The sequence below is a fragment of the Brienomyrus brachyistius genome, chromosome 25 (genome assembly GCF_023856365.1).
Source record: "Brienomyrus brachyistius isolate T26 chromosome 25, BBRACH_0.4, whole genome shotgun sequence".
Lineage (NCBI taxonomy): Eukaryota > Metazoa > Chordata > Actinopteri > Osteoglossiformes > Mormyridae > Brienomyrus > Brienomyrus brachyistius.
In genome coordinates this window covers 9,689,469-10,239,708 of record NC_064557.1, presented here as the reverse complement: position 1 = coordinate 10,239,708, position 550,240 = coordinate 9,689,469, and the positions used below count along the sequence as shown (strand labels likewise).

Here is a 550,240-nt window from a genome sequence, read left to right as displayed (position 1 = left end):
GATCTCAATGGATGACCAACTCAGGAATGAGACTCATGGCCTGATTCAGGACTGTATCAATAAATTGGTAAGAGTACCGATTATTTTTATTAGAATTATTAGTGAATGCAGGGCTTTCTTGTGGCTGTCATCCAGTTTATGGTGGCCACCAGTTCTTCTGTTAAGGACAGTGGTTCCTCCTTGACAAACCAGTTGGCTGAAGGAACACTGGAAACATGATTGTGTTGTTGTACGCACCAGTCAGTAGAATAATGCAGCTGTAACTCCACTCAACTTTGGAGACAGTCGGCGTTCTGCTGACAAAATGACAGCTGTGAAAATGTCACTCCTTTGGGCCACATCGGTTTGATCTCTGCCCTTTATTTGTCTCCCCTCTGTCATTCAAACTCCAGCTCAACGTCATACTAACAGATCCATCAGCACCGCCTGCGGTCTTCCCTCCAGCAAACTTCACGTAAGTCATGAACCCATTATTGCTGCTTAAATCAAAGTGAGAAATGCTTCTTAAGGTAAATCATGAAACTAGCGTATGACAGTTTCCTTTGGAATATTTTGTATCCAATTATTTCAGCCATGTGTCATTAAAGTGCAAGTTGCTTATGGATTCTGCTGATTTCTTCACCTCCACAGGGATACAACCAATGAGACAATTGCTCGTGTTGACTACAAAGTGCAGGAGGGAAATATTGATAGGCCAAGCTCTTTCCTTTCTGACATCCTGAAACTCTGTGGTATGCATCACGTAGCATCGTCATCGCAAAACTCATAACCTGCCTAGTTTACTGTGCTACCCATACCTATTTACTAGGCATGTAGGCTTATTCATGATGAGCCAATAGTAACATGACATAGCTTTCAATTCAGCTTACCTCTTTTGCAGCTGTCACAGGTAACATTTTATACCTCTAGGTATTAGAACATGTTTGTGCTGAAAACTGACTGAAGTCCATTTTGTCATTAATGAATCATTGTTGCAATCCCTGGTCTAGTGCTTCCCACAACAGCCAGTACTACAATGACAAGAATGCCACCCAGCCTAACCACTGCAACGACCAGTGTCACCACAACTCTGACCACGTACGTTTGTGTTTTCAGAACTTTGAGAAATATTAGCCTCAAGTTGTCCCTTTCTTATTGTTTTTTTTCTTACAATACAACCTGAGTACCTTAGATGTCACAGTTTCTCTTCCTGTCATTCTTCCAGTGTGGGATCTGCACTGCTCTATATTCAGCTAGAACTGACAACTACAGGACTAGTCCCCAGTGCCCAAGACATTCTGAGCGCAATCAAAACTCTCCCAGATCCATTGCTACTATCCAATATGACCACATTGCCCCAGCCTGAGAAAATGCAGGAAATCAATGTAACAAGTGAGTTTTCCACTGACGCCATCTGAGTCTGAAATAACATCACTCACTCCACTTTCTTCCTTGTTTTTTCTACAGATCATGGAATGATTTATAACGTTTTTAGCATTTCTTCACTTGTGATGCTCTAGGCAGTAGATGGTTTGTCCCAGGTACTCTGTAATAGATTTACCAAGCTCAACAAATCCATTCACAGGAAATGAGAAGCTTTACATGTTTTTTTACCTTATTTCAGCAGACATATACTGATCAGTGGTGCATGCATGGCAAATCAAAACTATCATATGCCTGGATTGGCATTAGAAATGAGGTCAGAGGTATCTTAAGCAGAATTGCATTCGTTTTCTCTTATTTTATGTTTCTCTCATCACATTCAGATACATCCAGCAATTCCTTTGTCATCAACTTCGGATTCCAGATCCGCAACATAAAGATCTCAAAGGATGACCAACTCAGGAATGAGACTCATGGCCTGATTCAGGACTGTATCAATAAATTGGTAAGAGTAGCGATTATTTTTATTAGAATTATTAGTGAATGCAGGGCTTTCTTGTGGCTGTCATCCAGTTTATGGTGGCCACCAGTTCTTCTGTTAAGGACAGTGGTTCCTCCTTGACAAACCAGTTGGCTGAAGGAACACTGGAAACATGATTGTGTTGTTGTACGCACCAGTCAGTAGAATAATGCAGCTGTAACTCCACTCAACTTTGGAGACAGTCGGCATTCTGCTGACAAAATGACAGCTGTGAAAATGTCACTCCTTTGGGCCACATCGGTTTGATCTCTGCCCTTTATTTGTCTCCCCTCTGTCATTCAAACTCCAGCTCAACGCAATACTAACAGATCTATCAGTACCGCCTACGGTCTTCCCTCCAGCAAACTTCACGTAAGTCATGAACCCATTATTGCTGCTTAAATCAAAGTGAGAAATGCTTCTTAAGGTAAATCATGAAACTAGCGTATGACAGTTTCCTTTGGAATATTTTGTATCCAATTATTTCAGCCATGTGTCATTAAAGTGCAAGTTGCTTATGGATTCTGCTGATTTCTTCACCTCCACAGGGATACAACCAATGAGACAATTGCTCGTGTTGACTACAAAGTGCAGGAGGGAAATATTGATAGGCCAAGCTCTTTCCTTTCTGACATCCTGAAACTCTGTGGTATGCATCACGTAGCATCGTCATCGCAAAACTCATAACCTGCCTAGTTTACTGTGCTACCCATACCTATTTACTAGGCATGTAGGCTTATTCATGATGAGCCAATAGTGACATAGCATAGCTTTCAATTCAGCTTACCTCTTTTGCAGCTGTCACAGGTAACATTTTATACCTCTAGGTATCAGAACATGTTTTTGTTGAAAACTGAATGAAGTTCATTTTTTCATTAACGAATCATTGTTGCACCTCCGAACCAATAGGTCCTTCGATGACCATCAGCACGTTGACAACAACTCTATCCAGCCCAACCACCGCTACGACTATTGTTTCGAGACCTATCACCAATTTTACAACAGCTACGACCACGTATGTTCAGAATTTATATTCAGTATTTTCAAAATTAAAACATTTTAGCCTCAGGGCTTCCTCTCGTTGTGGTTGCTGTTAGACAAGTCAGTAGCATGTTGGATGTCATGGTTTCTCCTCCTCTCTTTCTTCCAGTTTGGGATCTGCACTGATCTTCATTCGGCTGGTTTTCATAACGCAATCTTTAGCCCCCAGTCAGAGCGCCATTCTCACTATAGTTGATAAATTTCTGTCGCCACGACTGAAATTTGCTTCTAAAAGTCCACGTGATCCCGTCAGCATCCAGAATGCAGTGTTTGAACGTGAGCTCCATGCTCTTTTTCTCTCTCTTTTTGGCCTATTACAGATCATTTGAATATAGTTTCATAGATTTATAGTTTTTGTCGTTTTATTCTATATATTTGTGAGTTACTTCATTAATAAATGCTAGATATGATCAGTTCTTTTCCTGGACTGAGATTTCATATGTATAAATATTAAGTATAATAGTTAAAATTATAAAGTTATAATAGTTAAACTGTTTTTACTGTCACACATAGAAACTATTTATAAAATATGTAACATAAGATATTATATCCTGAATAATGCGTGAGTGTGCCATGTGATTGGTTGATTATCTGTGTTAGGTTGTTCTCTGTCTTGCGCCCACAACTTAAAGGATATGCTATGGTCCCCTCGCGAGCCTAAATTTGTCAAGCGAGTTTAAAAAATGGGTGTTATAAAAAAAATGGATATTACATTCCTAAATTTTTTATTCAATACAATACAATTTGCCTTAATTAGATATTTATTCTGTTCATTTAAAATTTTCAGCTATATCCAGCAATTCCTTTGGCATTAATTTCGAATTCAAGATACCTCAGGTGAACATGTCAGAAAATTACACACTCAGGAATGACACTTATGATGAGATCCAGACGTCTCTTGATAACCTGGTGAGAATCCTGATCATTATTTAGGGGATTATGGGTATTCCAGTGTTTTCTTGTTTATGGGATATGGATGCTTGGCTTTCTCCTTTATAATGAGTGTATGACTTTGCTAAATACAGCTGGATGCTATAGATGCAATTACAGCAGCCAAATGCAGATACATCTGCTGTACATCTCCACTCAGCTTGGGGACCAGTCACTAATCAGATGCCAATAAATCATATGTAGCTCATTTTAGTCAAGTTTGGTTCATCTGTGTCTTTTCTTCATTCTCTCTTGGATGCTTAAATTCCAGTTGAACGCAATACTAAACAACCCAACAGCAAGCCACGTGAATTTCCCTAGAGCGTTATACACGTAAGTTGGTGAACCATAACTATCTGATAATTAAAAATGAAAAACAAAATTCCCAATCCAGTTATTTGTATTATTTGTATTATTACTTTTCTTGTTTGTGTTTCACAGGAGCTTGAATGAGAGTCTGATACGTGTTGACTTTAAGTATGTGTTCCGAGAGGGTGATATTAACAATCCCAGCTCTTTCCTTGCGGAGATCCTGAAAGCCTCTGGTATGTTTTACGCAGCAACATCCATCGCCACAGAGCCCCGCAGTGCGAACATTGCCAATTTCCTGGCCATTCGGGCTTGTTCTGTAAATGACACTTTCTAATTTAATGCAGTACAACCTGTTTTCCAACTCTTACAAATTTCTATCATTTCAAGCCATTGTTTAAATTTTGATACTTTGGTGAAGCTCATTTGTTTTATTGGAAAGATTGTTTCAAACACAACAACAGAGAGGCTTAATATTGCTGTCTGTCATCATCTGATTAAATAGCTTAAAATCCCAATTAATAATAAGTATTTCTTTCAGGTTTGTCTGAAAACAGTGCAGCAATAACAATATATCCACCCAGCCAAAGCCTTTTGCTCACCAGTCCTGGGGCTAACATCACTCCTGTGGGAGGTGGCTTCCCAGTATGGGCTTTGGCCATTATCATCCCATGTGCAATCTTTGTCCTGCTCTTTCCCTTCTGGATTCTCCTTTGTGTAAGTCTTACAAAGTCTTTATGTGCATTTAAACATATATCAATTTATTGATTTATTACCTGTATTGTTATAGACAATTAAAAAACACCCTTCTGATCAATCAGATATGAGAATTCAGAAGTGCCGCGGTGTAATATAACAACATTTATTTTATTTACGAAGAGCATCTCTAATTTTTCCATTTGTGAGTTCAATATTGTGATTACATTTCTATAATGATGGGTGTAATAAATGCCTGACATCGGTACCCTTCTATCCCTCGCAGTGCCTGTTCGGCGGCTGCTGTGCGGCCCTTCAGGGACACTGGAACAGAAGGCGTTTTTCCACTCTTCAGTACAGACTACACAACAAATACACGCAACGTGTATTATAACTCCTTGAAGTTTTTAAGTCCATTATGAAAAAAATGTTCAATGCATGTAACAGTTAGAATAATCTTTATGGTTCTTTTTGTCCTTAAATAATCATATATAAATTTGCTATATTTTTCAGTTTTATTCCTTTTTTAAAAAATAATTGCCGATCAGACTGATTCTGAAATGGAAAACGTAACTTTTTTGATTTAAATGGATTTGAAAAGATCACAGCAAATCATTTATGATGAATGAAATGAAATTGTGTAAAATTAATATGGAATTGTGTTGCTTATATTAATATTTAAGGAAGATGTGTGCTAAATTACGTTGGACTGTTTTTCTAAAATTTGAAACTGCACTTACTGCAGTAACCTTAATTATGTATTAGAAAAATATATGGCTTTCTGTATCATAAAATGTCGACAAACGATAATCAATCAATCTGTAACACCATAAATGTCCAGTTTATATAAATGCACCATATTAATAATTGTTGGTTACCTTTCGTGCTGGTTTTATTTTAAAAGTAGTCCCTGCATGTCTGGCTGATGCGAGCATTTCACCATGCCAGTGTATTGTCAGTAGAGACGCTCCTCTACTCACGAACCAGTTACGTTCTGAACGGCCGTTCGTAATTTGAAATGTTCGTAAGTCGTTATTCAACATCATTTTAAGGGTACTCAAATCTACATGCATAAGTAAGTATGATATAAAGTCAATACATATTTCCTTATCCTAAAACACATTACTAATGATACATAAAACAAAAATGGATAATGAATGCACAGAATATTTCGCAATAAAAACGAAGTAAACTTCGATCTCAAGAGAGCTCGTCTTACCGATACGCAAGTATAAAGAACTGAGATGCTAGGAGTATGCACGCTACGCTGCTGCGCGGCAGGAGTGGCGGCCAGAATTCTTACTAAGCGGAATTGGCACGCAGAACAAAATTTGATGTTGCGGACAGGAAACAGTAGCTTTACAGTCTTCTTCATTCGTATGTCTGAAAGTTTGTAAGATGAAAGTTCGTAAGTAGAAGAGCGTCTGTATATTACAATTGTTAGCTTTGCATTTGCATAATTGTGGCTCAGACTACTTCTACAATTATTTGCTAAAGAGTGGGTCGCTCTCAGGAGCTCAATGAATTCAAGCGTGGTACCATGATAGGATGTCACTTGTGCAATAAGTCCATTTCTGAAACTTCCTCAGTACTAAATATTTCACAGTCAACTGTTAGTGGTGTTATAACAAAGTGGAAACAATTCTGAAGAACATCAACTCAGCTACAAAGTGGTAGGCCACGTAAAATCACAGAGCGGGGACAACGCATGCTGAGGCGCACAGTGTGCAGAAGTCGCCAACCATTCGCTGAGTCAACAGCTACAGACCTTCAGATTTTATTTTGATAGATTTCTTCAGTGAAACCTCAGGTTCTTTTAGTTGAATGATGAGGCAGGTTCCTTAACCTTAAGCAGTTTATTAAGACAGAATGAAGATGTTACAGGAAGATGTTTCACACGGCCGGTTCACTGTCTGTCTATGTCTGTCTCTGCCCCCACTGAGGGAAGCAGGCCCTTTATCTATGGTTTTCGTACAGACTCCTGCAGCCAGGGGTCAGACGGCCTTGGGGAGAGTAAGTTGTATGAGAGGCAAAGAACATGATGAGTGAGTAGCAAGGACAGAAAGAAATATAAAAATAAGAAATATGAAAGCTATAAATGAGTGAGCTAAATGAACATAATTAAATAACTACAAAATAACTAGGGAAATCCCTCAGTGTGGCCTTTAGATTAGCCCAAGAACAGTGCGTGGAGAACTTCATAGAATGGGTTTCCATGGCCGAGCAGCTGCATCCAAGCCTTACATCACCAAATGCAATGCAAAGCGTTGGATACAGTGGTGTAAAGCACCCCGCCACTGGACTCCAGAGCAGTGGAGACAAGTTCTCTGGAGTGATGTGACATATAGGTGGTGGTGGAGTCGAGGACAATGACCTCAGTTTATTTAGGACCGCCATGTCATGAGAGGTGTACGGAATCCATGCTGCAGAAGTGTGGGGTATATAATGAGAAACCCAGCAGTCTGAAACATTCAGCTCAGCAGTCATTGCTCGGGCTAAAAGCTCCACAGCACTGGCATCCATCACTTCCCTTTTCCCTTTCGTTTGGCTACAGTGTACAGTGGGTGACACAGCTGGAAAAAGCAGTTCTCCATCACAATATAGCATCGATCCCACATACAACTGTCACAACAAAAATGGCTATCATGGAAAGGCAACATAGTTTTGACCCTTTCAGGGGCCAATCTCGAAAGAACCACAAGGGTTGGACACGCGTCTGCAGTGGACTTGATGGACCCAGGTGTCGATTCCCTCCACTTTCACTGCGTGAGGGGTCACTATCAAGACCTGGTGTGGTCCCCTCTATTTCGGCGTGTTCCATCTATTCATCCTCAGATCACGAACCAATACCCAGCTCCCTGGTTCGAGCGGTGTCACGGCTCGTGGCGGTTCTCCCTCTGGATTCCTCCAATTGGCACGGACCTGGGGTCTCATTTATCAAGCGTGCGTAAAACAAGCTCTAAACTAGTGCGTATACCAACAGCCGTAAGCACAAGAAAGTTGGGAGTTATCAAACGTGAGTACGCACAGCTGTACGAAATGACTGATGATGAATCGCACTCCTTCTAAATTGTTTGCGTGTGCATAGTAATTTAAATTTGCATACAGACACGCCCTCAAATAACCTTATTTGGCAAACAACCTTCCTTATAAAAACCCAATGCCGCCAGGGCACTATAGAACCGTTATCATGGATCCCGTGAAGAGAGGAAAGAAAAAAAACTTCACAGACAACGAAGTGGAAGTGCTGTTAAATGAGGTACAACGTAATAAGACGGTTTTGTTTGCTGCTTTTTCAGGCGGAATGTCAAAGAAAAAAAAAGACTTGGGGTGGGGACAGGTTACTAATGCGATAAATGCCGTCTCACCTGTATGTAGAGCTACTGCAGAAGTGAAGAAAAAGTGGTTTGATTTGAAAGTGTCCTCTAAAAAAAGAATTGCAGCCCACAAAAGAGACCTCGGTGCCACGGGAGGAGGCCAGAGTCTTATTTCAGTGTCACCATTGGATGACAAGATAGCGTCAATTATTGGTGAAACGTCAGTGAGCGGAGTAATCCCCGATGGTGACACTGAAAGTGCAATTCCATCAACTGCAGGAGACGCCGAGCCATCCGAAAATGGTTAGAAGGTTTTCAAATGTTTTGTGTTTTGATATATTATTCATAGATAAATAACACTCACAATGCAAATGATTTGGATTGTTCATGTAACATTTATTTTATAGATCTGCCAGTTTTGCCAGGTCCTGCTCCGCCTGCCACTTCAGCACGTCCGATGCGTCTCGAGGCACGAGTCCTGACTGATGCGGTTCTGAAAACACAGGAGGAATTAGTGAGAGGCATTGCAAGCATAAAAGAAGAACTGCACCAAATCAATGTGAACTTGAGGAACATTTGTGATGCACTAAATGCATCATGCAAGTTCAATAAAAGCTCCAATTGATCTCACCATTTTCTCACAATTACTCCTTATTGTGAAACAGATTTAGAACCGTTCGATTATCCCTGCTCTTAGTTGCACGGCCACAGCATTTGGCATGGGGTCAAAACCTTCTGCCATGTGGCGATCTTCTTGTATTGGCATCTCATCCAGTGGTATACCGTTTTTAATGGCAATATTGTGCAGCACACTGCATGCTTTAACGATATAGCACACCTAAAGCAAATTGATAAATATTGTAGTTATAAAATACAATTAAAACTTAATTTAAATATTTAAAAATTTAAAACCTTGTCGGGTTTGTATTGCAATATGCCTCCTCTGCCTGACAGACACAGCCATCGAGCCTTCAGCAAGCCTATTGCACGTTCTACTGTGCTTCTTGTGCGCTCATGTGCTCGGTTGTAATTCAGCTCCTTTTGGGATACAGGGTTTGCCACTGGGGTCATCAGCCAGGATTTAAGGGCATATCCTCGATCCCCTGCAATGATGTAGATTAACATAAAATACAGTACACTGGATGGTGTTGCGAAGTAATCTAATCGTTACACACTTACCAATAAGCCAGCCTTCTCCAGCAGCGCTTTGCTGAAGACGAAGTCCCACGATGCTGTTCTGCACAATGAAGGAATCATGTGTCCCTCCCGGCCTGTTCGCAACGACATTTAGCAGGATCAAGTGTGCATCACAGATTACCTGCACGTTAATGGAGTGATAACCTTTTCTATTTACAAATGCAAATTCATCAGCAGTAGGAGCTTTCAGGGCAACATGTGTGCAGTCAACTGCCCCTATTACACTTGGAAATCCTGCGATGTTGTAGAAATCGGTCATAATTTTTGTCCTTTCCGCTGCGGTATTTGGAAACGTAATGTACTGTGATGTAAGTGATATAATTGCATGTAAAACGTGTGGCATAATTCGGCTCACGGTGGGTTGAGAAATACCAGACCTGTCACCAATTTCCCTTTGAAATGTGCCTGTGGCTAAAAAGCCAATAGTAGAAAGAACCTGAGTGTGCACGGGGACTGCACTGGTGCGCTTTGTCGACCTCTCCAAAAGTTGCGAGAACTGCTGACACAAAGCAAGCAAAATTGCCCTTGGCAAACGAAAACGACTAATGAGCCACTCATCACTCTCAGCGAGTAAGTCTGTGCGGTCCCTGAAAACGCGATCTCTGCGCAAAAGTGCTTGTTGCAAATCTTCAAGAAGCGCAAGGTCTGCCATTGTAGTCAATGCATTTCCAAAAACAGTTCTTCAATTGTGTAGGCTATTTTATATTCTTGACTGTTCCAGATAACTCAGAATCACCTGTTGTACTCAAGTATTCAAGTAATCAATTTGTCAACACTGACATTTAATTGGAGAAGTATAAGGGCACTGGGTGTATATGTGATTACAGTTCTCTACCACTAGGGGATTCTGCTTACGCACAGTCAGGAGTTCTTCTAAATGTGCGCACATTTTCACGCACACGTACAAATGAATGAATCGCATTCTATTAGTAGAATTGTGCGTACGCATGATTTACACATAAAACCGTGCGTACGCACGCTTGATAAATGAGACCCCTGGTCCCAGGCTACACCTATCACTTGCCGCAAACCTGGAAGATAAGTAAACAAATCCCCATCCATGGCCTCCAGTGTGACGGATCATGAGGGAGAGAAAACACGCATCGGCCTTCCTGTCAACACTTCAAAATGAGCCAACCCTGTTTGGCAGTGTGTTCTCTACCTATTGGGTAGGAGGTATAGGCCACACGGGGCCTTGTGCACTCGGGCTGGGAGACTGGCTGGCGAGATGTCCCTGCTGTTTGCAAACATAACACATCACAGGCCCTGGTCTTACTTCTCCCCCTCCTCCAGCTTGATTCCCCTGCACAACCTGAGGCAGAGGGCAGTTCCTGTAGAAGTGATTGGGATTCCCGCAGTTCCAGCATTTTTTGTCCCCTCCTCTAGGTGGACCAGGTGGACCCTGTCTTCCCCCCCTTCCTCTGCCTCTGCCTTGGGGTTTCCCTGTAGCCAAATTAGCCACTGCCTGAAAGAGCATTTCATGTTCCTACTCCCCTTTTCCTTCCTTCTTCTCTTCATGGATGCTTTTCCTTTTCTCCGCGTCTTTCAGATTCCGCTCAATGTTCTGGGCAAAAGCTCTCACACCACCCATGTTTTTCTCCCTCCAGTCGGGGCAAACCTGCTTCAGGAGCTCTCGGATCTCAGGCCGCATCCCTTCCACATAGAGGGCAGTCATCATTTGTCCCTGCTGTTCTGCTCCTGCGCCCGAGTGCTGCTCCACCAGGCTCTGCAACCGGAGCTCCCAGTCATACACATCTTCTTTATCACCTTGCCGAGCTGCATACAGACAGGACCAGTCAACCACTGTGGAGAAACAAGACTTAAGGGCATTCTCCAGAGAGTTCATCTGCTGGGCCCACCTAACACCGTCTATCCTCTGGATCCCCGTTTCCCATGATACTCCCAAAGCAGCCCATGCAGGCACCAACTTCTTCTTTAACACCTGGCTCAGCTCCCAAGCGCTGGGCTGGTACACTCCATCCATGTCCTTCACTGCTGCGTAGAACTGAGCTCCCCCACACTTCTGTGGATTGGGCAGAGCCTCTGCCACCTCCTTGATGTCACCAGGGTCCCAGTTCCTTTGCCCCATCATGACAGGGCCTCCTTCAAGTCGAGGATTCGGGACTGATGTTTTCCCTCGTTCTGCCCTTTACTGTCCCGGCCTTTGGGTACGGGTACTTCTTCTTCATAATCATCCCCTTGGTCATCATCCTCATCTTCCTCATCGAAGACTCTTCCTGCTTTACTGAAGGCTGCGGCATGAGATTTTGTGCTATACTCATCCATGGGGCTATTCCATTATTCTATTTACTTTTGACACCTGCATGCAACACTGTGGAACAAAAACCATGTATCAATTCCATATGTATCAATTTATCTCAATAAGGATACTGCACTTGGGAGACCCCGCACCCTTTACCACATACACATTCTCCAAAAACCATACACCCTTTATACTCCCGTGGGACCGAGAGTGGACCAAACCCCAAACAGTCCCTCAGCCTGGTGTCAGGGGTCTGCGACAGCGCCTGTCTTAGGATGTCCCTGTCCACACACTGGAATCTTACCCGTCCTCAGCCTGTTACACAGTGCTGTGCTACTGCATGCAATGCATTCACTGTCCAGCCTCCACCATACAATGCCACGCCACGCAGTGCACACATCACCCTGCCCTCTGCCCCGGATGCACCAAGCATTCACCGTCGTGTCTGGCCCACCTGCGGGTGATGGCTTCCCTACCGCCTTGTGCCCCGTCACACAATATACAGTGGAGCCACCAAAATCACAGACTTTCCCAAGGTCTCATGCATCCACCTAACCCACGTAATAGGTCACTCAGGTCTCCACTCGGACCGCACCCTTTCCCTATCACAGGTGGATGAGCGCTCTCCCACCGGCCTTCCTATCCGCGTTCAGCGCTTCCCCGTGCTTGGATTCCCACAGTCACGGCGGACTCTCACACACTCAAACGCTACCAAAACATAACCTTCAGCAACAAGCAAAGCACCAGTAAAAATGAATAAACAGAGAAGCCTTTACCTCACCAACACAGGTCCGGCCAAATCAGTCTCAGGAATGTTCAGCTCTGGGACAGCATAGTATAAATTTACTATTAACACATCGAGCAGTAAAAATTGTGGATTATTTTAGTGTGATTTTAGATCATTATTTATATTAGGGCTTTTATCGGTGCATGAATAATATGGTATGCAATATAAATGTCTTTTTAAATAATACTTGCTTTTTTAATGAAAACTATTATGAGGTGACAGTAGGAGAACACTGTTGCTTCTCAGGCACTTGTATTCAGGGCACTTTGTTGGTCTGCTGTCTGTGTCCCTGTTTTTTTTTAAATGGTCTTTTATGTCTGTTTCTGGTGCTTTGTTGCAAAATAAATTGCCGTCTGGGGACAATAAAGTTTAATTTATATGCAAGGTGTGCTACCACTTAATTCAAAGGGGGCAAACACCACAAATTTAGCTAAACATTTGAAGAACCGGCATGCAATGCAATATGAAGAGTTTTAGAAGACAGGTAACTTATTTCTGAATTATTTAAATCTTAGCCTTACAGATGTTGACAATGACCAAGCTGGGAAACACTGTGACAGCAGGCACATATATATAGGGATCACCGATGGCAGACAGGTGCATGAAGTTAACACACTTGGGCAGAGAACAATCAAGAGAACATCAACAATGGGACACAACTGGGACAAATTAGCAGGGTTATGGAGTGCCAGTAGATAACCACCACTTTTAACAGGATACGCAAGGTTGTGTGTAACCATCTTACATCTTTCAATTGTTAAAACATCGTAAAGCTGTTTAGTGACTTCTCGTACAAGCTACATCCACAGCTCCCCATGGATTTCAGCTCCTTCTCTGTCTTCACTGACTTTTGTCTCAGAACTTCATCAGGGAGCAGAGGTGGTATTACTGCAAGAGATATACAATTATTGAAAAGTTTCCATTGTGGATTTTTTAAAATTTAACAAGAAACTTGATGCTAACTCATTCACTTTTGCAGTCCCACATTTTCCGACCAAGGGCAAGAACACACCTGTATTTGTAGATGAGTCCACTTGCACCGAGTGAGGCAATCAAGTTGAGCCTGTAACACAGCAACAGGTCAGGACATGTTCTATGGCTGTCCGTTTGTCTCCCCACTCCCACTCTTGGTTCCCAAGCTTTAGGGTGAGTCTTGTGTTTTTTTTGTGTGTGTGTGTGTGTGTGTGTGTTGGACCTCACATAAAGTTTGTCGTGTACAAGCTAGCAGTTCGTTTGATTTGTGGACAACTATCCATCTGCTTCACAGTAGTGTTATAAAAAAAAGATTTCATTTTATCGTAACCACTTGCCTAATATTTCTGTTTAATGAGAATGAGCAAAAGAAAGACATTCCATCACATTACAGTTATTTAGACTAGTTTTAATACTTCACTACTTTTGTTGTGAAAAAGACACGAGTTAGCAGTCAGATGCCCTGTGCTGTAAGTAAGGAGAAGCGCATGCTGATTACAGTGTGTTGCTGCACCCAGCACAGGACAAACCACCTCAGGCATGAGAACCTGAGCACAGCTGTGGGGCGGGTGATACCTCAGCACCACACTCATTTGAATGGAATGGAACAGAACAGTGCGAGTTTTTTCTTGGTGGCTGGACTGCCAATCCTGCCACCAATCCCCAAATTTTTCCCTGAAAGTTGGAGGAACTGCTTGTAGGGCTGGCTGTAGGTTAATGTCATACCCAGGACGAAGTGACTGCAGGTGACTGCACTGTCTCTCTGATGGTCTTTGTATGTACTGCAGGTGTTACCTGCCTGGAAACAAATATGGCTGATCGTGCGATGGATGGATGGATGGAAATGGTAATATACTTAATTTGAATGAGTTTAATAATTTATATTGCTCTGTTAAAAATTATATCATGAAGGTGACACAGAACTTTCCAGTACTTATTCACTAATTGTTAGTGAATGCACTAACAATTTAGATAACATGCCAACACCTACATTACAAAATTATACAGAGACTATGTTGGGTTTTTTTTTTTTTACAGAAAAGGTATAATAATACATTTTCAGCCAATATTTGTTAAAAATGAACCCTCTGGTAGAGAACATTTATTCTCAAACTATGGAAAATCTGAAATACTGATGAGAACAATTACCCTAAAAATAATGAAGTACATTTTAACCGTAAATGACATTTATACTTAATATTAATGTAGATTATTGCTATCTATGCATCACAAATGTAGAAACAGAGCATTCGTTTTATACTTGTGATATGATCCAAAACCTGTGTAAATGTCACTTTGCCAAATCCCCCCGCCCATTTTTGGTTTCCGTGAATTGTACAGCACCGAGTCTGTTATTGCATTATTATTTTTTTATCTGTTATTAATGAAGTTCCTTAAACAAAAAACTGCTGGAACTGCCGTGCGGGGTGATCTTCGATCCGGATAATTGTACTATACCTACATTACCCAGAAGGCATTGTATGTGCCGGGAAGTGACGAACACGTTCAGCATTAGCTTCGAGTAAATATCGTTATGCCGAGTGTATTAATGTCTCAGTTAAAAAAAACCCGTAAAACAGTACAGATATGAACACGTCTTCGCTTTAACATTTCGTTTCAGAATCAGACGTGTCACACAATAACAGGAAGTGACATAATAGAAACGCGCCAGTCATCTGTGCAACACTGATATCGTGGAAAATTGACGTCATGATAAAAACTAATTACTAATCTCCCAGATTTACCCTGTAGATGTAGCCAATGAATAAACTTCAGTCGACTGTTCAGGGAGAAGACTTATTTTAATCTGGTGTTCATTGTAGCACGATGCTTTACCATCCTGGTTTCCACGAGCAGTTAGGCTCTGTAATGGACAAGTTAGCCAAGGCAGCTATGACCGAAATTTGCAGGCTTGTCGATGACGGTTATGCAGTGTTACGGCTGGAGATATCTCAAAAGCAGAAAGAAAATGAAGACTTGAAGGGCAAATTAAAGATGTTAGAGCTGGTACTTGCACAAGAATATAGGGAGACAAGTGGGACAAGCCGGGTCGATGCAATAAACAGCTGTTCTAACTCTGATATCCAGGATCGCGACAAATTACAGGGTACGGAATCGATTGAGATGTTTTCGTTTTACATTTAATTGTTTTCGCTGATGGGAATATGTTTCCTTGCCTTTTATCTATCTAAAACTGTCTGATATTGAAATTCCCCAATTTCCTTGCGCTGTCCCAGGGGCTAATTTTCCCAGCAAAGCCAGAGATCTTGACATGCAGTTGGGAGTGGATGTGTGGAGAGATGGAGTGTGCGCCGCAACCGACACCTTGCAACCTGCACTAAGCGTGTCCCAGGTAACCTGCAGGCTGCTGTACGCAGGGCCGTAGCCAGCTATGAGGTCACCGAGGTCCAGACCTCGGTAATTTTTTGTGAGTTAAAAAATAAAATTTGAGGCTAAATATTCACCTGAATAAACATTATGCTGACTAACATTTAATTTTTTAACTAATTACTTTTTAAAAATAAACCGCTTATCAGGAGACGGTGACAATATGTGATTGACTAGACCCACCCTCGGTCGCGAACCTCACTATTTTTTCAAACTTTGATTGTACGCCGTCGTTTGTGACGATGATTGTTATGCGTGGTCCCGTGTGTAAGCTTGATGTAAAGATTATTATTTCTGGTTTGTTTGTAAATATATATATATATATATATATATATATATATATATATATATATATATATACACGTTGTTATGCTTTCATGTGTAGGGTTTTACTCTGTCTATGGCTGTATCATAAGTTTGTCATATTCCAGGTGTTATTTAATTATTAGATGGTATACATTTGGACTCGTATAGTTCCATGTTAATTGTTTACCACAAAACTCTCTTCCAGTGTGTAGCTGTAGATGAGAGAAAGCCAAAATCTCTGTTTATCAAGGAGGAAGATGCTGAAGAGGAATTTGGAAGCAGAGTTCAAGATGTGGATATCAACCTCAGCGACCAAAGTATGTGAATCGTGAAAAAACACTTGTAGCTTGAATAAATATTTGGGTATTGCTGAAATGGTGGTTGTTGGTTAGTATTAATGTGTTCAGATTAGTGTCAGTCCAGGGGTCTGTTTCACAAAACAGGATTTCTTCCTCAGCTGGATACATTTTCAGATTTAATGTAGTCTGGGTTAAATGTAAGTGAGCGAAGATAAAGTCCATTTAATCTGAGGCAAGTTATCCGGCTAAGCAAGAAATACTGCTTTGTTAAAAAGGCCCTTGGTTTAGATTGAGACAGCCCGATTTGATTGCTCAAGTACCTGGTCACATCCTTGCCAAATATGATTTATATTTCGCTGTTGCATTGCTAATCTTATATCAGACATTTGCAGATGCAGTATATTTGTTGTAATGTGTGTTGTATTTTTTAATCCCCCCTCTTCAGGACCAGAGCAGGTGCTTCTGGATTGTGAGAAAACTGCTCTTATTTTGGACAAGGAAAGTCTTTCTCTGCCCCAGGGGATCACTTATGATTTTTGGGAGAACAGTGCATTGGAATCTGATCTAAAAACAGAGAAAGAGAGTAGAAACCAAAGATCCCAGCATGCAATATCTGAACACAATCTACAAACAGTGAACAATATGAACTCTGAATACCTTATGTATGAGAATCCCAATCAGTCAAGGTCTTTTTGTCAAAATAAGGGAGAAATGGACACTGAACACACTACCTATAGTTGTAAAATAAAGAACTTGTCTGTTCAGCCAGAGCTACAGTCTACTCTGCCTTCAGAGAAAAGTTCTGATAATTGTTTCCCTCATTTTGGATCTTTAGATGAAAAGCACAAAGTTATTCAAACCAACTCATTGTCTTTCAGTGGGGACTATGAAGTGTGTTCAGCGTGGAAGAAAGACACAGAGGTGGGAGTGGTTCACGTGCAACACAAGCATGTTGGTGAAAATGGGCAAAGAAAGGGCACTGAGATAGGCAGTGTCACCAAGAGCTGTTTGATGGATACACAAATGACAGCTGTAGCATTTTCAACAGCACCTAGATCGTATGCCGCAGATGTCGACGTGTTTATACCTGGTTATAAATGTTTTACTACGTCAGAAAGTGTAAAGTCGAATGCCAGATTTGGAACGCGAAAGAAAAGATTTGTATGCAAATATTGTGGGAAGAGCTGTACGCGTTCAACTGGTCTTAAAATACATCAGAGAGTTCATACTGGAGAAAAACCATTTAGCTGTACATACTGTGACAAAAGGTTTTCGGATGCAAGTAATCTTAGGAAACATCAAAGATTTCACAGTGGAGAAAGACCATTTATTTGTGTCCATTGTGGTAAGAAATTCAATCAATCCTCCAATCTTAAAACACATTTGAAGGTTTATCATGATTCTTGATTAACTGTTTTGAAATCGTATATTGTTACATATAAATATTACAATTTACTAGCAAATGTACTTTACCAATATTCATCTGTGAACGTGCTCCCTGTTTTGTACTGTATAACCTCTATTTAATAAAATATTGTTAGATATTATACTTTATGTATAGTTTAATATACTGTATGAGAGACCTTTATTTTTTGCTTTGATAAATCTGAAAGTGACATTTTTAACAGAATGTGTAAAAAAAAAAACTTGTGGGATAATGTGAACTTTTCATTCAGGTATGTCCTGTAGCTTGCATGGCTGCAACCAAACATTCTGTTAAATATCACTAACCCTATCTGTTAATGTTTTTTCTTGGAGATTGTGTGAGTGTCTGTTTATTACATACCTGTGACAGCAATGAGTGTGGCTGAATTATGCAATTCCTCTGTTAGGGGTATCCTCCAGGGTTTTGAGCATTCCTGAACGAACTCACCATTTTCAATTCCAAAATTAAACGTTAAACACTTTTAGGAGTTCTCATTATAAGCGGACATATAATATTGCATCAGATCAACCTTGCCTGTTCAAATTTCACATTGCTAAAATTACACCTGCCAGGCTTAAATATGTTGCAACATTGAAAATGCATTCTGCAGGTGCAGAGGAGGCAGAAATGGTTAGGTATTTATATGCAAGTTTGGTCACGTAAAGGAAGCAGTTCTGGTCTTATAATTTCAACACATGCACAGTTGGCCTTTTTTAAGGAAAAGATCATGACCCATGACTACGTGGATTCTGGGTAATGCATTTTTAATCCAATTCAAAGCAACATAATTATTCTCAGCCATAATTGTGCAGCATTAATATACATTTTCACATTTTTATAACAAAAAAATTGAATAAGATCATAAATTGTCTTGCATAACTTGTAGCGCACAAGTTATGTTCAAATGTATTTGGAATATTTAACTTTTTGTGAAATACTTAATATTAAATGAATAAAATTAAGTTAACAAGACAACCTCCTGGAAGTGGAATTTAGTGGAATTCAGTTGTTTCTTGTAATTCCAGTTCAATTCCAATTCTGTGTCCTTGTAATAAGAAGCATTTCCAATTTTGATGCCAACTCCTGGAACTGAATTGGAATTTATTATGCATTCTCAATTCGCATCATGAATGGACCCAGACACTAATGTCCACATACTAATTTGGCTAAATAGATACTTATATTCTAAATCTTATTTTAACCATACTGGGTGCATTCATTTAACCCAAGATTTCTGGTTAAAACAGAAAAAAGATTTTAATCACCAGATAAGAATCAATAAGAATCAGAAAACTTTCTTGATCCAGGAGGAAATTGCTTATGCGATGACCATCATAACACACAACACAGAGACAAGAACAAAATAAAATAGTCTAGATAAAATCTAGAAAGATATCTGTATAAATAAAACAGCCACAATATGAACAGAAAAATAATATTAACCAGTAGTAATACTGCACTGAAATAAGAGTTTCAATACATTTGCAGGAAACTAGGTTTTTCATTATTGACAATGTTTTGCTACATATATCTTTTGTGCCTACTTGCAAATACATTACAATATATAAAGCAATCCATGACGAATCGACATACCATTATAGACATATAATTTCGAATAGGATAAGAGATGACAGTACAATGAAATTCTGTTGACATCTCTTCTGGTGCAGCAATTTTTAAACACTGGTTTATGGCAGAACAGTAAAATGGGTATTTCCAAAATAAAATGCAGACAAATAATCGTTTTTCCATTACGACAGCTACCCCTGAAACTTCTAGCATTTATTTATGATTATGAAAAGCAATACAGATAACATTTAAATTAACCCATTGAATAAGTAACATTTTTAGTACTGTTTGATAGCAGTGTGTGGCTCAGCTTGCTAGAATATGGTGCTGTGATGGAAGGTTGCCAGTTCAAATCCCAGGGTTAGCAGAGTGTTTCATGATTGTGCCCTTGAGTGAGGCCTTTAACCCCTAATTGCTGGGCCTGGAGCTGGCTGGGCCTGTTTCTCAAAAATGCATGTTGCTTTGGCTAATAATGGCTAGTAAGTTAAAGAGAGAAAAAAATAAAATATCTTTTGGGTAGTAATTATGATGTTGGATTTCATTTTAGAGTGCCACAAACTCTCTCTTTAGCCACTTTGATTTTATGGATGTAGAATGTGTCTAATAACAGAATTAAGTTGATTAAGTAAAATTGTTTGTTGTCTTCCTTGCGGTAATTGAAGTGGCTAAACGGCACATTTCCCCATTGTCACAGATATATATTATTACATACTACATATATACATATTAATGAATTTATAAAGCTTTCCCAAAGCATTACAGTGCACATGCACTGGCAGAATAGGACAATGCTCCGGAATACAGTCATGGATAAACCTTTTATATCAACATAGCAGCAGAGGTCAGACCACGTCGCTTTGTCGGACCGGAAGTTGATGTGTTATTATTGTAGTTTCCCAGGAAGTGACGAGAGGGCTCGCAGTTTTTTTGTTCCCCTCATGTCAGTAGGATATCGGTATCGGCATCACTGATTTCCGTCACTACTTTGTCCTAGTTTGTAGGATATCGTTGTCATGTATTACTCTTAGCTTTAACGATTTCCGTCATTAATTCATTTTAGCTAATAAACAAAGCGTGACCTTCAAAAGACACTAGATTAGTCTTTTGTGCAGCCAATGATGACGTCCAATCGTACAGCTTTTCAGGAAAAGCTTGCCCTCATCATGGAAGAATTAGCAAACTCGGCTGTAGCAGAAATATGCAAACTAGTAGATGACGGCTATGCGGTTTTATGCTTGGAAATCTCACAAAGGCAAAAGGAGAACGATGATCTGAAAATGAAAATAATGATGATGGAGCAGATGAGTGCAAAGGATCGTGCGGAAAGGGCATCTGGGAGGCGAGGGGACGCTCTTAATAACAGTACTAATGAAGTCAAGGTTTTTGGTAAAGTTCGGGGGTTAACAGGTACGATTCTCTCATTAGTCAATAAGTAATATTTGGTTAGCTGGAGGCTGTTGTCATGGCGTATTGCTTCACGCATCGCATCACGTATTTCTTGCTTATTTATTGTTCATTATTCTTAGATTGCGCTGTTCTGTCTCATTGTGCAGCATATGTTCCAACCATACACCTGTGCACTCATCTGCAGCTGTGGTATAAGAATTTCACTCTGCTTCTCCGAACACACGTGACAATAAAACTTGAGACCGCATCTTCCGATAATGTAAAATACTGCAATTGTATTTTTTGTAGATATTCACCGCCTAATAATCGCTTTTCTTGTTTGCAGCATATACTAATGATGGACGACTATCTCTGGGATTCTCTTTTTTTCCAGAACGTGGTTCTCCCAGTATAGCGATGAACTGCGTGCAGCAACTGACATTAGCTGCGCGTGGAGATGAAGGGACACCTGCGCCGCCTCCACTGGCCGCATCGACACGAGCTGCTGTAAGGGGGGACAAGGTTAGCGAACGCCTGCAATAGTCGCACACAAGCTGTTGTATAAAATATTAGCAACAATTATTTAGCTTAGGCTATGTAATATGTTTCTGTATATAGAATAGAATAGAATGTGTTATTGCAGTGTAAATGTGTCAAGAATTTGTCTTTGCCTTAATTACATAGAATTTTATAGACACGTGGACTTGTGTAGTAAGTGATGTCAGTCTTCGTTGTACTGTTGCAGCATGCTGATGTGAAGCAAACAAGGTCTGAATGCCTGCCTATCAAAGAGGAGAAACTTGAGGAAGTCTTAGATAGCAGTGGGCAGGATGACCTGCAGAATACTAGCCAGCAGAGTAAGTAAAAGTGCAATTACAGCATAGCATGTAGAGTTTGTGTCCACGGTATCTTTGAGGAATTTGCCCTAGGAAAACATAATAAATACATCATCATTTCTTTCTGTAGGAATCTATCAGTTTTAAGATTTACACTGCCTACTTCCTTGAAAGTAATATTCATAATTGATGAACAAACATGAGATCAGTTTTGTTTTTCATTACTAGTTCCTACAGTAGTTCCTTGAGGATTCCTACAGTAGTTCACAAAAGTTTACAGAATTAACAGATATAGTAAAAAATATAGTAACTGCTTGGGATAAAAGATGTGTCATTATTTATTAATGATGAACAAACATGAGATCAGTATTTCATGTGTTATTCATTACTTATTCATTCAGTAATTCGCAAAAGAGTACAAAGTTAATTGAAAGATTGCAGGTTCGAATCCCTGACCAGCAAGGCACCACTGAGGTAACCTGAGCAAGGTACTGCCCCCAAGCACTGCTCCCCGGGCGCTGAATTAGCTGCCCCCTGCTATGTCACGATGTTGTGCACTGTGTGCTGTGGTTTGTCAACAATAATCACTGATCACCTAATTCAAAATTCTAATAAAATGCATTACGACTTATTAATGATGAATGGACACGAGTTCAGTATGTAACTAAGACTTAGTTTGTGGTTAATTAATACATAATAGATATGCATAATACATTATTTGTGCCACTTCAAGTAAAGCGTTACCAAGTAAGTCCAATGAATTGAAGTGTACAGCATGTTTTTCCTGTATTTCCCTGTAGTGCTCGGAGAGGTGCTTGGGAGCCAGTTGATGGAAAACTTCAGAGGGGAGAACACGCCCACACAGGGGACAGAGAGCATCACTGAGTGGCAGCAGGGCGGGCAAATTGTTCCAAAGACCACTGCTTTGGAGATGGATGTGGTCCTCAAGTCAGAACCAGAGAAGGAGCTCCGTTGCCAAGGATTTGAGCACAGGGGGGACGCACTGGGTCCTCACTGCTTGGCTCATTTGATGCACAAGCTGCCCAGTCCAGTGACTGACGAAATGGAAGCAGAGGGCCGGCTATGTTTGGATGATACAGCTGCACAGATCTCCTCAGTCCCGCCGGAATTTCAGCCCGTTCTGTCCTCCATAGGGTCACTAAACACAAAACCTGATGCCGTTCCAATGAACTCTGCATCTCTTGAGTATGTGATGCACTCGACATGGAACAAAGAGACGGTTCACATGCAGCACAAGCAGTACAGCGAAAACAGGGAAGCAGACCTTCAGACAGGTAGTGTACCCAGCACAGGTCCTAAGGTGACGCCTGCCTTATCATCCTATGTCCCGGAAATTAATGGAATTTTAACCAGTTATAAACATTTCACTGTACCAGAGACTGTGAAGTCCAGCGCAAAAGTCGGAGCAAAGAATAAGCTGTTCATGTGTAAATATTGTGGGAAGTGTTGCACTCGATCAGGCAATCTTAAAAGACACCAGAGGGTCCATACAGGGGAAAAACCGTTTGGTTGCTCACAGTGTGGGAAGAAATTCACACAGTCATGTAGCCTTAAGAGGCATCAAAGTATTCACACAGCAGAAAAGCAGAAAAGCTTTTTAAATGCACACAGTATGGACAGAGGCTTTCTGATTTAAAGTCTTCGAAGTCCACCTGACAAGAAGTCTCCTTTGCAGAACCCCTGTGCTTTTGAGATGTTATTGACCATGTTATCACATACAGCTTTATTTGCAGCTAATTAGTTTTAATCAATTCAGTCAATGTAATATGGATAACACTATTTTGTAACTAAATTTAAAATGTATGGTTAAGATGTGTTTCTTCATTTTTCACGTTGCAAAAATTTTCTTTATGGCATCTGGATTTGTAATGAGAATTTCCAATGTGTTTTACAAAGGGCGCATATTTTTCGTGAGCAGCGGTCAAAGTAATGTACGAAGGGTCTTGGAGTAAGCAGTGAAGAATAAACTATTCTGGAAGATAGGGATAATATGCGGACAATATAATATAGGTATTGTACGTCATTCAAGTTGAACAGAACCATTATTTGTGTGAGAAAACATTGTGATAAACGATAGAAGACAAAATGAATTCACATGCTATGTTAAGCAATATTTCTGCCATCAGTTTAAGTGTTTCAAAATGACGTACTATTTTTGTAAAATGTGCGGTATGTTGATTTCTTGGAGGTTTTTCAACGAATGTGAAAAGATCTGATTAAATTATGGAGCACGGCCACTGATACGTCCCGCCGCACGGCGCCGCTGAACACGAGCACAGCAACGTGCGCGTGCACGTGCAACCGCGCGGCCCCGCGCCACTTTTCGTGTGATTACTACATTTGGGCCGAATGTAACTGTCGGCGCTCATCTTATTAGAAAACCTCTGTATGGGCGGACATGGTGAAAACAGCATCATTTAAAATACACTGATAAACCGTGACAAAAAGTAGGTGAAAAATGTCGGATATAGTGGGTTTTCACTCGCAGCTGGCCTCCATCATGGAGGTATTGGCTAACGCGGCCGTGGCGGAGATCTGCAAGCTAGTGGACGATGGATACGCACTGCTGCGCTGGGAAATGTCGCAAAGCCAGAAGGAGAACGAGCAGCTGAGGAGGAAATTACGGGTGATGGAGATGAAGATGGAGATGAAAATGTCGAAGGGATGCTCGGAGAGAGGGAGAGCCCCGTCCAGCCCAGGCAACAATGTTAGAGCCCTTCCATCTCCGCTATATCGTCTGCTTTCATACGGGCTAGAAGACCGACTCTTACTCTTAGACATGGACGTTCGTCCTTAAATAGGATTTATTTTTTTGGCACGCGTCAGTTTTTTTGACCCCGTTATTATTATCTGTGTAAAGTTAGTCTGCCACTGCTGGCGGAAATTAGACTTCGACTTAGTACTTGTTTGATCCGCAGCATTTGATTTCCGTAAATCTGGACATGGTTTCGTTAGACATTTTGTACGATCACAGTACTCATGAAAGCGAAAGCAGTTAATCTGCAGCGGCAGCAGCCATTTTACTCACTGCATGTTTCAGCGCTGCCAGCGACAGCCGTATGCGGCTTTGCTGTTCAGATTTATACAAATGTCAACTAAAGAAATGCATGTCAGTGCATCGTTGTCCAGTGCTGAGACTAACTACTAATTTCTCCTCGGCAGAAAGTAGAAAGCAATGGTACGGTTCTGGAAGCATCTCTTATTAGGAAGGAGCCGCGTAAAGAGGGAAGACAGCGGCCTCCACAGGAAAGTGAGTGAATAGAGTTTTCAGGTACTCTTCTGATTACCGTCTGTCACGTGGTGACAGGTTCAGTTCTTCCAATTCTGCTGGTGGGTTCTTTCTTATTGAATGAATTCTCAGTACAGTCTTAGTAAAATATCTAACTATGATTGCTCACAAACTAATTTGATATACCCTTCATATAGAGGCTGTGCAGTCCATTGCTGATGGTAATGAGAGGGCAGCCGCTTTGGACGAAGAGACTTCGCCCGGTAAAAGCACAGAGGAGCTTGCCGATGAGCACAGGAGCAGTCACGGTGCTTGGGAGGTCAGTGGATTGGAGACTGTCCTGAAGGCAGAGCCTGAGAAGGAGATTGTAAAGCAGAGGCCCCCGCTTACAGGAATCGAGTGCAGGGCGGAGGGTGTGAGCGGCCTGGCCTGCGAGTTCACGGTGTGTCAGAGAGCCGGGCACCTGGGGAGCTGCTTCACCCCCGGGAGCTCTGGCCCTGAGCCCGGCGACGGCTCTTATGCTGCAGACATGGACGCAGAGGGCCTGTCGACGCAGACTCTTCCTCCTGCAGAGACCAGTGGTGCCAGCAGCCTGTCCTCTCTAGGTGCTACTGATGTGAAGCCAGACATAATTGTTGATTCTTTAACGATTAAACTTGAGGGCGATATACAGTCAGCATGGAACAAGGAAGCTACACTTGGGAAAGCTCACACACAACCTCAATTCTATAGAGAAGATGGGGAGCAAGAAGGAATTCAGCCAGAAATTGTGGCCAGTATGTACCCAGCACATAATCAGACGGTAGAGAACACAATATCTGAATGTGATGAGCCAGACAGGAGTGAATATGCACCATTCGTGATGTCAGACACCCCTGAGAGCCAGCACAGTCTCAGTACAGCTGAGAGAGGGTTTATTTGCAGATTTTGCGGGATGAGTTTCTCTCGTCTAAAGAAGTTTGAAGAACACCAAAGAGGCCACACCGGTGAGAAGCCATTTAGCTGTGTGCACTGCGGCAAACAGTTCTCCCAGTCATGTAACCTTAAAATGCACCAAAGCATTCACACGGGCAAGAGACAGTTTCCATGTGTGCAGTGTGGGAAGAGTTTCATGTCTTCAAGGGACCTTAAAGTTCACCAGAACGTTCATACTGGGGAGCGGCCTTTCTGCTGTATGATGTGTGGCAGGAGTTTCTCTCACCCAAGTAATCTCAAAAGGCATCAGAGGCGATGTAGCCCCAGGAAGTGCTCACCATATCCACTGAGTAACAGGACTGCCTTAAAGCGCGATTTGGAAATCCCTCTGAAATAGCAACAAAGCACCAGGGACCATTTCCCTCGTTCTGCCTTATTCCTTTTTTTTTGTCTTTCCTTTAAAATTCAGCATGTATTGTTGTAAAACAATTGTTGATTTTATTTTACATTTTTAGTGTAGTGTGTATATATAGTAGATATATGGTGCAGCTGGCTGAATTGCCTGTAAGGGACAAGTTGTAATTATTATAAATTAGGTTTTAATCTTCAGTTCCACATGGTTGAAGAATGGTGGCAGTTGAAAGTGTTTTGAGCTGTAAAGGTGTAAAATACTTCAGGTTGCATTGTTGTGCTGAAGTCTGCACCGAATGAACTTTGTGAACTTTCTTCCAGCTGAGCGTGACTTGTGTGTTTTTCTTGAGAAGCGGTAAAAGGATAAGATGACAGGTGGTGTTTCTCATGAGCATGTTGGGTGTAACTCGACATTCAGGTACAGTGTTTATCTGACCGCAGTAGTTCACAGGCACTGATTCCCCAAATCTGCTGCATGAAACACGTATGTCACCCCTGTGTTAAGTTTTATTTTTCTTCAGGAAGGAAATACCTATCAGGTAAATTTAAATAATTTACATCTTCTTCTGTATTTCTCTTACAGATATACAAAACACACACTTGGCCCATGTTCATGCTTTTGAATCATATTTACTGTATGTAAATAATTTTTTTGCACCCTTAAATTAGGTAATGTACTCTTAAAGAGACTTCAGCAAAATCATATCTGTAAAATATGTAAGCACATTTGATTTCTTTCAATGTGGGCAGCTGCAAAACAAATGACTCAATGTATCTACATAAAAAAATAAAATGTTTCTTTAATCTGTCCTATTGAAATGTTCGTGGTTATTTCTAAAATGGATTCATAATTTTATGTATTTAAACATTTTGTTTTGGGTTCAAAGAGTTTAACTGAAATGAAATGTCTAATTGTATAAATACATATTGTAGTTAGCTATGATAATTAGATCATTTGAGGTACTTGGGACTGTTCGAGTCGTACCTATTAAAGCTTGATTAGCATTGGAGTGGTAGTGTCATATTTCCAGAACATGACTTTCAAACATCAGCGAGATGGCAGCTTTTCCTTTGTGATACTGTGCCCTTGACTGTTGAAAATATGGGCCATGTGCAAATCTCTTTACCTCATTCTTCTGTTACAGTTGGAAGACAACGAGGAAACGGAGCCCGAATCAACACGTGTCAAAAAGGAAAGGCTTGAGAAGGAAGTGTGGAACAACAGATCACCAAGAAGAATGAAGATGACCGAGGAGGGTGAGTGGAGAGGATGAAAACCCCAGGGGAGATGTTATCAATTGGCTTTGTGTTTTCTAAGGAATATTGTTTGATATTAGACATTAAGTCTGAAACGGTATACTTGTTGCAATGAAGACATTTCAATGCACTTGCACAAATATTCCAGCATGTTGGGGAGTTCCTCCAGACCACCCCATTCAATGCTCCTTGAAGATGTTAATTATTTTTTATTGGAATGCTCTGGATGACTGTCCTAATGTTGAAGTACACTGTACACAGAATTATTAGGCAATTACTAGCATGATTTCTAGCACCATTAGGCAATTGTTAGACTATTACCTGCACTTCACTGTTTTGTTGTTTTCCCTAACTGTCTGTAAGGTATTTTTTGACCCATTTTAAGAGTAATAATAATTTTCTAAATAATTCTGCACAGGGAAATAGCTACAGTAAATAGTGCATTCTTAACTGTAGATTAATCTGGACTGAAATTATTGGTCAAATGAGAAGATACAAAAAAATACACACTAGCCTAATAATTCTGTACAGGGTGTATGGTGAGGTGGCTGAATGTCTATTCCCAATGATGTTGGCGATCTTCTCTGAAGGAGCTGATTATGCAGCTGTCCTTGCTGTGGGTGACTCAGCTGTGCTGGATGTGGAGCCCAGGATTAAACACAGTGTTTGGGAACCCAGCGGACTGCAGACAGCCCTTAACAACCAAACAGAGAAAGGAAATAAAATCCCAAATTTTCAACGTAGCGAGTCTGTGCAGAAGGCACAGATTCTGAACACTTTTGGCTCCCAGTATGAAATGTATGAAAGAGATGGCCGGCGGAGAACTTACTTTACACAGGTGATTGATGACATGGAGACCGATAATACGTCTTATTTATATGCACCGGAGGTAAACTCTGACAGCCTCTCGCAGGACATTGGAAATCTTCAGCAAACTGCTGGAAGCTCTTTGTCCACTTTAGAACCTGATGCATGGAAGCCAGAGGTTGTACTGATTCACTCGACAGCAGTAAAGACTGAGGTAGGCATATGTTCTGCTTGGGACGAGGAAGACGCGCCGGGAACAGTGCACACGGGTTGCAGACAAGTAGAAGACAAAAACACTGCGCTTCAGTCCGAAAGTATCTTGTCCAGAGCAGATGCCCTACAAGAAAGAGAAAGTGAAGCAGGAGCAAAATGTGCCACAGGCACATCTGAATTTCTGTCGAATCAGAGAGGTTTTACCATCTCTGAAAGCACTGAATCTCACTCCAGAGAGGACACAAGAGATGAACCATTTTTTACTACCTTTTTCCGAAACAGCTTCTGTGTTGCGAAAGACACTGAAGTTCGGAGAAGTCGCACAGGAGAGAAGCCTTTTGTTTGTGCGCAGTGTGGGAAACGATTCACGCATTCTGCCCATCTTAAAAGACACCAGCGAGTGCACACCGGGGAAAAACCCTACAGCTGTACACAGTGTGATAAGCGTTTCTCTCACCAGCATCAGCTGAAAATGCACCAGCGGGTCCACACTGGAGAGAGACCCTTTAACTGTGTACATTGTGGAAAGCGCTTTACTCAGTCGAGTCATATTAAGAAACACATGAGTGTTCATATGGGGCAGAAACTTTAAAGCTATGTTACATGTGGAGAGCACTTGTAATTGGGAGTCTCAATAACCATCAGTATGTTCACACAGAAGGGTAACTTGTGTCAAAAATCCAAATGCAGTTTTTAGACAAGGCTTAGTTCAATATCAGCCATAAAAGCATTAGCAGGAAGCCTGCGCCCTGAGTTCCAGGGGGGAAAATGTTTTTATTAATAATAATTTTGATTTAACAGGAAGAGGAAGTTGACGATGTCACACCCTCACAAATGTGATGTCATCTTAAACCCCTACATATCCTCTTTAAGGAACAACAGGACTTCATAGAGTAGGCAGGACAATATGAGAGATGAGCAAAAACAGTCTGCTCTACAGAGGACAAATTAATGGCTGGATCTCAGGAAGATATGTTTTATATTATAATCTTATTTTCTATATGATTAGTCTGCCCAGGTGTCACCATGCTTGTTTCTTTGTATTACATTTTTTTCCCCCAATTGTTGGTAAAATCTTAGCTTTGAAATAAAATTTCTGAGATCTTTGTGTGGTTTTGCAATATATAGTTTGAGGAAATAAACCCCAATTGTGTCATCCATGGCCGCTTCTGTATTTTTTGTGTCTGGGAATGTTTGTGAAAGCACGGCAGAGGTAGGCATGACTTCTTATTTAAGAAGATGTTCATGTTAGAGGTCAACTTTTTGCAGAAATCACATGGCTGGTCCAATGTATGTAAACTTCACATTTGAATTACCAGCTGATTTACAATTGCTGAATCTTTGAATCGTCTTTGACATGCAGCATACAATGATGTGCAGATGGGAGCCTTGTTTCCTGATTGACTCTCTATCTTTCAGCCACTTAGCCCCATGTCCTTGACCAGGATAATTGACTAATTTATTAGGACTGACCTCGTTTAAAACTGGGTGCCGTTAAATGTAAAACAGACCAATAAGAGTATTGTGTGGTCTGAATTGAATGAATGGAGAGAGGTAAGGAGCATGCACTGAATACCTCTGGATGGATGGTTAAAACTGGATTTACACAACAAAAGGTACTGATAAATACCATAGGTCTGATACTGCAGATTTCTGCAGTGAGCGCTTTTCATGTACAGACCAGCACTGACAGATTGCATGCTGCTGCTCTCAGTCAAGGACTACCTTGTCAACCCTGTCCAGAACCAATGTAGCAGAACGCAATACTTTCCAGTGGAATCTTCTCGTTTTATATTTTGTAGAGTATGTCTCAAATTTTGCTTAGAAAAGAATAAGGATTTATAGCCTTTTTATTTTATTAAAGAATTTCGCTATACAGTATACACTGCACCATTTTATTTAAATTATTGTTAATGTAAACTTAGTAAATGGAAAAAGTAGAACTTCTATTTCCCTTGTTTCAATAAACAAGATATTTCGCGTCTATCTTGCGGTACCCGGTAGAAAAAGTTCTTCATGCGGAAGACCTCCGCGGCGACAGGTGGCGCTAGCACTCCGGTTTCGCTGTTTTAAGAGCAGGAAGAAGCGAACGCGAGTATGTGGGGGGTGCGATGACGGATAAGTGAATCGTGTTTGTTTTTGTCCATAATTTAATATCATATAACCATTTCTTCGTAACATTTTGGAAGCGACGCTGAGCTGCCCGTAAAGATGTCGAGCCGCAGCGCCTTTCACACGCAGCTTGCCTCCATCATGGAGGTGCTGGCAAACGCGGCCGTGGCGGAGATCTGCCGGCTAGTGGACGATGGTTACACGGAGTTACGCCTGGAGATGTGCCGGTGTAAGACGGAGAACCGGGAGCTGAGGAGGCGGCTGCAAATGGCTGGCTGCGGACCGGCAAGCGGAGTGGACCCGACGCCAGCAGGTTGGCTGCGCACAATAATGATAATATTATTAATAAATAGTACTATTCACACTAGGTGTATTTAAATAAATTCGTTACGTATTTGAACCCAGCGCTATGGTAGCTGACAGCTGATAATGAAATTACACTAATTGTCATTTCGGTTTTCTTCATTCGGACGTAGATGAAGACCAACTGGATTTTAGCTTCAGGGAAGATCCGCAGGCTGCCGACGCGGATGGGACGAGCCCTCTCCGGCCTATCCTCATCGTGGACCAGGTCAGAGCAGTTGCATTGACTGTGTATCACCATTCATAACTACGGTTGCAAAATTCCGGAAAGTTGGAAACTTTCCATGGGAATTAACGAGAATATATGGGAATTAACTGGAAATTATCAAAATTACATATTAGCCTATAACAGGGATCTTCAGTATAAATGAAAAAAAACATGTTGACTAATAAGGATATTATTGTGTAGCCATGTGCTTCTGAGAAATTTTGTGTGCAAAACCCCAAAATAAGTGTCTGCATCAAAACACACTGCTTTTAAGTCATATTCTATGTTGTATTATTCTGACAGTTCCAGAGTTAAATCTCTCCAAAATTCCCCAGCTTAACTTCCCGTGGAAAGTTTCTGGAAGGTTCCCAAAAATGTCTGCCCTTTTGCAACCATACTTCCCATGAGAACTTTCTGGAAATTTACTGGAAATTTTCTGCCCTTTTGTGACCCTATTCATTAGTAGTATTGCTACTCAGATATCTGTACATATATATTTTAAGTGTATTAAATGTAGAGCTAGGACTAACCCGTTACTATTTCTTGTCGTACAGGAAGACACATCAGACTTGTCCAAAATCAAAAAGGAGATGCTGGAAGAGGATTTGCCAAAATCCATAAATATTTGTGGCCTAAGTAAATTCTGTTAATGTTGTGTAGCTTACTGTGTATCATCCTGCCTTCCACCACATTCATTCAGAGCCCAGCTAAGAATTTATGCTGCCCTGCACACACCCCAATGCTTTTTGTATCCTTCGTCTAGTTGTCTGCCTGTTATATGTCTACATGTTATTTCTGTTTCTGTTTTACTGATGCACAGAAAACTCTGCTTGTGCAGCTGACAAAGGGCAAAAACATCCTGTTTCTTCTGAATATGTATTTATTTAATTGCCCCACCCCCAAATCTACTTGGCCCACCCTGTTAGAGAGACCTGGCACCAGGGCTGATTTTCGTCTTGGTTGCGTGATTAATTCTATGTTTAACTGTATATGGCTTCAGCTTGGATTCTATATATAAATACTCTATCTTATCACTTTAGTTTCCTTACTTGATAGTGTGTTGGTGAGACTCATGTTACAGTCCATATTTTATTTGTGTCTATCCCCTAGGCATGGAGGGGCCAGAAACTGATGTTGGTGAATCACTCACTGATTTTGACAGCTGTGCCTCCACCACACGGGGCACAGAAGTGTTCGGAGACCTGGATGGGACCAGAGCCATGGAGGTCAGTGGACTGGAGGCTGGCCTCATGGACCAGACACTCCAGCATTTGAGCTGGGGTGAGGGTGTGAGCGGCCTGGCCTGCGAGTTCACAGTGTGTCAGGAAGCTGGGCACCTGGGGAGCTACTTCACCCCCAGGAGCTCTGGCCCCGAGCCGGGCAACGGCTCTTATGGTGCAGACATGGACTCGGAGGGCCTGTCGACACAGACTGTTTCTCCTATAGAGACCAGCGGTGCCAGTAGCCTGTCCGCTCTAGGTGCTCCAGAGTTCACTCCAGAAGCTGTAAAGACTGACTTGGCACTTATTAAAATGGAAGATGAGAGTCTGGGCGATTCCCAATATGCCCCACAAAGGAGAGACGATGAAAGCAAGGATAGGAAGGGAGTCCTGCTGGGGGACCCCAGCCCAGACCAGGGACGCCTTCCCGTATTGCAACGATTTAACGGCCTCCACAAATTTAGCACAAGAAAGAAAAGACTCGGTAGCAAATTTTGTTGGAAGGATTTCAAATGTCAAGGACATCTTGAAAGAGGTGACAGAGTTCATACAGGAGAAAAGTCTTTTTCCAGCAGGAATTATGGGAAATTGTTCACTCATTGCTCTGCTTTAAACGCACAGGCGGGTGCGCACGCAAAAGAGGGACCATCCAGCTGTACCCAGTGTGGCAAGAGTTTCATGTCTTCGATGAAGCTTAAGAAACATCAGAGTATTCTTGAGAGAGAGAGACCCTTTGCGTGCTTGCTGTGTGGGAAGTGTTTTGTTTGTCCAAGTCAGCTTAAGGTTCACCAGTATGTCCATACAGGAGAGAAGCCATTTGGCTGCTTGCTCTGTGGGCGGAGCTTTTCTCACCCAAGCAACCTTAAGAGACACCAGAAGCATTACCACAGAGATTACACGCTTTAAAGTCATACGAATGTGTTGGTGCTTCAATTAGAATCTCAACTGTACTGTGTGACAGTTTTTGTCTCTCTAAATGTCTTGATTGTAAATGACATAATGTTAAAGTGTGTTTTTTCTATGCATAGTCTGCTTGCGTTTATCATGTGAATAGTTAAATAAATCTGTTTAAATGTGTCACTTGCCAGGATATTTGGTTTCATAAGAGTGTAGTTACCACAGCTCTCTGAGCGCTTAATGTAAACAAAATAGTGATAAGTCGTACATACATAACCAACCCAGCATTTTTGCTTTCTTTTTATAATATATACCGTCGTCTTACTGCCACGTTCTATACATTTGATTATTTTACGGTAAATTTATTGGAGATTTTCATGATTTTCTACAGAACTGCTACCTAATTCTGAATGATCAAGTTTAGTTTTGGTCCAGTAAAAGAAGATGTTTTCATACAGGAGCCTATGGATTCCACACTAAAGTCATTGTGATTAACATTATGCATTCTGTTAATGAGACATAATGTAGTATTTTTATCTTAGCGTGAATTTTAAGCTTCTTCTGATAAAGGCAATCTTTTTATATTTTTTTTCTACCCCCCCCCCCCCCCCAGTCGTGGTCCTTGTGACTGCCTGGATGACGCTGTGTCCATGATGGTTGGTATTTTTCTCGCTCTTTTTAGCTGACACACATGGAGCTGAGTGGCCCTGGGTTGCCGGTGATTAAGAAGGAGGCAGCTGCTGAAGCCATGGGGGACGCAGTGCTTGGTGAAGCAGGGCGGCTCGCTCAGGACAGTAAGTACAGGCGGACGCTCGCCGGCTTTCTGTGCCCTAACAGGCACCCGTACATAATGGTGCATTACGCGGCAACAAATGGGGAAAGCCTGTGAGAGCTAATGCTAACTATCCACATGGTGTAAATGTGTCACCGCGCGGCTTGTATCGTCACCACAATACTTACATAGTGTTTAACGCCCAGGAGACATGCAACTTGACGCTGAAAAGACGACAGCTACACTCCAACAGACTCATCCTGCACGTGCGGAAAATGCAGAAGATCGAGCTCAGCGCCAAAGAGCCGTGTGCAGCTTTAAGGACTACCTCAATGCTGAGGGTGTGCTCAGTGTTGCCCCCGTGAGGCAAGGAGAAGGACATACACCCTGGGGAGGAAGCACCCAAAGGGACCAGGAGGACTATCTGGATTGTACAAGAAACTGTGAAACAGCATCTGGCATCACCCAAGGTGGGACAGAGGAATCCAGCTCTGAGTTGCATGTGATTTCTGTTATCACAGAGCACACAAGCAGCCATTTGGAGGGGATTAAGGCGGACATGTCGTTCCCATCACATGCTGACTTTGCGATGAGGCCGAACACTGCCGATTCTTCAGAGTTATCCGATGGAAGCTTTAGCCTGCCCAGAAATGTTATGATTCTCCCCAGGTCTTGCACACAAAGGCCGTGCCTTCACACAAACTGTGAGAACGCTATCGGCTCTCCCGAAAGCTCTGAAGTACCCCGGAGTAGCACGGGAAGGAGACCGTTTTGCTGCGCCCAGTGTGGGAAGCGCTTCATGCAGTCATGCCACCTCAAGGCGCACGAGAGGGTGCACACAGGGGAGCGACCCTTCAGCTGCACACAGTGCGGGAAACAGTTCTCACAGTTGGGTCATATTAAACGGCATCAGAGAATTCACACAGGGGAGAAACCATTTCGGTGCTCACTGTGTGGGAAGCAGTTTACAAGAATGGCCAATCTTAAACTACACCAGAATGTTCACAGCAGAGAAGGACCAGATCCAAACAACATTTAGCTGAACATTATATAATTGGAATTCCATTGTAATAAATCCCACCCCTGGTTTCAATGAACAACTAGAAGATGGACGAGTGTGCATGTAAAATGCAAACATTTCTGATATTCACCATGTATGCAAAGACCATATTATCCTAAACAAATTCTGATATTACTGGAATTTCCACCCAGAATATTAATAAAAGATCATTTTAATGGTGATAACTCCTCCCTCATTACATATGTGTGTTCTACATACATAATTGGTGAAATAATGTAAGCAGTGTATTCCAACATGTTTTATGGGAAACTTATTGGGCGAAGTATAGTAAAAAAAAAAAGCCATTCTAATTGCTATTCGAAATGCATATAAGGGCCTTGTTAATGTAAAAATTGTGGACAGAAGTCCAAGTAATAACACTTGAATCTGATGACATTTTTTTTGACATTCTTTGAAACATTTCTTGATAGATTTGCTCTTAGTGTCCTTATAGGGAGTGATTATTGATGATGAATGCCTTTTAAATGGATGTGATTGAAATCTGCAATTCCAAATATTTATACAGCTACTTACATTCACCAGGTTTCAAACGGTTGGAAATGGAAGGCGACGAAAGGGATTGCGGTGCGAACAGACACTTTGGGAACAGGCTCAGTGACCGTGACGCTGTTGGGCTCAAAGCAGAGCCTGAGAGACAGGCTGCAAGTCACAATCTCCTATACAGAACATCCCGGCAAAGAGCAGAGGTTTTGAACAGAGGAGGCTCTGGCCGTCCACTGATTGGCAGGAGCCTTCATTCTGGACCCTTTGCTACGCAACAGGCCAGTGGTGCCATGACTGAGGGTGCAGGATGTGCAGTGGCTGGAGATTTGGCCTCTGGAAGCCCCCAGTTCATCAAGTGCTCACAAATGAAGGGATCCCACACTGCCAGTGAAAGTTTCACCCCATCAAGCATTGCTGGGAAATCCGGCAGAGGCAGTTTGAAAAAGAGGCACTTTCTGTGTATGTTTTGTGGAAAAGATTTTGCCTATAGAAATGTCCTTAAGACGCACCTGAGAATTCACACAGGTGAAAAACCATTTAGCTGTCTGCATTGTGGGAAGAAGTTTGCTGGTTCCAGCAATCTGAAAAAACACCAAAATGTTCATACTGGAGAAAAACCATTCAGCTGCCTGCAGTGTGGGAAAAGCTTTTCTGATTCAAGCACCTGTAAGAGGCACCAGAGTGTCCACACTGGAAACAAACCATTCAGCTGCCTGCAGTGTGGAAAGTGCTTCACTCGCTTATGCTACCTTAAAAAGCACCTGAAGCAAATCCATCTGATGCATGTGCCGTTCGTAATGGAGACAGGTTGAGATGCAGTGAAGCTCTGAAGGATGCAGATTCAGTTTTACTGCAGTATTTGTCAGTAAGTTACTGAAGTTAATTTGTTCTAATAAAATAGAGACGCAGAGTAGAATTTATTTATACTTTTGTTCCAATTGACATACCAAGTGAGCATCAGAGAATGGGCTCGGCCAGCGTCCCTGGAATGGCTGGTGGTGAGGGCCTTGCTCAAGTGCCAACAGTGACATCACTCTGAACACCATGGGATTTGAACCAGCAACCCTTTGAGTCCTAATCTACAGAGCCACACCCAACATTTGTAAAAGACTTGAATTACATTATTATTATTATTATTATTATTATTACAACACACTGTTATTAACCTGCCATTTGTAGTGTTGGTTATAGATCTCATAATTTCGAAAATGATTGAAATAGTAAACTTAAATTTTAATTTGACTCAGTTTATTTATTATATATTTATTATATATTATTATATAAAACACTTGTCGACATAGATCTACTCTAGTCCTTCCACAAATCTATCACGGGAGGAGGGGTTGCGTATAATGTAAAACCATGTATAATATCAAATTATCAAGCGTACAACGAAAAATACCTCCAGATAGTGATAAGTATCTTAATTTGACTCTGAGCCTTATACAGTAATACACCAAGTCCGATGCGCTTGGTTTTCGAGTATTTACGGTAGTTCGTGTAGGTCGATCAGTCCCAGGCTTCACGCCGGTATTGGTTGCATGTATCTGCACACAGACCTAATAAGAATACGGCCCAGCTCGGGCAGGAAAGCGCCGCTTTAAAGTGGTTTTATTCAAACTCCTGAGCCGAAGCGGCAGTATCGCGGGGATCACGGTGAGACGCGCTGCTCGGGTTCCCGCAGCCACCATGTCGGGCTGCGACCGTTTTTACGCGCAGCTCGGCTCCATCATGGAGGAGCTAGCCAACGCGGCCGTGGCGGAGATCTGCAAGCTGGTGGACGATGGATACACGGTGCTGCGCTTGGAAATATCACGCAGCCAGAAGGAGAATGAGGAGCTGAGGACGAAGCTGCGGCTGATGGAGATGCAGGCGTCACTGGAGCGCAGCAAGACGCCGGGAGCTCTGGAGGAAGCAGCTGAGGCAGCTCCGAAGGGCAGAGAGCCTGCAAACGGTCATAGAGGTAAGATCGGCGCTGTCGATTTTCAGCGAATCGGTAAAGCTCGTATCCATGCATTGCGCTGCCCCTGAATCATTCGCTAACCTGCTTTCAGAACAACAGTCATCATCAGAAGATGTCCCAGGTCTGGAGGTCAGTGGAGATCTCGTAATGACAGCGGAGGAGGATGTTCGAGTGCAGCCCCTTATACTGACGGAGGTTAGCTTACAAAACTTTGTCGGGACGCTACTATTTACACATGGTTGTTTTATGTTTTATGCTGCTAAATTATTTCCTTTTACGTACGTGCACACTGTGGTATGCATGTAAACCATTGTAATACTATTAGATCCATTTTAATAAGTATCTCTTCCACTTTTGTTAGATTTATACAGGACATGCGTGTGTGCAGTAATAATGGATAAAATTCTCTAAATGTTTTTTCTCCCCCATAATAAATGTGTATTTATTGGCTTAAGTCATGAATAGTTTGCCATCACCCCCCCCAGTAAAGATTCCACCCCCCCATCCATTCATCTCTAACTATGTCTTGTGTGACGAGTGACTTGTCAGTATACCAGTAGAGACTTTTTTGATGAGTTAACAAGAATGTGAACTACTGATTTGCCTTTCCCCGTAAAGACTGACTGTTGGTAGATAAGTTCTCTTTGGCTATAACTGGGTTAATTTACAACTCTTTCTTTGCAATATACAGTCTTGTGTCAACTTGCGTTCGTGTTTGGGACCAGGCCCACCGGACGCAAGTCAAATTGAGTGTATCTCGGCATCTTAGCTGTTCATTGCATATACATTACTGTAGCCATACTGTATTACAAGCTAGATATTGACAGTTGGCCATTACATGGCTGGCAGAGCGTCCCATTCTCCTGCACCTGTTACACTAAGCGATACATCCCCTACTATGTCCTACTATGTCCACTTTCAGGTGTCTCTCTATCAGTTTGTATTATTTACTGTGGGACAATCGTTTTGCTGCAATGAGTGATGCATTAAAGACATCACTACTCACCGTAACTGTCCTGTTCAGATGCTGTTAAAGGGTCATCCCATGTCAAATCATCACAGTTCTGGACCTCTTCGTCACAGATTTTAACGTGGCATGCTGATTTGGTCACATGAGTCACTCATGAAACTGAAAGTGGGCGAGTCTTGGATCAATATTGAGAGAGATTTAAGTGAATAAAATTTTTGGGTGGGGGGCTATGACTTTGACTGACTGTATTCACCTTAATGTAAGCTGCACAGAAGTGCTCCTCATATTGTTTCAAAGCTATTGTCCAGCTCTATAGATTTAATTAATAATATGCCATCCCCATATGAATAATAACTACGTAATAACTATTTAAAATATTAAAAATTCAATAACAAAAAAACCTATATTTCAAAATTGATCAATTTTTTACTAAAGCTAGATCATAATGTTATGAACATCTCTAGAAAATCTGGTCTTTGGTTTTTGATTTGTTGCTGAAATATCATTACTTACCTGAAGTGTGTATCAAAACCACAGTCCCTTACAATGCTGTTAGCAGTAGCAGAATAGCAGTTAGTGATGGATGCATGGTGCAGGGTTGTCCCTGGAATGACCCTAAATGCCGTTGTATGCTACTGAGCTTCAGCTATCTCTTTAATTTAATTACAGTTTCAATTTAATTCTACCTACTTTTTCATTTTATGTTATCCTTTTGCAGCACCATGTAATATCTTGTTTTGCATGGGGAAAAAAAATATTTTTTGATCCATACTTTGTACGTCTTTCTCTGTGACGGGGGCAGGGTTAATCAAATGCCAGCTTTTATTATTTTCTTGAATCTGATCAGCACTAGCTTCATTAAACACCAGTTGCTTTTTCTGCTAGTTCGAGAATTAATCAAGGCTTTCAGGCAGGTTGTCCACCTCTTTCTCTTTCACAGTCAGTAAACCTGGAAGTCGGGGAGCATAAGATACTTCAGATCAAGGAAGAGGGAGCTGAGGGGGACGAGGCCGACACTCAGACAGGGCTGAACAGCAGTAAGGAGGGTAGGCAGAGTGCATGTATCCAGAGTGCATTTACGTAGAATGCATGTGTGCAGAGCATGTATGTGTAGCATGTGTGTAGCGTGTGTGAGTGTAGAGTGCATGTGTGTAGCGTGCATGTTTGCACAGTTTGTGTATGTAGAGTGCATGTGTCTAGCATGCATGTGTGTAGAGTGCATGTGTGTTGTGTGTGTAGCATGCGCGTGTGAACAGTGTATGTGTGTAGAGTGCGTGTGTGTAGCATGCATGTGTGCACAGGGTATGTGTGTAGAGTGTGTGTGTATACTGTGCATGTGTGCATAGTATATCTGTAGATTGTGTGTGTCTAGCATGCATGTGTGTAGCATGCATGTGTGTAACATGTGGAGTACATGTATATGTAGTATGTGTATGTAACATATGTATATGTAGCGTGAATGTGTAGAGTATTTGTGTGTAGCATGCACGTGTATCATGCATGTATGTAGTGTGTTTAGTCATTCTGCCTGTGTGTCATGCAGCTACTTTCAATATTATCAAAGGTTCATAAATGTAAGTATGTTCTGCAGGCTGGGTACCTAATGATATTTGTTGATTTTTTTTCTTTCCTCCAGGTCATATAAAGTCAGGGACAGATTCTGGAGATGGGTTTACACTTTCAAAAGATAAACAGAACAGGAGCCAGCACACATTTCACGACTGCGACGGATCAGAGGTCATCCTTAAGGAAGATCCGGAAATGGATGCTTTGAACCAGGGGTTTGAACATCATGGATGTGATCATAGTGCAGGAGGCATAGACAGCTTTGACCCTGATTATTTGATGCATGAGAAATTACATCAGCGGAAGTTTGTGTTGCAAGAAAAACCTGATCTAGACGTCGCTGATCCATTTTGCTCATTTGTTACCGATGCTGGATCAGAGAAGCTGTCATTCCACTCAAAGCTGCTGCCAGTTTCCAGCACTCTGCAAGACGTAGGAGACGATATCTCTGCTTTCAAGTCATCCCAGGGGAGGCCAACCGTACTGAGTGACTCGGTACCAGTGAGGGACTGTGAGATGAGCTCTGAGGTGAACAGAAGGACCAGCAAAGGAAAAGTTACAAAACATAATGGACTGCAGACTGATGACAATGGCAGTGATGTTAATCCTTTCGATACACTGTCAGAAAACATGAAGCCCCATTATGGAGTTAGCTTGAGGGAGAAAAGGTTCTTCTGTAAATACTGTGGTATGGGATTCAGTTTTCACAATAAGCTGGAAATGCATGAGAGGCGTCACACCGGCGAGAAGCCCTTCAGCTGTCTGCTTTGTGATAAGCGCTTCCGGCAGCCAAGTTATCTGAAAGTGCACCAGAGGGTTCACACCGGCGAAAAGCCCTTCCGGTGCCAGCACTGTGGGAAGTGTTTCGGGCAGTCAGGTTACCTTAATGTACACCAGCGAATTCACACTGGTGAGAAGCCGTTCAGCTGCACACAGTGTGGCAAAAGCTTCACTCGCTCCAATCATCTTAAAAGACACCAGAGTGTTCATACTGGAGAAAAGTCACTTAAATTTGCATCATAGGGATGCATGGTTAGTTTCAAAAAACATATAGTGAATGTACTGCATAGGTTTCAATCAGCTATGTTTCTCCCATTAAACCCTCTGAGAGAGGAGAGCATGGGATATGTTCTGGTTTAATTTGCTCTTTTTAATCGCACTTGCTTAGTGTGGTGCGTAATTATAAAAATGTGTATGGAAAATTCTCTCTTTAGCATAACTATGAAAAGGGACTGATCAACAAAGGTGGTCTCAGAAATTATGGCAGCATAGTTATAGGGCAACGTCACTTAAGATCAGTGGTTCTCAAAGTCGGTCCTCGGGCCCCATTGCCCTGCTTGTTTTCTAGCTGTCCCTGTCCTACACACTGCTGATTACCTGGATCAGGTGTGTTCAGTCAGACAGCTGGGACTTGTGTGTGGGGCAGGGATAACTGGATAACAAGCAGGGCAGTGGGTCCCAAGGACCGACTTTGAGAACCACTGCTTAAGACAGAGCTCCGCCTTCCAGCCGGACCCACCGCCATGTATGCCAACCTTCCATCCATCCGTCCATCCACCTGTCTGTCTGTCTCCCAATCACAAGGAAGGTGGTGACCCTGGTTCCAAGTGAAATTTGAATTAATTATGCTGGATTAAACTCCTTTAAAAAACAGCAGCATGGTATTTTAGACATACTGCATTTTAGTTGTCATACCGATAAAACAAAAGAAAATTGTGAAATAAGTTCAACCACATTCTGTTTTGTTTATTTTATAAGTCACTGAATAAGTACTATTATTGCAAGTCCATGTTTTCCACAAGTTTAAACAGGTAGTGACGTAAGCAGTAAGTGAGAGCAACATTTTAGCTATTTGTACTGTTATTGTAAATTATGAGTCATAATCACCCGCCCATTTGTTAAAAGTTATTAAAATAATTTTGTATACCTGAGAGCATCATTAATAAATTAACGGATTTACAGGTTCCAGTCTAGAGTGACATATTTATTATAAAATATTGCGCTGTTGGCAAATGCTTTGTTATTAAATATATCCATGTAAAGTATGTCAAAATTAGTTCATATCAGTCTTTATGGCAAGGTCATTTATTTGATTGATTGATTGATTGAATGTAAGAAATCCTACTGAAGCGTTTGGAAGATGGATGGATGTGTGTGTGTGTGTGTGTGTGTGTGTTTTCTCACAGTGTTTTTGGTGTTACGTATGTGTTTTATTGACTACTTGTACACTTATATTTGTTTAAAAAAAGGTGTATACATACTAATGACTAATGAAAATATTGGGTGTTATTTAAAAATTAAAAGCATTTAAACCTGCAACATATATATGTGGTATAATTTAATGAGCAAATTGTTAGTGACTGTGGTAACGGCACCCATTTTATTTGCGCTTAATTCCCTGTATTTACGGTAGCATGTTAACCTCCCTGTCAGATGTCTGGCTGTAAGCCATAGTCGTATTTTAGTAGCTTGCTGGTCCCTTACGTTGTAGAGGCTAATGTAAACTCTTTTAGCTTGTTCCGGAGAAATCGTTTGCCCTGTAATTATAAATATTCTTCTTGGCGATTGGGCAGTCGTCGCGAACGGTCAGGTATGCTGTATGCCACGCCGAGCCCCGCCGCAATCCGAGCACAGCTGGCCTCCGTCATGGAGGCGTTGGCCAGCGCCGCCGTGGCTGACATCTACAAAGTGGTCGAGGAGAGCTGCGTTACCCTGCGGCTGGAAATAACACGAAGCCAGAAGGAGAACGCCGTCCTCAGGAGCAAAATGCAAACGCTGGAGCTGCACATCGCCCAGCTGACGGCGCAAAGGGCCGGTGAAGCGGACGGCGGTGCGGGAGCCCCCAGTATGCACGGCAGCCACAAAGGCAAGATGTACCGTTGCACTACATTCACCCCTGCAGGATGCAGTACCTTTACAGGCAGGTGTGCGTGCATTTACAGACGAGACCGAGTTATTTGCTAACAAACAGATGTTCCGTTTTTGTGTTTCGCATATAGACTGTTTTTCAAATGAAGCGCAAGTCACACACAGCAGTCTGCAATCGGACGGAAGGCTGGACGGGGAAGACGCTTCAATGCTGCCGGACACCATGCAGAACGAGGTCTGTTAGTCCGTCGATGCTTCATAGCAACCAGTTCATCAAACGCAGGATCGCCCTCAGTTTGCAGCCTTTCCCAGGCAGCACAACGGGACACGCGGAGGATGAAAACGAGCTGATAGTGTGGACACCATGAGCTGCTTCTGTGTATATGTAGTTAACATGTACTACTTAAAATATTGACATCAATGATATGAAAGTATAATTCGATTACCGTCAGGTGCCTGGGATTATGGAATTTTATTGGATGTTTAGGTGTTTACAAACAAAACAAAATTAGATACATTTTTTCACTGCTGTGTGCTTATGCATTGATTCAGGAGTGTTTTTTTTGTGTGGCACCATAGCAGCACTGGCCAACACCACAGGTAGTATAGTTACCTCGTGGTTCCAGGGTTGTAGGTTTAAATTCTACCTCCTGCGTGTGTGAAGTTGCATGCTCTCTCCGTGTCATGTGGGTTACCTCCCACCAGTGGCGGAACAACTGCACACAATGCCCTTGGACAAAACTCTGATCGGGCTCCCCCTTACCACGCACGCACGTGTGTATGTGGCGGCGCTGAAACGAGTTTTAAAGTGTAGGTGCAGGATCACAAAAAACTTAACGAGAGAATTCGGCTGTGCCTCACAAAAACTGGAACTAAATTGCGTTTTCTACGCCTTTTCAGACAGGAGGAGATTTGCGTGCATACCGAGAATTTTTTAATACAATTTAGACACCACAGAATCATTAACCTACTTTAACGCATTTATTTATACAACCACATATTTCCCACATTTTGACATCAGTGATGCAGTGAAGATACAGTCTCTTTATTTCTTGATGCCAACCCTCCCCATTTATCCGGGCTTGGGACCGGCACCTAGTTGAGCTGGCTTGCTCCCTTAAGTGGCTGAGTTAGGCTAAACTATATACATATTTACAAAGGCTACAATAAAACATTCCGAAATATGTAGTCTAACAAAACGCAGTTTAAAGAAGGTAGCCTACATGGGGTAACTGCAAACAAACAAATTAAAAGGCCCACGGCATATAATCGGGCTATATATCCAAGCAGTTTAAGAACGTAGCCTACATGGCGAAATTGAATTACTTTCTGGACCAACAAACGCAACCAGGCATGAATATTATGCACCTTCCTAGTCTTGATGTGTGTCGTCAGACGGATGAGGAGGTTTAGCGGCCTTTATATCCTACCCATCATGCACTGCAGTTTTATGCAAATTCCTCAAACAGAAAACCATTACATACAAAAGGAACAGCGTAGTTTGACTTCAAAACATTACTATGTATTATATTTTAAGTTTCTTGTAAGGATTTTAGTTTTTTCTTTCAAAAAATTAAAAATTACACCATACACCCACAATAATAAGAATGTACACAAAAAATAACAGATATATAAAATCGCAAATCATAGTGAATGTGTAAATATTATGTTCTAGCTGTCAAGAGTTTCAGAGAAATTATATCAGTATAACTTTATGTGTATTTAGTATATGGGAGGGTCCTCTTGCTGAGGAGAGGGCCCAGGGGTGGTGGCCCCACCCACCCTGCCTATAGCTCCGCCCCTGCCTCCCACAACACAAAATATGCATTCATGCCAATTCCTGACTCTAAATTGCCTATAGTGGTTTGGACTGTTGCCTCACACCCCTGGACCTAGATTCAAGACTCCTCCATGGCTGTGTGTGTGTGTGTGTGTGTGTGTGTGTGTGTGTGTGTGTGTGTGTGTGTGTGTGTGTGTGTGTTCTCGAGGGGATTCACCCCACAGTCCAAAAGTATGCTAAATTTAATCTGAGTTATTTTTTTGCCTGTAGGTGTGAATGGTGGTAGGGTTGCAAAGCGGTGGAAAATTTTCAGAATTTTGGAAAGTTTGGGAATTTTGGAAATATTCCAAGTTGGAAACTTTCCATGGTAATTAACAGGAATATATGTGAATTAATGGGACAATTCCAAGAATTCTGCAACCACAATGGTGTGTGGATGTGCTTTGAGATGGGTTGGTGTCCCATCCCGGTTTGTTCCCTGACGTGCGCCCGTAGCCTCCTGGGGAGGCTCCGAGCCCCCCACCACCCTAAACAGGACAAACAGATTCAGAAAGTAGGTGAATGGACAGGTGCACACGTGTGTGTCTATGCCCTGTGATGGACAGGCATCTTGTGCAGGGTCCTCTCTTGCCTGTCACTCTGTACTGATTGACTAGCTGGAAGATGTTTTTCCCTGGTCTTTAACACAGTTAAATTCATTTCACATTGACAGTGCTCACAGAACGTCTTGGGATGCTTGCTTAATTCATTAAAAACATTGCAAATTTATTGGTTTTATAACAAATTACTATTTGTGTATTTACAGTTTTTTTTTATCACATTAGAAACAACCATTAGTTTTAAGTAAAATATTAACATCAAGCATACTAATAAATGGAGACCCAAATTATGGTTCAAAATGAACTGTTCTGAGTGAAATTATTAATTGACAAGCAGTCTTATTGGGAGCTTTTTAATTAGTAACACATTTGTAGTAACATAAAGCACCAAACATTTGTGTGTAGTATCCCTGTGTGAGCAAATTACTAATTTAAAGTGATAGTTATATTCTTGCGACTTTGCTGAATGAGTCAGTAAAAAACAATATGGTATTTAAATATCTGTGTGGAAGATATGTGCAGATACAGCCGTGGAAAAAAGTGAGACCACAGCAAAAAATTTTGTTTCACTCTCTTCTCAATATATGGGTGTGCAACTGTGAATTTTATACACATTGCTCAAAAACATTAAAGGAATACTTTTTAATCAAAGCATAGCATCAAGTCTATTAAACGTCTGGGGTATTGATCTGGTCAGTTAAGTAGCGGAGGGGGTTGTTAATCAGTTTCAACTGTTTTGGTGTTAATGAAATTATCAACAGATGCACTAGAGAGACAACAATGAGACGACCCCCAAAACAGGAATGGTTTAACGGGTTGAGGCCACGGACATTTTTCCCTCCTCATCTTTTCTGACTCTTTTTTTCACTAGTTTTGCATTTGGTTACGATCATGTCACTGGTAGCATGAGGCAAAACCTGGACCATACAGAAGTTGCAGAGGTAGTTCAACTCCTCCAGGATGGTGTATCAATATGTGCCATTGCCAGAAGGTTTGCTGTCTCTCTCAGCACAGTCTCAAGGGCATGGAGGAGATTCCAGGAGACAGGCAGTTACTCAAGGAGAGCTTGGACAGGGCCATAGAAGGTCCTTAACCCATCAGCAGGAGTGGTATCTGCTCCTTTGTGCAAGGACGAACAGGATGAACACTGCTGGAGCCCTACAAAATGACCTCCAGCAGGCCATTGGTGTGAATGCCTCTGACCAAACAATCAGAATGGTTTTGAATCATGTTGAGTTATGAGGGTGGCCTGAAGGCCCGACATCCTTTAGTGGGCCCTGTGCTCATTGCCTGTCACTGTGGAGCATTGTGGCATTTGCCATAATACCAGGATTAGCAGATCTGCCACGGGTGCCCTGTGCTTTTCACAGATGAGAGCAGGTTCACCCTGAGCACAAGAGACAGACATAAAAGGCTCTGGAGAAGCCGTGGAGAACGTTATGCTGCCTGCAGCATTGTTCAGCATGACTGGTTTGGTGGTGGGTGAGTGATGGTCTGGGGAGGCATATCCATGGAGGGAGGCAGACTACTACAGGCTAGACAACGGCACCTTGACTGCCATTAGGTATTAGGATGAAATCCTTGGACCCACTGTCAGACCCTATGCTGGTGCAGTGGGTCCTGGGTTCCTCCTGGTGCACGACAGTGCCCGGCCTTGTGGCGAGAGTATGCAAGCAGTTCCTGGAGGACGAAGGAATTGATACCACACTTGTCTGACCTAAATCCAGTAGAACACCTCTGGGTCATTATGTTTTGGTTCATTCGACGCCACCAGGTTGCACCTCAGACTGTCCAAGAACTCAGTAATGCCCAGGTCCAGATCTGGAAGGAGATAACCCAGGACACCATCCGTCATCTCATTAGGAACATGCCCCGATATTGCACGTGGGGGCCGTACAAACCACTGAGTAGAATGGCAAAATGGACTACCCTTTGAATTCAGCTGTCTGATATATATATTTTTTTAATATGGAGTGGTCTCAATTTTTTTTGCGAAGTTGTATGTTAGACATTGGTTGTCAGTGGACTTTTGTTATGAAGCCAATAAATTTGCAACATTTTTACAGAATTAAGCAAGCATCAATTACACTTACAATTACAAAGTCTTTTATTTCCTATTTTCTTAGGGGGTGAATCTTTTAAATGTGTTTTATTGATGTTCCCATTTGAAGTGTCCAAATGAGGATAGAGAAGGTCCGACTCAAGTAAATATCAAAGAGGAGAGAACTGAAGAGGATTTTGGAAGCATTGATTCCCAAGGACTGGTGATCTCTGGTCAAAGTAAGTAGCAATAATACAAGCATTTGGTATTTTGTAGTGAATTTTTCTCACTGTATCTTTCTGCTTCCTTTTCATAGGACATGAGGAACTGATTAGTAACTGTGAAGGAGGATCTGTTGGGAAAAGAGATGTCATTTCTGATGAAGACATGGAGGATCCTCGTGAGCAGCAGCCCCTGCACGACGACTGGGAGCTCGGAGCACTGGAAGGTGGCAGTCAAAAAAATAACGATGGTATTAAGCATAGATTCCAACAACCAAGAACTGACGATGGAGTGGAAAGGTGCAGCACACTGGACTGCATACAAGACCGTGCGTATATGCTGGATAACACACACGGTCAGCCTGGGACTTTACACTCCCCAGAGGACGACGGGGCACAGGCTGAATCATCTTGCTCCTTCACTTCAGAAGGAGATTCCAAAACGTTCTCGGGTGCCACTGAACCACAGGCAGCTTATGGTTCTGTTGGCTTTGCAGATCCCACTTTGTCCTACTTGGGTCCATTTGACTGGAACTCTGGAATCACATCAGTCGACCCCGGACATGTCAAAATAGATTTTCAGATACATTCTCTGTGGAACGAAGAAACTGTCATAGGCAGAGTTCACCCACAACAATGTAATACGGAGAGACAGGACACTTCAGTAGAAAATGTAACCGGCATGTGTACCCCGCAAAACCAAATAGCAGTCAGTGAGAAAACGGCAGAGTTACAATCCAAACCGTCATGTATGAAAAAAAATGTCACTCCTAAACCCGGAAAGACAGACTGTAGGGTTGGCAGAAAAGAAAAGCGGTTTGCATGCGCATATTATGAGAATAGTTTCAGCCAATCAAAAGATTTAGAAACATACCAGTCACCTCACACAACAGAAAAACCATTTAGTTGTGTGCAGTGTGGAAAGCGCTTTCTTCATATACGAGATCTGAAAGGACATCAGCGAGTTCACACTGGTGAGAAGCCATTTAGCTGTACCCAGTGCGAGAAGCGATTTTCCTACCTTCACCAACTTAAAACACATCAGCGAGTCCATACAGGTGAAAAGCCGTTCAGCTGTGCTCAGTGCGGCAAAAGATTTTCCCAGTCGAGTCATATTAAACGGCATCAGAGTGTCCACACGGGGGAGAAGCGCTTCAGTTGTACGCTTTGTGGAAAAAGGTTTTCTCAGTCTTGTAGCCTCAAAGTACATCAAATTGTTCACACGGGTGAAAGGCCATTTAGTTGTACACGTTGTGGGAAAACATTTTCCATCTTGGGTAATCTTATAAGACACCAGAATGTTCATATTGGAAAGTAACAGATTTCTAAAAGTAAAGTGTACAAGTTGCAACAATAACAGTCACAAGATTTTTTTCCCCCATATATATATATATATATATATATATATATATATATATATATATATATATATATATACACACACACACACACACACACACGTGCTATTGGCAGAAGCTTTGGGGAATAGCCAATCCAAATGCTTAGTCTCCATCACTTTAATATGGTTTACACTTGTCGGCTACTGAATATCAAAACTACCTCGATTATTTTTTACTTTTTTAACAATTACATATTAAATGTGTATATACACTGAGCAATGTTACACAGTTAAAGTATTTTTCATTATTACTAGTAGACAGTACTATGACGTATTTACTTCACGGATAACCGGCTTAAAAAAGTACAATTTCCTGCACAGTGTAAAGTGTTATTTAAGGGCCTGATTAGTGGATATTTAGACTTCTCTAAAGTGTAACTGCGAATAGGAGCTGGGGGTATTGTATAATACTGTCGTCAAACAGGTGACCATATAACGTTAATTAGCATTACTGTGTAATGTTTATGACTGTGTATAATCATTATTATGAGTAATTACTTTTACAGGATATGTTCTCTGACAATAAAGGTTATGACTAAGAATACGGATAAAATTTTCATGTTTTTGCTATAAAAAGAAGTTGGCTCAGGTAACCTCGTTTTTGAAAGCTGACGGTATTCTCAGTATGACAAAGGCTTCATTTCTATCCATTTTCTAGTAATTACGTTTCATAGTTAGACGTTTCCTTTCCTCCAAAAGGGGGGGGGCAATGAAATGTGATTTGTATAAAGGATGCACTAATTACACAAGTTCATATTTATGCCATATGACCATAAGACCGGAACCCCGCGCGGCGCTGGCTACGCACTTCCGCCTGGCTTCGTGAACCCGGAAGTACAGGCCGGAAAGACACCGCTGCGTTTTACGATAGCTTGCAGATGTAGTAGGTAACAGCATTCGCAAATTATTTATTTATTTTATTTGATTAAATAAGCCGCTTGTCATTATAGGGAAACACAATTATAACGCACTTCTAACAGATCGTTATAAAGAGATTCATCGTCAGAGTAGTTAAAATGTCAAGTTGTGTTGCTTTCCACACACAAGTAGCCTCCATCATGGAGGTGTTAGCTAACGCAGCAGTGGCAGAGATCTGCAAGCTGGTGGACGACGGATACGCGCTATTACGCCTGGAAATGTCCCAAAGCCAAAAGGAGAACGAGCAGCTGAGGAGGAAGTTGGAGAATCTGGAGTTGCAAGTCGCGCGAGGTTGTGGTGCGCGGCGACCAGCCCAGCGAGGTGAGCCGGGGTCCCGTGCCGTGTCCGTGCGCAGATGGAGCGTTCAGGTCACTCTGCACGATTGCACAGGCAAAAAGAAACGTGCTTAGTAAAGCTGAATTTCTGTGTCAGATTAAGTGCTGGGAAGCATGATGCTCTGCCTTTCAATGTTAAAGAGAAAGTTTAAAGAGGTGAGAAACTTTTCGTCTGGTGTATGTGAAAGAGGGATATCACACTCTAACTTTTTTTTCAGAGAAGGGCAACTTTTTACCTGAAGAAAGTGTCTTCAGCAGTCACATGGACCTCTGTCGAGATACTTCAATGCAGTCAGCTGTAGGAAGGGATGTGGTCAGTTTGTGTCTTTCTGATTTTTGTTTCCACCAGTGAATTTTAAAATGGCTTAAGTCTGTCTAACATTTTAATAAATACCGTAACTGAATGATGCATTTTATTGGCATTATAGTATGAAGGAAGCACACAAGAATTTCATAGCATATATACATTACTAAAACTGAGAAACTCCAGTAAACATTTAAAGGCAACTGGAACTCATTACAAAAACTTTATCAGCCAGCAGACTCTGTTGAGGTTATTCCTGAGCCTGGCCTGATTAAAGAGGAGACCTCTGAAGAAGACTTTGGAAGCCACAGTCCAAAGGAGGACATGGCGATCACGGCAGAGCGTAAGTCTATTTGATCAAAGTATTTCATGTGGTATGTTACGTCATGTGTGCACATTAAGAATAATGAACTGTGTTATATCGGTGTGTGTGAAAATTGCTTAATATTAAATCACTGCAAATTAACTGCAAGCTTCCTCTCTTAAATGTTTTTTTTTGTCTTTTCTCAAGAATGCTTGGATTTGGGAGCTGATGCTGGAGAAAGGAGCGAAGAGACTTCGCCCAGTAAAAGCACAGAGGAGCTTGCCGATGAGCACAGGAGCAGTCACGGTGCTTGGGAGGTCAGTGGATTGGAGACTGTCCTGAAGGCAGAGCCTGAGAAGGAGATTGTAAAGCAGAGGCCCCCGCTTACAGGAACCGAGTGCATGGTGGAGGGTGTGAGCGGCCTGGCCTGCGAGTTCATGGTGTGTCAGAGAGCTGGGCACTTAAAGGCTTGTTTTGTCCACAGAGAAATCGAGGCAGGTCGTCCAGCTGATTTGTTTGTTACAGAAACTGATTTGAAAAGCCCGTCTGTTGAGTCCGAGCTGCAGCCTGCTGCTGTTACAGAGGCCAGTGTCAGTGAGCATCGACCATGTTTAAAATCTCCTGGATGGAAGTCAGGCAGTGCAGTTGATTCTTTGCCGATTAAAGAAGAACTTCACTTGCACTTATGGGACAGAGAGACAGTGGTACATCACAGGCAGCATAGAGATGACAGGGAGAGAATGGATGTATGGATGGAAAGTTGTAATATCTCACCACCAAATCCTCAAATGATATGTAAAGAGAGCTTAATGGTTTCAAAACACGTAGTGTCAGATCGATGTATTCCTGTGAGTTCTGCTACTTCAAGAAGTGAAAACCAGTGCAAAGCTGGTGCCAGAGAGAGACGCTTCTTATGCGCCTTTTGTGGGAAGGGTTTCAGTTGCCCCAAGAAGGTTGAGATTCACCAAAGGGTTCACACTGGTGAGAAACCTTTCAGCTGCACACAATGCCGAAAGCGATTTGCACAGTCAGGGAACCTGAAAAGACACCAGAGAGTTCATACGGGAGAGAAGCCGTTCAGCTGCTTGCAGTGTGACAAGCGCTTCTCTCATCTGCACCAGCTGAAAATGCACCAGCGGGTCCACACTGGAGAGAGACCCTTTATTTGTATGCAGTGTGGTAAAAGATTTGGAGAGAAAAGTTACCTTAAAGTGCACCAACAGAAAAACCACATGATGGTTTACAGTGTTAAATAAGAGGGGAGATTTCAGTTTTTCAGCTATTTTTGGAGAAACGAGCAACATGTTGAATTGGGAATTACATTTACTAATTTACAAGAGTGTAATATTAGACTCCTTTTCCTATCCTGATGCATAGAAGTGTTTCCCCTTCATCAACACTTCGGACTTGCAGTGATGCATATACTCAGTTTGCAAAGGAAAGTTTTTGGGGGCTGTGATATGATTGTGATATGATCCAGGTGGCTCTTACTAAGAGGTATTTTTCATATTTCCATTTTAATCGCGTTGACTGTTGACTTGTGTTGCAGCACATTGCATTGAATTAACTTGCACTTCAAGTTTCATCTGATGTATCGTATCGATGCTTTTGTAATATTATCAAGTCTCTAGTAACCTTAGGTATTTTTCTGTTTTAGGAAATCTTGCTGGTATGCTTAAATGTCATAAAAGCGCCAAGTCTTCACATTTTCCATGGTGGTCACTTGGTTCTTCCACAACCAAGTGATACTGATTTACAGATTTATTTAATCTAGTTGAAAAACTCTCAATTGAGCCAGTGTTTGAAGTAATCCCATGTAAATATGTAATCAAAGCCCATTGGTGCATGTCCTGGAAAAATAAATCCTATTAGTCTGATGTCCTTGTATTGCTAAAATAATTGTAATGTTACTAAAATGCTGTACTTACATTTGTTAATGTATAATAAAAATGATTTTCTTGTGCCTAACTGTTGTTTGATTTTAAATGTCTCACTGGTTAGTGTTACTGCTGGTGATCATCTGCTCGCTTGATACCTGCAACCTTTTATAGTAAAACTAGGACTCCACCAGTTCCCAGAATCCTTATCATGATTCTCTAACTTTGCGGATATAGTTAAACATTTGTATTGAACATTGTTATCTTTTGAAAAATGTTGCAATATTTATACAATTTCTCACCAAGAAATCAGGTAATTTTCATTTTTTTCTTCTGTGATGTTGCATAAATGTTTAGTTGATCCAACTTTCATACACATACTGTCACCCAAAATCAAATTAAATGGGTTTGCACACAGTGTAGCTGTGCATTTCAGTCAATATATATATTTAAAAAAAAAAACTGCAAAGTATCGCTGTCCATTAAAACTCCAGTGATTCCTGGTCGCTTTGACCCCCCTTGGCTGTTGAATTATGTTTTTTTGGGTTAATGTCATATTTATAAAGTTTTTTTCTTATTGATACTGAAGCAGTGTGCTTCCCTGATCATAACTTCCAAGTTTTTCTGTTCCAGCTGCCTAACATGGAGGAGAGAAGAGCAGCATCCACTCTTATCAAAGAGGAGAGGCTCGATGGGGCTCCTGGAGGAAGTTCTCCAGCAGAAATGCTGAGGATGGATGAAGGAAGTAGGTATAAAACTGCCAAAGACGTGCCTGCACATGCATGCTTACAGCAATACCATCTGCTCACGGCGAATGCAGGAATAACTGGGCCAAGATGTCAGAGCTGCTCTGTATAAGTGCATCACCTGTCTTTTTTGGTCAAATTGGGAATTCCGTTCCCAACCTTTTCCCCCAGGAGAAATGGATTTCACCATAAGCTGTGCTGAGAGATCAGCAGGGAAGCCGTCGGTAGTGCCTGGGAAGGGCCCGGCGGAAAGCAGTGAGCCAGAGGGGCCAGAATGCGATGCGTGGGACCCGCACACATGGGATGGTGCCCCACAGGCCCAGGCAGAGCGGGGGAGGCTGGCACAGGGCCGAGCCGTGATGCAGGGTCAACTGCTCCCTGATCACCACCTGTTCAACGTGTCTGGACATCAAAGACTTGATGATGCGGCGGAGCCAATGCAAGCAGGAAGCTCGGATCAGCAACTTGTTCCTGCCACTGAGGAGCTTGCTAGCCTGGGCCTATCCTCGAGGCCCTGCAGCTGGAGAGCAGACATGCTACTGCTGCATGCTGATCAGAGACCTCCCCGCATGCAGCATGCAGCTAAAGGCATTGCAGACGAGGCAGAGTCCAAAACCCCAAACTCTGACGAGTGTATGACTTCGGTGACAGACTGTCTCCCTCACCACAGGGATAAGACTCATTGCAGGGTGACGACAAAAGAGAAACGCTTCTTTTGTGCGTTTTGCGGGAAGGGATTCAATTTCCCAAAACAAGTTGAAATACACCAGAGAGTCCATACAGGTGAGAAACCGTTCAGCTGCACTCAGTGTCGAAAGCAGTTTTCTCATTCTGGTAACCTTAAACGCCATCAGCGAGTCCACACAGGGGAGAAGCCCTTCAGCTGCACGCAATGTGACAAGCGATTCTCGCACCTGCACCAGCTGAAGATGCACCAGCGGGTTCACAGTGGAGAGAGACCCTTTAGCTGTACGTACTGTGGCAAACGATACGCTGAGAGAAGTTACCTAAGAATCCACCAGCAGAGGAACCACATGGCCATATTTGGTACAAGGTGAACGCCATTCACATTAGATTGAATCTGTACCAGCAGATTAGGTCATTTTTTATATCTCCTGGTGTATTTATGTGGAAAAAAAATTATATGTGATAATGGTAAAGAACAGTTGTGTTGCAATATTATAAGTATACTAGTCGGTGTACTATTATACAACTATTTACGCCATTGGGAAATGTGCTTTAGTGTACCTGTCCTTGCATTACTGTGTTTCCTGGAGAGTAGATGTTACATCAAAAAGAGCGGACAGGTTAATGCAAGGAGCTCTTAATGTAACAAGGAAAATACCTGCACCAGAAAAGGTACTTATGTGAAATGGTACCTTGGGAATACATTCTTCAGTTTTTACATTGTTAATAAAATATAGATTATACAAAACATTTTGCTGTTGGTGGACCTGAAATACTTCAAATACAAACGATCAATCAAACTCAAACCACATTTTTTTTTTCTAATCACAAACTATTGATTTTATCCTCTACGTTTTTTTTTTCTAGCGTTTCTGGAACATTTGAAAATGTAGGTAAGTACGCTACTATACTACACGTTTGATCTGACATTTTAAAAGGGTGTCAATGAAAAATAACTGGCCGTTCAGTATCACCTGCAGCAGTAATATATGGGACAAACAAATTAGAGATTTTGGATTCCCAACCCAGACTAATTGAAATATGCAACCCACCTGGGAGACCCCGTAATCCATGTCTTCCCAGACACAATGAGCTAGAACAGGATTTGTAAACTATCATTCCAAATAAAAAGCTGGATTTCATTTAAGCATTGACTTAATTGGTCAGTCTCCTATAATGCATGCACGTGTCACTAATGTTAATGTAAAACAGCAGGATGAGTCTTTCAATTAAGGAAATAAACCAGTCAACGCACAAGAACTGAACTATTTAGAAAAGCAAAGGAGCATTTCTGTTTCAAAATGGTTTATAAAACCAGAAGAAGCTCATAGATAGCATGGATAAGGTGCTCATCCTACCTGCCCCTTGCCCCCCCCCACCACCACGACAGCCCCTGAGACAAGACTTGCATATATATCCTACGAAACCCACAGAACTCAGTACACTGCTGATTAAAAACTTGCTTTTAGGAAATTGTAAAAAGTTCATATGATGCACAACAGAAGAGACAGGAACAGCCACACACATTTCAGTGTGCCACTGAGGGATGTACTTAACTGCAAGGGAAAAATTCCAGGTGAACGCAATTTTAAGTGTTTTAAAGCAGGACATACCACGGCTGCAACTCTGCAAAGTGTATCAAGACATGTGACCATAAGGCTTCCTTGGTTTGAGTTTTTTTAAGTATTTTTGGTAATAGTTAACTGTGGTTTAAACTGAATTCCACCCATTTCCAGGAGGGGGCCGACTCCAAAATCTACTTAGAGTGTCCTCATCGCCCACCCCCCAGGCCGCTAAAGTTTACTGACATAAGGTGCCCCTTTTAGCAATGATTTACTATCACATCCCCTCCACAGGTCGGCACATTGTTCCGAACTCCACCCCTGCCATTATGTCTTGGAGAACCTGGAACCCCTTCCCAGAAATATAGGGCACATGGTTTTGTTATGTTCATGGACGTAACCACACATTTTACGGGGGTCGCGTCCCCCAAAGACTGAGAAAACATCAATATAGTACATAGTAGAAAATGATAAATATGTCTTCTTTTTATGAACCCTCTCAACCCTCTCAATTGTTATGGAAAATAGAAGTGTCACCCATCTCAATTATACGCTTGGTTGCGCCCAGCACGACTTTTTATGCCGTTCCATTTTCCCCCAGAGGTCGGAATTTGGAACTAGGAATGACGTCACACATGAGTTAAACGCTTTCCAGTACAAGTCGGAAAGTCATTTAGCAAAACCAGGAACTTTCAAAAAGCAAGATTTCCTGGATGTTCTGTAATTTTCATCCCTATCAGTCGTCATATTCTCGCTTAGAGTGCATGCGTAAAACAGAATTACGTAATGTTCGCAGCCAGCCCATAAATTCAGCATACAGCTGCAAAAATATCCGACGGAAGGTCAGGAATTGCACCGAATCTTGGACAGAAAGTAAATAATTATGCTTTTCTGTTGTCTTACGTGTAGTTATAGTTATGACTACCTGCAAGAAGCATAATTCATACTGCTTCTCGATCCGTTATCTGTAGTTGTAGTTCTAATTAGGCCTGTGTACAATTAGCATAATTTACACTGTTTCTCCAACGTGAGCAGGTACATAAATTAAACCCACCGTTGAAAAAAATATTCTAATGTGTCTTGTCAAACACATTGCTTTTAGGTTACTGCGTTGTCTGTTTCTGTTCATTTGCTGTCATAGTTTGTAATATTACGGATTACACTTGACGGGGTACAAATAATATATAATGTCACAACAACCCTGCAACACACACCTTCTGCTTTTTCTGCTACACCACAGTCTAGGGTGAGGCCCCCTCCCCTGCCTGCCTGCAAGTTGGTTCCTATTTTTTAGTGTGACAAAGTTTAGCACGAAGCTTGCCCCCCCCCCCTTCAAAGGTCAGGACAGTACAAGAATAAAGGCTGAGGAAAATATTACTCAGTCACAACAGTGAATGACGAAGCAACAGACATGTAGAGTTCAAAGAGGGAGGCAGATTACACTGAACCATAAGTTTTCAGGTACCTTCTGGGAAGACAGCAACATTAAAAACATTACAGGGTGACTGCTTAAAAATAAAGCACAACATCAGCAATTTGTTCTGATAGCTTACATTTCATTATCAGAACGTGATACTGCGATTCAAAACTATAGCTATTTTATTCTGATTGTGTAAATTTCATTATTAGGACACGTTACGTGCATTTGCAGACACCAGACCCGTTTATATAGGTTAATGCTTGGACTGGGGCTGGGAAATCTGATTGTGGATCAGCATAGGAGCTTGCTGGTTTTAGAATACTTTCATTTCCAACTCTGACTCGCGACCCTTTCAGAACTTGCTACAACCCAAATTTGTGGCGCTACCTATGGGTTAAGAATTAAAATAAATAAAACTAACAATACAAGCAGAATATCCATAGTATCAAATTAAAATGATTATCAAGGCCAGTCATTGTTCTTCTGCTTATGACGTTTGTCTTCTATCACATGTGTAACAGTTCACTGGAAAAATATCTTAATCTCATTATTATTAATAATATATTGTTATTGTTATTTAGTTTTCGTAAAAGCTATTTTCATTGGACGGTGAGGCTCTGCTTCCTCTGACTGCATATCCATTTGTGGGAAATGTGTTTAAATAACGCTAAGGCGTCTTTATTTGTGTTTTTACGTTAAAGTACAGTCAGGCAGCATTTTCGGGTATTTATGGTAGGGTGCCGTCCGCCAGCGCAAACTGGAAACTAACGCTGATATGATGAGAGCACGAGACAAAAGGCGCCGGCATTTTAATCCGTTGTAGCGCCTCCGTGATACTCTGACGGGGTGACACTTAGAAAAGGAGCGGTATCTCAGCAGCACAGTGTCAGTGGGTACAACCAGATTCGGGCAGCTGGGCACCATGGACCGTGCGGCGCTTCACTCGCAGCTGACCTCCGTCATGGAGGTGTTGGCTAACGCGGCCGTGGCGGAGATCTGCAAGCTGGTGGACGATGGATACGCGCTGCTGCGCCTCCAGGTGATCCAGGCGCAGAGGGAGAACCGGGCCCTCAAGCGCAGGATCCAGCTGCTGGAACCAGGACCGGCGAGGGAACCGGGTTCCACTGGCAGCTGCTCAGGAGACACGGCAGTCGGCAAGTTTGCTTCGTTAAAGGAGCCACTTATGTGGCGTTTAATTAGTCTAATAATCATGCGCACATATGCTCACGCGAGCAGAAAACCCATCCCCGTTTCGCGTTCTGCCCTGCCCTCGCTCCACAGGTTGAATTTTGAGACTATGGAGGCGGGAACAGTGGCTGATTTCTCCAGTTCGTTGATTGGTCACTTTGAATACTGTGATTGGCTATTTTGTTTGGAAGAAGAAGATGATGAGCACTGATCAGTAGATGAATTTAATGCTGTCATTTTTCCGATTATCAAATTGAATGTGTGCCTCCCCACTCAGAGAGTCGCAGCCGGCAGAAGCAGGGAAGAGAAGACGCAGAGGATGTAACGCCGCTGCCGTGCAGCATGAAGCAGGTTGGATGGCGTCCTGTTTTTCCTCCAGTGCAGTTCAGCGCAGATCACGCCCCCCAGCCGGCTAAACAGTAGCTGATCCAGACTGGCGGTCTCGGGAAATCTGGGATTTGGCCCTAACCTTAAGCTGTACGGCTATCCTCATCACACCCAGCGTCTCTTTCTGAAGGATGTTGTTTTTCCAATATATAAAGAAAACATCACGCTTAGAATTACTAATGAAACCTGTATATATTTATTTAACAAACCATGTATAATTTTGACATTGTAATGTCATTGATGGCTAATGTCAGTTTGCCTTGATTCTCAATGGTGTAGGGGGTAATTTAAATACAAAGGTCTGTTTATTGGGGAGATGAATGAATCCAAATTAAATACTGGGGGTTACATATCCTCCCCACTTTCTCTACCCCTGCTGATCATTTCTTGTTCTCCACATCGTGAAGAGCCTCATCTGTCTAAATCCCTGCCGCTAGCTTTACTTCCCACATAAGTACTACAGTTCACATCAGCACATGCCGTGTGTCAGAGCTGCATGGCGTAATTTGTCAGGGTTGCCAGATGTGGTTTATGCTTAAGTTAGGAGCGGGAGGTGGTGTACGGAAAACAAATATGCAATCAGATGGGGCCTCGGCTGGGGTTGTTTATTCGTTACTAGTGAATGTAACGGTGTGACTCCATGTGAAAATGATTTAGTCACTGCTAAAAGGGCACGTAGGGTGAGACTTAGTCTACCTGATGCTCCTTATTCCTAGATTTATTTGTTTAAATAGATGTTTCACTGTGTTTCTCAAAACAGTTCTCCGGGACCCCAGACAGTCCACGTTTTTGCTCCCTCCCAACTCTCAGGGAATTGGGAGAGCAAAAATGTGGACCTTCTGCGGGTCCCGGAGGACCGGTTTGAGAAACACTGCCATAGAGAAACTGATTGGAATGTTTGTCTGCATCCTGCTTTAATACCATCAGCTCTCCCTGTGTTCCTCTGGTTTTCTTCCACAGTCCAACGTGTGTGTGTGTGTGTGTGTGTGTGTGGGTTTGCATAGATCACAGTGCGGTAAAACCTGAAACTTCCTTACTCTTGGGGACACTTCTTCAGGTCCCCATTTGGATAACCTCAATTTAATAAAAAAAATCTGTGAATGCGATCAAAAAAGTAAAAGTGCCAAAAGTCTTGTATTTTAGTTGGTTACTTATGGTTAAGGTTAAGGCTGGGTAGGGGGTGTCATGATTGGGATTAGGGTTTTTCCCATAGAAATGAATGGGCATTCCCCATTTAGAGAGGAAGACCAACTTGTGGGTGGGTGTGGGTGTGTTTGCAGCTGAAACCCAATTCTGTATGTTCGTCAATGCTACATACTCGCTGTTGTATGCAGAAGAAATTTTCCCTGGGACTGATAAAGTTCATCTTCATCTTAATGTCTGGCACCTTATCTAGGCTGTTGCATGCCTAGCATAGGTCCACGCCCTGTCCTGAACAAGCACTTGGAATTTGGATCGATGCTTATACATAGTGGTAAAGATGGGGAGAGTGACGGGGTCAGTTTGGTCAGGGGTCTGACGAGTATTCCTCACTACAGTCAGCCCACATGGAGGTGGATGCTGGATCTGAATCGCTGCTCATCAAGGAGGAGAGACTTGAGGAGGATCTGGAGCGAGCCAGTCTGCAGGGAGACCTGAGCCTGAGAGCAGAAAGTAAGGGTACGCTGGGAGAACCCTCTGGGGTCTAGGGGTTGAACACACTTTCACTGACTGGGGCATGGTCACACATTTCTTTAAATATCGTAAACTTAATTCATGACTGTGATGCCCGGCTCGTACGCTCCTCGTGTGTGCCATGCCCCCTGATTATCCACGTGTGCTTCCCCGATCGTACCCAGCTGTGTCTTGTTATTTTGATTGATCCTGCCTTTTTAAGTCCAAGTCTTGCCTGTGTCCGTTGTCTGTCATTGATGTTAGTCAGTGTCTGATGTTTCCTGCCCTGAGTCCTGAGATTAAACCCCGTTTTCCCTTACTTTGCCCACTTGCTTGTTCCTGCTCGCTCGCCTGCCTGTACACTCACCCAGCGATCGCGAGCGTATCGTGACAATGACAAATAAATTATTTCTTATATATATATATATATATATATATGAGAGAGAGAGAGAGAGAGCCATCACACTCATCGTAATTTAAAAGTATATTGTAAATATGCTGCGATGGGCTGGCCCCCCATCCTGGGATGTTCCTTGCCTCATGTCCATTGCTTCCAGGATAGGCTCTGGACCCCCCGCGACCCAGTAGGATAAGCAGTTTGGAAAATGGATGGATGGATTGTAAATATGTCAGATTTACGTTAAGTTTGTAATTTGACATCAAAGTATAGACATTGCAAAATGCAGTTTGGAACACTTGCAGAAACATTATAAAAGTACATAGTAAGCAATGGTGGCAGTTTGTTTTGATCCCAAATATCTGATCACCAAAGTCTTGTTTACATGACGGTGACTAAATGGTGTAGCTGCAACATTCAGTTGGATAAATAAATAAGAAAAACCAAACTCATGTCACTATTTTTGGCTCCTTTCATTGAATATGCAGCAAGTTTCATGTGTATGAATGAGCCATTGACACCTGGCCACGTCCTCCCCCCCTTTTATGGCGCTGATGGGGATGTATCTGGGTCGCGTTTCACCGTTGAGTTGTTCATCAAATTACCATGCAAATGCGTTTTGAATACGTGGTAATGCGGCTATTTAGAATGCGAATAGCGATCTTCAAGGTGAGGCCGGTACTACACGCCCTCGATGCAGGTAAAATGAAGAAAAGTGACGTGGTTTAATTTTTTTACCAATTAAACCTAATTTTAAAAACTTTAATGCTTCCGACAATGGACGTTTTGAAAAGAAGACAGTTAACAGATTTAGTTAGCGTTTTTTTCATGATTCTACATAAAGATTTCAGCGAGATATCAACTGCAACAGATGCGGAAAATGCGCTACATTGCCAACGATGCACTCGACCCCAGGGGGTTAATGGAAAGATTGATGTGGTTAAGGAGGCGTGAAACAATATAATGTGGAATATATCTGTAAGAGGCAGTGATGTGGCTATTCTACTTCATCAATGATGCACAAAAGCATTGACATTTTGTCCCTAACTGCCCTAATGTTGTGGTTTCTTGACTGTTGACAATTTGCCACCAGCGTGAAGGTTGGACCTGCAGAGATTATATGCAGTGCTATTAATTCGGCTCTTGCATCATCTACAGAGGTCGCAGTTGGGGCGGCTGATCGCAACCTGGACCCGGTCATAAACACGGCTTCTCCAAAGGTTTCGAAAGGCCACGAGGAGTTTACTGAGCACCATGGGAGCCACCGCTGTCTTTCGGAGGTCAGTGGATTGGAGACTGTTCTTAAGGCAGAGCCAGAGAGAGCCAGTGGCAGAAAAGTGCTCCAGCATTCAGCCTCTGAACAGAGCACAGGAAGACTGGCCAGTCTCTACTGTGATTACACTGCATACAGCAGATGTGGCCACCTGAGGACATTCTTTGCACATGGGGTCGATGAGACAGATGCAGATGATCCTTCGTGCTCTTATGCCACAGAAATGGACTCTGAGGGCTTGTCGTTTCACTCAGAGATGCAGCATATTTCAGCAGCAGAAGACGCGGGTGACAGTGTCTCTGTCGGCTCTGCGGACATGAAGCCAGAGCTTGTGATGGTAGACTCAGTGCCCGAGGATGCAGATGCCGACATGTGCTCAGCATGGGACGGTGACACGCTCCCTGCAGCAGCGGTGTACGCAGCGCGTAGTCATGACAAAGGAGAGGGACGCGGGGACAGGAGGCAGAGAGAGAGCGCATTCAACGTTTGTCTCCCACAGGTCCCGATGACTTCTGTTGCTCCAGCCCCTCTTCCATATTCTACCCCCCCCTGCATCAGTACCACTTGCCTGCAAACATTGCAGGACAGGCAGTGGATAAAGGAGATCTGTAGTTCCATACACAGGCACTCCACATGCAGCATGTTCAAGGATATCTGTACCAAGGCAAATTAAACATCAGCCTACAGTTTCTGCCCTTCATCCAGTTTCTCTTACAACTCCCACTCCTGTCCAAGGCTCCATCTTCATGGTGGTAACACCCCAAATCCCTGCTGCTGTCCCTATTGCTCCTGTAGGCCCACCTGCCCCTACTGCACCTGCCAAGAGAGCCTACAGGCGAACAGTTGGGAGTAATCAGTGTAGTAAGTGCAGTGAGCCTCAGCACAAAGACAATGGCCACAGTCAATATTACGGATACATATACTGCCCTCATAATGCCAACATGCCACTTCAGCAGTGGAAGGAGGACATGAGTAGGAAGAGGGCAGAGAGAAAAAAGTTTGCCATTTGGTCATTCATTTTTCATGTAAAAAGTATTTAATTTATTACGCGTGTGTTTGAGTCTGTGTGTAAATGATTTTTGTAGTGGATGTGTGAAGCTTGAGGTGATTTAAACTGTGGGTGAAAATTGATTTTTATTAGAAATATTGTGTTTGCTTTTATAATTTTTCAAAAATAAAGTTTAACATCATGTCCGTCATCTCGTTCGCCTAATTTTAATCAAGCTATAAATTTATAACATGCAAAATATTGTTCTGTACTGTTATTTCTGCAACCAGTTATACAACATTACATCCATGTAAAGTGCTTTGTCTAAAATCTAAAAAAAAAAAATCAGTTCAGTAACATTGTTAAAATGTCTTATTTATTAAACTATAAAAGGTACAGTTAATCTCTTTTAGCTAAATTTAAGGTTTAGTTAAAAATGTTTCAAACGGGATTTGAACAAACGACCTTCGGATCCCTGCTTCCCCGTCAAAAACAAGCAAAGCGTAATTTTTCTGTTTCACGAAAAATGGCACCTTGTGTGGGATGACCCTGCAACGCTTTCTCATTTCTTTTTCTCATTCCCCAATCTTTTCCTTCCTTGTTTTCTTCCCATTATTTCCACATTCTTCCCTCCTTCAAACAGACTATTGTTCCTCCACATATCATGAAAAACTGAACTCTTCGGACATCTGGCCGGAACAGCCCGGCAAAAGCTTTTTGGTGGTGGAGACCACAAATAATGGTGTCTATATTCGGGTATTTACGTTAAAGTACAGTCAGCATTTTCGGGTATTTATGGTAGGGTGCCGTCCGCCAGCGCCGCCCTGCAGACCGGAAACTACCGCTGATGTGATGAGAGCGCGCGACAAAAGGCGCCGGCATTTTAATCCGCTGTAGCGCCTCCGTGATACTCTGACGGGGTGACACTTAGGGAAGAAGCGGTATCTCAGCAGCACAGTGTCGGTGGGTACAACCAGATTCGGCCAGCTGGGCACCATGGACCGTGCGGCGCTTCACTCGCAGCTGGCCTCCGTCATGGAGGTGTTGGCTAACGCGGCCGTGGCGGAGATCTGCAAGCTGGTGGACGATGGATACGCGCTGCTGCGCCTCCAGGTGACCCAGGCGCAGAGGGAGAACCGGGCCCTCAAGCGGAGGATCCAGCTGCTGGAACCTGGGCCGGCGAGGGAGCCGGGCTCCGCTGGTAGCTGCTCAGGAGACACGGTAGTCGGTAAGTTTACATCGGTGAAGGGGGCGCTTCCTGGGTGAGCTCCGGTCCGCAGCGGCCCGGTTGACAGACCGTTTTTCCGGTTATCAAGTTCAACTTGTGCCTTTCTACCCAGAGAGCCGCGAAGGGCGGTCCATCGGCCGGCAGAAGCGGGGAAGAGGAGATGCCGAGGACGGGGGCCTGCCGCCGTGCAACATGGAGCAGGTCGGATGGGGTCTCGGCTGAGGCTGTTTATTCCGTATTAGTGAAAGTAACGGTGTGACTCTATGTGAAAATGATTTAGTCACTGCTAAAAGGGCACGTAGGGTGAGACTTAGTCTGTCTGATGCTCCTTATTCCTAGATTTATTTGCGTTACCCTACAGCCGTGTTTCTCTAACAAGTCCTCGGGGACCCCAGGCGGTCTGCGTTTTTACTCCATCCCAACTCTCAGGGAATTGTGAAGGAACAAAAACGTGGACCGTCTGGGGGTCCCCGAAGATTCGTTCGAAAAACGCTGCTCTAGAGAAACTGTTTTAAATGTTTGTATGGCAAAGCAGGATGCAGACAAAGAGCATTGTCTCCTCCCACCGCAGGAGTTAGAATCCCACCTCTGCCCTGTGGCTGTGTGCAGTTTGCACGCTCTCTCTGTGGTCCTCTGGTTTTCTTCCACAGTCCAAAGACATGTAGTTAGCTGAATGTGTGTGTAATTGTTTGTGGGCGAAACCCAATTATCTATGTGTTCGCCAGTGCTCTACGTACTCGCTGTTGTACGCACAAGAATTTCACTTGATATTATTTATCGTTATCTTAATGTCTGGCACCTTGTCTACACTGTTCCGTGCCTAGTATAGGTCCACGCTCTGTCCTGAACAAGCACTTGGAATGTGGATTGATGCTTATACATAGCAGTAAAGATGGGGAGAGTCATGGGGTCAGTTTGGTCAGGGGTCTGACGAGTACTCCTCACTACAGTCAGCCGACATGGAGGAGGATGCAGCACCTGAATCGCTACTCATCAAGGAGGAGAGACTTGAGGAGGATCTGGAGCGAGCCAGTCTGCAGGGAGACCTGAGCCTGAGAGCAGAAAGTAAGGGTGCACTGGGGATTAATGGAAGGATTGATTTGGTTAGGGAGGCGTGAAACAATATAATGTCCAATCTGTAAGAGGCAGTGATGTGGCTATTGTACTTCATTAATGGTGCACAAAAGCATTGGCGTTTTGTTTCTAACTGCCCTAATGTTGTGGTTTCTTGACTTGACAATTTGTCACCAGTGTGAAGGTTGGACCTGCAGGGATTATATGCAGTGCTATTAATTGGGCTCTTGCATCATATACAGAGGTCACAGTGGGGGCGGCTGATCGCAACCTGGACCCGGTCATAAACACGGCTTCTCCAAAGGCTTCGAAAGGCCACGAGGAGTTTACTGAGCACCATGGGAGCCACCGCTGTCTTTCGGAGGTCAGTGGATTGGAGACTGTTCTTAAGGCAGAGCCAGAGAGAGCCAGTGGCAGAAAAGTGCTCCAGCATTCAGCCTCTGAACAGAGCACAGGAAGACTGGCCAGTCTCTACTGTGATTACACTGCATACAGCAGACGTGGCCACCTGAGGACATTCTTTGCACATGGGGTCGATGAGACAGATGCAGATGATCCTTCGTGCTCTTATGCCACAGAAATGGACTCTGAGGGCTTGTCGTTTCACTCAGAGCTGCAGCATATTTCAGCAGCAGAAGACGCGGGTGACAGTGTCTCTGTCGGCTCTGCGGACATGAAGCCGGAGCTTGTGATGGTAGACTCAGTGCCCGAGGATGCAGATGCCGACATGTGCTCAGCATGGGACGGTGACACGCTCCCTGCAGCAGCGGTGTACGCAGCGCGTAGTCATGACAAAGGAGAGGGACGCGGGGACAGGAGGCAGAGAGAGAGCGCGTTCGACGCGTGTCCACCACGGGTCCCAATGACTGGGAGCGAAAGCATGGGAGAGTCCAGATCAGATGCCATAGATATGAACGGCTTCCTTCCCTGTGAGGCCAGTCTAATCACACCCAAAGACATTAAAACCCAAAGCAGGATGGGTGCAAGAGAGAAACTGTTTGTTTGCACAATTTGTGGAAAAGCTTTTAATCGGCCAAAAAAGGTGGAGATCCACCTGAGAGTTCACACTGGGGAGAAGCCATTTAGATGCACGCTTTGTGGGAAATGGTTTGCCGAGTCGGGTAACCTGAAAAAACATCAGAGGGTTCACACAGGAGAGAAGCCGTTTAGCTGTGCACACTGTGGGAGAAGGTTTGCATGGATACGTAATCTCAAAACACACCAGCAAAGGAACCACATGTAGTCAAAGTCTGCTTTGTTAGATAAATATACAGTACCGGTCAAAAGTTTGGACACATCAGGCTGCCTACAAAGGAGAGTGATAGTGTCGCATCACATGACCTGGCCCCCTGACCTATACCCAGTAGAGATGGTTGTTGAGGAGTTTAACCAGATAGTGAAGGAAATGCAGCCAATGAGTGCTCAGCAAATAGGTGGGACCTTCAGGACAGCTGGAAAAGCATCCCAGGAGGCCACCTCATGAAACTGGCATAGAGGAGACAGTCGGGTCAGTCAGTCCCTGGGGCAATTGAGGTTAAGGGCCTTTCTTAGGGGGCAATGGTGGCATCACTCTGTGGACCACAGGATTTGAACCAGCAACCTGTGTTTTTTTTTTTTTTTTTGGTCAGTACATAATTCCATATATTATAGTTTTGATGTCTATACTTGCTGTATAGTGTAGAGAATAGTCTGAGAACATCTTTCTATGCGTTGGGTGTCCAAACTTTTGAACCAAATCTGTATCATGATTTAATATTGGAAGGAATCGTGCCAAATTACCTTTGGCTTAAATGGATATAGATGTCTATGGTCATACACATTTTGTCACATTCTTTTTCTTTTGTGACCTACACTATTGCAGGCCATTTTGAAAATTAAATGCATTTTTATTGTACATAAATTGATGGCATGGACCTCTGCCATGAACCTGTTCTCATAACATCTTAATCTTCAGCCTTTATGTACATGTTGCTGTTTGTGCACTGTAATTGAAGTTTGTTGAACTTTTTAATAAAAAAAAAAGAATGACTTGTGACAGATTGAATCGTTTAATTGTGACAAGCTTCTTTGGTCCATCTTCGCAGATTATACTCTTTCTTGTACCAGCTGAGGAATAGTAAAGCAAGGTCATACATTTCTATACCAAATTCTGCTTGAGGCCTCTGGTTGTATTGGTTTGGTCTAAATTTATAGAAATTCTCTTGACAGAAGATGGTTTTTCATGATTATGGCAATTTAAGATTTAAACATGTTCTACTTTTAAGTAGTTTCAAGTGTTACCAAGAAAAATGTTGATTTGACTGTGACAACATTTAGCAGAAATTGCTAGTGGAATCTTCAAAACTATTTCATTTTCAGTGTTTTTAATCAAATTATTTGTGTATTTATATTTAATTTTTTATTACACTTGTCTACTTCATAGCATTCTTTATAAATCCTGTGTTGGAAAAACAAGCAATGATTGCATACAAGGTGTAAGCAGTTAATTTTTTATTTTTTTTTGTCCCACAATACTTACAGAAAGGGTTATTGACATGTTAATGGTTTCAAGTTTTCAAGTGTTCAGTGTACTGGGTCATGTAAACTGTCCAAATTCCACGAGTAACGGAAGATCCGCACGTCCTAAAATGCAAGTGTCTATGTAGTAACTGAGATCCATCAAACATTTGAATGCTGTCGTCATGATTCATTGATCATTCATCTGCCACATATTGGTAACAAGGCTGTTTATGGTGCTTGTAATGTATTGAGACGTGAAAGACTGGGTAATTAAGATGTTTCCTTTTTTCTATCAACAGTCAGAAGACTTGAACATGACAGACTCTGAAGCACTACTCGTCAAAGAAGAGAGACTTCATCATGATGTCAGAGGTACTTGTCCATTTGGAGGGCAAATGGTCAAAAATGAAAGTAAGCCTGACATTAGGATCAATAAGACTCGTGTTAATGTTGGGTCATATTGGGTATTTGTAGCAAAAACTCTAGCACCAGTGCATTGAGCATGCACAAATTTGAACCCACAACCTATGTGAGTTGTGCCCACTATATTGGCATATTTAGTGGCAGTGTGATGTTATATAAACAAGGTATTGAGTGGTATGCAGCTAATGGTTACATGATTATTTTCTTACGAAGTGTTTGTTACTTCTAACCCTTCCCCTAGGACTTGAGGCAGAAGTTGCGAATTGTGGCAAGAGAACATCCAGTGAAGATGTGTGTGTGCTAGCAGAGGGTGTTCAACCGTCTGGGGATGAACAAAGAGCAATATATGACTGTCTAGAAATGAGGCTGAAACAAGAAGAGAAGTCACTGTCGTTCACTGGAAGAGGGGGCAGTGAAGCCTTAACAATGGCCATACCAGGCCCTCTCCATGAATACATCATCAGAAAAAAGCAAATATGTACTTTGTGTGGAAAAGGTTTCCAAAGTCCAAAAAATCTTGAAAGGCACTTCAGAATTCACACGGGAGAGAAGCCATTCAGTTGCACAATATGTGGGAAACGGTTCTCCCAGTGTAGTAACATGAAAAGGCACATGAATACGCACACAGGCGCGAGACCGTTTGGTTGTACGATTTGTGGAGCAAGATTTTCCTATGGAAGTAACCTTAATTATCACCGGAGACAAGTGCACAATCTGAAATGAGAACTGACTTCTGAGAAGCATGTGCATTGCAGTTTATGTGGCGATGTCTGTGTCCTCGTGTTACAGCCTGCAGACTAAGTGCTGGGTTTCCGTTGCTTTGTTTTCCGTAATTGTACATTACCCTAGTGGGCTAACGGTAGTCCCCAGCTGTGTCTGACGTTTTGCATGTTACCTCCTATTTGTGTCCTGCTTTCACACTCGGTGTCACCATCAGATAAATGACTGTGAAAATGCCGCCCGATTGCGGTGTTTATTTGACCTTTGTTCAGAGGTTCTTGTTCCAGTGAGAACTTGGTATTTTCACCAGCAGTATACAATCCACACTAATTTACGCAATGTGATTTTTGTGTTAGATGTTTACATGTGTTGCAGAATCCCCTTGCTACTATGTACATATGTACATGACTGACTAAAATGCAGTAGATCTGTTTTACAATGATAAAATTAGTTCGATATCATTGTTATGCAGTCATGGTACAGGAAAAATTTTAAATGAAAAGTGTTTGTCCTGTACTATATTTTCAGTGTGTCACACCCAAATAATGAGTTGTTTTAATGCACCGCCGTGAAATGTGTTACAGAGATTCTGTCCAATTTTTTTACAGTAGGTAATGTATTCTTGTTCATAAATAGCATTTATTAAGAAAGGAAAAACATAGCATTTCCCTGACCGGGAATCGAACCCGGGCCGCGGCGGTGAGAGCGCCGAATCCTAACCACTAGACCACCAGGGAATTCGTTTAGTCCGTTTGAATCAATACTCATTTATTGAGTATTTATGTAAATCTATGTAGAAAGCAGTGCATTGTATTTATTCATGGACTAAGAGTTTTCAGCTGATTATTATTTGGTTGTATAAGGTTTTGATGTATAATACGCACACATTAATGACAAGTGCTTCAATTTTCGTTCGTGAAGCGGGGGTGTCGACGATAACGTTTGCTGAGTCTGCGGGGAGGTTTTCTATTATCGCGTTATGTGGACGCTGAACCTTGGACATGATTTGTCTGCAAGTGACTCGATTGAGATAATAATTTGCATTATGCAGGAAGTATATCTAGTTCTGAAATAATCGGTAAGCGCGGGGAAATATCAGGCTTTTACTCTTGGCGCGAGGGGTTTCGTTCCCAGCAGGGTTGCACTTCACATCGTTAGAAATACTAGAGCCAACTCCTCGTATCCCCGACGATACGCTAGGGGCATTTAGTCAGCAATAGGTTAAACGTAAATAATACCTAAACCATTGTTTTCGGGACAGTCAAGTGTGTCGATGTACAGAGTCTGTATTTCCAGTTTTACTGAAAAGCGCATTGTGCATGTAGCCTTGTGCATGTTTTCTTTGGCAGAAAATGAATCAAGCAAATATTTAGTGACTAAAAGGAAATCGCCCAACGTGGGGCTCGAACCCACGACCCTGAGATTAAGAGTCTCATGCTCTACCGACTGAGCTAGCCGGGCGGTACCTTTGACAAAAAACAAGAAATTATTTGAAGTTATAAAAAACAAAAGTGAAGCGTTGTTGATTCAGTATATATTAGGGTTATGCTACTGAATTGGAGCAGTGATCCAATCAGACTTTTTGCATTTCAAAGTAATTTATAATGTATAACGGGTTGTATAATAATAATAATAATAATAATAATAATAAACACCAATATTTTTCATAGTATAAGTTTATAGCTTGATTGAAATAAGCCAAATGAGATAACGGACATGAAATTATCTTTTATATTTGAAAATTTATGCAAGCACAACCAATATTCATAAATAGTTAATTTCACCCACTCCACTTTAACCAATTCAGTCTTCACACATACACTACAAAAACATCTATAGACACACACAAAAGCATGAAATAACTTAAAAACAACTTCCAAGTACTCAAGAATTTGGAGCGAGCATTTTATAAAAGGTAAGATTAAATAATATAGTCGGGCGACCAATAGTCTGTTTGAAGGAGGGAAGAAGGCGGAAATAATAGGAAGAAAACAATGAAGGAAAAGACTGATGAATGAGAAAAAGAAACGAGAAAGCGTTGTTAGTTCATCCCACACAACAAGGTGCCATTTTTCGCGAAATTTTGTGAAATTTCGTGAAATTACGCTTTGCTTGTTTTTGACGGGGAAGCAGGGATCCGAAGGTCGTTTGTTCAAGTCCCGTTTGGAACATTCTTTACTAAACCTTAAATTTTGCTAAACGAGATTAACCAAAAAGTGTCGATAAATTGATAACCGCTAATCTGCTAACTCCAAAGTTTACTTAAGTAAACCTATAAACCACAAAAAAATTACCGCGCACTTTTATTATACGAATTTAGCATCGGTTTGCTTTCGGGCTCTGAAACCCAGTTGGGGATTGCTTTTTTTCAGTATTTTTTTCAGAGAAGCCTTATTATGTGACAAGCCAGATAGCTTGTTGGATTTAAGGTAGTCTGAGCTAAATGTAAGCGAATGAAAAAATCTATTTAAACTAACTAAGCAAGAAATCCTGGTTTGAGATACAGACCTCTGTTTTCCACTTGGTTCAGAGTACCCCAGTTTAAATGGACTTTGTTCACTTACATTTAGCCCAGACTACCTCAAATACAACTTATTGACCAATTACGTCTTGTGTTTACACATAGTCAGCCAACAGTGTGCCAGATAGACTGTTCCAGACATGCTCACAACAGACCGGAACAAATAAATTTTAGGCTTTACAAAGTTTTGGATGCTCAAACTTTATTTACCTTACCTACAAAAAAATGTAAGAGGAAGGTAATTTGTTCGGTAACAGTTTTCAAAAGTTAGAAGAACTGCTAATCGGCTAACAAAAAAAGTTATGTTGTATGTTTGCCCTAGATCTGACAAAGTGTCTCGCCAGCCTCCTCTGACTCTTACGCTCCTGCATGAGCTTCCATGCCCCGGTGTGACCTCCTCATCCTCCCTTCCCTTCACTCCTTCATCAGCTTCCACGCACCAGTATGACCTCCTCATCCTCCAGCCCCTTGACTCCTTCATCGGCTTCCATGTCCCGGTGTGACCTCCTCATCCTCCAGCCCCTTCACTCCTTCATCGGCTTCCACGCCCCGGTATGACCTCCTCATCCTCCGGCCCCTTCACTCCTTCATTGGCTTCCATGCCCCAGTGTGACCTCCTCATCCTCCGGCCCCTTCAGTCCTTCATCGGCTTCCATGTCCCGGTGTGACCTCCTCATCCTCTGCCTCAATGTGCAAGGCAGGCAGTTTAGCAGAAAAAGAAAAGCTGACAGGACAAACAGCAAGAGGACCACAGCAACTTCCACCTCAGACTCACTCTCTCCCGTTCCTGCCCCAGAGGAAGAGTAAACACCACTCTGCTCACCGTTTCCAGGTAAAACTGCTTGCTCCCTCTCAATTTTCAAGCTACCATTATAGCCATTATAATGCTGTGAAGAGTTGTCTCCCAAACCATTAGAAAAGTCCTTGTCAAATTCCAAAAGCACTTCAGACATTCCCACCATGGCTGAATCCGGGTCCTCACTCTCCATTGGTCGGAATCTGGAGTCCAAAGTCACCCTAAGCCAGGCAGAACCCGCAGCCAAGTTCCTCGTTGCAGTACCTTCCCTTAGGTCCAGCAACTGCCTCTCGGTTTCAGCGGATGTTAGCTGACAAGTCGAAACTAGGAGCTCTGCCTTTAAGAGTGGGCCTTCACCGTTGCCCCGAGCTACAACCTGCTGGGATGGAGCTGCTATCAGTGTGACCACAGATTCGGAGAGGGCAGACAGGCGCAGGGAGGAGGGTGCGTCGGCAAAGGCGGTGAGCGGTGCAGTGGTGTGGTCGCTGAAGTGAAGCCAAACACTGAGCGAAGCTTCCTGAGGGAGCAAAGAAGGACAGTTTGGGGAATGAGAGGAAATGACATGAAAACCGATTTAGTTTTAGTCCAAAGTGATTCATTTACAGCTTTGTGACGCTGGGATGAAATTGGTGATGGCTGCCATGCAGCTCACCTGGCCACGGCGGTACAGTGTACTATGTGCTGTCACCACTGCGCTTACTATGGAGACATGGCCAGGGTTCTCGTTCACAGACAGGCCAAGCCCCCCCACCACCTGCACAGAGAGGTCCCCAGGGATCACGCTGTCGTCCGTCACAGTGACATCGTAGCTGGCCAGCACACCATCCCACTGGCGTGAAATGACCTTCAGTCAAGAAACCATTTGAAGGTTAAGCAGTGAATGATAACTATATGAATCAGTATTTGGGTAGATTCTGTGATATTTGGTTATCAAGCTGTGAATAACGGAATATAAAAATACCGATAAAATGAAATGAGCAGTCTGGTTGACACTACTTAGAAGTGTTAGCATTAAGAAAGGCAACTACTGGTCTATGGGGGACCTTCCCAAAAAGCAGCATTATCAAAGCAGGAAAACCAGGGTCTGGGCTGTGCCTGTTCTGCCTCTGACTACAGCATCATCATGGCAGAGAATGAGAGGCCATTAAATGAGTAATGAAGAAATGGTCACTATTTGGGACTTTCAGATCATGTGACAAGGCTGATGTCATGCTGCGCAACTGGATTCATCTACACTAAATTGACAAAAGTATTGAGATACCTGCCTTTACACGCACATAAACTTTAATGACATCCCATTCTTAATACATAGGCTTTAATACGGAGTTGGCCCACCCTTTGCAGCTATAACAGCTTTAACTCTTCTGGGAAGGCTGTCCTCAAGGTTTAGGAGTGTGTTTATAGTAATTTTTCACCATTCTTCCAGGTGAGCATTTGTGAGGTCAGGCGCTGATGTGTAATATTTAATATTTGGTATATTTCATTAAATTGATGAAAGCTTTTAAAATGTATTTACAATATAGAAATATCATCTACTTTTATGCACTTTATAATAATTTGATATTTTACAACACTTAACCTGCAGTGATGTGACTCCAGGATGTAGACCAATCAGATTATGCTGTAGATCAAGACAAGCCACCTGTGGATCTCGCACCTTCAGCCAGTCACCAACCAGCTCAGTCACGTCTATAAACCAATCTGGCGACCCCAGCATGTAGGTCAGCTGACCCGTGTTAACCACAGCATTGGCAGCAAACTGAGCCAAAACCTGGACTGTGGACCTCTGGTAGATAGGAGCGCACCTACTGTATGCAGAGAAAACAATGTGGATTCATCACAGCATATTATAGACAGTGTGGATGCACTGCATGTTACATTACTGCATACAACAGACAGTCTGGGTGCACTGCATGTTACATTACAGCACATAGCAGACAGTGTGGATGCACTGCGTGTTAAATTACAGCGTACAGCAGACCATGGACAGCAGGAGGACACCCACCCCATAGCAGTATAGGAACTCCAGCCCTCGATGGCACTGAGTACTGGGTCCGACAGCGAGATGAGGAGTGGAATAACAGGAGCCCACACTGTCAGACAGAGAGCCCCACTCAAAGTGCCCAGGAAAAACTTGACCTCCACACAAACGTTTCCCACTCCAGATTCGCTTCCATCAACAAATATGGCTGAACAGTTAGCTGACACCTACAGAGTAGAGAGTACATGTTTATGGTTAATGGAACAGGTTTTGTAAAAGCAAGGAGAGCAAGACCTGAAAAATTATGTTGTAGTTGAATCATAATTATTACTGCTTTAGGGTCTACTGAGCTACAACCTACCAATCCAGTGGTTTCTTTGTTTTAATTCAAGCTTCCTCAATATATATTTTGCACACCTGCACACTTGCCTTAACGACTTTGTCATTAGTGGAATGACATGCTACAGCAGCGGTGATATCAGACACGTCTCCCTCTCGTGACACGGCCAGGACAGTGACAGGAAGTGAGACGGGTCGGCTGCTCAGAATTGCAGTATTAATGATTGTGTGGCTCTGCAAAAGAGGTGCACAACCAAACTGCTGAGTAAGAGTTAAGATGAGTTTTCATTTTTGACAGATTATCAGGCTAAAATGTCTAAATTACATTAACTTAGTAGATACTTTTATCCAAAGCAACATGCATTTTGAAAAAGCAGGGTCAGCCACTCCCTGGAGCAAACAGGCCCTTTATTGAGGACCCAGAATGACGTCTCAATCTACCAACCCCAGGATTTGTACCAGCAACCTTCTGATCACAAGCACAGCATCCTAATCTACTAAGCTACCCACTGCATCAGAGACAACTGTCAAGGTATACCTGGTGCAATTAAGACACACCAGAACATGATGCCAAGTAACATAAAAATGCCCAAAAATCTTGTTGTGATGCATATTAATACAGGAAAAAAATTAAGCCTATTACCTTAGTTGTAGGAGCAATGCCTACAATTTTCCAGTTACTGAAGAAGAATGTGCTCACCACTGCCCTATGTGGTGACAGGGGGTAACTGTGACCAGAATACTCCACCCACCAATGAGCAGTGACTGCCATGACAACACCAAAGTGCTTGCGTAAGCCCTCCACAGAAAGACAGGCCACTTGTTGGTGAACAGTAGGACTGCAAAAGCCAGATTTGACAAAATAATCATACACTATTTATTAGCAACCAGGTAAGTCAAATGCCTTTTGTGTTGTGGCAACACAAGCTCTGGTGTTTGAGTCACATGTTTTTGACACACCTGTAGCTGCCTCTGCGTCTGTTCAGTTTATGACAAATTATTGAGACAGTGTCATGTGAGGGAGCTGCATTCATCTCCAGCGTAATGGCCCAAAGGTCAGAGGTCAGAGTCTGATCTGCCCTCAGAGATAAAAGTCCTTTCTTCACTTTCATCCTGACAAAAGGTCAGAGTGCAGTATGAAGCAGATTCAAAGGCATATCTAAGCATATTTAGGAAATTTAATATATTACACTTACTGTACCTTATAACCACTAAATCTCCAGTGAAATTTGACATCAGGCTAATGGAGACTTGGACTTGCTGACCGCCATGTACCGGGCCTTTCTGGTAGCCAATCAGAACATTGGGATCCAGTCTTAGCTCCTCCTCTGCTCCATTTGAGCATCCTAAGTGCTCTCTTGTCAGGTTCCTCACCCAGGCCTTGCCTCCCACGGCCAGTGCGCCAAGGTAATACAGTCTTTTCTGAGACAGCTCCCATTTGTCCTTCAAGCATGCAGGGCTCTGCTTAGAGTTGGAAACTGACCCAGGGGAGGAGCAGTACAGCTGAATGTGAGGTACAGTGTGGCCGGCATGCTCCCGGAGCCGTTTACCGCGGTATCTTTGTCTGTGCTGTCGCTTTGATTTGTGGGACTGTCTCGGGTGTGATGAAGCACTCTGATCCATTTCAATCCAGCCCTGTGGCAGCTTCAGGGTCACCATGCAAAATCCCCGCAGAGGCTGTATAAGAAAGAGAAGTTTATTCAAAACAACACTGAGCTTTTTCAACAAGCTGAGCAAAGCCTCATCTACAGAGGCCCAGGCCCTACCTGAGTTACACATGTGGCTCTTTGTTCCTCGGTCTCTTTAAAAGCATGAAGTGTGACACAGTGCCCCCTACTGGTCTGCCCTTGCCAGTGAAAAAGTGCCCGCACCTTGAAGGTCACTCCCTTTTCACCATCCCAGTCCCTCTCCACAGTGTTAGAAAGAAGCGAGGCAGAGAAAGGCGGCATATCAGGAGAAGGTGAGGGACTGGAAATGAGCTGAGGGACGGAGAGCAAGACATGAGGCCAAAGGAGCAGGCTGAAAACTGCTGATTGACTGAATGCTACATTAACACTGCACTGACAGAGGGTTAACCCTCTGTAGTGTTCAAAATTGATGTTAATAACCCCCCCCCCCCCCAAAAAAAAAAAAAAAGAAGTGAACTGAACCATGGCTCAAGAATTGAGGTCTGAAATGAACCATGGATTTGGAGAAATCTTACACCTCTAGTAAACAGGCTAATATAGTATAGCCGCATTTAAAGAAAGACAAAAATTAGGATAAAATTAGACGCTGTGACAGGGGTGCTGTTCCACTGCATATTACTTCGGCGCCGGTGAGTAACTAAAGTGTGCATTTACCTTTGTGACAGAGTAAGAACCATATGAAGCCTGGACCTTAATTTGGGCGGGGACTTCTGTAGGCGGAGCCAGGAGAAATGACTGGCTGAAGGTGAAGGGACTCGAGTTGGAAAATATCAGTCCCAGATCAGCCTGTGAGAGAGGGAGAGCTTGCCAGGGAGGGAGGATGCGTATCTGGGCGGGCAGGAAAGGGGGCGGCAGAGCTTGGGCAAAGGCTGCGTTTGGGTTGGGGGGGGGGGGGCAGGCATACAGCCCCAGGGGCCAGAAAAATGAGGGAAATCACTTGTGAAAATGACACAGGTATTTCTAAAAAACTAAGTTATCATCTACATTTAAGTGCTACTTGAAAATATTATGTTAAAATGTCATCATACAGTCAGGTCCATAAATATTGGGACATCGACACAATTCTAATCTTTTTGGCTCTATACACCACCTCAATGGATTTGAAATGGAATGAACAAGATGTGCTTTAACTGCAGACTTTCAGCTTTAATTTGAGGGTATTTACATACAAATCAGGTGAACGGTGTAGGAATTACAGCAGTTCGTATATCTGCCACCCACTTTTTAAGGGACCAAAAGTAATGGGACAAATTAACAATCATAAATCAAACTTTCACTTTTTAATACTTGGTTGCAAATCCTTTGCAGTCAATTACAGCCTGAAGTCCGGAATGCACAGGCATCATCAAACGCTGGGTTACATCCATAGTGATGCTCTGCCAGGCCTCTACTGCAACTGTCTTCTGTTCCTGCTTGTTCTTGGGGCATTTCCCCTTCAGTTTTGTCTTTAGCAAGTGAAATACACACTCAATCGGATTCAGGTCAGGTGATTGACTTGGCCATTGCATAATATTCCACTTCTTTGCCTTAAAAAACTCTTTGGTTGCTTTCGCAGTATGCTTCAGGTCATTGTCCATCTGCACTATGAAGCACCGTCCAATGAGTTCTGAAGCATTTGGCTGAATATGAGCAGATAATATTGCCCGAAACACTTCAGAATTCATCCTGCTGCTTTTGTCAGCAGGCACATTATCAATAAATACAAGGGAACCAGTTCCAGTGGCAGCCATACATGCCCACGCCATGACACTACCACCACCATACTTCACTGATGATGTGGTATGTTTTGGATCGTGAGCAGTTCCTTTCCTTCTCCATACTCTTCTCTTCCCATCACTCTGGTACAAGTTGATCTTTGTCTCATCTGTCCATAGGATGTTGTTCCAGAACTGTAAAGGCTTTTTTAGATGTTGTTTGGCAAACTCTAATCTGGCCTTCCTGTTTTTGAGGCTCACCAATGGTTTACATCTTTAGTTGAACCCTCTGTATTCACTCTGGTGAAGTCTTCTCTTGATTGTTGACCTTGACACACATACACCTACTTCCTGGAGAGTGTTCTTGATCTGGCCAACTGTTCTGAAGGGGTTTTTCTTCACCAGGGAAAGATTTTTTCGGTCATCCACCACAGTTGTTTTCCGTGGTCTTGCAACTCTTTTGGTGTTGCTGAGCTCACCGGTGCAATCTTTCTTTTTAAGAATGTTCCAAACAGTTGATTTGGCTACACCTAATGTATTTGCTATCTCTCTGATGGGTTTGTTTTTATTTTTCAGCCTAATGACGGCTTGCTTCACTGATAGTGATAGGTCTTTGCATCTCATATTGAGAGTTGACAGCAACGGATTCCAAATGCAAATAGCACACTTGAAATGAACTCTAGACTTTTTATCTGCTCCTTGTAAATTAGATAATGAGGGAATGACACACACTTGGCCATGGAACAGCTGAGCAGCCAATTGTCCCATTACTTTTGGTCCCTTAAAAAGTGGGTGGCAGATATACAAACTGCTGTAATTCCTACACCGTTCACCTGATTTGTATGTAAATACCCTCAAATCAAAGCTGAAAGTCTGCAGTTAAAGTACATCTTGTTCATTCCATTTCAAATCCATTGAGGTGGTGTATAGAGCCAAAAAGATTAGAATTGTGTCGATGTCCCAATATTTATGGACCTGACTGTATATGATGAGCAGGCGCTACATATATAAACCAGTGTAGAAAAGAACCTTCTGGAGGCTTGATGCTCTTCTGAACTGCACACTCACCGGCTGAGAGGAAGGAAAGGACTGTCATTATCTTCACTGCTTTTCCAGTCGGGCTCATTGCGCCCTTAATGTGCTTTGATGCTGTCATACGGTCAAAGAACAGGACGTTTGAACTGGTCCTCAAATGCTATTGCAGCATTTAGCTTCAGACTGGTGTTAAGGGCGAAAGCATACTGGTGAAAAGCTGATGTACTTTTGACCAAAAGGTGTCCTACAGAGAATGGGTTCCAAACCCTCACTCTGTGAACCGGTACTGATCTGTGGCCAGTATCCACCAAGCTGTGGAATGCTGTGGATTTTGCAGAGGGGTTAGTTAATTTACAAAAAATAAACTGTATTTTTTTCTTTTAACAATCCATCGCATTTGCATAATAATAATAATAATAATAATAATAATAATAATAAATCACAGACACTTTAAAGGCAAAAGGCATCATTATATGTCTGATCACATTAACTTAAATTGCATTAATCCTGATATTGCAATGGGAAAATAATATGATTTTAAAAGAATTTAATTTCTATATTGAACAGACAGCTATGAAATCGTTTTGATGGTATTGTGGCATGACATTAATCGCAATTTAGAAATGTGATCATTTGACCGCCCTATTAACAATCTCTGCTCAACAGCATGGTACGATTATATTTCTAAATGGAATTGGCAGACAAAGATTTATGAAATGAGGAGCTACGCCTTTACTAGAATCAGAATCAGAAGGGTCTGATTTTAAAGAAAATAACTGAGAACACATGATTAAAATTCATTAGCGTGAAAGTGTTTTGGGGGGGGGGGGCACCTGTATCACTTATAGGATTTACCAATGTCCATAAAATTTTTTAAATTAATAATGATGGAGCTTCTTTTATACTCTGCTCCTGCATTTAAAAATAGATAGAGAACAGTGCCTCAGGATTCAAATACGTCAAATTGTCTTGGCCTAATGGAATTCAAATTATTTGTGGTAACTAACCCATCGCTTTTGTTCATATAAGAATATTAAATGAAAACGAAGAGAAAAAAAATGGAATCGATTAAATTTTTTTAAACTATTTTTTATAAAAACTGAAACGTACTGTGAAGACAAAACAAAAAAAAATGATTCAAAACAGTTTAAAACCAATAAATAGTTAATATGATATAAAATTATTACATTTAATGTTAACATGTGGTTCAAAGCTATGTACTAAGTGATGCAAATGTCACATCACAAATATACATGCTGTTCGAGGAGGCGAATAGGCATAAGTGCAGCTAGGCTGCGCTTCCAATGAATGTCCCAGTACAAGAGTAAGCAGTACTGGAACAGGAGCTACGCAAACATAAAGTATTAATATTACATACCAATAATTGCTGGTATTTAAAAAAAATATCACTTTTTAGCGTAATAACACAATATACTCACCTAGTGCCGAACCAACTTCCTTAAAAATATTCATCGGTTATTTATATATAATTGCCCCTCTCATCTTCCCTTCACCCGGACGTCCCGCTCTGCTTTCTCCGCTCTGAACACAGGGATTTCCTCATGCCACACAGAGAGTGATCCCGCCTCGAGCCCTCCTGCCCCATCCGAAATCTCTGTGTTTCTACAGCACGCCCATTAGTGACCGGCTGCTCTGTCAGATAATCAATATATTCTGTGGCCTCGATGTTTCTTCCCCCCTCCTCCACCCGCTGTTCATATTTTGTGAGGTTGACACAGAGATCTGGCAGTCGCCCTGCTAACACTTCATCCTCCTCCTTCACATTTTGTGAGGAATGTACTAAAATCGGGCACGTTTCCCTGCTGAAGTATTCATCGATGCCGGCTCTGACTTGGGAAGATACTGTAGGGGGTTCAGAGAGTTGTCACAATATGAACTGAAACCTCTGGTTTATCCCTGGCTCCATGACACAGCTCTGATACCCATAACAACCCACAGCTTAGGAACACTGTCCTCGAAACGGCAGCTTAGTGTCAATCTGGGGCATTACATTTCATAGCTGCGTGCCACTCTGCTCCTTTCTCGTCTTCCTCTCCCTCCTCTCATCACAGCTGGCAGCCCTGGCACTACCATGTGCGCTGCTGACACACACTATTCATACGCGCTTTTTCGTATTTTCCTGTTTTCGGATCCCCTGCTTTGTGTAGCCAGCTTCAGCTTCTCTGCTCAGCCTCTCAATTTATGTATTCCCTGCCATTGCTCTCGCAATGTTAGTTAATCCGCACTAGCAATGACCTGTCCCTGATGGTACACATTTCCTTGTGGGGATTTCATTTCTAAGCTTGACCTCATAAACAGCACGGGAACAAATGCACACAGACATAAACCTTAATGTCAATGTTTTGTGCGTCAGATACAGGCTCTTTATCAAAAAGTTTGGCTGCTCTTAAACTGCAAAACAATCAGACTTAGTGTATCAGCACAGCAAAGCAGCAACCCCTTCACTGCTGTTGTGTCATTTATCATGATCTATGTGTCTGTGTTTGTCACTGAGTTGTTTTTAATGCAGGCTGTTTGTTTCATTTGTACTGTTATTATGTACTATCACCTCTCCCCCCCAAAAAATGAAAGATGAGAAAAAAAGACTGTAATGGGATTGTGGGTAAATATGGGTAAAGCGATCAAAATAACAGGAAGTCAGCAGAATACAGTACAGGAATACAGTACAGGAAGCCACATGTAAGCACTACTCCTTCATGCCTCACTACTCATTCATGCACTACTCCTTCATGCCTCACTACTTCTTCATGCATTATTCCTTCATGCCTCACTACTCTTTAATATTGCACTACTCCTTCATGCCTCACTACTCATTCAGGCACCTCCCTCGGATTCACTGCTGTTTTTTTGAGGGAAATATCTGACAAATTTCTGAAAAATTCTATTCCAATCAAAGATTTATTGAAAGAGAAACAGCATTACAGAAAAATCACAGAACACAATACAAAGTATAATACACAATATGCCCTGAAGCATTAAATAACCATTAAGAATGACATGGATGTTGCACCAAAGAAGAAAGTGATAAAGACCAGGATTTAGTTGCATGAGGTACAGTTGCTATTTTGCTTTGAGGAAGGACTATTATTCATTTTCAAATGTTCAAATCCTGAAAATTAAAAAGGAAATCCAGACCCAACACAGAACAGAACACAAAACAGGGATTTCATCAGGGGATTGAAACAAGTGGTATCATACACAAGTCTTAACTTCTGTATATTTATGACAGAGCAACTGGTAATCAGCCAGGTTCAGAGGGTTGCACCATGGATGCCTGTAGCCACATTATGCGTTTTTGTAAGTCTCACCGAGGCATGAGTGCCGCTGCTGTGCATTGTCACTGGGATGCACTGCAGCCTGCGCTCTGTGAAAAGACACTGAGAAGGACAAAGAACGAGAGAGTGAGAGGTGTGGAAAGAATGACAAGAGATAGCATGAAAGACAGATGGAGAGACATGGGGTAACTATTCCATGGTGTCTGGAAAAAAAAAACTCCAAAATTAGTAGATAAACAGTGAGTCACTGGTTCCCCTCCAGCTTAGTGACACTGTGACTCACCGCTTTGACTCTGCATGGGTCCAATCCATCTGTCTTTCCTGCGGTCGGAGACTGTTGAGGAGGGGGGTGCTTAGGTATGCCACACAAAACAATGCCGCACATTTATAGTCAGGCACATTTTAGGCACCTACTTCTCTTCAGGACGGCCTTGTAGGCCCTGGGTCCAAAGGCCAGGAGCAGCAGGGCGCAGAGCAGCACTGTGAAGACCTTGAATACTGCCAGCTGTTTATGCTCAGGGCCAGCTGAAGACAGAGAGAACATAGGGCACCATCATAAAGGCTGAGATTTTAATAGAGAAACCTTATAAGGTTTCTCAACACAGTACTTTCAACTTCACAAGCAAACTTATATTGCAACAAACTGGTCCATTCCACAGACTTGCCTTGGCACTGCAGAACAGGGCAAGTAGTGTTGATCACAGGATGAGATGTAGGTGAGGAAGTGGAGGATAATGCTGCGTCTGTGGTCAGGTTTGAAGTCGTACTCATCACCGGAGAAACGTCTGTCCTTGTCACTGAAACATAGTGAGGGATGATGCAAGAGTAATGACATATTATAACATTAACAGTGAGCTTTACTTGCTGTTCTACATCATTTTCAATAAAATGTATGGTAACGCTTTACATTAAGTGTAACTTCATTATGTATTCATAGAACATTCAGTGCACCATCATAATGCATTCATAATGCATTCATAGAACATTCAGTGCACCATCATAATGCATTCATAACGCATTCATAGAACATTCAGTGCACCATCATAATGCATTCATAACGCATTCATAGAACATTCAGTGCACCATCATAATGCATTCATATCGCATTCATAGAACATAAGCAGCATGCAAGTACACATGACATCCTAACATTCCTTAACAGCTTTAATATACATTAATAAGAAACATTACATGATTATACAATTATAATGTTTGTTGTTATTATTATATAATGTTTGTTATTAATGTATATTACAGCTGTTAAGAGATGTTAGGATGTAAAGGTATATACATGCTTGATATTTATGAATGATTTCTGTATACTTAATGAATATATTATGAAGGTGTACTGAATGTTTTATGGATGCAGTATAAACGCATTGTGAAGGTGCAGTTAATGCAAAGCGTTACCAAATGTATTTTATAATAGCAGATTTTCACAGCAGAGAAACTTCAGTCAAGAAAAACATAGATAAAGAGTATGGCTACTCATATCAAAGCATCAGTAGCAAACGTTTGTTCCTTATACCTAAAAGGATCACAAAAGTAGCCTTGCACCAGCTGAACATTCAGGTTGTATCCTCCGATATGCTAAACTGCTAACGGGGCCGACTAACGTCATTACCTTCACTAATTATCAATTGTCAGTGAAAAACAAGTTAGCTTGCAGTGGTGAAGGTTGCACTTATTGTTAGCTGAACCAGATATATTCCTGGAGTAACAGTGTCCTCTGACATGAATAAAATAGTTTTTAATTTTTTCAAGAGAATTTCACTCACCGACAGCTATGAGGAACAGAGTCAGAAGAGAGACAGCCATTTTGTCCATTGCAGAAAAAGCTGAAAGATTTATTATTAATATTTAGTTCAGACTCTGCTTTGTATACATGAGTGTATGTGTGTGAGTGTGTGACTATGTTGACCATCAAGGTCGCAGTACTTTATCTATCTGTGTTTCTGACTTTTCGATAATTTTGACAGTCAACAGGGAGAGACCTGCAAGTTTCTGGTTAATTGATTAAAAAATTTGGTAAAGGAGAATAGTAAAAATTTACTGAGATGATAATTAAAATGAAAATTAAAACCCATTATCTGGTCTCATGATGATCATTACAAAAATTAGAAAGTCATGCTAAGCAAATAAAAGGATATGAGTGGAAAGCACTCCTTGTTACTGTCACTGCCATTACACCTTGGTCAGTATTACATCAACAGTCATTATGTAGAATACTACATACTCAACACACAAAAAGTAAGTCCAATCATTTCTTACCCTCCAAACAGAATCTCAGAAAGGGAAAAGGAGACGGTTTGGGAAACCATGTGAACAGAACTGAAGGTCCAGGAAACACAGAGACGTGTAAAACTTTCTCTTCCTCTCCCTCCCCCTTTCAGTGCCTACAGCAAAGCTTCCGTACATCAAAGTGTGTTGCAGAAACATTTTAAAATAGTAAGTAGAGAAATGAGTAAGTAGGTAGGAGTAAGGGAACCAATCAGAGGCTGGGATCTACTAATTCGTCAGATTGGTGTTTCTTAAACCAAGTCATAATACTGTATTGTAATAATACTGTAACCCTAACCCACCTGTGTCAGTACGCTCAGCCCCTGTATCTACACTGTACTTTAATGATACTGTAACCCTAACCTGTCTGTGTCAGTGCACTCAGCCCCTGTATCTACACTGTTGCGTAATAATACTGTAACCCTAACCTGTCTGTGTCAGTGCGCTCAGCCCCTGTATCTACACTGTTGTGTAATAATACTGTAACCCTAACCCGCCTGCGTCAGTGCGCTCAGCCCCTGTATCTACACTGTACTTTAATGATACTGTAACCCTAACCTGTCTGTGTCAGTGCGCTCAGCCCCTGTATCTACACTGTTGTGTAATAATACTGTAACCCTAACCTGTCTGTGTCAGTGCGCTCAGCCCCTGTATCTACACTGTTGTGTAATAATACTGTAACCCTAACCCACCTGTGTCAGTACGCTCAGCCCCTGTATCTACACTGTACTTTAATGATACTGTAACCCTAACCTGTCTGTGTCAGTGCGCTCAGCCCCTGTATCTACACTGTTGCGTAATAATACTGTAACCCTAACCTGTCTGTGTCAGTGCGCTTAGCCCCTGTATCTACACTGTACTTTTATGATACTGTAACCCTAACCTGTCTGTGTCAGTGCGCTCAGCCCCTGTATCTACACTGTTGTGTAATAATACTGTAACCCTAACCCGCCTGCGTCAGTGCGCTCAGCCCCTGTATCTACACTGTACTTTAATGATACTGTAACCCTAACCTGTCTGTGTCAGTGCGCTCAGCCCCTGTATCTACACTGTTGTGTAATAATACTGTAACCCTAACCTGTCTGTGTCAGTGCGCTTAGCCCCTGTATCTACACTGTACTTTTATGATACTGTAACCCTAACCTGTCTGTGTCAGTGCGCTCAGCCCCTGTATCTACACTGTTGTGTAATACTACTGTAACCCTAACCTGTCTGTGTCAGTGCGCTTAGCCCCTGTATCTACACTGTACTTTAATGATACTGTAACCCTAACCTGTCTGTGTCAGTGCGCTCAGCCCCTGTATCTACACTGTTGTGTAATAATACTGTAACCCTAACCTGTCTGTGTCAGTGCGCTCAGCCCCTGTATCTACACTGTTGTGTAATAATACTGTAACCCTAACCTGTCTGTGTCAGTGCGCTCAGCCCCTGTATCTACACTGTTGTGTAATAATACTGTAACCCTAACCCGCCTGCGTCAGTGCGCTCAGCCCCTGTATCTACACTGTACTTTAATGATACTGTAACCCTAACCTGTCTGTGTCAGTGCGCTCAGCCCCTGTATCTACACTGTACTTTAATGATACTGTAACCCTAACCTGTCTGTGTCAGTGCGCTCAGCCCCTGTATCTACACTGTTGTGTAATAATACTGTAACCCTAACCTGTCTGTGTCAGTGCGCTTAGCCCCTGTATCTACACTGTACTTTTATGATACTGTAACCCTAACCTGTCTGTGTCAGTGCGCTCAGCCCCTGTATCTACACTGTTGTGTAATACTACTGTAACCCTAACCTGTCTGTGTCAGTGCGCTTAGCCCCTGTATCTACACTGTACTTTAATGATACTGTAACCCTAACCTGTCTGTGTCAGTGCGCTCAGCCACTGTATCTACACTGTTGTGTAATAATACTGTAACCCTAACCCACCTGTGTCAGTACGCTCAGCCCCTGTATCTACACTGTTCTGTAATAATACTGTAACCCTAACCTGTCTGTGTCAGTGCGCTCAGCCCCTGTATCTACACTGTTCTGTAATAATACTGTAACCCCAACCTGTCTGTGTCAGTGCGCTCAGCCCCTGTATCTACACTGTTGTGTAATAATACTGTAACCCTAACCCACCTGTGTCAGTACGCTCAGCCCCTGTATCTACACTGTACTTTAATGATACTGTAACCCTAACCTGTCTGTGTCAGTGCACTCAGCCCCTGTATCTACACTGTTCTGTAATAATACTGTAACCCTAACCTGTCTGTGTCAGTGCACTCAGCCCCTGTATCTACACTGTTCTGTAATAATACTGTAACCCCATCCTGTCTGTGTCAGTGCGCTCAGCCCCTGTATCTACACTGTTCTGTAATAATACTGTAACACTAACCTGCCTGTGTCAGTGCGCTCTGCCCATGTATCTACACTATTCTGTAATAAGAACATAAGAACATAAGAACTATACAAACGAGAGGAGGCCATTCGGCCCATCAAGCTCGCTTGGGGAGAACTAAACTAATAGCTCAGAGTCGTTAAAATCTTATCTAGCTCTGATTTAAAGGAACCCAAGGATTCAGCTTGCACTACATTATCAGGAAGGCTATTCCATACTCTGACTACACGCTGTGTAAAGAAGTGCTTCCTTAAATCCAGCTTGAAATGTTCTCCCGCTAATTTCCACCTATGGCCACGAGTTCGTGTATTTAAACTAATGCTGAAGTAACTATTTGGTTGAACAGCATCCAAACCTGTTAGAATCTTATATACCTGGATCATGTCCCCCCTCAGTCTCCTTTGCTTGAGACTGAACAGATTTAGCTCAAGTAACCGTTCCTCGTATGACATTCCTCTAAGACCAGGAATCATTTTTGTGGCCCTACGCTGCACCTTTTCTAAGGCCACAATGTCCTTTTTAAGATATGGTGACCAAACCTGCACACAATATTCTAGGTGAGGTCTCACCAAGGAATTGTATAATCTTAGCATTACCTCCCTTGACTTAAACTCCACACACCTGGAGATATACCCCAACATCCTATTGGCCTTTTTTATTGCTTCCCCACACTGGCGAGAATGGGACATGGAAGCATCAACATACACACCAAGGTCTTTCTCATGATCAGCTACCTTTATTTCAGTGACACCCATGAAATACCTGTACTTTATATTTCTGCTCCCTAGATGGAGTACCTTACATTTATCGACATTAAATTTCATCTGCCAGGTATCGGCCCAGTCACTAATTAAATCAAGATCCCGCTGTAGCTGCTGAGCCACTAATTCAGTATCTGCTACATCACCCACCTTGGTGTCATCTGCAAATTTCACCAGTTTACTGTATATATTGGTATCCATATCATTTATGTAAATTAGGAACAATAGTGGTCCTAAAATCGAACCCTGCGGTACCCCACTATGAATGCAAGCCCACTGTGACATTGTGCCTCTCTGTGTAATAATACTGTAACACTAACCTGCCTGTGTCAGTGCGCTCTGCCCCTGTATCTACACTGTACTGTAATAATACTGCATGGCTAACCCACCTGTCTCAGTGCGCTCTGCCCTTTATCTACACTGTACTATAATAATACTGCCTACCTCTTATGATCACTGTCATTGTTCCATCACATCTTATTCCTTGTTCTCCACACAGATACCAAGCTCCTTCATTCTTGAACGTCTCCACACCTTTTCTTATTGCTTTTGTTCACATGAATTTTTTTTTTATTCTTCAGAATCACCTCTCACCCCCTCTTTCCATGTTTTGCTGCCGCCAGCTCTACATCTGATCCTAAATGCTCATCTGCAAACATCTATTAATGTGCTTACACAGTATTTCATTTGACAAAACTACTCCACATATCTGCAGTCATTCTTTAAACCAGCCACTGTGTAACAGTGAAGTACCTGTATGTGACACGATAACCTTGTGGTGGACTGGCATCCTGTCCAGGGTGTTCCCAGCCTCGTGATCTGTGCTACCTGGGATGGAGCCCAGGCTCAACTAGATCCTATACTGGATTGGAAGGATGGACACACTGCAAGCTGGAATTTCTGCAGGTTTTCTCAGAGTGATGCCAGTGTTTGATTTTAGTCATGATTTGGTTATTTGTTTTATTATCAATATCACCTACTATTTAAAATAATTGGTCTGTTGAATAATGTGCCATCACTTTAAGGCACAAACATATGGTATGATGGGAAAATGAATAGGAAAAGAGATACTTTGAGTGTACGCTGCCTTATTTATACGAGTCCGGTTGCTCCACAACAAAACAGTGAAAATAAGCAAATATATAACAAGCACCTAGTCAAAATAAATTTGGCAAACAAACAAGGAGCCATCCTGTTTTAAGAATGTGATAGGTGACTAAAACAGTCAGGCTGGCTGTATGTCATTTTCTGGGCTCAACATATGCTTCCAAAGGCAGGGAGCGCCCACTTCTGAATGGGGTCAGGGACGGTCTGAGAAGTTTGCCATGTTTCGACGGTGAAAACAGCGCGAAGATGATGTGAAAATACAGCCTGACGCAAACATTGGCCTATGTTTTAAAATACATCATCCAAAGCATATGGCGGAGGGAATGTCATGGATCCGCAGTGTCACCTTCATGCTAACTTCGCACTGCTAGGATGTACTAAAATCAGTGTGACAAGAAACGGGATTTTTTTATGTGAAGACAGACTGAGAGGATGTTTAAAAACCTCAAGTAGGGCCTGCATGATATTGAAAAAAAATAATGCAATATTTGAGATTCTGCAATTAACATTGTGATATTTATAAAACAAAAAAGGTGATGAAATTTATCCAAAATAAATTATGATTAGTAGTGCATGCAGAGCTCACGCAGAAGGAGCGGCAGTAAAGTTTAAACTGTTTTTTGAACATATGCTCCATTGCGTAAAAGAAATGATTGACATTGTAAGGTTTTGTTCCCTGAGACAGAGTGGAAATGATTTAGTATAACTTGTCTTAATCCAGCTGACTATCGTACTCTTTGCGATATGAGAACTGCATGTGTATAACATGCGATATCAATATTAATATTGCACATTGCGCAACTCTAAGAACGACTGCGATTGGTGATGTGCTGTGCTTGAAGAGCCTGCAAAGTCACTCACTAGAAACAAACTCCATGTAACTAAAAACCCTTAAATTGGAGTAAAACACATCATGCAAGTCATGGAAAATGAGAACCGTGTGAGTTTTCCATTTGTTTTAAGCAGCAAAAAAGTTATAGCATGACATGTTTAATTCGCCTTACTTCGCACATCCTGCAATTATTGTGCATGCGCACATCACAATGATGATACTGAAACAATATATATGGTGCAGCCCAAGTCAAAAGTGTACAGAATACATGCACTTTCAGATCTTTTTTGACATAAAGGCACAGGTGTCCTACTAACTATGACCACTGATCTCTATCGGGGATGTGTGTGTTCTTGCATACCAGCTTTGCACACCCCCAACTTTATGAGTATATTCACTTTCTGTGTGTATGTGAGGCACGATCACCAAGCACAGTAAGGCTGGTGGCTGGCAGGGATTGTGCACAAATAAAAGATTAACCTCAGCAAATATGTGAGAGAAAGCAGTGAGAACATGCAGGCTGACAGGTGACTGCTTCAGTGTTTAATATCCACACAAACTGAACAGGTTACAGTCAATAGCAGATCAAGATTCAACTTGTTTCTCATTAGGAAGTGTTAATGCCATCTAAACGTCAAACACCATCTTAGCACCCTGACACATAACAAATCAAATTCCTTCCACATGGATTCAAGATTAAACAACATCTGTAACATTTCCCTTCATTTAGATCATTTTCATACAAATTACTGATAGTCTCATATTTTATACAAAGTTCAATGGTGCTTTAATGAGGCTGTAATGTGAGGAGATGAAGCAAAAAATCCCAAGAAAACCAGCGAGGCTAGGAGGAGACAGACGGGGCGAGGGGTGGGAAAAAGGGCCAGGGCGGATGATAGGGGTAACAAACGGGGAGGGGGACGAGGGTAACGAGTGGCAGGGACAGCAGGGGTAACAGATGGGGCGGGGAGCGGGAAAAAGGGCTGGGGCAGACAGAGAGGGTAATAAAATCAGTGTGTCACACTGATCACAAGTTGACAGGGGGGCAGACGGCGAGGGCAACAGGCATACAGTGAGCTTAGGAAGGATTATCTTGGGAAACGTTCATTGGTAAAGTGCAGAGAGAGCTGACATGCTCCGACACGCCCCAATACACCCTGATACGCCCTGACACGCTCCGGCACGCAGTGGCACATTCTCCTCACTGTGCACCGGCCACTTCTATCACTGTCGAGCTGCAGTGTTTGAAAACGGGAGTTGGGGCGCACAAAGCCGGACCATTAGCGGGGGGAGGGGGTGCAGAAGATACGCTAACAAACCTACAGTGGACCTCAAAGGCGGCGGCACACAGCAGCGTCCCCTGGGTCACACTCAACAACCACGATGACTAACAGAACCTCCCCTACTGCCAAAAGCCCGGATCCAGACTGCGAGCCGAGCCGCGGAAAAAAACCCAGAGAGTGACGGATACGGGAGCAGGACTGTGTGCAGAGCAGCGGACTTATGAGTAGGGCTGGGGGACAAAGCCGGACCTGCCCATGGGGGGTTGGGGGGGAGGTAAACTCGGCCCGGCCGGGTAATCATACCTAGGAAACTGGTAGGGAGCAGGGTACTGGGGCTGGGGAGCACCATACTGGCCAAATTGGGGAGCTGGTGAGGCAGGGAATGCAGGATGCGTCGGGTAAGGGCAGGACGAGAGCCCGAAAGGGGGCAGAGCTGGGCCCTGGCCGGGGTAGGAGGGGAACTGTGCTGCTGGATTCGTTGGGCCTGCAGGTGCAACTGCGACCTGTGAGTTTGGAGGAGCAACGGGGTAGGGAGGGTAATGCAAGCCAGGGCCCGCCTGTGCCGGGGGCCCGCTGGTAAAGCTGCTGCCACTTCCATTTGAGGCAGCAACGTCACTGTGCTGCTGAAGCGGGGGCTGCCATGGTGACGGGACCCCAGGTGCCCCCTCCGGCTTGGCGCATGGCTGTGATGTCATCAGCCCGGGACCAGGGCCTGTCAGCTCACTGCTTCCCTCCCGCTTCGGCCGTAGGAGCTCCTGCAGCTTCTCCATTCGCACCCGACGCCTGTGGGCCAGTGAACGGAGCGAGAGGAAGCGATCCAGGAAGGACTCCAGGGGGAGAGAACCACTGAGGAAGTCATCGGCCAGAGCCTAGGGGAGGGGCCAGCACACACAATTAGCATATTAAAGGTGCTCTTAAAGAGACAGACCTACATCACCTAGAGATAGATGCACACCACTAGAATGTGATGCATTTCACATAACAGAGAGATGTGTGTGAATAGGAGCTTCCTCTTGCTTTCTTGCTGCTACGTACCACCCTTTGTTTATTATGCACAGTACAAGTAGACACTTGTCTGACTCACCTCAGATTCAGTCTCAGTGTTGGCGCCCTCTGTCTGCAACTGGAGGAAGAGTCCCTCGGGAGACACCTGTCCTGCTATTTGATCTGTGGGTGGGGGGCAGGGATTGTTTTAAAATAATACCACCACCTCCCTCTAGGATCCCAATAACATGCTAATTTTGCTACAATTTTCTAAGATGTTTTCAACCAAAAACACCAGAACAATTCTAATATTTTTAAGTGACTTGCCAAGTGTCCCAGTCGCCCACCCTCCCAGCCTCCCTTGGCAGTCGCACCTCTGTGACAGCAGTGCTGCTGGTATGCAGCCCTCACACGCTCCAGCTCCACGTAACGCTCCACCAGCCGCTGCCTGCCCTGCTGCAGCTGGGGCTTCAGCTCCAGGTTCTGCTCGGCCAGGCTGCGGTTTGAGGCAAGCGCCATCTCCCTCTCCAGCTGGGCATTTTGCACCTGGACAGGACAGAGGCACACATCCACACACAGACACACCCACACACAGACACACCCACACACAGACACAACCACACAGAGAGACACCCACACACAGAGACACCCACACACAGAGACACCCACACACACACAGGTTTGTAATTATATCTTTGTTGGGACTCTCCATTCATGTCTATGGTGAGAACTCACAAAATACGAGACGTTTGGCATTTTTGATTGCATTCAAAGATCTTTGTGGGGACCTGAAAAACAGTCCCCACAATGTCAAAATAAGTTTTTAATTAAACGTTCCCCACAATGTAAACATAATCTGCATGAACGGACCTGACCGTCCAGCGTCACACAACTCCTAAGCCTGACTAGCAAAATGTGGTCTGATCTTCACCTAAGTCACAATTATAGACAAACACTAACTAAAATCTCAAACAGATGAAATGTTATGTCTTTTGAGCACATTGAGTAAACATCAGCAGTGTAGGCTATAAAAACCAACTGAAACTTTGACTTTAACCACCTGCACTTTGACTGCAACCCCCTTTATCAGCACATACCTGCACCAAATATTTCCTGTAGTTATACATCTACACAAAAATGAGGATTAACTCGCACAGCCCTCTTCAGGTCACGTCAAAGCATCTGGATAGGGTTAAGGTCAGTGCCCGTATATATAAAGCTTCTCAGAATCACTCCCAGGAATTGCACTAAACATCTCACTATGATAAGAATTTATCCTACGTCAGAGCAGGACGTGAGAAGCAGCTATGAAGCGTCTTACAGCCACTGTCAGTGAGGAGTTTGAGAATGAATGGCTTTTCATGTTTAGAACACCCTTGGCCTCAAACTGATAATAAAAATGACATATTGTAGGTTTATCATATCACTGCTAAACTACTGGCATATAATAATAATAATAATAATAATAATAATAATAATAATAATAATAATAATAATGTCAATGTAGAGTATAAAGAAATCTGGAAAACAAAGAGTCATTGATTGCTTTTGCTGAATGATATTACAGCTGGAAATCTAAATTTAAAACTAACAGTGTAACAGATCTTGAGATGTGGCCAGAATGCAAATTAGCCTGCCGTCCAGGTAATTCCATCATTTTTATATATTAATTTTGTCCGCTCATCATTGAAAACAACATGATAAACATACCATCCATTGAAAAGAGAATCAGGACCCCAATAAACTGACACATGACTCTGTATATTAACATGACTTCCTGTTTTTACTGATGTCACTTCCTGTTTCCCTGCTAAGGCTGCTTTTGGGAATACCTCCCTGGTGCTCTCACTTGAAGATGTATTTAGAGATTATTGATTAATTATTACTGATTATTAATAATTTAATTGTTCCCAATCACTACCAGTGACGGTAAGTGAGCGACAGACAGTTTCACAGATATCCGTTTGGGCAAATTTTAATTAATATTTCAATGCTTGCAAGTGCACTTCACATTCAATAGCTATCTCACAGTCACTGATGGCGAATGTACAAAGTGTGATTAATAAATATTTAGAAATATATAAGTTATATAGATTATACAAGTTAAATGGTGTACATTGTCTCCCACAGTTTAATGCTTAAGCACACTTTACTGGTAATATCTGTGTTGTGTGTTTTATACTTACTAATCCATTAAATCTATCCTTTGTACTTTGAACTGAAACAGTGCAGTTATTAATAGTAGTGCTAAGGTATTGCGAGATCTCGCAAAAAGACTTATTCTTTTTCTTCCATTACTTTTTTTCTCCTCCCATGTTTTCCTAGTGACTCCATACAGTTGCACTGCATACAAGGATGGTAGCAAATACTCTACAATTCCTGTCGAGCCAACATCTCTTCTCCATTCTCAGATTGTGTGCTCCTGTCTATGTATCTTCTAGGATCTCCTAACGGGTCTGGACAGCTCTCAAGCTCTCCTAAATCCTGGCAGAGTTAGGAGTACTTTTCAACGATAGGAGCATTAATAAAATGCTCGACCCTAAAAGCAAGACCAAAATTGAGACTTTTGGGCCACTTATAACCATTTTCCTACTCTGAGATGCTTTATAAATATGGACACAGGACTCTGACATTTTTCTTATCTTTTTTTTAACCATTCTTCAGTTTGATTTAGTTGTGTGTTTAGGGTCCTTGTCTCTTTGGATCATCCAACGTTTCTTAGGCTTGAGGTCATGAACTGCTGCCCCTCCATTCTGCTGTAAAATATTTTGATACACTTTTGAATTCCTCGTTCCCTCAATGATCCCCCTCCACCATGTCACACTCTCAATGAGGCTTTGATGTTGGTGTGCAGTGTCGAGCATGCTTTTTTTCCCCTCCAAACATAGCGTTGCATGTTTGGCCTAAGAAGTTCCACATTTTCCTCATTGGTCCATAAAACATTTTCCCGGACATGTTGTGGAACATCTAAGTGTTCTTTGTCACTTGAGACAGGCTGCGATGCCAATATTCCACAGCAGGGTTTTCTTTTATGGTATCCTTCCATGAATACCATTCTCGTGCAGCGTTGTTCTAATAGTGGACACTGGAACAAAGGTGTTTGTAGAGTCTTCTGTACAGTTACCCTTGGGTTCTTCTCACTTTTGCGGTATTACCCATTGAAGTCTTGAAGTGATCTTAACAGACATAGCCCACTCCTAGTGAGACTAGCGACAGTCCTGATTTTCCTCCATTTATAGTGTATGCAGGTTTTCTCTGACACTCCCTAATTAGATTACTAATTACAGGACATATTGGCTGAAGAGTCCTCACACCCGGTTTTGAACAGCTGACCTAAAGGTTGCCACAAAAACCTGCACGTATTCCGGCCCTTTGCAGATAAGATTGCCCACCCCTGACTTAAAGGTTCACTTGTTTTCTTGCCTGCACTGAGGATATTTCCTCGATATGCTCAATAAAGTATAAAAAAAATTGTGTGTTATTGGTTTAATTAGATTGTGTTTGTCTATATTTGTGACTTAGATGAAGAAACCCCGTTATATTAATAATTAACGCACAAATCCAGGTAATTCCAAAGGGTTCACATACTTTTCTTGCAACTGCATACTGAAATTTGTACTGCGCTTCCTGAATTAAGATAAGCAAAGACGACCATAAAAAAAAAATCAGCCTCATCTTATACTCAAAATGAGATAAATCGAAACGTGAATTCAGGTATAATTTTTCAAGAGAAAAATTTACTAAAAACGACAGTGAAAGCAGCTCCCTCCCTGAAGACTGCTGATATTAGGGCAATAATTAAGGATTTTAAAATGGCTACAGCTGGGATGTTCCTACCCAGAAGCAGATGCCCCTCATGCACAGTGAACTGCACAATTTTAGACAGCTATGGATTGGCAGAAACTGACTACACCCTGGTTCACGAATCTGTAAAACTACCACTACCAACAGAATGCATCTGCCGACATCAACCCATACGCATCAGTCCGTACACATTAATAAAACTCACAACAAATCTTGACTGAGTCTGGGTTCTGTTGTCAGAAAAGTATGAAACAGCTTTCTGGCAACAAATGGCAGAAGTGCTTTGGAGCAAAACGTGTCACAATAGTGCAGAAAGGCAGCCGACATCACTGTGCTGTAGACCGGTAATGTTGTGGGGCTGTTTCTCTGCACTGGTAGCAAACACACCGGGCAAATAGCTGGAGATCTAAGTTCAGCATCTGGCTGACATAATGCTGACTATGAAAAACACTTTTCAAAAAAGAAAGTGAAATTGGTCCAGTATTTTTTTTTTTTATTTTACTGTAAATTTAAATCTGCGTGTGAGGACAGGTATCATGAAAATTAATGTAAGGTGACCCGAACAAATCAGGACCTGAGTCTTCACTGGGGTTTACAAAACCTGAAGCTCCAAACGACTGACAAGTGACCGTGGTTCTTTAAAATATTTGTGATATTCTCAGGAACTTTCTTAAATGCGTCTTGGGAATAAAGTTCTTTTTTTTAACTGAATAGAAATTCAGTCCATTTTAGTGTCACTGATTTTATATGCAATTTAAGCCATTTAAACAACTGAATCACATTAAAAGATTCCATACTGTCTGAAGATAAGAGTGCCCATTGCACACAACAAAGCCCCCTCTAAAGATTTTTTTTTACAGTGGGTACCTCATCGGACTCCAAAGCCAGTGACTGGACACGGTCTGCATCATCCAGTAAATCCTGCAGCTCTGCCTGGCTAAGGTGCTGAAGCTTTTCCATCAACCTGAATCAGGGACACATGAGCTGCGATGAGTACATTTACACAGACAGCTGATCTCTGTCCCAAAAAGTAAAAATTCAACCTCAGAATAAAACTCTCACACTAACAACAAATCGCTGATTAAACTACTATACTATTTATTATGGCCGTAATAGTGATGTAACAGAAAAATAAAATACAGGAGACAGAGTGCATTCAACAGAAATTAGGCATTTACAGCTAGTATCCATTATTAGGAACCGATGAAGCTACTTACCGGCGCTGGGAAAGACACAGCAGGCTGCGGCGGCCCCACTTTCACAGGGCGGAGTTTCTAAACTGCCTGTGCCGGGACAGAAATGGTCATAGTGCGGCTATGGTTAGGGCTCTGATTGTAGATTTGAGGTTATCATGATATATTTAGGGTTAAGATGATGGTGAAAGATCTGCGATTATAAAGATACATTTAGGATTATGATGATAGATTTGGGGTTAAGGTTGTGATGAAGATTAAGGGTTATGATAATTGATTTAAGATTGTGCTTGTAGATTCAGGGTTACGATGACAGATTTTTAATTATGATGACAGCGATAGTTTTATACAGCCGATCGGAAAGATTGGTACCGGAGCGAAACAATACTCACGTTGGGCTATCAAATCAGACGCACTGAATGTGGGTCCACGTTGACTGACATTCACGGGAATGACAGAGCGATCCTGCTGAGAGATGGAACCGAGCCGAAAACGGTCCAAACAAAGAGAAAGTATGCGTCCGAAATGCGGTGTTAGCCGAGCGGCTAGCGCTGTGCCGAGCTCCGACGGGCTTCACAAAGCGGGCGCCGGCTAACTTAACAGGGCTCACCGAGCGGATCAGCACCAGCTCTCCACGCTGCTACCCGTCGACGACTAAGTCATAACCAACCCGGGTAAACACAGCTTGGAGCCTCAATTGCGCTTTGGTTCCGTCAAGCTGTTCCTCGTTTTCCGAAAAGTTTCACTTGAGACTGACAGAAACCAGCGGCCATTTTGGGTGAACCAATTATCTAGACGTGCGGGGGTGTGCTTGCTCTTTATGAAACCGCGCCTATATTGATATTAAAACATATCTAAACTACATAAGTGCCGTGGAATTATTTAGTGTATATATAATATAATAAGCCATAAAATGTTGATTACACTGTAGTATAATCTGTTTCGAGTTAAAGCAATGGTACGGTCTGCAGCGCCACCGGTTTAAGGGGAAACTCCATGCACGTGACTGGTGCGTTACGCAAACACGGGTGTGATGGGGATTTGCCACATAAAGGTAAACAATAACCGGACAGAAAAAGACGTAGAATATATACATTGCAAAATGATTCAGTAAAAGTTGAAAGGATTGCAAAGATACAGTCACTTGCATGTATAATTCCACGCTAAAGGAATATCATGACATGGTATTAATTTTGAATTATAAGAAAACTTCTCGACAGTTTTTAGTAACATTTTCCAAGCATTTTCACTGACTGCCAGTTTTCAGAACAATATATTTATGTTTTAATCGTACACATGATATAACAAACATACAGCATAATAAATGAAAATATAGGTCAGAAGACATGATAAATTGTATAAAACGTTCTTTAAAAGTTTAAGATACAAGAAAAAAAACACAACGGGATACAGTTCACAGTTGAGATCCTATAAAGAGGATTATGGCAAATGTGAATCATATTACAGGGTACTAAATAAAACCATAACAAAATCATACAAGAGGAAATGTCTACAGGTTCTCACTCATTTTGGAACAGAAGATTATTCAGGTCTAGATCAAATACTAAATAGACTTAGAGGAGCATCTGCCAACTGACAGTGTTGATCTTTGACATTTGATAATAGTGTTGCTGATCTACATCTTTATGTACAAGTTCTGATTATACAGCTCTGGAAAAAAAATGTGACCATTCTAAATGTAAAAAAAATATCTGCATTTTTAAACCGTGGTTTGATCCTGGATCTGCTGGCAGAAGGTTACAGTATGCCTGACACTGAAAATATTACTATATTGTCTCTTCATTTTTTCCAGAGCTGTATATACACGTTTCTCAGACAGTGTTGTGCTAATGAATCCATTCTTTAATGGGACTGAGTATTTTTCAGGCCTTTCAGTGCAGAAAATGAAAGGAGAGTGTGAAGCACAAGAGCCACCAGATCGTAAAAAAAGAGCAGGCTTGCGATACCTGTAAAGAAATCCTGAAATGAGAGGGAGACAGCAGTTATAGTCTGGAATGGTGTAGTGCAGATGCTGACAGACACATTACAGGCGACAAATGCTCAGACTTTCAGGTGTTGGTCAGCTGCCCTTTAGACTGTAGGGCTCCGCCTGGGTTTGCTGTGGAAACCCCTGGTTTAGAGTCCTACAGCCACATGGCACTGCAGGAGTACTGCGGAACTGCAACGGTGTAAAGAGTGATCGGGAAGTATGCGGCGGAACGGCGGATACTCACAAGCAGTATCTCGTCTGCACAGTTTGTGAATCCATAATCATCAAATTCTGTGATATTGCAGTTCCTCTTGGGGGGCAGATATGCCAGGGATGGGCCGTAGACACAGATGGCACTCAAAGCCCCCATTACACCAGCCACATTAGTATATGCACAGCTCTTCAGCTGAGAGAGACAATGACATTGGGAGGGGGGGGGTGGTTGAGTGATGTAAACTAGGGAATTCTTGTAATAATTGTCATTATGATCATTTTTACTGTATAAATCTGACAGCAGAATAATTCAAGCTGGAATGTACTTACGAGTGATTTATTGGGGGATTTTTCGCAGGCAACTGTAAGAGACCCAGCTGTCACAAACTGAAAAGAAATACATGGTCTCTCTCTTAGGAAACTATATACATGCATCTACAATTCAAGTTAAGCATCTGGTTAAGCGTCAGCAGGAGTGTGAAACTTTGAAACTTATACCCTGACTATGGATATGAAGCAATAGTATCAGTCACTGATAGTATCGATTACTCATCAGAAATTATTTATTCAATAATGATAACATAGTTTTAAAATATTTTTGGTTACAGTACCATACAGCCAACACACAGGGGAAGGAGGTAGAGCATGGGCAGGCTGAGGTCTAAGTAATAGAGCGGCACAGCCAGAAGTAAATGGAACAGCCCCAGCAACACCGCCCCCACCTGGAGAAATGATGAAAACGCCGCGTCAAGGGCGCGAAGGCGAAGAACAAAATAACGCACAATATTCAGCCGTATTTTTTTCATTACACCTTTTGTTCACCGTTATCAACCTCTTTTTTCGCCAAAGCACCCATTCTTAATGTAGATTCTTAAATTAAAGCTTTGCGTTAATCTTTATTACTATTATAATTATATCTGAATGTCTTGTCATTCCCCTGTCAAATGAAGTTTGATTACTTATAAAAAACATACTCAAATATGGTAGTGGTAATAAAAACTTAAGTCTGCTACGAAAACTTTATTATTTTATGTGAGGGTTTTTTCACCCAAAAGAAGTATTTTATATTGGATAGGCATGAAAATTGATTGGTTATGTATAAAAACATGACGTAACTCGGGAGCACGCGGGTACGGTTCAGATGGCCGTGGCAATGACCGCTTACCGCTATGGCCTCCGTGTCCCAGAACAGAAAGGGCTGGTATAGCTTCGGAGACGCCGTCCGTATGTTCTCTAAATGGGGAGACACCATCCTGCAAGAAAAAGGCTTTCTTGACGTATATATAAACAGTTTCTTGACCTAATAGACGGTTCTGTCTTGGTTCACCCAAATAAACCAAACACCCTACAATATTAATAAACGTTCTCCCAACGACAGTGAGCGCAATAAAATGGCGTTTACTTTGTTGGATAACTGAAATAAAATCGATAATTTGTTATAGGTAACTGAAATTCAACATACCACCATTATTTTGTAAGCAAGGAGGCACCCTCGCCATTTTCTAATCTGATTAAAAGATTTGGTGACTTTAAACTGTAGAGTTTGTTTCGTATAAATATTTCCCACAACCATAATGTTGTTTTTTTTTTCCTGAGAAATATGTATTTTTCGTCATGTAACAGCATTTAGCAGAGGTGGGAGATGTATAGTCTGATGTTATTTTTATGTCATGTTACACTTCATGCATCTCATATGAACTCCTAAAATGAGTATAATATATACATATATAACATGACCAGCAATCTGGACTAAGCGGGATACTAACTTGCCTGAAGATGAGCTCGGGCACCCAGCCGGAGGGAGGAGAGCTTTATCCGGAGCGGGATTGGAGGTTTGCGGGACTTAGAGGAATGATCTAGTGGACAATTTGCGGCCAAAGAGGGCTGTGGAGAGACTTTACTGCTGTCAGTACAACGAAGCTTGGGGGAAAACGTGGAAAAGTGATTACTATCCAAACACAGCGCTATTAAGTGTGTCCCACCTCGGGACCTAAATGATGGCATGTTACACGAAAATAACAATTTTCGTCCACATTACATAACTCTGATAAATGGCAATCCTGTCTCCTGTCCAAAGTTTTGCGTAAAGCATAAAAAACTCGTTAACTTTCGTACCATTATGAATTCGTAGTAGTATTGGTGAAGTACTTTTACCTTTTCTAAAACTGACAAGATAACTAAATGATGTTTGTAGGAAATTAACAAATGAATGTTGCGTTGCATCACATTCTAACATAGTCCGATTTTAACCTATTTGATGATTTATCACAAGTGCATTCGAGGTACATACACACAACGGCTGACCAACCTTTATGAGCAGAAAGAGTCGGTCCCTTCGACTGCGGCGGATCATGAAAAAGGCAGACAGAGGGGAGCTGCTCGGTACAGTACGTGCCCCTTTTGTTGTGTTACCCCAGAGAAAGGGGAGGGGATGGATGGGGATGGGCCGCAAAACACTGGCCAGAGCAGAGTTGCGAAACTGATCACATTTCCTGCGAGCCTACATCAGTCCACTGGGTGTTTTTTGCGGGATCCGTAAGAAGAAGCTGAGCTTTTTTTGCGTTGTTGGGCCAGAAAGCTCCGGTACGCCTTTTTCTTTATTTCGCGTCTTTCGGCTTTATGTACGTCGTTTAAACCGAATCTGTTATTTGACTTTTTTCTTAGCATCATCTCGGCACCTTAGTTCCTCTTAGATCTCGCCAATTGCAACTTCTTTATAAAACGACTTTGCCGCTAGATTATTTATTTTACCGCATAGGTTGGTAAGTCTTGTAAGAAACATTTTTTAATGATATATGGCTGCGTAAACATCCACACTAAACCACACTCGTACCGTAAACAGTTACATGTTTACATTATGTAAGGAAATATTCATGCATAAATAAACCTCTAAATATAACTTCAGTAATAAGCTCGATCCCTTAACAGTCAGTGAGAGTCCCTGCTGTCTCCTCCGTCCTACATAAGAAGCGATGGATCTGACGGTGTCTAGGAACCTGTCGGTGACGGTGACAGACCACAGCGCGGACAAGCTGCGGGAGAGGCAGCAGAAGCTGAGAGACCGCCTGCAGAAAGTGGAATCCAAAGTCCTTGGGGTCAGATATCACTCCGGTCACCGTCTCTGGCCGATTTGTTACTTATTTGTATCCTGCCAGTCAGGGGTGTACTTAGAGATGAACGGATTAGGGGCTGAATCTTTGCTAGGGAAGCGATGGCAGACATGTTTAATATAAAAAGCTATTCATGTCTTAACCTAATAAATGCACATTTATTTGGGGAGGCAAAAGAAAAAAACATTTTGTTTGAACGAGTAAACATTCAGATTTTCTTGTTTCAGAAGGCTGTAGTAAGACCGCTTGGATCTGAAGTGATTACAGAAAATGCTGTTACTTTTTTGTATAACGGAAACCCAAAAGTGCAGACTGAAAATGTGAGTTGGGTAATGAGCGGTGTGACTGCATAGGCCTGCCTCTTGCTGCTCTGCTGTAGGTCTCCCAGGTGATGCTGGGCTTGATGGTCATCAGCTACTCCCTGCCTCTGCACCTCACTGAATACACAGAGGTCATGACCTTTGGTGTGCCTTGGTGGAGCGCCATTGTGGTAACAACTGACACGTCGCTTCTCGCTAACACCATCTTCTGGTCGCTGGTTGATTTCAGATAGGTGCAAATGTCCAATGCATCAAGATTTCAAGCAATTGGAGGTGTATTTTTTTTACTAATAACACCGCAGAAGGTCTTTCTGGCTGCTTTTCAAATCAAATTATTCAACCAATAATAATCCAGTCTGACCGCACCAGGAAAACAGAAGGATGGCTTCATTGTCTAGCACACTCTTGCATGTTAGTGTCCATGCACTTCTCAGACATTACTGAACAAAAACACAACAGATCCATCGTCTTAGGGTTCTTATATAATATAGCCGCAATGATTAATACAATTAGATTACAATTAGAACATAAGCATATTGTCATGTGATATTGGCCTAAACTACACTTTAAACTTAACAAACATTTGTGAGTCATTCAATATCAACACATATACAGACATTTATTTTGCTTATTCCTGTGCTGCAGTTCATAGTGGCTGGAGCAGTTGCCATAGAAACCGGAAAGCTGGGCAGTATGAACTCGGTGAGTTCAGTGATGTTTTTTGCTGAGGAAGCCGCGTGTTCTACCTCCGCTAAGCATGTTCTGATGTCTCTGGCTTCCCTTTTCATTTTCCTAGCTCCGAGTCTGCTTGCTAGTGTCCCTGGTGGCTGTACTGACATCCACCCTTGCCCTCATTTTCTACTCCATCGACCTCCATAACAACCAAGACACGGACTGTTCCATCAGCAGCTCAGCAGCCCCGTGTGGGGCGCAGCATTATGCCAAAGTGGGTTCATTTCCTGTGTCTGTGCTGTCACTGAATCATGTCTGCAACGTGTCTGCACCATGTCTGCACTGCATCTGCGCTATGTCTGCGCTTCATCTGCGCTGTGTTGTACCATGTAAACCTCCTCCTGCTCTTCCCTCTCTTTGGATAATATGTCTGTGCTGCTCTTTGTTGTGTCTGTGCTGTCTGCACTGTCTGCACCGTGTCTGTGCATGTCCGTCTCCTGCTTTGCTGTTTCTTTGGATTATGCATCTGTGCTGCACTGTGTTATATCTGTGCTGTCTGCCCTGTCTGCATGGTGTCTGCACATATTTTTTTTCCTACTTCTACTCTTCCCTCTCATTTGATAATGTGTTTACGTTGCTCTATGCTGTATCTGCGCTGTCTGCATGGTGCCTGCGCTATCTGCACTGTCTCCATGGTGTCTGGGCATATTCTCCTCCACCTCCTACTCCTATTGGATAATATGTCTGTTCTGCCCTGTGCTGTGTCTGTGCTGTCTGCACTGTGTCTGTGCATGTCTTTCTCCTGCTTTGCTGTTTCTTTGGATAATGCATCTGTGCTGCACTGTGTTGTGTCTGCGCTATCCGTGCTGCCTGCATGGTGTCTGTGCATGTCTATCTGGAAAATGTCAGCTCCTCTTCCTGGCAGGACCACACAGTGTGTTGCTTTCAGCTTGATGAACCTCTGTGTATCTTTTTTCTCCCCAGGCCTTCAGCAGAGGCGTGAAGTCCTGCCTTCTTGTTTTCACCGTCGTTCAGGCTGTTATTTCATCCACTCTTTCATTCTTTCTGTACAAGGAGAGATTCACTTCCACTGAGTATGCGGTGAGAGAACGTGACAGACAGGAATGCGGTCTGCTGTTTATTTCCCTGGACAACCCAAGAATTTATGAAACCCTTAGATCAAAACAGCTTGTATTTTTTAAAAGCCTAGCCTGTTTGCTCAACATTTTTCATAAGCATTTAGCAGGCAAATGCCCACTATTTACTATGAATTTGAGAATGCAGATGATCTGACATGCTCCTTTCCCTAAAATAACCTGTGGTTACCCATGTGTTCCTTTCTTGCAGTCTCTCATGGAGAATACTCCGTCCACCCTTATCAACAACGCACCTTCCGACATCAACTGAGGAAAGCCGTATGTGTGGACCGTATCCATGAAAATATCCAAACATCTTCAAATTCAGTATACTTAATGTAATACAACTTTACAATGTTTTCATTTATACCCGTACTTATTTTTTGTAAAAACATGCATATTTTTATCGTAATACAAGTCGTAAAAACTACACCAGTATTTCTATTCATATCTGTCCTGTTTTTTTCCATGACATGATTGATTGATTTTGTCAAAGCACAGATAAGTAGTGTTCAGTTCTTCTGTCTATCCGCCCATTTTGCCTCGTCTGTGTGACGGCGGCTCCACTGCAGAGTTACTATAATGGTACATTCCGGCCTCTGCAGCTGCCTTTGAACCCTTGCCCCTCCCCCGATTCCTCCACTGAGTTTTGCCTGTTTCCTGTTTCCTTACAATCATCTCATTCACAGGCAGTGATGATGAATTTTTTGCATGGATTCCAGAATTCTGCAGCTGACTCTCTTTCGGCTTCACCTCATCCTTTTTCATTTTCCGCCCCCAACACAGTCTCTGTTTCTCATTCATAGTCTAAGCCCTTTGTCCCTCAATCTTTTAAAACTGCTTGTATGGGTGTGTGTGTGTGTGTGGGGGGGGGGGGGGTTGCACCCTTTGCCAGGCAGCATAGTTTTGGCATAAACTGGCATTTTGCAGTTTTATGGCCTGCATACAGAAATGAACATGTCATCAGTTAAATACCTCTCTGTCCCAGTCTAAACCAACATTATGGACACAGATCTGGAGTTTTGCTGGTTGAAGAAATTAGGAAGGAAGCAGAGAGGTTTACATGCTGGATAAATATACTGTGCGTTCAACAAAATGGAATTAAATAGAATATATATATATATGAGATGTTCAGTGGTAATGGAATTACTATTACATACGGTTAGAAACACTGAAAGAAACACATGTGTGACACGCATAGTTTGTCAGAAAGTGCTGAGTAAGCAGATGTGGGAGCAGACCAGCAAGCCTCTGATACAGGTGCACTACAGTCCTGCTGCACTCATAATTGCGCGCTATACCGAAAGCGGAGTACAGGAAGAGTACTTAACAAAAGTCATCTGAAAAACAAATACTTCTAAAAATGTATTTACAAAAAATGTTGGTTAAATAATTAAGAAGTATAATGACAACTGAGAATAATGATAACTTTGTATATCTATGTAATTTTTACCAATGCCGATGGGTTTTGCTGAGAGATAGCTATTCTAGACAGCTAAGTTGTTTTTGATTGGCTGTGAGCTCGACATATCAGAAGTACGGTTTCAGTCCCAATGACATCATTAGCGCCTTTCACATTAAAAGGGCACTTGATGAATGAGGAAATGCTTATTCTTTTCTTATGTTTGACTCCCTGCTGTGGCTGATGTTCACCCAGTTAAATAAATAAGATAACAAAGCGCAGGAATAACTGCATACTTATTTACGAGGTTTATAAATAACCTTACGTGGAAGTTAGGGGGTAGATGTGGCTTCTTCTCCCACTATAATGCTTGGGTCAACAATGATCCAGTGGCAATGTGATGCTGTCTTTCAACATGACCCAGGCAAGCTTTTGTGTAAGTTATGCACATGCAGAAGAGGTTTCTATGGTGTAAGTGAGTGCCTGAACAACGCAAAGAGACGCCCACAAAATGTAAATCAAGCATAGTTAGACTGCAGTGCATGGCAGGATGTTTAAGGTCTGAACTGCAGCTGCTCCTCGATTTAGCTACTGTAGGCAAGTGATTGGTGGTGTCAATGACAATAACATGAGCCCAGAACTCTGTTAGTACCATGGAGAGCTGAACTGAATGAAGGGAATTACGGCTCACAGATCTTCTGCATTCCATTATCCCCAAGTTGCACAATTGCTGCACAGATGTTGCGTAACAACAAGTCCCTGAATTTTATCCTTACAAACAAACCAGGTCCAAAGTTCAAGTGTTCAAATGCAGAAGGCCACACTCTCTCATTCAAGTAGTGCTGGTTAGTAGGTGGACTTACTTACTTAGGTAGATTTTTATAAATGTTGACTGAGGTAGGAATACTAAAGGAAAAAGCCATTTATTAAGGGGCTCACAGACAGTCTTGGGCAACAGCAGCACAGTTTTAGCTGGACTCAGGGAGAGAGTCCAGAGCTCAGAGCAGATGACCAACCTACACGTTCATGTATCCGTGGTAACGCTGAAGCCAGACAGAGTGCCCCAAGTGGATTTATCTTGGTCAGTATGATGCATGAGTTCATTAAAAATATTCATTTTCAGATCTACCTGTATTCTAAATCAGCTAGCTTTAGTATAATCACGCACAAATCATAGCAAATGGTTTTCAGCTGGTGCAACAGGAAAACGCATTTTTGATGACAAAAACTGGACGTGGAAAATGTAATACCACGCATTGCCAGGAGATGGCAGTATCGTGAAAGCAGTTCTGGAATCTTTTTTACTCTTTCCACTGTCTATGGGTGGAAATGGTGCAAGCAGTTTTTTTTCTTCTGCACACTATGTCATACTCCATGTATTATTTTCTAAATAGCATTTTTCATTTATATTCATAGATCAATTCTACGCTTTTGACCGGCGTGGGCTTAGGTCAGGTGAGCACGCTATATTAAGAACATGCTCTGTCCCTGTGAGCCACTGGGAGCTGCGCAGCCTGTCACAGGCCTGCTGAGAGGCCGGAGGACGTTGATTGGTCTGTCATTTTGTTATAGATAGAATATATTCAGTTAGCAATTCAGACTAATGAAGTTCTTGGAAAACCCATGTTATATACCTTGTTCAAGGGGTAATATTTGTTTCCTGGAACTCAAATCTGAACATTTAAATCTTTCATTATCACAATCTCTGGTGAATACACTAAGCGGCAGCCTCTGTCATTGCAGTTATGGCAAGAAAACAATTCCTTCTGGAGCCAAGGACACAGATTCTCAGCTCATTAATGCTCGTTGATGGTGAGCTGTGCCTATTGTGATGACGTGGCTTCTGCACCCAGGTGGACATCTCACGGCCCCATCTGCCTGCAGGTTATTTCCGAGCCGAGTCACGTGACTCCCTGTCCTTTGTGTGCTGTTTGTAGGTCTCCGTGCAGGTTGCCATGGGAGCATTGCTTCACACTGAAGAGGTTGGCACATCCGGGTTCTCAGATGTTAGTTTTCAGAATATATCATTTAAATATATTGTTTTTGTTGGATAGATGTTTCACTCATGTTCTTCATCTCTATCTTTGTGCCATTGTCGTTCAAAGAAAGTTTGCTTGTTGACCAGCTTGTCAGTTTCTGAAGGTTACAATTAAGGACATGGATGAGCGGGATGTCCAAGAAAGGAGAGAAGAGGTATGTCAGGGAAAGAGTGACTGCAGAGTATATTCCAAGTTCCTCAATTTTCTCTGTAAAACCAAAACAAAATGAAAATACTAAAGAGAAACATCTGGCCTTTAACAGAAATGAGGACCATGAAGGTCCAGCTTTCACTGAACTTCTGGTTTTAGAACTTGATTTTTTTTTTGTGCCTGTTTTCCTCTTATTCTTGAAAACTTCAGTTAGTTCAAATAGGTGATGTTAGCTGTCCTATTACTGCCTCGAATCAGTTAGTGTCAAGGCTTAACACCTGAGGAGCAAACATAAACATCAGTTGGCCTCTGTGGCCATTCCTCAAACGCAGCCAGGTCAAAATAATGAACCTCAGATTCTGTTGCATTAACTGGCAGCTGGTGTTAAGGTGAAAATGTGAATTCACTTCAACGCAATTGAACAATTACAGTATAGTGCAGTGTTTGCGTTTATGCATGATTTCGTCTCACTGGGCGATGCCAGAAAATACCCAGCTAAACTGACCGATGTGTGCATTTAAGAAACAGATAAATGCATACTACACATTTCTTAATTACTACTTTATATGAACTATTTCATATTTTTCTATAAAATGTATCCACACTTCTTGTAATCAGACAACAGGGACACATGATTGAAACAACAAAAACGGTAGCGTGAGAAAAACCATTATAAATCCCAATGTGAGCAAGACAAACGTGAACTGAAACATTCTCTAGCACAAACGCTCCTACTTAGATCCAGACCCATGGGTTTGCTGTCAAAGCTGTGGATCCAAAATCTTCAACCATGAAATGACAAGCGATCTGGTAAAAATTTGTGTCAAAAAAATACAGATACTCGACGGGGCTTTATCTCAAAAAACCCACCGTAAATTGGAAACATCTGAATATGAATAGGACATGAGTCAGTTGAGCATTTAGTAGACGTAATGAGCTTGGGAAAAAATGGTTTAACAGAGACACAGTTCAATACATTGTATGTTTACGTGCATGTTTACGCTGGCAATTACCACAGCAACTGGAAGCATGGCAGTGTGGATGCAGCTATCGCCCGGCATCAGTACAAAGTGTCGTACAGCGTATCGTTAACCCAGAAACCGATCGCAATTCAACGGTGACTACTCATGGTGCTTCGCCATCACACCTGAGAGAATCTGTATTCAAAATGTGACTTTCAAATAAGTAGATGCAGTGAGCATGTGCCTGTAAACAAGTGCCCGCCTAAATTAATTTCCATAAAAGCCCACCAAAAAGTCAACATTTTTTTTATTTATTTATTTTGTTCTTTTCTTGGAAAAAAACAAAGAAAATTGAAAAATTTTTCAGAAAATAATTATTGTACTGCTACAAGTATTTTTGTCATATCGGTCAACAGGAACAAATGTACACAAAAGTATATATATTCCCCGTTAAGATTAAGAACAGAGCAAGAAGGAAACACGAAGAAAAAAAATGTAACAAGTCGGTAACTTATAGGGCTTGCATGAGAGATGGCGCCATGACGGAGGGAGAAGAGATTATTATAAAGGAAATCAAAGGATCTCTAAAAAGAAGCAGTTTCAGTTTGTGTACAAAAACCAGGAAGCTGAAGCGTACAGTTCAGCTGGGCCAGTGGAGCACTGCAGACTCCTGGCCAGGGCTTGGGCGGCACACCGCCCCCCCCCCACCCCCTTCTCACGGCCTGGTCTGTGTTTCAGCCGCGGTGCCCGCCCACGCCCCATCGCTAAACCTGTCCCATTCTGCTGCAAGCACCTACGTGCCTAGTGTCTGCTGATTCACTCCGACACCGACAGGCAAGCGAGCCACTGCCCACCCGTCTTCCCAAAATGGCCATCTCTCTAACTCCACTCACCCCCCCCACCCACTACCCCGGCGTATATGCAGCAGCGACTGACAGCATCCCTGCTCAGGTCCCTCAGACACTCCTCTGGATGAGTGCGGCCTGCCCGGAGGGCTCACTGAGTGCCCTAGGATATCCGCTGGATGAGCTTGTCCTCAGTCAGGCAGAAGAGCACATTGATAGAGAGCTCCGAGATAAAGGCTTCGCAGGCACGCCGCGTTACGCCCTTACAGCCACGCAGGTCGAGCAGCGTCAGCCCAGACACACGCTTCAGGTACAGCAGACAGGCGTCCGTCAGCTTATTGCAGCCTGGGTGGGAGGAGAAACAGGGTTAGGGTTTACAGGGTCAGTGTGGGAGCCCACGACAGGCAGAGGCAGGGCAACACACCAGCCAGGTTCATCTCGACGAGCGTGTTACGGGTGGACGAGCCCACCGCCGTCAGTAGGTTGACAGACTGGTCGGTGATGCAGTGGCAATGCGACAGATCAAGGCGCGCCAGCAAGGGCATGTGGCGAATGAGGAGGCGCAGTGTGGAGTCACTGATCTCCAATCCCGCCAGGCGAAACGTCAGCATGTTCCTCAGCTTGCTGCGGTTATCGCAGCCTGCAGGGGGAGCCACAGGACAGCAAAAACGGTCAATTTATTTTACTAAAATCACTGAATGTCAGACTTCTCTTCTCTACTCTGGAATACTTCAAATTTGAATTTAACATACAGCATTTGAATCCAGTGATTTTGACGCACTCAAAGCCTGCACAAACCTGGTGGAGTGACAAGGTCACGGATCTGTGAGTCCTTAACCCCCTGCGCCCAGCGCAAGTCCAGGGTACGGAGAAGGGGGCAGCTGGGGGAGCTCAGGGCAGAGATCGAGGACCAGGAGCAGCCCGACAGCAGCAGGTCCTTCAGGCCTGAGGAAGATCCACAGAGGAAATGCAGAGCTTCCTCCCTCCCCTGGGCTTGGGGCATGGCTTGCCCCTAGCCCCCCACCGCGTAGGGCCCCTAGCACCCTAATATTATATCCACAGCAATATTACTTTACGTGAATGTGGGAATGAAACAAACTGCAGCCAATGTGCTCACCTGGTAGGCGGTTGATGAGCCAAGTGAGTTGCTTCTTCGAGATGGAGGTCCAGGACAGGTCCAGCGAGACAGGCTGCCGCTTGATGATGCCTGACAGGGCCTGGGGGCTGATGGAGCGGCTGCGGCTCAGGTCAATGCGGGTCCACAGACGCTTGTCGCAGCTCCTGGGGACATAGCAAGACCAAATATTCAACATCAGGTGCACCTCCCATTCCTACAGCTTCATCTCCTCTGACAGCACAGTAAGTACATGTGAAATGGGACGAAAGGAAGCAGGACTGTTTCAAAATCTGGTAACTCCAAGCCTCATTCCTCCACATCACCTTCACCCTGATCACGCATCCACGTGGCATACAGCCTTCCACCAGGGTCCAGATGCCGGCTTTTCCGTACCATACAGACGTTTAACTATGCCCACAGTTTGGTAAGCAGTTCAGTAGTGTGCCTAAAATACTAATGAGACTCATATCGTGACACCCAAATGCTAGCGATCTGGATAAATTCGGCATACCCTTAAGTTTAATAAGCGTGTCAGATTTCAAACTGCAAAAAGTACCACGTCACCAACATCTTTTTACCTTATTTATTCACAATATCTCCTCTTTCAAAAGATGATGTAGCTGTTGAACTGTTTTATCTTCACTGCCACTTCAGTGCTTTGCCTTGCGCATCATTAACCGAATTGAATAAGCATAAGGGCACGCGGAATTTATAAAGACTCCTGACATCTGGGTGTCACAACATCCATCTCATTATCATCTTAGGCACACTACTAATCTTCTTACCAAATTGTGGGTGTAAGTAAAATATTCCTAAAGTGCTGAAAAGCTGGAATCCAGACAAATATTTCACTCATCTAAAACCCTGGTGGTTATTGCACATGCACCACATGGGCGAAGTGATCGCGACAGCCCTACATACACAACTTCCTCAACACACACCCATGTTGCATCCACCTTTCCTTAAAACGCATGCACACTGCTTGCCTTCCACCCTTTGAGCACCACCCTGGGAAGCTCTTGTGCCACTTACCACTTGTACCAGCTTTTGCAGACAGTCATGCAGACACACAGCTCTGCACGGGTCAGATAGCGGAAGACGGACACCCACACCTCCTTCTCACAGCCGGGCTCATTGCCCACGTCCTTAAAGGAGGGCAAGGACAGCAGGGAGGGTGGGGAACAGGAAGTGGTGGGGGGCGGAGGAGTAGGTGAGGCTGAGGATCGGGAAGAGGAGGAGGTGGAGGCCTCGTCCCCATCCAAGGCATGGGCCTCTGCGTGGTTGCGCCCTTGAGAGCGTGGGTGTCGCCCTCCACCAGGGGCCCCGCCCCCACGGCCCAGCATGAGCCCGTTGCCTGCGGTGCCGTTCTTCTGCCGCAGCCGCTGCAGCGACTTACGCTGCACGTAACCCTGGCTGCTGGGTGGGGCCCTGGGGGACACCGCCGCTTCCAGCTTGGGGACAATAGCGCCAGGGTCACGCTTGGCTTTGGGTGGCCGCTGTAGTGTCACTGTCAAGTAGGAGCCATTCAGCAGGTCGTCATTCAGGTCCGACACGAGCAGCACAGGGGGTTCGGGCTCTGAGTCTGACTGGTTTGCCTCATCTTCATCCACATCCTCATCCAATGCATCCTGCCCTCCCATGCCGTCCATGCCACAGTCCTCGCTGTCCCTGTCGTCGTCGTCCTCATCCTCCTCTGCCTGACTGCAGCGTCTGTGTGACCGCTTCCTCTTGTCTAAGGGCCCATCTTCGCTCTCCTCCTCCTCCTCCTCTTCCTCTGCATCATGGTCAGCGCTGTCACTCTCACTTTCCTCATCCTCTGTATCGCCACGCCGACGCTGGCCCCGTCCTGCTCCCCGTGGCCAAGGGCGTCCCCCTCGCTGCCTGCGCCCGTCACGCACCCCCATACCACGACGCATCCTAAGAGAAGCACCACTACTGTTGCGACCCACACGGGAGGCGGAGCCTCTCCACAGGCCCCGCCTACCCGCCCCAACACCCCGTAGAGTGTGGTGCAAACGCGATGTAGAGCCACCCCGGGCATGCAAGGCCAGCTTCCTGCTGCTGCCAAGCCCTCCACCACTATCATCATCATCATCATCATCATCGTCATCGTCATCATCTTCGTCGTCGTCATCATCATCATCGCTGGCTGAGTCCTCATCTTTGTGACTCCCACGGCGACAGAGGAGTTTAGATGAGCGGGAGTCGAGGGCAGAGGACTTGCGCTTCTGGGATAACAGCAAAGCCCAAGTTAGAGACTGAATGCGCCAGCCGGTGATCTCAACAGCAGGAGGCATAAGGGCACTCTTACCAGCTGCAGAACTTTATTTCTCTCCAACTTTATCTATGAACACAATAGGGGGAAAAGAAATTAACACCCCAAATCAGCCAGAAGTCTAAAACCAGTCAAGATAATCCTCTCAGCTGATTCAGGCGACCATAGAGGGCTGCATGTTACGGTCAGGTTTTGCGAGAGGGAGAGGCCTCACCCGCTTTCTGAGACGGAGCTCCAGGGCTCCAGCACGCTTCCTGCTTTGGTGGTGCAGAAGCAGCCTGTGGGAGGAAGACGACGCAATAGCGAGTGCAGAGAGGGGCCGCCCAGGGCGCCTGCCCCTTCCCCGGCCACCCCCACCCTCGTCAACGGCAGCACCCCCTATCCCCTTCTTGTTGGAGCGCTTCTCTGATGCAGGTGCAGCTGGGGAGAGAGAGCCTGCAGATGCAACGCTGTCATCGTCACTTCCGGAGGACTGGGGGGGTGTGAGTGAAGCGTGTTAGGAGAGTAGGATCATAGGCACATTCTCAAAGACACGTATACTGCTGAAACCACCTATGTATAAATGGATATAAGAGCATATATATGAATCACAGAGACTAAAAAGTGACAGGTCCCACCTCAGACTCTGAGTCTTTGCCCACAGCACACTTAGGACACTCCCAGCAACTGGGGAGATCCTTGTTGACGACACCCTCGCCAGGCACCTGTACACAGAGCACTTTTTACACCATCGTTCCTCTTAGAAAAGCATGATGGTACAAAAAGAGTGAAAGTGGGCTGTGGTGTGTCACCTTCAGGCACCCGGGGTGAGCGATCTGGGCACAGTTGGAGCACTCCATGAGTGTGAGGGAAAATGGCGTGTCTTCACCAGCCTCCTGACTGCCCTCCCCACACACCTCACACACTGCAGACAAGGGCAGGCCGGGCTGAGAGAGAGAAAAACCAAGTGACACTAATGTACATGGTTGCTGCGCACACGAGCAGACACACTCCGGCAGACGCACTCACATATGCGCACACACGCCGGCAGACGCAGTTAGACACACACACAAACACACTCACAGCTAGGCACTGGCGCAGCACGCAGGTTTGTTTCAGTTTGCCTGGTCCCCCAAACTTCTTCATGTCCCTGCAGAAGTTGCAGTCCCCGCACTCAGAGCGCAGGCATGCCTCGCAACGTTTGCAGCGCACACGGCGCCGGCGCAAAACCGACATGGAGGATGGAGGCTTGACGGGCCGTGGGGGGGCGAGCGTCGATGAAAGGCGAGGCCGGCCCACCACTGGAGGGGGTGGAGGGGGCTGGTACCAGGATGGCTGGGGGAGGAGATCACCACAAAAAGCCAATGAGCCCCTGTGTACCGCTTGTGGACTGAATGTCGTTTTGATGCGAGTGACCGCTCACCCTCTTGGGCCACCTGACGATGGGCTTGCCAGTGTAGGACAGTTTGGGGTTGTCGTTGGCATGCTCCTGGAGCAAAGTCTGAGGAAGACAGCATGGATGAGGAAGAGGAATAAAAGGGGAGCAGCTCGGGCTGCACCACAAGTGGTCTCTTGTCATACCCTGATGTCGTGCAGCAGTGCAGGGGCATTGTGGATTCCAGCCGGGACACACTTCTTATGGGAAGGGAGAGACTCCAGCTTCCCCAGAAGGCTCCAGAGCCCCTCAAGCTCAAAGGGAGCGAGGTGAACTTTGGTGCCAGGCTTGATGGGCGTGTGAAAAGACTCATCTTCCTCCTCCTCTTCCTCTTCATCTTTGATGTGACCGTTGAGAGTTTCGTCTTGGAATGATGGATCTTGCTTCAGGCCTGAGAATAAAATTGCAAGTTATACATAGAGGAGGATGCATTCTTCATCAAGTGGGAACAAAACGTACTGTAGTTGTGCAGAGAATGGGGAGAATGGGCCATTGATAAAGGAGAGGGGCTTTGAAAGGAAGGGGCGGGGACAGACCTATGCCCAGAGAGTGCTTCTGGAATTCAGGCGTGAGGTGCGACGTGTTGGTCAGACTGTACAGGTAGCGCTCCAGCACATACCAGCACATTTCATAGTAAAAGGGGTAGCGGAACTTGGTAGGAACCTGCAGGGCATGAGAGTTATGTCAGGTCTAGCACAAAACCCCACACAGAACCCAGCCAGACAGACTGAATCAGGTAACAACCCCAGGTTTTTCTCAGAGCTGCCAGTCACACACCCACCCGTGTGCGGTCCTCGATGCCGTAGATATGCAGCTGCATGGGGATGTTGAAACTATGCAAGAAGTTGCCCCCGAACACCAAGGTGTCGACTGGCGTATACACAGCATGGATCCAGCCTGGCACAGAGGAACAGCCATACACCCAAGCTTAGCATCACTGCAGGGCCACACACATTCAAACTAAGCTGTGCAGAGAAAGTAAAGAAAACTCCTTCTGTCGCTTGTAGTACATGCTGAAAAGATGTTTTTAACTGTGGCTTTGCAGGGTCATTTATGTCGCATGGCAGTCAGATCAAGAATGGCCACTTCCTAAGACATGCCTGTGGAGACAAGCATACCAGAGGGGATGAGGAAGGTATAGCCCTGTTTGAGCTCAATCCTCTGGCAGTCGGTTGCTTTGTCACCCAGGAAGATGTCACCTTGTTTCCCAGACAACACCCAGTTCTCATATAATTCCAGATTCTGGGGAGTAGGTGGGATCAGCCAGAACACCTGAGGGCGGCAAAAAAGGCATCCAAAATGAGCAGAGTTAGCTTCCTAAGCTTCCTGCACTTCCACCCTCCAACTCCAGGGGGCTGTCTGCGGCACCAAGGCCTGCTCTCACCTTGCCCCCATGCAGTATGTGGTACCATACGGAGGTGCCTCCAAAGTCGATGTGGAAGTCTGTGTAGCAGCCCTGCACACTCATGAGGCAGTACCTGAGGGGAAGACACAGCACTGATCACAGGTTAAGTGCCAGGGGAGCCGCAAGGTCACCAGACACACAGAGAGGAGAGCAGAGTAGGGGAAGAGCAGACCTGGGAAGGGTACTCACTTTTGCACTTTGGGGTACTGCATGTCAATGATAGCATTGGTGGAGTCTCTCTGACGCTCCTTCAGGTGACGAGGCCACATGTTGTCCACCCAGTCGATCATGTCCACCTGCAGAGGGTGGATATGCTGCAGTCATTCAACCAGCAGCAGCCTTTCCCTCTGGGGGAGGCAGTGTGGCCAATACTCACAGACGTGGGCCTCTTGACGAGGTTCTCCAGCTTCGTGTGGCTGAACTCCAGGCTGATGACGTTGTAGAGCTTCTCCCTATGAGCCGGCGGGGTCTCATAGTAGCGGCGCCACTGGGCCATGGACATCTCAATGCCCTTCTGTGTGGTCACGTCCATCACGTCGATCAATCGCCGACTGCCTGCAGAGGGAGCAAAGCGGCCACCGATCACTAGGGAGCAACGGAAATGTTCCAATAATAGCCAAGATGACAGGATAACAGCAGAAGCCAATCAGAAAGGCGCAAAGGAAATCCTCACGTAAGAGAAGACAAGACGAGGGCTCCTACCTACAAACACCTTGACGTCGTTGACACTGAAATCCGGATCTGGCATCCTGTAAGGGCCAGAAAAGGGATTAATGTTGCTTTGTTTGAATCCATTACCACAAAATAGCTACACAATAATGTTAATAAACAATTACTGTGACAAATGCTTTTGTTAAAATATACGAATATATACGACAGCATACTTTCTTTAAAAAGCCTGCAGAATAAATTTAAAGGTCATACTTGATTCCTAGTCCATCAGGCTTTTCAAAAATGATGGGTTCCCTCAGTCCCTCTCTCTGGATGTATTCGTACGTGAAGTCTGTGGGAATACACACATAAAATGACTTTCCATAGGTAAAGAAGGCAAAAATGGCCAAGCCCAAAACTGTATTAATGTCACTGTCCATGTTTAAAGAATGTCCTGGCTCACCATTCATTAATAATCATTTAGAGTGAATATTTTACTTCTAGAGAGGGGTAATAGAATAGGTGTTATAGTACCAGTAATCCTGATTTAATCTTTGAAGAAAATGTTGGTTTACGTGATCTATTCACATTAGAGCTATGTGTATCAAAGGCTATATAATTCAACAATCATTTCTACATTTCTATTTAGGTACACAGAATAATTAGGAATTTCAGTAAACCTTTCCCCTCCATTCTTTTGACCAAACTAGAGCTGAATCGATCGCTCTGCAATTTCTCTTCCAAATCAAAAGTCCTCTTCCCCTCGATCTCATCATCTGAGATGCCGTCATCTTGGTAACGCCGTCTTGTGCCTGACCGCTGAGAACAAAAACAGTAGCCTATGTGAACATGAAACAAATATAATAATTGGCTATAGCTCAAACCATTTATCGATAATCCCGTAGTTTAAAAATACCAGTACAGAATAAGCCAAGATGAAGGCTATGTTGTATCTGATATCACAATATACTGAAGCTGCACATTATAAACAAAAGGAAACCCCAGAAAATACTAAATCTTTAAAATCATTGAAGACAGTACAGTAAATTCAAGTTCTCTGATGAACTTGTTCAGAGAACAAGATGGGGTAACTTAGAATCATGACCAAAAGGCTACATAATGTATCTACGAGATGGGAGTCGCTTTGATAGCCAATAAAACTCTAAGAATCCAGCTGCTCATGTCATTAAAAGACGTTACAAGACGTTGCAGTGAGCATAACCCTGCCATCAGCTGAGCAGGAGAGAGTGAACCTAAGGAAATGGGAGCTCATGTTATGAGCCCAGGAGGACCATGACATACCTGATAATCAAACATTTAATTCTCTTCTACATGCACAAATTCAGATACTTTTTTCACAAAATACAACTCTCTCTGTCAGCAATGGACATGTTCAGACAGCGAGACTTACAGACAAAGGTTTTGGGTTTGCCTTATACCTGAGGGCAATAGATTCAGAACAATCCCCACACACCAGAACATAAAAGTATGCCTTCATAAGCATGGTCCCGCCCACTATTCAATTTCCTTCATATATTCATGTATCTCTGCTACATTTCATATTATGGCTCTTTACAAAAATATCATCTGCTGCTCTGGATGTGCAATGCACCAGCATAACAGCAGGCAAGCATAACATTTTATTTTTCATGCTCATTCTCAGCCGAGTTTCCCAATACTCTGAGAACAATGACACCGATTACAGGAAGAAATGACTCACCAACTGGCTACAGTGGTTCTCCTAAACCTTGCAAAACAGCGATTTTTGAGAGTGCTGCTAAATCAACACCTTTTTATCCATGAAACATTCTGCATTTTTGGTGATATGACAGCACTCTCTACTCCCATCCACAGCTGAACAAACCATGCTAGTGGATAGCATGTTAAAGTATCCAACCTGGCTACAACAATGACTACAAGAGTAAGGAAGAACCCTTCCTTGAATTAAAAAAAACTCATTTTAAATATCCCTAAACATGCGCATCAGTCCACCTCAGTATATAATGCAAGAAAAAGCGACAACACACCAGGAAGGACTAGCATGGGAAAGCCATCCCACACTGAAAGCCATTTGAAGGACAGTACATAGCATAGTGGACCTACAAAACAGAGCTAGACCAAAGATGCAGGATCCCAAAAGACACGGACAAACACGCCTTTTCCTTTTATCTGCATCTACTAATGACTGCAGTTGTATGCTGCATCTTTAGGAAGCTGTGATTCTAATAGTGCTCCAAGAACCGAAGGTCATTCCTTTTAAACAGTCACAATACTAAACCACAATTACAACAATAATAAAATGAAGACCCACACACTAACAAAGCAAATATCGGTGAAAACTGACATTGGCTGTGCTGTAATGTCAGCTATTTAAAGGTCAAACAGAGACACCAGCAGCAGCCTGTCCCTGCAGCCCTGCAGAGACACTACACACCTCGCACCTTCAGTGTCACCATTCCTTTTTTCCTCTTCAGCACTCTCTCACTGCCAACGGTTGTCACTTCTTCCCCATCCTCCATCATCGGCTTTCTGAGAAAAGCCTGTTGTCTCTCCTTGAGCATCCCTTTCCTCTGCAGTGTCCCCTCCCTGCCAGCTTGCTCACTCCTCACTCCCCCACACCCCCCCCCACTCTATTTCCGCACCTCCGCTCACATGGCTAGCATCTCGCACAGCCTCTCGGGTTACATGCCTGTCTGCCTTTGCTCCCCTTCACTGTACTTAAGTATCTGCAATCAGCCCCCTCTCCAGCACCGACAGGGTCTCTCTTTCTCTCTCTGAACCACCCCCACCCTGTGCATGTTATTATCTAAGTCAATTCCCTTCTCATCCAGTGGAGGAGGATGTTTACTCACCATCAACTTCAACTGAAACCACTATTTTTTACAATAAGAACATCATGTTGCATGTTCTCTTAACTGATACCTAATACTACTACTATTGCTAATAATAATAATAATAACAATAAAAATAAATAATAATTAATAATGTTTGGCGTTACTGGCATGCAAGGGCTAGAACTTCAGGACAGTGGAAACATTCCCTCTGGCATGTGCTCATCAATGCTCAGCACAACAAACACGAAGGGGAAACCACTGCAATTTTCTAAACTATTTGTATATTTTATACAGTAATTAAGAAAAGTAAAATCTTCAGCAACAATGGTATTCACAGCCACAATCACGCTAATGAATCCCGTGCCTTTCATCTCACTCACTGTGGCTGATTTAGCGCACAATGCTGGGAAGCTGCCTTGCAGACAAATCAGTAAAAACACAGATGTTTATATATAAAGAAGTTCAATACCTGCATTTTAACTGTGAAGTAAAACTACTTTTCCTCACCTTTTACTTGGAATACTAACCCAAACACCACCTAATGATTACTGGTGGACATTAATGAATCCTACAGTATTCAACCACAAAAATAACAGACAAGGATGTTGTCACACTAATGACATTACTACTATAACTGGGCGCCTTGAAAATTACAATTTTGTAAACACTGCCTGGAAATAATTTGTATGTGTGACAATTTACTAGATACGTAACACTTCCTATACAAACTTATTTTTGTATTAACTGTCCGTTTAATGACGTTTTGAGAATCTGGCACTGTGATCGCATTAAGAGTTGGGAACAGAAATAGTATCACGATGTATAAATTTAATGCAGCATTATATCAACGTTCACCCGCAAATAATAAAACAAAGATAAAGTTACACATTGCTAGATAACATCACATTTTTTAATAACCAACCCAATAAAGAATTCAGCTAGATCGACTTAAAACTTCAGTACAAAAACAAAGACTAGCACACAAACTGGATACAGGGCAGTAACGTGGGCCTAGCATCGCGAAACCCTGCTCCGTTTTGCTATAAATTCCTTCCGACTGCCACATGTCAATTCGGCATGGAAACACCGTTGCATTCTCCGATGCAACCACGGCCAACCACTGATGCAGGTAGCCACACGCATTTCTGCAGTACGTGTTGGCATGGCGGTAGACTCTCCGTAGCGTCTATCGCCATGCCAACACGTCCCGGAGAAACACGAAGTGATGCGGTCGCCTGGATGCCGGGCATGACATACTTTGACAGCTACCAGAAAGCAATGCCAACACCAGGTTCAACGGCGAATCTGTTCTGTACTCAGGACGAAACTGAAATAGAGTTAAATATTCATTCCAAGAGGCGTTAGGTGACTTACCAGGCGCTTGCTATAGCGGGGACGCGCGTCATCCATTATGAGACGATGAGTGCGAGCAGTAAGTCAGCTAAGTTATGCCCACGGTCAGGATCCAGTCTGCTTTTGTGGGAAGCTCCAAATGGCTAGCTACTTTCTGTCACAGTACGGACGCCTCCCGACAACTTCTGGTATATGCGTGTGAAGCGAGATAGATACCTTATAAGAAAGTAACTTAAAGACAGCGCGGTCGTCAGCCTGCTAACCGGCTAGCTGACTATTAACCGACGCTAACGCTCATACTCGAACTTCGCACCTGATGCCTGCAGGACAGCTCAAAATTCACTTTACAATATAAAGTTCGTAACAAAATAAAGGGATAACATGCAAATGTAGCTTATTTACACACAACGGTACCCTTGATAGCTAGTTAGCTATCCTAACCAGCTAGCAAGCTAGCTACCCCGCGCTAAAAGGAATCATTGCAAAAACCAAAACAAAACGGCACTGAGAAAAATAAAAGAGCTAGCTGACTCTAGTGGCCGTTAGCGCAGCCGGGCTCTGCTTATCGCTCAGTAGAAAATGTGTAAATTTCACAGCCCTCGGCCCTGACGAGCGTTGGGCCCTCGTTGTGCCGGTTCCCAGAGCGGGGGAGCTGTCCTTCCCCGCGCGCTCCTAATCACGAGCGACTGCTAGCTCCAGTCCGCGAGTCCAAGTTTAAAATTCAACGGCAAACACGGTATTCCGGAGCAACTTTCCGCCCTTTTAGTCGAATACTTCTGCCATCTGGGACCGTAACTGTCATGGGGATGACGCGTAAGACCGCGTTTTACGTAGACCCATGTAGCTTTCCCTCAGACTATGCAATCCCAGTGTTAAAAAGAGATGTTCTTGGTGTTATTATCCGATAAAGTTAATGTGCTCCTCTACTAGCCGCCATTTTCACACCGTCACAAATACGCCGCTGATCTCCATCAAAGACCCGCCCCTTATTGCAATATGCTCCAATTGCTAACGATAATAGATCCACCGGATATATTTTAATTGGTCAGTAGCAAACCCAGTCTAACAAAGAGAGGGCTGAGGGGCATTGGTAAAACGGGGTCAGTAGTGAAGCCAATCAAATGCCGTGTAGTAGTTTTGTGCATACCTTTTCCGGCTGGCTGAAATGTCTAGAACGTCATATTTGCCTAGTACGTATAAGAGCTTCGGCCGTTGAATATGATAAATGTTCATGAGCTCCTCACCAATCGCATTGTAGGTTTAAGGCCGCTTGGTGGTTTTCACGATTAGAAGCACGACGTGTTTTGAACAGCCAGTCCCTATGATCAAGCCATCTGGAGTTCTTAATTTAGGGTAATGGTGACAGTGTAGTGCTGAATGTCTGAACGCTAACAAGAGGGAAGAACTGGATGCGGGGCTGCCAGTTCGCTCGCATCTGGCGTGAAGCTTACCTAAGAAATCTTACGGCAAATCTATTATAAACCTAAAATTAGTTACATCAGAAGCGTTCGGGTAGTTTGCAAACCCTACGGACTACTTACAACTAAATTAAAGCTGTTAAATATATGTAAACGTGTGTGCAGACGTCTCTCGAACTGAAAATCTCAGCTAACCAAAGTTGGCAACCCTGTCCAGCATGTATGTTGTCATAGGTATGGGGGTTAGCGAGAGCTTTTTAAATACTTAATGGAAAACGTTACAGGCTGATACGCAATTGAATTGACACATATATTTCACTTTTTTTATTTGAAGTACAACAAAAACAAACTAAAGAAAGTGCCTGCTATTCGTTCTGTAGGATAAAGAAACAGTAATATATAGTTACTGCTCTTGGGACACCACTATAGGCAAAATGTCCGTGAAGCTTTAACACAAGAAAAATACTGAAATGTAGACTTGTTAAAGTGTCTTCATATTAATCAATGTATGGGTGGGTTCATAAGAACTAGGGGCGACTGCCTGCCCCCATGTATCCGTCCCTCATTAATAGATCACACACATTTCTTCGTAGTGGATATGGCAAAAATCATGTAAGTATGATTTATATCTGCATACTTTTATCGAACCTATTTCCTTGATGACGTTATTATATCCTGAGCTATTTTACTTGAAACAAAAACATTATATGTTGATTATAACTGCAGTAATCAAAACACTTTCCGGTTTTCAAAATTCAGTTTAACATTACACAAAACATTTATTCCTGCTCCAAGCACTGAACCACTTTGGAGGAAGGAGTCAAGGGTGACTAAGCAAAAGTGAGAGAGAGAGAGAGAGAGGAGACATAGGACATTGTGAACAGTAGATTTAAGAAATACTGATTGGCAGCCATCACAGAAGTCTCTCTCCAAGTGATTTTAGAGCTGTTTCTCAGTGATCTGTTAACTCTTTGAAGCCAGTTTGTTTTGGGGAGAGATCTATGAAGTACCTAAAAGAAAATAATTGAAAATTTTTTGCTTGAATATTTAACATTTCAAGATATAGTACAATGAAAAACATATAATGGTGCAGCAATTGCCAGCATTCCTTACCTACTGTTTTCTAAGTGATGAAACTGTACAGAACAGAACTGAGGACGATAACAAGAACCACACAGCACAACATGATCATCATCTTCTTCTGCAAATGGACAGGGAAGGATGGGAGATGCACAGAACACATACATGTTACTGATCCCTAGTGGGAAATTCTAAATAAATGAATAAACACATTCAATAACAAAATGGAAGGAAAGCATCCAGCAGGATGAAATCTGAAGACTGACAGAATAAAGGTTCCTGCACGGGTTCCTACCCTGCGGGCCTCAGCCTGGAACTTGGCTGCCTTTTTTGTGTCCGCCACCCCCCGCTCCACAAAGCCCACTGACTGGTCCATGTTGCTCTCGATCCTGTCGATCATGCCGCCCTTAGCAAGTGTGGATGAGAAAGTTGCAGAGAGAATTGGAGATGAAGAAAACAGAGATGTGGGGATGAAGATGGTGAGTTAGATAGATAGTAGGGGACTGCAAGAAAGTATGTACAGAAGAAGGAATATATAGTGATGGGTGAGCGTCAATCCAGACAGGTTGTGTCACCCCAGTCTGTAGAACAACACCATTCACAAGACAAGCACACTGCCCAGCCTATGCTGCCAAATATCAAGCACCAAGGATTAATACAGTACCTTTGAGCCTTCTCTCCAGAATACCCCATACCTGGCACACTGCTGATTTCATGCTCTTTGCTTTATCCACTCTGTGCATGGAGACTTGGCCTCATTTATTCACTAGTATACCCTGGAATAAACAGATCACTTAACGTGACACACTGACAACTTAATACTGTAACACTTACTGCTCTGATAAATAGGACAATAGTGCCACAAAACCACAACAGTTAATGAAGAAAGACTTACCACACAGCCACATTTACCTCCGGAAGCAGTGAGCAAAGGAAATCCCAGTGGTTACTCCTGTTCTTACCAGGGAAATGATGTTCTGAAGCTCAATGAAGAGCAAATACTGACAGTGCTAAACAAAGACTGCAAGGGCCCTAAGATGGCCCCATTGGGGCCCCAGCTTACACATTCCACCTGATGGCCTTTCCAGTTTCTATGAGGGAAACAGACATTTACCTGGTTCTCCACCAGCATGGCGATGTCCACAAACATGTCATGGAGCTCCTTGATGCTGCTCTCCAGTCGCACTATGTCCTTGTGTCGGGCTTCGATCTCACTCAGTGCTTGCTGTGATATCCCCGAGCTTACGATCTGCAGAGAGGCAGGCCCTGTCAATGAGTCATGTGAACTGACACACAAACGCACAGGCCTACACAGCGAAGGCAAATGACTGCTATGGTTCAAACACAGACTACTCCGTAAGAAAGAGTACTTCACCCCAGCTGTGAAAACAGCTGCATTTCCACCTTCTAGCATTTGCTCCAGCTCATCATCCGTTGTGGATTTGCCAGCTATGTCAGAACAGGAGAATGGATTCATGCAGACAGCACAGACATTCTTTCAGAGTAGAAACGACAAAGAGTTCATTCAGCTCTACATTCAGCCTGGAATGTGTTAATATAGGTCCGACATTTGAAGAGAGTATGCCTTCCTAAATTTATCGAATAATGATCTCAATTTCACATCACTGGTTGGCTTCTCCCCGTGACCCAGTAGGATAAGCGGTTTGGAAAATGGATGGATGGATGGTTGGCTTCTTGCTGTGAGTGTTTTGTCTTGGAGTTCTGGTAGAGATGCAGGGATGTGTATAATATTTTGTGTAAATTATATGCTTAAGCAAATATGTAATACTTCAGTGAACAAAACAAATCTTTGACCAACTATACACACTTGATTCACACATAAGCATTTACACATTTACATAAAGATACGTTTACATTTCTGTGCTTGCGGTGATACTTATTCTTATCCAATTCCTAATTTCTAAATATAAACCACTCAAAAAAAAAGTTGCTTAACTTGCTTTAATCTGGTTTCTCAACATATGTCCCCGCAAAGCAGACTCTGTACATATACATCCATACACACTATAACGCATAGATGACTCACTGATCTCCAGCTGCCTTTGGATCCGTCCTTTGCTCCTCTCCCGGAAGTCGACCTGCGCCTCATTGTACTTGGTCATCACCTCCACAAACTTCCTCGACAGAACTGCATGCTAAGGGAGTGGAAGCAGAAATCTTTATTCTACAGCAAATCCTGGGTGACACAGTCAGCTGAGGCATAAATGGTAATTTCGCGTTATACCTGAGACTTGCGTATCCGCAGGTCAGCTGACACTCGCTCCCCGGGGGATTCTAGATTTCGCTCAATACCTGTCACGTTATATCAACACACACCAGAGTCAATTAATACAACCAGACAGCCATTGCAGCAGTAACTGCAAGTCAACACATACTTAACACACATCATAGAGGAACACAAAGACTCATAACATATATGTACTGACTTTTCAGTTTGTTGCGAGCATTATTGGCCATTTTCTTGATGTCATTGGTGACTGCTTCCAAGTCATCTTGGGTTTCTGTAAAAAAAGACTGTACTCACATGAAAATCAAAAAGCAATGAGAAGGGAAGGCCAATGAGGAGGGCTTCAGAGAGTCATAGACAAGAGAAAAGTGAAGAGATTCCACAAACAGATATAGAGAAGAAAGTAAATAGAAGGAGGCGGCTGGATGTACTCTGATCTGATGTCGGTGCAGAAAGAATGATGGAGTAAAGTTTCTTGACTTCGGTCACATTCTCGTCTATCTTGTCAATATTGCTTCGGATCTCCTCAATCTCAGAGATGGAATGAGAAAATATGATCAGCAAGACTGGGCCCCATTGCAGGAGAAATGACTCACAGACACTGGCTCACGAGAACACCTGACATACTATAGCACAGACATAGTGGAGAGTACCAGTGCACTGCCCAGGAAGGCCTTCAGCACAGACGGTGAGTTACCTGAGAGAAGAACTCATCCATAAAGGCGGCATTGTCCACAGCCACCTCAGTCTCAACTGTATCATCGGCGTCGAGCGTCTGCGTGGGGATGCCCAACACAAAGGATCCGTGTCACACACAAGCGTGGAGAGTCCAGATTAGTCCTGTGAGCTTGGGCTTCACTTATACATACTTGTAGATGCTTTTATTTAATGTACATAAACTGGGTTTTATGTTCATGAGATCACTGGAGTCCCGTCCTGCAGCACTTATTGTACTCCAGCATCACAGCATCTCTGTCTCCCTTCATGTCCTGATAAATGTTAGCCTCTTAGCTGCACGTTTCTCCCTCAGGCTTTGAGCCCACAACAGAAAGTCCTTGCTTAACTTTATCCTTAACATCTTTATTCTTAATATCAGCAGGCTCACCAATGAGAAAAGACAGTGTGGCACCAAAGCAGTGATAAGGCCAAGAATTACACTGCATTTGATTTTAACCTTTTTTGCAGCAGCCACTGCACAATCAATTTGTACAGTACTGTCCAGAGTGTGTCTTTGAAGAGACTCCCTGCAGCCAACTGTATGTACGGAGGACCACTTTTCCAGTGGCCCCTTCAGGCTGGATAATAGTTAAATCTAAATCTCCCAATAATACCATGAGCAAGCCTCCCCACCCCCAGCTCTCAGGCTTAATACTCTTTTCTTGAGACGACAAAGAGGTGATTTAAACAGATGGCAATTTGGCCCGGATTGTGCTTACAAGTCTTTACCTAGTTGTCTGGTCATTTGGGTATAAACAGCTGGCACGGATATGATAATCAGCGCGATTATTTTTTTGTGTGCGCTGCATACGAGTAATTTCTATTCTTACGCGATGGGATTCGCCATTATGTTCCCACGGATGAATATGGATGTTGCCTACCTAGAGGACGGCAATAAAGCAGACTGTGATTACAGCACCAATGGAAGCACGCCTCACCATATTCTTGTAAAATCGAAAGACGGGGAGAAAAAAAATTCCTTTAGATGTGTCCACCGTGGAATTCACCCCAGCAGCGGGCGATATGAACTGTGGGGGCCACAGGAAGCGATGACACGGACAGCAGGTGACAACAGCAGTACGGCCCGGGTCGCTCTTTACACAGTGTGCTCTCCGACATTCTTCATATGAAAACCAGTTACGGCTTACAATACCTAGATTCCTGAATCCCGGCTTTTAAAAAGTTGGAAAAACTTTTTTAAACTTTCTGACGCAACATAAACGTATTTCCTTGGGAGTATTAGTTCGTTCGAAGAGAATATAATCTTGCTTTACAATGGTGGCTACTGTTATAAATATAATTTAAATAAATTACTACTTTGGTCAGAAGTATTACTGCCAGTTTATCCTGCCATTAGTATTTTTCTACTTCTTTCTGTATCTATTGATCTGAAGCGTTATTTGACGTCCAAAGGTATTTTAAGCATATAAACACTACACTTACCGCTTTCAGTTGTTCCAGTCGATCTTTCATTTTTAAAGCCAACTGTAACAATTTTCAACTTTATTAAAATACCACCGCAGTGAAAGAAAACACAAACCTCAATTTAAAACTTGGTAGTTGCTTAAGTCCCGAAACTGTTACCATTCGGTTTACAATAATACTGCCAAAAGTTAATTGCAATCAGTTGTCTTATCAATACATTCACTGCAGTTTTAACGCCGTTTAAAACGCATTGAAAACACACAATATGGCTGCTGCTTTCCGAACCCGTAGTTTTGCTAAATCTATCCTCTCAAGAGGGATTACAGCGACAGTTGTGGGCAGTGACGCTAATCTCTGGCCCTATGTAATCATATTGTAAAGCCCCAACCATGACATGCGCGCATGCTCGGCATCCCCCCCTTCAGCAGTAGCGTCAGTCTGGGCAGTGTGGGCTGTAAAGACCCCCTGGCCCAGAGGATAAGGTGCAGGGTGGCAGTGGTCACCCAAATGCCTGCACCTAATCTGCCTGCAAGCGATCTTAACAGCGGTGAGGCACCCAGCGTGTAGAGAGCCGAGTTAATATCTGGGCTTCTGCAGCCAGAACTGTGCATTTTTATTAGAAATTTTAGATGAATATTAAACGTTCAGGTGGTCATGTTAGGGGACATGCTCAGCGTGAAATAGGTGCTGCACAAATAACTAAAATAACACCTGAAATCCCATCTGTTCGATTAGCAGTTAAAACCAGTGGCATTAAAGCCATTGATGGCCCATTGATGGTACACTGTAAGCTGCTTGGCAGAGGGCATACGATTGTTTCCTCATGCGCTACATATTAGCAACATTTCTGTTCCAGCTAGTATTTTTTCAGCACATATATACCGTATGCCTGATTTAACAGAAACACGAGCGTCCCCAATGGCCCATAAGGAACCTGAGGGCAGTTTCCCAGGCGGCCAACTACTGGCACCGTAGATCTGTGCCTCGTGGCCCAGAGCAGCCTAAGATACCCAGAGTGTGTTCTGCAGCAGCTCCCCTGAGGTGCAGACTCGCCTCCGTCACACGCTTCCATAGTGAAAGGAAAGACCTGCAGGCGGCTGCCTGGCCCAGCCATTCCAGCTGGAGCCGTAATCTGCACATCAAAGTTATCACTTGTGTTGTAGAATTACACTGCACTTAATAAAATATGCAACAAAAACACTGGTATGAGAATAAATCCCATAAGATCACTGTGAGTCACTTAATGCAGCTTACAGTGCCAGACTAAAGCTGCATGTAATTTGTGCAAATACATCGAGCTACAAGAACCTGCTTAGGAATGTATTCTGTGAAAGGCATCACAGAAGTTCAACAAGCCCCATCAGCTGGCTGTTCGGACATAAGCTCAAAACCACAAACTGCATCTGGGCGTTTGTGCCAAAAAGTACAAACCTCTTAAAACATTCATTTTTTTTTAATGAAAGTCAAGACAAAAGACCATATTCAGACAGATTTAATTCAGACACTAAGTGTGTCCATTCAGCTTCTGTATTTCAGTAAACTGATACCGAGTCCTTTGTTGCAAATGTGTGTCCGTCTCACAATGCATCACACGTGCACATAGCATCTCTTCAACAGGACATCATACGTTCAAAAACAAATAATAAACAAAAAAACAATCGGCAATGGGGTTGTACAGTAAAAGGTTAAAGGTCAACCACAGAATCTGTGGTCACTCCTGCCACATACAGAGGTTGCGAGGTCACAGGTTAGAGGTCGTCATCTTCATCTGGGAGTGCCGTTTCAGATGCCACCTGTTGGGATTAGAGGAATTTAATTTGGGAGGTCTCAGTCTCATCGTGAGACACACCGTCTCTGGTACATTGAAGCCCTCTGCAGCCATGTCACCTGAAAACGGCTTACCTTGAGATCGTGCTCGTACTGTGCAGCGAGTGAGGGGTCCATGGCCACCTCAGGGGGGGCAAGCGCTGGCATGGCAACAAACTCGAGGTTGGGGTCACCAATCAACTTCCTTGCCAGCCACAGGAAGGGCTTCTCGAAGTTGTAGTTGCTCTTGGCGGAGATGTCATAGTACTAGGAAATTAAAGATGAATGTCAGGAAGTGATGCTGTGTTCAAGGACGCCAACGCTGAGCAACAAGGAGCTATACCAATGGGAAGGTAGAAAACTGGCTCTAAATAATGCCATAATGGTAGTGCTGGCCAAAACAACTAGATTGTGCTCTTGGCTTGCTTTGGGGAATGCCTTTTACCTTTATGAACAGATAGCACCATCTAGTGGGGTCAAAATGTACCACAAATGGTTCATAAAGTGTTTTTGCCATCACTGAAGAGGGACAACCATCACGAGAGATGGAGTTTGCTACCTGCAGGTTCTTTTTGCGGTGGAAGACGATGCTCTTGGCCTTGACCTTCCTGTCCTTGATGTCCACCTTGTTTCCGCAAAGTACGATGGGAATGTTCTCGCAGACACGCACCAGGTCACGGTGCCAGTTGGGCACATTCTTGTAGGTGACCCGTGAAGTCACATCGAACATGATGATGGCACACTGAGCTAAGGAGGGAGGGTATGGGGCAGGAGGTGTCAGCAAAACACCAGACAGACCCAAAGGAAGTGCAAAAACCGAACAGCCAAAGCAGAACCAACACATGGCAAATAAGAGGCTAGCACACCCTGTATATAGTAGCCATCTCTGAGGCCTCCAAACTTCTCCTGTCCAGCTGTGTCCCAAACGTTGAACTTGATAGCCCCTCGGTTGGTGTGGAAGACCAGGGGATGTACCTCCACACCCAAGGTGGCTGCAGAAAACAAAGGTTTGTTAGGGAGCCTGAAATGCCTTCTTGTCTTTAGCATTAAAATACTAGTATTATTAGATATCTAGTCTCATGTGTGGTTTTACTGTATCTCTAATTTCAGACTGGGCCCATTCGCAACCACCGAAAGCTTAGTTTGACTGGCAGCCATTTGGCAAACCTGCATCGCACCCAGCTGCTTATTTTCTCAACAACTGCACTCCATCTGACCAGACAATGGTAACTGTCCTTCTGTAACCCGCTCCTGATCATGCTCTCCCACACTGTTTTCACTAAGCATACATGGCAACACTGCTCACTACAGACCCACTCGACTATGTTAAAGAAACTCATTCAAAAGGAATAAAGGCAATTCAACACATCATAACAACTAGGCCTCCCAATCCGGTCCTTGGGGACCCCCAGGCAGTGCATGTTATTGCTCCCTCCCAGTCCACATTTTTTCCATAGCTGGGAGGAAGCAAAAACATGGACTGTCTGGGAGTCCCCAAAGACCAGTTTCAGAAACACTTAACTAGGAAAAGAGGGTGGGACTGGGCATAGAAGCGCCAGGGGGAACACATAAGTCAGAGCACTGGGGAGAACATAACAGCCTTCATTTCTCACCCACATATTTCTTCTCAAACTCTCCTGTTAAATGTCTTTTCACAAAGGTGGTCTTCCCTGTACCTCCATCACCTACCAGCACCAGCTAGGAAAGAGGAGAGGTTCACACACATAAGTTTTTTTACACACACACACACACACACACACACACACACACACACACAAGTTCCCATTCTTAAACTACTGATGAGGCATTAATGCATGGTATTTCCTTCAAAATTACAGAATTAGCTTGATTCCGCTCGCATTGCAATTAGAGCTAGTGAAACCAAACAGAGAAAACATTTATGTTATGTAAAGAGTGGATGAAACTCAACCACTGTCCTTAATTTTAGGTGAGGAGTTCATTTAGAAGGGAGTGATTGGCTTTATATTTCACAATTTAAATGTGAAATTTGTACCGGGAGATAATTACTACTGCGATATCTAACCCAAACAGGCCAGACATATTCCCGCATGCAAGGATACCATCGTCATGAAGATCACGGGTCCACCCTGGCCCATAAGAAACAGCTGTGACATTGGCTGAAACGCACCTTAAACTGGACCTGAGGTTCTCCTTCCGCCATATCTGACCTGTGGGTCTGGATCTGAGGATGTGCTGCTGATCGGAGGCAGAAGGACGGGGAGGGAAGGGTGGAGAGAGGGAGGGGAGTTAATCGGGAAGTGCATGGACGGGAGGCTCGCAGCGTACGATCGCCACAGACCGTGAGTGAGAGGGATGGAGAGGGCGGCATGGGCCGGCCTCGGACCCTGCTGCCAGCTGCTCTTTCTAGTAACTTCCACCTACACGTGCAGTAAATTTAGCCGCTCATAGCCCGCGTAGCCAGAACGCGGCACACAGGGTTCCAACCAAACAACGCCAGGCGCGGTTATCGGTAAAGCCTGGGAGACGGGGCGATTCATCCGGGAAGCGTTTCGTGTTTATAGGCGCAGATGCGCTTCGCTCGCCGCCGCCGCCGCTGTAACGCATCCTGCAGGCAGCGCTCCCCGGACGGCTCCCTGCAGGGCTAGGTGGGCAAGGAACGGCGCCCCGGGCTGCAGGGAGGAAGCCATGCGGACATGTTCGGGAGTACGCAGCCAGGGTCGGTTCTAGTGCGCAGGGCAGCTCGCTAACTCGGGACAAGCGCGAAACTTTTCACGGCCGTACATACGGATCTCAACGCGATTCGCTTTCCCGGTAGCAGAAGGCTGTAAACGCTGTAAACGGCACATATTGCTAATTAACTCCAGTGCGGTAAGTAAAATGTGTAAATAAGAGCGCTGCAGACATACCCGGTGCTGAGACGAATGGGGAAAAGAGTAAATGGCGCCGCCCAACGCAGCTTCACGGCGGCTTTGTGACGCAGCCCGCCCTCGTCACATGATCAGTGGACTAGCGCGCCGCGCTCCCCGCTCACAATTTGTATAGACGAGCCCATTCTGTTTGATGCTTTCAACTATGGTATAGTCTGGAAAACGTACCCCTGTTTGCACACGTTTTTACTCAGTCATTTATTAGGCTAACGACGGGGGGTTGTACAAATTGTACAGACCCGTACGCAGTTTGCCAAGTTGACAAAATGGAAACAAAAACAAACGATTTGATCGAATGAAAGTAGTTGTCTAAATTTGTGGTTTGTGGCCTCAACGACGCTGAACTGGAACTACGTGTCTGACGGCCTTAAATGGCGCTGATTCGTCTCGAGAACTAGTTCATACAGTAGGACTGGACTTTATGATACACTGGGACAGATAATTGACAAAGTAGTGAGATATACAGACAACGCTGAGATGTTATGGAGTCTGAAATTGCTTTGTTTTACATCGGTCTGCTTTTGTTGTACTGATTTTAGTTAACTGTACATCTACGTATATAAATTTATCAAAATCCATTATATATTGTCTGTATTTTTTATATATTGTCTGTTTGTCATTTGTTAAAACTTTAAAATGTATGAAAGGCAAAAACAGTGTTATTCATTGAATGTATTAAAACCTTTTACCTTTATATAGCATCACCCCTGGATTATGTTGTATTCATATACTTTGTTATTATGTTTATGTGTATGTATGAATGTGTGGACATTTGTGTATATGGATATACATCTACATTCTCCAGTGGTTGTAATAATTTTGTTTAAGCTGGTAAAAAATTGTACTGTTGCAGCCTCCGAACATGCAGGGATCACGAGATCTACGCTTGTCCGTTTGATCTCTTGTTATAGTAGAGTTAGGCATTGCCAATTCCTACGTTGTCTCGGAATTTCTTATCGCGGATACAGTTGCAAAAGGTCACAAGTTATCGTTATATCGCCCACCGCTATGCCCTTTTGTCGTAAGTGAAGGCATATCAGAAAGAAATGGAACCCTGCCATCTAATAACGATAAATAGCATAGATCCATAAGACATAGTAGCTCAAGACAGGATTACAGAACCCGATGCAGTACCTCCACTCACATACCGGGACATTGTAAATTATCTCGTGCATTCACTTTGCGTGAGTGTTTTTACAATAATTAAAAGTATATTTACATGTAGTTCTTAGGGTTAGTTTTAGGCTTGTGACCAAATAAAAGCTTCAGTTAAGGTTAATGTGCAAGTCGTGCGATCTCACGAAGGATACCTGTACTTAAAGAAACAAATGAAAGTCGTTTAAAGTCTATTATGCTCTTTATATATATATATATATATATATATATATATATATATATATATATATATATATATATATAAGTTGCTTCACAAATAACCAAGGTATGTAAAAGATGTAAACAAGAGCCAGCCAGTTAATTGAAAAGTTAAACGAATTTTTACTCATGTGCTGTACTCTGGATTTATGGAATTATTATCCTACTAGCCAAATTGCTTTTTAAAATTGGGGGATAGAAATTCCCAGGTAGATCCAATTACATGACATCCGTTTTGTTCAGCCTCTGCGATACGACTGATGGGTATGGTACTACTATCACGGAGAGAGTTGCACCAGCGCGTTTTTTCCAAGTGTTCATTTAGTGTCACCAGTTGGTCACAGTGTGCTGTGGGGGTAACGGATATTATTCCTGTGTAATTTCAAAATTGTCATTGCATTGAAAATACACTGTGAAATGTAAACATAAGCGTGTGTGTGTGTGTGTGTGTGTGTGTGTGTGTGTGGGGGGGGGGGGGGGGGTTACATATGGAAAACTGACCAATGTAAAGCTACAACACATGCAGGGCTGCAATGTACTTTTTATCATTCACTAGACACATTCGTCAAAGCACAGCCCATGTATTTTTTAGGTGTAAGACCTTACTGCAGCTTGGTGGGCTAAGCTTCTGTGCGAGTTAATTGGAAATTGCAGGTTCAAGCCCCAGCCTCTGCAGAATAATCACATCTACGAGCCCTTGAGCAAGGCCCTTAACCCCCCAGCTCCAGGAGTGCTGGACACTGATCGCACTGTGTCCCCCCCCCCCCCCCCCCCACCCCAGCCTGCTCTGACCTGTATGTGTGTCTCATAGAGATCAAGACAGGATAAGCAATGAGAAGCCTTCCAAAGTATTTGTGCAAACATTATCGTTTTAGTGATTCAATGCTTTTTCTACTACAACACCTTGATGACCGTAATACTGACTAATTCCAGCTGATCTGTGGAATGCCGATAAAATTCGAAACCTTAAGACTGTTACCCAGAAGGGGAAAGAGCTTCACAGCAGTGTCACACTGTGGAACACAAAACTTTAATTCCTTCTTCAGCAATTCCATGAACCTTCACAATTAATCTCTGTAGATGTCTCCGAATGCTGCGTTTCCAGAGCACTGGTGAGACGCATTGATGGCTACAGGTGTTATGACATCACAGACACTATTACAACTGTACAACACAAAGATAAGAACACTGCAGTATTAGCCTGCCAGGCTCAGCCATCAAATAATCTGTATATAATGTATGTCTCCATACTCAAGATATAAAACAGTTTAAGAATTTATTGATTTTTAATGGGTTGGTCTGCAACTCCGTGCTATCTGTTGGCCAGTGTGAAGGCATGGGCTGATGCATCTGTGGAAGTGCAACCACCATCAGCAAGCAGACTGCCCAGTTTGTCCACAGAGTCTCGGTTGCCTCTGGTGGGTGAAGCAGGCGCTTTATCTGTACAGGTAGTCAGCCTGTATGTTAGCCGCGATCTCCGCCTCCCACTTGTCTCCATTGTTGAGAAGCTTTTCCTTGTTGTACAGCAGCTCCTCATGGGTTTCTGTGGAGAACTCGAAGTTGGGGCCCTGGAAAAAGACATCGGATTAGCCAAGTGTTTTGGTCGCGAGCAAATCACAGAAAAGAGGATGAAATGAGCAGTAGTGCCCGCTGGCCCTTGCTTGTGACGACCGTAAACGTTGCCGGTTAGCACCTCCACGATGGCATCAACAGGACAGGCCTCCTGGCAGAAGCCGCAGTAAATGCACTTGGTCATGTCGATGTCATAACGGGTGGTCCGCCGACTGCCGTCGGCACGGGACTCTGCCTCAATGGTGATAGCCTGGAAGAGGGAGGACGCTGTAGCTCAATTATGGGTCAATGCCAAGCAGAAAGGGATCTCAGTTCTTTGTGGTCCAAAGAAAACAAGTTACATAAAGAGCAAAATCAAGAGACTGAAGAAAAAAAAAATCTACCACTGCAGAGCTATAGCATGACGGGCAACATTTTTTCGTATTTCAGAAAATGCTTGGGCAGGGTAGAGCTTGACGGCACGGATTCACCTGGGCAGGACAGATGGCCTCACAGAGCTTACAGGCAATGCAGCGCTCCTCCCCAGATGGGTACCTGCGCAGAGCATGTTCCCCGCGGAAACGTGGGGAGAGGGGACCCTTCTCAAATGGATAGTTGATGGTGGCTGGCTCCCTGAACAGGTAACTCATAGTCATCCCCAAACCTGAAGGAAAAGATGTTCTGGTACCTGTCACTGCAGAAACAGTGCTAAATCTAAAATAAATTATTTTTTATTTCATGTTCTTGTTGACCAATTCTCCATGAGCACTGTACAGTTACACATGTTCTGTTCCACTAATATATATATATATATATATATATATATATATATATATATATATATATAAAATATGAAATATTGAGCTGAATATTTTATAGCAAACATGGCTTTACACCTCCTGCCTCTGTGTGTGTATGCATATTTGCTTCACCGCATCCCACAGGCCAAAAACATGCAGACAGATGACTGATGTTTCAATGTACTGGCATCCTATCCAGGGGCTCCCCTGCCCTGGCATCCAGGTCACTGCAAAACTGATTATGGATGTATGGATGGATGGGCAGGCAATAGGACTCAATGTGGTTAATGTGAATGCGGCACAGAGTTAGCTCTGTCAAGCGTAGCAGTTTGCTAAAGCTCACCCCTGAAGAGTTCAGTCCACAGTAGGGTCTGCGCAGCCCGGTCAGTGATAGACTTCATATCTGTGGGCAGCTCCTGGGCATTCACATACTCTGTGTGTGTGGGTAGGGGGGGTGAGAATTAGTTATTGCACACCAGAGCACACTGTCAAAGACACCACAGTGTGGAGCTAGGCAACAAAGCATTTCATTGCAACTACTGTACTCAGCATTACTGTGCATGTTACAAATAAAACTTTGATACATCATTCTGGTGATGTAACACCAGATGGAACATACCAGCTAGTTTTGTGAACTCAATCTGGTATAGTTAATAAATGTATACATGTCATGCCATTTGAAGCTGAGAATCTGAGCCAGATTCATTCATATACAACCTTGACAGACCTCTCTGTGCTAGACACTCCCAGAATAATCTGAATATGACACTTACTGTATCCCCCTTTTGGGACGCTAACGCTGAACGGACGCACTACAGTGGAGCAGGCAGAGAAATTCCCTGGTAAGAATGAAGACGTGGTACACGTTAAGGCTGTAGCAGTGCTCTTTGTCACATGACTACAGTAAACACTGAAGCCCCATAGGAACACCCCCCCCACTAAGGCAAGAGACTGATGGGATACACAGGTTTATGCAGTTCCTACCTGGCCTGGAAATTGAGTACAGTAGGCGCAGCGCTGAAGACATCACGGCCTGGGTCTGCTAAAAAGACAGACGTCTGGGGGGATAGGTTGAGGTGACAGTCATCTCACCATTTCACTGACCACGATACACTATTATTCTGTTTCTCAGCAAGTACTTTAATCCAACCCAACTTTGGTCAGCGAGCTGGAGTGAGATATTCAATTTGAGATAAGTCTGCGCACTCATTTACATGCATGTAACGGTTTTACTACCTTTAAATGGTCCGTATAGTTTGCAAACAACCCCAACGCTTTTCACGTGGCTAATTTTAGGTTTATAATGGAATAATATAGATTTGCTGTAAGATTTCTTGCGTGCGCGTGAGAGTCTGAAAGCGTGAGTGTCACGCCAGATGCGTTAAAAGTTGGGAACCTTGGGTGACAGGTAAAGCTTTGTATTCACATCTGCAATTACTACGGTGAAGCCGCTTAATTAAAAAACTGCTATTGTCAGCGTCTCCTCAAAATACCATGCAAAATAATTCAGCCTTATTCAGAAAGTAAAGCATTTACAGATGTTTTCACATGAACATCCCTTTCTTTACTGCACTGGTCTGAAGCACGGCGACGCAGTGACTGTATGATTCCTCAAGGACTTTCAATGACAGCGTGCTGTACGACAAAAGTAAACCGCTCGGAAACTGTCAAACCAAAACTATGGAAGACAACAATAAATAATGTATCATTTAATAAACAACCTAAAGCTATGTATATTTCAAACTTACGATGTTCTCTCTACTCGCCCTTCTCAGTCTGGAAACCGACCGACACCGGAAACATTTGATCAGAGCGCCGGAAGTGTGGCATATGGGCAACAAGGAGGACCTCCGCGCCATTTTGAATGTGTCCGCTATGGAGGCACGCCCATTGAGGAGCCTGAAAATCTTGTTTAGGCCAGGGGTAGGCAAGTCTTGGGGAATATTCAAGAAAGCGGGTTTAGCTCGGAATGCAGAGTTAAAGTGTGAACCAGATCACTTTCCGTTTCATAAACCAAGATTGACTGAGTGTCAGGCAACCACTGTGGCAACGAAAGTTGGGAATTAAACCTACGCGACAGCAGAGTTCGTCAGTTTGGTTTGGCGTGCCACGGTCGAAATAGAAGCGGATTCTTCTCCGGCTCCATGATTTATCCAATAGTATAATGTTCCCCTGGGGCTAGTAAAGTTTAACTTCATTCTGTTAAAGTGTATCTTATTTATTTAAAGACCCGTTTTCAGCTTGTCATTTAAAACTGTGTCTATTTTCCTATAATATTGTAGATGCGAACACACCGGTAGAGCAACAGCATGTCGGGTTATCCACAAAGTATATATGTTTAGCACTCAAAATTTTACTGCATATTTTTCCATACATAAACCTCAGAGAATATTTCCAACAAGGTTTGTCATTTATTACAGATTGTGTCCTACTTAGTGTTTATCAGTGTCAGCTCTGGATGATTTATCACAATGATTAAATTGCCTAAATATTGCAGGACTTACCAATACCACTGATGCCCCCATCACTGTAATAAAGTAATACATAAAAGATATTATGTGAACAGGCAACCTTCACACAGCACTGATGTCCAGTTAGTGTAAGAACAATTTGTTCCAGTTCAAAGCTTTTTTTCCGACCAATGTGTTGTAACTTACTGGGGCCTACCTGTGTCCACTGTCAAGATCACACAAATAATATTGAATGTCCAAGTAAAAAAATGGCTGCGTATGGCTCGTGGATTTATAGGGAATGTATATTGTATGACAGATTTGCACAGGATACATAACTATTCATGGCTTAAACTGAGATTCCCATCCAGCTGTACCACACACTTAGCCAAAGGAAGAACAACCCACTCTCCACCTTGCAGGCCTCAGAGATGGCAGAGTTCTCAGGGACATCAGTGCAAATAACCATTTTTCTTAGTGATCACTTATGACCACCAAGAAAAGTGAAATAAAGACAAATGCACTGCAGTTTCACCCATGTGCTCTTTATTACCTGCACATAAAAATGACACACAAACTTCTTAGTTATTTTGCAGAATCATCCATCTTTTGACAACCACAAAATTCCCCTTTAGTTGCTATTGTAGCACTTCAATTACTCAATTAATAATAATGATAATAATAATGCTGTGATTATTCTGGGAAGGCTGTCCACAAGATTTAGGAGTGTGTTTATGGAAATTTTGACCATTCTTCCAGGAGAGCATTTGTGAGGTCAAGCACTGATGTTGGATGAGAAGGCCTGGCTCACAGTCTCCACTCTAATTCATCCCAAAGGTGTTCTGTTGGGTTGAGGTCAGGGCTCTGTGCAGGCCAGTCAAGTTCCTCCACACCAGACTCATTCATCCATGTCCTTATGGACCTTGCTTTGTGCACTGGTGCGCAGTCATGTTGGAACAGGAAGGGGCCATCCCCAGACTGTTCTCTACAAAGTTGAGAGCATGAAATTGTCCAAAAAAGCTTTGAATGCTGCAGTATTAAGAGTTTGTTTCACAGGAACTAAGGAGCCTATGCCAACCCCTGAAAAACAAACCCACACCATAATCCCCCCTCCACCAAACTTTATACTTGGCACAATGCAGTCAGGCAAGTACCGTTCTCCTGGCAACCACCAAACCCAGACTCGTCAATCGGATTGCCAGGCAGAGAAGCGTGATTCGTCATTCCAAAGAACACGTCTCCACTGTTCTAGACCCCAGTGGCGGTGTTCTTTACACCACTGCATCCGACATTTTGCATTGCATCTGGTGATGTAAGGATTGGATGCAGCTGCTCGGCCATGGAAACCCATTCCATGAAGTTCTCTACGCACTGTCCTTGAGCTAATCTGAAGGCCACATGAAGTGTGGAGGTCTGTAGCTATTGACTCTGCAGACAGTTGGCGACTTCTGCACACTGCGCCTCACCATGCGTTGTCCCCGCTCTGTGATTTTACGTTGCCTACCACTTCGTGGCTGTTGTTCCCAATTGCTTCCACTTTGTTATAATACCACTAACAGCTGACCGTGGAATATTTAGTAGTGAGGAAATTTCACGAATGGACATATTCCACAGTCCACAAGAGCAACCCATTCTTTTGCAAATGTTTGTAGAAGCAGCCTGCATGCCTAGGTGCTTGATTTTATACACCTGTAGCGATAGAAGTGATTGGAACACTTGAATACATATATATGTGGGTGTGTGTGTGTGTATATGTATAAAATATGTGCGCAAAATGCCAAAAGTGAGAGCACAACTCCTAAGGAGCCTGTGAAGCCCCCAAAAAATGGATAAGATGTACACCCTCACTGTTGCCATTTTAGACAGCCAATCATACCCTTGCCAATCATAGTAACCGTATCCATGATTAGGTGATTCTGAATGAGTCCTTCAGCCTTGGAAGTACAAGGAACACGTCTTGGTCAGGAACACTTTTATTCTGTAGCACAAGTTAGCATGGTGATGTATCCTGCTAAGAAGAAAATCAGCGTCATGATACGGAAAAGCCAGAGTTACTGCTACTTATTCTCAAAGTTCTGGCTTAGCAATGAATCCTCTTTCGTGATATAGGCCCCTGGTTTAGGCATTAAAGGGTATTTCGCATTTGCGCCGTGGCACCAGTCAGTAGTGACGTGTTTGATGTCTTGTTTGCATTTGCTGAGTAGGACACAATTAATTCATCTGTTCAAGTGTGTATAATCAGTTCCAACTTGCAATCCCCACAGGACAGAAACATACACAATTATTTTTCACATGTCCTTTAAAAATTCATTTCAAAAGTTATCTATTGTGTACCTGTCTTAGCAGTTTCCATTTGCTATAGCCCGTTTAAGCTCATTCATTCATTAATCATAACCATGCATAGATCAGTAGGATATGGTCTTAAACAAAACTAGAGAGTATTAATTAGGGAGGTCGATTGCGGTGACGTCAGTTGCTTTGATATTATAAGTAACCACGACATCTGCCTTCGTAATGTGTGGACAGAACAGCGATATTTCTGGCTGAAGACCCGTGGAGTGTTATGATTGTCGTGGTTTTTCTGCACAAAGGCGAATAAAGTGAGTTACATTGTTACATTCAGTGATAGTATAGCAATTAAGATGACATAGATATATATTGGAATTGTTTGTCCTTAAAGATTTTAAGGTATATATGCCATTGCACTTTTTAGCTTCATTATTGTTGATGTGCTTGATATATTTTAAAGGACGAATTATTTAATTGTTTGGGTTTTAAGAACATAAGAAATTTGAAAATGAGAGGAGGCCATTTGGGGAGAACTTAACTAATAGCTCTGATTTAAAGGAACCCAGGGTTTTAGCTTGGGCTACACTAGTAGGAAGACTATCCCATACTCTAACTACACGCTGTGTAAAGAAGTACTTCTTCAAATTCATTTTAAAATGTTCTCCCGCTAATTTCCACTTATGGCCATGAGTTCTAGTATTTAAACTAATATTGAAATAGCCGTTTGGCTGAACAGCATCCAGACCTGTTAGAATCTTATATACTTGGATCATGTCCCCCCTTAGTCTCCTTTTCTAGAGGCTAAACAGATTCAGCTCAGCTAACCTCTCCTCATAAGACATTCCTCTAAGAGCAGGAATCATTCTCATAGCCCTATGTTGCACCTTTTCAAGGCAACAATGTCCTTCTTAAGGTATGGTGACCAAACCTGCACACAATATTCTAGGTGGGGTCTTACCAAGGAATTATATAATTGTATCATCACCTCTCTTGACTTAAACTCCACACACCTAGAGATGTAACCCAACATCCTATTGGCCTTTTTTATGGCTTCCCCAAACTGGTGAGAGTGGGACGTAAGAAGCATCAACATACACACTGAGATCTTTCTCATAATCAGCTACCTTTATTTTAGTGGAACCCATAAAATATCTGTACTTTATATTTCTTCTCCCTGCATGGATAACCTTACATTTATCTATGTTAAATTTCATCTACCAGGTATCAGCCCAGTTGCTAATTAAATCAAGATCCTGTTGTAGCTTTTGTGCTGCTAGATCAGTATCTGCTACACCACCCTCCTTGGTGTCATCTGCAAATTTAACCAATTTACTGCATGTATTGCTGTCAATATCATTAATGTAAATTAGGAACAACAGTGGTCCTAAAATTGAACTCTATGGTACCCCACCATGAATGCAGGCCCACTGTGACATTGTGCCTCTAATAACTACCCGCTGCTTCCTGTCTGTTGGCCAGTTTTCGATCCAAGCTGCCACAGTTCCTAAAACCCCTGCAGCTTTGAGCTTAAGCAAGAGCTGTTTGTGGGGGACATCAAAAGCCACCAGGAAATCTAAGTAGATCACATCGTAGGCCTTTTTGTGATCAATTTCTTTTGTAGCTTCACCAAAGAACTAAAGTAAATTAGTTAAACAGGATCTGCTTCTCCTAAATCCATGTTGGCTATCCCTCAGAATGTTATTTGCATCCAGGTAATCGACCATTTTCACATGGATTATAGGTTCCATTACTTTTCCAGTTATGCAAGTTAAACTGATTGGCCTATAGTTTGCTGGATTACTTCTATCCCCTTTTTTGAATATGGGTGTTATATTAACATGCTTCCAATCAGAAGGTACCACACCAGCAGATAACGATTTCTGGAATAGTGAAGTTAAAGGTTGGCTAATAATATCCCCCATCTCTTTTGTGTTAATGATGGTAATTTGGAAAGTCTAATATACCTTTTTATATGAATAACGCATATACTTTGCTATAAGCTTTCCTTCTCTTTCAGTGAATTTGTCAGCAAATATTTCAGACCTGGAAGTGACATGGGGGTTCATTACAAAGAATTCCATACTAGCGGCAGTTCTTGGTGTGGAAATGATTCTTGGTATTGCAGGAAATACCCTGATCCTGTTCACCAAAATTAAGGTAGAGGTCGCTTCTTCATCATTGACTTTTTCCAAGTTTTATCCATGTACATTTAATTTAAGATTTAAGAGTATTGCATTATTTTAGCATATTTGTTCATGTATCAGAAGCTTGTGGTGTGTATGGAAAAGTGGATGCATTGAGCCAGATTATTTAATAATACATTTAGGACATTTGACACAAAAATCCACAAAGTAATTTTCAAGATAAAATATTCATAAATGGGAAGCTGATTTTCTAAATGCCATCAGTCCTGAATCCAAAACTGGGAAAGGCTGATTGGTCCAGAACACCTGTATAACATTTTAAGGAATGTGTCCCGATTAAATGGAAATCAGGAAAAGTGGCCTTTTCTAAGAAATGCAGCTTTGCAGATCTATAAGTAGATGCTCTGTGGATGGAGCTGCCCACCTGCCCCAAGGCACTCGTTTGAACCCTCTCAGGCAAAGCCATTTTTACCCATTAACGCCCCCACTACCAGCCATCGTAACTCCCTTTGAAAATATCCCCGTGAACTCTCTCACTCACTCCCTGCTAATACACCCCGCTAACCCCCTTACTCACTCCCCTGCTAACTCCCATTGCTAATGCCCCCCACTAACCCCCTTACTCACTCCCCTGCTAACTCCCATTGCTAATGCCCCCGCTAACCCCCTTACTCACTCCCCTGCTAAATCTCATTGCTAATGCCCCCCACTAACCCCCTTACTCACTCCCCTGCCAACTCCCATTGGTAATGCTCCCACTAACCCCCTTACTCACTCCCCTGCTAACTCCCATTGCTAATACCCCCACTAACCCCCTTACTCACTCCCCTGCTAACTCCCATTGCTAATACCCCCACTAACCCCCTTACTTACTCCCCTGCTAACTCCCATTGCTAATGCCCCCCTCTAACCCCCTTACTCACTCTCCTGCTAACCCTCAATACCAACATCCACTGCTAGTTCCTTTGCTAACTCCCTCTCTCTGTCATCCCTCTTTCACAGGGAAAGGGTCAGTTTAAGAGCCAGTACTGGGTCTCTGTGGTCAGTCTGTCACTCTCTGACCTCGGCTGCTCACTGTTCGTCATCTCCAGTTCCTTGCTGGCTGTGCTGACTAGTGGTCAGAGGTCACCATGGTGCGAAGTCATCTGTCTCCTTAAATTCGCTTTCATCACTTCCTCTCTTGGCAGCTTGGGTATACCGATTTGCACATAATTATTATTTTCTAGTGAAATACTAGTATAATTTTAAGTAACTCTAGTAGAAGGTCATTGCAATTTTTGACAGTACTTATGACAATCTTCTCCGTTACATCTCAGCGGTCTTGTGCATGCAGCAAGCACTGGACTTGGCTTGCAGAGGAAGACATCTGTCCAATACTGTAGGAGCAGGCTGCCTGATATCTTGGCTTACGGGGGTTCTATTTGGCACTGTACCCGTGGCATTTAAATGGATCAGGTAAAGTCAAGAGATGTCTATTGATGAGGTATCTGTTTCAGCTGAGTCTGTTTAGCAGGTACTCACTGAGAAAGATAAGAACCTTGGATGTAAAGTATGGATTTAAAAACATGTGGAGGATAACAGACTTTTAATTTATTTTACAGACTCTGTATTTTTAAAAAATTATACATACATTCAATTTTATATAGTTGTATAGTTCCCCGCAGCCCCGAATAGAATAAGTGGTTACAGAAAATGGGTGGATGCATGGATGGATGGATGGATAATTGCATAGTTTAAATAAAGATCATAAAAATGTAGTCGAGAGTAGGTGTAGCCATAGTAGAAATAATCAGTTATAATATTATATAATATAAAAATGCTATAGATTGCTAAAAACAGTCAACGGGGACGGAGGGGGTTGATTGCCGGCCAATTCCATAAGTTTAATGTCTCCAGAATTTCAGCTATCAATAGACCACATGGAAATCAGGGGTCATAAAAAAAAATATTTTCAGAAAATACCCAACCCCTCCGGAAATCCAGGGGTTGTGAATCCCTATCCGAAAGCACCAAGGATGTTTTAAAAGTCCCACAGTTTAGGGGAATAATGTGACATATGGGAATAATTAGTAGCCGTCTGTTTCCTCTCCACATCAGATATGACCCCGCAGAGATGCTCTGTGCTGTCTTCTGGGAGAACAATTACTCTATCATGCTGGTCTACATCCTGTGTGCATTCTGCATCTGCATCTTTCCCCCTTTCCTGCTGGTGGTGCTCTGCTCAGTCCTGACCTCTGCTGGCTGGATTAGGAATAGGAGCAGGTGCGTTTACCCAGTGCATTGTACAATAATTACTAGCAGTTCGTCAATTTTTATAATCTTCTGGGGATATAAAGGTAATTTGGACAAACATCCTTCTTCCCTCTCTCCTCATAGGGACCCAGATGATCTCTCCTCTGTTACTCCTCTGCTGGTGTCAATTTATCTGCTCTGCTACACACCCTTTGCAATTTCAGAGGTTAGAGATTGTTTTCTATTACACCGTTCACATTCCTTGCCACTATCTAAAATTAAGGACAGCGCTATAATTACTTGCATTAGAAACCGTATTAATAAACCGCATAATGTAAAGGACTGTAGTTAACAGGCATCAAGATAAAACTATGGCCAGTCGACTGCTTTGAAGCATTAATAAATAAGATAACTTTCAGTGTTGTGAATTAATAAAATGATTTCAATAGCTATTTTGCCTATATAATTTCAGCTGGTTCTGTTGGGAAGGTTGGACCAATCGCCAGCACCTGATTGGCTGCGCACGCTGTCATCTGTGACGGCTTACCTGGATTGCGGGATAAACCCTTTTATTTACTGCACCAATCAGGACTTTCGTGCGGCAGTGATGGGCCTCCTGTGGACCAACCGCAAGGCCCCATCCGAGCCTGTGCTGACGGCGATGGCAAAGCTAGACTTATGAGCACGGACTTGAAGTGAAAAATAGTCTAGTTACTGCTAAATAAATGCTACCAGATGCAAGGATGTGAGACTGTGTGATTTTTTTTTAAAACAGAAAACAGACAGTAAATTAACAAGGCATGTAGGTACACCAACATTTTATAGTAAAGTCATAAATGTAAAGAAAAAGAAAAAGAATTGCCAGAAACTCATTTGTACGGACGCCGTCAGGGAATTTTCAATCCCTTTGGTCGTTCGTTTTCTGTGCAATTCGCGTCAAGCGTGTGAGGAAACAGAAGCTGTAGTGGAACTGCAAAATGTCACACACCTTGGACCAGAAGTGTCCAGTAAAATACCGAAACACCAGAAAGCGCGAAAGGGGCAGATCCAAAAGTTTGAGCACAACGAAGCCGCAACAAGACAGCAGAGCCAGGATCAGGTACCGCAGGGACGCTGCGTCTCCGTGCATCCGCTGGAGCTCAAACCCTCGGATGGCGGCGAAAGCGACATGACAGGCCAGCGCTGCCTCGAAGCCATGATCGTGAAGCAGCGCCAGAGCATAACTGGTCAGAGAGCATAAGACCACAGTCAGCGTGTAGCGCCCATGCCATCCGTGCGTGATGAAGCGGCACCACACGGGAACCCAGGCGAAGATCGGCAGGGTGACCCACTGGTCCAGAACAGCGACCAGCCGATTCAGTGTCGCCAGGCGGACCCACTGCATGGGGCCGTACGCTATGGCCATTAGAGCGAACACGTCTTTAATGTAAGCGGATTTTCCGCTTTCTTCGCGAAGAAGCCAGTACATGCCCATAATTATATATCCAAGGTTGACCAGGGAGTTAAAAGGCATCGCCAAGAATACGGGCAGCCGCTCCACTCTCCTCTCTGCATAGTGATCGTACGTCACGTCCACCAAAACACTGTCGAAAATACCACATGCAGCTACAGCTACGCACAAGGAGAAGGAAATTACCACGTGTCTTAAAGCTGTCCTCATTGTCTCTCACGGTGGACAGGCATTAAACCAAAGGAGCGAACACACCTGATAAAGTGTTTTTGTTTAGGGAAGCCACCCATTTCCTGTAAAGGCGGTCATCTGTGTCATGACGTTTCAAATAGAAGCCATTTCATTGGATTGTCCCTAAGACGTCAACAGGTTTATTATGCAGCGGTTGCAGGCTTTGACGGCCCGGGGTCAGGGACAAAGAGGCATGTTTAGATTATTATGAAAGCCACCCCTGCATTTCTGCCAGGTGCCCTTCTGAACTGAGGACGATTATGAAACATAACTGGGACCTCTTATATAAAACGTTTATAGATTTCACATAAATGCTGCCTACACATCTCTTAATTAAAATGAATTTGCAAAATATATATAAAAAATGATTCATACTAATAATAATAATAACCAAACAATTATATATAATTGTAATTATAGATGCGAATGCTTTCAGTTATTTTCCGTAGACAGCCTCATGGATAGTGCAAAGCGCAATTAGTAAAATCATTATTTCAATCTTTCGGATAGTATCACAACTTTACCTCTTGATGTCGCCGGTTTCCAGAGCTGATGATCCATCCAAGTTTAGTCATTTAATATCAATTCATCATAACGTGCATGCAAGTACATACGACAGCGGGCAAAGCTGTGTGGAGTGATTTGTAGCTTCTCAGATGCTCTCCTCTACCTATCTTCAGGACCCCTTCACCTATTACTAGGAAAAGCAGAGGCTCATATCCCAATGGATAAAGTGTCAGGAACAGCCCCTGCCCTGCTCCCTTGTGTTATGTCAGTTCCCTGTTTGGCCAACAGGTGTCGCTGGCCATCCATTTTGGTGTTAGGTCCTTATGCTTCTCCTGTTACCCGGCCACTGCATGGCTTAATGGACTGAATGGGCGGTTACGTCATCCAGGCTTCGCCTTCTGTTATGTGTTTATGGCTGAACTAGTTATAATTTAACATTTGTATTTCTTTGCATTTTCTTGGTTTATTATGTATTCGTGTGTTTCTATTACAGTTCCTTGTCATTGCTTCCCGTTATTTCCTGTTTGTAATATTAGCCTGTTACTTTTGTTATTTTAGTCTCTCCTGGTGTTTGATCCTTTGCCTGGTGATTTCCCTGACCTGTGCTCCTTTGTTATTAGTCCTTGTTATTGCCCATACCTGTCTCTTGTTTTTCTTTGTTGTGTATATATTTAAGTGCTTGCCCCTGTTCCTCTTATTAGTTCCTGTGCTCCTCCCCGTTTTAGTTCCTGCGTTTCTTTCTATCATACCTGCCTGTGATCCCTTTGTTTCTTGTTTTGCTTTGCATAAAATAAAGTCCCTTGTTTCATCTGAGCCATAGTGTGGATTATCCCTTCTTCCTGCCCCATTCCCATCCTTAAGTATGGGACATACAACAACAACAACAACAAATTTATTTTTATATAGTGCATTATCACAACATTACATTGTCTCAAAGCGCTTTACAGCATCCCCACCCAAAGCCCCCAGTGAGTAAGCCATAGGCGACAGTGGCAAGGAAAAACTCCCTAGAAGGAAGAAACCTTGAGAGGGACCAGACTCAAAGGGGGAGCCCATCCTCCAGGGGCCGGCAGGGATAGTCAAATAGAGAGAAATACATACAATACTGATACTTCGGCGCTTGCCTCGTTAAAGCGAAGCCAAGCAACTCGAAGCTGGGAGTTAGAGCTTGCTTCGTTTATTTGTTTCACGTAGCCGATGACATCCATTTCCTCCTGAGGTGTCAGAAGTTTCAAATCCTGTTGGCTCTTCAAAACTTTATAAGAGATGAATCCTTTTATAAAAAGGGAGGCTGGATTTCCATTCCCTCATCGTAAATCGCTTTGGATAAAAGCATGCGCCAAATGAATTATATTCATATTATTTATCATTATTGTACTGGCCAGGTGTGCATTGCTCAAAACATCCGTCCTACAACAATAACACATTCTCAATCTGCTAAATATCGTCAGTGCCCCCATGAGATGCCAAGCTACACCCCAAGGCATTAACATTTCATTGTTTCTCTCCTCAGTCCCCCATCTTCCTACTTTTATAAATCCCAACAAGTGAAAACAGTGGCATGTATTGCAGCACTTAATTGGTAACAATTAAACAATTAATAAGTTCTTGCCAGATACATCACAATATTTAATTGTAAATACTGATTGTAAATACAATACAAACGCTCCTCTACCTACGAATGAGATACGTTCCGAACGGCCATTCATAACTTGAAATGTCCGTAAGTCATTATTCAACATCATTTTAAGGGTATACGCAAGTACTAAGAACTAGGATGCTGGGAGTACGCACGCTACGCTGCTGCACGGCAAGAGCAGCGGCCAGAAGTCGTACTAGATGGAATTGCCGTGCAGACAAAAACGATTGATGTCGCGGACAGGAAACGGGAGCCCAATGAACATAATTTGGACTTACAGTCCTCTTAGTTCGTATGTCTGAACATTCGTAAGTTGAAAGTTTGTAAGTAGAGGAGCATCTGTATTTTGTTGTGAATACTAATGACTGAAAATACATACAAGTAAACCGAAAGAAACATAGTATTTCAGAAGAATATATTTAGCATAACACAATGAGATCCTGCTGTCATACCAGCCACATTATTCATTCGATGAAAACGCATATAGAGCTTATTCTCAGATTGCTCGAAGCATTGCCAAAACCCACTAAGGTTATTAGGATATTCCCCACCTTTCGATGATCATGTCCAGATTTATGCTATGCAAAAATTTCAAGGACCGGTGAAGCTTGTCATATGGGGTGGGGGTGGGGGGTTGGTAATAGAACATGTCAATTGGGGGATGGGGGGGAATGTTCAGCAAGCAAGATTTAATTAGTTTCACCATTTCCATTTCTCAGTTGTGATAAGTAGGCACAACCAACAAGGGTCTTAAAAAAAAGGCGTTGCTTGAAAATATATAGTTACGTTTTGGAAATTAACCAACTGCTGCCCAAAATTCCCAGTGTTCCATGGCCTGGTGTGCGAGATGATAGGTGGAGAGAGAGGGATGAAAAGAGACCGGCTGCCCAGCTTGTCTATCCTGTTTGTCAGCTTTTCTCTGCCAGGCAGTGAGGTTTATCAGGCTAACAGCCATTTACTGAGGGCTGTCTTTCAGCTCGGAGAATCGCAAAGTGTGGCAGATTCCCAGAATAGAAGAAACACAGAATACATGAGGAAGAATAAACTCTACTAATGCTGAAAGGCGTCAAAAGGACCTACTGAGAGGCTCGTCGTATGTCCTTGGCTTCTGCATCTCTCCCCCATCTTTCTGCAGGTGTCTACGAGAGATTTCACCATGGAAGATGAGTCTCTCCTCAGGGATTTGCCCAATCACGGCAAAATTACAGGCCTCAGAGAGGAAACAGACATATCACTCTCTGATGCTCTTCAGCCTTTGGGCATTGGAGTCAATCAGAGCCATGGGGAGTTATTTTATGTGGACCCAGAAAAGGAGGAGCCCCAGAGGAGCAGTGATCCAGTGGAGTCTACTTCTGAAAAGGCAGCTTCAGGGAGCCCTGATGTCATTCTCGCATGGAGGAGACATAGTCTGCCACCTCCTATGATTTACCTCAAACATCTCAAAGACCCCTCGAATGCTCCGGGTCTTCGTGATTCACTGAATTTGACCCAGAATGTGCTGGATAGTGTGGAGGGAGGCCATGGTGCAGAAGATGATGGAACCCCTACTGGAGAAGGGACCAGCCGGGGTGCCATGACCCCTGAGGAGCCCCAGCAGGGGGCATCTTGCTCCTCGGTGATGGCTGCAGACTCGCATGATGCCATGAGTCACGATTTTCACGTTAAGTTGTTGGGCCGTGAGGAATCTGCACAAGCTGGCCTTGCAGCCAAGGCATCCATTTTCAGTGATTTGGGATCCACCTTGGAATCTGATACCCACCTCCCCGAAGAGATCTCCCATGAACCCATCTCCCCAGAAACAGCCTTCGAAGCTCCAAGCCTGTGTGACCAGCTGCTCTCTCATACTGCAGAAAACATCCTTGGAGGGTCTAGCCAGAGCCTGGAATTTGAGGGAAATTTGAGAAAGCCAGAAGAAATCCTGGCCATGAATATGTCTACATCAAGCTTGGCAGCCTCCAGACATTATAACTCCCCAAGAGCGCTGCAGGACAACGGAAGCTCTGAGTGCTATGCTGGGAACAGTTCCGGGGTCCAAGGTCCAAATGCTGTACCTTGTAGTGTCAATAGGGGTGAGGAAGAAGCTGATGGAAAAAAGACCAACAAGGGGAGAAGTAGTCAAATAAAGAAATTTTCAAAGAAAATCAAGCAAAAATTGAGAGAAAGTCGCATTGGCTCAAGAAGAAAGGAGAACAAGGAGGATCCGCTGGAGGTATGTGAGAAAAACGGGGAAACTGAGCTGGCTGCCCAGAGACGGGACCATGGCGTGAGTCATGCCGGTCTAGCTGATAACGTAACATGGTTTACTTCAGGCGACACAAATCATGTAGTATTGTACTATTACTTATGTACTAATAAACTACAAACTAAGTTTTAATTACATACTGATCTCAAGTTAATTCAGTATTAATAAATCGTGACAGATCTTTCATGTCAAGCAGTCACTATATTTTTTTTACTATATCTGTTAATTCTATAAAACTTTGTGAACTACTTAAGGAACAAGTCATGAATAACAAGTTAAATACTGAGATCATGTTTGTTCAACATTAATGAATCGTGACACACCTTTTCTCTCAAGTAGCTATTATATTTCTTCATGATTTGTAATTCAGTAGTAACTGACAGTAGTAACAGTATTTGTGGCCTGCCAAGTAGTGTTACCCATAACATATGCACACCTTTACCTTTAATGGGGACGCTATCATTCATTTGTTCTCATATGATTTTGTAAATTTTGAACTGTGTTTGGTAGAGCAGGAGATATTTTTAATGTGTGTGTGTTTTTTTTATTAGGTTCTCCAGCATCCAAATCAGCAGCCAGTTATGAAGGATGATTATAACAAAGGTGTAGCCACTGGAAATCAGATGGAGGAGACGGCTGACTGCCACTATCCAGTTAGCACATACTTAGGCCAGATCACGTCCATTCAGCCGATGCATCCTGGGGACTCGGAAGGGTAGGTATAATATGACAGTTTAGGATCTATAAGCTCAGAATATTGTTGTCTACCTGACCTGTGAAAGTCCAAGTTCCCACAGAGCCTCCCTGCTAGCCCCTCATACCCATGCACGGCTCTGCCCTCTCCGGCTAGTCCGCTGTGACATTCCTGGCATGGTTGCCATAGCGCCGTGGTTGTGTCACAGCACTTCACATGTTTCCTCATGGCTGTCATTCCTGAGGCATTTTCCGATGGAGCGGAGAGCCTGTATGTGGCTCCATTTCTGTTCGCTTAGATCCTTTGTATTCCTAGGCTCTTCACATTTCTGCTTTGAGGATTTCCCCCCTGTTAAGCAGAACTATGGCTTTACCCTGAATGTGCACAGGATAATATGCAGTTGTTGCGATGGGAGCCTTTGTTTCACTGAACAAAACATTGGTTACTAGCTCCCAATGGCCGCACACAGTCTTCATTTCACTGTCAAATGGACCTAATATAGAAGATAGGGTGGATAATTTGGTGCTATACATGTTCATGGTGAATCACAGAGCCTCTCAGAAGAGACTGGAATCTGATGACATCTACGACACCTTGGAGTCATATATGGTGCAGCAGGAGGTGGAACAAGAACAAGAGGAGATGACTGCTGACTTTTCATGTATAAAGGTACAAGCAGCTGCAGAGGTTTCTGTTTAATGCAGAATTGTCTATATATAGAGGCACCATGGCATGCAGGTTCCTTTCCTGTTTCCTCTTATCATATTTATGAAAATAATGCCTTTCCTTAATGGTGAGCGTGTCATCTTCTTCTGTTGTGTTCTTCCTAGTCAGAACAGGTTCTGGATCATTCCGCTGTGATAAGTCATCACCACCTGAACAGGCAGCTGAGTCTCGGGGCCCAAAATGAACATGAGAGGGATCAGGGGCAGGGGAAGGCATGCGATGAGGGCATCAGGATGCCTCACGATTCTGCAGGTACTGGACATAATTGCCTAAAATACATACGTGACATAACAGACCTCCCCATTATGCTCTGCTGTGTGTTGCAGTGAGTGTGGTAACAGACCTCCCCATTATGCTCTGCTGTGTGTTGTAGTGAGTGTGGTAACAGACCTCCCTATTATGCTCTGCTGTGTGTTATAGTGAGTGTGGTAACAGACCTCCCCACCCTGCTCTGCTGTGTGTTAGAGTGAGTGTGGTAACAGACCTCCCCATTATGCTCTGCTGTGTGTTATAGTGAGTGTGGTAACAGACCTCCCCATTATGCTCTGCTGTGTGTTAGAGTGAGTGTGGTAACAGACCTCCCCATTATGCTCTGCTGTGTGTTATAGTGAGTGTGGTAACAGACCTCCCCATTATGCTCTGCTGTGTGTTGTAGTGAGTGTGGTAACAGGCCTCCCCACCCTGTTCTGCTGTGTGTTATAGTGAGTGTGGTAACAGACCTCCCCATTATGCTCTGCTGTGTGTTAGAGTGAGTGTGGTAACAGACCTCCCCATTATGCTCTGCTGTGTGTTATAGTGAGTGTGGTAACAGACCTCCCCATTATGCTCTGCTGTGTGTTATAGTGAGTGTGGTAACAGACCTCCCCACCCTGCTCTGCTGTGTGTTAGAGTGAGTGTGGTAACAGACCTCCCCATTATGCTCTGCTGTGTGTTAGAGTGAGTGTGGTAACAGACCTCCCCATTATGCTCTGCTGTGTGTTATAGTGAGTGTGGTAACAGACCTCCCCATCCCGCTCTGCTGTGTGTTATAGTGCGTGTGGTAACAGGCCTCCACTGCGGTTTGTTACAGTTATCTCCTGTCCTCATATTACCCCCCCCCCCCTCCCAGATTCGCAGGCAGCCCCGGATCCAAGTTCTGTGGGACTGGGAGGAGCTGACTTTGGTCGTGTGTACCGGATCCCCCGCTTCGGCATCTTCAAATCACCCCCTCCCACCTCTGCCTGTCCAGTGCCCCCCAGCTCACACAGAGCTTAGTCCAGTCCCCCACAATGGTGCAGGTCCATCCATAGGCACGATACCTCCTGGAGGTGGGTGTCCTCTTATTGGTTAAGAGATCTGAATCCTCTTCTCAGTGTGAGTCTCAGCTTTATGGAGGACATCTTATGCTGAATAAATAAAGGCCTCATCTGGCCACCTCTAAAGAAGCAGGACTTATGAAGAAAATAGCAGAAATACAACAGGCCAATACAACAGAGTCTTCATTGTATCACGTGACGTAGCAGGACCTTGTGCCTCTTCAGTTTTTGCCGTACATGGTCATAGAATGACTGAAATCATTAAAGCAGATAGTAACAACTTTTGCACTTTACTGACATCCCTTCCCCTTGGCATAATGGAACAGGGTGATTGCCTGCGTCGTGTAGCTGTGTGTAGCCTTGCATGCCTCCTGTTGTCTGCGGAGTAGTTTGACTCTAACTTGGTAAACAGTAATTGAAAAAGGGTGTAAATGTTGGCTCCATCTTGTGGTGAAATAGTAATATAACACAACTCATTACAGTCTCCAAAAGCAGCGTCTGTTTTCACCAATTTTATAAAATATAACGGACTTCTTTGCTCTGCAGCATGAAGCTTATGACACATATCACATTCATTTAAATGCACAAATATTGAAAAACGTACATGCGTGCAAACACAGGCATCACTTACTGTCACACAATAACAGAAAGAAAATTTAAGTTATTGGTTATTATCAAGTTTAATTATTTTAACTTTCTCATAGCCTGAAATTTTACATTTTATTTTTGTCAGGCAAGTATAGAGCAGTTCTGCATGTCTCATAGGAAGAGCTCTGAACGGGAGGTGATGTTTGAGCACATTTCCTATCCATTATAATGTTAACGTCACTCTCCTCTTTATTTCCATCTCATTGTTGGTTATGCTGTTGCATGTTCACTGTATTGGTCGGATTTTTCAAAAAACAATGGAAATATTTCAAACAGGTCAGACTACACTTTATTCATATGAAGAATTTTGACCCTCAATACGGTCTTTAGTCTGTTAAAACTAATAACAGAGTAACATGCAACGTACAAGACGGAATGAGTTTTAGCAGGTAATGTCTGAATTTTACTTGTTGTTACATTCTTGTATCTGTTTATTTCCTCTAAGAGAAGTATATGAGAGATTAATTTTGTTTCAGCCAAAAAAAAATTAAACAGATTAAACAGGGCAAGGGAAAATGCTATTTTTCACTATATGTTTTTACAGGGCTCTGTGTTGCTACTCTGTATCCCTTTGGCTCCACAACTGTGTCGTTAGTCTCTACTGCCCAAAAGAGAAACCCCAGGACTCATTCGACCACTTCTCATCTTGTTTGACTGACAGCTGATCACAGCTGCTGCGGTGCAGCCCGTTACTCTGGGAGATGTTGGACATTATCTGGGTGTCTGACACCTGAACAGAACCACAGAGACATCGTGAGGAAAAGTGCAGCACCATCCAGCTGAATATATACAGACAAACAGACAACATAGTATCTCATTGGCTGAAAGTCCAGATAACGGAAAAAGATTGGCTGCTGCGTTACCTCTTCAAATTTCTTGGCCTTGTATTGCTCCGCCCCCTTCAGGAAGTTCAGAAGGATGATGTCGCAAAGAACTGTTCCCTGCAGCCAATTATGATGGAGGTGAAGACAGAAGAGTAATGTATGAAATATGTATTAGACAAAATTACTAGTACTGATCCAGTGTGTTCACTGTTATGTTATCATATGAAGGCCCTCTGTCTGCTTCAGTAACTGGCAAATCTCACCACTCCCACAGAGGTAAACGCTGCAACCATGTTGATGATAGTTGGGATCATGTTGAACTTCCCGGCCTATCAATAAAACAAAGGTGCACAGGTGTACAAAAATTCTCAACAAAATTCACAGCATCCTACATAAAACAATATTACTAGAGCAAGGGACCTCCTCCATCATGATACAAGACCGTTCTTAAACACTATCTGTAGTAGGTGCTCATGGGACATGTAGTCGCACAGAAACTCACGTTGCCATTGACCAGCACATCAAAGCGGATGGCGTAGGCCTTGAGCAGTGTGCGGTACTCAGTCCCATTGTCCATCTTGTAGTACTTAGCATACCTGATACCAAAAGAATTAGAAGAGGTTAATGGGGATTCTGTTGCTCTTCAGTAGCAGGGCTGATTGACCTTCAATAACCATCTCTGGAATTTTTTGATCCCATTAGACGGTGCGTTTAGATTACTTTGGAGCAGGCCTTGAGCCCTTTTTTTGTACAGAAAGCACCATCTGGTGGAATCAGAAAATACCGCAAATGGTTCATGAGACATTTTTGCCATCACTAACCTTCGGTAATGGTGCAGCTGCTTCTCCAGCGAGAATAGACCTTGTATTCAAAAAATAAGCTTAGCGTTCATTACCTAAAATTGTACCCAGGAGACACGCTGGTTTTCTCAGAAACGGCATCTAGTCGCGTGAAGGAGTAGGAGGGGTTGCAGTTGTCCTCTGACTTGTCCAGGTCACACAGCCATCCGATCTTTATCCCTATCACTCCTCCCTGTGCAGACCAGCAAAGAAAAAAGATTTTAGAATAAACATGAAAACAAAATGTATGGTCTTTTTAACAAAACAGGCTAGATACGAAGGCTACATATGTTAATACAGATGTAATGCAGAGCCAACGCTACCCTAAGCAGAGGACTCCTAAACAAGCCGAGGAACATGGTCTCACTTTATGGGCCAAAGTGGTGAAGTTCTGGTGAGCAAAGCGGATGACGTCTCCCACCCGGAAGATGGGGCAGTAGGTGTCGTTGACAGGGTGAAAGTTGCACTTTTTGATGTAGGTGTTGGTGATGTTGGGCAGGAAGTTACCCCTGGGGTTGGGGATGGAGGGGGGGGGAGAGAAGGGCTTTGTAACAGGGTGTGTTGCTGTGTCACTCCTTATCACTGTGCTTCTGTGATGTGTCACTCATGAAAAGCATGATAAGCATTAAAGAGCCTGAACACAGAACTCTGGGCTCATACTGACTTTGTGAAGTTAAAAAGTGGGAAGCGGATGCTGTTCTTGATGAAGATGGTGAAATCCTCCACTTCCATCATGGGTTGGCTGAGAGAGAACAGACAGTGTAGTTATAGCTAATACAGTACAGTGCAAATACAGTGACTGAACACTACATTAACACCGCACTGAAATAGGGTTAATACAGTACCTTATATATATAATGAGTGAACACTACTGTATATTAACACTGTACTGAGAGAGAGGGTTAATACAGTACAATGTAGATACAGTGACAAAGCACTTTGTTATATTAACATCACAATGAAAGAGAAGCTCACATTTTAACATAGTCAATCTCAGCTGGACACCATCCTCTTATCTCACAGGTGTCTAGGGAGCTGTTGAAACTGACACACCTGCCTGTCATCACACCTGCAAGAGATGTCACATTTAACTGTTTTCATCTGAGCAGTTGTGCTTCAATAAAATATGGTGGATCTTTTCCAAAGCAAAGGCAGAGGGGTGTAACGGACCGTTCCCTCCAGGCTTGTTGGTGAAGGCCTTGCAATCACTGTCATTTTTGCAGGTGTACTTAATCTCACTCTGGAAAAAAGAGGATGAAGTGAAGAAGCCATGACAGAACACAGAAAATGCTGTCGAATGGGTAAATATCGCTGTTCCTGCAGGCTAAGCAGCTACACAGTTCTGCACTGGGAAAACAATCTGTAGATGTGCTTCCTCCTACAGTGGCTCAGGTCATGATACCAGCGGCCGATGGAATAAAGCTAGAGTGACTAAAGATGAAGCAACAACAGTCATGCGAGTAATTCTGTCCGCAGTGCTGACCTCTGGACAGGAGCCCTGGACTTGATTCTCAGTGGTAATGAGCTTGGTGATGATACAGAAGACCGAGGCACCCTGACAGAAGCACAAAGACAAATGCCTGAGATAGTGAAGTACCAGCAATGAAGCCAGCTTCCCCAGTTGTGGATATGATATGAGCTGCTCATGCAGTGCAGAAGTAAAAGCCAGGGTCACTGACCTGAGTGGGGATGACGTAATCGGCCACGTCCATGACTCTGTTATTATACACACCGAAACCCTTGACTTTGGTCATGACGGAGGATTCTATGGCCGAGTCCCACACCTGGTATGCCTTCTCATGCAGGAACACCCAGCTGGGGGACGTTGAGAAAGCAAGAGAATCAGAGTGCATGTGTGCGGCTCCTTAGAAAAACCATCACTCTCGGTAATAGGGAAAAGACCAGCGCTACTTCTCAGGGGTAGAAATACTGAAACGATTTGTGGTTTTATATTGCTGGTATTAAGCCTTAATGCTGTTAATGTTACTGTTTAACGAGTTAAATCTGGAGCCGCTTGTAAACCTGTATTAGTGTTAATATTTAACAAGAAGACGCTTTAGATTCACTGAGATTTACAGTATAACCATTATCTGTACCAATGAGTTCTGTCTGGATCATGCATCACACCCTGGCCCTGCTGGTACCGATCCAGTAAAGTACAGAATGATTATCTGTGCCAATGAGTTCTGTCTGGAACATACATCACACCCTGGCCCTGCTGGTACCGATCCAGTAAAGTACAGAATGATTATCTGTACCAATGAGTTCTGTCTGGAACATGCATCACACCCTGGCCCTGCTGGTACCGATCCAGTAAAGTACAGAATGATTATCTGTACCAATGAGTTCTGTCTGGAACATGCATCACACCCTGGCCCTGCTGGTACCGATCCAGTAAAGTACAGAATGATTATCTGTACCAATGAGTTCTGTCTGGAACATGCATCACACCCTGGCCCTGCTGGTACCGATCCAGTAAAGTACAGAATGATTATCTGTACCAATGAGTTCTGTCTGGAACATGCATCACACCCTGGCCCTGCTGGTACCGATCCAGTAAAGTACAGAATGATTATCTGTACCAATGAGTTCTGTCTGGAACATGCATCACACCCTGGCCCTGCTGGTACCGATCCAGTAAAGTACAGAATGATTATCTGTACCAATGAGTTCTGTCTGGAACATGCATCACACCCTGGCCCTGCTGGTACCGATCCAGTAAAGTACAGAATGATTATCTGTACCAATGAGTTCTGTCTGGAACATGCATCACACCCTGTCCCTGCTGGTACCGATCCAGTAAAGTACAGAATGATTATCTGTGCCAATGAGTTCTGTCTGGAACATGCATCACACCCTGTCCCTGCTGGTACCAATCCAGTAAAGTACAGAATGATTATCTGTACCAATGAGTTCTGTCTGGAACATGCATCACACCCTGTCCCCGTGGTACTGACCCGATAAAATAAGTAATAATGAGAAGCTGGACGACCCGGTTAATGATGCCGATGGTCCAGCTCTTCACCACCACTGACTTTGTGGTCTCGTAGGTGAAGAAGTCTGTGATGCAGCCCATCATCTGGAATCTGTGCTGTGCTGCCCGACCCACGGAGATTCTGCAGCGGGATCCCGAGTCCCTGCACGTGAAGTTTCAGTCGACGTCTTCAGATTCAGCAGCTTTGTTTTAATGCCCCGTCTGAGTCTCTCTGCCTGCACTCTGTCATCTTCTGAAAAAAAAACTGATACTTTCCACGTATTTATTCTCTCAGTTCCTTTAGTTTATTTGATGTTTTCACAATCTTGCGTCTTAAGCCTGGTAATCCCCGCCTTTCTTTGTCCTAGACGTCGCTTTGCAGCTTTTAGTCTCATCATTCACCCTCTCTCTCCCCTGCTCTCATCCTCACACACTCCCTCCACACACATGCACACACACACACACACACACACACACAAATACACACAGACACAAACATGCAGAAACCCATTCCTGCTGTGCTTGAAATGCATACATCCCCCACCCATTTACCACAGTCATGATCCTGGGGGGTTGGAGGGGACACATTACAGGCAATTTAGGTACATCAGTCAGAGTAGCTACAGGACAGGCCCAAACACACAGGTCTCACCTTGTACATATTCTGTTTATGCACATTAATTTATTTATTTTTTTTAAATTGCAATGTTTACTTATTATGTCATCTATTTATGTTTACCTTGCTCTTCAATACATTTTAATGGTCAAATCCAGGCTGCTCTAGTGCTGTTACTGTATGTCAGTACGAAATAGCAATTTGAAGGTGCTTTATTTTTTAATTCTTCACTTTCCACATTCGCTGTCACTGTCCTGCCCTGCTCCTCCGCTCCTTCCATGTGCCACGCCCCCTCATTAACCCCGTGTGGATTCCACTTGTTCACCAGCTGTTTCTGATTGTTGTCATTAGTCCAAATGTATTTAAGTCTGCATTAGGTACGTTTGCCTCAGTCTGGTCGTTGAAGTCTTGCGTCAGTCTTGTGGTTTGCCTTGTTCCTTCAATAAATCCCTCATTTCCTGCAGCCTCACCTGCCTGCTCTTGCTTCTCCGGTTGACGTTCGTGACAGTAACAATGTTTCCACTATTTAGAGGCCAGTCAGTGGAGCGTCAATCCCTCTGTTTATCATCATACATCCCAGAGAAACAGAGAGGAGAGGAGTCTCTGTGATGCCGCTGCCCATGATGATGAGTATGATAACCAAGATAGCCTCGCGTTCCTGTACCTCTGTAATGAGATTTCTGTGAAACAGAAGTCCCAAAGCAAGGCACCATATAAGAACGCGGAAATGGACTTACACAAATGAAAATTCTTTACAGAGACAATCTGATTACATGAAAATTTAACTTAGTGATGAAAGGATCATGATCAGATTATTTTAAATGGATATGAGACAAAACCGGTGAGTATTGGAAGTGAAAGGGAACTGTTTCAAAAGTGTCCTTGAAAGGTAGCGGACTCCGTAAAGGAAAACAGAAAGCAAGCACCAGAACTACTCTAAGCTGGAGATTTGCAATGTTCCAGCCCATGAGAGATGGCTTTTCCACCCTGGTCGTGGAGATCTATCCATCCATTTTCTGTTCTGTGCAGGGTCACGGGGGTCTGGAGCCTATCCCAGAAGCTATGGGCGCAAAGCAAGGAATAACCCAAGATGGGGCACCAACCCATCGCAGGAAACACATACCATTCACGCCTATGGGCAATTTGGTAACTCCAATTCCAATTTTGGACTGTGGGGAGAAACCAGAATACCTGGAGAAAACCCCATGATGATGCGAAGAGAAATCTTAATAATAGTTTGTGTGGTAACATCTTTAAACCTGTGATTTTTTTATATAAACCATATGATCAAGGACTTCAAACACACAGAAGTCTCTAACACAAAACATGCAAGTGCTAAATGACAAAGCCGAAGCAGTAGCCAAGCCACAGAGAATAACCACTAATCCAACGTGAAAAGGAGGAAAAGGGGACAAAGTACAGTAGCATGGATATTAAATGTCATGGGTGATTGATAAAATGTAGAAAACAGCACTGAAAGCCAGCGTTAATGCATTCTGAGAGCACTATTGCAGATGACCGCCTGATGCTATTAGTGTAATTCAGTAAAAGGTGCTGGAAAGTGCCTTACACACATTCCCAGCCAACATGGCTAAACACTTTAAAACTTCCTTTTTAAAGACTCTTAAATTGGTTATGTCTTCTCTGGAGATATGAAGCAGTCTTAATATGTATGCTTTGCCCTTTTGTGTGTTCCAAGTTAGCCCTCTTCCTGTGCCTCCTTCACTTACAAACCACGAATAATACACCACACCACCCCAACTGGCCAATCAATGACTAGGAGCACAGCTCAAGCTCCCCTGGTGCCCAGAAATCAATGGCTTCTGCCAGCTGTGACAAGACAAGCATCCTGCCTCCAATTTTACAAGTATAATGCACTGAGGCACAGGAAGCCAGAGTGGATCACTATTAGAGTTTTTCTCGATTGCTTTGGAGCATTTCTCACATGACAATTTGTATGACATTTACAAAACAAGTGTAATCCCCACACCATGATGTCACTTAATTTCTAACTGCTTCATACAAATTTCCAAATGTTTTAGTACATATATGCAAATAGGTTAGTACATGATTGTCATGATTTGGCAGAATTTTCAGTTGCTTTAGTTTTCTTGGTCAAAATAGATTATGTAGTTTCCCCATTGTAATAATTTTTGATCCAAAATCTCATGTATGTGATACCTTTACCCGATTAATCAAAATGATTAAAAAATATATTCCGTAAATTACAGTGATATGGCATTGTTGTGTTTTTGGTTCCCACAGTACAAGATTATGTTGCCCTTGTATTGCCATTTTACTGTTTTTGTGTTATACAGTTAGGTTTGCTACTGTATTGTGTCTTGAGATCTGAAGGAGTTACATGTGTATGCGAGTGCTTTCTCTTGCAAGTGAACTTTACATAAAGACTGTCACGGCTTCGACCGGGGAAGCAGAAGCTGGGAGATGTAAGATCGGGGAAATGCGGGATTTACTGGAATGACAACGTGGAACAAGCAACAAATGCAGAGCAACAATAAAATGAGTAGACTGGGGAAACAAACTGAAATGTGGACTAAATACAGAGTGCTAATGACAACAACCAGAAACAGCTGATCACACAGATATTCCCCACAAGGTTAACGAGGGGGGTGTGGCACACGGAAGGGGTGGACAATCGGGGCAGGACAGGACCCCCACCCCCCCACCAAAGGCACGAACTCTGGGTGCACCTAAGAGGAGCGAAGTGACGGGGACTAGGAACAAAAGCGCCTGGGGAGACAAAAGCAACAACTTCAACCGGGCACAGGGAACAGCATGGACACACAGAACACACACAAGGAGACTAACTCAGACAACAGACGACAAACCACAGAGAACGCAGACACTCACAGGAGCACCAAAAAGGAAACAAGGGATCCAGGGAAACTAGTGGGGAAAACAGAGGGACCATACCGGCGGACACACCTATAGGAGGTACAAAGGGACCGGCAGGGGATGAAGACACAGAGGAACAGGAAGGAAACACAGGGGGCACAGAGGGACCAGCAGGGAATGAAGACACAGAGGAACAGGAAGGAAACACAGGGGGCACAGAGGGACCGGCAGGGAATGAAGACACAGAGGAACAGGAAGGAAACACAGGGGGCACATAGGGACCGGCAGGGAACAAAGACACAGAGGGACAGGAAGGAAACACAGGGGGCACAGAGGGACCGGCAGGGAATGAAGACACAGAGGAACAGGAAGGAAACACAGGGGGCACATAGGGACCGGCAGGGAACAAAGACACAGAGGGACAGGAAGGAAACACAGGGGGCACAGAGGGACCAGCAGGGAATGAAGACACAGAGGAACAGGAAGGAAACACAGGGGGCACAGAGGGACCGGCAGGGAATGAAGACACAGTGGAACAGGAAGGAAACACAGGGGGCACAGAGGGACCAGCAGGGAATGAAGACACAGAGGAACAGGAAGGAAACACAGGGGGCACAGAGGGACCGGCAGGGAATGAAGACACAGAGGAACAGGAAGGAAACAAAGGGGGAACATAGGGACCGGCAGGGAACAAAGACACAGAGGAACAGGAAGGAAACACAGGGGGCACAGAGGGACCGGCAGGGAATGAAGACACAGAGGGACAGGAAGGAAACACAGGGGGCACAGAGGGACCGGCAGGGAATGAAGACACACAGGAACAGGAAGGAAACACAGGGGGCACAGAGGGACCGGCAGGGAATGAAGACACAGAGGAACAGGAAGGAAACAAAGGGGGAACATAGGGACCGGCAGGGAACAAAGACACAGAGGAACAGGAAGGAAACACAGGGGGCACAGAGGGACCGGCAGGGAATGAAGACACAGAGGAACAGTAAGGAAACACAGGGGGCACAGAGGGACCGGCAGGGAATGAAGACACAGAGGGACAGGAAGGAAACACAGGGGGCACAGAGGGACCGGCAGGGAATGAAGACACAGAGGAACAGGAAGGAAACAAAGGGGGAACATAGGGACCGGCAGGGAACAAAGACACAGAGGAACAGGAAGGAAACACAGGGGGCACAGAGGGACCGGCAGGGAATGAAGACACAGAGGAACAGGAAGGAAACACAGGGGGCACAGAGGGACCGGCAGGGAATGAAGACACAGAGGAACAGTAAGGAAACACAGGGGGCACAAAGGAACCACAAGGCACTGAAGGATGAGGAGGAAACACAGGAGACACAAAGGGACCTGAAGGGAACAACAATGAAGCAGGTTGGAGAGTAAATTTAGGGGGCAAGAAAATGGGGAAGGGAAATGGGGAGCTGGATGGACCCTCAGCAGGCGTGAAGTGGAGGCCACCGGAGCAGCAGGCAAGCATGAGGCCAGAGCAGGGCCTGAAGGAAACGCTGAAGGTGGCGAGGAGGAAGGCAAAGAGGGAGGCGAAGGGGACTGTGGCAAAGAAGAGGAGGGAACCATAGCCACAGCAGGCGGAGGCGCAGCCATAGCCAGCCCAGGTACAGACGACTGACGAGGGGCCGGAGACCAGGCCGCAGGTGGCCTATGAGCTGCAGGTGGGGGACCCGCAGGCAATTTGGAGCTGAAACCTGGGGGAGTGAAGGTATGCCAGGGAGCCGATCCCGATGCCGGTGTCCTCTCCCTCTCTGGGAAACCAAGAGATGGGAACCTGGCTAGAATCTGCCGCGATGAGGGGACAGTGGCTGAGGTGACCCACTGGATGGGTCCACTGGGGCAGTCAGGGTAATTCCGTAGGGGTCCCACTCAAGCTCCTCCCCCAGCTCCATCAAGGAGAGAGGAGCAGTGGTCAGGTCATCAGGGACCTCCTCGGGGACAGGGAGTAGGGCTGTGAAAGCTGCAGGCATGGGAACGGGGTTTGGAGCAAGGGAGACAAGAACTGGGGAGACTGGAACTGGAGGGTCTGTAATGTGGGGGACAAGAACCAGGGGGACTGGAACCGGGGAAACTAAGACTGGAGAGTCAAGAGCCAGGAGGACTGAGGCCGTAGGGACAGTGACCAGGGGTATCGGGGGCCGAGGGATCAGGAACCAAGGGGACTGTAGGAACCACTGTGGCCGGGGCATCCGTTGCAGGAAACGCGGGGGGTGGCATATCAGCCGCGAGGACTGGAGCCACTGGGGTAGCAGAAACCCTGGGTGCTGGGCCATCAACCTTGGGCGAGGCCGCTGCAGGAATCACGGCACACGGACCTCCAGGGGCGCAGCCAAAGCCTCCGGGTCTGGAGCCACGGGGGGTAAAGTTGGGACTGGAACCACAGGGGGCGAAGCAGGAATCATCGGTGCAGGATCCTCCGGGGGCGCAGCAGGAACGGGTGGCACAGGAACCTCCAGGGACACAGCCAGAACAGGCAGGTATGGAATCACGGAGGGTGGTGCAGGGCCACCGGGTCTGGGATCACAGGCACTGGAACCACCGGGGGCGAAGCAGGGACAGGAACCACCGGGGGCAGAGACCGGAACAGGAACCACCGGGGGCAGGGACCGGAACAGATCCAGGGGCAGGGACCGGAACAGGAACCACCGGGGGCAGACCTAGCACCTCAGGGTGGGGTTGCCAGTACCACCAGCACAGGAACTATGGGGGGAGCTGCAGGCACCACCGGCACAGGAACCATGGGGTGGGCTGCAGGCACAGAAGGAGCGGACAAGTGGGGCAGAACAAAGATGGAGATAGTCTTTATTGTCATTGTCGCTTAGACAATGAAATTTAAAATGCCATTCGACTCAAAGTGAGGCATAAAAAGAGTAATCAAATATTAAAAATATACAAATTACACTGAATATTGCATTTACTATACAGATTGCACTGAATATACAGACTGCACTGATGAAAAATAAGAAATTAACCGTTATGTTTCGCATTTAAAGCCATGATTGCTTTGCGATAAAAACGTTTTTTTTAGCCGATTTGTCCTGGTTTTCATGGTTCTGTATCTCTTGTGTTATGACTGGTGTCAGTCTTGCGAGCTGCAAGCAGGGAATCACCAGTCAGGCAGGCAAGGGATACAAAAGGCTGGGTTTATTCCGGGTAGATGGGGGATCACACGGAGCAAACGCTAACACACATCAATGACCGATCTGGGAAACGGACGAAGACGTGGACTGATATACACAGAACAAGCTGGAAATAACATCAAACAGATGGGAACAATCAGGGTTTCACACGATGGTAATGAGGGGGCGTGGCGCACAGGAGGATCGCACGAGCAGGTCATGACATCTTGCCTGATGGCAAAAGCCGTAATACTGTAATGAATACTGTACATTACAAAATACTGTAATGTAGTGCATTGCAACGTTGAAACTGGTGTCTTTTATATGAATAATATGCACATGTAACTTCTTCAGATCTCAAGACACAGTGCAATAGCAACCGAAACACCACACTGCACTGTATAACACAACACCACTAAAATACAAGAACAAAAAAACGAAATGTGCTGTGGGAACCAAAAACACAACAATGCCGTATCACTGCAATTCATGGAATATATGTTTCAATCACCTGGTAACTGTTTTGAATGTGGTGGCTAACACAATCGTCACTTACATGACCTATTTTTACCAACAAGACTAAAGCAACTGAAAATTGTGCCAAATGATGATAATTTTACAATAATTTATTTACCATTGAAGTAAAACATTTGGAAATTTGATTGAAGCAATGAGAAACGATGTTCTGCTGCGCATAAGTGACATTAAGGTGTGGGGGGTACACTTGTTGTTTTGTTAATTGTCATTTGAGAAACGCTCCAAAGCAGCTGAGAAATAAAATGAAATAATTGTATTTTATCAGGGCCTTACAATGGCTGAAGCTGCCAGAAGGGTGTAGCTGAATGTTGGGAGGACAACTGACTGTGTCCTAAATCATTCAAACGTTCCATTGAGACAACAGGTGTATAATCCAACAATGTGCACTGTCCTGTAAGACTGTATACTCACTTCAATGCTTCATGTTACAGTATTCCACTTGCATTTTTAGTATACAGTAAATATACTTTATACAGTTACATACATGTATGCATACTTACAGTATGTGTATGTGTGTGTGTGTATATATATATATATATATATATATATATATGTGTGTGTGTGTGTGTGTGTGTGTGTGTGTGTGTGTGTGCACAGTATATATATATGTGTACAATGTGTGCGCTTGTGTGCCAGAGTATATGTACAATAATACAGAAAAAGTACAATCACTGTCATCAAAAACTTGACCATAGTTCTCCACGACCTGGATGGAAAAGCCATAGTTTATACCGGGAAAATACTTATATAGCATATTGACCATCTTGTTCATGAACTTGTCCTTCTGATGGCACTGACAAGTTCATTGACATAAATATTTATTTTTCAGGGATAAACTAAGGTTTGTGAGAAAGTTGCGGGCTTTTGCAGGCATGTGGTACTGTCTGTACGAATTGTTTTGATAAATTCACTTACTGTTTTATAAATGTTAAGGATGATTCGAGAAATGTGCCAAAGTGACTAAGGAAAAACTGTAACAGAAATAAACATTATTATTCTGTATAAACCGTTGAAAAATCATCATCAAGAGAACCTAATGTGCCTTTAAGAAGGGCGTGGACCGACAACGTCACGCCGTGGTCACTTCCGCGTGAAGTCGGTTCCGGTTCGTTTCGGTTCGTACAGAATCGCGGAGAGGCCCGAGCGACCCGAAGGTGCAGCGGAGCGCCGATTTTGTTTTCTGTTTTGTAACGCACACTTGCTGACGTGGCTGCAACCGATGTTACTGCAGTTGACTGTGAATTCGCATGTGCAGTTATTTGCTATTAAATTAAAAAAAAAAACCTGCAACGTAAAACCAAAACAAAACCGGAAAACAAATTGGGTCCCGCTTTGATTTACAAATAGCTCATAAAAAACAGATATAAAGGGCGACTGGAATGATTTATCGTGTTCTAGCAAACATTTCTTTGAGTTAATGTATATATTGTCTAGTTTAATATATGAATATTATTCCATCGGTGTCCGTGTTTTTGTCCACAGTCATGTCTCCAAAACGTAGACTGATTACCGACTCTTTCAAAGTGGTGAAGAGAGCGAGGACGTCCGATAATAGAGGAAAGACCCCCCCAGTCCCAGAGCACGGTTTGTACTGGTAGGGTGTCTGTGTGGGTTTGTGATCGGCGGATGGTTGCCCTGGGTGAGGATTTTATATGAAACTTGTCCTTGGACACTGAATTGTCTCACTCCTTCTGTGATTACACCGGAACATCCAGAGGCTGAGCCCGACCCCTTGACACCGCGAGAAAAGGACCTGCTCCAGCTAAGGAAGTTTGACCTGGACTGGCGCTATGGACCATGCACAGGTACTGTTGAACCATTAGATTTTTCATTCTAAACCCAACCTTCGTTTCATCTTCCCATTATCCGTGTTACTGGTTTAACCTCGTCTGCTGAAAACGCCAATTTGCTCCACAACGTGATTTGCATAGAGAGCAATTACAGTATACTGCATCAGTTAAGCGCGTGTGCTATCCTACAATTATTTTGTTGCTGTTCCGCTTTTTTAACGTTAATAATAAAAAAACCTAATATAATATAAAATGTTAAGTATTGATCAGATGGTTGAAATATTAAGCGTTTATTAAGCGCTTGAACGAATGACTGGACGTCATGTGACAGCTGCAGGAATAAAGTAATATATTTTAAGGTGCCATATGTATTGTAAGGGCATTTCTAGCTATTGAAAAGATCACGGACTAAGTCAAGTTTACCTGGGGGTTGACATTTGTCAACATGTGTTGTGGTGGCACGTGGAGGTAAGCATTACGGTGTTAACATCTGTGCTGATCTTTGAGCTGCGGCGTGGACAAGAGGCATCAGCTGACTGGCGTCTGTGTTTATTTCGGTTCGCCAGGTTGGGATGTATGACTTGGGGAGGAGGGAAATACTCAGGTTATAGCAGCAGTGTATACACCAAAAGCTGGGGGGAATAAAGGTTGGGCTAAGTCATGATTTAAGACATTAAATTTTGGGCCAAGTTAGAGGGGAGATAGAATAATTGGTGTCTGGGCTGTTACCGGAGGTTAAAGAAGTGTGGAGAAGGGAAAACTCCTGGTGCAGAGAGCGGTGCAGAGGGTTTGCAGAAAGAAGAGGCACTAAGTGGTAGCAGGTGCAGTATTGACCGATGTGACAGGGTAGGCTGACATAACAGCGGGGGTAGGTTGATGTGACTGAGGGTAGGCCGAAGTCTAAGCCTGTGTGACGGGGAGGGCAGGCCGATGTGTACGCTGTTGTGACGGCAAGGGTAGGCCGACGTGTAGGCCGATATGACGGCGAGGGTAGGCCAACGTGACGGCGAGGGTAAGCCTACGTGTAGGCTGATATGACGGCGAGGGTAGGCCGACGTGACGGCGAGGGTAGGCCAACGTGTAGGCTGACATGATGGCAAGGGTAAGCTGATGTGACAGCAAGCATGGGCCAACATTTAGGCCGATGGCGAGGGCAGGCATTTGCATATACTGAAGTGACAGTGAGGGTAGGCCGACGTCTAGGCCTACATGACGGTGAGGGCAGGCCAATGTGTACGCTGATGTGACAGCGAGGGTAGGCTGACGTGACATCAAGAGTAGGCCGACGTGACAGTGAGGGTAGGCTAACGTGTAGGCTGGTGTATTGAAAGTGGGCATGTAGAGAGGCACTGTCCTTCTGTAGGGGCCCAAACAGTGGCATATGTGGTTACTCGTGGCTAACAGGAAGGAACTGAACGATCGGTAAGACCTCGTCCAGTGGTAGCTTAGGAATGCGTGGTATTTGGTAATCTTTACACATGTTTTTGTGTCTGTTGTTCCTAAGCCCATTTTCCATAATCCTTCTTCTTTCTGTGGCACAAAATTGCTAAAGATGAGGTTTTACATGAATGCAATTATTGCATTATAGGAGAAATTTCTGTACACGTCACTGTGCTGTTTTCCTGTATGTTACTGCTTGTGTCGTTTCTTTAGTCATATGCTTGGATATATTGGTACAGTGCCATGTCAGAATTGAGGACAGAGATCCTTTCTTCTGCAAAAGAAACAAATACGCTTAGAGCTTGTTTTTTTTTTTTTTAAAAGAAAATGTGTTTTTTAGTCTATGAGTCTTAACAGGCAGAAGCATTGCTCAGGCCACTTGATGCCACTAGAGGGTGCTAAAATCCTTGCTCTGAGCACCAACTTAGCTGAATATGCGTCACTGCGTCCATTACAGTGCCTGATGGCAGCAGATAAGCAGGGTCCCCAGCAGCGCTTCTCAGCACACTGGGGAGGAATGAGCCAGTGAGCAAAGGTGCTCTTAGCCATACCATTCTTCAGTGGTTGCTTTGTTAGAAAATAGTGTTATAATAATATGAATGCAGTGAGCTAATAGACAAGCATCATGTAAAACACTGGATTCCAGCAAGTCAGATTCGGATTTTTGAGTCTGGTGTTTATAAGCACTAGTCTTGGGTGCAGTAATTCTCCTGTCATCCCCAGGGATCAGCCGTCTGCAGCGTTGGGAGAGGGCCCAGCTGAATGGTCTAAACCCCCCAGCGGACGTACGGGAGCTGCTACTGAAGGACGATGATGATCCAGAGTATTCCCACAGGTATGGAGTGTGGTGACACTGACAAACACACACTGCAGCCAGATCCTGTTAAAAACACCGAACCGCTAACTGCTACCGCCCACCTCCCAAGGCCTTCGAACACGCGCATGCCAGCAGGCTGGAATTGACGGGATCTGGCACATTCTGTTAAGACAAAACGCTGCTGAACTCTGGGGGATCCCACATGGGGTCACAACCTTGCCTTCAATAGCACCACACTGAGCTTAACTGCCCAAGCGCACCCTGCATATTGTATGCAAACTATATATATATATTTTTTTATATATTTTCTAATATTTTATTTGGTATCTGACACTGAAACGTTTACCTGTTAAAATTTTAAATTATTTTTGAGAAGCTGGGTTTAGAAATAAGTGTTAGCAAGTTATGCTTCTGTTGATAAGTAAGAGTATAATATAATCACTTGATACGATGATAAGCTATACGTTTTTAGATTAGAATGTTTTGGAAGCATGCTTTTTTTCCTTTATCTGACTTGTTCGCTTTATCTTGCAGTCTGTGGCGGGATTACCCACTCTGAAGAAAGGACAATGGGGCCGCCCCAGGGGGCTTTAAAATGTAACATTCAACCTGTAATGCTACTTTTTATAAAGTTTTTTATTATTGGGTATTTTCCCGTGTATCATTTATGCACTCATATATTATAGTGTGTCTTAAGTATACCTGTCAGTCAGAATGGCGTAATCGGTACCTGATAGATGCAAGGGATGAACATTACCTCTGTAATCAAAGAGAGCATTTTAGACTGAAAAAAATAGAGATTGATCTCTAGCCGTGATCTAGTTGCTTTATCTGGATGCTGAAGAGTTGCACAACTTCACCAGGGTTTGGATGGGGTGTGCATGAGGACAGAGCTGTTCATCCCATAATGTGGCTGTCAGGGATGATGCTTTAATGAGTCAATAGTGACAGGTAACAAGGCCAGTGGGATTAATCTTTATCTAGGAAGTAAAAGGAGCTCAATCTTAAAGCTATTTAGGGTGTATATGCATGCTGAAATGTATAACATAGCAGACATTAACGATGCAGGCTGTCAGCAAAATGACTGGCTGCTCTTTCTGCGTAATGTAGCTGTCATCACATCGCCCTGCACTCTCCAGTACACAGCTCAGATTCCCTCACTGACATCCAGCTTCTTTTAATTAATTAACCTATTTTACAAATTTAAAACCTAATTTTATGAATACCCGAGAGAGGCAGAAATACAGTGTGACTGAGGGAGTGTGTTGCAGATACATTACATGGCCATAAGGATTCTCAGGAAGGAGCTATGAGTTATATACCTGGAAACTGCAAAACGTTAGAGTGTAATACAGTACAGTTAGAAAGACTGAACACCATGATAACACTGATACAGGGTTAATACAGTATAGATAGTGACTGAACAATACTGGACATTAACACTGTACTGAGACGCATTACAGTACAGACAGTAACTGAACATGACTACTGACACATGGCTAATACATGGCAGATTTAGTGACTGAACACGTGTACATTAACGCTACTGAGGTGGTTAATAGAAAGTGTACATAAAGTGACTGAACATTACTGTACATTAAGACTACAGAGGTGGTTAATACAGAAGTGACTAAACACGATTTTTCATTAACACTGCACTGAGAGGATTAATATACAGTATATGTTTAGTCATTGAACACTGCATTAACACTACTGAGACAGGGTTAATATACAGTGACTGAAAACTGTATTGGGACAGAAGGTTAATAATGTACAATGCACATACAATGACTGAACACTACTGTACATTAACACTACTGAGAGGGTTAAAACAGTATAGATATAGTGACTTACTACATTGACACTACTGAGATGATGAATACAGTACAGTTAGTGACTGAGCACTGTATTGTACTGTAATGAGACAGGGTTAATATAAAGTACAGATGCAGTGACTGAGCACTACATTAACAGTACTGAGACAGGGTGGATACAGTGCAGTATAGTTCCAGTGACTGAGCACTAATGTAGTTTAACACTGTACTGAGAAAGATGGTTAATATAGTACAATATAAAGTAAGTGATTACATTGATTACACTGTACAGTAACAGTCAAAAGTTGCATGAAAGTTGAAAGTGCTTGAAAGTATAATTTTCTATGGTTTAAACTATAAATCTGTCAAAAGGTGTGATAGTCGATGTTATAGATTTCAGCCAGCATTACACCAAAGCGAGATAGGGACCCAAAGCAGAGTCACTCTCAGAAGAATGGAAGTGAACCAAAACTCAGAGGAATGGCCCAACTTGTGCCCCCCCCCCCCCCCCCCCCCCCCCCCCCCCCAGGCCATGACCCCACCGGGCTGAAGAGTCAAAGCCCACCAGCCTGCTCATCTCTGGAAAGTGTTGCAGAAGAACTAGGATGCCCTGATGGCTGCTTTCAATCTCAGCTCCTTGTGTCTTCTATACTGTAGTGTTTTTTTTTTATTTGAAGAATTTACAAGAAAACATATGATACACGATACAAGCCATTATGAGAAAACCTAGTTTCCAGCAAGCATGCATACACTACTGACTGGCTCTGTATGTGACATACGTATGGCAGACAGACAGTTAATAGCTGGGGGTGTACAATTTATATTAGACCCAGATTTAATGAGATAATTATGGATTTTTAAACTGGGTCGAATCTGGCAAATCAAGTCCCTTTGAAACTGGAGTGAAAAAAATTCACCAGCCCCCATCGCAGTCTTCAAGAGCACAGTAGGACATTTTGAGCTTGCCTGTCACATTCCACTTGTGAACATAATCTTTCCCACAGTTTTCCTGTGATGAAATTGTCGGCTGTCTGTCATGTGGTGTGTATCTTTTTAAAGGCTTGTTTTATTTATATGATATGTGTCATCGTGTTATAATATTGAGCCTAAATCTCCACCAGGGCAGGAGCTGTGTGTTGTGTGCCACAAATTGCATGCACAAAAACACTGTTCAGCGAGATGGAATTCTGCCACTAGCTACCACTGAATTTCTCTGCGCTCTTCAGCTCATTTAGCCTATCCTCCGGTTTTAGGTGACGCCTTCTTAAACATGAAAAAATCTCTGCATTTCGCTTGGCTCGCCATATATCGAGCTTTTGGACGTTTCTTCTACATTTGAATTGGTCAAATGAAATGTCAATCTATTGATATTTCACATGGTTTGCTGGAATCTATGTCTATCCGCTGAATAAAGAACGCCGCACAACCCGCCGATTGGCCAGCCGCAGACTCGAGTCGCCAACACAGATGGCTCATTTCTGCAGTAGGGGGCGGGACTCCTGTCAAATATGTCGTTTATTGGCAAATTCACTCGCTAAATAAAGGAACAGGCTTCTCATCCGCCCAATCGGGGCTCTGGCTTTCTGAGCCTGGAGTCCCACGTTAGAAATGTCATTCCGTTATCTGGCATTAAAAAAGCAACAGTAACGCAGATAGAATAGAGCTGGGGGAGAAGTGGAAGCGTATCGTGGCCGTAATAAACAACAGCGGTAGATAAAAGCCATTATCGGGCCTTCATTCCGTCTGAAGTTACCAAATGAAGCAATAACGGTGATTTTTTTACCTTCGTATATATCTTTCATATGACATGTAGCTTTTTGTGAGAAGTAGCTAATGGTTCACGTCAATTTATTTGCTATATATTTAATTATATATAAAATTTAGAGATTGATTGCTGTTTTATTTCTTATTGAAAAGTACAGTTGTACTTATTGATTAACGAATAAACGGGATACCTGCTGAAGTGGTAAGTACTGTATCATCATCATTATCATTTTTGTTTAGACTGAAAGCTCGTTGTCGCCCAAGTCTTTGGCAAAGTAATCGCACAATTCGCAGTCTTCGGATGCCCAAATAGTACTTTTTCCAGATTTAATGCTCAGTAATACTGTCAACCTGTGGCTAGATATTAATTCTGATTATGTTTTAAAATCATGCAGGTGAGTAATGGCATTTACGATCCTAATGCATATAAAATACTTATGAATAAAGTGGAGCTTAGGGTGATATAAATAAGCCGTAATTAACTTATTAGTTAGCCTAGTAATTTTATTACGACTAGCTAGGCAAAAGGCTTGGATACTGCGCTTTATGCGACTTCCATTAGCAATCGAGTTGAGTCGCAATTTCCCCCGCTTATATTCACGATGTTATGCAAACTGCACCATCATTATTGTGCGGGTGCAGGCGAATAATTCAGTTTGACCGCCCGTCTCTGCTAACCCTAACCCCGGCTCTACCTTTTTTTCCATCTTCCATTCACTGCGTTTCCCCTCGGCCCCGCCGCCCAGGGATGGACAATGCCCATACGAAGACGGTGGAGGAGGTACTGGGGTACTTCGGGGTGAACGAGTCCACTGGGCTGAGCAGCGAGCAGCTCCGGAAGGCCCGGGAGAGATGGGGACCCAATGGTAAGTCCCGCTCTTCACGGCCGGATCCTGACGATAATAGCGGCCAGGGACAGACTGGCATCTAGGTTAGTCAGGAATATGGAGCATAGTCTCATTAAACTGTTGACATTTTGTAGAATTGCTATCTGGTGTTTAACTTTTATCCTCTCGGTTATTGACTGGCCTAGAAAAGGGGGCTCAGCATTCTTATCGCCAGACCCCAGCATCGTTTAAAATCGCATCAGTTACAATTCCCCTGCTTCACCGGCGTGTTTAGGTGGCGCCCTTTCGCACTCGTTAACTTTCCATTAGTGACCTTGATTGTTTAAACCATGTTTCAAACCAAGATACAAAAATGTGAAATGTTCTGTGGTTCGTTGAATAAGACTGCCTGTATATATTTATATAATGTTATTGAGATTTTGATTATGATCAATTCACATTTTAGGAGCCGTTCATGAAGAAATCCAGATCCCTTTAAAGTATTCACAAAGTTTTTCTTTCATCCGTAAAACTAATCACAAAAGATGACATTGCAGCCTTAATCTTAACTCTGTGGCAATGAGTCATTTATAACAAAATTGAATGCGACATGATATAATGAAACAGCAGCTTGCTGACTTTACCACTTGCGTTTCTCTCTCTCTGCTAATCAAATGGCTTCTGATGGGAAGAGTTACCAGCTGAAGAAGGTGAGATGACGGCCTCCACCTCCTCTGTGTTCATGCTGTGTCACACAGTACATCAGCTACTGCTCCACATGCCATTCACAGAGCCGTCTTCCATAACCACTGCAGTACAGAGTCACAGTGTGCATGGAGCCTGTGCCAGAAAATGTAATAGAGCAGTGATAGATTAATCATCCTTGTGGAGAATTTGAGCAGGTTCCCTGTGTCCCTGAGACACACAGACACACGTACAGGTGTGCACATGTTTTGGGGTCACAGTGTCCTGCCGGCCAATGGGAGATGGTGGGATGCCATATGAGCACAGGGCAACCACTTAGCGGGCATGTCGCCCACACCGGAAAGCAATCTTTAAACACCATGATCCCCCTTGCCTGCTGCTTACAGGGAAGTCCCTGTGGGAACTAGTTCTGGAGCAGTTTGAGGACCTGCTGGTGCGGATTCTCCTCCTGGCGGCTTGCATTTCCTTCGTAAGAACCGTCTACACCGAGGGTGCAGACACATCTAGTCACAGAGAGGACACTGAGGATGCTGCTGTAATATGCACACTACCCAATACTTCACTAAGACATATGCCCATACCCTGTACCCCCATGCAGCGACCAGACAACTGCACAATACTCTCCTGTAGTAACATATACTCTATAATCTCTACTGCATTATCCTGGCGTTCCATACTAACAATCTTGGGAGCTTACAGTGTATTTCTACTTCCATGTTGTTCTCTTTTCCTCACTGTTTGTCTCCCAGACTCTGGCGTGGTTTGAGGAGGGAGAGGGCACCATCACAGCCTTTGTGGAGCCCTTCGTTATCCTTCTCATCCTCATCGCCAATGCCATTGTAGGAGTGTGGCAGGTATTATTTTTGGGTGTACAAAGTGTATATATGTTTGCTGTCAGGTGGCCACAGTGTGCTGGATTTTGCTATATTTTATGTATATTTGCATGCACTTGTGTGTGGCCTGTGGGGTGTTTAACTTGATGTTTGTGTTCATGGATATAGAGTAAAAGTTGTGGAATAACAGAATAACTGGCAGGTGTTCTATAACAGGTGTGTAATAACATATGCGCTGTTACAAGTTTCCAGTAACAGATGTGTAGAAACAGGTCTTCAGTAACAGCTCTGCAGTGACAGGTGTGTAGAGACAGGTGTTCAGTAATAGGTATCCAGTGAGAGGTGTGCATTTATATGTGTGTAGAAACAGGTGTACAGTAACAGGTGTCCTGTAACAGTTCTGCAGTGACAGGTGTACAGTAATAAGTCTATAGTGAATGGTGTACCTTAACATGATTGTAGAAACAAGTGTGCAGTGAGAGGTTTGTAGAAACAGGTGTGTAGCAATGGGTGTGCAGTGATAGGCATGCAGTGACAGGTGTGCATTATCAGGCATGCAACAACAGGTGCGCAGTGACTGATATCCTGTAGTAGCTCTGCAGTATCTGGTGTGCAGTGACAGGTGTGTAGAAACAAATATGCAGTAACAAGTCTGCAGTGAAAGGTGTGCATTAACATGATTGTAGACACAGGTGTGCATTAACAAGTGTGCAGTAAGAGGTGTACAGAGACAGGTGTCCTATAACAAATCAGCAGTGACAGGTGTGCAATAACGGGTGCAGTGATAGGTGTGCAGTGACAGGTGTGCATTAACAGGCATATAGTAACAAGTACAGTTAAAAGAGTGCTACGTCCTCAGGAGCGGAACGCCGAGAATGCAATTGAGGCTCTAAAGGAGTATGAGCCAGAAATGGGGAAGGTGTACCGTCAGGACAGGAAGAGCGTGCAGAGGGTTCGAGCGAGAGACATTGTGCCTGGGGACATCGTGGAGGTGGCAGGTAGGAAGCACGACTTGCCTATTCACAGCCTCACTGCTCATGCACTCCTCAAACTGATCACAAAAAATAGGTATGGTTAAGTGCTTTTCTGGGCATTTTATTTTAACGTAAGTAACCAATAGACAGCAACTATTCCCCTGCTCATAATGAATAGTTATTAGCAGACTTGTGTGCTGTGTTTTACAGACGTTGACTTTGGTAACTTAATTCATCAATTAAATTCCCCAAAGTTGGTGACAAGGTACCAGCTGACATCCGTCTGACCTCAATCCGCTCCACCACTCTCCGAGTGGACCAGTCCATTTTGACGGGGGAGTCCGTGTCGGTCCTCAAACACACCGATCCTGTGCCTGACCCTCGTGCCGTCAACCAGGACAAGAAGAACATGCTGTTCTCTGTGAGTTTGGCAGCACCGTCTTCTACTCTCAGGTGCTTCTCAGTGAGTCCCACACAGGCATGGAAAAGCGCTTCAGAATTGGTACAATGCAACCACTGGAGTTGGGTTTCAGTGCAGCTTAGAGGTGTCGCTCATTTACAGACACGTCGCTCCAGATTCTCCCCTTGTTTGTGTGGCTGAGCCAGGGAGGCAGAGAGGTTCAGTTACTCTGGGGGGGCAAAGGATCAGTTGTGCAGGGAGGAGAAGGGTCAGCTGTGCCAGGTAAGGTCAGCCATCCTGGGGGGTGTAGAGTCAGCCACACTGCGAGTGTGTCGGTTTAGCCATACTGGAAGGGGGGTGTTGTGTCAACCATGCTGACAGTGGGTTGAAGGGTCAGCCATGCTGGGGGTGTATGGTCAGCCACACTGGGGAGGTGAAGGGTCATCCGTGCCAGGGAGGGGGTAGGCTGTGTCATGCCGGACGGGGGTGACTATGTTCCTGCCTGTCCCTAGGGGACCAACATCGCGGCGGGGCGGGCCATGGGGGTGGTGGTGGCCACAGGGGCGCAGACGGAGATCGGAAAGATCCGGGACGAGATGGCGGCCACCGACCCCGAACGCACGCCCCTACAGCAGAAGCTGGACCAGTTTGGGGAGCAGCTGTCCAAGGTGGGTTGGGGAGCAGGGCACGAAGGCCTCCCGTTTCCAGTCTCCATGTGAGCTTGACGTGTCAGTGTGTCTCCTGGTCAGGTGATCATGCTGATCTGCGTCGCCGTCTGGGGAATCAACGTGGGCCACTTCAGTGACCCCGTTCATGGTGGCAGCTGGCTGCGGGGCGCCGTCTACTACTTCAAGATTGCAGTGGCACTGGCCGTGGCTGCCATCCCGGAGGGTAGGTGGGGCTGGAGGGCAGTTAGGGTAGGGGGGGCATGGGGAGCAATTTTGCCGCTATCCCTGAGGGTAGATGGGACGGTGGCGTGAGTAGATTGCCATCCTTGAGGACAGACAGGGTGTATGGGTGATTGGTCCCCATCCCTGAGGGTAGGTGGGGTGGGAAGGCAGCCATCCCTAAGGGTAAACAAGGTAGGGGGGCAGTTAGGCTGCCATTTCTGAGGGTGGGAAGGGTGGAAGAGCAGTTAGTCCACCATCTCTGAGGGTAGGCAAAGCAGGGGGGAAGTTAGGCCACCATCCCTGAGGATAGGCAGTTAGCTATGCTACTGTCAGCTACAGCTAATTGGCAGGTAAATTAAACGCACTGTCCCCCTGAAATACCTGCAGGCCTGCCCGCTGTCATCACCACCTGCCTGGCACTGGGCACCCGCCGCATGGCCCGTAAGAACGCCATCGTTCGCAGCCTGCCCTCCGTCGAAACTCTGGGCTGCACCTCCGTCATCTGCTCTGACAAGACGGGCACCCTCACCACCAATCAGATGTCCGTGTGCCGGGTGAGGCCCCACCCACCACAACCGCGCAGTGTGATGTGATGGGGTCCCATTGCAGATGCTTTCTTAACCCTACTAATGCAGGTCAGGAGATGTTTGGCGGTGGAGAAGGGCTGGATGGTATTGTAACCCCTTCTTCTGCTCAGTGACTATGGTGAGAGTGCTGCAATAGGAGTACGGGCTTTTGCAGCGCTCGGGTTGGGAACTAACGCCCCCTCCTGGCTGTGTTTGGTGCCCCTTTAACACCTGGCTGTCTCCTATGCATAGATGTTTGTGCTGGACAGTGTGTCGGAGGATCACTGCTCCCTCAACGAGTTCACGGTGACTGGATCTACTTATGCCCCGCTGGGGGAAGTGTGAGTGCCGTGTGACCCCCAACGAGCCACTGGAACCCCATTCACCTCTTTTCCCCATGCTGCGCGGCGCCCCCTGTTGGTCCGCTCTTCATCCTCCTCCCACCTACGTGCTCCTGACGCCCCTCTCCTCTACCGCAGGTATAAGGATGGTGTCCCCGTGCGATGCAGCCAGTACGAAGCACTGGTGGAGATGGCTACCATCTGCGCCCTGTGCAACGATTCCTCCCTGGACTACAACGAGGGGAGTGAAGCTGCACAGGGGCACAGGGTTAAAGGTTACTGTATTAGGGTCATGGGGTTAAAGGTCACTGTATTAGGTTCACCGTGTTAAAAGTCACTGATTGGCATCATGGGGTTAAAGGTCACTAATAGGGTCAATGGGGCTAACCCTCTAGAGTCATCGGCATTGTTGTCGATGCCGCGTATTTCAGTTCATAACTCGCTGAAATCTTATTGTAGAGACATGAAAAAAATGCTGACTGAATCCGTAGTCTGTCTTCCTTTCAAAGTGTCCATTGTTAGAAGTAATAAAGTTTTTTAAATTAGGTTAAATCGGTAAAGTAAACCATGTCACCTTTCTTTGTTTTACCTGTATTGGGGGCGTGTAGTGCCGCCCTCACCTGAAGATCGCTATTCACATTCTAAATAGCCGCATTTCCGCGTATTCAAATAGCATTTGCATGGTAATTTGATAAACAACTCAACGGTGACACACAATCCAGATACATCCCCATCAGCGCCATAAAAGGGGGGGGGGACGTGGCCAGGTGTGATTGGCTCATTTAAATACAGGCAAGTTGCTACATATTCAATGAAAGGAGATAGTGACATGAGTTAGGTTTCTCTTATTTATTTATCCAACTGAATGTTGCAACTACACCATTTAGTCATCTTCATGCAGCCAAGACTTTGGTGATCAGATATCTGGGATCAAAATAAACTGCCACCATTGCTTACTATGTACTTTTATAATGTTTCTGCATTTTGCAACGTCTATACTTTAATATCAAATTACAAACTTCACATAAATCTGACATATTCATCTGACAGTTTAATGCCAAAACAAATATATAAGAAATAATTTTGAATGAATTTTTATGATTTTGAATGAAATGTGTGACCATGCCCCAGTCAGTGAAAGTTTGTTCCCTACCCCTAGACCCCACAGGGTTAAAGGTTGCTGTTGAAAATTCACTGGGTTGACTGACGGTTGGTTGGTTGGACGGATCCCTTTCTAACTCCCATTTTACCTCTGGAGTCCTGTGGGTTGTAATATGTCTTTGTCCTGCTCTGCAGACGAAGGGTGTGTATGAGAAGGTGGGTGAGGCCACAGAGACGGCCCTCTGCTGCCTGGTGGAGAAGATGAACGTGTTTGACACAGAGCTACAGGGCCTTTCCCCCGCAGAGAGGGCCACAGCCTGCTGCTCTGTAAGGCTTCCCAGCCAGCCGCCCCCTCTTTTGTCGTAAAAGCAGTGATATTCAAACTGTTTTTAATATTTGTCCTAAACCCCTGTAACACACACATATACATTCCAGATATATGTCGTCATAAATTCTGTATCTACTTGTTTTAGGTGTTGCTTTTTGGCGCTGCCTGATCATTTTTCCTGGAACTGGAAATTTATTTCTTCTTACCTGTGCCCACCCTGCAATTCCTTCATGCTCCACAGTTTGAATACCTCTGTCTTACAGCCTCGGCTCATGCTAGATTGTCTGCACTGAGTGGAGCAGCCATAGACTGTTTCCTTACAGACCGCATGCTGCAAGTCTACAAACTGCATGGTTAAAAGCTACATATCCACAGACAGCACGCCTACAGGCCCAAAGCCTACAGATTGCATATTTACAGAATGCATCCCTAAAGGCTACATATCTATAGACTGCAAGCATGCAGACTACATGCCTATATACTACAAGCCTACAGACTGCATGTCTACAGGCTACATATCCACAGACGGCACGCCTACAGATTCCAAGCCTATACACTGTAAATCCACCGACTGCAAGCCTACCGACTGCTGTCTTCCGCATCGCCACTGACGGCATCTCTTCTCACCATCCATTAAGCTCCTCCTTCTCTTCCCCTGCCCTGCTGCAGATCATCAAGCAGCTGCTGAAGAAGGAGCTCACCCTCGAGTTCTCCAGGGACAGAAAATCCATGTCTGTTTTTTGTTCTCCCAACAAGCCCATCAGGTCCACCACCGGGGCCAAGATGTTTGTTAAGGTTAGCCATTAGCGCCACCATTTGCCTCACTCACCTTCCTGTGATTGCTTAGCTAACATACTGTAATGTTTACTTAAATTAAGATAAAACAATAAATGAGTTATGTGTCACTGTCTCTTTGTTGGTATTCAGTGACACCCTCGTTTGCGGCTCAGTCTGCTTCTCGCAATGTGATTCATTTCTGTTTATTCTTCCATGTGCCTAGGGGGCGCCAGAGAGCATATTGGAACGCTGCCGCTGGCTCCGGGTGGGTGGGGGCTCACGAGTCCCCATGTCCCCTTCCCAGAGGGAGCAGCTGCTGGGGAAGGTGCGCGAGTGGGGTTCTGGGCGTGATACCCTGCGCTGCTTGGCCATGGCAACCCGCGACTCGCCCCCAGATCTGCGGCTGCTCAGCTTAGAGAACACAGCAAGCTTCAATGATTACGAGGTAAACAGTTATTCTTCTGTTTGTGTATTATTGTTTGATGTAAGGATGACTCATAGTCGCTCCGTCATTGTATAACTGTGTGCGTTACGAGGTTGATGTCTTCTTGGAGCAGGAGGCATGCTCCCCCTACGATATAGAGACACCCTCCCAGACATTTCAATTTTCCCTTTCTTGCTGTCCCCAGAGAACTGCAGTGTCTTGCTGTCCCCAGAGACCTACAGTGTCTTGCTGCATACCTGCTTAATGGCCTATAATGTCAACTGTTGAGCCCACAGTGACCCAGCGACGACACTCTCTCTTTGCTCCAGTCCGACCTGACCTTTGTGGGCTGTGTGGGGATGCTCGACCCACCCAGGAAGGAGGTTCTGGGAGCAGTCCGAATGTGCAGGCAGGCTGGCATCCGAGTCATCATGATCACTGGTTGGTGTGGAGTCCCTGCTAAATATGGACTGTACTGTCTTGACCTTCGCTGTGTTCACTTGTGATCCGTCTGCATGTTCAGAAGGTTGTGAGTTTGAAACCCTTAGCCCTGGGTGCTTCATGTGTGCTGGATGCTTGCTGACCAAATTCCCTTCTTTTGATACCCGTACATCACTTCGGAGAAAAGCAACTGCTAAATAAGTGCAACTGTAATCTGGTGTCACTGTGCCAGTGTCCTAGGGGTTGATTCCATCCAGTGTTCAGTGTCCTAGGGGTTGATTCTGTCCAGTGTTCAGTGTCCTAGGGGTTGATTCTGTCCAGTGTTCAGTGTCCTAGGGGTTGATTCCATCCAGCGTTCAGTGTCCTAGGGGATGATTCTAACCAGTGTTCAGTGTCCTAGGGGTTGATTCCATCCAGTGTTCAGTGTCCTAGGGGTTGATTCTGTCCAGTGTTCAGTGTCCTAGGGGATGATTCTGACCAGTGTTCAGTGTCCTAGGGGATGATTCTAACCAGTGTTCAGTGTCCTAGGGGTTGAACCTATCCAGCGATCAGTGTCTTAGGCGTTGACTCCATGTAGTGTTCAGTGTCCTAGGGGTTGATTCTGTCCATGTGGTTGCAGGTGACAACAAGGGCACAGCCCTGTCCATCTGTCGGCGTGTGGGCATCATCACAGAACAGGAAGAGGAGGAGGGCCAGGGCGGGCAATTTGGGGGGGGGCTGACGGGCCGTGAGTTTGACGAGCTGCCCCCCCACCTGCAGAGGCAGGCGTGCCGCACGGCGCGATGCTTTGCCCGTGTGGAGCCTGCGCACAAGAGCCGCATTGTGGAGTACCTGCAGAGTCTGAGCGATATCACTGCCATGGTAAGGGCTGGGTTCACGACGCACATTAGTGGATATGCTTTGGTGGTGGAGTTTCCTGCATTTCTGCTGTTTCCTCTTTCCTTCTCTTGTCTCCTTCCACCCTGCTCTCGGTTACTCCCTTATATTTCTGTAACCTTCTTTTTGCCTCCCTGCCCTTTGTTTTTTCTCTCTCCATCTCTACCTTCTTCCCATCCATCCTCTTTTTCTCCACCCCTTCATCCCTTCTTTCCTTTGCTGCTCACTACCTCTCTCCCCTGCTTGCCCCTCCCCTCTCCGTTCCTCCTCTCTCCCCTGCTCCCCCATCTCCACTCCTCCTCTCTCCCTGCTCTTCCTTCCCCTGTCTCCATTCCTCCTCTCTTCCCTATCTCCGTTCCTCATCTCCCCTGCTCCTCCCTTCCCATCTCCATTCATCCTCTCACCCCTGCTCCTTCCTCCCCTATCTCTGTTCCTCCTCCCTCCCCTCTCCTTCCCTCTCTTGCTCTCAGACCGGAGATGGGGTGAATGATGCCCCCGCCCTGAAGAAGGCCGAAATCGGCATCGCCATGGGCTCAGGCACAGCTGTGGCCAAGTCCGCCTCTGAGATGATCTTGGCTGACGACAACTTCTCCACCATCGTGGCTGCCATCGAAGAGGGCCGAGCGATCTACAACAACATGAAGCAGTTCATCCGCTATCTCATCTCCTCCAACATCGGGGAGGTGGTCTGGTGAGGTGACAGCTGAAACCTCCAGGCTGCCTCCTGGGCCTGTCTCCAGCTGAAGAAGTCATTCCCAGGCACTGATTGGCCGGCCACGCTGGAGATATGCTAATGTTAAGATGGCGCTCTGCTCCTTATCACCCCCCTGCAGCATCTTTCTGACGGCTGCACTGGGAATGCCAGAGGCGCTGATCCCTGTGCAGCTGCTCTGGGTGAACCTGGTGACAGACGGCTTCCCTGCCACCGCTCTCGGCTTCAACCCCCCTGACCTGGACATCATGTCTCGCCCCCCTCGATCCCCGAAGGAGCCACTCATCTCTGGCTGGCTCTTCTGCAGATATCTCATCATCGGCTGTAAGTTTCCCTTAGGCGAAAGTGAATCATCCACCTTCGTCTTACTGCTTATGTGCAGGTTTGTGTTGAGGCTCAGTGCCATCAGGAGCTCTCCACCGAGCAAGGCCAGCCTGCCTTCTAATGCCTTCTCCGTTAGTGTCCTCGTCCTTCTTTGTCATGATAATATAAAGAGAAGCCCCGATCGACCTTTCTCTCTGTCCCTCCAGGTTACGTGGGGGCAGCCACAGTGGGGGCCGCAGCCTGGTGGTTTATGGCAGCTCACGATGGACCCAAGCTCACCTACTACCAGCTGGTACGTGCAGCGTGATCTGTGCCTCTGTGTGTCTGTGTCTCCATGTGTCTGTGCCTCCGTGTGTCTGTGCCTCCATGTGTCTATGCATTTGTGCCTCCATGGGTCTGTGCCTCCATGTATCTGTGCCTCCGTGTGTCTGTGCCTCCATGTGTCTATGCATTTGTGCCTCCATGGGTCTGTGCCTCCATGTATCTGTGCCTCCGTGTGTCTGTGCCTCCATGTGTCTATGCATTTGTGCCTCCATGGGTCTGTGCCTCCATGTATCTGTGCCTCCGTGTGTCTGTGCCTCCATGTGTCTATGCATTTGTGCCTCACTGCATCTGTGCTTCCATGGATCTGTGCCTTCATGCATCTGTGCCTCCATGTGTCTGCGCCTCCATGCGTCCATGCATTATGCCTCTGTGCGTTTGTGTTTCCGTCAGTTTGTGCCTCTGTGTGTCTGTGCCTCTGTGTGTCTGTGCCTCCATGTATCTGTACCTCTGTGCATCAGTGCTGTGTTACCCTGCAGCTCAGTGCTGTGTTACGCTGCAGCTCAGTGCTGTGTTACCCTGCAGCTCAGTGCTGTGTTACGCTGCAGCTCAGTGCTGTGTTACCCTGCAGCTCAGTGCAGCCTTGCCTTTTCTCTCGACAGTCCCACTTCCTGCAGTGCAGCGAGAATCGCAGCGAGTTTGAGGGGGTTCAGTGTTCAGTCTTCGAGTCTCCGTACCCCATGACCATGGCCCTGTCTGTGCTCGTCACCATAGAAATGTGTAACGCCCTTAACAGGTATGCCCTCTAGCACATGGGTGATGTAGCTGGGCACACAGGTCGCCACACAGCTGAGCTAACATCTTTCCCATCATGCCATTGGCCACAGCCTGTCTGAGAACCAGTCTTTGCTGAAGATGCCCCCTTGGTCCAACCCGTGGCTGGTGGGGGCGATCTGCCTCTCCATGGCTCTGCATTTCCTCATACTGTATGTGGACCCTCTTCCCGTGAGTATATATACCTGTCTGCATTGTATAATAAGTCGACAATGAGTAAAGGATCCATTCTCATTCTTGGGTGTGTGGGGGTTAGTTAGGCCTTTCCTCCTGAAAGTTTAAAGGCAGAGATAATGAAGCAGAGGCCTTCGCCCATCCAGGTGGTCTTCCAAATCCGCCCTCTATCCTGGTCCCAGTGGGTGACTGTGCTAAAGATGTCGCTGCCGGTCATCCTGATGGATGAGGCCCTCAAGTTTCTGGCCAGGAATTACGCTCAGTCGCCCGGTGACTTCCAGCTGGAGGAGGATGGCCAGGGGCCGCAGGGGCCCAGCCAGGAGGAGACACTCCAAGACCGCCTGGTCACGGCGCTCCGCCGGGCCTGCAAAGGCGTGTCCTGGCCCTTTGTCCTTGTCTCCACGCCTTTGCTGGTATGGATTTACAGCTTGGACTCTGACATCACCAACATCTTCTGGACATAGAAAGAAAAAGAGGGAAGGGTGAGTGAGGAAAGGTGAAAAGTGTAGGTACTGGAGCAAGGGGCAGAGAGCTGGGAGGAGTGCGCCCCCTGTATGTCTGTCATGGTGTTGTCAGTTGTTCATGAACATCAACAGATTTTCAGATGTTCTTTTCTTAGTCAAATATACAGAAAGATGCATTACGTATTGAGAAGACATTCACAGCGCTCATTTGTGAAGTAGAAGTAGCTTTTATGTTTTAAATTTTCGCTGAGTTGTGACCTGAGAAACAGGTGCTAAAAAACAAGCTTAATAGCATAGGAAAATTTACCAGGGAAATACCAGGCAGAAACTAACAAGGAGACACCTATTATTGCAGGGTCCACTCCACAGGTCAGGACAATCATAAAAATATTGTCCCATTATTTCATTGTTTTGTATTGCGAAAGCTTTGTTTGCTTCCCACATATGGCTTTGAAAGTGAATTTTCAGACTATCATTGATGCACTGCATTTGCCGTTATTGTTGGTGGGTTTTTTTATTTCATATTTTAGTCTTTTTTTCACCTTTTGCTGCAGCGAGGGAGTCTCTATTTTCTGTCCTGTTGAATGTTCTCCACTCTAAGCATATTACTGTAGGAAACCATCAGAGAGATAGTGAAGCATCAAACTTATAATTCCATTAGATACCAGCCCCTATTGTGATGCCACGTACATGATTCCATTAAAAACCCAGCCCCTATTGTGACATCACACGTATAATTTCTTTAGAAACCCTTGTACAATATTACAAAAAGCTTATTTCTTTGAATGACCCATCGCTGCACTTCCATCCTTGCAGTCTTCATGATATGGAACTTTATCTCAGCATGTCCATTTCCATGACCAAACAACTGAAATTGTTATCCAGCTGTGTGTGGGTCATTGACTTCTGGCAGTACTGTAGCTTTCAAACCCAACATGGTCCAGGAGACGTATCAGACCTCAGAACTGGAGAAGGCAATGATGTCAGTGGAGGCCGCTGTGAATGCAGGCTCTTCGTTCACCTCCATTTCACGAAACACTTTACCTTCATTATTGGAATTCATTTCCATTTTTTATTTTGAAACTGAACAAAGGAAATAATTTTTGTAGGTTTCTCTCACCATTCTTATCACAATTGTTCGAGTAAATATCAATAAAAACATTATGCCAGATGTTTCTTATGTCTTAATTTCGGTCCTTCATTTCTGATTTTAAACACATTAATGCAAGTTGATCCAAATATCTCTGCTACTTGTACCATGTGAAGTGAATGAATTGAACATTCATATGTTAGGTCAAAAGTTCATCACAAAGGCTCTTTACATTTCACAACAGCAGCTAAATTTTCTAACAATCAGGATGGACCAAAAGTGAGCTTGTAAAATTGTGAATAATATGCCATCAGTTTTAAGTCTTTTGAACATGTGAGTCGAACTTGTGAGAGTGGTGTAAAGGAATGGGGAAGGATAGGAGATGGGGGACAGTGTGACGGTACACAGAAGGGCAGGAGAAAGGACAGTGTAATGGTACACAGCATGGGAGAATGAAGGCAATGTAATGTACGGAGAAGTTCAAGGGACAGTGAACTGGAACAGAAGATGGGACAGGAGGGCAGGGACAGTGTACAGTACAGTGAAGGACGGGAGAAAGGGTGCAGTGTAATTGTACAGAAGATGGGAGAAAGTAGGCAGTGTTTTGGTACAGTAAAGGACATGGGGAAGAGGGCTGTGGAACAATAAGGAGTACTGGGAAACTGGACAGTGTAATGGTACTGAAAACAGGGGAAGTGGACAGCGCAGGGCTGCCGCCATTAGTCGACATGGTCAATGACGTCAACACTGAAAATGTCATCAAAATTTTAAATCGATGCATCGTTAAATAAAATTATTTTACTGAAATTACCATTATTATTTCTAAAATGCTTCAGTTAATTATAAAACTGTTTTCCTTTAATATCACTACGTGGTTTTCTGAGCAGTTCAAATTATCACAAAATAAAATGGTGGTTTTAAACTGCGCAATGTTAGATGAAATGCGATGTACTACAGGGGCACGAGTGCTACGCACGAACGCATGAAACAACATCGCACAGGCGCTATATTCTGAATGAAGAGCTGCCAGAATCGGCAAAAGCAACGTAAGTGTTGTCTGTTCGTGTTTGTCAAATTACCATTAGTGCGGAGAGCTTTCAATATCTTTTGTCCTTGTAGCTACAATATACACTCATTATTAAAGACATAAAGGTGTCTGCCTGCTGCCTTCGAATTTCCATTGAATAAGTGTTTGAGAAAATGTTTAGGGTAAAATCTGGGCTTTTTCTCTGTGGACTGATGGTGCCAGTGTGTGCGTTCGTGCGCATTTGACTTATGGTACAGACGACAAGAGAAAGTGGGCAGTGTAATTGTACAATGTAGGATAGGAGAAAGGGGACAGTGTAATGGTACAGAAGATGGGAGAAAGGGGACAATGTAATGGTACAGAAGACAGGAGAAAGGGGACAGTGTAATGGCACAGAAGACAGGAGAAAGGGGACAGTGTAATGGTACAGAAGATGGGAGAAAGGGGACAGTGTAATGGTACAGAAGATGGGAGAAAGGGGACAATGTAATGGTATAGAAGACAGAAGAACGGGGACAGTGTAATGGTACAGAAGATGGGAGAAAGGGGACAGTGTAATGGTACAGAAGATTGGGGACAGTGTAATGGTACAGAAGACAAGAATGGGGACAGTGTAATGGTACAGAAGACAAGAACGGGGACAGTGTAATGGTACAGAAGACAGGAGAAAGGGGACAGTGTAATGGTACAGAAGACGGGACAGTGTAATGGTACAGAAGACAGGACAGTGTAATGGTACAGAGATGGATATGAGGAAGGGAACAAAGTTATAAGAAATATTTTGGATGGTACTGTATAAAATGTTTTATTCAATTAAATTCTACATAATTTTGAACACAAAAGCAGTTATGTAAAAACATTTTTAAAATGTATAAAGATATTTTACAGTATTTTGCTGCGTCATGTGTGCACGCGTGTCTTCCTCTTCTTGTGGGGATATTTTCGGGTGAATCACAGACATCCAGCTGAACGTGTGCAGGAGTTCCACACTTCACTGGCCACAGGTGGGGAGGACCTGGAGCTCCAGGATCCAGGAGTGTAACAGATAGGACATCAGCTGCTGGCGATGCCACAGAGTGGCGCCAGGGCTGAGCAGGATTTCTGGCCGACAGCTGCATTTGTACTTAGATGAGCTTCCCTGTCGGCGCACCACCTGAGGAAGAGGGTGGCACAGTTAGAGCACACCCATGAGCACAGCACTGGGAGCATCTGGGAGGCTGCACCCCACCTGTTTCCAGAGGTGCTCAGTGAGGGACTCTGCGGACAGGAGGACATCAGTGGACACATGCTCCTTCATGCACTCTGGGATCTCACAAATCTTCATGAGGACGTCCTGCAGATACAAAGTAACAGCAGACGAGCATGAACATAGTGCCTGAACACTACTGTACATTAACACTGCACTGAGAGTTAGGGTTAATGCAGTACAATACAGATACAGTAACTGAACACTAGTGTACATTGACACCATACTGAGTGATTGGCAGTACAATAGATTTATCCTGCCCTTGAGTGTTAACGATGCTCTAATAACAGAGGAATTGTGCTGAACTTACAAGATGTCTTCTATCATGTATCGGTGGCGTGGAATCAACCTGAAGAGGAAAGACACACAAAGGGAATTCATTAACAATGCAAAGAAATACATACAGTATATATGCTTTGCTGATGTTTTTTGTATTAATTAATAGGGCCCAAAAGCTCTTTAAACCTAGTAGTTCAATATATACTGTGCTTATGCATCATAACCCCAAGCAACCACACCTGGACAGCCAGCTTGCTCCTCTCCTCCAACAGCTTTGTCTGCAGTATCTCCTTCAGCCTCAGGGTGTCGCTGTCCCTCTCAGCACAGGGGGGTGGCATGCAGCCTATCGCTGTCAGCCACAGCATCCACAAAAGAGTAGCTCTTTGCCAATAATGCACTGCAAAAACATGAGTTTTTTTTGTGTGTGCTAAGGTTCAGCAAAGGGGACAGATTCCAGCAAAAGTCAGACGGAGAGTATATATAAGGAGGAGTCCTTCTATCATTGTCAGAAGGATCGGAAATCATCTCACACATAGCCTGCAAAGACAGGACTGAGAGCAAAATGTCACCTGAGGCTCATGGTTCTTACTTGTTCCAGTGACCGCACTTTCTGAGTCTTCCTCTGACTCTTGCTTGGATTCGTTGGTTCGTCGTTTGGACTTCTTGCGACTCCTCTTAGACTCTGGGAAACCCAACGCTCTTTGACTCCTGGTTCGGACTCCTTGGATGGACGCAGGGAATCAGCTACGGTGTGCCAGTCCCGAGTTCGAGTTCCTGTGCTCCCTCTTGCTGTGCCCTTCACAAGGACCATGTTGAGTCGAGCCCTACCTTCTGTATATATAGTTACCTTGAGGTCCCTGTGGGTGAAAGGGCTCTTTCCCTCCTCTCCATGACTGTATTCTCAGAAAGCCTTCGGTGACTACCCAACATTCTGTAGAACTCATGATGGAAGACGGGAAAAGAAACAAAAGTAATATGACCACCCCCGTTTTCTTCTGGAATTCCCTCCACGCTCTGTCCTTTGGATCATTGAGTCATTTTATGGTCTCAATGGGCCAACTTTGACATTGTTGGGGACACAGTGAAGAACCTTCTGGGTGTTTATCGGCAGGGCTGCTAACTTTGGTCAGCTGGCTGGCGTGAGATTTTGAATTCGAGAAAAGTTTGCCCGCTCATGTACACGCATTTACATGTAACCATATTATTACCTTGTAAATTGCCTGTAGGGTTTGCAAGCTTCTGCCAATGCTTGTGATGCAATCTTTGGTTTATAACGGAATAATATAGATTTGCTGTAATATTTCTTGCATGAGCGTGAAAGTCTAAAAGTGTCACACCAAATGAGTTGGCCATTTCGTTTATCAGTGCTTCAGTATCTCATATAAATCTGGTAGGAGAACACCCTACACTAATTAAAGGCATCATCAAGTAATGAAAACAATATCAATGATTCCTCACAGCACGAAGGGGCTAAGAAGCCAGAAACAACATTAAAACACTCTCTTTACAGAAACACACTCATTACAGCAACAAAACACCATTGCCTGCAGAGCACATTCATTATCTCCTTTAAAATTGATAGCTGTGGTTCTGGATGTTGGCTGGCATGTTCAAAGCCGCGCTTTATCGCCTGGTAAAATAACACTCGTGAAAAGTGGCCTTTCGTACTGCAAACGTCCATGCCCAGACTAAAGAGGCAAAGCTACCGTGGCTGCTGACCTCATGCTGATTGCTGGTGCTTCTGTAACTGTTCCAGCCAGGGTAATGGTCACTTATTGCTCCTTTGTTTTATAAATCAACTGGCCAGCTTTTCATTACTGACTGGAAATGCAATTTCTTCATAATTTAATAATGACAAACACAACAATCATCTTCATGTTAAAGTTATTGAATGAACAGCATTATGAAGTTTAATCCCCTGTCAATCTCTGACTGGAAGAAGACGGACTTATGTGGAAACACGGATGTAAACGTGGGGGCCAACATGTATAGCGGTAAATGTGAATGCGTTGAGAGGAATGTGGCAAAGCCGAGATCTGCTCTGGAGACATCGTAACTGCAGAATCTGTTACTGTAGTGTAGCCCACAGCATTCTCCCATGCTGACTCCACCTCCCAGAAACCTGGCCCAGACCTCGTGCAATCAGAGAGCTCCCCGTAAATCAGGTTCCAGCATGTTCCATACGCCGGGGCCAGGGAGCTCTTAGGAGGCAGTTGGATTTCATTCCTCTGGTGATTCAGTTCCGTGTTTCACTCGTGTGTCAGCTTTTTGTTAAACTCCTGAGGCTGAGAGGTGGCGCTTTCATGCACGGTTCTGCCATACATGGCTTCATCCACAGTATCACTGGACATATTTACAGAAACTTGTGAAAGCAGAAGCAGGAGCCCTCTTGGTAATGGACGTTTGATCTTTTACTAGTACTAACACCTGCAATCCGAAAAGTAGAAAAACAAAAAGTGAGTATGAATAAAAATTGAATACATTAATTAAAATAATTTAAAATTAAATTTAAGTGATTATGAAAGTGTGGATACCTGATCCCATATGAATACTGAAATAGCATGAATCACAAATCACATATTATGGTAAAGAGAATACAGTTAGGAAATGTGCCCTGAAAAGTACAGATAGCCTATAAGAAGATTCACAAGGCTGAAAACAACATGGGCACAGGAGAGACCTTGATATTGAGATGAGGTATATTATTAGCCAACCTTTAACTCAGAAATTTAGAAATCCTTATCTACTGCTGTGGTACCTTCTGATTGGAAGCATGCTAATATAACACCCATATTCAAAAAGGGGGATAGAAGTAATCCAGCAAACTATAGGCCAATCAGTTTAACTTGCATAACTGGAAAAGGAATGGAAGCTATAATCCATGTGAAAATGGTACATTACCTGGAGTGTGGGTTACACACTCTGACGTGGACTTAAATGCACAAGACAAGCCAAAATAACAGGAAACAGGTGACCACCATCGGGAATTCACATGAGGTAACGAGGGGTGTGTGGCACCTAGGAGGATCATACGTGCAGGTCATGACAGGTAGATTCTGTTTAATTAATCTACTTGAGTTCTGTGAGGAAGCTAGAAAATTGTTCACAAAAAGGCCTATGACGATGTCCCCCACAAATGGCTCTTGCTTAAGCTCAAAGCTGCAGGGATTTTAGGAACTGTAGCAACTTGGATCGAAAACTTGTTAACTGACAGGAAGCAACGAATTAGAGGCACAATGTCACAGTGGCCCTGCGTTCATAGTGGGCTACCGTAGACATCAATTTTAGGACCACTATCATTCCTAATTTACATTAATGATATTGACACCGTTTGCATGTTCTCCCCATGTCGTCGTAGGGTTTCCTCCGGGTACTCCGGTTTCCCCCCACAGTCCAAAAACATGCTGAGGCTAATTGGAGTAGCTAAATTACCCGTAGGTGTGGATGTGTGTGTGAATGGTGTGTGAGTGTGCCCTGCGATGGGCTGGCCCCCCATCCTGGGTTGTTCCCTGCCTCGTGCCCATTGCTTCCGGGATAGGCTCCGGACCCAGTAGGATAAGCGGTTTGGAAAATGGATGGATGGATGGATATTGACACCAATACATACAGTAAAGTGGTTAAATTTGCAGATGACACCATGGTGGGTGGTGTAGCAGATACTGAATTAGCAGCACAGAGGCTACAACGGGATTTTGATTTAATTAGCAACTGGGCTTATACCTGGCAGATGAAATTTAACTTAGATAAATGTAAGGTAATCCATACAGGGAACAAAAATATAAAGTATAGATATTTTATGGGTTCCACTGAAATAAAGGTAGCTGATTATGAGAAAGATCTCAGTGTGTATGCTGATGCTTCCATGTCCCACTCTCGCCAGTTTAGGGAAGCCATAAAAAAGGCTGATAGAATGTTGGGTTACATCTTTAGGTGTGTGGAGTTTAAGTCAAGAGAGGTGATGCTACGATTATAGAATTCCTTAGTAAGATCCCACCTAGAATATTGTATGCAGGTTTGGTCACCATACCTTAAAAAAGACTTGAAAAAGGTTCAACGTAGGGCTACAAGAATGACTCCTGGTCTTAGAGGAATGTCTTATGAGGAGAGGTTAGCTGAGCTGAATCTGTTCAGCCTTGCGCAAAGGAGACTAAGGGGGACATGACCCAGGTTTACAAGATTCTACAGGTCTGGATGCTGTTCAGCCAAATGGCTATTTCAATATTAGTTTAAATACTAGCACTCGGGGGCGCCATGGTGGTGCAGTGCTTAGCAGTGTTGCCTCACACCTCTGGGACCCGGGTTTGAGTCTCCGCCTGGGTCACATGTGTGTGGAGTTTGCATGTTCTCCCCATGTCATAGTGGGGTTTCCTCCGGGTACTCCGGGTTCCCCCCACAGTCCAAAAACATGCTGAGGCTAATTGGAGTAGCTAAATTACCCGTAGGTGTGGATGTGTGTGTGAATGGTGTGTGAGTGTGCCCTGCGATGGGCTGGCCCCCCATCCTGGGTTGTTCCCTGCCTCATGGCCATTGCTTCCGGGATAGGCTCCGGACCCCCCACGACCCAGTAGGATAAGCAGTTTGGAAAATGGATGGATGGATACTAGCACTCATGGCCATAGGTGGAAATTAGCAGGAGAATATTTTAAACTGAATTTGAGAAAAGTGTAGTTAGAGTATGGAATAGTCTTCCTGTTAGGGTAGCACAAGCTAAAACCCTGGGTTCCTTTAAATCAGAGCTAGACAAGATTTTAACAACTCTGAGCTATTAGTTAAGTTCTCCCCAAATTAGCTTGATGGGCCGAATGGCCTCCTCTCATTTGCAAATTTCTTACATTCTTATGTTCTTATTGGAGGGTGTATTAGGATGAATTTGCAGACGATTACGTCACCCATGTGGCATGCAATTAATCCTTTTACTATAATATTCTGCAAAGTTGTAATTGTGGATTAATTCTGATGATGTGGGGACTGATCATCCTGAAAACCCGATCAATCTTCCATGATTCACCCTGACTGTTACTGGACTGCACGAAGATGTTATTCTTTACCGATCCCCCGTAAAGCCTCTTTTGCCATAAATAACCTGGGCGCATAAAAGAAGCCAGGATGCTTATCTTGGTTTCTGGGAGACAGGCGGGGGGGGTTGGTATACGGCACCTTAAATTGCCTCCGGGGGGGGGGGGGGGGGATAGGAAGGCATGGCTCCAGGACGTCTATCTTACTAAATTATCGCAAGCGGCACCACTCGGACAAAAGGGGGAATTGGATAACGCATTGCCTGGGGGGAAGGGGTGAGCCTGGCCAGCTCGCCCCCTGCCCACACGCAGCACCCAATTTAATATATAAAGGACGGGGGAAACTCAGTACTGACCGGAGCTCAGCCGTGGGATAGAGCGCGCATCGCCCGGCATTTCTCGGGACTCACGTGTTGGTCTCCTGCCAGCACTGAAAAGGGCTCCCCAGTCCGTGTGTGAAGGTGGGTGATGATGGCACGCCCGAGTGTAAATAGTTTTGCAGCTGCTTATGCGTTTTATTGATTATGGGGATTAATTATCACTGCTCGTGATAATAATTTGTATTTTCTTTATTTTATTGTTTCTTTCCTATATACATTAGTTCATATGATATGCTATTCTATATCTCTTGTGTGCCATGGGCTGACCCCCCATCCAGGGTTGTTCCCTGCCTCGTGCCCATTGCTCCCGGGATAGGCTCCGGACCACCCGCGACCCAGTAGGATAAGCGGTTTGGAAAATGGATGGATGGATGGATGATTTTTTATGTGAGGTTATCTTGTATTACTTGTATTAAAGTGTTTTTGAGTGAAGCTAAGCGTGCCTGTTTGTTCCTTCGAGAGCCCTATATCCCTCTATCATCCATTGTAATACAGAGGGCTGGACACAACTTAAAGGGTTTTTTTTTGGGGGGGAGGGGGGGGGGGAATGAGGCCAACCCTGCAGGTGCAGCAGTGCTTTGAGTTTGGGATCTTTGGTGGAGTTAGGATGGAGAGGTGACTTTTGGACCTCTGATGGCATGAGTATGGAGAGGCAAGTGTGGGACCCCAGAAGGAGATAGGATAGACAAGCGAGTTTGGGACCTCAGATGGTGTCAGGATGGAGAGGCAAGGCGAGTCTCCCCCTTCCTGCTCACATCGGTGTCCAACATGAGCACACTGCACCAGGGAAGTCTGTCCCAAGTCATCGTCAACGCATTCAAAGCAGTTCTGGAATTCCAGCAACTGTCATAGTTGTTCCTGCTGCTGCTCATCCAGGTCGCTGGCACTCCTGTTCCGGATCTCCTGCAGAGCCGCCATTTTCCTACCCTCTCTGCCCAGCAAAGCGTCAGGTCTGCCCTGACCACCCAGTACCCAGTTTGAAATGCACACTTGGGTAGCAGGAGTCTCAGTAGCAGATATGGGCCCCTTTATGTGGCTATGCAGGGTCCCCTCTGGGTTCCCAGCCTCCTGACAACAGGTGGGTTGTGTGGGACATGCCAGGGGCTCATGCTGAGGTGTACCATGTGGGCTGGTTTGGCATGATTCCTTATATGCCCTCGGGCTGCCTGCCTGGGGTCCCCCTGACACTCCACCGGCTCGCTGGCCACCTGGTGGCCTCATCTTCACTACATGGCCACTGTTAAAACTCAGTGTGGCATTCACCAGGTCCAACAGACAGCCCTGATCCTTCAAAAAGTCTAGACCCAGAATGCATGTGTCCTGCACATCAGATACCCAAACTAGGTGCTGCATGTTCTTGCCTCCAATCGCTAACCTCAGCAGGCCCTGCCCCCTCATCGGTGCTAGCTCACCAGATACTGTGCGGAGCTGGACTGCTGTGCCCTTCTGGTGCCACCTCTGGCCGGACCACCATATAGGATGGGATAGAGAAGAGAGTTTGGGACCTCAGGTGGTGTCAGGATGGAGAGGCAAGTTTGGGATCTTTGGTGGAGTCAGGATAAAGAGGTGAGTTTGGGGCCTCTGATGGAGTCAGAATGAAGGATGAATTTGGGACCTTTGCTAGAGGCAGGATGGAAAGGTGAGTTTGGGACCTCTGATTGGGACAGGATGGAGAGGTGTGGCTCATATTTGGGGTAATGATGAATCTTTGGAGAAAGATGATGCTATAGTCATCATAGCGGCTGCTCAGAATAACATTCAGCTCCCTGCAGAGTGAGACCTTTCATGAGTTGTACTGATGTTGAAGGTCAACTGTCTGGCTGAGATGTGTTTGGTTTGTCATCAAACAGTTTCTGTCCCTCCATCCATCCATCCATCCATCCATCCATCCATCCATCCATCCATCCATCCATCCATCCCTCTATCCATCTATCTATCTGTCAGTCTGTCTGTCTGTCTAGTACTGAGTGTTATGGACAATTTTATGCCATCTCAGCATAATGATCACCCAAATATCCCACCATGTAAACTGTCATTTCTATGTCTTTACATCAAAATATTGCATAAATCTATGAATTGCTGGCTTGTAAGCAGGGCAGCTCGCTCTAGCATAGGCAGCTGCCTAGGGCGCCATCTTATGAGTTATGCTAATTTAGCAGATCATGAATTGGCATTGCCAAATTGCCCATAGGTGAATGTCCAGAAACATCCTCTACGGGGTTATTCCCTGTCCTGATTCTGGGGTAGGCTCTGGACCCCTCCGATCCTGCATTTGGAAAAACAGGTATGGATAGAAAGATCTTTGCTGATACTGTTCTCCACTTAGGGTATCAACACTGACATAATTAAAAGTATTGTAAAGTTCCTCGTTATGGGAATGAGGAGGCAAGTGGCTGAAAATGAACTTTATTTGGCTGTTATGGACTACAGCCGCGCCGTAAACAGTTTTGTATCCCAACAATTAGTCGTAGAACAGTTCTGACACGGTAACCCTTATTCCTGGCATCCTTCACTTCCCCTTCCCACCTCCTCTCACTCCTCCCACACCCTCTCACCCAGATGGGTGCACGCTACACTACCCCCCTTTTACTTAAGTCTTTGACCTTGGGACAAAGTCCCTGAACCCTCCTTGGACATCCTCTAGAAGGCATGCCCCCTTGAGGAACACCGGGTGTCGCAGGGGCGGGCTGGTCACCTCTGGCTGCTAGGTCGAAACCGACTAGCATACGCAGCCTAGCTGGAGATGGTGTAACAGGGGGCTTCCCCCTTCTGCCCTGTTCCCCTGAGGTGTCGCAGTTCCCCTGTAAGGCACCAGCTGGTCACGGTGGAGCACAACTTTGCGGCCCCATGAAGGCAGCTGCACTCTATACACAACCTCTCCAGGACTAGACATGGCCCCAGCCAGTGGGTGTCCAGCTTCAGGCACCTGCCCTTCTTCCTGGTCGGGCTGTAGACCCGGACCAGCTCCCCTGCTGTGAAGTGACGCCCACAGGCATGGAGGTCGTAATTCAGTTTTTGCCTCAGTCCAGCACTCAGCAGCTGTCCCCTGGCATACTCATGAGCTATATCTAAGCGATCCTGGAGCCATCTGGCATACTCAGGCCCATCAGGGGCAGATGAGCTGTCTGAGAGGACTGTCTGAAGGCCACAGTAACCCCCACCCCCTGCAGTTCTCTGTATGCCTGTGTGGGCACCCCACACACCATCTCATCCGTCCCCGAGCTAAATTCACCTCCTTTAGCGTCCCCCTGCTCACAATACTTGCACTCTTGCGACAGTGTGTCAGCGTTCCCATGTTGTTCCCCTGCATGGTGGACCACTGTAAACCCGAAGCTCTGTAGTTTCTCCAGCCAACGAGCCACCTGCCCTTCTGGCTCTTTGAAGGACATCAGCCATTGCAGGGAGGCATGATCAGAGCGCAGGGTGAAGTGCCGACCACTCTGGTAATACCTGAAATGCCTGATGGCAGATAGTGCAGCCAACAGTTCTCAGCGGGTAACATAATACCTCCGCTCTGCTTTGCTCAGTGCCTTGCTATAAAAGGCCAACACCCGCTCCCCATCTGGCCACCTCTGGGACAGAACCGCCCCCACCCCCTTCCTGCTCACGTCGGTGTCCAGCATGAAAGGCAAGTCAGGGTCAGGGGGCGCCAGGATGGGTGAGCTTCCTGTAGCGATTGAAAAGCTGCCTGGGAATTCTCTGTCCAGACAAAGTGATGGTCTTTTTGCAGCAGCTTGTACAAGGGGGCTGCAATGCAGGAAACCCCTCATACAAACTTCCTATAGTAGGAAGTTAAGACTAAAAATCTTTTTAGCCCTCTCTGATCTACATGGGTGGGCCACTAATGTATGATGTGCACCTTGTCATCTACAGTGCCCACCCCCTCACAGCCTATCCTATGCCCCAGGAAGATCAGTACCCTGCTCAGGAGCCTGCACTTGTCAGGGTGTAGCTGCAGCCCTTCTGCCCTGATCCACTCCAGCACCTGCCACAAAGCGACGACTGCTGAGGAGAAGGAGGACCCATGCACCAGTATGTCATCCAGGAAGACGAGACATGCCTGGCGTGGGGCCCCATCCAACGCTCGTTCCATTAAAATGCTCAGAGGTGGCCGGCGCATTACATAGGCCAAAGCAAAAAACCCCAAACTACTACAACCCCTTGCCAGTGTAGAACGCAGTCTTAGGTCTAGCTTCAGGGGACAGAGGGAACTGCCAGTAGCCGCTCTTCAGGTCCAGGGATGAAAACCAAGGCATTCATCCACATGTGGAAGGGAGTAAGAGTCTTTCTTTGTTACTCCAATGAGCTTCCTGTAATCAACACAGAAGCGCCACTCACCCCCCTTCTTAGGGACCATGACCACTGGAGATGCCCAGGGGCTCTCGGAAGGCTCTATTATGCCAGAATGTAACATCTTCACTAGAGCCTGCTCTGCAGTTTCCTGATAGCCCTGCGGGAGGCGGCGTGGACGCTGCCGTATGGGAGCAGCATCCCCCATGTCAATACTGTGTTGTACCAGGGAAGTCTGCCCCAAGTCATCGTCATCACTGTAGGAATTATTAGCTCAGGTAAATTTTAATATCTCCACCAATATGTTTTGAAATTAATTAATTTTAATTAATTATTATTTAATGCTGATTATTAACCAATTGTTATGCTGAATGGTCGGCTCCTCCAAACTCAATTGCGAATCCCCGTGAGTCTGTTAATGTGAGACTTAAATGGGATTCATTAATAACCAATATCGCTTAATAACCTGGGTTAGAAGGCTCGTCCAGCGAGCTGCGTCACCAGGTAATGTAAACGATCGGTAGCGAAGCTCCACTCACGGCCGATGAGAGAGAGTCTCGCGATATTTCAGGCGAGTTTGAGGCTTCAGAGCGTAGTAGCCAGATCGCACAGAGGCAGGGACTATTGTGAGCACTCAATGACGGAGGCTAAAGTTGTGTAAAAGACATGCATTTATTCCTACAACTAACATAAGACAGACATTACACCTAACAAACAATAAACATGAAATAACGGAATAGACACAAACAATGTAATCATGAAAATGCAATAACCAGATTTAAAAGGAGTAACCTAAAAGGGAAAAACTGTTCTACAAAGCAAGCAGTTTGTGGAAAAATGACCCTAAAGTAATATAGCAGGTTACTAGGACAGTTTAGGTTGTTAGAAAGGAAAGGAAGTTGGTTTACTTGGCTGCAGGAAAAGGGGGGGGGGGTCTTGGCAGTTGGTTGCAGTGGCTGATGAGCTGAAGGGTGATGGCTCTCAGGGAGGCGCGGTGTTTGCAGCGGTTGTTGGAGTGGAGTCCCTCTGATTCTTTCTTCTGGTGAAGCTTGGGCTGAGTTGCAGTTCTTTGGGTCTTCACTGACGGGCTTCAAGAAGGCTGCTTGTTTCTCCTTTTCTCCGCAGGCTTTGTTCTGAGGTGCCAGGTTTTATAGCATAAGGTTCGTGATTAGGAGTGACCAGGAATTCGAGTCCTGGACCAATGGCTGACCATCCATTTGGCGGGCTTTCGGAAGGGGGTCGGTATCAGTCCTTTTGGGATTTATGACCAGACTGACTTCTCTGGTAATGGTGATTTTCATTAGGCTGGTGTAACTTTTGATATATCCACTTTTGTGGTAACCACTGACCAGATTTGGAAACTGGAGTGATTTCCCGTCGGTTTGATACCAAACATGCCATACCAGCTTAGCGGTTCAAACCAAATACCATCTGTGATGATTAATTAATGATTACTTATATTATGTCATTATGTTATGTTCTATTACTCACACCAGTATGTGGTATATATGGTATACAGTATAGGTTACACCTCAACAGATGTATACCCTTTATACAGACATTATATGACATATTCTTTTGTCATCAGCACATCTTACCCTTAGATAGGCATGATGAAATACAAAGATTAGATAAGGGTTGCTGAGGAATGTGGCAAAGCAAAAAGGGGGGGGGGGGGGAAGGTTGGTCAGACAAAGAAAAAGAATCTTTGAAAGTTAGGGCACACTAAGATTCCTGGTTAGACTATTCAATTTCCAAGATTATTCTGGTATAACATATATGCAGTGGTAGTTATACTTATTTATTTATTCAAATTTATAGAAGTGTTTAGGTGTGAGGGGTAAAATAACTGATACTCTGTGAACATGGTTATAAGGGTGGCACACAAAACTGAGACTGTCTAAGGACACATACATAAACATGACTTGCATATTGAGACTGGCGATCATAAGCAACGTACTACACAGGGTATATAGAAACCAAACTTAAAAAAAACTTTCTGTGGGGTGCTGGGTGAGTGGTATGTAAGGCAGGATGTCGGGGGATGGGGTCGTGGGCCAAGTCGAGGGGCACCTGTCCCTGGGGATCCACTCTGCTATCTGTAGGTCGTTAAAACTTTGAGCAATAAAAGTTGGAGTGCTGGCCTCCCTTGTTATCTGTGTGTGTGGGGTCACGAACCCCCCTTTGAGGCCTAGGCCGATGTGTGCCTTCTCGTACCAGGGTAGGCCTTGTCTCAGGCCACCTGGAATTTAAGCTTTGTGAAATGTGCATGTGTGATCCTACATCACATTCAAAGCAGTTCTGGAATTCCAGCAACAACTGCCACAGTTGTTCCTGCTGCTGCTCATCCAGGTCGCTGGCACTCCTGTGCCGGATCTCCTGCAGAGCTGCCATTTTCCTACCCTCTCTGTCCAGCAAAGCATCAGGTCTGCCCTGTTCCCCCAGTACCCGGCTTGGAATGCACACTTGGGTAGCAAGAGCCTCATTAGCAGGTATGGGCCCCTTTATGTGGCTATGCCGGGTCCCCTCTAGGTTACTCACCACTCACTGTGCGGAGCTGGACTGCTGCGTCCTCTAACTGTATCCCTACTGGTACCACCACTGGCCGGACCACCGTGACTGTAGACCCCGTGTCTGTCAAAGCAGTGCACAGAATCATGCAGACTGGGATGTGGCAGAAGTCTGACACCAAGGTCCGCCCCCCCATAAGCACTCCATGCTCGCCTCCTCTTTTACTCCTACTGGGCAGGACAGCCCGGGTAGCTGACGAGTGAGACATGGGTGTGGGGGGCTGCAGCATCCTGTCTACTGCGACCCTGTGTCGTTTCCCACTGGTTTAACTTGTGCTGGACAAGATCTGACCAATTGGCCTGGCTGGCCACACCCCGGGCAAAGACGGACCGGTGCCTGCTGTTGCCTGGCTGGAGGCAGGGTTAACCCCCATATTATCTCCGTGATCTCCTCCACCCAGGCAGGCTTCTCCCCCCCCCCCACTCCGCACTCCCTGGCTGCCCTAACTGCAGGTGGAGAATCATTACCCTGCAGTGCCGCCCCCACTGCCATCTCCCTCTCCATTGCTAATGCCAGGGCATCAAACAGAGTCTGCTGGCGAGCCAGCTGCGCACGGACATGCAGATCTGCCAGAGAGAGCGGCGTGACGATCTGGCAGCATGTGTGCGAAAGCTCGCCTGGCTAAGCTTTCGACATCATTAGCTGGGGATCGCTGAGATTCCCCTGCGAGTCTCTGACAGCTAAGGAGTTCAGGCCGAAGGAGCTCCGATCGGTAGCACTGCCCAAAATGTCACCTCAGCACATCAACCAAGCACCATAATTATCCCTCTCGCTTGGGTTCAGCAACGGCAAGCAGGACAGCGCATCGTCGCTTAAACAAAGGGTGAGCTGGAGAGCTTTCTGTTCCAGTGACCAGTCGCTCGCCTGGGCTAACAGTTCATACTGTGACTGGAAATCTTCCCAGTCTGATTTCCCAGGAATACTTTGGCGTTTTGACTCCAACTACCTTATGCACTCCACGGATGCAGCCATCATTATATACATCCTCACCAGCGCGTTGAACCTCCCCTCCGGCTGGCGACATACCCCTCGGACGAGGCATGAAATGGTGGCTAACTTCAGGGCCAGTGTCAGTGCACAAACACGGCTCCCTCTTCACTGCAGCGGATGGGTGCGCTGCGACAGTGTAGGCATACCTGCGGTCGTCCTCCTTGACCATACAGCACCAAAACCCGGCAAGCTCACAATGGAAGTTTTACTTCTGACACCACTGGAAAGTTCCCCGTTTTGGGTATAAGGAGACAAGTGGCGGAAAACTAACTTTATTTGGCTGTTGTGGGCCACAGCCACACCGTAAACACTTTTATCCCAACAACTAGTCATAGAACAGTTCTGACACTGTACCCCTTTTCCTGGGTTCCTTCATGTCCCCTTCCTGCCTCCTCTCGCTCCTCCCACACACTCGCATCCCCAACAGAAAATACCTCCCCCCCCAGCAACATCTGTAACACAATTCCTAAACATGCTACAATATTATTATACATACACAGTGAACAATCTTTCTTTCTTTACTCCTATTGTTTTTGCCTTTATTCTGGCATTGGTGGCAGTCCACCTTGCAGTGTCAGCCATAAAGCTCACCTAGAACATCATACCGGTCTCGACCAGCCCTGCTTCTAATTTACATCCCCTCATGAATTCTTTATGCCATCAACTGGCAGTAGATACCTTAAGTATCTGGCAGATGCATCGGTGTATCGACGTAGCACGGAACTCTACTAGATATTTACGGAACTCGCGTAAGTGGAAAACAGTTCAATGAAAGTGAAAACGCCGCGTTATGCCACCAGAGGGAGCATCGCGCCAGGCTTTCCGGGTGGGTGCTGACCAATGTGCGCGCAGTGCTGGCGTGGTATCAGTGAATGAAAGCATTCAACTGTTAGAAATGAAACCGCAGACAGAAAGTTTTGGACTTATTCCCGGGGCGTTTCTAGTTATTGAAAAAATCTGGGGTTAAATCAGGCTTTTTCCGGTGCTTGCCTTTTTTTTGAAGGAATACTAGCATCGGGGGTAAAATACTCGGGGCTATAGCCCTGAGTGATCGGACCTAATGACGCCCTTGACTGACTGTTTAAAAAGTGTTGATTTACGATAACCTAATTAGCGGGGATACAGTTCTGCAGATCAATCTGTGCTTGTTTGGACAAGGGGCGTGTGCCCCCCCCCGCGAATATTTAATTTGGCTTCATTCATCCCGTCATTAAACAGACCTTTATACTTAAATTAATAAATTATTAAGATCCCCCCACCCTCCAATATCAAACTCTTTCTGGTCTTCCAAGTTTGTCCTTATAGTGATTATGCGCACATGGCACATGGTCTCCTGCTCGAAGCTGGTTTACTGAGCAGATTGGGTTTCGGCGGAATCGCGTTTAAAAGGCCTGGTCAGCTTGGACAGTTCGGGTCTCACCTTCTTAGAAGTAATAAAAGTTCCCTTTGGTGCGGGAGGCAGTGGGGCGATGGGGGCGCTGTAGACGGACACAGTGCGCCTTTTTGACAGCTGCGGGGGAAAAGTACGATCTCTAAAGTTATGGGTGAGGGTGCAGAAAAACGGCGAGCCATTTATAGACAAGAGCGCAGAAGAGGGAGGGAGGGTAGGAGGGAGGTCTAGAGGGAAATATATACTGGGGTGGATACGGGATAGTACGCGCCTTCAGTGCAAGTCGCACTGGTTTTACACTAAATTCATTGCGAAAAGTTGCTCAGAGCAGAGTCGAGGTTTATTTCATTCATGCATAAACTAAAAAGGAAAGCCGAAAACATTTATGAACAAAAGGAATCAAAATAATTTTTGAACTTGAGGGAAAGAGAGGAAGAAAAGTTCCACCATACCACACGGTTTTATTTTTGAGCACATTACGTTTGAAGTAAGTTTTCGCCAGCCTTGATCGGAAAAGTATTTGGAAAGACGCTATTTGGTTAATATGCAGAAAAGAAACGGTGCCAGGCGCCGCTTCACACGTGGCGTCGGACCTCTGTCCAGCTCAGGGTTTTCTGGCAAAGGTCTCTTTATTCTGTATGTCTGTTTACTTGGAAAAATGATATTTTTATGCTGTGAAAGTTCGGGTTTGATCTGTCACTTTGTCGCGCGAGAAATACTTTTGTGACGGACGGGTGGCATGCATGACAGTGGGGACATGGGCCTGTGATGGTCATGTACTAATATAATACATCTGCCTTAATATTTCCTGTAGGTTTCTTATATTTACAGCCTTTTTGTATCTACACTGTACAGTACTGTAGTATGGTACTGTAGTGTTCAGTTACTGTATCTATACTGTTCGTTATTAACCCCCCTCTCAGTACAGTGTTAAGGTACCGTAGTGTTCAGTTACTGTATCAATACCGTTCATTATTAACCCCCCTCTCAGTACAGTGTTAAGGTACCGTAGTGTTCAGTTACTGTATCTATACTGTTCTGTATTAACCCCCTCTCTCAGTACAGTGTTAAGGTACCGTAGTGTTCAGTTACTGTATCTATACTGTTCTGTATTAACCCTCTCTCTCAGTACAGTGTTACGGTACAGTAGTGTTCGGTTACAGTATCTTTACTGTGTTGTATTAACCCTCTTGCTTAGTATGGTGTTCATGTGACACTTCTCTTTCTCTCTGTCAGTGCTATGGCACCCTCTTTGTCCCAGGCCTACAGTAGGCGCTGCTGGATGGCGGTGACAGCGGTGCTGGAGAACCTGCTCTTCTCTGCAGTGCTGCTTGGCTGGGGCTCCCTGCTCATCATGCTTAAAAATGAGGGATTCTACTCCCACCTATGTTTGAGTATGTTCTTTCACCTTGCTGACACACGTGAGAGAAGGTGTTCGGTGACAGTCAACAAATGGCAAATGGTCCCAGAGCCATCTTAGCATATCTGCTTTATAATACCTTTACAATGGCTTCTATAATGAAGAAATGGGTCTCTATGGACAGATTGCTGAACTCTTGCAGTGCCAGGTACCCAGGGTAATGTCCAGGTACCCAGGATAATTTCCAGGTACCCAGGATAATGTCCAAGTCCCAGTGCCAGGTTCTAGTGTTACGTTCCAGCATAATATGCAGGTTCCAGCACAATGTCCAGGTACCAGCATGATGTCCATGTCCCAGTGTCTGACTCCAGCATAATATCCTGGTTCCAGCATAATGTCCCAGTTCCAACAGAAGGTCCAGGTCTCCATGCCATGCTCCAGCATAATCTCCAGATGCCAGTGTTTGATTCCAGCAAAATGTCCTTGTCTCAGTGCTAGGTACCAGCATAATGTTCAGGTCCCAGTGTCAGGTTCCAGCATAATGTTCAGGTACCAGTGTGTGACTCCAGCATAAAGTCCAGGTGCCAGTGTGTGACTTCAGCATAGTATCCAGGTGCAGTATAATGTCCAGGTGCCAGCGTCCAGTTCCAGCTCCATAGCGTAACTTTTGTTCTCCTGCTTTCAGCACTACAGTAAATGCCTGTTTTCTGACTACTTTGATGACTGTAGTTTTTGCAAGGAGGGGGACATTTCAGATACCTTTTCTTCCCTGTCTCGTTCCAAACACCAGCCTCTGCTGTAGTTCACACCTGTGCCCTGAGCTCCTTTAGGAGGTGGAGGTTAGTCTTAGGCCTCATTCCTCCCTCACACGCACGGCTCAACTTTGCATCTCCACCGCACATAGAGAATGGCACGCTGAGTGCCAACGGCACTGCTAGTGAAGAAGAGCAGCACTCGGTGTGGCTCAGCTGTGTGGAGCAGGAGGAGATGCTGAACCTGGGCTTTACCATTGGCTCCTTCCTGCTAAGTGCTGCCACGCTACCATTGGGCGTACTGATGGACCGCTTCGGGCCGCGTCCCCTGCGGCTGCTGGGCAGGTGAGGTACGCCCGCAAATGTCCGCCAGTGGGACCCGGCGGACCCTGGCTGTGAATCCTCCCCACTCCTTCTTGTCCTCTTCACGATTCCTTCTGGCTTGTTGTTATAGGTGTGGCTGGCTAACTGGTCACCAGTAGGATTATTAGACTGATTTTGCTGAGGTTCACTGAGCCCTGTTCCTCCGTCCCACAGCTCCTGCTTTGCCTTCTCCTGTGCCATGATTGCTGTGGCGGCATATAATCCTCCGGGTGAGTGATTCCAGTTTGCCTTCCCTTCACTGTGTCTATGTGACCCCATCTGTGGCTGATCTTCACTGTGTCTATGTGACCCCATCTGTGGCTGATCTTCACTGTGTCTATGTGACCCCATCTGTGGCTGATCTTCACTGTGTCTATGTGACCCCATCTGTGGCTGATCTTCACTGTGTCTATGTGACCCCATCTGTGGCTGATCTTCACTATGTCTATGTGACCCCATCTGTGGATGATCTTCACAGTCCTGTGTCTGTACTTAGCATGCCCCCGTCACTCAGTCTGTAGTTCACTGTCCTGGTCAGTTAAGCGGCATTATTCTCTTTACAGTGCTATCAGCTCTGATCTTCATTGCTGTTTCCTTTAATGGCTTTGGAGGAATCTGCCTCACCTTTACATCCCTCACGGTGAGACATGCCTACGTTCTTCCTTTCTGGGGTGAGTGGGCCAAGTCCCTGGGAAGTAGGAGGATACGGACGCAAACTGTGGGGAAGTGTGAGGACAGGGATTTGGGCCCCTGGGAAGGGTGAGGATGAGGTTGCTGGCCCTTGGGGAGTGTGGTTCCTGGGGAGTGTGTGGATGGGGATGTGGGCCTGTGTGTCATGAGAGGCTCTGTGCAGCAGGTTGTGCTTGGGGTCACTGCCTCGGCAACAGCTGTGAGTGTGAACGTCATTGTGTTACGGCCCCTTAACAGCACGTGGCTCTGCATCAATCACAGGCCATGTCCTTGGCACACACCCTCCATTGGACTAACTCCTGCCCAATCACAGGCCGTGTCCTTGGCACACACCCCACACTTTTGCCCAATCACAAGGACACACCCGTACTGAAAACAGGCAGGCACTCAGCTGACAGCCAGAATGTTCTGCTCATTTTTTTGCTCACTGTTTATTGTCCTCCCTTGACCTCCAGAAGGGGTTCTCCACAGGCAGGTGGGGGGGGCTATATTTATGGGTATCAGGAGGGAGGGTGAGCGATGGCAGGCAGCTGAGAGGTTAGATCTGGACGGCGTGTCACAGTGGATCATTGCCATGGTCCTTCCATGTGTGACTGAGCACCGCTGTCTGGTATGAACCTTCCACAGACCCCAAAGTGAAGAAATTTTGCAGTTTCACACATGACCCAACGTGCAAAACTAACCTGACAGGAGGACCAGGAAGGCATGGGGTCACTGTGTTCAGTAGCGATGTTCGTTGATGTTCACTGGTTATTGTACAGTCATGACGAAAAGTTTTGAGAATGACACAAGTATTGGTTTTCACAAAGTTTGCTGCTTCAGAGTTTGTAGATCTTTTTGTCAGATGTTTCTATGGTACAGTGAAGTATAATTACAAGCATTTCATAAGTGTCAAAGGGTTTTATTGGCAATTTCATTGCCAAATTTATGCAAAGAGTCAGTATTTGCAGTGTTGGCCTGTCTTTTTCAAGACCTGCAATTCGCCCCGGTCTGCTGTCAATCAACTTCTGCGCCAAATCCTGACTAATGGCAGCCCATTCTTGCATAATTCAAAACTTGGAATTTGTGAGTTTTTGTTTGTTCTCCCGCCTCTTGAGGATTGAGCACAAGTTCTCAATGAAATTAAGTTCTGGGGAGTTTCCTGGCTATTGATCCAAAATGTCGATGTTCTCTTCCCCAAGCCACTTAGTTATCACTTTTGCCTTATGGCATGGTGCTCCATCATGCTGGAATAGGCATCGTTCATCAAACTGTTCTTGGATGGTTGGGAGAAGTTGCTTTCGGAGGATGTTTTGGTACCATTCTTTATTCATGGCTGTGTTCTTAGGCAAAATTGTGAGTGAGCCCACTCCCTTGGCTGAGAAGCAACCTCACACATGAATGGTCTCAGCATGCTTTACTGTTGGTATGACTCAGAACTGATGGTAGTATTCACCTTTTCTTCTCCGGACAATCTTTTTTCCAGATGCCCCATGCATCAGAGAACATGACTCCGGGATCAGAGAAGTGTCAGACTAGAAAATGACTTCACCCCAGTCCTCAGCAATCTGTCTGTCCCTGTTGTTTTTCTTGGAGAGAAGTGACATTTTCATGCCCTTCTTGACACCAGATCATCCTTAAGGTCTTCAACGTACTTTGCATGCAGATGCGCTCACACCTGCTTGATGCCATTCCTGAGCGAGCTCTGCACTGGTGGTGCCCCGATCCCACAGCCGAATCAACTTTAGGAGACAGTCCTGCTTGGACTTGCTGGACTTTCTTGGGCGCCATGAAGCCTTCTTCACAACAATTGAACCTCTCTCATTGAAGATCTCAATGATTTGATAAATGGTTGATTGGGGTGGACTCTTACTAGCAGCAATATCATTGCCTGTGAAGCCCTTTTTGTGCAAAGCAATGATGACATGTTTCCTTGCTGTTAACCATGGTTAACAGAGGAAGAACACTGATTACAAGCGCCACCCTCATTTTAAAGCATACAGTCTGTTCTTCTGACTCAGTCAGCACGACAGAGTGATCTCCAGCCTTGTCCTTGTCAACACTCTCACCTTTGTTAAGGAGAGAATCACTGAAATGATGTCAGCAGTCCTTTTGTGGCAGGGCTGAAATGCAGTGAAAATGGGTCTTTCGCAAACCATGTTCAACAGTGACACCAGACTCTGTTCAGGGGTGATTCCAAGCTGGATTCTGTTGTGACGCCAGATTCAGTGCTCAATTCTGTGAGTGCACAGAACTTCATACCACTGAAGCATCTGTTTTTTTTCTGATAACCAGGATGAACTTGTTAGTGTTTTGCTGGTTGTGGAACTGGGAAGTATGGACCAGAACTTGTTACCTAGAGATTGTAAAATACTGTTTGTCCCTGGCAGGCCGGCAGCTGACCCTGGGGAATGTTTACATTTCCACCTTATGCTGCACTGCAGGCTGAGCACACTCTCTTTCCTCCTCCTTCTGTCTGTTTATAAAAGCCGCTGGAAACATTACATGCCATCTCCTTTCACATTTACTCAGTCAAATCCTTAGACTTTCAAATGCTGAGCATAAACCAAGGTGACACTCCACGGTGACACTCCATGTCATTGTGAAATAATCATAAGTTGTATTATTTTCTTGAGTTTTGCAATCAGCATGCTCACTTGAGAGGCAAGATTTCGGGAGACAGTTGTATTGTGTTCTGAGGTAGGAAGGTCCCTGTGCTTTCTGGTGATTGGCTGCAGAGCCCTGATGAAACGGGGCCTTGTGGTGATGCAAGCTGCACAGTGGTATGAGTGTCCCCTGCTGCCCTCTGCTGGTCATTGTTTGTCAGTTTAAATAGATTGAATGACCAGTCGGTACAGTATGTCTGTTTTCTGGTGTGACTTGTTCACTCGTGAGAGTTATGAAAGGTTTGGTTTCTGCATATTTGTATGTAATTTGTTACTTTTTCACATTAATATGGGGCGGCACACTGGCTGGCATGGTGACCTCACATGTGTAGGGCTTTACGTTGGACTAGCGCATCCTTGTTCCAGGTATGGTGGTCCTGGTGTTTCCTAATCTCCAGGAGAGGGTACATGTGTCTGTGTGAGAGCCTTTGCCCTGTGACTGACGGGCACCAAATATCCCTGCTGTCTTCTGAGACCCCCCCCCCCCCCCGCTGATGTCCCTGAGACCTCCCCCTATTGGTGTCCCTGAGGTCCCTCCCTCTACTGCTGTCCTAAGGATCCCCCTCCACTTATGTTCTTGAGACCCCCCCCCCATGTCCCTGAGACCCCCTGCCGCCAGTCCCTGACCCCCTTCCTTTATTGCTTCACCTCCCTTATCTGATCACATGTTTCCATTATTTAGTCGTTACCTGTACATACAGACTGTATATAAAACGATGTAAAATAATGATTTCTATTCCATTGCGGGTCTGTATTACAAAGCTGGATTTCTTGCTGAACTGCATAAGTTGTTTGCTTTAAGGTACCCCAGTGTAAATGGCCTATCCTGCTTTGTGACAGAAGCCCATTGCCTCTCCTTCTCTTTTAGTTACCAAACATGTTTGGGAACATTCGTTCCACCATCTTGTCCCTCATGATTGGCTCCTACGCTTCGTCTGCTGTCACCTTCCCAGGCATCAAGGTAGCTGACCTCTCACACCACCACCGCTGATTCCCTGCTCATAACCTTTCACCAGGCTAAGCCCCGCCCCTTATCAGGCAGAATGACATCCGTGTGGTGATGCTGCCTTTCCGGTGACCGCTGCACTGAGCAGCTTCAGCATGATAAAAAGTCACATGCTTTGTTATTCGTCATAAGCAAGATGGTACAAAGCACCATTAACAAGCAGAAAAACTCCTTAGCTGATATTGGCGAAACTAAAGATGAGTCAGTATCCTCTAAAGTGGTGCCGATGATGATGATGAAGGCATATCAATGGCTTTCCAGCACTGCAGCAGCACTGCTCACATCCTCAGCTAACTACGGAGTCCAACTCTCTCTCTCTCTCTCTCTCTGTGCCACACTGTCCAAGCTGATCTATGATGTGGGTGTGCCCTTCCGGGTAATCATGTGGACTTGGGCAGGGTTGGCTTGCCTCGTTTTCCTCAACTGCTTCCTGAACTGGCCTGTGGAGTCATTCCCGGACCCGGAGGAAGCCACGTACACGTCAGTCAAACCCGCTGTGATGTTTCCTTAAGCTGCCATCACGACGCACCAACAGACATGATAATGGCAGTGTGTGCCTCCGCAAAGTGAATGCTGCAGTGGCATATCCGCTAGACCACCCATAACACACAGTTACTGCCTCTGCACATGTAGGACAAGGTCCCCCAAATTCCAGTCCTGGAGGTTCGGAATCCAGCACAGCTTTGCGAATGTCCCTGCTCAAACACACCCACTAACCCCAGTATTTAGTTGAATGAGATATGTCTGAGCAGGGAAGTCTGCAAACTGTGTTGGATTCTGGCCCTCCAGAACTGGAATTGGGGAACATTGCTGTAGTGTCACAGGTTTGCTGTTTGCAGAGTCGATGAGCTGAAGCGCAGTGCTCTGTCTCCGTCTCTGACACGCTGTCCCCCCATGTGCTCCCCCTGGCAGGAAGCACATCAAGCTGAAGGGCCTGGCTCTGGACCACAGAGTGACCGGTGAGCGCTTCCACAGCCACGTGATGGTGGTGGGCCAGCGGCTCAGCCAGAAACACCGGGAGCTGGACCACTCCAGCGAGAGGCTGCAGGGCGCCGGCGGGCCCGGTGAGAGCATGGAAGCACAGACGCCAGCAGGGACACGAAGGGAAGGGAAGCATTCTAACCCTAAAGTGAGCCATGCCTCCCCCCAAACAGTGCAAAGCACTGTCCCATTCCGCAGGTCGGTCTGCTCCCCCATCTTCCTGTGGAGCCTCATCACCATGGCGATGACCCAACTACGCGTCATCTTTTTTATGGGGGCCATGAACAAGATGCTGGAGTTCCTGGTGACCCACGGCAGCAGTGAGTGTGTCCCCCGTCATACTGTCCCCCTGTCACATAGCCCCCCCGTTAAACTGTCCCACTCGATACTGGCCCCCAGTCATACTGTCCTCCGTCATACTGCCCCCTTGTGATGCCCTTGTCTCGAGTTGTGTTGCTGTCTATGCCTGACTCATGACTCCTGTGTTCCAGCCTCCGAGGACCTGTTGCAGGAAGCTGAAAACCAAGGTGAGGTCTCCTTCCCCATGGGAACGGCCCTCGCCCTCCTCTCTTTGCTGCGCTAATCCGCCGTGCTTCGGCCGTTCTGTGCAATTCTGTGTGGCTGGATGTGCAGGTCGGTGACAGCATGGTGATCATTTCCGGTTTGTCCTTTCGTGTGTCCGCATGTGTGTGTCTGTCTGCTCTAGGGGCGGAAGCGGCTGCATTTTAGGCCGTGACCTTGAACTCCAGGCGTCTTTAAGGTATCGCTGTGCCGGCTTTGGCTGTGATGACCCGCATTCTACCTAACGTGTTTACAGGCCCCTCTGTTCAGGCTGAGGGGCCCGCAGTGGGTATGGTGTATACTGGCATACAAGCACCATCAGGGTGTGATACCCTTGCCTCATGCCCCCTGTCTCCCCCTCCCCCAACAGTGAGCTTCTACTCCTCCCTGTTCGGCACCCTGCAGCTGCTCTGCCTGCTCACATGTCCGCTTATCGGTTACATCATGGACTGGAGGATGAAGGAGTGTGACAGCCAGGCGACTCTGAGTGATTCTGATGGAGGGAAGCAGTGAGTCACATCTGGGATCTGGGCATGTGGAGGGGGGAGTCCAGGCGTGCGGAAAGGGGGAGGTCTGGCTGTGTGTGTGGGGGTGTAATTTGTGGTTTTACTCCACCTTTCAGCCTCCCAGCTCCTCCTAAAAGGGACAGAAAGATCCAGAAACTGACCAATGCCATCAGAGCCTTTATTTTTACCAACGTGCTGCTGGTAACCTTTGGGGTCGTCTCTCTCGTGGATAACCTGCCCTTACAGGTGAGCATGTATTATCCATCCATCCATTTTCCAAACCGCTTATCCTACTGGGTCGCGGGGGGTCCGGAGCCTATCCCGGAAGCAATGGGCACGAGGCAGGGAACAACCCAGGATGGGGGGCCAGCCCATCACAGGGCACACTCACACACCATTCACACGCACATGCACTTCTACGGGCAATTTAGCAAGTCCAATTAGCCTCAGCATGTTTTTGGACTGTGGGGGGAAACCGGAGTACCCGGAGGAAACCCCACGACGACACGGGGAGAACATGCAAACTCCGCACACATGTGACCCAGGCGGAGACTCGAACCCGGGTCCCGGGGGTGTGAGGCAACAGTGCTAACCACTGCACCACCATGTCACTCCCTATTATTATTATTATTATTATTATTATTATTATTATTGTTATTGTTATTATTATTATACTTTCCAAGTCTGTGTCTTTTGCCACTGTGATGGACTGAGACAGATGCCTCCCCCCCTTCCTCTCTTCCCTTCTCTCTTCCTTCTCCCCCTCCTCACTCCCCATCCCCTCTTTTTTCCCGTCCACAATCCGCTAATCCCCTGCTTCTAGGTCGTTGCCTTTGTCCTCCACACCATGGTCAGGGGCTTCATTCACTCCTGCTGTGGCGGTCTGTATGCAGCTGTGTAAGTGCAGCCGTAAGGTTGGGCCGTATGGGGAGGCCGTGTGAGAGTCGGGTCATACACATGAGGCCGTGTGAGAGTCACATAAGGGGCGGGGCTTCTGGGGGAGGGCATGAGGGGTGGGGCATATGGGGGGCCACATGAGGCATGAGCTGTATGGGGTGGAGGTATGGGGGGGGTGTTAGTGTCCAGGCACTACCTGCACTGTATAAGTCTGTCTTCAATTCTCAGGTATCCATCGAACCACTTCGGCACCCTGACAGGGCTGCAGTCCATGATCAGCGCTGTCTTCGCCCTTACCCAGCAACCCCTGTTCATCGTCATGGTGGGGCCTCTGCAGGGCGACCCCTACTGGGTGAGAACAGAAGAGGAACTGAGGGTCACTGTCTGCAGAAATGTTCATGGCCATGGTCACTGTCATAGTTCTGTGATCTTGGTCATAATCATGATTACTGCCAATAATTCTGTGATCTTGGTCATAGTCATGATCACTGTCATGGTTCTTTGATCTTGGTCATAATCATGGTGATTGTGATGGTTCTGTGATCTTAGTCATAATCATGGTGACTGTGATGGTTCTGTGATCTTGGTCATAATCATGGTGACTGCGATGGTTCTGTGACCTTGTTTATAGTCGTGCATTTGCTTATCATTCTTTTCATTAGTGGATGGTCCTGAAATCAACTGGCTTTGGACATGACTATGAACACGCATTGTTCTCACATGTTGTTGACAGATCAACCTATTAACCAGCAGCATCATCACATTTTCTGTCCTCCTACCTCCAGATCAACATGGCTCTGCTGATCTTCTCACTGACTGGCTTCTTGCTGCCTGCATATCTGTTCTACCACTGCAGACATCTTGTCCTGGAGAATAAGCAGCGAGAAGCAGTGAACCAATCTATGGCAGCGGACAAAGAGGCCAATGGTCACCTCGTTCAGCAGTCTTAGGACCTGAGGGGCACGTTTAGTGACTTCATCTAAAGTAACAACAGTCTTTTATTACAAAAATAATGTTTTGATTGTTGTATATGTTGGTAACTGCACCAGTACTAATGCAATAGTCTAAAAAGCCAAACCAGAGGAATCTCAGGAACTGTTACCCTTGGGCTTTTATGTAAGTTTTACAAAACATGAGTCCTGGCTGAATGGGGATTAGCATAAGTGTGTTGCATGTTGCCTACATGTATCAATTTTGCTTTACTTGTGAGGACCAAGGGACTTCACGAGGCAGCAAATCCTGACATGACACACTTTGTGAGGACAGGAGGCCGGTCCTCACAAGACAAAACTAAAAATGCAAAAAGTCTTGTATTTTGATTGGTTACTTATGGTCAAGGTTAGGTTTCTATAGGGGTTAAGGTCGTCATTGATGGGATTAGGGTTATGCCCATAAAAATGAATGGATGGATGGTCCCTACAAAGATATGAATACAAACGTGTGTGTCTGTGTGTGTGTGTGTGTCTGTGTGTGCGTACTCGCTTAAAAATGCATGTTTTCTTAGCTTCAGTATTTACTGTGTGAAGAATGTACACAAAAATTCATTATAGGCTACAAAGAAGATCCGTTCCCTAAATCTGTCTTTAAGTCAAATTTGTTGGTAAGTTGGAAAAATAATGATATAGTATATATTTATACAGGAAAACTATAAGTAACTACTCGCAGTACTGTACTGTACCTCGAGCCGACAAACCACTGAAGCCTCACAATGTTTTCGTGTGCGTCACAAAGATGTATTATGCGTTTGTTATTATGAACCATTCTATTTAAACCAATTTAGTAAGATTTTAGACTTTATGACAGTCCGTTCATAAGTACAAGTTGTCCATAAGTTGGACATTCTTAACTGCCTGTACTGTGACGTCTGATAAAGAGCCAAAGTGTGTCAGGGACCCCTGACAGTCACACACTGATCAAGCGATGGAGCTCTATGCAGCCGCTTTAGCCTGTGTGAAACACTTTCACCACCGCAGGCTGTCAGCCTGCAAGAGTGCTGCCACCTTTGGATCAACATGGTTTAAATGACATTCCAGCCCATAACTGTGGTAAACGAAAGGCTAAATTCAAGATGAGAATGACGTTTGGGAGATCAGTCTATCATTAAATCATGTTAATTTCTGTTTCTTGATTATTGGTTCAGAAGTAGATCTGTGTGCTTGGTGCTTTCATTACGCAGCAGTCCAACTCAAACACGCTCAGATTAGCCTTAGTGCTTAAAGTATTTATAAACGGTGTTCTTTGTTCAGGCCAAATTCGTTTTGTACCTGTTTATAAAAAAGAAAAGCAGTACCTCACAAATTCCAGAAGACGCAGGTTAGATTAGTGGCTAATTACAAACACTTGGCATGTGTAAGATGCAATGAACATCAGGGTCAGTGTGCCTCTCCTACACTGACAGTTCTCTGGGACAAAGGCTGCTGGTAATTTGTGACTGCAATCCCAAAGTGCACTGGGCCAACAGGTGCTGGCAAATTGTGTACCTTTTGGTATAATGTGCATTTGTACATAAGTGCTTTTCATAGTTTAACACTAATTACAAACTGATGTGAGGAAACCTAAACGTTATGGTGAGGTAAGATGCTCACCTGTTTCAGGTTGATGCTCATATTCTGGATTAATCAGAGTAATATCAGGATTTATGGGATGACTTGCTCACTCGCTCTGCTCTGTCACGGGTTCGCTCACAAGTTCAAGCAGATCGAGAGACACTGCTGATTTAATGTGTGTTTTGCTGTGCAAGCCTATGAACAGTTTCAGAGTGCTGCAAGATACAATAAAATAAATGCAATGTTATGATCTTGGATCTGTGCCAGTCATGCAACTTCTACGATTTATGTCCTCCTCCCTTAGGACAGGAAAGCCTCAGGATGTACATGCACTGATCCAGCTTCTGACCTGGTGTTAGATAAGAATCCATGCTACAGTTTGAGATTCGGCACCTGACAGAATGTGAAGCAGTAAGAGCACAGGCCTACGTACAACAAAGAGGACACGGCACATTCAAATAGAAAAGAGCACAGGCGTTTAATTACCAAAATTTATTAAAGTAAAGCTGTGTGTAGAGGCTCGGGGTCTCTGTCACACCCAGTCCGAAAATGACTTTAACTTGAAGTCCTTCCTGCTTCGGTGCATCAGCACAGTTATTCGGTGTCTCCAACAGTTCCTTCTGCCTCACACAGTTAAAACAAAAAGAAAAGGGAACTGCCAGGGCAAAAGACAGATGCAGACGTGTGTGTGTGTGAAGACGGACATCCCGTCTGCAGCCAGGCTTGAGTTTGGAAGGGCAAGGCTGAAGGGCCAGGGGCTCCCATAGGCCCCCACCTTGCCACCGGTCCCAGGGATGGAGAGCTGGCTTGATGCACCGCCAACCCCCCTCCTTCCTCCAATTCTACCTCAAGCTGCTACTGCTGCTGGGCTGGGAGCTGGCCAGGCCGGGGTGGTCTGGGCTGTGCCGGTTCTGGGAGGAGCAGAGGAGGTGGGAGTTGTTAAACTGGCTTAATCAAAACACACACATATACAGGGTACTCATCACGCGTGTGTCACAAACCCCATAAACGCACGTGTACAACTGAATAGGCACACAGGATCAGCATCTACTGGTAAAATGTATCCTGTATAGTTATCGATTAAATGCTTAAATTAACGTCATGCCCCCTACTGTTCACCCTCCTTCTTGCATGCCGCCTACCTTCTTTTTCTTTTTATCTTTCTTCTTCTTTTTGCGATCGGGATCATCATCTCTCTTCTTCTTCTTCTTCTTATGGTCCGAGTCCGAAGGTGTCTCTGTTCGAAATCGAGGTGCAGAGGTTAGGCTGGCTGAAAGCTCACTATCCTGCCTAACAATCCCGTGAGACACGCCGGCATGCGACACAGCCGTGCTAGCAACATACCTGGGGGCAGCGGGTCCTGGGGCCGGTGGTGCCGGTGCTTGTGCTTGCTCTTCTTCTTGGGGGGTTGGATGTGCATCAGTCTGTACTGCTCCGGCAGCTATGGACACAGAGCAACACCGTCATACAGGCCTTGTCCCCCGCACCCGAGTGTCACACATGCAGAGCCGTGAGAGGGGTAGGACAGGACGGGGACACAGTACCGGCCCAGTGTGCAGCCGAAAGCCTGTCAGCATGGCCCCCGTCAGGGGGTTGAAAGAGTTTCCACAGACAGGGGGCTTCTCTATCAGCGAGCGGAGAGAGCTGCCGTCCTGAGTGCCTAGGGTATCAATCATGCCTGGGGGGAGCACAGGTCACATAACCCGGAGGTTAGCAAGCCTTCCTCTCGCGTTCGGTTAACCTTTGAGCACCTTGTACATCTCAGCAGGAAGCATCACCTGGCAGCTCAGGGAGGAAGTTGCTCAGCTTCTCCTTGACCTTCTTGCCACAGAACTTGTTGTAGGCATGTTCTAGGCTGTAGTGTGTGATCAGGTTGGTGTTGCCCGTCAGCTCGTTGCCCACTGGAGCACAAGGCAGAGCACAGGGGATTCCATCACGACTATCCACCCTTATGCGGGTACCTTAGGGCAGCCCAGTTCAACACCGCGGTAACACCCATCATATGAAAGCCGTATCTGTACAGCTCAGTGTGTGTGTGTGTAATATATATATTTAATATAATATATATATATATATATATATATATATATATATATATATATATTTTTTTTTTTTTTTTTTTTACATGTTACACTACACTACACACACACATATACACAGCCCAATAGGTTTGATACATAAACTGAGGATTAAAGTGTACTGAAAGGACATAGCTCACAGACCGAGAAAGATGGGTGAAAAGCAGAGCATGCGCATCGCCGGAGTAATTAGCGTCTTAGCCCGACAACCACAGCTGTAAATGGCCGTGTAACCCTCAGCTTGCGATATTTAAAACCACACCTTGCATTTTTTAGACCGGCACAACCGCTATTCTTGAATTACCGGGTAGTTCTCTGAGTAAATAGAACGGCTCGTTCATCGCCCCGAGCTTCCGCAGAGTAGGCCCGTCATCCCCGAGCTGGTGTGGAAGCTGTACGGCCATCGGGACCTGGCTTTGAGATGGTGGCGGAGGAGGCTTTCCCGGAGCGAAGCCCAGCGTCGACGAGCCAGTGGGAACCTGCGCGTCATTTTGGGCGTACAGGGACGAAAATATTTCCGTCATATCTGTCTGAAGTAACTGCGTATATAAATAATAAATAACACTTCTACGACCAATAAACAACGCCAAGCTTCTGTTTTTGTTGCCCGTAGCCTTACGACTCACGTACCATCAGTTCTCCTTTGAATACCGTAATAAACCTATTTAACAGGGTTAGAAAGCGTTCTGAAAGCAATCTCTTTATTTGAAGAACCGAAACAACTATTTTTATCAATAGACCTCCTCAAAAATGCGGTTAAACACACTTTGCGATTACGAGTAATCGCACAAAAAAAGCGACTTTATTGTGACAGTGTTAATGTATTCTAAAACTATTTTCGCCATTTAGACCAACTCTATAACGTCAATTACGGTAAATAAACCCCCGTTACCTTCCCAACTTACATGACTCTTCCCACAAAACCAATCATGGCTCACAATATGACCAAAACCCTCCTCTCGACCAATCATATTTTAGGTAGGAGGTTCGTCCCTGCTGCGCTATTACTTTCCGACTTAAAATGACTTGGGATCAGTCCCAGTTATAACCATTGTAAGAATTACGGATAAACTGATACAAACTTAGTGGCCTCCGTACTCAAAAAATCCCTTTAAAAAGAGTACGGGCATTTCCTCGCATAGAAGAACGGGACGCAGCGCAGGCTTCAGCATTGCAGCCCGTTGTCTCTGCATAGCTGAGGCGGTTTTATAGAAGATGGCGCTGCTGACCCCTCTGTTCGCCTTTCTCTACCACCTGCCGCAGGTGTATAAATGGCTGCTGAAGCCCTATTATGTGGCTTCGCTCTTAATGGCGGTCGCCTTCCTTCTGGTCCGCAAAAGCCCCGGCATTTGCGAGCATCTCCCCACACAACGGGAGGACGGCAACTCCTGCGACTTCGACTGGGTGTGTATCGCGCGTGGAAAAGGCTAGAAGACGGCGAGATGATGCAGGGTCACGGGCTAAGCGTGGATGGCGTCTTAATGGGTTTGCGACTTCTGTCGCCAGTCAGACAAAAGCGCTTGCGAAATTAATACAAAGTAAATGCAGTGTGAGAAATGAGGCTGCGTATATGGGCCTTGCGATGACACCCAGCGTCTGCAGCTCCTGCTGCTCGCATGTGTCACGCTAACCTGTTGCGTGTGCTGCCCCGCAGAGGGAGGTGGAGATCCTGATGTTTCTCAGTGCCATCGTCATGATGAAGAACAGGAGAGCCAGTGAGTGTTTACCGGCCTCTGCTGCTTCTGTGTAACGCCATCCAGCGTACGGAGACATTGTATGCTCGTTGGACACGTTTTCCTTTGCTGGGTTATTAAAGGATTTGCCTGAGCCTGTAAGCTTCCACACAAAGCACCAGTAGTATTATGCTGACATGGGCCACACACAGCAGTGCTTGTAGCTGGCAGCAGTTCTGCATTTTTGTTAGTTTATCTTGTCTCTTTCTTTCCCAAACGTTTCATGACATGACAGATTAGAACATTAGAATCTTGAACTCAAAAACCAAATTTGTGTCTGTGAGACTGACCCTGGTTTATTTGCGTACATGGCTCATGTCATACTTGGTGACTTAATGGTTAGGGAAGTGCACTTGTAATTGAAAGATTGCAGGTTCGAATCCCTGACCAGTAAGGCACCACTGAGGTATCCTGAGCAAGGTACCGCCCCCAAGCACTGCTCCCCGGGCGCTGAATTAGCTGCCCCCTGCTATGTCGCATTGTCACATATGGGTTAAATGCAGAGGACACATTTCGTTGTTCTTCACTGTGTGCTGCGTGTGTCAGCAATGACCACTGATCACTAAATTCTAAATTTTAATGTCAGAGAAATAATTTATTCTGTACAACATTATAGTGGTGTTATTCTAGTTTTTGTCTGTGTGGTAGCAGTTGGCACCTACAGTGGGGACCACATTGGTGATTGTGCCTTGCCACGGCCAGGCTATGTATACACACAGAGTCGTGCTTATTTACTGTCAGCAGTAACTATCAGCTTGTCTTATCTGCTAAAGAGAGTTTCAGCAGTTTGGTCTTGGCTGGCTTTTGTAACACTTGTTCACAGTTACAGTTTACCTTGCCCCCCGCCCCCTCCATATTTCAGTAACTGTGGAGCAGCACGTGGGGAACATCATCCTCTTCTCCAAGGTGGCCAATGTGATCCTCTTCTTCCGGCTGGACATTCGAATGGGCCTCCTCTACCTCACGCTCTGCATCGGTAGGAAGGGCGGGTCCTGACCCTAACCCTACCTCACGCTCTGCATCGGTAGGAAGGGCGGGTCCTGAACCTAACCCTACCTCACACTCTGCATCGGTAGGAAGGGCAGGTCCTGAACCTAACCCTACCTCACGTGCTGCATCCGTAGGAAGGGCGGGTCCTGAACCTAACCCTACCTCACGCTCTGCATCGGTAGAAAGGGTAGGTCCTGAACCTAACCCTATACCCCATACTCTGCAGCAGTAAGAAGGATGGGCCTTGCGGTGTGATGTCATTCAGCGGTGGTATCAATTTTTATGGCAGCGGAAAACAAGCACCATACTTTTGGTACTTTTCGTAAGCACAGTACCTGGTGCAGTGGAAAAGTGGAAGGCCAGTGCCCCCACCCCCCAACACACACACACACACACACCGTGACTGCTCTGCTCTCCATCGCAGTGTTCCTGATGACCTGCAAACCGCCAATCTACATGGGCCCAGAATACATCAAGTACTTCAGTGACAAGACCATAGACGTAAGTGTCCCAGCGGTACAGATCCACACGGGAGCCTCAGCCCCGAAGTTCTGACACGATAGCAGAGCATGCAAAGGGTATTCCACAGCAGTGTACCCTGTGTTCGTCGTAGGAGGAGCTTGACAGGGACACTCGTGTCACATGGATTGTGGAGTTCTTTGCCAACTGGTCTCCTGAATGCCAGTCCTTCGCCTCTGTCTACGCTGACCTCTCTCTCAAGTAAAGTTAATCGCCACACATGCATGTGAATGCACACGCACGCATGTCCATGGGGTCACAGGAGATCACACGCATGGAACCTTCTGCTTCACAGGTACAACTGCGCTGGCCTGAAGTTTGGGAAGGTGGACGTGGGGAGATATGGAGAGGTCTCTAAGAAGTAGGTCTCCTCTCTCTTTCTCCATCGGTTCAGTTTGTTTTTCAGATCGCCATTCTGCTGAAGTTATGTATCAACCATCACCACTCTGTATCATTGTCTTTGTCTGTATGCTATAACCATTCCTTTGGCCCCTCCAGGTACAAAGTGAGCACCTCCCCCCTGTCTAAGCAGCTTCCCTCACTGCTGCTGTTCCAGGGAGGCAAAGAGCTGATGCGGCGTCCTCAGGTGGACAAGAAGGGTCGTGCAGTTTCCTGGAGTTTTACAGAGGTGAGGACTGTGTGCTGATCCCGGGTCTCAGAACATGCAGTCTGAAGATGTAAATCACACACGATATGATGAAGCTGTGCTGCGTTTTAAGGGTCTTGAAGGTTAGGTGCCGTCATGTCTGGACGCAAGGCTCATGCCAATGACTCCTCTGCATTATGTTCAGGAGAACATCATTCGCGAGTTCAACCTGAATGAGCTGTACCAGAAGTCCAAGAAGCTGTCCAAGGGGAAAGCGGAGAAGGTGGCTGAGCCGAAGTTCCCCGCCGTGCCTGAGGAGGGCGAGCTGGAGGCAGGGCCAAATGGACAGGATGTGGTGCCAGAGACCAAGAAGGACAAGTAGAACAATGTCAGACGCCACATTTCATTACGCATCAGTCCTGTTGCAACAAACTATTGACTCAGATGGAGGGAAGATGGACCTCAGGAGAGATGGTGGGAAGTGGAGATGGAGATTTTTTTTAAATTGTACGTCTTTATATCAGTCCTTTAAATAGCAGATCATTTGACAGCATATGTCTGTATAATGATCTCCAGCATGCTAGCTGCTCAAGTGATTTTACTACTGATATTTAAATGTTTCCCTTTCTCAGCCAACCCAAATCGCTGATTGTGGTTTTTTTTTTTTGGAATTTGTTACTGTAGCCAAAAGTGACACTGAGGTAACAAACCCAAAGCAGCATGGATATGGGGCACTAGCAGGTGCCAGTCCCCTGTGACAATGTAATGCCGATCAGGGTCTAAGTTTCAGAGGACCCCTCTGATGCGAGGCACCGCCGGTCGGGGTCCGGAGGACCCCTCTGATCCGAGGCACTATTTAGTCCAAATAAGCTGCTTGAGCACATCATACTGCTGTGGGTTTCCCGCTATCAGGTTCACAGCCCATGGCTGACCATCACTTTGTCCCTCCCTTCCCTCAGCCCGTGGCCCCATCTTGCAATGCTATGGAAACACCATACTCTTGTTGGGCAAGTTGTTTTACCATTAAAATTGCTTCAAGTCTTAATCCAATGTCATGCTGTGTGTACAGACTGCTCGATTTATTCTGGGGGGGGGTGGGGGATTGGGATCGGGATCCACGAGCATCTGTCATGTTGGTTATCGGTGTTAAATGCTGTATCGTTGGTTGGTTTGGAGTGTGCTAACCTGAAGCAGGCTCGGTTCTGGCAGAGGAAGGCAATACACAGAGCAACTGCACATTCACAGCGAGCATGACAAAGCTGAGCGTGAGGCCCATTTCTGTCAGATATGCTGCTGTACATCAGGGGAAGGGGGGGGGGTCCTGTGCCTCACGTTACTCCCCATACCTCCATATTGGGTTTTATAATGAAAGAAAAGTCAGTCAGAGCTCGGGGGCGGGGGTCAGGCTGCTGCTTAGAATCTCATGATGATGAATCAGCACCTGCATTTCAGATCCGGCAAATTTAAAACAATTTTGAAACCAAGGGCTTTCAAAATGTTTTACAAACAAGTTTATTATCATTGGTCAGCCATACTGACAGACATACACACAGCCAATCACGCTCACATATGCACAATGCACACAAGCCCCGCCTTTCCTGTTATTTCTGCATAGGCATTGGCTGGTCACAACTGCTGTCACATTCTAGCCTTCTGACATCACAATGTCACACAGTGCAATTTTAAAAGTTTAAACAATTTCCTCTGACTGGATTGATGAGACAAGAAATTTCATAACATTCCAATATAAACCCAATCATTTCGAAAGACGCAAATCTTCCTTCTGGGTCCCAGTCCAACAATGTTTGGATTGGTTCTCATATACAATGCCACAGTCACATAATTGGCCAGCCTTCGTGGGGAAGGTGACCTAATGACTTAACTGACAAACTGACATTATAAACATCCAGAAATATACAGCAATTCGAAACAAGGTCTGTCATTCCTCGGTGACTATATCCGAAAACCCTCAGGAAGCAACTGCACGCTAGTATTTTGAAGGGAGAATCAGCCATCCATGCTCTGCCAGGGCCCATTAAAGTGGCAGGCCATGCAGGGCCTCAGTCTTCGCTTTCGGTGAGGGTCGCGACAGGCAGGAGGTCCAGCCGGCTGCACGAAGACCGTCCCGTCCAGATAGCCACCCTTCAGACTCCTGTTTTTATTAAACCCACTATATAAATTGATAAAAATGTAAAAATAAATAATTCAAATAAAAACTAACGCCGGCGCCCGACGGCTGCACGGGCAAGCGGGAGCTGCCTGTCAATCAGCAAACGCAGCCCTGCAGACAGGAGGGAGCGAGCGCCTAGTCGGGCTGGGCTGCGGCGGCTAGCGGTCAAAATCCAAATGGGTAGAAACGATGCATCACTCTGTGGGCTTCACCTTCCATTCCTGGGTGTTTCAATACAGTTCCTGCTGTCATAGCAAGAGCAAGCCAGCAGAGGCCAGTGTGACGAGTGACACGGCACCCCAGGCTTCAGTCACGGCTGCAGAACACGTCCGTGCGCCTGCCCGGACCCAGTTGAGTGGCATACTGGCCCACAGCAGACCGCGATCCCTTATCAAACCAGCCCCCGTCAAACCGAGATCTCATAGGTGGTCCCACCGACGCCTGTGACTTTCTTCACGCCGCCTCCCTGCTTGTGGGTGGGGCTGTGCAAAGAGGATGTGCTGTGATTGGCTGGGCCTGGCCTTGTGGTAAGAGGGGTCGGGCTCCCCATGTGCGAGGGAGAGGATGGGGAGGATGCCGAATGATGTGGTGAGGGTGGAGGGCCTGTTTTTGGCTGCCCGTTTGAGCGGCTGTAGGACTTCATCTGAATCTCATCCCTGAAAGGGAAGGGAGAGAATGTGGGGTTACAGAGAGAGAGAGCTGGCGAAGCGACCCAGGCACCAGCTACGAATGAGGGAAGGAAAATGCGAGCCAGCAACTAAGAACCAGGAACAGGAGAACATTGCCGACTGCACAGCAAGCCCACAAACCCTGCGCTGGGCCTGGCACTACATGCTGCTCTCATTATCTTGCATTAGTCCATCTGTCCATTTGACCGTCCACCTCCCGGCCTTAACCAGTACCACACCGTGTGGGCATATCTAGCGTTTCCCAGCATTCAAGTGCATTTTATTCATTCTCTGTGTACTTAACGATCAGTTTGGCCACCATGCATAGTCATGGAAACCCCCAGTCACATGATGCTAAGTAAGCTCCACCTTACACGCACATAAAGCGAGGAAATGCTAACAGGAGGGGGCAGTAGAAAGCTGCAGGGCCGTACTCACTTTGGGGCCTGGATGCCTGCCCCCGCCGAGGCCTTCCTCACCAGCCGGCTCTGCATCTCCGCTGCCGCCGCGCTCGAGTACGACAGAGACTTGCCCAGTGGGGGCCGGTGCGGAAAGGGGCCTGGAGACACGGTCCCCTGAGGGGAATCCGGCGAACCCAGAGAGCGCGCCCAGGCTACTGGGTGCGAGTCTGCTAGCACCGGCGCCCGTGAGAAGCGCAGGGGCCGCGCATGGTGCTGGGGGTGCCGCTGGGGGTCCCTGTCCATCGGGGTGGGGGGTGGGCTCACACCGTGCAAGTAGGCCTTGCGGGGGGAGGACAGCAAGGCAGCTGAGGCCTGGTGCAGCCCGGGGTCACGCTGCTGGGCCAGCTGTGCAGACAAGAAGGGTGAGCTGTAGCCCAGTACAGGAGGGTGGTGCGCGTGTGGGAGGGGGCGGATGTGCATGGGGGCACGGAGCCGGCCCGGGGACAGCGTGGGGCCTGCCGCTTCAAAGTCGGGGCTTCCCGAGGGCGTCAGCAGGCTGTCATAGGAAAGGCTGCCACTGCGTGGAGTCTGATTGGCCAAGCTCTGGTAGCTGGTAGAAGAGGCGCCCTCTGGTGGCGGCGGGCCGAGGACACCGTGGCCAGCGTGAGCAGAACGCACGCTGGAGGAGCGCGATCCCGCCACCGACAGCACCGTGGGGTCCGAGAAGGACGGGAAGGAGCGGCCACCCAGGGAGTAACCAAGGATGCCCCCCCCAGGAGCGGTGGGCCCCGGGGCCTCGGCATTCGGCTCCCTGGGACCTAGCTCCCCGTGGCAGCCATCCAAGCTGGGCTCCGAGCGGTAGGCAGCCTGCTGGCTGGACTCCAGCAGGGACGACGACTCCTTCAGGCTGTCGCCCCGACTCATCTAGCAGGGGTGTGACAGAAGAGTCAATCAGCTGGGAGGCAGGGGGGAGTGTTGTCAAATAAAATAACTAAAGCAGAAGCAGTGAGTGAACACAAGCAGTCAGTCATGGCGATGAGAAAGGTGAGCATAGCCCAGGATCAGGAGGCCACCAGGGGGTGCTCTCTGACACACAGCAAGGCTCAGTGTGTGTTACTGGATGGAGCTGGGCCACCTGGGGGCGGAGCTGGACCACAGAAGGCAAGCTCGTCAAAGAATCCTTCAAGGGCCCCAACGGACCCTAACACTCACAGACAATCACAGCGAGCAGCCTGACCTCCTCAGAAAATGATGCTACAACAGGGGGAGCTGTGTGGCCTGTTCTCTCTCCCTCTCTTTCTTTCTCTCTCTCTCTCACACACACACACACACACACACAGCTACATACAGAAGCAAAGCGGGTCACAGCACTACAGCACACAGAGCAAACAGAGGCCAACTTACTCATATGGACGGACTGACAGCAACTGAGCCAATGGGTGAAAAAGAAAATATGATGAGTCATGCAATTAAATCACAACACAGAGGATGCACGGTGAGGTGGGGATGCCACTCAGCTGGTCTCAGGCGGCAGGGTGTCCACCTCTGGGGGTGCTCACCTTGCTGGAGTAGGACTGGCTGAGGGGGGTGTGGCTTTTGCTGGGACTGTTGTATGCCGCCCGGTACTTGTACATGGTGGGCGTGGGCGGGGTCTTGTTCAGCAGAGAGCTCTCTGGGATCAGGCAGATGCAGCAGAGAGCAATCATTTGCCTGCCTGCCAATACTGGCACTCACAAGGAGGAGGGGGACAATACTAACCCTCAGAGGCAGCTAGAGAGAGCTGGCCCCGGGCCAGACCGGGGTATCTCAACTCTGGCTTGGGAGGGGGGGGCGGCTCGGCGTCGGCTGACTGGCTCTCCATCTCCAGGCTGCTCTTTGACTGGGGGGATATTGACAGACAGGAATAGTACAGTGTGGCACGATGTCTGGGGACACCAAAACTCATTACGGACAGAGTCAGTATGGCTCAGGACGGGGTCCAGGAACACGAGGCTCACTATGGACAGAACCAGTATGGCTCAGCCTGAGGGCCGGGAACACGAGGCTCGCTATGGACAGAACCAGTATGGCTCAGCCCGAGGGCCGGGAACACGAGGCTCGCTATGGACAGGACCGGTATGGCTCAGCCCGAGGGCCGGGAACACGAGGCTCGCTATGGACAGGACCAGTATGGCTCAGCATGAGGGCCGGGAACACGAGGCTCGCTATGGACAGAACCAGTATGGCTCAGCCTGAGGGCCGGGAACACGAGGCTCGCTATGGACAGAACCAGTATGGCTCAGCCTGAGGGCCGGGAACACGAGGCTCGCTATGGACAGGACCGGTATGGCTCAGCCTGAGGGCCGGGAACACGAGGCTCGCTATGGACAGGACCGGTACGGCTCAGCATGAGGGCCGGGAACACGAGGCTCGCTATGGACAGGACCGGTACGGCTCAGCATGAGGGCCGGGAACACGAGGCTCGCTATGGACAGGACCGGTACGGCTCAGCATGAGGGCCGGGAACACGAGGCTCGCTATGGACAGGACCGGTACGGCTCAGCATGAGGGCCGGGAACACGAGGCTCGCTATGGACAGGACCGGTACGGCTCAGCCTGAGGGCCGGGAACACGAGGCTCGCTATGGACAGGGCCGGTACGGCTCAGCCTGAGGGCCGGGAACACGAGGCTCACTATGGACAGGGCCGGTACGGCTCAGCCTGAGGGCCGGGAACACGAGGCTCGCTATGGACAGGGCCGGTATGGCTCAGCATGAGGTCGGAGGACGCCGAGGCTCGCTATGGACAGGGCCGGTATGGCTCAGCATGAGGTCGGAGGACGCCGAGGCTGACTATGGACAGGACCGGTATGGCTCAGCCTGAGGGCCGGGAACACGAGGCTCGCTATGGACAGGACCGGTATGGCTCAGCCTGAGGGCCGGGAACACGAGGCTCGCTATGGACAGGGCCGGTACGGCTCAGCCTGAGGGCCGGGAACACGAGGCTCGCTATGGACAGGGCCGGTACGGCTCAGCCTGAGGTCGGAGGACGCCGAGGCTGACTATGGACAGGGCCGGTACGGCTCAGCCTGAGGGCCGGGAACACGAGGCTCGCTATGGACAGGGCCGGTACGGCTCAGCCTGAGGGCCGGGAACACGAGGCTCGCTATGGACAGGGCCGGTACGGCTCAGCCTGAGGGCCGGGAACACGAGGCTCGCTATGGACAGGGCCGGTACGGCTCAGCCTGAGGGCCGGGAACACGAGGCTCGCTATGGACAGGGCCGGTACGGCTCAGCCTGAGGTCGGAGGACGCCGAGGCTGACTATGGACAGGGCCGGTACGGCTCAGCACGAGGGCCGGGAACACGGAAGCTCACTACAGCACAGAGCAGCCTACCCGGTGCAGATCTCCCTGGATGCCATTGTCCAAGACCTTGGCTACCAACTGGGCCTCTGACAGTGGGGGTCTGAGGAAGGGAGGCTGAACAGCCACAGTCTGAAACCTCTTCCTCCGGCCCATATACCTGGGAACAGGACCAGAACACACCTGTGAGGGAGCCACCTACTGCAGTAGCATTCAGTTATTATGCTGTGAGTAGCGGATAGCCAATGTACACATACACACACACACTAGGAATCTATATCCCCATTTTATTCTCTGGGCATAATCAGGGATGGACATAACTGGTATGCAAGTACGCATTCACCTTTAAAAACGATACATGTGACAATCGATTGTGGTAACAGTGTAAATGCGTACTTATTTTATGTGCATTTGCACTAATATTAAAAGAAAATAGCATATAAAGATTAAAATGCATATTTCATTTGCGGTATACAAATTACAATGCGAGGTATTCTCTTGTCATAGCAGCGCAAATGCACATAAAATAAGGGTGCATTTGCGCTTCCACAAACAATCGATTGTCGCACATATTGTATTAAAGGTGAATGCGTAGTTGCGTGCCAGTTTATGTCCATCTCTGGGCATAACCCTATTTCCGACATTAACCTCATCCCTAACCTAGCCCTTAACAACAAGTAAGCAAACGACGGCTTGCATTTTCACAGATTTTTATAAAAATCCCCATGTGGTGACTGAAAACGTCCCCACAACATCAAAATAAGTTTTTTTTTATGGTCTGCACAATGTAAACATATATGAGAGACAGGAAGACAGGCAGACAGGCAGGCAGACAGACAGACGTAAACCAGAAAGCATAAGAGGGCTGGACCTGGGTGCCTGTGAGCTGCATAACACGTGGGAGACGTTTCTCCAGCAGCCGTCCGTGAAAGGGTTCACGCCACCTCGAAATTTCCCTGTCACCTGTAAGAGAACACGGGCATGTCACTGCAGCACCGAGACACTCAACTGACAAAACGCAGCGACACTGACATCACCAGGAACAAACATTAAATTACACAAGTGTGTGTGAGATATTGGTCACGGGGAGGTAATTCTGAAAGAATGCAGCTGATTTGTAAGCATCTGCCAACACAATCACTGAGGCAGCGAGAATGTTGTTCTGCATGGCAGAAAGCAAATACCTAGCAGAAAGATGCCCAGGGCCTATCAGAGGTGCTCTCTAATCACCATGAATCATAACCATCACATATCGCAGCTGGAATCAGCACTGGGATCCTCACACTGATAAAGTGCCAAAGCTGCACCGGCAGACTTACCTGCTCATTGGTGGTTCTCCCTCGGGCTACCAGCACAATATGGAAACCAGTGAGACCTGCTACTGGGATGAAGAAGAGACCAGCCACACACATAACAGCCATACTGAGAGGGGAAAGTCAAGGAGTAAAAAACAATTTATGTGGAGACACATGACACAGGGATAACCCAACGCACATACAAGGAGACAGACAGACAGAGACAGAGAGCAGCAGAGAGAGGCAGACAGAAGCAAAGAGAAGCAGTGGCAGAGAGAGAGAGAGGCAGACCGAGGAAAACAGACAGAGAGGAGCAGACAGATGGTAGACAGAGAGAGAGAAGCAGACTGGTAGAGAGAGGTAGATGGAGAGAGAGAGAGAGAGAGATAGAAGCAGACAGGTAGAGAAAGGTAGATGGGGAGAGAGAGAGACAGAAGCAGACAGGTAGAGAGGGGTAGATGGAGAGAGACAGACAGGAAGGAAGAAAGAAAGTGAAGCAGACAGAGGAGCGTAGCAAGACAGAGATAGGAGCAGACAGACAGAGGGAAGCAGACTGAGGCAGACAGATAGGGATAGAGAGAGGCAGGATACGTGACAGCAGCATGCAGGCGGTCCAACTGCTGCGTGTGGTGCAGGATGAAGAGCAGTCCGAAACCGAAGACGCCCATGATGTGGGCTGTCAGCGACAGCAGGAACAGGAAGAAGTAGCGGTAGTTGCGCCTGCCTATGCAGTTGTTAACCCAGGGGCAGTGGTGGTCGAAGTCCTAGGGGGGGGGCAGAGGGGATGAGGTCAGACCGGCTGCAGTGCATACGCATGCACAGATAGACCCCGCCTCCCACAGGGACCTCGCCCTGCTCACCTCCACGCAGTTGTCGCACACAGAGCAGTGGGAGCAGCGGGGTGGCCGGTAGAACCGGCAGGTGGAGCACCACTTCATGCGCACCTGGATGCCCCGGATCTCCACCGTCTTGTACAGCGGAGCGCGGAAGTCGTCCTCTTTGTCCTCGTCTTCCTCAGCTGGAAGGAGGACACGTGTGTTCATCGCAGACATGGCCAGAAAACAAAAAACCAAATACGGAACTATGGACATGAACTAAAGGTTCCACTGCTGGGCAACTTCCTGGAGAAACTTGGGATGGGCACCTGAACCCCCTTCAAAAAGGAAGAGAGCCGCTGTGCTTTTCCATAGATACCTCTGGGAAAGATGCCTGGATCCATGAAGGTGGCCATGCAGAAGTTTGCCAAGACGAAGAGGAAGATGACTCCATTGTAGACCGGCACGGCCATGGAGATGTACTCTGCCAGCCAAGGGCACCTGGGGAGGGACAATGGGGGCCATGAATGGGCGGACAGGTGGAGGAGCTCCACCCCTGAGCTGTCCCTCTGCACAGTGACCCATTTCCATGTCGTACTCACGTGAAGCAGAAGAAGAGCGTGGTGGAGCCCACCAGGAAGGCGGTGGCGGCAGCGACGGGCACATAGCGGCTGGGCCGGAGAGGGCGGCCCGGGGAGGAGGATGCGGGCGAAGAAGAGGGGCCAGCGGCACCCCCACCCTTGCTGACTGCGGGCATCACACACTTTGATTCAGGTGAAGGGTTAGAGGGAGTTAAACAGGCTCAGGGGCAGGAACAAGGAACAAGGCCAGCAAGTGGCTGATAGAGTGGAGGAAAGCTTCAGGGAAGAGCTTCACCCTCCGGGCCACATGCACTCTGTCTGGACATCGAAATATTTAACCAACCTCAGGTCCATCCTTAATCGTAATGAATAAAAACAACCAGAGAGCTGGACGGTGCAACTGTGCACTCATGCGAACCAGACAGAAGCTCCTGAACACCTTATCTGTAGCCAACCAAAGTAAACAGAAGGGAACGGGCACACTAGCAGAGGCTCCCTGAGAATGTCACCCTCTGGGGCTCGTTAGGGGCACAGTTAGGGGTGCTGTCCACACCATCCCGTCAAGCAGACAGCTCAGCCTCACCTATACAGAGCTGCCTAATGCCCCAGAAGAGGCCCACGCGGAGAGGTACTGGAGAAGCCTCATAGCCATCACTCAGAACCATTAAGGAACCAAAGCCAGAATCATGAGGTCATAGGGTCCAGGCCCACAGGGACACTTACACTGGTGCCCTTAAACCACCTTCTTGGCCAGGGAGCAGCACAGCTGTGTATGTGGGTACAATAACATTTAAAAATAATAAACTACCAAAAGCACTTTGATGATTCATTGAAAAGTTGTAACAAGATTATCATTTATTGGTTGCTTGGATGGTTATAAGGTCTAAGCCTGGAATAAGTACAGCACCTTAAAAGGCATCAGATTACACCCTGGACCTGAGGCTGAACACAGGCAGATTAACATAAGCCATGAAGAAGAGCAAGGTGGAGGGGGTAGGACCCCAGAGAGGGAACGGGGTAAGATGAACTGTAATCCTGGAGGAGATGGGCACTCGGTGTGGTGCGCGATTTCAGTCAAACACCAAAGTACCACTGCAGGCACGTATCCGGGTCGGGGGGAGGGGGGGTCAAGCCTCTCGTTACTGATCCAGCCTTCAGCTTCCAGACAAAGCTCACAGGCCCAGTCTCTCTAAAGAGAAGTGACCAGGAGCTGGGCAGCAGCGCGCTGGGGACACGGCACACTCCATGCTTTCCCAAAGAGATGGACTGCCCCTTCCACGGCAGCGACACAGGCCTCCCTCCAATCGGCAGTGGAGGACAGGAGGACGGCGGAGCCCGGGCAGGAGCTGCTGGTCAGGTAATACGCAGGAATGCGGGCATCCCTCCCTGCACAGCCAGAGGCTTCTGCTGGGGCTTCAGGGCAGCAGCAGCTCCTAAAACGAGAGAGGGAGTGCTTTGCTTATCTAAAGCCAAGAAGAAAAACAGATGAACAATACCGTCCTATTCCAGTGAATAAGAATATTTATGCTCTGTCAATGTTCTGCGTGAGCGTTAGGTAGAATTTAAGTATAGTCCACCTTCTATTACCATTCTGAAACACAAGAAGAGCAGGCCAAATATGCCCATTCTCAGACGTTCCGAACACCACCCCCGCCACTGCACTTAAATACATTTTACTTAATGCCTGACATTTACTTAAGTGTTTCTGCTCCACAGAACAACTGCCCACATGCGCAGGAAGTGGCACCTGCAGCTCATAAAGTAACAGGAAACGGAACCTGTCCCGCTTTTCCCTCCAGCTCCGAGCAAAACGGATCCGTGCACGCAACACTCTGCCCCCTGCTGCTTGCACGGGGCTGTTCATCACCACATCAGGGCTGCCAACTCTGGTCAGCTGGCTGGACTGAGATCTTTAATCTGAGGCAAATCTGCACACACATGTGTACGCATTAACATGTAGGTAAGAGTTTTATTACTTTGTAAATAGACTGTAGGGTTTGCAAACTACCCCAATGCATTTGATGCATCTAATTTTAGGTTTATCATGGAATAATACATATTTGACGTGATTTCTTGTGAGCATGAGGGTCTGAAAGCGTGACCGTCACACCAGGTGCATGCGAGTTGGCAGCCCTGCATGTCCGTTACTGCCGTTACTTTTCATCTGCAGACAGGAAGAACCCTACAGGAATGTAAACTACAACCTTTGAAGTACTCACTAAAATATGGACATCTCTTCACAAAAAGTATAGAGGCAAAGCCTCAAGATGATTTCAAGTAAACAGCAGATAAAATTTTAAATGAAGTTAAAATATTCAGGCAAAAACAACCAAGCGAGACATGCTGACCACCAAAGGAAACGGCATGTCAGAGAGGCCAGCTGGCTGGTCAGCAAGACCAGCTTCCTGGCACCCAGCGTGTTCTGTACACCAGCAGGCTGTGATGATCACCCAGAGCTCAGAGATCGCTGCAGTACCTCTGTCTGTAGCCACAGTCCTCAGTCTGAATTCACCAGACCGGCACACATTTCACTCAGAAAACCACCGTTTGTTTCCTACATCTGCGTCACTCATTTGCTGGTTTGCCGGATGTTAGTGAGCAGCAGACTAAATGAAATCAAATCAAAGTTTATTTATCAAAAAGCACAGCAAACAGAGGCAGATGCAGGCAACGTTGTGCATTTCATTAATAAACTGATCTGATCTGCCTCTTGCTTGCATCCAACACACGAGGCAGACTACAGCCAACAACTGACTAAAACGTGGCCTTTCTGTGGGGCTGGGAACCTGAATTTTTTTCTCCAGGACAGCAGAACAGACTCAAAGTCTGAAGAGTAGCAGACAGGTGTGTGAGAGGAGGGCTAACATGCACGTTCACAGCAGCTGAATACTGTGTGGCAGCTATCTATAACACCATAACAGGCGATGATGGACCACATCACAGCTCCAATGATGTGCCCTCTGGTTGCAGTACTGGAGAAAGTCTCCCAGCTTTTCACCTTGTGTCTTGCCTTTAACACTGAGTTCTGCACATGCACATGAGGCAGAGTTGACGGCCACGATGCACCGGGCTGGCCATCAGAGAAGCAGGCCGCTTTTAGCAGGGGGTCCGAAGCACGAGGCTGCGCTAGCGGAACACCATGCGCGTACTGTGCATATCCCGCTTTCCCAGATTAAAGGAAAGGTTAACGCCGTCTTTCACTGAATGCATCAATGCAAACTTGCTTCAGACTGTCGGGTACAGCAGGCGGCAAAATTGCATGCCACGGCAGCCAAATGAAGCACCGGCACAGCGACCCTAAGCCAAGCCGCAGCTTCGCCATTAAAACGTGTAAAGCTGCCCACTCCGCCGATCTGCACACAGCACATACTGACAGCCGCATGTAAGCCCTGCAGCCCCGATCAACTCTGTATCCCTCATTAATTTCATAAAGCCCCGTGTCGCCCCCCGGTCCGCCGCTAAGCAGAGCCCGTCCCTGTCGCTATGTGTCCGGCTGACATATGCCTTAAGGACGGCCCGGTGCTCCGGCACTTTCCCCGGCGGCTCCGTGCCGCCGCGAACACCTCGCGACACGCATTTCGGATGGTTTAAACGCGAAGCCCCTCACCCGTTAAGCTTGACAGGGCCACACCCGGCGCAGGCCCCGGAAAATCCCCGGACTTTCCTGCTCACAAGCCAAGGCCAGGCCGCGACTGCGAAGGGCTGCGACGTGTCCAATGACCCTCGGGCGAAGACGGCAGGTCCGGAGCCCAGCCCTAATTCCCGGGCCTCCGGGAGAGCCGCAGACAGCCAGAAACGCCCCCCGCGTCCAGACAGGCGCCCTAGAGTCACTATCAGTCGGTATCGCGCTGGTCAGCGGAAGCCGAGCAGCAGCCTAGAGGAAGCGCTGGGCGCCGGTCTGACCGGAGTCGTCAGTGCAGCCCGGTAGCGCAGACGCATTAGCAAAGACGAGCATGATGAGGTAAAGGCGTGCAGCACACTGCCCCCGCATCGGACGCTGAAAACCAGCATGCACGGTAGCCCTACAGAGCACAGTAAACGCACAGTGACATGAACACTAACCTCTACAGGAACCGCACACAATAACCAGTACACTAACCTGCATACTGAATATGCACGGTAACCTCAACACTAACCTTGGTACTAAATGTGCACCGTAACCTTAACACTCCTCTGCATACTAACGGTGCACGGTAAGATAGACACGAAGCTGTATACTAACCCGCCTAGCCGCATATCCACCTGCATACACGCAGACAGTCCCCGCAGGGCGCTTCTCGCCGAAATGCACAAAAACACAAACCGAATGCGCCAGGTGCGTGGATAGCCGTTTCATTTCTACGTTATCGCCGCAAGAGACACGTGAGAGCGCTAAAGCGTATCGGCCTCGCCAGTAACCCTAAACAGTGAATGTCCCGGCCATAAAGTACCTCATCAAAGCCCAAGGGCCTCAAATCGTGAAAGCACCGATGTAAGCGAAAGCCGACACCCTCGTCAGGCATCCGACCCACCAAACCCTGGAAGTCGCGACCCCGCCCCTTTACGCTCATTGGGCAGCAAAACTGACATTCAAAAGAACAACGAGAAACGCGTGTCGATGGGCGGGACGTCATGGTACTGTTTGAAATACAAGACGTAGAATAATCAGTGAATGACGAGAAGTCGTACACGTGTGCGCAATCAAAATCAGCTAATAAAACCCCCTGCACCCCCTTAAAAGTTATGCCCTTGGTCGTACCTACTGCAGATTCATGGAAATTAACTCTGTAAACAGGTCTTAGCAAAGGCGAAATGGAAAGTATCAGCATTATATTCCGAGAGTTTCTTAAGCTTGAGGGAACGATGGACAGCAAGATTAGGTACCAGTGCGAGGGAGAGAAAGGGACCATTACAGTAATTTATCTGATTAATCAGCAACCCCCCATGAAAGCTGCAACAAATTAAACATGCTTCAAACAGATAAGAAAAATCAGTAATGGAAATGGTAAGATGTGTCTGTTTGAGAATGTGAGGAATTGTCATAATGCATGTCCCTCCAGTGGACAGAATGTGATGCAGTGCTATTTAGGGTGTCAGTCCATGTGTGAGAATGTGAGGAATTGTCCTAATGGATGCCTCTCCAGTGGACAGAATGTGATGCAGTGCTATTTAGGGTGTCAGTCCATGTGTGAGAATGTGAGGAATTGTCCTAATGGATGCCTCTCCAGTGGACAGAATGTGATACAGTGCTGTACAGGGTGCCTGTCCATGTGTGAGAATGTGAGGAATTGTCCTAATGGATGCCCCTTCAGTGGACAGAATGTGATACAGTGCTGTACAGGGTGCCTGTCCATGTGTGAGAATGTGAGGAATTGTCCAAATGGATGCCCCTTCAGTGGACAGAATGTGATACAGTGCTGTACAGGGTGCCTGTCCATGTGTGAGAATGTGAGGAATTGTCCAAATGGATGCCCCTCCAGTGGACAGAATGTGATGTAGTGCTGTATAGGGTGCCAGTCCATGTGTGAGAATGTGAAGGATTGTCCTAATAGATGCCCCTCCAGTGGACAGAATGTGATGCAGTGCTGTATAGGGTGCCTGTCCATGTGTGAGAATGTGAGGAATTCTCCTAATGGATGCCCCTCCAGTGGACAGAATATGATACAGTGCTGTACAGGGTGCCTGTCCATGTGTGAGAATGTGAGGAATTGTCCAAATGGATGCCCCTCCAGTGGACAGAATGTGATGCAGTGCTGTACAGGGTGCCTGTCCATGTGTGAGAATGTGAGGAATTGTCCAAATGGATGCCCCTCCAGTGGACAGAATGTGATGTAGTGCTGTATAGGGTGCCAGTCCATGTGTGAGAATGTGAGGAATTGTCCTAATGGATTCCCCTCCAGTGGCCAGAATGTGATGCAGTGCTGTATAGGGCGCCAGTTCATGTGTGATAATGTGAGGAACTGTTCTAATGCATGTGGATCCAATGGATGACACGGGGAGATCATGCGAACTCAACAGCCATGGCCAAAAGTTTTCAGAATGACACAATTAAGTTTCACAAAGTCTGCTGCCTCAGTTTTTATTAAGACAATTTGCATATACTCCAGAATGTTACTTAATCGCAAAAAAAAAAACATTGCCACTGCATTTGCCACAAAAGCACCTGCTGACATCAATTCAGTGATGCACTTGTTAACACAGATAACACAATGAAATCATTGTGAGGCGAAGACTTTTGGAGGATGGCCTGGTGTCAAGAAGGGTAGCAAAGAAGCCACTTCTTGAGAAGAAAAACATCAGGGACAGACTGATATTCTGCGGAAGGTAAAGGGATTGGACTGCTGAGGACTGGGGTAAAGTCACTTTCTCAGATGAATCCCCTTTCCGATTGTTTCAATCATCTGGAAAAAAAGATTGTCCAGAGAAGAAAAGGTGAATGCTACCGTCAGTTCTGAGTCATACCAACAGTAAAGCATCCTGAGACCATTCATGTGTGAGGTTACTTCTCAGCCAAGGGAGTGGGCTCACTCACAATTTTGCCTAAGAACACAGCCATGAATAAAGAATGGTACCAAAACATCCTCCGAAAGCAACTTCTCCCAACCATCCAAGAACAGTTTGATGAACGATGCCTATTTCAGCATGATGGAGCACCATGCCATAAGGCAAAAGTGATAACTAAGTGGCTTGGGGAAGAGAACATCGACATTTTGGATCAATAGACAGGAAACTTAATTTCATTGAGAACTTGTGCTCAATCCTCAAGAGGCGGGAGAACAAACAAAAACCCACAAATTCCAAGTTTTGAATTCTGCAAGAATTCCATTAGTCAGGATTTGGCCCAGAAGCTGATTGACAGCAGACCGGGGCGAATTGCAGAGGCCTTGAAAAACATGGGCCAACACTGCAAATATTGACTCTTTGCATAAACTTAATGTAGTAAAATGCTTGTAATTATACTTCAGTATATCACAGAAACATCTGACAAAAAGATCTACAAACACGGAAGCAGCAAATTTTGTGAAAACCAATACTTGTGTCATTCTCAGAACTTTTGGCTTTAGACTTGAACCCAGGTCCCAGTGGTGTGAGGCAATAGTGCTTGGGCCTGGTATTTTAAAGTTTAAAATACTTAAATAAACCCAGCTTCATGGGGGGCAGGGCGGCAAGCGTGCCAGGTCCACCCAAACAGGCTGGTCCGATCACCCAAGAGGGAGAGAAAAGTTTGTTATTGTCATAAGCGTGTGTGTCTGGGTGTGTGTTTGCATAGATCACATTTGGGGACCAAAATGTCCCCAAAGTGCGGTAAAACCTGAAACTTCCTTAATTTTGGGGACACTTCTTCAGGTGCCCATTTGGATAACCTCAATTTTATAAAAATCTGTGAAAGCGATCAAAAAAGTAAAAGTGCCAAAAGTCTTGTATTTTTGGTTGGTTACTTATGGTTAAGGTTAGGGCTGGGTAGGGGGTGCCGTGATTGGGATTAGGGTTTATCCCATAGAAATGAATGAACAATCCCCGTTTAGAGAGGAAGACCAAGCTCTCTCTTATGTCTTTGATGGGTGAAGAATTGTCAGCTCATTCCTCTGTTTATGGGAAAGTGAGTACGAATCTGTAATACAGTGTTGATGCTTTGCTATTATTTCTTTAAGCGAAAACATATTTTAAGGTGTAGGCCTATGAGCAAGCCCTTAGTACTAAGTAATATTCACCTCCAGACTGTCTTCACTATCACTCTTCTCTCCCATAATATTGCACTCCCCAATGGGTCAGAACACCTTAAGTCAGACTGTCACTGTGATTGCTGCTGCTGTGCCACACCTGGGTCAGCACCACCCTCACCACGCCACATCACATCACCAACATACCAAAGCACTGTGCAGAGTGCCCCAACAGGAGGGTCCTGGGCCAGGTCAGGCGTGCACATCCCTCATCACTTTTCATCACATCACCAACATACCAAAGCACTGTGCAGAGTGCCCCAACAGGAGGGTCCCGGGCCAGGTCAGGCGTGCACATCCCTCATCACTTTTCATCACATCACCAACATACTAAAGCACTGTGCAGAGTGCCCCAACAGGAGGGTCCCGGGGCCAGGTCAGGTGTGCACATCCCTCATCACTTTTCATCACATCACCAACATACCAAAGCACTGTGCAGAGTGCCCCAACAGGAGGGTCCCGGGCCAGGTCAGGCGTGCACATCCCTCATCACTTTTCATCACATCACCAACATACCAAAACACTGTGCAGAGTGCCCCAACAGGAGGGTCCCGGGGCCAGGTCAGGTGTGCACATCCCTCATCACTTTTCATCACATCACCAACATACATGCGAAGTGTCACAACAGGAGGGTCCCGGGCCTGACCTGCACCTCCCTCAGCACACCTCGTCATATCACCAATATACCGAAACACAGCGCAGAGTGCTAGTATGGGAGGGTCCCAGACCTGGTCTGGCTTGTACCTCTCACCATGTCACGTCACATCACCAGCATACCAAAACACAGTGACAAGTGCTACAACAAGAGGGTCCCAGGCCTGGGCTGCACCTCTTTCACCATGCCATGTGACATCACCAATGTACTGAAACAGCGCAGAGTGCCACAATGGGAGGGTCTCAGGCCTCACCTGCATCTCCCTCACCACACCATGTCACATCACCAACATACCAAAACAGCACAGAGTGCCACGACTGAAGGGTCCCAGGCATGACCTGCACCTCCCTCACCACACCATGTCACATCACCAACATATTGAAACACTGGAACTTGACATGGCAGATCTCACCTCACCATGGAGACGCAAGAGCTTCACTCAGGCCCCCAGACTTGATTCCTCGATCTCCATAGACTGGCCATCCTCTCTCGGAATAGGTGCAAGGCAGGATCAGCCATCAGGCTCAAGAGGAGATCAAGCAAGGCTGTCAGTTCCACCATCCGGACCTCCGGTGTCCATCGCAACGGAGTGACGACTGATTCCACAGAGCTGGTAAGCCTCCCGGGGGGCTCTTTGGACATGGGAGATTCCATCTAAGGGGAAGAGGGAGCCCTGAGGAAGGACCCGGTGTGAGAGCTGCAGAGTTGGGTGTGGAGTCCAGTTATTTTGTCACATCTCTAAGGAGGGAAGATTCAGATACACCCAGAGGTGGAACCGTTGGAGTTTTATTGTCAGTTAGGTTTCAAACAGATACCAAGAAACAGAAACTAAAGGACCTTGAGGGGTCAGACACAAGAGAGACCAGGGCTAGTAGGGATCGGGAACACAGCAACAAACAGGGGAGACACTAGCCCGGAGGATGAAATTGCGTCAGTGTTTGTATGACATAAATGAAACACAAATTACAAAATACAATTTGGAATTTCAAATTTTAAATACACATATCAGAAATACTGCCCATCCCTGGTAATAGTACCAACAAGATCGCAGGTAAAATGTTAACTTTCAAATATAATAGCGAAACATCCCCAGCTTGTGGCGTTGATAATGACAGTAAGTAATGATAAATGTCCACAAGAGGGCGATATCGTCATTTGCATTTGCGACAGACTTTATGCTAATTTAGAGTATTTATTATGCAGTTGCGTAAAACGCACTGAGGTTGTTACTGATTTAATATTTTTTGGACGTCCTGTTTGCTCCCAGGTGCTTAGCTCACGGTTTTATTTTCGTTAACACCTGTTGATACAGCCAGTCCTTATTTGTGCGGGGCGCATGGACTGATGTAATTATTTAAGCAAATTAAAACAGAACACATTTTACTTTAGATTACCGTTTTAGTTTAGAGGAAGAGGTGATTCATTGGGTGGGGCAAACCTACAGATTAATATTTAGGGACTTGGTTGATTGATAGTTTACTTTACAGGCTTTTTAAGTTCAGGTAGATGACTGGGACTGGTAATTCAAAGTTTGGTGCTGATGGACTGGCGGAGACACAAAGGCTTTTTATGGGCATGAGCTAAATTTAAAGTTTCACTCCCATTTTATGCCCTGCTCAGGGGGCGAAATGCAATTAAAATTAGAGTAAAAGTGGAACAGAAGTGAGTTGTTGAAGTTACAGAGATAAGCGCTCCGGCAGCAAGGATGAAAAAGCAGAAAAAGAGAATAAAACAAAGAACTATGATATAAGAAAGAAAGAAAGAAAGAAAGAAAGAAAAGGCTTTATAAACTGACCAGTGACATGCACAGACCTTTCGAGCTGCACGTGCAGGAAGCGGGGGGCATAGCGACTGGTATTTTTATATTTACATTACATATGTATAATTCGCGATAATTATTCGCGATCGGGTTGGTCGAAATCGTTCCTCGGGAGACTTTGTATGATCGTCGTTTATCGAAAATGGGAACTTGACACGTCGAAGAGGGGCACTTTTATTCGTTCATACGAAATCTACCCGCCGCACCTGCCCGAAACTGTGTGTATTTAAGAGAAAAATAATTTCTATTTTATTATTTTTTATCTCAGATGAATCCATATAAATGCCTATAGAGAGACCTGATGCACACACAGAAATAGAAAGGTATCTCACAGAAAGATACCCATACATGAACATAACACCATACCTTGAACACATTAAACCCATTAAACCAAGCACAGTAACATCAGCACGCGCACTGACACACGCAGACAGAGCAACTCTTCACGGCCCTCTGGCAGCTCGTCGGCCAGTATTAATAGCTCGCGCAGATCCGGTGAGGGGAGCAGAGACTCCCAGATGGAAGAGCGCCCCCACACCCGCGCGCTTACCTCATCAGCATGACGCGCTGGAACGCCAGGCTCATTTACGCACACACAGGTGGAACGGGCACCGAGATTATACACTCATATACGGGCACATAACCCACTACTCTATATGTACAGTGAGAGGTGAGGTGGGTATTTATTGATTTATTTATTTATTATAATTGATTTTAAAGTCTGGTTCAGTAAGCATGCAACTTTTTGCTTTCCCATATTTATTAGTTCCATGAAATTACCTTATTTATGGGAGTTGCAAGGCAAGTTTATGTATATAGCACAATTTACACAAGGAAATTCAAAGTGCTTTAGAGAGACATAGGAATACACAGGGACAGTAAAATAACAAAGCAGAAATTCATGGCTTTGAAAATGTACTGGACTCTGTGTGCTGACTGTGACATAATCATTAAGGAAAGAAAGGAGAGTGACCTGCCTGTCTCTGTTCTGTTGGGAATGGATTGTCTCACACACTGGGTGTGAGTGACTCTCCTGTCTCTGTTATGTTGGGAATAGAATGTCTCACACACTGGCTGTGAGAGATTCTCCTGTCTCTGTTCTGTTGGGAGTAGACTGTCTCACACACTGGCTGTGAGTGACCTGCCTGTCTCTGTTCTGTTGGGAATAAACTGTCTCACACACTGGCTGTGAGTGACCTGCCTGTCTCTGTTCTGTTGGGAATAAACTGTCTCACACACTGGCTGTGAGTGGCCTGTCTGTCTCTGTTCTGTTGGGAATAAACTGTCTCACACACTGGCTGTGAGTGACCTGTCTGTCTCTGTTCTGTTAGGAATAAACTGTCTCACACACTGGCTGTGAGAGATACTCCTGTCTCTGTTCTGTTGGGAGTAGACTGTCTCACACACTGGCTGTGAGTGACCTGCCTGTCTCTGTTCTGTTGGGAATAAACTGTCTCACACACTGGCTGTGAGAGATACTTCTGTCTCTGTTCTGTTGGGAGTAGACTGTCTCACATACTGGCTGTGAGTGACCTGCCTGTCTCTGTTCTGTTAGGAATAAACTGTCTCACGCACTGGCTGTGAGTGACCTGCCTGTCTCTGTTCTGTTGGGATTAGACTGTCTCACACACTGGCCTTACGTTGCCAGCATGGTGTAGGTGTTGGCTGGTTGCTTGTGAGTGTGACGTGTCCTCCATGCTGACCGGGGACAGCTTCTCAATGATGTCATGTCCTCATTTCTTCTATTTTTATTGATGAAAGCCAAGGATTTTCTTTGGTAGTTTCACTGCAATGTTTTGTGTATGATGTGAAAACTGACCCTATGCAGCCCAAGGAGCCCAAGAAAGTGAGTCATGTTAAATGCACACAAAGCGGCAGGACTGCAATACAGCATGCAGTCATGTACAGGAAGACCACAATCAGCTTGTAAATTAGGATACTTCACATCTCCTCTCCCTCTCTTCTCTTACTCCACATCTCCTCTCCCTCCCCTTTCTTACTGCACATCTCCGCTCTCTCTCCTCTCATACTTCGCCTCTCCTCTTATTTTACATCTCCTCTCACTCTCCTCTCTTACTCAATTTCTCCTCTCCTTCTGTTCTTTTACTCTGCCTCTCCACTCCTGGTCCTCTCTTACTCCACTTCTCTCTGTCTCCTCTCTTACTCTGTCTGTACTCTCCCACTCCCCTCTTACTCCCCATTTTCTCTCCATTTATCTCTCTGCATGTGCCTCCAAGGTGAAGAGGAGTCTTGCCCACCTTCTCATTCATGCTATATAGAAATTGCCTGTGTTTTTGGTGCGCATATGTATAGAGTGAATTTCAGTGTGAAAATGATTAGGAAAAATCCAGAACATCTCAGTTGATAGATGTTAATACCCCCTGTCGGTGGATACCTGCCCCTCTAAATATAAAGGTGGAACGAAACGTGTATGTGCCTGTCATGCTGATGTTCTTATTGCACGTGTCTTTTGAATATGTGCGTATGGATGTGCTCAGTATGTAAGTGTGAGGTTGCATCTGTGACAGTGCATAACCATGTAGGATCATGTGTGTCTCTGACTTTGTGTGACGGTGTGTGTGTGCTTGCACCTGTGAAAACATGCTGTTGTATGGGTTATTGCATGTGTATGCTTTTGTAAGTTTGAGGCTGAACTGTGCAGTGACGATAATGGATACAAAAATATGAATTTCCAACTCTCTCGGTTGTCATGCACACCCCCCTGTGGCTGCGCACCCCCCCTCCCATTTCCCCACTTTAGACAGATGGCCTGGGAAATGCATCTCTGGCCCCCCCAGTCTCACTTTCCATGCTTTCTTTTGCAAATAAAGGCTTCATTTGGATTCAGTGCGTCAGTTAAAGGACCAAACGTCATTCGCACGTACACGTACGTGCCCCTAAACAGAGACGCACATGCACATGCATGCACAACAAAAGCACCCGAACGGGGTCCGACAGACAATCGGCGTCACGCGGGACTGGGACAGGAAGCTGTGCTGAACTGAAAAAGAGAGACAAAGAGAGACGTGGAGGAATGAAAGAGGCACAATGAGGAGCTGACAGGACTCCGGGCGGAGTGGGTGTATCTGACGGAGCGTGTGTCCATCATGCCACTGGCGGCTGAGCGTGCTGGCTGAGGGAGTGGCTGGGACGCATGGAAGCACGTCAATAAGGAAGGAAGTGACAGCCAGCGCCGCCATATGTGGCAAAGGGAAATGAGGAAGGGGGGGGGGGGGCACGGGGGCTTACAAGCATGCAGGGAGAGAAAGGGAGGACATTGGGGGGTGGCATGGGGGCCGCGGGGGGGGAGGGGGTAGTTTGGAGGGGGGGGCTGGGGAAGTGGGACAGTTACACCTGAACAGCTGGGTGTGGCCAAGAGGCATGCCTGTCAGCCCCCTCTGCGTCCCCTGTGCCTGTCACCCCCATCTGCGTCCCCTGCGCGTGTCTTCTATCTGCATCCCCTGTGTGTGGGTCTCCCATCTGCTTCCCTTCTGCGTGTCTCCTGTCTGCATCCCTTGTGTGTGTCACCTGTTTGTGTTCCCTGTGTGTATCTCTCATCTGTGTCTCCTGTCTGTATTGCCTGTCTGCATCCTTTGTGTTTGTCCCCTGTTTGTATTGCCTATCTGTGCCCCCTATGTGTGTCTCCCATCTGCACCCCCTCTATGGGTCCCATGTCTGCATCCCTTCTGTGTGTCCCCTCTACTGTATGTGTCCCCTGTATGTGTCCCCTGTCTGCATTCCCTGTGTTTGTCCCCTATCTGTATTGCCTGTCTGTGCCCCCTATGTGTGTCTCCCATCTGCACCCCATCTATGGGTCCCCTGTCTGCGTCCCCCCTATGGGTCCCCTGTTTGCGTCCCTTGTGTGGGTCCCCTGTTTACATTCCCTGTCCATGTCTCCTTTCTACTTCCTCTGTGGGGAAGATTTTCTTAAACGACACATGACATATTCATGACTTCCAGCAGGACAGCTGTGACAGTCCCTCCCTCATATCCTCGGACGGAGTGACTCACATGCAGCTCCCACTCGTCTAATAGTGTTTTCTCATTGGTGCTCGTCCAGCCTCAATGTGCAGGCTGGGCTCTGAATGGCTGAGAACGCGCTTCACATCATCATGGAGGCAGTATCCAATTCCGGCTGCAATAGGCATGTGCTCCATTCAGCCATCCCGGCTTGTGTTTCACAGGTTTCTGGTCCCGAGGCTGCATTGTGTTTGAAGGAGGGCGGATGTAGATCTTTCTGTTGTACCCTTGGGTGATATCTTGTGTCTAATTTAAAAGCGTGTAACTCTGCTTTGGATACAAACATGAAGTATGTGTTTTGTGATGCACTGGCGTCCAAGCTAGGGAGTCCCCAGGCGCAGGTTGCTGATGGTCTGTCACTTACTTCCATAGACTCCAGGACTCCATGATGGGAGGGGGGGGATGCCAGCCAGCCAACCAATCACAGATAACTTAGAGACAGTGATGAGCCTCACTTCAGGTTACTGGGGTACAGGAGGGAATGGTTGGGCCCAGCCAATCATGAGCTTGGCCCATCCCTAGGGTAGGCAAATACCAGCCAATCAGATTTCCTTTTTATTACTGTAAATCGTAAGGAAGCTAAATATGGAATGGAGAGGAGCTGGTACTTCATGAGTAATTAGTTGTGTAAGTTGGCAGCATTTAATAGGGCAGATAAATGTCAGATGGGGAGATGTGCAATGAACGGGGGCAGCTCTCAAAGCCTCCTGTAGCTGTGAGGTGACTGAGTGCTGCTGAGCTAGCTCCTGTTCTGCCTTTCGGCCATATCCGAGTTTCTGAGTGGATTCTCTGGGACTTTTTAGTCACTGACAAGTAAGCAGGGCCAGTCCCACAATTCCACAGAAGAGCAGGTGGCTGCTTAGCGCGCCATCTTCTGGTGGGTGCTGGCTTAGCAAGCCTTAAATTCCACAGAGGCACCACCTCCTTGCACCCTCAGCTATGCCAGCAGACCTGGCAATTAATCACACATGCAATAAAAAAATTGTGGATTAATAAATAGTATTTATTTATTAGTCTGTGTGTTGAGGGGTTGGTGCCCTGTCCTGGGTTTTTCCCTGCCTTGAGGCCGTAGCCAACGGAATAGGCTCCAGACCCCCCGCAACCCTGAATAGGACAAACGGGCACAAAAAATAGACGGATAGATAGACTGTATGTTCAGGATAGAAATTTAATTCGGTTACTCTTACTGTTATCTCAACATGGCATCAAACTGAACTCAAAGTCATTATTTAAGAAATAGTAATGTTTTGACTTCAAGATTAACTGTAACATGGTAATTCATTAATGTTGAATGTCCTACTTATTTAATTTATTCTTATAGTTTGCTTATATTGTGGGAGAGATGCTCTTAATTGCGCGTTTCCTTTCCTTATTATTGTTGTTCATAATATTTAATTTATTATGTAATAATTATGCTTATTATGATGTTATTTATTGCTTTGTTCTATTAATCAAGTACAACCTTGCTCTTATCGTTTGTGTATGTGTCTTGGCATCGGTGGTAGAGGTTGGCACGGGGTGACCTGCCAAGGGGGCATTTGAGCTTTCACCGGCCCTCCCTGTAATAATGTAAATAAATTATACATCCATCCATCCATCCATTTTCCAAACCGCTTATCCTTCTGGGTTGCGGGGGGTCCGGAGCCTATCCCAGAAGCAATGGGCACGAGGCAGGGAACAACCCAGGATGGGGGGCCAACCCATCGCAGGGCTGAATTATACATATAGTTATTTATTTATAAACAAGATAAGATAAGATTTTGTTTTCTTTTGCTCTGTTGTCAAATGCTAGTGTTCATGAAAAATTCTCAGAGGGAAAGTCCTTTTGAGACCTGTGTGTTTTAAGTATCTACTTCAAGAAAAGGAAATGCAGGAAAATCTTGGCATGAGAAGTGGGGGAGGGAATGTTTCGTTTTCTTTTTCCTTAGGACACATTTCACAGGTTGAAAGGAACACCCACACAAGGCAGCTTTTGGAAATACAAAGGTGACATTTATTCTCTTTCTTGAAATCTTTAACAATCCTTTCAACAATAATATATCTCACAAAATTTAAAAAAAAAATCGTAAACATACACTTAGACCGATTCACGAGCATTAAATGTAGAGTTAAAGTCGTTCCAGCTGGCGCACACACTCACACAGACACACACACACACACACACACTCACACACACACACATTCACAGAGTAAAAAGCAGTCACACTGGCTTCTCCTCCATGCATGTTTCTCTGATCCTCACATCCTGCTTTGACTTCTTTCCCTCTCTCTCTCTGTCTCTCTCTTCCTCTCTCTCTCTGATGGATCATCTGGCCATCTGCTATGCTCTGGGGAGGGGTTGGTCCAGCTGGGTAACTTCAGGGCTACAACTGTCCCCAGCAGGGCTGCTGTACCTGTTGAGCTGTCCCCCGAAACTCCCCTGTCTTCACGGACTCAGCAGGAGGTGGCTCCCTGTGTCAGCGCCACTCAGCGGGCCGTCCGGCATGCCCACTGGTGTGATGGCAGTCATCTCACAGGGCACATCTCTGCCAAGCTCAGTGGCAGCACAAGCCAAGGCCCATGATGCTCTGCTCTTTGTCTGTCTGCCTTTCTGTCTTTATTTGCCTTATCTGTTTATCTCCCTGCCTGTCTGTCTCCCTGCCTCTTTGACTATCCATCTGTCCATTTCTCTGTCTGTCTGCTGCTTTGTCCATGGGTCTGTATGCCTGTATCTCCCTGTCTGTCTGTATACCTCTGTCTGTCTGTTCAGTCTGCTGGGCTTGAGCCCTGTCCCTCCTAATCCGGTCCAGTCTGGCTCCCCCAGTTGTAAGAGCTCCCTCTGCTGGAAGGTAAAGGTAAGCTGGGAGGGGATATGAGCCTGTTGGGAAGCCTTGTCACCCACAACAACAATCATTGCTGAAAAAGACACAGACAGGCTGTAGCAAAAGGCGCCACAGCTGTCATGACCCTGTGACCCTGCTGGTGTGTCCTCACGCTCTGAAGGCACTGGGGGTCCTGAGAGACAGGACCTGTCCGCTCACCACTCTGCCACGCCGGCCGCCGCACGCCTCCTGTTAGCCCCCATGTCCTGCCTGTGATCAGGGCTGACTGGTCCCAATCTCATCAGGCTCACGTTAGCTTGTTAAAAGAGAACGGAGCATCTGTCTGGCAACATCTTACCTCGCCGACTTTAAAACGGTTTACAGCCAAAACTGAGAGCGGCGGCGGTGGAAGGCGTCTGCTAATGGAGCAGGAGCTACAGTTTCTCACACTGATATCACCGTGCATGCCAGCAGCGACAGTGAGGACAACAGTGAGGCCATCGCTGCCCCCTGCTGCCAGCGAGAGGCATCTGCAGCCATATTTATGCATGCTGCACTAACTATTGTAAGTAAATAGTAAGAGTAGAAAAAAATCGTAGTGCTGTGGTAGTTTAAGTAGCAGCAGTAGGAATAAAAGTTGACCAAAGTAGAAGTAGCTGTAACAGTGTAAGCATTAGCTCAATAGTACCTACAGTACAATGACATCAGCACCACAGGTGCCATTACACTGGACTGTCAGTAGAAAACTGAAATATCAGAAACCGTAATTTTTTTTTACTTACAGCCCTGGCTGTTCTGATCAGCCATTCTGTTCCTGTTTTGTGCTTTAGCGAGAGCAGCAGCGGCTGAATTTATTTTCCCACTGTCCCTCCTGTATCCACAGAATCCCACAGTTCTTTCCAGTACGGCGCCTCCTAAAGGACTGGAGGTCCAGGAAAGTCAACTGAGAGGAATCAAGATACGGGTGTTTGGGGGCAGTGAAGGAAAAAGGGGGGTTTTCAAATCTGCAGGACGAAGGGGACCGGTGAGCAGTCAGCCAAAGAGCATGTGCATGAAGAGAGTGACGGCACAGAGGTGAAGGAAGGTAAGGAAAGGGGCGGCGGAGGAAGAGGAGGAGGGCAGGGAGGGTAAGTCAAAACTGGGGGGACATTCGAGCTCGAAGCAGCGCATGGAGGTGGCGGCTGCGTCTTCGTTGCCGTAATTGGCCCAGTACTCCTCGGGGCCCAGCTTGGGCAGTGCGGCCTCCTCCTCCCCGAACTCGTACTTGGCGGAGGAGACAGCACTGTTGGACCCGGGGAAGTCATGGGGTTTGCCCGCGTGGAAAGGGAACGCCTTGATGGTCTCGGAGCTCTTCTCGAACACACCCTTGGAGGACGCTGCAGGCTTGTGCTTGGAGAACCACCAGCGGGTCTTAGTGCTGAAAGTGGTGGTGGTGGTCCCGGCCAGGGAGCCTGGATCTGGCAGTGGGCAGAGGGCGAAGTCCATCTCACGCAGGAAGCGCAGGTCCAGGCCACGGCGGGGTGTTGGCGACGAACACATCAGCTCTGAGCTGGAGACCCGGGACCCGCGGAAGAACTCCCAGAGCTGCCGGGCTTCACAGCCACAGGACCACGGGTTCCCATTGAGCCGGAGGAACTGGACGGCACCGGCGTCCCGCAGGACTTGGCCTGGAAGCTCTGCCAGCGAGTTGTTGAAGAGGAAGAGCATAGTGAGGCGGCCCAGGTCGCGGAACGACCGGCGGTGTACCTGCTTGATACGGTTGTCGTGCAGCAGCAGCCGGTCCAGGTTGACCAGGCCACGGAAGGCGTGCTCCGAGACGGTGCGGATGCGGTTGCCGTGCAGGAACAGCTGGTTAAGGTTGACGAGGTCAGAGAAGAGGTCGTCCTGCAAGAAGTGCAGCTGGTTCTCCTGTAGGTAGAGGAACTGCAGGCTGTAGAGCTTGTGGAACAGGTCGTGGGGCAGGGCGGCCAGCCGGCAGCGGTGCATGTGCAGGCTCTGCAAGCGCTCAAGCCCCCGGAAGGCGCCACCCTCCAGACGGCGCAGGGTCGGGTTGTCCCCCAAGTCCAGCTCCTCCAGCTCGCGCAGGTCACTGAAGGCTCCAGCCTCGATCCAGGTGATGTTGTTGGAGAAGAGCCAGAGGACCTGGGGGAACAAGACCGTGGTTAGCGTGGAAACTCCCTCGGCATCTGTAAGCATTCTCACCTTAGGAATATGTGTGGGATCTTCACATTTTATTACAATAATTTCAATAAAAACCCAAACAAACATCCTCATTCACACTCGAGTTGTGAGCCAAAGAGTCTCCAATTGTAGCTCACACCCTCTCTCACACGCACACACACAAACATAAGACACGTGTCGCACGCACCTGCGTTCCAAAGCCGAAGGAGTCGACACGCAGCTCGGTGATCTGGTTGTTCTGCAGGAAAACGCGCTGGGAGCTGTATGGCATGCCGGACGGCACCGATGTGAAGTTCTGAGCCTGGCAGCTGACCGTCATGGGGGAGGGGTAGCAGACACAGAGGCGCGGGCATGCTGTGGCCGGGCTGGAGCTCAGCAGGAGCAGCCAAAGCACCAGGCACATTGCAGCGCCACCTGCAGGAGAAGGGACCGCATGGCGGCAGATGCTGTGTAAAACACCTACTTTGACAATTAATTTTTTATGAGTAAAAGTGCTGAGCATTACAGGCGTCGGTCACAGAACACCATCTTGGATTTAAGTACAGTGTCTTCAATGGGTGTTTCAGGGCCAGCTAGACAAGATTATTCCGAGCCCCCGATATCCAGCAGGAAGCAAATTTTGTCAGCTCATACATATTAAAACATTATAGTAGTACAGAGTATGTGGCTGCTAGTTCACGTCTGTTTCACAAATAATCAACATAATTAAACTAGTTTAAATAACTGTAACGTCACGAGACTGCATGCAACCAGAGGCATTTCTTCTATTTATTTTTTTTCACTTGCTTCTTGCGCTCCTTGCGTTTGTCCACCAGGAGCTGTCCGCCGCACTGGTGCTGAAATGCATCGCTGCAACGCAAAGTGATTTACGGGGAATGGCCATGCATTACAGCGGGCATTCTGTGAGAGCATGCCGTTGAAACGCGCTTCTACTTTACAGTGACCCCATGCATGACAAGCGGCTTCACAGCTCCAGCCGTTAAGAGCCGACAAAGTGGCACAGGCATCAGTGACATGTCCGCCTCCTGACTGCGGTGCCAAGCCAGCCCGACCCATGCACAGCTTTAAATGCCCTAGAGATGAAATACCCGCTACTCCACAATGTCAAAATGTTTGTTCGTAAAAGTGACTCAATTCAAATGTAGTACGAGTGACATTTTAACGGACGATCACGAGAATCTGCAGGTAGGCAACTTAGAAATTTCCAATGTATTTATGCAAAGCCTAAAATCCGTCATTTAAAAAAAAGAAACAAAAAGGAAAAAAATAAAGCAATACCAAGTATTTACAACTAATACAAGTAGTACAACTAATAACACTCTTAGTTCCAGATAAGAAACACTGAGACCGTTTTCATGCAGAGAACGCCGGGGCGTCCCGGGCAGACTCACCCCCGAAGCGGCCGCTGTAGCCCGTGCGGTAAAGGGAGGCCGAAAAGCTTTCCATCTCGAACCAAAGCCGGGAGCGAGTTAGCCTGTTCTGGCGAGTCACTGCCTGCTATCTCCGCCGGAGCTCTGGTTTGCGAGTCGGTACCGCTTGTGGCGAAGCGATGGAGAGAGTGCCGAGTTAGTGCTCCGCGACCGAATTTATAGGCAGCCGGGGGGCGCCTACGGCAGTGGGCAGCGCAGGGATCTCTCTGCGTAAGCAGCGGGGTCACGGAGCGGCGCGGGCGGGGGAGCGCCGAGGAAGCCGCTTCTCACATGGCCGTTTACGGTGACGAGCCGTAGATGGGCAATGATGCATGAAAGAGAGGATGGTGGGGGTCGGCACGGCGCCCGGCGGTGACGGAGCGCCGAGGAGGAGCAAAGCGAGGCGGCGGCATGTCCATGTCGGGTTTTGGCGTCGGAACAGAACCATCGGTGATGTAAGAAATTAGACATAAAGACGGTAAGTTAAAAGGTAATTAGGGACGAAAGAAAGGAAACTCCTCCAAGTACAAATTAGGAACTAAAATAAAACTTTTTCTATAGTATTAATATTTCGGTGTGATGATTTATATTTTGGTGTGATGATTTATATTTTGGTGTGATGATCTATCTAAAATGAGCCAATGAAGGTTACTGCATAAGAATGATTTTGTTTTTTGTCATTCAAGCAATAATGATACAGTCTTGAAGTAATACATAAACACAAACAAATATAACACAGTATGGGAAGTGGACAAATGATAATATTCAATAATATCTCAGGACCAATGTGCGAAATGGACATGAACAGAAGTGAGTTCCTGGGATGATGGGTCTGGCAGGGATGATATGATTCCAGAAGAAAGCATGGGAAGCCCAGCTGACACGTGAATTAGCCTTGAATGCTGGACGCATGGCATGGTCACGTGCTTGTGCAGTTTGTGTCTCCTAGAGGGAGCTTCCATGGAGGCGGCGGGGGTGCGGGCAGCTGAGACGTGTCCTGAAATGCGGGGGCTGGTGAGCTCACACCCTGGACTTGTGCCCTTCTCGGCTATCAGCTTCTTCTCAGAGCTGCCGTTGGACAGACATGTCACAATAAACATTTCTGCCATTTACACATGTTCTGTATGCAAGTGTGTCGGACTGAACTGGGAAATGTGTAAATCTGTACAAGGGTGTAACGTTGATTTGAACATTGGGGAGGGGGGGTTGAGGTCAACATCCCTTTAAAGGGATACATGGTCATTGAGGGGGTTGCATTAGCCTATTTTGATTACTGGGGAGGGGGGGGGCGGGGGATACCCCTCAACTGCCCCGAGCTGAGGGTGTATCACCCCTGAACTCCCTCATGCTTAGTGTGTATCACTCCATAACTGCCCCGAGCTGATTGTGTATCACCTCTGAACTGCCCCCGAGCTGAGGGTGTATCACTCCTGATTTGCCCCATGCTGAGGGTGCATCACCCCTGAACTCCCCCATGCTTAGGGTGTATCACTCCACAACTGCCCCGAGCTGAGTGTGTATCACCCCTGAAATGACCTATGTTGAGGGCGTATCACTCCGCAATTGCCCCGAGATGAGTGTCTATCACCCCCAAATTACAGCATGCTGAAGGTGTATCACCCCTGAACTGGCCCATGCTGAGGGTGTATCACTCCACAATTGCCCCGAGATGAGTGTGTATCACCCCTAAACTACAGCATGCTGAGGGTGTATCACCCCTGAACTTCCCCATGCTGAGGATTTATCACCCCTGAACTGCCCCGTGCTGAGGATTTATCACCCCTGAACTGCCCCATGCTGAGGATTTATCACCCCTGAACTGCCCCGTGCTGAGGATTTATCACCTCTGAACTGCCCCGTGCTGAGGATTTATCACCCCTGAAGTGTCCCATGCTGTGGGTGTATCATCCATGAACTGCCCCTAAGGGTAAATCATTCTTGAGGTGCCCAGTGCTGGAACTGTATCATCCCCAAACTTGGTCTCTCTCAGTTCCTCACTCTCCATGTGCAGTTAGTGCTTCTCTCTGAAACCTCACATTACATCATCTGCTATTGCACTCTGGAGGCATCGGCCCACTTCCCTCTCCATCATTTACTCTTTCTCTGTCTAACTCTCTCCATAAATTCATCCTTTGGTTGCACACTCCTTATTTCTCATGATAGAAGATTAACTTCATCCAAGATCCATTATTTTTGCTTGTTGTCAGAGTGGTTCTCCTGTGGTTAGGGCAGGGCTGAGCTGTAACAGTAAACCAGCCTCTTTACACATCAGAATAAACATTTCTGCCATTTACACATATTCTGTATGCAAGTGTGTTGGACTGAACTGGGAAAGTCATTGCCTGCTTTCAGCCAGAAGGAATCCAGAATAACTGATAAATAATTGAATCGACCATCAGTGAATCAGATCTTCAAAGGCTGGGAGCCTCAATTCTTCTATTGCTAGAAAAGGAATTCTGTTGTTTTGGAAAAAACTTTCATTATTTATTAAAAACCAACCAGCCAGTCGAGCTGTGTAAAATGCTTGGAATGAGCCAAGAATTACAGTTTGAAACACTAAAGAATGAAGTCATTGAATTCAAGCCACGCTCCTCTGCCCAGATACATGGTGAGAGTGTGGGAGGCAAGTTAACACTGCGCATGCAGCCAGATCACTAACATGCATATAATACATCAAACTGTAGGGAATGACGTGCAGTCTCCCTCAGTGCAATCTTAATGTACTGTAAGGTTCAGTCACTGTATCTGTACTATATTATATTAACACTTTATCTCAGTGCAGTGCTAATGTGCAGTAGTGTTCAGTCACTGAATCTGTACTATATTAACTCAGTCTCTATATATTGTTCATGTTCTGTAGTGTTTATTTTATCTATACTGTATTAACGCTCTCTCTCTGTAGAGTATTAATATAGAATAGTGTTCAGTCACTGTATTTATACTGTACTGTATTAACCCTCTCTCTCAATCTACAACAGTGTTCAGTCACTGTATCTATGCTATAATCCTTAATCCTACCTCACAGTACAGTGGTAATGTACAGTGGTGTTCAGTCACTATATCTGTACTGCAATAACACTTTCCGTAGAGGATTAATGTACAGTAGTGTTCAGTCACGGTATCTATACTATACTGTATAAATCCTGCCTCTGTAGTGTTCAAATACAGTACTGTTCAGTCACTAAATCTGCCCTGTAATAATACTTTCTGCCAGTACAGTAAATGAGCCTCTGTTCCTTCTTATGATGCCGCTCTCCTCCAGTCTGTAAGATAATGAGCATTACCTTCTCTTTATTTCTCCCAATACCTCCGTTTGGCTGCCCGGGAGACCGTGTGCGAGCTCCTCGCTCTGCTCTAACAGACACTACCTTCCCTTTCCTCGCTCCGGAATGGGTGTAAATGTTTGGTGCAAGTCCACTTCCTTCAAACCATCAGCCCTGACTTAGTTACTTTCTCCATCCTTTTATCTTTATTTTTGGAGCTCATTTGTTCAGTAAGGTCTTTATTTTTAAATAGTGAGATTCAAGCTTAGATCACGGATGACGCAGATGGGAGACACACCCCCCCTACCACCCCCCCCGGCTTTTCATGGAAGGCTGAGAGGGAGCTACAAAGAAATAGGCGTGTGTCTGCTTCTTAGGCGTGCTACTCGCTCTCTTTTTTCTCTCTTCCTTGTCGTCATTGTTCTGCTTATCTGTGTCTGTACTTTGATTTTTCATTTTCAAAATTGATTGGCAAACTAATCTCTTGCGGGAAATTAGCATAAAAATGAATTAAGCTTCACTTGCGACTGCAGGCGGAGCAGTTTCAGTCACGTTCGGCCACGTGAGCAGCCTCCTGGGGACAGGCTTAGAGTCATGCCCGACCCCCCCCCCCAGGATATACTCTCCCAAAAATAAATTAGCCTGGTCTCTCCCAGGGGTTTGGTCATGGATTGTCTGCTTAACCAATGCCCCCTCCAGCACTTTTACCATTGTCACCCCCCTACTTCAGATGTGTCCTGCCATGGGGGAGGAAAACTCGCTCTTCAGCTTTGGAGATACATTAACGTGCAAAAGCATCAGATGATGGTGTAAATGTAAGAGCCATAACTGCATGAGGGGCTTCATTACTCCCCCTAAAAGCATTACTGCTCACTGTAATAAACAACGTCACTGCCGGCAGTTACATGATCAGACCCCTGACCACCGGAGTGACTCATGCAGATCCTCGGGGTCTGGGGGCGTGGTGACCAGCCTTCATGACCGTGACATCAGAGCAAAGGCGCGATGGAGGGCTTTCCTTATTTGCTCCCTGACCACTCACATACCCACGCAGGGAGATACCATCTGAATATCACATCACCTGGATGTGACTACCACCCTCTGGAACGTGACCGTAGGCATATTACAGTTCCAGGATGTGACCATAATCGTCTCGGCCCCAGGATGCGATCACAATCGTCTCATGGTCCCAGGATGTGACCAAGGACAGTCTGGTTACACACTAAGGATATGCGAAAATGCCACCTGCCCCTAGAATATGACCACAACTATTACATTTACATCACGATGTGTCAATCTCCTTAGACTCTGTCAGCTTAGATCTCCAGATCATGCCTATGAACGTAACTGTCTCACAGCCTTCCTTTGAAAAAGGGACAGTACTGGTGAATTCATTGAACAGCACAGAAATCTGATAACAAAGCGCGTGTTTCTTGGCATGTGCGCCTGTGAGAGTGTGGGTGTGTGCATAAGTGCGAGTGTTACACTGGGTACACGTGCCGCTGTGTTCATGCGTGTGTCTTGGCGTGTAGGTGCCTGCGTGGGAGTGTGTGTCCATCCCTGCAGCTGTGGGGAGGTTGCGTAATGTGATGCCACTCTCTGAATTTATCAAGACGGGCGAGTGGGAGAGCAGAGGTGTGAGACAGGCAGGGGCTCCTGGCACCCGCCCATACATCCAGCATGTTATCAAGGGCCACAGCCAGTAATCGGCCGGGGGAGTTCCTTGTAACTCTGCTTGAGTGTAGTGATTTGAACGGTCAGTGAATTGTGCAGTTCAGGGCTCAGCAACACTGACTGAGTGTAAAAGGGCACAGTCTAGTTCAGCTGTAGATGGCTGTATGTGTGTGGTGTTTTGGGGTATTGCCTTTAAAGCAAATGAATATAACTTAGAGGCTTTTGGTGGCCTCTAGTGGCCCAGAGGTGGAAAAGCAAGCAAGAATCGGATTGGACTTGGAAAGCAGAGCTTACAAAGACGGTCGTCAACACATCAGTGCTTAGGATACAGGAGACGACGGTCAGCCTAAAGATCCTCCCACAAACAGCCTCTTTACCTTATAAGGAATCATTTGATGTATTTTGGCTCCACTCCAATACTCAAAGTCTCAAGCTGGTATTGAAGATGGCCATCTTCATCATCATCATTCTTTTTTTTTTTTTACAAACATGTCAGATAGCAGGTTAAATCACCAATTTTCTTTATTAAAGATGCCAGGGAATACAGCATAACTGTACAGGGATTGCTGGATATCTCTCCATCTGAGCTGGATATCAGGTAAAAGGAAGACAGGCAAATAACAGGGAAAATTCAGAAGCAGAGAACAGAGAAAAATTGATGTGGAGAAAGCAAGAGGGAGCTGGAGAAGGAGGATCTCCTGGCATCCATCTCCTGCCATCTGCCACCGTGGATGTGCCGACTGCAAATTCATCATGACCGCCCCCTTCTGGCAGCTGCACACAAATACTATATATGGTTGGATGACTTCCTCTTCGCTGCAGCCAGCCTCCCCAAGCACCTTTCACTCGCTCTACGTCTCATTTTCCGCTCCCTTTGTCCTGGGTTGGGAATAATACCCCATTGCCTTGTTGTCCGTCCAACAGATGGCGCTCATTTCTCTGCCATGATGTAGGCACCGAAGGGGTGGAACTGCATGTCACGAATGCGGCGGACCGACTGCATCCGGGGGTACCGGGCGCCAAACTCGTTGAAGTGCCTGAAGTCACCTTTCTCCAACAGGTACTGGCTGCCACGGTAACCTGGGAACTCATACCCGACCCAGCTGTGATCAGGGGAAGAAGAAGTAGGCTAAGAGGGGACCTGTGCCGTATGGCACTGGAGATTTAGACTAGAGGTTTCAGTTTGAACCCAATTGTGTTGTGCTTGTGAAGGACATTAGATGCGATTAGTAGGTGTATCTCGCTTGTTTCTAACTTGAAGTAGTTTATAGGAGAGAAATAATGTTCCCCTTGTGTTGTACTCCTGATTTTGCTGTTAAAGGGGGCATTAAAAGGAACATCGTATGCATCACAACCCAACACTCACGTTCCACAGCTCACAGAGATGCTGCCCACGCGGTCGGTGAAGCCATATGCGAACAGACTGGGCACGTCATCATCCAGGATCTCCATCTTACGGCCCTTGAAATGTCCCACCTCAAAAAGGCAGATCTTGTGCTTCTCTGTGTCCTGGAGAAGAATTACGGTTCAACAATTAGAGGAAACACACTTCACACAGGTATAATAAACTGTATAAATAAAGATTAATTTGTATAAGCTTCACATATTAATCCAGGAAGAAACAACAATATATGTAAAAAAAGTTGTGACAAAGTGAAGGAATTAATGAGTGAGTGAGTGAGTGAGAGAGAATGAGTGCATGAGGGAATGAATGGGTGAATGAATGTGGGAATGAGTGAGTGAGTGAGTTAGTGAGAGAAAGTTAGCTGGTACCATCCTGATGGGTCTGAAGGACATGAGAAACTCGTTCCTGTAGCTGTTGCTCCAGCAGTCCCAGCGAGGATACTCCCCTTTCTCCAGGATGTACATCTCCCCACAGAAGTTCATCTGTTCGTAGCCCACGAAGCTGTGGAGCAGTCAGTAAGCCGGTGAATCTCCTCACTCTGCTCCCTTGACACGGGCGGGCGGCAGCACCAGTGGCTTCACTTACGGGCCACAGTGGACGCGGAGGGAGCGCACGCGGTCAAAGCCGGCCTGGCACACGCTCATACACTCGCCCGTTATCTCCATACACCTGCCCTGGAAGTTCTCCTGGTCAAAAATGCACATCTACGGGCAAAGAGAAAACGAGCAGCTTTACTCACAAAAAGACAACACAGGATGCCTTTGAAGCAGATAAGCAAGCTCTCGAGCTCCACCTAGTGGTGCAATGCTGCATAAGTTTAGGACACGATGCCATTAATAAGGGTGACCATTTCATCCATGCTGGGGGTGGGGGGGACCATTTCAATTAAAAAGACCAGGATTCACTTTAGCACTGAGTTTTTGCCATGTCTGTTCAGTCTCCTACAATCATGCATGTTTTAATAGTTAATATATTTTTTCCATTCAACTTCAGAATCTGCTTACTCCCAACCGGGGTCACAGGAGGGACTGGAGCCTATCCCAGGTGGGAACCAATCCTGGGCAGTTACCGACACACCACAGGGCCCACATACTCACACAACTACAGGGCCAATTCAGACTCATCAATCAACCTATGCTGCATGCTTTTGAACTGTGCGAGGAAACCATCATTACCACCATCATTATAATTCATTATTATATAATTATTATACTACCCAAATACTAATCTACTTTTCTGTATATGCTTTTGCTAAACATTGAATCCTTTTTTATGTCTTATAAAAGCACCACCATGGCAAATTATTTGTATTGAAACATGCTTCACTAATAATACAATAAAAATGATTCTGTCAGTAATGTTACTACGAAACAGCTGGACAAGTCTTCCGATCAATGAAACAAACCAGTAAAAGCACAATTGAATTAGTTAGCTAAGCACCGGAGTCCTTCAGTTTTAAAGTAGTGTGTAAATCCTGAAGTAGCTCAAAGTATCTCCCCAGACATTAGGTGGTCACCCTACCATCAGCCTATGCAACTTTGCTCCAGCCATGGATGGAACAGTCACTTACTGCAAACAACCAGGTGAGGTTTCACTGAAGAAACCTATCACAGGGCTGGAAAACGTGTTCTCAGCTTCTGATTGTTCATACTGGACACCTTGAACACTTTCTGATCAAAATAGACTGTATTCACCATACAAAGAGATCTCAGGTATATATGCGTACTTGACCATACTTGTGTTCTCTTGCTCCCCCATTACGTCATCTTCCATCACCGAAGACTAGTTCCAATACTCAGGAACAGAGGATAGTAAAAATCCCTGGATGTTGGCCTTGCTCTGCCCCAAATATCAAGGATCCCTCAGTTGCATTCTTTCAGAATGAGACCTATCCCATGATTCATTGCGCCCCAAGTTTGTTTTTGGAAAGCAAGTTAGCAAGACCAATCTTGCCAAGACCACAAGTACAGTTTTTGTGTTCTTGGTATTGCGATTCACCCCTCATATATGCTTGAGAGTCTGTATCTGTGCCATCAAAATATGTGCTTAAGAGACTATATCTATCTCATGAAAAAGATCACATTCTCAGCCCCCAGCACTAAAAAGGCTACAGACTGGCTCCCGGGTTGGGCTAACCCGGCTTGCACTAACCAGGCCATACTTTGCAGTTGCTGTAGGTGCGAATCTGGTGAGCATGTGAGACAGCCGAGAGTCAAACTCACACCTTGTAGGGTATCGTCATGTCCATCTCAGAGTTCTGGGCAGGCTTCCCATCCGACTGGGAAGAGCCCTTGGAAGATTTCTCAGTGCTGGAAGACATGATGCCTGAGGGGAAAGATAGAGCGTAATCGATTACTTTACCCAGCTGAAAGCAAATGGTAGGAATCTTTAAGCCTGATGTTCTACGACGACTGAAGCTACTTCCATCACCTCCTGTGTTTTGCATGGCCGGTCTGGGTGTGTGTTAATTGTGTTATCTGCTTGCTCCGTCTCCACCTACCTCCTGTGTTTCTCTGTCAGGATGCGCTGTTCCCACCCTGGTGGCCCACTCTTTTATCCCCTGACGCACTGTGCGGGGATTATCAGCAGAGAAACAAACCTGCTGAGCTCACAGCAGATGAAGAATGAAATCCCTCCATCATCAAAGTGCAGGGAGAGGGAGGGCGGGGTAGAGCGCAACGGGAGTGAAGAAAGAAATGTACGTGTACATTTCCTGTGACTTTTTAGCTTTGATTTCTCACCATTAGCCATATCTCATGATTTGGACTGAGAGCATGCATGTGTGCATGGTGATAGAAAGCCGAGTAAACAAATGCTTTGGACACTTTCAAACCTACCAAAGTCTTCTGCTGCTTTGAGTGTCACTGTTCTGGGGAGCTTGGTGTCAGATCAGAGGTCTTTCATTGGGTCCCATGTATTAATCTACAGCCTTAAGTATGTGTGGTCCTGCCAAATGAGCAGAAATAAAGTAACATGGTTATGGGGGCTTTCTGTAATTTAAATTTAAATTAAATTTAAATTCTGAAATTTAAGGGCCAAACTGACAGCTAAACAGGCCAGTTTCTTGATTTTGCTAGTTAGGAAAATGTCTGCTAATTGTGTCTTATTAGATGACCTAATAGAGATGGTGTCCTCCTGTCTCTTGACCTCTGTATTTCGCAATCTTGCCAGGCCTCATTCCGAAGGGTATTTTCTCCTTTGTAAAGTTTCCAAATTGTACTCAAGAGCTGAATGGACCCATGTGCGTCTGTCGGCGCCTCGAGCTGCGTGCGCCTCACACCCACAGCCAACAGTAACACGCCATACGGCAGACAGTGCTGACGTCTATGGATGCACACAGCTCCGTTTCTGTGTCCATTCACGGCCCCCCCCCCCCCTCCCCCGCATGCGTGCATTTCACAGGGTGCTTGGTGCCTCTGAAACTCGTCGTCTGCTGACTCAGCGGAGCAGGCTGAAAGAGGCGAGTCACACGGTCACATGGTCACACGTCACGTCTTACAAACATTCTGGCCCTCGCTTGAGGCAGCAACAGTGCCGTGAAGCTGCCAAGCCCCTCAGAGCCGCATTCCAAAGCTGGGTGAACATCAGAGGAACCACAATCCATCGCTTCACTGATCCCGAGTGGGACTGGGATTTAATGAAGCAAAGAGTATCTGGAATCTAGTGTGATGCAATTGATAAATGACTATAATACCGTTAAAAAAAACACGAAAACATGTTTAACGTATGTCAGGAGACAAAACATGATACCGTGCCGCGAGACTCACCTTAGGGTGAATGACGTCATGCTCATTGTGAGTGCCACACCTGTTACATGTAAGTAAGGTGGAATATAAGTATATTATACAAAACAAAAAACTATGCAAATAAATAATTTTGAAACACAAAACCACATATGGTGGTCGATTTCCTTTACCGTAAATGCTCAAACGGGATAATATTCAAAAGTACGGCCTCCGACAAAACCGTACAGGTCAGACAACATATTGCGGTTGGCAGGTGTCATTCACTATACCACCATTAGGTGGCTCCTCACATCTCTCCATTAAAAAAAAAAAAAAAAAAAAAAACTGATTTATTTATATACGTCTTTAGACTTAGGTCTTCATCTGGTATAAAGACAGTTCACACCGAAACGTTTGTTATCATAACTTTATTAACTGCAAACAGAAAACCAAGGAACTTCATGTCCAGTAGAAAATTCAATAAGTGCAAAATAGAAGGTGGTCAATGACTACGTTAAACACCATAACAGAAATGCATCTCAGTTTACTCGTATAAATACAGACATATACACACCTCAACGAGTGACAGTCCCTTACTGCCAAAGTATGCCGCGTTCACAGACACCTCCCTGCTATACCGTCTAACAGCAATTCTCCAAAAAGCACTCCACGCTTCCCCGGTATTTTTATTTCCGGTATAGTACAAACAGCAGACCGGGTGGGAATTTCGAAAAAAAACTGAGAAATCAGTCTGGTCCCGAATAGGAATCCTTTGATCTCGGGCGCAGCCCGCAGCCGTCCGTCTCCTCAGGAGCTCATCTTCCTCAGCTCCTCGTCCTGCACCGATATGTCTGTCAGCTTGCGGCCCAGCCGCTCGTGCAGCACCAAGTACTTGGCCACGTAGCGATCCAGACACACGGCTTCACCCTTGGACAAATCAGCCTCCTTGTGGTGGGGCGGCACACACTTCTTATGGCAGGCACTGGTCATGCTGGTGTCGGGTAAGAGTAATGTTGATTAGAGGTGGTCTGTTGCTGAAATGCTGCTTCACATCCACATCAAACAGCCTGACGTGCGAGCAGTTTGCAGGATCTATACACCCTGAGCCACTTTCGTTATACTTTTTTTAAATTAAGATTTTTGCGTGTACTCTAAATTAACTGTCCCTGTTCAGTCATTTTCTGTAGTATTTTTAACATTAGTTATCGCGGAAAAATCTAAATGACTTTAGACCTCCATTAAAATTGACTGTAAACTGAAATTTAAATTGGTTTATGAGCATAATCCCCAACTACCACTACGCTTTACAACCGAATTAAAGATGATGAAGGAACATAGTACTTGTAGTTAGTAAAGAGGACGCCTTCAATGATCAGAAATCGTTTAAGTTACCGGTTAAACATATCGGCCATCATTTCCACCTCAAGCTTGGTCGCCAGCTGATACGCCTTCATGGGATCCATAACTGAGAACCCGAGTTACGCTTGAGAAAAACCACGAAGCTGAAGTAAGACAAATCTTCCGGTCATATTAAAGTTTCAAGCTACAAAAAAAACCCTCGTCTAAGCAATACGTGTAAATGGCGACACCTGGCGGTCATTCCTGTTTCTCCGTTTACAGCAAATGCAAAAGTTCCTTAAACTTTCTGTATACTTTCAAAATCAAACCCCGTGTCGGCTGACTGTAATTGTGGTTGTAATGGTGGATTATTCAAATTAACCTAATAAGCAAAAAATGTTTACACATATAATCCTGCACGAGGGACAACCTCAGCTGGTTGGTGGTTATTTCATCTTTCAAAGTAACACTTCATATACATGAAAGACGTTGGAACAAAGGGAGTAACTAATCATGTCATGCTGGGTTTTGGCTTATAGCAGGAGTCAGATGTAAGCCAGTCACTGACTACAGTCTGCAGTCTTACCATTGGTACTCGGTGTACAGTTTAGGTGATCACATCTATCTCCTGGTCCTCCTCCGATGACTCACTGGGACTGAGGTCCACCTGCAGGGTTCCCGGTAGCTGGTTCAGCAAAATGGCAGGGGGACTGGAAAAATCTATGATGTCGATTTCCTCATCTTCAAGCCCTATCGGGTTTGTGAATGTGCACAGACTCTGATCTTCCCTTGGATAAGCATCCACTCCTCCTGAATCAGAGCCGGTCTCCCCATCTCTCATTTCAATCACTTCTATATCAACCTCCTCTTGTGCTTCCTCTTTTTGCTTTCTTGCGTCCATCCCTTTTTCTGAGCTTTTTTCAGATCCACTCTCAATCACCTCCACACTGGATTCCTGATAAATCCTGAATGGCTTCTCTTCTCCCTCTTCTGTAGTTTCTAGTCTATACTTCACACTTCCCTTTTCTCCTGCTTCAGCCTTTTCTATTATCCCCTCACATCTTACTTCCTTTTCCTTTATTTTTATAATTTGACTGATTCCTTCCATTTCAGTTCTTTTTATTTCAGAAATTCTAGTTAGTCTGTTGTCAGTCATCCCAGCTTCCATAGCATCTACCTCTCCTGCTACATCTTTGGTGTCAAGGCCATTGCCTGTTCCTACAGATTGAAAAATATTATTGCGACAAGCTTTCATCAATCCTTTATTTTTATCAAGGCATTCTCTCTCACCTATCTTCAATGTCTCTGTCTTTGTCAAACATGTACCAACTTCCTTTAATACTCTCCTAGGCTGAATTCCATTTGTATTCTTAAGTTCAGTTTTTCTTTCTCCTTCCCATAAGGCTTTGTCATCATGTCCAACTTTGACTGTATTATCTCCTGACCTTATATCTCCCAGCTCTTCTCCTATAACCATGTTACTCTCCCCCAATCCTCCCTTCCTGCTCAGAGTATCACACCCCTCCTCCAGTTCAGTGTGCAGACCCAAGTTCTGGTCTTCTGCTAAAATTACTGCCGATTCCCTTTGGGTTCTTGATCCCGGACAATCAGATCTTCCACTTTTGCTGGAACATGTCACCTGTGAGCCTTGCATAGGAGTGAGTTTCTGTGATGGAAGGAGGCAGACATTTGACCTGCCCTTCCTCAAATGTCCCATCACAGCCCAATCTTGCGTTGCCTCTATCGAACTTTCCTTTACTCTTTTACAGTCCTTTTCAGATGGGTTGACTTTTTGTACTGTGTTACACTTGCATATGTCACCTGTTGTTTGGTATAATCTTCTTGAGTCCCCGGTGGCCTTATAGCAATCCCTTGACTTACTGTCTCTGTTTCCAAAATCCAAATACGCAAGATGTCTATTGGGACTCTGCTTGGGAAGTCTTCTGACTGCAGAAAGACCCCCGACAACTCCAGAGGATTTCACTGGCATCTTAATTTTAGTGATTGTCAGTTTCTCCATAATACTCATGGGCCTGAATATGTAATCATCTACTTTCTGTTTTTTGTGTCTCAAAACTTCACACTGCTTCTGTTTTTCCACCTTTCTCTTTACACGAGAATCTCTTCTCATCTCAGTATTTATTTCATCTTTTTCACTTTTTCCACATCTGTCCTTCGTTTCTCTGTGCGACATACTCAAGTTAGGCATGTCATTTGGTGCAGAAAGTTTAAAATCACTGGTCTGATGGAGGGATGCAAAAATCTGTGGAAGCAGTTTTGCCTGATGGGAGGCAAAAGCTGTCAAGCCTTGTAGTTCTTTTGGTCTGTGAAAGTCATTTACCATTAATAGAATTGCATTGTGAAGTTGACTAGATGGGCCTGTTGTCTGAGATCGCTCTGGGGTTTCATGGGAAAAGCGCAAGGAACTAGGGTCTTGAAGCATCTTGTAGTGTTCTTCAGCAATAAATACATTAAGGTTTAATGTACTTTCTAAAGGACTCACCCCTGAGACCGTTGACTCTTCAGGAACAGTGTTGTCCCCAGAAATTGCTCTTAAAGACAGGGAATGGGATGGAATCTGCATTGTATGGTCTTGCCTCAAACCCGTGGGTGCACAAGCCACTGCATTGCGGAGCAGTTTGTTAGTCTGCTTGACTGGCCCAGTGAAGTTGCAAATCTCGCTGCTTTGGCCTCTTGGGCTGCTGCAGTGCAGCCCTGTAGCAGGAGCAGGTGTTGGCATGGATTGGAGATTCCCATCCTGTACTCTGTCTACAGTTATTTGTGAGCAGGCAAGAGTCAGGGCAAGGGTGGGTTCAGAGGTCCGAGCCAGAGAGCTGCAGATCTGGGATGCAGTCATGTTGTCAGTATTGTGCATGCAACAGACAAAAGGGAGATTGTGTGGAGAGAGAATGTGAGGGGGGGTGTGAAGGGCATCAGCTTGAAGGAAAGGAACAGAGGAGCATTAATATATCAGTGCAACATGAGCTCCACAGATCAACATGAACACCTACACTTAAGATGGAAAACTTCATGCTCATGTACACCTGATTGTATTCCAGTTCAGCAAATTTACACCTCTTCTGTACTTTTGACTGTACACAGACTTATAAGGACCAAAACTGATCTATGACTCTGCACCAACTGGTCTATATAGAGTAAAAGTTCATGATTCTTAAATTTGCTGATGCAAGTGATTTACCCAGACATTGAATGTTTGCAATAATACACCTTGGGGGGGGGGGGGGGGGACGCTCACCTGTTCCCATGCTGTGCTGGGGCCTTGTGGCCATCACCACACCTGAAATGGTGCCACCAGCAGAAGAGACTCCCATGCTGACCTCTGGCAGACCTGCACTGTGAGGACTCCTGTTCGGTGGATGGTGAGGCTGACACCTGCACACATGTGCACCGTTAGGCTTTTCGGGGAGAGAGGAGAGCACATCGAGTCCCATAATGACATCCTCAGGGACAGAGAGTGTAGATGTCTGCAGGCGGGATGGACCGGAATGGGGACATTGTGCCTGCAGAGTGAGGAGATCAGGGGTGAAGAATGGGAGGAGAGCCGTGTCAGGGGCATTCTGTGGGGGAGGGGGACAATTAAAGAGATTCTAAATTTCGGCATTTTACAGGAACCCACATGCAGTGGTGGGCACAGATAACCGAAACATTAGCTTTTATAACCCCTAATACACTACCAAAGAAGTTTGTTATAGAAGAAAATAATACCTAAGAAAATAATATTTTAGCGAAACTTAAACCCCCTAATGTCCGTACAGAACTGAAAGTAAGAAAAAGCCTGATTTTAATATAACTGACTAGCGACGCATGAATTGCTTGTGCACAACATGCGATTTTGGTATCAGTATTGCATGTTGTCCAGCCCTATAATATACTACAGCCATTTTTCGAATTCAATACAAATGACCTCGCCTTGCATTGTGATGTCATTTGGTGCTGGTACCAGTTTTTATGCCAGTGGAAAACCAACACCTTGAAGTACCGTACTTTTGGTACCTTCTCTAAGTACCAAAAGTACGGTGGTGTGGTGGAAAAGCGCCCTAATGGATTTCACAGGTTTCCTGCTTGGGTCCTCTGGTTCCACCCACCATGTTGAGAGCACCGCTGTTCACCACAGCTTGACTTTCTTGTAGGTCTGACTGCCAACTCCAATGGCCTGATTTTACCATTGGACACCGCGCCCTGGGTTTGATGGTGACATCTTGCTCCCTCGTGCTCACAATCTCCCAGAACTCTGCTCTGGACTGACGCCGCAGTCTGATTTTAGAGATCCGTCTTTCTCTCACTCGTAGATTGTTTCTAGTCCCCACCAAATGTCCTCCTCTTCTTTGCCTCCCAACCATAGTCTTTTCATCTCCTACTTCACCTGCTCCTTCTCTCTGCTCTATTGTTTCCAGCTCTGCAATATCCCTGGCTTCCATCTTGTCCACTTTCCCATCTTTGTTCCTACTACATGTATCATTCCTTGTGATGGAGACTTCAGCCTGGGAAATGAACAAAGGAACAGCAGTGACATCTTCACTGAGGGTCATGGTGGAGGCTTCAGCCCGGGACAGAGCTAACGGGGCAGCAGTGACATCTTCATTGAGGGTCATGGTGGAGGCTTCAGCAGAGGTGATATCCTCCAGGATGTGCTCAGACAGTCCACCTTTCACCTCCCGATGTCTCCCTGTGACTTGTATTGCCCTGCCCAATGCCACTGTTCCTCCCATTCTGCTCGCATCTCCTGATCCTCTTCCCCAACCTCTCTCCTTCATGGTGTCCACATCTCCATTGGTTCTGCTTACAGGCTCTTCCTCTCTGCACATCTTCTTCCTATGCTGTACCCATCCGTCTCCTCCCACCTCCACACCTTCCTTGCTTGTTCCATTTGCCTCCACTAGGTTCTCAATACCCAGCCAACTGGCTACAGCCATCACCTCCTCCTGCTCCAGCTCCCCCTCACCCTGCAGCTCCCCGGAGTACAACAGACCCACCAGCTTCAGCAAGGTCTGGGCCCTTACGCTCTGAAGCTGAAGCAGGCGCCCCTGTCCGGATGTGAGGACTCGGGCAGCAGAGAGCGCCCTGGCAAGCTGGGGGCTGAAAGCAGCCAGGACACAGCTATGAACAGGTATGGAAACACCTAGAGAGGGTAGGAGAACAATTTAGGTGACCTATTTAAGCAGCAGCTGCACGGAACAGGCAGAAGCAGCCTTACCGTCAGCCTGCAGCATGGTGTCACAGAACAGGCTAGCATGCTCCTGCTGGCGCTGGAGCTCCTGCAGGAGCCGCTGCTCGAACCCGCACAACCATCGCCTCCACATTGGCCTTCTGCTGTGGGGGAGGCAGCAGCAACACTCTACCACCATCAGCCAGTATGGCTGAAGGCACTTTCTAAATGAATGCAAGTAAACATCTTTTGCAGCAAAACGCATCCATTAAATACACTGACGTGCTATAATATTCATTACAAAAACTGATGACAAAAATGATCCAGGCAGGTTAACTAAACACCGAAGATGCTATAAGTATTAGCAAGTTATCTGTCAGATATATATGTCTTCTGTTGTGATTTCAGTTAAGAACAAATATCTAGCAACAACAGGTCAAGGTAAACCCATGTCTATCCATGTGTCTGTCTGTCTTGTGTGTGTCTCCTTTGGTTTGTGTGTGTGTGTGTGTGTGTGTGTCTTTCTGAGGCCCTGTATTTACTCAGACAATCAGATCGCAAGAGGACAGCGCTAAATACAAGTGTAAACAACAATTAAGATGCATTGTGATCCGATCACTGAAACCCTTCGCAGAGCTGGTCTGGGATGCATCTGACCACATATCTTTTGTAGTGTAAACGATAATGCATCCTGATTTACCCTCGACAAGGACAAGGAAATATGTCATCAATACAGGACGTGCTGTTTGTTTTGTTGATAGTGTGCCAAAGCTCAAACAAATGGAGAGCAGCACTGATATTCGTAGTTGGAGTTCGAGTGAAACCAGACACCCAATAAAACTAGATGACTCCTATTGTAACTGGTCGTTTTTTGTTGTCTTAGCTGGCCCATGTTAAACAAATCTGGCGCTTGCCTGGTGACAGAGACTTATGTAATATCTGTGTGCAGGGCCATTTGACCATGTAGCAGAAGTGACGCGGGAAGTAATAAAATCTGCACACAAGTGGTCAGCTGATATGACGCATGACAGACACAGGTTTAAATGCTGATGTGTCTTGGCTGTTCATTTGTGATCCAATTGCCCAAAATGCATTTTAAAACCAAGTGTAACCAGGGCCCGCCCGCCTGCCGGGCCCGCCTGCCTGCCTGCTACCTTTCACTTTTGGTAAGGTAGCTGCCCCTAGCAGCAGGATCGACACTCACTTCTACTATTGGACGAGCCACTTTTTCCTTGCTTAAAAGTGGTATCTATTAGGGAAAAGAGGCTCTATTGTATTGCATTAATTATGACATAGCAGAAACATAACACATTTTTTTACAGATGTAAATTTTAATCTTTGAGTAACATTTCTCCTATCGCTGATTTTTTGGGCCTTTTTTATTGGTCTTTTAAAATCGCTATTCATGATTAACAGTCACTCTTCACCCACTTCATTTTGCTACATCATGAAATTACAAACATATATTACATCATATATTGCTTAAACCTGTAAGCAGAATGTAATAAAAATATGCATTAGCAATAAACATTTCTAAAACGCCAAGGTCGTGCAACATAATCATTTTTATCCTAGCTTTACAGAGCTTTGATAATACTGTTGGCAATAAATCACTTTTTCCAAAAACACAACACTGGATACCTGAAAGTAGTTACACATAGTTAATTAGTTCATAATACATCTAACATAAAAGCTTGTAACAGGAGTTAAATGGTGTCACGAATTACAAATTCAGATCAAATTTGACAGGCATTATCATGGATACCTATGTAACCACAAGGCCATGGTGTGAATGTTTCAAAACACAAGTAAGTAAATACTCATTTTCAGAATTATGATGAATTGCCCGTGTTTTCCTGGGGACACACCATTTCACATGCAAATGTAAGTATACCTAACCATACCCTAAAATGTCAAACTATCTGATATTTTAAAGAGTGTTATTAACCTTGACATACACCAATTAGGGCCAAATATTTTCTCAAAATTTATTAAAACTAGACATTTTTGAAAAACAATGCATGCAAGTAATTTATGTTCATTTTCAAATTTTAACAGCTTTAGATTGAACTAAATCTTATGGACACTGAAATTAGCGGCACGTCATTGACCCATATACCCACAAACATACTATAGTGGTGAGATTGCGGTTAGAAATTCTTTCTTAGTTGATTTTATTAAACGGTTTAGTGAAACTGCAAAGCAACAAAACGTATCAGTTAAACCAAAAGTTTACCTGAAATCGAAAACTAACTCTTATTTCATACCTTGTTTTCTTCCCGTCTTACACTGCCGTTCCGCCACTCGTAGTCCCGCGCAAGCCAGAGAGTGCGCGTGCTTGCGCCGTGCCCATATCGTGCCCGTGCTTGCGCCGCGCCCATATCGTGCCCGCGCCGTGCCCGTTGCGCAGGCAGATCCGCTCCCCAGGCCTGTACGATAGAGCCGGTTCCGTAATTTAAATGAGCATAAAATAAAAACAACCCGCGCGCCCTTCCTCGTTATTCCCGCCAGTTCTGCCTTGATGGTCTCGAAGACATCGCTCACAAGCGATCTTCTGATTTATGACATGGCAGGGGCATGGGCAGGGGCAACACCTTGGCAAGTTCCGACGTACATTTCTATCAAAATACAATATTTACCATGTACATGGTACTTAAAAACGTAGTCTACATAGTTTTTTCCTCATTCAAAACATTTTCTCCTCGAACACAGACGAGTCTTGCCACGCGCGAATGGGTTGACGATTCCTGTGTACGGACACTGGCTGTCGATCAGCTTAACACCTTCCAGACTGCAAAGGTTAGTTGTGGAAAAGCCATCAATAAATGTACACAATCAGTCATTGCTGTGCAGAGACTTTTCGGTCACAGGTTTGCGACCGGGAGGGGGCAATCATCGGTTTTCGAATGGACACTCGGAACCTCAAAAATGGGGTATTAGCAATGGGTCGAGCAAGAGGCAAGTGTTAAGGGACCCACAGCCCCCCACCGTGCACGTTCCCGTATTCGGTGACGTTTTTCTTCCTAATTTAATATGCAGGGATAATTTCACCCCTACTAGTCTAGATGAAAATGTAATTTGAACACATTGAGTTCATTAAAATTAAATGATATAGTAAAATCATATTTGATAATGTGGATCGTGTCAGTGATATCAATGTGTAATAATTTATTGTTTTTATATTATATATATATATATATATATATATATATATATATATACACACACACACATATACATACACACTGCGATGAGCTGGCACCCCCATCCAGGGTTGTTCCCTGCCTCATGCCCATTGCTTCCGGGATAGGCTCCGGACCCCCTGCGACCCAGTAGGATAAGCGATATGCTCCAGACCAACTAAAATGTTCAAATTTAAATGCAATTTTAATGCACGATAAAAAATACATTCGTAATATTCTAACTTGTAATTCAGTTTAATTTTTGTTACAGAAGGTAAAGAACATGCACTGATACAGTGCGTTTCCACAGCCACCACACAGCAAACCACTTCAGGGATGAGAACCAGAGTGCAGCCATGTGGCGGGTGAGCACCACACCAGTCCGAATGGACCAACGTGAGGTTTTTCCAGTGGGTGTAGTGCCAATCCTGCCATTAACCCCCAAGCTTTCCCCTGTAAATTGGAGGACCTCCTTATGGGGCTGGATGTAGATTAACACCATGCCCAGGATGAAGCAATTGCAGGCATTGCTCAAGGGCCCAATAGAGTAGAATCACTCTGGGCATTCATGGGATTTGAACCAGCAACCTTCCAGTAGTTGGCACAGATCCCTTGCCTCATAGCAACCACTCCACCTTTGTTACAGACTAATAATTAGAAAAGACACTATGAAATTAAGAATAAATTTAAAAAATAAATGTTTTATTCTTCCCGTTACAATTCCTCTTCTTCGGTGCTAAAACTGTAATTGAAGTGGCGGCTCTCGACAACCCCCTGTACCCAGTGCATGGCGTCACAGAACAGGCTGGGAATGTGAATTCCCAGTGCCAATGATTGCAAAGAACCAGTCACTGTTGTCTGAAAATATTTTATTTAAAAAAGTATTGCTAGTTACACTTTTCATTAAAAAAACAGAAATACATTTAATGTTCAAGCAAAGAGTCGATGATCCCAAGGTATAGTATTGAGAATTGACATTGACCAATGTTTTAAAAAAAGGAATTTATTTTTTTCTCATAGAAATTAATGCTAAATGTATTTTAAATGCATATCAGTTTACTTACCACTCCCAAAATGGTTCCAAAATCATAATCCCAAAACGTAATATAAAAACACAGTATGTTTAAATTGGAACAATGAAAAACACTTACTGTCTGTGTATGTGTTTAATACAGTGTTTCTCAACCCGGTCCTCAGGGACCCACAGATGGTCCACATTTTTGCTCCCTCCCACACAGTCCACATTTTTGCTCCCTCCCAGCTCCCTGCCACACAGTCCACATTTTTGCCAAGTCCGAGGACTGGAGTGGGAAACAGCTTTGGCTGCCATCATGCTGACATTTTTAACCAGCTACTTTGGCTACGATGTAGAGTTACAGTGAAACGCTCATTTCTATAAAGTGACTTTTAAACCACCAGACAAAGCAGCTATGGATAGCAGGAGAGTGTAGGCAGTATGCAAACACACTGCACAGCCGAGGCAACAGCCCAGCTGTTCGATATAACATGACCTGCAGGGGGTGCTATAGATCAACTCATTTATGTGATATTCTGTTGGAATTCCTCTGCGTAATGACAAAATATTTACTCGCCAATAATAAAGTTCTCATCTTATTTACACACATTTGTGAGAATTACCAAGGAAGCAGACTAATAAAAGCTTTTAATGGGTCTGCATGTAGGCGCCATGCGGTCCTACTATAAACAGCCAGCTGTCTGGCTGTGTCGCCCCTCACACGCCATGCTGCAGATACCGTACCACAGGGGATTCGTTCCCAGCCTGCAGGCCATCACACATTGACCGTCAAAGCGCAGAAATCTGACCAAGTACACCAGCCCTACATAAATAGATACATTAATAATCTAGTCTGTACAGTATAAACCATTAAGCATCATCTATTAAGCATGATCCAAACACATTTTCTTTCACTGAAAACTAATCCAATGTACATTTATAAATCAAGAGCTATTTTTCTTCTTTTGGAAAAAGCTGCTCGTTAAGACTAAAGGCGCGTCGGGATGTGAGTGGAAGGGAGGAATTTGGGGCTGGCGGGTGTGCATCCAAGAGGCTCAGCGCGTAGGGATGGGATGGTCCCTCCGGTTCGTGCAGAGGGTCAGTCTGTGTGTGTGTGCTGATTTAGGGCGCAAGCGAAAGAGACACCGAATGAGAACAGAAATTGAGGAACGGCTTGGAGAGTGCTGGCGCTCACGTCACGGGCACGGCACCCCATGCAGGAACACACGTACCATGCAGGGTCATGCATGAGGGGGGGCATGGTGGGGGCTAACCGTCATAGGAGTCAACCAGAGGCACGGGGCTTTTTGGGTCTTCTTGCAGCCCGCCCTGGGAATGGAGAGAGGGCGGGGAGGGGCGGGGCCAGGTGGAGGAAAAATTACAGGAGCAGGTTAGCAAGAACAACCAGTGGATACTTCAGGAGTGACCATTGATTCCTGAGCCAAGTCACCTGTCAGCACGCCTGAAGGACGTAACCTGTAACTGAGGAAACCAGTCTGATTCATGCAAATACTTGCCCTACTTCTCACTGCCGTGGCTTAGCCCAGTCCAGTAATTTAAAGTTTAGTAGGCAGTGAGACTGTGTACAAATGAGGGCAGCACAGGCATTACGTACCTGGACGCCATCTTTGTCTAAAGTGTCCATGGAGTCCATGGTGTTCCTCCGTGCCCTGTTGTCCAGGGTTGAATAACCCTCTGCAACAGAGAAAACAGCTGTGCATACAGACAGAAGGCCTGGAGCTATCCTGATATACACAAGAGCAGCTAGACATTTAACATCATGAGGGTACACATACTTTGGAGACAGGACAGGGCAGCAGGCCCCAGGACAGGGCAGCAGGCCCCACATACACAGACATGTCAAGGAGGACATGGAGTAGACTTACCAGGACCCAAGTCATCCAGCGGAATCATGTCTGCATCTCTCTCCTGCTGCTCACCTGAAAAGCACATGGTGGTGAGACATTAAAATCAGTAGCAGGAAATGAGCAGCACTTTTCTGGGGGAAGGTCAGGGGTTGCTCAGGGAACGGCACAGTGCTTTGTCTGCGATGTGAGCAGACTCTTTTTGGTAGCACTAATCCTAGTGGCTTAGAGTCCCCACAGGGCGCCCTGCATTGGCTACAGCTGCTGTCAGCAGCACCCTATCAGAATGCTCACCCCTGTTGATGAGAGGGAGGGTGCTGTCGTCGTGGCCCCCATTGCTGCGTTTAGTGCCTGAAGGGTTGGGGTTCACCATGAAGTCGGTCTTCTTCCAGCCGTCCTTCTCTAGAGGGCGCCGCAGCTCCTTAAATCCCCACACAATCTGAAGAACCTGGCCTGCTCCACGCACTTCCCGCTCTGAACGGTTCCTGCCACAGAAAGACAGATCAGCACTTAAACTCATGTAAGGCAGACAGGTGGACAGATAGACAAATGGGACAGACAGGTAGGCAGATATACATACAGGCAGACCAATACAAACAGACAGGCACAGGCAGGCAGAATGGAGACAAAGACAAACACAGAGAGACAGGCAGACAGATAGACCGATGGATATACACAGACAGGCAGAGGCAGTCAGACAGGCAGGCAGGCAGATACAGACAGGTAAGAGAGACAGACAGAGAGAGAGAGACAGAGACAGAGACAGAGAGAGTGCAAGATGAAGGAGAAGCAGCCGTGGTCTCACCCGTCCTTATTGATGAGCACGAGCCTCTCAATGCCTTGAGCATCATGCAGGCTCTTGGCCGCCTCCACACCAGAGCCCAGCACCTCAGCCAGCGTGCTAAGCACAGACACCACGGTGTCCTCTGACAGAGCCCGCACCGGCTGCTGCTGCCCTCCAGCCGGCAGGTTTGCCACCAGGTTGGGCACGGCGTGCTTCCCTGCGGCAGCGAGAAGCCTGTTCAGTCGCAGGCCAAGGTGCAAAATCCAGTGTGACTACTCTATACCTGCACTTCAACAACCACAGCATCTTGGATAGAGCGGCTGCAACTCTGCAGATGAACCAAGCCCTGGCCCTGCCACTTCCCCATCATGATCTCCACACACACACACACACACACACACACACACACACACGCACCTAACAGCTCCCTGTTCCTGGCATCCATGGAGAAGTTCCTCATGGCCCCAGACATGGCCCTCACCACGCGGTCACTGCCATGACTCAGCAGCTCTGTCATGATGGGCAGCCCCTTCTCTAGCCTCACCATGGCACGCATGTACCGCCCATACTGTAAGGAAGATACAGTGACTGAACACTACTGTGCGTTAACACCGTGCTCAGAGAGTGTTAATACAGCACAACATAGATACAGTGTCCGAGCAATACAATACACTGATCTGATAGACAGGTTTAAAACACCTCAGTATAGATAGAGTAACTGAACACTACTGAACATTAACACCGTGCTCAGAGAGTGTTAATACAGTACAGTACAGATAATGGCTGAACACTATGGCCCATTAACACTACTGAGAGCAACTACAGTATAGACACCGTGAGGGAGCACACTGAGCCATCGGCATAGCAGCCAGGGGGAAGCACTCACGGTCCAGCGGCCTGCACACAGGTTCTGCAGAGCCCCGGCCGCGGCCTCCAGAACGGCGGGATTTTTGCTCTCCTTCAACAGCGGGATATAGAGCCGCACGACCTCTGGCTGAAACAGAAGCTCATAGCCTGCGGAGTGGGGCACCTGGGGTCAATTTCCGAAGCCAGGAGACGGGATGATCAGCCAGAGACCAGCCACGGACCCATACCTTTGGCAGGAGTTGCTCTCTTGGGGAAGTCGATGACATCCTCAGCCGATTTCTCTGTATCCTTCCTGCCTGAGAGACGAGTCGTACACATTAATACAGTTTCACGCATACAATGTTCAGCTAGCCGGCATCGCACAAACCTCAGTTGCCTCATTTCCAGCAACACAGGCCCAGAGTCGGTGGAATTCTTAAACACTCTTATTGTATGATACTTAAAATGGCAACACAGCGAGTAAGAATAAACTCATTTATACACACAGATGGGGGAGAAATATAGCCTTTAACGAGACAAAGGTGGATACAGGCAATGGAGTGTAACGGGTCATACTCAGAAAACAAGACTATGGTCTCCTTAAAGGTTCATCTGGTTTAATCAAAATAAATTTAAAAAATGGAATTCATATGATCCTTTATGGCAAATAGGCAGGCAGACACTTTATTGATCCTGAAAGACATTTAGGAAATTACTCTCACTTCTGAAGTTACCAGCTGCATGTATATAGAAACAAGGGAAGCATAGAAATGATGTTTGGTTAGCCATGTCCAATGGTGTCCAGTAATTAGCCCAGATGTTAGCCAGTGTTTAGACAGCATGTCCCAAGCCACCCGGTCACAAAGGATGAGAAGAAAGGCTTACCTTTAGAAAACCACTCGTCTAACTTGGGAAAAGCGCAGTGGGGACAGTGCCGGATATTCCCCACAAAGAATTGGAAAGAAAGGAGACAGGAATTTAGCATAAGCAGTAGGCCCCGCAACCAACCACCAAAGCAGCAACTCAGCCGAAGAGTCCAAGTGAACAACACGCGCACACCAACCTCCAGCAGGGCCCGGAAGAATATCCAGGCAAACGGGCGCTTTAGGCCAGAGCAGTGAGACCAGGCGGCGAGTGCGATCCCAGACACCCAGGCCCCATATAGACCAAGCACTGACCTTTGCCCTTCCGGGAACCGAAACAGCTGGCCTTGTGGGAGGAGCCTGGTGCACTTCCCTGCTGCATCGGCGCCACCTCCTGGTAGCGCTCATGCCCAGGAATTTCACGGTGGACTTGGTAGGACAGATTCCTCAGCAGGCACACGCTGTTCTCTATGAGCTGGGGTGGCATGGGGTGGGGGGGGGCATGTTACATGCTGCTTGCACCCCCCATGCATATACACCAACTGAGACACGGAAGCTCGACCAAACAAGTCAATGAAGGGACAAGGATAAGAAAGGGGACGGAAACGGACGGATGGATGGACATAAGTATGACTACAGTGTAAGAACCTTGTTGTCCACATCTTTCCGGTCGATCTGGGATTGGACGATGTACATGAGCGCATCCACCAATCCTGTGCACTCTCTCAGCTTGCGTCTGGCCTCGCTGCGCTCTGAGCTCACATTCCTGAGAGAGAGGGTGCCGTTGGTCAGAGGCGCTCCAGTTCCTGCTACTCCCTGGCTGCTGCTCTCTACTCGTCTCCTCCCGACTCCTGCGGCGGCATTAATGCGTGTGTCCATACCTCAGGCAGCCCACGGTGTTGGTGAGCGCCATCTCCCACTCCAGATGCCGCGGCTTGCAGTTCTCCTCTCTGCCACTGGCAGCAGCCTCACCCCCCCTCTCCCAGCCAGAGTGGGGCACAAGCACCTCATCAGAGAGTGCGTGCAGGGCATGGTCCACAATCTCCATCTTCACAGAATCGTGGGAGGACAGGTTCCACAGGGTGCCTGAGTGGACACAGGTGACACCAGAGCTTGCCTTACGATGCGGAAGCAGTGAGCTACACCACTGTGCCTGAGGTCTAAACCCGTGAGGGTCTCAGTCGGGCCGTGGTCAGAAATGCCGGTTAGGCAGTGGTTACCAGCAGCGGAATCTGTTAGTCCGTGGTTACCGGTGGTGGAAGCGGTAAGGGCCGTAGCTAACGGTGTCGGTTAGGGCCATAGTCAGTGCCAACGGTTAAGTAGTGGTTAACATGGATGGTTGGTCCATGATTATTGGTGACGCTCTCAGTTACAGGGCCACGGTCACCGGTGACGCTCTCAGTTACAGGGCCACGGTCACCGGTGATGTTGTCTGTTAGGGCCGTACTCAATGTCAACAGTTAAGCATTGATTACCGGAGATGGTGACGGATAGGTAATGGTTACCATGACGGTGATGGTTAGGCCATGGTTACTGGTGATGGTGTGGCTGTGGCTATCAGTAACAGTCATGCGGTAGTTAACCTGTGATGATGTCAGTGAGCTCCTGGTCTCTGATCTTCCTGAGCAGCCGCACCAAAGCCGGAACACCGTCACAGTTCTTGATGGCGATCTTATTGTCAGACTCGCGGCCGTAAGATATATTCTTTAGAGCTCCAGCTGCAGAGTAGTGCACTTCCCTGTTAGGGCTGTCCAGCATGGAGACCAGGGGTGGAATCCCCTTCAGCCGCCGTGTGTCCGATTTCACCTGCAGGACAATCGCAGGTGCAGTATCGTGGTAAGCATCTCCGCCATCCTTTCGGCGGTTTCTGATTCACTACAGGGAGCTACGGTTCCCATATTTTCTGGCAAAGTGAAAATGCCTCCACTGGGATCGAAGGTCTGGGCTCCCCCAGCGGTGGCGGCCGTTACCTTGTCGTTCTTGAAGGTGAGGTGCTGCAGGTAGGCTGCGGCGTTGCTGCGCACTGGGTCCAGCCGGTAGTTGAGCATGGCAATGACTTCTGGCAGCTCTGGCTGCCTCCAGCTTGTGGGTGGAGCTTTGCGTAGGGTGCTGTCAAGAGACGCCATGCTGCCCCTCTCCCCCTGGGCCAGCGGTGCTCCTGCGCCCCAGTAGTACATGTCCCCATCTAGAACCTCATAGCTCCTGAGAACAAGCATGCATGAAAGTCACTCTCCACACCTTATGGCTCAGCCCAGCCAAGACAACTCTATCATAGTCCCCAAGCCTTCTACTCACCCAACCCTGCGGGGGACGCCCTTGCCCAGCCGGGGGGCGGTGCCGTAGTGGATGGGCGGCCCCATGCCATAATCAGGATCGTCGTAACCCAGGCTGCGCTGGTCATCCTCCAAGCCGTAGGGTTCGGCCACAAATCTCTGCATGCCCGACAGCTCCATAGCACTGCCAACTCGTACCTGGGGCTGCGCCGCGTATGGGTCCAGCTGCTGCCGGCTCGGAACACGATAGGCCGGGTCCAGCGTGCGGTACCCATCCATCGGCCTGGGCAAGGGGGGGGGCGAGGAGAATCGCAATTCTCAGCAATTTAACTCCCTGTCATTTTTTTGTATTTTCTCATTGATGAGCTTGGGCCTGTGGACCAGTGCCTCACCTGTGGCGGGGGTCCATGTGCGACCCACGACTCAGGCTGGAGTAGGCCTCGGAGGCCGGGGTGTACTGGTAGTTACGAGGCACGGTGGCGGTGGGGTATTCTCTGACCGGGCCGCCTGCAGACCTATATCCCCCGGGGTAGGGGCCCATCCCATCTAGGGACATGGCATCTGACAGTGACGGGATGACTGTACGCGTGGTGACTTTATTCACCACCCTGTTCACCTGGAAAAGATGGAGGAGCTCAGACCGGGAGGCGTATGGTCGGAAAAACACAGCGGGCCCATGAACAACTGTGCGTTACCGTGGTTTCAGTGCGGCGCGTGGTCCCATCCTCATCAGTCTCCACGGACACAATTGGGATGCTCTGCTGAGGCCCTTCTGTCACGATGACAGTGTCCTCGATGACGTGGCCAGGCTCAAACATCTTGTCCTACAAGGCAGCACACTTGCTCTTACAGGAAATTCCTAGTGTGCGTGCATACACACACACAAACACGAACACACACACCTGTACTCACATCTTAGGGACCATCCATTCATTTCTATGGGGAAAAATAATCCTACAATGACAACCTTAGTCAAGAATATTCCCACAATGTAATGTATGTCTGACCTACATAAACAAACTCACACACACACACACACGCGCGCGCGCGCACGCACGCACGCACACGCACGCACACACACACACACACACACACACACACACACACACACACACACACACACACACACACACACACACACACACACACACACACACACACACACACAGCCCACCTGTCCTGTTGGTGCTTCTCTTTCGGTTTCAGTCCCACTATCCCAGCATCACCAGGCACATGCTGTCAGACTAGCAGAGGAAAGACTGTGAGTTACACACTCAGAGAGCCCTTAATGCACCTGTCGACAGACAGACTGCATGCACATCACTGTTCAGGCGCAATAAAACATCTCGCCACATGGAGGCAGATGAATGGGGGCTACCAAAGCCTGGCTCACATGTCAGTTTATCACCAGCACGCTGGAAGCAGAACGATTAAGCTGGGAGGGACTTTCCTGACCACTGACAGCACCCACACACGCCTGTAAACAAGGCCGCACTGTACGCACTCAGCACCCGTCTCCTACACAGCTGAAGGACAAGCATGAGAGCACACAGCTTATCAGGTGACGTGTCAACAGCTTCCTCACTGCGTGTGTCAGGGCCGGGGGGGGCGGGACACATGAAAAAAGCAGTGACAGTAAGCTGTCCTTTCATCCAGACAAATGACACAATCTCCCCCCAAGGCCAGTGACAGTGACTCTGATCAACCCAAAAGATAAACTGTCTTCTCGCAAGGGAGGAATTCACAGCAGTCCGCCAGCAGATCGAGAACAAAAAAAAAGTCTGTGTGAATGTGTGAGCGTGGGAGAAAAATGCACGCCTCACACATGCTCTTACAGGACATTTGGCAGACTGGGACGCCTCAGCTTTTAACAGCAATATTTTACACACAGATTGTGCTTGGATTCCGAGGTCAGTACCGACGGTGGAGTAGAAGAGGGCACTGTGGCCACAGGATGGCGCTCTTCTCTGGACTCCCTCAATACACCTAAAAATAGCCAAGATCCAGTGAGACTGTTTCCACAGCAGCCAGCCTCATAAGCCTTAAAATGTGAAAATAGGACAAGCCCAAAAAGAAGCCTTTCTATTACCATTTTTGGCCTGTGCATGACTTCTACTGGATAGGAGGGGCTTCTAGCAGGAGTATTTTTCTTCCCTGCTGTCTCCCCACCACGAATCCCCGATTCCCCCCCAACACTTTTCCCCTCCCGCCTACATACCATCTACCTCAAAGCATGTCAGCTCTTGTCAGAAATACACAAAAGGTCTTCACTGCATTGCTGGGAATCTCCTGTTCCCCCCTGTCACAGAATCAGCCAAAAAACACAGCCATAAGCAAGAGAGATTTTCCCAGACAGACAGACAGCCAGCCAGACCAACCAGCAAGCAGGCAGGCAGTCAGCAGACAGACCGACAGACAGACAAGCAGACAGACCAGCAAGCAGATAAGCAGGCAGGCAACAGATAGACCGAAAGATAGACAGGCAGGCAGACAGACAGAACGACCAACATATGGAAAGACAAACCAGCAGGCAGGCGGCAGACGGACCAACAGACAAACAGACCAGCAGGCAGACAAGCAGCAGACAGACCGAAAGATATACAGGCAGATAGACAGACCGACAGACCAGCAGGCAGACCTGCAGCAAACAGACCGAAAGATAGACAGGCAGACAGACCAACCTACATATCGACAGACCAACAGGCAGGCAAACAGATAGGTAGAGAGATGGAGAAATGGACATCTTCGTAGCTAGCTCAACCTTGCAGGGCATTTCACTGGCTGCCACGAGCCCTTTGCCTCATTAATAACTTAAGGGACTGAAGATAGTAGAGTGCAGGCCAAAGAAACTAAACTGAATCTGTGCTGCTCATTGGCCCGCCCGACAGGCTGCACTGGCACGGGTACGCCAGCACTGCCTCAGCTTAAATGCCTGCTCCAGTGAGTGCTCTGACCTTCACTGACCCCATTCTATGAAACAGGGGGAGGAGAAAGGCTGCAGGTCACATGGTATGGGGACCGCAGCAGGGAGCAAAGGTACCCAGGCGCACGCGTGTAGAGCCATGCTAAAGAGTAACTGCGGGAGGAGCTCAGCCAGGGGACGGCTTATCGCCACTGCAGCTCGAGCGAAACGAGTAGCCACCCAAAGGTGACCACGCCTTCCCGAAAGACACGGGCCCACCAGCCAGGAGCAGGTAATGGTATGAACACACCCCGCGTATTTATCGGACTCTGATCTCACGCTCCGTATCTGTCGAACGCTCAAAGCACCCACATCCGCGTGACCAACCGTCAACTATGTGTGTGCGTGCTCAGGCATGCAGGGCCGGAGAGCGAGCTCCGAGGCAGGAGGGCTGAGAACGCACCCCCACCCACCCCACTCCCCACAGCCGGGCAGGAGCTCATCCCTCTCCCCTGAGAAATTACGGGGAAAATGGACAGAAGAGCTAAGGGGCTGTAACCACGCCCTGCCTTCCTGATGTTACAGAAAGAGGCCACCACAAACATTAAGGTGACGTGGTTTGACCGAGCCCCGTAATGGTGTGGCAGAACGTATAGCACATGCTGCAGAAACATGGAGGAAACCGCATACAGCAAAGCCAGAGTGGAGCGGTAAACAGGAGAGCCGTTGGTATGGCACTGAATGGCACGGGCTGCAGGCTGCGAGCGAATGATTAACCAGAGGCCAGCAGCCTGGGCACAGCGAACACAGCACTGGAGTTGTGCAGAGTCAGCCAGCTGAAGACACACAGACAAACACAGAAAGGCGCTCACAAAAAGGCCGGCTGAACCAGTAGCTGCATGCCTGAGAGCGCTGCCCTTTGCTCTGGGATCTCCCTGCATTTCCTGCCCTTGAATCTAGGCCATCAGCTCGCAGGGTGCTGCGCCGTGTGCCACGCTTGTAATGTAAAGGGAGAGCTACCTTTGTAAAACAACAGCTTTGGACTATGGACATTAGGAGGGGCTTTACGATAACACACAGCCAGACAGCATATCGCACTCAGAGAGCAGCCGGAAAGGCAGATTCCTTTCGATACATGCGATCAGGAATACGGAAACAAAGCTCAACTTTTCAACTTTCTGTCATTAAACCAGAGGCTTGAGTTAAAGCACATCACTAGGGGACGGCATTATGGAAACCCTCTTTCCAGTCCAGACGGGCGCCGGCGCCGCAGGTGAGAGACGCCAGCCAGTCGCGTAATGGCTGTGGAGCTCACTCACACAGACGAGCTGAACACAGGCCTTCAGTTCTGAAAGAAAAGCTACACGCCACACCTCAGGGAAACATGAAAACAGTGAGCGCAAGCTTTGTTATTAAAGAAGGGAGCAGTCACAGACCGAGTCCCCGGTCCTCCCCCCATCCACAACTATCCTACCCTGGGCCCTACAGCTCACAGGGTCATCCCCATAGACCCAACACCAGAACCAGCAGGGCAATGGTGAAAGTGAAATAAATCATGTCAGAAACTCCCAGACATACCATACAAGACAACCACAAAAACTCATATCAATACTTATATGCGACAAGCTACCAGGTTAGCGTTCAGCAAGAAATGAAGGACTTGTGCAGTTCTCTGAACGCTACTGTAAGCAGAGGGGACTCCCCAGTACAGGAAAAAGGAAGCGGACACAGGAGCGGAAATGGATGCCCACCAATGCAGGAGACAGAAAGTGGAGTGGACCCCACCCCAGTGTACGAAATAGGAAGCAAAGGGGATCTCTACATCCTTCCCCCCAGGGAAAGGAAAAGGAAGCAGAGCCCCCTCCCCAGTGCAAAAAGCAGGAAGCAGAAAAGACCCCCTAGTGCAGAAAACAGTAAGTGGAAAAGACCCCTCCCCCAGTACAAGGGACAGGAAGGGGGGTGGACCCAGTACAGAAGACAGGAAGGGGAAAGGACCCCCAGGGACAGGAAGTTTTGCGGGGGGGGGGGGGGGGCAGTACAAGGGAAAGGAAGTGGGGGGGGGATCCCCAGTGCAAGGGACAGGAAGTGGGGGGGGGGCACAGTGCAACAGGACAGGAAGTTGGGGGGGACCCCAGGGCAAGGGACAGGAAGCAGAGGGGACCCTCCTACAGGAGACAACCAGAGAAAAGCTGAGATTGACTGACATTACAGACCAAACAGGTATCTGTAGGTCAGCATGGCCTCAGAAGCACCCAGCGCCAAGCTAGCGGTATAAGGCAGCCTGTCCCTGCGTCTGCTGCTTATCAAGCTGTGTGAAGTTTGAAGCATAATCACAGCGGGCATGAAGCTCCTGATGGACGTATTAAAAATCTCAGAAAGGCCAGAGGCCTCCCAGCAGCATCTAACAGAAATAAGTACCTGTCCGAGGAAGCCTATGTAACAGAGGCGCCCAGCCAGCCGGGAGATCTGCGTACCAGGGACTCAAAGAGTCTCTGAAGTCTTTAAAAGACACGCCGTAACTTTCCTCGCGATAACGGTGCCAGTGAAGCCTAGCCACGCAGGCCTGTGTCAGAGGTGCGGCGCACAGCAGGGCGGAGGTCGGCCGTCCCGAGCAGAGGATCCGGACCCTCAACACCCTCTAAACCCGGTCACTACCCTTCAGTAACGCCACCGAGCACTCAGTCACGGCAGGTAAATGCCACACTATGTCCAGCAACTGTTTATTTCACTTGGATCAAATAAACAATTTCGCTCACCTTGATCCCTGCTGCCCTCCTTCTTCCTGCTTTTCCTGCTGTTTCCTCCTCTGGCCGCAGCAAACGGAGCGGGGAGCGCGCACCTACAGGGAGGTGGCATAGGGGGCGGGGCCGCCGTATTACCCAGTCAATACGCGCACTAACTGGGGCGGGGGGGGAGAGGGTGGCTAGGTTACCGTATTACGCTGTCAATACGCGCATCTCAGTGTCTACGCACTTGTAAGTTTTTGCTTGGAAACCCGTCGACACTTAATTATTTATATGTAAATATATAAATATATTTATTTATTTCAACGTTTTAATAATTTGCACACATTTATAACGTAATAGAACACGATGCAAACCACATACGTAAATTACGCGCTAACTAGACAAATATCGCTGAGGCGGGCCCTGTCACAAAATGTGGGATGAAGGACTCGAAGGTGGGCTTTGGGCAAGAAGGTGGCTTTGGGAGCAGGGGCACAAATGAGACCGAGAGGGGTCAGAACAAAAGGCTAGTATGGGGAAGAACACAGGCAGGCAGGAGGGAGGACGTGAATAACCGACCTGAGGGTGACGAGACAAACACATATACAAGGACTTACTAGGGACAACAAGCGTGGCTCATCAGGACAACGTTTGGGAGGAGGCAGGACGTAAGAAGCTCGTCCTAGGAATGGGAATTTCAGGCAGAATTACTAGTCGAATTTCACCGACCATTATTCGAATAATATTTGACTAACCCAGCCCCCACCACACACGGAGTAACGTGTATGGAATATGGATCAAAATATTTATTTAATTCCATACAAAATTAGGTATCCCTCATAGCTGCAAAAAGATAATTTGTTTTTGTATAAATATCCTCAAAATAATCAGTAGTTAAAGCTTGTCATTTTCACTTTCCTGTGTATGTTGATTGTTTTGTAGCTTACAGATTCTTCATGTTATAAACATTATGTTTGGTGACTATTTTCTGTCATAGAGTACTTACGGTAAACGTTTTGCTGTTTGCGCAGCCATGAAAACATGTTGAATTTTTTTGTGACAATGAAGAGATGAATGGTGATGTGATTATCTAGTAATTTTCTGACGTTTCTGTACAAGCCAAAAATCCAAGTTGTTCTGAACTAAAGATATTCGGATAGGTTTGGAATGTGATTTTGCTGAAGATACCTTGCTCTCCAGGGTTTAAGTCTCCACCCTAGCTCCATGTGTGTAGAGTTTGCATGTTCTCCACATGTGATTGTGGGGTTTCCTCTGGGTAATCTCGGTTTCCCCCTCACAGTGCAAAAACATGCTGAGGTTGATTGGCGTTACCAAATTTCCCATAGGTGTTCATGTGTGAGTGAATGATGTGTGAGTGTGCCCTACAATGGGTTGGTGTCCCATCCTGGGTTGCTCTCTGCCTTGCGCCTGTAGCCTCTGGACGCCCCACAATCCTGAACAGGATAAGAAGTTTCAGAAAATGGATGGATGGATGATGCCTTGTTCTCTCTTTCCATTACCTTCCATCACAGACGTGCTAGATGAGCAGCTGTGGTCGAAATAGTCAAATTCATTAACGATTATTATTATTTTACCTCCATAAAAGTCCTAAAGGCAAAATGAGAATAGAAAACCTCAAACACTAATGACCATGATGCAGAGTGAGAGCTGGACAGTGAGGGAACTTTCTGTATTTTGTAAGTTGGGAGTGATAAGCACTGCATCAAGGCTGTAGACTGAAACTGAAACCCACTGCTCAGGTGCAGAACAGAAACCTGCCGCTGGCACCAAAATGTTGTCTGAATAGTTGACTAAGATGATAGATATCAGATCAGAAAGGTAAGATCTGAAACACAATGATTCATTGCTATATAATGTTTGTTTCTATTGCCATACACGTGCTGTCTTCAGCTAACAGATGAAATACAGGTTTAGTTAGACTGCCTGGCAAAGAAACGTCACAGTTTGAATTTAAGTACTTAAGAGCCAATGATTGGGTCATTATTACATCTCAGCAACATTATGCAGCAATAAAGTGAAGTCAGCTGAGTACCTGAATCTACTGAATGGACAGGTTATCCCATCAATGGATTTTTCCTTTCCTAATGGCAGGGGCGTATTCCAGAATGATAATCCCAAGATTCATCGGACTCGAATTGTCAAAGAGTGGTTCAGGGAGTATGAGGAATCATTTTCACACATTAATTGGCCACCACATGGTCTTGACCGTAACCCCATTGAAAGTGTTTGAGATGTGCTGAAGTATAGTTTGCGGAGTGGTTCAGCTTACCTATCATAGTTCTTGGCAAGAAATAAATGCAAATCTGGATGAGAAAAAATGCTGGGATGTTGCACATTCATCAGTGCATTGTTTCAATGTGCTTATGTACTGTAATCAAAGCTAAAGGCGGTCCAGCGAAATATTTAATCAGTTTTATTTGGCCAGGCAGTGTAATTTGCACATAGTGTACAGTATAAAACAACTGACACATAATGTATGAGTGATGTCCAGTCACTTTTATCCATTATATAAAAAGTCACTGTGATGTGATTTTTGCAAGCCCCATGTGCAGTAGATACACTATTGATGGCATCCTGACTAATTGTATTGCAGTATGCTTTGGCAGCTGCTCCGTAACTGACAGGAAGGCTTTGCAACGGGTGGTGAAAACTGTCCGACACATCACCGGTGCGCCACTCCCAGCCATCGCTGACCTCTAAAGTGCGAGATGTCTGAGGTTGGCTTTCACACCCCAACCACGGACTGCTTGCTCTCCTCCCATCAGGTAGAAGGTACAGGAGCCTGAAGTCTCATACCAGCAGGCTCAGGAGCTGCTTATTCCACAATACCAGCACCACGCTTAACTCTCAAACCCTGCACTACCCCCCACCTCCCACGCCCCCACACCATGCACCTTACTTGGGGGCTCACTGTGACCCCCCATCTGTTCTGTTTTGTACATAGTAATCATTTGTAAATCTCTGTACGTACAATATATCACATATAAAATATTCTTTCATCCCACCTGCATTTTATTCATGCCTGTCTTAATCCTCTGCACCTTATTTGTACATACTGCAGAACAATACATAATTTTTATCAGTGCATACCTCATTTTGCAAAAAAAAAAACAAATATCATAGTATATGCTCCTTCAAGTAAATATTGCCTTCGCAACACATTTTTTCTACTTTACACTGTAATAATTTGTAAATGTTACCTTGCCAGCCATTTTCTTTCAGTCTTTATGCATTGTACGTTTACTTATATCCCCTCTTGTAAATATTACCACATAAGCACCATATATTACTATTAGCACCTCTGGTTAGATAGAAAAACTGCATTTCGTTGTACTTGAACTTGTGTCATGTGCAATAACAATTAAGGTGAATCTCAATCCCAATCCCAATGAACCGCGGTTGAACTCCAAGGTTTACGGTAAATTCCTTACATTTTTATGTCATTCCCTATATGTTTAAGAAACGAGATAAGCCCTGAACCCCCGCCTTCCCTAAACACACAAGGTACTACAATATTGGTAGGGACGTGTACAAATCTACGCCCTTGCTACTGTGTTCTTTTACAACAGTTGATATGATATAAATGGACAGTAGGAAAACAAATAATTTTATGTGTTAGATTGTTGTGTAAAATCATTGTATGACATAAACTCCCGGTCATGTGTATATCTAGCAGCGGTAGGTTATCATGTCCTATTTTATACAGTACGTGGCATACTTCCATCACGGCAGTTTTAGCTGTGGATAATGTTACAGAAATTAGTAATCTAGCACCTTGCGCTTTAATGTAGATCCGGGCTTTTCGTGAAAGTCCCAGGAGCACAACTGGGTCCGGCGTTGCACCCAGCGGACTCCAAATCAAATATTTGGTTATCGTTACCGGTTATTTGCGCGTTTGTATTTTAGCTTTAGAAAAATCAAGATATTTTCTCTATTCATGCGCTCATTTTATTGGGTCAGGCGGCAGCAATAAGGAACGCGATGCTTGCGGGGCAGAGACGCAGGCGCCGCAGTAGGCTTTGTGGGCAGCGCCGCCGCTTTTCAGCACTGGGAATATGCGACCTCGTTTGTCAGGTGCACTTTGCTTTCAGGTATTCGTTTTACGTGCGATAACTGCATGTTTCATCAACCATCAGCGTTATGTCCGTTTCAGATTTTACCGTGGTCTTTGGTGATTGATCTGGTTAATGGAGCATAAGACACCCCCTTTGGAGATGAAGTCTGGGATCAAGGGATAATCAGAGAATATGGATGGACAAACCAGGCTATAAATATATTTAAACCGTGATGTCCCAATAATCTTTTAAAAATTAGCATGTCAGTTTCTTCGTTTTTTTTCTCGTTTTTTTTTTTTTAAACCCAAGATACTGCATTTGTGTATTTCTTAATATATATATTTTCGATTACATAATTTTAATTCCCCGTTGACTTAATTAACAAGCATACAGGTTTGATTAACATTCCCAACATAGGTCTTACTTTTTTTTAATGTGTATTCTTGCAGTGAGTATCCTTAGCTCGTGAGTGCGGTTCGGGGATGGCAGCTGGCTAACTTTAATTCAATGGGAAAAATTTGCCTGAGTGTTGTACTTTATCAATTTAACAACAGAAGACCGTTGATTAAGTGTATCATGATAATATATTAGCATACTATTTATGTATTTTAATGTACTGAAGTACTCAAGCATAACTATTAAAAAAGCGCCATTTAAAAGAGTGTTTGGAACACATTTCTTAGAAGTAGATTTTGTTAGGTCAATAATATATTTCTGTCCCATTTATGTGATACATAAGTGTATTTTTAGAATTCGTTCAGTGACCTTTAAATTTAATATAGACACAATTAAGTTGTGTGTGTGTTTGTGTGTGTATATATATATAAACATGAAAAAAAGTGTTTTGAAAGAGTACTACAACTACACTTATTTAATATTCCTGAAGTACACACTGAATTGTATTTTAGTATGACGAATGTCCCAAAATGACACTAAATTAGCATTTAGTGTATTAAACATAAATAAAATGTAAATAAAATACAACTTAAATATATTTAAGTTTGAATAAGTTATTCCAAAATGGTGTATTTGGTACACAATAAAATGTAAATAAAATGTGGTATTGATAACACTTTTTTTTTTAAGTGCACTTTTCTAAGTGCACATCAGTACACTATTTTCCACAAGGGAATATAAATAGTTTATTCATGCCCGTTGGGAAAAAAGGATCTCAGCTGTCCTATGTTGTTCTCTGTGAGACACACAGAGGCACATACAGGTGTGAGCAGGTTGTGGGAGCAATGTGGACGGTCAGACTCACTGGGGCTAAGGGGCCTTGCTGAGGGACCAAACAGTAGCATTACAGTAGTTTGCCAGCCGTAGGATTTGAGACGCATCCTTTACACTTGACTTGATTTTCCACACTATTTATTATTACAATGATGTATATTACCATTTTTGTATACTTACACATCCAATGTACAGTGAGTTTTACTACCATGTATGATTACCTACATTTTAAAATGATTGTCATAATATAGTTTTCTCTTATTATTTAAATAAAGCAGTTCCTGATAGCTTGTTTGTACAGTACGTTGAAGGTTTATGAAGCTGAAGTCAGCGAGACTTGGAGGTAAAGCGTTGGGTTGTAGTAAACCACGCAGTCCACTAGATGGCGATGTTGCTTAAATGGTGAAGTCAACGTGTCAGCAATGGGTGTTTTTCAATACCAAAAATTGTGGGGCTGTTTCCGAATTCAGGGAACGCATCCGTTTAATAAGGCTGCTTTAAAAGACCGATTGTGTCACAGGGGTGCGACAAGGGTGTCCCATTTTGAAGGCTCCTTCAAATGCAGCCTAGAAATGTGTTGTTCTTTTGCCAAGGTTCATAGTGCAATCTTACACAGGCTACAAAGATCGTGCCTTTAGAAGGATGCAGTCCATGAATTTGGACACAGCCATGGTTTGATAACTTTCCTCCTAAGAGTGAAGTTGGGGCTCCGTTAATCAGGGGATTGGTCTCATTTGGTGAGGATGCAACCTTGATAACTGGGGTGGGGCAAGAGGGACATCCGGGGATTTTTACCATCCTCTGTGTTTCTGTTCTTGGTATTGGAACTGGTCCTCAGCAGTGCGTTCTCTGGTGCGGCCTGACGTGGGTCTTGTGTGCTTTCATGCCCGGAGAAATGAGGAAATGCTCAGCGCGCTGCAGGCAGGCGTGCGGACGCTCGCTGTGGTGCATGATCCCATGAGCCTACAGAGTGCCAGCCAGACGGAAGCGCTTATCGCACAAGCTCTCCCTCATGCGCATCCACTCGTGCGCTGCCGCTCCCTGCCACCGTGGTCAGCGCGGCTACACGTGTGTGCTCTCAGGGTGTGTTTGGTGCTCAGGCGTGTCCACACGTGGCTGCTGCTTAGAGCTGTGGCTGCAGCGAGTGCAGACGTGGGCCTCGATCCGACGCCACTGCTGGAGGATCCACTTCTTCTGGAAGCTCTCATCACACATGCCACTAATGTAGCTGGACAGACGTGGTAGCCTGGGCGGGAAGTCCAAGATCCCCCATATCTGTGGCAGTGACAGTAAAGTTTTCTTGTCTTGTAAATGTTAGGTAGTGTTTTTGGTCACTTTGGAATTGCATAACATAATGTGACAAACGGTGAGGGCAGAATTGACCAGTGAGCAGCCAAGAGGCTATTGCCAGACTATTGCAGGCTACATATACAGTTGGCTTCAAAACAACAATGACCAATCACAAGGCTAAAAGACCCCAGCAGAATCTGTTGTCTTTATTTAGTTAAAACCATTTTCAGAGCCAGTCTAACAGTTCTGCTCTTCTTTTGTGATGTTCCAGTGTCAACTAGGTGTCCAGCACACAGCCTCGTTTTGTTTGCTGGTTACATTGTCCTTATGACCCAAGAGGACACTGAACACTGTGGATCACCAGAGACTATCTCTGCCTGAGATACTTTTCTTAGGTTTCTCAGGTTTAAAATTGATTATTATTATTCAAAATGGTAAAAACTGCCATGAGCACAAGTGTTTGCTGTTGGAAAACCACACTGTGGTTAACATTTTCTAGAGACTTCTACTTGAGCCAAATGCTAAAAGAAAACATTATTTTACAGAGATACTTATGACAAAGACCATTAGTTGAGTGACAGCGAGCACCACAGTCTACCCTGTACATGGCCTTGTGCTGCTAGTCCTATGATAATTGTCTGTAATGCAAAATTATCTTCTTTGCTAATAAAGATCAGTATACCTGTCAATGACATTAATGTTATTCATTAATTCCATCTGAATGCAATTGTTAGTGATATAGGGCATACATTTTGCCGTTTAAAGTGCGTGCCAAGGCAGCCACTTTCTGCCTCAGAGTGGGAGTGGCCTGGTCTGCATTCATGTCAGCGTGACATCATTCGCACAAACTCTGTGGACAAAGAGAGAGAAGAAGCAGGAAGGAGGACAAAGCATCCAGCAGTGCGTCAAAGTCTCCTGACTACTTACTCACTCACTGCTTTCACTTACTCTAAATGTGACTGGCAGTATTTTTCTGAAGTCTGTCTAACCTCCCTCCTCGCTCCCTTTGCTAACCACTCTTACCTTCGAAGTCAACCAGGCCGTCCCCATTGAGGTCCACGTCCCTCAGGATCTCATCGATCTCTCTGTGGTTCAGATGCTCTCCCATCAGCTTCTTCATGGCTTCCCTCAGCTCGGTCAGGCTAATCTGTCCGTCACCGTTGGAGTCAAACTGAGAGCGGGGCAACCGTAGAAGGGGGAGGAATCAAGACGAGAGGGGCAGTGGCGGAAGGACAGACACACACTTAAAAGCATTAGTTTCAGATAAAAAAAAAACACTGATTGACACTTGTAGCAATGGGCCCCCAAACTGAGCCTTCTTTAGCCCGTACCTCCCTAAAGGCGTCCCTCAGCTCCTTCACCCCAATCATGTCTGCAGTCTCTGCCAGCATCTTGGGTCCCATCAATTCCACAAAGTCCTCAAAATCCACTCTGCCGCCACCTACAGGACAGGGGGTTTTCATACGATCTTCAACTCAGCACTAGGGACCTTCACCTAATGCTGACATCTATCTTGAATAAACTAGGTTTAAAGTCACCACTACCAAAGTGCCAGGCGAGGGACTCACAGATCTGCTGACTCAACTCGATGAGCTCCATCTCTGTTGGCATGTAGCCCATGGTCCTCATACACTCTCCCAGGTCTTTGCAGCTGATAAATCCATCCCTGTCCTTGTCAAACTCCCTAAAGGCCTCCTTCAGCTCTGTGTCAAGGCAGAGACGGTGTGTGGGTTTTCTGAGGGTGTGAGGAGGAACACTAGGGGGCACTGTCGTGCAGCATTTCTGACAGTCACTGAGCATGATGCTTGCAGTGCTTGCAGTACCTTCGATTTCCTCTGGGCGCAGATCTCTGTCCTTCAGTGATTGAGGTTGCAGTGGGAGAGCAAGAGATTCATGCACATACAGGGATTTAGGAAGTTAGGCAGCTTTATAAACAGAAACAGGGAGGATTAGCATGAATACAGACAGACTGAGGTCACATTGAGGCTCAGGATTGCTCAGGGCACAGCTTACTATGATGGCTACATTCTGACAGCAGGTGGTGTTGTGGTTAACGCACTGAGTATCTTACTCTACAACAAAAGCTTCATGTCCCTGCCACTCTACGATTAATCCTTGTGTACAGATGGGTGTGGTGTGAACCCATACAGTCAGGATAGGTGTCTATCTGCAGCAGCAGGTGCCGGGACGCATGTGACGCGGGGTAGAACTGCAGCAGCCTGGCTGTGCTGCCACACACAGACACATACACACACAGAAGCATGTGGTGTCCTCCTCATGGTCATATCGATGCTGGGAACGGGTGCATGGGGGTCATATGACTCTGGTCATGTGACAATAAGGGAGGTGTACGGTAGCGCTGTCAGGGCAATGGACAACACTCACATAGACCAACGTTCTCAGTCAAAACAAGATCTGCACTTCAACAGTCACATATTCAGTTTAAAAAGCGCAGTCAGTGTCTTTGAGAGTGCATACGTACGAGTTGAGCCTGGGCGAGTCCCTGTCTGAGGAAGATGCAGGCAGGACCCACTATGTGGTGCAGCATGGTGCAGTTGTGGACCAGTATGGTCAGTGGGTCGTCAAACTCCTGTTCACTCCTTGAATCTGCTAGGGTGAGGTCCTCCCCATTCAGATGGCCCCCTGTCCAGGCCTGGGGTCCTTCCCCACCCCGAAGGAAGGCTGCAGCCAGAGGGGCTCCTCTCCCATCCAGGACGGCAGCCCCCTTTGAGGCCAAAACTGGTAGGTTAATACATGCCTACCTAGAGAAGCGCATGAGTTGATATGCAAGCAGAGCAACTCATATTGCAGACCCCCTGCGTAAATAATGCTCATACTACAGACCCCCTGTGTAAATAACAGAGGTGGACATTTCAGGTCAGGTCAGGTTGGGGAGCATGCGCTGATGCAGCACGTTGCTGCACCTGCCACACAGCAAAACTCCTCAGGATCCCAGCCAGCGATCCCCCAGGCAGATACATGGTCCAGTCCCACCCACGGAAATGGCTCCTTAGTCTGATCCAGCCACTTGGGTCCTCAGCAGTGAGGATCCTGTGAGCCGGATCACCCTCAGGGAAACACGCCACATGGCTGTAGTGCCATAACTGACGCTCCCTCACAATGCAGGTAATGTGCTTCATTCGGGACTCCTCTATCAACCACTCATTCAACACAAAGTCAAACCAGCAGTACCCATGGATTCTCCGAAGAGACACAGTACTGAAGGAGTCTAGTCTTCATCTCAGCTCACTTCATAGCGTCCATGTCTCACAGCCATACAGCAAGACAGGGAGCACCAGAACTCTAAAGACTTGGACCTTCGTCCTCTTGCAAAGATATCGGGAGCCACACACCCCTTTCCAGTGACCTCATGACCCCCCATGCTCTTCCAATCTGTCTGCTGATTTCATAGCAAGAGTCACCAGAGACATAAATATCACTGCTGAGGTAGGTAAACCGCTCGACAAGGTCGATATTCTCCCCAGCAGACAGACACACTACTGATGGCTGAGCCTAAGAAGTCATTAAAGGCCTGGATCTTGGTATTTATCCAGGACACCCGCAATCCCAGACACTCAGACTCCTCGCTTAGTCTCTCAGGAGCCCCAGTCAGAGCCTTCATTGACTCCGCCAAGATCACGGCATCGTTGGCAAAGTCAAGATCAGTTCATCTTTCTTCACCAATGGACACCCCACAATAACATCCAGGGTGCCCTGCGAGATGAAACACCTCCTTCTGGGAACACTAGCAACACCAACACAGCCCTCGGCAACCTTCAGGGTCTTATCATGGAAGGTCTCCCACATCACATTAGAGTCAGCAGTCACACCCAAATCTGCAAGTTCCTCACACAAACTACATGCAAACTCATCAGAAACAGCCTGATCTTGGAGTCTGGCTAAGTCCAGCCTCATTCTATTAGTAGGTGGTTGCCTACTGAATCTAAGATGAATCTTCAGAGTAGCAACAACAAGTCTGTGATCAGAATTCACAAATTGGGCGTTTCTGTAGACCCTGCAGTTCTGCAGGAGCCTCCCGCATCTGCCCACAAGGATGTGATCGATCTCCTTCACCGCACCACCAGGATTGGAGTACAAAGTCCAACGATGTAGCTCAAGGTGTTGGAACCTGGATCCATCAACCCGCAGCCCCTGACGTTTCCCAAAGTCAAGGAACATGGAGTCACTTTCACCATGGTCTCCAGATCCATAGGGACCAACATAATCCTCATAGCGAGCCCTGTCAGTGCCAGTGGTCGCATTGAAGTCACCTTTCAACCACCGAGTGAAGTTGCAAGTAAAATGTCTCAACGGGACATCACTCACCATGGTCGGAGCATACACTGAGACAACAGACAAGACACCCAAGGATGGCCTTAGCCTGAGTCTCATGATACACACATTGAAAGGAGTGATATCAGACACCATTGGAAGGAGCCAATCCGCTACAGTAACAGCTACTCCCTGAGTGTGGCAGACATCAGACCGACCAAACCAAAAGTAGGTATATCCACCTGCAGAGATCTGGCCTCTCCCCGGGCGGCGTACCTCAGAGAGTGCTGCCACTGAAACACAGAATCTACGAAGCTCCCCCCACAGCAGAGGAAGACGTTCCACGCGCCTACCCGGATGGGTCGCCTCAAACTGGGACCAGAGTGCCGCCAAGCATCAGGTGACTCCTCAGCACCACACCAGCCTCGATCCCCAACAGGCCTGAGTTTCAACTCATCCGGGGATGGGGCTCCCGAAGGCTTTCCCCCATCCCCTTCATGGTGCATGCAGCTTTCCTGCGGGCGGCTACATCAGAGCTACTCCCGCGGAGAGCAGAAGAGTGTTTAAAGAGCTTGTTTAAATCGAGCAGTTGTGACTTGTTTTACAGTGGCTGGAGTGCCAATCGCGCCACCAACCCTCAAAAAAATTGTTTCCCTACAAGTTGGAGGACCGCTTGCAGGGCCGGATGCAGTTTAACGTCGTATGCAGGACAGTTGAATATTCTGTGATTGTGACTCTTTATGCTCAACTGGTTGGTTGAAACAAAATCCCGGTTTGGATTTTCACTTTCTGGACCTTAAATGTCCACCTCTGGTAAATAATACTCTTACTGCAGACTGTATAAATAACATTTATCCTGCAGACCCTCTATGTAAATACCCCGTATACTGCAGAACCCCCAATGTAAAGCTCTGGAGGCAGATTCACGGGCCGGCTCCTGTCAGATGTACCACGGCCAAAGCTCATTTCGGCAATGATAATAATCCAGACGGACAGGGATAAAGTTATTTGGCAGCAGTGCCCCGACAGTGTGAGGCCGGTGATGTGGCTTCATGCAGCTGACAACTCGCTCATGTCTGCCTGCCTCCCCGAGCGGCTGATTTGTAGTGCATAAAGCTTGCCTGCCATCATGTGGTTTGTGTCTGCAGGTCGTCTCTTTTCGATGTTTCTGATGCTAACTGCTCACCCAGTCTAATTATTCTCATTCTTTTGTTTTGCATGGACTGACCATAAATGCTCTCTAACAGGAGTTAATTCCCCTGACCTCATTAATTCAGATTTCTCTTATTTGTGTGAGAATCTCTTCTGTCAAGACTGGTTTGTATCGGGTTCTGGCTTAGGGTGAGATATAAGTTCATTATATCAAGATCAAGGTGTTTTTAAGTAAAGCGCCAAAGGAAGAACTGAACACAGTGACTTCAAAACTGTCCCGTACAGGCACATGGACACCAGAAATAGCGGTAGGCATCTGTTGTGCTCTATGGACAAGTGAACCTCTATACTCACACGATGAGGAACAGCAGCTGTGGGACCTGCTGCCTTCTTAGCTGCTGTCAGAATGTCAATCTTACCTTCTTCGTTTTGCTCCTATTTGTTGGCTTTGTTATATTTCCCATCCTCCTCTGCCTTCTGTCTTTATCTCCCCCTGTCTCCCTCACTCCCTTCCTCTTCCTGCTGTGCGGTCTTTCTGTCCACTTCTGTTACATAAACTTGGCGGTGTTAGAATTTGCTGTAAGTGTGACCATTTCTTCCCATCCAGGAAATGGCAGATGAGATGACAGGTGAGATATAGTAGATGATACTAATGGCTGCAGCGGATCTTCAGGTTTTCAACATGGCAGCATTGATGCCCAATATCATGTCTTCTGGATATCAAGTACAGCTGTAGAAAGTTTCTAAACTGGACTGTAATGGTAAATTTAATGATGCCCTGTGCATCTGTAGGCTCTGTAAATTCTTGTTTGGTCTCTTTCACGATCACTCCCTCCATCCCTCTATAATCCCTCCCTCACTTTTACAGTGCAAATGACCAGCAATAGAAGAGAGAGAGAGAAATAGAGTGACAGCGGATTTGGGAGGAGAAACACTAAAAAGCCCTTTAATCCATGGAATTTCAGATTAAAGAACAGGGAGAAAGTTGGACTGCAAGACTGTCACAGTGAGCTGTACATATCCTGTCTGTCAGCCTGTATCAGTGAGCTGTACATATCCTGTCTGTCAGCCTGTATCAGTGAGCTGTGCATATCCTGTCTGTCAGCCTGTCACAGAGAGCTGTACACATCCTGTCTGTCAGACTGTCACAGAGAGCTGTACACATCCTGTCTGTCAGACAGTCACAAAGAGCTGTACACATCCTGTCTGTCAGACTGTTAAAGTGAACCAGTCAGCCCTGTAATTAATTCAAACACAAATAATTCAAACACAAAGCTCTATTTTATAGGGGGGGGGGGGTGAATGAATCCAATATAAATATTGGGGGGTACACGTCCCACTCCCCTATGCCCCGTGGTTCCTACGTGCTTGCCCCTGCCCAACTTGCTGATTTCCCTTGTGTTGTCTTTCATAATGCTCCGCCAGCAGACGATAGCATAGTTATGCTATGGAACATTCCCTGTGGTTTGCTCCACTCATTAAAAGACAGCCACACTGTGTTACACTGGTTAGATTGCACTGGTAGTGGTGTGCGCTGCAGTACCTGCAAATGACCACAAGATGACAGCCTCATACAGTACAGCTGTACTGTAAATGCTTAATTCAGATATACAGATAGAAGCCATTCAAAAGTGCTCAGTTAGAGAAGAACACATCATAAAAGTAGCATAAAGACTGAAGCACACAAGCCTCTGCAGATTCAATATCAATTTCAATCAATATATTTTTACATAGTTACATTGTCTCAAAGCGCTCCACATTATCCCTGCTCAAAGCCCAAAGTACCCGGTGAGCTAGCCTGAGGCAACAGTGGCAGAAACCTTGGGAGGAACCTAGATGGAAGAAACCTTGGGAGGAACCAGACTCAAAGAGGGAGCCCAACCTCCAGGGGAAGGGGAATAGAGCAGTGTCACTCCAATACACCTGTCTGTGTCTCTCCCTCAGAGCCCTATCGGTGGGCCTGTCTATGTCTCTACCTCACAGCCCTATCGGTGGGCCTGTCTGTGTCTCTACCTCACAGCCCTATCGGTGGGCCTGTCTGTGTCTCTACCTCACAGCCCTATCGGTGGGCCTGTCTGTGTCTCTCCTTCAGAGCCCTATCAGCCGGCCTGTCTGTGTCTCTACCTCACAGCCCTATCGGTGGGCCTGTCTGTGTCTCTACCTCACAGCCCTATCGGTGGGCCTGTCTGTGTCTCTCCCTCACAGCCCTATTGGTGGGCCTGTCTGTGTCTCTCCTTCAGAGCCCTATCAGCCGGCCTGTCTGTGTCTCTACCTCACAGCCCTATCGGTGGGCCTGTCTGTGTCTCTCCTTCAGAGCCCTATCAGCCGGCCTGTCTGTGTCTCTACCGCACAGCCCTATCGGTGGGCCTGTCTGTGTCTCTACCTCACAGCCCTATCGGTGGGCCTGTCTGTGTCTCTCCTTCAGAGCCCTATCAGCCGGCCTGTCTGTGTCTCTACCTCACAGCCCTATCGGTGGGCCTGTCTGTGTCTCTCCTTCAGAGCCCTATCAGCCGGCCTGTCTGTGTCTCTACCTCACAGCCCTATCAGTGGGCCTGTCTGTGTCTCTCCTTCAGAGCCCTATCAGCCGGCCTGTCTGTGTCTCTACCTCACAGCCCTATCAGTGGGCCTGTCTGTGTCTCTCCTTCAGAGCCCTATCAGCCGGCCTGTCTCTGTCTCTACCGCACAGCCCTATCGGTGGGCCTGTCTGTGTCTCTCCATCAAAGCCCTATCAGTTGGTCTGTCTGTAATGGATTAACCAAGTCAGAGTATAGTGACTGCAGAATTGTCTGACAGACAGGACACTTAATACCCTTTTAATCGTCTTCATTAGGCCTCTCTGACTTGGTGAAAAGCCCGGAGCTGCAGTCCAGTGACATTTCTGCTGTCATCATTTAGTAAATGTGAGGTATTCAGTTCATGTAATTTATTTCATCCATTTTTTTTTGTTCTTTTTAGGAGAATGGAGGGTCAGATGACTCCATGAGTATTCACACACTCACCACTTTGCTGTTTCAGCCATTTCGGCCTCTGGGTCAGACTGCAGTGCTTTAAATACCACACCCCTGCTGGTTTCCTCATGACAGCATAGCACTCAGGTATAGCATGCAGTACACTAACCACCAAGCCACAACCTTACACACCTACCTGACCAAATACAGAGGCGATGATGTGCCTGAACCTCCTCTTCTCCTTGTCATCGCCTCCCTTAGGGGCGCAGGCCAGGCTCTGGGTTTTGCTGTGGGGACGTCTCTTGTTGCCTCCACCTCTGCCTTCGACACTCATGCTGGAACAGCTACTCCACCTTCGCTGCTGCTCATTGTTGCGCTTCATAAACGGCTGGGAAGTTAAGGGAGTGTCTCACTGACATGCCAACTGACATTCCATCACATGCTAACTTATATCTCATCACATGCTAACTGACATGCCACCACATGCTAATTTACATGCAATCACATGCTGACATGCCATCATATGCTAACTAATGTGCCATCATATGCTAATTTACATGCAATCACATACTAACTGACATGCCATCGCATGCTAACTGACATGCCATCACAGGCTAATTTACATGCCATCACATGCTAACTGACATGCCATCATATGCTAATTTACATGCATCACATGCTAACTGACATGCCATCATATGCTAATTTACATGCCATCACATGCTAACTGACATGCCATGATATGCTAATTTACATGCCATCACATGCTAACTGACATGCCATCATATGCTAACTGACATGCCATCGTATGCTAATTTACATGCCATCACATGCTAACTGACATGCCATCATATGCTAACTGACATGCCATCATATGCTAATTTACATGCCAACACATGCTAACTGACATGCCATCATATGCTAATTTACATGCAATCACATGCTAACTGACATGCCATCATATGCTAATTTACATGCCATCACATGCTAACTGACATGCCATCATATGCTAACTGACATGCCATCATATGCTAATTTACATGCCAACACATGCTAACAGACATGCCATCATATGCTAAGTTACATGCCATCACATGCTAACTGACATGCCATCATATGCTAACTGACATGCCATCATATGCTAATTTACATGCCATCACATACTAACTGGCTTACCTACCTTACTCAATGCCAAACTCACACATGGACCCCCGCACATCAGTCGGCGACAGACAAAAGCTCACTCACACTCACAGAAGTAAAGCTGAAGATTCTCACGTGCTGCTAACAAAGACCCAACCATCTCCTTTTCATTCACCATGAAGGCAGTGACATATGCAAAGGCTCACCCGTTATCTGCTGATCTGAACAGGCAGAGAGATACGGCTGGTTTACACACACCATCTCACCTGTTTAACTGCCTTGTTTGAATCCTGTGGTCTGTCCATCCCTTTCACAGCCAGTTCTGCTGGAGCATCTGTCCACGTCGGTCACATACACGCTGTCCTTTCCCTCTCCCTCTCCCCCCCCCCCCCCCCCCCCAGCTGCTCTCCCTCCCACGCTCAGTCTCTTCTTCCTCTCTGGCCAGTAAAAGATGCTAATTCCATACCCATGTAAAAGTGATGTCCTGAAAGAATGTTTACATATACAAAGAAACTTGAAGTGAAATGTTAAATGAGTGAAACCAGAAAACGGGACAGATGGATTAGCTGAGTATACTGTACGTGTGCTGCCTACATATAATAAGTCAACTATTAGTGACAAACACCGGCGAGAGGTGCCTGACAAAAGCTGTCCGCACACTAAGAGTGCTGGAATATTCTTCACCGCCTCCTTCTTAATAAGGAGGTAGTGGGCAGGGATCCTCTGACTGTGTTATTGGGATTTTGTTGGATCACAGTGAATTTCACCCAATGTATTATTCACTTCTTAGGCCCTCTGGGCTGCTCATCACTACCACACTACTCATCTCCGCTGCGCTCCTCATTGCACACCTGGCTCCTTATTGTCTGCCCACAATGCCCCTCATTGCCACCAGGCTTCTCATTTTCTACCCTCCAGGCTCCTCATCGCCACCAGGTTCTTCACTGTCTGTCCACCACACTCCTCATTGTCTGCCCACTGGTCTCCACATTATCTGCCCACTGCTCTCCTCATTGCCACCAGGCTCCTCATTGTCTGCCCACTGCACTCCTCATTGCCACCAGGCTCCTCATTGTCTGCCCACTGCACTCCTCATTGCCACCAGGCTCCTCATTGTCTGCCCACTGGACTCCTCATTGCCAGTGCTCTCTTCATTGCCAATGTACTCCTCATCACTACCGTGGTCCTCATCACCGACCCGACGTGCTTCTCATCACCACTGTAGCATGCCCCTAATTGCTGTCCCAGTACACTTGTCATCGCGACCTCCCCCCTCCATTAATCCCTTGCTTCCTGTTCTCTTTTGTCCGAAATCCTCTTAGCGACCCCCATTCCTATTGTTCCCTTATCATCTCTCATGGCCAGCATCCCCCCTTCGGTCCGCAGCCCCCCAGCAGGTTTTCAGGCTGTATGAGGGGTCAAAGCCTGCTTGGCACAGATTAAAGCAATCACAGGGATGAGCTCATCGCTCGTCGGATTACACTTTTATATGCACGGTCTCTAATAAATGAAAAAATAAGAGGAAAAGATTTAAAGAAATAATGCGGTGTGAGGCAGTGCCTTGGAGTTCTATTAAAATCCCCCCCCCTCTGATAAAACACAATGTGAGGGGAAAAAAAAGGTATAAATGAATGCAGTGAACAGTGAACAGTCAGTTCTTGAATCTGATGTGTTGGAAGCAAGAAAAATGGGAAAGTGTAATTATCAGAGTACCACTGACAAGGGCCAAATTTTGTGGAGTCCATGCCTTGACAGCTCAGAGCTGTTTTGGTGGCCTACACAATATTAGGCAGGTGGTTATAATGTAATGCCTGATAGGTATATCAATTTGTGGGGAAAGAAGATGGTGGCAAAATTGCACAGCATCAAGAACAGTTCTGCCTAACGCCACCAGGGGGCGCTCATGGAGCACCTTTAGTCGCTGGGTTATTTCACCACGGTGTGCTAGAAGGTGCTGCAGCAGATCCTTCCAGACGTGCCAATCCCCAGCCACTGCCACAACACTGGATTTGCTCACTGCAGCCCCCAAATAAAAGTTCCATGATGGAAATCAGCCTGCACATTTGCACAGTCTTTTTTGAACAAGTCACCTTCCCAATTTAAGATATCCAATTAAAAATGCAAATGCATGATAAATATATCTGCCAATATAAACCTGCCGAGATTTGGAAGTGTTCCCAATGAGGCCTTCCATAGGTATCTACCTCGAATTTGGAAGTTTATTCATTTTGGCTATGCGTAGGTAACTAGCTCGATTTGGGAAGTTTGTCTATTCTGGCTTACCGTAGGTAAATGTCGCCATTTGGGAAGTTTGTTCATATAGGCTTTCCGTAGGTAAATATCTCTATTTGGGAAGTTTGGCCAGTCTGGTTTTCCGTAGGTAGCTGCCGGGATGAATCGGGAAGTTTGAGGGTGGAACAACGAAATGTCTTTTCGGTGTAGTTAACTCGTTAGCAGAATAACTATAATATTGCTTTATTCGTCAGGGTCTACCCGGTTTGTTGTTATATGACAAATTTCAACGATTCGTGTTGTTTGTCAGCGTTGAACTGTTGTAATCGCCATCGTTTTCCATCAGATACGTAGCTAGTTAGCTGACGTTGTTTAATAAATGTTCTGACATCAATTGCACGAAGGTGATCGCTGACCATTAATAAGTTTTTCGGTGATGGAGGGGTTTTGCAGCAAAGAGGCAAAATGTCATAGTTAAATACAACAAAGCTCCACATGTAGATAGCTAAGTGGTGATTTCAAAATTCATGTACTGCACCCCTCACGCAGAGCATCTGTAAGGAGGGAACTCCGTATTAATAAGTAACACCGAGATGTCGGAGGCCATCCTGACGTTCCAGGCGCAGCTATCCGGCGTCATGGAGACGGTCTTCAAGGCAGCCATGTACGAGATCGTCAGGCTTGTGGAGGACAGCTTCCTGGAAGAGGTGTCCCGGAGCAGAGAGCAGGTGGAGACGTTGAAGAAGCGCCTGCAGTGGTCCGAAAGCAAGCGCAAGGAGCGCGAGACATCCGGCAGGGCGAGGTGTGCCGAGTGCGGACGAGCTGGGGCCGAAGCTGACGTGGGCCAGACGGAGGACAGATCGCCGGGACCCGCTCATGGTCAGCGCTGCATCACGCACCTATCTCAGTTAGAATTTTAATGCAGGTTGATGCTTTACGTGAGCAATTCAGCTTAAGTAATGTACTTAGGAGGCTACAGCAGTGCTCCAGCCATTGAACGTTGTGAGTCCATGTTGTGAAGCTGAGTCAGAGCAGCCTGCTGACTGTGTGTTATGACCTGGGCATTCCTGGTCAGGGGTGACAGAGAACCGCGGCCTAAAGCAGGAAGGAGCTCAGGAGATCAAGTGGGCCGGCTGTCCCAGGGAGGATGTGGAGCCTCTGACGAAGGTCCTGAACCAGGAGGCGGTGCTGAGCACTGACAAGTTATCAGAGGTGTGTAAATGTATTCAAATGACCAATTAATTCTGGCTTTTTTGCTTGTGTGATTAAATTGGAGATGTGCTAAGATAATGCTTTATTGATTCCAGGAGGAAGATCTTTCATTTTTATGTGTGATATTTTATTGTGTAAAACTTGTGAATTTACGTTCAGGAGATTACTTCATATCCCAACTTACAACAGGCTGTACATGTAGAAGGGGATAAGCTGAAAAAGGAGGGTTTCCAGCTGGCAGCAGGAAGCCCCGGGGGCCCAGAACGGTGGCCTGTTTCTTTGGAGGGTACGTACTAGGAAAGACTGTCATGTTTATTTCGAGCTCTCTGGTTACTGTTAACCTGGGCGTCTGGTTTTCTCCGCTGCACAGCAGAGGCAGGCAACCCTGGTCGCCTGCACGGGGATTTTGGCGAGCGGCAAGCGCAGTGCTCTGCTGAGGATTGGGCCCCCAGCTCGGGGCCGGCCAGCCAGCAGCCCCTGAAGGTGCACCTGCCCTACGGAGCCAGCTTCGACACGGAGGCGATCTGTGGATTAGAAGACGCCCTCAGGACAGAGGCCAAGGCACCGTGCTTCGCCCCGGTGTTCGATGTCAGAGAGCTGGGCAGCCAGGTTCTGCAAGACGCTTTCGGGGCTCCGGCTCGCATGCAGACAGAGCTGGAAGGTGTCAGGGTGGACGAGCGAGCCCCTGTTCTCCCCGGCCCGCTGCGGAGCAGGAGGGCGGCCTGCAGCAATCAGCAGGGCGCCCCTTCACTGTCTCCCCATGGCGATGTGGATGTTGGAGAACTGAACTACCTTCTGATCAATGAGGACGGCTACCTGCAAGATGCAGGGGATGGGTTCTGGGGGCAGGGCCAGTTGGGGCCAGTGGACGGAGGAGAACGCTCGCAGAAGCGTGACCAGGATCCGATGGCAGTTGACAGAAGCGGCGAGCTGAATTCAGAGAGGCTTCACGCAGCCCCGACAGGTGTCAGGGAGAGGCCTCGCAGCTGCGCCCAGTGTCGTGTCAGTTTCCCTGACTCGGCCTCCCTGAAGGCGCACATGAGCACTCACAAGGCGAGCACCGCCTACACCTGCACACAGTGTGGGAAGAGCTTCACGCAAGCCTGCAACTTGAAAGTGCATCAACGGATTCACTCGCGAGACGGCCTTCACCTCTGCAGTCACTGCGGGAAAGGCTTTGTGGCGTTTTCAGATCTCAAGAAGCACAAGTGCAGCCACGCGGGCGACAAGCCCTACTGCTGCATGCTCTGTGGGAATAAGTTCAGCCGACTGTGGAACCTCAAGCTGCACCGGCGGATTCATACGCAGGAGAAACCCCACCGATGCACTCAGTGCGAGAAGAGCTTCACCCGTGCCGACATCCTGAAAGTTCACCAGCGCACTCACACCGGAGAGCGCCCCTACTGCTGTACACTCTGTGGACTGAGCTTCAAGAGGCTGGACCACCTTAAATCGCACCAGCGGAAACACAAGCCGCAGCAGACTTGAAAATGTAGAAAATCCGCCCTTTCCAGTAGGGGTTTGTAGAGCATGTGCAGCCTTCAAAAAATGAAAACCAGCCAGGCTCCAGTATTTCGTCCCATCGTCGGTAATTATACAGTAATAGACGCAGATTCTTGGTTTTTCTTGGTGTCTTTTTTACATGTTGTTCTTTGGCATGGAATTGCAGTGTATAGCTTTTCATTTAAACTTACGCTTTTAGTTGTGCATTTTAAAAAAGCCACCAGAATGAACATCCGTCCACTATTAATGGTTAAGTTTTGGTGTGGACCCTGTCCGTTTATGCTTCATGCACTGGATATAGAGGTGTGACATTACAGCTGTACTGACATTTAACAGAAGAGAAACTGCAGAAGAAATGGGGAAATTCCCTAAACATGCTTGCATACTTCAGATTTTGTGAATGTTATTGTTTTATGCTTTTTACTTCTATATATATTTTGCTTTGAGACATTCTGAAAGGACCAAATATTCATCTAAAAATTAGAAACATTTATACAGAATAGTCTTTAATTCTCACTCCGTTTTTATGTATTTATGTTTGAAACCTGTATTATTCCAGTTGTTTACCTAAACATTCTACTACATTTTGGTTTGAATAAGCTATGTGTACAGCTCAAATAATGAAAATTTATGCAGAATACTTCAAGCCTCTGAGCCGATGAAACATATATGAATGCAGTCTTTTATGGCCAATTAAATGTGAAATTCTGAAAAGTTAAAAATGTGGCAGAAATTGGTGCAAATGTGTGCCTAAAGCCAAATTCAGACACCAAACGGTATTGGACCTTAAAAAGAAGTAAAATTACAGTCAAAAACTTATCAGTCTCGAGTAATACATCTCATTAATCAGCAGGAAAGCTGTTTGTTTTGCTCCAAGCTCTGGAGTGTGTTTAAATAGCTGTGTGCGATTGGGATTGAAGTGCCATGCTGTGCCTTAATAAAGGATTTATTTAAGGATTTCATGAATAACTCTGCTGTGTCTGTCATTCCCCATGAAGGGGTCATATTGTGAAAGGTCACCTTGCCTGCTGTGATTCACTTTGCTCTGCCCCTTCTCCTTCTATAAGTGCCCTCTGTGGTGGTGCTGAGCTTGCATCCTCTCTGCAGAACACAGGGCACAAGGCAAGGAGACCCTGCATAGGGTGCCGGAGCATTACAGGAAAAGCACAGAAACTTTATTTTAGCGAGTAGATTGCTTAATTTTTTTCAGCATTTTAAATCTAAAGCCATATGTACAAGTGGACATTGAATATGTGACTGCATGTTTTCCAGTGGTGTTCCTCCGATTAACCGACTAATTAACACAAAAAAACGTATTCTGGTTAGTGGGATTTTAAGTTTAATAATTCAAATGGTTTTCTCAATTAATATACTGACAATACTTCATAAATGATGAGTCTAGTTGGGCTGAAAGATATTGTTCCCAGAGTGCCACACAGAGCACCAGGGTTGGGGGTCGAGGCTGTCTATACCAGGAGGAATTTGTACGGCAAACGCCTTATTGAGATTGATCCAGCAGGGACACCGTAGGTGCGCTGTTTCCATGGGGACATTGTAGTGCGGTCACAAAGGCCCTGACCGGCAGTCCATAGCATCGGCTGGAAGAGAGTGCTTTTTTGAGCCTGATCCCTCGCTAACGACCTCGTTGTCTGCCACCTCGTACGGTGAGAAAGAAAAGCAGAAGCTCGCCGTGAGGATCGCGGCTTTCCGAGAGCTGCAAATCGCAGGTCCCAATTAATGCCGGTGCCAGCGGGTTAATGTCACCCGGCGCTCACCCCATGTGTCCACATTATCTTGTTTTTGCGGTGCTTATCTCCACGGCAAGATATTCCAAAAGGTCTGGACTGCTTCATTTAAAGGCACAAAAATCATGCCGGTTTGGAAAGCGAGTGGGAAACTGCGTGCGTCTTTCGACCCTTAAGGAATGACATGCTTTTGCACACTGGTTTTGGTTTATTTCTAATTTTCGCGTCAGAGTTTTTCCTACCAGAAGATTATATTTTGTGAGCGAAGGTCCGTCCCCCTGAAACACAGAAGCTGTGCAGAAGAATCGGAAAAGTAAAATAAGTACCGAGATGTCGGAGGCCATCCTGGCGTTCCAGGCGCAGCTATCCGGCGTCATGGAGACGGTCTTCAAGGCAGCCATGTACGAGATCGTCAGGCTTGTGGAGGACAGCTTCCTGGAAGAGGTGTCCCGGAGCAGGGAGCAGGTGGAGACCCTGAAGAAGCGCCTGCAGTGGTCCGAGAGCAAGCGCAAGGAGCGCGAGATATTCGGCAGGGCGAGGTGTGCCGAGTGCGGACGAGCTGGGGCCGAAGCTGACGTGGGCCAGACGGAGGACAGATCGCCGGGACCCGCTCATGGTCAGCGCTGCATCACGCACTTCTTTGTTCATGCTTTTGTAGAGACAATTCCCTTTGGAGGCATGCTGTTTTGTGCTGACTTTTTTAGACAAAGCGTCCTGCATAGTGACTCGATTAGAATTTTAATGCAGTTTGATACTTTACGTGAGCAGTTCCGCTTAAGTAATGTACTTAGGAGGCTACAGCAGTGCTCCAGCCATTGAACATTGTGAGTCCATGTTGTGAAGCTGAGTCAGAGCAGCCTGCTGACTGTGTGTTATGACCTGGGCATTCCTGGTCAGGGGTGACAGAGAACCGCGGCCTAAAGCAGGAAGGAGCTCAGGAGATCAAGTGGGCCGGCTGTCCCAGGGAGGATGTGGAGCCTCTGACGAAGGTCCTCGATGAGGAGGTGGCGCCGGGCACTGACAAGTCACCGGAGGTGTGTTCTATATAATGCATAGTTGTAACAGTTGCTGTGCAATTAGTGGTGAGTGTCATCTGTCATAAAAGAAATGTCCTGAAAATGGGTAATGTTTAGGCAGGGCTGTCTGGTGAGATCCTGCTTCCCAGTTCTGGTTCCCTCTTGTTTTGCTGAACATTATGTTGTATTTGCAAATTGTTGCTCTTTTCTACCCTTTTTCCAATCTTCCAAGAAACTTTCAACAGGAGCCTATCATGCTTGAGCAGACCACTCCCCCCTTTCTGCAGAGCACACACCTCTGCCCCTGGTCTGCAGACCACTCTCCTTTTCTGCACTATGCAGTGTGGATTTACAGACCTCTCCCCTTTTCTGCAGACCACTCACCATTTCTGCAAACCACTCCCTCATTCTGCACTATGCAGCATGGATCTGCAACTCTCCCCCCCACTACAAACCTCTCCCTTTTTCTGCATCAGCTCTGTCTAAATTCAGATGCTGCATCCTTCCAAGATTGCATTCAAAGACCGAACGCGTCACAGGGGTGCGACAAGGCCGACCCATTGCGAAGGCTTCTTCAGATGCAGCCTAGAAATGTGTTATTCTTTTGCTGAGATTCATCACAAGAACCTTTTGAAGGATCCAGGCTAATGTGGTGTGGATCTGCAGACCACTCCCCCTTTCTGCAGACCACTCCCCCTTTCTGCAGACCACTCCCCCTTTCTGCAAACCACTCCCCCTTTCTGCAAACCACTCCCCCTTCATTCATCATGTGGTTTGGAACTGCAAACCATTCCCCCTTTCTCCATCATGTGGTTTGGATGCACAGACCTCTCCCCCTTTCAACAGACCACTCCCCCCTTTCTGTGTCATGGAGACTGCTGTTTTTCACCTCGACAGGCGGCAGCATTGCTGAGCAGCAGGAGAGACCCAGCCCTTAAAGAGGAGCTGCCTGACAAGACCCTGTGCCTAAGGACGGCGTCATGCGGTGAGGCCCTCCAATGAGCACTTATGTTCACTTTTCATGGATTTCTGATTTGTGGACTTTACTGTTGCCAGGAAGACCATATATGGTTGTACCTCTCTGTATTGGTGTGCAGGCCTGATATTAGTTTTGACTGTGCACGGAGAACATGTGGACGATCCAGGAACATGCAGACTTTTCCGTGGTTTGTAGCAGGTGTTTATTTCAGGGATTGCCAGCTCCCTTTGTTTTACAGGATAATCAAAATAATAATTCTAATCGTTATGTGGAGTCCGGTGTCACGAAAGCCAGCAGCTGGCCAACATTGTTTTGTGATTGAATAAATTCTAGATTGAATTTGTTTTGGAATTAAAGGCTGTGAGTCTAGTGGCTAATAAATAAAGCAGACTATCCTTTCAAGGTGTGGAAGAAAAACTTAAATACGACTTGGATCAAAGACATGATTTAACAGCAGGGCATGTGACTGAGGCCCAGCTGAGGGTGAGATGGGGTTAAAGCCACCTGGAGCATTTAGAAAACGCAAGTGAGGTTGAGAATGGTTGGATCGCCTTCAAGAAGCATAGACTTTATTCTGCTTCCACAAAGCTAACTGACTTTTGTCTGTATTTGTACCTCAGGATTCCATGATGACAGCATTCATGGGGGATGCTGTGAGCAGGAATGGATGTCGAGCGAGGGTGGGGGTACCCAGCCATCGGCAGCAGAGCAGCAAGGGAACGTACAGGCACCACTTGAGGGCGTCAGCGTGAAATTTGGGCAGGCGGCGGCGACTCTGCACTGTGCCAGGGGGTCTCACCACGGCGATCAAATGCTCAGCGGCGTCTCAGAGGGCGGCGGCCTGCAGGCTGAGCCCCAGCTGCATGCAGAAAGTCTGCCTCCCCTGAGGGCAGTCAAAATGCAGAACGAGCTCAAGGGCCACGTCCCAATTAAACATGAAGAGCAGACGCAGTGCGACTGCACCACAGAACCTCGGCCATGCGTGCTGCACGCATTGGAGGAGCAGCAGCACAAAGAGGGCAGGGCAGAAGAAAATATGCACACAGTTCTGGCTCCCCATGGGCCTTTAGTGCAGCATGGGCACCCCGGCGACTCCTCTGCTGCGGAGGAGCCACCTGGACAAGTCAGGAAGCAACTGCAGGGCAGTGCTGTGTTCCTAGTGTCAGGGAACGTGGAGGCCCGTCGTCAGGCTAACACAGTACAGGGGCAGCTGGGATCCACTCCCCCGGAGAAATGCTTCACCCCAATGATTAATAAGGCTCAGCTGAAAGCACAGTCAGGGAGGAGTCCCCACAGCTGTATACAGTGTGGGAAGAGCTTTTCGCACACCTGCCACCTGAGGGCGCACATGCAGACTCATACCGGGGAAAGACCCTTCATCTGCTCCATGTGTGGAAGGAGCTTTACCAAGCTAAGCAACCTGAAGGCGCACCGCAGGGTTCACACGGGTGAGAGGCCCTACGTCTGCGTCGACTGCGGCAAGCGCTTCACGCAGAAATGCAACCTGAAAAGGCACCAGCGCATCCATACGGACAGACTCTTTAGCTGTAAGTAGCAGCAGCAGTTTTTTGAAGATATGAAGATATTCAGCTGCTGCCGCCTACCTTAGAGAGGATAGGTCAGTGAAGCCCTAGATGCCATAACAGCACTGCTGGGCTTGTAGGTATTTCAGAAGAACCTTCAGTGCTTTTGCCAGTTCTTTTAAAAAATATACTTAGTGAAAAAATAAAGTTAAGCACCCAGATGGAGCGGTGGAAATGAAATGAATCTGCAGGTGGTTAAAGGTCATGTGAATGTATCGCTATGAGTATAATATCTGATCAGATGGACAGTATGAGCATACTTCTGGTCCCATGTCAGTTGGGTGTGGCATCCCCCCCCCACCCCGCGCACGCCCGGGCCTGGATACATGCGGCGATACGGTGTGGAGTCATACAGCTGTTGTATCCTCTCCTGCAGCAAGTCAGGCCACAGCTGTTGTAACTGGCCCTCAAAATCCTGCAGATTGGCACTGGGTCTGAGTTGAAGTCCGAGCTGATCCCATACATGGTAGATTGGGGAAAGATCGGGGGACCTGGCTGGCCACCAGAGGACCTCAACATGATGCAGGCAGTCCATACACCATGATGCCAGGAGTATTGCCGGTGAGTCTCTACACAACATTGGCAGGATCGGTCCGCTCCCTTTGGCGCTGCCGTACGTGCATACCGCTGTCACCTGTACTCATGGAGAACCAAGATTCATTGCCGAACATGGTACAACACCACTCGTCATCAGTCCATGCCTCCCGATTACGGCACCACTCCAAATGCAACCATCTTGGCACTGGTGTTAACGGCAACCTGTGCATGGGATGAACCGTCGTCCGGCTGATGCCTGTCGCCAACACACGGTGCGGGATGACACAGGGTGTTGTATCGAGTCCAATACCTGTGTCCAGATTGCAGTACTGGTAATGTCTAATGCATCTACGAGGCATCCTCTGTGTCTGGTGACTAGACGTGCCAGCTCCTTGCAAATCGAATCATTTACATACCCTTCGCTGGTCTGTATGTCTATCAAATTACATCCAAATCGGACCATTGCTTCTGGGTGCTTAACTTTTTTGTCACAAGAGTGTACATTTGTTCCAATGACACCAGAGACTTTGTGTGGCGCTAATGAGTCAGACATGGAAAACCATGTTGAAATGTTTTGTTTCATGATTAAAACACTAATTGCTAAACTGTCCCACGGTATCCATGTCATTGGTGGAATTACACGCCTCTGCATGACATTTTATTAAAGTAGCATGCACCTTCTCAAAGTTTTTATAGAATCTGCTGTATTTGCAATAGAAATATTTACGGTGTAAGGAAGAATTAATTTTTTAAAAAAGCAAAAAACGGAAATGCATTTTTACTCATATAGACGTTGTAAATGAGATGACCCTGGAAGTTGAAGAGGAAATGTATAAAAATATAAATGCACTTAGTTGCCCAGTTGAAATGATTAGAAACCGTTTTCAGGTGTGAGTAAAATAAATTCATTATCGTTGAACGGCTTCTGTCTGAAGTCTAAACAATAACATTTTAAACGTCGGAACTGTACGTTCAAGATATTGAAACGTATAAACGATTGGGCAACCGAAATACACCTTACAAGAGTTCTTTCTAGTATACTTGGGTGAATTAAATGTTGTTTTGGCTAAATAATGAAACAATCTGCCAAATATATAACATAATTAAAAATGCATAAATCGGTAAAAGGTCGGTTTGTTTTCTTTATATACAATCTAGTATTGTATTGTTTCAGCCATTATAACGGGTCTGTAACGGGAGCTGTCGGAGCTGTTTGTCGTTACACCGCCGGGGCTGTAGGAGGCGCACTGGTTGACAGAAGCTCGTCTGCCGACCATAGGCGTTTCGGCCAGTCGCCGGGTGTCTCTAAGCGGGGGAAAAGCTGATTAAATACCGTATATTTGCGGGTGTGTGGGAGCTGTGTCCTGGCATTTGGTGAGTGTTTATGCTGAAATCGGACTCTGTGTTAGACACTGAGCTTAAAGGTATATATTTCGTATTGTTTATTTTGAAGGCGCATATGCGCAAATACAGTGATACAGTTTATAACGAGGTGGAAGTAAATTCGCTTAGTCTAAGGCTCGTTGAATATCAGTCAGGTCGGCTGCTATCCTTAATCGCCTTTTGTTTAACCTTAATCTCGTGTGGCATGAATTAACTGCACGGGAGACTTTTCCCGGTGATGCCAAAAACGAGGCTGCGTATTTGTGGAAATAATCGGCTTGGAAAGAGCCGCTGGAAAGTTAAGCCACAGTGACACCTGCTGGTAAAATGATGCTCAATTATACATCGCTAATTAAACTAAAAGCATGAACCATATAGGAATTTTAATACGCTAATTGTGTAATACTAATTCCTTCGTGCACTCATGTTGTACGTAGAAGGTATGCGGACATGGTTTGGCGGAAAATGCCCATAAGCTTACATTTTCAACCCCCTTATTTGGCTCTATAGTAAACATGCCATTTTCACCTTTCTTGGTTTGGCTCATGAATATGGTAAAATGTTCTGTTACATGTATATGGTCATTTGGTTGACCAGAGCACCCAATCGTGCTTTGCTGGCACTCTGAGAGTCAGGATGTTTTGACCTGGGGTGCATCCACATTGTCACTGTGTTTTTCTGTCATTCAGTGCCCTTGCACAACATACTCAGGTGACTGAGGGAGGACTTGCACATGTTTTATATAACTGTAAAGTGAATTCAGGGAAGACTCCAGTAAATGTAACACCATGATTGTGGGATGTATGGCAGTGGATAGCCTCGGTGTCTGAGACCCAGGTGGGGGTTATGTAGGTTTAATGCTTTTGTGATCAGTCTCCTTTGTTCTTGTTTGTTGTTGTTGTTATTGAATAAATAAGTGTCCCCCACAGGGATCAATATACTTCCTGCCTTATTCGGAGTAACCAAATGAGCCCAGAACTGGATCATCTACGTACCAAAAAGAAATAGCAGCTGGATCAGGACTGACGATAGGCAGCTCGCAGACTTACTTCTTTCATTCTGCCAGCACATCATGCACAGTCACATGATGTCTAACTACTCGTGTATTTTTTTTTTCAGGTCTTGTCATGTGGATGCTGCTCGGTAAATACTTTCATTTGGCTCTGAGCCCACTGGAAGGAGGTCATCGCACTCTCCATCCGCTTGTCTGAGGGCAGCCCTTCACTTCCCATCTGATTGTAATAAACTGGCTGCGAGAGAGAGACACTGTGGACCGGTTCATACAGCATTGTGTGCGTTTGCTTGTCCGTTAGTGTTGTCTGTGTGTGTGGTTTTTTTTTTTTTTAAAGTCGCGTATGCCTGCTCTGAAGTCTGTGGTCTTGAATTATTCAGTCATAACTGGAAATATAACTGGATATTTGTTCCCATTACATTTAATAATGTAACCCTGATAGTATGATTCTTTTATTATTCTCATATACTGAAAAGCCTGTCTGTGGCAGATTGTTATATCAGTGTCTTTCCTAAGATAAATTGACTTCTTCATGTTCTAGAAAGCAGGACCTTACTCAGGCCTCAGGGAGCCAGTGGACTGTATTTTCTTAGGAGCTGAATGAAACTGAGCAGGATGGATGCAGTTCTGGCATTTCAGTCCCAGCTCTGTGGGGTGATGGAGACTGTGCTGAAAGCGGCCGTGTGCGAGATCACCAGGCTGGTGGAGGACAGCTTCCTGGCAGAAGTGGCACAGAGCCGCCAGGAAGCGGAGACTCTGCGGCAGAGGCTGAGGTGGTGTGAGAGCAAACGCAGGGAGCGGGCGGCGGACGGGAAGACGCGGTGTGTGGAATGTGGCAGGGCTGGAGGAGGCGGAGCCCCGGCAGAGTACAGGCCAGCTGTAGCTGTCCATGGTGAGTGACATGCTGGATTCCTCTTTTAATAGCCTATCATGTAGTGAAATCGGTAAATATTGGTCTTTCAGATTTAGTTTGTATTGCAGGAGCTGAAGAGGCCAGCCTTCTTCATGCTGACATGAGGCTCCATGTTGAGGACTCGAGTTCCAGTGAGAGGATGAACACACACACACCATCTGGCAGCGTGACAGATCAGCAGAGGGGCAAGCAGTATGCGGGAGAGAGTGGGGAGCAGGATGACGCACAGGCAGGCCATGAGGGCGTCAGCATGAGGCTTGGCCAGCCGGGGGCGCTGCACTGTGCTGGGGCATCACATGATCTGGACTCCAAGGATGTCTCCTGGACTTCTTTTAAGCTAGGAGACAGCGACTCGGATGCTGATGGACTAGAGTCGTCTCATGCAGAGAGTCCAGGAGATCATACCAAAGAGCCTTGGTCAGCTCCTTCAGAAGGTTCCAGTAAGATGGGGTCCTCACAACGCCGCGTAAGTGTGAAAGCAGAGACAGAGCTGTCCAGCATAGTGCCTGTTAAAGAAGAAGTAGACATGGCGCCTCTATGGAGGGATCAGATCCAGTCAGAGGTAACACACAGGCAGATCAGGCCGCTGTGTCACAGGGCAGACATTCAGATAGACAGGGTTATTAGCCTGGCTTCTTCACAAAATGTGATAAAATCTCAAAAGTTAGACACAAATTTGGCAGCCAGGCAGCATGGACAAAGAACAGCAAATACACAGTCAGGAGTTAGCAGTGCTGAAAATACTAACGGTTCAAATTCTGAACTATTAGCGAAAGATGGTGGCTGCACAAGCGCTCCAAGCTTCAGGGCATCAAGAAGCATTATTAGCGCGCCGTCTGTTTGCTGGAGGGAGAAGCCATTTGTCTGCAGACAGTGTGGGAAGACTTTTACTCGGCTCAAAAACCTGCAGGCTCACGTGAAGCAGCACAGTGGCGTGAGGCCGCACAGCTGCACGCACTGTGGGCGGAGCTTCCTGTATCTGAGCCGGCTTAAGGTCCACCTGCGTAGCCACACTGGGGAGAGACCGTTTCCCTGCTCGCAGTGTGGGAAGAGCTTCCTTTCTTCTTATGATCTGAAAGTACACCAGCGCAACCATACGGGAGAGAAACCGTATAGCTGTGCGCAGTGCGGGAAAGGCTTCACGCGGCTGAGCATCCTTAAGGAACATCGCAGCATTCACACCAAGGAGAGATTCAGCTGCACACAGTGTGGGAAGAGATTCACTCGCTTAAGCAACATGAAGACCCACCTAAGGCATCACAGTACGAGGAATCCGTACAGTTGCACGCAGTGTGGGAAAACATTCCTTTTTTTCTGTCGTCTTCAGAAACACCAGAAAAAAATACATGGCCAGCAACAGTGAGTGGTTTCTTTGTGCATATTTACGAAAAGACTTTTTCCTCTGCATCTGGAAAAATTGATCCGGATTAACTTTGGAGCCCAGTTATTCATCAAAATGATGACAGAATGTGTGATTGTCTTGTTGGCTCCTGTCGTCATGGAAACAAGCTCACTGGGTCTTTTGAACTGTACCAAGTTCACTAGCATTTCAATGTTCTGAAGGCCCTGGATGGGAACTAGGTTTGCACGTGCAAGTCATTTAAACGTGGGTCTCGTTTTTATATGCCGAGGCAGAGGTGCGTTCGCTGTCCGATGTAACTTAGAAATCTTGCATCTTTACTGTGTCGCTACTCAGCCACAGTCTGGAGGAAGGTCCGTGAGCTTTAACAGCACAAACACTGCAGCACCAGCTTGGTGTCTGAACAGCTTTGCTGGTATTTGAAAGCCTTTGACAGCATAGGTGTCTCTAGGCCCCATTTGGGGGGGGGGGCTTTTGGCCACCGGAAAAAATATTTTTAGAAAACCATTTAGCGATTTGTCCCACATTTTCCCCTACGTTTTGTACCACCGACTCAGCAATCTTTATCGTGGAATGCCCTCCTCTCGCAGCAGGTCTAATTGTCTAATTTCACCCCTTAAGGGTGAAATCCTAGAATTGCCCCCGTTTGAAAGTCTGCCTGTCTGTTTGTCTTATTTAATTTATGTAATCAACATGTTAACTTCCATCCAATGCATTTGATCATAAAATAAAAAAATACAATACGCAAAGTCTCCACGGGCGACTGAAATGATCTCGTTCCTTTGCCATTCATTGAAAAAAAAAAAAGTATGAGTTGATGGTCAAAGCTGGTAGATGGGAAGGTGAGTCTCAGTGATTCTGCGTCTTGCCACATCTACCTGTTTAATATTATAGTTGTTAACTTTTCACATGGATGCATTTTCTTTTAAAGCCACTTTGCCTGGGAAACAGACCGGATGTAGCTGCACGGGGGGGGGGGGGGATAAGACCTTTGTTTTAAGGAAGTTCTGGGGCTCATATTGTACAAACTAGCAGGGTGTGAGATGGCAGTGATGTCCCAAGTGGAGGTGGTCAAACTCAATCCATGAAGCACATTGAGAGGACTGACAGAAACTTGGAGCAATGCGGCCTAAGGCCAAACACTGGGTTGCTAATGCTAGAATAAGCTCTGCTGTTGTGCTGTACAAAAAGGGCCTTCATTACTTACGTCAGAGTCAAGTATATATCGACAGAAGCCAAGCGGAGAAGATACACTCAACGAACACAAAAAAATACTAGAAGAGCAGGAAAGGAGGCCAAACCAAACAGGATCTTCCCTCAGTACACTACTGCCTATATAGTGTAAGTAAACCCATCCAGGGGCGCTGCTAAGGATCTTGGGCCCCATGAAAAGAATCTTGACAGGGCCCCCAACACAGTTTATTGGGGGCTTCTCTGGGCCCCCTCTCAGTCATGGGCCCCGAGAATCGTCATCGTTTACCCCCCCTTTACAGCGCCCCTGAATCCATCCATCCATTTTCCAAACCGCTTATCCTATTGGGTCGCGGGGGGTCCGGAGCCTATCCCGGAATCAATGGGCACGAGGCAGGGAACAACCCAGGATGGGGGGCCAGCCCATCGCAGGGCACACTCACACACCATTCACTCACACATGCACACCTACGGGCAATTCAGCAACTCCAATTAGCCTCAGCATGTTTTTGGACTGTGGGGGGAAACCGGAGTACCCGGAGGAAACCCCACGACGACACGGGGAGAACATGCAAACTCCGCACACATGTGACCCAGGCGGAGACTCGAACCCGGGTCCCAGAGGTGTGAGGCGACAGTGCTAACCACTGCACCACCATGCCGCCCCGCCCCTGAATCCATCCATCCATTTTCCAAACCGCTTATCCTACTGGGTCACGGGGGGTCCGGAGCCTATCCCGGAAGCAATGGGCACGAGGCAGGGAACAACCCAGGATGGGGGGCCAGCCCATCGCAGGTGTAAGTAAATATATATATATATTTGCACACATGCTAGGGCTGTCGGTCGATTATTCTAATTGCAATTAATTGTATAGTCAATCATGTTGTTATTTGTTGAAAATACATTGAGATTATGTTCACCTACAGGAAAAAAAATATTGTTGGTCAGATACATTAATTAATACATTATCAAACAAGCAAAGCAGCAGCTTGCTATGTTAAAATAAGTGTTCAGGTACAAAATACATGAAAGAGGATAATGAATAACAGGCTTGACTTTGTAGAAGCCTCCTATTGACAGTATGGAAGCATGATGTGAGGGACGGATCAGTAGCTGCACAGGGTTGTGTTCTGGGCCGTCTGATGATCTCCCTGTACACTCATGACTGTACGGCTATGTACAGCTCCAACACCATTGAGAAATTTGCAAAATACATGGTGGTAGGTCTGATGGAACTGCAAACCTGGATGAGGTGGAGAAGCTGTGTCTGTGGAGCAAAGCTAACAATCTGGACCCAGGCCTGGAGTGGCCAATCGGGAGAGTAAAGCCCGGAGTGGCCAATAGGGAGACTCAGGAGAATTCCAAAACAAAATTATTTTTACATCTTCAAAACTATATAACGATGCTTCAGAATGTTAACCAGCAAATTTTCTCATGCATTCACACCCACACACACACAGAGAAATATACGGTATTCATGTCTGTGTGACCGCTTCTCGTTTAGAACTGAGCGAGCGCAGTGCGTGGTTTGAGGTGCCACAACTGATCACTGGACGTTTCTCAAACAATGGATGTTTAGAAAGAGACCAGGAGGGACTGAAAAAGTCAGACTGCTTGAGCAGTTCAGTATGCTGTTTATTGTTTATTTTCTTCTTGAAATGTCAGTAATAAATTTATTGGGAGAATAAGACTTGAACTGTGGCATCATTTATGAAAGTTCCCCCAAAACAAAGAAAAATGGGCTGGTCTTGGACATAAGACTCATTAAACTCTGCCAGGACCTGAGGGCCATGGACTTCATGAAGAAGCAGCAGCAGAAGTACACACCCCTCAAGATTTTCACTGGGATTCCAGTGAAAAGGGTCAGCAGCTACAGGGAGATCAGAGCATACAACTCTGAGGACCTGCCCTGGGCAACCCACACATCCACCCTGGTGCAGAGAGCTAGACAGCGACTGTATCACCGGAGGCAGCTAAGGAAATTCACAGTCTCCTCTGTGCTGCAGAGAACCTCTTAAGGCACTGCTGTGGGATTTCCAGGAACCTTCCAGGAGCATCACTGCCTGGTGGGGTATCTGCAGCTCAGAGGACCGCAGAGCCCTGCAGAGCGCAATACAGAGCGCTGAGCGAATGACCAGGACAGAACTACCCGCCCTGCAGGACATCTACATCCAACGACATGGATCCAGGGCATTAAATATTATCAGAGACACTTATAATTACCACCTGTACCATGACCCATTCCAGTGGCTGCGCACAGGCAGGCCTCTGTGGTGCCTTATGGCCCAGACTGAGAGGGAAGCTGGTACACTCAGGCCATCAGAATCATTAACACCACTGACAAAAAAAAACAAGATAATATATAACTGCAACCTACACGTAAAATTTTATAGCGTATTTTCTTTTAATTTATATATTCTTTTTAGATGTTTATTTTTAGTACTTATTGTGTCAAACTTACTTTATGTTTATTTTTTTAACCTTCTACCTTTGTAGCAGCAATTTCATTTCACTACTGATATCCACTACATTCATGTATGGAACCTCTAGTGTTGTAACTTAATTTTCAAATTAAATACCGCAATTAAAAGTTGCACTTGCGTGAAAACATTAATGGATAAATGCAGTAATTGAGAGCTTTTGGTTTGCCACGGCTCCCACTAAATGAAAATATTTTAACAGTTATGAGGATACATTTAAATTGCTCCGATTGTCTTGATCTTTATAGTTATGACTAACATTTTCCTTCAGTTTTTAAATATTGTTTCGTGTGAAACACTTTCACTGGTATTTTCCAACGCGTTTTGAGTGATTTGGTCCTGCGCGGCCACCGTAAAACAACAATTATAGCAGCTGCTGATGAAATGGCAGGTATGCTTCGTTTATTATTTAACGTAATTTCGAATACGATTTGATTTGGAGTTCCTGATTGACCTCCCTGTTTTTTTCTGACTAAGATGCAGTAACTCCACAGCTGCAGATTATCTGTACAGAAACCGATGTCGGTGCAGCTGCTATAATTTTGATCCAGGCCGACTGCTTGCAGGCCGCTTTATCTAAGGGGGCGGATACATGCTTTGAAGGGCTTTTTTCCTCATGCGAGTCGCTCGGAACGCGATTGATTGCGGAAACACGGGATATATCCACGGAGAGCCGTTTTCCTTACTGACTACAACAAATCACGGTAAACATGAATGAAAATTAGAAAGCAACTCCTCAGCTTCCAAACACAGCATCTTCAAATAGTAACTGTTTGTAAACTTTGAAAACTACATGCAATAATTTTGTCAAGGCAAATGATTTTTCTCTTCTGTCACGTCCATCCAATGCATTGTTACTGTCATTCGAGCATTTTGCAAATTGGCAAACATCTCACAGGTCTGGTTTCCCAGATGTTTAGCTGTTCCCTGTGAGTCTGTCTGGCGTTAGGGTGCTGGTGTCCTCGCGTGAGCAGCCAGAAAGCAGCCAGATCCTCCAAGAAATCACAGTGGAGAGGGTTCCAGTTTAAAGAGCAGTGGAAGAAGGAACTAACATGTCAGACACAATCATAGCATTTCAGTCCCAGCTCTGTGGGGTGATGGAGACTGTACTGAAAGCGGCCGTGTGCGAGATCACCAGGCTGGTGGAGGACAGCTTCCTGGCAGAAGTGGCACAGAGCCGCCAGGAAGCGGAGACTCTGCGGCAGAGGCTGAGGTGGTATGAGGGCAAACGCAGGGAGCGGGCGGCGGACGGGAAGACGCGGTGTGTGGAATGTGGCAGGGCTGGAGGAGGCGGAGCCCCGGCAGAGTACAGGCCAGCTGTAGCTGTCCATGGTGAGTGACATGCTGGATTCCTCTTTTAATAGCCTATCGTGTAGTGAAATCGGTAAATATTGGTCTTTCAGATTTAGTTTGTATTGCAGGAGCTGAAGAGGCCAGCCTTCTTCATGCTGACATGAGGCTCCATGTTGAGGATTCGAGTTCCAGTGAGAGGATGAACACACACACACCATCTGGCAGCGTGACAGATCAGCAGAGGGGCAAGCAGTATGCGGGAGAGAGTGGGGAGCAGGATGGCGCACAGGCAGGCCATGAGGGCGTCAGCATGAGGCTTGGCCAGCCGGGGGCGCTGCACTGTGCTGGGGCATCACATGATCTGGACTCCAAGGATGTCTCCTGGACTGCTTTTAAGCTAGGAGACAGTGACTCGGATGCTGATGGACTAGAGTCGTCTCATGTGGCGAGACAAGATGCAGAGAGTCCAGGAGATCATACCAAAGAGCCTTGGTCAGCTCCTTCAGAAGGTTCCAGTAAGATGGGGTCCTCACAACGCCGCGTAAGTGTGAAAGCAGAGACAGAGCTGTCCAGCATAGTGCCTGTTAAAGAAGAAGTAGACATGGCGCCTCTATGGAGGGATCAGATCCAGTCAGAGACTGTGTGCAGGCAGATCTCTAGCTTAGCGCTTCCGCAAGATACCATGCAGCTAATCAGCTCAAGTGCTGACAAAATGGGAAATGAGAGATTTCGATTGAGGCAGCCGCATGGAGCATCGAATAGTCCAGAAAAGGATGGATGTCCCCCCCATAAAAACGGGCAGACGCTGACAAGCTCAGAGACCCGTACGGCTTGCACAGTCGAAAAGCCATTTAGTTGTATCTGTTGTGGGAAGAGCTTTTCCCGTTTACCGTATCTTAAGGAACACCAGAGGACTCACACCGGTGAAAGACCCTTCAGCTGCGCCCAGTGTGGGAGGTGCTTCTCCAAGTTAAGCAATCTGAAAGCGCACCGTAGGGTCCACACGGGTGAAAGGCCGTACAGCTGCCCCAGCTGCGGCAAAAGGTTTACCCTGAAGAGCAATCTGAAGAGGCATCAGAGAATTCATGCTGCTGACAGACTGTTTTATATCTGAAATGCAGCTGCCCATTGCAGGCTAACTCACTGTGTAATATAGCATGTAAATATGAAATCATTATCAATAAATAACTTTTTTTTCAAATGGTTTTCCTAGCTTAAACCTGAGGAGATAATTCTAGTGTGACGCTGAGGTCCACATTGTTTACGTATGGTTTAGATAACTGAATGCCTCAACCTGGACCTGCTTACCTTGCCATTTCTGCGTTATCATTGGCTGTCTTTACTGCTGGCCCCTGAGGGCCCCGTTTGACCAGGTAAGGCAGATTTCCCTGGAGTGTCTTTGATCTCCTTCTGTGAGCAAATGCATCACTGTGAAACAGAAGCTCTTTACTCTTGGGGCCGTTAAGCAGTGGTGAGCAGTGCATCGTGGGGAAAAAAATCCACATGGTGAGTGAGACTGTCCTCCATAAGCCTTTTCAAAGCTGCCTGCACACTGCTGGAGACAGTTTTGCATTCTGCCTGAATCCAGGGCGTCACTAAAGGTTAAATTAACTTTGGATTCTGTGTCTCTTTTCTTGTGGGTAAATCCCAGTGTTTCACTCGATGGTCTTTCAGTGGGGCTCCTAGTGGGATATCAACCTGCAGCTTTTTACGTTCTACTCCTTACCGCTAGTGAGAGGAAGGTGAAGTAACCGCTTACGACGGCCACTAACTGTTCACTATGATAGTGCGCCTGTGTACACCAACACAGATGAGTTTCAGTGAAGGGTCCTCTGTAAAACTGACTGTCTGCACAGGCAACTTGTAAGGAGTCATTCTTTCTTATGTAAAGTGAGAAGCAGCATATATGGAGAACAGCTTCATAACAGGACAGGCAAAAAGCTGCCGGTGAGCTGGGCGAGCAGGTCCACAAGCACCAGCTACTGTTGGCTCGGCATTATGGGAATAGCGACACTGTCGCTGGGCAGCATGAGGTCAGAGGAATATCAGAGTGCGGCAGCTTTACTGACTTGCAGTCCAATAGCAGGGTCAGTGGTCCTTGGCTTTGTGTTGCTGATATAATCTGGCCCTCAGGGAAAAATAACTGGGGATGCCTGAGCCCAGACACACAGTACATACAGTGCGCACAGAATGCTGGGGCATGCTTAATACAGCAAAAAATGTGCATGTTTATTGGGTGTTATAATAAAAATCATGACTTCATTTGGTTACCAAAAAAAATCACAGAAATAATCAGTAATTTTAAGTAAAACATTAATTTCAAGTACATTCAGATTATAGTTCTAAAAGGCTGTTTTGAATTAAAAAGTAGCTTGACAAGCCTCGGTTATAATAATTGGGGAGCCTGGATATATCTCTGTTGGGGGGGGGGGGATTGTCTCAGTGATGGTAATTGGGAATCTGTGTGTCTGTTGTGTCTCGCTCATGGTGAGTCATCACCCTGCAGATGTGAGCAGATGTTCACCCCAGTGGTCGGTCACGTACCGGATCCCCTTCTTTACAAAACTCTCTCGTCTGTCAGAGCGGCATGTTTGCTGTGTGCCTGTGTTCCTCTTCCCCATCATCCTCTCTAGATTAATGGCCATGAGACCAAGACATAGTTTTCCCTAGATTGACACGGACACTGATTTCAAATGACCACAGGATAGAGATTAATTCTAGACATTCTTCAGCTTTTCATTTGAGTAAATGCGTAAAGGTAGAAGACAGTTATTTAAAAGATATATGCTGTATATATAGTAAGGTATACGTAAGCTAAAGAGCAGTAATGTAACCAGGGTGACACTGCATGAAGAAGAGTAAAAGATGGTGGCGGTGCTCTCATTGGTTGAATTGCATCTCCCAATGAGGTCTGTGGATTGCTGTTGTCACATGACTATGAATGCCTTCAAGATGATCAGCAGGCTTGCCCACACTGAGAGATGTGGTGCCATAGAAGCGGCCCCTTTGCTGGGGGTCACAGGGACAGTGGGCAGAACCGAGGTGCTGGGAGCCGATCCGGTGCTTGGAGCCGCTCCGGTGCTGGGAGCCCTAACAGAATATATACATCTGCCCACATTACCCACAGCATCCACCACTACAAGCTCTAGATCAGGGGCACAGCAAGAGGCACTATAGAACACCTGTGTGACATTGATGCCCCCCTCCCCCACAAAGGTGGTGCTATTGAGGGTGCCGTTTCCCCCGCGGGCAGACACACTAGTGACACCCGTGCCGTTGACGTCGGTCACATTAGCTGAGAGTTCCCAGCTGGACAGGCTGCAGGTCCCCGAACAGTTACCCATCATGTTGCCCTGGCACACTGGGGGGTTGATGTCTGTAACCTGGCCAGAGATGAAAGGTCATTTCTCAAAACAAGGCTCATGTCTGGAGTGAAGTTTAGCTCAATTTTTTCCAGCGGCCCAGTGCAAGTGTTGTCCTTGCATTCGACACAACACCCTTTAGGGGACCCTGGTTACCTTAGAGATGACAGAGAGTCGTACTACTGCATAGTTGGAATCACTGTTGTCACTAGAATGGGCTGTGATGGTCACAGTGACATCAGTGCCAGACGGTGTGTCCCCTGGAGCGATGAGATTCACTGAGCCCTCGGCACTGCCATTCACCAGCTTCAGACTGAAGGGGGAACAAGACAGCCAGGTGTCATAATACACTAGAACCAATAAAAAGTGAAAGCAAGCGAACAATCATAATTAACAAAACTTCATTCTTACGTTCCGGTGAATGTCTGAAGAAAGTTTTTATCATCACGGACACTGATCAGGTATAATGGGCTTGACCCAGGGGATCGTACAGTGAAAGGAATGGTGATGGGCACCCCGGGCTCCAGGTTCGATGTGCCCTGGACCTGAAATGAAATGACGAGTAGATTCAATGCGATTCCTCCAAGGTATGTTTCTTACACTAACCTTTGACCACACAATGAATGCACTCACAGAGACAATCAGATTCGAGGCCTTGATTTGAATGTTTGACTGCCGCTGGAAGAGCGTGCCAGAAGAGCGTGAGGAGCTGGCCAACATCCCTGTCACTCGCACGTTAAAGACACCCTCTGGCATCGTGTCCACTGTCATTAGATAGCTCCCGAGGCCCAGGTCCTGTAAGGTGCCGTTCGTCTGGCCGGCCCCTGATGCCTCCACCAATAACACTTCTGTGACACTTACTGGAGTGTTACTGGTTACTGTGAGGAACAAGGTGGCGTTTTTGCCTAAGAAGAAAAGAGGACAAATGTGACACTTATTTGGTGGCGGACGCTCTTTCACACTACATGGTCTTAAAATGTGACGTTTAAGTGCCGTTTGCCAGTAATTTGCGATGAATCATGCTTTAAACTAGTTTTTGTAGCCATTCTTGCAGATTCTTTAGCAGGTTTCTCACCTACTTGGGGACGACCTTCATTTAATTCCATTCCTTTTAGGGGATCCATTAATATATTAAAAAATGTGAATATGAAGTCAATTGTGCTTCGACCTGCAAAATCCAAATGCACACAGAGTGAAGCATGTATACCTTAAAAGGAGAGATTTACTTGTGGCTTTCTAATGATAAGGCTTATCTATGACTTTCTGACAATAAGACTTACCTGTGACTGACGATAAGGCTTATTTGTGACTTTCTGACGATAAGGCTTATCTGTGACTTTCTGACGATAAGGCTTATCTGTGACTTTCTGACGATAAGGCTTACCTGTGACTTTCTCACGATAAGGTTTATCTGTGAGTTTCCGACGATAAGGCTTATCTGTGACTTTCTGATGATAAGGCTTATCTGTGACTTTCTGACGATAAGGCCTATCTGTGACTTTCTGACGATAAGGCTTATCTGTGAGTTTCTGACGATAAGGCTTATCGGTGACTTTCTGATGATAAGGCTTATCTGTGACTTTCTCACGATAAGGCTTATCTGTGAGTTTCTGACGATAAGGCTTATCTGTGACTTTCTGACGATAAGGCTTATCTGTGACTTTCTGACGATAAGGCTTATCTGTGACTTTCTGACGATAAGGCCTATCTGTGACTTTCTGACGATAAGGCCTATCTGTGACTTTCTGACGATAAGGCTTATCTGTGAGTTTCTGACGATAAGGCTTATCGGTGACTTTCTGACAATAAGGCTTATCTGTGACTTTCTCACGATAAGGCTTATCTGAGTTTCTGACGATAAGGCTTATCTGTGACTTTCTGACAATAAGGCTTATCTGTGACTTTCTGACGATAAGGCTTATCTGTGACTTTCTGACGATAAGGCTTATCGGTGACTTTCTGATGATAAGGCTTATCTGTGACTTTCTCACGATAAGGCTTATCTGTGAGTTTCCGACGATAAGGCTTATCTGTGACTTTCTGATGATAAGGCTTATCTGTGACTTTCTGACGATAAGGCTTATCTGTGACTTTCTGACGATAAGGCCTATCTGTGACTTTCTGACGATAAGGCTTATCTGTGAGTTTCTGACGATAAGGCTTATCGGTGACTTTCTCACGATAAGGCTTATCTGTGAGTTTCTGACGATAAGGCTTATCTGTGACTTTCTGACGATAAGGCTTATCTGTGACTTTCTGACAAAAAGGTATACCAGTCATTTCCCTTGAAAACAGCTGAGAGTTGGTCTTACCTGTGACTTTCAGTTGATAGGGCTGCGTAGAACTGATGTGGATTTTCCATAATCCCTCCTGCTGGTTGAGCTGAATCCTGTTGAGGTTCCCCACTGCCTGTATAGACCCCAGGGGGCCATTTGGTTCTGCACTGCTCTGCAGGACACCTGGAGGAAACAGCAGTGACATACACTCTCCCCATCTGATACATACAATAAATTGCAATACCCATAAACATATCTACACTTAACTTAGGTATGGCCCTGAATGTAATTATCTTCAAAGTTTGTAATCTACATTTACTATTTAAAAACACACAGGCTGATTTAGATATGAACCCCATCCCTTTATATGGTCTGTCATCTATCCTTCCCCCAACTGCTTATCCAGTTATATTAAACTGGTTTAAAATTGACCACTCTGTATTATTCTTGTTTCCGACGATTTGGGTAAATAACATAAGTAACCTTACCTGTAATAAATAACAGTACAGAGAAACAGGCTAATGTGGCTAAATTGCTTAAATATCATTATAAATATATTGTCCAGGGTTGTTAGCTCACCTAAAGGATTCTGGATACTGTATGTGACACTGTTGCCTGTGATGTAAGCTGTCATGTTTCTGATAGATGGATCTACCATGAAGATTAATTCTTCATCCTTCCCTGGGTCCCTCACAGCCTGGAAAAGGGTGACCTGGGGGAAGGGGCAGCTACAGAGCAGTGCTTTGGAAAATGACGATGGAAACTAACATAGCAAGTTGTGATTCACAAAGGACAGACGGCCAATGGAGTACTAATACAGCAAGTCATGTGATTCAAAAAGTAAGAATGTTACTGGGCAAAATACAAATGACAAACTTGAAACCTGAAGCCATGTGATTCAAATGAGAGAGAACCAGTAAATAGGCAAATCCTGCAAACAGAAATCTGGGAAGGCTGCTTAATAACAATAGTGTGGCTCAGTGGGCTAAGCCTCTGTGGTTTTAGTTGGAAGGTTGACAGGTCAAGCCCCAGCCTTGGCAGAATAGTCACATGTGTCTGAGCCTGTGAGCAAAGCCCTTAACCCCAAGCCCCATAGGTGCTGCATACTGAACCTGTGCTGTGACCCTAAAGCCTGCTGTCACCTGTCTGTGTGTCTCATGCAGAGTAAGACGCGGCATGCAAAAAAAGGAATTTCCCCCGAGGAATCAATATCTGTATCACTGATCTGTTCTATATAAGATCAGAAATGAGGCTGAATAAATAATGTGAGGTGTTTATGAGAGGAGACATGAAACTAGAAGGGAGATGTACCAGAGCAGAGGTGGTGGAGTCCAGAATAATGCTGGTGGCCTGGGGCAAGTTGGCCTTGCTGGCCTGTATAGCCAGCCCCCCCGATGCCTGTGCCAATTGCTGGTATTCCTGGCTGGCAGACGACGATACTCGACTGGAAAATTGCTGCTGTTGCCCTTGATTGTTGTCGTTGCTTCTTCGACGTCGGGCACCGAAGACTTTCGTTAACATGAAGGTTACCTGGACAGAGAGACAGGATTTAAAACTGCTTTTGCTAATAAGGAACATTTCATTTGTGTTAAAGGAAAACAGGGAACAGGTACGGATACTTAAGTGGATCTTGCATCTTTTTGATAATTTGAAGACTAATCAGTTACGATTTGGGGTTTAATTAATGACCAGACTTCCTTTGAGAGTAACCACTGTTCAGGCTAGAGGGGCTTAAATCACAGATGTGTAAAGGGTGATTTCAGGCTTTTCTTCCCCTGTCTTGTGCTGTTTAGCCTAGTTTATAGTTCTGCGACTGTGAGTGCGACAGATTTAGACCACATGGAGTCACTAGATCTGAGTGTGTTGATGTGATAGATTGAAAATTCTGTAGAATGCAATGGATATGATGTAGCAGGACTCCTGGAATACCAGGGAAACTTTGTCACTGAGCTCGGTGGCTACTTGTGAGTAAATTCATCCACACTCACCACTGACTTTGTGCTCTCCATCAGTGACAGCACTGTGCTCTTCAGGTAGATATCTTTGGCGGAAGCATCCGTGAAGACAAAAATCTCTGAGGAGGGAGGAGCACCTGTAAGGGCCAGCTAGACAGAGGTGGGCAGGCAAGTGGGGGAAGGAGAAGAGGAGCAAATGACTGTGAGATAAACTGAAAAAGCGTAAAGCATATACAAAATGCTTTACATGGTATATAAGGTTAATATCTTTCTTTGTTTATTGTTAATATTGTTCTTGTATGATCCAATCTGTCTGTCAGTTAGACCAAGTTGTATGCTGGGTTGCTGACTGTCTGATTTAATGAACCATACAACTAATTGACAGGACAGATATGCTGTACGGCAGATCAGGTCACATGGCCGCCTGACAGGACAAATATGCTGTACAGCTGAATGAGTCACATGCAAGGAGATTGTTCCACTTTATCTACAGAGGTAGTGCCATTAATTACTACATCAGAACAGTTCAGAAACACTCACCCCTGAGTGGTATATAAGCAGGGGTCGACATAACTGTTACACAAGTACGCATTCACCTTTAAAAGCGATACGTGCGGCAGTCGATTGTTGTAACGGCGCAAATGCGTACGTATTTTATGTGCGTTTGCACTGATACGACAAGAAATTACCGTGCATTCTAACCTTTATACTGCAAATGAAGTATGAATTAGCATATAATGGTAAAAAAAACCTGATAATCTCCTGTCATATCAGTGTAGACACACATAAAATACGTATGCATTTGCGCCCTTAAAACAATTGATTGTCGCACGTATCAATGTTTAAAGGTGAATGAGTACTTGCCTACCAGTTTTGCCAATCGGTGCATATAAGCCATTCAGGAGAGGCTGTGGGGAAGAGCAGACACAGGTTTGTTACACCCTAACCCTAACTGAGGCTCCCAGCTAGCTCTTCAGCTCTCCACTACCGCTGTTTGTGTACATTGTACTTTAGTTTCTTTTCCCTCTCCTTTTTCTCTATCGCTCTCTCTGGGGACACCTGATCTCCATAAACTGAAACAAACTTTTTGTTTGACCACTGCAATGCCCCCGTTCTTGGATCCTATTCGCTTTCAGACACTAAAGATACCTGGAGTCCTGACAGACACATCTCTGGTTCATCACCTCCACCACTTGCCCCAAGCGCTGTAATTCTTTGCTTAAAAAGATCCGCATCTGTTGTCCTTGTTAATGGCCCAAATTCTGCAAAGACAATGGATGGTGATGGGATGATTGTATGATTTTGTCAAATGCTCATGTCTGCATTAGTGTGACCAGGGGAAGGAGCGGCTCAGATCCAGTACAGGTGACACTGACCCTAAATGAACAGTATCCATATACTCCTGTTTCAGGACATAAATTTTTTAGCTAATTTGTCATAAAACAATACAAAAACTGGAATAACACTACACAATCTATTATTATTATTATAACTACAGCTTTTTCAGAAGAAAAACTAAATATAGAAAGATTTGAAGTAAATTGTTTGCAGTCCATATTCTGGGGTCTTAGGGGTAAAACCAGTTTATACGCTGGACAGGAAGAGACCACACACCAGGGTCATTAAAGGGCACAAGGATGTACGCGGAGGCCTGCTTGCTGTCGATGATGGAGAACGCCACACGCTTGGCCTCCTCAATGTCATCGAACATGCTGCCAGTGGTGTCAATCACAAAAGCCAGCACTGAGGAGTGTGTGATGCCCATCAACCTGAGGGAGAAAGTGAAAGAGCATGAAAATCAGCCAGTGTCATCAATGAAGAGCAAGTGGATCAGCCAGTGGCGTCACTGAAGAGCATGTGGATCAGCCAGTGGCGTCACTGAAGAGCATGTGGATCAGCCAGTGGCGTCATTGAAGAGCATGTGGATCAGCCAGTGGCGTCACTGAAGAGTGCGCAAAAATCAGTCTATGGAGTTACTAAAGAGTGGCTGAATCAGCCTTTGGTATCACTGAAGAGCATGTGAATCGGCCTATACTGTCACTGAAGATTGTGTGAATCAGCATGTACTGTCACTGAAGATTGCATGAACCAGCCGTGCCATCACTGAAGAGCAAGTGAATCAGTCCGTGCTGTTACTGAAGAGCGTGTGAATCAGCAGGTGTCATTTTTGAAGAGCAGGTGAATCAGCCTGTGCCGTCACAAAAGAGCGTGTGGATTAGCCTGCATCACTACTGAAGAGGGTGTGAATCAGTCTGTGCTGTCACTGAAGAGCAGATGAATCAGCCCGTGCCATTATTGCAGGGTGTGTGAATCAGCCTGTGTCGTCACTGAAGAGCAGGTGAATCAGCCTGTGTCATCACTGAAGAGCAGGTGAATTACCCTGTGCTGTCACTAAAGAGGGTGTGAATTAGCCTGTGTCATCACTGAGAAGTGGGTCGCTTCGCCTTGCTCTGGTTCTGACACATTTGTACCGTAGGAAGTTGATATCTCCAATGGCTCCCCGGATGTCTTCCAGAAGCTCCATGGTGGCGTTAATTGCAACATTGGCAGCATCCACATGTCGATTGCCATGGTCTGAGTCTGTAGTATCTTTGCTGATCCCACCTAAGGGTTTCTGTTTGCTGGTTCGGTCAAAAAACCCACCATGACTGCACTTTCCTACAGACAGAATATAAGAAGGGAAACAGTGCAAGTCGAAGGTGAGTAAAGCAAGGTTGTGGGATTGACAGCATGTTTGGGTTTCTGTCTTGCATGATGCCCCTCGGACACTGCTGTGGTGCAGCCTGTGTCTGTTACTATGGCAATATTCACTGCCATCACATGTATGCACATGCAGTAAGTGACAGAGGTCAGGAGTGGCACAACCTATCAGACAACACATTAACATCTGCACACAAAAATGTTCCAACGAAAGAGGTACATTCTGGGAAATACAGCAAGACTATTACTATAAAAACACTAAATGTTCCATAATTTAATTTATGGTACGGTGTATGTGTGTGCCTGGCTTTTTTTTTGTAGTGCCTATGGAACTGAGCTGTTTACTGGTAACCAGTAAGACAGCCCACAGCCCTGGAAAAGCCCCCACTCTGCTGCTGTCTGCTGTGCCAGCTTCACATACAAATGAGGATGGTGCAGTTTGATTGGGAGACATTTGGAGAAGCTTCCAAAGTTATGCTGCTCCAGGTTTTTTAGGCAAATAGATCTTTCTGTTGTGGCTGAGAATTAATGGCAAGTTTATGTTCCAGGGAATCATAAGAAATCTCATATAAAATATCCTGTAATGGATGCAGAAAACTGGGATCCACTGTGATCCAAATCCTGGTCATTGTCTGTTGTATGGGGAGTGTTTTCACTTTGTTTTCACGTTTTCATTTATATTTGGGTTTTTTTGTACTTTTAGATACTTTCATTTTTTATAGATGTGTTTGATATTTTGAGAAACTTGCCTGGTGGTTTCTTGCCGCTAAACACATCAAAGTACCCAGAAGTTAACGTCTTTGCACTCAGAATCTCTGGGAGGATGTTGTTCTCGCAGTTGCCACCTATACAGTCCGTGCATGTCGCCGTGTTCTTGTCTGCAAACGAAATAGCAGAGCACTCGATAAGCGGACAGTCATAATGCCTCTAGAGCAGCTATGGAACACCCTCTGCATACATTTTCAAAGTATATTTAAAAAAACAAACTAAATAAAAATACTTTTAAAGTTATACGAGAACATCATCATGCCTGACTGATAGGAGCAGTTTGGGACCCCAAATTCTTGCAGTGACAGCAGATAATCGTGAGCTGGAATAAAACGTTAGGCTAGCATTAACAAAATGGCAAAGTGAAAGGTTGACACTTAAGATGGAATTTATGTTTTCGTTAAATGCAGAGTTATGCCACGGTGTTTGGCCTGCTCACAGCTCATCTCTGTCATGAAAAAGTACAGTCTTCAGCGTCACTATGCTCAACGTCAAGATAAATATGTGCGGCACATTACTGATGTTAGAGCTGCCAAAGGCAACGTAGTTTGTTCACAAGAGCAGCAACTACACGAGAATCCAGTGTATGTGCATCGTACTGTACATGACCGCCCTTAAACTGGAAAAAGCTAAGAAACCACTATATTGGCAGTGGGCCAACATGACAATCACATGCATGTTGGGCACGAGTATACCTTGTCCCCTGGAGGATGTTGAACACACCTTATGTGAAACCACCAATCACAACTGTCGAAATAAACCAGTAACTGCTATTTGTACTGATATATGGATGCTTCAGGAATTATTTTGAGTTGGACCATAAGGAGAAAGTGGAGTCAAAAAGCGACATGTTCACGTGAAATGGATTTAGCAAGTTTATGGATTACGTTATGTCTATCTGTAGATCGCATTACATTTGCGCATGTGTGGATCACGTCACATTCGTGACTTGGCGCCAATTTATTTGAGGATTTTGTGTCCACCGGCTGAAAAATCTATAAATGTGAAGTTAATTGCTGTACCAGCAGGTGGCGCCTGGAAGAAAGTTAACTCATCATCTATGCTCACGCGACTGGAGACAACGAGGAGGACGAAATTAAACAATATTATAACTATAAATATGACGCGAAATCAGAAAGCGGTTAAGACCTATAGTATCTTTAATCTGTACAATATTCTCGATTAGCATCAACAGGTAATTTCTATACTTCTTATTTTGTATAATTGGTCTGTGCATTAGTCTATGTATTTAGATTGTTCTGATTCCTTAGATTTATTTCCAAACCCTGGCTCAGTGTTCCCTCTTTCATGTGAACTTGTCCATATGTTAAAAAATAAATACAATGAGAAGGACAATGTCCAGTATGGGGGGTATTTCCTGCAAAAAAAAAAAGAAAATGAAAATGGTAATAATAAATTGAAAATACAAACTCCACTGAGATGGAGGGAAGTCTCTGGCCAAAAATGAGTAAATGAGATAATACCATTTGCAGTTTAACTTTCTACTCATGCACATTCTCTGAAAAAAGCTATAAATTTGTACATTTCCTTGTCACTGGGGCTGCCAATTTTGCCCTTAGCTGTAGGTAATTGTCAATTTTAAGGTACAGAAATGGACCCTGAAGAATATCTCCAAGGTGTACGATTCCCGAGGCTGATCTTCTGATCAGCTGTGAACCACCCAAGCTCACTGAGATTGCACAGGTGGTGAATCAGATAGGGGTAGGGAAGGCCACAAGGATCTGCGGTATCAAGGGGTGAATGTCTCTAGGCTGGTGGCAATGCTGACCTCCTGCCATTGCAGGCAATCTTTGCTAACATTTGGGAACCAGATGTCATGCAAACTAGGCTCCGGACCCCCCCCCCGACCCAGTAGGATAAGCGGTTTGGAAAATGGATGGATGGATGGATGTCATGTAAACTGACTGGAAAATGGGACTTGTAGTCCCTATCTGGAAAGGGATGGGTGATCACCTGGATTGCGGCAACTAAAGGGAGATAACACTGCTCTCAGTGTCATGACCCACTCGTCTGATCCTCCTGTGTGCCACGCCCCCTCATTAACCCCATGCGGATTCCCCGTGTTCACCAGCTGCTTACTGTTGCTGTCATTAGTTCAATGTATTTGGTCCACGTTACACATGGTTTCCCCAGTCCGGTCATTGAAGTCTGTTTGTCTTTCATGCTCCGTTTAATCATTAAATGCTTTTATTTACCCTTATCCTGCTCTCCTTGCCTGCTTCCCTGGTCCGTTCCGCATCAGTCACGACAGAATGACTGGACTCTGAGAGAAGAAGCCTTGCCTGACTGAGGCAGAATACCTCAGTCTGAGTGACGAGGTGATTTATTGGCTCAAGCAACCGGAGGTAAGGGGAGATCCCGTGCTGTAGGCCATCGCGCTTTGGACGAGGGACACCCTTGAAGAGATGTCCCTGCCCGGAGACGCGCACCTGTCGGGGGAGGTGCGCGAAAACATTCGGCACCTGAGAAATGGAGTGGCGGTGGCTAATATGAAGTAGGTGGCTGATGACAGTGGCTGGCTATATGGTTTGTTCACTGAGCTACCAGAAGTGCCCCAGACTCTGTCACCAGCAGCAGTGAGCAGGAGGATAAAGAGGCGGAAGAGCCGAAAACGGGAGGATGCTCTGGAGGTCTTCTTAGGGGCATCTCAATCTCCGCTGCCTGCCCTGCTGCGTGCCAGGAAGACTCCCTCCTGGTGCTTAATCTGGTGGTGTTTGCTTCAGACGTTACTGTTGCTGCTTCACAGCAGCTGCCTGCCGCTTTGCTGCCAGGATCAGCAGCTTGCCCCTTTCCCAGAACGCGCCTGGCCCTTAAAGGGGCCAGGTCCATTTTGGACTCTATCACATGGGTTCCCCAGTCCCTGGACTGGGCAGAGCTCACTGTCAATGCTCAAGCCTCTGCAGCTTTGCCCAGCATGGTTCCTGTGCTTCCTGCAACTTCGTCCCCTGTGGTTCCTGTGCCTGCAGCTTCGCCCTCCGTGGTTCCTGTGCCTGACCTGCCTGTGCTGCCCGGAGTGCCTGACCCTCCTTTCCTGCCAACGCCTGACCTGTCTGTGCTGCCCAGACTGCCTGACCTGCCAGTCCTGAAGGTCCTTACTGGTGCAGACCCCTGCAGCACCCCCTGAGGTCACGCCTCTGCCTCCTGCACCGCCCGTGGTCCCGGCTCCACCCGCACCTCACGCTTCAACCCAGGCTCCACCCACGCCTGAGGTCCTGGCCCAGGGTCTGCCCATCCTATTTCCTTACCCTGCTCCCTTGGCCTCTGTCCCCGCGGAGGTCCTTGACTGCTGGACCATCGCTCCTCCTCCCTTAGTGGAGAAGGAGGAGGAGCTCGAATAGGACCCATGAGGGATCTCCCTGACATCCCCAATGACTTCCCATGTGACTCCTTTTCCCAACCAGGCCCTCGCCTTTCAGTCTCCCGAAAGGGGAGAGGGCACTGATGCTGAGGTCATGTCCTGCCTGCCCTGCCCCTGGCTCGCCCTTGCTTGCCTTGGCTGGGGCTCGGGGGGGCGCCTGTGGGTCCGTTGGCTCCTGCTCGGCAGTCACCTCCAGGTACCCCTGCGACGCCTCATCGGCCATCCTCGGTCCCACCTCCGGTGCCTGGTCAGTCGCCTGCGTGCTCCCCGGCTTCGACTCCTCGGTCACCTGCGGGTCCCCCTTCTCCGACTCGTTGGTTGGCTGTGCCTTCGCCAGCTGCGCCATTGCCTGCCGCGGGTCGGCCTCCCTCCTCGCCTGCATCGGACTCCCCTCCGACTTCCTCCTCGCCTCCCCTGGTGCCCCCACCGACTTCCTTCTCGACTCCTCCACCTGTCTCCTTGCCCCCTTTGTGGTCCCCTCCTGCTCCTGCCTCCCTGTCTCCTGCGGCCTCTCCGGGTGCCGCCCGTCGCCTGCTGTGGCTCTCTCGGGTTCCCCTTTGCCCCTTGACCTTTCCTGTCTGGCCTCCCATGTTCACTCCTGGTCCTTTTGTTCCTCCATTCCCTCCTGGTCCTTTTGTCCCGTCGTCATCTTCCTCCTTGGGTTCTGTGTTCCCATTTTTGATCCCCCTGTGTCTGTCTGCGTTCTCTGTGGTTTGTCGTTTTCTGTCTGAGTTGGTGTCTTTGTGCCTGTTTTGTGTGTCGGTCTTGTTCCCTGTGTCCGGTTACTGTTCTTGGTTTTGTTTTCCCCAGGTCCTGTCCCGGTCCCGTCTCGTTTTTCGCTTCCCTGGGTGTGTCCGGTGTGTGCGCCTTGGGGGGGGGGGTTCTGTCATGACCCGCTCATCTGATCCTCCTGTGTGCACGCCCCCTCATTAATCCCATGTGGATTCCCCGCGTTCACCCACTATTTCCTGTTACTGTCATTAGTTCAATGTATTTGGTCTGTGTTAGGTATGTTTTCCCCAGTCCGGTCATTGTTTTTCGCGCTCTGTTGAACCACTAAACCTTTTTATTTACCCCTATCGTGCTCTCCTTGCCTGCTTCCCCGGTCCGTTTCGCGTCAGTCACGACACTCAATGCCAGGTAAGGTCCTTGCTAGGAAAGTTAAAATGCAAATGGAAAGGCAAGTTTATTTATGTGGCACATTTCAGATGCAAGGCAAAAGGCAGAAGAATATATATAAAAAATGTTAAAATCACATTTAAAAAACAAAACAAAGAAACAAATAGTTAACTGAAAAGAAGTTCCATTGCAGGGTTACTTCATTTTGACTGGATTTTTGCACATAGAATTTAAAAACTAAATGACAAAGTGGAGATTGTATTTTCATCATTTTCTTTTTTGCCGGAAATACTTCTCATGCTGGATGATGTCCTAATTCTGATAATAATCACTCCATAATTATTAGGGGTCCATGCAGCTGCAGGACCCCTATTGTTTTTTTTCTTACTAGAATTGTTTTATTTTTATTATTATGTTTGACTGTTCTCTGTCATGTACCTGTTCGTACATGGGACTTTCCGGAAACGCGTTTCTAAGGGTAAAAAAGCAAACCAGCGCTTAAAATGCATACGTAGAAATACAATCACTTTACCGCATTTGGGTCGCTAGCCCTGGCACTAAACAACACTAAACATAACCATAAAATATCTATTTTCTTCTATTTTGTTTTGTAGTTATTGTAGTAAATTGTTGCGGATGAAGAGTATGTGGAATAATCTGGGAACAGCGTCCAAACCGAATCACATGTAAAACGTGCAGTTTCATTAGAAACTGTTCTTAATGTTCAGGAATGAGGTATTCAATAAAAGTTTGCACAGATACGGTAACCTATGGCTTGATATCTAAATATGTATATACTGGATCACTGAGGACCTGAGGTATATACACAAGGGTTATAAAAGGTAATAAATATATATTGGAAGCGATTCAAATGTTGAAGTTCTCATTCTTACTGTCATGACCTGCTCGTACGATCCTCTTGTGTGCCACTCCCCCTCATTAACCACGTGCTCTACCCCGATTGTGACCAGCTGTTTTCTGTTAGTTTTGAATAGTCCTGTCTATTTAGTCTGTGTTTAAGGCTTGTTTTACCATGTAGTTGTGTTCTGCTTTTAGTAAACCCCGTTTTTGGATCTCCGTGTGCCCGATCCTGATTTCCCCTCTCCCTGCTCGCTTGCCCTGCACACGGTCACAACACATACACTAGAAAATATTACAGTTAATATTTTGATAGTATCTAATGCAGTAATGCTGTGTCATATGATTGAGATATATCACACACTGAATATTAAACTGAAGTTTGAAAATATTGCCAATCAAATTGCAATATCTGTCAGAAAAATCGCGATTATATATTTTCCCGAAAATTGTCGAGCCCAGCAACTACCAAAACGAGTAAGTATGTTCCACTACTAAGAATCAGCTGTGTTGGTGCACTATGGTGCACTAGTTACATGTTCACAGCTTTCATAGGGGGACAAAAAAATTCACCGGAAATATTGAGCCCTTTCTTTGATTGGGAATGGGGGAGGGGATTGGAAGAGGATGGCATGTATACTTGTCTTCGAATGCCTAGCAGCAGGCCAATATTAGCTCAACACAAGTAATCTTTGTCCACTGGAGGATATTGAACACAGCTAACATGAAACCACTGCTCACAACTGTCGCAGCAAATAAATAAACAAATTATTTGTAGTGTTTTTCTGACAAGTTTTGAAATCTCTGTCTTCCGTTGCTACACCACAATTGTTGTTTACACCAAAACTGATTTTTAAAGAATGTATTGTATGAGAATACCCTGATTTAGCAAAAGTGTTAATACACATTTAATTTACATTTCCTTATGGCCTGCCTCAAATTAATTTCTGCAGTATAAATAAGGGACAAATATCAGTAACAGATATAAGTTTTGTGACTGTAGGATTTTCCCAATCAAAGTTAAACCGGTGGGTTAATCTGTGACAGAGTGGCCCACAATAAAATGCCCCCCTGCCTAGAAATTTCCCTTTATGGCCCAGCTCAAATAATGTCAGCTACAGAAATATGGAGCACTCACTCTGTCTCATTCTGAGATCTTTGAGCTACTGCAGACCTACAAAAACTTAGACCTAGGAGACTTCTGGATGATCGACTAGGCTGGGCTGCAGTCGTGGCGCCCTCTAGTGGAAAGGCCAGGGCCAGCTGTCTTCCCCAATAAGTCTCAGGTCCATTGGAGAATATGCAATGCTAGGGATTTTCTCTGGGTGAATGGTGGCAGCAGCCATCCTGGGCAGCGGCAAGAAGCCAGGAGACATCAATGAACTGAAGAGGCTCCTCAGGAAGGCAGCCTCAGTGCTGGGAACCAGCTCTGACCTCATGGAGGAGGCAGCAGGAGGCTTTGGACTACTCAAATCTGAGCTGCTGTTCTGGACATCACTAAAATAACATCCATCTATGTGCTACTTTAAAGTTATCAGGACATTTTATACCAGACCCAGCCAGCATCCCAAGTATTGCCCCCCCCCCACCCCCATGCAGAATACACCCTGGTAAATAAATGACCAAACCTGTTGCCACCCCACATTAAAATAACAAAAGAAATTGTTTTATTTTCTAAGTGGAACCATAGAAGAGATAGGGTGTGGTGTGGCCACATCCATAAATATGATTGGTCCCTGGGGACCACATCCATAAATATGATTGGTCCCTGGGGACCACATCCATAAATATGATTGCCCCCTGAGGGCCACGCCCATAAACATGATTGCCCCCTGAGGGCCACGCCCATAAACATGATTGCCCCCTGAGAGCCACGCCCATAAACATAAGTGGCCTCTCGAGGCAATCCCAATCAAAATTTTTTTGATGTTTGTGGTTCTCCCTTAATAAACCCTGTGTTTTGGAATTCTGCCCACTCCTGATTCCCCGCTCCCTGCTCGCTCACCCGACACGCGATCATTACACCAGTCACCTGCAAGGTTTATGAAGTTGACGTCCGGCTTGATCAGGGTGCTGAATGGGACTTGATTTTTCAGTTCTATCCAGTTACTGTGACTGTAGAAATCCTGAAAAGAGCAAATAAGGATGCTGGAACTGTGCCCTTACCTACAGGCACCAAGAACTATACGGTGTGGATGTCAATGATTTTGTTCATGTCTCACGAATACAATGGACATGAAAATCAAAGGCTACAATTCAAAAATACGTACTGAAATCTGTAATCTTATACAATGCACATACAAACTGAAAGACAGAATAATAATCATTTATGGTACCGTTTTACTTTACTACGCCTATGGAAAATGGTACCTTATTTTACATACATCATTTTTTAAATCTGTTTTTTGTCATTGAAGCTTACTTTATATATGGTATTTTAAGCTTTACTGTTTTAATCTTGTTCTTTGAGACCCACGTCTTGCTCAATAATTCCCCCAAAGACAAACAAAGTTTTATCTAATCTAATCTTATCGATAAGCTATAGTAGTATAAACAGGAAACATTGTGGCTCACCTGCAAGGTGTGACATATTTTTCCCAGTGTTACTCTTGCTGATAAAAAGCTCTCCTCTTTCACACTATTTTTAACGATACTCCTGCCCTGGGTGATAAGATTCCGACCTTCTACAAATTTTTCATTGTCAAAATGATACTCTGCATCAAAGAAATGTAAACTGAGGTCCACACTCCAGTTGTTCACATACACCTCCATGATAGCAGCTTTAAACTTAATGCTTGACAGCAGGGAGGGGTCACTGTCTGGGGAACAGGCTGCCTGAACCGCAGATGCTGACAATCTGTTGTCAATCTGCAACACAAAGTGTAGAAAATCACATGCCATTCAATGCAATATAAATCTACCTTTATATCCCTTTATGTAAGGGTTGACAAGCTATGCATTTAACATTTTGAAACAACAGGATCGGAGTGCATTATCACACAAATACTATGGTCACTACACATTTAGATTACACATTTGTACCCAAAGACCCTATTTCCACATTAAGTAGAACTTAGTAGAACTACTTTCTTCCACCAATGATTAAACATCTTGGTTAGATATAAGCCAAACCATCGTTATGCATTTGAAAACTGCCCATTGCCAAGATCATTTCATTCACAGTAAATGACAGTAAAGAAAAGTTTGGGATAAAGTATCCATGCAAACTTATCACAAACTTATTTGTGGATGATCTCATACATTTTTGTTTCGCGAAAGATGAAAATGTTGTCTTCAGATACAAATGTGCAAACCAAATGTGTAGCTAAAAGTATTGGGTGGTTCTTGGCATGAATTAACCCTTACATAGTTAGAGTAAAGATTTAAATTGCACATTGACTTACTACTGTAATTCACCTGACTGGCACTGTGCGTGTGCGAAAGAAAATTAATCATCATGCTTTTGATTAATCAGATTTAAGAATTCAGTGGTGCTGTGGTATGAATAGCAAATAATCCCTGGTCTTGCTGAGATTTTTAGTTACTGAGTAACCAAGACCAAAGACAGCATTTACTAATTATATGTGCCAGTGATGGTCTCAGAAAACGAAACCAAAATTGTATGGCAACAGTGGAAACAGGTTATTCTTGTTTGCCAGGGCTATGTAGATTTTTTTCCATAATACTGTGTGAATACTTGATTTTGTAGTCGCTTCATACTTATCGTCACTCTGTTCATTATTGTCAGTATTTAACTCTGGGGTGTGCTGAATATTCAACACTAACCAAAACTAGTACTATTTCAGAGCCCTTCGGCCACAGTCCCTTGTAACTACTGCAGTTTTTGTATGGCAAACTCACCGTCAGGCTGAAGGGTCTCCCCTCCTTCTGCGCCAGGTCACGGCACACCTCTGCGGTCTTACGCAGGATGGCCGTCTCAGTGATATCCCCATGAGAGATTTGCCTTTGGTCGAATGTGAATGGCTTGAATGTGTGGACCCCACCACACAGTATGACAGAGAGAGCGGCGATGGGCAGCCATCGAGAGCCGGCCATTTTCGGCATAACTCTTCCAAATGAAAAGACTAACAGTATCTCTGTTAAAATGTTCACAAACTCAGGGTTAACAGGAAGCATTTGTTGAGATGTTTCAAACTGATGAATGATTAAAGCCAAAATATTTTCTTTACATAGGTCTATTACATAGGTATAGATAGATGGGGTGAGGTATATTTAGGTATATGACTGGCACTTTCTGCTGGGATTAGTTAATGTTGTTCTGCAGTTACTCAGGCACCTGTTATTATATTTCATACATTGTAGCTGTAAATGTTACCTTTATATTCATTAACTTTAGACTAAAAGGCAAAATTTTTGACTGTACTACTGTACATAACTGCTGCACTAATAGCTTCTTCTGTCTTTAGTATGCTGCTGACACACTTTAAATGCTTAAATGAATGGAGAACCAATGACAGATTTTTGTTTTTACACAAAAGTATAGGCATAAAAAGGTCTCGTTTGGTCCTTACAAGCCTTGTTTGTATGAATGTCATGTCAAATATAGATGTAATTTATAGTTATTAGTTATAGGTATAATACTTATGTTATCTTCTCCTTTGTCTCTCTCTTTTGTAAAAATAACTCTGGGAGATACGCACAAGAATTTAGAGTTCGGTGGTCAATGTAATATTGAATTCCACATGAATTGCACATTTGAACATGGAACAGAATTGTATAGATCCATATTCTACATACTGAAAACTGAAATACTCTTTTGTTAAACCATTCTGATAAATTCCGTTTCACTATTTCAAGCAACACTGTTATCTATTAAAGAAACACTCACCTGTGGGCGGAGATCGAGTTCTGAGAATGAGAATCAGACGAAGCTTCGATGTGTCTCTAGGCAAACATCTGCACTTACAGGAATATGTGTCCTTATAAATAGTTGGTTTCTTTTTTAACACCAGCTTATGGGGGTTGTTTAAGGAAGTTAGAAGTGGCTATGGGAGTGGTCTGGTCCATGTATCTACCTGTATATGAGAGTCCCTATGTGTGTGTGTGTGCGTGTATGAGCAGGTATACCTTACCTTATGGGGACACAATGTTCCCACAACGTGATGAATACCGGTTTCCTGGTCCCCATATGGGAAAATTGAATTTAATAAAAATCTGTCACTGCAATGAAAAAACTAAAAAGGCAAAAACTCTTGTATTTTGCTTGGTTACTTATGGTTATGGTTAGGGCTGGGTGGGAGTTAAGGTTGTCATAGTTAGCGTTAACATTTTTCCCATAGAAACGAATGAGCGGTCCCCATAAAGATATGTTTACCCCTATGTGTGTGTGTGTGTGTGTGTGTGTGTGCTTGCAAAGGAGAACAAATAATGATGTCTAACCACTGAGAACATGAGTTTAACTATCAGGCAACGGGCAAAATAAAGTCACTTGTTTGCCGGTATCACTCGTTATTTTGTAGCTAAGGAATTGGTATACTCTAAGTGTGCTAGCAAAGTTTGGAACTGATCAGATGATGCCCTCACAATCTGACACTTGGAGAGCTTGCATGGAAGAGTGGGCAAATATTGCCCAGTGAAGATGTGTCATGCTGATAGACTCCTATCCAAAAAGACAAGAAGCTGTAATAGTGCTTCAACAAAATATTATTTTAACTGGGTGAATATTTATCCATTCTGCTTATTCTATGTTTTTTATCTTTATTTTTCCCCCCAACAGATTTGTTTGATTTTCTATTGAATTATACAGGTTACCGGTCACATTAAATTTGGAAAAAGTTTTAAAATGATTTAACATGGTCTCATCTTTTTACATCACGAAAACCTAATGTATCAATAGGGGGAGGGTCTAAGACACAATATCTCAAAAATTCCTTTCATTTCAAAGACCCTGGAAAAGTTATTGTTCGTCAGCTGTCTTCTTTCCTCCAGAAAGATAATCCTAATGAATTACACCAATCTGGCTTTAGACCAAACCATAGCACAGAAACAGCTTTAATCAAAGTAATGAATGATTTCCTTATGGCCAGTGTGTGGGAGTAGCTAACTAAAATCAGCAACGTTACTGTTTTATGTACTTTTTTTCAGTAGCTTATGAGTAGCGCAGCTACTTTTAAAACGCTGTAGCTATTAAAGTAACTTGTAACGGGTTCTTAGTTGCTCAGAATTCCAAGGGCAGATGTGCTCTTATTTTGAAGTTACGTTCTTCTTCCAGAGTTTTTTATGCTTTAGCGGCAACCGGATATTTTTTCCTTTTTTTTGTTATTAATAAAGTTTTCATTCTCTTTCATGAGAAGAAGCTGTCTCCTGTCTTTTCTCCCCTCGCCACATTGGTGCCCCCGACTTCTCTTCGTACGTTTTCGAGGAGATTTCTTTCAGCATGACGGCTAAGGCTGTGGTTTTAAAGCTCCCGGAGTTCTGGCATGAAAATGACATTGTGTGGTTCACGCAGGCACGCAGGCTGAAGCTCAGTTCGCCAGTCCGGAGCATCACGCAAGACGACACCGTCAGCTGTTTGAGTTTCCCAGGATGCCTTTTGGGCTAAAGAACACAGCTCAAACTTTCCAGCGTTTAACGGACAGCGTTGAGCGGGACGTGCCTTTTCTACTTGTTTATTTGGCTGACATCTTGGTTGCTAGCAACACTTCGGATGAGCATTTGAGGCAACTCCAGGCATTGTTTGCTTGTGCTTTTGAATTTTAGCAAGTGTCAGTTTGGTGTCTCTTCTGTTGAGTTCCTTGGTCACCGCTTTACCGTGGAGGGGGTCCGAGATTTCCAAAGACCAGTCACGGTCAAATCTTTGCAGGAGTTTCTTGGAACGGTTAAATTTTACCGCCGTTTCATCCCTGGGGCTGCCCGCATTATGTTTCCCCTGTACTCTGCACTCAGGGGCGTTCCATCTAAGGCAGTGGTTGACTGGACTGCAGAGCGGTGTCAGGCGTTCCGTACTGCTAAACAGGCCTTGGTGGATGCTACCTTGCTTGCCCACCATTTGCCGGATGCTCCCATTGCCGTCACTACAGATGCTTCAGATGTTACTGTTGGCGCAGTACACGAGCAGCTAGTTAATGGCGAATGGCAACGGCTGGCCTTTTTCAGTTGCTAGTTATGCTCCAATGAGCGCAAATACAGCACTTTTGACCGTGAGCTACTTGGTCTGTACTTAACTGTGTTCCATTTCCGCTTCCTGTTAGAAGTACGTCCGTTCACTGCTTTCGTAGATCACAAGCCATTGGTGGCTGCAATGAGCAAGATTTCAGACCCTTGGTCTGCCTGTCAGCAGCGTCAGCTGGTGTTTATTTATGAGTTCACCACAGACATCCATCATGTCGCTGGCAAACACAACATAGTGGCTGATTGTCTCTCGCGTTCGGTGGTTGGTTTTAACCACCTTGGTTTGGATTATGCCCTCATGGCAGCTGACCAGGCCTAACAATTGCGTAGGTGAACATTTTGTATGTACAGTTATTTATTATATTTATTGTACATTTTATCTTTTATTTTTTCGTCCAACAGATGTGTTTGTTTTCAGTTGAATTGTACAGCTTATCTCGGGGCCATGGTAGTGCAGTGGTTAGCACTGTTGCCTCACACTTCTGGGACCTGGGTTCTAGTCTCCGCCTGGGTCACATGTGTGTGGAGTTTGCATGTCCTCCCCATGTTGTCGTGGGGTTTCCTCCGGGTACCCCGGTTTCCTTCCAAAGACATGCTGAGGCTAATTGGTCTTGTTAAATTGCCCGTAGGTGTGCATGTGAGAGTGAATGGTGTGTGAGTGTGCCCTGCGATGGGCTGGCCCCCCATCCTAGGTTGTTCCCTGCCTCATGCCCGGAATAGGCTCCGGACCCCCCGCGACCCAGTAGGATAAGCGGTTTGGAAAATGGATGGAGGTTATAGCTCACATTAAAGGTGGTAAAAGTTTTGAAATGATTTGACGTGGTCTCAGTTTTTTTACACCACAAAAACCTGGTATTTCAACACAGGGTGAATACTTTTGCAAGACCCTGTAGTGTGCATGGCATTACACCAATACTAGTTTTACCAGAGCTACCAGAATCACCACACCCCTAATGATGGTAACTTTTCACCTCTTCCTTGTTGCATCCATCCCACAATGTCCCTTATGCCTGAGAGTAGATTTTTCTAGCTGTACCGTGTCAGGCGAAAAAAATCTGTTTTTTTCATAACCCTTCTAATTTTCATGCAGCAGTTGTTAAGTATCTTGCTTTACATCAAATACAGAACGTGTTTTGAGACCTTATTGTGATTTTAACATTGTTAAAGATATAGATTTTCATTTCAACTTCAACTTTTAACATCATGTTTCACATTTTCTTAATTTGCTTTAAGAATATCATACAGCACAAATATGAAGCATTACCAGATGAAATAGTTTTGAGGTAGTTTACTTTTTCTCTGTGACTTGTACTATAGCTAACTACTACTGTATATTAAAACAGTAGCTTGGCTGTAACTTCGCAATTTGTAATCATAAGTAGCTTGTAGCTTGAAAAGCTACCATTTATAAATAGCTTCCCCAACACTGTTTATGGCTTCTGACCATGGCATTTCTTGGTGTTACTAGATCTAATAGAACAGTGAATCTTCCACTCCCACTAAAGTCAAATATGGTGTCCCACAGGGATCAGTGCTGGGCCAACTACTGTTCATTTTATATATTCTACCACTTGGTATCGTTATTAGCCTGGGGTCCTAGAGGTCCTGGCCTTGGCTTGTGTGGGAGCGGCCATCCCCTCATGGCTCGGCTGCCTGTTGCCTTTGGTCCTCTGGGGCTCCTACCCTTTTGGCTGCGGGGGCTGCGTCTGGGATCTCCCTCCTTCTCCGGCTAGGGTGGGGGTGTGGCTGTCATTAGGATGTGGGGCCCTGGCTCTTCTGTGCTCTTGGGGGGGCTGCGGACGTCCCGGGTCTCCTGGGTCTGTCTCCGCCGGACTCTGGCTCTTGTGGGGTGGGGTTGTGGCCTCCCACCTTCACTATCAAGTACATTCCATGCCCGCAGCCCTCCAAGCACACACAGCAATTTTGCATGTTTGTATATCTGTTTTATTTTCTTTATTCTTTATTTTCGTTTGTGTTTATGTATTTATCCATTTTTGGTTTCTTTCAGATGCTGTTGATCTTTTGCCTTTTTTCTCTCCTACCTGATTTATTCCTGTCTTTCTTAGCTTATCTCTCTCTCACTTTCTCTTCCATTTTTTTTCTTTTCTTTTACTTTTTTTGTGTTTGCCCATCATGTACATTATTTGACCAAAGCAAGTGGCAAGCTAATTTTCCATCCCCGTCTACTAGCCCAGAACAAGCTGCCAACTTCCTCATTCTTGATCTCAATGAAACACACCTTAGCCTTACGAAAAATATCACTGCCAGCTGATTCATAAGAACATAAGAACATAAGAACTATACAAACGAGAGAGCCCTTTACGTGCCTCTGATCATGCAGTTCACTTTGTCCCCACCTGCATGTCCTGTGTTTCCTCCTCAAGTGCCCTTTTGTCATCACCTTCATTCCTTCTTCAGTTGCTTTTTGTCTCCTCTGCCCTTCCCTATCACTTAAAAAGTATTTTACTCACCCTACTAAACAGGTCATAGAAGAGGGGTTGCCATTTCTCGAAAAGTCACTTGTTTGCCGGTATCACTTGTTGTTTTGTAGCTAAAGAATTGGTATACTCTAAGTGTGCTAGCAAAGTTTGGAAATGATCAGATGATGCCCTCACAATCTGACACTGGGAGAGCTTGCATGGAAGAGTGGGCAAATATTGCCCAGTGAAGATGTGTCATGCTGATAGACTCCTATCCAAAAAGACTGAATGCTGTAATTAAATCAAAAAGTGCTTCAACAAAATATTATTTTAACTGGGTGAATATTTATCCACTCTGCTTATTCTGTTTTTTATCTTTATTTCTCCCCCCAACAGATTTGTTTGATTTTCTATTGAATTATACAGGTCACATTAAATTTGGAAAAAGTTTTAAAATGATTTAACATGGTCTCATCTTTTTACATCACGAAAACCTAGTGTATCAATAGGGGGAGGGTCTAAGACACAGTATCTCAAAAATTCCTTTCATTTCAAAGACCCTGGAAAAGTTATTGTTCGTCAGCTGTCTTCTTTCCTACAGAAAGATAATCCTAATGAATTACACCAATCTGGCTTTAGATCAAACCATAGCACAGAAACAGCTTTAATCAAAGTAATGAATGATTTCCTTATGGCCAGTGTGTGGGAGTAGCTAACTAAAATCAGCAACGTTACTGTTTTATGTACTTTTTTTCAGTAGCTTATGAGTAGCGCAGCTACTTTTAAAACGCTGTAGCTATTAAAGTAACTTGTAACGGGTTCTTAGTTGCTCAGGATTCCAAGGGCAGATGTGCTCTTATTTTGAAGTTACGTTCTTCTTCCAGAGTTTTTTACTCTTTAGCAGCAACCGGATATTTTTTCCTTTTTTTTGTTATTAATAAAGTTTTCATTCTCTTTCATGAGAAGAAGCTGTCTCCTGTCTTTTCTCCCCTTGCCACATTGGTGCCCCCGACTTCTCTTCGTACGTTTTCGAGGAGATTTCTTTCAGCATGACGGCTAAGGCTGTGGTTTTAAAGCTCCTGGAGTTCTGGCATGAAAATGACATTGTGTTGTTCACGCAGGCTGAAGCTCAGTTCGCCGTCCGGAGCATCACGCAAGACGACACCGTCAGCTGTTTGAGTTTCCCAGGATGCCTTTTGGGCTAAAGAACACAGCTCAAACTTTCCAGCGTTTAACGGACAGCGTTGAGCGGGACGTGCCTTTTCTACTTGTTTATTTGGCTGACATCTTGGTTGCTAGCAACACTTCGGATGAGCATTTGAGGCATCTCCAGGTATTGTTTGCTTGTCTCAGTGCTCGTGAATTTTAGCAAGTGTCAGTTTGGTGTCCCTTCTGTTGAGTTCCTTGGTCACCGCATTACCATGGAGGGGGTCCGGGATTTCCAAAGACCAGTCACGGTCAAATCTTTGCAGGAGTTTCTTGGAATGGTTAAATTTTACCGCCGTTTCATCCCTGGGGCTGCCCACATTATGTTTCTCCTGTACTCTGTACTCAGGGGCCTTCCATCTAAGTAGCTTGGCTGTAACTTCGCAATTTGTAATCATAAGTAGCTTGTAGCTTGAAAAGCTACCATTTATAAATAGCTTCCCCAACACTGCTTATGGCTTCTGACCATGGCATTTCTTGGTGTTACTAGATCTAATAGAACAGTGAATCTTCCACTCCCACTAAAGTCAAATATGGTGTCCCACAGGGATCAGTGCTGGGCCAACTACTGTTCATTTTATATATTCTACCACTTGGTATCGTTATTAGCCTGGGGTCCTAGAGGTCCTGGCCTTGGCTTGTGTGGGAGCGGCCATCCCCTCATGGCTCGGCTGCCTGTTGCCTTTGGTCCTCTGGGGCTCCTACCCTTTTGGCTGCGGGGGCTGCGTCTGGGACCTCCCTCCTCCTCCGGCTAGGGTGGGGGTGTGGCTGTCATTAGGATGTGGGGCCCTGGCTCTTCTGTGCTCTTGGGGGGGCTGCGGACGTCCCGGGTCTCCTGGGTCTGTCTCCGCCGGACTCTGGCTCTTGTGGGGTGGGGTTGTGGCCTCCCACCTTCACTATCAAGTACATTCCATGACCGCAGCCCTCCAAGCACACACAGCAATTTTGCATGTTTGTATATCTGTTTTATTTTCTTTATTCTTTATTTTCGTTTGTGTTTATGTATTTATCCATTTTTGGTTTCTTTCAGATGCTGTTGATCTTTTGCCTTTTTTCTCTCCTACCTGATTTATTCCTGTCTTTCTTAGCTTATCTCTCTCTCACTTTCTCTTCCATTTTTTTTCTTTTCTTTTACTTTTTTTGTGTTTGCCCATCATGTACATTATTTGACCAAAGCAAGTGGCAAGCTAATTTTCCATCCCCGTCTACTAGCCCAGAACAAGCTGCCAACTTCCTCATTCTTGATCTCAATGAAACACACCTTAGCCTTACGAAAAATATCACTGCCAGCTGATTCATAAGAACATAAGAACATAAGAACTATACAAACGAGAGAGCCCTTTACGTGCCTCTGATCATGCAGTTCACTTTGTCCCCACCTGCATGTCCTGTGTTTCCTCCTCAAGTGCCCTTTTGTCATCACCTTCATTCCTTCTTCAGTTGCTTTTTGTCTCCTCTGCCCTTCCCTATCACTTAAAAAGTATTTTACTCACCCTACTAAACAGGTCATAGAAGAGGGGTTGCCATTTCTTGAAAAGTCACTTGTTTGCCGGTATCACTTGTTGTTTTGTAGCTAAAGAATTGGTATACTCTAAGTGTGCTAGCAAAGTTTGGAAATAATCAGATGATGCCCTCACAATCTGACACTGGGAGAGCTTGCATGGAAGAGTGGGCAAATATTGCCCAGTGAAGATGTGTCATGCTGATAGACTCCTATCCAAAAAGACTGAATGCTGTAATTAAATCAAAAAGTGCTTCAACAAAATATTATTTTAACTGGGTGAATATTTATCCACTCTGCTTATTCTGTTTTTTATCTTTATTTCTCCCCCCAACAGATTTGTTTGATTTTCTATTGAATTATACAGGTCACATTAAATTTGGAAAAAGTTTTAAAATGATTTAACATGGTCTCATCTTTTTACATCACGAAAACCTAGTGTATCAATAGGGGGAGGGTCTAAGACACAGTATCTCAAAAATTCCTTTCATTTCAAAGACCCTGGAAAAGTTATTGTTCGTCAGCTGTCTTCTTTCCTACAGAAAGATAATCCTAATGAATTACACCAATCTGGCTTTAGATCAAACCATAGCACAGAAACAGCTTTAATCAAAGTAATGAATGATTTCCTTATGGCCAGTGTGTGGGAGTAGCTAACTAAAATCAGCAACGTTACTGTTTTATGTACTTTTTTTCAGTAGCTTATGAGTAGCGCAGCTACTTTTAAAACGCTGTAGCTATTAAAGTAACTTGTAACGGGTTCTTAGTTGCTCAGGATTCCAAGGGCAGATGTGCTCTTATTTTGAAGTTACGTTCTTCTTCCAGAGTTTTTTACTCTTTAGCAGCAACCGGATATTTTTTCCTTTTTTTTGTTATTAATAAAGTTTTCATTCTCTTTCATGAGAAGAAGCTGTCTCCTGTCTTTTCTCCCCTTGCCACATTGGTGCCCCCGACTTCTCTTCGTACGTTTTCGAGGAGATTTCTTTCAGCATGACGGCTAAGGCTGTGGTTTTAAAGCTCCTGGAGTTTTGGCATGAAAATGACATTGTGTTGTTCACGCAGGCTGAAGCTCAGTTCGCCGTCCGGAGCATCACGCAAGATGACACCGTCAGCTGTTTGAGTTTCCCAGGATGCCTTTTGGGCTAAAGAACACAGCTCAAACTTTCCAGCGTTTAACGGACAGCGTTGAGCGGGACGTGCCTTTTCTACTTGTTTATTTGGCTGACATCTTGGTTGCTAGCAACACTTCGGATGAGCATTTGAGGCATCTCCAGGTATTGTTTGCTTGTCTCAGTGCTCGTGAATTTTAGCAAGTGTCAGTTTGGTGTCCCTTCTGTTGAGTTCCTTGGTCACCGCATTACCGTGGAGGGGGTCCGGGATTTCCAAAGACCAGTCACGGTCAAATCTTTGCAGGAGTTTCTTGGAATGGTTAAATTTTACCGCCGTTTCATCCCTGGGGCTGCCCACATTATGTTTCTCCTGTACTCTGTACTCAGGGGCCTTCCATCTAAGTAGCTTGGCTGTAACTTCGCAATTTGTAATCATAAGTAGCTTGTAGCTTGAAAAGCTACCATTTATAAATAGCTTCCCCAACACTGCTTATGGCTTCTGACCATGGCATTTCTTGGTGTTACTAGATCTAATAGAACAGTGAATCTTCCACTCCCACTAAAGTCAAATATGGTGTCCCACAGGGATCAGTGCTGGGCCAACTACTGTTCATTTTATATATTCTACCACTTGGTATCGTTATTAGCCTGGGGTCCTAGAGGTCCTGGCCTTGGCTTGTGTGGGAGCGGCCATCCCCTCATGGCTCGGCTGCCTGTTGCCTTTGGTCCTCTGGGGCTCCTACCCTTTTGGCTGCGGGGGCTGCGTCTGGGATCTCCCTCCTTCTCCGGCTAGGGTGGGGGTGTGGCTGTCATTAGGATGTGGGGCCCTGGCTCTTCTGTGCTCTTGGGGGGGCTGCGGACGTCCCGGGTCTCCTGGGTCTGTCTCCGCCGGACTCTGGCTCTTGTGGGGTGGGGTTGTGGCCTCCCACCTTCACTATCAAGTACATTCCATGCCCGCACACCTCGCCCACACAGATGAACATGGAGGAACACGCTCTTACACGCAGCCCTCCAAGCACACACAGCAATTTTGCATGTTTGTATATCTGTTTTATTTTCTTTATTCTTTATTTTCGTTTGTGTTTATGTATTTATCCATTTTTGGTTTCTTTCAGATGCTGTTGATCTTTTGCCTTTTTTCTCTCCTACCTGATTTATTCCTGTCTTTCTTAGCTTATCTCTCTCTCACTTTCTCTTCCATTTTTTTTCTTTTCTTTTACTTTTTTTGTGTTTGCCCATCATGTACATTATTTGACCAAAGCAAGTGGCAAGCTAATTTTCCATCCCCGTCTACTAGCCCAGAACAAGCTGCCAACTTCCTCATTCTTGATCTCAATGAAACACACCTTAGCCTTACGAAAAATATCACTGCCAGCTGATTCATAAGAACATAAGAACATAAGAACTATACAAACGAGAGAGCCCTTTACGTGCCTCTGATCATGCAGTTCACTTTGTCCCCACCTGCATGTCCTGTGTTTCCTCCTCAAGTGCCCTTTTGTCATCACCTTCATTCCTTCTTCAGTTGCTTTTTGTCTCCTCTGCCCTTCCCTATCACTTAAAAAGTATTTTACTCACCCTACTAAACAGGTCATAGAAGAGGGGTTGCCATTTCTCGAAAAGTCACTTGTTTGCCGGTATCACTTGTTGTTTTGTAGCTAAAGAATTGGTATACTCTAAGTGTGCTAGCAAAGTTTGGAAATGATCAGATGATGCCCTCACAATCTGACACTGGGAGAGCTTGCATGGAAGAGTGGGCAAATATTGCCCAGTGAAGATGTGTCATGCTGATAGACTCCTATCCAAAAAGACTGAATGCTGTAATTAAATCAAAAAGTGCTTCAACAAAATATTATTTTAACTGGGTGAATATTTATCCACTCTGCTTATTTTGTTTTTTATCTTTATTTCTCCCCCCAACAGATTTGTTTGATTTTCTATTGAATTATACAGGTCACATTAAATTTGGAAAAAGTTTTAAAATGATTTAACATGGTCTCATCTTTTTACATCACGAAAACCTAGTGTATCAATAGGGGGAGGGTCTAAGACACAGTATCTCAAAAATTCCTTTCATTTCAAAGACCCTGGAAAAGTTATTGTTCGTCAGCTGTCTTCTTTCCTACAGAAAGATAATCCTAATGAATTACACCAATCTGGCTTTAGATCAAACCATAGCACAGAAACAGCTTTAATCAAAGTAATGAATGATTTCCTTATGGCCAGTGTGTGGGAGTAGCTAACTAAAATCAGCAACGTTACTGTTTTATGTACTTTTTTTCAGTAGCTTATGAGTAGCGCAGCTACTTTTAAAACGCTGTAGCTATTAAAGTAACTTGTAACGGGTTCTTAGTTGCTCAGGATTCCAAGGGCAGATGTGCTCTTATTTTGAAGTTACGTTCTTCTTCCAGAGTTTTTTACTCTTTAGCAGCAACCGGATATTTTTTCCTTTTTTTTGTTATTAATAAAGTTTTCATTCTCTTTCATGAGAAGAAGCTGTCTCCTGTCTTTTCTCCCCTTGCCACATTGGTGCCCCCGACTTCTCTTCGTACGTTTTCGAGGAGATTTCTTTCAGCATGACGGCTAAGGCTGTGGTTTTAAAGCTCCTGGAGTTCTGGCATGAAAATGACATTGTGTTGTTCACGCAGGCTGAAGCTCAGTTCGCCGTCCGGAGCATCACGCAAGACGACACCGTCAGCTGTTTGAGTTTCCCAGGATGCCTTTTGGGCTAAAGAACACAGCTCAAACTTTCCAGCGTTTAACGGACAGCGTTGAGCGGGACGTGCCTTTTCTACTTGTTTATTTGGCTGACATCTTGGTTGCTAGCAACACTTCGGATGAGCATTTGAGGCATCTCCAGGTATTGTTTGCTTGTCTCAGTGCTCGTGAATTTTAGCAAGTGTCAGTTTGGTGTCCCTTCTGTTGAGTTCCTTGGTCACCGCATTACCATGGAGGGGGTCCGGGATTTCCAAAGACCAGTCACGGTCAAATCTTTGCAGGAGTTTCTTGGAATGGTTAAATTTTACCGCCGTTTCATCCCTGGGGCTGCCCACATTATGTTTCTCCTGTACTCTGTACTCAGGGGCCTTCCATCTAAGTAGCTTGGCTGTAACTTCGCAATTTGTAATCATAAGTAGCTTGTAGCTTGAAAAGCTACCATTTATAAATAGCTTCCCCAACACTGCTTATGGCTTCTGACCATGGCATTTCTTGGTGTTACTAGATCTAATAGAACAGTGAATCTTCCACTCCCACTAAAGTCAAATATGGTGTCCCACAGGGATCAGTGCTGGGCCAACTACTGTTCATTTTATATATTCTACCACTTGGTATCGTTATTAGCCTGGGGTCCTAGAGGTCCTGGCCTTGGCTTGTGTGGGAGCGGCCATCCCCTCATGGCTCGGCTGCCTGTTGCCTTTGGTCCTCTGGGGCTCCTACCCTTTTGGCTGCGGGGGCTGCGTCTGGGACCTCCCTCCTCCTCCGACTAGGGTGGGGGTGTGGCTGTCATTAGGATGTGGGGCCCTGGCTCTTCTGTGCTCTTGGGGGGGCTGCGTCTGGGACCTCCCTCCTCCTCCGGCTAGGGTGGGGGTGTGGCTGTCATTAGGATGTGGGGCCCTGGCTCTTCTGTGCTCTTGGGGGGGCTGCGGACGTCCCGGGTCTCCTGGGTGTGTCTCCGCCGGACTCTGGCTCTTGTGGGGTGGGGTTGTGGCCTCCCACCTTCACTATCAAGTACATTCCATGCCCGCACACCTCGCCCACACAGATGAACATGCAGGAACACGCTCTTACACGCAGCCCTCCAAGCACACACAGCAATTTTGCATGTTTGTATATCTGTTTTATTTTCTTTATTCTTTATTTTCATTTGTGTTTATGTGTTTATCCATTTTTGGTTTCTTTCAGATGCTGTTGATCTTTTGCCTTTTTTCTCTCCTACCTGATTTATTCCTGTCTTTCTTAGCTTATCTCTCTCTCACTTTCTCTTCCATTTTTTTTCTTTTCTTTTACTTTTTTTGTGTTTGCCCATCATGTACATTATTTGACCAAAGCAAGTGGCAAGCTAATTTTCCATCCCCGTCTACTAGTCCAGAACAAGCTGCCAACTTCGTCATTCTTGATCTCAATGAAACACACCTTAGCCTTATGAAAAATATCACTGCCAGCTGATTCATAAGAACATAAGAACTATACAAACGAGAGAGCCCTTTACGTGCCTCTGATCATGCAGTTCACTTTGTCCCCACCTGCATGTCCTGTGTTTCCTCCTTCAGTGCCCTTTTGTCATCACCTTCATTCCTTTTTCATTTGCTTCTGTCTCCTCTGCCCTTCCCTATCACTTAAAAAGTATTTTACTCAGCCTACTAAACAGGTCATAGAAGAGGGGTTGCCATTTCTTGAAAAGTCACTTTTTTGCTGGTATCACTTGTTGTTTTGTAGCTAAGGAACTGGTATACTCTAAATGTGCTAGCAAAGTTTGGAAATGTTCAGATGGTTAAATTTTACCGCCATTTCATCCCTGGGGCTGCCCGCATTATGTTTCCCCTGTACTCTGCACTCAGGGGCGTTCCATCTAAGGCAGTGGTTGACTGGACTGCAGAGCGGTGTCAGGCGTTCCGTACTGCTAAACAGGCTTTGGTGTATGCTACGTTGCTTGCCCACCATTTGCCGGATGTCCTGTACCACCTGCATGTCCTGTGTTTCCTCCTCAAGTGCCCTTTTGTCATCACCTTCATTCCTTCTTCAGTTGCTTTTTGTCTCCTCTGCCCTTCCCTATCACTTAAAAAGTATTTTACTCAGCCTACTAAACAAGTCATAGAAGAGGAGTTGCCATTTCTCGAAAAGTTGCATTTGAATTGACTTCCGAAACAAGAGACAAAGAGAGGAGATATGTATTAATTTCAGGGAAAATTGAAGACGTCCAATTAACAATACTTGCACTTGCTATGCTCCTCCAGGCAGTAACTTTTCGTTCTATAGAAAATTGTTTGACTTAATGAGAGGTATTGTAATATTTGGAGGTGATTGGAACATACGGTTTAACCCCAGATGAGACACTTCCTTGGATAAGAATATTAAGGTTCTGATATTAGAATTGTGAGTGATAGATCTTTGGCAAGATTTTTATCCAACAAACCAAGATTATACCCATTACTCTAATCCACATGCTGTCTATTCGAGAATTGATTACTTTATCTTCAAGAAAGACAGATGCAGAATACAATACTGTAAAACTGGCAATTTAGTGATTTGTCTGACCATGCACTACTATTCTTATCACTGCAGATAAGTAATAACATGAAGAATACCTCATGGAAGTTAAATTCCAGCATCTTAAACAATGAAAATGAAAAAAATGAAAATATTCTTTAAAGAAAATGACTGTCACGCCCATGCAGGCGGAACCCACTAGGTGCGCCGCATCGCAAGTAATTGACGAGCAGTCAAAAGGCACCGAGAAACCTGGAAACAATGCGAAGTATTGAGCCAATGACTTTGTGCTATACTGAGCGTTCTTTTGTCTTTCGTCTGCCCTCTTTCCCATACCAGGTCTGTCTACCCTGTGTGTACACCTTACCCGTTCCCTCTCCTTTCCCCAGAACCGCTCCCGAACCTGACCAGCCTTCCCCGCTGAGACTGGCAAGTCCTGTTCCCGCTTCCCTTTGTACTCGTGTCCTGTGTCTACCCGTCGGACGGATCTCCTGGCTTCTGACCCCCAGCTTACGACTACCGACTACTCTTACTGCGACTACCTGTCAGTGCTTTTGCTCCAGTGCTCTCATTAAAGGCCGCTGTTGTCCGCATACCTGGAACCTTGGTTTCTTTACTGGGCCAGCACCACAAAGACAATGGGGAGGTGAGCTGGGAAACCGTTTGGGATACAATGAAAGCTGTAATTAGGGGGGAAATTATGTCTTGAAAGAAAGAAAGAAAGAAAGAAAGAAAGAAAGAAAGAAAGAAAGAAAGAAAGAAAACATTGATGATATTTTAATCTACCGAACGGAACTTTCAACTTCATTTCCAGAATTATTTAAGATGCTAATATGGTAAATATGTAGGATACAGAATAAATATTCAAAAAACACAAATACTTTTCCTTAAATTGTAATGTTTCAAAACAACTGCAAGAATTTTTTCATTTGAAATGGGATCAAACTACAGTAAAATACTTAGGAACTATATTACCTGGAGATATAGCAAAACTGACAGATGAATTACGATCCTTTAGTGAGCAAAATTAAAATGGATATACAAAGATGGAACGTAAACCCTTTTAAGAGTTTTATTCAAAGAATTGAAACTGTGAAAATGAACATTCTAAGCTTTTATTCCTATTGCTATCTCTTCCTGTAGAAATTTCTACAAAATAATTTTCGGAATGGGATAAAATTATTTCTAGGTTCATTTGGCAAGGGAAAAAAACCCAGAATAAGAAAAGAGAATGTTTTGCAGTCTGTCATATTTCTGCTCTAGGTACTAATAGATATCCTGCTCCTTAAGATTGAAGCAAGCAAGGAGGGTTGTTAGAAACCAGTACTGTAGGTATTCTGGTGTAAAGCCATTCAGTGCTCTATAAGTTAATAGCAGTATTTCGGAATCAATTAGCTAAACTAGAAGCCAGTGAAGGGAGCATAGAACAGAAATAATATGATAAATTTTTTTAGTGTTTGTAATACGCATATTTCTCTGCAGATCCACATACTAGACAGTTAGAAAAATGTCTGCCGTATTAGTTTAACGTTAGTGAAAACAACATAAGAAATGCATTTTGCAAATATTGCGCTGCTAAAATTTCACAAGGAGGATGTATTAATAAACATTAACAAAACACAACAAATTTGATTGCTCACCTTCAGCAAAGACGCCGAAAAGTATGAAGCTTTTGAAAAACAAATCCATTCCAGTAAAGAAGGCTGCAGTATTGACGAATAACACAAGTTGATCAGTAACTCGATTGATAGCGAAACTAAATTCAGTGCCAATAATGCAAATCTAAATATATTACTTGGAATATTATGGAGTTTATCTCACTTGATGATCTGCCCACCTCAGTGGAGTTCATGTGTGAGTGTGCCTTGTGATGGGCTGACCCCCCATCCTGGGCTGTTCCCTGCCTCGTGCCTATAGCTTCCCGGATAGGCTCTGGACCCCCAGAAGGATGTTCAGTTTAGAAAATGGATGGATATAAGATGCATACAGTCATAAAATATAGTGCTCTGGGACTGTTGTATACCAGAGTAGGTGTTTTCTAACTCAAATGGAATACTTTTTCATATTTTTGGAATGTAATTTATTTATTTATTAATTTATTTGGGTGGAATGTCCCTTAATTTTTAAGCAGAACCTTCCAGACAATCAGTATCGGTACTGGTGTCAGTTTTTGAAATAATTGGTACTGGCCAGGGATTTCCTTATCTGTGCATCACTAGATGTATTGCCTTCTCTCAGAGAATACAGGAATATGGCTTACAAAGGAGCAATTAAACATTGCATACAGTGGACCAGTCAGTATCCTTTAGAATTCTTTATAAAACCCTAACCCATTTTAGCCCTGGGATTTTGGACTGTAACTGATTAATAGCTCTTTTATAATAATCTCTTCTTTATCTACGGGGTGTTTTATGCATACCATTTTACAAATTTATGGGTACCACTTTACTTGAGGTTATAAATACTTAACAGTAACACAGTTATTACTGAAGTACAAACCATGAACATATATGGTAGGTACGAGATAAAAGATGCATCATGATTCATTAATGACGGACAAGCATGACATCAGTATATCACCTGTTATTCATTACTTGTTCCTTCAGTAGTTCCTTAGTAGTTCCTTAATTAATTTACAAAGGTTCAACAGAATTAACAAATATAGTACCAATATAGTACTGTAATTGTTTGATAAGAAAATGTCATGATTCATTAATAATGAATGAATGTGATATCAGTATGTAACTAACACTTACTTTGTAGTTAATTAAATAATAGTTTAATAAAACATTATTTGCACACCATAGTGTTACTGATTTGAAAAAGAGGTTTAGCTGGTCTTGGCTACCTAAACGTGACTTTGGTGCTTGATTGGGGAAGACTAGCCCACCACAGGTGAGACGTTAGAATCACGGGTCCCAAGGTCCGGTTTAATCTCTTTAATGAACAATTGTCACTTAAACAAGCAATAAGCAACAGAAACATGAATAAACTAAAGTAGTATGAGCACTTATACAAAGGAAACTATGCTATACTGAGATGATAATTCCAGAAAAGGTGGTTCTCTGACCTTATAATTCATGCAATACAGATGCTCCTCTACTTACGAACGAGACACATGCCAACCGGTCGTTCGTAACTTGAAATGTTCGTAAGTCGTTATTCAGCATCATTTTAAGGGTACTCAAATCTACATGAATAAGTACGTATGTGTCATGCCCTGCCGATCCTCCTGTGTGCCACACCCCCCTCACTACCTCGTGTGGAACCCCCGTGTCATCAGCTGTTTTCTAGTCGTGTTAATTAGTCTTGTGTATTTAAGTCCGTGTTAGAGTATGTTTCTCGAGTCTGGTCATTCGGCGCGGGGAAGCAGCACAGGAGAAATTACGTGAACACAGAGTTTATTTCGGGGAAACACTCTCAGGAACATGAAACCGATGTCAAGACGTTAATGACTGGACTAGGGAAACATACTGTAACGCGGACTTAAATACACAGCAACATGACTTGTGTGAGAGAAAACTGAACAGAGGGTATATTTTATTAACTAGGTTTTAGATAAAGTGCTTTTGGAATGTATTTTTATATTGTTGCAAGAATGCCTGGGTAACAGGCCATGCAAAGGCGTAGACGCCCATTCATGTGCTTCAGGCCTGCAGCATGCTGATCACGTGAAGTATACATGCTTGAAAGATTCAAACTGGTTCAGAGGAGGGGGCACGAACTATCTGTGTACCCCTATATGTTATGTTGACCAGAAAGTTCTTTGAACATGACATTCTCAAAGTGGTTGCTCCCTGAGCTCAGCAATAAAACCTTTCCAACACATTAATAATGATACATAAAACAAAAATGGATAATGAATGCACAGAATATTTCACAATAAAAACGAAGTAAACTTTGATCTCGAGAGAGCACATCTTAACGAAACGAAAGTACAAAGAACTGGGATACTGGGAGTATGCACGCTACAATGCTGCGCGACAGGAGTAGCGGCCAGAAGTCGTACTAGACAGAATTGGTGCGCAGAACAGACTTTGATGTTCCAGACAGGAAACAGGAGCCTAACGAATTCAATTTGCACTTACAGTCCTCTTCGCTTGCAAGTCTGAAAGTTTGTAAGTTGAAGGTTCGTAAGTACAGGAGCATCTGTACAGTATATCATAACACAAGTGACAAACAGGTGCCTGTCATTTTACATACTTCATCATACTCGATAAACCTCTGCATTTAGCATTGAACACCTTTACAGCTATATTTAGGTTCTTGTATTTGGATTTGTATTCTTGTTCCATTCTCCCTAGCCTAGATTCAAATATTCTGCTCTGCCCTGCATTCTTTTCTTTATTATTAGAAAGGTATGAGATTGTTATGTGTCAGGGTCAGCACCTGTCTGTCCCAGTCTTTTGTGTCTCCACGTTTGGCCAGCAGGTGTCGCTGGCCATTCTGTGCTCCCTGTTGTTAAAGTTTTAATGTGTTTCCTCTGCTCCCCAGACTGGCACATCGCTCAATGTGCTTAGTGTGCAGTTACCTGTAAACCTCTCAGTTCTGTGTTTAAATCATGCCTCTTCTATATTTGTATTTTGTTCCATAGTGTTTCATTTGAATCAGTTTTTCTAGTTCCTGTGATTTTGGTGACTTTTTCTGTCTTGGTTCTTTGCTTTGTGCCTTGGTTTTGTTTTACCTGTCTTTGTTATTTTCCCAGTGTTTAGATTTTGTTTCATTGTTTCTCTGTCAGTTTCTTAGTTTCTCTGTTGATCTCACAGTTCCTTGATTCAATTATTAGTTTCACCTGTTACCTGTTTTCTTGCACCAGTCCTTGTGTTCTACCTGATTGCTCGTTGTCCTACACCCTCCCTGATTGGTTAATTGCCTCATGTCTCGCTCCTCCTGCATTGTTACCCAGTGCTTTTCAGAATGCTAGAAGTTACCCAGTGTCGTTTATTTTTTGTACTTTGTTCCCTGCCTGCTTGCTCCTTATGTGACCTTGTTCCCTTGACATTTTTAATAGTTGGTCTTTGTTTTCCCTATTTTGCTTTTTGTGACCTCTCATGGTTCCTTTGTTTTATAGTATTCCAAGTGTTTTCAGTTTCTGTTAATAAACCAGTGTGTTCCTGTGAGCCACAATCGGATCATCTTCTTCTTTCCTGCCTGCATCATGCCTCCCCCCCGTGTCAGAAACTCCCAAGTCCATGACAATTATGCCTCTTGCAAATGCTTTAGTAGGCTCCTTCAAGAAATATGGGTTGTTAATGGATGGAGAGTTGATTTCAAGAAAGGTATATAATTCACGACACAGGAGAACATGCAAACTCCACACACATAGAACCCTGACAGAACCCTGAACCCAGGTCCCAGAGGTGTGACACAACAGTGCTAACCACTGCACCAACATGCTGCCCCTCACTTCAGGTCAAAATAATAAAAACAGATAATTACCATAACTGGGCTGAGGCACAAATAACAAACCATTGAACACTTAGCAAAGGGGTTTCTCCAGAAAACCACAAGGAGATAAATATAAAAAATAAGGCCACCTACTCATCTAAATAATGAGCAGGCTGATCTAAACCTAACACCGCATTAGAAAGTCAACACCATTCCTTAGATAAACACGCAGTTAACTAACAACATAGAAAGGAAAAAGGAACCAAACCAAGTGGCTCTGTATTCAGTCCCATGCAGGACAGAAACATTGATTTCTGGCCCTCCAGTGTGGCGAGACAAGCCATGGCTTTCACTGGGGTCTCACCTTGTAGTTTTCTCATTGAGGGTAATCCTCAGAGCTGCTGGCTACAACACGGCACATGTGGTGCCCTCTATCTTCCTGTGATATGCCTTTACCTCATTGAAGGTCTTGCATCTCTTCACGGTTTACAGAGCCACATCTTTGCAGACGTAAATGGTTACGCTGTTGTACAGTAGGTGAGTTTTTCTACACCACCTGTCACGTGATTAAACCCAGGCTGTTCTTTATTTTATCATCATAAGGGTTACAGCAATAATAATAGTAATAAATAATAATAAGGTAAATTTCCCTGTGAAACACACTGTGGGAAAGTGATGCACCTGTGCGTAAAGTTCGGAAGCCTAAATGACAGTTTTCCACTGCCACCGGGAACCGAGCCGTAACTGCGCTGACATGGCTCTGCTTACAACTGCTTACTAGCAGGGGCAAAAGCTTGACCAGACCGAGGTAGTTGCATCACCACCACCTGATTAGTCGAAATGCAAGGAGAATCGGTGTTCTGCGCATGGATAATCAGAAACAAAAAAGAGCATATTGTATATATTATTAATTACTAGTAGCAGCGTAAATTGCGATGAATTGATGCATAACTATACGAAATTGAACATGTCCAACAGCTCAATAAAAAAGTATTATAGAACAGCTGAACAGAATGGATCTATAATGCAAATTTACGTAAGTGAATGCTAATTCTGATAGCGTTTGATGTTCACATAACACGCAGATTCTCACAGACATGCTAGCGGGAATTAGCACACAGTAAAACATGATGTACACCATGTGAACAGTAAATAAACATCGGTACGTCAATGGTATTCTTCAAACCCGGCGACACGTTTACCGAGCCGACCCTTCTGCAGTGGAAAACCGAAGCCAGCTGGAACCGCCCTGTAACTAGTCTCTCTTCTTGGTACGGCTTAGTTCCTGCATACCAGGGAAGAAACACCATAACAGAAGCAGTTGTGCCTCTGAACAGAAGGTTAGCCAAGGTCAAATCCCAGGTTTAGGAGATTGGTTTCACTACTGAGCCCCTGAGCAAGGCCCTTAACCCTACTTCTCTCTCTTAAATAACAATAAATGTGATGCTCCGCCTAGTGGGCAGATTGCAGGGGCTAGCTTGTGTGCCACAGAGGCCGAGTTGCAGTATGTCAGATCAAAAACACTTTTTAACAAAATTGTGTTGACAAAATGGAATCAAAAACATTTTAAAGCCACAGAATGCAGTGGGGATCCTGCCTGCTGCCACCAGGCACCACAACACCCCCCCCCTCCCCAGCCATAGCACTTTAACACTGTAAACATCCGGTGCTATCTGTTTTTAAATGCTCATGTATTACCCATTACTTATATTCATTCACTTATTTCAAACACTGTATTCTGTTTGCACTGTATGCCATGCCTGTGCACATGCCTTGTGTTTCACACTGTATTCCCCCTTAAATTAAACGACTCTCTGGCGACTCCTCTGCCGTTTTTCTCATTCTTATTTGGTCACACAGGCCTTTTCACTGCAGCTCTGCTGGTCTAGCCATTAATGGGCTGATGCTAGGGATAGATGGAGCTCTGCCTCTGCTCTGCCTTGCAGCACCAGGCACCGCAGTTATACCCAAGAGGTCTTTGAGGCAGAACCAAAACCAGAATCACGATGATGTATCTGAATTCTGCGGCTTGCAGAAGCTGCCTGTGAAATGCCAAAAGTCTTGTATTTTGTCTGGTTGCTTATGGTTAAGGTTAGGGCTGGGTAGGGCTTAAGGCCGTCATGTTGGGATTAGGGTTATGCCCTGGAAATGAATGTACGGTCCCCACAAAGATATGTATACAAATGTGTGTGAGCTTGTCTGTGAGTGTGTGTCTTGCTCTGTTTTTTAGTATGTGCTGTTGCATGTTTGTGTATCCCTGCGTCTAGTGTATCAATGTCTAGTGTATCTAGGGTATATGTGTTATGTGTATATGGCTGTGGTGTTTTTGTGCAATATGTCCATGTAGTACATTTGTGAAATGTTACAGTGCAGAGCGTCTTTACAGAATATTTGTGCATTTTCCATGCACTTACGTACGCATACACACAAACACGCGATCGCACATACGTGCGCATACACACACTCGCATGCAGGCACGCACACACATACGCACAGAAAGTTGTTTGGCACGCACACATTTGCATGTGTCACTTAAGCTCCACACAGGAAGTCTCTCAGACTGCCAATGCGGTTTCCTTCATTTGCACCGACGAGGGCAGAGTTCACACAGGCACACGCTCCTGACTCAGAACGAAAGCCTGGCCCCGATCCTCCGATCACGCAGGGCACAACACAGCCTCACACACAGGGGACTCCCTCCCCACATGTTCTGGGGGGGGTTTTACTGGCTCTATCGGAATTCAAAGCTCAGTTTAAACATGCTGGGGGGGCTGAATGGCGCCGTGTTTTCTGAGTGTCAGGGATGGCAGGAAGGGAAGGCATAGGTGATCAGCCTCACCCTGACGCTCAGTTAATCCTAACAAACCCTGTTAGAGCTTTTGGATCTAAGGTCTTTGCACCAGGAATCAAAGCTCTAAATGTTCAACAAAATTTCCATTATTTTCACACTTCCACATTTACTTATTTATTGGACACATGAGTGTCCTTGAAGCAAATGGGGTTAAGGGCTCCGCTTAAGGCCCTCTGATGGTATGACTACTATTCAGCCGCAGGAATTGAACCCATGACCTTCCAGAAATGGGCACTGAAAGATATATGCCCGCAAACCTGGGATTTTCTAAATTAAATTTCGAGTCTCTTGACCTTTTTCATTATTTGTTTGTGAGTCTGTGCTTTGCCTGTTGTTCTGCCCTGTAGATTTCAGTGTTCATCTTTAGACATTGATCTTCTGAACTGCTGCTTTATCAAGTGGTGTACAATCAATACTCAAATCATTCTAAATCATGGGGAACAGTAAACGACCAAAGGAGAGGCTATTTAGGGAATCTAGATGGAACTGGAAGGGGGAGTCACAGCCATGGAAGAGTCACAGTTGTAGAGGGGTCATGGTCCTGGAGGCATTACAGCTGTGGGGGAGTCACAGCCAGGCTTAGTGCCTGAATAGCTATGTGGTGAGTCACTGGATGAGGAGCTGCACTCTGAGGGTTTATCAGTTTATCCGTCTGTGAATAAAGAGCATCCGTACTTACAGTGGGGGAATATTTATTCTATCAGCTCTGTACATAAGAACAGGTTGCAAAATAGCCGTACTTCAGGTTATTTCAGGTCCCGTTTGACTTATTGAAAAAGAATGAAATAAGAAAATAAAATATTCACATTTGTCTTCTGCCTTTTCAAAATCTCCTATCTTTCTTCACTTTTCGTCCTCTCTCACTCCTCTCACCCTTTCTCACTCCTCTTTCACCCTGTCTCACCCTCTATCACTCCGCCCTTCCCAGGAGCTGGGGCTGGTATGGGAGCTAGCCCCTGACTGCCCCCCGACTCGGCTCCTGAGGCCAAGAAGGCGGGCAGCCGGATCCCAGCACAGTAGCGTATGGCTCACAGCCCCAAAAACCAGGGGGTTTACGCAGCTGTTCGCGAATGCCAGGGGGGCAGTCCACTCTATACCCTGCGCCGCCACCCATTGCAGCCAGCAGGAGGCATCACTCCCAGGGGTTAGACTGAGGCCCACAACCCTCAGCAAGCGGAAGGTGTTGAAAGGGAGCCAGGAGAGAATGAAGGCTGTGACTACCCAAAGCACGACCCGCATGGAGCGCCGTACAGAGCGGCCCGGTGGGGCGGGGCCAGGACCAGGGGCAGGATCATGGGTGAGGCCTTGAGAGTGCCGGGACAACACGCGGATCAGGGAGCCGTAGCAAAAAACAGTGACAGACAGTGGGAGGAAGAAGTTGAACAGGATCAGACAGAGGCGAAGCTCCGGCGAAATCTCCGTTTCCCGGCAGTAGGAGCTGCCGCTTTCCTCGTCATGCTCCAGCAGCCGTGAGCGCAAGACGGGCAGCGCTAACAGGGCAGATGTCAGCCAGGTCAGCGCACAACCCCACACAACCAGGGGGCGCCGCTTGATTTGACGGTAGAGACTTTGGCACACTACGGCCAGGTATCTGTAGCAGGGTGAGAGAGAGAAACCAACAGTATCAGACACATCGATGTCTCAGCTCAACTAAACACAGCATATAGACCAGCTGCTTTTATCGTATTTTACTTTAAAACAATAGTTCACTTTAAAGCTGAAAATACACTCGTACTCACAAATGTCCCCATTAGGTTAGAAAAACAGACACAAGTACCTGTCAATGCTCATGAAGGTCACGAGCCAAACAACCACGTACATGTTCAGGGCGGTGATGTAGGGAACTGCCTAAAGTAAACAGGAGAGGAGGTGTTCAGCTCCACGTTTGTCCTGGGGTCTGAGGAGTCTGGGGTCTCATTTATCAAAATTTAAGTTTCAATGTGAAACAATGCATACACACAAAATGGTCCACAAAAAAACATTGGGCCTGGCGTACACCGATATGTTTGCAATTTCCCCTTGATAAATGTGTATTTACAGAAGCTTGAGATCCATCCCAGTTGCCGTCTACAAATGGACATGAAAATTACCTCCATATTCATCTCTCCATTTTATGCACCCACTTGTTCTATGCAGGGGTCCAGAGCCTATCCCAGAAGCTACAGGCACAAGGCAGGGAATATCCCAGGACAGGATGCCAACCCATCACGGGGCATACACACTTACAACCAGTTTGGCAACTCCAATTCATATGCATATTTTTGGATGAAGCGAAGGGGAGATTTGAACCTCCAACCCTGAGAGTAGGACGCTACAGTGCTGTCCACCATTCCACTCACCTTACAGCTAGCTGCCCCTCCTCTCCACTCCATGCTGCTCAGATCAGTGTAGATCCAGATCGGCAGTGAACCCAGGAACAGCAGGTCAGAAACAGCCAAGTTTGCAGCCAGAATCTCGCTGTTTGTCCAGGAGCGGCGCTGCCCTGAAGAGCCCGGCTTGCCAGCTCCCCGGTGCCTGGCCCACAGTGCCAGCAGCAGAGCCATGTTTGCCGGCACTCCCACCACCATGACCAGGCAGTAGAAGGCCGAGCGCACAGGTGGCAGTGCCGCCCCTAGCTCCACCTGGCAGTTGTTGCCATCTGTCTCATCGTAGTAGTAAACATAGCTGTCGTTCTCCTGATCCATGCCTGGCTGGGCCTGAGCTAGCTGCTGTGCGCCTCTCCAGTCACGGGGCGGGGAAACACCTGAGACTTAGGACACACTGTCACTCACCCAGTGCCTCCCACGTACAGTGTGGCATGAATACAGTGACGCCAGTACAGTTATCAGTATTCTGATCTCAATATTGTTAAGTATATCTGTTGATATTTGTTATTATAGCATTCATTATGACATATTTAGAATTATAGGCTTATTTATTTATCTAATATCAATTGTAATATTAGGGTTATTATATGATCAGGGACATCTGAAGTAGTGGACAGACTCCCCCCCCTCCATGAATCAACAAATAAAGAAATAGAAAGATAGACAGACCGTCAGACAAACAGACAAAGGAGAGCGCGTGCCTTCTTTCATTATGAAACGGCAACTTACTATTGTGCTACGCATTCAGAACGCGAGTATATACCTAACGAAGATTGTTCTCTTGTATCAGACAAAATCATTTTATCACATAGAAACGGTACCGTAAACAACGTCAGTCTTATCTTAAATGATGAAATCGGGAATTGTTCAAAAATAATAAAAACTTTCTTACATGGCACCTTTCACGATATCACTATTGCAGGTGTGACCACTGAAATAATACATTACACCCCCCCCCCCCCGAGTGACAATCTCCTTCCGACCCCACTCTTATGAAAGAAAAAAAACAGTCAGCCTATTTTAAAAATGATTTTCCTTCGTTGTCCTCAAATAGGTTCCTGTTTACTTCTTGTACCTCCTGTGGTGCTAGGGTTGTTGCAGCTATTTCTCATTTTAGTGACACCTTTTATTGACGGCCACTTGATCTGTGTCCTAAGTCCCAAATGAAAGAAAAAGAAAATACTGCTTTATATTGGCTTTCATTTTTGCACATTAGCGATAGCAGAAATGTATGCTACTCTTGAGCTCTACGTAAGTTTACAAAAGATGTTTAACAGAGTGCAATACCTATTAAATTTAAGTACAATGGTAGATTTCCCTGTGTCATCCAACGAAACTTTCAGGTTTAGTAAGTGTATATATATATACAACTATAGTTAATTACCCGCGAGCACATTTCGTGTCCTACGACGGTACATTTAGTTTTTAACGGGGTGAGTCAAAACCCCTGATTACTCTTTTGGAAACAAGTGGCTCTTCACGAAGCTAGTAGCTACAGACTATCGAAAAGTCACGACCTCAAAAGTTTTCTCGAACAAAACCCCCACGGACATCATTTTGAATCGCGTGTGTGTGGTTTTTTTTTCCTAGATTCACAGAAGATACCACTGACGCCTGATAAAAAAAAGAAGCAGCGGCCAGTGTTAGTAGTTATGATTAACAGTTTAGGCTGACGGGTGAATCACCTTATGTATATATATGCATAAGATGATCCTTCTCATATTCTGCATGAGCTTTTATCTGATGTGGCGTTAGCACTCTATAAACGTGTAGTTCAAATGAACACTTTTTAACCTGTTGCCTACCGATACCACGACTGATGAAGATGGTGTATAGCGCTTAAGGTAAGACCCCGAACACTTAAAAAATTACATATCCGTTTAATTTTTCGCGATTAATTTAAAAAGGCAATAAAAAAGTATAATTGTCATCATAATGATCATCATTAAAACAACACGAAATGATTCCTTGTATAAAAAATAAAATCTTCTAACAAAAATTTATCTCGGCGTCGTAAATTAACGAATAAAGAAGCAAATAAAAGCAATTACATAGAATTGTATAACAAACATATGTCTTTCTATTTTTGTTTTAGATATGGCGAAATTAAAGCACAAAAATAAACTCGCTAAAACATTACTTTATAGATTATATAGGCCTATAACATTATTTAAAATGCAGATCGACTATACTACAAAGCATTTTAAGACACGATTTAACATGTAAATAAAAATGGCATTACTATCAGAACTAACTATTTGCCGTTTAAGCGTTATTTTGCATTTGTCTGCTTAATGCAGACATAATATTATAGATGCGAAGTACGGGTGCAGTACGCAGTGGTGCAATTTTCCTTGTGCATTTTTATTTTCCTTTCAAAAACATAATTATACTAACAGAAGCAGCATTAAACCACAGACTAAAATGAAGAGATTTAAAACTGTTGTGAGGATACCTACCCTTCGTCAGTCTTTTCTAGATTCTATAGAAGGAGCCAGCTGTGAAATTGCGCGTTAATTTATCGAACGCTGCTGCTCTGTACAGCAAAGTCAGCACCACTATAGTTAACATCACTGAATTGAGAAACTCACACACATCCTGTGTACTCACGCATCACACAGAGGGAAGTGCCTTTTTAAAACGATAAATAAGGGAATTTAATCCCATTAAATTTTGAGGAATTACATGTATATGCATCCCTCACTGCTAATGGATCAATAAAGACAATAACCGAAAAATGACGACATAGTTTTGTGCAAGTAATTGCCAGATATTCAAATAAGAATATGCTATTTCCATATCCTGTACATATGTTATTCATCTGCTTAGGGGGGTAGAATATAATTTATGTGTTTGATCTGCTAAATAAACAATAATACTTTTACATGCAAATATCTAAGGCATCTAAACAAATAAACATTTAAAAATCGATCTAAGCCATCTTAATTAGTGGGATCTGGAATATGACTAGGCTTATTACCGGACATTGCAATGTCTTTCTGTTTTTGGTTGCACGAGTGTGAGCGCGCATCAGGGCCGGTCAAAGCCCCGCCGACCCACTGTCACAGCTGCCAATATAAAGTCACAAACGATGGCAATAAAGAAATAGGTAGTCCATTGTTTAATACTGCTTAATTTTGTGTAGTAATGCAATAAATAGGCTAATGGGTCATGAAACAATTAAATAATTGCAAATTATTATAACAATATCTTATAGAACCAGCGGCGTTTATCCGCTCTCAACAGTTTGTCAAACCAAAAAGTGGAGGGCTTTCAGTGGCACGTGATTCTTTCTTTTTTTATTGATGTCGGGATTTCCCATTTCGGTCATGTTTTGAAATTGAACGGGCGTTTAATTTGTCTTTAATTAGGTATATTTCTTTTGTCTCCTTGACTGCTTGCTGGTGCTTTTAATAAAGACACATGGCTGGCTGGCATCATTACATCGTTGGTTTGTGCTCATCGTACGATGTAGAACTTGACCAGAGGTAGCTTTCCCGAAAGCGGCCGATTTTAGCGAATAACGAACAAGGTAACGAACCGATAACTTCGTTGGTTCCTCCCCAGCTAAAGAAAAGCACAGACAATCAATAAACAAGATAATCAATTCCATGTATTTCAGTGGTGAAATTTTACATGATTATCACACCAGACATATGCAAAGGCAAAAAATAAACGAATTAAGAAATCAATAAAAGCAAACCAAATCAACCACAATTAAAACCACAATAAATCAATATATTTGTTAAAAATATAAAAATGGGCTCAAAATTTCTTCCTGCAATGGCGAGTAGCAATAGGAAAAGGAAGTAACACTTCTCAAAAGAAGCTTTAACTTTTTGAGGTGGTCAAAATATATATTGATAAAATAATTATTGCATTGTTGTGCAGTATACTACACACGACAAGAACAGATTCAGCACTGGTATCTGTAGACATTCACTAAACTGTCTCCCAATAACCAGCCACGGGCAAACCCACCATCCATTTCCATCTGACACACTCCAAAGCTGGACCAGATATAACCATCATGTATACTACCACGCCACTTGTTAGCAATGTCTGCAAAATGTCCTGGCTGCTTGCATATCACCTGGATATTTAGACCTAGTGGCAAGAACGCTTTTTGACAGGTGCAGGTGGGATTCAAGGGTTGATGGGAGTTCCATTCACAAACACCTGCAATGCCAGGTATTCCTGCAATGGCACAAAAACCAATTTTAGTGTCATGCAAGGTTTCCCCTCCTGCTAGATAGTATATGTACACTCAAAAAACTGATTTTTGGCTCCATTCAATATTGCATGTTTAAAATATCCATCCATCCATCCATTTTCCAAACCGCTTATCCTACTGGGTCGCGGGGGGTCCGGAGCCTATCCCGGAAGCAATGGGCACGAGGCAGGGAACAACCCAGGATGGGGGGGGCAGCCCATCTGTTTAAATTATATTTAATTAAATTAATTATTTTAATTTAATTAGTAAACGAAATACAGTAATATCGTTTAATTTGAAATAGTTTCCAGTGCTATTTGAATAATCAAATTCAGCTTCGTTAAAATCAACTTGAAAGTGGAAAAAAAACCTGAGAATGAACGTTAGGACTGCGCACGTGCAACTCTATTGGCGCCATTTCTGCACCAAGGACTGTTCTAGCTGATGTTTCCAGAGTATTTGGTGACTGCTGATAACGTCGTTGTTTGAGTTTGTGAGTACTTTTTGTATTTTACTGTTTATTAGAATATTTTATTGTCTTTAGAAAGAGAAGATGAAAATGTGTTTATCCCACCGGCCAATGATTGTTACTAGCGCTAAATGTTGAACGTGACCGCCATCTTTTATGAAGAGACCTTTCTTCATGCCTTTTTGGTAATATTATGTTGTAGATGGAAAAACGCCACGGATGCCTTTGGTACGGTGTTTTAACAGTGGTTGAAATCATTGGTTGTCATTATTTACTGTCATTTAACTCCGTATACCCGGGTGTTCCAGCAAGAGGAGGACGTTCAGTGTCTTGGCCATTTTAGGACCCTTTTGGCGGGCTCAAGCTAGGCATACTGGCCTTGTTCTTTGTTGCTCGAATACTGTTGATCCCACTCCGCTTTCTCCAAAACGTGATCGTTAATTTGCTGCGATGTAAAACAAAAAAAGTCATTTTGAGTTCAGACGAGTGAACTGACTTATTCTAATTTATTGCGATTTTTGCGCGTTTTTCTTCTTATCGCCTCTCGCTGAAGCACCGTACACTTGCTAGCGTTCGAGTTACACGCTCGCGTCCGCCTCTATCAAGTGAGCCAAGAAGAACCGATCCCGCGCGCAGTGAACGTTACAGTATATGCAGGCGAACCGAACGGTGGGGTTTGTGCTCGATCTTGGTGCGAACAGCCTAGTCCGAGTACATCCTTAATTACTTAATGTATAATGTAAGCAGCAGGTTTCCCCAATAAGTTTTGGGTAACATTACAATAGATTAATATAGTCAACTGTTTGAGCTGAATAATATTAACATTCACGTCCTACAGGAGAACTGATACAAGAAAGCCCACTGATTAAAGACTTCAAAATGAGTAGTCTGCACTTTTAAAAATTCATGAGGTAAGAAAAAGTATCTGTTTTATTCACTGGGGTTTCCCTCATTTCTTAGTGTATGCGTGTTACAGATCAATGCTGAATTTCAGCTCATTACCACAATTCCGCTTGAAACTAACTTCATGGTACAGTTGCATAGGCATGTACCACAGCTGACGTCTGTGTTCCAAAAGAAGGGAGGTGTGTTAGAGCAGAAATTAGCTCAGTTTCTGGATGTCTTTACGCAGGTAAATATTTATAGGTAATGATGACAAATGTAAACAGCCACTTTATTACATAAGCCTGCAGTAGTTCTCCATGTCAGCCTAGCTTTATTCAGAAAGAGTACTATTCATGCAAACTGCCTGGTTCTCTGGTTCAGTGAAATCCTACACCATTACCATACTGGTTATTATTTGTTGATTGTGTCTACCAAGGCTGAATACATATTTATCCATTTTCCAAACCGCTTATCCTACTGGGTCGCGGGGGGTCCGGAGCCTATCCCGGAAGCAACGGGCACGAGGCAGGGAACAACCCAGGATGGGGGGCCAGCCCATCGCAGGGCACACTCACACACCATTCACTCACGCATGCACTCCTATGGGCAATTTAGCAACTCCAATTAGCCTCAGCATGTTTTTGGACTGTGGGGGGAAACCGGAGTACCTGGAGGAAACCCCACGATGACATGGGGGGAACATGCAAACTCCGCACACATGAGACCCAGGCGGAGACTCGAATCCGGGTCCCAGAGGTGTGAGGCAACAGTGCTAACCACTGCACCACCATGCCACCCCCTACATATTTATTTATTTATTTTTATTATAATTTGTTTTGGGGGAGGGGGAGTATTACCTAATGTAATTTCTGGTGTGTGTATGTATGCCATTACTATCTGTAATGATTAATTATCATAGGCTACCAGTGTTGACATTAACAGAACAACAATCCACAAGGCACGCTGCGTTTACCTGGGTGACGATCAACATCTCATCGGGGAGTGTATAGTAAGGAAACTAAAATAGTGTAATACTAAAATATTAGTTCAAATGGCAGTCTCTAATGACAAAAACAGAATTTAGCAATCAAACCAAACTAGTTAGCCTAACCCAGCAGGTTTTAAGACAGTACCTTGAGGCAAAAATTAAAGTTGTTTTGTGTATTTCTATTAAAATATACAGAATTGCCAGGGAGAAGATGTCCTGACAGAACTGCAGAAGACCTCCATGGGTGCGTATCTCAGTAACAGGGAGGAAGAAGTGACCAGAACTTCTACAGATATTGGAATATTTATTGAAGGAATAATCGTTCTGGAGGGCATTGGCTCTGTATCCAGGGCTTGTGCTTTGATGCTGGGAGTCATCTATGCACCCAAAACACCTACAACACTACTTTCAGTTTATTCAAAAGGTCCTCCTGCAATTGACAGGCGTCCACCCAAAGTCCTTGGGTTAAAGAACAAAATTACGTGACGGTAGGTTTGCTAAATAGTGGATTTTGATGGCGTGTGTTTTCTTAACTCAATAGTGGTGAAAGTATGGCGTTGATGCCACATTCCTGCATTGAAAACTGTAAATGTAAAGTGTTACAGTACTCTTAAGCTCTGTTTTTATAATCTTTTGTTAATGTAGGATGGAAACAGCTGTGTAATACCAGTCATTGTGCAGTGAGTTGCTTATTTTGCACTAATAAAGTAATTTTTATGTTCTGTATTTTGCCTGTTTACTGAAATTGCATTAATATCTTATGTTAATTCAGATAAACTCAACATATTAAAAATACATTTACGTCCGATGTATAATTTAATAATAACCCAAAATACATATAGCATTTAAGCAGACTGAACATGGATGTTGTTGAAGTGAAGTAAACTCACATTTATTTACTTTATGTAACATATTTTTTTAGTATAGAATACTTACATTTTTAACTTAAGTGAACTTAATATTTATATCTGTTCTTAGATGCTCAGCCTGCTGCTCTTTACCCTGCTGACACATGACTGCACACCGACCTACAGCTCCAACCACCTTGTGAAATTTGCAGACGACACAACGCTGGTGGGGCTCATCACCCAGGGCGAAGAGACCCACTACAGGAAAGAGGTTGAGCTCCTGACCACGTGGTGCAGAGACAACAACCTCCTGCTAAATGTTAGCAAGACCAAGGAGGTTATTGTCAACTTCCAGAGAGGCCACACCTGTTACCACCCATTGACCATCGACGGCGCCGCTGTCGAGAGGGTGAGCAGCACCAAGTTCCTGGGGGTGCACATCAGTGAGGACCTCTCCTGGACTACCAACACTGCATCACTGGCCAAGAAAGCACAACAGCGCCTCTACTTCCTGCGCAAACTCAAGCGGGCAAGTGCTCCACCACCCATCCTGACCACATTCTACAGAGGAACCATTGAAAGCATCCTTTCCAGCTGCATCACTGTGTGGGGTGGTAGCTGCACTGCATACAACAGGAAAGCTCTACAACGCATTGTGAGAACAGCTGAGAGGATAGTTGGTGGACCACACCCCTCCCTGCAAGACATCTACACCACCCGCCTCACCCGCAAAGCCATCACAATTGTCAACGATGCAACCCACCCCGCACACTGTCTCTTCAGCCTCCTGCCCTCTGGAAAGAGATACAGAAGTCTCCGCTCCCGCACTACCAGGCTCACCAACAGCTTCATCCACCAGGCGGTGAGACTGCTGAACTCTCTCCCCTCCCGGCTCCCAGCCAGCAGAATCACCAGACTGGCAGGAGTATAGGAAGACAGACTGGACTGTACCCCCCACCCACGCACACTCCCCAACAAGGAAACAAACACTCTGAACTAAGAACTAAAAAACAACACTCTTGACTGAAAATAACTACCTCTGCATTGCAAATTGCACACACCTGCTGCTATATATTTATATTGTATTATATTTATACCAGTATTTATATTACTGCTACTGCTGCTACAATCTTGTGCTGCACTAAAACAAAAAACCCTTACCAACCACAACCTGGGACTATCTCAAGTAGACTAGTATACTACTGTGCACACTGCTGGAACACTTTACTATATGTTATGTTTTTGTCTTGTTATATCCTGTATGTTACCTAAGTATAATGCCTTAAGCCTACTTGCACTTTTTAAAAAAAAAAATTTTAATATTACCTTATTGTTTAGAACGGTTTTTGTGTGCATCTGCACTTATTGTTGTCAATGTCTACGCATGGGACAGTGTGAAACGTAATTTCGCTTCCTTTGTATGTCAAGTACATTTGAAGGAATTGACAAATAAAACTGACTTTGACTTTGACTTTGAGGTCTGCAGGAATCCACCAGGGGGCGTAGAAGCAGAGAGCTGTCAGAAGCTGCATGGTGCACTGAGGGCAAAATTCTGGTGCATTCCTCTTTTCAATTTATCCTGTAAAGGAGGCTCATTATTTCACCCCAGGCCAGCCCATATTTCTCTGAATTGTTCATTACTTAGATAGCCCATGGGGTTCATGGCAAAATAGCATTTAGACAAGCAACTTGACTTCCTTCAGCTGACTTGCACAATTCTCTGTCATTGCTTGTGATGAGGGTTGATTCACCTTCCCAATTTAAAACATGTGACTGAACACATAGCAAGTTTGATTGCTTCACTTATGATGTAGCGTACAAGGGAGTTCAGAACGTATGAATTGTGCCCCATTCCATTCATCACGTGGATTTTGTATTGACATGGCCACGTCCTGTAAGATGCTGAACTGGAATGAGAGTAAGAAGAAATTAATTTGAATTCAATGCAATCATGCAATATATGAATGTCATTTAATCTAGCAAAACAAATTACGTAACATTTACTTCCAAGATTGGTAGAGGTATATTATTGACCTAAAATATGTACTAATGATTGAACTTTATATTTGCATGATTGTAAGATAATTGTGTAGCTGTATGTAGCTGTTTTATCTTGTTCTTACAATATGCATTTGGTTTATATCAGCCCTCTAAGTCCCTTTCCATGTGCATATATTTATTGTTTTCGCATATTAAACTGTTGATGTATGTTACCATTTGTGAGGAGTCTTTTCTTATGAGTTGTCATAAGGGTTGTCAGATGGACAGGGTTGTGATAGGCTTACTTGTATGACTGTATGAAGTGCTCTTTCACCATAATACACACAATGACAGTTAAATTATTTACTCTATAGGTAACTCTTCAAGTGTGATATTTATTATGAATAATAGTGACATACACAGACTTATGGAAGGGTGGTGTGGCCGACGGGTACTAATTGCCTCTGTAAATGTTTGTGATCGTGTGGGGGCCGGTAGGGGCGGCATGGTGGGATTCAGTATATGCTCTCTTTGGAGTAACTCATATTGAAATATTTATCTGTATTGTTAAACCTGCACTTCTGTTATGCGTATGAATTTATGTGAAATTAAGTCCATTTTAATTCTTCATTATATTTAAATTCGATTCAATTCTGCACCCTGTTTTCAGTCCATTTTATGAATTGAATTAACTTTTTAGGGTCATTCTCAAGTAAGGTCTGAATGGTACACATCCCCTTAAATTGCATACCGATGTTACAACAACGAGCCCCATTTGCAATATTTTATAGTTGACAGTATAGATTTATATTGTAATATTGACCTCTTATATCATCAGCTTTATTTCGTTGTCCAAAAATTACGGTCAATGTGCTTTTGTCATTTATTTTGATCTCCGTCTTTTTTTACAGGGCCGCAGGAAAACACTCGCTAATTAATGATCGATCTTAAGTGCTAGATAACGAGCTACATAGCGTTAGGAAGCCTTCGGGAAACCCACCCCAGTTCATGATGAATGTGACTGAAATTGTTGGGTAAGTTTCACTTTTACAGTGAACTTAACAAAAAAAAAAAAAAAACAGAAATTTTCCAGAGGTTGTTTCTCATTTAGCACCGACATAGACAAGGCACGGCCCGGCGATGTTTACGTGTTTCCCCAGTGTACAGAGAATTTTCACATTGCATAATAATTCAACCCGCTGTCAGCTCGTTACTGGAAAAGATATGGCAAAAACACCGCCAGCGTTTCACTCCCAAAAACACAGTACAAAATGCCATTATTCTACTTGTATTTCGATTTCGCAAACTGCAGTTCTGCTTCTCACAAAAACGAAAGACAGATGCGCAGTTGAAGACGCTTGTGTCTTGTAAGGTACCCAGTTTAAATCCAGTCTGAATAGCAAAGAAAAATATGAAAAAAGTCAAGGTGCGTTTGTTCCAGCAATTTATCATCAATATGCAAAAGTTAATGTATTGTTAAAACGCAAAACATGAATTTCTGGAACGTAACCTTAGAGAAATTGGTCAAGATGGGAACAAACAATGTAAAACAACTATCTGAATAGAGCCTGAGCGAGAACGCAACCAACACACAAGCAAACCAACTAGAGGGACCTGCAGCCCCTAGATTAAACAGAATGAGCTTGAAGGGGGGCGCGCAACGAGCGCCACCTGCTGGCTGTTCGCACTATAAAATGCTGTATGTGTTGTACATGTGTATCTCAGCATGCAATTCGACGGTCTTTGTATATAATGAACACAGTGTAGACTTAATGAGTGAGATCGTCAGCTGACCATCGGTTCAGGACTTAAAAACAACAAAAAAAGAACAATTATAATGAATTTGTCATAAATTGCCGTACCGGGCAGAGAACTACTTTGGATCTTATCCTGCTTCTAATTGGACAGCGGAATAATCAGAAATGCCACTTTTAATTGCTTTTACTGTGGTTTTGCTAGGTTTTACTACTTTTACTCTATTTTACTGTTTTTACCAGTTTCACCTGAAAAGAATTTTATTTACATTCTTAAAAATTGCTAAAGAAAAGCAAGGTTTTCTAATTAACAAGCACCATGATGCTATCTCTGACTGCCAAGAATGTCTGAAACATTCCGAGAGAGTTTTTGAACCGGACAGCAAGATTTCCACATTCTGCCATATCAGGGACACCAAACCACTTCTGGACACTTTTCACTAGTGGCAAAAATCTCCTGGCCATGCAGGTGGCTGACTCAGCTGCTACCGTCCCATGGAATGGACTGAGCACATGTACGGGGTGTTGGCTGTGTTGCACTGAGATACGCTGGGTGCTAATTAAGTTGTAGCTAATCTCAGCATCCACCCCTGGAGTGACCAAGCTGGAGGTTTGGATGGTCATTGAGGGAGATAAAAACAAGGAGCAGCTATGTAGTCTACCTGACTCACAAACCACTTGAGCTCAGTAACCAGGTACCAAATTCGTGAGCCCTCACCACTCCTTCAGTTTCCACACACTCAAATTTCATGGCCCCACCAGACCAAACATGGAGCTATGTCACAGCATCACCAGTGCCATCAGGATCCTAACAGCCCCCAGCTTTGCAGTGCAGTTTGGCTGCTCTACAAGTCAGCCAGACCACCATCTCATGGATACAAACACACAGAGAACCCTGCTCACTGGGGACTCAATAATCAGGGATGTGAGTAACAAATCTTTAAAAAAATTCTGATTCCCAGGTGCCCCAGTGAAGTAGTGGCTAGAGTCCCCTGTAAGGTAGGAGTTAGAGTCGGCTGTGAGATAGTGGCTAGAGTCCCCTGTGAGGTAGGAGTTAGAGTCGGCTAGTACTTTGTAAACCTTGTGGTTAAAAGAGTAGTACATCAATTGATTGATTCATTGATTGATTGATTGAAAAATATGCAATTAAATCTTATGTTATTTTAAATATTTAAAGTGTTTTAAAAAGTTTATTCACAATATAGTCATAAATATACTTAACACAATGTCTGAGTTATAATAGATCATTAGCCCCCATCTTACACATATCACTGCAGGGGGATATAACAGTGCGATCTTACAATGTAATATATGGCTTCATAGCAACATTAGGTGGTGTCCAATCCTTTCTCTGCTGATACTGGAATCCCTGAATATTTCCAGGTCTCAGATGATCAGGAGGAACCATCCTGCCACGATGACAGCAGTTAGATGACAAAGAATGATGGTTCACCTATAGAGTGGGAAGGCATATGGGCATGTGTGAAGGCATTTAAGGGTTATTGATAATGTTTTGTTGATGAAACGATTTTGCTTTACTAGCCAAAATGTTGCTGAGTGAAACATCTGCATTAGCATGCAGTTCCCGGTCTTGCCAAATGGAGCAGCAGCAGAGAAAGTAAAGAACATCACAGAAAGGCCGACAGAATACGAGGTTAAGGTCAAATTTGCCCTAAGCTGTCATAGATGACATCAGGAGCCACCAGGCCGAGGCTTGGTGGAGCAGCGCGTTTCATCACACGGCTGTACAGATGTGTAGGACTGTCCTCCTCAGCGTCCCTGCGTTCCCTGGCCACTGCACACCCCTCCAGCACCAAAGCTCCAGTTTGCTGGACCAAGTTCCTATCCACGTCTGAGTACACAGGTTCGGGCTGATTGCCGTGGCGGCAGGACACCGCAGTGGGCCGCAGAAGGTCAGCAGGGTCAGCATAAGGGCTCATCTGCTCCATCAAGGCCGAGCTCCTGGGTGTGGGGGGCAGGGGGGAGTGGGCTCGAGGGTGTCTCAGCACGCCCCCTTCCCCCTCACGTTGCCCTTCCAGAAGCTCGTCTCCATGGCATGCAGAGCTGCGGACTTGCTGACGGATCCTCTCCTCCATCAGGGCAAAGATAGCTGGACTCTGTCGTGTCTCGAAGCTGAAGCTACCAGGCCCAGAGGCACAGCGGCGCCCCGCTTCTATCGTAAAGGACTCCTGGGGGCAGAACCGCAACCAGACATACCTGTCACTTTGATGTCGGTCGGCTCAAACATACCACTCCAGTGATTATCATCATGATACTCAGGGCTGGTTTTAGCTCCACAGTGTGCCATGTGTATCTGTCCCTAAATGGACTTTCTATTACCTCACATTAAATCCACCCCCATTCGTGCTGACCTTGTCATTGCCGTAGCGACGGAGCAGCCTGTAAGGCCAGCATAGCAGCGTCTCCTTGGTCTCTGGCTCCAGCAAGACCAGTCCATCCCTGGTGACCCTCAGCCAGTACACCCCTCGCAGGCCACAACGGTCAGCTGCCTCGGAGGCTCGCACACTCACGCAGAACTCATGCACTGCAGGAGAGGCCAGGAAGCACAGGCTCAACAATAGAACCTGACCATGTCCTGGGATAGCAGGCTCATGACTAGAACCTGACCATGCCCAGTGGCAGCAGGCTCATGACTTGAACCTGACCATGTCCTGGGATAGCAGGCTCATGACTAGAACCTGACCATGTCCTGGGATAGCAGGCTCGTGACTAGAACCTGACCATGCCCAGTGGCAGCAGGCGCATGACTAGAACCTGACCATGTCCTGGGATAGCAGGCTCATGACTAGAACCTGACCATGCCCAGTGGCAGCAGGCTCATGACTAGAACCTGACCATGTCCTGGGATAGCAGGCTCATGACTAGAACCTGACCATGTCCTGGGATAGCAGGGCAGCTCATAGGTCTGCCTTTAACAATCAGACATTCAGCAATATCACAGGTTCTGCAAAGGTCTAACATAACTTGACAAACCAAACTCTTACCTTCCTCCAGGGAGTCATATATCGTGTTTTCTGCCATTTGTATGGGCTGCTGTACGCTGAAGTCTCGCCTACTATCAGCCTACAACACAGCAAAGAGGAGTGTTGTCAGTTTTTATTGTGATCCTGAGCCCAGGCAGGCTGGTCCCTAACTGCAGGGCCTTTTGGAGGCACATCTGTGATGTCATAAGATGGAAAACCAGTGTCTTTAGTTCCTCAGATGTATGAGCATGCCCCAGACATCTCCAGCAACCCTGACCAACATTCTCAGGTGCTCAGCTTGGGACCACAGCCCACAGAGGGCAACGAAGACCAATACCAGCTTCCCGGGACACTTCTGCCTTCACTTCAGGACGTTTATGCTGCTTTGTCATCCAGGGCCCCAGGGCCCCAGGTCCCCGGCACAGTCACTGTCCTCCCTCCTCCCTCCTGGCAGACGGTCTAATTTCTCCCACCATCAGCTATTAATAATGTGAATAATGTTAAAGTATGGGGGCAGCATGGTGGTGCAGTGGTTAGCACTGTTGCCTCACACCTCTGGGACCCGGGTTCAAGTCTCCGGATGTTAAAGTACTGTACATTAAACTGCTGTCTGTGTTACTGTTTCTGTTGTCTGTCGCTGCAGGACGAGCAAGCAGCCAGCCCCATCACTTGGACTGGAAATGCAACACTGAGGCTGTTTACAGGAATGAAAACATTGGACTCTATTTCTTGAGGAAGCTTAGGTGCTTCAACGTGTGCAACAATTCTACACACACACACACACTGAAAAATCACCTGAAAGGCAATTAGACGCAGTTTCTCCACCCAGTCTGTGCTAGTCAGCTGCTCGCTGGCAAAGGTGTAGCTCTTTTCCGTGGTCTCCACCACGAAGGCAGTCATGCCGTCCCCTGGACAGGGTTCTCCGGGTGCTTCCCGCACACTAACGCAGTCGGATAGGCGCAGCACTTTCTTGCCGGGCTTCCGGGAGACGGGCCCGTACTCGGTCCCGGCGCAGCGCAGGAACTCGAGTCGAGCCACGCCATGCTGGCTGGCCCCGTACAGCACTAACCACACCTTCCTCCACTTCAGCTTCTGAGGGGCAGGCAGAGATGCATTAAGACTTAACTGGCATATGGTATATGATATGGTAGCACACACTGTATGGTATATAAGTGCACTGAAATCAGCCGCCGGGCAAGGGCCAATCAAACTTTTTAAAAATGGAGTTCTCAGAGAGGGAGTAATTGAAAAAATAACCAAAATTACCAAATCATAATTAACTTAATTTCTAAATTTCCTTTCCATCCATACCGTGTTAAATAAAACTTCCAATTTGTACCTTTGAGGGTACAGTTACAGGGGCTGTATTCTCTCAAGAGAATGCCGGTTGTCCCCAAGCTAAATGTACCTTTTAATCTAAAGTACAGAAGTGGACTCTGAGGAACATTTTTGCACCATTGGTGGTACATTAACGTTGTTTTAACCTTAAACCTTAGACTTGTGTTTCAGCGAAAGTGGGGGTGCTGTTCCCCCCTTGCTCAGCCCATGCCGCCGGGGAGCGGGCTGTTAGTGCACAGCCCCGGCGAACCGCCGCCCTGCCGGATGATCAGGCGTGTTGCAGGAATGCGGGTGCCGAAAGGGAGCTTGTTCAAACCCGTCCCGCATACCAGCCTGACGCAGCGCTCATGTCCTACTGCATGCGGAAGTATTAAAGCTGAATGGCTTTTAATAGTATATAAAGCAGATATACTTTTAATTCTGTATTGCGTACGGATAAGGTGTGAGAAAGATAATATCCGTAGACCCTTCATCATTTCTATGTGAATGCATGAGCATTATAAAATATTCGCTTGATTTATTACAGAAACAATTTTCTATTTTCAGTAACTAAAATTGTTTAGCCGAAAAAAAAATACAATGCATTCTTCATTCAGGTGGTCTTTTAGTACTAATATGTCATGAAATCTTTGTCCTGATACCGTGAATCCAAGAGCCCTGTACTAAAACAGGATAGACATAGGCTAAAGAAAGTATAGATAACTGTTTACGTTTTTATGGATATTCGTGGTGGTTTGTAAACTACCATTTGTACGGTATAATCATTTTTAATGTCTTGATTATAACTTAGGAAAAGTTATGTAAGCCTGAAATGTCGACTTCAGTTAAACGTTGCACAACATCACTGTAAAATGAAAATTTCGTTATCTAGAGAAAAAATTATTTCTTACCTTTCCAAACTTGTGATGTTGCATGAAGAGTTTACCCTCTTTGACGTTTAAGTCCATCTCTTGGTTTTCCCGAACGAGATCAGTCTAAGGTAGGTTGATAGGAAACCTTGCTTTCTAGCAGACGAAGTGTACCTCACTGCAGGAATACCTGGAACCTGTTCTCCAATGTCAAAACACGCAAAAACACAAACCTCATAACATCTGCGACACGACTCGGGAAGATAGTGAAACTCTGTTTCAGAAGGATTTATGCTTGACCAGTCGTGCAAGACAATAAACGGACGTGTTATCTCAAGATTCTCCTTTACTTTCATTTACTGTTTTGTCTCAGATATTCGTCATCCTACACGCTGTACGGATTCATCATTCAGGCGTAGGTGATTGTAATGATTTACTGTGAGTTAAATTTTGTAGTTAAACTTTGTAGTTATTATGTGTTTAGTAATACTTTATTTTCCACTTCTATATAGTGTTCAAGGTACATTGCTGTATTTAGTATGGCATCAAGTACAAGACATTTGGATGATTCTGTGAATTTTCCCAGAAAGCAAATTTTCAAAAAGTGATGAAGCTTGCTTCTCTTCGCAATTATTTACATTTCAGCGTTTTTTTCCTTGAGTCATGTCACCAAGTACTATGCTGCATGCTATTTATGTAATGGGACGAGTTAGTGAACAGTATTTCTGCCCTTCGCAAAAACACACAAACAGCAAAAAAGATCACACGACACACATATACATCATTATTCAACCGCCCAGAACAACTGGGTATTGATTACCTCCTATTTCTCTTTAGCTTTATTATTTTCACTGTAACATCGCCGTTACCCAATCAGGTTCCGAGACCAAACCACTGCCTTCACAGCGAAGAAAAAAAAAAACCATCAGGCCACGCCCACATTTCCCCTGTGAGCCAATAAGAACGCGTATTCATTCTCCGGACTGGAAGGTTCTTCCACGAAGTGCATTGTGGGAGGGGAAGCCACAGTGTTACAACTATGATGGTGAGTAGGTTGATAGTTTCGTTGTTATGTGGTTTGTAAGCATAGGAATTTATTTTTGGTCTCCTTTCGTTATGGTATTATAATAATTCTGTAGTAGTGTCTGCTCCTTGAAGCATGTCATGAGTACGGATGTGCATGCAGAGTTCCCGTATCTCACTTTACGCTCTCGGTAACTATTAAGAAGGGGCTGAGCAGCTTTCCTTATGAGTCTCCAGTTTTTATGTGATGAGGTCCTGATTTGAGGACCTCTTGATTAACGTTGCCCAGAGCTTGTGCTTGGCCCCATATTAGACTGTAAAAGTTAATCTGCACGCACGGTTGCAAATTTGAAACCCGGGCGTTTATGTAAATCGTTTGTTTTTATTACACCTTATTACTGTGATTTTATAGTAGGCCTACCTGTACCTTTTTAGGTTGGATGTTGTACTATGTTTGGTCGTTGTCAGTCCCGTTCCTGGAGGATCCTCCACCGCCAGAAAGTCTTCATTCCAACCCGCACTGCTTTCAACCTGCCACATGCATTATTAGCCTATTAAGGATCTAAGCCTGATTTTACATAGGGTTGGAATGAAAAAATTCTTGCAGGGGATCCCAATAACAATAAACAATAAAATGGCTCTTGCTGCTTCGGTCACTAGAATATGCAGCCTACTTTGACCAATTCCCCTGTTATCTGTCCCCTCTGACTGTGTCCTGTCCAGCCTACACCTGTAATCCTGTTGAAGGAGGGGACTGACACCTCTCAGGGGGTACCCCAGCTGGTCAGCAACATTAATGCCTGCCAGGTGATCGCTGAGGCGGTGCGTACCACCCTTGGCCCCCGTGGTATGGACAAACTCATAGTGGACAGCAGAGGTATGATACTGGACGTACAGAAGTAGACCGTGATGGTTCACCCCATCACAAAAGGAATAATGAGGCATGCATGTTTAGGGTTGTAGCTTTTAGCTTACGTTTCTTTGTGTTTGTGGTGAAGGGGATGTAAGTGGTGGAGTACAGCTGTTTGCAGTGTTGTGGGGACCGTGCAAGTCCCGTGCAGCTATCTTTTAGCGCAGTGTTTGGTCTTCAGTCAGCCCAACTTCTGCTCTCTGTCAGCCCATAGTGATTGAGCCTCTTAACTGTCACTACTGTTCCATCCCTGCAGGCAAAGCCACCATCTCCAATGATGGGGCTACCATCCTGAAGCTCTTGGACGTAGTTCATCCTGCTGCCAAGACCTTGGTGGACATTGCGAAGTCCCAGGATGCGGAGGTGAGACACTGTAGTTGGGCATCAGTCTACGAGTATAGTATCAGAACATGCCACTGTCCTGTACACAAGTAGAAATCTAGGAGCTCCATGTGCCTCTGGCCTCTTCAGGTGGGTGACGGAACGACTTCTGTGACTCTGCTGGCTGCCGAGTTTCTGAAACAGGTCAAAGCGTACGTCGAGGAGGGCATGCACCCACAGATCATCATCCGTGCCTTCCGCACAGCAACACACCTGGTAGGGGTCGTAGGCCTGGCCTGTCATCTGCCTGTGACAGTGTTCCCATCGGTCCCTAAAGTCTCATCTAAAATGTCTTCACACGCATGCAGTGGGATCATTATATTCTTTTTTTGAAGTCTTTAAAAAGACCTCATTGAGTATGATTCTTTTAAATTGTATACCAACCCTGTTTAAAAATGGACTGCCATTTTCGTGTTTTTAAAGTTGCCATAGAATGAAAGTCTCACTGGAAATGACATGCAGTGAATCTCAGTTGTTTCCTCTCAATGGGCATTGCATATGCAGTTTCCAGACGTGCGCCTGGCGAGGAAAGGTATATACTGAAAGCCAGTGATGTAATGTTACCTATTACTAGTAAGCCAAGATGGTAAGTTCTATTCAGGGGTATGTTTCCCAAATGCTCCCATTCGTAGCTTATATAGTTGGATCCAGTCAGTTGTATTGTTCTGACTATGTAAATTGCTAACGTTGTTAGCAACTATGGTTTTACAAAACATACCCCAGGTTAGTAGCGGAGTAGTAAACAACTTTACGAATCTGTGATACTGACATCGAGAAAAATCTTCTGTGCTGCCTGTTGCCTACGTTTTGGTTAGCTAAACAAATATCTAAGTCTTACTGAAGTTTTAAAAAAAATAAAAATAATAAATTCATTGCAAACACCACATTTACAAGCGGCTCAGGAGTTGTTGATAAAAACTGCATGAGGAAGCTAGCAGTAAAACAATAAACGTTACAAAAAAAAGTACTGTAAGGAATTCATAAAAACCATTAACATGTTTGTCATTATCAAGCATTATGCACTGTACATAGTTATGTGCTATACTTTTACACAATTGGCAGCACAGTAGATTTGTTCAGACCAACATCAACACAAACGCATTGCTCTACGTCGCCACTAGGTGGTAGGAATTTTTCGGCTCCACCATAATCTTATGGGACCGCTGTCATAAATGTGGTCTGTCATTGATAAATAATAATAGGGTTTTAAATGGGCCTGTAAGACCACTTCTGGGCACTTTTATGCCAAACCAAGTTAATAAATCTTTGTAGACAACAGAGAACAATTTAAGATGGTGAAAAAAAAAGCCTTTTATGGCACCTTTTTAAAATTCCCATTTTTTTTTGGAAAGCAGTAAGAGAGACTTGTCGATCTCTGCGTCTGTAGCAAAACACATAAACAAGCTTCCATGTACTCCTACAGGCTGTGAAGAAGATCAAGGAAATATCTGTGGCAGTAAAGAAGGATGGAAAGCAGTGAGTGGGGGGTGGGGGGGGGGGGATCCTGGCATGCTTTAGTATGATATCGGTGAATGTTCCACTAATGATTAGAGTTGAAGGTTGCTCTGCGTGCTGCTTGGATGTGAATTTACTGCGTGACTCCTACACCTCCAGGGAGCTGATGGGGCTGTTGGAGAGGTGTGCTGCCACAGCCCTCAACTCTAAACTCATTGCTGGGCAGAAAGAGTTTTTCTCCAAGATGGTGGTGGATGCTGTCATGATGTTGGATGAGCTGCTGCCACTCAAAATGATTGGGTTGAAGAAGGTCCATGGGGGTGCCTTGGAGGTGAGTGCTGATTCCTGGTGCCAGGGCTGATCTGATGAGCATGTTCATGAAAGAAGTATGAGTGACCAAAGGACAAAGTGGTGCTGCTGTTTTAGAGCTATGTTGGAGTGTGTTTACTCGGTATTGCTTTTATCTTGGTGTATACATCCAGCTGCACTGTGACAGACCCGAGTGTGTGTGCCTGTCCGCAGGACTCTCAGTTGGTGGCAGGTGTGGCCTTCAAAAAGACCTTCTCCTATGCAGGCTTTGAGATGCAGCCAAAATGCTATCAGAACCCCAAAATTGCTCTGCTCAATGTGGAGCTGGAGCTGAAAGCTGAGAAGGACAATGCTGAAGTCCGTGTAAAGTCCGTGGAGGTTAGCAAGTTAGCCGAACTGTGAATATTGTCTACGTTCCCATACCATTATCTGTTGAATAAGGACTGCAGGTAATGTTTGCCTTTCCAATGCTGCTCTTCAGGACTACCAAGCCATTGTTGATGCTGAGTGGAGCATCTTGTATGACAAGCTGGAGAAGATCTATAAGTCTGGGGCCAAGGTGGTGCTGTCCAAACTCCCCATCGGGGATGTGGCCACACAGTACTTCGCGGACCGCGATCTCTTCTGTGCTGGCCGAGTGCAGGAAGAAGACCTCAAGAGGACTATGATGGTAGGAACTCCACACAAAGCCTTCTGATAACATTTTTTCCCCTTGTGTTGTAGTACAAATGTCCCTTTTGCCTGAAAATGACCACAGACAGATTGTGTGTGGATATTGCTTAAGCAGAGCAATCATGGTAGTGGGGTGACTGAGCAAACACCTGGCCTGTGTCTAATTCCTGGTTTTTGAAAGTGATTTCGACCTCTGGACAAGATAACACTTGCTGTCCTTGTAAAGCTGGTCACTGACACATCCTACATCCTGATCAAGGCTAAAACTCCACATCAGTTTCACTGTAAATATGGTTACATTTCCCACTCTAGGTCTTTGTGCTGCTATGTTCTACAGTCTTTAATTTGTCCTGTCCCTATAAGCTCATGGTCACCTGCCTCTTCAGTGGTCTGTACCCCTTTTCACACATGTGAGATGCATTATGAGACATTTGGTGCAATACATTCTCCAGGCCTGTGGGGGCTCCATCCAGACCAGTGTAGGCTCCATGACCGAGGATGTGCTGGGGGAATGTGCCCTCTTTGAGGAGGTCCAGGTTGGAGGTGAAAGGTATGTGTCTGAAGGGGATGGGAATGGTCCATACTGAAACAGCTCTGGTTTACATTGATTATCATACATAATATAATGTTACATGTATAGCAAGCGCTTTTGTCCAAAGCAACATACAAGTGATGCAAACGGCACATTGCAAACATCCATGGTGTCGGAGGCAACTAGGCATAAGTGCAGCTAGGCTGAGCTTCCAGTGAATGTCCAAGTACATGTGTAAATGGTACTGGAGCAGGAGCTACACAACACTGCCACCTACAGGTACAACTTCTTCAAGGGCTGCCCAAAAGCGAAGACGTGCACCATCATCCTGCGGGGCGGCGCGGAGCAGTTCTTGGAGGAGACGGAGCGCTCTCTGCATGACGCCATCATGATCGTGCGGCGTGCCATAAAGGTGGGGGGGTAACGGAGACCCTGTTGGTGGGGGTGCTTACCGAAGGCTGTGACCACCCTACCCTTTCCTCCCCAGAATGACTCGATTGTGGCGGGAGGTGGGGCCATAGAGATGGAGCTGTCTCGCTACCTGAGAGACTACTCCCGCAGCATCCCGGGCAAGCAGCAGCTGCTGATCGGTGCCTACGCCAAGGCCCTGGAGATCATCCCCCGCCAGCTCTGCGACAACGCTGGCTTCGACGCCACCAACATCCTCAACAAGCTGAGGGCCAAGCACGCACAGGTGTGACATGCACACATTCTTTGACTTAGTGCCAGGCCTGTTCATCTTTTTCCTAGTCACGGGCAAATGAAACTTCATGAACCATTTGCTGTATTTTTTTACCCCCAGTAGATGGTGCTCTTGGTTTGCGTTGAGGCATGCTTTCCGCCCTTTTTTTGAACAATTTAGTGGGGTGAGAAAATATAGCAAATGGTTCCAGAAGCTTTGTTTGGGCCATCACTACTGTGTCCCGTGCCAGCCTGAAAAAGTGTGCGTCAGACATGAACTGTCTCCCCCTGCAGGGTGGCATGTGGTATGGCGTGGACGTGAACAATGAGGACATTGCTGACAACTTCCAGGCGTGTGTGTGGGAGCCGTCAGTGGTGCGCATCAACGCCCTTACTGCAGCCTCTGAGGCCGCCTGCCTTATTCTGTCTGTGGATGAGACCATCAAGAACCCCCGAGCCTCTGTGGATGCTCTTCCTGCAGGGCGGGGGCGTGGTCGGGGGCGGCCTCATGCCCACTAAGGCTTGTTGACTAACAGGCTTGCCCTGCTGAATATCTGTCAGTGGATCTACCTGCTACAGGTTATAGTTCACCTCCATTCACTTCCACTCAGCAGAGGTGGTACATTTCATTGTTAGAAAAGTAAATTAAGGACTGATTCTGACATCTGATTCAGCTGCATTTAGATGCCTGCTTTCCTTTTCTTGTTAAATGTGATTGCATCAGGTCTGAGTTTGCACAACTCAGTTCTCCCTATGTCTCTATGCACTTTTTGGGTTCTGAAGCAGTCAGAACGAAACGCTGATGCTCCGTTCCGCATGAGCACAAGCTGTTACGTGTTTGTAAGAAAATGAAAATAAAAGTTTGCTGAACGCTTCTGCTATCCCGGTGTCCACGTGCCCTGCATCTCTCTCTCTTTTTTCAGTACAGAAACAGCTTGTTTTTGGACCATGTGCAGCATTTGAGACTAGGCACTGTATAACATGAAATTCAACTTCCACCTTAAAGAACATTCTTCCATATTAAAAATGTAATGCTACACTTCAATAAGACTTTATAGTACTGCCACAGCCCCTAAAGGCTTTTAACACAAGGGAACATGCAGGAATGCATGAGGAAAAACTGGAAGTGCGAACACTATACTGGTCTGACGGGTACTCTTTAAAGGATGTGGGAGGGGCCAACATCTCCTGTGGAAAAGGTCGACTATGCAGCCTCGCCCTCAGATAGTAAGTCAGCTTCCAAGACCGCCGTACACTGGTACCCTCTTCGGGACGTCATCTGGTATGGAGAAGCGAAACTCTGGTAAGAGGCTCTTGCTCAGTATGCATTCGATCCACTGTGAGTTTTGGGGATTGTGTGGTTCACTTTTATATATTTTCAGGACATTTCTTCGAAAACCTTTTTTTGTGGTCGGCGATAAACCCTATGGCAACATATAATCTTACACGTCCTCTCTGGATTTTTTTCTCAGCCATTTGTATAACTCTTGGTGCTTGGTCAGGTATTATTTAAATGTAAATGGAAGGCAGTCTGGTTCTGTATATGACTTGTGTCTCCGTGTACGTTGAATCCTTCCATCACATATACAGTACAGTGGAGGAAGTCACCTCGTCTCCCAGATTTCTCTGGGTAAACGTGTCTTTGCGGTTTCTTCTGCAAGGCCTGTTCCACCACACAGGCCTCTCCTTCTCTTTCATGGAATGTGGCATCACAGAAAAAGTTATGAAAGGAATCCTGATGTAGATGTGCACCTAGCAGTGCGAGCTGAGCGCAGTGTGTGTCTGAAAAGGCTCGCAGAACAATCCATTGTGATTTTACATTCATTTAGTCTAATGAGTCTTTGCACACCTTCCATTCAGTTCAGTACCTTTATGATATGTGATCCGGCAGCAATGCCCTAAGCTCTGGTACCATCCTGGACCAGTAATTTAATACTCAGAATACCATAGAACAGTCATAGACTGGGTGATGTAATGGTGCAAGTGCTGTATTCTCAAAAGTGTGATAATTATGGTTTTGTTTGACTGGGCAGCCTATTGAGAATGTAGAGAGTGAAGTCTCTATGCGTTTTAGGGGCCTAGTGTGTGGGTCAAGGGGTTAGGGCCCGAGATCAGAAGATTGCCTGTTCGAATCCCCAGGCTGGTAGACTGATACTGCCGTTGGACCCTTGAGGTCCTTCCTCATTCACATTCTCAAACCCTAAGAATCGTGAGAGTGTCAGATAACATGTTTGTCAGGAACTTGGATTAGTTAATGGTTCCAGTCATACAGTTGTTAGAAATGAAGTCGTTGTGAAATACGGAAGTACGTAATTAATCCATGAAATTTCCAGCTGTATAACCTATTCCATTGTCTCAAATGCACAATAATGCACAATGGCAGGTCCGCTCCTCAATCCCCACATGATAAGCAAACTTAACAGTTGTACTCTTGCTTTCTGATGGACAGCTGAAATCAGAAAGATCACTATTAGTCAAAGGTTAGTAGTCTGTTTTATAAAAGCTTTCATTCATTTAATTTATTACTGCTTATCCAAGAAAGTTTCATTTGTGATTCACATATATTTCCTAACTGGTAAAAATTTACACTGAGTAGCATGGAAGGTTGTTTGACCTCATTCCAGAGAAGCAAGACGTATATCAAGTGAAAATGTCTCTCCTTCTTTGTCATGGGCAAGCCTACATCACACTATCTGCAATGATTTCAGCTATATGCGTCCCGAATCTTATTAACCTAATTTATCCTCTAAAAATGCTGCCAGATTATCCCTAGTGTGAATGATGTGTGTGAATGGTATGTCCTCAGGTGGGTTGGCGCTATGTACTGGGTTCTTCCCTGCCTTGTGCCAGGTGTTTCACCACTGTTAGCCTGGTAGTGACACTGGCTCGCTTATGATCATCATGCTGTTAGCCTGGTAGTGTTACTTGCTCACTCATAGTCATTGCATGTTAGCCTTGTAGTGATACTCGCTTACTCATAGTCATTGCATGTTAGCCTGGTAGTGATACTCGCTTACTCATAGTCATTGCATGTTAGCCTGGTAGTGATACTCGCTCACTCATAGTCATTGCATGTTAGCCTGGTAGTGATACTCGCTCACTCATAGTCATTGCATGTTAGCCTGGTAGTGATACTCGCTCACTCATAGTCATTGCATGTTAGCCTGGTAGTGATACTCGCTCACTCATAGTCATTGCATGTTAGCCTGGTAGTGATACTCGCTTACTCATAGTCATTGCATGTTAGCCTGGTAGTGATACTCGCTTACTCATAGTCATTGCATGTTAGCCTGGTAGTGATACTCGCTTACTCATAGTCATTGCATGTTAGCCTGGTAGTGATACTCGCTTACTCATAGTCATTGCATGTTAGCCTGGTAGTGATACTCGCTTACTCATAGTCATTGCATGTTAGCCTGGTACCGATACTCGCTTACTCATAGTCATTGCATGTTAGCCTGGTACCGATACTCGTTCACTCACGTTAATCGCAGTTAGCCTGGTAATGATACTGGTGTCTCCTGTATTCCAGCCAGCATGTCCTCCTTCTTGTCAGAGGAGCAGTTCCTGTGCTCCATCTGCCTGGACGTCTTCACCACCCCTGTCTCCACCCCCTGTGGTCATAGCTTCTGCATGGCCTGCATCAGCAGTTACTGGGATAAAGAGAGGTTCTACCAGTGCCCTATATGCAAGGAGGCCTTCGGGCAAAGACCTGAGCTTCACGTCAACAGCACCCTGAGGGAGATCACTGAGCAATTCAAGCGCATGCTTGGGCCTGACATGGGCATGGTCGCAGGACAGCGTGGGGGTGTCCCCGAGAGGCGACCCCCCATGCAGGCAGAGCTGTCCAGTGACCTTCTTGCTGAAATGAAGGCTCGCTTTCAAAAGTTTTCGCAAACAGCTGGAGACGCCCACACCCAAGCGCCACCACCGGTCTCCAGGAGATTGTCTTTGGGCAGCCCAGCTGTCAGCACAGAGGTTTCCATTTGCTATAGGCACAACCAGCGTTTGGATGCCTTCTGCCGCACTGACCAGGTGTGCATCTGCGCAGTTTGTATGGAGAACGAGCACAGGATGCACAGCGTGGTGCCAGCTAAGAGGGAGTGTCTCATCAAGAAGGTGAGTCTGCAAGGGCTGTGATGCGCATACAATGCGCATGCGCATACAATCATCATCATCATCATCTATGCTTTCCTGATCATTTTCTTACCTGCCTGTAGTCTCAGCTTGGCATCCTGGACGTGGAATTAAGGGACATGATCCAGAGCAGGCTAAAGAAGGTGGAGAACTTCAGGATGTCTCTGGCTAGCCTCCAGGTGAGCCCCCCCCATCCCCCACTGTCAGCTGACTGTTACTGAGCCAAGCCCACCCTTCCCATCCAGAAGCAACAAGCAATATCAATGACAGCAAAGCTAGAGCTCTGTCATCAGAAGACCCCAATATACTTACAGTATTATATTGGTCACCATTAACAGATATAGTATCACAATTCTTCAGGGTGCAGCTTTCTCGTTAAATCAGTTGTGATTTAGATCCAAACACCATGACCACTTTTGGTCTCTGTAGCCACCGCAGCATTTGTGTCTCTTCCAGGCAACGGCAAAGCAGGAAACAGCGGGCAGCATGCATATGATCACAACCCTGATCAGCTCCTTAGAGAAAGCGCAGGCAACGCTGCTTGAGAACGTCGAGATGGAACGTCTCGCAGCTGAGCGGCATGCAGGAAGCCTCATCCATGACCTGGAGCTGGAAATTGCCGAGCTGAAGAAGAGGAGTATGAGCATCAAGGAAATCTCACAGTCTGAAGACGAAGTCCTCTTCCTTAAGGTCAGGAATCAAGAGCTGTACTTGAGGCAAAATATCTGAAATTATGGGAATAAGTGGCATTGATGTGCTGGTTACTAGTTGGTCACCCATATATCGGGGTGAGTTTCATACCTTTACTGAAATGTGCAGGGCCAAATGAGGCTTCATGAACCATTTGCTGCGTTTTCTGACTCCACTAGATGGCGCTCTCTGTTCATAAAAGGGCTCCAAAGCATGCCCCAAAGCAAACCAGGCGCACCATCCAGTGCGGTCAAAAAATACAGCAAATGGTTCATGAAAGCGTTCATTTGCTCACCACTATTGAAAGGAGCTTCTCTTCAAAGCAACGACAAAAACTGAAACCAAACCCACTTTCGCCACTGACTGCAGACTTTCCCAGCCCTGTGCACACCAGTGCAGACCAAAGAGTGGGGCTCTGCCACGGTGTCCTCTGACCTGCAGTCAGCGGCCGCGGTGCACCAGGTGTCCCAGCTGGTGGAGTGCTTCCAGCGGGAAATGACTAAGCTGATGAACACGAATGAGGCAACAGAAACAGGTACAAGGGGCTTATTTCCTAACAATGAACCAAGAGATGAGATGAGATAAATCTTTATTAATCCCACTATAGGTAAAGGAGGAATAAATGCGACATAACTATACAATCTTACGATTAAAAAAACTATACAATAAACAAAGAATAGAAAAATAAGTATTAAGGAAACATCACCTGAAAATAAGTTTCAGTGGGTGATCTTTAATATCCATCCATCCTGCTGTACCTTATAAATAAATACCCAGGAAGCTCATGGCACAGATCAGGGTTAGATCTGAGCAGGACTCCACTTCACCCGCGGTGTAACACTGAACACTACGCATAGTAAGAATCCCTGAAATCCTGTCACCCGCTGAAGCCTTTGGTAGAATCTTCACCGATGCTGGATCCACACGCCTTCACTCCTTTGTACCTGAACATTGCTGAAATTCAAACATACCCAACACACAGTCTATGTGCTACATACTCACGCACATATATATGAAGATACATACCTACCCATTCAAAATATGTTCATATATTTGTGGGGGCCATCCATTCATTTCTATAGGCAAAATCCTAATCCCAACAATGACAACCTTAACCCATACCAGCCCTAACCTTAATCATAAGTAACCAAACAAAATGCAAAAATTTGACATTTTTAATTTTTTGATATTTTTTTGCAGTCACAGATTTTTATAAAATTGAGGTTATCCAAATGGGGACCTGCAAAATGTCCTCAAAAGTAAGGAAGTTTCAGGTTTTACCGCACAAATTTTGGTCACTGAATGTGATCTATGCAAACCCACACACACACACACACACACACACACACACACACACAAAGTCCTCATATGGCAGCCTGGCAATCACAGCGGAATCCCGGTGTTTGTATGTGAGTAAAAATACAGCTTACTGTAGCTTCCAACCACCTCTGAACAGTAATACAAACCCTTTATTCTCCAACCTTAACAATTATATCCATCCATCCACCCATCTTTAATATCTTACTTTAATATCCAAATGTAATACCCTACTGGGTCGCGGGGGGTCCGGAGCCTATCCCGGAAGCAATGGGCACGAGGCAGGGAACAACCCAGGATGGGGGGCCAGCCCATCGCAGGGCACACTCACACACCATTCACTCACACATGCACACCTACGGGCAATTTAACAACTCCAATTAGCCTCAGCATGTTTTTGGACTGTGGGCGGAAACTGGAGTACCCGGAGGAAACCCTACGACGACATGGGTAGAACATGCAAACTCCACACACATGTAACCCAGGTGGAGACGTGAACCCGGGTCCCAGAGGTGTGAGGCAACAGTGCTAACCACTGTACCACCATGCCACCCCTAACAATTATATAAGTTGTTGTTAAATGGTAGTGAATCACTCTAAGCAAGATCCTCTTTCTTTCCACAGATTCTTCCAGTCCAGCAGGCCTTATGAGATACCAACCAAGTACGTCTCAGTGATACCATCTGTAGATATGTACTGTAGTGACAGTAACACCACTCATAGTATAGTAACAGTAACATTATTCTTATTGTAGTGATAGTAACACCATTCCTAGTGTAGTGACAGTAACACTATTCATAGATTAGTAACAGTAACATTCTTATTGTAGGGACAGTAACACCATTGCTAGTGTAGTGACAGTCACACAATTGATAGAGTAGTAACAGTAACATTATTCTTATTGTAGTGACAGTAACATTATTCTTATTATAGGGACAGTAACTCTGTTCTATTGCTTCTGTATTTCTTGCAGAGATGAAGAGGGTAGAAGAGTATGCCGGTATGTGTCCTTCTGTTTGACCAGGGCTTTTCAAATCATGGTCCTTAAGGGCCGAGCCCTGCTGATTTTCCAGCCTTCCTTTACCTGTGAGCCAGGTGTGAAGTCTCTGTGCCCAATCAGAATCAGTAATTATTAAACTAACTACCTGGGAGAATTGAAAACAGAGCCTAGATTTGGAATTGAGGTGCAGATTTGAAGAGCCCTGTGCTTGACCTTTATGCTAGTGATAGGCAAATGAAGTTTCTTGAACCATTTGCTGTACAGTAGAACCTTGGAACTTGAGCGCCTCTTAACTCGACTCAGATGTCGAATTAGTCTGTCAAATTTATTTTGACTTGTACCTCAACCAAAATCTTGGAACTCAGCCGTTACTGCTAAAACCTGTATGGGTCAAGATGCGTCCAACTCTACCAATTTGGACCTCAAACAGGTCAGTCAAGAAAAATCTAACCGCAACTCAATCGGAAACTCAGGACATGACACAACAAAACAGATGTGCTAAAACTTGTACAGATGAACATGCAAATGCAAACGGGCCTACTGGGATGCTGATGTCTATAAATCGCTTTTAGTGTCGCGGTACCTCCCGACCTGGTTCGACGTGAGAAAACTGTGTTCCTGTTTTCGGTGTGACGTTTTTTTGTTCTTTATCTACAGTACATTTAGTGATACAGTAATCTTTTAATTAGCTAAACATTTGGGGGTCTGGAACTGGTTAAATTCATTTACATTGCTACTTATGGGGAAATTCGACTTGAATCTCAACCAAATCGCAACTTGACCAACCGTCTTAAGTGAGTATTCCAAGGTACCACTGTATTTTCTGATCACACTAGGTAGTGTTTTCTGTTCACAAAAGAGCTCAAAGCATCCCCCAATGCAAACCAAGAGCACCATCTAGTGGGGTCAAAAAATATGACAAATGGTTCATGAAGCTTCATTTGCCCATCAGTACTTTATAATAATATTAAATTTTATTTGTATTGCACTTTATATTTTAGCAATCTCAAAGTGCTACAAGGTAAAAAATAGTGTGATAAAATACTATAAAATAAAAATACTAGATTATACTATAAAATACTTGACGTCTTTCTAAAAAGATAAGTTTTTAGATTTTGTTTAAAAGCATCAGACAACTGTGGGGCTCTCAGGTAGTCAGGGAGGACGTTCCACAGCCTTGGCGACACAGATGAAAAGGCCCTATCACCCATGCTATGGAGCTTGGTTTTGGGGACTTGGAGGGTGTTAGTGTGTACAGAGCAGAGGGTGCGTGAGGAGGTATGGGGGGTGAGGAATTCTTGTAAGTAAAGGGGGGCATGTCCATAGATGCACTGATGGGTGAGGATGGAGACCTTGTACTCTATCTTGAGTGGGACTTTATGCACATTATACTATAATCTTTGTGTTTTAGTTACTAAGAATGTTTTCAGAATAAGAACCTCTACTTTCTATGTTACCTGTCTGCTGTAAGATTTCCTTTCCTCCTATGGCATAACAGTTGGGCCCTTTGCTCTGACATCTTGTCCCTTCTCCCACCCCCCTCCACCCCCAGTTGATGTCACACTGGACCCCAACACCGCCCACCCTCGGCTCATCATCTCAGAAGACAGCAAGCGAGTGCGGTGTGGCGACCGACACCAGCTGGTGCCGGACACGCCACAGCGCTTCGACCGTGTGGTCTGTGTCCTGGCTCGCCAAGGCTTTACTGCCGGGCGCCACTACTGGGAGGTGGAGGTGGGTCTGAAGACAGACTGGGACGTGGGAGTGGCCAGCTGCTCCGGCAACCGCAAAGGCAAGATCACAGTGAGCCCCAGCCAGGGCTACTGGTTCCTCAGCCTGAGGGACAGGCAGGATTATTCCTTCCGGACGGACCCCCCCACCAATCTGGGCCTCAGCACTAAGCCTCACAAGATCGGTGTCTTTCTGGACTATGATGTGGGGCAGATCTCTTTCTACAACGCAGATATCAAGTCTCACATCTACACGTTCATTGACACTTTCTCTGACACCATCTACCCATTCTTCAGCCCCTGCACCAACAAGTCGAGCAAAAACGACGCACCGCTAACCCTAAGCCCAATCACACTGCTAGACTGACACAGCATGTTTATGATTAATAAATAAAAAAGGAATTATGCTGATATTATCACAGCCCACGCCTGCTGGTCAGTTCACAACGGATTTGTAGTGATGGCACACACAGCTAAGATATATTTATGGCAACTTAAGGATAGTCGAAAGGTAGAATAGCACTATGTACATGTCAAAGTGATACAATTTTAAACATATATTCAGTGGCTGCTTTATTAGTTATGCCCAGCTGGTACCTTTTGCCTTCCAAATTTCTTCTATGTGTTCAGAGAGGCACTTGTGGCCTGTTAGGTGTGATGTCTGACCTCACACAGTACCAAGGCTCTTTCTGCCCCGCCATATTGAAAATCCCTTAGATCAGGTGATTTAACTTTTCTGAGGCTTAGTCAAACCATGAATGAAACTGTTGACCCTGTTCGCTTTGTATGTATTCAGCTTCAGTCACACCATTTGCTGTTTCCAATAACCAGCAGGTGTCGCTAAAAACTGGCCACTGAATGTAAACAGCAGTTTAATATGTTATACTTTACTTACACTTCACTGTTTGGTAGCTTTATACACATAAGAAAGAGACAAAATGAAATCCCTGGAAAGCAGCCGACTTGTAAGATGCATACATGGTTTATGAAGAACTTTTCAGTAATACAATATTAATGTGATATACTGTGCATTTTATTATAAAACCGCCAAATATATCCGTGTGAATTAAAATTTAGAAAATCAAAATCAAATTGTCTTCAGACTATTTTGTTACACTGGTTACATTTTTGTTCACTGTCACATACATAAAAGTCACAGAAAAAAAACTTCTTGTAGTTATCAAAGTCAAAATGTGTTTATTTTCCTCTTCAGTCATATTATCCATGGGTCACGCAGATGAAATTTCAATCTCGCCGGTCATAGTGCAACAAATGGTAATTAACAGAATATCAATGCGTAAAACATTAAAACCTAACATATTGAAACGCGGATGTAAGACAGGAGCAGTTAAAATAACGTGGGCTCATTCTACGAAGAATAACAACAGTAAATGCAATAGCAATTTATGCAACAGCGGTGTCTCTCTGGATCTAAGGGACGAACTTCCATAGGTATGGAAGTATAATCCGACCATCACTCAACCGATGTGATGTGAAATCTGGATTAAAATGGCAGTTTAACAGTTCGATCACAATTCAATCAACATTTATACCAGCTGACAACCGCATCAGCAGACCCCGAGCCCCAGTTAGATATCCTGGCCGCTTTCTGTAACTTCTCCTGTATAAAGTACACCTGGAACTGTGACTCTTGCGCCGCAATTCCAGGGACCACGTGACACGAATATGGCGCTACGGTGTTTGGAGCGCGTCTTGGCCCGGTTGCTGAGAATCGCCGTGGCGGTTCTGACTGCTGTCCATGAGTCACTCACATCCCGAAGAAGCGGGACGTCGGTCAGATTGCCGCCGATCACGAACCCGCTGCTATTGCTGTCTGGGGTGCAGCTGGCGCGGAAGATCCGCCGCCGGGAGGTAAGTCAGTCAGTCCGCAGCCATCGGCCCCTTCCGCAATGTCATCTACGCCATCCATGCTACGGTAGCCGGGAAGCGCCAAAAATAGAGAAACATTAAACAATAATGCACAATTGTTTTCTCTAGGTTTTGCGTTTTCTAATAAGTAATGTTTTCTTAATTTTGCTATTTTAATTCGTGTCTTGTGTGTTTACTGACATTTTTGAGGTTTATTACCTGTTTTGCATTCGAGCATTTCCACAATGTTTGGCATTTTGGGACCAGTGTTCCGACGAGTTGAGCTACTTTGCTACTGCGATACTAATCGATAGCCCTAACCCAAACCCCGAAAAAACCCTCCTAGAACCCTAACCCTAACCCCAAAACCGTACCCCTGAACCCAAGACGGTGGAACTGCACATGCGCAGAAAACATCGATATCTTGATAAGTAGCGTTGATCGATAGAACACCTGGCTGTTTGTGTCCCTAAACGAATTTGCTCTACGCAACGAGGAGGCAGTATACGTTGGCTGATTTAGTTGCGCTGGTGCAGTGGTTGGTACTCTCGCCTCCCACCTCTGGGAGCAGAGGTTGAGTCCAAGTGTAGGGAGTTTGCATATGGTATATGGGCTTTTCACGGGGTATTCCAGTACCCCCCCCCCTCCCATTCTGGGTTGTTCCCCGTCTTTCGCCTGTAGTATCCGAACCCTGAAAAGGACATGTGATTTTAAACGGATGGATGGAGAGCTAGCATACATTATGCATTTGGAAGGAATTACAGCGTTAAATACAAGATCACATGCAGCCTAAATGTTGATAGGAAGTATGTCACTTATCTAGATAGCGATATGAAAGACAGACAAGAAAATAAGCTTCCTGCTGGTCTGTGGCTCATCTTGGTTAAAATGCTATGGGCACGAAATTCAACTACTTGACCGCAAAATTATTAGTTAAGCCACCCCACTGCACTTTTTAATGGTTTGGCGGACTCGTTGACAACATTAAATTAATAAGTCGCTAGTAGAAAAACATTTATTAAGCGTATGGGATTCGAACCAGCCCCAGACACTGTGACAATTAACCAGCTGAGCCACACATCGCCACCTAAAGGTCATAGTTGGGATGAAATGTAAACCATGCGCTGTCCCAATGAGCTACATCATCTGGGAAACAAGACTTTAGAAAAATTTGCAATATCCCTAAAGCTCACACTTCGAGCGTGAAACACGGGAGTAAAATGGATCTCTCTCCCAGCTAGCTCCGTGCTACTGCTGCTTCATGCCAGCTGAGTAAGCATTCTTCAAAACCACATCGAAACACTGCTTAACTGCGGATCAAAACGTATCTTTAAAATACATGTGCAATAGCTAGACTATAGATCTGCAGATATAACATTTTAAAGAGAATTTCGGTTGGATTTAAAAGCTGATTAAAAAAAAGTTTAACCACACCATGTCCTTCAAAAAAAATTATTACTGTGAATTTATATTTTGTAGGTAGGTAAAATTAGCATTATGAACACACCATTTTCCAAACAAACTTAACATAGGCATGTAATTTAGGAGGGGTGGCATTGCTACAGTGTTAAGGCAGGAAGCTTTGTGTAAAAATATGAAGATATTGCAGTTCACACTCGTCCTTAATAACTTGTTTTGCTTTTAACTCATGACATGACATGCAAATGACACGATGGAAACATCCACAGGTGACTAGTGTGGAGGTGGTGCAGGCCTACATTGACAGGATCCAGGAGGTCAACCCCATCATCAATGCAGTTGTCAAGCATAGGTGTGTATGTTATGGAGCCATGCCAGTGTGTTGCGTGCCTCATCTCTCCGGGAACTATGTGAGTTCTTGTTTCTCTCCTTCTGCTTATTCTTTCACATTTTCTCCTGTCCCCTCACTCTTCCTGCCTCACAGGTTCTCAGAAGCTCTTCAGGAGGCTGCCCAGGTAGATAAATTGCTGGATGATGAGAAAGCTGAGGAGCAGGAGCTAGAGGCTCGCCTTCCCTTCTTGGGCGTTCCTTTCACTGCCAAAGAGGCTTTTGCTCTCAGAGGTGCCAATCTGCCGTGCCTTACCATGACCGTTGCCCCTCTGTTCATTTCTGTCTGTCTTATGCTCTATGGATGTTGAGTGTGTCTCTCTTTTTCTGCTCACTGCTAGGGTTCTGCACCGAGGGGTTTCTCCTCTCTCTGTTACCTGTCTCTCCCTGCCTTTCCGCAAACCCCCTTCCCGTTTTGACCCTGTTCCCCCATTCCAGGTATGCCCAACTCCACGGGACTGGTCTCCCGCAGGGATGTAGTTTCCGAGCGTGACGCCTGCTCCGTGGCCCTGTTAAAGAGGGCTGGGGCCATTCCTCTGGCTGTGACCAACTGCAGTGAGCTCTGCTTGTGGTTAGAGTCCCACAATCGACTGTATGGTGTTACCAGCAACCCCTATGACACTAGCAGGATCCCTGGAGGAAGTTCTGGTGGGTCTCCCTGGTCAATGCACAGGAAACTGCAAGAGCACAATATATACATACACTGTACTATATACATGCATATATACATATACATACAATGCTACAGTATCTGGAAACTCCAGCTGAGTTTATGGCTGTAGTGAAACTGTCCTGGAAATCTTTCTGTAGGTGGAGAGGGCAGCATTCTGGCCAGTGGGGGCTCCATCATTGGCATAGGCTCTGACGTTGGTGGCAGCATCCGCCTTCCTGCCTTCTTTAATGGCATTTTTGGCCACAAGCCTACTTCAGGTGTGTGTGTGTGTGTGTGTGTGTGTGTGTGTGTGTGTGTGTGTGTGTGATTTAGGTCTGTATTGCATTGTGGGAACCAAGTGTTCCCCACAATGTAATAAAAACCTGTTATTGTGATATTGTGGGGACCATTTTTCTGATCCCCACCAAGATGCAATCAAAAACTGAAAATGCCAAAAGTTGGTTATTTATGGTTAAGGTTATGGCTGGGTAGGGGTTAAGGTTGTCGTGTTGGGATTAAAGTTTTCTCCAAAAAAATAAATGGAGAGTCCCCACAAACATATAATTACAAACCTGTGTGTGTGTGTGTGTGTGTGTGTTTGGGTATATTTACCCAGGAGTGGTGTCGAATGAGGGACAGCATCCCCCTTGCTCTGGCCTGCAGGAGGACTTCCTCGCTACGGGGCCCATGTGTCGTTACGCTATGGATCTGTTGCCTGTGCTACGCATCATGGCTGGAGCCAACGCTGACAAGTACAAATCACCAGCTCTGTTTATCTGTAATGAGTTTCCTTCCTCTTTTAGTGACTCTGTGATGAGTCTCCCTCCCCTCTCTCTGTGACTGTCAGTGCTGAGTACCTCCGTATATGTAAGGGCTGCATCTCCCTGTCTGTGAAGGCTGTCTTGTCCCATCTCCAGGCTGTCATTGACATCAGAGGTGGACCTCAAGAAACTACGCTACTTCTCTGTCCCTCACAGTGGAGGTTCCCCTATGGTGTCACCAGTCGACAAGCAGCTTATTCAAGCCCAGAGAAAGGTCAGAGGTCAGGTGGAAGAGGGGTTTAGATGGGTGTGTCGAGGGTTATTTTCCGAGTCTGCCAATTTTGTTGCTTAAGTTTAACTTGTGGTATAAAAAGTGCCTGTTTTCTGTCAGGTGGCAGAGACTCTGGAAACTGATCTGGGGGTTAGAGTTCAAGAGCTGCATATTCCTCAGTTCAAATGCTCAACCCAGATTTGGGGGGCCTTCATGGCTTCTCCGGGCAGAGATGGAAAGGTGTGTCCCAGTATGCACAGTCTGTCTTTCACAATGCAGTTCTGCATGGTATGTAGCAGTGAGGGATCTGCTCCATTACAGCCAGCCAGAAGCTTTGCAGAGCTGATGGGGACTGAGCAGCAGAAGGTGTGGCCTTTGTGGGAGATGGCCAAGTGGGTGGTGCGGCAATCATCTCACACCTTCCCGGCCATTGGTAGCGACAAGCCACAGACGCCAATAAACACACAAAACGCAGCTCTGGAAGAAATTAAGAGACTACAGCTAAATTTTCAGTTTCACTCATTTATCAATTTATGGGAACGCACCTGTGTAAAATAAATATTTTTGCAAAGTTCATTACTTCTCATTAATGAAGGGCTTCTTCCTTGCTTTATGGGACTTCAGTCCTGTTTCTAGGAGCCTGATACAAACTGTCCTAGCAGTGCACTTCACACCTGCACTTAATGTTTCCCATTCCTTTTGACAGTCACTTGAGGTTATCCTCCAATTTATGAGGCAATGTTGGATAAGACATCTGGCATTAGAAAGTCGCTTCTGCCCTCTAACTGGCTGGGTTTTGGTTACTGCCGATGTCTCCTTCTTCACCTTGTTCTTCTGTACTGCGGTCTTAGAAACGTTGAGCCTGGAAGCAGCCTGCCTCACAGTGTTGCCTTCTGCCAGCAGAACCAAGATTAAACCAGCATTTTAAAAATGCAGATTTACAAAAATATATAGACTGCTCTCAGTTTTTTCCAGAGCTGTAGAAGCTCACAGAGATCCAAATCCAAAACATATGTATTTGTGTATAAAAGTTATCCATCTCTCTGGTTCCAGGGCTGGCCATAGTGGAGATGGCTCAGAGTTCACCCCCTTCGCAGTTCATTGTGCAGCAGAAGGAGCAGCTTCAGAACCAGCTGGAAAATCTGCTGGGAACAGATGGGATCCTGCTGTATCCCTCTTACCCCCACGTCGCCCCCAAGAAAAACCTGCCCCTTCTAACTCCTTTCAATTTTTCCTATGCCGGTATGCCTGCCGCGCAAATGCACATCACAGGACCTTCATAGGTAGCGTCAGAGATGGCAATTTCAGGTCCAGAAAGTAAAAATCCAGACCACGATTTACTTTCAACCAACCAGTTGAGCATAAAGAGTCAGAGTATTCAACTGGTTGGTTGAAACAAAACCATGGTCTGGATTTTTACTTTCTGGACCTGAAATTGCCACCTCTGGGAGGCATACAAGTGAGGCTCAGAGAGCATGCTGCTCAGCCAGGGTCCTAGGAGCAATGAGGGTTAAGAGCTTTGCTCAAAGATCCAACAGTGACATCATCGTGCCGACAGCAAGATTTCAATCAGCCAGCCCTTTCAGTAGTATATGTAACGTACTGGTACAGGAGGACGTCAGGGTTGTTATTTGGTGGAAGCCCTGTGTGGGCCTAAGATGTCTCTCTATCCCCCCCCAGGGATCTTCAACATCCTGGGCCTGCCAGTGACACAGTGTCCTCTGGGCCTGAACCAGGAAGGTTTGCCTTTAGGCGTGCAGGTTGTTGCTGGAAGGTTTCAGGATCACCTGACCTTGGCTGTGGCACGGCACCTGGAGGAGGCCTTCGGGGGCTGGAAGGAACCAGGGGCTCCTTCCGCCCTTTTACTGGGCAGAACGTAATCTCACACTTACCTTCGACTCCATACAAATGCACACTAACTCTTTGCTGTGTCACAAGGCTGCAGCTTCTAAATCCAGCATCAGATATGTGTACGATATAGGAACCTGCAGACACACATTTCATTGTGGTCTGTATGTGTAATCTGACTGTAAATGTCATGGACATGCATAGACACATTCTTGCTATACCCATCCACCAACAGGAGGTGAGTAAAGGTGAGCGTGACCTGTTCTTATAACCACGCTCGCTTTTCTCATGCTGTTCACACTGCTAAGACATTTATAAATGGTCAGTTAGCCTTAAGTGCTGTAAAACAATAGCCATGAACTAGGTTCTTTGTTTTATCATGGAAACCTAAATAAAAAGTTGTCGACTGATTGTCAAACTGGCCTGGAGTGGTTAATCAGAAGAATTTCTGGAATTACCTTTCTGGAAGCCAGCATGTTCTCTGCGTTGAGTTGGGCATTTCACAGTTGCGTGGTCTGTACATACTTTACAGTACTGCTTTCATATTCAGTACTCAGCCATTTCGGAGAAGCCGTTTCACAGAATGTGGTGGAGTTGTGTCTAATTTGACATTTGCACTGGTGCCGCTCACACTTATTCGTTTCCTTTCATCTGCAGAATACACGCCAGAATGAAGTGAAAACTCACTTCTTTCTGTCTCACATTATGGGTATTAAACACCATAAACCCTGTATGGCAGGGGTGTCAAACTCCAGTCCTGGGGGGCCGGAGCCCTGCACATTTTTGGGATTCCCCTCATTGAACACATCTGATCTAACTCCTTGTGCTAATTACCACACAGCTCTTCAGCTGAATAATTTGTGGTGGAACAAGGAAAAAAATAAGCTACACAGGGCTCCACCCCCCCAGGACTGGAGTTTGACACCCCTGCTATTTGGGCATGAAATACTGCAAATAGATAAGCTATTGCACTGAAGATGCTACCTGATATTGATATTACCCAAATATTATGGTGCTGTAAATGCAATCACCAGTGCAGTTAATATAGATAATGTACAGTTAGATGTGAATATTTACAGTGTTGTTTGAAAGTGACTGCCGTGACAAAAATGGACCCATAGTTCTAAGGCTAGTGAGTGACAGCAGATAAAATTTGTATTAGCAGCTCGTTTCACATTATGAGACTGTGTTAAAGGCTGTGGTGGCATGTCCTGGTTGAGAAGTCTTATGGCCTAAGGATAGAAGCTCCTTCTGAGCCTCTCTTTTTTGCCCATCACACATACTTCTGGGGTTTTCGGCAGGCGAAACACAGTTACTGGGGTGAGACAAGTCCCTGACGATCCTTAGTTTTACTGACGTTTAGTTGGAGGCAGTATTCCTGGAACCACGATGTCAGGTTCGCCGCCTCCTTAGTGTTGGCTGTCTCATCGTTGTTGGAGATGAAACCCAGCAACACTGCGTCCTCAGCAAACTTTATGATGGAGTTGGAACTCCGCGTGACCACGCAATCATAGGTGTGGAGGGCATAGAACAAAGGGCTAAGTACACAACCTCCTGCATTGACTGTGATCATGTTGGAAATGCGTCTACTCACTCTCGCCGTCTGTGGCTGCTTGAGAGGAAGTCAAGCACCCACGTACACGGGTGACCAGTCAGTCCCAAGTCCCTTTGCTTGGTGACCAGTCTATGGAGGACTGTTGTCTTGAAAGCTGAACTATAGGCAATAAACAGCAATGTCACGTAGTTCCCATTGTTCAAGTCCAAGTGGCTGCGGGTGCTGTGCAGGACGTGGGAGATGACATCATCTGTTGACTAGTACATTAGTGCCAAACGGGGACAGTCCAGTATCTATTGTCACAGGACTCTCTGCATCAAAAGGATCAAAACGTGCGAGCTAACATGCTTTGACTCTTCTGGCCTTCAAAAAAACGCCCATCTTCAAGGACATCAGCCAATGATGTTCCTTAGGTTTGCAGAAGTTTGCATACTGTGATATAAGGCTTTATAAGAGCATGCAAGCAGCTCTGCACATTTCAAAGCATTTAACATGCAATATTAGTCTTGAGCGGATGATGCGTTCCTGACTAAACAACATGATGTCAGACTTATATCCCCACCACTCTATGATTTCATTTGACATATGAACTATGTCAGAATGTAGGCCTATGTCAGTGCAGAATGGGCCACTGCATAGTAAACTGCATTGTGAACAACAAGGTATCTTTCTCCCAACAACACCAAAATAACCACTGAATCCTGAGAGCAGCACTCATCTGAAATAAGTGTTAGAACAGCTGGGAAGCTGGTTTAACATTGGACTTCCAGTACATATTTACATGGAAATGCGCATCATTAATGTTCTGTGCAAATTTGGGAAAAATACGCATAATTAAAGCGTGTAGGTAATAATGTGCGTTTAATTACCCAGATAATGTATATGTTAAGAGAAACCAATAATAATAGTTTATTATAGTTTACTAACCCTTTTATACCAAGTACATTCTTACCACATTGACGCGGTATAGAAATGCACATGGGTTTTTAAACATGCATTTCTGCCGTGCCTAGAGAATAAGCTATATCGTGTGAAAACTTGTTCTGTCTCACGGTTCGTGCCCCGCCGACGTTCCATGCAGCGCAGCGAATGGATAGGCGATCTCTGCGAGACCAACCGGAACTCCGGCCCGCATGGCAGGCGGGGCCGGTGTGAGGCGCCCGCGTACCTGGCGGTGCCGGAGTTTCTCTTAGTTGGCGCCTGTACTGCGCATGGTAGATGACTGGAGTGTCCTTGTGCCTAGCTGTATTTTCTGTATTTTTCTGGACAAAATCAGGTAACGTGAAGTAGTGCGGTAACTTATGGTTGATAATTGTAACGTGAAACGTGGCCTTAATAATAATAATGCATTTGATTTGTAACGCATGCTTTTAATATGTACACCTAATGCACTTGACATTTTAAGTGGTATGCTGTGTGTGCCGTCGCTGTAGCGCCTGAATAAACACGGGATGCGTGCAGACGTTGCTTAATATCAATTTCGGGACCAAACAAAGGCAGCTCCCAGCGTGCAGGTTTGTAAGAAGACAAATTTGTCTACGGTTGATGAAAAAAGCGGATGTATGCCATATATGTGTGTGCCTTTGCAGTGATATTAACTGCATCTGTATGCAGTTCACGATAAGCAATTCCGTTCGATTGCGTAAACTGCAGACAGCAAAAAGAAAGCAGAAATAGAGAAGTAAGAGCAGAAATGCACCCTAGGACGTCCCGGCTGCATCGTCCAGCTTTGCCCGGGTTGTCTGCTCGTTGCACCAGGCAGCTGTCAGGTGTAACCTGGCCGTATTGGACTCAAAATGCATTTTATAACTTGAACGTATGAACGTGCCAGTGTTAAATGTCACTTCATTATTGTTTAGTGGACTGTAACGAAGAACCATGGTACAAGCTAAAACGTGGATCCTTCGCCATCAGTTTGTGGGCTTCCCCAAAGCTAGCGACTTCGAGATGAAGCTGGAGGAGCTCCCAGAGCCGAAAGACGGAGGTAAAGGAGAAAATTTGCAAATTTTCTGACAGCTACGCTACCCACGAGTACGGCGATCACAGAGAAATTCGCTTTCTGTAGGCCAGCGTTTCTCCACCCAGTGCATGGAGACCCGACATGGTCCACATTTATGCTATCTTCCAGCTTTCAGGGAATGGGTTTTTATAGGCGGACACGGTATGGTCTTGGGGTACCACCAAAACCAAAAGCTGTAATAGTTATAGTATGTAGACCAGTTGAAAACGGTCAATATAAGAGTTAGGTAATCACATACGGATATTCTTTGGCTCCTTATTTTACAGTTAAGATTACAAATTTTCTGATGTACATAGATCTGTGCAATACCTGTATAGTTAACATTTTCAATTCCACAATAATCCCGCTTTAATGTGTTATATATCTGTATATTAAGTTAGGCTGCATTTTTCAACTTTCTTTCATCCGAACTATTGTGAAAATATACATTATTGATTTAAATGAAGGATGTAAAATGTCTGATAGATGCATTATTATGCAGCATATGCAGGTTTCTTGGGGGTTCTGGGAAGACCAAGTCAAGTCATGTTATTTCTGTGGTTTAAAACGGCAGTGGTAGACAAAAGTGCGTGACACAGAATCAATAACACATACAACAGAATCTACCACACCCAGGGGTGTGTGTGTATATGAATAAAAGGTAAAAAATTGAAAAAAAATTAACTTTCAAATCACACGAACACAAATACAGACGACTTTAAAAACCTCTAAAAGCCTCAGCAATTAGGTGAGTGTTTAATCTAGATTTAAAATGTTTAACGGGAGGGTGCTGCCTGGATATGCAACGCCAGGCCGCTTCATAATTTTGGCGCTGCCACGAAGAGAGCGCGTTCCCGTTTTCGCTACAAGCGACATCTTGCGACCGAACGCAGAAGCTCTTCTTAGAATAGTCTTGACGCCATGAAATAAAAGCAAGCATGTATTATGGTCTCAAAATCTTTAAAGGAAAACTTTATTTAAGACTCTAAGTTGGTAAAAGGAGAACTTGATCACGGCATTTATCTGCTTATCAAACTTGAAGTTAGGGTCGAATGTAATGCCAAGATTCTTCATGTACGGTTTAGCATATCCAGAGAGTGGCTCAAGTGCACCACTTGCAGACTAAACACCGTCTGGAGGTAGACAATATATTGGGGTGACGATTTGGGTATGATGGCCCTTGGATAGCACCAACAAGCTTGTCCGTAACATGTCACATGGAACAAAATGTTGTTATTCCAGAAATGATCCTGGAAGCATTGTACCTGAGCGTGGACCCTTACATGAGGTATGTGTGGGTACAATGATTCTTATGGGTAAAAATACAATGAAATTACATACCTTTGTTATCTTTGTTTCATTACACTAGCATTTTCCAACTGTCTGGAGGGGAGGGAGCAAAAACCTGGACAGATGTAACCCCCAATATTTAATTTGCCTTTATCTCCCCCTAAATATAGGCCTTTGCAGGGCTAGGTGAGATATTGATAAACTATTATATCCATCCATTATCCAAACCGCTGATCCTACTGGGTCGTGGGGGGTCCGGAGCCTATCCCGGAAGCAATGGGCACGAAGCAGGGAACAACCCAGGATGGGGGGCCAGCCCATCGCAGGGCACACTCACACACCATTCACTCACACATGCACTCCTATGGACAATTTAGGAACTCCAATTAGCCTCAGCATGTTTTTGGACTGTGGGGGGAAGCCGGAGTACCCGGAGGAAACCCCACGACAACATGGGGAGAACATACAAACTCTGCACACATGTGACCCAGGCGGAGACTCGAACCCGTGTCCCAGAGGTGTGAGGCAACAGCGCTAACCACTGCATCACCATGCCGCCCCCTAAATTATTATATCATGATCATAATCATATTGCTATCAGTTTAAATATTGTGATACAGCCTAAACACTTTAATTGCATAATTTACTGTTATAATGCACACGTTTTGCACTAAGTCTGTCGGTGGTGTCTTTTTTCATTATATCAATCATTTTCTCCATGACTATTAGTAAAACAATGTGGTCATCATAATCAAAAAAACTCAAAACCACCTGTCATATTTTACTGTTTTCTACATATTCATTTTAGGATATTGTGATAATTATCAATATCCTGAAAATCTATGAAAGTATTGTGATTATAGTCAAACCCGTTTCCTAGAGTCAGTGAAAAATACCTGACGACAAAACGTAGAATTATGCCCTAGAATAAAAAATATATTTTTATATGATCAATTTATTAAAATTAGATTTCAGTCCATAGTCTATTCAGTTGAAAATATGTTTAAGGCAGATCCCCCAACCCAAGTCAAATCCATTCCCTGGAACAGAGAGGCAGTCAGAGAATCAAACCGAGTAAGTAAATGTATTGTCAGCGTTTTCTAATCTTACGGCCTGTGACAAAAAAGAAAAGTTTATTTTCATATGAGTTTTCACCTTTTGCCATGTTCTGAATCTGTATGAGATTATTTTACCTTCCCAGCCCTATTCCTTTACATTAAGCTTAAGGTGTCCCTCGAATATCAAACTCGCCACTATGCCTTTGCCACCAGTAGGGGGCTGCCCGCGTGTTTGTGTGCTTGTGTGTGCAATATGGAGTCCTGGTATGCAGACATATGCACAGACACGTACACATTATCCTGGAGACTTTTAAATGATCATATTAGCTGGTAAACATTTAGATTTGTGTTTATCCACAGGGCTTACAGCCGAGTGAGGATGAAGGAGGGCGATGTGATGATTGGAAGACAAGTAGCAAAGTAAGGAATACCAGCAAAATGACTTCCTTCGTGGCAGGGCCGTGTGCTTTCCACGTCCTTGACCGAAGCATGGCCACTAACTAAATGCGCCGTAAATGCTCCAAGCGTCTGCTGCCATGCAGAGCATTTTATTAGCTATGACCTTGTGACATTTCACCCCACAGGGTCGTCGTCAGCAAGAACTCCGCTTTCCCTGTGGGTTCTTACGTGGTAGCAAATTGTGGCTGGCGGTCATTTGTGCTCTCGGATGGGACGGAACTTACACCCATTATATCAGACTGGCCAAAAGACATCCCCTTGTCCTTCGCCCTGGGGGCCATTGGCATGCCCGGGTAAGGCCTCTCCTACCCCTCACGTTTCATTCCACGTGACTCTTATGGAGGTCTTAAGTTCAAAAGGGAGATACCAATGTGTCACATTATATTGGTTTGGTCTCTCCTGGGAGCCTTGGTCTATATATTGAAGTACTGCAGTTTTTGGCAGGGTTGGCGTGGTAGAGGAGGAGTGCCAGAAGTGCTGAATGATTCATTGTCCCCGTAGGCTGACGGCCCTCTATGGACTGGAGGAGATATGCCAGCTGAAGGCAGGAGAGACACTCCTGGTCAATGCCGCTGCTGGGGCTGTTGGCTCTGTGGTTGGCCAAATTGGCAAGATCAAAGTAGGAGCTCTGTGACACTTTCTACCATGCTCTCTCTGACTGGCATGAATCTGAAACGCATCCCAGCTCGTATTAACTGTAAAACATTTAGATTGAATTAAGCTTGTTCAAAATAAATATGAAGGTGACAGCCTGTCACGCCCACACCACCAGGTGCACAGCGTTAAGGGTGATGAACAGGAACATAAAGACAGCCAAGCCACACCAAATCCCTGCGAAGTATTGAGCCAATGTTTACAAGCCATACTGAGCGTTTTCTTGTCCGTCGTCTTCCCCTACTACCGAACCCTCTCTGTTTACCTGTTGTTCATTCCTTATCCTCCCTCCTTTTCCGTTCCAGGCCCGTTTCCGATCCTGTCCCGCCGAGCCCGGCACGTCTCGTCCCCACTCCCCTGTGTGGTCTCGTGTCGTGCTTCTGTGTAGGACTTACTACCCGGCTACTGACCTTCTCGCCCGTCCACCGACCTTCCATCTCGATTTTCCCTTCTTGTGCTTTCGCCCCACCAGAGCAAATAAACCAAGCGCTGGTTTGCATCCCTGGATCCTTGTCTTTCTGTCCTGGGCCGCCTGACACAGCCCTTCTGTCATCCACAGGGCTGCAGGGTCGTGGGCTGCGCTGGTTCAGATGCTAAGGTAGCATACCTGAAGGAGCTTGGGTTTGACCAGGCCTTCAACTACAAGACTGTTAGTTCACTGACGGAAGCTCTGAGGGAGGCGTCACCCGAAGGATACGACTGCTACTTTGAGAATGTGAGTGATAAGGCCTAGAATGCTACACTGGGAATGCGAGTGACGAGGCCTAGCGCGCTACACTGGGAATGCGAGTGACGAGGCCTAGCGCGCTGCACTGAGAATGCGAGTGACGAGGCCTAGCGCGCTGCACTGAGAATGCGAGTGACGAGGCCTAGCGCGCTGCACTGAGAATGCGAGTGACGAGGCCTAGCGCGCTGCACTGAGAATGCGAGTGACGAGGCCTAGCGCGCTGCACTGGGAATGCGAGTGACGAGGCCTAGCGCGCTGCACTGGGAATGCGAGTGACGAGGCCTAGCGCGCTGCACTGAGAATGCGAGTGACGAGGCCTAGCGCGCTGCACTGGGAATGCGAGTGACGAGGCCTAGCGCGCTGCACTGAGAATGCGAGTGACGAGGCCTAGTGCGCTGCACTGAGAGTGTAGACATTACTTAACCAAACTCCTTACTTTCAATACAGGCATTATTTTGTGGGGGAGCATGTGATATGAGAGGGATAATTTGCTGAAGTTGACAAATGTATGTACTCCTCAGGTAGGAGGGGAATTCTCAAGTGCTGTAATGCCCCAAATGAAGCCCTTTGGCAGAATTGCTGTGTGTGGCAGTATCTCCTTGTACAATGACACAGAACCCCAGACTGGTATGTAAGTTAGTAAGTGAACTATTGGGATTGACTCAAGATTTTTATTTAAACATTAACTGCTCATTTAAACATGATTCTTTGTTTAGCTTTAAACAGATTATTGTGACAAATAATTACCAGCTTGGGTAACTCGTTGGACTAAACTTATTTAAGCCAACCCCACAACTGATGGCTTGCTTTGATCTGACTAGGTTTTCAAAATAACATGAGGCAACTTAGGAGGACCCCAACTGCAGGTCTGAAGAGAAATATTTTAAAAACAACATGCAAAACAATCTGAATTGAATCAGTGGTTGCTAGTCGCAAATGGACACTTAACAGGATAGTTTCTCAACAAATACAGGCCAAGAATTTCCACAACTGATCCTCTGTGATCCAGACTTAAAAACTGTACGTTGTAAGCTGCATAAAGCCGGAGTACCAAACCTGGACCTCCTTATTGTGTACTTGACTGTTATTTTGTTTGCTGTTTTCATTGTCTTACTCCTGTATATTGCTGTGGTATAATGGTACATTTCACAGCAAACATGTACCTTTTAAAATGACCTTTTGTTGATGTTTTACAGCTTATGAATTGCCTATGTTTCTGTTCAAAAATAGATACTCTATAGACTAACTCTACGTAAATGTATCTGTTATCCTAGGGCCATACATTCATGCCCACATGATCTTCAAACAGCTGAAGATGGAAGGATTTCTCTGCCACAGATGGTCTTATAAGAATGAGGAATCCTTACGCAGGCTGTTGGCCTGGTTGACAGAGGCAAGCGCAGTACAGTTCACACACAGCACACTGTGCAGATGGACCACCAGCATCAGCACCATTCACATCACCAGCATTTCACATCACCAGCATCAGCACCATTCACATCACCAGCATCAGCACCATTCACATCACCAGCATCAGCACCATTCACATCACCAGCATTTCCCATGGCTGCATTAGCAGCTGCTCCATGCCATCCAATGCACATGTTGCTCTTTATCGCCACTTTGGAAAAAAACCTTCAGTTAAACAATCAAAAATTCATATAGGATAACATTCTTGTGCATAGCGACTTACCATTTTACACTTCAATACAGAAAGCTTTAATAACTTTAAAATATGACTCTGCCGCTAACAGGAATCGCTCCGGTTGCATTTCCGTTTTTCGTGTAGTTTTGCTGGAATGCGGTGCAGCTCTGTGTGCTGTCTTTGCTAACCTGGACGGTGTCCTTGCAGGGGAAGCTACGATGCCAGGAGCACATCACGCAGGGGTTTGAGAACATGCCAGCAGCCTTCATGGGGATGCTGCAAGGGGACAACATTGGGAAGGCCATCGTTCAGGTGTAAAGGTGATACATAATCCCCATGTGCAGTCTGGGATATTCTAGTATCTTCAGGGCAAACGACACTCTATGGCAGTGTTTCCAAGCCCAGTGCTCAGGGACCCTCAGACAGTCTGGTCCATAGCTGCCCCCTGCTATCTCACATTATCACATTTGGGTTAAATGCAGAAAACGCGTTTCGTCGTTGTGTACTGTGTGCTGTAGTGTGTCAAAAATGACAAATAATCACTACATTTTAATTCTAATAAAGCATATGTTCTGTCCCGAGTGTGAGAAGGATTTTTGTATGTATAAAATCTAGAATATTTCACCCGAATAAAATCCTCTGTTGGGGTTTGTCTCCGTACTGGCAGTAGCTTTGGTGGTGTGGTTCTGGTTTAAATGTAGCCCAGATTTTTTGAGGGATTTTAAACGAACTGGTGACTATCTGAAAAACCAAACAACATAACAAATGACGACTGACAGCAAATTCACACATGACTCCGGAAGAGGGAGAAAATGGCACTAGTGGTTAAGGCCAGTTGCATTTTAAGGAAAAATGGGAAACGGTTTTGTAGATTTTAAGGTAATTTTAATACATTAATGATGGTGGAAACAGTTATTCAACTACTTTCGCTACACAACAGAAATGTTTTACGAGCTTCCTCAGCTGACAGCATCCCGCTGGTGAAGCCCCCTGACTCTCTTTGTTGCCCGTTCCATTGAAATTGCCACTATTGGATGCTTTTTTTAATTTTGCGCTTTCAAATTTAATTGTCACGTTCAGAGAAACACTGAAACTTTTATGTCACAATTTGGGAGGGGGGGCATTAAGACAAGCAATGTAATATAACATAATTTAGGAATAAGTGAACAACAAATACAGTTGAGGACAAAAGTATTAGCCCCCCTATGAAAATCTCATTGTTTTAAAAGTATTTCCCAAGTGCTGTTAAATAGGGCAAATAATATTTAACATGGCTTTTTTTTAGACATCTCGGTTTTATTAATTAAAATATTCCACAGAAACCAAAAACTACCATGGTCAAAATTATTAGCTCTCTGGATATTAATAGTCAGTTGTGTATCCTTTATGTTGGATAACAACAGTCGTTTGTTGTAGTTTTCAATAAGTCTCTGACAGGTCATCTGAGAAATCCCAGCCCATTCTTCTTTGGCAAATCTCTCAAGCGCTTACATGTTTGATGGCCTTCTGGCGTGGAACTTCTTCATTAATTCACCCCGCAGATTTTCTATTGGATTTAAGTCAGGACTTTGTGCAGGTCACCGGGAGAGACATATGTTTTATCCCTGCCGGCCCCTGGAGGATGGGCTCCCCCTTTGAGTCTGGTCCCTCCCAAGGTTTCTTCCTTCTAGGGAGTTTTTCCTTGCCACTGTCGCCTATGGCTTACTCACTGGGGGCTTTGGGTGAGGATGCTGTAAAGTGCTTTGAGACAATGTAATGTTGTGACAATGCGCTGTATAAGAATAAATTTGTTTGTGTTTGTTTGTTGTACCTTCGTGTTGCACGACGAAGTGATGACCCAAACCCAGTTTTGCTGCTGCCTGCTTAAGGTTTTCTTTTAAGATCTCCACATATATTTCTTTCTTCATAATTCCTTCCACCTTGACAAGATTTCCATTTCCTGATGCACTGAAGCATCCCCACAGCATAATGCTCCCACCACCGTGTTTCACTGTAGGGACGGTGTTCTTTGGGTTATACGCCTCTCCTTTCCTTCTCCAAACATAAGCAGTGTCTCTATGGCCAAAGAGCTCCAGTTTAGTCTCATCTGACCATATGACATGCTTCCAGTATGCATCATCTTTCTCCAGGTTGTCCTGAGAATACTTTAGTCTGGTTTGAAGGTGTTTCTTCTGCAAAGTGGAGTCCTCTGGAGGTCTGCAACCTCGAAGTCCATTCCTGTGTGGAGCTCTAGTGATTGTCTTTTCTGAGACCACAATCCCCGACTTGGTCAAGTCATTCTTTAGTGTCTTGGCAGTTTGTTCTGGGGTCTTTAGACACATCTCTCACTAGTTTCCTTTCCAAGATCTTTGAAATCTTCCACTTCCTACCTCTGCCAGGCTTGTTTTGTACTGTGTGGCTCTGAATTTCTGGATTTTACTTCTCACTCCAGTTCTTGACACTTGGAAAAGCTGTGATAACTTTGTATATCCTTCTCTTGTTTTGTGTGTATCAACAATTCTTTTTCTTAAGTCCAAGCTGATGTCTTTTGTGTTTGGCTTGGTGCTTTCTCACATGACAGCTGAATGACTCTTCAGTTGAGGATTTTACACTCAGTTTTTTACCTTCAGTTTTAACTTAACAATTAAGTTAAAGTACATCATTATACATAAGTGGCTTGTACAATGGCTCAATAAATTATCATTTCTTAAAGGGGGCTAATAATATTCTCCTTGGTCATTTTTGTTTTTCTGAAATCTGCTGTTGTGTGCAAATATAAAGAATGTATTCCTTCTAAAAAAAACGAATATGTTCCGAAATGCTATGTTGAAAATCCCTTGCTCTGTTAAAAATGCACTTTGGAAAATCTTGAAGAAACTTCAAATTTTGTCCTGAACTGTAAGTAATAAACGGAATACAGTGCAGGTAAGAATGTGCAAATATTAAGTGCAGAGGTGGGATATTAAGTGAGCAATACTATGCAATTGGTGGACAGGTGCCAGTCTTACCAGCTGTTTAGTGACCTGATGGCTTTGGGGAGTAAACTGTCACTGGAACTGGTGGAGCAGATACATTCCAGAGAGTAACAGGAGCTGGGTGGCTGGCATTCCTGAAGATTGACTCGGCCGTCTTCTGGCAGCAGCAGAGGTAGATCTTCAGGTGAGGAAGATGCCAGTGATCATCAGATGGGCAGACTACTGAACAGGCTTACCTAGCTGCAGCCTCAAGTCAGCTATATTTATTACTATCTTTTTAAATGATCCTTTACGTGCTATTTGTTTGCGAGTTAAAACCAGTTATAAATGTGTCTCCTTTTTGGCAGCCTCTTTATACCATTTGGTCGCATATGCATAGTCTGGTTCCTATGCAAAATGGATTTTCTGAGCCTGATCAATGAGTTTTATGCCAGGAAAACGCGGAGAAAAATACTCAAATAGGAAGAACCTGTTTTATATTCTTTTGGAATTTGCCCCACTCTGTAAAGTTGCCTATAGTCTATGCTATCAATGATAAATGTGTCATTAGGGCCCATTGTGGATACAGTTGACACACACTAGGCCAGAGTGTAATGTTTTTAAGTTCCCACTGCGATGTTTATTCAGTGAGGCCTCTTGTGCCCTTTCTGGTTGTGGCATATGACTGATATGAAAGTGTAAGCTTCCCAGTTTGTTGGCGTTCTGATGTGATTGCTTTTATTTGATAGTGTCACACACTCTTTCACTTTGTAGAAAATTATAGTTTCTGATATTTAATAGTTAAATGTTGTATCGTTTTGGAGAGTGGGGGCCTACGAACAGTGTAGCCTGGGGACCCCTGAACTTGTTAATCTGTCCCTGATCATCATAGGTGTTCATACAGTCATTTGTAGCAGTTTGATGTCCTGGAGGCAGGATGCTCACAGTGGTATAGCACAAGTTCCACTGGTGGTATCTGGTTAACTTTTATGAGGTTTTAATGGTGTTTCGTTTGCAAACCCTACAGACTGTTTACAAGTTAATAACTTGTTACATACATGTAAGTGCGTGTGCATGTATGCGCAAACATCTGAAACTGAAAATCTTACTCCAGCCAGCTGACTAAAGTTGGCAATCCTGTCTTTAACAATAGTGGCAAACCAACGACAGATGCTTCTTTTAAACAGGAGTGGACGAAGTACACAGCTCCATTGCGTGAGTCAAAATATAAATATTACTGCAATAGAAGTGGAAGGTTGTTCAGTCAATATTTTATTTTACTACAATTAAAATGCTGGAGTAGTTGATTTTAAAAACAATTGACATTAAAAAGAAAACATTCTTTTTAATACTTAAGACATTGCTGTGTTGTTGCAATGCATTTACAATGCCTAATGACTCACCCTACTCTGAATGCACTGACTTGTAGAACCTATAGAATACAAAGCTTGTCCAATGTGATACAATGACTGTAGAAACACAATTGAATTGACATAAGGACAGCCATTGTTGTTTTATTGTGTTTTTTTAATTATTATTTATCACCCCTGCTACCCCATTCCCATAAAACGCCATAGTACTGTTCTGACACAGCTCTGATAGTGTGTGTGTTTTCATGAACATACTTGCATCAGTGTAATTGCTGCAGATTCAAATTCATGAAATTAAAAATTAATAACAGCAACTTGACTGATACCATAGGAGTACGTCACTGTGACTGGTGTTTCTCCTGTGAGCAACACAATATTGCCTATCACATTTTAGAAAAAGAAAATTTGTATACTAACTTAAAATATTGCTGCCTTCAATTCCTACTCGGAAGATCCGACCAGAGAGTTGGGACATCGTAACTTCGAGTTCAAGTGGTTAAGTTAGAGCAAAATGGGAGTCGATATAAATGCTGCTTTTTATTTTGCTATACTTTTCGTTCCTCGAAAAAGAAAATCTTTTGTAGTGGCTTTCATGTGCTATCATGTCATACTTACAATTTTAGGGCACTTTAAGGCAGGGTATGATTCAAAGTAATGAGTAACCGTACAATATTTGTCCTTCAAATGTAATGGAGAGAAAGTCATGTTTCCAAAAACATATATAATGAAGTCGAGATACTCTAAAATATACTTCGTTACTGTTCACCCCGGCTGTTTAATATAAATCTACTTATTTGAAGGGAATGAATTCATAAATGTTTTGTTGTAACAGGGTTATTTGCTAAATCTAAATCTGGTGATCTTTTATAGATAGAATCTCAAATGAAGTGCATTCCGACAGACGGAAAAGTGCGCGCCCTTCCCATTGGCTGCCTCAAGACAGGTCGTCATGGCGGCGTTTTGTCAAGTCATGGTCGCTTCCTTCACCACAAATGCTGTATTTCAATTAGAAGGCATTCCTCACATTTTATGAAGTTATGCATATGGACCTCTGTGGAGAAGATATGTGATATGAATCTTATTGTGATAATATAACAAAGATTTCTAAAGTTTCACGCTCATTTGGCTGCGGCTCAAATGTTTATGTGTGACCAGCTGCAAAATAGTATAATGTCCGTTTGTACAGTAAAGCCTTATTTGAATAAAGGCCGTCTGGCTGCGGTGCTGCCCTGGTAACCCCAACTCGTGTGTGAGGGGGCAGGGCTTCCCGTTCGTGTATAAAACTGAGTTGCCAGGGTGGAAGGACTGTAGTGCGGCTGTTGGAGACACACGCATAAGTGACGAGACGTATTTAACAAAAGGAAAATGGTCCGTACGATTAAGGATAAGGTAGGTGTCCGCTTTGCGCCTCCTGCACTGTGGCGCACATCCTTTAGTGAATTTTGCCGTTAACTTTACGGCGCGCGCTTTGGGTGATGCGGCCCGACAGAGACGCCGCGCGCATTCGGAGGTGCACGTACTTACAATTTATTCTATTACAATAAGCGTCACATATACAATAATTTATCTACCCGCTCCGTTGGGGCTGGACCGAAAATAAACATGCGTGAGGATGGTAATGTGTACGGGCCTCGCTCATACTGCAGAAGAGGAAACCCCCCGCATTACAGGGTGCGGTACATAATATTTACTGATTTACTTGCCTTCGTTGGTGCATTTTAATGTTACGTCTAAGATTTTGTTAATGTCCTATTAGTGTGACACTTTGATATAGATGACGGAGCGGAGAATTACTTGCGGATCTAACACGGTTCACGGTTTAAGATCGCAGGATGACGAGCTTCGGATTAGTATTATTTTTTCACTTTACGTAACTTATTAAGCCCATCTCATACACTACACAATGAACAAGCTATCGTGATTGAAAGTTCTTGTTTAATACAGAATGGGAGAACATTAGTGTCATACAATAGGACATCGACAAGTACAAGTAGCTAGAATATTAAGATGGCTGTATTTCACGCATGCGGAAAGCGCCTCCTGAAGTGGAAGTAAAAATTGATTGTTAAATTCACTAACCATCACTTTTCCGGTGCTGGGGAAAAAGCATAATCAAGGCTCTCAAGTTTCATCAACCGTTTGGCGTGAGATTATATTTAGGGCGAAACGTGTGACTAACGATCAAGACAGCCCTGCCCGGCGCATTCACCGGAATTTGCTCTTACGCCTTTTCTGCACTCCCATCCGTGTACGCATCGGGCAGCAGGATCACCCGTACTTTTAGAATTTGGTTTGGTGATTTACCCGGAAACAACAAGTGATATTTTCTCATTTTTCGCTGGTAGGTGGCTATTACCTCTGTCTGACTCGTTCGGGACAGTTACGTACTCGGCGGAAAACTCCACTCCGTATGCCTGCGCATCGTCCATTAATTCTATGTAACGGGACATCTTGGCGGGCGTTATATCATTTCGCAGCTTGAGAAAAACAAGGTGTGGCGTGTGAATGTGTGTACTGGTTGAAATGCGTGTCTCTCACGGTCAGTACGTGAGACTTGAGAACCCTGGGCATAATCGAAGTGCGCTGAGTCTCTTTTTCCCTTGTGCGGATCCTAGGCTGAGTTTGACCAGGCGCTCCAAGATGCCGGGATCAAACTGGTGGTGGTAGATTTTACTGCCACATGGTGTGGCCCCTGCAGGAAAATCGGACCCTATTTCACGGTGTGTATGTGCTGGCCTTTGTATGATAGGCATCTGTGACAGGAGCACCCCCAGCCGACAATTTTGATTATTTGGCTTGGGTGAGCTTGCTAATTAAGTATTGCATTGAGGCGTGCATATGATGTCCATGTTAAAACAAATTGTTCTCTCTTTCAGAAACTCTCTGAAATGCCAGAATTCCAGGATGTGATCTTTCTGAAGGTCGATGTGGATGATGCGCAGGTATGAAGCAGGACTTCACTGCAGACAGGTTCTTCTGCATATTTCTCGTGGTGGGTGTGGCCCTGGACCAGTGCTGATTCATTCTTATTCCAGTTATATTCTGTGAGGTGACTTGAGATGTGCACAGTAAATGGCAGATGTTGACGAGATCTGCTGTGGAGGTTAGGATTGTGTATAATCATTCAGAATAGCAAAGTCATATTTCAAGTTCTAAACACTCAAGGTTTTCATTTCTACTACAGCTGAATTACCTGGAGATGGGGCCTATACCATGAATCAGGATTTCTTGCTTAGCCGTAAAATTCAATTTTATTAGTATAGCGCATTTTCACAACATTACATTGTCTCAAAGAACTTTACATTATCCCTGCCCAAAGCCTCCAGTGAGCAAGCCAGAGGTAACAGTGGCAAGGAAAGAACTCCATAGAAGGGAGAAACCTTGGGAGGAACCGGACTCAAAAGGGGAAGCCCATCCTGCAGGGGCCGGCAGAGGAATCCAAATGAACAAAATAGCAAAGTCCCAATTCACACTGTCCGAATTTTTATTTTTTAACTTGTTGGATTTAAGGTAGTATGGGCTAAATGTTAATGAACGAAGATAAAACTCAGGTAGATGGTCTGTTTCAGTCTCCCACACCCACATGTGTAGCTTCAGCACACTCAGGCTTTCATTTATGACCTTTGCTTTGCAGGTTTGTCTGCAAAACTTTAGCAAAATCTTGAATGATCAATAATGAATATAGTGCAAGACTTTCCATTTTCTTTTAAAATACCAAATATTAAAGACAGCTCTGTTTTCACTTTAGCTCATGTTTATAAGAGCTGCAGACTTCCGTAGGTATTTACAGGTGGTTTGCCTCTCGTGTGCTTCTCCCTCCAGGAGGTGGCCACCTCCTGCGAAGTAAGATGCATGCCGACATTCCAGTACTACAAAAACAGAGCGAAGGTGAGAGTGAATGTAGTACTTGTCCCTGTAGCAGTCGGCAGCAGAAACTCTATCACACTAATTTTTCTCATTTCCTAATATCTAGTCTTGTTCCCATTAGGTTAATCCAGGCAGTAATTGTTTCTCACCCCTTTGTGTTGAGAAATGGTTTCTTCACTGAAAACGTGCCCCTTGACCAGTTATTTCAGTTAAAGTACAATCTCATGGTGTGCTTAGATTTGTCTTGCACACAGTTGGTAAACTTATTTTGGTACAGTGGTACCTCAGTACTCATTAGAACTTGAATTTCTTAAGTCGAACCAACCAGTTCGAAAAAAAGACCTAATACTCGATCTGAATCTCAGAAGTCGAAGCGTGAACGCCGACCTAAGATAACTTGTACGCGCGTGGAAATGAGTCACGCGGCACGTCTCTCAGCGGAAACAAAGGGTAACGCTTCAGTCTCAGCCTCACATTCTCTGTGATACCATCGTTCATGTTTATACTAGCCGAATACATATATGTATATATACATATAGACATTAAAAATACATTTAGACAATGAGACACTAACAGTAATTATATAAAATATATTTTAAATAAAGATTTATTATTAATTAATAAACCATTACTACATTTAATTATAATGATATTGTGCCGAGCGGGGACGGAACGGAGACAAAGGCCTGCGTCGGGGAATACGGGGTTTAATTACAGGTAAGGCAGGCAAAATGCAGACGGACAATACAATGACTGGACTGAGGAAACAAACTGAAACGCGGACTAAACATGTAGGACTAATGACAACCAGAAACAGCTAATCACACGGGGATTACACACGAGGTTAACAATGGGGCGTGGCACCCGGGAGGAGCGGACAATCGAGGCAGGACACTTTTTTCACTTTACACATTGTTTGGATACATTTTTTTTCTTACTTTACAAACTACTGTTTTGATAAATGTGCTTGGATGTGTTTAGTACAGTATATGCTCGTTTTATCCTGTTCATTTTGTGCTTAAATGCAAAAAAAAGTAAAAAAAATTTTTTGGGGCTGGGAACCAATTAATTGGTTTTCTATTATTTCTTAGGGGAAAAATTCGATCAGAACTCGAACTTTTTAGGATTCGAACCCAACTTCTGAATGGATTAAGTTCGAGTTCTGAGGTGCCACTGTACTTTTAAATGTGTTGTTGTAAACACAGGTCATCGTTTTACACCTTTTTCTTATCCTCTGTTGTAGGTACACGAATTTTCGGGGGCAGACGAACAACAGCTGCTGGCGAATCTGGAAAAATTTAAGTGAAGAGCCTTCATGATGGTCATGACACAGCCCTCATTTCTGCACCACACTAATTTGCCTTCAGAACTATATGGTGTAAGATGAGTGTAATAAACTGTTTTGTTAACTAAGTGTAGGCTCAATCCCTTCTTTCACACAAAAGTAACGTCAGACAGTTGCTGTTGTAGATTTTTGGTACCCCTGTGTAGCAGGAGGGCTAATTAAAACAAATTCTGAGAAATAATGTAGCATTTTAGTGCTCAGAAGTATTGCAAGCTTTGTATGTCCAAGGCTTTTAGACTGTAAATGTAAAAATGATGGACAAGTGGTGGCAAGTCTGGAACAGTTTTTTTTTTTTTTTTTAATCAAACATCACGACCACTAGTAACATCGTGAAAAACAAGAGAAGCACCTACAAAAAGAAGCACATGAGTCTCTTCAACTCCTTAACACGGGAAGATGATACAAAACAAAAGCGGCACTCGCTAGATTCGTATACAAACTAAAGAACACAAAAATAGCATCTAACTCAAAACGTTGTAGGAAGATATGCCACCAAAGACTATACAAATCGCCAATTCCATAAAGCGAAACCAAATGGGACAACCCAAGTTGTTCAGAATAATCATCAAATACTCCCCTGTTCTCTACTTCCGGATTTTCTTTGACACGGAGGAACATCCAATCATTTACGGGGGAGGGGCGGGACTTCCGTCAGCTAGGCAAATCAAGATTCTTCAAGTCATTACAAAGAGCTACTGCGTTATTCCAGGCCATGGAGGGAGGAGTCGTGTCAGTCGTGTTTGTGTATACTTCAGGCAGTTTCAGGACGTGCTTGGCAGGCAGTTTGAATGCATTAAATGCAGAGAGATGGCGGTTTTTATGTAGTTACATCAGTATGTTTACTGAAAGATAAAATTCGGTACTTTTAACAACTAGGGTTACTTGGTTTGTTGACGTTTGATGATTATATCTATATTACATTGTGCGCACATGTGGTCTCCAGGATGTGACTGCAATCAGAAAACTAAAAATGTCTAAAGTCATGTATTTTATTTGGTTACTTATCGTTAAGGTTGGGGCTGGATAGGGGTGAAGGTTGTCATTGACCTTTGCTGCCACACTGTGGGGCATATATGCAACTACAATTTGTTCACTCCGTGGTGGAGATAAAAACCTGAGGGCGTTGGCTGGCTGGCATCACCACATAAGAGTGTTCTCCAGAAGTGGAGAAGCGGGCATCATGATGTCAGGAAAATCGGATACAGCTGAACGCCAGCAAGACCAAGGAGCTGGTGGTGGATTTTAGCAGGAGACAGCAGCGACACCACAAGACCCTCATCATCAACGGGACTCCAGTGGAGAGGGTGAGGACCTTCACGTATCTGGGTGTCCACGTTGCAGAGGAACACATTCAAGCTCAGTCCAAAAGGACAAAGCAGCACCTGTGCCATCTCAGACAGCTGAGGAAATTTGAGGTCTCTCCAATGATCCTAAGGGCCAGCTGAGGAAATTTGAGGTCTCTCCAATGATCCTAAGGGCCAGCTGAGGAAATTTGAGGTCTCTCCAATGATCCTAAGGGCCAGCTGAGGAAGTTTGGGGTCTCTCCAATGATCCTAAGGACTTTCTACTCCAGCGCTGTGGAAAGCATCCTCATGCAGAACATTAGCAGCACCTGTGTTCAGGACTGCAAAGCCCTGCAGAGGGTGATTCATGCAGCAGAACATTGCTGTAGGTCAGCCCCCCCCATCTCTGAAGGACATTTACAACAAGAGATGCAGGAGGGGATCTATAAAGATCATCCTCAGGCCATAAGACTCCTTAACCAGGACATGCCGCCCCAACGTCAATACCTCTTTCATACACTCACTCAAGGACTGATCACTCAACACTGTCACTGCCGCTGCTGTTGTTGGGACTTGACACATTGTCTTGTTGCACAATCGTCACTCACTAGCACTTTCTGATAATAAAAATGTACACGTTCTTATGTCGTACATTGTAAAACTGTAAATCTAGGAATACCACTCTTTTTCTAATTAAGTACAACTTTATTCTTGTTTTATTTTTCTTACTAAAGAAAAATTAACTTTATTTATTTACCTACTTACCTTACTTAACTTTTAAATTTTTGCACAGTCTGAAAGGCCTTTAATGTTTAATGTTTTAAGTAATGTTTTTAGATGGTAAAATCACAATGCTTTCCCATATTTAACATCAGTCAAGAAATTGTCTTCTTCCCGTTCAGAATTCTTCAACACATCAGGGTTTATTGCTGCAGAAAAAACGCAATCGTTCTGTTTTGCACAGCAAGAAAATCTTTTACCTTTAATTACCATATTTTTTAGAGACAGTTGTACAAATGAATCCAATCCAATCCAATCATCTTCCATAAATGTTTATTGAGAACAGATTATTTTTTTCTTTACTCAACTATCATCATCTTACAAAACAGAAAATAAATACTCCTCTAGTATTTGCATTTAGCTGATTGTACTGGTGCAGTGAGCTAATTTTGCTAATGTAAAGTACATGGGAATTTTTATATAAATGTATCTAGACTATTATGCAAGTCAAACCCATGCGTAAATTATAACAGAAACTTACTTTGCCAGGATTCTCTCCATGACCCTTTTCACCCAGGGAGCATTGGGGTCCAGGCAGATCTCCTGTCCAGTCCCTTTCAGGGTTGCACTGTAGCAGAATCAAAGAAAGTTTGACTGGGTTACAAAAAGGAAGTGAGAGACAGAGAGTGAGGTCACTCCTGACCCACCATACCACCCAAAAGACATGTTCTTGGAGGAACTTACATGATCTCAGTGTCCTTGCAGTGCTGGCTGGGAGGGAAGATCTCCACGCTTTTGATGAGCCTGCCGATGCGCTGGCTTTCGGTTTGGATGCAGCGGCACTTCATTTCCTTTCCCAGGCCTCTCATGCTCATTGCTGCACAGGGTTTGAGGTCAGAGGTCAGAGTCACACGCAAACCGCTGTTGTCTTTTTACTTAACATAGCATTTTAGGAATGGATCTGAACTACTAAATACTATATACAGTGCTATTCATTCATTTTACAGTCTCTTCTTGCCGTATTTACGAAAAATGGTTTCAGTATAATTTACTGTCAGAATTAATCTAATCTATTTAATATCTGAAGACATTCTGCACTTTTAATAGGAAGGGAGCTAAAGTCAGCGATTGTCTTACCCTCCGTAATGGTCAGAGCAGCCAGAAGGACAGTGAAGATGGCAACCGCCAGTTTGCAGTTCATGGTGACTATCTGTGTTGATCGGAACGAGCGTCTGCTGAGCCTGTAGGAGTCAGGCCTGGATCTGCCACTGGAATTTTGTGCTCGAGCTGCAGTCCATGTCGCCTTTTAAAGCCTCAATTTTGGATGTCAGTCATCCTGTGATTATGCAACTGAGGAATTTCTCAACGTTTCACAGCCTGTATATGCAAGAAATATTGTTTGTAAATTCCTTAAGCCTAACCTTCAACATCTGTTTCTGTTTATACAGTATGTATGTATATGAAATTACTATGAAAACAGTTTAATTCTGGTATTTCTGTAAAACACAATACCTTCAGTACCTTGTGCGCGATGCTGACTGAGGAGGCTTACAGCTAGCTGTGATCTTATTGGGGATGGATGGATCAATGGATGGATGAGATCGCTAATGTTTTAACAGATAAGATCCATATGGCTAGAATGACTGGTCTGTAAGGGCAGTATGACGCTACATTAAGTCTCTCTGATCTAATTTTTCTTTTATCTATTACTGTTTAAGGCTACATACCATTAAGACATCCATCCATCCATCCATCCATTTTCCAAACCGCTTATCCTACTGGGTCGCGGGGGGTCCAGAGTCTATCCCGGAAGCAATGGGCACGAGGCAGGGAACAACCCAGGATGGGGGGCCAGCCCATCGCAGGGCACACTCACACACCATTCACTCACACATTCACACCTATGGGCAATTTAGCGACTCCAATTAGCCTCAGCATGTTTTTGGACTGTGGGAGGAAACCCCACGACGACATGGGGAGAACATGCAAACTCCACACACATGTAACCCAGGCGGAGACTCGAACTATATACCATTAAAAGGGATTTATTAAGTCTATATCACATTAAACCAGACCTATTAATGGTATACAGTGCCCCCAGAAAGCAGTCACACTCCTTCACTTTTTTCACATTTTGTTAAGGTACAGACTTACTCTGAAATAGATTTCAGTATACAGTAATTTTCTTTTACAAAATCTACACAAAAATGGTCCATAATGGAAAAGTGACAATGTGTTTTCTGACGTGTTATAAAATTGTTATAAAAAATGTAAACATTTAAACATAATAGGTACATAAGTGTTCACACCCTTTGCCATGACCCTCAAAATTGAGCTCAGCTGCGTCCAATTTCCACTGATCATCCTTGAGATGCTTCTACAACTTGATTGGAGTCCAGCTGTGGTAAATTCAGTTGGTTGAACATGATTTGGAATGGCACACTAAGGCAGCGCTCCAGTGTTCCCTTGTGGGGGTACAGTAGGAGAACCACCCAGAAGGTCAAGCAAAACCACCAGTCAGGCCTTTATGGCAGAGTGGCCAGACGGAATACAATCAAAAATCTCTGGAAAGACCTAAAAATGGCCGTCTACCGGTGCTGCCCAATCAACCTGACTTGGCTGGAGAGGATCTGCAGGAAAGAATGGGAGAAAATGCCCAGAAACAGGTGTGCCAAACTTGCAGAGGCAAACCCAAGAAGACTTGGGGCTGCGATTGCAGCCAAAGGTGCTTCAACAAAATATTAAGCCATGGGAGTGAATACTTATGAAACTCTGGATTTAACAAGCTTTTGACAATAAAATCATTCTAAAAAGTTGTTTTTGCCTTGTGGTACTGTGTGTAGATCTTTGAGGAACAACTGTACTCTATACTATACTAACTATACTAACAACTAATCTATTTCAGAATAAGTCTGTAACGTCACAAAATGTGGAAAAAGCGAAGGGGTGTGAATGCTTTCTGGTGGCACTGTATATCATTAAGACAGACCTTTTAAAGCTATATACCATTAAAACAGACTTATTCAGCTTACATACCAGTAAACTGCAGGCCAGTAAACCAGCATCATTAAACGGTCTTGGATTGATAGTTTGATAGCATGAAGTACAGAAAGCTTTTCAAATGTACAGTTAGCAATTAATGAAAAATATTCATATTAATCTATCAGTATAATATCTATAGTGCTGAAATGGAATAGAATGGAATTACTTTATTGTCTTTGCACATTTCTTGCACAGTGAAATTTGCAGTGCAATCCCTAGCATGTGCATAACTAATCATCACAATATAAGGGAAAAAAAGTCAAAAGTCAAAGTAATAAAAAAACACATAATTAAAAGAAAATGAAAACATCTTATATAAATAAAAAATAGCTGTGCATTATTTTGGCAAGTTATTGCGCAGCAATCACCGATTTTTTTTTCATGGGTTTTTTTTTTTTTAATTTACACATTCTTATGTTGTACATTGTAAAATTGTAAATCTTACCTTACTTAACTTTTAAATTTTTGCACAGTCTGAAAAGGTCAGTTCAGGATGCATTTCACTGTGTATGTGTATGACTATGCATGTCATGAATAAAGAATCTTGAATCTTGAAAATGTTAAGGGTATGTATTATGATTACAGTAGCATGATGACAACGATTCAGTGCATTGAAGTTGATGCCGATAGTGGATGTACAGGGCATGCAGAATTATTTTTGGTGGCAAGTTGTATAGATATCCACAGATGCTAGCTTTGAGATTAGACTGGTGCCTTGTTTGATTATATCAAATTTTATTTGTTTTAAGATTATTTGTAGGTACAGTTTCAAAGTTGATACATACAAAACAGTACAAAGCCATCATTAATTTAATTTATATTAATAAAAATAGGAAAAAAAAACATTCAAAGAAATGAAATTCAGTGCAATCTTCTGAATGCAAAATGAAGCTCAACAACCGGGCATGTCAATTTGACACATAACACCCTGAAATATAAATATGTCAATTTGACAAAACAGCTTGACAGATATTTATCTGTCAATGTGATAAATAATACATATATACGACCTGGCTCTATAATATTCCTGTAACCTGCCAAGTGTTATATTCATTTTACATTTAGTCATTTTGTGCTTTTATGCTCAAAATCGGGTCAGCTGATCATAGCCAAACGTCATTATGATCTTAACTGATCATGTACAGACCTAATGTTTAAGAGCTAACAGAAATAATTAATTCTAGCACTTTCCATAGATAAAATGCCAGGAAGAAGATGGGATGAAATACATGAAATGTCAATACATCAAAGCAAGTAATGTTTTTAGATGGTAAAATCTCAATGTTTTCCCATATTTAACATCAGTCAGGAAATTGTCTTCTTCCCATTCAGAATTCTTTTACACATCAGGGTTTTTTGCTGCAGAAATAAAGCAATCGTTCTGGTTTGCCTCAGCAAAAAAATCTTTTACCTTTAATTACCATACTTTATAGAGACAGTTGTACAAATGAAATAGTATATCCAATCATCTTCCATAAATGTTTATTGAGAACAGATTATTTTTTTCTTTACTCAACTATCATCATCTTACAAAACAGAAAATAAATACTCCTCTAGTATTTGCATTTAGCTGATTGTACTGGTGCAGTGAGCTAATTTTGCTAATGTAAAGTACATGGGAATTTTTATATAAATGTATCTAGACTATTATGCAAGTCAAACCCATGCGTAAATTATAACAGAAACTTACTTTGCCAGGATTCTCTCCATGACCCTTTTCACCCAGGGAGCATTGGGGTCCAGGCAGATCTCCTGTCCATTCTCTTTCAGGGTTGCACTGTAGCAGAATCAAAGAAAGTTTGACTGGGTTACAAAAAGGAAGTGAGAGACAGAGAGTGAGGTCACTCCTGACCCACCATACCACCCAAAAGACATGTTCTTTGAGAAACTTACATGATCTCAGTGTCCTTGCAGTGCTGGCTGGGAGGGAAGATCTCCACGCTTTCGATGAGCCTGCCGATGCGCTGGCTTTCGGTTTGGATGCAGCGGCACCTCAATTCCGTTCCCAGGCCTCTCATGCTCATTTCTGCGCAGAGTTAGAGGTCAGAGGTCAGAGTTACACGCAAACCGCTGTTGTCTTTTTACTTAATATAGCATTTTAGGAATGGATCTGAACTACTAAATACTATATACAGTGCTATTCATTCATTTTACAGTCTCTTCTTGCCGTATTTACGAAAAATGGTTTCAGTATAATTTACTGTCAGAATTAATCTAATTCCGTTCCCAGGCCTCTCATGCTCATTTCTGCGCAGAGTTAGAGGTCAGAGGTCAGAGTTACACGCAAACCGCTGTTGTCTTTTTACTTAATATAGCATTTTAGGAATGGATCTGAACTACTAAATACTATATACAGTGCTATTCATTCATTTTACAGTCTCTTCTTGCCGTATTTACGAAAAATGGTTTCAGTATAATTTACTGTCAGAATTAATCTAATCTATTTAATATCTGAAGACATTCTGCACTTTTGATAGGAAGGGAGCTAAAGTCAGCGATCGTCTTACCCTCCGTAATGGTCAGAGCAGCCAGAAGGACAGTGAAGACGGCAACCGCCAGTTTGCAGTTCATGGTGACTATCTGTGTTGATCGGAACGAGCGTCTGCTGAGCCTGTAGGAGTCAGGCCTGGATCTGCCACTGGAATTTTGTGCTCGAGCTGCAGTCCGTGTCGCCTTTTAAAGCCTCAATTTTGGACGTCAGTCTTCCTGTGATTATGCAACTGAGGAATTTCTCAATGTTCAATTTCACAGCCTGTATATGCAAGAAATATTGTTTGTAAATTCCTTAAGCCTAACCTTCAACATCTGTTTCTGTTTATACAGTACATATGTATATGAAATTACTATGAAAACAGTTTAATTCTGGTATTTCTGTAAAACACAATACCTTTAGTACCTTGTGCTCTATGCTAACTGAGGAGGCTTACAGCTAGCTGTGATCTTATTGGGGATGGATGGATCAATGGATGGATGAGATCGCTAATGTTTTAACAGATAAGATCCATATGGGTAGAATGACTGGTCTGTAAGGGCAGTATGACGCCCTGCTACATTAAGTCTCTCTGACTTTATTTTATCTATTACTGTTTAAGGCTACATACCATTAAGACATCCATCCATCCATTTTCCAAACCGCACGGGGTCCGGAGGGTCGCAGGGGGTCCGGAGCCTATCCCGGAAGCAATGGGCACGAGGCAGGGAACAACCCAGGATGGGGGGCCAGCCCATCGCAGGGCACACTCACACACCATTCACTCACACATGCATTCCTACGGGCAATTTAGCAACTCCAATTAGCCTCAGCATGTTTTTGGACTGTGGGGGAAAACCGGAGTACCCGGAGAAAACCCCACAATGACATGGGTAGAACATGCAAACTCCACACACATGTAACCCAGGCGGAGACTCGAACCTGGGTCCCAGAGGTGTGAGGCAACAGTGCTAACCATTGCACCACCATGCCACCCCTACCATTAAGACAGACCTATTAAATTATATACCATTAAAACGGACTTGTCTATATCGCATTAAACCAGACCTATTAATGGTATACAGTGCCCCCAGAAAGTATTCATACCCCTTCACTTTTTCCAGTGAAAAAGGTAAGGTAAGGTACAGACTTACTCTGAAATAGATTTCAGTATACAGTAGTTTTCTTTTACAAAATCTACACAAAAATGGTCCATAATGGAAAAGTGACAATGTGTTTTATGATGTGTTATAAAATTGTTATAAAAAATATAAACATTTAAACATAATAGGTACATAAGTGTTCACACCCTTTGCCATGACCCTCAAAATTGAGCTCAACTGCGTCCAATTTCCACTGATCATCCTTGAGATGCTTCTACAACTTGATTGGAGTCCAGCTGTGGTAAATTCAGTTGGTTGAACATGATTTGGAATGGCACACTAAGGCAGCGCTCCAGTGTTCCCTTGTGGGGGTACAGTAGGAGAACCACCCAGAAGGTCAAGCACCACCACCAGTCAGGCCTTTATGGCAGAGTGGCCAGACGGAATACAATCAAAAATCTCTGGAAAGACCTAAAAATGGCCGTCTACCGGTGCTGCCCATCCAACCTGACTTCGCTGGAGAGGATCTGCAGGAAAGAATGGGAGAAAATGCCCAGAAACAGGTGTGCCAAACTTGCAGAGGCAAACCCAAGAAGACTTGGGGCTGCGATTGCAGCCAAAGGTGCTTCAACAAAATATTAAGCCATGGGAGTGAATACTTATGAAACGCTGGATTAACAAGCTTTTGGCAATAAAATCATTCTAAAAAGTTGTTTTTGCCAAGGGGTGTGAATGCTTTCTGGTGGCACTGTATATCATTAAGACAGACTTTTTAAAGCTATATACCATTAAAACAGACTTATTCAGCTTACATACCAGTAAACTGCAGGCCAGTAAACCAACATCATTAAATGGTCTTGGATTGATAGTTTGATAGCATGAAGTACAGAAAGCTTTTCAAATGTGCAGTTAGCAATTAATGAAAAATATTCATATTAATCTATCAGTATAATATATGTGCTGAAATGGAATAGAATGGAATGACTTTATTGTCATTGCACATTTCTTGCACAGTGAAATTTGCAGCGCAATCCCTAGCATGTGCATATATCTAATCATCACAATATAAGGGAAAAAAAACACATAATTAAAAGAAAATGAAAACATCTTATATAAATAAAAAATAGCTGTGCATTATTTTGGCAAGTTATTGCACAGCAATCACCGATTTTTTTTTTCACAGGTTTTTTTTTATATCACAATTATTTTGTATTATTTCATTATGTTGTGCTTTTTTTAAAATGTGCGTTATAACTTAAGAAGCAGACCTGTTTGCGCTGCTTTGATGTGTCAGTCATTCGTGTCCTCATACGCAGGTGTGACTCAGTGCCCCACCAACAAAGAGCACTGTCTCCAAAGGGAGTTGTTCCCTAAGCCATACACTTCCCAGCATACTGTCACCAGGACCCTAATCACTAACCTGAAAATGGAGTAAGATCAAACGAGAACATTGGGAACATTTAACACTGGCACCAGCGTTTGTACTGATCCCTGACAGTTTGTCAAATTCACTTCTTCTTCATTTCTTCTGTGACTCATACGAATTGGCGGCACGTGAGTTTAATCACCTCGTCTTTGTGCTTCGCAGCTCTGCTGTAATATCCGGCTATACGAGCTCATGCCAGAAACACTGATTTTTCTCATATGGCTCACGGTTACAACAGCGTCGCACTGGCAGTGCCCCAAATCCACTCCTGGCCAGGTTGTGAAACTGTCAAGCCTCAGTATTTTGTCTATTATCTGCCCATATCTAACCTTTTTTTGCAAGTCCAACGACCATGATCCATTACAGGGCACAGCTAGGAAGGGCCAACACTTTAGATATCGGTATTTTAAAAAATCCTGGGTTGGACTATCAGTAGATAAAGCAAAGATAAATATCACTGGCAAAATGTGGTTTCTTGCCACCTGAAGAAATCATAACTAAAGTAGAAGTTTCAAGATAAGATAATGCGACAGCAGAGCGAACATAATGGTCTTGTCATGGAGCACCTGCTCCTTGCCACGACTTCCTGGAGGAGCAAACATATGACTGCAGCCTGGAGTTTCCTTCACATTTCATAGTGGTGATTTCCAGAGCTTTCTAAAGGTCCGCTGTGGTGGCCGAAGTGTCACAATAGGCAATATCACTTCCTCCATTGTTCACATTGCAACACGTCCACCGTGCAACAGCAGGCAAAGGCTCTGCAAGACTCCAAAGTCACGTATCAGTTGAAACACAAATCACAACAATTACCACAAGAATTACTGGCCTTATGTAAATGTGGAACCAGTTTATACTGTTTAAAACATGTCAAAATACTTTTCACTTTGTTGACCATCCAACATTCTTAAATGGAGTGAGATTCAGATCATCTGTTCTGCTGGAAGAAGAACAACGGGATGAAGTAATAAAGCCAAACGTGATGAATTATATTAGATCAGTTTTCAGGGTTAATTTAGGTTGCTTTAACTATAAAACAAAAATAATAATAACAATGAATGAAAACAGGACTGTTGACCCTCAAGTTTGAGTGTGGTGTTCATTGTCCATATTTATGCTTTTTCTGTTATTTAGTAATATATGTATATAAAGTAAGCTTCTTTGTTGCCATTATCAAAGAGCTTTCTAGCATTCCAAGAATTATTTGCAGAACAAAACTTTGCTTTGTGAAATGAAGAACGTTAACCACCACAAAGGAAACCACAACACTAAATGAACGCTCCAGCAACTTTCGCTTCTGCTACTTCAGAAAGCTTGTGAAAGAGCCGGTCTTACAGCCCCCTGAGGTACCCTCAGGAGATGGATTAGGAATTTATTTTTTACAACCAAGGGAACACCCCTCCCCCCACTCGGTGAACTACCTGGTGTGGCTGAAGGAATTTGGACCTTGCTGAGTCTAGAGCAAACTGACAAGCAAACAAATTAATAACATGCACACGACAGACCATCAAACCTTATTACCACAAACTATAAACACCACAGCCACCAACTGCCAAAAACACCAACTTATGTTCCTGTATCCTTGCATCTTCCATTACCCCCACTGAAGAAAAGTGATGTCATATTGACCACCCAGTGTGGTTAGAAGTGACTGTAAAATGTCCTGCAAAATATGCAAATAACAACTTTAATAATAATAATAATAAATAATAATAAAAATAGGGCGGCATGGTGGTGCAGTGGTTAGCGCTGTTGCCTCACACCTCTGGGACCCGGGTTGTGGAGTGTGTGTGCGTGTGAGAGTGAATGGTGTGTGAGTGTGCCCTGCGATGGGCTGGCCCCCCATCCTGGGTTGTTCCCTGCCTCGTGCCCATTGCTTCCGGGATAGGCTCCGGACCCCCCGCGACCCAGTAGGATAAGCGGTTTGGAAAATGGATGGATAATAATAATAGAAATAATAAAACAAATAAAAATTGGGATGGAATGGTGGTGCACTGGTTAGTGCTTTTCCATCACACTTCTGGGACCAAGTATAAAGTTTCTGCCCAGGATTTGTGTTTGGGGAGTTTGGATGTTTCCCCTGTGTCACTGTACAGTTTCCTGTTGGTTCTCTGGTTTCTCCCCACAGTCCAAAAGCTGGCAAACCCGAACAGGAGTGGCCTAATCATTCTTAGGTGTGAATGGTGTTTGTGCCCTGTGGTAGCTGGCTCCCCATCCTGGGATATTCCCATAACTTAACCCAGGATAAGAGGATAAGAGGATATTCCAAATCAACAGCCTAAGAGCCTAGACAGATAAAGCATTTTTCTTTGAAGACTTTCTATTGTTCTGCTTATTGGCTAATGGGAGAAATTCCAGTGGCGTAACTTCCCCAATGACTCACCGCTTCCTGCCTGTGGACTTTAAAAAGCAGCAGGCTCCAGTGGCAGATACAAACCTGCATCCTACAGGCTCAGCAGACGCACGCTCTGATCAACACAGAAAGTCACCATGAACTGCAAACTGGCGGTTGCCGTCTTCATTGTCCTCCTGGCTGCTCTGACCGTTACGGAGGGTAAGATTATCGCTGACTTAAGCTCCCTTTCCATCAACGGTGCAGAATGCCTTCAGATATTAAATAGATTACATTAATTCAGTTAAATTATACTGAAACTATATTTTGTAAACATAGTAAGAAAAGACTGTAAAATTAATAAATAACACTGTGTATAGCATTTAGACAGCAGCGGCTTGCGTGTGACTCTGACCTCTGACCTCTAACCCTGCGCAGGAATGAGCATGAGAGGCCTGGGAATGGAATTGAGGTGCCGCTGCATCCAAACCGAAAGCCAGCGCATCGGCAGGCTCATCGAAAGTGTGGAGATCTTCCCTCCCAGCCAGCACTGCAAGGACACTGAGATCATGTAAGTTCCTCCAAGAACATGTCTTTTGGGTGGTATGGTGGGTCAGGAGTGACCTCACTCTCTGTCTCTCACTTCCTTTTTGTAACCCAGTCAAACTTTCTTTGATTCTGCTACAGTGCAACCCTGAAAGGGACTGGACAGGAGATCTGCCTGGACCCCAATGCTCCCTGGGTCAAAAGGGTCATCGAGAGAATCCTGGCAAAGTAAGTCCCTGTAACACTCTCCTTCTCCCTGTCCAACTCGTGATACTACTCATTGTCTTCTGTGGTTTCAATTTAATTCTAATGCAGAATCATAGTTTTTTTTACTGGATAGAAAACAGCTCTTTATTATTTTTGCAGCAGAAAACCCTGAAGCTGAGAAGAGGAATGTGAAAAAATGAAGTTCATCCGAACCTCCAGTGTTTCCAGTGCATCCAAAATAGAAAGTGTTATTTATTTAAGTGTTAACGTGTTAATATAAATATAGTGTTAATATATTGTTAATATAAATGTTTTTGATTTTATATAAATTATTACTACAGTTGGTTATCATATTTAACAAAAAGGAGGCTAGCACAGTGGGTAAGATTGTTGCCTGTGGCAAAGTGGTGGTATACTCTAGACAGGGTGTGAAAAAGCAAGTTGATTCAAAGCAAGATACTTTGTACACAGTGTTTTACTGTGAGCCATCTAATACTTTTCAAGTGAATGTGTCATATTGACATCGCATATAAAAATTACTGACACCAAAAGAACATAATTTAAAGCATAATTGCCATTATTTTGTAATTTTTTTTTTGGCAGAAATTTGTCAAATTTTTATTATTTTTCTTATATATTTATTCACATTTTATGTACCGTGATATTCCTGAAAGTTTGTGATTAAATTATTTTTTCTGGTATGCACAGTGATTTATTTCACCATCATTGGAAATGTATTTTAAACCACACGCCTTGCACAGAGTACAGTGGATTTCTCTCCCATGCGACATTCCAGTTCTGCAATCCAGAGCGTGAGGACACAAACTCAAAGCTGAAATACAGCCTTCAAGACCAGTTATTTGAAGCTTGACCCACCCCAGTTCAGATACACTTCTGTGTATAACTTCTGTATCTTTGAAACACTGTTAAATTAGTTTTTTTACGTTGCCATTTGACATATAGAGTCCCACATTTACGTTAAGTTCTTTAACTTTCCTTATACGACATCAGATCTTGCTTTTCTTTAAGTGTGGTATCATCAGCATGCTGAGACATAACTTTTAAATCTGGAAGTTCCCTTCCATTAAGCTCTCTAATCTGTACTGAATCATCATTATTATCTCAATAGTAATGTAATTAAGTAAACTATACCATGTTTTGCACACTCAGTGCAGGTTAATTATTCTTCATGAAGAAAACCAGCAAACGAGCTGATCATTGAAACTTGTGCATTTAACATATTTTCATTTCCGTGAGCACACTGGACAGCTAGATCTCACCCGCCAAACACTGGACATCTTTGCTATTTTGAAAAACAATGTTGTTCGTTGTCTTGCCATAGGAAAAACCTGTTTTTTTTTGTTAGACTTTCTAATCGTGCAGTCACTGGTTGAGAAACTGTGGGTTTTTTAATGATGCCATACTAAGCAGGAACGCAGATATGCTAAGCTAATACACAGCAATCCTCGTCCTATATTTACTTTTTTTACCTGCACGTCACTCTGATTTCGATCGTATAAATTTCACAAGATATAACAATGATCATGTTTCTTTTATTTTTCTTAATCGTTATTCCAGTTAGTATGGATAGTGATCATATACTTTAGCGGTAAGCGCCATGGTGAAGAACCACTCCGAAGCACAAGGAGGCGCTGTCCCCAAACTGGAGAGGTATTTTATTCATTATTTATTTTGGGGGCGGGGGATCACAGTCGTCACTGTTCGGTTACACTCGTTGATCGGAATGGAGACCGAAGAAGGAGGCAAGATGGCGGGGCGCGGGAAAAGAAAACCTAAGTCAGCAGTGCAGGTACATCGAAGACAAGCGCAAATAGCCTGCCAAGGCTGAGTTTGCGTCGCGTGCATGTCTGTGCATGTTCAGCTACCTGTGCCGGAGCTCCCCGCCGATGCTGGACTGTGATGGGGGACTGGAGTGCACCGGGCAAGACAAAAAGAGTTAAACATTCGATTTGTGTTAATGGAGTTAAGGCATAAGAACCGAAGGTGCAGCATACATTATTTATTCATGGACACGCGCTTTTGAATTGTGGCGTTTCCGTGTTCTAAAATTTAACAAGTGCAGTTGTGCAAAAGAATATTTATCACACCCGTACTACAGATGAACTGCCCAAATGACGGAGGCTGCATAGCCGAACCGGCTAATTAAGAAGGCTGGAGCTGGACACAGCTGAGGAAGTTGTGGAGAGATGTCCAGACTGCTCTCCATAATGGTTAATAAAGACCATCCGTTCAAAAAGGATATCGTCATCACACTGTCACTAAATCATGTATTTTTACTGGGAAGGGCACCTCAGAGGGCACGTCTCAATTGTAAGGGTACCTTATATGCACTACATCACGTTTGATCCTCTGGAGGGGTACCTGATTGGGCACTTAATGTTTTCTCACCACTTAGGAGTACCCTTTACGGGTGGGGTTTTCCAACCCCAGGTATGTTGATTGGTACCGATTCCTGGTCAGTAGTCCACTGGGCCTCAAAATGTTTTTGTGAGCCTTCATGTTCATCCGTTCTGCAAAACTGCCGGCAAGTAGGCGTGACATTAGTGAGACAGTTCATAGCAGCACCCTTTTTCACTGGAAGGGTCCCCATAGGGTCGCTTAGATCAGTATAAGGGCACCTTATAGGGCACTGCATCACATTCTCTCCACTAGAAGGGTGCTTGTTAAGACACTTCATCACATTCTCTTGCTCTATAGGGCACATCATCATACTATTTCACATCAAGGGGGCAACGCAGACGGCACCAAATCATTTTTTTTCCATGTGAAGGCCAGCTAGTAGTAGCATTTTTACCCCTCTAGAGGGCGCTTTAGTAACCTTTTTCCAACGATGGAGGCACCAGTGCTTGTTTTGTGCAGTTCTCTTATTCTTTAAATGTATCTCTCATGTTAATTGTATTACTCATATTTCCTTAATGTATTTGTCTGTTTACTTATTTATTATCCTTTGTTTTTTTTTTCTTTCCGAACAAAGAAATATGCCCCCACAGGACTCAGAAGAGTTCTGTCTTATTGTTAAAAATCATTTTTACGAGTTGCAAAAAGGAGATTACTGACTAGTGCACTTTTAACCTTGTTGTGTGCTAAACATTAGATCACATTCGGCTTTTAGTGCATGTGAGGATTCCTTGCTGGTCATAATGATGGTTTAATGCTTGAACTGAATCCTTTTCTGCAGGAACCTGAACCAACAAACAGGGATATGAAGAGGCCCAGGTCCGACCTGGAAACCCGCGACCTGGCCCAGGAGGTCGAACGTCTCTACAAACTTAGGATGCCACCAGATTTCTACCATTTCTGGGCCTTGTGTCAGCGCCTGAGCCCAGAGTGTCCACAGGGTTAGTGACGCCCCCCCCACAGGCCACAGACATGAATGAGCCGGTATTGTGATGCGCAGCCTGTGATTAAAGGCCATATACCCTCACTTGTTTCCTGTAGATGCCTTGAAGCAGGTTCTTGGCCTGCACCTCGTTGGCCCTTATGACATCCTTGCTGGGAGGCATAAATCAGCCCTGAACTCGACGCCAAACTACTACTTACACTGGCGGTACTTCTACGACCCGCCAGAGCTCCAGACCATCCTGGTGGGAGACAGGGACAGCCAGCATCACATGGGCTACTACAGGTAACTATGGAAACCGTTCACGACTGTTGACAAGACTCAGTGTTATATGAAAATTAACTATCAAAATTTTAATACAATATAATATAGTAACCATGTGCAATTTCAGTCACTAAGGCTCCCCACTCAAATAATACTGGGGTGTTGTGTACTGTTCTGGCCATTCATTGTTCCGCCTGTTCATTGTAAATTGTTGTTCACTGTGATGTGATCACACCCTTTGCACTTTGTGTTGCCTGTTTGCAGCTTTTTGCCCTGTTGTATGTGATGTTCGGTGTTACTAGATGTTGCACTGGGGCCATGGGGAAACGCTGTCTCACACTTGTATGAACATGTATGAAGCCGTCGATGACAACAGAGTAACCTTAACCTTTAACAAAATAAACACTACTGAAACCGGAACTGCAATAACTAATTAGTAAGTCGAACAAAAAATAGTTGGCAAAGAATTTTGTCATTGATATGTTGCATTTTTTCTGTTTGCTGATCTAAATAAAGTATGCATGCACGGGCTCTTCTGTACATACTGCATTTGTCCATCGGTGCAGGAGAGGAGAGGTCAGATATGTTGCAGCAAGCGCAAATACGAGCAGTGTAATGAAACAGTTTTAAAGTTGGTTCTAGGCTTGGGCAATTTTATGGTAATATGGTCTATCGTGACATTTTGAAATTTTGGAAACGTGATAACCCTAATTAGAACACTCTGAATGTGTAGGTGTGGGTAGATTTGTAGACCATCAAGGAAGGTAAAGTGATTGTGCGTCTGTTTGGAAGGCTAGATGGTAATTAGGGTGCGTTTGCGTGCCTGTAGGGACAGTCCCGATGCCCTGCCTGTCTTCGTCGGGGAAAATGAGGCGACGAAGGGTTGTGCGATCAGCCAGATGGGGGACAACGTGTTTGCTGCTGTGCTGTAAGTGTCACTCGGAACCAGAGGACCAACTGAAGCCTGAGCGTTTGCGTGTGTCTTTGCCGTGAGGACTGCGTCCCTGAGATGCTCTGCGCGTATTTGGCATGTCCGGCGGCCGCGGGCTGGTGTCTCTGCCTCACAGGTTTTTTCCTGGCTGCTGCACACAGGATATTCTTGGAAAGGAGGAAGAAGGAACTCCCCAGCAAGAAGCAGTCATCCTTGCTGTTGTCCCTGGAGGCGGAGATCAGGGACACAGCTAAGACGCTGGGCTACTCTCTGGAGCAGAAGAGCAAGAGCATGAAGCAGCGGGCCAGGAAGGTAGCTGTGTACCTTTTTAACGCGAGTGAGATGGGCAGTTTATCGAAGTACAGAACGACGAATAAATCCCCGCCCCCTTATTTCCTTGACCAATGAGCTTGCTTGTGTGTTAGGTGGTGGCTCAGACATTTCACGGCGCAGGCATTGTGGTTCCCGTGGACAAGAATGACGTGGGATACCGGGAACTCCCAGAAACAGACGGTGAGAGTCAGTCAGCAGACACTTTGCTTCATGGTGTAGCGCAGTGTCTTATGAAGGCACTCCATGAAGATAAGCGAGTCCATCAGCAGGAGCTGGCGGGGTGCCAGCACACCGCTGTCGCGCTCAGTCACACAGATCAGATCCAGCATGGTCTGGAGGCTCCCTTAACGCAGGTGTATCTTGTCCTCTCAGTCTGTACGTCGTTATTTCCCTAACACTTTGACTGAAATATCATTTCTTCAAACACTGGGGGAAAAGAGCTGAAAATTAGTTACTTGAACAATCTGCAGAAATTCAATAGATATTCTTTGGTTACACCATGACAGACAGTGGAAGAAAATCCTCAGCTGCTGTTTGACTAACACAAACGTGCACACACAAACGTGCACACACAAACGTGCACACACAAACGTGCACACACAAACGTGCACACACAAACGTGCACACACAAACGTGCACACGCGCGCACGCAAACACGCGCACGTACAGAAACGCACACCATGCTTGCTTTTAGAGAGCTGTATCAATTCCGTTTTGCTGTCAAGAAAATGCCTCATCTTCCATTGGTCATTTCAATTAAAACTATCATCATAGTCTTCATACTCTCTTTACAATTAAGACTGACATCCTGAGTAATACTCTGACTGAAAGAATATTCTTCGTAAATGGTCGATAACCTCTTAAGGATGTTTGAACACTTTTCCTCATTCCTTCGGTGGTAGTTTTGTGCGCTTAGCCAGGATCATTTTCAGTAGACAACATCAGGAAGAGTTCTGTGACATTTTATCTGCAGCCGGTTTGAGGAAGATATGCAAAGCCATCGCAGATGCCAAAGACGACGAGGAGCGGATGAAGGCCTTCGCTCCCATCCAGGAGATGATCACATATGTGCAGTTTGCCAATGATGAGTGCGATTACGGCATGGGCTATGAACTAGGCATTGACCTCTTCTGCTACGGTTCCCATGTGAGTATGAACATAGCTGGGAAGGGAATGAGGGCCAGGCTGACTCTGCACTGGGCGCGGGGGACTCTGGCAGGGCGGGGGCCAGGCTGACTGGGTGCGGGGGATTCTGGCAGGGCGGGGGCCAGGCTGACTGCTGGGTGCGGGGGACTCTGGCAGGGCGGGGGCCTGGCCTACTCAGGTTACCTTTGTTTTCTTCCTGTCAGTATTTCTACAAAGTGATCCGGCAGCTTCTGCCCATGGCGTACACCCTGCTGAAGAGGGGCCTCTTTGGGGACATCCTGGAGGCACACCTTTCCAGCCGCAGTCTGGACAACCTGGACCAGCTCTCCGCTTGAAGGGGGGGGGGGGGGGGGTGTCGTTATAAGCTTGTAACTTCTCTGTGTAATAGGTGCTGCATGTTTTTTTTTTTGTCTGGAATTAAAGTTCTCTGTTTGGTACTGATCGTTCTTAAAGTGTAAAGGTAGATGTTTAATAAAAGCTATATTTTTAATAAAATGCGTCTCTTATTTCAGAAATCTGGAAAATCTTGCGTTTTGAATGCAGCTGCTTATACATTGCACTGCTTACACAGTGCCAGTGTTGACTGCAGTAAGATTGTGTGGCATGTCTGCACTGGCTGGGAGGTGGCTGTTTATGCCCGGTGCCCAACAGTCCAAGATGGAAGTGAGTCAGAAATACAGGATCTGTCCAGTTCAGTCTTGTCTCTCTGTGTGCTTCACATATTGCGTTATTATTGTAATGCATCTGTTTACGTGCCACAGCGTGAGCGTCAGGCTGCTGAGCGGCTCTCGGCAGCCGGCTGCCGCCCTGGAGCCTGACGCCGTTAAGCTCTTTGCTGACTCTGCTCCTAGCTGGTCCCCATAGTGCCATTAGATCAGCCTTGTCAGCTAAGCTAATGGAGCCCTGCATCTCACAGACTAACGTCTGGTACGGGTCCATTATGTGTTGCTCGATTTCCGGCATGCTGGACACTCAGAAGGCTGAGGTGCTGTTCTGTGTGTATGACTGTACGTAGACGCATTTTCTAGATGCCCGAGTGCATGTATGTTTGGTTAAATGTCATCTTATGTAGAGACCAACCCATGCCCTGATGATAATTAATATGGCATATTAACAAGTTTGGCTCATTCTGCATTTATTTGCAAAAAAGATGGCCAGATATGTCATATCGTGCTTTATAAAATACATTTAAACCCGATTAATAAACGTCCCCTTGTAGTTCACTTCAAAGCTTAATTGGATGCTTGTGTCCTTCAGATTGTGAAAAATATCCAGCAGCCCTTTCTGACGGAAGAACGTTAAAAGCGACACCTTGCAGCCTTTGTGGCCAGACAGAGAAGGAGGGAGGGAGAGAGGGAGGGAGGGGAAGTGAGCCGCGTTATCCGCCCCTCGCCGCTAAGATGAGCGATCACATCATCTCCAGCATCAGCCTCCGGAGCAGCACTGCGGTGTCCGGAGCTCTGCTTGGCTCTCTGCGGAGCTGTTGATTTCCTGGAGTAACTGCACTCGTACCGTGTATGGGCCTTCCTGCTGGACCGTTAAATCACCATCAATCGGCTTGTCAAAGGCATCTGGGCTGAATGTTAAAGAGCCGCGGTGCTGCACCGAGCCTGACCGAGACGGGAACATGGCATCCCCCAGCAGCTCGTCGCCTGAGCGGGGGTCCCCACCGAACCAACAGCGCATTCGCCAGGTTAGTGTCAGTTCTGCTATAACATGGTCACATTTAGCTGCTTGGTCATCTTCCAGCTTTTCAATCCGTAATGATGAAGTAACAGTGATTCGACTCCCTGTCCTAGGGGGCGCTAACGGGGGAGGGTAGTTAAGGCGTTGCCCTGGATACGACATCAAAATGAGCCCCGAAACGCTGCATTTTTAAAATCACGCAGTTGATTCATTCTTAAAATAGTAACGCCGATTGTAATTTTACTGTATGGGCTAATTTTCTACAAATTAACCCCCTTTTAAGTTGAGCTGAATTCGCGCTGCAAGGGCATGTGTGTGGGTCACCCTGGCAATACGGTTCCAGCATATTTAAGGTCTTTAAGCTAATAAATGTGAACATTTATATACAATGATGTGGTGAGGTTAAAACGCAAGATGAGAGCGAAATGTGCATGTGTCCCCACGACCCATGACCGTGATAAGCTGCGCTTTTGAAGCAGGTGCGTCTCTCTAGCCAGCGGCCATTTAAATGGGAAGTTAAACTGGTGTTTCCGAGCATCGGCTGTGTCATGGAAAACCGCGGCAGAAAGACAGTGGAGCACAAGCTCATTGCTGATCTGTTCATAACAGTTTAGGGAGTATGAAGAAAGTCTGTTGCCTCAGTGGTTCAGTGGTTCTAGATGCGTTTTCGTTTCCAGGCTTGTCAGCTTGAAATATATTGCCTTTTTATGTGCGTATATTAGTGCTGGAGTCTTAAAATGGTATATGGCTTTAAGTTTTGGTAGAAGTATTAGATTCAAATGATCGTGGAGTTTGTGTGGTGTGTTTTGTGGTTCTCCGGCTCTTCCTTACGGAAGTGAATTGATAATTGGTAACACTATATAGCAGTGTGTGACTGTTTGTCTGCGTGTCTGTCTGTGTCTGTGTAAGTATGTGTGTAACTGTATGTGTGTGTTGTCACAATGTATGTCTATGTGCATATCTGTGTGTGAGCTGTATGAGTATGTACATGTATGAGTGTGTGTGTATTTTGGCTGGATAGTTCAATATACTATAATATATCCTTTGACTGCCTAAGACTTTTGCACGATACTGAATACACACCTAAGATCAGAGACACTGAACTGAATCCTGAATGTGTTTTTAGTTTTTCTGTATTTCCACGTGTGGCTTGTAGACTTTGATTGCAGAGCAGAAAGGCGTGAGCAGCTGAGGCAGACGGAAGCTGATGGGATGGCAGGGTCCTAACGATGCTGTGGCGTCTCAGTAATTAACGTCACTCTAGACAGGCCGTTCTCACGCTTCTCGTAAAATGCTTTCCCGCCGCTTCCACAATATATCTAAGAAAATCTGTATCTGAGAGAACGCTTTCACACTGAGAAAACTGGGTCTCAATGGAACATTATTAAAGAAATAATTTTCCCTTAGTTATTATGACTGTTTGAAAAGTGTGCGATACCTGCCTTCCAAGTCTCGGAAAAACAGGAATTGTTCACTGCCCTCCCTTCATTGATTCTGAGTGAACTTATGTAGGTGACACAACTATGAGTTTAGTAGTTACCAGTAGTTGCCTGAATATAAACAAATTATGAACATAATTATTGTGTTCAAGAAATATATATATATATTAAAAAGTGTTTTAGTAGAAAGGAGTTGGTGATGCCTTCACACTTCCTGTCCAGAAGCCCCGCCCCTTCCTGTTTGTGTTGCCTGATTGCTGAGCCCCTTTCATCCGTGTGATTTGCTCTCCCTGTTTCGGGAAGCTGCCTGTTCAGACCAGGTTGCGTGTCCTATCTGCTCTTCCATACTGCAGAGTCATTCTGTGCTTGTATTGCTCCACCTGGATTGGCCGTGTGGAATCACGTGACCACGCGTCTGTGTCAGTAAGGAGGCTTTCTGGCCCCAGCCTTGATGTAGAGCTCACTCATGGTCTGCTCAGGATTTGCCGGCTGTTTGCTGTCTCTCACGCGCCATCTGGGGTCACCCCCTGTGGCTGGCCTGCAAGACCAATGCATGGCTTGAGACTGTTGGTCACTGAACGAATTCATAGGAAGGGGCAATTTATCTGCATGCTTGTATATAAAAATTCACTTAAAAGTAACGGATTATGGAAAGTTGAAGCGTTTACATGGGGAAGGTCTGGGTATTGGTACATGTAATAACATTGTTACATGTACATTGGTACATGTAATCTTCAGTTGGATTTTTCACTATTTAATAGAAAAAAATAAATTGTTTTCTTGTCCTGCTGCAGTTGATAATTATCAGGCAGTGGTTGTTTGAGCCAAGGTTCTCTTATAAATAAATGGATCACTTTTCTCTTTGTCTGACCTGTAAAAGCTTCTCTCCCTTCTTTTCTTCTCCTTCAGCCAAAAACATTTCCCAGATCAATGTTTATTGATCATTGTGTAAATGTATTTGTTTTAAAAAAGCAGATACCTGTGCCGCTTTATACACATCGCAGTGCAATCTCTGTGTTTCTGTGTGTGTGTGTGTGTGTGTTCATCAGCTCCTTTGTCTTCTATATTTTATAGCAGAGACTCCCCAGGGATTCTAGTGCGTCACATGACTTTGAGGAAGCTACAGCTAATGGCATCTCCGCTTCATTACATTAGTGTCCATCAGCAGTTACAGGGCACTTTATAGATAGGAGCTGCTGTATATCTTTACTTATCCCAAGGCCTGTGTCCTAAGTACACAGGCTTCCCACGTGTCTCTTCTCCAGTGTACTGATTTTTGCTTTAACATGACCTGTGATAAAGTTACACACATATTTGCAAGTTATTGTTTGACAGAACCACCTTTTGTTTGGATTTTTTTCTTGTCTCATCATTCAGCTGTGATCTTATTTTCTGCAGCAAGCAATGGGCCTACAGGCTATATAGCCATTAGCTATACTTTCATAACAGTAGGGTGAGTAGTGCTGAGCCCACTATGCTTCAGGGCTGCAGTGCTGAAATGACTTTACGTAGTGTTGTCATACATAACCATACACAACCCAACATTCAGAGTTGCCTGCTTGGTGATTTTGTTGAGCGAATGGGGCTTTAACCATGAATCTAATACCTACATAGTGTCATATGGACCTGGATGATTTCCTGAACACAGAACGCAGACTATGGATGCCGATGATTTAGTGGAATGTGCATATTAGTATTCTCTTGCTGAGAAAATTCGTTGCACTAAGTACAGTCATACAAATTTACCTGGTGTTTGCTCTCACATTGTGGTAATGTCCAGGTTGTATTTGTGTTTGGCCTGGTCTTTCCCTCATACTGTGGTCTTGTTGATGTTGTATTTGTGCCTGGTCTGTGGCCTGTACTACGAAGTGGGCTCATCGGGGTAACTTGTGGGATTTAAGGTACCACTGTTTAAATGGACTTCATATTCTTTCACTTACATTTTGCCCAGACTACCTTAAATCCGACAAGTTAGCCCAGTAAGCTAGTAACCCCGCTTCGTAGTACAGGCCACGGGTCTTGCCTTCACACTGTGATCTTGTTTGTTTTTGGCCTGGTCTTTCCCTCATACTGTGATCTTGTTGAGGCTGGGCCTGGTCTGGTCTTTCCCTCATACTGTGACCTTGTTCGTGTTTGGCCTGGTCTTGCCCTCATACTGTGATCTTATTGATGTTGTATTTGTGCCTTGTCTGGTCTTGCCTTCATACTGTGACCTTGTTTGTGTTTGGCCTGGTCTTTCCCTCATACTGTGATCTTGTTTGTTTTTGGCCTGGTCTTTCCCTCATACTGTGATCTTGTTGAGGCTGGGCCTGGTCTGTTTTTTTCCCTGATACTGTGGTCTTGTTCAGGTTGTATTTGTGCCTGGTCTGGTCTTGCTGTGGTGTTGTTGAGGTTAAATTTGTGCGTATGCTGGTCTTTCCGTCATACTGTGATATTGTTAAGGTTGTATTTGTGCCTGGCCTAGTCTTCTTGTGGTCCTGTTGAGATTATGTTTGTGACTATTTTAGACTCTCCACAATGGTGATCCCGGGGAGCTTGAAGCCGCTGAACTGATCCATAGAACCCCCTCTAGTGTAGGTGGAGCTGTGCACCGCTCCCTCCTTCCGGGCATCCATGATTTGCTTCTTCAATTTGCCAACATTGAGGGTGGAGCTGTCATCCTGGCATCACTCTACCAGGAGTCTGACTACCTCCCTGTAGACTGACTCATCACTGTTGCTGATCAGCCCAATGACGTTGGTGTCACCAGCAAACTGCAGGATGGAGTTGGAGCTGTGCTTGGTGGCACAGTCATAGGTGAAGAGGGAGTACAGCCATAGCCAAAAGTGAGAATGACACAAATATTAATTTTCACAATGTCTGCTGCCTCAGTTTTTATTATGGCAGTTTGTTGCAAGAATGTTATTAAGTATGTTCAGATGAATTGCAATTAATTGCAAAGTCCCTCTTTGCCATGAAAATGAACTTAATCCCAAAAAACCATTTCCACTGCATTTCAGCCCTGCCACAAAAGGACCTGCTGACATCATTTCAGTGATTCTCTCGTTAACACGAGTGAGAGTGTTTGAGGAGGACAAGGCTGGAGATCACTCTGTCATGCTGATTGAGTTAGAATAGCAGACTGGATGCTTAAGAGGAGGGTGGTGCTTGTAATCAGTGTTCTTCCACTGTTAACCATGGTTGCCTGCAAGGAAACACATGCAGTCATCATTGCTTTGCACAAATAGGGCTTCACAGGCAAGGATATTGCTGCTAGTATGACTGCACACCAAAGTCAACCATTTATCGGATCATCAAGAACTTCAATGAGAGAGGTTCAATTGTTATGAAAAAGGCTTCAGGGTGCCCAAGAAAGTCCAGCAAGCACCAGGACCGTCTCCTGAATTTGATTCAGCTATGGGATCGGGGCACCACCAGTGCAGAGCTTGCTAAGGAATAGCAGCAGGCAGGCGTGAGTGCATCTGCAGGCACAGTGAGGCCAAGCCTTTTGGAGGATGGCCTGATGTCAAGAAGGGCAGCAAAGAAGCCACTTCTGTCCAAGAAAAACGTCATGGACAGACTAATATTTTGCGGGAGGTAAAGGGATTGGACTGCTGAGGACTGGGGTAAAGTCACTTTCTCAGATGAATCCCTTTTCTGATTGTTTTGAGGCATCTGGAAAAAAGTTTGTCCGGAGAAGAAAAGGTGAATGCTACCATCAGTTCTGAGTCGTACGAACAGTAAAGCATCCTGAGACCGTTCATGTGTAGGGTTGCTTCTCAGCCAAAACATCCTCCGAAAGCAACTTCTCCCAACCATCCAAGAACAGTTTGATGAACGATGCCTTTTCCAGCATGATGGAGCACCATGCCATAAAGCAAAAGTGATAACTAAGTGGCTCGGGGAACAAAACACCAACATTTTAGGTCCATGGCCAGGAAACTTTGCAGATCTTAATCCCATTGAGAACTTGTGGTCAATCCTCAAGAGGCAGGAGGAGAAACAAAAACCCATAAATTCTGACAAACTCCAAGCATTGATTATGCACAAATGGGCTGCCATCAGTCAGGATTTGGCCCGGAAGTTGATTGACAGCAGACCGGGGCGAATTGCAGAGGTCTTGAAAAAGACGGGCCAACACTGCAAATACTGACTCTTTGCATAAACTTGGCAATGGAATTTTCAATAAACCCCTTTGACATTTATGAAATGCTTGTAAATATACTTCACTATACCATAGAAACATCTGACAAAAAGATCTACAAACACTGCTGCAGCAAAATTGTATCATTCTCAATAATGTACAGCCGGGGGCACACTGCTCTGCAGGGTGCCGGTGTTACTGGTAATGGAGGATGACCTATCGTCACCAGTTCACCCTTGCTGGGGTCTAGCAGTGAGCGAGGCCAAGATCCAGCTGCAGAGTGAGGAACTATGGCTAAAGTCTAGGAGCTCAGCAACACTATGGGATGGAATGTTGCTGCTGAAGACTGAGCATAACATAGTAGCTTTTATTTTACAGGTGAGATGGAGTGATGTAGACAGCAATGGAGATCTCTAGTGGATGATCTCTAGCGTCTTTAGCAGACCTGTTGCAGCAGTAGGCAAACTGTAGTGGGCCTGGTTAAATTGTACAGTATGGTGTCCTTACTGTGCCTTTGAAAGCACTTATTTTTGTGATGCGGGAGAGTGCCACTGAGCAGCAATCGTTAAGGCAGTCTGTTTTGGTTGTCTTTGGAACAGGGGTGACTGGGATAGTTGACTCTCTCAGAGAGGCATTAAAAATGACAGTAAACACAGCTGCTAGCTGGTCGCAGCAGGTTTTTAAAACGCGTGCAGAAACTCTATCCAGCCCGCCACCTTGCGGGGCTGTAGTCGGTTGGAAGACCTCCTCCTGTCGCTCATGGAGACTGTCATTGGGTTCTCCTTTGAGGGGTTGGTACTGTAGATACTGTATAGTACAATACACTGTTCCTATGTAATTGGTACCAAACTAATGACATAATTTTTAAATTTGGCAGGTTAATATCTCCTGTGATTCAGTGCTCACTGGATAGCTGGTCTGCTCAGACTTTTCTGTCTATAGATAATATGTGATGATGACCAAGGGCAGGTTTAATCATTCTTAAGTTCTAACGTTTTCTGTGTTATCTGTGTCAGCAGGACTTGTACGGTACCTGTGAATCTCTTAGCTGCTGCCCTCTGATGACTGTCTCAAAATAGGATGGCTGCATGATAGAAGGCACTTTATGCACTGCATTCCACATCATCACACCTGCATTAAAGGCTTTTTGTCCTTCTCCAAAAATGATCACAGCACTAATGCATTCATTTATACAGTGCATTAGCCTGCTCCTTTTGAGCTGCACACAATCCAAGCTGCTGTCATTAATAATGTATTGTTCTCAGACATTCTAATGAGTTTAAAACCATTTTCCCGGAATCCATTATGGGCCATTAGTGATACATACAAAACCTTAATACAGGCTATGATGGGTGTGCCTCACAGACTGATAGGCGCAATTTCATCACAGGCTGCAATGAACACTGTGCCTCGCAGGCCGATAGGCACAATTTCATCACAGGCTGCAATGAAAACTGTGCCTCACAGGCCAATAGGCACAATTTCATCACAGGCTGCAGTGAACCCTGTGCCTCACAGACTGATAGGCACAATTTCATCAGAGGCTGCAATGAACACTGTGCCTCACAGGCCAATAGGCACAATTTCATCACAGGCTGCAGTGAACCCTGTGCCTCACAGACTGATAGGCACAATTTCATCACAGGCTGCAATGAACACTGTGCCTCACAGGCCGATAGGCACAATTTCATCACAGGCTACAATAAACACTGTGCCTCTCAGGCCAATAGGTACAATTTCATCACAGGCTGCACAATTTCATGGCAGGCTGCAGTGAACCCTGTACCTCACAGGCCGATAGGCGCAATTTCATGGCAGGCTGCAGTGAACACTGTGCCTCACAGGCCAATAGGCACAATTTCATCACAAACTACAATAAACACTGTGCCTCACAGGCCGATAGGCACAATTTCATCACTGGCTACAATGAACACTGTGCCTCACAGGCCGATAGGCACAATTTCATCACAGGCTACAATAAACACTGTGCCTCTCAGGCCAATAGGCACAATTTTATCACAGGCTGCACAATTTCATGGCAGGCTGCAGGGAACCCTGTACCTCACAGGCCGATAGGCGCAATTTCATGGCAGGCTGCAGTGAACACTGTGCCTCACAGGCCAATAGGCACAATTTCATCACTGGCTACAATGAACACTGTGCCTCACAGGCCGATAGGTACAATTTCATCACTGGCTGCAGTTAACCATGTGCCTCTCAGACTAATGGACACGATCTTAACACAGGCTGTGATGAACCCTGTGCCTTGCAGACAGATGGACACAATCTCAACATAGACTTTGGTGAACCTTGTGCCTCACATTCAGATCAACATGATCCTCTTCTGTTTTATACCAATAAGCAACACTGTTGCTTGAGCTTTTGTTATGTACAGTAGTTTGGGGCAGCCATTTACAGAAAGCTACTAATTAAAAATGTTTCTTTATGACTGGAACACTGCTGCATCAACCCTAACCCTTACCATCACCACTCAACTGCTGGCATAATGATGCTGTTACACTAATGTCCACCTCTCCTGCTCTGTCCCACAGTCTGACAGCAACACAAGCTTCCTGCGAGCTGCTCGTGCAGGGAACCTGGACAAGGTGTTAGAATACCTGAAGGATGGTGTGGATATAAACACCTGTAACCAGGTAACTGTGTGACACCAGAAGGAAGGCATGGATATAAACACCTGTAACCAGGCAACCATATCACACATGAAGGAAGGGATGACTATAAACACCTGTAACCAGGAAAGCATATCACACATGAAGGAAGGGATGAATATAAACACCTGTAACCAGGTAACTGTGTGACTCTGGAAGGAAGGCATGGATATAAACGTCTGTAACCAGGTAACCATATCACACATGAAGGAAGGGATGACTATAAACACCTGTAACCAGGCAACCATGTCACACATGAAGGAAGGGATGACTATAAACACCTGTAACCAGGTAATTGTGTGACAGCAGTCTAAAGGAATGGCTATAAATACCTGCAACCAGGCAACCATATCACACATGAAGGAAGGGATGACTATATACACCTGTAACCGGGAAACTGTGTGACACCAGAAGGAAGGCATGAATATAAACACCTGTAACCAGGCAACCATATCACACATGAAGGAAGGGATGACTATAAACACCTGTAACCGGGAAACTGTGTGACACCAGAAGGAAGGCATGAATATAAACACCTGTAACCAGGCAACCATATCACACATGAAGGAAGGGATGACTATAAACACCTGTAACCAGGTAACTGTGTGACATCAGATGGAAGGTGTGGCGATAAAACCTGCAGCCAAGTTACCATGTCACACCCAAAGGAAAGCATGGCTGTAACACCTGCAGCCAGGTTACGGTATCACACCCGAAGGAAGGCATGGGTGTAACACCTGCAGCCAGGTTACGGTATCACACCCGAAGGAAAGCATGGCTGTAACACCTGCAGCCAGGTTACGGTATCACACCCGAAGGAAGGCATGGGTGTAACACCTGCAGCCAGGTTACGGTATCACACCCGAAGGAAAGCATGGCTGTAACACCTGCAGCCAGGTTACGGTATCACACCCGAAGGAAGGCATGGGTGTAACACCTGCAGCCAGGTTACGGTATCACACTTGTAACCAGGTTTGTGTTCATGCTCCATGTTATGATCCATGTTGATATACAATGATGTCATGGTGAATGGTAAGGCTAGCAAGGTAGACCAGAAGTTTTGAAAAGAATTGCAAGGGGAAGGGACAAAACCTTGAATTATGGAGCAATTGGAATATTTAACAATGCCAATGGTTTATCTACCAAGGGTGACTCCAGTGTTTTTTTCCCATTATGGTTTCAGAATGGACTCAATGCTCTGCATCTGGCAGCTAAGGAGGGTCACCTGGAGCTGGTGGAGGAGCTGCTGGACAGAGGGGCGTTTGTGGATTCAGCCACTAAGGTGGGGGCAGTGTGGGTGGGGATTGGGACAGTGGAGATTTAGCTGGCACCTAAAACATACAAGCATACCTAATACCACCAAAAAAATGCTTTTTCTGTGTTTGGCCCAGAAAGGGAACACTGCTCTCCATATTGCCTCGCTGGCTGGACAGCAGGAAGTGGCAAAGCTGCTGGTGAAGAAAGGCGCCAGTGTCAATGCCCAGTCCCAGGTTGGAGCCCTTAGTCTGAGAGCTGTCCTTGTTAGCTGTGGTTCTTGGCTGCCTTTCCTTAACTCTCCCATCCCCTCAGAACGGCTTCACCCCATTGTACATGGCGTCTCAGGAGAACCACCTCGACGTGGTGCATTACCTGCTGGAGAACGACGGGAACCAGAGTACTGCCACTCAGGTAAGTCATGTGACCAGCGGCTGTGAGGAGAGCCTGTGTATCCAGCTGAATCATCGTCTTCGCCCTCCTCTAGGACGGCTTTACCCCGCTGGCCATCGCGCTGCAGCAGGGCCACGACCAGGTGGTGGCGCTATTGCTGGAGAAAGACACCAAAGGCAAAGTGCGCCTACCTGCCCTGCACATCGCAGCCCGCAAAGACGACACCAAGGCTGCAGCCCTGCTGCTGCAGAACGACCATAATGCAGACGTGCAGTCTAAGGTGGGCGTGGCCTGTGCGGATAGAGGCATTGTGGGACAGGAAGAGCGGCTCAGTAATGACACACAAGGCAGTGGTCTTCATCCCATTGCAGGGCACACCCACACGCAAACGCAAGCACACCAACACAGTATGGGCCACTTAGAGGTAATACTTCACATACCTGCATGTCACTGAAAATAGGAGGAATCATGAACAACATGGGGAAACCACATAGACCAAAGGTGGGATTCGAACCCCCACAGGTGTGATGGGACCGCCCACAGCGCTTACATGCTTCCCAGAATGTGTGTGTGCATGTGTGTGCTGACTGAAGAGGATTATTAATGGAGATTTCAAAACTTAACTAACGTTTTATTCATTTTTGTAAGTTCTTGAATTTTTCTGGTTTGGGTCATAAATTGACAGTGAAATGGGATCTAGAGAGATTGATATGAAAAAAAAATTGTTTTTGTTTAGTGTACTGTACACGTGTGTTAGCGTGTAAGTGTGTGTGTGTGTGGTGTTCATGTGTGTTTTAGTGTGTGTAGTGTACATGTAGCTAGATGTATGTGTGTAGTGTACATACATATGTGTAGGTTATGTGTGGTAAGCGTACGTGTGCGTGTTTGAGGTGTGCGTGTGTAGTTTACATGTTTTTACTGGGTATGTATATGAAGTGAACATGCGTGTGTGTAGTGTACATGGATGTGTTTGTGTGTGCGGTGTATGTGTTTATAAATATGTGCGTATGTGTAGTGTATATGTGTACAGGTACAGGCATAGGTGTAGTATATGTGTGTATGTAGTGTATATGTGTACAGGTACGTGCATATGTGTAGTATATGTGTGTATGTAGTGTATATGTGTACAGGTACATGCATATGTGTAGTATATGTGTGTATGTAGTGTATATGTGTACAGGTACATGCATATGTGTTGTATATGTGTGTATGTAGTGTATATGTGTACAGGTACGTGCATATGTGTAGTATATGTGTGTATGTAGTTTATATGTGTACAGGTACATGCATATGTGTAGGGTACATGGGTGTGTTAGTGTGTATGTAGTGTATGTGTGTATATGTACGTGCATAAGTGTCGTGTACATGCTTGTGTTGTTAACGCATCTTTTTTCATCCCTGCCTGCTGCTGAACCAGATGATGGTGAACAGGACGACGGAGGTACAGCCAGTTACTGTGTGTTTGCACGCATGCCCACATCACCGTGCTGTACCCGCTGCCCTGCTGCCCCGGCGCTCTGCCACGCTCCCCATCACGCCTGCTGCTGCTGTGTTGCGCTGATGTTTTGCTGAGCATTTGGAAAGCGGTCTGTCAGCCCTGCATGGCACCTGCAATTAGCGACTAGAGCCCCCTGTTCCTTTTCATTTCTTTCTTTTCAGTTGATATCAACACTTTTTTGTCACTTCCTGGGTTGGAGTCCTAGCATCCACAAGATACATGGTACCATTATATCCCTATAAAAGTGTACATTTGACAGTAAAACACAATCTTTTTCAGTATTCTGTAGTTTCATTAGCTTTGCCGTAGAAATACATGAGTAGCTATACATTTTGTAAGATGATATTTAATAATTAATGATATTTAATTATTATTAGAAAAAAAGATTGAAAATATCTCCCTTTTCTAACAGTATTTTAAACCTAGCCATTGCACCGAAGTGTAATGCTTCATATCATTGCATGTTACACAGCGGTAATGCGTTCATATTTTGAATACTTTTGTAGTTACAGTATTTTTCATAATTTGCAAATATGTTTTTACATTAAATCGGACCATTTTTGTCAGAATGGAAAGGTAAGGCGATGCCTCCACTGAATTACAACGCATAAATAAGTCCATAAAACTGTAACATGGTTACTAATGTGATGTAGTCTCTAGAAACACATTTCTCTGGTTGTATTTTTCATATATTCTACATACATATAATCATAAACCCTTTTATTGTTATCATGTCTTTTCATTTTGATGTAACATTTATTATTTTGATCGTGAGGCTATCGTTTGCATGGTACTGTTAAATGATATTTAGTTATGGTTCTGTTTGAATGATCCTAATAAGTGTACATTTAGCCTTTATGTGGCAGCTGCATGTGGATCATGATAACTGTGGCTTTGCCGAGGCTTGTAACTCCAACATTCTCATCATTGCTTCTTCTTCTTCCAGAGCGGGTTCACTCCTCTGCACATCGCTGCTCACTATGGCAACGTGAATGTTTCCACGCTTCTCCTGAACCGTGGGGCAGCGGTGAACTTTACTGCGCGGGTATGAGTCTGCCTGTCTAACCCAGCAAATAGTCTGTCTAACTACAATGGGTGTTAGTGCCTGTTCTCAAGTCGTGAGCCTGGAAGGTCTCGTAAACACGCCTCTCAGTCAGTCACTGTAGGTCATAGCTTCAACATGGCCTGAAGGTATGTAGTCTGGTCCTCTCTCAATCTTGATGGAGGAGAGGAGGTGGTTTTGGAAGATGACAATGTGTTTCCCCCTCTCAGAATGGGATCACACCCCTCCATGTGGCCTCCAAGCGTGGAAACACCAACATGATCAGCTTACTGCTGGACCAGGGGGGTCAGATTGATGCCAAGACTCGTGTGAGTGCATCCTACGGCCACCTGAAGCTGCCTTGTGTGTGACCTATCCTGTCCTGTGTGAGTGCATCCTATGATCACCTGAAGCTGCCTTGTGTGTGACCTGTCCTGTCCTGTGTGAATGCATCCTATGATCACCTGAAGCTGCCTCGTGTGTGACCTGTCCTGTGTGAGTGCATCCTGCAGCCTCCTGAAGCTGCCTCTTGTGTGACCTGTCCTGTCCTATGTGAGTGCATCCTATAACCACCTGAAGCTGCCTTGTGTGTGACCTGTCCTGTCCTATGTGAATGCATCCTATAACCACCTGAAGCTGCCTCGTGTGTGACCTGTCCTGTCCTATGTGAGTGCATCCTATAACCACCTGAAGCTGCCTTGTGTGTGACCTGTCCTGTCCTATGTGAGTGCATCCTATAACCACCTGAAGCTGCCTTGTGTGTGACCTGTCCTGTCCTATGTGAATGCATCCTATAACCACCTGAAGCTGCCTCGTGTGTGACCTGTCCTGTCCTATGTGAGTGCATCCTATAACCACCTGAAGCTGCCTTGTGTGTGACCTGTCCTGTCCTATGTGAGTGCATCCTATAACCACCTGAAGCTGCCTTGTGTGTGACCTGTCCTGTCCTGTGTGAGTGCATCCTATGATCACCTGAAGCTGCCTCGTGTGTGACCTGTCCTGTCCTATGTGAGTGCATCCTATAACCACCTGAAGCTGCCTCGTGTGTGACCTGTCCTGTCCTATGTGAGTGCATCCTATAACCACCTGAAGCTGCCTCGTGTGTGACCTGTCCTGTCCTATGTGAGTGCATCCTATAACCACCTGAAGCTGCCTCGTGTGTGACCTGTCCTGTCCTATGTGAGTGCATCCTATAACCACCTGAAGCTGCCTCGTGTGTGACCTGTCCTGTCCTGTGTGAGTGCATCCTATAACCACCTGAAGCTGCCTTGTGTGTGACCTGTCCTGTGTGAATGCATCCTGCAGCCACCTGAAGCTGCCATGTGTGTGTGACCTGTCATGTGTGAATGTGTCCTGCGGCCACTGGAAGCTGCCTTGTGTGTGACCTGTCCAGTGTGAGTGCACCCTGCAGCCTCCTGAAGTGGTATCAAGGACGTGCATACATTTTGCTACAGTTTTTTGTAAATAAATAGAAAAAAATGAATGCAATTATTTGCATTCAGGGTATCTAGAGCAGATTGTGTGCAGCTCATGGCCTGTGGTCCTGCTCATTCACTCTGCTCCATTGCTACCCTCACTATGTGTCCTGCTTTAACTGCCCTGTCTGCCTGTCCCACATCAGGATGGCCTGACACCCCTGCACTGTGCAGCCAGAAGTGGACATGCACCAGCAGTTGAGATGCTGCTGGAGAGAGGAGCTCCTCTCCTGGCCAGGACAAAGGTACCACGGTGTGCACATATACAGACACTCACCGATATCCAGCATGTGCCTTGTGTATTATTTCACCACCACTATCATCTTGACCTCTGCTCCACAGAATGGGCTGTCCCCACTACACATGTCTGCCCAGGGTGACCACGTGGAGTGTGTCAAGCACCTGCTTCAGCACCAGGCACCTGTTGATGATGTCACACTGGACTACTTGACAGCACTGCATGTGGCAGCGCACTGTGGCCATTACCGAGTCACCAAGTTACTCCTGGACAAGAAGGCTAATCCCAATGCCCGTGCTCTGGTACCACTTTCCTGGTTCTGGTTTGGGTTGAGTGGTTTTGGTTTAGTTTGGGTTTAACCCGGGAACATTCGTAATGTACTTCTGAAGCTTCGGTGCTGACTGTCTCACTGTGTTTTCGAGCAGAACGGCTTCACTCCACTGCACATCGCGTGCAAGAAGAACAGGGTCAAGGTGATGGAGCTGCTGGTGAAGTACGGCGCTGCCATTCAGGCCATCACAGAGGTACGGCATCCACAGCGGCTGATCAGAGCGTCGTTGACGGTCTTCAGTGCAGCCGCTGACGCTTCTGCTCTCGCTTGCAGTCCGGCCTCACGCCCATCCACGTATCTGCCTTCATGGGGCACCTGAGCATCGTGCTTCTCCTGCTGCAGAACGGGGCATCGCCGGACATCTGCAACATTGTAAGTCACCTTCAGCTTAAGCACATCCCTACAGGTGTATCCTTCGACAGGTGCGTGTGCCTTTATTCCTGCCCTTGCTTGTTTCTGCAGCGCGGGGAGACGGCGCTGCACATGGCCGCTCGCGCGGGGCAGCTGGAGGTGGTGCGCTGTCTGCTGAGGAATGGAGCTCAGGTTGATGCCATAGCTCGGGTGAGACCCTTCACATGACACACGTGTACTCATGCATAACATTCTGTATGTGTGTGTGTGTTTGCATTCCTCGCTCAATGCTGCTCCTTTTCCGGCAGGAGGAGCAGACCCCTCTTCACATCGCAGCTCGCCTGGGGAAGACTGATATCGTCCAGCTGCTACTCCAGCACATGGCCCACCCAGACGCCTCCACGGCCAGCGGCTACACCCCTCTGCACATCTCCGCCCGTGAGAACCAGCTGGAGGCAGCCGCTGTTTTGCTGGAGGCTGGTGCCTCACACTCTCTGTTCTCCAAGGTGGGCATCACAGCCGTGGATAAGAATGAAACATGGCACCAATAAAAGAGAAAATGTGCGAGAGAGCACCCCCTGCTGGACAAAGGTGTAACATTTTCTATTCGTGGTCTATAGACCATGACTTCGGAGTAAGAGGTTAAGAAGTTAAAAACGTGGAGTTAAAAATATGATCGTCATTCACTTAAAGAGATATGAATGTGAGCATAATTTATAGCGCTATTTCTACTTTTCACTCGCCCCACAGAAAGGATTTACCCCCCTGCATGTCGCTGCTAAGTATGGAAGCCTGGAGGTGGCAAAACTTCTGCTGCAGAGGCGAGCGTCCCTTGACGCTGCCGGAAGTGTAAGCGCAGCTGCCTTCTTAGACATCATGCATTTCATAGAAAAAATGTTTAATTCGAGTCTAGCGTCATAATCTGATTTTTATCTACATGCATATGTTTCGATACAATTTCAATTAAATTAACTTAAAAATTACTGATGTACACTGCGAAGCCCTTTATAATATTATATAATTGATAACTGCGCCAGCTCACAGCCTCAAAGTCTTGTTCCTTCATTCATACAGAATGGGCTGACTCCTCTTCACGTTGCTGCCCACTATGACAACCAGGAGATGGTGCTGTTGCTATTGGACAAGGGTGCCTCACCTCACGCCACAGCCAAGGTAAGAGGATGCCCATGTCCGGCACATGAGAGAGGTCGGGTTTGTGCTCGCGGGATGTGCATATTTCATATATAACATATGTAACAGTTCATGTAACGTTTCACTATAGCCATGTTTTGCAACTTGTCAGCATCACGCTTTCAGTCACTTTACAAACATGCACTTGACTTATATACTTTGTACTCATTTTGTGGGCTGTATTCGGGTCTTATGTTTACATTCTACACACTTGCATTGTAGCAGAGCTACCGCGATTAGGCCAAGTAGTCGATGACGTTGACATCAATATTTTAGATCGACGCATTTTTTACCAATCCTGCCACCAACCCCCAAGTTTTTCGTTTTAGTTGGAGGACGTCCTTATAGGGCTGGATGTAGCTTAACGTCATACCCGGAACATAATTACGGGAGTGGTTCAAATTATCAGAAAACAAAAAAGGTTTTTTTACACTGTGCAAAGTGCGACGGCTTACCACAGCGGTACTAGCGCTATGCACGAGCACCTGAAGAAACACACAGGCGCTGCTCTAGACAGCTAGAATATGCAAAACCGCCTGTTGTCTATTCATGTTTCTTAAATTATCATTAGTACGGAGAGATTTTTAAAACCTTCTGTCCTTGTAGTTGCTAAATACACTCATTAAAGCCATAAATGTGTCTGTCTGCTACATTAGAATAGCCACTGAATAAGTGTTTGTGAAAATGTTTAGACTACAATCTGGGTTTATTCTACGTGGATTGACAGTATGAATGTGCGCGTTGAAATTGGGACCAGTGTCGTTATGGTAAACTAAAACTGAAACGAAAACGGACACTACATAAAAGAAAATAATTCTTGAACTGAAATAAAAATGAAAATCATATACAAAAAACGTGTCGGATTTTTTCAATGGCACATACAGTTTGTTGCTCTGGAAATGAAATTAACTTAAGCTGTCAAATGGGTCTTCTGGAGGAAAATTAATCGTTGACATTAATCGACCAATCGGTACAATTAATAGATTATAGATTAATCTATAGAAAATGGTCTTTAGTGGCACTTCTTGCTTACACCCTGCACCCATGGTACACAGTGTCCTCAAATGAGTGTTTTGGTACTCACAATTTACATCCTTGATTTATACCCATGTCACTTTGCTTATTTATTACATTTTTGGGTAATACTGATAACTCACAAACTGGTTCCTAATTAGCGACTTAGTAATAATACATCCATCCATTTTCCAAACTGCTTATCCTACTGGGCCGTAGGGAGTCCGGAGCCTATCCCGGAAGCAATGGGCACGAGGCAGGGAACAACCCAGGATGGGGGGCCAGCCCATCGCAGGGCACACTCACACACCATTCACTCACACATGCACTCTTATGAGTAATTTAACAAGTCCAATTAACCTCAGCATGTCTTTGGACTCTGGGGGCAAACCAGAGTCCCCAGAGGAAACCCCACAACGACATGGGGAGAACATGCAAACTCCACACACATGTGACCCAGGCGGAGACTCGAACCCGGGTCCCAGAGGTGTGAGGCAACAGTGCTAACCACTGCACCACCATGCCGTCCCAGTAGTACTTCAGTTACTATTGAAATACAAATACAGTAGCTACTTGAGATAAAAGATGCATTAGGTTCATTAGCAATGAACAAACATGAGATCATTATTTCACTTTTTGTGTTATTGATTATTTATGCCTTCAGCAGTTCACAAAGGTTTACAGAATTATAAGTTCATGATAAATTAAGAGCATTATAGCATGTTATTTCTGCCCTGCCATGTGCAGTGTTGCTCATTCTCTAACACTGCAGTCCACTTTCTGGGAAATTCTGACCCACCAACCCGTCTGTCTGTCTATTTGTCTGTATATCCATCCATCCCTCTGTCCATCTGTTGACTTTCCGTTTGTCTGTCCATCTGTCTCCCTCTGTGTCTGTCTGTCCACCATTTGCCCGTTTCTATCTGACTTCCGTTTGTCTGTCTGTCCGTCCGTCCGTCTCTCTTTCTGTCTCTCCAGAACGGCTACACTCCGCTGCACATCGCAGCTCGGAAGAACCAGATGGACGTAGCAGCGGCACTGATCCGGCACGGTGCCTCCACCAGCTCCGTCAGCAAGCAGGGGGTCAGCCCGCTGCACCTGGCCTCCCAGGAGGGCCACGCCACCATGGCCTCACTGCTGCTGCGCAACAACGCACATGTCAACGCGGCTGCCAGGGTAGGTCAGCTCGTCTGACCTGCTTCCCAGCAGTCTCTGCTCTTGGATTCCTCTCCTGACTGCTCACTGATTGCTTACTTACCATTTGGACAGTTTCTACTTGACTTTCAGTAGTACTGACATGCACTTCATCTAAGATTAGTAGCTGACTGGCTGTGGTTACTGATCAGCCATGATTCGTCCGTCCTGCTTTCACAGAATGGCCTGACCCCCCTGCATTTAGCTGCCCAGGAGGACAAAGTCAGCGTGGCAGAGATACTCACGAAAAACGGCGCAAACATCGAGCAGCAAACTAAGGTATCGTTTTTGTAGAACTGTATTCCGTAAAACAAGAAAACTTTGAGTTTTCTTTTAATTTGACAGTCTCCCTCTTGTACTCTGTGCACTAGATGGGCTACACACCCTTGATTGTAGCATGTCACTATGGAAATATGAAGATGGTGAATTTCCTGCTGCAGCATGATGTCAATGTGAATGTTAAAACCAAGGTAGGCTTCCTTCAGTGTTCCGTTCTGGAATGCAAGTCCAACAGGGATAGCAGAGCAGCTTGGAGGAATAATCTTCCTTCTATCATCCTTTAGAATGGATACACCCCCCTTCACCAAGCAGCACAGCAGGGAAACACACACATCATTAGCCTGCTTTTGGAGTGTGGGGCCAAACCCAATGTCATGACTGTGGTGAGTATGAACTCATACACATACACTCCCAAACCCCAACCCTAACTATAACCGTAGCCTAACCCTAACCCAATGCCATGACTGTGGTGAGTATGAACTCATACACATACACTCCCAAACCCCAACCCTAACTATAACCGTAGCCTAACCCTAACCCAATGCCATGACTGTGGTGAGTATGAACTCATACACATACACCCCTTAATCCAAACCATAACGATAACTATAACCATAATCCTAAATCGGGGACATGGGACAGTTTGAAATATGATATTAAATCGAGTGAACCTGTGGTTTCCTGTTACACAGGAGCCCTGAGTAATTATAGAAAGAGGTTTTGATGCTTGAAAAAGCTTAAACCTTTGTATCCCTAACCCTAGATATAGTTGGCTAACCCAAACCCTAACACATTGCTATGACTATAGTGAGTATGAACTGACATACTCACAGGTAACATAAGCAGATACACAGATGCAGCCCATATTTTTGTGCCTTCATAGAGTGGAAACACAGCCCTGTCCATCGCTAAGCGGTTGGGCTACATCTCAGTTGTGGACACCCTGAAGATGGTCACTGAGGAGGTCATCACCACGAGCACGGTGAGGGCCAGCTAAAACAAACAGTCTGCAGCTATTGCTGCTGATTTTAGGTTGCACCCAGCAGAGGCTGACTCTCTCGTCCTGTGTTTGTCTTTTCCTGCGCTCGCATGCCGCATGTTCCTCGTCAGACCGTGACAGAGAAACACAAGCTGAACGTCCCGGAGACCATGACTGAAGTGCTTGATGTGTCTGATGAGGAAGGTGAGTCAGCCGGGTCGCCACGTGCTGCCATGTCACTGCTTTCTGTGTAAGTGGTGCATCATGGGCAATGAAGTTTCAGCAAGGTACTCTCTTGGCACAACGATGGGCGTCAGGGTTATTGTCATTCTTAATTAGATGGTAAGATGAGAGTTCCGCCATGCTTCCCAGCATCACCCTATGCTTCCCAGGGGAAGACACAATGATGGGGGATGGGGGTGAGTACCTGCGAGTGGAGGACCTGAGGGACCTGGGGGATGACTCCTTGTCCGGACATTACCTGGAGGGCTTAGACTACCTTCGCTTCAGCCTGGAAGGAGGCCAGCAGGAGAGGTTTGCTGCTTTTCACATTTGAATGTTTTCTTGCTACCTGTATGTTGGATTAGCTGTCCATCTATCTGCAGGCTGGAGGCTCAGACTGCACACTCTCCTTTGGAGTACACACCTATAGCACATTACTCACAGTCTGCACTCTCTGAGTATATCAGCTATTTTCTAAGTGATATTCTGGGCTGCTGTACTTGGGTGATATTCCTCTAACCCCTGGAGATCCCATACATAACCCTAACCGTATAACCCCTGGAGATTACATCCACCTCCCTTGCTCAAATCCCTGCTACTCCTCCTCTTTTACCTCTGTTTGCCTCTGTCACCGGAGTAACGACCAGTGTTTCGTTAATCAGTTCCAACAGGTCTCAGCTCACTTCCAGACAACAGCAACGTAATCAGAAAGGTGGAGCACTGATGGAGGACATCATCAGCAGTCAAAAGGCGAGTCACCTATTTACTAATTGCCTGGTGGATGAACGTTATCTATGCTCGACTGATGTGAATGCCATCTTTGGCCACTAGGTGGCTATTTCTTTTGAGAACCAGAAAGATTCTTACCGCTTGAGCTGGGGCATTGAAAACCTGGACAATGTGGCCCTATCCTCTGGGGCATTGCAGTCTGGGTGAGTATAATGACATTCGCAGACATACACATTGCTTCGAAATACCCTAAATGATTATTGTCCCTGCGCTCTCCTTCTCTAATGATCACTGTCTGCTCTCTTCCCAGCCACATCTCTCCGTTTCACGAACTTGACAACAGCAGGTAAAGCTCCTACTCTGACTCCCTGTCACCTGGTCCGCCTGTATTTTCGGCCTTTTCTGAACTTCCTGTACGTTTCTGCACAGCTTCTTGGTCAGTTTCATGGTGGATGCACGTGGGGGGGCCATGCGGGGGTGCCGACACCATGGTCTGCGCATCATCGTCCCCCCGCGGAAGTGCTCCGCCCCCACGCGTGTTACCTGCCGCCTGGTGAAGAGGCAGCGCCTGGCATGCATGCCCCCCCTGGTGGAGGGTGAGGCGCTGGCTAACCGGCTGGTGGAGGTGGGACCCACCGGGACACAGTTTCTTGGGTACGGCCGCGGCAGTAAGGCCTGCGAGGGCCATCCTTCTGCTCTGCTTCCTGTTGTTTGCTCTGGTTTATTAGGGTAATGGTTTAAAACAGGTTTTTTTTTAGAAGTCGATGAGTAATCGTATTAAATAATCGTGATCTCAATGTTGACCAAATAAAAATCGTGATTCTGATTTCTGCCATAAACTAGCAGCCGTAGTTGAAGATTACTGTGATTTTCTGCCAGTTTCAGGCCTCCCCCGTGCAGGATGAGCAGCCTACACAGTCGTTCCTGTCACTGCAGTAAACTGACATGTAGCCCTGGGCTCCTGGTTCTTCTCTCCCCTCTCAGGAAGCTGCATCTTCCAGCTGCTCCCCCTCCTCTTAACGAAGGAGAGAGCTTGGTCAGCCGAATCCTACAACTGGGGCCTCCCGGGACCAAATTTCTTGGGTAGGAAGCTCACCAGCTCATACTGCTGGTCCCATGTCTCCCTTTACCTCAATGTCATAGGTCCCTTTTTCACTCTATTAGTGTTTATGTCTTTATCAGTGTGTCTTTGTTCTGTTTATTGCATATGTTTGTGTCTGTTTTCGACTGTTTGAATAGTGTTCCTGAAAACGAATCCCACAAAGGTATCGTAAGAAGTTTTCCAGAACTTGTTTTGTAAATGGCAGACAGTGTGCACTGTCACATGACTGCATGCAGTCGACCTGTGGCGCTAACACCAGGGCGCTAACACTGGGGAGCTAACACCGGTTGTGCTAACACCGTGGCGGTAACACTGGGGAGCTAACACCGTGGTGCTAACACTGGGGACCTAACACTGGGGACCTAACACTGCTGTCATGGCAGACCAGTGGTGCTGGAGATCCCACACTTTGCCGCATTGCGAGGGGCAGAGAGGGAGCTGGTGACTCTACGCAGTGAAACGGGGGAGAACTGGAGGGAGCATCACTGTGAACACACTGAAGAAGAGCTCAACCAGATCCTCAACGGCATGGATGAGGGTGAGGCCCTGCGCACGAGCAGTGAGTATGCAAGTGTCTTATTGAAGGCGGCCAGTGTATCCTTCACATATTCAAATGTCAACGTGCAGAGCTGGACCCCCCAGAGGAGCTGGAGCGGCGGCGCATCTGTCGGATCATCACGAGAGACTTCCCACAGTACTTTGCGGTTGTGTCCCGGATCAAGCAGGACAGCCACCTGATGGGGCCAGAGGGCGGGGTTCTGAGAAGCAGCGTGAACCCTGAGGTCCAAGCTGTGTTCCCAGAGGGCGCACTCACCAAAAGGATCCGGGTTGGCCTGCAGGTACAGCCGCTATCCAAATGGTCGCTAATATTAGCAGTACTACGAACACAGCAAACTTCATTTTCATTAAGAAAACTACCACATTTGGCACATTACTTATGCTGTTTGGTTTACCATGTTTCTCTCAGGTACAGCTGTCTGTCCTTTGTTTCCCAGGCCCAGATCATTCCCCCTGACCTTGTGAAGAGGATTCTGGGTAATAAAGCAAGATTCAGTCCTATCGTCACCATGGAGCCCCGGAGGAGGAAGTTCCACAAGCCCATTACTATGACCATTCCTGTGCCTAAGGCTTCTGCTAACGACGGGGCCGGTGGATATGGGGCCGACCTGCTTACACTGCGGCTGCTGTGTAGCATCACCGGTACATCATCTGCACTTCTTGCCGTCACACGTTGTGAATAAACAGCGCGTCGTGGCTCTTTGGCGAGCAGAATGTTGTACCTGTGGTTTAAGTTTTAGCGTAGCAGAGGCTAGTCGCGACTGCTAACTCATTTGTGTGCTTGCCATAATCTGCCAGGCGGCACCACTCCTGCACAGTGGGAGGACATCACGGGAAGCACGCCACTCTCATTCAACAACGAGTGTGTGTCCTTCACGACGAACGTGTCAGCGAGGTAATGCTGCGGTCATAAAATCCAGCTGCTTCACAAGAATATTCATTGCATCGTTGATCGAGTGCTGAATGATGCATGATCTTTACAGTATCTATGGGCTCATGAGTGTATTGATGTTTGCCTTGTTACTTTATTGATTATTAGCCAAAATGTCTGCCTGATCTATTAACAGATAATTTGATCCATTGACGTAGCATTTGTGCAATGTGTCCCCACAGGTTCTGGCTGATTGACTGTCGACAGGTGCAGGAATCCGTGAACTTCTGCACACAGGTGTACCGAGATGTGATCTGTGTTCCCTACATGGCGAAGTTTGTTATTTTTGCCAAGACACTGAACCCCATCGAGGCACGACTTCGCTGCTTCTGTATGACCGACGACAAGATGGACAAAACCCTGGAGCAGCAGGAGAACTTCACGGAGGTGGCACGTAGCCGAGACGTGGAGGTGAGAAGGAGCCAGAGAGCCGGAGAAGTGAACCCCACCCCTACAACTTCACTAACAGATTTCGTTTGCTGCAGGTGCTAGAGGGAAAACCCATTTACGCAGACTGTTTTGGCAACTTGGTACCGCTAACAAAGACAGGCCAGCATCACATTTTCAGCTTCTTTGCATTTAAGGAGAACCGCCTGGCTCTGCTCATTAAGGTACAACGTCCCAAGAACTCTTAATGTATTAATGACAGCATTTTAACTTCCAAACATGAAGCACGTTGGGGAGTTTTGTGTTTTGTGCATTATGAAGTTTCTACTCTTGCATGGCACCGGTCAGATACAGATCTTTGGCATCTTAAGTTAAAATGGAACCCTCCATTTGTAAAATGCCTGTCTGCTATGTCCTGTCCCCAGGGGTGGAGTAATGCAGCGGTCAGTCCCATATCAGGGAAGATCAAATGGTCAAACCTAAAAAGAATCAGGCTTCCTTTATAATTCTCTTTCATCTCTTTTTCGGACAAACAAAATCGCTCCCGTGACCTGCCTGTCACTGATAATGGAGCCTCTCTGCAGGTGCGGGACAGCACACAGGATCCATGCGGCCGCCTCTCATTCACCAAGGAGCCACGATCATACAGGAGCCTGAACATGAGCGCCATCTGCAACCTGAACATCACTCTGCCAGCCTACAGCAAGGTGAGTCCTCCTGCTAAGGGCTACTAACCACTAACCATAAGATATAGTAACCTCTAACGTTAACCATAAAATTTACTATCCTCTATCCCTAACCACAAGGGCTACAAACCCCTAGGCCTATCCATAAAGTCTAGCAACGTCTTACCCTAACCATGAGGACTACCATCCCCTAACTCTAACTCTAAGGGCTATTAACTCCAACCCGATATACACAGATGTCGCATTTGAGGCAAAAATGTGGTGAATGTTACCAAAGTCATCCATACTTTAAAATAAATCTTTGATATTTTTAAATGTAAAAATTAAATCATCTAATGTGTTCTTACAACAATAAGATATGTTCATTAAAACTGTATTTATTTGTTGACCTGATACTGTTAGCTTAGTTGCTTTACGTTGCTTGTTTTTTTTTCCTTTCTTGAAAAAGGATTCTGATTCGGACCCAGAGACAGATGAACAGGTAAACAGCTTCAGTTAGTCTGTATTTGAAGAAAAGAACCTGTCTTTATGTTTATGACAGGACAGAGTGGGAGCTCAGTGCCGGAAGTTCCATCTTTAGCCATAGCTAAACCCTCCATGCACCCAGAGGATGACATCATTGAGCTCACAACTGAATGGGGCAGAGTAGTGTGTGTGTGTGTGTGTGTTTATGTATGCCATTTAAATTATTATTATGTTGAATGACAATTGTTTTTCTATTCCCCTCTTATAGACTGATCAGACCCATGACAAATGTAAGTTGTGTTTTTATGATTGTTTAAATGAAAATTGAATGTTATCTGTGAAAACCTGTGCTTCTTGTGACTGCTTTACTTGTGTACTGAATCTTTCAGATATGCCTTCAGCTTGACAACAGATTCTGTGTATATTCATGTTCACTAGTACTGTAAGAACCTTAAACTTGTTATATGCATTAAATGGCATTAGCTCTAGCTTCGCTAAGGGTATCATGCTTTTCCAAATGCATTTAAGTGCTGTTTAAGGTTTGTGTTCAAAATCAAAGTTTTGCCATCACCTCAAAATTTCACTGAAGCTGATAGCACACTGTTCATGACTCACGTCTCCATTTCAATTACTTAAATATAGCACCAACTCTTGGGTCCTCTTCTTAAAATGAACGGTAAATTGCAATGTGGGTTATCTGGTTAAACAGATTAGTCTACATTATGTAATGTGACGTCAAAACCAACCCCGATTTGTACAACCATAAACACATTTTGGTGCTATGGTTTTGCATCCATGACGACAAAATAGAATGGAAGTGATATTTTTTATGATTTACATCTATCCATCTTTTTCCATAACTGCTTATTCAGTGCAGGGTTGTAGTTAACCTGGAGACTCCCCTAGGAATTCCAGGACTATATTAATTTTTTCTAAAATTGTATCCTGTTTGTTAGTGACATTCTTCCTAAAAATCCATCTATTCTTCTTGGATGATTGAAATAATGTTTTGAATAGAAACCACAATCCAACCAGGCCCATCTGCTTTTTTTATCTATGGCCTTGAATAATTTGTTTTGTGTCCTCATTGTTCCATTTGAAAATATTCTGTGTCGAGCGTGAACATTGGTTTTCCATTGTCATTGTTCATTGACGCAGTTTGCAACAATTTCTTAATTTCCCTATATCTTCTTTGTTCACATGTGTATATCTGTTATGCCTACTTGTTATGTATATGAGTAGCCGGTGCATGTATGCTAGAACCACCTGCTCACAGTATATGTAAATGTCCTGTATTTGTAATCGTAGTTTCTGTGCTTCTGCTGATGGCCCCATCCTGCTGACAGAACTCCATTTTGTGCTGACTATTCATTGAGCGCAAGGTTATACTCTCTTCATTGTGTGTCTTCTTCCATCTCTTTTGTTTTTTTTTTTATTCATTTCCATTTATATTTCTTTTTACTGGAATTGAAGATGATCAAGACTCAGAGTCTACAGAGACGTCGTTCCTGAAATCGCAAGTTCTATGCCACTCTGCTGCACTGGCCAGCCCAGACCTGTCAGACATGTCAGAGTTGAAGCAGGATGTCATTAAGTTACCTGCTCTTCTCACAGTGGACTTCACGGGCAAATCGATATTTACTGGAGTGGGGGATGACAGAGAGACAGAGGGGGAGCCGGGGAGACCTTTTGAAATAGTGGTGCAAGTCAGAGAAGACTTAGAGACGGTTGGTGAGATGCAGAAGAGCAGGGCGTCAATGATGGACACAGTGACAGAGACAGCACTGAATACCATGGAAGGAAGAGATAGTCAGGATATAGAAAAGGTGGAGGAAAATGTCGAGGAAGCTCCGTTTCATGAAATTCGAATCGGCATGGGATACTCAAAACCAAATACAACAAAAGATGTTTCAGGCATTATCGACATCCTCAGAGAGGATCTTAACACATGCCTGTCTGGGGTGGTTGTGAAACCGCTCCAGGAGGACATTGTCAAAGAAGAATTCACACAAGTGATTTTGAGTAAGGTCTCGCCACCTGAAATCAAAAAACCAGCTAGGAGGAAACTGAGAGAGAGGATGCATACCGAACAGGAGCAAGGAACCAGTTTTGGGGCCATTCTTCTCAGGGATAGCTCAGACGAGCTGCTTGATGATGATGTACTGGGCCGGGGCCCGGACTCCCCAGCAATTGTGGAGACCCCTATTGGTTCCATCAAAGACAAAGTACAAGCACTGCAAAAGAAAGTGGAGGAGGAGGAAAACCAAAGAAGGATCACAACATTCCAAGGAAGAGTATATTCCAAGAGCAGATCCTCTCCTAGTATCACTAAGAAAATATCTAATTTCATGGAAGCCCCCTCCGCATCTCAGAGTTCTGTATCAGACGAGCCAGAAGAGGCGATGTCTGTGCGAGAATTGATGAAGGTCTTTCAGTCAGGACAGGGAGAGTCAAACATTACATCTGGCCTCTTTCAACACAAAATTCCAACAAAAGAAACCCAACCATTTAGTGGGACAGTCTGTGGGTCCCAATCCAAAGAGGAAATAAAACCAACACCAGTGGATCTTCAAAGTGGAATAACGGATTCCAGTGTTACAGACATTGTACAGATTGACCAAGTATCCATGCACTCTGTGGATTTTAGTGAAACCTTCAAAGTGGAGCTGGAGGAAAATGCAGTGTCCTCAGGTGACAAGAATGAAGATATTTCAGTCTGTCAAACAAACTCTGGGCACTCTGAGAAACTTAACCAGACTGTCACGACTGTCCCAGATTTCACTGCAGAAGAAAACAACCTTGGTACTACAGACAATATGCAGACCAGAGCTCTAGATTGCAGCCCTCCAGACAAGGGCATAAAGTTACATGACTACAGTTTGCAGACAGATACTGGGGACGGCTTTGTGCACGAGGTCTTGGAAGAAACTCCAGAATTCAGCCGTGAGAGTCAGTATTATTTGGATAGAAAGTTGAGTCATCAACTTTTTGAAACCATTGAGTCAAAAGACCAAATGGTAGAGATTAATTGCTTTTCCTCTGATGAACCAGTAAAGATCAGTGGTGAGTCTGCTATGAAAGCGGTTCACTATAGGCAGAGAAACCATGCCCTCTCTCTAGAGGAAGAAGATGTTCCATCAGGACATAAGCCCTCTGAATCTTGGCAGCCCTCTAATGACACTGGAGACACCATTTTGAATTACACTCAGAGCCATGCCCTCTCTCTAGAAGAAGAAGATGTTCCATCGGGACATAAGCCCTCTGAATCTTGGCAGCCCTCTAATGACACTGGAGACACCATTTTGAATTACACTCAGAGCCATGCCCTCTCTCTAGAGGAAGAAGATGTTCCATCGGGACATAAGCCCTCTGAATCTTGGCAGCCCTCTAATGACACTGGAGACACCATTTTGAAAGACAGTCAGAACCATGCCCTCTCTCTAGAAGAAGAAGATGTTCCATCGGGACATAAGCCCTCTGAATCTTGGCAGCCCTCTAATGACACTGGAGACACCATTTTGAATGACAGTCAGAACCATGCCCTCTCTCTAGAAGAAGAAGATGTTCCATCAGGACATAAGCCCTCTGAATCTTGGCAGCCCACTAATGACACTGGAGACACCATTTTGAATTACACTCAGAGCCATGCCCTCTCTCTAGAAGAAGAAGATGTTCCATCAGGACATAAGCCCTCTGAATCTTGGCAGCCCACTAATGACACTGGAGACACCATTTTGAATTACACTCAGAGCCATGCCCTCTCTCTAGAGGAAGAAGATGTTCCATTGGGACATAAGCCCTCTGAATCTTGGCAGCCCTCTAATGACACTGGAGACACCATTTTGAATGACAGTCAGAACCATGCCCTCTCTCTAGAAGAAGAAGATGTTCCATCAGGACATAAGCCCTCTGAATCTTGGCAGCCCACTAATGACACTGGAGACACCATTTTGAATTACACTCAGAGCCATGCCCTCTCTCTAGAAGAAGAAGATGTCCCATCGGGACATAAGCCCTCTGAATCTTGGCAGCCCTCTAATGACACTGGAGACACCATTTTGAAAGACAGTCAGAACCATGCCCTCTCTCTAGAGGAAGAAGATGTCCCATCGGGACATAAGCCCTCTGAATCTTGGCAGCCCACTAATGACACTGGAGACACCATTTTGAATGACAGTCAGAACCATGCCCTCTCTCTAGAGGAAGAAGATGTTCCATTGGGACATAAGCCCTCTGAATCTTGGCAGCCCTCTAATGACACTGGAGACACCATTTTGAAAGACAGTCAGAACCATGCCCTCTCTCTAGAGGAAGAAGATGTTCCATCGGGACATAAGCCCTCTGAATCTTGGCAGCCCTCTAATGACACTGGAGACACCATTTTGAAAGACAGTCAGAACCATGCCCTCTCTCTAGAGGAAGAAGATGTCCCATCGGGACATAAGCCCTCTGAATCTTGGCAGCCCACTAATGACACTGGAGACACCATTTTGAATTACACTCAGAGCCATGCCCTCTCTCTAGAGGAAGAAGATGTTCCATCGGGACATAAGCCCTCTGAATCTTGGCAGCCCTCTAATGACAATGGAGACACCAGTCAAACTGAGGCAGACTACATGTATAATCCTACCAACCTTGATCTGCCCCTCAAACCACAGGACTTAGAGGGACTGAGCTCCTTGGCTGATGCATCCTTTAGTGTTAGTCACAAGGATTCCCTGGAGGCCAGTCCTATTACCATAGACAATTCCTCTCGTAAATCCCCTGATTCAATTGAATCAAGTCCAACTAAGGAATCGCCATGCCGTGATTCCCTAGAAACTAGTCCCATGCAGCAAAAATCAACAGCCATTAATGAGCTTTCAGTTGATCCTTTATTGTTTGAAGTACATCTTCTACCAGATAAAATTCAATATGAAGGTAGTGTTGTGAAGGACCATAGTTTTGAACAAACCACTCAAATGGAAGGAGAAAGTTCACATTGTCACAATGTTATAATCTGTGAGAAAGAAAGCTATGATATCATCCATAAACCATCTGATTTACAGTCCCAGTCAAGCCCAACAAACACAACTACAACATTAACAGCCTTGAAGCCTGAGAGTGATTCCGAATGTACTGAGCTTCAAAAGCAATTCACCCCGGAGGAAGAGATGTTTAAAATGGCCACAAAGGTTAAGACATTTAATGAAATGGAAAAGGACGCTAAATCCGAACAAGACGCTATTAAAGAAGATCTAACCCCTGTAACAACTGAAATTGTAGAAGACAGAAGTCATCACATAGGAGTAGTGTCACCAGATGAGAAGTTATTGGAGATGGAGAATAAAAATTTCATGGGTCCAGTTATGTCAGCAGAACATTTTGTTGAAGTAGAACCTCAGTCCCCTGTTTCACCACAAGAGCATGTTGATTCTTTTGAGACCAAAGAATTATACCCCATTGATATATCCAGTGAATCCAGAGAAGAAACAGAGGTTGAAGGCAGTGAAGCTGTAGAAACAGTTTCATCAAGCATTCCAAGCTTAGAAAACACTGGACATCAGTCAGGTACAGCAGAAAACAAACAAGACGAGAATTGCATTGAACATATTCGGACCACATCCACAGATGAGGGATTGCACAGGGAACTGAATTCATTTATGTTTCAGGAGGGCAAGCTCTTCGAGATGACCAGAGGTGGTGCTATAGATATGACACAAAGAAGTTTTGAAGAAGAAGTGTTTGGCATAGGCTTCTTACATATAGACAAGTACCCTGCTGAGGAGGGCCTTGTGGAGGAAAACAAAGAAGATACCGTTGAGTGGAACACCGTCAACGATCTGAGTGTTGTAGACGGAGCAGAGAAAAGCCATAAACCTGTGTCAGATTCACAAGGATGTGGACATGATCAGTTTGAGGAGAGTGGCATCAGCTCTTCAGAGAACATAGACTGGGATTCTGCTGCTGACACATTCCCTCACACACAAAGGCTTCTTTCCATAACCACCAAATCTGTCCATGCCAAACAGGATGCTGAGTCTCTTGACCCCTCCCCAAAGGAGCAACAGACTGTCATTGGACTCCCCTCCCTTGCCGATGAGACTGTAGTACCCCTCTGTAGCCAAGTGGCGGACACATCAGAGAACATGAACCAGTTCCTTTCACCCATGCATTCTCCACATCTGGTCTCACCTTGGTCTCTCGATTTGCAGGAGAAAGGGAGACCCAGTTCTGAAACACCAGTCAAAGTAGAACCACTAAAGTGCAAGTCCTGCTCTGATACAGAAGTACAGTATACAGAGTCACTCAAAGTCAGAAAGGAACATCTATCTGCTCTGCAGGGACACAGGAGCAAATCTGACTCAGATACAGTATCCTTCAAAGGGTTTTTCAAGACTCAAAATGAGTATGAAAAAGACTATTCTCAGGAAATTGGCACAGAAGATGGCCTGAGACAGTCAGAAGATTCATCTGATAAGTTAAATACTCTAGTTTCACAGCAGTCCATTAGAACTGAACCTGGACTAAAATTCAGCTTGTCCACCTCAGATGGTGAGCCAGCCTTTGAAAACACATCAAGTATAAAAGCCCGTCAGACCAGTACTCCCGAACAGGGGTCTGTTTCTGACGATGTCTTTCTTATGAGATCGCGGGAAAGTTCTGTACAGATTCGGACCATTTCTGGTGAAAATGCCACACGTCAACATGAAGGTATCTGCCTCTTAGATCTTTCTTTCTTGTTGTAGCAGTAAAGACTTGATCATTTCAAACTAGTGTTTTGCACACAGTCCTGTGGTGTTTCCAGGTTTGTCTTGTGTTGTGACACGTTGTGTTTGTCTCTTGTATCAGTGTGCAAAAAATCTTGGCTGACTATTAAAGGCAATATCATGTTATAGTCATAAATATAGCATAGTTGGAGTCTTAGTAATGCTAGACTTCTATGAATGTGAGCTATCAAACGTCAAATTTCTTTCAGTAAATGGGACAGGGAACTAAAACCAAGGTGGATAACATTCAAATTGAACTGGATAAGCAGTGACTACAAACTGAATGCAGTAAGCATCACGTACACAACACTCAGCTGAGAGCTCGTCCCTGTGGCTAAGAGTTTCCTGCTCTGCTTTGTTATGGCCATGCTTACAGTTGATGCACAGGGTGACCCAGAAAGGAATGAGGAAAGGTTAGCTGTCATTGCAGACCACCTGGGGTTCAGCTGGGCAGGTTGGTAGTATTGTCATTAAGTAGTACCTATTACTGTTTGATTGCACTTATCCATATATGTTAATATGCAATGGGTCTAATCCATCCTTTCACTCATTTTCTGATCTGCATATCCACTGGTTACAGTATAGACATGATAAGCTGAAATAATTAAAGAATAAGTATAAAAAATACAAATGTAACGAATCATTTAAATCTTTAGAGGACATGTGATGGAGATGTTGAAAATGCCAAATGAGGTATAATGATAAGACATGAAGTTCTTTCTAATGGAATTATGCCTGAAACATAAAAGCTGATGTTTTTGTGAAATGCTGAAAATGTCGCATCTAGAACTAGCACGGGAGCTGGAGTTTGATGAAGATCGGATTCAGCAGATTAGGGTGGAAAATCCCAATTCCTTGCAGGAGCAGAGCCATGCCCTGCTGAAGCACTGGGCGGAAAGGGAAGGCGACAATGCTACAGGTGTGTTGTTGGGACTGGCTCCTTTGCACAGTAGAGTAACAAACCTTAATGACAGTGAGCTCCTGTTTTGCAGACAGCAGGTGTAGAGATGAGAAGTTCCGGTGAGCTCTAACCGTTTCCTCTGACTCTCATTTACAGAAAGTAATCTGAATAGGAAGTTGACAAAAATTAACCGCATGGACATCGTGCATCTCATTGAAACCAATGTTTTCAAGTGCAACCAGACATCAAGGACCTATGCAGAGATCGAAAAGACACTTGATCAGAGTGAAGGTATGTGCACAAAAGCAGCCACTACATTTTTATGACTGGTAATTACTGCAGATTTCTCCTGATGGAGGTGATCCTTACTACTGAACAGAATATTTGGAAAGTCTTCACCTAATATACTAATGTAAGGCATCAACCAAAAATAAAGACAAATAACATTAGGTTTTCATCCATTTTTATAAATATTGCCATTCCAAACATGTACTCTTATATTTGAAAATGATTTTAAAATAGAGATTATAAAGACAAAGTTATTACTTAAAACAATATGATTATCTGTCAAGGAACAAAAATCGCAAAATGTTAAAGGATGTGTGCACTTACAGTGTACACTGTCTTTTGGTCTGTGTGTTTGGCTTAGACTTGGACAGTCCCAGACTGATACGAAGGACTGAAACCACGCCCAAACCCCCCCCTTCCGTCTCAGAAGAAGATCTGTCAGTCTCCTCTCTGCTGGACACACACTGCACAGAAGCTCTGAGACACACCCAGCGACAAACCCATCAACAGGACCAGCAGATGACAAGGTATGTCAGTCTAACCTGCCCGTCAGCAATACAGGCAGTGTTTAGCTTATCAATTAATTATCCATTAGTCCATTATTTAGGTGATACTTTGGTGAATCAAAAAGTATCAATATAAACAAAAATGTGGAAAATAAAACATTATATTATAGCCCATGGACACAGACTGAAGAAGTTAATTATACTGAAAGTTGGGTAATTCAGGTCCAGAGAGTAAAAGATCAGACCAAGATTTTGGTTCAACCAACCAGTTGAGTCTCTGTGACTGTGACTCTTTATGCTCAACTGGTTGGTTGAAACAAAATCTTGGTCTGATTTTTTACTCTCTGGACTTGAATTACCAAACTCTGACTATACCTGGTTTGAGCGTCCAGAATCAGGAATACATACGGTCACCATTGCCATTCAGCCGGACCATTTAACTTAATAGCTTATTTCTGTAGTAGGTGAAGGTTTTTGAGAGCAATTAGAATGTCGGCAGCATTTGTTTCAGGGTTATGGGTGTAATGGGTGGAGTTCCACTGACATTTGAAGAAAATGGGACTTCGGAAACTGGAGGCAGAAGCACCCCAGAGCAGGTAAGTCCTCAGTACTTAGCAGCGGGGGTGCAAAGGGGGCAGCGATTTAAGGTGAACGCTTAAGTCCCAGGTGTGTGGCCGGCCGTCTATTGTTACATACTCACAAATGTTGCTGGATTGTATTTTGTGTCATTCTCATTATGTTCATTCCATGTCCATCGTTTTTTATTCAGATTTCATCAGAGTTGTACATGGAAAAGACACTAATTTCCAGTGAATCAAAGGACTCTCTTGATAGGCTGGGTGAAGACTCTGATTTTGCTAAAACACCAGCACAGGCTTGTCAGGGTTCACCATGCATAAGCCAGACAGCCGAGAGGCAGTTTGTCTTATCGGGAAGTAGCCTGACCTCATTTGATCATATTGAAGAACTTGAAATGAATGATGATGCTTCAGAATATGCACCTGTAGATCTGAATCTAATGTCTTCTGTACCTGAGCCCAGTGTGAATCTCATTGGGGGACCTACTCAAATTAACCAAGGTTCATCTGAACTAGCTACTGAGAATACTGAGGCCTGCCCAGGAGCATGGATAATCTCCCGAGACTTTCGAGAAGAGTCGTCACATTTTGAGGAAACCTGCTATGAATTTAATCAAAATAAAATGTCCTGTAAACCTCTGTCTGAGGTAGAACCTGAGTTTCTGGTAGAATCTCTTCCTGAAGATACACTAGTAATGGAAGAGGCACTTGATTTGAAATCAACATCATCTGCATTTACTTCTTTTACAAATGGCGCAGAACTGCTGAACTCAGTAGAAACTCAGTCCAGATGTTCCTCACATAACCTGTTTGAAAAAGAAACCACTATTATCAAATCAGTTTCTGATGATGAAAAATATCCTACAACCTTTGAGTTTGAACAACCTTGTCCAGAAACAACAGTTGCAAATCAAATGTTTTTACCAGAATCAAGTGTTCTTGATGTGCTGAGTGAAATGACACATGACTCTGAAAGTGCTGATATTCCTCCATTACCCAGCCCAAGCAAGGACATAACTTCTGAGTCCATATCACGACCTCTAACCTGCAGTGAATCTTCCTCTGAACCCCTTCAGATAATCCCCGAGGTCCTGAGGGAAATTAATGAGGATGATGACAAGTTACAAAATTCCCCTGTCCAGGTATCACCAACAATAAACCAAAGCTCACTTGATTTTGAACAAATATCATGTAAGACACAAAGTGGATATAGTCCAGAATTGCTGGAATCAGAAGAAACTGAGGAAACTCAGTACGGACCCTCATCACCCCTCCAGGATATTAGAGTATCTGTTGATCTGAGTTCAGGGTCTCCATTTGCCAGAGAGGATCTTACAGACTCCAGCCAGGTGGCACCTGATATTCAGTCAACCCCTGAGATCAGCCCGGTTTCTCTGCAGATGACTGTCGATGAAAAACCCGACTTACAAGCATCACAGCAATGCTGCCTTGAGCAGAGTGAAGCGTCTAACTTTGTTGACTCAGCAGACGTATTTGTTTCTTCAACACCTATACAAATTGAATGTGACACTACTGAACTGGAAATTATACCTGTTTCAACTGAAGCCATTCCTGTATCTAATCAAATTGTGCAAAAATCACTCAGTGACACTGAGCTACATGATCCAGACTCTTTAGAATTAGCTGTTGAAGATTCTTTAGCTTCATCAAAAATTAACTTAAACCCTCCTGATTTTGAACGCCTGTTGTCTGAGGACAATGGCAATTTGCAAAATTCCTTTTTGTGTGTATCACCAAAAATCGATGAGAGCTCACCTGACTTTGAGCAAACATTTTCTGCTTTAGAGACACAAGCATTAAATGTAAAGGTGAAAGAACCAAATAAAACACATTCACAGTCAAGCTATTCACCTGTTATTGACATGAAGCCAGATTTTGATCTGAGTCCGGTGTCACCAGTCTTTACAGAATCTCCTTCAGAACCTAGTCAGGTTTCACTTAAACTCCTCAGTGACACTGACCAAAATGTTCATGAGATATCTGGTTCTGCTATGGATGCTCCAGGCACACCTCCAAATTCATCAGACTGTGAAGAAACGTTACCTGAATGGAATTATCTGCAAACTCAAATAAATTCAAATACTGATAAACCAAAGGAAATGAATTCTCAGTCCAGTTGTTCGTCACTAGACAGAGAACCTATTGATGTATGTCCCATGTCTAATGAATCTACCTCCCAAAGTAGACTTGTGACATCAGATGTCCTACATTCAGCCCATATGCAGTTTCAGAGTCCTCCTGGCATGGCACAAAGAAGACAATCTGAATCACAAAAATCAAGCGATATTCTTGTAAGCTTGAGAAGTCTGTCATATGATTTGGACCAGTCAACGAGAGTGCTGAACTCTGTATCACGTAGCCTGGCAGATGGTGAACTAAACATCAAATCAGATGATCACTGTGAATCTCTCATTGAACCTAGTCAAGTTCAACATGACGTTCTCATTGACGCTAATGCAGATGATCGGCAGCCCCCTGAATCTTTCATAGGCGATATATCAGTATCACCAAAAACTCGCATAACTTCTACTGATTTTAAATCACCTGGAGTGGAAACAACACCTACTAGATTTAGTCCAGAGCTGACTGAATTTAGGAAAAGTCCCTCTCAATCCAGTCCTTCAATATTTCTTGGAAAAGAACATCCCGCTAACCTGAGCACAGAACCTTCGCTCTTCAGTGAATGTCATGCTGACCAAAGCCAGGTGTTTAATTTCGATAAATGTTCTCCAATAGTAGATCAGCCAGCCCTGATGCTAGAATCAGGTCATATTTCTTGTGAGATCAGTGAAGCAACTTGTGGTTCTGCTGCAGATAGGTGTGATCCTTCATCACCTCTCCAAGTAGAAAATGTACTTATGGATGTTACTCCCATCTCACCTTCATCCAGTGAATCACCCTCTGAACCCAGCCAAGTGACATCAAAGCTCGTTAGAAAAAGTCTTAGTGGTCAAGGCTCCCCTGAAGATGTGTCTCAGGATATGTCAGGATCTCAGAAAATTCTTCCAACCTCATCTGAATTAGAAAAGACAGGTGATGTATTTAGTGAAGAATTTGAGGAATGCGAAGAAGATGCTGCTTTATTGCCTCTCCCAGACACTGGAACACCTACTGAGCTAAATCCAGTGTCTCCTGGTCTTAATGAATCTCTTTCTGAAGCCAGTCAGTCGGCGTATGACCTCTGTAGAGAAGAAAACCAGGATAGCGAGACAAGCATCGAATCTGTTAACAAGAATATCCCTAAATCACCCAAATGTCTTGCAGAAAAATATGCTGCATCAGAGGTAACACATACTGTATTTACTTCAGAATCCAGTTCTTCCTCATCTTTGGCAAATTTCACACTGTCTCCCACTGTCAGACCTGATTATGATATACTTCAGGATTTCACATATTCAGCTGAACCAACTGAACAGGTCACGGCAGAAGAATTCGAGGGAGAAGTTAACCTTGATGATGAATACATTGAACAAGCTGCACAGACTCTGGGAAAATCATACTTGTTCCAACTGGGGGGTTCTACAGCCTGCAGCCTTACAAGCCAGGTAACAAAAACCAACAATGCGAGTTCATGCAAAGCACCTGAGGTCCGCAGAGCTGTTCATAGTCTTTCAGCCAGTGCAGATTTCTCTCGTGCTTCTGGAGACTCAGATCCTGCATATACGGAGTGGTTTTCAGGGCACTGTGAAGTACAAACCAAAGGATTGAAATCAGGGAGGGCTCACTCAGCGGGTGACGGCATAGGCTGCTCATTCACTCCCAGCAGCCAAGATTCCCTGCACACTGAGCAGATCCAGATCTCCAGCACAGATGCTGCCCTGCTCACAGCGGGCACAGGAAAGGCCCACTCCTCAAGCAGTGAAGATTACTGGGACGCCCACGAGCCACACGAGGTTGGGCACCCTGTGATGGAGGAAGTGCCACCCCCCAGGGACAGTGGAGCATGTCAGCCGGGTATAGACCCGACCAGTCAGCTCTCTGCAGGAGAGCAGGCTGAGTGTGAGGATGATGCTGATTCTTTAGCGCGGGTAAGAGTCTGAGCATGCCCCTTTGCTCCCCCACCCAGCTTCTGCCCTCGCCTGCATTCGACCCAATGTGCTAATGCTCAGCTGCTCAATGTTCTACAAAAACACAAAGACTAAACCTTAACCGTGCCTATGATTTACGTATTGCAACCAAGCCCTGCAACTAACAAATAAAATCATAGCCCATCTAGCTATATTTCCTAAGTGAGGGATGTGTTAGTAAGACTATATTCAGTCATGTTTTTTTCATAGTATGTTTTAAACTGCATACGTTTGTACTTCTCCTTTAGAAATGCTGACAGCACTAGTGGACACAGGGAGGTTGAAAAGATGATTCTGAAGTGTCCCCTAGAGGGGTAAAAATGCTGCTATTAGCTGCCCTTCACATGGAAAAAAATGATTTGGTACCATCTGCGTTGCCCCCTTAATATGAAATAGTATGATGATGTGCCCTATAGAGCAAGAGAATGTGATGAAGTGTCTGAATGAGTGCCCTTCTAGTGGAGAGAATGTGATGCAGTGCCCTATAAGGTGCCCTTACACTGATCTAAGCGACCCTATGGGTACCCATCCAGTGGAAAAGGGTGCTGTTAGGAAGTACCATCTGTGTCACCCCTACTTGAAAGATGCAAAGCTTCTAGTGGTGAGAAAACATGATGTAGTTCCCGAATAGCTGTCCTTCTAGTGGACAGAATGTGATGCAGTGCTGTATAGGGTGCCAGTCCATGCGTGAGAATGTAAGGAATTGTACTAATGGATGCCCCTCCAGTGGACAGAATGTGATGCAGTGCTGTATAGGGTGCCAGTCCATGCGTGAGAATGTGAGGAATTGTACTAATGGATTCCCCTCCAGTGGACAGAATGTGATGCAGTGCTGTACAGGGTGCCTGTCCATGCGTGAGAATGTGAGGAATTGTCCTAATGGATGCCCCTCCAGTGGACAGACTGTGATGCAGTGCTGTACAGGGTGCCTGTCCATGCGTGAAAATGTGAGGAATTGTCCTAATGGATGCCCCTCCAGTGGACAGAATGTGATGCAGTGCTGTATAGGGTGCCAGTCCATGTGTGAGAATGTGAGGAATTGTCCTAATGGATTCCCCTCCAGTGGACAGAATGTGATGCAGTGCTGTACAGGGTGCCAGTCCATGCGTGAGAATGTGAGGAATTGTCCTAATGGATGCCCCTCCAGTGGACAGAATGTGATGCAGTACTGTATAGGGTGCCAGTCCATGTGTGAGAATGTGAAGGATTGTCCTAATGGATGCCCCTCCAGTGGACAGAATGTGATGCAGTGCTGTATAGGGTGCCCTTTCTATATTTCCCCTGCCCTTAAAATAGCCTGAGTCTGCCACTTACTGACAGTACAGAAATATGTGCAGGAGGTATGACGTAAGTGCAGGAAAACATTCAGACAGTCAAATTGACATTGTAGTTCTATTTCAGATCTATTATTTCAACAAATTAAGAACTTTATTTTTAAAAAGTCTGTTTTATGGGGACATTTCTTTGGCTAAGTTTATTCTTTGTTTACATTTCTGTTTCAAATGCAGCCACCAGTCAGTATACCTTGCTGGCTACAGGGCTTAGTAGCAGATGTGAAATCAACTGACTGCTCCGTCTGCCTTTCATGCTTTTCATCTTTTCTATCTGCTATTCTCAGGTGCACTAAGGTTCCATGGGAATGTTAATTTCTACAGGTTGTGCTGCCTTAACAAAATATCTTCATATACTTAAATTTAAAAAAGTGCTATCTCCCCTTCAGTTCTGTACAAAATCACTCTGTTAGCTAGTTTCAGATGAATGGTTAAGCGGTGTTTGCAAACACGATGCTGCGTGTTCATCAGCGTCGTTACCCATAGGAAATAGCGAAAGAGCTAAACGCCATTCAAATCAGCACCTGCATCATTACCTTAATTCCCATATTGACAATGTTGATTTCATTTGTATTCCATGTCCATGTGACTGGGTTTGGACGGAGGATCACTGGTTCAAATCCTATGCCACCAAAGTGATGTCACAGCTGGGACCTTGCCCCCTGTTTTGCATCCTTTAGGGACTGGCAGTTAAAAATATACATATACCATAATATAAAAATTAAGGATTTCTTTTCCGTTGACCCAAAATAATGGTTGCATTTGGTATGTGGTATTGTAATTGCACAAAATATCATTTTTTATGTTCAGGGTGTTCTTTTATAGTGTTCTTTTATGTGTTTTAGTGTTAATTTTATGGCTTAATGTACTGCATGTTAATCTGCTCTAGTGGGTTTCAACAAATGTGCGTGTTATAACTGTCTGATTTCTGTTTCAGGGTTTTGCATGATTTGCGATGCTTGTCCCTGTCTGCATGCTTCCACAAACATGTGCTGCAAGCTGAGACACACCTTTGATTGATCTAGGTGGACGCGATGCTGGACGTGTCCCCACTGACGGAGGCAGAGCAACAGGCCATGGAGCATTGCAGGACTTCAGGGGTAAGTGAGCCATTCGGTTACACTGATGAGGGAGATTAATTACACTGATCATTTGAATTTTGACATTTGCAAACTATTGTCTTAAGTTTGATATGTCTCTGGGTGAACAAGGGAGGGACTTGCGTTTCACTTCTTTAACCAATCACAGTCCTCATCACATGACATCACTGCATTAATTAAAATCAGTGTTTTCTGTTAAGCAGCATGGCGCACAGATTTTTAATGTACCTGTATCAACTGTCATTGATACAAAACATATAAATATACCTACCTGCAAAGGCTGTAAGGAGAAATTTAAGGGTGCATCTTTATTTCATGATGATGATAATAATGACAATAGCAACAAAAATAATAAGACCTGAACCAACAACCTTCCGATCACCAACACAGAGGCTTAGCCTGCTGAGCCACATGCTGCCCCTGGTCTGCTTGCTGCCTTGATGGCTAGAAGCCTTGAGTTTGAAAATGACAAAAAAAATAGCCCAATTTGGTGATGTCATACAACGGAGACTGTGATTGGTTAAAGAAGTGAAAGGCAAAGGCAAGCCCCTCCCATGTTTACCCAGGGACACATCGAACTCTGTAAAATCAGGATGTCCTTTATCTTGCCCAGGTAAGCAGGAAAATTATTCAAAAAGGACTGTCAGCTGATGGAGTGGAGTGGGAAGAGGAAGTGAAGAATGGGCAGGGTCTGAAGCCAGCCTGCATCAAGGATGGAGCCCAGTGCACCACAATGCGGAAGAGGGCTCTTAGGAGTGATGGGGATCAGACAGAGGTGCAGCATTCTCTCAGCGTCTCTGGAAAGGAGTACAGGAGTGTCATTCTCTACAGTGACTTGTCCTCCTGATTTTCAGGTGACCTTCTGTGAGTCTCTGCCTTTGTCCACTGAAGTAGCTATGGAGGCTGAACCTGAGCAAGAGCACAGTGTCAACAAGGTGAGCAGCATCTGAACACACAGTATCAGCAAAATGAGCAGCACTGTAACACACTGTCAGCAAGGTGAGCAGCATCTGAACACACAGTATCAGCAAAATGAGCAGCACTGTAACACACTGTCAGCAAGGTGAGCAGCATCTGAACACACAGTATCAGCAAAATGAGCAGCACTGCGACACACTATGTCAGCAAGGTGAGCAGCATCTGAACACACAGTATCAGCAAAATGAGCAGCACTGTAACACACTGTCAGCAAGGTGAGCAGCATCTGAACACACAGTATCAGCAAAATGAGCAGCACCGTAACACACTGTCAGCAAGGTGAGCAGCATCTGAACACACAGTATCAGCAAAATGAGCAGCAGTGTGACACACTGTCAGCAAGGTGAGCAGCATCTGAACACACAGTATCAGCAAAATGAGCAGCACTGTAACACACTGTCAGCAAGGTGAGCAGCATCTGAACACACAGTATCAGCAAAATGAGCAGCAGTGTGACACACTGTCAGCAAGGTGAGCAGCATCTGAACACACAGTATCAGCAAAATGAGCAGCACCGTAACACACTGTCAGCAAGGTGAGCAGCATCTGAACACACAGTATCAGCAAAATGAGCAGCACTGTAACACTGTCAGCAAGGTGAGCAGTATCTGAACACACAGTATCAGCAAAATGAGCAGCACTGTAACACTGTCAGCAAGGTGAGCAGCATCTGAACACACAGTATCAGCAAAATGAGCAGCACTGTAACACACTGTGTCAGCAAGGTGAGCAGCATCTGAACACACAGTATCAGCAAAATGAGCAGCACTGTAACACACTGTCAGCAAGGTGAGCAGCATCTGAACACACAGTATCAGCAAAATGAGCAGCACTGTAACACACTGTCAGCAAGGTGAGCAGCATCTGAACACACAGTATCAGCAAAATGAGCAGCAGTGTGACACACTGTCAGCAAGGTGAGCAGCATCTGAACACACAGTATCAGCAAAATGAGCAGCACCGTAACACACTGTCAGCAAGGTGAGCAGCATCTGAACACACAGTATCAGCAAAATGAGCAGCACTGTAACACTGTCAGCAAGGTGAGCAGTATCTGAACACACAGTATCAGCAAAATGAGCAGCACTGTAACACTGTCAGCAAGGTGAGCAGCATCTGAACACACAGTATCAGCAAAATGAGCAGCACTGTAACACACTGTGTCAGCAAGGTGAGCAGTATCTGTACACAAAGGGGCAGTAAGGTGAGAATCATCTAAACACACAGTGTAAGCAAGATGAGCAGCTCCTGAACACACAATATCAGCATGGTGAGCAGCTCCTGAACACACAGTAACTTTAAACTCCTTTTAAATAGTAAAGAGAAAGTAAGATGTACTACTTCAGTTTTTCTGGGAGCGGGAATTTCATTTAAATAATTTAAATCAGCCTCCTCTAGCTTTCCACCTTTTTACATGTATTGGTAATAAAAAAAGTTCACATTGAATTATCCTTTAGTGTAATTATAGTCTTCGTAATATGCTTTTTAAAAATAAATGTTCATCATGTTCAACTGAAACACACAATATATTATATGTTACATTAATTTAGCAGATGCTTTTACCATAGTAATGTACAAGTGAGAAGGCAGGGTTAGTCGGTCCCTGGAGCAGTCGGGGTTAAGGGGAGCTTAAGGTTAAACTGAACTCACTCTGCTGACCAAGAGCGACCTTCCGGTCACAGGTACACAGGTGTCTTAACCCACTTATATCATAGTCATATACTGTTCCCCATTTGCAGTGCTGATTTTGTGGGACTTTCAAATTTGCCCCATTAATTCTCATGCAGTGCTTCTTAATCGCAGACTCACATGTGCATCCATACAGGCTCTTCACTCTCGGCTTTTCCGACCATGAGAGCTTCTGGCTTTGCAGAAAGGCAGCTTCCCAGGGGACTGCCTTTGATGCTGTAGGGTTTCCCCGGTTCTGTGCGTGGCCCATGATTACTTTACGTAGCCCCAGGTGGTTCTAACCCTGCCTAATTCCCTTGCCACACGCAGGACACTGATGAGTAAGATGAGCGCGCACTTGGGGCAGGAGTCAAGCGGCTCCCAAGGGAGGCAGGTCTACCTGGAGAAGCTGAAGAAGTCCCAGTGACCAGACCATCTCCAACAGCATGTGTAGTGCCTGCTCCTCTGTTATATATATTTATTAGCCCCCCAAGAGCATTATTAACAGGCACCCACCCAACATTGGACCTCTCTATCATATTATGACCCAGATCCCAATATCTTGCACACTTACTCCCACTATTACAAACTGACCTGCCAATGTTTTCCTCTGAAAACTGTTGACCATTATCTGTCTGATATTCTGTCTGTATTTTATCCATTTTGACCAAAGATTGCTTTCTTTTGTGGTTTGTTTAAGGGTTATCTTCCCCTCCTTGGGTATTTGCTGCTGTAGAAATGTAGTCTCTTCTGGGGGAATTCTCACATTGACCCAAGACACACTTGCAAACTCTTGAGCTTTGATGCCAATAAGGAAAACAATCTGTTCAAAAGTGAAGGGTTAGGTCTTGCTTGACCGTGTGTTCTGTGTGTAGTCTTTCAGTTGCGAGAAACTGCAGTTAAACTATCTGCATATCGTCAAAGGATTTCCACTGGACCTTAACCGTCCTGGGCTGTGTGTCCGTCTGTGTTTCGTGTGCGGGGCAGTAGCACTGAGCGTGTGAGCATCCCTGCAGTGTCTGGCTGTGTGTCACCCTCCTCACTGTCTGATTCTGACAAGATTGTAAGAATATATTTATGAAATCTTTACAATGCTTACAATGTTTGTATTGCATGAATCCAGGCTTTATCTCACCCACTCCCTATGCAAAGAGAGCAGCCGAATGTAAAAGCTGACATTAGAGAAGGTTATGCTAATCATACTTACAATGAAGTCTAGTGAGTAATGGTGTACCTGTTGGCATTGTGTAAATGCATTTTAGAAATGAATGCGAGATTAGCATAAGCCACCTGTTTCAACCATACATGTAAAATGGTGTAAATGACACTTATTTACCATACTCTCTGAATCTGTGAATGTGTGCGTGTGTGTGTGGGGGGAGGGGTATTTGCAGTGCAGGCTATATCTACTGCTTTTACACTTCACTGTTTATGCTGTGTGTAGTCAAAAAAGACAAAACAGTACTCACTGTGACAGTTTACTATTCTATATAATTACTGATGTGTTCCCATGGTGATACCAGTTATGGAAAAATGTAATTATAGATTATATATCTTTGAAGGCATGTATCAGATATTAAATTCATTTTGAAGAAACACTAGCTAACTAAATAAAATCTACAAATGTGCTTGACTCATGTCCTGCGTATTCTTGCTCCACTCAGTGGGACACTTCTTCTATGACATTAGAAAATGCTTTTGTTGCCACAAGCATTTTGAATACTATTTTTCCACAGCGCTAAGCTTGCTTGGACCGTCCAGCTTCTATGACGTACCGACAGTAGATTGCTTGTATAACTTCAAGGGAAACTAAAGCACCCTCTTTAACATTTTTTTGCCGACTGCAGAAACAACAGGTTAATAACTTCTAAATATTAGGAGTCCTGCACAGCTCCATAAGCCTCCAGCAAATTCATTCAGCAGAAAAATCACACAGTTGTCACTAGTGGGGACAGAGATATGAGTGAGATGAGAAACCAATGAGAAGATTATAGGTGAGAACTAGTGGTCAGAATCGTGGATGTGGAATTACGCTTTAAGAATTACTACACAAATTTTGGCGGTAATGTTTACAAACATCATTAAATACAGTTACTACTGAAGCAACGTTGGAATAAAGTTCTGCGATCACAAAAAATTGGAAGCGTTTCCACAATTTTGGTCGCTAGTGCAGGTGTAATTAAGGTCAAAATTTTTACAGAGGAGCACGACTGAATTCCTAAGCTGTCTGGCTGTAACTAGTGTCAGGAATTTTCATTTAAGGAAAAATATGAAGGAAATATGACGGCTTTCATCATGTCAAATCTTTAATCCGTGTTTAACTGCATGTCTCCTCCTCCGTTGACTAGCATTTGTTAAATGAAGTGGGCGAAACCATGCAAAAGCATGAACGTAAGTCACACAGCATCTACTTGCTTATGCGCGCAGACAGGAACGGAGAAAAGAAAAAGTCAAAGGCAAACTTCATGGCCTGCATGGCCGTTCCCTGCCAGTCGGGCTCGATTTTGTACTGCTTTCCGGTAGGGACCAGCTCCGACTGGCAGTCCAGACAGTGAATGGATCGCATCTCAAATACGGGCAACTTGCTGCCCAGCCGGCCCTGGAGCACAGTGCTGAACTCCACCATGCTCCCCAGACCCATGTTAAGCAGCGCTGGCTTGAACTCGTGACTGGCCCGGAGAAGGATGTCCTCACTGGGGTCATCTCTCTGGGCTGCCCCATGATGCTTCTCTGGCAAAGCTATCGTCACTTCAAACTTGTAACTGTCAAAGCGCTTGACGTGGCACTCGTGCTTGGCCAGGGCCTTCAGGCGGCATAGTTCCTGCATCTCTGGCAGCTGCGGTCCCACGGCCGTGCCGCTCTGTCCATCACACTTGGGGTAGGGCTCTCCGTACAGACAGCGCATCCAGTTACCGACAAAGACGGGCAGAAGGTTGATGACCGACTGGGCGCCGTTCTCCGTTTCTACCACGCGCACGTGCCGGACCCGGCCAGTCCAGGTGACCCGATGTCCTTCCAGATGACTGCAAAGGATCTGAATGCGAGCGGCGCCAGTCTCCTGCCAAGCGCGTGGTCCGCACATGGCGCTGTACTGCTGCCACGTCAGCGTCGAGTTGTACACATTCATGCCCTTCGCACTGTACACGTATGCACAGGTGAAGAGTATAACCGCTGAGATCCACACTAGAATGAGCTTAACCATGCTGCTGTGAGTCACCGTGCTGGTCACGTCCCGCAGGGAGAGACTGAAACGCGTCCACAGCCGCAGAGTGACCGGTATCGCGCACACAGCTAGTGTTACCAGCATCTTGGTCAGCTCTAGCTCCAGAAACCACTTGATCGCCTGAACCACAAGCATGGCAACCAGGCCCAGGGTAAGTGCAGGCAAAGCGAAGAGAAACAGGAAGTAGGCCACACAGGTGCGTATGAGGCCTACAGCTGTGGAGCTCTGCAGGAGCACCACAGAGAACTCACACCACATAAAGCAAACCATGTAGGGCACCAGGAAGCAGTAAGTTCCTCGGAATCCCCTCAGCTGGGCCATTCGAAAAAACAAGTAAAATAGGTACATATAGAGGAGGCAAGGTATGCTAAGCTTCAGGACCACAAAGTCACTGAGCGGCACCGTCACAAAGGTCTTTCCCAGAAGCCGGAGAGCGCCCATGCGCTCTGGAAGCAGCGTGGTCATAGCGCACAAGGAGGACGCCACTTCAGTGAGCAGCGCCCGGCGCGTGTACAGCTCTGCCGACGGGCCGAGGCTGAAATAGCTGGCCCCCGTGAAGAAGATGGCCACGGTGGCCAGCTCAGAGCATGGGATCCAGGCATGGTCAGCTACAGGGAAAGAGAAGATTACAAAAAAGACAGATAGGATGAAATAGAGGTAGGGCTCCATGTTATTCCAACCAAAGTTGGTTTCGGCCTGCTCCACGTCCAGGCCGGGCTCGAAACGTGTCAGTAAGGCAGTAAGTGTGCGGAAGTTCTCCCAAGCCTTGCTGTTTTGGAAGACTCGCAGAGTGCAGATCACCATAGAGACGAAGGACAGGTAGAAGATGAGCAGCGGGATGACGAAGGCAAAGAAATCGATGGTGAGGTTGCTGAGGATGAAGAAGAAGATGAGGGCGTTGACGTGCTGCGTGGGGATGATGGTGCTGAGCCACTGGACCCCCGCACGTGATCCCCAGTCCACCAGGGTGTCTTTCATCTCAACCAGGTAGTGCAGCGGGAATTTCAGGATCTGTACCAGAAGAGAGAGAGAGAGAAATAGACAGGAGAGAATAGGTAATTTACAGAGAGCACATGGCTTCCCCAGCACTGGATGGATAAGAGTAGCGCACTGGGTTACCATAAAGCGGGCCTGTACGTCCATCGCCCTGGATGTAGCAGTGATGGTGCTGGGCTGGCCCAGTCCCCATCTGACCCCCAGCATCTGCCTGCAGGTGGATTTGGGTGATGCCACTGCAGCCCGGCCTCTGAGGTCGTCCTTTTGAAACCCACTCTGTTAGGACTATGCTGCAGGGCATAGAAGCACTGCATGTACTACGCTCCGGACAGCCACGTGGTTTGAAGTTCTTCATGCGGCTTCCACTACGACTCAAGCAGCTAATGCCGGTTGGTCCCAAAGGTCAGACAATTCGGCAAAATTGAAGCTGCATACAGTGGCTTCCCTGAAATGGCAACATTAGGCACCTATGGTAGGAAAATTGGAGGGGGAATTTCCTGTTTACACTGAGCTGTGACGATCTGAATGTACACGAGCCTGGTTCTGAGAGGGTCCAGGCTAAACACTGCGGGCTGGAAAGAGTCCGAGTGACATGGGCTCGTGAATCATTGAAAAGGTTCTGAGTCATGGTGGACTGAGACCTTCCTGAGTATAGCTTCAGGCAAAGACACTCTCAGTCCCTCTGCCCTTCAGTCTAGGTCCTAGGACCTAGATATCAAAAGTGGCGTCTCTGGCCCAGAGCACCTAGTGAGACACAATAAACACTAACATGCAAAGTACTTTTTCAGTGAATCCTAATACAAACGGACCTCACCAATTAAATCGCAAGCCTGCATTAACGTAACAGGCAGGAGAAAGTGAAAGCAGAGTCAGAGATATGAGTGGCATCATTAATAACAGCATTTGAGCACACAGAACTAGTTTATTGTCCTGTTATACCACATCAAATTACAAATCCAAACTGATTAAGCAGTAAATGATCACTGTTATAACACATCCAAAGCAACATTTCAGAGCAGGGAATCCCATTGCTTTATGATCCTTAACTTACAGTAAAAACAACTTTGCGATAATGCAAAACAAACGCACATAGAAACTGATCCGGGGTCAGATTCACCTGCATCTCCTTAAATCTGGGTGCCAGTGACATTCGGTCAGGAGAGTCTGCGCCAGAATCCGAGTTCTCTAAATGATTAAATTTGGTCTGTATACACTCTGGAGATCTGGCACGCGTTCGCCAGGCCATGTACGTGTGATCAGTCACTGATCAGATCCACAGCTGATGCGCTAAGGATCTGAAGGGCAGATCCTGAAGCAGAACTGATCAGCAATCAGTCTGGGCCACATTTAACAAACAAGCTTTACTTGCCCAATTACAGGTACATTGGAATGCTTCTCCTCTTACTCTCCATAGCTTGTGGGGGGGGGGGTCACAGTACTAGACCAGCTAATGTTAAGTGCCCTCTCCTGCGGCTGGGGCTAGAACTGATAACCTTCTGATCACAGGCACAGAGACACAATCTACCCCCATTTAGAATCCATACCAGAATATAACGTTTGACTCTTGTGGAAATATGGCCCAGATATAGCCCTGATCTGCTTCAAATCCAGACAGCAGATGCAGACCATTATTGGTTCTTTGTGCAAAAAGACACTGGGCCAGATTCGCTTTACGGATCTGTGGCAATTTCTGAACAGCACTCGGCTTGGATCCGGATCAGATTTGATCTTGCAGTGATGTCATTCCATTACCCTACCAGTGGTGGCTAACATAACAGCTAGCTTTTGTTTGAAAAGATCAATGACATCGTCTTGATGTACAATACTAGTCAAAAGTTTTCGCACATTCTGAGATTTTCTACATTTCCATATTACTCAACATTTACTAAAATTATACTCATTATTCTTTGCTTACAAATAAATTTGCAGTATGTTCACCATTTGAGTACCTTAGCAAGAAAACGTTATATTTTTGATTAATCAAAGTAACCTCCTCTAGCAGGTATAACTGCAGAGAAAATTTGAGCCATTCTTTCTACAAGGGACATTAAATACTGCTCTGTTTCATGGGATGAAATGGTTAACTAGCGCTATTAAAGTTAAAGAACAGCTCAGAATTTGACTCACCATGCAACCAGTTAATAAGATGTCAGACATGCACTGTTACATACTCTTTCCATGTTATGAAGGAAGCTTGTTTTATTTGACTTAGATTTTCATTTATAGTTGTTCACTCAACCTTCCAATGCGTAACAAGAATAAAAAATCTGAAGTTGGAAAAATGGAAAAGTGGTAAAAATCTGCGATGTGCAAAAACGTCTGACTGGTAGCGTATGCCAGATCGATCAGTGTTACAGTTTATCGGCTGCTGTCAGCACAGGCCATCCTGATTGTGTCCCCCAGCTTATCATAGAAAGCGCATTGAGCATGTGCCTAGAGGGATCAGCTGCTGGCTTGCTGATACAAGAGCCGAAGGGCGGAACCGAAAGAAAACCGCTAGGTACAGTCCTGATCATGCAACAGATATACAAAGATTTTGGATTGATGGTGTTACAATTGTCATATGTAATAAATGCACAACAACATTAGTAAGCACATTGTTAAGAACATAAGAAAAGCACATTGTTAGACTGAATTACTGATCATATCGTGCACTGCTCAACAGCGACATCTGGTGGGCCCTGGCCACACTGACACCTGTTGTAGAGACGCCACTGGATTTCAGCGATCCATATGTGATCGGCGGGAAACAATCACCGCTCTCATTCAATATTATTCTTCTGTATTTCTGCTCTTAAAACTTGCAGACATGATGTACATGGATGTTTTCCGCAAAGCCATCTAAAGTCTAGGCAGTATTATAAACCCAAAGGCAGAACAGCATCATTTCACACGTGGGTCTCGTGCATTCCAGTGTTGTTTTTTTTTTTTTTTTTTTTTTTTTTTTTTTTTTACAAAAAAATGCAGGAATTTTCTGGAGGGTTAGGGAATTTGTTGAAGGGTTAGGGTTAAGCGACGCAGGCCCGAGGGGTTGAACAGGTAGCATGAGCAGATTTAAACTCGCTGTTTGATGCTACTAGTTTTTGCCCTTATGTGTGAGTCGTAATTGCAGGACACACAGCACACAGCTTCTCAACAAGACTGAGGTTCCCACTAATGCTTCTGGCATTCAGCGTCAGGCACGTAAACCCATCACGCGAAGAAGCAGCCAGCAACCAGCCGAAACATGCCCCTGCCATCGGAAACTCAAGCTTCACCTCCTTATGCAGGGGCAAGACCTCCCCCACCACCTTCCCACCAGCCTCGGCGCTGCTCTCCGCCACGGACGAGGGGGTGATGCCTTGGGCAAAGTTTTTGGTGATTTCCACAAAATCATCCAAGCCCACATATTTACCCGCTGTTGAGGGAAACAGAGCGATTCCAGACGTTGCCTGCTTACTATTTACAGTCATACATACGAATCTGCAGCAGAAGGCATTGGGGGATGATGGGCACATGCACACATGCAATAGTGACATTGCGAAAGGATGTGATGTATGAATATTAGCTTTAAATACATTTTAAAGTAATAAAGATTTCAGTTTCACAACTAAACATCCATCCATACATACACCTTCAATAACTGCTTGTCCTATACAGGGTCATGGGGTGTCTATCCCAGAGGCTACAGGTGCAAGGCAGGGGATAACTAGCTAAACTAAAAAAATAAATAACTGACCTATATGATACTTCATCCCCCCCCCCCCCCCCCACGCATTTCTGACACTCCTTCAATTCTGAAAATTTGCTCTAATCCTAACCCTAACCCTAATCCTAATCCTAACCCTAATCCTAACCCACAGCACACAACTGCACACAAAAAGCATACAGTAACAATGTCAATCTTATCAGCATGTGCACATACGAAGGTGTTTTCTTACACTTCCTGGAGACCATGCTCTCCAGCACCCTTCGCTGTGTTTGGACGGAGCTGCAGCCAGCTGCAACGCCCCCCCCTAGAACACACCAGGATGGCAAGTTAGCATTCGCCGACGGCTTAGCCTCCACTCTTAGCATCACCTGTCCTGTGCTCGTCCACTTGTTTTACCTGTCTGAGCGCTGACTTGGCTCACGTTGTCCAGCAGCTCAGACACGGCCACCTCCTTCTTCTTGTCAGGGTTCAGCTTCCAGTACATGAGCAGAGCTGCCTTTCTCACTCCCTGCTCGAACCTGGTCTCTGCTGACAGTTTCCTCACCTCAGCCTCATTCTCTGCAGTGATGCCTGAAACCAGCCAACACAATGTCACCCTTCGACCCGATAGCCGCATTACGAGTCAGGATAACATTTTAAGGAAGGCTGCACTGAGACAAAGTCAGCAGTACGGAAGAACAAGGATAAGCAGGAGACACTGGCGATAACTAAAAACCAGGACAGAAGCGACTTTCTAATGCCAAAGATGACCATCAATTTATCCAGAAGCGTCTCATGAACTGAAGGCTGACCTCAAGTGGCCTTCAAAATGAATGGGGAAAAATTAAGTGGTGTGAAGTGCACTGCTAGGACAGTTCATAACAGGCTCCTAGAAGCAGGACTGAAGTCCCATAAGGCAAGGAAGAAGCCCTTCATTAATGAGAAATGGGGAAGATCCAGACTGCATATTTTACACAGACGTGCATACCCATAAACCGAGAAATTAATGAAAATTAAACTTAATGCGGTCTCTTAATTTTTTCCAGAGCTGTATCTCTCATGTCAAAGATAAAGACAGAAGAATATTGGCTCCAATTGTATATGGAAGCTGGTGATAAACTATTAATTCCTGGCAATCCACTAACAGCCAGTGCAAATAAAACTTTCTCTTATTGTTGATCAAATGCTCACAGATTAACTATCCTGTTCAAAGCCCCTCCTGCAGCTACCTTTCCTCTGGGCCAAGCAGCTCTGCAAAATCTTGGTGGCATCTCTGCGGCCCTGTTTGGCAGCCTGGACCAGCCAGCCCACCGCCCTCTCATTGTTCCTTGTGCTGTCCTCCCCTTCTGCCAGCTTTAGGTAGTATCTTCCCAGCTAATGGAACAGAAACATTCACACATGAGACGTGTGTCATTCTGTCATCAGGAAGCAACATGAGCTACAAAAATCCCAGGTGATTCTGCAAGTGCACGTCTGCAAAGACAAATACAGGTTATATAGAAACTGAACCATCTGTAACCTTTCACGGTGTGAAACAGAAAGGAGTTTGCAGCTTGACTGAGGGATTTTGGGTTGTTTTCCACACCTCAGCAATGAGTGAGAACTCTGTGGACGCGGTGACTGCGCTGAAGACTGGAAAATGCTTGAGGGTTAGGTTCAGGGTTTAGGGCGGGGCTTACACAAATCTGCGCCTGCGCATCCCCAGCCTTGGCCTTCTTCTGCAGCTCTTCATAGTCAAGCTCTGCCTCGAGCTCTGTGCCTGGAGAGCGAAAGACTGAAGAACATTCATATCCACAGAACTGATTGGCTCACGGTGGGGCTAGAAAATGGTGTATAGGCCAACGTTTTGTAATACGATCTGTGTGATGTGGAACCAGGGTTTAGCAAACTCTACAGCTCCGTGTGTAGGGATGAATTGCAATCGGATCTGTTCACACCCTTAAAGGTTTTCACTTACTCGTGTTTTGCAGAGAGCTGCCACTAGAGGGCACAGAGGACGTGTCTTCAGACATGTCAGTTACAATCACCTTCTCCTGTGTCAGCTGCTTGGCCAGAGCCTTGATGCCTCTGGAGCAACCCCACAACAAACTAGATTTAGCAGGGGTGGGGGGTGGATCCTTGAAGCCTGACGGGGAGACTACAGATGGCAGAGAGACTGAAGGGGGGTCAGAGGGGGACGGGCTAGGTTTAGAGGGGCGATCGGAAGCCATGTCGATCTCATCTGGAAATAGGAAAGAATGAAAAGATCAGATTCAGTTTCAGGTCGACGATCACTGAGCTGGCAACATGTCTGCCACTGCATAGTAAATGCAGCACTGGATAGCTGAGTGCATGAAGAGCGGAGCAGACAGGCGAATGCAGCAGTGTTCATGCAGGAAACACGTGTACTGTGGCAGAAGCAGGGTGTCTCCCAAAAGGAAACCTGGTCTTTGTTACAAGCAGCGTCTGTCCACATGCAAAACTGAGACCTAGTAGGTGCTTTGACATTGTGCTTTAGAAGATCTTATTTTTAAACATACTTCCTTAAGCCAGAAAAATAGCTGTTACATCGATGTGTCTGCTTTACACAACGGGTGGTTAAGGTTCTAGTTACAGTCCTTTGATTTTACTTAAAGAATCTAATCAGGACTTATATATGAAACATCCAAAAGAAGAAAATGGTATGAAATCCTCTTATTTCTTATTTATTGTATACAAAAAGGGAGCATTTTTAAATGAATAACCATTCAATAACATAACATAGCCATGCATCTGAGGAAAACACAGGCGAAAAGACGTGGATTATTTGAAAAAGACATCTCATTTAAGTATATATAAACTTTTGCCACTTTAATAATTATGCCACAGACATTAAAAATTATTATATGACTCCACGTAAGTTATGTCTGTAATAACTCTTAGTAGCATTTATTTAATTTTGTTTTGTTTTGGTAGTTTTATGACCTGAGAAACTTATGGCTAAAAATAGTTCATTTTAATAGCCAATGTTTTTTCAGAAAATTATTTAACCATTTTCCATGTATGTGTTTATTCGGCATAAATGTTACTTACAGGTAAAATCTGAGCTGCCTTTCAGATCTGCATTGAAGTTGCTTTCTTGATAAAGAAGTGCACGAAAACCTTCCTGTCACTGCATTTAAAATCGGACAGCTGGACATTCCACAAATCTGAGTAGTGACACTAAACCAGGAGGACTGGTAGTTATAAATAGGCAGACCACTGACCAATCCTTCAGTATGGAGCGTAAAGCCACAGTGTAATTAAATTCTTGTACTCAATCTCTATCCTGTTTTTTGGTAAAGAAAAATTTGTCTTGTTAAAGTCCATTCATCCATACAAGTAACATCTAACAAGAGAGGATGCAGTAGGCTGCTCTATGCTCTCTTGGTACTAGAGAGGCAATAGCACTGCCCTACGCTGCCCTGGTTCTAGAGAGTCAAAGATGCAGTACGATGCCCTACGTTTTCTTGGTCCTAGAGAGGCAATAGCACTGCTTTACTTTGCCCTGGTCCTAGAGAGTCACAGAGGCTAGTAGGCTGCTCAACGCTCTCTTCGTACTAGAGAGGCAATAGCACTGCACTACGCTGCCCTGGTTCTAGAGAGTCACAGATGCAGTAGGCTGCCCTACGCTCTCTTGGTCCTAGAGAGGCAATAGCACTGCCCTACGCTGCCCTGGTTCTAGAGAGTCAAAGATGCAGTACGATGCCCTACGTTTTCTTGGTCCTAGAGAGGCAATAGCACTGCTCTACGCTGCCCTGGTTCTAGAGAGTCACTAAGTCAGTAGTGCTCCACATTCTCCTGGTCTCAGAGTCAGTAGCTCTGCTCTATGCTGCCCTGGTCCTGGACAGACACAGAATGGCGGAGAATATATGGTGGATACTGGTAAGCTGGGACACTTTTTGAAATTTTACTTTCTCTCTCACTTTCAAAATATAATCCACATGATAAACAAGGCCCTCATCATCAAATTCATCCAGATTAATAAAAAGTCCTTGTGGGTGATTATCTTGCAAAATTACTTTATAACATATAGCTACCAAATCATTTGGTTTTTTATGAGACTCCAAGTCCAGTATTAGGGTTAAAAGTCATAAGAGAGGTAGGATCAGATACAGATATCAGATCCATAAAACTGCCAAATTGTAGGCCTTGAATTAATCACCTCCTGTAGTTTTCAGGTAATGAATATAACTATAGCAACATGCTGTACTTTCATGTTCATAAACACACCAAAGTTAAAAAGTAATTCAACGCTGAATGTAGCAGAATACTTGCTGTGGACAGGAACACAGAAGTGATCGAATACTGATTTTACTGATTAAAAGTCTTACCAATCCATTCAAAAACAAGCCATATGTTCTCTACAAAGAGTTATAATTACGAAGGTATAATTATTGATCCATTATTTTTCATGAAATGGCTACACCAGCGGGGTGGCATGGTGGTGCAGTGCTTAGCACTGTTGCCTCACACCTCTGGGACCCGGTTTCGAGTCTCCACCTGAGCTACATGCGTGTGGAGTTTGCATGTTCTCACCATGTCATCGTGGGGTTTCCTCCGGGTACTCTGGTTTGCCCTCACAGTCCAAAGACATGCTGAAGCTAATTGGAGTTACTAAATTGCCCGTGGAGTGCATGTGTGAGTCACTGGTGCGTGACTGTGCCCTGTGATCTGGGTTGTCCTCTGCCTCGTGCCGATCACTTCTGCGATAGGCTCCGGACTCCCCGTGACCCAGAAGGATAAGCGGTTTGGAAAATGGATGGATGGATGGATGGATGGATGGCTACAACAGCCATACAGACACTTCTAGAACCAACGGATACCTGCACCTTAACTAGGTTAAAAAAAAGTGCTTGCAGGACGTTAAACGGTGGCAAATATTTTTTTTTACAGTTAAATGAAGATAAAACACATAATTCTATTTGCATCCTCGCTTCACTGCTGTCACATGTTAGGCCCAATAGCATCGTATGTTAAACCATATGTCATGAACTTTTTGCTTTTTGATTCTGAGGTTTGATAAGAAAATTAACTCCGTGGTCAAAGGAACATTTTACTATCTTCTTCTGGTTTCAAAAATTAAACCTGTTCTTCCTTTTAACAATCTAGAGAAAGTCACCCATGCTTTTATATTATCTCAATTCAATTACTATAATTCCCTTTACTCAGGTTTAAGTCGTCGTTATGTCATTGATAGTACAAAATTAGCTGCTCGACTGCTAACTGGTAGCAAAAGGAGAGAACATATCACTCCAGTCCTAGCATTATTCTACTGACTTCCAGTTAGCTTCAGGATCCAGTTTAAAGTTTTATTGTTTGTATTCAAGGCCTTAAACGATCTGGCGCTATCATACGTATGTCAACTCCTTCACCGCAAATCAACCCCTCAAACATTGAGGTCATCACATGATCTTCTCCTGCTTGCCTCCTGGTCTCACTTAAAATGTAGAGGGGATTGTGCTCTGGCAGTTTACGGTCCTCGGCTGTGGAACAGTCTACCACCTCATGTTAGAGCTTCTCCGAATATCTCTTCTGTCAAATCCAGTCTTAAAACATCTCTCTATTCTAGGGCTCTATTCATGTCATTGAATGTATCACTTGGTATATGTATTATTTTAGCTGATTTATTCATATTTGTACAGCACTTTGGGTAAACAAAAGTGTTTACAAAAAATGTACTTTATAAATAAATTTTACTTACTTCTCATCCTGTGTTTAAGCATAAGTCCTAGATGACCTACAAAAGACTGTGCAACAGTATTGCATGGTCTAATGCATGAAAAGCTTCACTTAAGTCTAGTAACATAACTGCATTTGCTTGATCAGAAGACATTAGTGGTTTCTCCATTAGCAGCGTGATGGAAGCTAGACTGAACATTTTCTAGCCAATTCTGAGAATCATGGCGTGTGTTTTTATACTGGCCTGTCGTTGTAGCCACATGGAATCTGTTTTGTATTCCTGAATAACAGATTAAAATCGTGAAGTATGATAAAGACTTTCTTCTTGTTCCAACACTGATCACGGTATATTGCAGCCCATTCTTGCTTTATTACCCGTAGATACTACACTGGACCCAACAGACCAGTGAGATAGTAAATGCCTTGACTTGATAGTTTTGTCATGGATTCAATGGTACAACTACAAGGTGATTAACAGCGTTGAGATGAAAGATTAACCTAAGAGAGGAGGGTCTGCAGTTTCACATCAGGATTTTACAGTCATGGTATCATGTGCCTGAACGGAACAGCGTACAAGCACGGGAACCCCAGGTTACTACCCCAATCGTTTAACCAAACACACTCGCACAAAGTATTAAGGGGCGTGTGCACTTATGTAACCAACGCATTGAAGTTTTTTATTCTGATTATATTTCACAGAAATTAACATTATTTTATTTGAAATTATAACATAATTTTATATATTAAAGACAAAAGTACTCGTTTCAGGTTTTACATCAGACGTTGGGACGTCTGATGGGACGTTTCTCCCATAATTCACTGGGCCACTGAATAAGACAGACATTAGTCACAATTGTATGATTTTGAAGAAATCATACAATTCTGACTAAAATCTTAAAATTTGTACAGTGTAAATTAGGACTTTGCCATCCTGTTTGACTTCCTCTGCAGGATGGACTCCCCCTTTGAGTCTGGTTCCTCCCAAGGTTTCTTCCTTCTAGGGAGTTTTTCCTTGCCACTGTCACCTCTGGCTTTGCTCTCTGGTGTCTTTGGGCAGGGATAATGTAAAGCGCTTTGAAACAATGTAATTTTGTGAAAACTGCCCTATGCATCATAACACTGATTCATAACTTGGTCCATTTTATGTAAGGCATTAGATTCCAGTTATTTTCAATGCATCCAGGATCGCTACAAGTCACACAAATGAGTGTCACAGCTAAGCAGGTAAACGGCCAGCTTGCTGTGCGTGTGCCGTGGTGTCTTGTCCAGAGTCTTCCCTACTTGTGACCCGTGTTCCTTAGGACAGGCTCCATAACTCAGTGCAACCCTGTTTCGGATAAGGGCCCAGCATGAGTCAAAAGTCAATTTTGCAAACATAAGTTATGCCGAACCTAAGTATTATAAAACCACATTTGATAAACTCGCTATCTATCTGGAAGCAGGACAGATTCTCCTCAGAGGAGTCACAGGTTTCAGTCTTTCAACAGCTGTGGAGACAGCTACTTCAGTAATTGCATTATAACTGTGTTATAAATGAGTGCATTTGGCAGCAGCATGTTGCATAGTTCCTGGGTTAAGTTCCTGGGGCTGCACGGGGCTGCCTGCAGTCCCAGCTTTGTCCTCCTCCGGGGGCCTTCTGCAGCAGATGCAGCTACAGTGGGCCATCACCGCAGTAACCAGACGGTCCAGTGGCTGAAGTGAGTGCATCCAGTAGGGCAGGAAGTCCCACGTGCGCAGTACGCGGGGCAACCACCGGGGGCGCCGAGACTGTATGACATTGACGAGGGTGATAAAAAGCAACAGCACGATAAAAGGTACCCCGACACTGATCAGTGCCCACCAGCCAGCCAACGACAAGCCGAACACCACTAGTGGAAAGAGGACGAAGCAGACAAAGATGTAGAGCACCGCAAACCAGCGGTACTTGGCAGTGCAGCTCCCCAAAGCCTTGGCCAGCCGGATTGGAAAGCGCATAAAAGGTAGGGTGTACCAGAGCACGATGCCGCTGACATTGAAGAAAAGGTGCACCAGGGCGATCTGGGCAGGGAGACAGCAAGCAGACACATGTGGTAAGGGAACGCAGGGGCTAGAAGTTCATCTTATCTTACATGGGTGTGGTGTTTTCCAATCTAGAATTTTGTTTTTTAAAATTTTACTGCTTATGTTCTGCATACTTCATTGTGAAACCGAGAGATTTGGTCTTTCGAGAAATATACAGCTCCGGAAAAAATTAAGGGACCACTCAAAAAAAATCTGCATTTTTAAATTCTGCCTTAATCTTGGTTCTGCTGGCAGAAGACTCCAGGCTTCGAAGTTTCTAAGACAGCAGGACACAAGAATAAGGTGAAGCAGGAGACACTGGGAACAACCAGAAAGCAGCCAGGTGGAGGGAGGAAGCAGCTTCAAAATGCCGTCGATTTATCCGGCAGTACCTCATAAATTAGAGGATGACCTCAAGTGACCTTCAAAATGAGTGAGAAACATTAAGTGGTGTGAAGTGCACTGCTTGGACAGTTTGTATGAGGCTCCTTGATGCAGGACTGAAGTCCCATAAAGCAAGGAAGAATCAAGGAAAGAACCAGGCTGGAGTTTGCAAAACATACACAAACATACATTACACAGACTTTCATAACTTTATTCTTTCATAACTTTATTCTACCATTATCTGACAGATGAGTGAAACTGAAAAATTCTGCTGTGGTTTCTTAATTTGTTTCCAGTGCTGTATACTCTTACGCTGCCTGTGATAACGTGCGGTCTGAGAAGCTACTACCTGAAGAGAGTTGCTGAGCGTGCCTACGGGGCCAGCCAGGGCCGCGAGAATGGCAGTGGTGGTGGTCCCAATGTTGGCGCCCAGAGACAGAGGGTAAGCCCTTTCTATGCTGATCACGCCAATACCTGCAGGGATCGGACTGTGTGCGTCATAAAGCATCCTTGGGTGTGAGAAAAGCGTTACATAAATAAACGTTAATATTATTACTGAGACATGAAAACCCAAACCCTGACACTCAGAAACCAGCCAGTAAGATGTGAGCATCACTCACCAACCAGAGGTGTGATTGCAGAAGTAAAGACAGAGCTGCTCTGGACAACAAAGGTCATTCCTGCCCCGACGATGATGGCGAGGTAGCCTGTCACCCAACTGAAGGGGAAGGGAAAATCTGAAGGGCAGCAGGCAGAAGGAAGAAGGTGACTTCAGGGAATTGATGCGGATGATCCGTCTTTAAATACCACGTTCTCAGATGAACATACACCATTGGTTCATTGGCAATACGAACACAATTTAGCAATAATCAGGTCTGAACTCCGATGGTTCTAAATTCTTTTATGAATTAGTACATATACATGCACATTCAATCCTACATGTAAACACAACTTCTCATGCGTACATACAGTGAAAATTCTCTTATGTGGGCATCCACAGGCAATATTTTAGCACAATGTGTCCTTCTGAATGACCCCAGGGAAGAACCTGAACAGATACACACTCAATAACTGGCTTAAGATCAAACCGCTGCCTACACCCGTCGACGATTCACTGACCGAGTAGTTGTGCGGATGACTGAGCACCTGCCGCCGTGCACTTATGACTCCAGATCTGCTCACCTGTGTTAATAATCTTTTTGATAGCCAAAGCCACTTGGCCTTTCAGCACGGAGTTGAGAATCTTGACAATGAGAACGAGGCAGGTACAGAGAAGCAGCAGAGATAACGCCAGCAGAATGAAGCCCACTGCCAGGTCCGACAGGTTGGCACTGGCAAACATGTGAGCACCTGAAGCAGCCAAAAGTCAAGTTATTAGTTAATCATTCGTGTCAAAAAGCATCACCCCGATGAAAATTTACTGCAGAGGTTTGGCTCCTGATCACAGTAACCTTTGCCGCGATCGTCTTTGTACAGTCTGTCCCAGGAAACGTCCAGGGTTTATTAACAGCAAATTAAGCAGTTTCAAAGAGTTATTTAAAGGGCATGGCCCCGGAGAGAACTCTACTCACCCATAAACTTATGATTATATAACTGCAAACTATAAACCAGAGATTCAAAACCAGAGCCCTAATTTATTTATATACATATACACTAATATATATACACACTAATATATATACACACACTAATATATATATATATATATATATATATATATATATATATATATATATATATATATATATATATATATATATATATATAGAGCGAGAGAGAGAGAGAGAGAGAGAGAGAGCGAGAGAGAGAGACCATTCCGTTTCAGAGCATACATACATTTCTTGAGGTTCACCGTCTCCGAAACGTTCTTCAGGATCCAAGTTAAGTTTCCCTCTATGCTCACAGTCATATTTTGCAAGGTCTGAAAATTAGAGGTGAAAACAAGAACATATCAACAAAACCACGACACTGCATGTGAAGATAAAGGTGACATATGTGAAATACAGAATTGTAAGCCTTGCACTTTTCACCAAATTGAAGCAGTACAGTAAAAGTTTTGCTATTGTTATGGACTGTGATGCTCCGTTTAACGATACAGGTACCTTAGACCTGACCAGTGGTCACTCATTCCAAATGTCCTTTCAATGCTTTGCTGCGTTGTACTTATTATGGGAATCCTTATGTTTTTACCTATGCATTATCACTGTGGTATGTTTGCTGTGTGTGTCACATGACACTAATATGTTGATCTTTACTGTCATTGGTGACATTAGTAGATTCTGATTACTGTACTTTGTGACAGTATACCATGTTCATTTGTTGCACGTATGAGTGCTTATAATCCATTTTGCAATCTGATCTTTTGTACAGCAGATCTATTATATGGGAAAGTACTATCTGGTTCCAAATTAGTTTGCCTGAATGCTGTGCCAGTCTCTGTTGCGTTTACACTGCTCACTCAGATTACTGTGCGCAGTGTGTTTCTGAGAGATATTACCGTGTTGGTCTCCGTTTCACACCATATCTTGATAAGACTCTTGTTCCTGGCTGAAGAATCCCCAGTAGCAATGTCGTTTAAAACATCTTCATCCAACTAGGTACAAAAAAAAAATTAATTTTCATCTGATGTGGAGCAAATGTTTGAACTTAAAGTTTGGCTTCACATGTACTATGTCAGATTACTTGTGTCTCTATGCCCGCATGGTAACCAAACATATTTTTGAATGTCAAAGTCAATTAATAATGAGAAATAGCACCTTGCCATGTACACTGCCACATTAATAGCCACCATAAAAAAAAACTTGTTCATAAATCCATTTAACAAACACAGACCTTTCCACAAAGCACAGTGCCAGCAAAATCTTTCTGGGGGTTTCTCATTGTCAGACATCAGAACACTTTTAAAGATGGAAAGATAGCTAAAAATATAGCTATCTTGGTGTCCTTTGCCCAGAAAACTGAAATGCACTTATCGTTCAACACAGCACAAGGCTAGGACACCAGTGGAATGGCTATATAACAAGAGGGTAAGCAGAAGTGGCCCAGCAGTATCTTAACCCTAAGCCCTAAGCCCAATCGTATTATAAACCTGTGACATCAGGGGCTCTCGCCAATGTTCACCTTGAACTTTGACTGAGCTAAAATGGCTTAGCAAATATTCCCCAATCCTGGGAATATGCACATTTATTAAGCCTATATCTGCTTTTCGTCATTTACATAGAAAAGTATATGTCTTTATATTTTGTATGCTACAATACATCTCCCCTGGATCTCAAGAGGATATGTATGGATTCTCCATCCCTGGATGCTACAAGTTCTAACTACACGTCGGCGACGGTAACCTGGATGACGGCGTTGGTGAGCGGGTCGGTGATGACGCTGAGCAGCTGGGGGGCTTGCTCGCCACTCTGAATGTGCAGCGAGTTCACCAAGAGGCCGGTGAGCCTGTAGAGGTACCCAGAAGCAACCTCCAGGGGCAGCAGTACCAGCACTGACAGCCAGTTGAAGAAATCGTGCACAGTGGCCCCAGCAAATGCCCTACACAAAAGCATCATATTTGTTGGCATTAAAAAATGTTTCAGGGAAACCAGAGTTTTCCCGGTTTAAAAATGACTTAGTTCGTATACTCACCGGCGAAACACGTCGCGGTCTCCTGCTTGTGTCAAGGCTACGATAGTGTTGGTGACAGAAGTGCCAATGTTGGTTCCCATGATGATAGGGACGGCACTCTGGACCTGCAACACTGTGACGAAGCAGAACCATCCTTACCGCCATACTAAATTCACATGCTTGAATGAAATTAGGATGCGTCTTAGAACAGAGCCATCCTTAGCACCAGTTATTTATATATTTTCCCAAAGACTCTCATCTGAGCCACACGAGCGTATATGTGCACGCAAAGCAATACATGCGAGATCCGTATCGCCGTCGGTTCTGCATGCCAGTCTAACGAATACACTGCTGGTAACGTTCTATACTCACAGCCCGAGGATACCATGCTGACGATGATGGAGGAGGATGTACTGGAGCTCTGTACCAAGAGCGTCACTAGAACCCCAATAACCAAGCCTGCCAGGGGGTTGGAGAGCACGGAGTTCTCCTGGAAGATGTCCCCCGCAGCCTTACCTAAAAGGAACGTGAGCCATCCTTATTCACATCATTACCGGAACAGCATACACAGACACAGCCACACTGTCAGTTATATATGTAAATTGGATGACAGTGCCTCCATAAAGAGACATCTAACGGTATGAAAGAGAAGGTGATGAGGTGCGGGAGCCATGGCACAAGCCCCCAACTACCGCTGAGAAAATCATTTGGACATACTCATATTTGCCTGTCTGTGTCATTTTGCGACTCATACCTCCAACGAGCTGGAAAGCAGAGCTGAGAATGTCCAAGGAGCAGACAAACATGTAGAGGAAGCCGAGTAGCAGCACGAGTTTCCCGCCAGAGACCATCAACCTGGCAGCCTTTCCTTTTCTGTCTAGGTCTGCCTCAGACAAGAAACCAAGACTGCATCAGTGCGTCTGTTCTGCAGTTTTAGGCAATGTCGGCCCGTATAAAACATCCGAGACATAGACCTATCATATATTCAAGGAAAACGTAAACATTAAGAGTTAATTTTAATGTAAACCTGAAGAACATTTTTGGCAAAACCATAAACATATTTAAGTATAACGTCTCTTCTACTATCAATTTATTGACTTATTTTCAAATAAGAAAAATACAACGACAAATTCTGTTTGGGTTATTTCAAATGCTTACATTTCTTAAAAAGTGCCATAACCCCCTATCAACCTTAACCCCCTAAAACAGGAGTCACCAACATGGTGCCCGCGGGCACCAGGATGCCCCCAAGGACCACGAGTCGCCCGTGGAGCTGTTCTAAAAGTAGCACAACTCACCAGTGAGCAGTGCCTAAAATTTAATTTTATCCTGTCGCTATTCTTCTTTAATCACATTTGCATCTATATAGATTTGAAAATGACAATATCTAAAAAAAAAAGCATTAAAAACAGGTTTATGAAATTTGTAAGCAAATTTGTTATCAAACTGGTAGCCCTTCGTATGGCTCAGTACCCGTGAAGTAGCTCTCAGTTTCAAATAGGTTGGAGACCTCTGGTATAGAAGCTTTCCCCCATTTGTCTTCTGTTCTTTATTCATTGTTTATTTTCATCGCTGCTGTCTTAAAATGCTCTTTAACACTTTTTGGATTTCTTGTTAAGTGCATTGGGGACACTATATCAGGAAAGGCACCATAAAATGTAATTAAATGATCATGTAATTTTTTTGGGATAAATACTCCATAAAATTGTAATAATCGTGAAGCATTTGACATGTAATAATGTAAGGAAACTTGTGATTAGCTAACTATTTGGTCAAGAAGAGGTGTTTATTCGAACGAAGGGATTTTCACCCTCACCTGACCACGCAACTCCATTGTCCTGAAGTTCGGGAACATTCCACGGATCCCCTTGGTCTTTGAGACCAGCTTCCAGCTCCTTCTCAATCGGCACCACTTCTGAGTGGACCAGAAGGACGCTGGGACCATTAGGGGCCATTTTTGTGTCTGTAGGAATTGTAGTAGAAGGCAGAGCTTACATTACACACCCAGAAGCACCTACACACATTTAGCCACAAATAAAACACACAAGCACAGAAACAACGACCAACACAAGTCATAGAAATCCTAACCATACAATTATACATTTACACACAAACACAACAATACATACAAAGTATATGAGCAAGGAGAGCAAACACATACACAGCAAGGGAAAATGGACTGCACAGTAAGACCTGGTTAAATAGGTTTTTCGGGTGCAAACACATTTTCTGCCAGCAGAAACAGAAAATATTACTTTGTCTCAGAATTCTTCAGGTTCTTACTGGAACATAATCCTTTCATTTCTGCAGTTGTCATGTCCAGATGACAATGATTTATTTGAATATCTGAAATTGAATATTTGCCAGCATTGAGACATTCCAGGCCCTGATGTATATAGTCTTACTGTCAGCAGCTGAAATCTGAGCCGATTCACTACATTTTGTATTTAAAGCAGCAAAGTTACCAGCACAGACTTGGGATAACCCCCTACCCTGAAAGCAGTACAGACCTGGGGTGATTCCCGGTGGCTCCTCTTTCTCTGACCCTGTGCGAGAGGCTTTGATGTTCAGCTTTACCTGTGAGATTACCTGCCCACAGAACTACTTACTTACTGCTTTTATAGTGCTGCGGTAACGTGCACATGGCACTGTATCCGACACACCTGTGCTCAATATGCAGTCACAACAAACTCATTTATGCTTCTCCAATAGAATTTCTGCTTGTTTATGGAAGACCACCCAATCACAATCATTCCTGGCTGTCTGTAAGACTGTCCAATCACAATAATTCCTGGCACTGTCTGTAAGACTGTCCAATCACAATCATTCCTGGCTGTCTGTAAGACTGCCCAATCACAATCATTCCTGGCTGTCTGTAAGACTGCCCAATCACAATCATTCCTGGCTCGGTATGTAAAACGGCCCAATCGCAATAAGTTGTCCTATAGCCCTAACAATTTTTGATACACAGGCAGGAGTTCTATCGCTATCATACTGAAGGAAATATCAAACACAATGACTTACATCTATTACAAATTTCAAAGTGATTATTTCATACTAAAAAAACACATTGCTCTGCTATTACCCCATGCCCCCCAAGTTATTTGATAACATCACCCCCTGCTGGCTGAAAAAGATTATAGCAAAAGACACTTTACATCCATTTAATTAAACAATATGCTCCAGATTCTTGGTTCGCACGTTGTCCCCAGAAATGCCATTGCCTCCCAGCTATCAAAGCACGAGTTTCACCGATTTCTTTAGGTTCTTTCAGTTTTACGGTTTCGTTTCAAAGGGCATACTTCTAATTTTATTTTCTAAAAAGTTTCATGTTTTTTTTTCCATAACCATCTTAGTTATGGTGATAGTCTTGATAAAATGTGCAATATAACAATATTTAAGAAGTAGTTCAAAATGTCACATTTAAATTAAAATCATATGCTGCTAGTGAAATGTATCACTTCTCCGAAAGGGAATTCTGGCTAACCAGTAAACTGGATGCGGTTCTGACAGTTCCGTGGCGACCCAGCTCAGTCACAGCACCACCCTAAGACCTAGAACCTAGAACCAGACTATCGATCAATCAGGCCAGAATAAAAAATACCCCCCCCAAGAATTAATTAGGGATGGGTTGATTCACATTTTTACAGTCACAGTCCTATTCCGATACAACAGCTCTTTTTACTTCAATATTTTAATATAACATATTTATACTTTATATATTAATATTTTTAAACTAGTAAATACAGATGCAATAATGTATGCTAAAAGATCTTTAATTAAGCTACTAGAAACAGACCGTGTGTACATCTTGTCTTAAGCGTCTGAGGCATTTTACAGTCCTATTTGAATATCTTTCAAGTAAGGATACGCAAGTGTCAGATGCTTCAGTACCACATAATTTTCCTTCCACTGGCAACAGCGTCACTTACACTACACCTGTATCAAGTTGTAGCACGTGCGCGAAACAGCCCAAGCTAGCGACTTGCTTTTTTCATACTATTCGCATTGTCTTGCACAGTCACGTGCGATTTGTTTAATGCGATTGTCCACTAAACGCTAGTCCCACCTCTCAAAACTTTGCTTTTACGAAGATCGCAAATCGCTGTTACTAGTTGCTGGTAAAAGCACAAAATACTTCTAGGTTCGTCAACCTGTTTTCACGCTCCTCGCACTGTGAAGGATATGCGCATGACGTCACAGTAGGCGGAAGTCACTCCTCTAGTAGCAAAACAACGGAATGGCAGCATTAATGTTCAGCTTGAATGCCACAAACATCTAAAATTGGAAAGAGCGATTGATTGTACAGATTTAACACGAAACAGGAGCTCTTTTTTTAGAGATGGCCAAAAACTAAATAAGTAACGGACGTGGATCGGCCACATATGACTGATACCTGATCCGTCAAATAGGTCTGGATCAGTGCCGATACCAATCCAAATATCAGATTGGTTCATCTCCAGAACTAATGCCTGAATTCTGTTGACCTGCCTACTCAGGGCCATTGATGTCACCAGCGCAATGCTGTAGGTAAATGTGGGAAAATTACTGACACCGGTTAACCTGACAACTCGGCCTGGGACTATGGGAGGAATTGTGCAGAACATGAGGAGAACATACAACTGACACAGAGGTGGAATTCAAACCTCCAAAGCAGGAGACGCGAGGCAACATCGCAAAAGGACAAAATATTTAAAATATTTTTAAAATTTCAAATCGCAGCAATAATCAAAAACTCAAACTATGACCAACGGACCCTGGTAGGAGAAGAATCTTGTAATCCCATTTGAGGATGTGCAGCATTACTTGGGCATTGATTACACCCCTACTGCCAAAGTCAACCCTCTGCTTTGCACTCTGTTGGCATACGGCGACTGTCTCAGAGGATTAAAGCTAGAATTCCGCCTTGTCCTTGAATTGTGCTGAAGGTCATGAGAAGTTCATTTTAAACTTAAACTTATCCAGAGGCATTTCTGTATGTGTCACTCACCAAATAAAACAGAGCACAAAACAGGAAGGCTGCTAGGATCCCGACACTGAGCAAATGGCGAACGGACACACTGTAGCCAGATAAACAGACCCACGTTTATACACAGAAACATCTCAGAACAATTCAGAATTCAAATTCATTTATTAAATACTAAACACTGCTTCGGTTCAGTAATCCTGCCCTTCATGTTCTTGACTTTTGAATCCGTAAAATTAAACCCAACAGGATAAATGAGTTCTGTGCTATCAGCCATGCAGGCTGTGGATTGAGCATTACAATTGCTGAACCACCATGTAAAACACAACATTCCAGCCTCACCTGAGGGATACAAAAATATTCTTTCACGTTAAATAAAATAAAAAAAAACATTTTATAACTGGGCGAAGGAAGAAACCAATGCTGATACAGAATGAAAACGGCTGCTTTTGCCTACATACTTGCTCAAAAGGCAAATGTGCATATTCTTCTGATGATTTACAATCTTATTTCAGACAAACACAGAGTAAATGTCTTGGCCAAGACCAGGTTCAATGCAGTTACAGTCCAAACGGCCTCCGAAGCCCCTCTAGCTCAGATCAGAGATGATCAGCCTCTCAATGTCATGTTGATAGGTCAGGTGAATGGGGTCTCAAGGTCGGTAAAGCAAACAGCTGCCCTCAAGAGACTCGTGCCGGGAGGGGTGGAAATGTGTATAGCAGTGATTACCCCACACACAAACAGCAAACGGTTGCACTACTAACATCTACCACCCGTTCAACAGAAAAAAAATAAACATAGGGAAAAATAGGGGCTTCCAAAGAATCTGCTGATCCTGAGCCTCCAGGCTCCTGGTTCAGGTTCTTGGTGCTGGGAACAATACGGGCTCCTGGTTCAGGTTCTTGGTGCTGGGAACAATACAGGCTCCTGGTTCAGGTTCATGGTGCTGGGAACAATACGGGCTCCTGGTTCAGGTTCATGGTGCTAGGAACAATAGGGTCCAAATCGTCCAGGGTAGGTTTCCTCAATAATCAATAAAGTGGGTTCAAAGTACCCTGGTTCAGGTCCTAGTTACTAGGCAGAAGTCCAAACCACAACAAGTTTCCACTGCAGAGAATCCGAGCCTTTGTGTCCATAGCAACTCAGGTCAGACTCCAACCATCTGACTTTTAGGTCACTGAAGATACAAACCTTGTGTCTGAAGGTTTTATACAGAAAGCCATCGGCAGAAATGGCTCAGAAGATGAACATGAAGTTTCACAGTTCCTTCTGTTAGTTCCGAGGAGATGCCCCCCCCCCCCCCCCCCCAACCCTCCTGCACCACAGGCACACACACGACTTCAGCTCGGCGGGTAGAGCCAGAGGCAATAACACAGGATGGAGAGGTGTGACAGAAACATCACAAATAAGATTTCATAAAAAAGGAAAATCCAAAGTCCAGACTGATCCCGCGCAGTGATCCCAGAGCCACCAGGAGTACCACACAAGGCACCTATGAAAGAGGAGGCCAGTGCTCAGATGCATAGCTAGTCTGGCCGTAGGATGGGAGTCTTGGGTAGAAATTCTATGAGTATGACCTAGAAAGAGAGAAATGACATCATACTCAAACAGAACACTAGTCAGTGTAAACTAAACAATGCCATGCCTGTGCAAGATTATCATTACCAATTCCAAACACAGGTAATGTATTCAGCTTGTCCCTCCCACTAACTCTCAGGCTCCTGTGATGCAAGATCCATAAAAATTTTTTTTAATTAAACATACATTAAAAATGATTATAAAAATTTTACGCACATCCCTCCGTATTAACCTGAACTGGGGCAAACGCAGCCGGCCACCCAGACACCACCATCCCAAACAGGACATCAGCGAGAGAATTCATATGGCAACAGGAGAATGACCCCCCAACCACATCAGGTTACAAATATGCAAGTCGATATACTGCAAAATAATCAGCTAAAGCTTCTATTTAAACTGCCACTAACAATTCACACGACTGGAAAACTGCTATTCCCCTATATCCTGTCTAATAATGCAGAGCCCATTACCTGTATGAAGCAAAGCTCTCTCATACTGGAATTCAGATTTACGCGATAATCTACCAGCCAGCCAGATTCAAACAGTCTACATTTAAGCCAACGTTGAAGGTCGATCGCTTCACTGTCTTTACAGATTGGCGCCAAGTGAAGGACGGATCCTATATTTCAAAACAAGGCGATTTTGGGGGAGCAAAACTTACATATTCCATCATGTTGTTGGTTTCACATTTCCGCTGGCTGAGTTTCCAATGCAGACAGAGCTGTGGAGACATACTGGGAGGTTATGGCTCCTCTCTGCCTTCCATAGCAGAACTTAAGCATTCCCAACACCTTACAGCTCATTACACACTCACCCTTCCCTCCCTACCGTACTCACCTTGTGGTACAGTCTGCTGTTTTCCCATTCCAGCAACTTCTCTATGGACCGTCGGGTCTAAAAAAAGAAAAAAAAAACCTTTTAATACAAAGTGGGAGCCAAGAACTTGTAGACATCATGGTTGGTTATTGAGCCTGACATCTTAGAGGCTTTGTGGCATGGTTTGGTAGGTCAATCAGTCTAACAACACTGAAGTAGAACCAACAAACACGGCAGTGCAAACGAGCCACATCGGAGCTCACATGGTCCAGCTTACTAGCGGGCGCTGAAAGTGTGACAAACCGAGCAGGTCGCATCAACACCACCCGATTGGTCGAAAGGCTTCGCAAACTCACAGATCCGCGAAAATTACACGTTTACGTATTTTTGCGTATTTTACCGAATTGTACCTTGGTTAGACTTCTGTCAATAAGTTTACAGTCCCGTTCATTCACTCCTTTTCTTTTACCGTGACAGCAAAAGAAAACGGCAGCCAAAGCCGTGTTCTGTGAATTAGTAGGGGTAACATTAGTATACTGTAAATGTGCTAGTGTGACCAACATCCGTTAGACGATACTGTACTCTGTTTTTACATCAAACTTTTTTTTTTTTTACAGGTAATGTATTAAGCTAATTTTAAAATTAAATCAAAGTGTTTTGGGAGCATGACTGGGGTCATATTTAGGGTTTAAACTATAGAAATAAGGACACTACCATTTTTAGTGACTCTACCAAACATCCGCGAATCCTCCTCATTCGCGACGGGTTCTGGAACGTAACCTCGCGAATGTCCGAGGTCTGACTGTATTCTGTATATTATTCATTAATAGTAGGTCTGCACATCGCGCTCCAGTTACGCATTCCCAATAATGTTTCCAACCTCCTACTTAAAATAGTACTATAGAATGGCTAAACAGAATGGATCTGTAATGCAAATGTACGCAGGTGAATGCTAATTCCGCTAGAGTTAGATGCTAACATAAGATGGCAATTCACATAGAAAATGAGGAAACCAGCAGAGTGTAAATCATGATGTGTACACCGTTTGAACAGTACAAACCCGCTCTCCAAACCCGGCAGCACCTCTACCGAGCCGACCGTTCTGTGGTGGAAAACCGAAGAGAGCCGAGAACCAACGTGTAACCAGGCTCCTTGCGGTATGGTACGGCTCGGGTATGGGTCTGTTCCTGTACGTCAGTGGGTAAGCGGCATTCGACTATAAAGCAATATACTGTAGTGTGAATGTGACACAAAGCGTTATGGCTGGATGCTCACCCTCTTGCTGAGACAGATGACCGGCCACATACTGAGGCCCAGGGAGCAGCAGCAGCACAGACAGCCACAGATCAGCCAGCGAACGTTGACTGGCAGAGTCTTCCTCAAGCAACTGTTCACCCTGCTGATGCTAGCTTTAAACTCCTCTGGCGCCACCTGGGGACAAGAAACTCAGTAAGTTTTCCATCGGCATCAAAATGAAATATAAGCTGCAACCTTAGACTAAGAACAACACTCACTTTTCCAGTTAGTGATGATGGAAATTCTGACTCGAACTTGTTGCTGAGCCCAAACCTGTGGATGAGATACAGATCAGTGATTCTTCAGAAGAAATTTAAGAATGCAGTGGAGCTCCACTGGTTACACAAAACTGCTCTCATATACCGTTGTGTAGTTTTGGGGGTGGTGCGTGTCTGTGATCAGAAGGTTGCTGGTTCAAATCCTCAAACAAAGCTCTTAATGCCCAAACGCTCCTAGGACTCGCCGAACCTACTTTCTAAAACGCGTGTCACACAGGATACACTGTCGGCTAAATATATGTAATGCATACAGCAGGCGAGGATCCGAGCAGGAATGAGCACAGCTAAACTTCCAGTGGAGGACCAGGAACAGCAAACGCTACAAACAAAGCAAGAAACAAATAAGAAAGCAATTCAAAGACAAAGGCAGAAGGGGCCGTTTATGATGTACAGGAGACCAACTCAGGAAACACAGCTGAATCATCGAAGAATAGCTGTTGTTGTAGATATGATAACCAACAGTATGAGCAGGGACTGAGGGGACAGGCAAATTGAATATTTCATACTGTCCAGGCAGTATACCGAGGTACAAGGTAATTTTTAAAGGAAGCACTATTGCGACATTTTTAAATGTTGGCAATAACATTTACTGGAGGAGGGGATGCCAAATAACATTGTCATGAAGATTTCAAAATACCGTGGTATGCCATATTATCTTAATAGTGGCTAAGCCGAGACTAATAACCTTCAGACTGTTCTCTTATTCAAGTTTACCTGTTTCACTTCACTGCTTGCATTTGTGTTTGTTGCAATACCTCTGCCCTCTGCTGGTCTAGGGGAATATGACTGCTGTATGTACGCACCGACCACAACAATCCCCAGCAAACTGTAGTATAAAACACAAGTAGTCGTGCAGGCAACTGTTCCCAGACCAAAAGCGCACATGGATAAGTTTAGTATGATTGCAGACAATTAGACAATTATGCTTGATTAAGCTATAGACTGAACGAACATCCTGCACTGGGACAGCATGGTTGCTTAATGGATAGCATTGTCATTTTACACCTCTAGGGATGGAATCCCACCCCCACTGCGTTGGTGTGGGGTTTTTAAGTTTGTCAGATTCTAAGTCTGAAAACATGCCGTTAGGCAAACTGGCACAGTGTGGGCACATGTATTCCCGATGCTAGATTGGCAATCTGCCCAGGGAATTCCGTCCTTAGGATGATGGATATATTATGTATCACAGATACATTAAAGTTTATTTTACAACAACGTAACAACAAAGACCAATTTCTTTGAATAAGGCACCGTATCGGCCCAATGCTGCCCCCCAGCCCTAAATGACGACACTGCAGTGCAGAATGGTCAGCACTTCCTCAGCAGTTTCCTCAACTTTTAACAAATATCGTTTTCAAGTTAAGACACAAACGGCGGAGTCCAACATACAGTACGTCGTTTTCAGAACAAACGCGCATGCGCACAGCCAGGCAGCGAGTCGGTTGCCTTGCTGCATTATAAACACCAAATTACGTGAATGTATCACCGCGTTACAGACAACTAATAGCCCATCATATCTAGGCCCTTGGCACTGTTCGCCAGGTACCCATGTTAGTATCAGACTCTGTGAATCAGACATCGAGAGAACACAACAAACCTCCCCCAGACAAGGAAAATGCAAACTGGCCGCTGTTTCACCCAATTATCTTCCAAACAGCAGTGGCCATTTTCTCCAACGCCGTGAAACACGGAGCCGCAGACGGACAGGCGACCGCGCTGCGCTTACTGCCCCACACCCGTGCCGATCCTTACACAGTGACGTGGCCGGATCCGCGCACCACCACCGGGTCCGGCGAGTACTTCAGCAGCTGCTCCTCGGCGGCCCTGTCTTCGTCCTCCTCTTCCTCGTAGATCTCGTCAAAGTCTTCCATCCTCCCCGGCTTGTGAAATTCAATGCGAAAACAACTGTGAACAAAATACTATTCTGTCTCAGCGGAGACTACAGCCTACACAAAGCGAAAGCGGTAGCAGAAATATCAGCCCCGAGTTTCCCCGCAGCTCCTCGTCGAAACAACAACATCCGGACCACGGCAAGCAAAACTCAAGCAGTACAACGCGAACTCCGGCCGTAATCTCGCGAGAAGTCGCGACGTTTGAGCCCCTAATGACGTATACTTAAAGTATGCATGTAGTTTTTTTTTTTTTTTTTTTTTTTAAAATAAGCGTATGGAAATAATATAGCTACAAAACAAGATAATGGGTAGTAGAATTATATAAGGAAACAATTTCAGCTGTAATGGTGGATGATGCTTCTACACTCGAGTAATACCGCATTCTAAATGAACACCCTGTTGAAAAAACTGGTTAAAAGCTGGTTAGGCTAGTTAACCAACATATGATTGTTGACCAGCTTAAGGTATATTTTCGCACGATGGTTATACCATGATGGTCATTCTGGCTGGTTTAGCTGCTCATACCAGCATGACCAACTGGTGACCCACCCAGCTAAAACCATCAAAGAGCAGCAAGAGCTGAGACTTAACCATATACTGTAAACACATAAATTATAAGGTTCTTACTATCATATGTTTCACAGCCATTCAGCAAGACAGGGAGCACCAGGACTTTGAAGACTTGGACCTTCATGCTCTTGCAAAGATATCAGGAGCCACACAACCCTTTCTAGCGACCTCATGACCCCCCATGCTCTTGCAATCCGTCTGCTGACTTCATAGGAAGAGTCACCAGAGACATGAATGTCACTGCCGAGGTACAGTACACTGTAATCCCAAAAGTTATTTGCATTCAAATGGTTTAGCTATAATCACTGATGGTAATTAATTTTCTCTGTAAAACTAAAATCATATTACTGTGTCAGACAGAACTCATTGGTTGAAGCTTTTTGCACTTAACCTATATTGTTTTGCATGTGATGCACTAAAATGAATACATTTAACATGGTTCTTTCTATTTTAAGTTTATTCTAATAAATAGTTTAAGTTCAATTTTTATAAGAGAATAAGTTTTAAACTCAACAATCAAATAATAAAAGTAAATTTGATGTTTACTGATTATGTTTAGTTGAAAGTACTTTCACTATTTTTAAGTTTTTGTTGCCCCTCCCATATTTTTCCCGCTGGAACCGAAGAGACTTCTGGACTTGTTTGTCAGAAGAAATGAAGACAAGTCGTTTTTGGTGGTTTTGCCAGGGCTTGGACATGTTTGTTTCAGTCTTCAGTCGATAGGGAGTACTTTTCCTCAAACCTTCACGCAAACTGGTGAGTTAAATCTTTGTATTTCAACGTTAAGCAAAAATAGTTGCATGTTACATTACGCAAATGTGCACGCTAATTCAATCTACAGTGAACCCTCGTTTACCGCGTTACGTCCCAAAAACAACCCGCAATAAGTGAAATCCGCAAAGTAGTGAAAAGTATTTATTATGTAAGGAATAATTGACGACGGGCCGTTGATTATTAGAAAAATAATGCACACCCGAGGTGGTGATTCGCGTCGTGGCCGTTACACCTCGGGTGTGCATTATTTTTCTAATAATCAACGGCCCGGAGTCAATTATTCCGCTTATACTACGGTTGCCACACATCAAGACATCGATCAGATGATATATTTCAAGGGATTCGTCCGGTTTTTCTACTTAAATCGCTATTGTGAGTAGGATTATTTCTTCCGCATCTCATCCAACGACTCTTTTGCGAGTTCCAAAACGTCATTTTAAAGCTGGCGATGGAGGCTTGAGCCGTTGATAGCAGACTAATGCAGTTAATAATGAAGTTATTAGAAAGAGAGCGAGAGAGACAGAGACACGCAGAGAGAGAGAGAGAGAGCTGTGTGTGTGTCCCTCAACAGTGTTATGAAGCACCGTCTCTGTCCGTTGTCTGCTTTAAGATGCAGCGCTGTTAATAACGTTAACGTTACCTCGCTAGTGAGAAATGTCATGTGATGAAATGAAGAAAAAATCTCCGGATGTTTCCATCATAAAACATGCCATGAACACCACTTTTGCCTTAAGAAGAGCAGAAGTAGTGAAGGATAAGCCTGACATCAGGCAGATGGTTCAGCGGTGGCCAGCGCTTTTTACTGAAAGCCAGGTTTGTGATTTTATTTTATGTTTTTCATCTAGTTTTAGTATTTTTGAAAATAATAACTGGGCTTGTTTTAAAGGTCAACTTGGAATTCACCAGAATTACTGGAAAAAGCCTCATAGGAGAATTCTTTTCTGCTCTGGATGGTCTGTATCCTGGCTTAGAAGAGGTCTTCACGAGAAAGACAGGACGTGTGGGCCAAGAACTGGCAGACCTTCGGAAGCAAAAGCAGGTGAGTTGGCATCATATTTTATTCTTTTATTTGTACAGCATGTCTCATCTCATGAGTTAGAGTGGTAAATGTGTCTGTTTTAACATGTTGCAGAGCATGGAGCCCACTGTCAACAGATGTTACGCCTTGAGGGGACTTCCAATTATTCTTGGGGACAATGCCTCCAAGTTCTTAACGAGTCAAAAAGTAAGTATATAGGAATATTGTAATTTTACCTTTTCTTTTGATATACTGGTTTATTAATTTACCATATTCCAAAAACATACACACATGGGTCTAGATTTATTTATTTTATTATTTTTATTGTTGATTTACACAGGTATGTCTCTTGAGACTCTGAGTCGCATTTGCAAGAGAGACCTTTTAACAGTTTTTACAAATCCTGTAAAACATACAATGTAGTCAGAGTCCTTCACATGGTTTTTAAAATGTTGATGGGTAATAAAGCTGTCCACAGACTATAGATATTATTGTTCCCAAAATGAAATAATTTTTCATGTACACAGCGCATAAATAATAAAGAAACAGACAAAACAACAACAATCATACTGTAGACAGAGTACATTGGGATCTGCTGTTAAGAAAAATGAGCCTTCCTTCATTTTAGTACCATGTACAGTACCTCTATACTGAGTGTAGAGGGTTGAGCAGGGAAACCACCTCATATAGTAGTGATTTGGACATGGAGGGATAGAAATTGCAACTTAAATTACTTTAAGATCAGCTTTGAAGTGTTTGCTTTGCTTTTGGCCCAAATAGGTCACACAATATTTTAATCCAGAATGTTTGGACACAGTTTATATTTCATGCAAAATTTAGTTGTTGTTTTTTTGTCTGAAATTAAATGTAAATTAAATGTATGCATAATTTCTAGAAATGTTGAAACATTAGATTAAGCAGAGGAATAGAGCTAAATTTGGATATTCCACAAATTGGGCAAAATCATTGTCCAAAACAAAGTAAAAAATAGTGCTGAAAATGTCATCAAAACATGCAGTTAAATGTGAGAAAATATTACACAGGATGGTCCATTTGGTAAATGTAAAATTGTAAAGGTACCCACAGATAACAAAACATTTTGTTTCTGCACTCTGATAAAAGCCACCTTGGCTGAAATGCATTGGGTAATTTTTTTAATTGAAGGCCATGATAAAATAAAGGCTTGTAACTTTTTCATAACAGACAGAGTGCCTTGGTTTTTGTTTATTTGTCTGTGGGTACCTTTACAAGTGGACCAGAGTAGAAGAGTGAACCAATGGACGGTGTTAGATGAAGCTCATCATCTTTATTTCAAATGTAAAATGCAGAGGACAAACTTCATTATACAGTTGTATAATGACAATAAGCCTTACAGATTCCCCAGATTTTCCGTTTTTTTTTTTTTTTTTTTTTTTTTTTTTTTTTTTTTTTTACAATTAACTTGTACTTAAATAATAAACAGCATTTATAGAAATACAATACTTTGACCTTTTATACTTGTGTTACTCTCCACCAACAGGTTAACTCACTGTTTTTCCCCCCTCTGTAGAATGCTGCTGATGGTGACCTTGAAATCCCAATAGGAATCATCTTCAATGGTGAAAACGGAAGTCCAGAGCAAGAACTGAACCCCTCCCAACTGGGGATCCTTCTAGAGGGCAATGTGGTTATGGATTCCATCTGCAGTCTTCCTTTGGCAATGTGTCTCCTGTTCGGACTGACTTATGCACTCCACTTGGAGTACCCAAAGTGCATGAAGAATACCTTCCTGTTTATCCAGCAGATTATGCTGAATCTGGGACGAAACGATCCTCCTCCAAAACTCCAAAGGCTAAAAAATGAGCTTTCAATGTGAGATACTGAGATATGTTCTTACCTTAGCTTTGAAGAGTTGATGCATACCAGTAACCCTAGTGCACTCTGAAGCATAGACTGAGTTACTGGGGGGATGAAGAAGTGCTCCTACAGTGTTATTACACCTTGTAATATAGTACCCCTTCTTATCGGCTTAGAAAATCCACACATTAAATTTAGTTAAACTAAACTTGGAAGAGTGTCACTTTGAGGCTTTGCTCCATTTGCATGACTGAGGGCACGCACAAAGACAAAACTGGTACACATCAACTCGTCAAAGCTAAGGTAAGAACATATCTTATGTAAAATCAGTGACCTATTCCTTTAATTTCATTGTCTCGCTGGGGCCATTCCTTATTCCATAGTTTTTATTTTTCCAAGTTAAAATATTTGTGGAAATAAGTTTTACTGTTACAACTTGTTACCCAGAGTGTCACACCAAAGTTCTTTACTTGTGATACACAGTTTTATCTGTTTAAAAGGATTGTTTTAAAGAAAATGTTTTATATGAAGTTCAATTGTGCACTTGTTTCACTTACTGTGAAAAAAAAACTACCTCAGAGACCACAAATAAGTTCTTGTCAAAAAGTGTCTTGGAATAACTGAAATATTGAAATAATGTTTCTGAAAGAAATGTTTTCTTAGAAGCGCCATGTGTAAAAATTGTAATACTGTTCAAAGGAAAACAAAAGTCTTGTTTTGTTATAAATAAAGTAAAAAAAAAAAACACTTTAGTGTTCTTTGGTTTTGAGTGTGTTTGCCTTGACATATTAAGTTTTAGTAATAATAATACATTTAATTAAAAGACGCTTTTAATTAAACAATATGCAAAAAAATGAGTTTTGTAATATTAGCACCACTTAAACAATTGAGTTTTTTCTATTAGTATTAAGTTAACTGTACTTAAACAAATTATTTTTTAAATATTGAATACTTAAACAGTTTAGGTAGTGATGACTCAATATAGTACATTGTGACAATTTTACTTTTAAGTTTACTCTACTAAATCAGTTGATTTTTGGTTTTGGGTTGATTACTCAAATCATTTGAAGGGAATCGGTTTCCTCAAACGATTTAAGTGGATTGAACTTATCCGGGTTTACAGTGTAGGTAAAGCTCACAACAAGGTTGACATTCTCCCCGCAGACAGACACACTACTGATGGCAGGAGGACAGTCTTACCACCAGCCTGGGGAAGTTCACCCCGGATACCACAGATCCCTGTGTCCTTCCCTACCCCCAGCTGATTCACCACCCGAGCAATCTCAGTGAGATTAGAAGCTTCATAGCTGATCAGAGGATCAGCTTTGAGAACCGTGGAGCCAGAGATCCCCAACATCCTAGCTGGAGGGTCAAAGTAATCGGGCCAGCAGGGCACAACTGCAGTGTCATCCGTAAGGACCGTTCATCACCTGCCCTGACCGCAAGTCTCCTTGGAACAGATTCAGATGTGTATAATGCGTCAATTCCTCTGTAAACAGGACATGGGTCACTAGACCAGAGATGGTGTGTCACCTGCTCACAGATTCATCTAACAAACGTTTCCTTATCTGCCCTCAGAGCCATCCTCAGTTCCCGGTACTGACTGCACTCAGGGTCTCATCGTTGAGGTGGTTCGTCATGTGGTGGTACGGCAACGCGCTGTCGTCAGTGTCCTAGTTTTTCCAGAAATCAAACGTGGCCAGCGGTTAGTTACAGAGTGTCTATGAAAGCATAAAGTTCTTTTGATTTCTGTGCATGACAGAAAGTGATGTTTCCTTTTGTATGCAGAATTCGTGGAAGCACATTGCCTTTCGTGGACAGAAGGCTAATGTATCCACTTTCATGAATTAAAGGGTCATATCATTCACAAAATGCATTTTGCAGAGGAAAAAAATTTTGTGCACAAAATGTGTTCTGTGGAATCACAAAATGAATTCCGTGCCGTTTCTTGTTCAATTTCTAACTGAAAAAATCCATTTCCTGAAGTAAACTTTTTGCGCAGGCAATGCATTTGTGGAACCTCGAAATGCATTTCTTTTGCTGACTAACGAAAGGCACGTAGTGGGGGGGGGGGGGGAGAATAGTACCTTCCGATGACCAGAAGGTGGAGCACTGCCATTGATTTTGCAGACCCGTGTAATCCCAGTTTGCTAAAGTCCTCAGGACGCTCTTTGAACATTTGCCGGAATGTTACCTAAAAGTTTGTTTGTGGAGTCCTTTAAATGTCATACTTTGAAAAGAGTATTTTATTATTTTTTTAAAGGAAGTAAATTATGAAGAAAGTTTAAAAGAAATTTTCTGGTTCCAGAATGAAAGCAAAATTGTTACTTGATTCCTTTACGTGTGTGTCTGAAATCTGAAAAGTAACCATACAACATTATAGTAGAAATATGGCGCTTTCAGACAATTTATTCAAAAATGAGAAGAGGGAGCTGAAAATTGGAAGTTTTGGACTGGTAACCAAGTTGAAGCCGAGGAACAAGAAGCTGCTTTTTGCTGAATCCCTGGTACCTGAAATGGGCAAGAGTGCAGCATGTGTGTCATACAGTATGTGAAAAACCTCAAACACCTTTGCTGCCAGTCACAATACAGGTACAAGCTTCTGGTTGGTGAAATCCCTTTAATCAAGACCTACAGAACATTAAGAAAATAATCTAAAATCTTAAACAGGATCTACCTCTCTAAAATCCTATCCCTCAGAATGTTATTTGAGTCCAGGTAATCTACAATTTTCACTTGGATTATAGCTTCTATTACTTTTCCAGGTATGCAAGTTAAACTGATTGACCTATAGTTTGCTGAATTACTTCTATCCTCTTTTTTGAATATGGGTCTTATATTAGCATACTTCCAATGAGAAGGCACCACACCAGCAGATAATGATTTCTGAAATAGCAAATTTAAAAGTTGGGTAATAATTTCCCTAATCTTTTTTAAAACTATAGGTAAGATGCCATCAGGGGCCTGTGATTTATTTATTTTGGGCTTAGCTAGGCTTAGTACTACATCAGTTATACATATATTGGTCATAGAAGACGCTGTACTAGTAAGTTGTCCTCTACTGTGAACGCCCGAGTAAAATAATCATTAAAAACTCATTTACTATATCAATTTTATTTTCAATTATAAGGCCCTTACTATTCTGCAAGCCAGTGATTTCAGCTTTTAGAGCTCTTTTGGAAATACAATATTGAAAGAAACGTTTAATGTCATCCTTAGCCTCCAATGCAATCTTTCTTTCTACATTCCTCTTAGTGAGTCTAATGTTATTTAACTCAACCTGTAGAGTTAGATACTCCTGCTTTATTTTGAAATCATTAGTTATTTTTCCCATTGTTGGATTGATGGATGAATATAATTGGTTTGCTTAACTGAAATATATTAAACCCCCACCCAAGGGCATCACACCTAAGTGACTTCCATCTAGTAGCTGCGATGCTGTGCCACAGCTCAAAGCAGTGAAGAACCCAGTGGTGAAGTTCTTCAACCGATTGGCCCAGCACCTATTTCAAAAGGAAGAAATCAAGGGGTGAACTTCATCAGCATAAACCCTACCAGAAGATGCTCTCTCAGTTCCTCAGACTCAAATGCTTGACCTGGAAACTCCATGCTTTCTCACAGTTGAGCCTTCACAAGGGGGATGAGCAACATGGCAGCTTGATGTACAGCAGGGTTCGCCCAGCCTGCGGGGTCACTTGTTGTTGAGCAGGTCGAAAGCAGGTTGCTGACTAAGTTGAGCTGGTCACAGTGGTTGAGGTAAAGATGTGCTATTCACAACAGCAAATCCTTCTCCTGTTCTATTGCTGATACCATTCCGTCCTGCACTAGCACATGTTATAGCTTGTCTTGGTGTTTTGCATGGACAAAGCTATAATGTATTGAATGTTAGCATAGTCCTCTTTGGACTCTGGTGAATTCCATGCTTTTTTTAACTGGTACCTGTGTTTATTTACACAGTGACACGTAGAGCAGCTGTACCAAGCAAGTGCGATGATGACCGATCCCCGAGTGCCTCCCTCAGTTTCCCGTACACTCCATTATGAAAAAAAACTTTGTGTTTCAACCATTCAAACATGGGAGTCAGGTTTCTGGGGCAATCCTCCAACCCCTTTGAGCTTAAATTAAGCAATTTACTTTTAACTATAGGAGTTAAAAAATACAACACAAACTCCAAAAGGGTTTGATGTGGTGACGTAATCTAACACCAAGTTCAAATTGGCCTGCTACCTTGGCGATGTTAGAATGCCTGGTGATGTCAGTGATACTGCCACATCACTGAGAACTTTGGAAGCGGAAGCGCGGCTCATTACGCATTTCCTGCTTTCTACAGACCAGTCGCTGATCAGTGCTTCTCTTAAAGAAATCATGGCTGTCAGCGAGTCGCCCTGTGTTCAGACTAGACCCGAAGTGGCTGAGGTTGAAATTGATCTCAGCACGTCAAGGGGTTACAAGAGAGATTTTGGAACTTGCATGTGCTACAAAGTTTGCAGTTAGAATGCAGTTAATTTTTCTGAGGTGGAGCAGATACTTGAACAGGATCTACCAGAAAGAGTCACGGCAAAATATCTTTAACTCTTAACACTTTGACATGTTTTTTAGAGCACTTTTGGCAAGTCCTATAAAATGGCAGACCTTGTCAATGGTGACACCTTTGCAGTGATGGTCATACCTCTGTATTCCTGGGGAATGGATGAGGTGTGTTGTATAGATTGTGCTTAATGTCAGCCCTCTCTGCAGTTTATATGAATTTCATTTTTGCTTAATGAGATGGTGGTTTGTCAAGAAATTGAGATCTTAAGAAAACTCCAGCGCAGGAACATGGTGGGCAGTCCATGACTTTTGCAGACATTTCATTAAGGCTAAGATTCTGCGATGATTCAGGCTGCCCCCGTTTCTCCCAGCCCAGACACTTCATGACATCTTAAAGGCTTGAGGGACTACAACTGACCCCGAAGTTCGCTACTATATGCAGAAGCTTGTTTCGAGTATTAAATACATCAACCGCCAAGGCAATATCCATAGGGACAAATTATGGATGTATACGCTGTGCTTAATCCTCTGTATATTAATGCTGTTGTCTCATGTGGCATTGTTAGTGTACTTACTATGGATTTCTGTATAGTGTTAATTTTGCAATTCGGTTAAGTCTGCAGTTTGGTGAACCTTTTGAGTCTGTACTAGATGCAGATTTTTTTGCCTTTAAGACAATTTGTTCATAAATGATGAACTGGAACTGAAAATTGGGGATTTTGGACTGGCAACCAAGCCAAGATTGAAGTACGTACTTTTTGTACGATCTCTGGCAAAGCCTTCAAATTGCTTATACAGCAAGTGAAAGCACATGCGTGCTTAATGTTTTCCCATTTGTGTGTGTTGTAGAGAAGTTTGTGGAACACCCTGCTATATGGCTCCAGAAGTGTGGAAACGGAAGGGACATGGAGCAAAAGCAGATATTTGGGCACTGGGCTGTCATGTATGTGTACTTCCTGAACTCCCCTCCTGGCCAAAGATCACTATTGCTATCAAAATCTGTTTAGTGCTTGAAGAAGACACATTTGTAACTTGGATAAAATATGCTTTTTATCCGTGAAAGAGGAAAGAAAAAAAGAATATTCGCTCACAGTTGAAAGGAAAGGAATTTAGCTTTGCGTTTGTGAATCCCGTTATAATGGACTTTAAGGAATCTAACAAAATAGTCCGTTATATCCACAGTCCGTTATAGCCAGAATTAATGTATGCCCAGAACACAACTACAGGACACCATTTATTCATGTCACACCCCAGCAGACACACATATGGTATAGATCATTATATTATACATGTAGCAGTCCAACTTTACCTGACCGTTGGAAGTATATATGGCCTATAAGTGGTTATACATGTACGGTACAGTACTAACCTTGACCTCTTTTCTTCCTGCATTCCCCCAGCTGCGAGCGTCATCTGCTGATGCACAGCATGCCTGGTGATGGACAGCCACACGGACCAGTGTTGCCCTCTGTTACGCCATGCCTATTTATAGAGCGTGACTATTAATAATCCCAACTATGTATCTGCACTGGATATCACTGGCATGCCATGCGCCTTGTAGGCGGAGCCTATATTTCCATTATAGCCGAACAAAACTACAGCTAAAAGTGGCCCTGGAGACCAAATTGTTTGTCCGTTAAAAGCAAAATCCCATTATATGCGAGTCCACTATATCCGATTTGTAAAGGCGCATGGCCGGGACCAGCAGACCTCGTCCATTACAGACGATATTCCATTATAAGAAAGTGTACTACAACGGCATTATACTGTAGTAAGAGTAGGTTAGCGATTGTCTTTTGTTTTCACCTTTTTGTGTCAGGGAAGTTTTCGTTGATACACGATTAGGTATTTGTCGACGTTTTTGTCCAGCAGGTCGTACGGCGGGGGGGGTAGACCATAGGCCATGCTCTCCCCCCGCAACCCAGCTTCTTAGCTGGGTCAAGTTTCTCTGCACATCCTCCATGAGGTGCGGATCCTTGGAAGGGTCTCCCTCGACCATTTAAAGAGGGCTCTGGAAGCTGTGTCCTCCTTTGTTTCTAGCTGCCCATACCAGTAGATCACCTCGATTTTTGGTTGACGAGGTGTTCCTCCTCCATAAGGCGAGGCATCTTCTTTTGGAGTCCAATCATTCTACCATGGATTACAGGCAGAGACAGTGGAAGTAGAGGCAGGCCTGCGATTTAATTCCCGGGCAAACACAAACCAGGACCATGGAACAGGCAGACATGATATGACATTAATGACCAGATTAGGGAAAACATACCCAACACAGAGTTAAGTACATCAGACTAATTAACATCAAGCCGGTAACACAGGGATTCCACACGAGGTAGATGGGGGGGCGTGGCACACAGAAGGACAGGAGGAGCAGGTCATTACAGAATAGTCGAGCCAGGCAGAAATCAAGTGATATGACTTTATATACTGTCATCCTGAGGTGAGTTCAATGGCTCAAAGGGTTTAACCCCTTGAATGCCAGGGAATCATTACATGAAGACAACCAATGTGTATGTTAGCTGTGTTCCCAGCTGGATTTGAAGGTGCAAAACCCCTTTAGTTCCTGTCTAAAATTTGTCGAAAAATGTCATCAAATCTGAACATGAGAAAAGATTTAGAAGGTGAAAACAACTTTTGTCTGTTTAAAAGGAAAATTATTTTCAAACATCATACTTGTCGTGACTGGCGTGGCGTAGACCGGGGAAGCAGCCAAGGAGAACAGGACTGGGGTAAAATAAAGGGGTTTTAGTTGAAAAAGGAGCACAAAAGACATATAGACTTCAATGACCGGGCTGGAAAACATACCTAACGCAGACTAAATACATTGAACTAATGACAGCAACAGGAAACAGCTGGTGAACACGGGGAATCCACACGGGGTTAATGAGGGGGGCGTGGCACGCAGAAGGATCAGATGAGGATCAGGTCATAAAAATACTGAAGTTAAATTCCTCGGCTTCTATACTTGTAAATTATTAGATAATGTTAACCTTATAAGAAGTGATATTTTTGTTTAGATGTAATATTCTGTCATAAAAATTATAATGACAGAACACTCGGGAAAGGTCCAACGTTCCTTTATTGGGGCAAACCTGAGAGAAGACCGTAATCGTCGTCAGGTCGGGAGCCGTAAGGTCGAAGATCCGGGAGGTCTGTCCGCGGACGCAGACAGGGCACACAGGAGAGGGAAGGGTCCGAAGGCGCAGGAAGCGGGAGCAGGGAGAGTCGGGTGGATCGGAGCTGGAACAGAGGCTGGGTGTGATATATGCACTGAACCTCAGTTATCCTATGGTACTGAAAGTCATGTTTGAAGTACTTCAGAAGCTCTTCCTTCAACTGGATGCTAGCAGACTCTCAACCAAGGTATAGATGCTGAAGAACAAACTGAATGAATGAACCAAACAGAATGCTGCAACACGAGCTGACTTGTTTGTAAAAATGGTAATTTCTACGTTTTTTTCCTTCCATAGTACTAAATTAATACACGTTCTGCTGTCGACTTTTGTTATGGTTTGACTATTACAAAAAAAGAGAACTACAAGCCTGTTGTATTGTTTCACAATAACATTGACGAATAAAAATTGTTTATGCTGCATCAAGGTGGTTTATGATTGTTAATGTCGGGTAGCAAAGCAAACACAAGTTGACATTTGTTAATATAATTACATTCAAGTGGCAGATGTCACTCCTCCACCGCAGCATGCACTGTATCTGAACGGCACCTGCCACTATTAAACGCCGCTACCTGCCGTTTCCGGGTGTCGCTTCCGCCTGCCCGCTGCAGTTGCGGGGCTGAATCCTTGCTTGCGACCTTGGCAGCAGCGCCTCTAGGATCACAGACTGCAATGGTCACAGGATTTGGTATAACACATGTTTGTGAGCGGTTCAGACAATATTGTAATGCGTCTCATGAAGCATTTCCAGAATTTTTTTCTGACGAATTTCCTGAAACTACACATTCCATACATCTAATCGATTCGACAAAAAAAGTTCGTTTTTCCATGCTGTGATTCAGTTTCAAGAAACTGTAGAAATGCAGACCCTACGCTATTTATTGTAAAAGCCTACAGTTCTACACAGATTGCCGATGTTAGAATGCCTGGTGATGTCAGTGATACTGCCACATCACTGAGAACTTTGGAAGCGGAAGCGCGGCTCATTACGCATTTCCTGCTTTCTACAGACCAGTCGCTGATCAGTGCTTCTCTTAAAGAAATCATGGCTGTCAGCGAGTCAGTGAGCAGAGTGGAAATTGCTCTCCTGGCCTACTTTATATTGTCAGCATTTATAGTTCAGATATGCTTCTTTCAACTGTTTAAGTTTCATTCCCATCACTAAGTATCTATACAGTCAACCACGCCCCCGAAGTAGGGGGTCCTGTGGGGGATTTCTCACCTGTGACCATTTTCAGATGGCAATATATCAAAGAATAAATGGTTTAGAATGAATTTGCATCTGCTTACAGTATCTTCCTCAAATAAAAATATAGAATAATATTGGATGTAGGTGTGGTGGTGACCCCACAGCTTGGGGTCAAAATCCGAAAAAAAGTGTTTGAGGTTGAACCAAAAACTGATTTTTGCAGGTCCATAACTTTGAAGTGCTTCCCCTGGGCTTAATTAATGCCAGATTCTAAAAGAGCAGGGAAAATGCTAGAAGAGCAATTTTCAGCTCTCTAGCATGCTTAGAAACGAAGATATGGTCTCCTGAAAACCCTTACAAATTATATGCATGATTCGCGAGTGCAAAAAAGGGCGTGGTACCCAAATTTGAAAGGGCCATAACTTTGGACTGCATCAGAATTTTTCAATTTGGCAGTCCTTCAGCCTAATTCCCTGCCGTGCTAGCAGAATGTTTGAGACACAGCTGACCATTAATGGACTAACAGTGAAAGCGCCAGGCTGAACGTAATATGGGTAGTATCCTGTGAGAGTGTTCTCCGGGATCGGAGTTGGGAAATTATGGACATTCTTTTACACTAGTGGCCACTGAACAATTACACTTCGTGGTCATCAAATCACTCTATTACAAGCCACTTTAAATAAAACACTTAAGCATATTTGCACTGTACAAGACACTTTAAATATGTGGATTGCATAATCCTGGACATTACCATTGTTTTACCACCATTTATAATAATTCCATTCCACACAAAAATTACATAAATATATACCTACTCGTACAGCTGCTCTTATTGTTCTATATTTCTTCATATATTCTTTATATATTTTCTATATTGTGTTTTTGTTGTACAGTTATTTTAACTTTAATTTTTATATTTTATTTTCATTCTTTCCTAGTTAAATTTACCTTTTATTTTAATTCTCATTTATTTCCTATTCCTAGTCTTTTATTTTTAGGTCACGCGTAGTTGTCTAAGCATTTCACTGCATATCGTACTGTGTATGACTGTGTATGTGACAAATAAAATTTGAATTTGAAACACTGAATTAAAATTAGGAACTGCTGTGAAAGACACTAGGAGGTGCTAGATCTCTGCAGACCCTTACCTGAAATACAGTGTCCAAAAGCTGTACTGCTTTATACAAGATGCTACTATATCACTGTATTATTCCCCTGGTACTTGGTGAATGATCTTTAAAATTTGCCAGGATGCAGGGTGTCCCGAGAGTGATCCTGATAGTTATCTTGGACTCTCCCACAACTTCTGATCACTCTGTTCCTGAGCTAAAGAGAACCGAGGGCATATTTGTAAGTCTCCAAATACGTCTGTTGCATACAATTTGTCATTTAATTCCCTAAATTGATGTTTATAAGCAGGAAATGATCAAAAATTCTCCCAATGAAAGCAGCACCATCCAGATGTAGCTACAAACTAGTCAACTAGAGCAGTCAACTAGTTGACTATATGTCAGTTATAAACTAATGCCAACACAAATGTGTCTTCCCTTCTAGTTGACCAAAAACACATCACTAGGCAACACCTCAAATGACTTGATTAGCAGCGTCGAAAACAGCGAAGATGAATATGTACCCGAGTCATCTGAAAGTTCAGAGGTACTCCAGTCCTCTCTCATCTGAACACGTGTCAGACACTAACAGCATGGATGGAATCGAGCTCTGCACAGCCACATCACCAACTGAGGATGAAGTCAAAGATGCATCAAATGATGAGAGCAGCAATGAGGAGTGTCATGAAGCTCTGGAAGAGGGCACATGGGGGCGTAGGTTGTACAATAAAAAGCAGTATTGCTTATATTGTTCAAAACCTTTCAGCCAAATGTCATGGCACCTAGACAGAATTCACAAAAATGAAAAGGATGTGGCAAAGGCTGTCAGTTTTTCTAATTGGTCAAAAGAGAGATTGATTTGGACCTTAAGAAATAAGGGGAATCGTGCACAGTGATGTTTTAAAAGCTGCAAAAGTTGTACTGGTCCCACCTCAAACAAGCAACTTCCAGAAAAGCAGATGTGAAGGACGACATGTACTGTATTAACTGTCAAGGCCTTTTCAGACGATATGCATTGTGGAGGCACATGTCAAGGTGTAGCCTTGCCAAGAACTGTGAAGTTACAAAATCAGGTAAAAATCAAGAATTCAAGCTCTCTGTACTTATGCACAGCCGGTTCCTGAAGGTGGAAGTCAGATCTTACGGCGACTGAAGAGTGACATGAAGCATAATGAAGTAACAGACCATTCAAAGTGACATTTGCATTGTTACTGGTGGTGGCCTAGGTGGAGCAGATGTGCCCCCAGAAAATATAAAAAAGACAGACATCAGGAGCTGCGTTTTTCACCTAGTAGGATAACATTATAAATAAGGTTACAATGGAAAGTTCAAAATAACGGGTACTGTAGATCAAGCATGAGATTCATAATGACCATCTTGCTTACCTGTCTAGCAGGACATTTACCAGTCTTGTAGAAAATGGACGAATCCATTCTTCTCTTCAAGTGCAGAAAAATAAGTATAAAACGAAAAACAGGTTAAGTGATCACTGAGCTAGGACAGTTCTCTACTTTTATATAAACAAACTAGGTATTTGCATCTACTGATGGTTGAATCCCATTGGCTAATCGAGGTGGAGCTTACAGTACCTTAACCAATCACAAATGCTTGGCAGAACTTGCCCTTTTATGCACACACTTACAATATTTATACACTGATATCCTAATGCATCTCTGAAACAACCACTGGAATACAACTGACACACACTATGCTGTATTATAACGGAGATGACGTGCATCCACAATGAGAGGTCTAGTGAGATTTGTGTCATGTGAGTAAATGGAAAAACAATAGAGGTGATCCAGCAAGATATTGCGGACCTGGGTATCAAAATGACAGAGAGCACTGCAATACCACTTCAGAGAGAGAGAACCTGGCCATCCACACCCAAGGAAACAATCAGTAAGTATTTTACTGGAGTGAAAAACAGTGTGCACTCAAAAAGCACAACTGGTTCCTTGATATATAGTAGTATACATCATAAAGTTATAAATAATCCATACAGTGCATTCCTGCAATTATATCACTTTTGCTTTTTTTGTAATAGTTTGTGTTTTATTTCCACAGTAACCTTCTGGTTGCCATTGATGACCTGACAAAAACAAATGACAACTGTCCAAGAAGTAAAGCAGAAGATTGCAGCTGATTTTGGTGTTCAACTTAGCCTGACTACTGTGCACTGTGACCGCAGAAAGCTTGGGTGGAAATACGGAAGGATTTACTTCACACCAATGATCAAAGATGCAAGGCTAAGGCAAGCGCTTCAGTGAATTGAGTCTGGGGAAATATGGCAGAATGTGTTTACAGATGAAACATCTGTATCTCTGGAACACTATGCCAGGCTTAGTTAAGAGGATGGACCACTTTGTTGCCAAACCAATGCCCAATCATCCCCTTAAACGTCACGTCTGGGGGATTATTTCCCGACATGGCGCAGGACCAGTCATCTTTGAGGGAGTCATGGACAGACACCACTTTGAGAACAGTATCAAAGAAGTGGCTGCACCATACATCATGAGATACTTTGGGTTAGATCATCATTTCTTCCAGGATAATGACCCAAAGCACACTACTTCTGCTGCTTGCATGTCTTCGATGGGAATCAACTGGGTGAAGACTCCACCAGATTTCAAATCCCCAGATTTGAATCCCATCGAGCTTGTTTGGCACATGATGAAAGACTTCATCCGCAAGGAGGCCAAGCCAGGTACAAAGCAGCAGCGTGTCCAAGCAAGAGTGTTTTTTTGGGAGAGGAGAGTGACTCAAGATGTGCGTAATATCAGCCTCTGCCACCAGAGTGTGAATGTGTGTGTGAATGTGAGGCAAACTGAAGTGCTTTGAGTGCTTGAAGGAATGGAAAAGTGTGCTATATGAATGCAATCCATTTACCATTTAACAGACTGACAGGCCTAGATAAGGTTGATTGTGGAGAATAAAGGTGGACAGAGTGGAAAATGAAGAAAAAAAAAATGGTTGTGTACTGTGCTTGAATAAAACAGGCATTCCTTAGTGTGTTCTGTCTTTGTCTGGCTAACAGTCTGAAAGGCTGCTGATGGCTGCACATTCACGGGTGGGGGAGAGGGGCAGTCACAATGACGTGTGAATGCGTCATTAACTTCTCTCCTTGGCCACAATAAAGAGAGATATATGTTTGCAGGGGTCAAGGTGATGTTGTTTTCTTAAACCTAAGAACACCGAACCAACGGTCAAGCATGGTGGTGGTAGTACAGTATCATGCTGTTTTGCTGATAGTACTGTACATCAGTAAATTACACAAACAGGATGGAATAATGAAGCAGCACTAGATTGGTACTATGAAAAAACAAATTTCCCTGACACGAAGAGAAACATAGCACAATAAGCATTTACTGTAATCCATGAGTGTCAGTAATGTGCTCTGGCCCCATCCCTGCTAGGTGTGGCCATGAAATGTACAGCAGATCGCTACGTCGCTGGCTGTCAGTGTCATGACCTGCTCGTCGGCTCCTCCTGTGTGCCACGCCCCCTACTTACCCACGTGTGTTTCCCGGATTGTACCCAGCTGTGTCTGCTTATTTTCAATCAGTCCTATGTATTTCAGTCCGTGTCTTACCCGAGTCCTTTGTCCGTCATTGATGTTACGTGATGTCAGTCGGCGTGCCATGTTCCCCAGTCCGCGTTATTATAATAAATCCCCATTCACCCTGCTTACGCCTGCTTCCTTCCTGCTCGCCTGCCAGCACGTTCGCCCGCTTCCCGGACAATCGTGACAGTCAGAATGGTGCCCGATAAATGGTGTAGGTTATATAGACAACTGGCGGACGTTCTGGGGTAGGCCTGGACTTTTAAAGAGGGACAGTATTCACTCCTCATGGCCTGGTGCCGACCTCCTGTCCAAAAGCATAGCTCATAGCCTCGAGGCAAATCGCTGACTAGAGTTAGTCCAGGCGGAAGGAAAACTGGCCTGCTAGTCGCTTAGAGTCATGACCTAGGGATCATTCTATTCAGTCTGTTCCTCGTGTTTGCAATCATGGAAGTCTGTTCCACCGTAGTGTGTGCCATAACAACTTCACAATTAATCCATTATTAGAAGATAGTTGTGATGCAAGGCTCAAACTTAAATTTCTGAATGTAAGATCACTGCCTCTTAAGGCACTTTTAATAAATGAAATAATTACTGATTTCAGTCTTGTTGCCCTATGTCTTATCGAAATCTGGCTTAAACCGAATGAATTCGTGGCACTAAATGAATCTACTCCAGCTGAATACAGTTATAAGCATAAGCCTCAGCACCTTTGATCAGAAGGTTGCCAGTTTGAGCCCGGCCTCCCCATCTCTCCAGGTCCTTGAGTAAATCCCTTAACCTTCAGCCTCCTGGGCATTACTACAGGCAGCTGCCCTTTGCAGCCAGCTTGCTCTCACCTACAGAGAGCAAGTTTGGGGAGGCATAAAGAGAATTTCCCCACGAGGATCAATAAAAGTATCAGTTATTTTTTTTTTAATTCTACCAAGAGAAATTAAGAATAAATTAAGAAAGTGCTGACCTTTTTTCTCACGGGGCAAAGACATGCAACCCACCTCTGACAGCAACAGCCAATGAAAGGAGAGAGGGCCGTGTGTGTAACCACGTTAAACTTGTATTGAAAGCTACCATTTTGTGAAGCAGTGGTCAAACAGCTCTACCTCATCTCATAACAAGCACTAAAATGGCAACCGAAGTATCGAGATCAGTTCTCACTAAACTCAGAGACGCATGGAGTTCACCCAGTCTGATATGGTTACCACCTTCTATTGAAGATGCCACTCTGTTATGCCCATCATGGCTGCCATCTCCAGGCACTGTTACTCCACTGAGCCCCTCATGGTCCCCACATGGGCCTACTTCGGCTCAGTGGCCAGCAGCTGCTGAAAACCAGCACGAAGCCCATGGCCTTATGGACACGTCGCAGGACCCTGTCCCGAAAACTGACACCAGATGAGCTGTGCGGATGTTTTGGCGAGCTGAGCTTAACGGAGGAGGATGCTGTGGATGGCTGTCTCTCTTACCGTTTGTTTGCTTAGAGAGTTAGGCATAGGTATTGTCATTTCGTCTCTTGTTTTCACTTAGTCCGCATTGTCTGCAGTAAGTCGAACTCGTTTCCAGTGAGAGTTGGACTCCACCAGGGCTGCCCTTTGTCACCGATTCTGTTCATAACTTACGGACGGAATTCCTAGGCGCAACCAGGGTGTCCGGTTTGGTGACCTCAGGATTAGTGGTTCTGTTGGTTTCATCGGACCGTGACCTTCGGCTCTCACTGGAGCAGTTTGCAGCAGAATGTGAAGTGGCTGGGATGAGAATCGGCACCTCCAAATCTGAGACCATGGTCCTCAGCCGGAAAAGGGTGGAGTGCTCTCTCCAGGTCGGGGAGGGAGTCCTTCCCCAAGTGAAGGATATGCAAGTATCTCGGGGTCTTGTTCACAAGTGAGGGAAGGATGAACGGGAGATCGACAGGCGGATCGGTGCGGCGTCAGCAGTGATGCAGGCGCTGCATCAATCTGTCATGGTGAAGGAGCCGAGCCAAAAGGCGAAATGACTGAAAGAACAAGGTCGCGAATACAAGCAGCTGAAATGGGTTTCCTCCGCAGGGTGGCTGGGCTCTCCCTTAGAGATAGGGTGAGAAGCTCGGTCATTCGGGAGGGACTCAGAGTAGAGCCACTGCTCCTCCGCATTGAGAGGAGCCAGATGAGGTGGCTCAGGCATCTGATCAGGGAGGCGTCCAAGAGGCATCCTGACGAGGTGTTCCAGGCATGTCCTACTGGGAGGAGGCCCTGGAGAAGTCCCAAGACACGCTGGAGGGACTGTGTCTCTCAGCTGGCCTGGGAATGCCTTGGGATTCCCCCGGAGGAGCTAGACGAAGTGGCCGGGGAGAGGGAAGTCTGGATTTCCCTGCTTAGAATGCTGCCCCCTCGACCTGACCCGCAAAAGCTGTAGAAGATAGATGGATGTGAAAGGTCATATGACTATATGGCAATGTGTGGCATCCCCCCTCCAGATACATCGTACAGCTGTTGTATCCTCTCCTTTGCAAGTTGACCTACAGCTGCTGTAACTGGCCCTGGAGCTCCCACAGTTTGGCGCTGGGTCTGAGTTGAAGTCCGAGTTGGTCACTCACATGTTCGACTGGGGAAAGATCGGGGACCTGGCTGGCCACAGGAGGACCTCAGTATGACATAGGCAGTCCATCGACACACGTGCTGTATTTGGACAGCTGTTGTCTTGTTGAAAGACTGTACCAGGGTGTTGTCTCAGGAGTGGTAAGACATGCAGACGCAGGATGTCACTGACGTAGCGCTGTGCCCTCAGGGTCCGCCAAATCACTACCAGAGATGCCCTAATATCATAGCCTATGGCTCCCCACACCATGACGTCATAGCCTATGGCTCCCCACACGATGACGTCATAGCCTATGGCTCCCCACACCATGACGTCATAGCCTATGGCTCCCCACACCATGACGTCATAGCCTATGGCTCCCCACACCATGACGCCAAGCGCAATGCCGGTTACATACCGAGGCTGAACTCACCAGGGCTTCCCGAATACAAGACAGTGAAACACTGCTTCACCACACAATTACACAAGAAGCACAGGCTCATCTTCTTGTGTGTTTTGTTGGCCATGATTATTTGTATTCTCTTCTTTGTGCTATAAATCATTAAATATTCTACAAATGTAGGACATTAGAAGACGTTTCCTCTGTGTGGCTGAGGACATGGTGTGCAGGAAGCCAGATGAGGAAGTCGGGTTTGCTAACCCTTCTCCTCTGCCACCTCATAGAACGGTGATCGCAGCTGGTCTCTGCTCTTCGAGCTCCGACACCTCAGCGTTTCCAAATGAAGCACTGGTGGAAACCAGCGTTAAGGACCAATACCGCCACCTACTATGTTGGCATGGGAATCTTCAATAATATCATGTGTGCGTATGACTAAGATTAAATGGATATTTTTTTAAAATATCACGTTTCCGTCAATAACAATGTACTGCTCATCTGTATATTCCCAAAATGTCACTGTCAGACTGACCGCCTGCTTCTCCATCGCTTCCTGTGTGAAATCTCAGATGTGCTCTGAGACACAAACATTCATGCCGGACTTCTCTGAAATACTGTACCTGTGTTATACGCAAACTGTCCTTTTTTATGGTTGCACAATCCTGTTCTTTCCCCACAGATAATTCTGAGCATACAAGGACTCAGAACCATGTAAGTTTAAAGAACTTGTGCCCCCCCCCCCCCCCCCCCAGCCATGTGACAAAGCCCAATACAATGCATGGCAGGTGTCCATGCACGGAAGTACAGCTGGTTTATATCATACACCCCCTGTCTGGGAGCCAGCTGCCAGCGTCGGGCGGGGGGGGGGGGGGGGGGGGGTGGAGGGGGCGGGGAGGGATTCCGCACAGTGGTATATGATCCCCTTAGCACATCCAGCCTCCTCATTCCAAAACACTCACAGCGAAGAGCGATGACGGACATCCTGGAAAGTAGGCCCTTCGGGTCGCAGTTTTCCAATGTTTACCTCACCATCTTCGCCCTGTTCTGCTTCAAGCTCTTTATCAAGATCAGCCTCAACATCCTGACGCACTTCTACATCGTCAAGGGGAACCGCAAGGAGGCAGCCCGAATTGCAGCTGAGTTTTATGATTTCGGTCAAGGGCACAGTGAGTATCCCCCCCCCCCCCCGTCATCGGGTCCTGGTCCGATGGTGAAATGCCTCCACGGTTCTGAGGTTTCGTGGTCTGAGGGAAACGTACACCATTATTTCTGCGCCGTCGAAAGTTGCCCGTTGTGGATGTGTTGTCAGCTTGTCACAAAATGGCAAAGACCCCAGGCTCCGGGTCTCCAGCTCAGAGCCACGTTTCCTCAGGAAGAGTGTTGACGTGCACAGATTATCTGCTTCACAGAGGGACAGTCGAGAATTTGGTGGATGTTTCAGAACAGCACATACATCTGCTGCGTTTTAATCCTGTTCGGCAAAAAATGTTGTACTTCACACATGACGAAAACTGACTTACAATATATCTGCATTAATCTGGAAGGGAGGCGTGACCACACTTCTGTACACTCCGATTCCCAATTTGATTCTAGTTTCATATAGTGTTTCTCCATTTGTCCTTTCCCCATACAACTAAACTGTTTGTATGGAGTGCACTGGGTTCGTTGGTGTAAAGACTTGGCGCTACAGTCCGTGTTTGCGCACGGGCGACAGCGATGACATTTTTCCATTGTGTTCATGCCTTTATCAGGCTGTGGCGACTGGCCGGGGTCAGCCTCTGCATCCTGTCCCAGGTCATAACATGCCTATGTTCCAGTCAGCCGTAAAAGGTAACATCTCTGTGTTAGTGGCATCTAACAATTAGTGATGCCTTTTCCCCTTCACACTGGGCCACTGCATTTATGCTACATAGTTATTTTTCAGCCATCCAGTCGTTTTACGGCATCTTATTCATGGGCATTGTGTGGCCAGGCAGCAGAGGGAATTAATATTTATTCAAATGTTTTGCTTAAAATGGAAGGATGGAATTGCATGTATGAATCCATGAAAAGCAGCACTCAAAGGGTATAATTAGGAATACAGTCTGGGGGGGGGGGTGGTAGGATGATTCTAAGGGGCCCCAAAATAAAAAGAAATAAATAAAAAGTTGAATTGGTCTTGGTTGGAGACCCAATATGATGTGCACCATGGGGTCCATCCATCCATGTGTGCTTTATTACTGTCCATCACTCTAGGTGATGCAGAAGACAAAATGCTGTTGACCTCACTTTATTTACACATTCCAAATAACTTTATGGACATTTACTTTGGGCAAAGGCCGTCAACACAAGCACATACTGCAGCAAGGGCCATAAGCACCTGGGGTGATCAACAAAGGAGACTCTATATAAAACAGCAGGCAGTACTGCACATGTCCTTAGAGGTACCTCTGCATTCAGACAAGATGCCAATATGTACAAGGCTGAAGACAGGGAGGCCAAGAGACATGTGGCACAGAGCAGCTCACGTGCCACATAAGGAAGCTGTAAAATGAGTGTTTAGCTTCAGTCGGGAGGCGAAAGCAATTAAGAGATTCATAAATCGCCATCTAAAAATTACACTGTGCAATTTATATTGCAATAAATGCAGATTTGACATCTACAAAGTGAGGCTAAAGTTCGTTAACCTTGAATAAAACTGCTACACTCGAATTTCATATCCAACTAGCAAAGTACAATCTAACATCATGTAATTTTTACAATAAACGTAGTAATTAATAAAAGGAACATTTCAACAAGTGACACGGCAGTAGTGTCATGGGAGCCTGTTTAACTAGAGGTTGTTTATGCCTTAAAATAGAAAGTCAGCCCCCTCTCGTGGCTATTTGTAGCGTCAACGCATACCATGGAAAAAGTGAACGACAATGAAAAGGAAAATAAAAGCGGGGCTAGGTCGTATCATATGGGGGTACTGAGCCCCAGCTCACTAATTTTAGACCGTTACACCGAGATTCGTGGGCAACAGTAGTTTGTAGGTGTGTATTTATTCACTGGGTGTATCATTAGGATGCAGGACATCTATTTATGGTAGATGCTCGCGATTACGGAGCCGAAATAGCCTTTAGTACTATTGTTGCCCGAGTAAATGTGGCACATTGAAGGTTTCACCCGTCATTCCTAATACAACAAAGCCGGCCTTTACATCGTTCGTGTAGGTGAGCAGCATGACAACGTGGAAGGTGCGCTAATATCCATGCCATGACATGAAAGCAAAGTCTTTCAGCTATGCTAAGCATGTTTACAAAAAGCACCCCCTCCCATCAAATTTTAATGATAAAAGGTGAAAGATGCATTAATATTCCTGCCACGACATGCAATGAAAGCGCGTTTGCTTTCATTACAAGTTAAGCTGGACTAAGACGAATTTATAAATAGAGCCCTTGTACCCCTTTCCCCTGGTGGCCCCTGCCAGCTTCGTTATCGGGCTTGGCAGGAGATCGGGACAGAACGACTGCCGAGCGGCCAATCCGCGGGGTTGCCGAGCCGAGTCGAACTATGCCGAGGTTTCCGCATGGACACTAGGCTGAAGTAAACATGCCCGAGGTGCCGTGTGTAGAGAGCAGCCGTGGAGAGAGGGCGCCGGCAAAACGGCCGCTTGACAGCTCGGAGTGTTTCCCTGCAAGGAAGAAGTCCTGCTGGGGCATTTTAACGAGCCAAGGTCAGTTCTCAGAGCGTCTGCATGCGCGCATCGCGGGTTTCAGTCAACTTTCGGCAATGCTTCTAAGCAGAAGGAGCCCTTTCGGAGCACAGGACAGGCGGACTGTACGGACAGTTACACCCTGGAGGTAGACTTGCAAAAATGAACAGCGATGCGGGATAGACTGCATTAAGACAGGGAAGGTGCACCATGCTGATGGGACCCCCTGTTAAATGTCGCTGTAAGGTAAAAAGCTATCCATCGATTTATGTGGTGTGGTTCTCTGTGTTGTGTCTTGCGGCACCTTTAAGAAAAAAACAATTCATCCTGAATTGCCAAGAAATGTTTATGTATTTCTCTAGAGGGCCACAGGTTTTGCGTGCCAGCTCCCTGCTAAATGATCGGAGTAACTCTGAATTCCGTACATTTGCATTGTACATGACGGGCGAAAAAAAAAAAAAAAAGCAGAAAGTCATATTCCCTTAAGGCAGGTGGCACATGGTCACGTGAAAGGGTCAGATGGCGCGGGGGCTCGGGTTAATGCGGTCATGTGACCGAAACCTGAATCCTGACCCGTCGGGGATGCTGCATCCCGAACGCATGTTTCGGGCAGACGGCGACCGTGCCGTGCTAAGAATATATTAACGGAGGCAGGAGGACGGAGTTGGCTTGATGTACAGATCCACTATGCAACACAGGGCTGTTTATGCATGAACACACGCTCGTGCACGAAGTCTCTTCAGTAAAGTATCTGACTGACAGTGTTTGGCTTCCGGATCATAAAACGTTAAGGAAGTGAAATAAATCACAGCAGCCGACAGGTGTAAATATAAAATTGCCTGAACCTGGGAAGTCTGGCCTTGTGCCAGTTGCTAAACCGCAGAAGCAAAATTCTGAACCTAGGACAGCTACACTAACAGATATTAGAACAATAGAAAGTGTGTACATTAGTTTAAAGGTGGTGTGCGGTCTAGTCCTCCCATCGTGAAAAATTACTGTTTTGCTTAGATCAGCTTAACAGGGTTAATTTCTGTTAAAGTTCCGGGGAGCAGACACCAGAAGCCGATGTCAGAATGGAGAACTACTTTTGCTACTATAGCAACTAGGCAGCCAATAGTGCAAAAGTACTCAATGAGCAAATAACTATTTTGGTTGTTTTAACAGTATGAACACCATTTAGCTCTGGGAAGAAAATGTGCCTTTAAAACTGTTCCATTATTTTCTTTTTGCAGAAATGGAAGCAAACATGCACATGGTTTTAATGATTAACTTTAGCCTGCAAGTATGCATGCAGAATTAAATCCACGATCCAAGGTGCCCCATATACCTTACAAGATAAAATTTTGATAAAAGTGACATTGAGTGTGTGTGTGTGTCCCCAGTTACTAAGTCAACACGGGAGCAGTTAGCAAAGCAGACACTCTGACGTGAATACGCCCAGCGCACGTGGTGCCTCTGTCCGTGAGCATACCTTGACTCTAAAGACTGAGGGTTTACCATAATTGTCACCCTCTATTTGCTGTGGAGGCATAGCATGTCTATAATTGTGCCAGGGGGGGCGAGATGGGGGCGGGTGTTTAAGATGGCTGCGGAAGGGAGGTGACAGGGGTCTTCCGTTGGCAGGCCGGCCATGTTTAGCTTGCTACAGTGTGACCGGCTGGATGTGCCCTGGGGCGATGGAGATCTGGGTATGTAGACCTGCTTTCTTGTCATCACTGCCTGCACTTGTGCTTCCTGGGTCCTTATGTTTGTCATTCTGTACTTTTGGGAAGAGCTTAGAGCCGACAGACTGTGGCCTCTAGTCGAGGCTCTTCTAAAAATAGCACCAATGCTGATGGAAATGTGATATCGTTGACGGGCGTGAGCCAGACGGGAAAGGTGAGGTTATGCTGCATTTTAAATCTCGCGTCTCATGCTTACAGAAAGACTGGGAAAGATAAAGGGAGGGAGAGATATCTGGACACCTCGTCCATCCACTCAAGATGAGGACATCCATTTTTCTTGAGAATGTCACTGCTCGCGCCTGCTTTGTGTGCAGATGGTGGACTTCTACGCATTAAGAACACTTCAAAAGAGTGCCTTGGTCCACAGGAATCGTTTAAGTCGTCTTCCTGTGAGCTGTGAGCAGTATGGCTCAGTGCAGCAAATGCCACAAGTCCAGTTCGTTAATCGGCAAATAACGCCGTTCATTAAATCGTGCTATGGCTTTGTGGTCAGAGCAGCTGATTCGAACCCCATGTTGCCATTGGTTGTTCATCGCTACAAAAAGGGGAGGGCGAGTTTGCCGGTAGCCTTTACTAAGCACGAGGTATGGAGCTGCACTGGAAAATGCAGTTAACCTGGCAGTGGGGCACCGTGTAAAATGCAGATGTGCCAAGTATCACTCTGCCCTGGCGACTGCAGAGCCAGGTGTGTTAAGAGGCTCCTGTACCCCCGTGAAGTGCAAGCAGACCCCTAACGTGATGAGTTAGAGAACCTAATGTCACCCAAGCGGTTCCGTCACCGTGACTACTGAAATCCACTTCAGATGTGCGAGAGCACCCTTCAGCCGGAATAAAAACGGGATACAAAGGCAGGGATCCCCGGCTAGCGATGACCACTCCACCTAAACGCTCCAGGGGGGGTTGCATTTTCACACAATGAATGGCCATCATTCTCATAGTTAAAACCACCCGCTGTAGTACAGACATTGTGAATTGAAATGCAGTTACTCAGTTACTGCTTTTCTTTTTCAAAAGACACTAGAGCAGTGTTTCACAGTCTGGGGTCTTTGGGGACCTACAGTTGGTCTATGTTATCCTCCCAGCTCCCATTTCAGTCTCCAAGTTTGTAGAAATTAACGTTCAATACTTTTGTATTATAGGAATCCTACTGGAAAACATTCAGTCACCAGTTCATTATGCCTGCAGCACCTAGTGGTTGGGAGGCAGTTTTTTTGTGCGGCATGACTCGAGCATGTTATTTTCTCTTCGACAGGGTCATGGGCTGACCGCTCTCCACTTCATGAGGCTGCCTGTCAAGGTCGTCTCCTGGCTCTGAGGACTCTGCTGTCTCAGGTAGGAGGGGGGAGTTCTGTCTGAAGGGCTGCTGGTTATTCGAGTTTCCCTGAGGTAGAGTCTGTGGCATTTGTAGTTCTGTAGGAGGATGTATGGAATTTTGGTCGGATGCTTGTAAAAAAAATATGAATGTAGTTCAGCAACGGGTTAGATGAGTTAGTTTGATGTGACCGTTTCTTTTCAGGGCTACAGTGCGAACATTTTCACCATCGATCATGTGACCCCTTTACATGAAGCCTGTCTTGGAGATCACGTGGCCTGCGCAAGGGCACTAATCGATGCTGGTGCCAATGTAGGTATCTGACAATTACTGTGTGGGGCATTAAGTGCTGTAAGGTACAGCCATTTGTGGGACAGCAGTGATGTCACCATGCCGACACCCCACTTTGCAGGTGAACGCCACAACCATTGATGGTGTGACGCCGCTGTTTAACGCCTGCTCAGCGGGCAGTGTGGCCTGCACAGAGGTTTTGCTGGAGCACAGTGCCAAGCCCCAAGCGGAGCCATGCCAGCCGTCCCCCATCCACGAGGCCAGCAGCAAAGGTATGTGCTCGCAGTTATGCTTGCTGGGAGTTGTAGTCCTATATGCGATTTGTAATAGTTGCTAAATAAGCCTAAACTGATCTAAGATTAACCAAGTGAACAGCAAATTCAGATCACTGATCCATTATAATTTCATTTTTAATTAATTGTTATTTTGACATACACAGCAAATGTGCCAGTGTTAAATTAACACTGTGTGGTGTTTGTGTGTCCACACCAGGTGTTAAATGTAACACTTTAGTGTGCAGCGAGTATTGTTTTTAGTGTAAAAAAAAAAAAAAACTCAACTCATAGTTTTCAATTTGCACCATAGAGTGTTAAGCCAGTCTCCACCACTTCCCAGATTGCAAGCCCAATTGGGTGGCTCACAGGTACAAAATGGGTGGCCCATATCTGCCCCATTTTAATGTCCTCTCATTTGAACTCATTTCGGCATTCAGCTGCTGTGTTTCCCCACCATAATGAGAGTCTCTGGCCTTCTCTTTATGTAAATTACTTCAGCTCAGCTCCTGGTAACCAAAGAACTGTGCTCATGCAAGTCTGAGAACATTGGAAACTGTCATTATAAATGTTTTATTTAAAAAGCATGAATAAGATTTTTTCAATCTATCAGGATAAGAAAGAACCAGTCAAGCCCTCCTGACAATCACCTGTGGTATGAAAGTGAGAAAAGGTGAGAGCTATCTTAATGCTTCAAGGGAGTGCATTTGCCTTAAAGCACATATGATGGGTGTTGGCATCGTTGCTTTTATACCACAACTTGGGATAGAACAAATCAAATCAGTTTGCTCATTTAATATTCAGATTTTCATTTAATTTTTAGAAACCCTCCACGATCGAGGATGGTATGGCACTGATATTAGTCTCTACCACATTTTGTTGGTATTAGTTCATCTACTGTAAGCTGCCAGTGTTGGCATTTACCAATTGGTCTGAGTAGTGTCGTGGTTCTTATATATGTGTATCTTCAAAGAAATCTCTTCAGTTCTTGAGGTATGTCTGGTGCTGATGTTTGTCATAGAGAGCCTAGGCTTGGAAGAGAAATAAAATGATTGGTTTTCCCATAACATTTTCCTCCCAACCATTGACTTCTCTAGTTAACCTATAGAGGCCAAGCCCTCTCACCTAGTCATTGGCTAGCACACAAGAGCAAGTCCCACAAGATCTGTTTCTATGGTTTCTGTTCTCTTGCCCTATTCATTACAATTGTGGAAGATAAAAAAATAAATAAAATCAAAGTCAAAAACTGTACTGTGTCATGCTATGCAAATATACACCCAGCACCACTGGACTACAGGAGAGTGGGCGGTACCAGGAGCTGCACAGAAAGGGTTATCACAACTGTCCTAACCTTTCCGCATATAATGTCAATCGTCCAAAGCCAGGACTGGCAATGAAATACACCCCCACACCATCAAAATATATATCACTCTGGAGACTTGTCTTGTACATCTCCAAGAGTTTTTCCTCTGGCTCAACGTCCGCATACTACAAGACCACCAAGGGCAAGGCTTTGTTTAGACCACAGCTCTCTAATCTTCAACACTAAGAGTTGAGCCAACAAAGCTTCAACAAGAGAAAGCTGTAAGGTCCTTTTTGGTCAGAGTCTTTTTCATGATGGTGGGTATATCTGGGGTGGCTCTTCTGATCCTCCTGACTTGTGTGCATATTAAAATGGGGCAGATCTGTGGAGGTGGAGACTCACTTAACACCCTATGGTGTAAAATTGAACACTATTAGAGTTAAAAGATGAACACTGTAAAAACACGTACTATACACTGTAAAGTGTTAAAAGGTAACACTGATCAGTGTGGACACAGACGCCGTGCAGTGTTTAAATGAACACTGGCACATTTGCTGACTACAATGTAGTGCAACAGTCCAGGAGAGTGAGATTTAGATCACTTACTATCATCACACCCTCCCCCGCCCAGGTAGAAGCGCATGCGTGGAGGCCCTGATCACTTGGGGAGCCGATGTCGACTATGACATTCCTCACTTGGGAACGCCGCTCTACATAGCCTGCATGTCCCAGGAGCTACAGTGTACCCGCATGCTGCTGGACAAAGGTCAGGCATAGTGTGGGGAGTGTGACATCAGATGGGTTTTTCCTACACCGAAGATCATGAGGGTGTTCTACAGGGGAAGGAGAGACTAACAGATGAAATAAAAGGCATTACACAGTTCCTGATGCCCCCATGCCTCCCTGCTATGCAGGTGCAAATGTACAGAAGGGACGGTTCCTGGAGACGCCTCTGCATGCGGCCGCCCAGAAGGACTGCCCAGAGATCGTGAAGGAACTACTAGAATATGGTGCCAACATCAACTCCCGAAACCTGGAGTTGAAGAGGCCAGTGGAGGCGGCCCCCCCTAGCAGCCTGGCTGAGGGGTTGCTCCTCCTCTGTGAAGGTATGCTCAGGCCTGACCCCCCAACCCCGTACAGCCACACCATGACGTTAGATCAGGGGCCGGATGTGTGTACAGGTTTTTGGGGGTAACCTTTAGGTCAGCTGTTCAAACCCAGGTGTGCGGACTCTTCAGCCAATCAGTCCTCTAATTAGTGACTGAATTAGAGAGTTGCAGTGCAAACCTGCATACACACTGGCCCTTTGCGGATAAGACTGGCCAACCCTGCGTTAGATAATTCTGGTAGACCGCAGCATGGTTTTGAAGCAGCTGAAAGTAATCCCAATTAAGTACTCATGTTTAAGTACTTTAATATGTATTTGGGTAGTATTTGAGAGACTACATTCCTGCATTTTCAGCAGCGTCGAGGGCACAGCTACGTTGTTGTACACTCAGTAAATATGGGGCAGAATAATCATGTGGTGTGGCGTTTTGTTCCGGGGAGAAACAGTCACTTCTATTAGACCTAAACTCTGCCCCCTTAAACTCCTTGTAAACAAGCAGGCAGACTATTTCCAGACAGTGCTCCATCCTGCCATCTAGGGGACATTGCGGCTCCTGTCACAGCTCAGCCTGCTCCCATATGCTCTGGTCACTACACAGCCTGACCTCTTGTCTCCTCCCCCTCCCTCTGTAGCCACGCCCAGCCCTCTGCGCCAGCTCTGTCGGCTCGCAATCAGGCAGTG

General features: G+C 44.9%; 55 protein-coding genes, 5 long non-coding RNA genes and 2 other non-coding genes across 167 annotated transcripts in view; 30 read left to right on the top strand and 32 right to left on the bottom strand.

The window, feature by feature from the left end:
• Positions 1–5,725, top strand: part of LOC125720650 (uncharacterized) — a 20,618-nt gene extending 14,893 nt beyond the window's left edge. For 9 of the 19 annotated variants that reach the window (XM_048996363.1, XM_048996358.1, XM_048996357.1 and 6 more), the window contains exons 2-11: positions 1,746–1,867; positions 2,193–2,254; positions 2,431–2,531; positions 2,792–2,897; positions 3,033–3,199; positions 3,711–3,832; positions 4,125–4,186; positions 4,295–4,398; positions 4,704–4,879; positions 5,145–5,725. In XM_048996363.1, the coding sequence (XP_048852320.1) occupies positions 1,746–1,867; positions 2,193–2,254; positions 2,431–2,531; positions 2,792–2,897; positions 3,033–3,199; positions 3,711–3,832; positions 4,125–4,186; positions 4,295–4,398; positions 4,704–4,879; positions 5,145–5,252 (1,130 nt within the window). In that variant the 3' untranslated portion in view covers positions 5,253–5,725. Of the gene's footprint in view, positions 68–1,009; positions 1,078–1,204; positions 1,372–1,745; positions 1,868–2,192; positions 2,255–2,430; positions 2,532–2,791; positions 2,898–3,032; positions 3,200–3,710; positions 3,833–4,124; positions 4,187–4,294; positions 4,399–4,703; positions 4,880–5,144 lie in introns of those variants that run through there. The other 10 variants (XM_048996349.1, XM_048996348.1, XM_048996347.1 and 7 more) reach the window with 3 other exon arrangements.
• Positions 5,726–7,694: 1,969 nt separating this feature from the next.
• LOC125720680 (uncharacterized) lies at positions 7,695–8,805 on the top strand. The gene is made up of 2 exons (XR_007385533.1): positions 7,695–8,478; positions 8,583–8,805. It is a non-coding gene; the product is annotated as an uncharacterized LOC125720680 (long non-coding RNA).
• Positions 8,543–14,987, bottom strand: LOC125720657 (putative nuclease HARBI1). 3 transcript variants are annotated; one of them, XR_007385528.1, is made up of 5 exons: positions 14,857–14,987; positions 13,435–13,485; positions 13,217–13,310; positions 9,088–9,446; positions 8,565–8,668 (listed from the first exon to the last, which is right to left on the bottom strand). XR_007385528.1 is itself a non-coding variant. In XM_048996374.1 (4 exons), the coding sequence occupies exons 1-3, from the start codon at positions 10,022–10,024 to the stop codon at positions 8,843–8,845; spliced, it is 1,032 nt and encodes a 343-aa protein (XP_048852331.1). In that variant the 5' UTR covers positions 10,025–10,903; the 3' UTR covers positions 8,543–8,668; positions 8,807–8,842. The 3 variants fall into 3 exon arrangements, 2 of the variants coding, with proteins under 2 accessions (XP_048852331.1, XP_048852332.1); XM_048996374.1 differs by lacking the exons at positions 13,217–13,310; positions 13,435–13,485; positions 14,857–14,987 and adding an exon at positions 8,807–9,013 and having other exon boundaries at positions 8,543–8,668; positions 9,088–9,278; positions 9,355–10,903; XM_048996375.1 differs by lacking the exons at positions 13,217–13,310; positions 13,435–13,485; positions 14,857–14,987 and having other exon boundaries at positions 9,088–9,278; positions 9,355–10,903.
• A 73-nt stretch (positions 14,988–15,060) lies between these two features.
• On the top strand, positions 15,061–29,613 carry LOC125720635 (zinc finger protein 227-like). Of its 3 annotated transcripts, XM_048996306.1 has the most exons (11): positions 15,078–15,501; positions 15,632–15,747; positions 16,294–16,405; positions 16,833–17,732; positions 21,163–21,290; positions 21,514–21,625; positions 22,405–24,332; positions 24,788–24,875; positions 25,052–25,173; positions 27,326–27,437; positions 28,028–29,613. In XM_048996306.1, the coding sequence occupies exons 7-11, from the start codon at positions 24,084–24,086 to the stop codon at positions 29,047–29,049; spliced, it is 1,593 nt and encodes a 530-aa protein (XP_048852263.1). In that variant the 5' UTR covers positions 15,078–15,501; positions 15,632–15,747; positions 16,294–16,405; positions 16,833–17,732; positions 21,163–21,290; positions 21,514–21,625; positions 22,405–24,083; the 3' UTR covers positions 29,050–29,613. The 3 variants fall into 3 exon arrangements, with proteins under 3 accessions (XP_048852262.1, XP_048852263.1, XP_048852264.1); XM_048996307.1 differs by lacking the exons at positions 15,078–15,501; positions 15,632–15,747; positions 16,294–16,405; positions 16,833–17,732 and adding an exon at positions 20,304–20,789; XM_048996305.1 differs by lacking the exons at positions 24,788–24,875; positions 25,052–25,173; positions 27,326–27,437; positions 28,028–29,613 and having other exon boundaries at positions 15,061–15,501; positions 22,405–24,079.
• An 803-nt stretch (positions 29,614–30,416) lies between these two features.
• LOC125720278 (zinc finger protein 107-like) lies at positions 30,417–42,056 on the top strand. The gene is made up of 12 exons (XM_048995485.1): positions 30,417–30,882; positions 31,046–31,140; positions 31,695–31,776; positions 32,251–32,366; positions 33,940–34,051; positions 34,236–34,499; positions 35,633–36,404; positions 36,545–36,591; positions 37,161–37,556; positions 37,648–37,751; positions 39,467–39,572; positions 40,163–42,056. The coding sequence occupies exons 1-12, from the start codon at positions 30,669–30,671 to the stop codon at positions 41,113–41,115; spliced, it is 3,261 nt and encodes a 1,086-aa protein (XP_048851442.1). The 5' UTR covers positions 30,417–30,668; the 3' UTR covers positions 41,116–42,056.
• Positions 42,057–42,490: 434 nt separating this feature from the next.
• On the top strand, positions 42,491–49,542 carry LOC125720639 (zinc finger protein with KRAB and SCAN domains 3-like). Its single transcript, XM_048996317.1, has 4 exons — positions 42,491–42,958; positions 43,092–43,195; positions 47,511–47,619; positions 47,697–49,542. Exons 1-4 carry the CDS (start codon positions 42,685–42,687, stop codon positions 48,917–48,919), a joined length of 1,710 nt encoding a protein of 569 aa, XP_048852274.1. The 5' UTR covers positions 42,491–42,684; the 3' UTR covers positions 48,920–49,542.
• A 232-nt stretch (positions 49,543–49,774) lies between these two features.
• On the top strand, positions 49,775–58,106 carry LOC125720644 (endothelial zinc finger protein induced by tumor necrosis factor alpha-like). Of its 2 annotated transcripts, none has more exons than XM_048996329.1 (8): positions 49,775–50,239; positions 50,472–50,566; positions 50,789–50,900; positions 51,069–51,178; positions 53,372–53,483; positions 53,656–54,538; positions 55,039–55,064; positions 58,030–58,106. In XM_048996329.1, the coding sequence occupies exons 1-8, from the start codon at positions 50,017–50,019 to the stop codon at positions 58,104–58,106; spliced, it is 1,638 nt and encodes a 545-aa protein (XP_048852286.1). In that variant the 5' UTR covers positions 49,775–50,016. The 2 variants fall into 2 exon arrangements, with proteins under 2 accessions (XP_048852286.1, XP_048852287.1); XM_048996330.1 differs by lacking the exon at positions 58,030–58,106 and adding an exon at positions 56,028–56,134.
• Positions 58,076–63,234, top strand: LOC125720664 (uncharacterized). The gene is made up of 5 exons (XM_048996389.1): positions 58,076–58,493; positions 58,619–58,692; positions 60,267–60,387; positions 61,937–62,058; positions 62,273–63,234. The coding sequence occupies exons 1-5, from the start codon at positions 58,076–58,078 to the stop codon at positions 62,369–62,371; spliced, it is 834 nt and encodes a 277-aa protein (XP_048852346.1). The 3' UTR covers positions 62,372–63,234.
• Positions 63,235–63,844: 610 nt separating this feature from the next.
• Positions 63,845–69,696, top strand: LOC125720648 (zinc finger protein 239-like). 3 transcript variants are annotated; one of them, XM_048996339.1, is made up of 6 exons: positions 63,845–64,267; positions 64,380–64,468; positions 65,218–65,332; positions 65,584–65,705; positions 68,140–68,212; positions 68,505–69,696. In XM_048996339.1, the coding sequence occupies exons 1-6, from the start codon at positions 64,036–64,038 to the stop codon at positions 68,984–68,986; spliced, it is 1,113 nt and encodes a 370-aa protein (XP_048852296.1). In that variant the 5' UTR covers positions 63,845–64,035; the 3' UTR covers positions 68,987–69,696. The 3 variants fall into 3 exon arrangements, with proteins under 3 accessions (XP_048852296.1, XP_048852297.1, XP_048852295.1); XM_048996340.1 differs by lacking the exon at positions 65,584–65,705 and having other exon boundaries at positions 63,847–64,267; positions 68,505–68,639; XM_048996338.1 differs by lacking the exons at positions 68,140–68,212; positions 68,505–69,696 and having other exon boundaries at positions 63,848–64,267; positions 65,584–67,376.
• On the bottom strand, positions 69,649–69,720 carry trnae-cuc (transfer RNA glutamic acid (anticodon CUC)). Its single transcript has one exon. It is a non-coding gene; the product is annotated as a tRNA-Glu (tRNA).
• A 651-nt stretch (positions 69,721–70,371) lies between these two features.
• Positions 70,372–70,444, bottom strand: trnak-cuu (transfer RNA lysine (anticodon CUU)). The gene has a single exon. It is a non-coding gene; the product is annotated as a tRNA-Lys (tRNA).
• Positions 70,445–71,689: 1,245 nt separating this feature from the next.
• On the bottom strand, positions 71,690–76,569 carry tmem132a (transmembrane protein 132A). The gene is made up of 9 exons (XM_048995484.1): positions 76,492–76,569; positions 75,822–76,297; positions 75,581–75,733; positions 75,264–75,459; positions 74,711–74,854; positions 74,306–74,508; positions 73,880–74,105; positions 72,953–73,144; positions 71,690–72,817 (listed from the first exon to the last, which is right to left on the bottom strand). Exons 1-9 carry the CDS (start codon positions 76,567–76,569, stop codon positions 72,092–72,094), a joined length of 2,394 nt encoding a protein of 797 aa, XP_048851441.1. The 3' UTR covers positions 71,690–72,091.
• Positions 76,570–81,937: 5,368 nt separating this feature from the next.
• On the bottom strand, positions 81,938–84,748 carry LOC125720673 (uncharacterized). Of its 2 annotated transcripts, none has more exons than XM_048996412.1 (6): positions 84,605–84,748; positions 84,112–84,171; positions 82,999–83,130; positions 82,748–82,858; positions 82,617–82,667; positions 81,938–82,536 (listed from the first exon to the last, which is right to left on the bottom strand). In XM_048996412.1, the coding sequence occupies exons 2-6, from the start codon at positions 84,158–84,160 to the stop codon at positions 82,523–82,525; spliced, it is 357 nt and encodes a 118-aa protein (XP_048852369.1). In that variant the 5' UTR covers positions 84,161–84,171; positions 84,605–84,748; the 3' UTR covers positions 81,938–82,522. The 2 variants fall into 2 exon arrangements, with proteins under 2 accessions (XP_048852369.1, XP_048852368.1); XM_048996411.1 differs by having other exon boundaries at positions 81,938–82,435; positions 84,605–84,747.
• Positions 84,749–90,215: 5,467 nt separating this feature from the next.
• On the bottom strand, positions 90,216–97,855 carry vps37c (VPS37C subunit of ESCRT-I). Its single transcript, XM_048996376.1, has 6 exons — positions 97,351–97,855; positions 96,983–97,048; positions 96,633–96,729; positions 92,336–92,507; positions 92,062–92,144; positions 90,216–91,846 (listed from the first exon to the last, which is right to left on the bottom strand). Exons 3-6 carry the CDS (start codon positions 96,723–96,725, stop codon positions 91,196–91,198), a joined length of 999 nt encoding a protein of 332 aa, XP_048852333.1. The 5' UTR covers positions 96,726–96,729; positions 96,983–97,048; positions 97,351–97,855; the 3' UTR covers positions 90,216–91,195.
• A 363-nt stretch (positions 97,856–98,218) lies between these two features.
• Positions 98,219–101,607, bottom strand: si:dkey-9i23.16 (uncharacterized protein LOC571915 homolog). 5 transcript variants are annotated; one of them, XM_048996408.1, is made up of 7 exons: positions 101,470–101,607; positions 100,928–101,045; positions 100,327–100,414; positions 99,773–99,883; positions 99,492–99,548; positions 99,193–99,354; positions 98,219–98,938 (listed from the first exon to the last, which is right to left on the bottom strand). In XM_048996408.1, the coding sequence occupies exons 3-7, from the start codon at positions 100,411–100,413 to the stop codon at positions 98,822–98,824; spliced, it is 534 nt and encodes a 177-aa protein (XP_048852365.1). In that variant the 5' UTR covers position 100,414; positions 100,928–101,045; positions 101,470–101,607; the 3' UTR covers positions 98,219–98,821. The 5 variants fall into 5 exon arrangements, with proteins under 5 accessions (XP_048852365.1, XP_048852363.1, XP_048852367.1 ...); XM_048996406.1 differs by having other exon boundaries at positions 100,932–101,045; XM_048996410.1 differs by having other exon boundaries at positions 100,928–101,081; positions 101,470–101,604.
• A 4-nt stretch (positions 101,608–101,611) lies between these two features.
• On the top strand, positions 101,612–104,829 carry tmem176 (transmembrane protein 176). 3 transcript variants are annotated; one of them, XM_048996404.1, is made up of 7 exons: positions 101,612–101,744; positions 102,129–102,256; positions 102,651–102,761; positions 103,237–103,293; positions 103,388–103,537; positions 104,248–104,364; positions 104,611–104,829. In XM_048996404.1, exons 2-7 carry the CDS (start codon positions 102,134–102,136, stop codon positions 104,668–104,670), a joined length of 618 nt encoding a protein of 205 aa, XP_048852361.1. In that variant the 5' UTR covers positions 101,612–101,744; positions 102,129–102,133; the 3' UTR covers positions 104,671–104,829. The 3 variants fall into 3 exon arrangements, with proteins under 3 accessions (XP_048852361.1, XP_048852359.1, XP_048852362.1); XM_048996402.1 differs by having other exon boundaries at positions 101,619–101,744; positions 102,090–102,256; XM_048996405.1 differs by having other exon boundaries at positions 101,650–101,744; positions 102,132–102,256.
• A 4,413-nt stretch (positions 104,830–109,242) lies between these two features.
• kdm2aa (lysine (K)-specific demethylase 2Aa) lies at positions 109,243–121,833 on the bottom strand. 3 transcript variants are annotated; one of them, XM_048996281.1, is made up of 22 exons: positions 120,868–121,833; positions 117,340–117,478; positions 116,933–117,011; positions 116,711–116,757; positions 116,385–116,563; positions 116,198–116,304; positions 115,988–116,081; positions 115,722–115,875; positions 115,385–115,500; positions 115,140–115,266; positions 114,750–114,994; positions 114,592–114,669; positions 114,252–114,503; positions 113,981–114,115; positions 113,807–113,893; positions 113,404–113,661; positions 113,226–113,258; positions 111,947–113,142; positions 110,915–111,078; positions 110,596–110,742; positions 110,222–110,437; positions 109,243–110,142 (listed from the first exon to the last, which is right to left on the bottom strand). In XM_048996281.1, exons 1-22 carry the CDS (start codon positions 120,901–120,903, stop codon positions 109,961–109,963), a joined length of 4,071 nt encoding a protein of 1,356 aa, XP_048852238.1. In that variant the 5' UTR covers positions 120,904–121,833; the 3' UTR covers positions 109,243–109,960. The 3 variants fall into 3 exon arrangements, with proteins under 3 accessions (XP_048852238.1, XP_048852239.1, XP_048852237.1); XM_048996282.1 differs by lacking the exon at positions 120,868–121,833 and adding an exon at positions 119,094–119,252; XM_048996280.1 differs by lacking the exon at positions 120,868–121,833 and adding an exon at positions 119,101–119,246.
• A 740-nt stretch (positions 121,834–122,573) lies between these two features.
• Positions 122,574–129,081, bottom strand: stx3a (syntaxin 3a). Of its 6 annotated transcripts, XM_048996386.1 has the most exons (11): positions 127,753–129,081; positions 126,290–126,367; positions 126,024–126,123; positions 125,792–125,866; positions 125,590–125,657; positions 125,392–125,500; positions 124,720–124,793; positions 124,459–124,593; positions 123,640–123,750; positions 123,378–123,465; positions 122,574–123,274 (listed from the first exon to the last, which is right to left on the bottom strand). In XM_048996386.1, the coding sequence occupies exons 1-10, from the start codon at positions 127,780–127,782 to the stop codon at positions 123,388–123,390; spliced, it is 858 nt and encodes a 285-aa protein (XP_048852343.1). In that variant the 5' UTR covers positions 127,783–129,081; the 3' UTR covers positions 122,574–123,274; positions 123,378–123,387. The 6 variants fall into 6 exon arrangements, 2 of the variants coding, with proteins under 2 accessions (XP_048852343.1, XP_048852345.1); XR_007385529.1 differs by lacking the exon at positions 122,574–123,274 and having other exon boundaries at positions 123,428–123,465; positions 123,640–124,120; positions 124,240–124,593; XR_007385530.1 differs by lacking the exon at positions 122,574–123,274 and having other exon boundaries at positions 123,428–123,465; positions 123,640–124,120.
• A 130-nt stretch (positions 129,082–129,211) lies between these two features.
• Positions 129,212–132,529, bottom strand: LOC125720669 (GTP-binding nuclear protein Ran). Of its 2 annotated transcripts, none has more exons than XM_048996399.1 (7): positions 132,429–132,529; positions 131,690–131,754; positions 131,154–131,238; positions 130,407–130,532; positions 130,100–130,287; positions 129,637–129,807; positions 129,212–129,527 (listed from the first exon to the last, which is right to left on the bottom strand). In XM_048996399.1, the coding sequence occupies exons 2-7, from the start codon at positions 131,720–131,722 to the stop codon at positions 129,483–129,485; spliced, it is 648 nt and encodes a 215-aa protein (XP_048852356.1). In that variant the 5' UTR covers positions 131,723–131,754; positions 132,429–132,529; the 3' UTR covers positions 129,212–129,482. The 2 variants fall into 2 exon arrangements, with proteins under 2 accessions (XP_048852356.1, XP_048852357.1); XM_048996400.1 differs by having other exon boundaries at positions 131,690–131,757; positions 132,429–132,514.
• A 2,302-nt stretch (positions 132,530–134,831) lies between these two features.
• ndufs8a (NADH:ubiquinone oxidoreductase core subunit S8a) lies at positions 134,832–138,002 on the bottom strand. The gene is made up of 7 exons (XM_048996401.1): positions 137,923–138,002; positions 137,159–137,232; positions 136,948–137,013; positions 136,518–136,607; positions 135,866–136,038; positions 135,517–135,645; positions 134,832–135,391 (listed from the first exon to the last, which is right to left on the bottom strand). The coding sequence occupies exons 2-7, from the start codon at positions 137,199–137,201 to the stop codon at positions 135,260–135,262; spliced, it is 633 nt and encodes a 210-aa protein (XP_048852358.1). The 5' UTR covers positions 137,202–137,232; positions 137,923–138,002; the 3' UTR covers positions 134,832–135,259.
• A 3,138-nt stretch (positions 138,003–141,140) lies between these two features.
• Positions 141,141–145,971, top strand: si:dkey-9i23.8 (beta-1 adrenergic receptor). The gene is made up of 7 exons (XM_048996381.1): positions 141,141–141,224; positions 142,931–143,070; positions 144,060–144,249; positions 144,374–144,512; positions 145,155–145,319; positions 145,434–145,515; positions 145,762–145,971. Coding segments are annotated over exons 1-7 (927 nt in total). The 5' UTR covers positions 141,141–141,223.
• A 64-nt stretch (positions 145,972–146,035) lies between these two features.
• On the bottom strand, positions 146,036–147,059 carry tmem187 (transmembrane protein 187). The gene has a single exon (XM_048996397.1). It carries the CDS (start codon positions 146,947–146,949, stop codon positions 146,188–146,190), a length of 762 nt encoding a protein of 253 aa, XP_048852354.1. The 5' UTR covers positions 146,950–147,059; the 3' UTR covers positions 146,036–146,187.
• A 2,996-nt stretch (positions 147,060–150,055) lies between these two features.
• LOC125720642 (uncharacterized) lies at positions 150,056–156,454 on the top strand. 3 transcript variants are annotated; one of them, XR_007385525.1, is made up of 6 exons: positions 150,056–151,379; positions 151,910–152,073; positions 152,604–152,721; positions 152,883–153,030; positions 153,887–154,085; positions 155,266–156,454. XR_007385525.1 is itself a non-coding variant. In XM_048996324.1 (5 exons), exons 1-5 carry the CDS (start codon positions 150,273–150,275, stop codon positions 154,030–154,032), a joined length of 1,683 nt encoding a protein of 560 aa, XP_048852281.1. In that variant the 5' UTR covers positions 150,056–150,272; the 3' UTR covers positions 154,033–154,421. The 3 variants fall into 3 exon arrangements, 1 of the variants encoding a protein (XP_048852281.1); XR_007385526.1 differs by having other exon boundaries at positions 155,383–155,462; XM_048996324.1 differs by lacking the exon at positions 155,266–156,454 and having other exon boundaries at positions 153,887–154,421.
• p2rx3b (purinergic receptor P2X, ligand-gated ion channel, 3b) lies at positions 155,320–159,463 on the bottom strand. The gene is made up of 12 exons (XM_048996367.1): positions 159,342–159,463; positions 158,064–158,199; positions 157,868–157,939; positions 157,555–157,624; positions 157,360–157,453; positions 157,049–157,126; positions 156,752–156,893; positions 156,441–156,577; positions 156,048–156,141; positions 155,809–155,874; positions 155,585–155,662; positions 155,320–155,451 (listed from the first exon to the last, which is right to left on the bottom strand). Exons 1-12 carry the CDS (start codon positions 159,461–159,463, stop codon positions 155,320–155,322), a joined length of 1,221 nt encoding a protein of 406 aa, XP_048852324.1.
• Positions 159,464–167,560: 8,097 nt separating this feature from the next.
• Positions 167,561–171,200, top strand: pold4 (DNA polymerase delta 4, accessory subunit). 2 transcript variants are annotated; one of them, XM_048996415.1, is made up of 5 exons: positions 167,561–167,658; positions 167,987–168,088; positions 168,220–168,309; positions 170,458–170,569; positions 171,086–171,200. In XM_048996415.1, the coding sequence occupies exons 2-5, from the start codon at positions 167,989–167,991 to the stop codon at positions 171,108–171,110; spliced, it is 327 nt and encodes a 108-aa protein (XP_048852372.1). In that variant the 5' UTR covers positions 167,561–167,658; positions 167,987–167,988; the 3' UTR covers positions 171,111–171,200. The 2 variants fall into 2 exon arrangements, with proteins under 2 accessions (XP_048852372.1, XP_048852371.1); XM_048996414.1 differs by lacking the exon at positions 167,561–167,658 and having other exon boundaries at positions 167,708–168,088.
• A 2,738-nt stretch (positions 171,201–173,938) lies between these two features.
• Positions 173,939–187,550, top strand: si:dkey-28b4.8 (sarcoplasmic/endoplasmic reticulum calcium ATPase 2). Of its 3 annotated transcripts, none has more exons than XM_048996296.1 (24): positions 173,939–174,135; positions 174,288–174,331; positions 174,876–174,995; positions 175,649–175,666; positions 176,048–176,130; positions 176,411–176,515; positions 177,354–177,492; positions 177,723–177,889; positions 178,381–178,536; positions 178,618–178,759; positions 179,146–179,312; positions 179,577–179,665; positions 179,804–179,906; positions 180,962–181,093; positions 181,764–181,889; positions 182,095–182,316; positions 182,625–182,736; positions 183,356–183,597; positions 184,083–184,303; positions 184,446–184,648; positions 184,855–184,940; positions 185,572–185,705; positions 185,797–185,914; positions 186,064–187,550. In XM_048996296.1, the coding sequence occupies exons 3-24, from the start codon at positions 174,878–174,880 to the stop codon at positions 186,379–186,381; spliced, it is 3,201 nt and encodes a 1,066-aa protein (XP_048852253.1). In that variant the 5' UTR covers positions 173,939–174,135; positions 174,288–174,331; positions 174,876–174,877; the 3' UTR covers positions 186,382–187,550. The 3 variants fall into 3 exon arrangements, with proteins under 3 accessions (XP_048852253.1, XP_048852254.1, XP_048852255.1); XM_048996297.1 differs by having other exon boundaries at positions 174,283–174,331; XM_048996298.1 differs by lacking the exon at positions 174,288–174,331.
• A 17,325-nt stretch (positions 187,551–204,875) lies between these two features.
• slc43a1b (solute carrier family 43 member 1b) lies at positions 204,876–217,221 on the top strand. 3 transcript variants are annotated; one of them, XM_048996315.1, is made up of 15 exons: positions 204,876–205,146; positions 205,896–206,053; positions 206,924–207,116; positions 207,309–207,364; positions 207,698–207,774; positions 211,338–211,430; positions 211,822–211,955; positions 212,388–212,539; positions 212,630–212,776; positions 212,948–212,983; positions 213,388–213,526; positions 213,640–213,769; positions 214,347–214,420; positions 214,649–214,772; positions 215,206–217,221. In XM_048996315.1, the coding sequence occupies exons 2-15, from the start codon at positions 205,900–205,902 to the stop codon at positions 215,368–215,370; spliced, it is 1,674 nt and encodes a 557-aa protein (XP_048852272.1). In that variant the 5' UTR covers positions 204,876–205,146; positions 205,896–205,899; the 3' UTR covers positions 215,371–217,221. The 3 variants fall into 3 exon arrangements, with proteins under 3 accessions (XP_048852272.1, XP_048852271.1, XP_048852273.1); XM_048996314.1 differs by having other exon boundaries at positions 212,388–212,776; XM_048996316.1 differs by lacking the exon at positions 205,896–206,053 and having other exon boundaries at positions 212,388–212,776.
• Positions 217,222–217,443: 222 nt separating this feature from the next.
• On the bottom strand, positions 217,444–219,899 carry med19b (mediator complex subunit 19b). The gene is made up of 6 exons (XM_048996398.1): positions 219,349–219,899; positions 218,745–218,867; positions 218,511–218,644; positions 218,311–218,407; positions 218,109–218,203; positions 217,444–217,877 (listed from the first exon to the last, which is right to left on the bottom strand). Exons 1-6 carry the CDS (start codon positions 219,566–219,568, stop codon positions 217,809–217,811), a joined length of 738 nt encoding a protein of 245 aa, XP_048852355.1. The 5' UTR covers positions 219,569–219,899; the 3' UTR covers positions 217,444–217,808.
• A 136-nt stretch (positions 219,900–220,035) lies between these two features.
• tmx2b (thioredoxin-related transmembrane protein 2b) lies at positions 220,036–223,313 on the top strand. Its single transcript, XM_048996385.1, has 8 exons — positions 220,036–220,448; positions 220,699–220,759; positions 221,640–221,753; positions 222,192–222,268; positions 222,381–222,487; positions 222,582–222,647; positions 222,785–222,914; positions 223,078–223,313. The coding sequence occupies exons 1-8, from the start codon at positions 220,260–220,262 to the stop codon at positions 223,252–223,254; spliced, it is 921 nt and encodes a 306-aa protein (XP_048852342.1). The 5' UTR covers positions 220,036–220,259; the 3' UTR covers positions 223,255–223,313.
• Positions 223,314–224,368: 1,055 nt separating this feature from the next.
• Positions 224,369–236,729, bottom strand: zdhhc5a (zinc finger DHHC-type palmitoyltransferase 5a). 4 transcript variants are annotated; one of them, XM_048996309.1, is made up of 12 exons: positions 236,574–236,729; positions 232,165–233,576; positions 231,942–232,063; positions 231,608–231,765; positions 231,339–231,511; positions 230,772–230,874; positions 230,324–230,415; positions 229,486–229,612; positions 227,870–227,990; positions 227,671–227,783; positions 226,149–227,035; positions 224,369–225,698 (listed from the first exon to the last, which is right to left on the bottom strand). In XM_048996309.1, the coding sequence occupies exons 2-12, from the start codon at positions 232,317–232,319 to the stop codon at positions 225,449–225,451; spliced, it is 2,301 nt and encodes a 766-aa protein (XP_048852266.1). In that variant the 5' UTR covers positions 232,320–233,576; positions 236,574–236,729; the 3' UTR covers positions 224,369–225,448. The 4 variants fall into 4 exon arrangements, with proteins under 4 accessions (XP_048852266.1, XP_048852268.1, XP_048852267.1 ...); XM_048996311.1 differs by lacking the exon at positions 236,574–236,729 and adding an exon at positions 236,366–236,567; XM_048996310.1 differs by lacking the exon at positions 236,574–236,729 and adding an exon at positions 235,751–236,346.
• An 11,694-nt stretch (positions 236,730–248,423) lies between these two features.
• Positions 248,424–252,862, bottom strand: rtn4rl2a (reticulon 4 receptor-like 2 a). Of its 2 annotated transcripts, XM_048996342.1 has the most exons (3): positions 252,711–252,862; positions 251,507–251,733; positions 248,424–251,280 (listed from the first exon to the last, which is right to left on the bottom strand). In XM_048996342.1, the coding sequence occupies exons 1-3, from the start codon at positions 252,763–252,765 to the stop codon at positions 250,171–250,173; spliced, it is 1,392 nt and encodes a 463-aa protein (XP_048852299.1). In that variant the 5' UTR covers positions 252,766–252,862; the 3' UTR covers positions 248,424–250,170. The 2 variants fall into 2 exon arrangements, with proteins under 2 accessions (XP_048852299.1, XP_048852298.1); XM_048996341.1 differs by having other exon boundaries at positions 251,507–252,816.
• A 5,307-nt stretch (positions 252,863–258,169) lies between these two features.
• Positions 258,170–263,500, bottom strand: LOC125720666 (beta-crystallin B1-like). 5 transcript variants are annotated; one of them, XM_048996395.1, is made up of 8 exons: positions 263,370–263,500; positions 262,838–262,877; positions 261,501–262,016; positions 261,295–261,395; positions 259,656–259,774; positions 259,439–259,571; positions 259,032–259,174; positions 258,170–258,768 (listed from the first exon to the last, which is right to left on the bottom strand). In XM_048996395.1, the coding sequence occupies exons 3-8, from the start codon at positions 261,514–261,516 to the stop codon at positions 258,597–258,599; spliced, it is 684 nt and encodes a 227-aa protein (XP_048852352.1). In that variant the 5' UTR covers positions 261,517–262,016; positions 262,838–262,877; positions 263,370–263,500; the 3' UTR covers positions 258,170–258,596. The 5 variants fall into 5 exon arrangements, with proteins under 5 accessions (XP_048852352.1, XP_048852353.1, XP_048852350.1 ...); XM_048996396.1 differs by having other exon boundaries at positions 261,571–262,016; XM_048996393.1 differs by having other exon boundaries at positions 261,295–261,638; positions 261,908–262,016.
• LOC125720630 (mitochondrial import inner membrane translocase subunit Tim10-like) lies at positions 263,209–271,654 on the bottom strand. 12 transcript variants are annotated; one of them, XM_048996285.1, is made up of 6 exons: positions 271,568–271,654; positions 269,349–269,464; positions 268,240–269,273; positions 267,390–267,654; positions 264,720–267,070; positions 263,647–263,786 (listed from the first exon to the last, which is right to left on the bottom strand). In XM_048996285.1, the coding sequence occupies exons 2-5, from the start codon at positions 269,452–269,454 to the stop codon at positions 264,741–264,743; spliced, it is 3,735 nt and encodes a 1,244-aa protein (XP_048852242.1). In that variant the 5' UTR covers positions 269,455–269,464; positions 271,568–271,654; the 3' UTR covers positions 263,647–263,786; positions 264,720–264,740. The 12 variants fall into 12 exon arrangements, with proteins under 12 accessions (XP_048852252.1, XP_048852242.1, XP_048852243.1 ...); XM_048996286.1 differs by having other exon boundaries at positions 269,349–269,461; positions 271,568–271,599; XM_048996284.1 differs by having other exon boundaries at positions 269,349–271,631.
• A 1,680-nt stretch (positions 271,655–273,334) lies between these two features.
• Positions 273,335–285,887, bottom strand: LOC125720634 (catenin delta-1-like). 4 transcript variants are annotated; one of them, XM_048996304.1, is made up of 20 exons: positions 285,787–285,887; positions 281,303–281,372; positions 280,824–280,952; positions 280,521–280,744; positions 280,151–280,411; positions 279,826–280,057; positions 279,439–279,661; positions 278,737–278,941; positions 278,504–278,621; positions 278,171–278,330; positions 277,878–277,895; positions 277,241–277,309; positions 277,033–277,160; positions 276,564–276,714; positions 276,168–276,363; positions 275,657–275,847; positions 275,384–275,437; positions 275,113–275,192; positions 274,730–274,826; positions 273,335–274,614 (listed from the first exon to the last, which is right to left on the bottom strand). In XM_048996304.1, the coding sequence occupies exons 3-19, from the start codon at positions 280,944–280,946 to the stop codon at positions 274,767–274,769; spliced, it is 2,493 nt and encodes an 830-aa protein (XP_048852261.1). In that variant the 5' UTR covers positions 280,947–280,952; positions 281,303–281,372; positions 285,787–285,887; the 3' UTR covers positions 273,335–274,614; positions 274,730–274,766. The 4 variants fall into 4 exon arrangements, with proteins under 4 accessions (XP_048852261.1, XP_048852258.1, XP_048852260.1 ...); XM_048996301.1 differs by having other exon boundaries at positions 274,772–274,826; XM_048996303.1 differs by lacking the exon at positions 277,878–277,895 and having other exon boundaries at positions 274,772–274,826.
• Positions 285,888–292,560: 6,673 nt separating this feature from the next.
• Positions 292,561–302,242, bottom strand: LOC125720661 (calcium-binding protein 2-like). 3 transcript variants are annotated; one of them, XM_048996382.1, is made up of 8 exons: positions 302,134–302,242; positions 300,921–301,112; positions 294,835–295,077; positions 294,176–294,206; positions 293,921–294,055; positions 293,684–293,793; positions 293,376–293,523; positions 292,561–293,202 (listed from the first exon to the last, which is right to left on the bottom strand). In XM_048996382.1, exons 1-8 carry the CDS (start codon positions 302,170–302,172, stop codon positions 293,177–293,179), a joined length of 924 nt encoding a protein of 307 aa, XP_048852339.1. In that variant the 5' UTR covers positions 302,173–302,242; the 3' UTR covers positions 292,561–293,176. The 3 variants fall into 3 exon arrangements, with proteins under 3 accessions (XP_048852339.1, XP_048852340.1, XP_048852341.1); XM_048996383.1 differs by having other exon boundaries at positions 302,074–302,139; XM_048996384.1 differs by lacking the exons at positions 294,835–295,077; positions 302,134–302,242 and adding an exon at positions 301,905–302,046.
• A 1,986-nt stretch (positions 302,243–304,228) lies between these two features.
• Positions 304,229–307,783, top strand: LOC125720643 (zinc finger protein 227-like). 4 transcript variants are annotated; one of them, XM_048996328.1, is made up of 4 exons: positions 304,229–304,978; positions 305,175–305,311; positions 305,501–305,597; positions 305,685–307,783. In XM_048996328.1, the coding sequence occupies exons 1-4, from the start codon at positions 304,693–304,695 to the stop codon at positions 306,797–306,799; spliced, it is 1,635 nt and encodes a 544-aa protein (XP_048852285.1). In that variant the 5' UTR covers positions 304,229–304,692; the 3' UTR covers positions 306,800–307,783. The 4 variants fall into 4 exon arrangements, with proteins under 4 accessions (XP_048852285.1, XP_048852284.1, XP_048852283.1 ...); XM_048996327.1 differs by having other exon boundaries at positions 305,682–307,783; XM_048996326.1 differs by having other exon boundaries at positions 305,471–305,597.
• LOC125720681 (uncharacterized) lies at positions 307,745–309,006 on the bottom strand. Its single transcript, XR_007385534.1, has 2 exons — positions 308,886–309,006; positions 307,745–307,947 (listed from the first exon to the last, which is right to left on the bottom strand). It is a non-coding gene; the product is annotated as an uncharacterized LOC125720681 (long non-coding RNA).
• On the top strand, positions 308,356–313,283 carry si:ch73-109d9.3 (zinc finger protein 551). 2 transcript variants are annotated; one of them, XM_048996337.1, is made up of 5 exons: positions 308,356–309,175; positions 309,457–309,593; positions 310,473–310,560; positions 311,175–312,002; positions 312,559–313,283. In XM_048996337.1, the coding sequence occupies exons 1-5, from the start codon at positions 308,890–308,892 to the stop codon at positions 312,573–312,575; spliced, it is 1,356 nt and encodes a 451-aa protein (XP_048852294.1). In that variant the 5' UTR covers positions 308,356–308,889; the 3' UTR covers positions 312,576–313,283. The 2 variants fall into 2 exon arrangements, with proteins under 2 accessions (XP_048852294.1, XP_048852293.1); XM_048996336.1 differs by having other exon boundaries at positions 311,175–313,283.
• A 577-nt stretch (positions 313,284–313,860) lies between these two features.
• LOC125720646 (zinc finger protein 16-like) lies at positions 313,861–318,098 on the top strand. Of its 3 annotated transcripts, none has more exons than XM_048996334.1 (4): positions 313,861–314,048; positions 315,177–315,349; positions 315,611–315,961; positions 316,051–318,098. In XM_048996334.1, exons 3-4 carry the CDS (start codon positions 315,670–315,672, stop codon positions 317,343–317,345), a joined length of 1,587 nt encoding a protein of 528 aa, XP_048852291.1. In that variant the 5' UTR covers positions 313,861–314,048; positions 315,177–315,349; positions 315,611–315,669; the 3' UTR covers positions 317,346–318,098. The 3 variants fall into 3 exon arrangements, with proteins under 3 accessions (XP_048852291.1, XP_048852290.1, XP_048852289.1); XM_048996333.1 differs by having other exon boundaries at positions 313,863–314,048; positions 316,039–318,098; XM_048996332.1 differs by having other exon boundaries at positions 313,873–314,048; positions 316,033–318,098.
• Positions 318,099–321,357: 3,259 nt separating this feature from the next.
• On the top strand, positions 321,358–323,508 carry LOC125720652 (zinc finger protein 774-like). Of its 3 annotated transcripts, none has more exons than XM_048996366.1 (2): positions 321,358–322,346; positions 322,436–323,508. In XM_048996366.1, exons 1-2 carry the CDS (start codon positions 322,067–322,069, stop codon positions 323,419–323,421), a joined length of 1,266 nt encoding a protein of 421 aa, XP_048852323.1. In that variant the 5' UTR covers positions 321,358–322,066; the 3' UTR covers positions 323,422–323,508. The 3 variants fall into 3 exon arrangements, with proteins under 3 accessions (XP_048852323.1, XP_048852322.1, XP_048852321.1); XM_048996365.1 differs by having other exon boundaries at positions 322,424–323,508; XM_048996364.1 differs by having other exon boundaries at positions 322,418–323,508.
• A 1,007-nt stretch (positions 323,509–324,515) lies between these two features.
• Positions 324,516–343,672, bottom strand: vwa10.2 (von Willebrand factor A domain containing 10, tandem duplicate 2). Its single transcript, XM_048996300.1, has 17 exons — positions 343,574–343,672; positions 342,586–342,821; positions 341,299–341,592; positions 340,757–340,850; positions 333,350–333,478; positions 332,372–332,558; positions 331,515–331,669; positions 331,050–331,162; positions 329,934–330,050; positions 329,257–329,475; positions 328,525–328,657; positions 327,982–328,128; positions 326,745–326,837; positions 326,303–326,574; positions 326,081–326,214; positions 325,826–325,982; positions 324,516–325,690 (listed from the first exon to the last, which is right to left on the bottom strand). Exons 2-17 carry the CDS (start codon positions 342,787–342,789, stop codon positions 325,235–325,237), a joined length of 2,904 nt encoding a protein of 967 aa, XP_048852257.1. The 5' UTR covers positions 342,790–342,821; positions 343,574–343,672; the 3' UTR covers positions 324,516–325,234.
• A 22,541-nt stretch (positions 343,673–366,213) lies between these two features.
• On the bottom strand, positions 366,214–370,468 carry LOC125720656 (G-protein coupled receptor 15-like). Of its 2 annotated transcripts, none has more exons than XM_048996372.1 (4): positions 370,364–370,468; positions 367,878–368,287; positions 367,316–367,386; positions 366,214–367,129 (listed from the first exon to the last, which is right to left on the bottom strand). In XM_048996372.1, the coding sequence occupies exons 2-4, from the start codon at positions 368,220–368,222 to the stop codon at positions 366,439–366,441; spliced, it is 1,107 nt and encodes a 368-aa protein (XP_048852329.1). In that variant the 5' UTR covers positions 368,223–368,287; positions 370,364–370,468; the 3' UTR covers positions 366,214–366,438. The 2 variants fall into 2 exon arrangements, with proteins under 2 accessions (XP_048852329.1, XP_048852330.1); XM_048996373.1 differs by having other exon boundaries at positions 367,878–368,281; positions 370,364–370,453.
• A 4,640-nt stretch (positions 370,469–375,108) lies between these two features.
• LOC125720665 (uncharacterized) lies at positions 375,109–377,520 on the top strand. The gene is made up of 2 exons (XM_048996390.1): positions 375,109–375,139; positions 375,438–377,520. The coding sequence occupies exon 2, from the start codon at positions 375,438–375,440 to the stop codon at positions 376,236–376,238; it is 801 nt and encodes a 266-aa protein (XP_048852347.1). The 5' UTR covers positions 375,109–375,139; the 3' UTR covers positions 376,239–377,520.
• A 2,691-nt stretch (positions 377,521–380,211) lies between these two features.
• Positions 380,212–385,050, bottom strand: LOC125720655 (docking protein 1-like). The gene is made up of 5 exons (XM_048996371.1): positions 384,254–385,050; positions 382,821–383,117; positions 382,047–382,125; positions 381,414–381,586; positions 380,212–381,230 (listed from the first exon to the last, which is right to left on the bottom strand). Exons 1-5 carry the CDS (start codon positions 384,308–384,310, stop codon positions 380,703–380,705), a joined length of 1,134 nt encoding a protein of 377 aa, XP_048852328.1. The 5' UTR covers positions 384,311–385,050; the 3' UTR covers positions 380,212–380,702.
• An 84-nt stretch (positions 385,051–385,134) lies between these two features.
• On the top strand, positions 385,135–391,055 carry LOC125720645 (T-complex protein 1 subunit eta-like). The gene is made up of 12 exons (XM_048996331.1): positions 385,135–385,256; positions 385,958–386,111; positions 386,401–386,507; positions 386,616–386,741; positions 387,949–388,001; positions 388,140–388,311; positions 388,503–388,667; positions 388,771–388,959; positions 389,414–389,511; positions 389,773–389,905; positions 389,981–390,187; positions 390,469–391,055. Exons 1-12 carry the CDS (start codon positions 385,251–385,253, stop codon positions 390,691–390,693), a joined length of 1,635 nt encoding a protein of 544 aa, XP_048852288.1. The 5' UTR covers positions 385,135–385,250; the 3' UTR covers positions 390,694–391,055.
• A 289-nt stretch (positions 391,056–391,344) lies between these two features.
• Positions 391,345–400,140, top strand: LOC125720637 (E3 ubiquitin-protein ligase TRIM39-like). Its single transcript, XM_048996313.1, has 8 exons — positions 391,345–391,477; positions 393,707–394,293; positions 394,395–394,490; positions 394,768–395,001; positions 395,371–395,536; positions 396,943–396,981; positions 397,292–397,318; positions 398,871–400,140. Exons 1-8 carry the CDS (start codon positions 391,381–391,383, stop codon positions 399,413–399,415), a joined length of 1,791 nt encoding a protein of 596 aa, XP_048852270.1. The 5' UTR covers positions 391,345–391,380; the 3' UTR covers positions 399,416–400,140.
• An 85-nt stretch (positions 400,141–400,225) lies between these two features.
• Positions 400,226–401,246, bottom strand: LOC125720682 (uncharacterized). The gene is made up of 2 exons (XR_007385535.1): positions 401,137–401,246; positions 400,226–400,979 (listed from the first exon to the last, which is right to left on the bottom strand). It is a non-coding gene; the product is annotated as an uncharacterized LOC125720682 (long non-coding RNA).
• Positions 400,697–406,673, top strand: LOC125720641 (fatty-acid amide hydrolase 2-A-like). 4 transcript variants are annotated; one of them, XM_048996319.1, is made up of 11 exons: positions 400,697–400,920; positions 402,606–402,688; positions 402,821–402,957; positions 403,162–403,371; positions 403,534–403,653; positions 403,992–404,127; positions 404,293–404,410; positions 404,528–404,647; positions 404,729–404,799; positions 405,461–405,649; positions 406,088–406,673. In XM_048996319.1, the coding sequence occupies exons 1-11, from the start codon at positions 400,735–400,737 to the stop codon at positions 406,386–406,388; spliced, it is 1,671 nt and encodes a 556-aa protein (XP_048852276.1). In that variant the 5' UTR covers positions 400,697–400,734; the 3' UTR covers positions 406,389–406,673. The 4 variants fall into 4 exon arrangements, with proteins under 4 accessions (XP_048852276.1, XP_048852278.1, XP_048852275.1 ...); XM_048996321.1 differs by having other exon boundaries at positions 404,729–404,840; XM_048996318.1 differs by having other exon boundaries at positions 404,272–404,410.
• A 2,261-nt stretch (positions 406,674–408,934) lies between these two features.
• LOC125720659 (prostaglandin reductase 1-like) lies at positions 408,935–416,223 on the top strand. Of its 3 annotated transcripts, none has more exons than XM_048996377.1 (10): positions 408,935–409,086; positions 409,670–409,794; positions 411,052–411,097; positions 412,518–412,577; positions 412,742–412,909; positions 413,118–413,235; positions 413,830–413,985; positions 414,519–414,624; positions 415,272–415,390; positions 415,850–416,223. In XM_048996377.1, the coding sequence occupies exons 2-10, from the start codon at positions 409,689–409,691 to the stop codon at positions 415,958–415,960; spliced, it is 990 nt and encodes a 329-aa protein (XP_048852334.1). In that variant the 5' UTR covers positions 408,935–409,086; positions 409,670–409,688; the 3' UTR covers positions 415,961–416,223. The 3 variants fall into 3 exon arrangements, with proteins under 3 accessions (XP_048852334.1, XP_048852336.1, XP_048852337.1); XM_048996379.1 differs by lacking the exon at positions 408,935–409,086 and adding an exon at positions 409,094–409,324; XM_048996380.1 differs by lacking the exons at positions 408,935–409,086; positions 411,052–411,097.
• Positions 416,224–421,246: 5,023 nt separating this feature from the next.
• Positions 421,247–425,225, top strand: LOC125720676 (thioredoxin-like). The gene is made up of 5 exons (XM_048996416.1): positions 421,247–421,334; positions 422,561–422,665; positions 422,822–422,887; positions 423,768–423,833; positions 425,056–425,225. The coding sequence occupies exons 1-5, from the start codon at positions 421,311–421,313 to the stop codon at positions 425,116–425,118; spliced, it is 324 nt and encodes a 107-aa protein (XP_048852373.1). The 5' UTR covers positions 421,247–421,310; the 3' UTR covers positions 425,119–425,225.
• A 2,010-nt stretch (positions 425,226–427,235) lies between these two features.
• LOC125720679 (interleukin-8-like) lies at positions 427,236–428,539 on the bottom strand. Its single transcript, XM_048996420.1, has 4 exons — positions 428,298–428,539; positions 427,905–428,037; positions 427,702–427,788; positions 427,236–427,369 (listed from the first exon to the last, which is right to left on the bottom strand). The coding sequence occupies exons 1-4, from the start codon at positions 428,359–428,361 to the stop codon at positions 427,357–427,359; spliced, it is 297 nt and encodes a 98-aa protein (XP_048852377.1). The 5' UTR covers positions 428,362–428,539; the 3' UTR covers positions 427,236–427,356.
• Positions 428,540–430,915: 2,376 nt separating this feature from the next.
• Positions 430,916–432,863, bottom strand: LOC125720677 (interleukin-8-like). The gene is made up of 4 exons (XM_048996418.1): positions 432,710–432,863; positions 432,096–432,228; positions 431,893–431,979; positions 430,916–431,561 (listed from the first exon to the last, which is right to left on the bottom strand). The coding sequence occupies exons 1-4, from the start codon at positions 432,771–432,773 to the stop codon at positions 431,549–431,551; spliced, it is 297 nt and encodes a 98-aa protein (XP_048852375.1). The 5' UTR covers positions 432,774–432,863; the 3' UTR covers positions 430,916–431,548.
• Positions 432,864–437,610: 4,747 nt separating this feature from the next.
• LOC125720678 (interleukin-8-like) lies at positions 437,611–438,984 on the top strand. The gene is made up of 4 exons (XM_048996419.1): positions 437,611–437,752; positions 437,969–438,101; positions 438,218–438,304; positions 438,443–438,984. The coding sequence occupies exons 1-4, from the start codon at positions 437,689–437,691 to the stop codon at positions 438,453–438,455; spliced, it is 297 nt and encodes a 98-aa protein (XP_048852376.1). The 5' UTR covers positions 437,611–437,688; the 3' UTR covers positions 438,456–438,984.
• A 980-nt stretch (positions 438,985–439,964) lies between these two features.
• Positions 439,965–444,813, top strand: LOC125720654 (histone PARylation factor 1). 2 transcript variants are annotated; one of them, XM_048996368.1, is made up of 8 exons: positions 439,965–440,093; positions 441,483–441,642; positions 441,743–441,929; positions 442,738–442,836; positions 443,001–443,151; positions 443,265–443,352; positions 444,146–444,318; positions 444,522–444,813. In XM_048996368.1, exons 1-8 carry the CDS (start codon positions 440,028–440,030, stop codon positions 444,651–444,653), a joined length of 1,056 nt encoding a protein of 351 aa, XP_048852325.1. In that variant the 5' UTR covers positions 439,965–440,027; the 3' UTR covers positions 444,654–444,813. The 2 variants fall into 2 exon arrangements, with proteins under 2 accessions (XP_048852325.1, XP_048852326.1); XM_048996369.1 differs by lacking the exon at positions 442,738–442,836.
• An 885-nt stretch (positions 444,814–445,698) lies between these two features.
• LOC125720381 (ankyrin-2-like) lies at positions 445,699–490,372 on the top strand. Of its 6 annotated transcripts, XM_048995711.1 has the most exons (49): positions 445,699–446,011; positions 454,119–454,220; positions 455,419–455,517; positions 455,627–455,725; positions 455,805–455,903; positions 455,977–456,162; positions 457,300–457,323; positions 458,327–458,425; positions 458,653–458,751; positions 460,044–460,142; positions 460,240–460,437; positions 460,561–460,659; positions 460,740–460,838; positions 460,929–461,027; positions 461,126–461,323; positions 461,568–461,666; positions 461,892–461,990; positions 464,001–464,198; positions 464,397–464,495; positions 464,588–464,686; positions 464,780–464,878; positions 465,379–465,477; positions 465,606–465,678; positions 465,867–466,008; positions 466,359–466,446; positions 466,528–466,628; positions 466,736–466,771; positions 466,855–467,079; positions 467,410–467,508; positions 467,911–468,065; positions 468,155–468,366; positions 468,523–468,727; positions 468,884–468,980; positions 469,199–469,427; positions 469,502–469,627; positions 469,988–470,110; positions 470,538–470,570; positions 470,823–470,844; positions 472,028–477,247; positions 477,680–477,757; positions 478,091–478,222; positions 478,361–478,495; positions 478,854–479,019; positions 479,510–479,594; positions 479,768–483,625; positions 486,021–486,095; positions 486,709–486,870; positions 486,950–487,030; positions 489,072–490,372. In XM_048995711.1, the coding sequence occupies exons 1-49, from the start codon at positions 445,946–445,948 to the stop codon at positions 489,084–489,086; spliced, it is 14,430 nt and encodes a 4,809-aa protein (XP_048851668.1). In that variant the 5' UTR covers positions 445,699–445,945; the 3' UTR covers positions 489,087–490,372. The 6 variants fall into 6 exon arrangements, with proteins under 6 accessions (XP_048851668.1, XP_048851674.1, XP_048851673.1 ...); XM_048995717.1 differs by lacking the exon at positions 472,028–477,247; XM_048995716.1 differs by lacking the exon at positions 479,768–483,625.
• Positions 458,905–459,714, bottom strand: LOC125720383 (uncharacterized). The gene is made up of 3 exons (XR_007385435.1): positions 459,680–459,714; positions 459,449–459,622; positions 458,905–458,935 (listed from the first exon to the last, which is right to left on the bottom strand). It is a non-coding gene; the product is annotated as an uncharacterized LOC125720383 (long non-coding RNA).
• A 657-nt stretch (positions 490,373–491,029) lies between the features above and the next one.
• On the bottom strand, positions 491,030–499,807 carry wfs1a (Wolfram syndrome 1a (wolframin)). Of its 3 annotated transcripts, none has more exons than XM_048995718.1 (9): positions 499,682–499,807; positions 498,588–498,851; positions 498,310–498,404; positions 497,860–498,004; positions 497,048–497,221; positions 496,881–496,955; positions 496,218–496,357; positions 493,084–493,221; positions 491,030–492,975 (listed from the first exon to the last, which is right to left on the bottom strand). In XM_048995718.1, the coding sequence occupies exons 2-9, from the start codon at positions 498,838–498,840 to the stop codon at positions 491,149–491,151; spliced, it is 2,847 nt and encodes a 948-aa protein (XP_048851675.1). In that variant the 5' UTR covers positions 498,841–498,851; positions 499,682–499,807; the 3' UTR covers positions 491,030–491,148. The 3 variants fall into 3 exon arrangements, with proteins under 3 accessions (XP_048851675.1, XP_048851676.1, XP_048851677.1); XM_048995719.1 differs by having other exon boundaries at positions 498,310–498,389; XM_048995720.1 differs by lacking the exon at positions 493,084–493,221.
• Positions 499,808–503,073: 3,266 nt separating this feature from the next.
• LOC125720791 (sodium-dependent phosphate transport protein 2B-like) lies at positions 503,074–512,040 on the bottom strand. Its single transcript, XM_048996672.1, has 12 exons — positions 510,853–512,040; positions 510,159–510,305; positions 509,097–509,225; positions 508,715–508,858; positions 508,364–508,475; positions 508,075–508,270; positions 507,231–507,326; positions 506,570–506,654; positions 505,916–506,083; positions 505,354–505,470; positions 505,083–505,207; positions 503,074–504,346 (listed from the first exon to the last, which is right to left on the bottom strand). Exons 2-12 carry the CDS (start codon positions 510,295–510,297, stop codon positions 503,837–503,839), a joined length of 1,821 nt encoding a protein of 606 aa, XP_048852629.1. The 5' UTR covers positions 510,298–510,305; positions 510,853–512,040; the 3' UTR covers positions 503,074–503,836.
• A 1,414-nt stretch (positions 512,041–513,454) lies between these two features.
• chic2 (cysteine-rich hydrophobic domain 2) lies at positions 513,455–519,362 on the bottom strand. Its single transcript, XM_048995907.1, has 6 exons — positions 519,029–519,362; positions 517,217–517,271; positions 516,978–517,133; positions 515,724–515,780; positions 515,548–515,607; positions 513,455–514,885 (listed from the first exon to the last, which is right to left on the bottom strand). Exons 1-6 carry the CDS (start codon positions 519,145–519,147, stop codon positions 514,835–514,837), a joined length of 498 nt encoding a protein of 165 aa, XP_048851864.1. The 5' UTR covers positions 519,148–519,362; the 3' UTR covers positions 513,455–514,834.
• Positions 519,363–519,994: 632 nt separating this feature from the next.
• On the top strand, positions 519,995–524,113 carry LOC125720451 (uncharacterized). 6 transcript variants are annotated; one of them, XM_048995906.1, is made up of 5 exons: positions 521,181–521,325; positions 521,399–521,551; positions 521,645–521,737; positions 523,080–523,381; positions 523,670–524,113. In XM_048995906.1, exons 1-5 carry the CDS (start codon positions 521,182–521,184, stop codon positions 523,671–523,673), a joined length of 696 nt encoding a protein of 231 aa, XP_048851863.1. In that variant the 5' UTR covers position 521,181; the 3' UTR covers positions 523,674–524,113. The 6 variants fall into 6 exon arrangements, 2 of the variants coding, with proteins under 2 accessions (XP_048851863.1, XP_048851862.1); XR_007385463.1 differs by lacking the exon at positions 521,181–521,325 and adding an exon at positions 519,995–520,494 and having other exon boundaries at positions 521,419–521,551; positions 523,080–524,113; XR_007385461.1 differs by lacking the exon at positions 521,181–521,325 and adding an exon at positions 519,995–520,494 and having other exon boundaries at positions 523,080–524,113.
• A 1,646-nt stretch (positions 524,114–525,759) lies between these two features.
• On the bottom strand, positions 525,760–532,085 carry LOC125720453 (uncharacterized). 4 transcript variants are annotated; one of them, XR_007385468.1, is made up of 3 exons: positions 529,703–532,085; positions 526,775–529,378; positions 525,760–525,877 (listed from the first exon to the last, which is right to left on the bottom strand). It is a non-coding gene; the product is annotated as an uncharacterized LOC125720453 (long non-coding RNA). The 4 variants fall into 4 exon arrangements; XR_007385466.1 differs by lacking the exon at positions 525,760–525,877 and having other exon boundaries at positions 525,907–526,869; positions 529,266–529,378; XR_007385467.1 differs by lacking the exon at positions 525,760–525,877 and having other exon boundaries at positions 525,907–529,378; positions 529,703–531,133; positions 531,560–532,085.
• An 8,716-nt stretch (positions 532,086–540,801) lies between these two features.
• Positions 540,802–550,240, top strand: part of asb5b (ankyrin repeat and SOCS box containing 5b) — a 10,098-nt gene continuing 659 nt past the window's right edge. The window contains exons 1-8 of one of the 5 annotated variants that reach the window (XM_048996501.1): positions 543,492–543,570; positions 545,173–545,237; positions 546,526–546,605; positions 546,790–546,897; positions 546,998–547,148; positions 549,083–549,217; positions 549,366–549,557; positions 550,192–550,240. The exon at positions 550,192–550,240 is cut by the window's right edge and continues 659 nt beyond it. In XM_048996501.1, coding sequence (XP_048852458.1) covers positions 545,180–545,237; positions 546,526–546,605; positions 546,790–546,897; positions 546,998–547,148; positions 549,083–549,217; positions 549,366–549,557; positions 550,192–550,240 — 773 coding nt within the window. In that variant the 5' untranslated portion in view covers positions 543,492–543,570; positions 545,173–545,179. Of the gene's footprint in view, positions 541,040–543,336; positions 543,571–545,104; positions 545,238–546,525; positions 546,606–546,789; positions 546,898–546,997; positions 547,149–549,082; positions 549,218–549,365; positions 549,558–550,191 lie in introns of those variants that run through there. The other 4 variants (XM_048996496.1, XM_048996498.1, XM_048996500.1 and 1 more) reach the window with 4 other exon arrangements.

Coding starts and splice junctions, on each gene's coding strand:
- LOC125720635 (XM_048996305.1), top strand. CDS start 15,222: ATGCTTTACCATCCTGGTTTCCACGAGCAGTTAGGCTCTGTAATGGAC. Junction 16,406..16,832: donor TATCAACCTCAGCGACCAAA/GTATGTGAATCG, acceptor CCCCCTCTTCAG/GACCAGAGCAGGTGCTTCTG. Junction 21,626..22,404: donor GCAGAATACTAGCCAGCAGA/GTAAGTAAAAGT, acceptor ATTTCCCTGTAG/TGCTCGGAGAGGTGCTTGGG.
- tmem132a (XM_048995484.1), bottom strand. CDS start 76,569: ATGCCGCCTTTCTCTGCCTCGCTTCTTTCTAACACTGTGGAGAGGGAC. Junction 75,734..75,821: donor GGAGATTTAGTGGTTATAAG/GTACAGTAAGTG, acceptor ACCTTTTGTCAG/GATGAAAGTGAAGAAAGGAC. Junction 73,145..73,879: donor CTGGAGTCACATCACTGCAG/GTTAAGTGTTGT, acceptor TCTTGACTGAAG/GTCATTTCACGCCAGTGGGA.
- kdm2aa (XM_048996280.1), bottom strand. CDS start 119,220: ATGCTCAAGGAGAGACAACAGGCTTTTCTCAGAAAGCCGATGATGGAG. Junction 117,479..119,100: donor AAGGAATGGTGACACTGAAG/GTGCGAGGTGTG, acceptor TTTTGTTCTCAG/CGGTCAGGCACAAGACGGCG. Junction 113,143..113,225: donor GAAATAAAGTTCTGCAGCTG/GTAAGAGTGCCC, acceptor CTGTTATCCCAG/AAGCGCAAGTCCTCTGCCCT.
- LOC125720451 (XM_048995906.1), top strand. CDS start 521,182: ATGAAGAAAAAATCTCCGGATGTTTCCATCATAAAACATGCCATGAAC. Junction 521,326..521,398: donor CGCTTTTTACTGAAAGCCAG/GTTTGTGATTTT, acceptor CTTGTTTTAAAG/GTCAACTTGGAATTCACCAG. Junction 521,738..523,079: donor AGTTCTTAACGAGTCAAAAA/GTAAGTATATAG, acceptor CCCCCTCTGTAG/AATGCTGCTGATGGTGACCT.
- LOC125720646 (XM_048996332.1), top strand. CDS start 315,670: ATGAAACTGAGCAGGATGGATGCAGTTCTGGCATTTCAGTCCCAGCTC. Junction 315,962..316,032: donor GCCAGCTGTAGCTGTCCATG/GTGAGTGACATG, acceptor TTGGTCTTTCAG/ATTTAGTTTGTATTGCAGGA.
- LOC125720655 (XM_048996371.1), bottom strand. CDS start 384,310: ATGGACTTAAACGTCAAAGAGGGTAAACTCTTCATGCAACATCACAAG. Junction 383,118..384,253: donor AACATCACAAGTTTGGAAAG/GTAAGAAATAAT, acceptor CCTGCCCCTCAG/AAGCTGAAGTGGAGGAAGGT. Junction 382,126..382,820: donor TGCGTCTAATTGCCTTTCAG/GTGATTTTTCAG, acceptor GCTGTGTTGTAG/GCTGATAGTAGGCGAGACTT.
- LOC125720791 (XM_048996672.1), bottom strand. CDS start 510,297: ATGGCCCCTAATGGTCCCAGCGTCCTTCTGGTCCACTCAGAAGTGGTG. Junction 505,208..505,353: donor TGCAATCACACCTCTGGTTG/GTGAGTGATGCT, acceptor CGATCCCTGCAG/GTATTGGCGTGATCAGCATA. Junction 504,347..505,082: donor CGCTCAGCAACTCTCTTCAG/GTAGTAGCTTCT, acceptor CTCCCTGCCCAG/ATCGCCCTGGTGCACCTTTT.
- tmem176 (XM_048996404.1), top strand. CDS start 102,134: ATGGATCTGACGGTGTCTAGGAACCTGTCGGTGACGGTGACAGACCAC. Junction 102,257..102,650: donor TGGAATCCAAAGTCCTTGGG/GTCAGATATCAC, acceptor GCTCTGCTGTAG/GTCTCCCAGGTGATGCTGGG. Junction 104,365..104,610: donor TCACTTCCACTGAGTATGCG/GTGAGAGAACGT, acceptor CCTTTCTTGCAG/TCTCTCATGGAGAATACTCC.
- stx3a (XM_048996386.1), bottom strand. CDS start 127,782: ATGAAAGATCGACTGGAACAACTGAAAGCG. Junction 126,124..126,289: donor TGGATGAGTTCTTCTCTCAG/GTAACTCACCGT, acceptor TCCATCTCTGAG/ATTGAGGAGATCCGAAGCAA. Junction 123,466..123,639: donor TCCAGGCTGAGGCCCGCAGG/GTAGGAACCCGT, acceptor GTCCATTTGCAG/AAGAAGATGATGATCATGTT.
- LOC125720639 (XM_048996317.1), top strand. CDS start 42,685: ATGCTGTATGCCACGCCGAGCCCCGCCGCAATCCGAGCACAGCTGGCC. Junction 42,959..43,091: donor TATGCACGGCAGCCACAAAG/GCAAGATGTACC, acceptor TTTCGCATATAG/ACTGTTTTTCAAATGAAGCG. Junction 47,620..47,696: donor ACTGGTGATCTCTGGTCAAA/GTAAGTAGCAAT, acceptor TCCTTTTCATAG/GACATGAGGAACTGATTAGT.
- LOC125720666 (XM_048996392.1), bottom strand. CDS start 261,516: ATGCAAAACACAGGAGGTGATGGAAGTAGCTTCAGTCGTCGTAGAACA. Junction 259,775..261,294: donor ACATGACGATACCCTACAAG/GTGTGAGTTTGA, acceptor CTTTGCCCGTAG/ATGTGCATTTTTGACCAGGA. Junction 258,769..259,031: donor ATCTCTGTGAGCTGTGGAAC/GTGAGTGTTGGG, acceptor CCCTGATCACAG/CTGGGTCGGGTATGAGTTCC.
- LOC125720645 (XM_048996331.1), top strand. Junction 388,960..389,413: donor ACCTCAAGAGGACTATGATG/GTAGGAACTCCA, acceptor TACATTCTCCAG/GCCTGTGGGGGCTCCATCCA. Junction 389,906..389,980: donor TCGTGCGGCGTGCCATAAAG/GTGGGGGGGTAA, acceptor TTTCCTCCCCAG/AATGACTCGATTGTGGCGGG.
- LOC125720654 (XM_048996368.1), top strand. CDS start 440,028: ATGGAGACCGAAGAAGGAGGCAAGATGGCGGGGCGCGGGAAAAGAAAA. Junction 441,643..441,742: donor GAGCCCAGAGTGTCCACAGG/GTTAGTGACGCC, acceptor TGTTTCCTGTAG/ATGCCTTGAAGCAGGTTCTT. Junction 442,837..443,000: donor AACGTGTTTGCTGCTGTGCT/GTAAGTGTCACT, acceptor TGCTGCACACAG/GATATTCTTGGAAAGGAGGA.
- vps37c (XM_048996376.1), bottom strand. CDS start 96,725: ATGGAAAAGCTTCAGCACCTTAGCCAGGCAGAGCTGCAGGATTTACTG. Junction 92,145..92,335: donor GCAGCACTGCTGTCACAGAG/GTGCGACTGCCA, acceptor CCCCACCCACAG/ATCAAATAGCAGGACAGGTG. Junction 91,847..92,061: donor ACACTGAGACTGAATCTGAG/GTGAGTCAGACA, acceptor CCCCTCCCCTAG/GCTCTGGCCGATGACTTCCT.
- si:dkey-28b4.8 (XM_048996298.1), top strand. CDS start 174,878: ATGGACAATGCCCATACGAAGACGGTGGAGGAGGTACTGGGGTACTTC. Junction 182,317..182,624: donor CAAGCTTCAATGATTACGAG/GTAAACAGTTAT, acceptor TCTTTGCTCCAG/TCCGACCTGACCTTTGTGGG. Junction 185,915..186,063: donor TGTATGTGGACCCTCTTCCC/GTGAGTATATAT, acceptor TCGCCCATCCAG/GTGGTCTTCCAAATCCGCCC.
- LOC125720637 (XM_048996313.1), top strand. CDS start 391,381: ATGCAGCCTCGCCCTCAGATAGTAAGTCAGCTTCCAAGACCGCCGTAC. Junction 391,478..393,706: donor TATGGAGAAGCGAAACTCTG/GTAAGAGGCTCT, acceptor CCTGTATTCCAG/CCAGCATGTCCTCCTTCTTG. Junction 397,319..398,870: donor GAGGGTAGAAGAGTATGCCG/GTATGTGTCCTT, acceptor CTCCACCCCCAG/TTGATGTCACACTGGACCCC.
- LOC125720673 (XM_048996411.1), bottom strand. CDS start 84,160: ATGGACAAAATGGCTGTCTCTCTTCTGACTCTGTTCCTCATAGCTGTC. Junction 83,131..84,111: donor TCTGTTCCTCATAGCTGTCG/GTGAGTGAAATT, acceptor ACTATGTTTCAG/TGACAAGGACAGACGTTTCT. Junction 82,436..82,616: donor ACCCATGCAGAGTCAAAGCG/GTGAGTCACAGT, acceptor TGTCCTTCTCAG/TGTCTTTTCACAGAGCGCAG.
- LOC125720679 (XM_048996420.1), bottom strand. CDS start 428,361: ATGAACTGCAAACTGGCGGTTGCCATCTTCACTGTCCTTCTGGCTGCT. Junction 428,038..428,297: donor TGCTCTGACCATTACGGAGG/GTAAGACAATCG, acceptor AACCCTGTGCAG/CAATGAGCATGAGAGGCCTG. Junction 427,789..427,904: donor TGCAAGGACACTGAGATCAT/GTAAGTTCCTCC, acceptor ATTCTGCTACAG/TGCAACCCTGAAAGGGACTG.
- LOC125720644 (XM_048996329.1), top strand. CDS start 50,017: ATGTCAAGTTGTGTTGCTTTCCACACACAAGTAGCCTCCATCATGGAG. Junction 51,179..53,371: donor GCAGTCACGGTGCTTGGGAG/GTCAGTGGATTG, acceptor TTTCTGTTCCAG/CTGCCTAACATGGAGGAGAG. Junction 54,539..55,038: donor ATGGCCATATTTGGTACAAG/GTGAACGCCATT, acceptor TTTTTTTTCTAG/CGTTTCTGGAACATTTGAAA.
- LOC125720643 (XM_048996325.1), top strand. CDS start 304,693: ATGTCGGAGGCCATCCTGACGTTCCAGGCGCAGCTATCCGGCGTCATG. Junction 304,979..305,174: donor ATCGCCGGGACCCGCTCATG/GTCAGCGCTGCA, acceptor ATTCCTGGTCAG/GGGTGACAGAGAACCGCGGC. Junction 305,598..305,681: donor GTGGCCTGTTTCTTTGGAGG/GTACGTACTAGG, acceptor TCCGCTGCACAG/CAGAGGCAGGCAACCCTGGT.
- LOC125720664 (XM_048996389.1), top strand. CDS start 58,076: ATGGACCGTGCGGCGCTTCACTCGCAGCTGACCTCCGTCATGGAGGTG. Junction 58,693..60,266: donor TGCCGTGCAGCATGAAGCAG/GTTGGATGGCGT, acceptor TCCTCACTACAG/TCAGCCCACATGGAGGTGGA. Junction 60,388..61,936: donor CCTGAGAGCAGAAAGTAAGG/GTACGCTGGGAG, acceptor CATCATCTACAG/AGGTCGCAGTTGGGGCGGCT.
- zdhhc5a (XM_048996309.1), bottom strand. CDS start 232,319: ATGCCCGCAGTCAGCAAGGGTGGGGGTGCCGCTGGCCCCTCTTCTTCG. Junction 231,766..231,941: donor TCCAGGCATCTTTCCCAGAG/GTATCTATGGAA, acceptor TCCTCCTTCCAG/CTGAGGAAGACGAGGACAAA. Junction 227,036..227,670: donor GCCAGTCCTACTCCAGCAAG/GTGAGCACCCCC, acceptor CACCCCTGCTAG/ATGAGTCGGGGCGACAGCCT.
- LOC125720278 (XM_048995485.1), top strand. CDS start 30,669: ATGTCGAGCCGCAGCGCCTTTCACACGCAGCTTGCCTCCATCATGGAG. Junction 30,883..31,045: donor AGTGGACCCGACGCCAGCAG/GTTGGCTGCGCA, acceptor ATTCGGACGTAG/ATGAAGACCAACTGGATTTT. Junction 34,052..34,235: donor AGGGCGGCTCGCTCAGGACA/GTAAGTACAGGC, acceptor TTTAACGCCCAG/GAGACATGCAACTTGACGCT.
- LOC125720678 (XM_048996419.1), top strand. CDS start 437,689: ATGAACTGCAAACTGGCGGTTGCCGTCTTCATTGTCCTCCTGGCTGCT. Junction 437,753..437,968: donor TGCTCTGACCGTTACGGAGG/GTAAGATTATCG, acceptor AACCCTGCGCAG/GAATGAGCATGAGAGGCCTG. Junction 438,102..438,217: donor TGCAAGGACACTGAGATCAT/GTAAGTTCCTCC, acceptor ATTCTGCTACAG/TGCAACCCTGAAAGGGACTG.
- LOC125720676 (XM_048996416.1), top strand. CDS start 421,311: ATGGTCCGTACGATTAAGGATAAG. Junction 422,666..422,821: donor AAATCGGACCCTATTTCACG/GTGTGTATGTGC, acceptor TCTCTCTTTCAG/AAACTCTCTGAAATGCCAGA. Junction 422,888..423,767: donor TCGATGTGGATGATGCGCAG/GTATGAAGCAGG, acceptor TTCTCCCTCCAG/GAGGTGGCCACCTCCTGCGA.
- ndufs8a (XM_048996401.1), bottom strand. CDS start 137,201: ATGTCTTCAGCGCTGCGCCTACTGTACTCAATTTCCAGGCCAG. Junction 137,014..137,158: donor GTACTCAATTTCCAGGCCAG/GTAGGAACTGCA, acceptor CATTCTTACCAG/GGAATTTCTCTGCCTGCTCC. Junction 135,392..135,516: donor CTGTTGATGCCATCGTGGAG/GTGCTAACCGGC, acceptor GTCTTTTTCCAG/GGCCCCAACTTCGAGTTCTC.
- LOC125720659 (XM_048996377.1), top strand. CDS start 409,689: ATGGTACAAGCTAAAACGTGGATCCTTCGCCATCAGTTTGTGGGCTTC. Junction 412,910..413,117: donor GGGGCCATTGGCATGCCCGG/GTAAGGCCTCTC, acceptor TTGTCCCCGTAG/GCTGACGGCCCTCTATGGAC. Junction 414,625..415,271: donor TGACACAGAACCCCAGACTG/GTATGTAAGTTA, acceptor CTGTTATCCTAG/GGCCATACATTCATGCCCAC.
- LOC125720661 (XM_048996382.1), bottom strand. CDS start 302,172: ATGGACAGACCACAGGATTCAAACAAGGCAGTTAAACAG. Junction 294,056..294,175: donor GCGCCCAGAGGAAATCGAAG/GTACTGCAAGCA, acceptor GCCTTGACACAG/AGCTGAAGGAGGCCTTTAGG. Junction 293,203..293,375: donor CGGCCTGGTTGACTTCGAAG/GTAAGAGTGGTT, acceptor CTTTGTCCACAG/AGTTTGTGCGAATGATGTCA.
- LOC125720656 (XM_048996372.1), bottom strand. CDS start 368,222: ATGGATCAGGAGAACGACAGCTATGTTTACTACTACGATGAGACAGAT. Junction 367,387..367,877: donor GAGGGGCAGCTAGCTGTAAG/GTGAGTGGAATG, acceptor TGTTTACTTTAG/GCAGTTCCCTACATCACCGC. Junction 367,130..367,315: donor ACCTTCATGAGCATTGACAG/GTACTTGTGTCT, acceptor ACCCTGCTACAG/ATACCTGGCCGTAGTGTGCC.
- LOC125720652 (XM_048996364.1), top strand. CDS start 322,067: ATGTCAGACACAATCATAGCATTTCAGTCCCAGCTCTGTGGGGTGATG. Junction 322,347..322,417: donor GCCAGCTGTAGCTGTCCATG/GTGAGTGACATG, acceptor TTGGTCTTTCAG/ATTTAGTTTGTATTGCAGGA.
- slc43a1b (XM_048996314.1), top strand. CDS start 205,900: ATGGCACCCTCTTTGTCCCAGGCCTACAGTAGGCGCTGCTGGATGGCG. Junction 207,117..207,308: donor CCCCTGCGGCTGCTGGGCAG/GTGAGGTACGCC, acceptor TCCGTCCCACAG/CTCCTGCTTTGCCTTCTCCT. Junction 211,431..211,821: donor TCACCTTCCCAGGCATCAAG/GTAGCTGACCTC, acceptor ACACTGTCCAAG/CTGATCTATGATGTGGGTGT.
- pold4 (XM_048996414.1), top strand. CDS start 167,947: ATGAATATTATTCCATCGGTGTCCGTGTTTTTGTCCACAGTCATGTCT. Junction 168,310..170,457: donor GCGCTATGGACCATGCACAG/GTACTGTTGAAC, acceptor TGTCATCCCCAG/GGATCAGCCGTCTGCAGCGT. Junction 170,570..171,085: donor GATCCAGAGTATTCCCACAG/GTATGGAGTGTG, acceptor TTTATCTTGCAG/TCTGTGGCGGGATTACCCAC.
- chic2 (XM_048995907.1), bottom strand. CDS start 519,147: ATGGAAGACTTTGACGAGATCTACGAGGAAGAGGAGGACGAAGACAGG. Junction 517,272..519,028: donor GGATCCGGCCACGTCACTGT/GTAAGGATCGGC, acceptor TCTCATCCACAG/GTTTGGGCTCAGCAACAAGT. Junction 515,608..515,723: donor ACAGCAGACTGTACCACAAG/GTGAGTACGGTA, acceptor ATGTCTCCACAG/CTCTGTCTGCATTGGAAACT.
- rtn4rl2a (XM_048996341.1), bottom strand. CDS start 251,821: ATGCTCAGCACTTTTACTCATAAAAAATTAATTGTCAAAGTAGGTGTT. Junction 251,281..251,506: donor CCTTCGGCTTTGGAACGCAG/GTGCGTGCGACA, acceptor TTGTTCCCCCAG/GTCCTCTGGCTCTTCTCCAA.
- p2rx3b (XM_048996367.1), bottom strand. CDS start 159,463: ATGATGGGCTGCATCACAGACTTCTTCACCTACGAGACCACAAAGTCA. Junction 156,894..157,048: donor CCACTTTTTAACTTCACAAA/GTCAGTATGAGC, acceptor CCCCAACCCCAG/GGGTAACTTCCTGCCCAACA. Junction 155,875..156,047: donor ATGTGCTGGTCAATGGCAAC/GTGAGTTTCTGT, acceptor TTTTATTGATAG/GCCGGGAAGTTCAACATGAT.
- LOC125720669 (XM_048996399.1), bottom strand. CDS start 131,722: ATGGCGGAAGGAGAACCTCAGGTCCAGTTTAAG. Junction 129,808..130,099: donor ACCGCAAAAAGAACCTGCAG/GTAGCAAACTCC, acceptor TTAATTTCCTAG/TACTATGACATCTCCGCCAA. Junction 129,528..129,636: donor AGTACGAGCACGATCTCAAG/GTAAGCCGTTTT, acceptor TAATCCCAACAG/GTGGCATCTGAAACGGCACT.
- LOC125720634 (XM_048996301.1), bottom strand. CDS start 280,946: ATGTTTGAGCCTGGCCACGTCATCGAGGACACTGTCATCGTGACAGAA. Junction 280,745..280,823: donor CGCGCCGCACTGAAACCACG/GTAACGCACAGT, acceptor CATCTTTTCCAG/GTGAACAGGGTGGTGAATAA. Junction 278,942..279,438: donor GCTCACTGACATCATCACAG/GTTAACTACCGC, acceptor GTGTCCACTCAG/GCACCCTGTGGAACCTGTCC.
- LOC125720630 (XM_048996284.1), bottom strand. CDS start 269,565: ATGCGTTTTGCTGCAAAAGATGTTTACTTGCATTCATTTAGAAAGTGC. Junction 267,655..268,239: donor ACAGCGGTGCTCTCAACATG/GTGGGTGGAACC, acceptor CTCACTCTGCAG/GCACAATGTCCCCATTCCGG. Junction 267,071..267,389: donor CCAGCACAGCATGGGAACAG/GTGAGCGTCCCC, acceptor CTTTCCTTCAAG/CTGATGCCCTTCACACCCCC.
- si:ch73-109d9.3 (XM_048996336.1), top strand. CDS start 308,890: ATGTCGGAGGCCATCCTGGCGTTCCAGGCGCAGCTATCCGGCGTCATG. Junction 309,176..309,456: donor ATCGCCGGGACCCGCTCATG/GTCAGCGCTGCA, acceptor ATTCCTGGTCAG/GGGTGACAGAGAACCGCGGC. Junction 310,561..311,174: donor CCTAAGGACGGCGTCATGCG/GTGAGGCCCTCC, acceptor TTTGTACCTCAG/GATTCCATGATGACAGCATT.
- LOC125720641 (XM_048996318.1), top strand. CDS start 400,735: ATGGCGCTACGGTGTTTGGAGCGCGTCTTGGCCCGGTTGCTGAGAATC. Junction 403,372..403,533: donor GATCCCTGGAGGAAGTTCTG/GTGGGTCTCCCT, acceptor ATCTTTCTGTAG/GTGGAGAGGGCAGCATTCTG. Junction 404,648..404,728: donor CTCCGGGCAGAGATGGAAAG/GTGTGTCCCAGT, acceptor GCTCCATTACAG/CCAGCCAGAAGCTTTGCAGA.
- LOC125720657 (XM_048996374.1), bottom strand. CDS start 10,024: ATGGCAGACCTTGCGCTTCTTGAAGATTTGCAACAAGCACTTTTGCGC. Junction 9,279..9,354: donor TGGAGAAGGCTGGCTTATTG/GTAAGTGTGTAA, acceptor ACATCATTGCAG/GGGATCGAGGATATGCCCTT. Junction 9,014..9,087: donor TGCAATACAAACCCGACAAG/GTTTTAAATTTT, acceptor AATTTGCTTTAG/GTGTGCTATATCGTTAAAGC.
- tmx2b (XM_048996385.1), top strand. CDS start 220,260: ATGGCGCTGCTGACCCCTCTGTTCGCCTTTCTCTACCACCTGCCGCAG. Junction 221,754..222,191: donor CTACCTCACGCTCTGCATCG/GTAGGAAGGGCG, acceptor TCTCCATCGCAG/TGTTCCTGATGACCTGCAAA. Junction 222,915..223,077: donor TTTCCTGGAGTTTTACAGAG/GTGAGGACTGTG, acceptor CATTATGTTCAG/GAGAACATCATTCGCGAGTT.
- LOC125720381 (XM_048995711.1), top strand. CDS start 445,946: ATGGCATCCCCCAGCAGCTCGTCGCCTGAGCGGGGGTCCCCACCGAAC. Junction 464,879..465,378: donor AACCCAATGTCATGACTGTG/GTGAGTATGAAC, acceptor GTGCCTTCATAG/AGTGGAAACACAGCCCTGTC. Junction 477,248..477,679: donor TGCCACACGTCAACATGAAG/GTATCTGCCTCT, acceptor CCATGCTTACAG/TTGATGCACAGGGTGACCCA.
- si:dkey-9i23.8 (XM_048996381.1), top strand. Junction 144,250..144,373: donor TTCCTCTCTTGGCAGCTTGG/GTATACCGATTT, acceptor GTTACATCTCAG/CGGTCTTGTGCATGCAGCAA. Junction 144,513..145,154: donor GTGGCATTTAAATGGATCAG/GTAAAGTCAAGA, acceptor TCTCCACATCAG/ATATGACCCCGCAGAGATGC.
- LOC125720642 (XM_048996324.1), top strand. CDS start 150,273: ATGGAAGATGAGTCTCTCCTCAGGGATTTGCCCAATCACGGCAAAATT. Junction 152,074..152,603: donor CATCCTGGGGACTCGGAAGG/GTAGGTATAATA, acceptor GGTGAATCACAG/AGCCTCTCAGAAGAGACTGG. Junction 152,722..152,882: donor CTGACTTTTCATGTATAAAG/GTACAAGCAGCT, acceptor TGTTCTTCCTAG/TCAGAACAGGTTCTGGATCA.
- LOC125720665 (XM_048996390.1), top strand. CDS start 375,438: ATGCTCAGCCTGCTGCTCTTTACCCTGCTGACACATGACTGCACACCG.
- si:dkey-9i23.16 (XM_048996408.1), bottom strand. CDS start 100,413: ATGGTGTCTCCCCATTTAGAGAACATACGGACGGCGTCTCCGAAGCTA. Junction 99,884..100,326: donor GGGACACGGAGGCCATAGCG/GTAAGCGGTCAT, acceptor TCATTTCTCCAG/GTGGGGGCGGTGTTGCTGGG. Junction 99,549..99,772: donor CCCTGTGTGTTGGCTGTATG/GTACTGTAACCA, acceptor ATTTCTTTTCAG/TTTGTGACAGCTGGGTCTCT.
- wfs1a (XM_048995718.1), bottom strand. CDS start 498,840: ATGGCTTCCGATCGCCCCTCTAAACCTAGCCCGTCCCCCTCTGACCCC. Junction 498,005..498,309: donor ATGCGCAGGCGCAGATTTGT/GTAAGCCCCGCC, acceptor CTGTTCCATTAG/CTGGGAAGATACTACCTAAA. Junction 497,222..497,859: donor CTGCTTGGCCCAGAGGAAAG/GTAGCTGCAGGA, acceptor GGCTGGTTTCAG/GCATCACTGCAGAGAATGAG.
- vwa10.2 (XM_048996300.1), bottom strand. CDS start 342,789: ATGCCGAAAATGGCCGGCTCTCGATGGCTGCCCATCGCCGCTCTCTCT. Junction 326,838..327,981: donor CTATCAACTGAAAGTCACAG/GTAAGACCAACT, acceptor TGGATTTTGCAG/GTCGAAGCACAATTGACTTC. Junction 325,691..325,825: donor GACTCTCTGTCATCTCTAAG/GTAACCAGGGTC, acceptor ATCTCTGGCCAG/GTTACAGACATCAACCCCCC.
- LOC125720677 (XM_048996418.1), bottom strand. CDS start 432,773: ATGAACTGCAAACTGGCGGTTGCCGTCTTCACTGTCCTTCTGGCTGCT. Junction 432,229..432,709: donor TGCTCTGACCATTACGGAGG/GTAAGACGATCG, acceptor AACTCTGCGCAG/AAATGAGCATGAGAGGCCTG. Junction 431,980..432,095: donor TGCAAGGACACTGAGATCAT/GTAAGTTTCTCA, acceptor ATTCTGCTACAG/TGCAACCCTGAAAGAGAATG.
- tmem187 (XM_048996397.1), bottom strand. CDS start 146,949: ATGAGGACAGCTTTAAGACACGTGGTAATTTCCTTCTCCTTGTGCGTA.
- med19b (XM_048996398.1), bottom strand. CDS start 219,568: ATGACGGAAATATTTTCGTCCCTGTACGCCCAAAATGACGCGCAGGTT. Junction 218,868..219,348: donor TTTACTCAGAGAACTACCCG/GTAATTCAAGAA, acceptor CTTGTGCTCCAG/TGGGCAACGAGCTGACGGGC. Junction 217,878..218,108: donor AAGATAAAAAGAAAAAGAAG/GTAGGCGGCATG, acceptor TGCTCCTCCCAG/AACCGGCACAGCCCAGACCA.
- LOC125720648 (XM_048996338.1), top strand. CDS start 64,036: ATGGACCGTGCGGCGCTTCACTCGCAGCTGGCCTCCGTCATGGAGGTG. Junction 64,268..64,379: donor CTCAGGAGACACGGTAGTCG/GTAAGTTTACAT, acceptor CTTTCTACCCAG/AGAGCCGCGAAGGGCGGTCC. Junction 64,469..65,217: donor CGCCGTGCAACATGGAGCAG/GTCGGATGGGGT, acceptor TCCTCACTACAG/TCAGCCGACATGGAGGAGGA.